The 576716-nt window shown below is 46.6% G+C and overlaps 1 protein-coding gene and 1 long non-coding RNA gene across 7 annotated transcripts; one reads left to right on the top strand and one right to left on the bottom strand.

Annotated features, from left to right (window-relative positions):
- Positions 1-103341: 103341 nt before the first annotated feature.
- On the top strand, positions 103342-510085 carry dph6 (diphthamine biosynthesis 6). Of its 6 annotated transcripts, none has more exons than XM_072484542.1 (15): positions 103342-103642; positions 105855-105949; positions 114518-114702; positions 203948-204021; positions 207821-207939; positions 251741-251802; positions 258038-258132; positions 262760-262853; positions 296490-296634; positions 302485-302607; positions 305905-306034; positions 325876-326050; positions 387874-388119; positions 450862-451249; positions 508603-510085. In XM_072484542.1, exons 1-15 carry the CDS (start codon positions 103620-103622, stop codon positions 508719-508721), a joined length of 2073 nt encoding a protein of 690 aa, XP_072340643.1. In that variant the 5' UTR covers positions 103342-103619; the 3' UTR covers positions 508722-510085. The 6 variants fall into 6 exon arrangements, 4 of the variants coding, with proteins under 4 accessions (XP_072340643.1, XP_072340635.1, XP_072340652.1 ...); XM_072484534.1 differs by having other exon boundaries at positions 296490-296637; XR_011936487.1 differs by lacking the exons at positions 450862-451249; positions 508603-510085 and adding an exon at positions 341285-341360 and having other exon boundaries at positions 296490-296637; positions 387874-388006.
- On the bottom strand, positions 505505-507084 carry LOC140396238 (uncharacterized). The gene is made up of 2 exons (XR_011936493.1): positions 507039-507084; positions 505505-506246 (listed from the first exon to the last, which is right to left on the bottom strand). It is a non-coding gene; the product is annotated as an uncharacterized lncRNA (long non-coding RNA).
- Positions 510086-576716: the final 66631 nt, after the last annotated feature.

Below are 576716 nucleotides of genomic sequence, written 5' to 3'. Positions count from 1 at the left end.
TGGAAGTAAAAAAGAATTGGGTACTCTAAATTTAAAAATAAATAATTACTGGTCTAGCCAATGCCACCCACATCCCATAAATGAATAAAGCAAAAAGAAAGGGAGGAGGAAGAAAATTAAATTATACCTTTCAGAGGGAAACTGGATATCTCCTTGAAAATTAGACATTTACCAGGCCTTGGAATAGTGAAGAGTTGTGGAACTAATTGCATAAATCTTTCAATGGACTGGCACCCAACACAATGGCCTGAATGGCCTCCTTCTGTCCTGTACTATTCCAGGTATGAAAAGGAACCAGTAACCTGACTAAACTGCTTCTTTTGATTGTACATTAGTTGAAACACACCTCATCCATCTGTACCAAATACAGAAAATATCAAAAATACAAAGTCGACCCATCAGCATCTGTGAAGGGACAAAACAGGATAACTAGAACATGGAGTGCTTTTTGACAATTTTCTTTTCTCCATACAATTGCTGAGTGACTTGCTTCCCAATTTTTGTGTTTTTATTTCAGATTTACAGTTTTTCTTTTTATTTGTATTGATCCAAGTGTTCCAGCTGAGATGGTGACCACAAGTTGAACATAATGTATAGCCTGGTGCACTGTCAGGATCACCGCTCTCACTCTTCCTGGAGAAGGTTGACTTCGATTGCAATGAATTTTGTCTAGTTCTTCATTCGAACCGAGTTGATGCGCAATCAATTACTCTCAAGACAAGGTGAGGCATAACTAATAGGCTTTAATCTGCTAGAACTCTTCCCCAGCAGCTTCGATACAGAAAGTGAAGGCTGCTGGGATGGCATCGGTTCTTATACTCCGCCTCTCAGGGCGGAACTATGTACATCAGCCAATGGTAGACTCCTGGGTCTAACCAATGGTCATCCACCTCTCAGCTACCGCAATACCTGGTATTACTACACGATTTTAAAAATGTTTTGGGGAATTCTGAATGAGAGAGGCTGCAAGTGGTGGAATATCCTTTTATTACAATGCTATGAACAGTTTATGATCAATTAGTAACTGAGTGAATCTTCTTGGCAATTTAAAAATAAGCCATAGTAAAATGGCAAAATTGTAAGATTAAAGAAGTGTTACTATTTTTTGGGAGATTGATCAAGTTGTTTCACTCGGTGTGTCTCTGTGATATCACCAGACTCACTAGATTGATTTCCTGATTGTTTACACCTAATCAACCCGTATAAAAAAGGGTTCTGCCCAACCTCCTCTGTCTCCCAGTCTGCTTTTTTGTCCCAGTATTAGAAACACTTATTTTGCATTTACATCATTTAACTGGAGCCCCATTGATGTCATGTAAATGCTTAATTTCATGAAGCTTGTGTTGGAACAGTAGTTATAAACGGTCTGTATAAAATGTGTGTAGAGTGTTGCCATGAGGTTGTGTTACATTGGGACAGAGGAGCGGGAGTAAGCCATTCAGCCCATCGAACATGCTCCGCCATGCAATACGATCATGGCTGATCGTCCACTTCAATGTCTTTTCCCCACACTATCCCATAAGCCTTTATGTTAATGGTATTTAGATATCTGTCAATCTATGCTTTAAACACACTCGGTGACTAAGCTCTCTGCGGTAAAGAATTCTAAATATGTCACCAAGAAACTGCTCAGACAGCAAGTTAATTAACCTTGGTCCTTGGAGACTTTCAGTGCAAGCTTCAGGGACAGGACAGACCTTTTTGCTAAACAATTCGTGGATGGGTGGTAAGGTGTGAATTTAATGTGTTGGATGCCCCACTCATCTTTAATCGTCCTCAAGCTGTGAATTGTGGACCGTTGTCACTCACAATTTGTTCTGGTTTTCCAAATCTGGCGAAAATTGCAACAAGCTTTTCAATGGTTTGTGCTGTGGTTATTGACTTCATCATGGCCATCTGAAACAACTTGGACTGCACGTCTACGATGACCATGAACATGTGCCCCTTGTATGGACCTGCAAAGTCAATGTGTAGATGTTGCCAAGGCATTTTAGGCCACTCCCATGAATGTAATGGTGCATTCCTTACCCGCGCACATGACTGGCACAGTCCTGCTTTTTCCTCTACCTGAGCACTAATTCCTGGCCATCAGAAGTATCTCCGTGTGAGTTCTTTCTTAAAGCTGTAGCTGAGTGTCCTTCATGTAATTGTTCCAAAACAATTTGTTGTAAGTTTGGAGGAATTATTACCCTCATTCTCCACAAAGGCATCCCCCCTGTACTGTCAACTCGGGTTTTCTGGAAACATAAGGATTTAATTCAGGATGCGTTCCCGCTGCTCCCTCTTTTAACACCATTTCAGGTATCTTCCCCATCACGTGATCATTCCTGGTCTGTCATTGGTCCTGAATGCAGTCACTGGAACATGTTACATCTGCGCACAAAAGACGATATTTTCACTACTGTGTGGTATCTGACTAGCGGTCAAAGGCAAACATGACAATGCATCATCACTAGCATAGTTCTCCGACTGATGGAATTTGATCTCTTAAGAATGTGCAGAGTTTAAAGGCTACCATTGGAGTCTGCTTGCTGCCAATGAAGGAATACCTTAATGGCTCAAAAATAGCTGTTAAGGGCCCGTGGACCATCAGCAATGTGAAGTCACAGAGGTATTGGTGAAACTTTCTCACACCAAAAATAAAACTCAGTGCCTCCTTCCCGAACTGAGCATAGTTTGACTCGCCACCTGTTAAGGTACGTGATGCAAACGCTATTGGTCTTTCTTCCCCTGAAGGTAAGTATGTGTGACACCACCACCCCCACTCCATACAGCGAGGCATCACAGGCAAGTTTTAATAGTATCTTCGGGTTGAAATGTACCCACACTCAGATTTCTTCAGTGCTCCTTTGATTGACATGCTTGTTTTTTGCACAACATAGTATGTAATGGTCTAAGTAGAGTTGTTAGATTGAGGCTGAATTTCCCATAGTGATTAAACAATCCTCAGTTTGATCTTAGCTGTGTTACATTCGTTGCTCATGGGACCTCTATAGCCTTCATCTTCTTAGGTGCCTTGTGTAAACGGTTGCTATCAATAACATCTCCGAAATATTGGACTGATGTTTAAAAGACGTCAGATTTACCTTTCCAGACACGAAGACCATGCATCTGAAGGCGCTTCAATGTGGCTTCTAAGTTAGTTAAATGTTCCTGTTCATATCAGAAATTAGTGTTGGGTGTTCTGATACACAAACGAACCAACACGGTTGTAGATGGTACAACTCTGTTTTATTATTCTGTACAATAATAACTATTAACTTCTGGCTGTGGTTCGTACTTCACCAGCTAACCTGTGGACCCAGCCCTAGCACTATCCTAGTGAGGCACTCAGCACATGGTGTATGTCTGAGTGGCACGCTGTGAGCTCTGTGCTCCGAGCTATCTCCTGGTAGACTGAGCGGGAACTGTGGTGTTTCCTGTTTTATAGTGCGTGTGCTCTCACTGGTGATTGGCTGCAATGTTGTGTGTGTGTTGGTTGGTCCAGCTACCTGTCCATCAATGTGTGTGTGTGATTGCACCATGATATGTTAATGTGGAATCATGACATCCCCCTTTTCACAAGAATGTGTGCCTACATGGTAATAAATATTGGTGTGTACTGAGTGCATCTGAGTATGTGTGTGCAATATTTACAACATGTACATGAAGCTAAACTATATATAGAGGAAAGTGTCAGGTGCAACAGAGCAACGAGGTTGTACCACGAACAAAAACAAGCGCAATCAGCAAACATCGAAAGAGAACTTCTGGAACGACAAGAAACACGTTAACAGTATTGCAAAACAATTCAGTGAGTCCAATGTGCAAACAAGCTCATAAGTCCAGTCTATTAGGTGAGCGACGAATTCGGGTTGACCGCCTCAAGGGTGGGTCAGGATCCACCGGCTGAGGAATGGGCCTGGCCACGGGCAAGATAGGGATAGGCAGAGTGGCAGGAAGCTCAACAAAGTCGACATCAGGGACAACAGGAGGGCGTGGCACCGGTGCATGATCACGTAGCGAGCGCGGAAGCAGCCGAAGGGCCCGCCGATTGCGCCGGCGAATGGAGCCATCAGGCAGGTGAACCAGGAACGAGCGGGGAGCCACGCGGCGGAGAACCTCGGCAGTTGCCGACCAGCCACCCTCCGGTAGGTGTATGCGGACGTTGTCTCCAGGCGCCAGGGCAGGAAGATCAGTTGCCCGAGCGTCATGTGCCACCTTCGGCTGAGCACGCTGCTGTCGCATCCTTTGCAGTACTGGAGCATGGTCGGGTTTAGGAACATGAATGGACGGCACAGTGGTCCTGAGGGTGCGACCCATCAACAGCTGGGCTGGCGAGAGGCCCGTGGGCAGTGGGGCCGAGCGATAGGCCAGCAGGGCTAAACAGAAGTCAGATCCGGCATCAGCAGCCTTGCAGGAGACGCTTCACGATATGGACAGCCTTTTCCGCCTTGCCTTTGGACTGGGGATGCAAAGGGCTGGACGTCACGTGTGTGAAGTCGTATGAAACGGCAAAAGAAGACCATTCTTGGCTCGCAAAACAGGGCCCGTTGTCAGACATGACGGTGAGTGGAATCCCATGGCGAGCGAAGGTTTCTTTGCATGCTCTGATGACAGCTGATGATGTCAAGTCGTGCAGGCGTATGACCTCCGGATAATTTGAAAAATAGTCAATTATTATGACGTAGTCCCTGCCGAGCGCATGAAAGAGGTCCACACCCACCTTTTCCCAGGGGGACGCGACCAACTCATGGGGCTGAAGTGTCTCAGGGGGTTGCGCTGGCTGAAATCTTTGGCAGGTGGGGCAGTTGAGCACCATGTTAGCGATGTCGTCGCTGATGCCCGGCGTGTACACAGCTTCTCGGGCCCTCCGCCTGCACTTTTCAACTCCGAGATGGCCTTCGTGCAGTCGTTCGAGGACAAGCCGGTGCATGCTGTGTGGGATCACAATCCGGTCCAACTTTAGGAGGACACCATCAATGACGGCCAAGTCGTCCCGGACATTGTAGAATTGTGGGCACAGCCCTTTGAGCCACCCTTCCGTCATGTGGCGCATCACACGTTGTAGAAGGGGGTCAGCTGCAGTCTCACGGTGAATGTGGGCCAGACGTGCATCAGTAGCCGGCAGATTGGCCGATGTGAAGGCTACTTGTGCGTCGACCTGACACACGAACCCCTCCGATTCGGGCGGTGTGTTCACTGCTCTGGACAGGGCATCTGCGATGATGAGGTCCTTTCCCGGGGTGTAGACAAGTTGGAAGTCGTACCTCCGGAGCTTGAGCAGAATGCGCTGGAGGCGAGGGGTCATATCGTTGAGGTCCTTCTGAATGATGCCGACCAGGGGGCGATGGTTGGTCTCCACAGTGAACTGCGGAAGACCATACACATAATCGTGGAATTTGTCGATGCCGGTCAACAAACCCAGGCACTCCTTTTCAATCTGCGCACAGCGCTGTTCTGTGGGGGTCATGACCCGTGAGGCATAGGCGACCTGGGCCCATGATGCAGTGTTGTCCCGTTGCAGGAGTACCGCCCCAATGCCGGACTGGCTGGCATCAGTCGAGATCTTTGTGTCCCGAGTAATGTCGAAGAACGCCAATACCGGGGCGGTGGTGAGCTTGATCCTGAGCTCCTCCCATTCCTTCTGGTGTGCGGGCAGCCACTGGAATTCCGTTGTCTTCTTGACCAGGTGGCGAAGAGCCGTTGTGTGCGAGGCAAGGTTGGGAATAAATTTCCCCAGGACGTTGACCATCCCAAGAAAGCGTAACACTGCCTTCTTGGCTGCTGGCTGCGGCATGGCTGCGATAGCTGCCACTTTGTCGGCATCCGGCCGCACCCCTGACCGGGAGATGTGGTCCCCCAGAAACTTTAGCTCAGTTTGGCCAAAAGAGCACTTGGCTCGGTTGAGGCGCAGTCCCTGATCTCGTATCCGTGCAAAGACACACTGGAGACGACTGATGTGCTCCTGTGGTGTGGCGGACCAGATGATAACGTCATCAACATAGACTCGTACCCCTTCGATGCCCTCCATCATCTGTTCCATGATGCGATGAAACACCTCGGATGCCGAGATGATGCCAAACGGCATCCTATTGTAGCAGTATCTGCCAAAGGGAGTGTTGAAAGTGCACAGCTTCCTGCTGGACTGATCCAGTTGAATCTGCCAAAAACCCTTTGAGGCATCAAGCTTGGTGAAAATTTTAGCCCGGGCCATTTCGCTCGTGATTTCCTCCCGTTTGGGTATGGGGTAGTGTTCCCTCATGATGTTGTTGTTCAGGTCTTTCGGGTCGACGCAGATCCGGAGCTCGCCGGAGGGCTTTTTACGCACACCATGGAGCTGTCCCATGGCGTGGGCTCCGTGACCCGGGAAAGCACTCCTTGGTCCTGCAGGTCCTGCAGCTACTGCTTGAGGCAGTCCTTGAGTGGTGCTGGGACTCTACAAGGTGTGTGAATGACCGGGGTTGCATCCGGTTTGAGCCGTTTTCTGTAAATGTAGGGCAGTGTGTACATGCCCTCGAAAACCTCCTGGTTGTGGACGAGGAGCGAGTGGAGCTGCGCCCTAAAGTCTGCATCTGGGAAATCGGACGTGCCTTCTGGAGACAAAGTGTGTACCCGCTGAATGAGGTGGAGGATCTTGCACGCCTGTGCGCCTAACAGAGAGTCCTTCGAGGATCCAACTATCTCAAAAGACAGTGTGGCTGTATGTGAATTGTGTGCAATCTCGAGCTGGCAGGACCCCATGGCCGGGATAATGTTTCCGTTATAATCAACCAGCTGACAGCGGGATGGCAGAATCGGTGGTTTAACCTTCAAGGTGTGGAAGGCGGACCATGCAATGAGATTGGCGGAGGCACCAGTGTCCAAGCAGAATGTGATTGGTGATCGGTTGACCGTTAGGGTGGCACACCACTCATCGCCCGGATTAATGCTGTGCACTAGCATCGGCTGGTGGGTCCGACTTGGGGACATCCGGTTCTTGTTTATTACCGCAACGCGGAAGGGTTGTCGGTATCACCGGTCAGCACGTCGCCAGGGTATGACTCGGTGTATGGGGGCTGAATGGCCCGCACGTCCCTGCGGGGCTGGCGGAATTGCAGAGAGTTGGCAGGTTGAGCTGCTCGACAGCAGGCAGCGTAGTGGCCCATCCTGCCACAGCGGAGGCATTGTCACGCTTTGGCCAGGCATTGCCGCTTTAAGTGTGCGGATCCACAGTTGCTGCACGTCGTGACATCATGGCGTTCATTGCGCCACTGCACATGCATGGTGCGGTCTTGCGTAGAGCGCGCCTGCGCATCCCATCCCTCTGCTTCGACGTCCCCTCTTTTGGCGCATACAAGCGCGGAAGGCCTCGGAAAGCGGGCAAAATGGCCGCCCTCGTCCGGGCCGTGGGCTGGTAGGAACTCGATTGACTGGACTCGCTCAGGCTCGTAGGACCCCTGCCGTACCGATTTGGCCGCCTGGAATTGGGAGTACTGGCTGGTCGTGTTTTCGTGGAGGACGCAGGTCTCAATGGCGGTGGCTAGGGTGAGGCGCTTTATTTTGAGGAGCTGCTGGCATAGGGTGTCCGAGGTGACCCCAAAAACTATCTGATCCCGAATCATGGAGTCGGAGGTGGCCTCATAGCTGCAGGACTTCACGAGGATACGGAGGTGTGTCAAATAAGATTGAAAAGGCTCATCCTTACCCTGCAGGCGCTGCTGGACAAGGTACCTCTCGAAGCTCTCATTAACATCCAAATTGAAGTGTTCCTCAAATTTTAGAAGGACCGTCTTGTACTCTGTCTTGTCCTCGCATTCCGTGAATGCCAGGGAGTTGTAGATGTGGATGGCGTGTTGCCCCGCCGTGGAGAGGAGGAGGGCGATCTTCCTGGTGTCCGATGCATTCTCCCTGTCTGTGGCTTCTCAGAAGAGCTGGAAGCCCTGTTTAAACAGCTTCCAGTTGACGCCAAGATTTCCAGTGATCCGGAGCAGCTGTGGCAGGCTGATGGTTTCCATGGCGCAGGATGGCGGGTTCCTGACGAGGTGCAGGTAGGTCTCACAGTCGCTGGCAAGTTTCCAGTCCTGGTATCATGTCGTGTTGGGTGTTCCGATACACAAACGAACCAACACGGTTGTAGATGGTACAACTCTGTTTTATTATTCTGTACAATAATAACTATTAACTTCTGGCTGTGGTTCGTACTTCACCAGCTAACCTGTGGACCCAGCCCTAGCACTATCTTAGTGAGGCACTCAGCACATGGTGTATGTCTGAGAGGCACGCTGTGAGCTCTGTGCTCTGAGCTATCTCCTGGTAGACTGAGTGGGAACTGTGGTGTTCCCTGTTTTATAGTGCGTATGCTCTCACTGGTGATTGGCTGCGATGTGTTTGTGTTGGTTGGTCCAGCTACCTGTCCATCAATGAGTGTGTCTGATTGCACCATGATATGTTAATGTGGATATCATGACATATCCCTTGCAACCCGCAAATAATTTGGTCCATGGATCATTGAAATAAAGTGGTTTCTGACCTTATTCCAAAAGGTTGCCCCTTATAGTGGAAAATACCGTTATGTGGTGTAATGATGAGCAGATGTTGAGATTCAACTTCAACATTGATTTGCAGGTGGGCCTGCGATAGGTCGACCTTGCTGAACTTCTGTCCTCCTGCTAGGTTGGTAAACAAACCCTCAATCAATGGTAGCGGGTATTGATCCACGCATAGAACCATATTGATGGGCATCTGGAGAGATACACGCCCTATTTCAGTCAGTGTCTGAGACTCTACAATTGATGGGAAAATTTGCCCACTGTTGCCTAGGTTTCAGAACCTGGATTGCCAAGGCTTGTTGCTTAGACGGAGTCCACAATCAACATTTCAAACATCCCTGTTAACAAAACAGCCAATACAAATAACCCTACTCTATCCTACAGGAGATTCTACAAATCTGACAGGGTTTGTGTATAATTATAGTAGTGATTAAGATCGCTCTCAATTTTCCAAACATGAAAAATATAAATAGAATGTTTATTTATAAGTAGCCAGAAAACCTGATGCCTTTTATCTCCGCCTTTGCATTCATGCATGCAGTAGCTGTTGAAATGTTAATACTTGTCATCTCTTCAAGAGCTCAAAGTTTTCTGTTTTTACACTGGAAAATTTGTTTACGCAACTGTGGAAATCAGCCATGATATTCTCAGGCTCTTTTCAGAGAGGCCAAGGCTACAACTAAGATATGTTCAGCTCTGGTTTCTCAATGTTTATGTCTCTCATTCCTAGTTCATTGCCCCAGCTGCGCTATCTATCAACACCTCCATTTTCACTGTTGTGTTGGAAGTAGAAAGCATTGAGTGAAATTTTGTAGGGCCCCATTTTTATTACGAATACAAACAAGCCAGACAAAGCTGCTAAAATCCACTACTTCATATCAATGTGCAGTGCAAACTAAACAAGAATCATCTTTACAATGCACAACAACAATGTGACTTAAAGGCACCAAAGATTTTCATTTCAATTATTTATCAGAATTTTCCAGGCATTTTTCTTCTCCCCCTTTTCTAATCTGAAATTGATGGTGCCTCAATATTGCTCTGCAATGTCTCACTAAGTATCTGTTTCTCATGAGTGAGTCTTGGTGGGAAGTATTGGTCAATATTTTTATTCAGCTATGTGTGGGAGTGCACAGAGATTCTATTCCTGTTCTCACTCACCAGCACAAGGAGAGGCATACAATTTGAACCAGTTCAGAGAAAGTTCACTGGTAGAGTTGCCAACTCTGGCTGGACATATTCCGGGAGTCCTTGGTGGAAGAGATGTCATGGAGAGCCAGCGGCATGGTGAAAGCAGGTCTGGGAATGCTTGAAAAAACCAACATGTCCCCTGAGGATCACCTCAGTCTGAAATTCTCCCTGCCAAACAAAATTAACACATGAAGTGCTCATTATTCTGATGATAAGCCCCCTTCCCTGGATTTGGCCTGTCCTGGGTTGAGGAGGATCCTACTGTGGTGATATGCATATGCATAGCAATGGATATAGTTGGATGTACGACTTCCGACCAGCAGGTGGGGGGCGGCGATCCACCATGTGACTCCACAGATTGGTAGTAAGTCGTACTAGAGGCCAGTCGCATTAGAAGTAGCTCGAGGAGAATTCATTTATTCATTACCATTTGTATTATAGTTCGTTAGTTATCTTTCCATGTATTCATATTGTTAATAAACTATCTTACCAGTCAAAGAACTAGATGTGCTGTGTGCACCTTTACCAAGGCCACAACACAGAACATAACACCTACCTTTAAACTCCCAGCTCCATTTCCCACTGGCCCTGGATCAGTTTGAACTCCTGTGCCGGAGAACTGTTGTAGCCAATCATAGCCACAGCGCTGCAGTGTTGCACTTTCCGCTTGGAAGCAGTCACTTCGAATCAGTTGCCAGGTGAAATGTCTGAATGTTCGGCAATCACTGAGGCTGTAGCCACAGACCCCACAAATGTGCACCTGTCAGCTACTTGCACTAAAGGTGATGCAGGCAAAACATACACAGATGAGATTTGAAAAATACCCTGCCTTGGCAAGTCCTGGTCTGACCACCTGCTCCCTTCCTCACTGATGTTGCGGCTTAAAATCTCCCAGATGGCCATCTTTGGCCACTAGTGAACTAATGCCGGGTTCAGGAGTCTCTGGGATGAGGGAAGCACGGTAGCACCACGATTAGCACAGTTGTTTCACAGCACCAGGGTCCCGGGTTCGATTCCCGGGTTGGGTCACTGTCTAGGCGGAGTCTGCACATTCTCCCCGTGTTTGCGTGGGTTTTGTCATGATATCCACATCAGCATATCATGGTGCAATCACACACACACTGATGGACCGGCAGTTGGACCAACCAGCACACACATAACATCGCAGCCAATCACCAGTGAGAGCACACGCACTATAAAACAGTGAACACCACAGTTCCCGCTGATTCTACCAGGAGATAGCTCAGAGCACAGAGCTCACAGCGTGCCACTCAGACATGGACCATGTGCTGAGTGCCTCACTAAGATAGTAATAGGGCTGGGTCCACAGGTTAGCTGGTGAAGCACGTACCCAAGCCAGTAGTTAGTTGTTACCGTTGATTAGACAATAAAACAGAGTTGTACCATCTACAGCCGTGTTGGATCATTTGTGCATCAGAACACCCAACACGACATGATACCAGTAGTGGACGCAAACCAACGACTGTGAGACCTACCTGCACCTTTTCAGAAATCCGCCACCCTGCTCCATGGAAAATATCAGCCCGCCGCAGCCGCTCCGAATCGCTGGCAATCTCAGTGTAAACTGGAAGCTGTTTTAATAGCGTTTCCAGCTCTTCCTCAAAGCCACAGACAGGGAGAATGCATCGGACACCAGGATGATTGCCCTCATCCTCTCCACGGCGGGGCAATAGGCCATCCACATCTATAACTCCCTGGCATTCGCGGAAGGCGAGGACAAAACAAAATATAAGACGGTGCTTCTGAAGTTCGATGAACACTTCAGCGTGGAAGTCAATGAGAGCTTCGAGAGGTAACTTTTCCAGCAGCGCCTGTAGAGTAAGGATGAGCCTTTCCAATCTTACTTAACACACCTCTGAATCCTCGCGCAGTCCTGCGGCTATGGGGCCACCTCCGACTCCATGATACGGGATCAGATAGCTTTTGGGGTCATCTCGGACACCCTACGCCAGCAGCTCCTTAAAATAAAGCGACTCACCCTCGCGACTGCCATCGAGACCTGTGTCCTCCATGAGAACACGACCAGCCAGTACTCCCAAATCCAGGCGGCCAAAACGGCACGGCACGGGCCCCATGAGGCGGAGCAGGTCCAGTCGATCGAGTACTTCCCGGCCTGCGGCCCGGACGAGGGCGGCCATTTCGCACGCTTTCTGAGGCCTCCCGCGCTTGTACGCGCCTAAAGAGGGGACGTTGATGCAGAGGAACGTGATGCGCAGGCGCGCTCTACGCAGGACCACATCACGCATGCTCGGTGGCGCAACAAATGCAACGAACGCCATGACGTCACGACGTGCGGCAACTGTGGCTCCGTCCACTTAAAGCAGCAATGTCTGGCCAAAGCGCGACAATGCCTACGATGTGGCAGGATGGGCCACTACGCTGCCTGCTGTCGAGCAGCTCAACCTGCCAACTCCCAACAATTCCGCCAGCCTCGCAGGGACGTGCGGGCGATTCAGCCCACCTTCACTGAGTCATATCCAGATAGTATGCAGACCAGCGATACCGAAGACAGGGAGCCCTTCCGCAAGAACCGGATGTCCCCAAGTCGGTACCACCAGCCGCTGCCAGTGCACAGCATTGATCCGGGAGATGAGTGGTGTGCCACCCTAATGGCCAACCCGAATTTGTCGCCCACCTGAGAGACTTGACTTACGAGCCTGGTAGCACATTGGACTCACTGAATTGTTTTACAGTACTGTTAACAAGTTTTTTTTCTTGTCATTCATTGTTCCAGAGTTTTCTCTCATCGTTTGTTGATTGCATTTGTTCTGTTATTGGTACAACGTCAATGTTCTGTTGCACCTGACACCTTCCTCTGTATATAGTTTAGCCTCATGTACATGTTGTAAATATTGCACACACATACTCAGATGCACTCAGTACACATTTCTATTTATTATCATATAGGCACATATCCTTTGTGAAAGGGGGGGATGTCATGATATCCAGATCAGCATATCATGGTGCAATCACACACACACTGATGGACAGGCAGTTGGACCAACCAGCACACACATAACATCGCAGTCAATCACCAGTGAGAGCACACGCACTATAAAACAGGGAACACCACAGTTCCTGCTGATTCTACCAGGAGATAGCTCAGAGCACAGAGCTCAGAGCGCGCCACTCAGACATAGACCATGTGCTGAGTGCCTCGCTAAGATAGTGATAGGGCTGGGTCCACAGGTTAGCTGGTGAAGCACGTACCCAAGCCAGTAGTTAGTTGTTAGCGTTGATTAGACAATAAAACAGAGTTGTACCATCTACAGCCGTGTTGGATCATTTGTGCATCAGGACACCCAACACGACAGGTTTCCCACGGGTGCTCCACTTTCCTCCCACAAGTCCCGAAAGACGTGCTGTTAGGTGAATTGGACATTCTGAATTCTCCCTCTATGTACCCGTATGGCGCCTAGGGCATTTTCACAGTAACTTCATTGCAGTGTTAATGTAAGCCTACTTGTAACACAAATAAAGATTATATATGTTATAGGTTGAGCAGGTTGGGTCTATACTTATTGGAATTTGGAAGAATGAGAGGTGATCCATATGCGGCCGGATTATCGGTTCTTGAGACTAATTGTTGACGCCAGGGCAGGATTCATGGAGTTCCTAGGAGGTAGATTTGCTAGTGCTACAAGGGAGGGTTTAAACTAGATTGGCAGGAGGCTGGGATCCTCAGCAGTAGGGAAGCAAATGAGAGGCTTAAAGGAGATGCAGTACTCAGCAACAGCAAGCTGAATAGAAATAATAGGCAGGAGCACGGCAGAGAGCAGGGAAAACTTGTTGGATTAAATTGGATCTATTTCAAGCAAGAGAGATGACAGGTAAGGCTGATGAACTCAGGGCATGGATAGGTATGTGGAACTGGGATAGTATAGCCAGAATTGAAACATGGCTAAGGGAGGGACATGACTGACAGCTTAATGTTCCAGGGTGCAGGTGCTTTAGGCGAGACAGAAGTAGAGGAAAGAGAGGAAGGGGAGTTGCATTTTTGAAGGGGATCATCACAGCAGTAGTCAGAGATGAAATGACCGAGGGATCATCCAGCAACGCTTTGTAGATGGAGCTAAGGAATAAGACGAGTATGGTGACCTTATTGGGGTTGTACTATTGGTCCCCAAATAGTCAATGGAAATTAGAAGAACAAGTATGCAGGGAGATTGGGGAGACTTGCAGGAGAAATAGTGTTATCACAGTCGGGGATTTTAATGTTCCTAGTATAGATAGGACTGCCATAGTGTTAAGGGCTTAGATGGGGTGGAATTTGTGAAATGTGTTCAGGAAAGTTTCCTCAGGCAGTATGTGGAGGGTCCTACTCAGGAAAGGGCAAAAACTTGACCCACTCTTGGGAAATAGGGCAAGGCAAGTGATTGAGGTTTCGGTGGGGGACCACTTTGGGACCAGTGACCATAGATCTATTAATTTTAAAATAGTTACGGAAAGGGACAAAACTGGTCCACAGATGCAAGTTCTAAATTGGGGCATGTTGAATTTTGATGGAATTAGACAGTAGCTTGCAAGGGTTGATTGGAATAACTTGTTTGAGGGCAAAGGGACCTCTGGCAAGTGGGAGGTGTTTAAAAGTGAAATAACTAGAGTTCAGGGTCTCTATGTTCCTGTTAGGGTGAAGGACAAGCTGGCAGGAGTAGGGAACCCTAGTTGACAAAACATATTGAGGTTAAGAAGGAGGCATGGCACATGTACAAACGGCTGGAATCAAGGGATTCCCTGGAGGTATACAGGGGAAACAGGAGTAAACTCAAGAAGGAAATTAGGAGGGCAAATAGGGGGCATGAGGTAGCTTTGGCTGAGAGGATTACGGTGAATCCAAAGGGATTCTTTAAGTATATTAAAGGAAAAAGAATAACTAGAGAGAGTATAGGACCCTTCAAGGACCAAAGTGAACAGATATGTGTGGAACCGCAGGAGATGGGCGAGGTTCTCAATGAATATTTCTCCTCTGTGTTTACCGTGGAGAAAGACATGAAGACTTTGGAACCTTGGAATGTTAGTGATGATCTTTTGGGGACAGTTTGCATTACAGTAGAGGAGGTGATGGATGTATTAAAAAGTATGAAGGAGGATAAACCTCCTGGCCCTGACCAGGTATATCCAAGAACACTGCGTGAGGCGAGAGAAGAAATTGCGGGAGTCTTAGCTGAGATATTAGCATCATCGTTAGCCACGTGTCAGGTACCAGAAGAGCGGAGGGCAGCAAATGTTGTGCCCTTATTTAAGACGAGCTGCAAAGAAAAACCTGGGAATTATTGACCGGGAAGCCTAACATCTGTGATGGGTAAGTTACGAGAGAGGATTCTGAGGGATAAGATATACATGCATTTGGAAAGACAGGGTTTGATTAGGAGTAGTCAGCACGGCTTTGTGCATGAGAGATCATACCTTACAAATTTGTTTGGGTTCTTTGATGAAGTGATCAGAAAGGTTGATGAGGGCAGGGTGGTAAATGTAGTTTATATGTACTTCAGTAAGGTCTTTGATAAAGTTTCACAAGAAGCATGGTCAGGGGTGGAGAAGGAGGCAAACTTGGAAGGGCGAAATTAAAGGGGACAGAGCCGGTAGAGGAGGATGGCAGACAGTAGAGGGGAATGGAGGCGCAAGTCTCTGCTAAGGCTTATAACATGGAACTTCCGGGGGCTCAATGCCTCTGAAGAGATCATGGGTCTTTGCACACCTAAAGAGTCTGAAGGAGGGGGTGGTCTTTCTGCAGATGATGCACCTCCGCGTGAGGGACCAGGTCAGGTTCAGAAAAGCATGGGTGGGCCAGATATTTCACTTGAGGTTTGACACAAAGTCGGGGGGGGGGGGGGGGTGACCATTCTGCTGAGTATTTGTGAGTGTGAAGGAAGTGAGGAACCCAGGTTGGGTATATGCGATGGTGAGTGGGGTTTTGGAGGGGACGCCGGTTGTGCTAGTGAATGTATATGCACTGAATTAGAATGATGTGGGGGGAGAGATTATCTCATTCAAGGCACATGAAGATAGGCAAAGGAGAGAAGAGTATGAACGATTATTGAGCGAGATAGTCGAGGTGGATAGGGAGTATTCGACGGCCCCCACTGCGGAGGGATTGGCGAAAAGGAAAAAGCTACAGTCACAGTTCGACAGGTTGATGGGGAGAAGGGCGGTTGGGCAGCTATGGAGGGCGACGGGGCTGCAGTATGAATTTGGAGAAAAGGCAAGTCGCATTTGGGTCATCAGCTACTGAAGCAGGCCATGTCCAGGGAAATCTCCAGGGTACGGACAGGGATGGTGGAGATGGTGTCAGAGCCAGGGAAGACAAACGTGGCATTCAGGGTATATTATGAGGAACTGTATAGGCAGACCCTGGGGAATAAAGAGGGGGATATGGGGCGGTTCTTAGACAGGCTGGAATTTCTACAGCTGGATGAGGAGGGGAGGGAGGCGCGAGAGGGAGGTAATGGATAGTATAAGAGGGTTGAAGTCGGGGAAAGCCCCAGGGGCCGGACGGGTTACCCATCGGAATTTTACACGGAATTTGCGGCAGAATTGGTACTACACCTGCTGAGGGCATTTAGCAAGGCACTGGAGAAGGGGGAGCTGTCTGACAATGACACAGGTGATGATTACGCTAATACCAAAGAAAGAGAATGACCCGTTAGGAGTGTGGGTCATACAGGTCCATATCACTGTTAAACACTGAAGTGAAAGTGCAGGCTAAGTTAGTGACGGGGAGGATGAAGGATGCGTCCCGGGGTGGTTGGAGAGGATCAAACGGGTTTCATGAAGGACAGGCAACTCTTAAGCAATATAATAATAATAATCGCTTATTGTCACAAATAGGCTTCAATGAAGTTACTGTGAAAAGCCCCTAGTCATCACATTCTGCCACCTGTTCGTGGTGATGTTAAGTACCCAATAATTGACACTGATATGTAAAGAGGTTGCAGGTGGCACTTGTTTGGTATGGTGTGGCGAAAGAGTTTTGTACAGAGTGTGTTCAAGGAAAATAAAGGTGTCTTGGGAAAGGAGCAGAACTCTTGACTCTTTACTGAACAGCAGCCAGAAGCTAACAATCATGACCCTGTCGAGAGGATGGGTACTGGAGGTGGTGGTGTCTATAGACGCGGAGAAGGCATTTGACCAGGTGGAGTGGCGGTACCTGTTCGAGATTCTGGGAAGGTTTGGGTTCGGGACAACGTTTGTGGCATGGGTGCGTCTGTTGTACGTGGCCCTGGTGGCGAGCGTACGGACCAATAAGATGAGCTCACCGAGTTTCGGATTGCACAGGGGAACGAGGTCCGCTGTCACCGATACTGTTTGCACGAGCAGTAGAGCCCTTGGCAATGTACTTCAGGGGGTCAGCAGATTGGCAGGGGATTAGGAGGGGGAGTAGGTAGCACCGGGTGTTGCTGTACACAGACGACCTGCTATTATATGTGTCAGATCCCCTGGAGAGTATGGGGGGATTATGAGCCTATTAGAGAGGTTTGGGACCTTCTCAGGTTATAAGCTGAACATGGGAAAAAGTGAGGTGCTCCCAGTAAACGAGTTGGGTCGGAGAGCCAGTTTAGGAGGCTAACGTTTAGGGTAGCCAGGGGTAGCTTTAGGTATTTGGGGATCCAGGTGTCGGGAGAGTGGGTGATGCTACATAAGTGGAACTTGATAAATTTGGTGGAGGAGGTGAAGGAGGAATTTAGGAGGTGGGATACACTGCATCTGACGCTGGCAGAGAGAGTTTAACTGGTGAAAATGAATGTCCTGCCAAGGTTCTTATTCATATTCCAGACACTTCCGATTTTTGTTCCAAAGGCCTTTTTCGGAAGTGGGATGCAGCCATTTTGGAGTTTGTATGAGCGGGGAAGATGCCCAGAGTGAAGAGGGCCCTGCTACAGAGGCAGAGACAGAAGGGTGTTTGGCGTTACCGAACCTGCTGCATTACTATTGGGCGCCGAATGTGGATAAGGTGAGGGGTGGTGGGAAGGAGAGGGGGTAGAATGGGTTAGGATGGAGGAAGAGTCCTGTAGGGGGTCCAGCCTGAAGGCCATGGTGACGGCAGCGCTACTGCTACTCCAAGTAGATATATGGAGAGCCCAGTTGCACAGTCCACGATTAGGGTGTGGAACCAGCTGAGGAGACATTTTAGGATAGAAGGGATGTCGGTGTTGACACCGTTATGTGAGAACCACGGGTTTAATCCAGGGAAGACGGATGGTATGTATAGAAAGTGGAGAAACGAGGGGCTGGTGAGGGTGAGGGATTTGTATCTGGAAGAGAGGCTCGTAAGCATAGAGGAGCTGAGGGGGAGGGTAGAGCTCCTAAAGGGAAGTGGATTTTGGTATTTACAAGTAAGGGACTTTGCACAGAAGGTGTGGAAAGGGTTTCCCAGGTTGCCGAAGTATGCCCTATTGGAGTGGTTATTGCTTCTGGATGTGGAAGGGGAGGGCAGAATTGGGGACAAATATGGGTGGCTGGGAGAGGAGGGAATACGCAGGCAGTGAGGATCAAGGAGAAATGGGAGGACTTCAGGTTGCGGCTATACTGAGCTAAGTTTCACTTTCGGCAGCTCCCACCAGAAACGGACTTTTGGGCTCTTTTTAGGGGCCCCAGCAGCATTTGTTCGATGGTTCCCAGTGTGGGAAGGTGACAGTATGATTTCCCCGGCACTGAATGGATTGGACCAGGAGTGAAGCGGTGAAAAAAGTAATTCTGGTGCAGCGGAAAGTGCGAGGGAGGAAACCAAGATGGCGGCAGGTGGAGACCAGGCAGCGTGGGCGCAGTGGTCGCAAGAGCAGCAGGAGTTTCTCAAGCGCTGCTTCACGGAATTGAAAGCAGAGCTGCTGGAACCAATGAAGGCTTCGATCGACAAGCTGGTCGAGACCCAGAAGGCCCAAGGGGCGGTGATCCGGGAGGTGCAGCAGAAGGCCTCGGAGAATGAGGACGAGATATTGGGCCTGGCGGTGAAGGTGGAGGCGCACGAGGCGCTGCATAAGAAATGGCAGGAGAAATTCGAGGACATGGAGAATCGGTCGAGGAGGAAGAAACTGCGGATTCTGGGTCTCCCAGAGGGAGTGGAGGGGTCGGATTTTGGAGCATATGTGGTTACAATGCTGAACACGTTGATGGGCACGGGTGCCTTCCCGAGGTCCCTGGAGCTGGATCGGGCCCACCGAGTCCTGGCGAGGAGGCCCAAGCCAACGAGCCGCTGCGGGCAGTGCTGGTGTGGTTCCACCGCTTCGTGGACAGGGAGTGTGTCCTGAGATGGGCAAAAAAGGAGTGGAGCAGCAGGTGGGAGAATGCAGAGGTCCGTATATACCAGGACTGGAGAGCGGAGGTGGTCAAGAGGAGGGCCGGGTACGATCGGGCTAAGGCTGTTCTGCATCGGAAGGGGGTGAAATTCGGGATGCTGCAGCCGGCGCAACTGTGGGTCACGTTTAAGGATCGGCACCATTACTTTGAGACGCCGGAGGCGGCGTGGACCTTTATTCAGGCCGTAAAGTTGGACACGGTCTGAGGGTCTGTTGTGAGGGGAGGTCGCGGGGGCTACTGTGGTTACTGTGCTTTGGGGGATGTTCTGTTCTGTTCAGTATTGTTTCCTTGGGTGCTGGGTGGGGTAGGGTGAAATGGTTCGAAGTGGGGGTTTTGTGAGAGTGTGGGCGTCGGAAGCCCCCTGATCCGGCTGATAACTTGCAATGTGAGAGGCCTGAACGGGCCGGTCAATAGGGCCCGTGTGTTCGCGCACCTGAAGGGACTGAAGGCAGATGTGGTTATGCTCCACGAGACGCATTTGAGGGTGGCAGATCAGGTTAGGCTGAGAAAGGGATGGGTAGGTGATGCACGATCAATTACTATTAAAACGAGGTAGTAACATAACTGAAGGCTTTAATAGACTAGAACTGTTCCCCAGCAGCTTCAATACAGAATGAGGGCTGCTGGGACGGCAACGGTTTTTATACCCCGCCTGTCAGGGCAGAGCGACAGACAAAACAGCCAATGGTAAACTCCTAGGTTAAACCAATGGTTTTCAGCCCCTCGGGTACTGCAATACCTGATAATACCACAGTAGGGCAGGTTTTCCACTCGGGGTTGGACGCAAAGAATCGAGAGGTGGCGATTTTGGTGGGGAAGCGGGTATCGTTTGAGGCGCTGAACATCGTGGCAGACAATGGAGGTAGTTATGTGATGGTGAGTGGTAAGCTGCAGGGGGTGCGGGTGGTATTAGTGAATGTATATGCCCCGAATTGGGACGATGCCGGATTTATGCGGCGCGTGTTGGGCCGGATTCCGGACCTGGAGGCAGGGAGCTTGATAATGGTGGGGGGGGGACTTTAACACGGTACTGGATCCAGCATTGGACCGCTCCAGGTCCAGGATGGGTAAGAGGCCGGTGGCGGCTAAGGTGCTGAGAGGGTTTATGGACCAGAGGGGAGGAGTGGACCCATGGAGGTTTGTCAGGCTGGGGTTCAGGGAATTTTCTTTTTTTCCCCACGTCCATAAAGCCGACTCCCGGATAGACTTCTTCGTTATGAGCAGGGCACTAATCCCGAGGGTGGAGGACACGGAGTATTTGGCCATAGCCATCTCAGACCATGCCCCGCATTGGGTGGAGCTGGAGCTAGGGGAGGAGAGGGACCAGCGCCCGCTGTGGTGCCTGGATGTGGGCTTGCTGGCGGATGAGGAGGTGAGCGGGCGGATCCAGAGGTGCATTGAAAGCTATCCAGAGGCTAACGATAATAGGGAGGTGCAGGTGGGGGTGGTCTGGGAGGCGTTGAAGGCGGTGATTAGGGGACAGCTAATCTCCACTAAGGCCCACAAGGAGAAGAAGGAGAGGAGAGAGAGATTGGTGGGGGAGATTTTAAGGGTGGATAGGAGGTATGCAGAGGTCCCCGAGGAGGGACTACTCAAGGAGCGACGGAGCCTCCAGGCCGAGTTCGACCTGTTGACCACCAAGAAGGCAGAGGTGCAGTGGAGGAAAGCGCAAGGGGCGGTGTATGAGTACGGGGAAAAGGCTAGACGGATGTTGGCACACCAGCTTCGGAAGCGGGAGGCAGCGAGGGAGATTGGGGGAGTTAAGGATAAAGGGGGGAACACGGTGTGGAGTGCAGTGGGAATAAATGGTGTTTTTAGAGACTTTTATGAGGGGGGATGCGTTGATTTTTGGATCGGCTGAGGTTCCCATGGGTGGAGGAGGAGCAGGTGGCTGGGCTTGGGGCACCGGTAGGGCTGGAGGAGCTGACTAAGGGGCTGGGGAGTATGCAGGCAGGGAAGGCACCAGGGCCAGATGGGTTCCCGGTGGAATTTTACCAGGAGTATATGGGCCTGCTGGGCCCTCTATTAGTGAGGACCTTCAATGAGGCGAGGGAGGGGCGGCCCTACCCCCGACGATGTCCAGAGCGCTGATCTCACTGATCTTGAAGCGGGACAAGGACCCATTACAGTGTGGGTCGTATAGGCCAATCTCTCTCCTCAACGTGGACGCGAAGCTGTTAGCGAAAGTGTTGGCTACCAGAATTGAGGACTGTGTCCCGGGGGTGATTCACGAGGACCAGACGGGTTTGTTAAGGGAAGGCAGCTGAATATCAATGTGCGGAGGCTCCTTAACGTAATCATGATGCCTGCAGTGGAGGGCGAAGCGGAGATAGTGGCGGCGATGGACGCGGAGAAGGCCTTCGATAGGGTGGAGTCGGGGTACCTCTGGGAAGTGTTGAGGAGGTTTGGGTTCGGGGAGGGGTTCATTAGTTGGGTTAGGCTACTTTACGAAGCCCCGGTGGCGAGTGTGGCCACAAATCAGAGGAGGTCGGAATACTTTCGGCTGTACCGGGGGACGAGGCAGGGGTGCCCCCTATCCCCCTTGCTATTTGCATTGGCAATTGAGCCTTTGGCTATGGCTCTAAGGGAGTCCAGGAACTGGAGGGGGCTGGTCCGGGGGGGTGGGGAATGACCTGTTTCTGTATGTGGCGGACCCAGTGGGGGGGATGCCGGAGGTGATGCGGATCCTCAGGGAGTTTGGGGACTTTTCCGGGTATAAGCTCAACATGGGGAAGAGTGAGATCTTCGTGGTACACCCAGGGGAAGGGGGATAGACGAGCTTCCACTGAAGAAGGCGGAAAGGAGTTTTCTGTACCTGGGGATCCAGGTGGCCAGGAGCTGGGGGGCCCTGCACAAGCTCAACTTGACGAGGCTGGTGGAGCAGATGGAGGAGGAGTGGGATATGCTGCCACTTTCCCTGGCGGGTAGGGTACGGTCGGTGAAGATGACGGTGGTCCCGAGGTTCCTTTTTATATTCCAGTGCCTCCCCATCCTGATCCCTAAGGCCTTTTTTAAGCGGGTCAGTAGGAGCATCATGGGATTTGTGTGGGCGAAAAAGACCCCGAGGGTGAGAAGGGTGTTTCTGGAGCTGAGTCGGGACAGAGGAGGGTTAGCGTTACTTAATCTGTGTGGATATTACTGGGCTGCCAATGTGGCGATGAAACGCAAGTGGGTAATGGAGGGGGAGGGGGCAGCGTGGAAGAGGCTGGAGATGGCGTCCTGTGTGGGCACGAGTCTGGGAGCGCTGGTGACAGCACCGCTGCCGCTCCCGCCGACTAGGTACACCACGGGTCCGGTGGTGGCGGCGACTTTGAAAATTTGGGGGCAGTGGAGACGCCGCAGGGGTGAGGTAGAGGCTTCGGTTTGGTCCCCGATCCAGGAGAACCATCGGTTCGTCCCAGGGAGAATGGATGGAGGGTTCCTGAGCTGGCACAGGGCAGGAATTAGAAGGATGGGGGACCTGTTTGTAGATGGGACGTTTGTGAGCCTTGGGGCGCTGGAGGAAAAATTAGGGCTTCCCCCCGGAAATGCTTTCAGGTCCATGCAGGTAAGGGCGTTTGTAAGATGGCAGGTGAGGGAGTTCCCGCTGCTTCCAGCACTCAGGATCCAGGATAGGGTGCTCTCAGGGGTGTGGGTTGGAGAGGGCAGGGTCTCGGCGATCTACCAGGAGATGCAGGAGGAGGAGCAGACCTCGGTGGAGGAGATAAAGGGTAAATGGGAGGAGGAGCTTGGGGAGGAGATATACGAGGGTGCATGGGCGGACGCCCTGGGTAGGGTTAATTCTTCCTCCTCTTGCGCCAAGCTTAGCCTGATACAATTTAAGGTCCTTCACAGAGCACATATGACAGGGGCGAGGCTGAGCAAGATCTTTGGGGTGGAAGACAGGTGTGGGAGGTGCTCGGGGAGCCCAGAAAATCACACCCACATGTTCTGGGCATGCCCGGCGCTGGATGGGTTCTGGAGGGGTATTGCGAGGACAATGTCTAAGGTGGTTAACACCCGGGTTAAGCTGAGCTGGGGGTCAGCACTATTTGGGGTATCGGACGAGCCGGGAGTGCAGGAGGCGAAAGAGGCCGGTATTCTGGCCTTTGCGTCCCTGGTCGCCCAACGGAGGATTCTGCTACAGTGGGAAGATGCGAGGCCCCCAAGCGTGGAAGCCTGGATCAGCAACATGGCAGGATTCATTAAATTGGAGAGAGTAAAATTTGCCTTGAGAGGGTCTGTGCAGGGGTTCTTCAGGCGGTGGCAACCGTTCCTAGACTTTCTAGCGGAGCGTTAGGAGGTGGTCAGCAGCAGCAGCAACCCGGGGGGGGGGGGGGGGGGGGGAACTTTGTGTTTTCTACTGTGTTTATTATTGCTTAATGGGGGGTTTGTATATTGGGGGAATTCGTGATGTAGGTGTAAGATGTTTATTTATGTGCTCTTTGTTTCTCTTTTTTCTGTAAGGGGGGTTTGTTGAAAATATATAAAAATTTGAATAAAAATATTTCTTAAACAAAAGGAGAAATGGGAGGAGGAGTTGGGGGGGAGATAGGATGGGGAGTGTGGAGTGAGGCACTGCGTAGGGTGAATTTGACCTCCTCATGTACGAGGATGAGCCTGATATGGTTCAAGGTGGTACAAGGTACATGTGACTCGGGTGAGGATGAGTGGTTTCTTCCAGGAAGTGGCAGATGAGTGTCAGAAGTGTGGGCGAGGACCAGCGAACCACACGCATATGATGTGGGGCTGTGAGAAGTTAGAGAGGTACTGGAGTGTTCGGGACACGAGCAAAGATTGTGGGGGTGGAGGTCAGGCCGGACCCAAAGGTGCCGATTTTCAGGATATCGGAGAAACCAGAGCTGATGGAACAGAGGAAGGCCAACATCGTGACCTTCGCCTCTCTGATTGCTCAGCGTAGAATTTTATTGGAATGGCGGTTGGCAGCACCGCCCGGGATGGCGGCCTGGTTAGGGGATCTATATGATTTCCTCTGGTTGCAAAAAATTAAATCTGACCTGACGGGTTCAGCGGAGGGCTTTAAGGCACGGTGGGGACTGTTCGTTGTGGGGTGCAGGGGGGGTGCAGGGTGAAAAAGGGTGTACAGAATGTAAAACTGTGAGTTGAGGAGTGTGTTCCCCGGATTCTTTATGTTTTGTAACTGTTTGAATAAGTTGGAACAAAATACATTTAAAAAAAAACCATGATCTTACTGATTGGCGGAGCAGTCTTGAGGGCAGAGGCGGAGTTACATTGAAACACACCATGCCTAGGCACAGGGACCCAGCCAATAGGAGGGCCCTGTGCTAGTGAGAGTCTGTGGACACCAATCAGAGCCTGAGAGCTCTGCATTTGATTGACCGAGATTTCTTAGAGTGGGGAAACACAGATGAACGTTGCGGTGACTAGGAGGGAGAGAGGCAGCAGTCAAGACGAAGATCTCCTGTGTTTACTTCATGAACTTTAGCGTGAAATGGCCACGAGGGAGGGAGCTAGTGAGCCAGCCAGCCGATTGGGACTCAGAAGCAAGCCGTGGTCGATAGGAGCAGGGGTGACTCTAGCCCCCAGGGCAAGCCTGAGGAACGCTGGACATGCCATAACCTGAGAGCCAAGCCAGCAGCGAGGCAAGGTCGTCGAGGTGAGGAACGAGGCGCCGCCGGAACCAGATAAATTGGCGAAAAAACCCCACAAGGGAGTGAGTGAGCCATTCGGTTACTCTGGACTCGGGGTAGCCATCATGGAGCACCGAGGGGAGCAGTGGCAGCTCATCCCCCAGGGCTGAGAAGGACAAAAATGCCTACTCTTTCAGAAAATTCACCTTCATCAAAGTCAAAAAAGATCAGCTAATATGAAGCGTTACTCTCAAACTGACAGTCAAAAATTCAGAAAATTGAAGGTGAGGCAAGAGGATGAGGCTAGGCAAAAAGACAGTTTGTCAATTTATTTCAAAAAGTTTGAAGTATTGAACAATACACAAACTGCACATTCATCCTCATTTCTCAAAAGTATGGATGGATTATCTGATGACTTAGACTTGCCGGTTTCCGGAGAAAACCCATAGTTTGAAAAGGTTGAACAAGAAGTGGAATCTGAAATGGCAATGGAACTACAATATATTTCTTCTGTTGAAGTGAGGGAAGAAACCTACCCTGAAGACATTGCCTTATGACCAAAATCGGTTCCACCGGGTAAGATAGAATATTTTGGGCTGAATAAACCAGAAAACATAGATAACATGGAAAATTTGAGAACAGGGTTTGAGGTTGGAGGCCGAATGCAGGTTAGAAATCTTCATAAGGCCCATTTTCTGAGGGTGAAGAGAAATGGGATGACGGAAATTTGAATTGGATGATTTTTTTCGGAAATCTCATAATGTTATGTTGCACCCTGGTAAAGAGAAACAAGCATTCAGCGATGGGAACTCTCACTGGAGGAATTTTGGAAGAGATATTGCTGATCAGAAACTTCCAAAACTCATATTAAAGCTATGTGTACGTTCATTCAAATATGTATATTATCTGAAAGAATTGATTCTGCGTTATTGGCTCAGTTTAAAAAGATGTGTCTTTACTGAGGAAAGTGCTGACTCATGTTGCCACAAACTGCTGTCTTCATTGGGACTATCGCTAAGAGGACCTGAGGAGTCATCAGTGCCAAATCGAAGAGGTAATCTTTTTAGCTTGCCTTGAACATCTCAGTAAATTTTATGGAGCTTCTCAAAGAGCATTTGAAAAGGTATCAATATTGTGGCTAAGGGAAGACCAGCTTTTAACACACTGAACCTATGATTACTTCATCACTATAATGACAGAGCGGCTCAGAAACCAATTCATTAATGAAGTAAAAGATGCCAAATACTATTCCATAATAGTTTATTCAACACCAGATGTGAGTCATGTGGATGAATGAACATTAATTTTAAAATATGTGATTAGTGATGGTGAAGTTGTCGAGCGATTTCTTTATTTTGTCCAGCTCCATTCCCACACATCTGAGTGTACGGAGACAACTGTTTTGGAACTAATTGTGAATTTAGATTTAGACATCAAAAATTGTGATGGGCAGGACTTCAATAATGCCGCAAATATGGCAGGTGAATATTTAAGTATACAAGCAAGACTGAACAATGCAAGCCCCTGTGTATTATTCGTCCCATGTTGCATCCCATGCTAAATCTTGTGAAACAATATTTTGATTTTGTTCAAAACGTTTATGCCTTTTTCCCGGTTTCCACACATTGGTGGAATATATTGCAACCACACTTGGAGCAAGCACATGGAAAACATTTGACTGTCAAAAACATTTGCGACACCAGGTGGTTCACTCATGTAGATGCTCATTATGTCAGTATTGAACTTTGCTGATATAAAGGAAACCTTATCAGACATTGCCGCATCAAATTCAGATTTGATTGTGCAAGTTGAAGCAAAATCCTTCGCAGAGAAGTTTGAAAAGTACAATATTGCCGTTCTACTGTTTTGTGGGTCCGTTTTACTTCAAAGAATGGATGCCTTCAGCAAATCATTGCAAAATGTTGATACAACTTCAATGAGTGTTGCACAATTGTTAGCCTCAGTTTAAAGTTGTGTTATGGAGGTTCAAAATGTCTATTGCTTGGTGGAAGCAGAGGCACTAACATTAGACTAAAATACTGGTCCTCTGATGACAGGAAGTGTACAAGAAGCAGGAAGTTATTTTTTAATGAAACTAGAGACAATGAAAGCATATTAGAAGGGAAAGAGAAGATCATTGTTGAGACTCAATGTTAATAGGGACACAATAGTGGTGTAATTGTAGAGTAGAAGCAAATCTCTGAAGAAAACTGCATGCTTTTCGACAGATATTTGGATGGAAATGCTAACAGCCACTGCAGTAAGAAATTAAGTGAATTCTACCGATTAGGTTGATTGGCCATGCTAAATTCCCTTGATTGCCCAGGGATGTGTAGGGTAGGTGGGGGCATGGGGTTAAAGGGATAGATAGGGTGGGGATTGGGCCTAGATAGTGTGCTCTTTCAGAGGGTCGGTGCAGACTCGATGTGCCGAATGGCCTCCTTCTGCACTGTAGGAATTCTATGATTCTATGGTTCTACACAGAGGACATAGACCTCACAAAGTGTTAGTCTGTCACTGCCTGAGGGCTGAATGGTCTACTCCTCCTATTTATTATTTACTTATTGAGATTCACTAGACGGTAATCAAAAGTGAGAACACTTTCTGATACCTCTTCCTTTGCATAAGATCCCTTTGCATAAGATCCCAAGAACAAATGCAGCACTCTCCCGTCTTATGAACTAGAATCACAAATCTCAGCATTGACCAGGACTGAAGCTGGGATCGATCTGGCTGTTTGGCTTAGCCTACCTTTTCCATTATTAGATCCTTCACCATTGTCAAAAACAAATCTCAGCATTATTTCTAAAAACAAAGCAATTCACTCTCTGTTATTTGGCTTTTAATTTCCACACATTCGAGTTCAAAAATACAAAACTGTCCGTGAGGAATTTTGAAGTTGTGCAATACATTATCTAAATGTAAGTTCTTTCCTTTCCCATAGACGCGTTGTGGGGAATGTAAAAGTTGGCTAACTCATTCTCCTTCAGTCACATCGCCATTACAAACAGACAAGTTATGATATCGCTTACTACACTGAGGGGCAAAGCAGGAAGTGATCAGAGCGCTCCCAATCCTGACAGTTTAAAATGCACCTAAATGACTTTCCAAAGCAAAGATAGAAAGATAGAGGCAAACCCAGTGTTACTGTCTGGTGAGGAGGAATCAAATATCCCCCCTCTTTTTCCACTCCTTGTTTGACTGTAGCAGGGTTTTTGTGAATACTTTTTGTGAATACTCAAGTGTCTGTTTAACATTTTATGCACTGTGATCATAAAGACCACGGACAGATTTCCTTGAGTCTTAACAAAGAAAGAGGTTAGCTTTATTATAATTAAACATGAATAGGATGGGAATAGAGGGATACGGACCCAGGAAGTGTAGAAGATTGTAGTTTAGTCGGGCAGCATGGTCGGCACGGGCTTGGAGGGCCGAAGGGCCTGTTCCTGTGCTGTACATGTCTTTGTTCTTTGTTGTTCTTGAGTATTAGTAAAATAATAAAATACGCTCTGACCTTTATGCACATGCAAGCACACATACACGCAAGCATACACATGGACGCATATGCACGCACATGCGCACACACACACATGCACATACACACATAGATTACAGAGTGGCGACCTCGGCTGACTTCAGGCTAAATTTGATATTCTTGCAATTTTCCTTCAGTGGTTCTGGCATTGGGGCATTTTAAAGATGCAGACAGCTGGTTTAGCTGTTCTGCTGGATATGGCAGTGCGGGGCTCATTTCCTTCGAGAAGACTCTGCCTGCTGCAGGGGCATCTCTGGCTGGGAATGGTCAGGAAACATGGTTTGAAAGCTTGTATGTTGGGTTCGAGAGAGATGGAGGAAGGGGGTGTTATATTACTCTTTGGTAATATATTGTTACTCTTTGCTTTATATTTCCAGAATGGTCTGATAGTGTGATTCTCAAGAAACCACCAATCTTCAACTTAAATTATAATTATAATAAAGCTAATTATAATAAAACTTTAGGGCAGCACAGTAGCACAAGTGGATAGCACTGTGGCTTCACAGCGCCAGGGTCCCAGGTTCGATTCCCCGCTGGGTCACTGTCTGTGAGGAGTCTGCACGTTCTCCCCGTGTCTGCGTGGGTTTCCTCCAGATACTCCAGTTTCCTCCCACAGTCCAAAGACGTGCAGGTTAGGTGGATTGGCCATGCTAAATTGCCCTTCGTGTCCAAAAAGGTTAGGAGGGGTTATTGGGTTATGGGAATAGGGTGGAAGTGAAGGCTAAAGTGGGTCAGTGCAGACTCGATGGGCCGAATGGCCTCCTTCTGCACTGTATGTTCTATGTTCTATTAAAGCAAAACAGATTTAATGAATAACGAATTGATTAATATTGAGTTTGCACACTCTAACAGAACTCTAACTAGTGATCAAGTAATTCAGAATAAAGTATTAACTATTTTAACTACACATGCGAACTATGCTATTATCTATCTCTCTAACACTCTGCTGTCTAGTCACTCCTAGTTCGAAGAGACTCAAGATCCTTTGAGTTCTCATATTTATACAGGAATCTAGTGCTGCCATCTAGTGGTTGTCTTACACTATGATATAGTCATTAACCCTTTATATGTCTCTATATATACATATCACTACAGGAGGGACCCCACTCGGGTCTTTTCTCATCCTCTTGCAGGAAAAACAGAAACTTAAACACACAAAGGGCGGGTCCATCACATGACAGCTACCCAATGATTCAAACATGGTCGTATTAGTGTAGTCCCACTTGTGACTTAATCAGTTAATGTATGGAAATCCAGTCTCTCGGCCAGGGTTCCATTTTTAAGTGATTTCTGTTTAAAGAGTATTTTCATTGGAGAGCTATGTGTTTATGTGTGGGAATCCCTTGTTGAATATCCCAGGTGATTGCCTTGATGCCTTCTTAATGGGGACAGGATATGTGGCTCACTCATATTCTAACATGGGGTCATTATCCTTGCAAGCCAACATTCTCCGACCGTTCCACCAGCAGTCAGAAAAGTCCAGGGCCTACCGAGAGCTTACCTTCAGCAGCACCACTGGAGAGGCCGTGGCTCCTGCCAGAAAGACAGGCACTAGAGTCCCAAGATCGCAGAGTGACGAAGGTCACAGCTGAACAATGCAAGGGGTGAGTGGGTGTCATAGGGGCAGGAGTGCAGAGGGGCTAACAGGAAGGGGTCGGGGTGGCTCGCAGCAGACGCCCCTTTCCTGCTGGATTGATCAGTCCTTCAAAAGGCACTGAGTGTCTTTGTGGTGATATTTTGGCAACAGGACCACTTGCCACTGGGTAAATACCAGCGGCGACAGGATGAGGGCCTTAAGTGGTCATTAACTAGCTGCTTAAGGGCCACAGTTGGAAGTGGAGCAGGAGTATCACCAGGGACCTTCCTACACAGAAATTAATTAGGACATTGACATGGCTCAGGTACACCAGCATCCTGCCTAAGTACACGCACTCCCCCTGCCTTCAAGCTCACCACCAGTGAGAGCAAAAGATTCCTCTTGGTTCTCTGGCTTTACATACCCATTTCAGTTGGTGTATACTATCATTATTCTCAGGGCAGCACGGTGGCACAGTGGTTAGCACTGCTGCCTCACAGCGTCATGTCCCGGGTTTGATCCCAGCCCTGTGTGGAGTTTGCACATTCTCCCCCTGTATGCATGGGTCTCAGCCCCTCAATCCAAAAGATGTGCAGGGTAGGTGGATTGTCCCATAAATTGTCCCATAATTGAAAAAAACAATAATTGGCTATTCTAAATTTTTTTTTTTTAAATACTCTCAACAAAACAATTCAAAAATCTCTTTTTGTGTCCCACTGGTAACAGAGAATTTATGGAAACATGGATTCCTAATTTTTTTCATCAAGGTCAAGGGTCAAATTTCGAAAAGCTGTTGGGATCTGACTATTTCAGGATGGTTAGCGTAGTGTTCACAAAGACCACAGAATAGCTTTTAACTTAAACAAAGCTATGATTTTATTTACATTAAAAAACTGGGATTCGACACTTAGTCCTTAAGAATGCACAACTGATCAATAACATCTAACTACACTCATCTATTGCTAATCTCACTACTAGTATAAACTATAATCTAACCTTACTCACACTATCTGCTCTTATGACCTTCACTAGCCATCTCCGGCATCCACTCCTCCCCTAAAGTCTAGCATCACTGCCTTATATAGTTGTATCTGCCGCTAGTAGCTATTCATGGTACTACATTAACCCTTGTAATGCTGATAGTTATGATAATACCAGAAGCTCCACCTTAAATAGGTAATGAAATGCTGGTTAATGTATTTAAGAGGTGGTCAGGATTGGGATTAAGGGTTACAAGAATAAATTCAAAAGGAAATAATCCTGTCAGATGCCTCAACTGTATTGCTCTTTTGGAATGTTAAATGCCCTAATTTGGTGGGAGCAAACTCAGCACCCGGTTAGTGGTATTGAGTGCCTCAGGAGGCAGGGGCTGCCTGCCTGGCACCAATGGCAGGCAGCAGCCAAGTTGGGGCCTGCCATTGCTTTGCTGATTGGAGCAGGCAGTTCACCAGAAGGTCATTGAGGATAAAGGATTGTTAAAGTGGCTGACTGGGCCAAATCAAGGTAATGTGTGTGTTCCATTGCATATTATCCAAAAGTCCAAAGACTTTCACCTGACACAATTAAACTTGTCTCTGGTCATGTGGCAAACCCAACATGCATGAGATGTTCAGGTTCACTGAAATAAACATTATTAATTCATTCCTGACTGCATAAACCTCTTAAGAACCCCCATCCGCCCCCACCCCTTTGAAAATTACAAACTGTCCCACAGGAATCAAGCTCGTGAGATAATCTCTGGGATGACAATTTTCAAATTGTGTCCACATTGGGTCTCTATCCTGCTGCCATTTAAAAAGCCAGCCCTGTAACTATTTTATTGTAACATTCTCCCTGATTTATGTTGTATGAAACTGTAGTTTGCGATAAAATCTGTGTGAAAGAAATAGGATCCATTATAAACTGAAATGTGTTATTGTAATAATCCACAGGAGGCAGGGGTACCGTCACTACACCAGTATTTATTTGCAATAACTATATCCAAGAGCAGCTCCAAACAGTGCTGCTGGCATTCCAGTCAACTTAAGACTGCCTTACAAAGCCTACACACGTGCTTATATGGGCCCCCTCAATGAGCTATCATTGAGGGAGCTCATACTCCAATTGGCCAACCAATAATGCCAATTGGAGGTCATTACACTCCCCCCCCCCCCCCCCCCAAGGTCCGAGGATATCTTTTCCGTCTGGGCTATCCCAGCTTGAGGCGGTCCTGCTTCGCCTGCCTCCAGGTGTGGCTCCGCTGCCCTTATTTGGTCTAGGTGTTTCTTCAGCACCTTACCTCCTATCGAAACTTCATAGGATATGGGCTCTGTTTGGGACTCTACCATGCCTTTGACCCACGTTGGTCCATTCCCATAATTCTTGACCCAAACCGGTGCCCCCACCTGGAAATGTCTGCTGCCGACTATTATCATGCCCCCTGCATTGGACCTCCTGTTGTTTCTCCACTTTCCCCGTTACATTTGAGAAAAGGAGACTCAGCCTCGTTCGCAGCCGCCTTCCCATTAAGAGTTCAGCTGGCGGTATGCCCGTTGTGGAATGCGGTGTGGTCCTGTAATCAAACAGCCAGCGGGAGAGCTTTGTGTCCATTGACGCTGCCGGCTGCTTCTTGAATCCCGCTTTTCGTGTCTGGACCGCTCTCTCTGCCAGGCCATTGGACGCTGGATGGTAAGGGGCCGTTTTGATGTGGCGGACTCCGTTTCCCTTTAGGAATTTTCCAAATTCCCCACTTGTGAATGCCGTTCCGGTGTCCGACAACAATACCTCCGGAAGTCCATGTGTTGCAAACGAGGCCCTGAGCTTTTCAATTGTCGATTCTGTGTTTGCCGCGTTTACCCGGTGGATGTCCAACCATTTGGAGTGGGCGTCCACTATCACCAAAAACAATGAACCCATGAAAGGGCCGGCGTGGTCAATATGCAGGCGGGTCCACGGTCTGCCTGGCCATTCCCACGGGTGCAATGGCGCAGCTGGTGGCACTCTTTGCCCCTGTTGGCACTCCTGGCACCGACATACCAAGGCTGCTATGTCTGTGTCCAATCCTGGCCACCAAACGTAGCTTCGACCTAACATCTTCATTTTAGACACCCCCGGGTGTCCGTGATGTGACTCGGTTAAGATTGCCCGACGGCCTTGAGCTGGGACTATTACCCGGGCACCCCATAATAGGATACCGTCTTCTACGGTTATTTGGTCCCTTCTGCTCCAGTATGGGTGCATCTGGGGTTCCACTGGTCTCTCCAGTTCCCCTGTTAGCAGTAAATGTTTCATCTTGGCTAAAACTGGGTATTTTTGCATCCACAATCGAATATGTTGTGCGTCCACTGGTAGGGTGTCCAAAAAATTTAGAGTCATTACTGTCTCCTCTACTTTCGGTATTAGAGGCGGGGTGTCTGGGAGGGGAAGTCTGCTCAAAGCATCTGAATTTGCTACTCGCGTTCCCGGTCTGTGCTCCAGAACGTATCTATACGCCGCCAGTAGCAACGCCCATTGTTGGAATCTAGCTGATGCAATCGGGGGTATTGACTTGTCTTCTTTTAATAACCCTAATAACGGCTTATGGTCCGTCACTATGGTGAACTTCCGCCCGTACAGATACTGGTGAAATTTATTTACTGTAAATATCACTGCCAGTCCTTCCTTCTCGATTTGGGCGTACTTTCTCTCAGCCATCGCCAAGGTCCTCGAAGCATAGGCTATTGGCCGTTCTTCCCCATTCCTTCCTCTATGGGCTAAGACGGCTCCTACCCCGTAAGGTGATGCGTCACACGTGACCATCAACTCCTTCCTTGGGTCATAATGCTCTTGGACATTTTCGGATGACAGCTGTTTCTTAATGTCCCTAAATGCTCGGTTTTGGCGGGTGGACCATTTCCATTCTGGCGGGCGGACCATTTCCATTCTTGTCCCTTTTTTCGTAGCTGGTGGAGGGGTTCTAGGATGGACGCCCTATTTTCAATAAATTTGCCATAATAGGTTACCAACCAACCCTAGAAATGATCGTAGCTCCTGGACCGTGGTGGGAGCTGGGGCTTCTTTTATTGCCCTTACTCTGTCTTCCAATGGGTGTAAGCCTGACTCGTCTACTTTATATCCCAGGTACGTCACTTGTGGGGCACTTTGGAAGACCGAGACCCCGTTGGTGATGCCGAAGGGAACCCTGAGGAAGTGATAGAGGCGGCCATCTGCCTCGAAGGTAGTGTATGGACGGTCCGATTTACGAATGGGATGCTGGTGGTAGGTGGATTTGAGGTCTACCGCTGAGAAGACCCGGTACTGTGCAATCTGATTGACTATATCAGATATGCGTGGGAGGGGGTACGCGTCGAGCTGCGTGTACCGATTGATGGTCTGGCTATAGTCCACGACCATTCTGTGTTTCTCCCCAGTTTTAACGACTACCACTTGTGCTCTCCAGGGGCTGTTGCTGGCCTCGATGATGCCTTCCCGAAGCAGCCGCTGGATCTCGGACCTGATGAAGGCCCTTTCCTGGGTGCTGTACCGTCTGCTCGCGGTGGTGACGGGCTTGCAAGCCGAGGTTAGATTTGCGAAGAGGGCAGGTTGATCGACCTGTAGGGTCACGAGGCCGCACACAGTGAGGGGTGGTAGGGGCCTGCCAAATTTCAGGGTTCGGCTCTGGAGGTTACACTGGAAGTCCAGGCCGAGTAGTAGGGCAGCACAGAGGTTAGGGAGGACGTAGAGGCGGAAGTTGCTGAATTCTACGCCCTGGACCGTGAGTGTGACCGTACAGTACCCCCGGATCACCACGGAATGGGATCCGGAGGCCAGGGAGATTCTTTGGTTGACGGGGTGCACCTCGAGGGAGCAGTGCCTTATCGTATCCGGGTGGATGAAGCTTTCGGTGCTCCCGGAGTCCAGCAGGCAAGAGGTCACGTGTCCGTCGATTTTAACGCTGGTCAATGCGGTGGCCTGGTTGTGCGGACGAGACTGGTCGATGGTCACTGAGGTGAGTCGTGATCGGTCGTCGCTGGTGTCGGATGATGGGGAGCCCGGGGGGCACAGGTCCTGGAACGCTGGCAGTGCCCATGTGCCGTGGGGGAGACAAGATGGCGGCGCCTGAAGATCTTGAGGAGGACAAAATGGCGGAACCCATGGGCCGCACGTGGTGGGGCTTGAACAAGATGGCAGCACCCATGGGCCGCACATGTTGCTCGGAGGGGAAGATGGCGGCGCCCACTGGCCACGCTTGGTCTGAGGGGGAGAAGATGGTGGCGCCCACTGGCCGCACGTGGTCTGAGGGGGAGACGGCCCGGGGAGGTGAAGATGGTGGTTCCCATTGTCCATAAATGAGGGGGGTGGGGGCGATAGCAGCGACTACACGGGCCTGGCACACCGCGGCGAAGTGCCCCTTCTTGCCGCAAGCCTAACAAAGGGCGGTGCGGGCCGGGCAGCGTTGGCGGGGGTGTTTCTGCTGGCCGCAAAAATATCATCGGGGAACCCCAGGATTCGCTGGCTGGTGCGTAACGCAGGCGTATTGGCTGGGTAAGGCCCCTGCTGGGGTGGTCGTCTGTGGGGTCCACGATGTGTAGGAGGGGTGGGTCGCGCGGCTGGGGATATAGGCCTGAACGTTGCGCGGGGCGACCGTAATAGAGAGCACTAGTTTCTTTGTCTCTGCTAGGTCGAGCGTGGCCCCTTCTAACAGTTGCTGGCATATAAGGTCCGACCCAATCCCCGTAACAAACACATCCCGCATAAGGAGGTTTGAATGTTCAGTGGCCGTAACGGCCTGACAGTCACAGTCCTGGATGAGTGGGATTTGGGCCCGCCAGAAATCTTCTATGGACTCACCAGAGAGTTGAGAGTGAGTTGCGAGTACGTGCCTGGCGAAGAGCGTGTTCGTCTTCTGAACGTAATTCTCTTTGAGAAGCATCATGGCTTTGGCTTAGTTTGGCGCATCCTGGATTACCGGAAAGACGCTAGAGCTCAACCTTGAGTACAGTATCTTCTGAGCCTCCGAGACAGGGCTGGGCGCCGAGTTGATGTACGCCTCGAAACAAGCTAGCCAGTGTTGAAAGTCCTTTTTGGCGTCGCTTGAATGCGGATCCAGCTGCAGGCAATCTGGTTTGATATGGAGGTCCATCTTTTGAAAATCTTAGAGCAATAAATTGATGCACGATCAATTGCACAAAGACTTGAGTTGTATACAACTGAGGCTTTATTGCTCTAAGATGTGTGGCCCCCCACAGCAGCTGGCGAAATGGCAGCAGCATGAAGGACACACATATTTATACTCCGCCTACTGGGCGGAGCCAGCAGGCAGGGACTACCAACGTACCTGTAGTACAGGTCCTACCATACATCACCTAATAGAGGTGCAACAGTGGTTTACCACAATGTTTGCTAGAACATTTTTAATGTTTTAAAATTTGTTAGAAGCATTGTCTCAGCTGCAAGCTATGCAAATAAGAAAATCATGAGTGAAGTTATATGATGCAGTGCACATACTCCAATGCAGTGTTCCAATTCTCCCCCCACACCTAGTGGTGCATCAAGACAAACCTTTGTCTGTTTCCATAGCTAGTTATTCCTGGAACAGGTCACTAGTCTGTTGCCAGAGGCTTATAGCTTGAGGGGCACAATTCCACATCAAGCATGGCTGAACAGGAGTCTCTCTCACTCTTACCACCAGCCATTGATGTGGTGGAAGGATTTACAGGTTGACACACTCCACCTGTTTGGCTGGGTTATGAATGCACCTTCCTTGGCCATCAAGTCCTGGGGTGGGACTTGAACCCGGAGCCGCTGGTTCAGAGGCAGGGACACTACCCACTGCGTCACAAGGCCTCCCCCAATACACTGTGGCAAGGACAAACTGGATGTTGGTTGATACCTGTGATGATCCACGTGACGAACCTTCAGAATTGTGTTAGTGTGGAACTTGAGAAGTGCATCATTCTAACTGGCACTAGGCTATTCTTCAACCTCCTTCTAATGGCAGCTGAAGAGCATCATCAGCTGTGTTAACCTCTCCCATACATGGAAAAGGACAGTACAAGAGGAATGTATCAAGATTTTAAAAAAGTGAATATATATTAAGGAAATTAATTAATTTGTGTCCATGTCGGGGTAAAAGTTGAAAGGCAGAAATGGCAGCTTCTTTTTATTGCTTAATTTATTTTTAAATAAATCTGTAAGATATTCAGTCTTTGCCTTTTTGCTCTGCGTCAGATCAGTGATTTTCTTCCAGTGCTGACTTCAAAGTGAACAGTGAAAGTTTTGCAATGATCTGCAGCCAAGAATAAAAATACTGCAGTTGAGGTAAGTACAATTTTTATTTAATAAAACAATTTACAGAGAATGATTTTTCTCGAAACGTTGGCTATATATGTTTTTATTCAACATCCTTAAGGATAATACCGAAAACAAGATGTGAACAAACCACATTTTTCCTTATTAGGCAGTTATCCTGCAAGATGTAAAACCTTGTGGGAGGCAATCTAAACCTTGTCAAGCAAGCACTCATGCCATACAGCTTGATCTAAGAATAATAGGCGGATTTTGAAACGAGTTGTGATTCCACAAAAGCATTTTCAACTTCTCCTGATTTGCAAGTCCTTTTGTGGAATTTGTGGTGAATGCAGCTATTTGAAAATACAGAAAGCATGAGGGGGTTTAAAAATGTTGGCATTCTGGGGATATTTATTAATTGGAACAAACATTACAGCTTTTCTTTTATTTGTACTGAAAATAATTTTCTGAAACATCCTTGGCTTTCAGCGAAATCATTTAAGAATGTTTACACTTCTTAAAAAACTATCAAAGAAGCTTTAAATTGAGAAAATTATATGAGTATTGATTAGGGGCTCATTCAATATCTACAGAAACATCCATCATAATAGAACAATTATATGTACCATACACTGAATAGAATTGTTCAATCAGTGAAGTAGTACACACAATATTTTGGAGGAATTGTGCAGAGATGTCATATCCTGTTAATGCATCCAATGACAGTATTAACTAAAGAATTAAATGATATCACAATGCCAGAAATTGTGAAATTTAAATTCCAGGTACAGCTGACAGGAAATCCCAGTTCTATATAGGGGACAGTCAATCTCAAGATGAAATCTTTACAGTCTGACAACCTACATCACTCTTGTTCTAAGCAGAAAATAATGCTTTCTCCAAATTGGGAGTGGCATTTCAAATCAAGACGCCAAAAAACAGCATCCATGTCAAAACTGCCAACTCAGTGACAATGAGCATCTTTTGTAGCTTTGTAATTTTGTTGTGCATGGGTTGGAGGTCCAATTCCCTGCAGAGGTATTACTTATTTTTTTGCAATCCTTTTATGAAGAAACTTTCCCTGATGGAAGACTTGAGTTCATAACCAAGGGATCCCTGTCCTTATAGAGTGTCTGTCTTCGTGGAGTATGGTGACCGTACCTTTGTGTATGGTGCACATTATTTTTCCTGACACATTTGCTAAAACACAAAAACACTCATGTGGAGGTGTCTGTGCTGATAGTTATCTTGTACACAAATCAGACAAACAGTATATTTCCCGAACAGTGACTACACCTGCCATTGGAGAGGGGACTATGGAACAAGTTGGAAGACCTTTTACTATATTGGTATTCACGTAATGCTTTGATTCTAGGATTTTAAAGTCAGAAAAGAGCAGAACATTCAAGCTCCCCAGCATCAGAATGAGGTGGGAGGGGGTAACCCGAAGATGCACTGGGGAATCCCTTTTGGAACTTCACAGGTAAGCATTGGCACTGAAATTGCCCAGAAGTACAAACTTCCCCTGCACTTATATAAAATATAATTTCAATCCCAAACTTCAGATGGTACTGCTAGGGTTACCCAATTGTTACTCTGAAAAAGTTGGAATAATTAAAATCTCATCTAACTTCTGGGTAACTACTATAAAGACCCAGACCGAAGCCCCAGAATCACCCCCTGACTAACCCCCCCCCCCCCCCCCCATGGTATTCCCCAAACCCCATCCTCCCACAGGATACCCCTCCACTCACGTGGGACTCAAGACCCATCGCTCCCCCCACCCCGAGACCGACTGTCACCCCTGAACTGACCTCCCCCCCTCCTCCTCCACCTTGCTAGCCAGTCATCCTACCTGATTTGTTATGTTGTAGGTGTAACATAAGCAGCTTCCTTGTGGTGCACTTGACAAAGGAAGGTTCAGACGTGGAGATAACTTCAACACGTTTATTAAACTATTTACTCTTCTATTACTCGGGTCCGACACTACTGCTAATCCTACTATAGCTACCCAGACTGACTAACCAGTTGCTGCAATCCACGTGGTGGGAGTGATATTGAATCAACCCTGTGTCTCTACTCACTGACTGTCTCCACTGGAAAGAGGCAGATCATGTGTGTGGTGTCCTTTATATATGGGTTGGTGTAATGCCCTCCTGTGGTGGTCTCACCTCTGTGTGTATCGTGAATGTCCATTGGTCATGTCCTATCTAACTAATCTATTGGTTGCATGTGTGTGTGTGTGATGTCACTGGTGCTCCCTCTAGTGTCTAGCTAGCCTACATGCATTCGCATTGATGCACATCACCACACTACCCAACCCAACTCATCTGGATCTCATTGCCAACCCCAATCTCCCACTCTCCAAGATCCAAACCCCCCTTGATGTATGACCCCTTCACCAGCCACAGACCCCTGATGTCCAACCATCACCCCCCCCCTCCCTCGCACAATCCTACCCACTCACCTTAGATACTTATCTCCCACTTGGCCTGTCAATTTCAATGAACATTTAAACTTACTTGGCTTACGGCAGCTAGTGCTGTAAAAGGAGGTGTGTCCTCCTTCAGTCCACCTCTCCTGCATTTCGATGTTGGTCTTCAGTGACAGCTGTGATGCCTGGATCTTGCATGGCCTGAATCGGAAGGTTTGGTAAGTCAGGCACAGAGAATTCGGTGTAGGTTAAGTGGGCACTGAGTGACAATCCAGCATTGATTGCCACTCTGGAGGAGTTATGACACCTTTCTACTTTTGAGTCACTCAATAATGCACCAAAGTTCTAAAAGCCCTGCAAGGAACCAAAAGTGTAAATTCCTTTAACCAACTTTTGACAACTTTCTCCAAGCAGAATTGAATCCTGGATGTTAATGCAGAGTTGAAAGCAGGTTTGATGGTTGTCACACTCATCTCCCTGGGAGATCTATAAACGTGTTGCAGATATCTAAGATGTCAAATGAAAGCCTTTTTAACAATATCTCCTGCGCCCAAATGACACTTCAGAAAAAAAAGGCTCAGGTTTGTAGGTAACTGCTGCCAATGTAAAAGGAAGGCTTGAAAAACAGTCTATTTCTCATGCAAAGTATGGAAGTGGAGACCTGATTACATTATACATGAAACAGCTCAAAGACACACTGGTCTTGGCTGTGAAGTAACATTATGAATGTAAGATCAAGTAGGTTGGTGTAATGTCATTTAATCTATGAGTGGGATTGTGTTATTGTTGTCGGCTGGCATAAATAATAATCTGGAGAAAAATAAATCCCATTAGTGAAACCGATTTGGAAACTGTGGAATGAATATGCAAACCTTTATTTACATAAACTTCCAACAAGCTTAAATATAACCGTTGCAATGTCAATTCTGAAAGTTCTAAAAGTGTAAAATCTGATAGGTAAAAGAGCCATTATCAAAATGTGCCCCCACACTGACATCTGAATACACACATTGCATAATTTAAACATCTGTTTCTGTACCATCTGGGACTTGAGTTGTTCTGCATTCATTTCTGCATCAAATTGATTGCCTTATACCACCATCAATGTAATCGTTATAATTATTTCACAGAATCTGCGTAGTGTGAGAGCCCTGGTGGATCAATTGGTAGATGTGCTACCTTCAGTGTACTGAACTAGACTGACTAGGAGGTTTCCAGATATAATTCTTGGTTTATCAGACAGTATCAACTAGGGAAGTAGTGCGAGTGCTTGTGTTGTCTTCTGCGCCGGTAGGATGAGATGGATAAAAGTTACCATGGTTTCCTGCTATTGCTCACCATCGTTTTGGCCTCACAAAACAGGACAAATCCAATCTGGCTCTTTGGCACCCCAGCAATCTACTTTTGATCATTAGTAAAGTTATGGTAGGTGTCGACAGTGTTAACAAGCAGCACTTCCTCACCAGTAACCGGTGCACCAATCCTCAGTTTGGGTCCTGACTCTACATTTGGCTTGAGATTACATTAAAACCTTGAACTAAACATGGACAAAAGTGCTGAGTTCCAGAGATGAGGTAGGGGTTGTGGTGTTGGGTTCTCTGGTGCACAGATGAGCCAACACAGTTGTATGTAGTACAACTCTATTTTATTTGAACTCTTATCTACAGTTCGTTCTGGATACTCTGCACGTGCTGTCTCCCTGAGTGTGTCGTGTAGCAGGTCTGTCCTGGTCCTCCTCTCCAGCTAATACTGACCACCAGGTGTCGTGTTTGTGCTTTTATATCTTTCTGTGATTGGTTGTGGTGTTGTGTGTTCTGATTTGTCTGTTGGTGTGTCTATCATGATGTGTGTGTTTGAATATCATGACATCCCCCCTTTTTACAAAGGTATGTGCCTACGTGGTTATAAATATAATCGTGTCGTGAGTGCATCTAAGAGTGTGTGTGTGTGTGTTGTGTACAGCGTGTGTATATGACGTAACTATGTACATGGGGCGATGTCAGGTGCGTCACACTAACAAGGTTGTACCATAACAAAACATGAACGCGAGAGAAAAAAAAAACTTGAACAGTGGTCCGGTCAGACGATATCTGGAACGATAAACAACAACAGTTTATAATACAGAAGTGTTTGACTTTTTGAACGTATGAACAGCGTTATAAGTCCAGTCTAATGGGTGACCGCCTCAAGAATAGGCTGGTCCTCAAGCCGGTTCAGCTGTGGAGATTTGGGTTCACACTGGTTCACCTTGGACTGTTGGAGGTGATGCTGCTGCCGAAGTCTCTACTTTTCCATTTGTTGTACTTCGTGCAGTGCTTGGTTTTTCATTCGTGCAAATATAACATTCAACATCTTTGTTAGTGTTGCCTTGGCTGTGGTTTGGCTCTGGTGGCGATGGAAGGGGCATGATCCGTGGCATCTCCACGAAGTCATCCTTGGGAACCAGTGGAGGATCCGGCGTGTGCGTACGGTTCAGTTGCGAGCGTGGAAGGCGGCGCAAAGCTCGCTGATTGCGCCTACGCACCAATCCATCCGCCCTGCATGCCAGGAACAAGGTGGAGTCTTTTTTCTTTTTATGTTTGTGGTGGACGGCATCTTGTAGCCGATGGATCGCTGCCATCGAAGAAGCACCATCACTAATATCATGCAAGGCGATGACTGTGCCAGATGTGGAAGTTGGCCGAGACCGTGCACGCTGGTTCCGGCCACCTGCTGTGCCGGAAGGGCGACTCCGCAGAGAAACGTCGAAGCATGTCGCCTTGGAGAGAGAATTGTTGCTCGCATCAACGTCTGGCGATGGCGCGAATTGGTGTGTCCGTCTTGGACCGCCGGTGCTGGTCGCCACTGCCGACCCAGTGGGACTGCCACGCGATCCATTCCCTGTCGCCGTGGCATCCGCCGTCACCCTGAGCGTGACATCACCGAGGCCGCGACACCGCCCGTCTGGAGCAAGGTCTGGCGTGCGCGAATCAGAGTCGGCGCTTGGCTGCTCCCCATCTGGAGTCCGGTCTGCCTTCCGTCGATGCTCCCCGTCCGGAGTCCCAACAGGTTCATTGGAGGCAGCCGAGCTTCCCTGAAGCTGCACTTCTGGAGTCGGAACATGCAGGAATGCACCGACAAGTGGAGAGGCTCGAGCCATCGAGGGTGGAAGCGGTGCGCCGCCACCGCAGTCGTCAGTGGTCCCACCGTGATCGTTGAGTGCCTCACCCACTAGGCGAGGTCTGTCACCTTGCACCTTTTGCATGGGAAGTGGGATGCTGTCGTCACTCGTCTCACATCCCGTGGATAGATCCTCATTAGCAGCTTGCTGTTCACTAGGGTTGGGTAAATTGTCAGAGTTTTCATCTGGTGGTGCACACCATGTCGGTGGACTGTCATTGTCTTGCCGTTGTCCTTCATTTGGGCTTTTCTTCTTTGGAATTTTAAATCTTCCCCCAGACATTGCAGAACCTTGTTTATTACCCCCAAATTCTCCCATATGTATGGTCTCGAATATAGGATCCAATGTTTCTATCGACATTGTACTATTTTCCAAAGAACATTCCGTTTCACTTTTCTTCTCAGGTACCTCATATGTATCTTTGTCTAATGTACATGCCCTCATGGTCTCTGGGTCTTATTTTGCTGGGACTGGCATGGTCACAGTCTCTCTTTTACTGTTCTCAATTGCCCACATTATACTCCCCATACATAACTGCTTAATCACTGGGGTTAGTGTGGTACAATGGATAATCGGGTCGACCTTATCTGCATCTTCACCACGAGTGGAAAGCACACTTGGTTCACTTGAAACTGCTGCGGGTTTTAAATTCGTTATCTGGCTACTCGATGTCGGTGTCCTCAGGATACTTGCTCCAATGTTCTGCTCATTTATCAGTGGAGTGTGTATAGGTTCAATGCAATTAATGTTCCCCTCAAGGTTTGAAGAGTCATTACTGACTAACTGCTGGTCTCCGAAGTTGGGACTTTGCGGCGTTGTGTTGAAGGGAGACATTTGTCCCTGCTGTAGATATGATTCAGGTTTAGTTATTTCCATTACCTGAGGATCAATGTCTTGTCCATTTTTTCGATCCGTACTAAAACACTGGCAATTCTCAGTCTGCTCCTTGCAAGTTAAACATTCAATTAATTTCTTTAGCAAATCCTCAGCATCCTTCTGTGACCGTGCAGCATTATTAACCTCTGTTCGGCTATAATGATCCTGAAGGTCAGCGCATAAACCTTTTTTCTTCGGGCTTGGAAGAGGCGATTCCTTTGGCTTGTCTTCAGTTGGGCTAGAACAGTCTTCAGCGCTGTGCCCTTCATTGTAGCATGAGAGACCGTCATGGTCATGCTGCTGTGTAGTGGAGAATGGTAGGCTGTTATAGCCTTCTTGCTGTTCACGTGAGCATGGCAGACTTGCATCGTCTGCCGCTGGTTGGTCAGGAGAGGTTGCAAGAACCTCATGGTCTTGTTCCTGCAAGGACCGCACATTGGAGTCTTGCGTTGCTTCTATCGTGGAGGCTGTCCACGAGCTCTCTGTGGTGGCTTGTGACACTGGAGTCACTTCTTGTTCGTGCAAGGACTGCGCTCTGGAGTCATGCGTTGCTTCTATCGTGGAGGCTGTCCACGAGCTCTGTGTGGAGGCTTGTGACTCTGGAGTCACTTCTTGTTCATGCAAGGACTGCGCTCTGGAGTCTTGCGTTTCTGCAATTGTGGAGTCTGTCCACGAGCTTGCTGTGGAGGCTTGTGACTCTGGAGTCACTTCTGGTTCATGCGAGGACTGTGATCTGGAGTCTTGCATGTCTTCTTTCATAGAGTCGCGAACGTTGAGCGGGACGTGGACCACGCTCTGTGTGGCAGCAGGGCGCTCTCCGTGTGCTTGCACCACTCCCTGTCTGTTAATGTCAGGCTGCAGCATCATCCGGTACTGATAAGTTGGGACGTCATATCTGCTGGGTTGAAGATCCTCAAATCCGAAAAATGAATCTGCATCTGCGTCGGATTCAATGTGGGGGCCGCCAATGTGCAACACGAAAAGTTCGTCCGAGTCATAGTCGTATAGGACCACGGAGCTATCATTGGGCTCGCGAGGTCCGGAAACACTGTAAAGATCATCATCGAAGTATTCGAGGTCGGAATCATCGGCTTGTGCGTAGGTAACTGCTTGTCGGAGGGTTCTTCGGAGGTCAAATTCATCTCCTGGGTCAATTTGCGGCAATGTGCTGTCATTCCAGGTGAGGGAAGGTTGTTTTACAGCTTTAACAGATTTTTGTTTTTTTGATTTAGGACGTTTCCCTTTTAAATTGGATTTGGGACGTTTCCCCTTTAAATTGGTGCAGTCTAATGCCTCTGACATCCTGACGCTCGGTATGTAGCACGTAGGAAGCGACTGCGCATGCTCAGATCGCTGTTCCTTTACCGATGGCCGTTTTCTTGACTGCGCATGCGCAGCATCTCGCGCATGCGCAAACGAAACTTCCGGTTCTGCGCACTGCTCGCGCAACTGTGCTAGCGTGATACCTTTAGCAAGATGGCCGCCGACCTCGACCCAGCCCTCTCTCAGGCCCGGGATTTCAGCCTCTGGGAATTCGGGCTCCGGGATCCCGGCCACGAGGTGAGTACTGCCGCTTTTCTTACCTTTACTTGCCGATTGGATTGCGTTTTCCTCACTGTACTTGGAGAATTTGTCCAGGACTGCCTGGTAATCGTACCTTTGCTGCCTCCTGAAGAACCTGAACCTTGTGAATATTTCTCTTGCCCTTGCACCGGCGATGGTGAGGAGAAATTCAATTTTTTCGCTATCATCCAGGTCTTGGAGTTCAGGAACAATTCGAACACTTGCCGGAATCGCCGCCAGTTTTCACGGAGATCGCCGTGGCACTGGAGCGGCTGCGGAACCGGGAGCTCTATCATTTTGCCTGGGCACTGCTGGTTGTCTGTGTACACTGAGGTATGCCGGCAGGTATCGATCCACTCCTGTACCATGTGGTGTTGGGTTCTCTGGTGCACAGATGAGCCAACACAGTTGTATGTAGTACAACTCTATTTTATTTGAACTCTTATCTACAGTTCGTTCTGGATACTCTGCACGTGCTGTCTCCCTGAGTGTGTCGTGTAGCAGGTCTGTCCTGGTCCTCCTCTCCAGCTAATACTGACCACCAGGTGTCGTGTTTGTGCTTTTATATCTTTCTGTGATTGGTTGTGGTGTTGTATGTTCTGATTTGTCTGTTGGTGTGTTGATCATGATGTGTGTGTTTGAATATCATGACAGGGGTGGCAACCCTTTACACAAAGGCAGCATTTAATGCAATGTGGCATTTTGGACCCTGAGTAAAATTAAAGTCAATGGGAATCAGGGAAAACTCTCCACTGGTTGGAGTCCTACTGAGCACAAATGAAGATGGTTGTGGTTGTTAGAGACTAATCATCTCTACCCCAGTACATTACTGCAGGGGTGTCCTTCAGCTGCTTTATCAATAAAATTCCATCCATCCCAATGTTCAGTACTATTCTCAACTCCTCAGACTGAAGCAGTCTGCCCCACATACACCACCATAAGTGACAGACAAAGACCATCTCCAACAAGAGACAGTTTAACCATCTCTCCTAAACATTTAACAGCACTACCATGGCTGACTCCCTCACCATCAGCAACCTAGTTGTAGTGACCTGCATATCCGTATGCACACAAAGGGTTAATGTAAATACACCACAACTAAGTAATCACTAGAGGGAGCATTAGAGATGTATAAATAGACAGACGAAAGCCAGGATCGTTCTCTTCACAGGAAAAGCAGCTAGTGACAAGATACAGCCAGACAGCTTAGCACAGGTGTACTTCTTAATCAATCATGTTCTTGTCTAGTTTAAGCTCTGGAGAGAGAACAAACTTACTCAATAAAGCATTTACTTCAACTAGAAGACTACTAGCATTATTCGGGCATAAGAAATAATATATGGTACCAGGACGGGATTTCAGGAAAGCTTACTAGACAGATTACAGAAAGAAAGATCAAAAAGAGAAGAAAACTCGTACCGGACATTCAACTTTGGAAGGCCTCGCAGCATATGGATCCTCGACAACTGACTGATTCGATGGAACATGTTCGACCTCCACGGCAGCTGAAAACAACCGGTAACTTACGTGATAACTGGATAATTTTTAAACAAATGTTCCAAATATATGTGGTAGCTAATGAAGAGTACAAACATAACATGGCATGACAACAGATCTCACAAATTCACAATTGCTCCACAGCAAACAAGCAAACCAGTTTTCAAGGCAGATGACATACAAATTCAATACCGCAAGCACAGGAAAAAGTCCAGGTCAGACAACAAAAGTGATTCGACCAATCGAACACCGCGTGATGACTTGTTGGTTACTTAAACACAAGAACACTGACAACGTTCACAAAGGCATTAAAATATCAACATCACCACTTCAACAACAGAAGAAGAAAGAACCTCAACCGACTAAATTTATAAAGTTTGTACTCATAAAATTTTTTTGATTGGACTCAGAAATAATAATTGGCTTTGTGTAAGTATCAACATCATCACAACTTGTACAGATATACATATCATCATTTATCTACCTGTTTTATACAATTTTCTTTAACACCGTACAGAAAATATGTAAAAAGAAAAAAGGGGGGGATGTAGTGATCTGCATATCCGTATGTACACAAAGGGTTAACGTAAATACACTACAATTAAGTAATCACTAGAGGGAGCACTAGAGACGTAGAAATAGACAGACGGAAGCCAGGATCGCTCTCTTTACAGGAACAGCAGCTAGTGACAAGACACAGACAGACAGCTCAGCACAGGTGTACTTCTTAATCAATCATGTTCATGTAACATCTAGTTTAAGCTCTGGAGAGAGAATGAACTTACTCAATAAAGCATTTACTTCAACTGGAAGACTACAAGCATTATTCGGGCATAAGAAATTACTAATTATTACCTTTGACGAGAAACTGAAATGGACCAACCATCTAAATACTGTGGCTACTAGAGCAGGTCAAATCTGAGTATTCTTCTGACAGTGGCTCACTTCCTGAATCCCAAACGTCTGTCTATTATTGCAAAAGCGCAGTCAGGGGTGTGATGGAATACTCTCCACTTGCCTGGAGAGCGCAGCTCCAATAACACTTGAAGCTCGATATCATCAACATCATCAATGATAAAGCAGCCAGCGATTGGCATCCGATCCATCACCTTAAACCTTCACTCCTTCAACCACTGTGCATGGTGGCAGTAGTGATTACCATGTACAAGATCCACAGGAGCAACTGCTAAGGATTCTACAACAGGACCTCCTCAATCTTATCCTCTACCATCTGGAAGGACAAGGGCAGCAGATACATGGGAACACCACTACCTACAAGTTCCCCTTCAAGCCACACGCTTTCCTGGCTTGGAACTATATCGCTGTTCCTTCACTGTTTCTGGGTCAAAGTCCTGGAACTCCCTTCTGAACAGCACTGTGTGTGTACTTACAACAGATGGACTGCAGAGGCTCAATACAACAGCTCATCATCACCTCCTCAAGGCAATTAGAAATGGACAATAAATGCTGGTCCAGCTAATGATGCCCATATCCCGTGAATGAATTAAAAAAATATATAGCATAGAACTTACAGTGCAGAAGGAGGCCATTCGGCCCATCGAGTCTGCATCGGCTCTTTGAAAGAGCACCTTTCCTAAGCCCACCCTATCCCTGTAACCCAGGAACCCCAACTAACCTTTTTGGACACTGAGGGCAATTTAGCTTGACCAATCCACTTAACCTGCATATCTTTGGACTGTGGGAGGAAACGGGAGCATCCGGAGGAAACCCACACAGACACCGGGAGAACATGCAGACTTCAGTCAGACAGTGAACCAAGCCTCCATTTATACAAAGGAAGAGGATGAACAGATAAACTCGAGAATGAGGGAGAAGAGGATAAAGCCATGAAAATATGGTAAAGCACGCACACATTCATGTGTAGCAATTGTTCACACAGCCAACGAGAGTATAGGTTAAGATTTTCATGCCAAGCTCGGGTGCGCACCAAAACATACCTCCACCAACTTCAAGTATACCAGAGGTACCAATGACACATTATAATGTCTTTTTCTCGGATAGGAGACCTGCCTATATCTTTGAACAGTAAGAAGTCTTACAACACCAGGTTAAAGTCCAACAGGTTTGTTTCGATGTCACTAGCTTTCGGAGCGCTGCTCCTTCCTCAGGTGAAGGAAGGAGGAAGGAGCCTGAGGAAGGAGCAGCGCTCCGAAAGCTAGTGACATCGAAACAAACCTGTTGGACTTTAACCTGGTGTTGTAAGACTTCTTACTGTGCTCACCCCAGTCCAACGCCGGCATCTCCACATCATATCTTTGAAGGAGCTGCTTAAGGATTCATTAACCTCAAAATAAAGAGAAAGAATTGCAGAAAACATTTGCAAAGATATTAGTTCCCAGGGGATTGTTATAACTTATATGTGAATCATGGGACCAGGCGATCAGATTCCCCGAGACCCATGACGAATATGACCTTCTCTGCAAAGAGGGCGGGGCTTCCTTCAAGAGCAGGATCAACCCGGATATAAAAACCCTAGGCTGGATATGGATCGGGGTCCATAAGAAAAGGCTACACATTCGAAACCTAATTCAGCCTCCTAAGGCCTCCAAGCAATGAAAGGATGCCCCAAGCGAAGGAGAACCACAGGATACCACTCTTAATACAAGACATGGCATGGCAGCGTACACTCTCGCATACAGGAGGCAGCAAACCAAGATTTTACACCATTCCAGGGCTTGCTACACACCAGAGCTCACTCCTCCCCTGCCAAATCAGAGGCAACGCTCAGGCCCCCCGGTCACTGGAAGACTTGAACCATCCTCCACCATAGAAACCCCACTGATAAGGAGAAGAAGAGTCGTCAAGATATAAATCAAAGGATGTCTCGGAAAGGAATATAGCTCCTCCCCACCTCCCACACCAGGACAAGATAAGGTAAACCCTCTAAAACTAAATGCAACAAATTGGAGCCTGTATCAGTGCCTCTCCTACCCAGATTAAGAAAGGAAACCCCAGAGATAGAGAAACACCAGGATTAGCCAGTAAACATTAAACAGGTCTAGCAACACACACCTTTGCGAAAAGGATACCAGGGTCACAGCTGCATATCCTTATAAGATATGGGACACTGCATCTCAGGAGAGCCAAGCCTTAAGAAGGAGGACAGTCTGGAGGTCCCTATATAGGACCACTTGGAGGAGGGCACCTACTCCTCCACTCAGCCTAACCTCCAACCAAAAAAAACTAGCAACACTGAACCACAACACGCAGACTCGCACTCAGGTCTTGCAGTCAACAGAATGCTACCTCCCCAGTGGAACCATATCTCGAGAAGTAAAGCAGACCAGGAGCCCCGAAAAGAGGACATCTCGAAGAAGGGTGACCTACTCCACCACCCAACATACCCTCCACTTGACCTGGGTGAACATAAACACTACTGCCCGAGCCTACTCAATCAACTGGCCACTGTCACTACCTGCGCAGTCAAGTAAATATAAAAGGTTAGATATCCGAGCATCAAGGCTAGATATCCGAGGATAAACCGCTCATGCCCGGGTGTACACCAATACATATTTCCCACTACTCCAACAATATCAGAGGTGGCAACCACATAAGAAACAAAATAACTCTGTCTTCTCTAGGATGTATGATCTGTCTGTACCTTCAAAGGAGACAAGCAAGGATCCCAAAATAACAAACGTACAAAAGAAAAACACAACACTGATAATTCTAACGGGGGGTTTTCCTCACCCACAATGAGGATTTATAAAGCCAACCCAACCACCTCAGCAGTGAAACCATCGCTGCGAACAGGACCCTACCCCAGCTGCCTCGGACCGATTCAATCAAACAAGGATATTCTTGACTTGACCGACTCCCCTTTGCCAAAGTCTAGCCAGGATCTTCCAGGGTCATAGCACAGGACATACACAACAGGATCAAATAAATATGGGTTGTGCATCAGGATGAAGAAAAGGATTAAAAGATGTGTAGCACTAGAGATTGCGAAAATGCAGCTGCTCCCACGCTGACATCACGTGACCCCCGTGAATGAATTTTATTTAAAAAGACTAAACGGTACAAGTGTGTGGTATTTGATGTCAGTAGTGTTTGGCTTGGTTTTGATGCTTGCACCAGTTTATTACGTTGTTCGACCATAGGCTGCTTTCTCCAAGAGGGGGAGAGCTGACTGGTGGTGGTTTAACCTGAGGGTCACCACATCTCAGGCGAGGGGCAAGGTTGAGAAGGCGGGGCTTTCATGAATAATCTCAGAGGTATGGGAATTGAACCTGTGCTGCTGGCCTCGCTCTGCCTGGGGGCTGGCTTAGCTCACTTGGCTAGACAGCTGGTTCGTGATGCAGGGCAAGGCCAGCAGTGTGGGTTCAATTCCTGTACCAGTTGAGGTTATTCATGAAGGCCATGTCTTCTCAACCTTGCCCCTTGCCTGAGGTGTGGTGATCCTCAGGTTAAATCACCACCAGTCAGCTTGCCCCCTCAAAGGGGAAAGCAGCCCAAGGGACTATGGCGACTTTACCTTTACCTGGTTTACACTCAGTGTCATGCCTCATACATTGGTGAGATATTTCAGGAACCTATCAAACTCTACCCCAGACTGAATCAACTTCCTCGGGTGAACAAAGGGGGGGGAATTAAAATGAGCATCAACCAGAAAAATATGGGGCGGGATTCTCCATCCCACCAGCCCCATTTTACTGTGCCGCCCACCCTTGCAGTCAGTGGGATTCTCCATTCCCTCAGTCGACCATTGGGGTTTCCCATTGTGGGCCACCTCACGCCATCGGGAAACCCGTGGGTGTGGGTGCACTGCCGGCGGGGCAGAGGATCCCACTGACAGAGAATCCCGCAGATGGCAAATGGAGTAGAAAATCCGACTTGTTATCCCAAAATGCCAATATGCTCATGATCAACAAGCAAGAGCGATTATAGGCTAGGCTGTGCTGTTGCTGTTGATGTTTCTCTGAGAATGGATACTTGTGTGTCTTTTTCATGATGCAGAGAATGCCAATGTTATAACATCTCACTGTTTGTGTCTGACAAAACTGAGGCCATTGAAGAAACGAAAGGCAGTGTTAAAAACCCCAAGAACAAGAACTAATACTTCATCAAATTTCAGGAGGTCTTGTGGTGCAGTGGGTAGCATCCCTGTCTCTGAGCCAGAAGCTCTGGGTTCAAATCTCACCCCCCAGGACTTGATGGCCAAGCAAAGTGCGTTCATAAACCGGCCAAACAGATTGAGTATCAACTTGTAAACACTTCTAACGTGTCAATGGCTGGCGGTAAGAGTGGGAGAAACTCCTGGTTAGCCATGTTTGGTGCGGAATTGGTACCCCTCAAACTAGAAGCCTCTGGTGACAGGGTTAGAGACCTGTTCCTGGAAAAACTAGCTGTGGGAACAGGTAAAAATCTGCTTTAGTGCACCCATAGGTGTGGTAAGAGAAATATCAATGATCAAATTTCATGGATATAGATATAGCCATGGATATAGACCTATTTTCAGTGCCAGTTACTCAACATATGCAACTTGTGGTTATAAACCATGAGAAAACTAAATTTAATGGCCAAGTATCAGGATGTCTTGAGGGGAACAGAAATGTTCCTTCACCCTCAAATTTATCCCTAGGTCTCACTGATAACAAATGTCAGCCAAGAAGCTACCTCTGATTGTAACACCAATTGCTAAGTAAGCCAGTAAGTGTGTTTGCTGATGCAAAAATCAATGTCCCAATCTTTTCATTGGTGAGGGCACTGGAAGAGGATAGAACATGTCTGTGCATTGACCAAAAGCATTTAAAAAAGCACCAAATGTATTTGTAATCCATCGCAAATGTATTCATTTTAAATTATAGGTGATTTTTTTACTTCCAATAGCGAAAAGGATACTATTCATTGCTGTTGCAGATGGTTTTTCAGAATCTCTGTCTATTTTTCTGGAAAATGTTATTTGGCAACTTGAAAATCAATAAAGGGCCACTGTTTGGGGGGCTGAGAGTGATGGGACAGAGAAGCAGACCGTAATTAGAAACAAGAAGCACTTTGAAAGTCAATCCATCAAAAGAAATGGTTGCAAAACGAGCAAGGTTAGAATGAAGGAAATTAGGAAGAAAACGTTATATTGCAAGGCGATCGATGAGGTAATGTTGAAACACAAAAGAGGTTTGTTGAACTTGGTGAAATATACACTGAACTAAGGTGAAATATACACTGGAGAGCACAACTAATACACAGGTCTTGTTCCCACCACCCCTGGGCCAACTCTGGCCAAGCCCCAACAGCCAGAACTGCACCTAAACTCCAGTCAGGTTTATGTTTGCGTGCTGTGTCCCCATAAGCCCTAAGCCCATCATGTCTGCAAAGTATTGCCTCTTAAAGTGGCCATGCTACCACATTCCTCCCTGCTTAAGCTGCCTTACAGAAACAGAAAAATTCTTATTTACAGTGATCCCACAGACCAACCAGTCATGCAGTGTGTCACTGGGAAAACTACCAAATTCACGATGCTCAGACATTTGTCGGTCTGGCTATGAAAGCAGATACTGTTTCATCCGGACCTCTGATGGTTGTCTGAAACTTGTGTCTCTGCATAATGAGGAAGAGTCGGGTGTTTTATGGTCCCTCACTAACTGCACCAATTTTTCAAAAAACCTGGAGTCCGTAGTCCCCGGGGGCGTTAAACTTTGCACAAGGTTTTATGTTTGTGGGCCGCAAACAGCAAGCAATATTGCTCTTTGTTTCTCCCCTGCTGTTATTTAATTGACAGCGAAAAAATATCGAAGCCTCTCAACATATTGGCCCAACCTTTGACCTCCGGATCAAACAGATCAGATTTTTCAAATAGTGGCATCGCTATTTGACTGCAGACCATCTTTTAGTATCCACCCCACCCCACCCCCGTCCCCATTTTCGACAATTTCCTTTAACTGCCTTGTTTTACTCTCGAGTTCAGTGTTATATTGTGAGGCAGTGTTGAAACACAGAAGAGGTTTACTGAAGTAAGGCGAACTATATGTGCTGGACAGCACAACTAGTATACAGGTCTTGATCTCATGACTCCTGGGCTAACTCTGACCAAGCCCCAATGGCCAGAGCCACGCCTAAACTCCTGATAGGCTTACATTCGCGCAATGTGTCCCCGTAGGCTCTAGGTCCGTCACATGGCCCGTGAAGTATCGCCCTTTAAAGGGACCAGGCTCCCACAGAAAACTTACATCTTCAGCAATACAAATTCTATTGTCCATGTTACTGAGGTAAGGTATTTTTGCTGACATATATAAAGGTTTTCTGCATCACATTACCAGAAAAGTTGACAACAAGGATGTCATGTCAGTTGAATTGCAATAGGAAGATGTTGGAGATCAAAATTATCAAGACAGAGTGTACCAACCTGAGGCTGGAATGACTACGGTTTAGCGAACTACTGGATAGATGAAGAGGTTAAATTGTTGAGAATGGCAATTAGCAAAAGAAGGCTTGACACACAAGTAACAGCTTGTGTTTCAAAATTAAAGTCAAACTGAGCAGACGGGTTTGACTAATAGTCAAGGTAGATTGAACAGTTACACAACTCCATATGACAGAAGAGATGAAGCATAGAGTTCATTCAAGCCACATTGGGATCCAAGATTGTCTTCAGAGAGCAGGAGAAGTGATTTACTAGCCTCTGATGAATAAAGACATACATATTTAGCTGTGATAAATGCAACCCGTTTCATGTCAAACTGCAAATGAAACCACTTATTAGGCACCAAATACCAGAAGTGCCTGGGAGAAAATAGGGTAAGATCCGTTTGAAGAAGATTGAAAAAGCTATCTGATATGTTCCAATTTTCTGATTTCTTTGATAAAATAAGCTACGGCTAAGATAAAAAAACATCTTGTGTGCTCTGATATTCCACTGAGAAAATGGATCATTATTGAACTCAGAGAGACTCCAGGATGGGTAATTTGCACATTCATTGATTGGGCCGTAAACTGGTGAGGTGGATCGCCCACCAATTGTGGAACCTGCCCAATTTACATTGTCATTGATTTCAAAATTACTCCCAGTGAACTGAGTCATGTTGTCAGCTCAGCAAGGTATCCACAGTCAAAGGGCAAGGCTGTTACAATTGCCAAAGCACTTTTGAAAAAGCACACAAGTCAGGCACAATTTTTCAACTAGTACAATATAGCACATGACATTGGTAAACTCAGTGGGTGAAAGTCTATTTAACAGATGAGCCAAGACACACTTCCCTAAAGCAAGCTGACATCTGAAACCTGCATTAGTAAATGCTGCAAAGGAGAAGCTATGATCCCGATTTTACCCTTCGTTGGGGTTAGCTCTAAAATGGTGCCAAGACTGCATTTTAGCTGGTCCAAGTGACCCTACTATGATGCCACCCAATTATCCTGGGTCCAACCCTTGTACAATTGGTGGTGAGTTCCCTGCATTATCTTCATTCTTTGTTCGTGGCAAACATGTGGGTGGGAGGGAAATCCAATGCAGATGCAACATTTAAGTAGCTATGTCAGCTGCCTTCAAAATGGAGAAGTCGATGAAGAAATGAGACAGGTGGTATCCCAGGGATAGAGACACCCATGTTCATGGAGTAATCCAGAAGTGGTACTGTCTAAAATAAAGGGAATGAGCAGAGTTCTGCTTTGCATGGAAGATAGGAAACCAACAAGATGTAATGCCTAGGCCTAAAAGGGCAATAGAGGAAGTAAATGCCAATAATCTCACCAGATCATAAAAGGCTGAATATTAATAACTTGGTGTTAGTACGGTGAATGCATTGGAACTGGTAGCATTAATCATTCTGCAGCAGCATTTATGACCATGTCTTCATTCTCTCAAATCTCCACAAGGAAGCAAATGATTCTTCAACAGCTACTTTCTCTCCTGAAAATATTCCTCAACTCATGCACTCCATGTGCACAGTAGTTCAGTGATTTAAATTCAATCACATATCTCTAATCAGTCACACTTAAGAATCTTCCCTGATTCCTGGGTTGGACTTATACTGAACGATGCAGGTAAGGCGCATTCATACATTGGAACATTCCCTTGAAGCAGCAGCATGCATACAATTAAAAAAACATGCAGGAAGTACATGAAGACTAACCGGCCTTTCGAGGGCCCTGCAACAACTGAACAGGTAAATTCATGAACCTTGACAAGATGGAGAGCAGATGAGGTATCTGAGCAAAGCTCTCCACTTGAAGTGGTGATGCAGTTGGTTGCATTCTTAACTTTTGGTTACAAGGTTTGGGGTTCAAGTCCTGCAACAAAGGCTCAAAACAAAGGTTGATCTTCTAGTGCAATACCAAGGGAGTGCTGCACTGCTGAAGGTGCTGTCTTTTGGATGAGGTGTTAAATTGTGTCTCCATCTACCTACTCAAATGGATGTAAAACAATTCATGGCACTACTTTGAAGAAGAGCAGGCAGGTTCTCATGGTGTCCTGGCTAAACGTTCATCCCTCAATCAACATCGCTGAAAAGCATTAAAAAAAAAATATATATGTTTATTCAAAGCTTTTGCAACAAAAATTTTCAACCAATTAAACCCCCGCCCGCCACCCGTAACAGAAAAGAAAAAGAGAAAAGAACAGAACAGAACATAAACATATCAATCAAACATAATACAGAACTTATACAACGGGTTTCTCCGGCACATATTAACCCTCCCATATGCTTTTTTATTTACAAGTACCCCTAGGAAAACCCCCTCTGCCGCCCGCCCAAATACCCCCCCCCCCCGGAAAGAGACGCCCCCCTCCCCTCCCCTCACACCCCTCCCTCCCTGGGTTGCTGCTGACCGACCTCATTCTAACGCTCCGCGAGATAGTCTAGGAACGGTTGCCACCACCTGAAGAACCCCTGCGCAGACCCTCTCAAGGCAAACTTTATCCTCTCCAGCTTAATGAACCCAGCCATATCATTTATCCAGGCTTCCACACTGGGGGGCTTCACGTCCTTCCACATGAGCAAGATCCTCCGCCGGGCTACCAGCGACGCAAAGGCCAGAATACCGGCCTCTTTCGCCTCCTGCACTCCCGGTTCGTCCGCCACCCCAAATAATGCCAGCCCCCAACTTGGCTTGACCTGGACTTTCACCACCTTGGACATGGTCTTCACGAAACCCCTCCAGAACCCATCCAGTGCCGGGCACGACCAGAACATGTGGCCGTGATTCGCCGGGCTTCCCGAGCACCTCCCGCATCTGTCCTCCATCCCAAAGAACCTACTCAGCCTCGCCCCTGTCATATGCGTTCTGTGAATAACCTTAAACTGTATCAGGCTGAGCCTGGCACATGAAGAAGAGGAATTAACCCTACTCAGGGCACCAGCCCACAGACTCTCTTCAATCTCCTCCCACAACTCCTCTTCCCACTTGCCCTTCAGCTCCTCTACCGAATCCTCCTCCTCTTCATTCATCTCCTGATATATCGCCAAAACCTTGCCTTCTCCGACCCATACACCCAAAATTGCCCTGTCCTGAATCCCCTGTGCCGGGAGCAGCGGGAATTCCCTCACCTGCCCCCTCACAAACGCCCTTACTGGCATAAAGCTGAACGCATTTCCTGGGGGTAACCCAAACTTCTCTTCCAGCGCCCCTAGGCTCGCAAACGTCCCGTCTATAAACAGGTCCCCCATCCTTCTGTTCCCTGCCCGATGCCAGCTCCGAAACCCCCCATCCATCCTTCCTGGAACGAACCGATGGTTCTCCCGGATCGGGGCCACACCGAGGCTCCCATCTCGCCCCTATGTCGTCTCCACTGCCCACAGATCTTTAGCGTTGCCGCCACCACCGGACTCGTGGTGTACCTTGTCGGCGAGAGCGGCAGCGGTGCCATCACCAGCGCCCTCAGGCTCGTTCCTTTGCAGGACGCCATCTCCAACCTCTTCCATGCCGCCCCCTCTCCCTCTATTGCCCACTTACGGATCATCGCCACGTTGGCTGCCCAATAATAACCACCCAGATTCGGTAACGCCAGCCCTCCTCTGTCCCTACTACGCTCCAGAAGCCCCCTCCTTACCCTCGGGGTCTTGTTTGCCCACACAAAACCCATGATGCTCCTACCTACCCACTTAAAAAAGGCCTTGGTAATCATAATAGGAAGGCACTGGAACACAAAATGAAACCTCGGGAGTACCATCATTTTAATCGACTGTACCCTGCCCGCTAGTGAGAATGGCAGCACATCCCATCTTTTGAGGTCCTCCTCCATCTGCTCCACCAGCCGCGTCAAATTAAATTTGTGCAGGGTCCCCCACCTCCTCAACAGTAGGTCGTCTATCCCTCTTCCCTGGTCCCCTGGATGGACCACAAAGAGCTCACTTTTCCCTACATTGAGCTTATAGCCCGAGAAGTCGCCAAACTACCTTAGGATCCGCATGACCTCCACCATCCCCTCCACTGGATCTGCCACGTACAGCAACAGGTCGTCCGCATACAGCGACACCCGATGCTCCTCTCCCCCTCAAACCACCCCCCTCCATTTCCTGGACTCCCTTAATGGCATGGGCAAAGGCTCAATTGCTAATGCAAACAACAGGGGGGACAGGGAGCACCCCTGCCTCGTCACTCGATACAGCCGAAAATACTCCGACCTCCGCCGATTCGTAGCCACACTCGCCACTGGGGCTCTATAAAGGAGCTTAACCCAACTGATAAACCCCTCCCCAAACCCAAACCTCCGCAACACTTCCCAGAGATACTCCCACTCCACCCAGTCAAAGGCCTTCTCCGCGTCCATAGCTGCCACTATCTCCGCCTCTCCCTCCACCGATGGCATCATAATCACATTTAGGAGCCTCCGCACATTGGTGTTTAGCTGCCTGCCCTTTACAAATCCCGTCTGGTCCTCATGAATCACCCCCGGGTCACAATCCTCAATTCTCGCAGCCAGCACTTTTGCCAGCAACTTAGCATCCACAATGAAGAGCGAAATCGGCCTGTACGTTCCACATTGCAGTGGGTCCTTGTCCCGCTTCAGGATCAGAGAAATCAGCGCCCCGGACATTGTCGGGGGCAGGGTCCCCCCTTCCTTGCCTCATTGAAAGTCCTCACTAGCAACTGGGCTAACAGGTCCGCATACTTCCTGTAAAACTCAACCGGGAACCCATCTGGCCCCGAGGCCTTCCCCGCCTGCATGCTCCCCAGTCCTTTAACCAGCTCCTCCAACCCAATTGGCGCCCCCAAACCAGCCACCTCCTGCTCCTCCACCCTCGGGAACCTCAGTTGATCTAGAAATCCTCGCATCCCCTCTCCCCCCGCTGGGGGCTGAGATCTGTACAGCTCCTCATAAAAGTCCTTAAATGCCTCATTTACTTTCACCGCACTCCGCACCGTAGTTCCCCTGCTATCCTTGACTCCACCTATCTCCCTCTCTGCCATCCTCGTACGGAGCTGATGTGCCAGCATCCGGCTCGCCTTCTCCCCATACTCGTACGTCGCCCCCTGTGCTTTCCTCCACTGTGCCTCTGCCTTCCCCGTGGTCAACAGGTCGAATTCCGTCTGGAGACTTCGCCGCTCCCTAAGTAGTCCCTCCTCGGGGGCCTCTGCATATCTCCTGTCCACCCTTAGGATCTCCCCCACTAACCTCTCCCTTTCCCTGCCCTCTCTCTTCTCCCTGTGAGCCCTGATCGAGATTAACTCTCCCCTGACCACCGCCTTCAGCGCCTCCCATTCTACCCCCACCTGCACCTCCCCATTGTCGTTGGCCTCCAAATACCTTTCAATGCACCCCCGCACCCTCCCGCACACCTCCTCATCCGCCAGTAATCCCACATCCAGACGCCACAGCGGGCGTTGGTCCCTCTCCTCTCCTAACTCTAGCTCCACCCAGTGCGGGGCGTGGTCTGAGATGGCTATGGCCGAGTACTCCGTTCCCTCCACTTTCGGGATCAGCGCCCTACTCAAAACAAAAAAATCTATCCGGGAGTAGGCTCTGTGTATGTGAGAAAAAATAGAAAATTCCCTGGCCAAGGGCCTAGCAAATCTCCACAGATCTACTCCCCCCGTCTGGTCCATGAACCTCCTAAGCACCTTGGTCGCAGCCGGCCTCTTCCCCATCTTGGGTCTGGTGCAATCTAATGCTGGGTCCAACACTGTGTTGAAATCCGCCCCCATTATCAAGCTTCCTGCCTCCAGATCCGGAATCCGCCCCAACATGCGCTTCATAAATACAGCATCATCCCAGTTCGGGACGCATACGTTTATCAATACCACCCCCGCCCCCTGCAACCTACCGTTCACCATCACGTATCGACCTCCGTTGTCCACTACAATCTTCTTGGCCTCAAACGACACCCGCTTCCCCACCAGTATTGCCACCCCTCTGTTCTTTGCATCCAGCCCCGAATGGAATACCTGTCCTACCCACCCCTTTCTTAACCTGACCTGGTCTGCCACCCGCAAATGTGTCTCCTGAAGCATGACCACGTCTGCGCGAACACTCGGGCCCTCTTAACCGGCCCATTCATGCCCCTCACATTCCAAGTTATCAGCCGGATTGGGGGGCTACCCAGCCCCCCCCCCCCCCTGCCGACTAGCCATCTCCTTTTCTAGGCCAGTCCCGTGCCCGCGCCTCCCGCACTCTCCAGACCCCCAGACGGGGGACCCCCGTCCCGACCACCTCTTCTGTTTCCAGTTCCCCATCGGCCAATGCAGCAGCAACCCTATTTTCCCCCCCTGCCCCTGCTCGATCCGTATCTAGCTCTTTTGCTCCCCCATAACACTCCCGTACGGCAGCTGACTCCTGCTGACACCGGCCTCCCCCGCCGTCCCATTGACCCCCCCATGTGTGGGAATCCCCCTTCCCCCTCCTCCCCAGCAATCAGTGTGCGCTCCTCCACCCCCCCCCCACCCCCGTCCTTCTCGAGCGCGGGAAAAAGCCTGCGCTTTCCTGAGCCGGCCCCACCCCCTCTGGCGCCGCTCGTTTTGTGGCCTTATCCCAATTCCCCCATCCCCGGGCCTCCCCTCCCTCCAGCGCCGGCACCCACACACTCTCAGAGTCTCCCCATCAGATCTCTTCCCCCATCCCCATCCATCACCCAACCCGTGGAACATTCCCTACGCATAGTTAAAACCCTGTGTACAACCGACATCCCCCCCACAACCACAAACCCTCAGTTTGAGTCCAACTTTTCAATTTGTATAAAGGTCCAAGCCTCCTCAGGCGTTTCGAAGTAGTGGTGTCGATACTTAAATGTGACTCACAATCGCGCTGGCTGCAGCATTCCGAACCTCACCCCCTTCCGATGGAGCACCGCCTTGGCCCGATTAAAACCAGCTCTCTTCTTTGCCACCTCTGCACTCCAGTCCTGGTAGATTCGGATCTCCGTATTCTCCCGCCTGCTGCTCCGCTCTTTCTTGGCCCACCTCAAGACACACTCTCTATCCACGAAACGGTGAAACCTCACCACTACCGCCCTTGGCGGCTCATTGGCCTTGGGTCTCCTCGCCAGGACCCGATGAGCCCCATCTAGCTCCAGGGGACTCGGAGAGGCCCCCACCCCCATCAGCGTGTTGAGCACCGTGCTCACATATGCCCCGGCATCGGCCCCCTCCACTCCTTCAGGGAGACGCAGAATCCGAAGATTCTTCCTCCTCGACCTGTTCTCCAGGTCCTCGAATCTTTCCACCCACCTCTTGTGCAGCGCCTCGTGTGCCTCCATCTTCACCGCCAAGCCCAAGATCTCATCCTCGTTCTCCGAGGCTTTTTCCCGCACCTCCTGGATCGCCGCCCCTTGGGCCTTCTGGGTCTCCACTAACCCCACGATCGCCGTCAGCATTGGCGCCAGCACCTCTTTCTTCAGCTCCTCAAAGCAGCGCCTGAGAAACTCCTGCTGCTCCTGCACCCATGCCGCTTGATCTCCACCCGCCGCCATCTTGTTTTTTCTCCCTCGCACTTTTCTCTGCTCCAAAACGCTTTTTTGACCGCTCCACTCCTGGTCCAATCCATATACTATGGAGGGGGGACCTTGCTCACCTTCCCACACTGGAAGTCATCGAAATAATTGCCGTTGGGGCTCCTCTGGAGAGCCCAAAAGTCCGTTTTAGCGGGAGCCGCCGAATGTGCGGCTTAGCTCCGCATAGCCGCAACCGGAAGTCCTGAAACGCATATTATCTAGTCATTATCACATTGCTGTTTGTTGGAGTTAGCTGGGAACATATTGGATGTTGCGTTTCCTGCATGACAGTAAGTTCTCTTTAAAACTACTTTGTTGCCTTTAAAAAGTATAGTATAAAGGTCTAATAGCTATTACGCTAATAGCTAATATACATCATCAATAATGTCAAATCATGCGTGACCAGGGCGCAGTGAGAGATGGTTCTGGAAGGAGCCGCATGCATATCTTTTTTTAAAAATAAATTTAGAGTACCCAATTCATTTTTTTTCCAATTAAGGGGCAATTTAGCGTGGCCAATCCACCTAGCCTGCACATCTTTGGGTTGTGGGAGCGAAACTCACGCAAACATGGGGAGAATGTGCAAATTCCACACGGACAGTGACCCAGAGCCGGGATCGAACCTGGGACCTCGGCGCCGTGAGGCAGCAGGGCTAATCCACTGCGCCACCATGCTGCCCGCCTCATGCATATCTATCCCTACACATAGTTGTACATAGTTAATAAATGTTTGAAAGGTCGTGGAGGCCCAGTTTCCAGCAGCCTATATTAAACATATCCTGGGACTGATTATGATGATACACCATGGTGGCAGTAATAAACCTAACAAATAGCATTGAGCCTCAACAAATCTGACAATAGTGAGAAGGTGATGCCATTGAATACATGGGGAGCCTGGGAATGACTATAGCTCAGAATCAAAGGGAAAAGCTTCAGTGGAGATGCAAGTTAGTCAACAAAAATAACAGACCATCCTACCAATAACAATCCTACTTCTACCCAAACCTTTGGTCACATAGAAGGGCCCAACCAAGCAGCAAACTAGGAAAATTGGCAAAGCAAGTTCAACCAGGAATGGACTACTTCAAGTTAGCTCAGTCAGAAGCCTGATGAAGCACTGTTAATAATCTTGCCGCAAATAGGCTTATATTGACACTGTAATGAAGTTACTGTGAAAATCCCCCAGTCGTCATACTCTGGCACCTGTTCGGGTACACAGAGAGAGAATTCAGAACGTCCAATTCACCTAATAAGCACATCTTTCGGGACTTGTGGGAGGAAACCGGAGCACCCAGAGGAAACCCACGCAGAAACGGGGAGAACGTGCACACTACACACAGACAGTGACCCAAGTCGGGAATCAAACCCGGGTCCCTGGCGCTGTGAAGCAACAGTCAGCGTCCCCCCGATCTGACTCCACCTTTTGAAGGTGGCGTGAACCTGTGGTTGTTGCAGATTGGGCCTTGTCGGACTTTTCGGTTAGCCCGAAGTGATGTCGCACGACTAGTGTTGCTATCACCAATGGGCTCGTTGAGTATTTATTCGGTGGGGATGGAAGTGCCGCCATGGATAAGACACGGAGGGAGGTCCCTCTGCAGAAGCCTACCTCCATAAGCACCCACTCAGCATGAGACTCTTTTATGCACCCCTTTACCCTCTCCGCGGTTGCCACCCAGTGATAATATTTCAGAGTGCAAGGCCCCCCATAGTTCTGGCTCTCTGCAGTACCCTTTTTGGAACCCTTGCATTCTCCACCCACACCTGCCCACACCCCCCCCCCCCCCCCCACACACACACACACACATAACATGATCAGTTTTATTAAGGCATTTATAATTTTATAATAATAACAGTAAACAGCACAAATACAAATATAGGGCAAAGGCCGCCTCCCTTGCTCACAAGTTCCACCTCCTCTAAACAATAATATAACCCCCCCCCACCTCAGCTGACAGTTCATTTTCTCCAAAGCAGTCGGCAAATGGCTGCCACCTCCGGACGAACCCTAGCGTTGACCCGCTTAGGGCGAACTTTATTTTCTCAAGTCTGAGAAACCAAGCCATGTCACTAAGACAGATCTCTGAATTTGGGGGCTTCGAGTCCCTCCACGCTAACAATATCCGTCTCCGGGCTACCAAGGAGGCAAAGGCCAAGACGTCAGCCTCTCGCCCCCTGGACTCCCGGATCTGACGATGCTCCAAAGATCACCACCTCTGGAGTCGGCACCACACTTATTTTTAACACTGATGCACTATCAATTACGACGAGACGAGAGTAGAGAGTAATCGAGGCTTTATTAAGCAGAGATGTGTGGCCTCCTACAGCTGCTGCCGAAATGGCTGCAGTTCGGAGAGCACACACATTTATACTCCGCCTATTGGGAGGAGCCTGCAGGCAGGGTTCTACCCCCGTACCTGTAGTACAGGGGCCTTACCATCATACCCTCGTATGCAGTGCAGTATATACAATATAATACAACAGTGGTGACTACCACATTCACCCCCTGTTAAAAATGAGTCCAGCGGGGGTGGTGGAAAACTATTTACATACAGGTTGTCATTAAAATTTCAGAGAAGGTTACAAATTTAGACGGTCGGGAGCCTTGATCCGTCGTTGAGAGCGCCGCAGTGCCGGTGGCGAGTCAGGCGTCAGCTCGGTCGTCGGTGACTCCGGGAGCGTGTCGACATCCTCTTTGTCCCCGGGTGGGACCAAGGGGAGGACAGATTGTCCTGGAGCGGGGGCTGTGGTGGGGTGCGCTGGGGGAAGGGAGGGTGGCGCCGGGGCAGACGGGAGGGGGGGGCGACCCAGCTGGTGCCAGGTCCCTGAGGGAGGCTGTGTCTTGGCGGCCGTCGGGGTACGCTACGTAGACGTACTGCGGGTTTGCGTGGAGTAGCTGTACCCTCTCAACCAACGGGTCCGCCTTGTGGAGCCGAACATGCTTGCGGAGGAGAACGGGTCCTGGAGCTGCCAGCCACGTTGGGAGTGAAACCCCGGAGGTGGACTTCCTGGGGAAGGCAAAGAGACGTTCATGAGGGGTTTTGTTAGTCGCTGTGCACAGGAGCGACCGAATGGAGTGAAGTGCATCGGGGAGGACCTCCTGCCAACTGGAGGCCTGGAGATTTCTGGACCGTAGGGCCAGCTGGACGGCCTTCCAGATCGTCCCATTCTCCCGCTCCACCTGCAAGTTTTCACGGGGGTTGTAGCTGGTCGTCCTGCTCGAGGCAATGCCCTTGCTGAGCAGGTAATGATGCAGCTCATCGTTCATAATTGAGGATCCCCAGTCGCTGTGGACGGAGGCGGGGAAACCGAACAGAGCGAAGATGGTGTTGAGGGCTTTGACGACAGTGGCAGACATCATATCGGGGCATGGGATGGCGAAGGGGAATCTGTAATATTCACCACATTGAGAAAATATGTGTTGCGGTCGGTGGAGGAGAGGGGCCCTTTGAAGTCCACGCTGAGGCGTTCAAAGGGGCGGGAGACCTTCACCAGGCGCGCACGGTCTGGCTGGTAGAAGTGCGATTCACACTCCGCGCAGACCTGGCAGTCTCTGGTGATAGCCCTGACTTCCTCGATGGAGTAGGGCAGTATGCGGGCCTTAATGAAGTGATAAAAGCGGGTGACCCCTGGGTGACAGAGATCGTCGTGCAGGGTCTGGAGTCGGTCCACTTGTGCGCTGGCACATGTGCCTCGGGACAGGGCATCGGGGGGTTCGTTGAGCTTACCGTGGCGATACAAAATCTCGTAATTGTAGGTGGAGAGCTCGATCCTACACCGCAAGATCTTATCATTTTTGATCATACCCCACTGTGTGTTGTTAAACATGAAGGCAAGCGACCGTTGGTCTGTGAGGAGAGTGAATCTCCTGACGGCCAGGTAATGCCTCTAGTGCCGCACAGCTTCAATGATAGCTTGGGCCTCTGTGGTAAACCACTGTTGCCCCTATATTAGGTGATGTACGGTAGGACCTGTACTACAGGTACGGTGGTAGTCCCTGCCTGCTGGCTCCACCCAGTAGGCGGAGTATAAGTATGTGTGTCCTCCGTGCATCAGCCATTTTGCCAGCTGCTGTGAGAGGCCACTCATCTTAGAGCAATAAAGCCTCAGTTATATTCAACTCTTGTCTTTGTCCAATTGATCGTGCATCAATTTATTGCTCTAAGATTTTCAGAAGATGGACCTCCGTATCAAGCCGGATCGCCTGCAGCTGGATCCGCAATCAAGCGACGCCAAAAAGGACTTTCAGCACTGGCTAGCTTGTTTTGAGGTGTACATCAGGTCTGTACCAGACCCTGTTCCGGAGACTCAGAAAATACAGATACTGTACTTGAGGTTGAGCTCCAACGTCTTTCCGCTGATCCAGGACGCGCCGAACTTCGACGAAGCCATGGCGCTACTGAAAGAAAATTACGCCCAGCGGACGAACACAATCTTCGCCAGACACCTACTCGCTCTCAGCTCCCTGGTGAGTCCATAGAAGACTTCTGGCGGGCCCTAATCCCACTAGTCCGGGACTGTGACTGTCATTCTAACCTGCTTATGCGGCACGCTTTTGTTACGGGGATTGGGTTGGACCTCATACGCCAGCAACATTTAGAAGGGTCCACGCTCGATCTCGCAGAGACAAAGAAGCTAGCACTCTCTATGACGGTCGCCTCGCACAATATTCAGGCCTACGCCCCCAGCCGCGCGGCCCACCCCTCCTACGCATCGTCGACCCCACAAACGGCCGCCCCAGCGGGGGCCTTACCCAGCCAATACCCCTGCGCCACGCGCCAGCCAGCTAACCCCGGGGGTCCCCGATGTTACTTTTGCAGCCAGCAAAAACACCCCCGCCAACACTGCCCAGCCTGCGTTGCCCTTTGTAAGTCTTGCGGTAAGAAGGGTCACTTCGCCACGGTGTGCCAGGCCTGCGTAGTCGCCGCTATCGCCCCCACCTCCTCGTTTACGCACAATGGGCGCTACCATCTTGACCCCCCGGACCATGTGCGGCCAGTGGGCACCGCCATCTTCTCCCTCTCAGACCACGCGCAGCCAATGGGCACCGCCATCTTCTTCCCCCCGGACCATGTGCGGCCAGTGGGCACCGCCATCTTCTCCCCCTCAGACCAAGCGCGGCCAGTGGGTGCCACCATCTTCCCCTCTGCGCAACACGGGCGGCCCATGGGGCCAAGATCTTCAGGCGCCGCCATCTTGTCTCCCCCACGGCACATGGGCACCACCAGCGTTCCAGGACCCGTGCCCTCCGGGCACCCCATCATCCAACACCAGCGACGACCAACCACGACTCGCCTCAGTGACCATCAACCAGTCTCATCCGCACAACCTGGCCACCACATCGACCAGCGTTAAAATCGACGGACACATAACCTCGTGCCTGCTGGACTCCGGGAGCACTGAAAGCTTTATCCACCTGGATACAGTAAGGCGTTGCTCCCTCACGGTACACCCCGCCAATCAAAGAATCTCCCTGGCCTCCAGATCTCATTCCGTGGCGATCCGGGGGTACTGTACGGTCACACTCACGGTCCAGGGCATAGAATTCAGCGGTTTCCGCCTCTACGTCCTCCCTAACCTCTGCGATGCCCTACTACTCAGCCTGGACTTCCAGTGTAACCTCCAGAGCCTAACTTGAAATTCGGCGGGCCCCTACCACCCCTCGCTGTGTGCGGCCTCGCGACCCTAAAGTTTGATCCATCTGCCCTCTTCGCAAATCTAACCCCGGATTGCAAACCCGTCGCCACCAGGAGCAGACGGTACAGCACCCAGGACAGGACCTTCATCAGGTCCGAGGTCCAGCGGCTGCTTCGGGAAGGCATCATCGAGGCCAGCAACAGCCCCTGGAGAGCCCAAGTGGTAGTAGTTAAAACTGGGGAGAAACACAGAATGGTCGTGGACTACAGCCAGACCATCAATTGGTACACGCAGCTCGACGCGTACCCCCTCCCACGCATATCTGATATGGTCAATCAGATTGCACAGTACCGGGTCTTCTCAACAGTAGACCTCACATCCACCTACCACCAGCTCCCCATCCATAAAGCGGACCGTCCCTACACTACCATTCGAGGCAGACGGTCGCCTCTATCACTTCCTCAGGGTTCCCTTCGGCGCCACCAACGGGTCTCGGTCTTCCAAAGGGAGATAGACCGAATGATTGACCGGTACGGTTTGCGGGCCATCTTCCCGTACCTAGACAACGTCACCACCTGCGGCCACGATCAGAAGGACCACGATGCCAACCTTGCCAAATTTCTCTACACCGCCACTCTCCTCAACCTCACCTATAACAAGGAGAAGTGTGTGTTCAGCATGAACCGCTTAGCCATCCTCGGCTATGTGGTCCAGAACGGAGTTCTGGGGCCCGATCCCGACCGCATGCGCCCCCTCATGGAGCTCCCCCACCCCCACTGCCACAGAGCCCTCAAACGCTGCCTGGGGTTCTTTTCATACTACACCCAGTGGGTCCCAAACTATGCGGACAAGGCCCGCCCACTCATACAGTCCACCCATTTTCCCCTGACGGCCGAGGCTCAACAGGCCTTCGCCTGTATCAGAGCCGATATCGCCAAGGCCGTGATGCACGTAATAGATGAGACGCTGCCCTTTCAAGTTGTGAGCGCGCATCAGATGTCGCCTTAGCCTCCACCCTCAATCAGGCAGGCAGGCCCGTGGCATTCTTTTCCCGCACCCTTCATGCCTCAGATATTCGGCACTCATCCGTCGAAAAAGAGGCCCAAGCTATCGTTGAAGCTGTGCGGCATTGGAGGCATTACCTGGCCGGCAGGAGATTCACTCTCCTCACTGACCAACGGTCGGTAGCCTTCATGTTCAATAACACACAGCGGGGCAAGATCAAGAATGATAAGACCTTGAGGTGGAGGATCGAGCTCTCCACCTACAATTACGAGATTTTGTATCGCACCGGCATGCTCAATGAGCCCCCAGATGCCCTATCCCGAGGTACATGTGCCAGCACACAAGTAGACCGACTCCGGGCCCTGCACGGCAGCCTTTGTCACCCGGGAGTCACACGGTTGTACCATTTCATAAAGGCCCGCAATCTGCCCTACTCCATCGAGGAAGTACGGACAATCACCAGGGACTGCCAGGTCTGTGTGGAGTACAAACCGCTCTTCTACCAGCAAGACCGTGCGCGCCTGGTGAAGGCCTCCCGCCCCTTTGAATGCCTCAGCGTGGATTTCAAAGGGCCCCTCCCCTCCACTGACCGTAACATGTATTTTCTCAGTGTGGTCGATGAGTACTCCCCTTCGCCATCCCATGCCCCGACATGACGTCTGCCACCGTCATCAAAGCCCTCAACACAATCTTCGCTCTGTTCGGTTTCCCCGCCTACATCCACAGTGACAGGTGATCCTCATTCATGAGTGATGAGCTGCATCAGTTCCTGCTCAGCAGGGGTATTGTCTCCAGCAGGACGACCAGCTATAACCCCCGGGGAAACGGACAGGTAGAGAGGGAGAACGAGACGGTCTGGAGGGCCGTCCAACTGGCCCTACGGTCCAGGAACCTCCCGGCCTCCCGCTGGCAGGAGGTCTTCCCTGATGCACTACACTCCATTCGGTCACTACTGTGCACCGTCACTAACAACACACCCCATGAGCGTCTCTTTGCCTTCCCCAGGAAGTCCACATCCGGGGTGTCGCTCCCGACTTGGCACGCAGCTCCAGGCCCCGTCCTTCTCTGTAGGCACGTCCGAATCCACAAGGCGGACCCGTTGGTGGAGAGGGTGCAGTTGCTCCATGCGAACCCCCAGTATGCCTGTGTGGGGTACCCCGATGGCTGCCAGGATACAGTATACCACAGGGACCTGGCACCAGCAGGTTCCACACACACACACCTCTGGCCAGGCTCCAACCCCCCTCCCCAGGCGCCCCAGCAGCAACCCCCCCAGGACCATCCATGCCCACGCCTGAGGATGAAGAGGATTTCGGCACGACCCCGGAGTCACCGAAGACCAGACCAGCATCGGCATCGCCGCCACCACTGCGTCGCTCCCAGCGGCACATCAAGGCCCCAGACCGGTTAAACCTCTAACTGGTTCACTGGACTTCAAAATAAACATTTTTTTCCCCTGCAAATATTGTATATGTAAATTCAATTGCTGTATATAGCTCTCCACCACCCCCGCCGGACTCAATTTTAACAGGGGGATGAATGTGGTAAACCACTGTTGCACCTATATTAGGTAATATATGGTAGGACCTGTACTGCAGGTACGGCGGTAGTCCCTGCCTGTTGGCTCCGCCCAGTAGGCGGAGTATAAATATGTGTTTCCTCCGTGCAGCATCCATTTCGCCAGCTGCTGGGGGAGGTCACACATCTTAGAGCAATAAAGCCTCAGTCGTATTCCACTCATGTCTTTGTCCAATTGATCGTGCATCAGCCTCCTTTTCGACAGAGGAGTGACGAATTTCGGCGGCATGGAGGGTGCGGGGAAAAAAAATGCCACGGGCCTGCCTGGTTGAGGGTGGCGGCCAGAGCGACGTCTGGTGCATTGCTCCCGACTTGGAAGGGGAGCGCCTCATCGACGGCGTGCATCGCGGCCTTGGCGATGTTGGCCTTGATACGGTTGAAGGCCTGGTGAGCCTCGGCCATCCGTGGGAAACCGGTGGAGTGAATGAGTGGGCGGGCCTTGTCCGCATAGTTAGGGACCCACTGGCCGTAGTACGAAGAGAACCCCAGGCATCATTTAAGGGCTTGGGCCAGTGGGGAAAGGGGAGATCCATGAGGGGGCGCATGCGATCGGGATCGGGCCCTAGAACTCCGTTCTGAACCACACAGCCGAGGATGGCTAATCGGTTTGTGCTGAACACACACTTCTCCTTGTTGTAGGTTAGGTTGAGGAGTTTGACGGTGTGGAGAAATTTGGCAAGGTTAGCGTCGTCATCCTGCTGGTCGTGGCCGCTGATGGTGACGTTATCCAGGTACGGGAAAGTGGCCCGCAGTCTGTACCGGTCAACCATTCAGTCCATCTCCCGTTGGAAGACCTAGACCCCGTTAGTGACGCCGAAAGAAACCCTAAGGAAGTGGTAAAGATGGCCGTCTGCTTCAAACGCGGTGTACGGGCGGTCCGCCTTGCGAACGGGTAGCTGGTGGTAGGCAGACTTCAGGTCCACTGTCAAGAAGACCCGGTACTGTGCAATCTGATTGACCATATCAGATATGCGTGGGAGGGGGGTAGGCGTCGAGCTGCATGTACCGATTGATGGTCTGGCTGTAGTCAATGGCCATCCTGTTTTTCTCCCCTGTTTTCACCACTACCACTTGGGCTCTTCAGGGGCTGTTGCTGGCCTCATTGATACCTTCTCGCAGCAGCCGCTAGACATCAGACCTGATGAAGGTCCTGTCCTGGGCACTGTACCGTCTGCTCCTGGTGGCGATGGGTTTGCAATCCGGGGTGCGGTTTGCAAACAGGGAAGGTGGGTCGACCTTAAGGGTCGTGAGGCCGCATACAGTGAGGGGTGGTAGGGGCCGGCCAAATTTCAGGGTTAGGCTCTGGAGGTTGCACTGGAAGTCCAGGCCGAGTGGCAAGGCGCACCTGATTAAGGCTTCCCGTCCCTTTGAACATCTCAGTATGGACTTCAAAGGGCCCCTCCCCTCCACCGACCACAACACATACTTCCTGAACGTGATTGACGAGTACTCCCGGTTCCCATTTGCCATCCCCTGCCCCGACATGACCGCAGCCACTGTCATAAAAGCCTTCCACAGTATCTTCACGTTGTTTGGTTTCCCCACCTACATACACAGCGATAGGGGGTACTCCTTCATGAGCGACGAAGTACGTCAATTCCTGCTCAGCAAGGGCATTGCCTTGAGCAGGTCGACCAGTTACAACCCCCGGGGAAAAGGGCAGGTGGAGAGGGAGAACGGAACGGTCTGGAAGACCGTCCTACTGGCCGTACGGTCCAGGAATCTCCCAGTCTCCCGCTGGCAGGAGGTCCTCCCGGATGCTCTCCACTCCATCCGATCACTACCGTGTACCACGACCAACCAAACCCCTCACGAACGTCTCCTTGTCTTCCCTCGGAAGTCCTCCTTCGGGACCTCGCTCCCTACCTGGCTGGCAGCTCCTGGAACCATCCTGCTCCGCAAACATGTGCAGGTGCACAAGTCGGACCGATTGGTCAAGAGGGTCCACCTCCTGCACGCTAATGCTCAATCCGCCTATGTGGCGTACCCCGACGGCCGACAGGATACGGTCTCTCTGTAATGAGGCAAAACACTGTGCGAATGTATACCGGGTACCACCATAACCTACACCTCTACCACTGTATAACGCAAGACCACCACCCCCGCCGGACTTTTTTTTTTAACAGAGGGTGAATGTGGTAGTCGGTATTAGGGGTATTACGGTACCCTGAATAATGCTGTAAGACCATTGGTGTGGGAGGTACCTGAGACTGCTATTCTCATTGGTGAAGCCTGCCTGCTGGTTCCGCCCAGTAAGGCGGAGTATAAGAGCCTGTGTCTCCCCAGCAGCTGCATTCTGTACCTGCGTTGCTGGGGGAAACATCTAGTGCACTAAAGCCTCAATTGTCTTCAATCTCGTCTCAGGAGTTATTGATCGAGCATCAGAGGGCTAACACACAACTGGACGAGACAAGAGAAAAGTGGGAGGAGGACTTGGGGTTTGAATTAGGGTGGGGACTGTGGAGCGAAGCACTGCATAGGGTCAACCCCCACTTCCACTTGCGCAAGGCTAAGCCTAATGCAGCTGAAAGTGGTAAACAGAGCCCACTTAACCAGAACCCGAATGAGCAGGTTCTTCTCCGGGGGTGGAGGACAAATGCAAACGGTGCCAAGGAGGCACGGCCAACCATGCCCACATGTTCTGGCCTTGCCCCAGACTTGTTGGGTTTTGAACAGTCTTCTTCGAGGCGATGTCCAAGGTGGTGGGGATGAGGGTGGAGCCTTGGCCATAAGTTGCAGTCTCCGGGAACAGCCAGATTACTTCATGGGGAGGAGGGCCGACGCCCTTGCCTTTCGCTCCCTAATGGTCCACCGGAGAATCCTACAGCAATCAGCAGCACCACCCAAAGCTACAGACTGGCTGTCCGACCTATCGGAAATTTCTTCAGACGGATAAAATTAAATTCGCCATCCGAGGGTCGGAAGAGGGCTTCCACAAAACATGGGAGCCATTCACCAAGTTGTTCCAAGAGCTGTTTTCAGTGAACAGCCAATAAGCCAAAGGAAGGGAGAGGGTAGCCACAGTATAACAATGAAAGGGAAGGAGAGGGGGGTAATAAAGAGGCATGGAGCCCAACCATGCCCAGCAAATAACAAAATACACGGCATCATGCCAACCCAACTGGAACAGGATATAAGAACTGACTAGGGAAGAAGGCACACCAGACGGCCAGAAGGGAAGGTGGGTCAGGAGGAAAGGGGGGAAAGGGGAGCAGGGGACCCAATTGGAACCAAACGCTTACCAGAAAATGAAAAACCAATTGTAAATAATGTAAATAATGAAAATAATAATTGTAAATAATGAAAGATAACCAATGTAAATAACAGAAGATGACCGATATATATATTTCCCTTTATTTTTCTTTTCTTTTCAATGTATGTCAACACTTACCTTTGCTCTGTATATTACAAAAAATCCTCCATAAAAACATTTTTAAAAATAAAAAGCACATCCAAATTGAAGAGGGGGCCGTCACCACCATCAAACCATAGAACCTTAGAAAAGATACAGCACAGAAGGGGGCCATTCAACACATCTTGTCCATGCCGACCTTATGAAGACTGCCCGTGTGTTAATGTACTCTATACACTTAACTGGGCTTATTTGCACTCGGATGCGAAATGAAATTTTATTGGTATCTATTGATTATAAAGAGAGAGTAATCTTCTTGTGGTTACAAAATCAAATGTTCTCAATACAGGCAGGCCCCTGCCAGCAGAAGGCTTTACTTGGGATGATTATACGCAGTAACTTACAGAACGACTTGAATTCAAAATACAATAACAGTAACAGTTTCTTCGCTCAAAGCAAACTGCTGCGCAGGTTAGAAGTGGAAATGGAAAATATGAAACAAAGATAGTAGATAGCCAGGTAAACAGTATAGGATGATTCTAGAATGGAAAATGATAGCCTAAAACTATTACCTTTAAGGAATTTGTTATCAGTCTAAGTCAATCTATTTCTACCCCTGTAACATGCTGATTGGTTTGGGTGAGTATTCAATACATTTGATTTGATGATTGGGTTGTCAGTTTTCGATATGCAACATTAACTTTGAGTTATCAGCCATGTTGCATCTTAGAATTCTTTAGTGTGTTAGAATGCCAGCTCTGTTCTTATCATTGGACTGGTATGTGCTGAATCCTACAATTCCTTCTTTCGAACAATGTAAAGCCTTTATGAACTATAATGTCAACTTGACCTTCAGTAGAAATGTTGCATTTGTTTTTAGCTCGTTTGCAAATTGTTTCAAATGCTGTGTCTTATTTCTGCAGGCTATGTGCTTTGCAAACTGATGTTAAATTTGTATAGCTTTGCAGTGTCATGATGGAATCCATTTAAAAAACTTTAAAACTGAACATTTTTAATCTATAATTTAAAGGCTAATTAATTAACCTTTTTACCTATCAGAAATAGTCAAGCCAACCCAACTGGAACAGGACGAGGGAAGGAGGCACGCCAGATGGCCAGAAGGGAAGGTGGGTCAGGAGGAAAGTGGGGAAAGGGGAGCAGGGGACCCAACTAGAACCAAACGCTTACCAGAAAATGAAAAACAAGAAGCTGTACCAATTGTAAATAATGAAAGATAACCAATGTAAATAACAGAAGACGACCGTTATAAATATTTCCCCTTATTTTTCTTTTCAATGTATGTCCACACTTACTTTTGCTCTGTATATTACAAAAAATCCCCCATAAAAATATTTTTAAAATAATAAGCACATCCAAACTAAAGAAGGGGCCGTCACCACCATCAAACCATAGAACCATAGAAAAGACACAGCACAGAAGGGGGCCATTCAACACATCTTGTCCATGCCGACTCAAAGACACCCAGGTGCCCTTCCTAATCCCATCTTCCTGCACATGGCCCATAGCCTTGCAACTTACAGCACTTAAGGTGTAAATTCAGGTACTTTTAAAAAGAGTTTAGGGGGTTAGATTCTCCGGTCCTCCAGCTGTTTCTCAGCAGTGCGCCATTCGCTGGCTGTGGGATTCTACCTTCCTGCCGATTGTCAATGGGATTTCCCATTGAAATCCACACATTGCCAGGAAAGCTGCTGGCAGGGCTGTGCTGCCGGCGGGAAAATTGAATCACAACGACTGGAGAATTCCGGCCAGGGTCTCTGCCTCCACCACCAATTCAGGCTGCGAATTCCGGACACCCACCGCTCTCTGCATAAAAACGTTTTTCCTCATGGCCCATGTAATCCTTCTGCCACTAACCCCGGTTTTTGAACTCTCTGTCAAGGGAAACAGATTCCTCCTGTCTACTTTCTCTCTACCCCTCACAAATTTGTATACCTCAATCATGTCACCCCTTCGTCTTCTGTGTTCCACGGAAAACAACCCCATTTACTCCAATCTTTCCTCATAGCTACAATTCTCCAGTCCTTGCAACATTCTGGTGAATGCTCTCTGCATTCTCTTCAGAGCAATTATGTCCTTCCTGTCATGTGGTGACCAGAACTGCGCACAGTTGTGACCTCACCAGTGTCTTATACAGTTCCATAATTATATCCTTGCATCTTAGGCTGATCCTTCGGGTCTCTTGCAGGGCAGTGACGTCAATGTTAAAGTGCCTGAGTTCATGCGTAACAAGAGCAGTTCTCTGTTCCAGTTGATTGTTCTGCTCATTATCCATGTGAGTTTGTACATTCCAGGTTCCGAGATTGAGTTTAACTTTGTTTTTCTGACTCCACGTTGGGGCTTAACAGGCTATTTTTAGGGCACCCTTTCTAGCCCGTTCCCCATGCGGGGTGCGCAGCGTGGACACTGAAGCGGGCTGCTCAGTCATGAAAAAAGTTGCCAAAACGCTCTCCTCTTCCTATTCCATGATGTAACGACTGAATCAAACTCCACCACCTACATGCCGGACCGAAGGTAGGGACCTCCAGATCACAGGGTCATAGAATCATCAGAGTCCCTGCAGTGCAGAAGGAGGTCATTTGGCCCATTGAGTCTGCTCCGTTCCTTTGAAAGGACATCCTACCCAGGCCTACCCCTCCGACCTATCCCCGTAACCTTTGGACGCTAAGGGAAATTTATTAGCATTGCCAATCCACCTAACCTGCACATCTTTGGACTGTGGGAGGAAACCGGAGCACCCGGAGGAAACCCACGCAGATACGCAGAGAACGTGTAAACTACTCACAGTCAGTCACCTCAGATCGGAATTGAGCCCAGGTCCCTGGCACTGTGAGGCAGCAGTTCTAACCACTGTACCACTGGCTCTGTCCCCATCATCTCTCGCCAATCACCACAGGGTTGTCAGTGTGTGTCTGTGTGTGTGTGTGGCGGGGGGGCGGGGGGGCGGGGGGGGAGGAAAGGGTGTGCTGGTTTCCCTCTAGGTAGATGTCTGGTGCAGGACATCTTTTAATGTGGCTATGCCGTTGCACATCAGCAGTTACAGGGTCCTTGATGGAGTTCCAGTGACAAGGGAACCTTGACGACTGGGGATCTCCCTACTGCAGAAGCCTTCATCCGTCATCACAGATGTTGATATCGCACAAGTATCTTCTGCCTGATCAGCCGTTGAGGACTTGTTTTGGATTGCGCTTTTTCTGCTTCCTCATCTCTGACCTTACCATTGTGGTTGACCTTGCCAGGAGTTAAAATCCTGATGGCATCGCTCACAAGATCAATGGAATGATCAAGCTTCTCCAACACAGCAAGACGACAATCCATAGAAAGGGCTGGAAGGAGTCATGTGTTATATGGATGATACTGTCAATCATGGATCCACCAGCATGGCACTTGGGTGGGAATAGTGTTATAATGTTTACAAACTACGGGCCTTCCACTCCATCATAAATGTGAGTTTTCTAAACTCACAATTAACTTCTTTTTAAAAGATTTTCGAATACCCAATTCACTTTTTCCAATTAAGGGGCAATTTAACATGGCCAATCCACCTAACCCTGCACATCTTTGGATTGTGGGGGCGAAACCCACACAAACATGGGGAGAATGTGCAAACTCCACATGGACAGTGACCCAGAGCCGGGATTGAACCTGGGACTTCGGCACCGTGAGGCAGCAATGCTAACCACTAGGCCACCGTACTGCCCACTATTAACTTCTTAAGCCATATCGTTCATACATCTGGTGTCAAGCTAGATCCTCAGAAAACTGCAACCATCAAGGACTTTCCACTGTCCCTTACAGTTACAGAGCTCCAACCTTTCAAGAACATGGTTAATCAATCGGATAAATTCCTGCCCAATCTTGCCGACGCCAAGAAACTGCTACGACAACTCCTGAAGCAGGGCCAGGCCTGGTATTGGGAGAAACACCACCAGAGACAATCAAAGACGTACTCAAATGACTCAGACCTACCCATCACAGTCGAAGCTGACGTATTTTCCGTTGGCCAAGCGGACGTGTTGTTCCAAATTCAGCATGATGGCTCTCGCAGACCAACATATTCTGACTCTAGTGAACTGACAGATACAGAGCTGCAGTATGCTGTAATTGAAAAAGAGGCCCTGGCAGTCACCTATGCTTTTTGGATTATGTCCCGGGGCTGAGTTTACTTTCCAACCAGACCAGCAGAAGCTATTAGCCACCCTGCTTAACATTAAAGAATTAGTGAAGATTCTACCCTGCTTTCAAAGGCTTTGAATGCAGTTCATGAGGTTGGATACCACTCCAGAATATGTCCAAGGTGAAGACCAAACCACAGCTGATGCTTTGTCCTACATCTCTGTGGGGCAGCGTGCATGAATGGTGTACACTTTGGTGTGTGAATGGGGCCCTATTTCTCCTTATCCATCAAATTGATGCTGGCAACCACCCAGAAGCTAAAAGAAATTTGAGCAGCCCAGAAAGCTGATGCTGAGTCTGCACAAATACAGGAGTTCTGTGTTACTGAATGGTCTGCGTACATTCCTAGCACATGTATTCTGAAGCAGCACTTTGAACAGCATGGAGTCACTATAGTGCAGAAGGAGGCCATTCGGTCCATCAAGGCTGCACCGACCCGCCGAAAGCGCACCCGACTTAGGCCCATGCCTCTACCCTATCCCTGTAACCCAGTAAACCCATCTTACCTTTTGGACACTGAGGGGCAATTTAGCATGGCCAATACCACATCCCTCCCCCTAAAGTGTATCAGTTGGACTCACTGCTGTTGAAATCGTTCTTTGCTGAACCACAAATCATCGGTTGCACAGGTTGCACAATCGACTGGAGGGAGGGCAAAAATGTAACAGTAAGAACAATTCAAACAAAACCAAAGTACAGGGGTCGGAACCCTCCAATGACAGTGACAAGAACCGTATCCAATGAATCGTTTGTCAACTTCTTCAGTCCTACTGAAGTTCCACAGGGTGTAATTTTAAGCCAAGCTCTGGCGGCCAAACAAAAGGCAGATTTTGAACTTGACGCTCTACTTTGAAAACAAATAATTCCGTATACAAAGTTATGTTTTTCAGGTGAAAAGACTGACTATGGTGCTGAATCCAAGGCCAATTACTATGAATATCTGCTTGCAGTTATCGACGATGATGCCTAAATCTTTGCAAACAACTCAACACACGACAGCCAGTGCCATGCCAGAGGCTGCTACAAAGAAAACAACCAAAACCAAGAGACACACCAAGATACATCACCGTGTCCAAGGAATTACAAGAGGAGAAGACTGGAAGAACTACGTCATCCCACCAGCCAACCAGCAATGAAAGCATTCGCACGTAGCAAGCAACAGCATGCAAGAAAATGAAGAGAAAGCGACTGGTAACACAAATATGGCAGTCTTGGACACAGGCCTTTCAAAGACACATGGGGAAGCATAAGAGAAGCAAGACGCCGGCAAGCGAACCAGACTCTGACATTGAAAACAGCGCGGGAGCTGAGTGAGCCGGGAAATTGAAAACAGCGCGGGAGCTGAGTGAGCCGGGAAATTGAAAACAACGCGGGAGCTGAGTGAGCCGGGACATTGAAAACAGCGCGAGAGGTGAGTGAGCCGGGACATTGAAAACAGCGCGAGAGGTGAGTGAGCCGGGACAGTGAAAACAGCGCGAGAGGTGAGTGAGCCGGGACAGTGAAAACAACGCGGGAGCTGAGTGAGCCGGGACAGTGAAAACAGCGCGAGAGGTGAGTGAGCCGGGACATTGAAAACAGCGCGAGAGGTGAGTGAGCCGGGACATTGAAAACAGCGCGAGAGGTGAGTGAGCCGGGACAGTGAAAACAGCGCGCGAGGTGAGTGAGCCGGGACAGTGAAAACAGCACGAGAGGTGAGTGAGCCGGGACATTGAAAACAGCGCGAGAGGTGAGTGAGCCGGGACATTGAAAACAGCGCGTGTGGTGAGTGAGCTGGGACAGTGAAAACAGCGCGAGTGGTGAGTGAGCCGGGACAGTGAAAACAGCGCGAGTGGTGAGTGAGCCGGGACATTGAAAACAGCGCGAGTGGTGAGTGAGCCGGGACATTGAAAACAGCGCGAGTGGTGAGTGAGCCGGGACAGTGAAAACAGCGCGGGAGCTGAGTGGGCCGGGACATTGAAAACAGCGCGGGAGGTGAGTGAGCCGGGACATTGAAAACAGCACGAGTGGTGAGTGAGCCGGGACATTGAAAACAGCGCGAGAGGAGAGTGAGCCGGGACAGTGAAAACAGCGCGAGTGGTGAGTGAGCCGGGACATTGAAAACAGCGCGAGAGGAGAGTGAGCCGGGACATTGAAAACAGCGCGGGAGGTGAGTGAGCCGGGACATTGAAAACAGCGCGAGAGGAGAGTGAGCCGGGACATTGAAAACAGCGCGGGAGGTGAGTGAGCCGGGACATTGAAAACAGCGCGAGAGGAGAGTGAGCCGGGACAGTGAAAACAGCGCGAGTGGTGAGTGAGCCGGGACAGTGAAAACAGCGCGAGAGGTGAGTGAGCCGGGACATTGAAAACAGCGCGAGTGGTGAGTGAGCCGGGACATTGAAAACAGCGCGAGAGGTGAGTGAGCCGGGACATTGAAAACAGCGCGATAGGTGAGTGAGCCGGGAAATTGAAAACAGCGCGGGAGGTGAGTGAGCCGGGACAGTGAAAACAGCGCGAGAGGTGAGTGAGCCGGGACATTGAAAACAGCGCGGGAGGTGAGTGATCCGGGACATTGAAAACAGCGCGAGTGGAGAGAGAGCCGGAACAGTGAAAACAGCGCGAGAGGTGAGTGAGCAGGGACATTGAAAACAGCGCGAGAGGTGAGTGAGCCGGGACATTGAAAACAGCGCGGGAGGAGAGTGAGCCGGGACATTGAAAACAGCGCGAGAGGAGAGTGAGCCGGGACAGTGAAAACAGCGCGGGAGCTGAGTGGGCCGGGACATTGAAAACAGCGCGAGAGGTGAGTGAGCCGGGACATTGAAAACAGCGCGAGTGGTGAGTGAGCCGGGACATTGAAAACAGCGCGAGTGGTGAGTGAGCGGGGAAATTGAAAACAGCGCGAGTGGAGAGAAAGCCGGGACACTGAAAACAGCGCGAGAGGTGAGTGAGCCGGGACATTGAAAACAGCGCGGGAGGTGAGTGAGCCGGGACATTGAAAACAGCGCGGGAGGTGAGTGATCCGGGACATTGAAAACAGCGCGAGAGGTGAGTGAGCCGGGACATTGAAAACAGCGCGAGAGGTGAGTGAGCCGGGACATTGAAAACAGCGCGGGATGTGAGTGAGCCGGGACATTGAAAACAGCGCGAGTGGTGAGTGAGCCGGGATATTGAAAACAGCGCGGGAGGTGAGTGAGCCGGGACAGTGAAAACAGCGCGAGTGGTGAGTGAGCCGGGACATTGAAAACAGCGCGAGAGGTGAGTGAGCCGGGACATTGAAAACAGCGCGAGAGGTGAGTGAGCCGGGAAATTGAAAACAGCGCGGGAGCTGAGTGAGCCGGGACATTGAAAACAGCGCGAGAGGTGAGTGAGCCGGGAAATTGAAAACAGCGCGGGAGGAGAGTGACCCGGGACATTGAAAACAGCGCGGGAGGTGAGTGAGCCGGGACATTGAAAACAGCGCGAGAGGTGAGTGAGCCGGGACATTGAAAACAGCGCGGGAGGTGAGTGAGCCGGGAAATTGAAAACAGCGCAGGAGGAGAGTGACCCGGGACATTGAAAACAGCGCGAGAGGAGAGTGAGCCGGGACAGTGAAAACAGCGCGAGTGGTGAGTGAGCCGGGGCATTGAAAACAGCGCGAGAGGTGAGTGAGCCAGGACAGTGAAAACAGCGCGAGAGGTGAGTGAGCCGGGACAGTGAAAACAGCGCGGGAGGTGAGTGAGCCGGGACATTGAAAACAGCGCGAGTGGTGAGTGAGCCGGGACATTGAAAACAGCGCGGGAGGTGAGTGAGCCGGGACATTGAAAACAGCGCGGGAGGTGAGTGAGCGGGGAAATTGAAAACAGCGCAGGAGCTGAGTGAGCCGGGACAGTGAAAACAGCGCGAGAGGTGAGTGAGCCGGGACATTGAAAACAGCGCGAGAGGAGAGTGAGCCGGGACAGTGAAAACAGCGCGGGAGGTGAGTGAGCCGTGACATTGAAAACAGCACGAGAGGTGAGTGAGCCGGGATATTGAAAACAGCGCGAGAGGTGAGTGAGCCGGGAAATTGAAAACAGCGCAGGAGCTGAGTGAGCCGGGACAGTGAAAACAGCGCGAGAGGTGAGTGAGCCGGGACATTGAAAACAGCGCGAGTGGAGAGAGAGCCGGAACAGTGAAAACAGCGCGAGAGGAGAGTGAGCCGGGACATTGAAAACAGCGCAAGAGGTGAGTGAGCCGGGACATTGAAAACAGCGCCAGAGGTGAGTGAGCCGGGACATTGAAAACAGCGCGGGAGGTGAGTGAGCCGGGACATTGAAAACAGCGCGAGAGGTGAGTGAGCCGGGACATTGAAAACAGCGCCAGAGGTGAGTGAGCCGGGACATTGAAAACAGCGTGAGAGGTTAGTGAGCCGGGACATTGAAAACAGCGCGAGTGGTGAGTGAGCCGGGACATTGAAAACAGCGCGAGTGGAGAGAGAGCCGGAACAGTGAAAACAGCGCGAGAGGTGAGTGAGCTGGGACATTGAAAACAGCGCGAGAGGTGAGTGAGCCGGGACATTGAAAACAGCGCGAGTGGAGAGAGAGCCGGAACAGTGAAAACAGCGCGAGAGGTGAGTGAGCCGGGACATAGAAAACAGCGCGGGAGCTGAGTGAGCCGGGACATTGAAAACAGCGCGGGAGGTGAGTGAGCCGGGACATTGAAAACAGCGCGAGAGGTGAGTGAGCCGGGACAGTGAAAACAGCGCGAGTGGTGAGTGAGCCGGGACAGTGAAAACAGCGCGGGAGCTGAGTGAGCCGGGACATTGAAAACAGCGCGAGAGGTGAGTGAGCCGGGCATTGAAAACAGCGCGAGAGGTGAGTGAGCCGGGACATTGAAAACAGCGCGAGAGGTGAGTGAGCCGGGATATTGAAAACAGCGCGAGAGGTGAGTGAGCCGGGACATTGAAAACAGCGCGGGAGGTGAGTGAGCCGGGAAATTGAAAACAGCGCGAGAGCTGAGTGAGCCGGGACAGTGAAAACAGCGCGAGAGGTGAGTGAGCCGGGACATTGAAAACAGCGCGAGAGGTGAGAGAGCCGGTTCATTGAAAACAGCGCGGGAGGAGAGTGAGCCGGGACATTTAAAACAACGTGGGAGGAGAGAAAGCCATGACATTGAAAACAGCGCGAGAGGAGAGTGAACCGGGACATTGAAAACAGCGTGAGTGGAGAGAAAGCCGGGACATTGAAAACAGAGCGGGAGGTGAGTGAGCCGGGACATTGAAGACAGCGCGAGTGGAGAGGGAGCCGGCACATTGAAAACAGCGCGAGTGGTGAGTGAGCCGGGACATTGAAAACAGCGCGAGTGGAGAGAGAGCCGGTTCATTGAAAACAGCGCGGGAGGAGAGTGAGCCGGGACATTGAAAACAGCGTGGGAGGAGAGAAAGCCATGACCTTGAAAACAGCGCGAGAGGAGAGTGAACCGGGACATTGAAAACAGCGCGTGAGGAGAGAGAGCGCGGGAGATTTAAAAAGCGCAGGAGCTGCGAGTCAGAGCGGAGATTTTAAAAGATCGCGGCTCTCTCTCCACTCGCGCTGTTTTCACTGTCCCGGCTCACTCACCTCTCGCGCTGTTTTCACTGTCCCGGCTCACTCAGCTCCTGCGCTGTTTTCAATTTCCCGGCTCACTCACCTCTCGCGCTGTTTTCAATATCCCGTTCGGAGGAGGAGGAGGAGCAGTCTCTGTCAGGGAGAGAACCTGAGAACATCTAAGACACCCAGAAGGTAAGAAGGTAAGTAAGTGATTTTTACTCATTTTTACTTTTATACCTTTTTCAAATTGTGTGTGTGTGGGGGGGAAACTGAAGTGACATCACAGAAAAGCTGTGACCTGAGTGGCTGGTTGGGAATCTACACTAAATTAAAAAAATTAAGCATTGGTAACTAATTAAATATAATTACTTAATTATAATTTAGAGGGGTATCTAAGCCAGAGATCGGAGAGTACTATATTTAGCTTTCGCATTTATATTAGAAATCTAGTGCAAGTAAACAGAGAGTTAACAGTAACTTTGAAATTTAAAAAAAAAATGTAAACATTTTTTAAAAAACTTTTAATTTTAATTAATTGACGCAATGTCAGTTAGAGGGGTGCAGTGCTCTGACTGTGAGATGTGGCAGGTCCGGGAGGCTTCCAGCGTCCCGGATGGCTTCATCTGCAGAAAGTGCACCCAACTGGAGCTCCTCACAGACCGCATGGTTCGGTTGGAGCAGCAATTCGATGCACTTAGGAGCATGCAGGTGGCGGAAAGCGTCATAGATCGCAGTTATATAAATGTGGTCACACCCAAGGTGCAGGCAGAGAAATGGGTGACCACCAGAAAGGGCAGGCAGTCAGTGCAGGAATCCCCTGTGGTTGTCCCCCTCTTGAACAGGTATACCCCTTTGGATACTGTCTGGGGGGGGATAGCCTATCAGGGGAAAACAGCAGCAGCCAGAGCAGTGGCACCACGGCTGGCTCTGATGTTCAGAAGGGAGGGTCAAAGCGCAGAAGAGCAATAGTAATAGGGGACTCTAGAGTCAGGGGCACATATAGGTGCTTCTGTGGACGTGAAAGAGACTCCAGGATGGTATGTTGCCTCCCTGGTGCCAGGGTCCAGGATGTCTCCGAACGGGTAGAGGGCATCCTGAAGGGGGAGGGAAAACAGGCAGAGGTCGTTGTACATATTGGTACTAACGACATAGGCAGGAAGGGGCATGAGGTCCTGCAGCAGGAGTTCAGGGAGCTAGGCAGAAAGTTAAAAGACAGGACCTCTAGGGTTGTAATCTCGGGATTACTCCCTGTGCCACGTGCCAGTGAGGCTAGAAATAGGAAGATAGAGCAGCTAAACACGTGGCTAAAGAGCTGGTGTAGGAGGGAGGGCTTCCGTTATCTGGACCACTGGGAGCTCTTCCGGGGCAGGTGTGACCTATATAAGAAGGATGGGTTGCACCTAAACCGGAGAGGCATAAATATCCTGGCCGCGAGGTTTGCTAGTGTCACACGGGAGGGTTTAAACTAGTATGGCAGGGGGGTGAGCACGGGAGCAATAGGTCAGAAGGTGAGAGCATTGAGGGAGAACTAGGGAATAGGGACAGTGGGGCTCTGAGGTAGAGCAGACAGGGAGAAGTTGCTGAACACAGCGGGTCTGGTGGCCTGAAGTGCATATGTTTTAATGCAAGAAGTATTACGGGTAAGGCAGATGAACTTAGAGCTTGGATTAGTACTTGGAACTATGATGTTGTTGTCATTACAGAGACCTGGTTGAGGGAAGGGCAGGATTGGCAGCTAAACGTTCCAGGATTTAGATGTTTCAGGCGGGATAGAGGGGGATGTAAAAGGGGAGGCGGAGTTGCGCTACTGGTTAGGGAGAATATCACAGCTGTACTGCGGGAGGACACCTCGGAGGGCAGTGAGGCTATATGGGTAGAGATCAGGAATAAGAAGGGTGCAGTCACAATGTTGGGGGTTTACTACAGGCCTCCCAACAGCCAGCGGGAGATAGAGGAGCAGATAGGTAGACAGATTTTGGAAAAGAGTAAAAACAACAGGGTTGTGGTGATGGGAGACTTCAACTTCCCCAATATTGACTGGGACTCACTTAGTGCCAGGGGCTTAGACGGGGCAGAGTTTGTAAGGAGCATCCAGGAGGGCTTCTTAAAACAATATGTAGACAGTCCAACTAGGGGAGGGGCGGTACTGGACCTGGTATTGGGGAATGAGCCCGGCCAGGTGGTAGATGTTTCAGTAGGGGAGCATTTCGGTAACAGTGACCACAATTCAGTAAGTTTTAAAGTACTGGTGGACAAGGATAAGAGTGGTCCTAGGATGAATGTGCTAAATTGGGGGAAGGCTAATTATAACAATATTAGGCGGGAACTGAAGAACATAGATTGGGGGCGGATGTTTGAGGGCAAATCAACATCTGACATGTGGGAGGCTTTCAAGTGTCAGTTGAAAGGAATTCAGGACCGGCATGTTCCTGTGAGGAAGAAGGATAAATATGGCAATTTTCGGGAACCTTGGATAACGAGAGATATTGTAGGCCTCGTCAAAAAGAAAAAGGAGGCATTTGTCAGGGCTAAAAGGCTGGGAACAGACGAAGCCTGCGTGGAATAAAAGGAATAAGAAGGGTGCAGTCACAATGTTGGGGGTTTACTACAGCACGGTAGCATTGTGGATAGCACAATTGCTTCACAGCTCCAGGGTCGCAGGTTCGATTCCGGCTTGAGTCACTGTCTGTGCGGAGTCTGCACGTCCTCCCCGTGTGTGCGTGGGTTTCCTCCGGGTGCTCCGGTTTCCTCCCACAGTCCAAAGATCTGCAGGTTAGGTGGATTGGCTGTGATAAATTGCCCTTAATGTCCAAAATTGCCCTTAGTGTTGGGTGGGGTTGCTGGGTTGTGGGGATAGGGTGGAGGTGTTGACCTTGGGTAGGGTGCTCCCTCCAGGAGCCGGTGCGGACTCGATGGGCCGAATGGCCTCCTTCTGCACTGTAAATTCTATGATAAATTCTATGATAATCTATGAAAGTAGGAAGGAACTTAAGCAAGGAGTCAGGAGGGCTAGAAGGGGTCACGAAAAGTCATTGGCAAATAGGGTTAAGGGAAATCCCAAGGCTTTTTACACGTACATAAAAAGCAAGAGGGTAGCCAGGGAAAGGGTTGGCCCACTGAAGGATAGGCAAGGGAATCTATGTGTAGAGCCAGAGGAAATGGGCGAGGTACTAAATGAATACTTTGCATCAGTATTCACCAAAGAGAAGAAATTGGTAGATGTTGAGTCTGAAGAAGGGTGTGTAGATAGCCTGGGTCACATTGAGATCCAAAAAGATGAGGTGTTGGGTGTCTTAAAAAATATTAAGGTAGATAAGTCCCCAGGGCCTGATGGGATCTACCCCAGAATACTGAAGGAGGCTGGAGAGGAAATTGCTGAGGCCTTGACAGAAATCTTTGGATCCTCGCTGTCTTCAGGGGATGTCCCGGAGGACTGGAGAATAGCCAATGTTGTTCCTCTGTTTAAGAAGGGTAGCAAGGATAATCCAGGGAACTACAGGCCGGTGAGCCTTACTTCAGTGGTAGGGAAATTACTGGAGAGAATTCTTCGAGCCAGGATCTACTCCCATTTGGAAGCAAATGGACGTATTAGTGAGAGGCAGCATGGTTTTGTGAAGGGGAGGTCGTGTCTCACTAACTTGATAGAGTTTTTCGAGGAGCTCACTAAGATGATTGATGCAGGTAGCGCAGTGGATGTTGTCTATATGGACTTCAGTAAGACCTTTGACAAGGTCCCTCATGGTAGACTAGTACAAAAGGTGAAGTCACACGGGATCAGGGGTGAGCTGGCAAGGTGGATACAGAACTGGCTAGGTCATAGAAGGCAGAGAGTAGCAATGGAAGGATGCTTTTCTAATTGGAGGGCTGTGACTAGTGGTGTTCCACAGGGATCAGTGCTAGGACCTTTGCTGTTTGTAGTATAAAAAATGATTTGGAGGAAAATGTAACTGGTCTGATTAGTAGGTTTGCAGATGGTTGGTGGAATTGCTGATAGTGATGAGGACTGTCAGAGGGTACAGCAGGATTTAGATTGTTTGGAGACTTGGGCGGCGAGATGGCAGATGGAGTTTAATCCAGACAAATGTGAGGTAATGCATTTTGGAAGGTCTAATGCAGATAGGGAATATACAGTGAATGGTAGAACCCTCAAGAGTATTGAAAGTCAAAGAGATCTAGGAGTACAGGTCCACAGGTCACTGAAAGGGGCAACACAGGTGGAGAAGGTAGTCAAGAAGGCATACGGCATGCTTGCCTTCATTGGCCAGGGCATTGAGTATATGAATTGGCAAGTCATGTTGCAGCTGTATAGAACCTTAGTTAGGCCACACTTGGAGTATAGTGTTCAATTCTGGTCGCCACACTACCAGAACGATGTGGAGGCTTTAGAGAGGGTGCAGAAGAAATTTACCAGAATGTTGCCTGGTATGGAGGGCATTAGCTTTGAGGAGCGGTTGAATAAACTCAGTTTGTTGTCACTGGAACGAAGGAGGATAAGGGGCGACCTGATAGAGGTCTACAAAATTATGAGAGGCATAGACAGAGTGGATAGTCAGAGGCTTTTCCCTGGGGTAGAGGGGTCAATTACTAGGGGGCATAGGTTTAAGATGAGAGGGGCAAGGTTTAGAGTAGATGTACGAGGCACGTTTTTTACACAGAGGGTAGTGGGTGCCTGGAACTCACTACCGGAGGAGGTGGTGGAAGCAGGGACTAAGTGACATTTAAGGGGCATCTTGACAAATACATGAATAGGATGAGAATAGAGGGATACGGACCCAGGAAGTATAGAAGATTGTCATTTAGTCGGGCAGCATGGTCGGCACGGGCTTGGAGAGCCGAAGGACCTGTTCCTGTGCTGTACATTTCTTTCTTTGTTTTGTTTGAGGTGGGCAACAACTCGAAAGAATGAGATCTGCAGAAAGGAAAAAGACACTTGTCCAGCATAGCATATAAATGGACACTTTAGTAAAACTTGCTCACTGGACCAGCTACATATAAATGAATGTATAAAGTGCAATGCTTAATATTACCTGTAAGAAAAAATTATCTGAATGTTTTGTGAGGAAGGGGGATGTGGTGATATGCCTATGGGCGACATCATAGTTGGATGGTGTGCGACCTACAACCAGCTGGTGGTGGTACAGACACACCATGCGGTCTCTAGACCAAGGTCATGTGACCCGGGTATAAAGGGAGACCAAACCGGCCATTTTCAGAAGAAGATTGAGAGGATAATAAGACGTACATGTGAATGGTCAGTGCTAGGCGCAAGTTCCAGAGGAGTAGTTAGCAGACTCCATGATAACGTGCTCTGTATCAGATTGCTATCTTACCATACAAGACTCAAAGATTCTGGTTTGGACAAGTTGAAGTGTTTGGTGAGTTCCTTCGTGAAGTACAAAGGACCAAACACAACAGATGGTTTTGGTACATACATGCTGCTGAGTTTCTGGGCTTTCTCCTGCTTGTCTTCAATAATCTTTATTAGTGTCACAAGTAGGCCTACATTAACACCGCAATGATGTTACTGTGAAAATCCCCTAGTCGCCACACTCTGGCGCCTGTTCGGGTACACTGTGGGAGAATTTGGAATATCCAATTCACCTTAAAAGCACGTCATTCGGGACTAGTGGGAGGAAACCGGAGCACCCGGAGGAAACCCATGCAGACACGGGGAGATTGTGTAGATCCACACAGACAGTGACCCAAGCCGAGAATTGAACCTGGGACCCTGACACTGTGAAGCAACTACGCTAACCACTGTGCTACCGTGCTGCCCATCCCTTCCTCCACCTCTTAAAGATGAAGACCGTTTCCAAGGTGAGACTTTAAAGGTCACAGCGAGCCCCAGTGAAATTATAGTGGATTGTGTTATGGGCCAGGGTTTAGAGAACCCCAAAGTGTATCATGGAGGTCACCTGACCCACAACTTTTAATAGATTGTGGAATGGGGAGCACTCGGCCCACTCTACAGGTGTGGTACAGCAGAAATGAAAAATATTTTTTAAAGCAAAACAATGTTTATTCTATGAACTCAAGTTAACCTTTTTGAAACATACAGTGAACATCTTAGCAACCATTAATTCAAATACAACCCCCAAAGAATACAACTCTACGTAATCCTTACTTTCCTTTTAACATCCATAAGACTTTTAAAAAAACTTTTAACAGAAGCACATTAGGTTTGAATTCACTACTGAGAACAGTTATAACTCTGAATTCACCAAATGATCAAGAGGTAGTCTTTACATGGCAGAGAGAACAACATTACACATTCTGTGGCTGACTGCAGCTCCAACACTGAACCGAAACCAAAAAAACACAGATTCAACCAAGCCTTTCTCAAAGTGAAACTAAAAGCTGACAGACAGCCCAGCTCCAACAACACTCGGACATCACTGCAGTAATAAACACCCATTTCTTAAAGGTACATCAACTACAGCTATTCTATAAAAAACACCCATTTCTTAAAGGTACTCTCACATGACACCCCCCCCCCCCCCCCAAGACAAAAAAATAAACCATCCTTCAAGATGCTTTCATTTTTCACATTTTCACTATCCTTTAAGAAAGCAGCACAGTAGCACAAGTGGATAGCACTGTGGCTTCACAGAGCCAGGGTCCCAGGTTCGATTCCACACTGGGTCACTGTGCGGAGTCTGCACATTCTCCCCGTGTCTGCGTGGGTTTTCTCCGGGTGCTCCGGTTTCCTCCCACAGTCCAAAGACGTGCAGGTTATGTGGATTGGCTATGATAAATTGCCCTTAGTGACCAAAGAAAAAAGGTTAGATGGGGTTATTCGGTTACGGGGATAGGGTGGAAGTGAGGGCTTAAGTGAGTCTCGATGGGGCTGTAATGTTCTATGTTCTATGTTCTATGTTCTGCACTGTATGTTCTCTGTTCTAAATCACACAGTAAATATACTTTTTTATTTCAAAAAACAACACACGCAAACAGGTATAATAATATAGTCCATTTCTTTTTGTTCTTCTTCCTCCAACTGGAATCCCTCTTGATTGACAGTCTCTTTGAACAAGAAGGTCTCTGCACGATCCATCTATTTCTCTACGCCTCAGCATGTCCCTTTAAAGTCAGATACTTTAGTTCAATCTGATCGCAAAGTCCCTTGTAATTCTCCAACACAGGAGCATTTTTCACGCAGTCAAATGCCTGTTGAAAGTCCGCTGTCCACTGAAATTTTCGATGTTTCTTCAGCAAGTCCGTCAGTGGAGCAACCAAGCTACAAAAATTTTGCACAAATGTTCAATCAAATCCACTCATGCCAAGAAATCGCATTACTTCCCAGGGTATTAGAAACTCCTCAATAACTTTTGTTTTCACATCCTATGTGACCATTCAACCCTGTCCGATTGTATGGCCAAAGAAAGTGACTTGGGCTTTTCCAAATTCACTTCTGGCTAGGTTTACCACCAAACCCGCCTCCTGAAGTCGATCGAATAACTCTATCAGATGTTTTAAATGTTCTTTCCTAGTCTGGCTGAAAATTACCAGATCGCCGATGTATACCGCACACAGTAAATATACTTTTCCATTTAAAAAAACAACACACGCAAACAAAACACGCATATATCGATGTAAAACGACTTTGTTAGTTGAAATGTGGCTGGGGCGGTTTTCATGCCAAATGGCATAACTTTGAATTGGTATATACCATCTGGAGTCACAAAAGCTGAAATCGCATTCGCCCTTTCGGATAAATGTACCTACCAGTAACCTTTAAGTAAATCCAATTTGGAAATAACAGCTGATTGTCCCACTTTGTCAATGCAATCCTCCAAACGTGGGATAGGATAAGAGCCCATTCTTGTAACTGCATTAATCTTTCTATAGTCCACACACAACTGTTGGGTACCGTCTGGTTTAGGTACCATCACTATGGGTGAGCTCCATTGGCTGCAATCCACTTCAATTATGCCATTTTTAAGCATACTCTCAATCTCTTTGTTAACCTGTGCCAATTCTAAAGGGTTAAGTTTATATGGATGTTGTTTGATTGGAACAGCATTTCCCACATCTACATCATGTATAGGCATTTTAGTACTTCCCAATTTATCTCTACAAGCTTGCCCACGTGATATCAATAACTCAACAATTTATCCCGATTTTTAAGAACATCCTCATTTTCCAATTTAATTTGAGGTATGTCAAATTCACAGTAATCTGGATTTGGTTCATCACTTTGAGTTAGACTCATTAAAACCTCGTTTTTCTCTCCTTCCCTTTCAAAGTACCTTTCAAGCATATTCACATGAAACGCTCGGTGAGTCTTCCTTCTATCTGGTGTTTTTACCACATAATTCACCTCACTTAATTTCCTTTCAATCTGATGAGGTCCACAAAACCTTGCTTGTAAAGGCTCACCTACCACTGGTAACAACACTAAATCGCTGTCTCCACTGGCAAAACTACGAACTTTGGATTTCTTTTCCGCTCCCCATTTCATCACATTTTGTGCAACTTTTAAATGTTGTCTAGCCAATTCACCTGTTCTATTTAATTGTTCCCTAACATTTGACACGAAATCCAATAATGTAATTTCCGATTTCTCGCTCATCAATTTTTCCTTAATCAATTTAAGTGGTCCCCTTACCTCATGACCAAAAATTAGTTCAAAAGGACTAAATTTGGTTGACTCATTAGGTGCATCCCAGTATGAATGGAAGCCCTCAACATTGTCTTTAATGTCTGATGCCAACTTTCTAACGCTCCCTACGATTCTGGATGGTACGCAGTTGATTTAAATTGTTTCATTCCTAAGCTATCCACTACTTCTTTGAATAACCTTGAGGTAAAATTTGATCCTTGATCCGATTGTATTTCTGTGGGTAATCCATATCTGGTAAAGAATTTAAATAACTTCCCCACAATCTTTTTAGCTGTAATATTACATACTGGAATGGAAACATAGTAGACACATCCATTATAGTCAAAAGATATTGATTCCCACTTTTCGTATTAGGAAGCAGTCAATTAGGACCCTTGTAAAAGGTTCCTCAAATGCTGGAATGGGTATTAAGGGCTCATTCATAATCATCTGCCATTTCTGCTGCTAACCTCACAGTTTTAACCCTCTGCTCCTCCAGATGCGTTCTTACTATATCAGGAATTGAATTTTTAAACTCCTCCAAAAGCATAATTTCTCTGAGAGCTTCATACGTTTGGTCTATTTTCAAAGCCCTTATCCACCTATCAAAATTACTCTGTTTGAGCCTTTCAAACTCCATGTATGTTTGACCAAATTCTTTCCTTAAATTTCTGAACCTTTGTCTGTAGGCTTCAGGCACTAGATCATATGCACCTAAGATGGATTTTTCACCTCCTCATACGTCCCAGATACCTCCTCCGGTAGTGATGCAAACACTTCACTAGCCCTACCGACCAGCTTTGTTTGAATCAATAATACCCACATGTCCTGTGGCCATTTCAATTATTTAGCTACCTTCTCAAATGAAATGAAAAAGGCTTCTACTTCCTTCTCATCAAACCTTGGTAATGCTTGGACATATTTAAATATATCCCCACTAAGCCTTTGACTATGATGCTCTTTCTCACTATCCTCATCACTATCATCCAACTGCGTGTTTCCCTTTACGTCTGCCAATTTTAACTGACTGTCATGTTTCATGGCCATTTTCTGAAGTTCAAACTCTCTCTCTTTATCTTTTTTCCTGATCTGTATCTCCCTTTCTCTTTCTTTTTGTTCTGCTAGGACTATTCTTTCTTTTCTCATTTCTTCTCTCTCCTTTTCTTTGTCCTCTCTATCTCTTTCTCTCTCTCTTTCTTTTTCCTCTCTCTCTCTGTCTTTTACCTCTCTATCTCTTTCATATTCCAGCTGCTTTAATTCTTTCTCATGTTCCATTTGTTTAATTTGTAACTGAGTTTTTGCCATTTCCAATGAGTCAAACTGTATCTCAGGCAACTTTAAATGCTTAGCCACCGCCATAATTACCTCATCTTTTCGCATTTTGTCAGGTAATGTTAACTGCAATGTTTTTGCCAAATCTAACAGTCTGCTTTTAATCTCTGTCCGTAAGGTACTGCGTGTGACCGTCTCCACCCCCAAAAACTTCAGAGCCTCTGAAAGAGCCATTGTCCACAACACACTCCCCACTTAAACTGGAATACCACACCTGAAAAGCAACCACAATATGCTCACCCCTCACTGTCTTTAAGTTCACTCAGCCAATCCAATCCCCCAATTTGTTATGGGCCACGGTTTAGAGAACCCCAAAGTATATTATGGAGTTCACCTGACTCACAGCATTTAGGGGCAGCACGGTAGCATTGTGGATAGCACAATTGCTTCACAGCTCCAGGGTCCCAGGTTCGATTCCGGCTTGGGCACTGTCTGTGCGGAGTTTGCACATCCTCCCCGTGTGTGCGTGGGTTTCCTCCGGATGCTCCGGTTTCCTCCCACAGTCCAAAAATGTGCAGGTTAGGTGGATTGGCCATGATAAATTGCCCTTAGTGTCCAAAATTGACCTTAGTATTGGGTGGGGTTACTGGGTTATGGGGATAGGGTGGAGGTGTTGACCTTGGGTAGGGTGCTCTTTCCAAGAGCCGGTGCAGACTTGATGGGCCGAATGGCCTACTTCTGCACTGTAAATTCTATGATAATCTATGAAACAGATTGTGGTATGGTGAGCACACGGCCCACTCTACAGGTATGGTGCAGCAGAAATCGAAAAGTATTTTTTAAAGCAAAACAATGTTGATTCTATAAATTCAAGTTAACCTTTTTAAAACATACAGTGAACATCTTAGCAACCATTAATTCAAATACAACCTCCAAAGAATACAACACTAAGTAATCCTTACTTTCCTTTTAACATCCATAACGACAAAAAAAACCTTTTAACAGAAGCACATCAGGTTTAAATTCACTACTGAGAACAGTTATAACTCTGAATTCACCAAATGATCAAGAGATAAACTTTACATGGCAGGGAGAACAACATTACACATTCTGTGGCGAACTGCAGCTCCAACACTGAAACGAAACCCCCAAAAAACAGACACACCAAGCTTTTCTCAAAGTGAAACTAAAAGCTGACAGACAGCCCAGCTCCAACCACACTCTGACATCACTGCAGTAATAAACACCCATTTCTTAAAGGTACACCCACTGCAGGTATTCTATAAAAAACACCAATTTCTTCAAAGTACTCTCACATGACAATTGCACCTCTCAACAATCCAATTAGTCCAAATATTTAAATTAAACCAACAGCCCTTTACTATCTTCACTGAGTGTAGTTGCCCAGATGTTCTGAAGTTTTGTCGTTGGGTCACGTGCCATTTCTGTAATGGGTAGCTACTGTTCCTGAATCTTAACCTGAATCCTGACCTCAGCCAGTGAATGGTTTGGGATACTTGACTATCTTAAAATGTAAACTCTGTGGCAGCTATTTAATTGTCAGGCATTTATATGCACAATGATGTGCTTAGAATCACATCAACTTGTAGAATCACGGTTTACTGGATTCTGCAAGAGAAAACAAAGGACGACTGGAGAACCATAATGGTTCCTTAGAAGGGGATCTTGCCAGTTTGTAAAATTGGATCATCCTTTTCTGCTTTGACATGACTTCAATAGAGAGAAAGGTGAACAGGGTACTACTACCAATATAACTTTTGTAACCAGTTCAATGCAGATTGATTTAAATATCATATCCCCTTGTGAACTCTGGAAAGATGTATGACAATGAAATTGCATGTTGTCGTTATTTTAACAACACCACTTAGTGCTTTGTCAGTATTGGATGGAGGCTCTAAACATCTGGTAATCTCCCTGGGAATGCACAGCAGTGTTGGCTTGACAATTTGGAATGCTTTGATCTGCAGATATGGCGTGGCAGATATCTGTAGATTTGTGCCAGCCTATGTGTAAGGTACTACTTTCCACATATTATTGTCATGATATTCAGATAAACATATCATGGTGCAAACACACATACACACTGATGGACAGATCAATGGACCAATCAACACACACGCAACATCGCAGCCAATCACCAGTGAGAGCACACGCACTATAAAACGGGGAACACCACAGGTCCCGCTCATTCCAGCAGGAGATAGCTCAGGGCACAGAGCTCACAGCGTGCCACTCAGACATACACCATGTGCTGAGTGCCTCTCTAAGATAGTGTTAGGGCTGGGTCCACAGGTTAACGGGTAAATTACAAACCACAGTCATAAGTTTACAGATGTTGTTATCAAGAGTAATAAAACAGAGTTGTACCATCTACAACCGTGTTGGTTCGTCTGTGTAGCAGAACACCCAACACGACATAGTACCAGGATTGGAACCCAGCAACTGTGAGACCTACCTGCACATCTTCAAGGATCCGCCATCCTGCGCCATGGACACCATCGGCCCGCCACAGCCGCTCCAAATCGCTGGAAACCTCGGCGGCAACTGGAAGCTGTTTAAACAGCTCTTCCAGATCTTCCTAGAAGCCACAGAAAGGGAGAATGCATCGGACACCAGGAAAATTGCCCTCCTCCTCTCCACGGCAGGGCAACACGCCATCCACATCTACAACACCTTCGTAGAAGGTGAGGACAAGACGAAGTACAAGACGGTCCTTCTAAAACTTGAGCAACACTTCAGCATCGAGGTGAACGAGAGCTTCGAGAGGTACCTCTTCCAGCAGCGCCTGGTAAGGATGAGCCTTTTCAATCTTTTTTGACACACCTCCGTATCCTCGCGCAGTCCTGCGGCTATGAGGCCACCTCCGATTCCATGATTCGGGACCAGATAGTTTTTGGGGTCACCTCGGGCACCCTATGCCAGCAGCTCCTCAAAATTAAGAGCCTCACCCTAGCCACCGCCATAGAAGCCTACGTCCTCCATGAAAACGCGATTAGCCGGTATTCCCAATTCCAGGCGGCCGAATCGGCACGGCAGGGGTCCTACGAGGCTGAGCGGGTCCAGTTGATCGAGTTCCTCCCGGCCCGCAGCCCGGACGAGGGCGGCCATTTTGCATGATTTCCGCGGCCTCCCGCGCTTGTATGCGCCAAAAGAGACGTTGACGCAGAGGGACGTGACGCGCAGGCGCGCTCTACGCAGGACCGAACTGGGCATGCGCGGTGGCGCAACAAACGCCATGATGTCACGATGTGCGACAACTGTGGATCCGCACATTTAAAGCAGCAATGTCCAGCAAAGAATCGGCAATGCCTCCGCTGTGGCAAGATGGGACTCTATGCTGCCTGCTGTCGAGCAGCTCAACCTGCCAACGCTCCCCAATTCCGCCAGCCTCGCAGGGACGTGCGGGCCATTCAGCCTCCATACACCGAGTCATACCCTGATGATGTACAGACCAATGATACCGACGACCGGGAAGCCTTCTGCATTGCGGTCATTGACAGGAATCGGATGTCCCCAAGTAGGACCCACCAGCCAATGCCAGTGAACAGCGTTAATCTGGGTGATGAATGGTGTGCCACCCTAACGGTCAACCGATCACCAATCACATTCCGTCTAGACACTGGTGCCTCTGCCAACCTTATTGCATGGTCAGCCTTCTACGCCTTGAAGGTCAAACCACCGATTCGGCCATCCTGCTGTCAGATGGTCGGTTACAATGTGAATGTTATCCCGGCCATGGGATCCTGCCAGCTCGAGGTTACACACAATGCATACACAGCCACACTGTCCTTTGAGATAGTTGGATCATCGAAGGACTCCCTGCTAGGCGCACAGGCGTGCAAGGCTCTCCACCTCGTTCAGCGAGTACACACTCTGTCTCCAGAAGGCACGTCCGACTTCTCGGATGCAAACTTTAGGGCACAGCTCCACTCGCTCCTCGCCCACAACCAGGAGGCTTTCGAGGGCATGGGCACACTGCCCTACATTAACAGAATACGGCTCAAACCGGATGCCACACAGGTCATTCACGCACCTCATAGAGTCCCAGCACCACTCAAAGACCGCCTCAAGCAGCAGCTGCACGATCTCCAGGACCAAGGAGTGCTTTCCCGGGTCACGGAGTCCACGCCATGGGTCAGCTCCATAATGTGCGTAAAAAAGCCCTCTGGCGAACTCCGGATCTGCATCGACCCGAAAGACCTGAACAACAACATCATGAGGGATCACTACTCCATACCCAAACGGGAAGAGATCACGAGCGAAATGGCCCGGGCTAAAATTTTTACAAAGCTTGATGCCTCAAAGGGTTTTTGGCAGATTCAACTGGATCAGTCCAGCAGGAAGCTGTGCACCTTCAACACTCCCTTTGGGAGGTTCTGCTATAATAGAATGCCGTTTGGCATCATCTCGGCATCTGAGGTGTTTCACAGAATCATGGAACAGATGATGGAGGGCATCGAAGGGGTGCGTGTCTATGTTGATGACGTCATCATCTGGTCCACCACACCCAGGAGCACATCAGTCGTCTCCAGCGCGTCTTTGCTCGGATTCGAGAGCACGGCCTGCGCCTCAACCGAGCCAAGTGTTCTTTTGGCCAAACAGAGCTAAAGTTTCTGGGGGACCACATATCCCGGTCAGGAGTGCGTCCGGTTGCAGACAAAGTGACAGCTCTTACAGCCATGCCGCAGCTGGCAGACAAGAAGGCAGTGCTACACTTTAGGTCAACTTCCTTGGGAAGTTCATTCCCAACCTTGCCTCCCACACAACGGCTCTTCGCCACCTAGTGAAGAAGACTACGGAGTTCCAGTGGCTGCCCGCACACCAGAAGGAATGAGAGGAGCTCAAGGTTAAGCTCACCACAGCCCCGGTCTTGGCGTTCTTCGACACTTCTCGAAATACGAAGATCTCGACTGATGCCAGCCAGTCCAGTATTGGGGCGGTACTCCTGCAACGTGACGACACTGCATCATGGGCCCCGGTCGCCTATGCCTCGCGGGCCATGACCGCTACAGAACAGCGCTATGCGCAGATTGAGAAGGAGTGGTTTGCACTGAGTGCTGAATTTGGTGCATTTGAGTGCTTTAGTGAGAGTTTGGTGACTGAGGGAGTATAAGGCTTCATTTTTATCTAAAGTCTAGTCTTTCTTTTATTTAGTTAATTAACTTAAAAGTTGCTGTTTGGTTTAGAAGAAGGTGAATTTTCAATCAGCTTTAAACAAAGCTTCTACTTGTAGGCACTTGCAGCTGGAGTTTGTTAATTAGCGAATTGGATTAGGCCAGTTTTCAGAGGCTAGAGTCACAGTATAAAAGTGATCCCCTACAGTGCAGACTTTGTTTGCACTGAGTGCTGAATTTGGTGCATTTGAGTGCTATAGTGAGAATTTGGTGATTGAGGGAGTGCTGAATTTGGTGCATTTGAGTGCTATAGTGAGAGTTTGGTGACTGAGGGAGTTAGGTGAGTTAGGTGAGGAGAGAGTAAGGTGCTCCTTTCATTTTGTTTCCTACATTTCCGCAAAGAGTGAGAAGAGAGCCAGGAGTTTACAGAGAGTGCAGCTGACTGGGAGCAGAGTCGGAGGGCGGAGATCCAGTTGGCCCACAGGGCAGCTATATTCTGTAAGGTAAGAGGGGATGTAGGCTAGGCCAGTTGCATGCTCCTCCTGTAGGATGTGGGTTGTGAGGGATACCACCGGTGGCCCCGCTGACTATACCTGCAGGAAGTGCACCCAATTCCAGCTCCTCAAAGACCGTGTTAGGGAACTGGAGCTGAAGCTGGATGAACTTCGGATCATCCGGGAGGCAGAGGAGGTGATAGAGAAGAGTTACAGGAAGGTAACCACACCCAAGGTACAGGACAAGAATAGCTGGGTTACAGTCAGGGGAAAAAAACAAACAGGCAGACAGTGCAGGGATCCCTCATGGCCGTTCCCCTTCAAAACAAGTATACCGTTTTGGATGCTGTTGGGGGGGGATGACCTACCGGGGGAAGGCCCTAGCGGCCAGGTCTCTGGCACTGAATCTGGCTCTGGGGCTCAGAAGGGAAGGGGGGAGAATAGAAAAGCAATAGCTGTAGGAGATTCATGGTTAGGGGAATAGATAGGAGATTCTGTGGGCGCGAGCGGGACTCCCGGAAGGTATGTTGCCTCCCGGGTGCCAGGGCCAGGGATGTCTCGGATCGTGTCTTCAGGATCCTTAAGGGGAAGGGGGAGCAGCCAGAAGTCGTGGTGCACATTGGTATCAACGACGTAGGTAGGAAAAGGGGCGTGGAGGTAATAAATGAGTTTCGGGAGTTAGGCTGGAAGTTAAAAGCCAGGACAGACAGAGTTGTCATCTCTGGTTTGTTGCCGGTGCCACGTGATAGCGAGGCTAGGAATAGGGAGAGAGTGCAGCTGAACACGTGGCTGCAGGAATGGTGTAGGAGGGAGGGCATCAGGTATTTGGATAATTGGAGTGCAATCTGGGGAAGGTGGGACCTGTACAAGCAGGACGGGTTGCATCTGTAGCAGAGGGGCACCAATATCCTGGGAGGGAGATTTTCTAGTACTCTTCGGGAGGGTTTAAACTCATTTGGCAGGGAATGGGAACCGGATTTGTAGTCCAGCAACTAAGGTAGCCGATATTCAGGACGCCAAAGCGTGTAATGAGGCAGTGGGTAAGGGAACACTGACAAAGGAGAATACTTGCAGGCACGGAGATGGGTTGAAGTGTGTATACTTCAACGCAAGAAGCATCAGGAATAAGGTGGGTGAACCTAAGGCATGGATCGGTACTTGGGACTACGATGTGGTGGCCATCACGGAAACTTGGATAGAAAAGGGGCAGAAATGGTTGTTGGAGGTCCCTGGTTATAGATGTTTCAATAAGATTAGGTTACTGTGAAAAGCCCCTAGTTGCCACATTCCGGCGCCTGTTCAGGTCACTGTCTGTGCGGAGTCTGCACATCCTCCCCGTGTCTGCGTGGGTTTCCTCTGGGTGCTCTAGTTTCCTCCCACAGTCCAAAGATGTGCAGGTTAGGTGGATTGGCCATGATAAATTGCCCTTCGTGTCCAAAATTGCCCTTAGTGTTGGGTGGAGGTGTTGACTTTGGGTAGGGTGCTCTTTCCAAGAGCCGGTGCAGACGCAATGGGCCGAATGGCCTCCTTCTGCACTGTAAATTCAATGATAATTTATGACTAATCTAGGACAAAGGTTCGGCACAACATCGTAGGCCGAAGGGCCTGTTCTGTGCTGTATTTTTCTATGTTCTATGAGTGCCTGGGTTTGTTAACCGGCATAGATAAGTTCCACGACTACGTGTATGGTCTCCCTCAGTTGACCATGGAAACCGACCATCGCCCCCTGGTCAGCATCATACACAAGGACCTGAATGAGATGACCCCTCGCATCCAGTGCATTCTACTCAAGCTCCGGAGGTACGACATCCAACTGGTCTACACCCCGGGAAAGGACCTCATCATCGCGGATGCCCTGTCCAGAGCAGTGAGCACACCGCCCGAATCGGGGGTGTTCGTATGTCAGGTCGAAGCGCATGTGGCCTTCTCATCGGCCAATCTGCTAGCTAATGATGCAAGTCTGCGCCGTATTCGCCGGGAGACTGCGGCTGACCCCCTTCTACAGCATGTGATGCGCCACATGACGGGAGGGTGGCTCAAAGGACAGTGCCCACAATACTACATTGTCCGTGACGACTTGGCCGTCATTGACGGTGTCCTCCTAAAGCTGGACCGGATTGTGATTCCACACAGCATGCACAGGTTGGTCCTCGCACAATTACACAAAGGCCATCTCGGGGTTGAGAAGTGCAGGCGGAGGGCTCGAGAAGCTGTATACTGGCAGGGCATCAGCGACGACATCGCCAACGTGGTGCTCAACTGCCCCACCTGCCAAAGGTTTCAGCCGGCGCAAGCCCCTGAGACGCTTCAGCCCCATGAGTTGGTAATGTCCCTCTGGGCGAAGGTGGGTGTGGACCTTTTTCATGCGCTCGGCAGGGACTACGTCATCATAATTGACTATTTTTCAAATTATCCACAGGTCGTCAGCTGTCATCAGGGCATGCAAGGAAACCTTCGCTCGCCATGGCATTCCGCTTATCGTCATGTCGGACGATGGGCGCTGTTTTTCAAGCCAAGAATGGTCTTCTTTTGCCGCTTCGTATGGCTTCACACACGTGACGTCCAGCCCTCTGCATCCCCAGCCAAATGGCAAGGCAGATAAGGGTGTCCATATCGTCAAGCGGCTCCTCTGCAAGGCTGCTGATGCCGGATCGGATTTCTGTTTAGCCCTGCTGGCCTATCGCTCGGCCCCACTGTCCACTGGCCTCTCACCAGCCCAGCTATTGATGGGTCGCGCCTTCAGGACCACTGTACCGTCCATTCATGTTCCTAAACCCGGCCATGCTCCAGTACTGCAGAGGATGCGACAGCAGCGTGCTCAGCAGAAGGTGGCACATGACACTCGGGCAACTGATCTTCCTGCCTTGGCGCCTGGAGACAACGTCTGCATCCACCTACCAGAGGGTGGCTGGTCGGCAACTGATGAAGTTCTCCGCCACGTGGCTCCCCGCTCGTTCCTGGTTCGTATGCCTGATGGCTCCATTCGCCCGTGTAATCGCCGGGCTCTTCGGCTGCTTCCGCGCTCGCTACGTGATCATGCACTGGTGTCACACCCTCCTGTTGTCCCTGATGTCGACTTCGTGGAGCTTCCTGCCACCATGCCTATTCCTCTTTTGCCTGTAGCCAGGCCCAATCCTCAGCCGGTGGATCCTAACCCACCCTTGAGGCGGTCAACCCAAATTTGTCGGCAACCTACTAGGCTGGACTTACGAGCCTGTTTGCACATTGGACTCACTAAAGTGGTATGCCGCAATGTTAATGTGTTTCGCTTTTTGTTGTTACAGGAGTTCGTTTTCGATGCTTGATGATTGCACTTGTTTTGTTTATGGTACAACCTTATTGCTATGTTGCACCTGACACCTTCCTATGAAGATAGTTTAGCCTCATGTACATGTTGTAGATATTGCACACACATATTCAGCTGCAATCAGTACACACCAATATTTATTACCACATAGGCACATATTCTTGTAAAAAGGGGGATGTCATGATATTCAGATAAACATATCATGGTGCAAACACACATACACACTGATGGACAGATCAACGGACCAATCAACACACACGCAACATCACAGCCAATCACCAGTGAGAGCACACGCACTATAAAATGGGGAACGCCACAGTTCCTGCTCATTCCAGCAGGAGACAGCACAGGGCACAGAGCTCACAGTGTGCCACTCAGACATGCACCATGTGCTGAGTGCCTCTCTAAGATAGTGTAAGGGCTAGGTCCACAGGTTAACGGGTAAATTGCGAACCACAGTCATAAGTTTACAGATGTTGTTGTCAAGAGTAATAAAACAGAGTTGTACCACCTACAACCGTGTTGGTTCGTCTGTATAGCTGAACACCCAACACGACAGATCTATTTGGAGATGGAGTAACCGACTGCCAGATATCAGAGATGACCATAGCGAAGATGGTGCCTGGAGCAGAAAAAATGTGTTACAAAAACAGAATATACTGGACAGTCTCAACAGGTCTGACAGAATCTGTGGAGAGAGAAGGGAGCTAACGTTTCAAATCTGGATGACCTTCTGTCAAAGGCCAGGGGCTGGATTCTCCGCTGGCGGGAAGCTCTGTTTTGCAGGCAGCCCTCGAGTTTCCCGATGGCATGGGGCTGCCCCACAATGGGAAACCCTATTGACCGGCCGGCGTAATGGAGCATCCCGCTGGTGGGGTGAAACGGAAATGTGGCGCGGCGGGGCAGAGAATCCAGCCCCAGTCTTAACTAATCCTCCTCCTTCAGTTACCATGCTCTAAGAGGGCAGTGGTGACAATGGACTTCCATTGGATTACTCCATTATTAAGCTTGGCAAAGTACTGCAGCGCTTTGCCATTGCCTTCTGAAGTATGGCTGACTTTGTAATTCTCCAACTCTTTGCCACCTATATTTACAGGCTGATAATTTACCTGCTTGGTCACAGTATGAACACACCTATGGACACCAAGCCCTGAAACTTGTCAACTTGAACCCAGAGTTTCTGGCCCAGATGTAGGAAGACGGCCTGCTGCCCACAAGATCTCACCATTAAGCCAATAGCACATCAAATTAATAAATTAAATGACAGCAGTCCAAAGTGACCACTAAATACTTTATGTTTTCTAGCATCTCTAATAAGCTGGAGTGTCGCTGGGACACTGGTGTTCAATTTTAGAATCAGTAACTGTCAGCACACATGGATTTTAACAACTGGGTTGGATTTGAAGGGTAATATCAGAATTAATTGTAATGTTAGAGACATAGAGCTTTCCAGCACTGAGAGAGATCATTCGGCCCATCCTGCCTGTGCCTGCCCTTATGTTATAATAAATATGTTATGATCAATACCAAAGTCAGCACTTATAGAGTTATATTACAGACACATTTCCTGAATGGGATGAAATGTAATGTTGACATTCTGGGGCTGCTTTGCTTTTTATTTGGCCAAACTGAAATTGATTTTAAACCTCTCCTTTAAATATGACAGGCGACCAGAGGCTTGCCCACACCGGCATTTCCTGCGCTTTCACCTGCTGTCGGGAGCCACTCGCCCAGCGGCGGCATTTTGTCCCCGATTCTCCCTCGGCGAATTGGCGACGGGTTTCCCGGAGCCGCCGCCAAAATCCCGGGAGTTTCCTCCGTTCTGGCGCCGCGAAGGCAGCAAAATCCCGGGGTCCTGGGAGCAAGGACCCAGATAGCGGGATAGAGAGAGAGAGATACAGACAGGAGATAGAGAGAAGGGGAGAGAGAAATGAGTGATAGTGAGTTATAGATAGAGGTATCAAGAGTGAAGGTAGGGAAAGCGAGAAAGAAGGACTGGGAGTAGAGAGCTGTGGGTGATGGACAGACTGGTCTAGAGCGAGGCACTGCGACAGCCAGGGCGCGAGTGAGAGATCACTGGACCAAGCAGTCCAGCTGTGCTTGAACCCCCTCAGTGGCTATAGCTCTGCATGATTCACTCTCTCTGCAGAAAATGAAAGTAGTTGCTTTAATCAGGTAATTAACAGCTCCACAACAGACATGGTTCTTTGTATCCCCGGCTGTTACCCCGTGTTTTTGCATTGCGTAATTAACTGTTCAATACGTCAGGAAACGTATGTTTTAACCATTCAAGATCTGGCTGGCTGAATTGCATCAAGCACTATAGATCTCCACTCTTCTCTGCCAAAGTCACTCATGACTCCCAAGATCATCCTGGAATGCAAAGATAACACTCCATAACTACCCATTACTGTTACCATGCCTCTCCACTGTCCCATCCACTCTTTCCAAATGTGAACAGGTCTTGACGTTTTTGTTAAAAAGGTTGAGAGCACCTGTTCTGCATTCCTGCTTCCCTACACCCCCCCCCCCCCCCCCCAGACCCAGTTGTTTTTCTAATTTCTCTCTCAGCTTCTTTCATGGCCTCTTGAAGCTCATCTTTTTCATGAGAGCTCTGTCTTGATCCTTTTAGCCCATTCCCATGGAACTGCTGCTCACTCAAACTTTCCTCATAGCCCTCATGTGAACTGATTATTGTAATCCATTTCATCGCCTCAGGCATTGTTTACCTCCCTTTCAGAAATGTTGCTGTCAATGAACCCACCCTCAGTCTTCGTATACTATTATTCCATTCCCAAGTTTCTCTCCCGGGTGTTATTTCCTCCCAGTCCCTATCCACCCCTAACCACAGCTCTAATTTGAATCTCTAATTTAGTTATCTCCCCCTGGCTCTATAACAAAATTGCCTTAAAGTTAAAAATGAAATTCTCTAGCGGATTATTTCTTCTCGATCTTAACCTATTGGTGGTTTTTGTATAATTGATCAAAACTTGATTGTTGGGAAGCATGTTTCCCGGGGTGTTGATTTGCTGTAATCTGTTTTGATACATCTTTGTAATAAAATACATTAAAAAAAAATGATCAAAACGTCCTCTTCCAGCTCCTTACTGTCCATCTCGGTGGGATTATCCTCTTTTGGTTTCACGTTTCCATATCCAACCACAAACTGAATATATCTTGTAATGGGTTCTGTTCCTGGGTCTGCAGCGCTACCTCCTCGAGTCCACCAAGAATATGTTCTTGTCCCACCCTCTTCCTCATTTACATGCTGGCCCTGGGCAACATCATTAGTGGGCACAAAGTTCCCAACTCTCTTCAACTCCCCACAGACTCCATTATCAGGCTGTGTACATCTAGATGTTAATAAATCTCACTTTGAGGGTGGCATGTGGTGCAGTGGTTAGCGCTGAGATTACGGCACTGAGGATCTGGATTCGAATCCCGGCCCTGGGTCACTGTCCATGTGGAGTTTGCACATTCTCCCCGTGTCTGTGTGGGTTTTACCCCTACAACCCAAAGAGGTGCAGGTTAGGTGGATTGGCCACGCTAAATTGCCCCTTAATTGGAAAAAAAATAACTCCGTATTCTAAATTAAAAAAAAAAAATCTCAGTTTGCTCTAGCTAAACATTATGAAGACCTTGCTCCATGCCACAAACTCCTTTTCCAGTAACAGTCTCAGATTGAACTAAATTGTTCGTAATCTTGGCATCGGCATTTACCCTGATACGAGCTTCCAACCTTGTATCCTCTGCCACAAAGACAGCTTTTGCCTCTGTAACATCATCACTGCCTATGCTTCAGCCCATTTTCTGATACATTCCTCAATCAATCTGTTCTGAAATTTTTGTTCCTGCCTTTAGAATATCTTGATGACAATTCCAATGCTCTTGTGCCTGACCTAAGCTCTGTCCTCCATAAGTTTACACTCATGTACAGCTGTGCCTGTGTTGTCCTATAACAAGTTCTACTCTGCCCTTTTATGCAAACCACACATTTCTTTGTTCCATTGGCCAATGATTTTGCTGTCTGGAGTCTGGATTCCCTTCCTGACTCCAGCTCCCTTTAATCTATTTAAAACCCATCGCATTTAGTTATCCCCTTCCAATGTCTGTTTTGCCTTGGTGTTGACTTTTCTCATGTTACACTTCTCTAAAGCGCCTTGAAACTTTTTTGACTTGGTTAAAGGTGCTGTGTAAATTCAAGTTGTTGATACTGACATTTTTGTCTATGTATCATCAAAGTTTACCGAGGAACTGAGCTGAAATCCTGAATGTTTCTGAAAATGTGCTGAAATACTTTAAATCTAAATGTGTAGCGATGATAGTAATAGAGTGGCTTCTGGGTTTTCCTTAATGCTGTGAAAATAAATTGATATTTTTTTTGCAGTGGTGGCAAGGACAGCTGCTACAATATGATGCAGTGTGTGGCAGCTGGCCATGAAGTGGTGGCATTAGCTAATTTAAGACCCACTAATCACAAAGGTAAGCCTGTTCCATCAATGTGGCAGATATTATCCTTTTTCAATACCACTGTCCTTTTGCAGCTTGCAAAAGGAGGTAGATATATACTACACAACTTCATTTGTGCTGTTCTCCAAGACAAGAGAAGCACTAATCCATTGTCAGGCCTGTTATAATTTATTTTATGGATGGAGCTTAAAAATGTTGACAGTGCAGCTGGTGTGCATTGCTCACAAGCACATTCACTGTACTTGAAGGGGAATTATAATGTAGTGGTCCAGCCAATATTTCAACACCGCCCCTCACTGCCACAACCTGAAACTCCCTTTCTGTCAAAGCCACATTCATCATGCTACACTCAGATTTTCCAATCCTTCCAGGCTACTCCCATACTTGACTATTGCCATCCCAAATTTGAATACCCATTTCCCATTATTCTGACTTAGTCCAAACAGTACAATTTACTCACGTGACAATAAGAGGCTAAATGAACTGGACACAGCAAAAGCAATTGGGCCCTGACAAAGTTTTACCTGACAACCGTGCAGAAAACCTCTTTTCTAGAACAAGCCTTTCGTTTAGCCAAACTATTCGAAAACAGCTATACTACTGGCAATATGTCATTCGCTGTAGAACATCGAGCTTCTGACCTGCTTTAGTAGACATTCCATTTATGTGGCTGATCTAGTTGAATTTTGTTCAATGGAGCCGCCCCTCCCCCAGGACTTTGATAGTGGGGGTTTTGGCAACAGTAATACTATTGAATATCAAAAGGATGCATTTTTAGTCACAAGCAAAGTGATAGGAGGAGTCAATCAATGTATCAAATTTCCCTTTCTTAACAATAACTTCCTTGATGCTTATTTTGGATTATGCCAGGACCATGCGCCCCAGGCTTCATCCCAGCCTTGGTCCAAACATGGATACAAGCTGAACTCCAGAGTTGAGGTGGAAATGAGCGCTCTTGACATCAAGTCAGAGAATGGCACTGAGGAGCCCTAGCAAAATTGAAGTCAGTGCGGATCAGGGGAGCATTCTTCGCAGGTTGGATTCATACTTGGCACCAAGCATGATTATTGTGGTTGTTGGAGATAAATCATCTTAGCACCAGGATATCTCTGCAGCTGTTTGCTTAGGACAGTATTGTAGACCTAGCTAGCTTCAGCTGCTTCATCACTGATCTTCTCTCCATCATAAGGTCATAAAGAATGAATTAATCCATGTTCACATGTGGCAAAACATGGACAACATCCAGGCTTGCACTGGCAAGTAACATTGGTACACACAGGTACTAGGCAATCTCTATGTCCAGTAAGACAGAGCCTAAACACATCCTTTTGACATTCAATAGTATTCCTGTTGACAAAACCCCCACAATCAAAGTCCTGGGGGAGTGAGGCGGGGGGCGGGGAGGCAGGGATGGTTCTCCATTGAGCAAAACCCAACTAGATCAGCCACATAAATGGCATGTTTACTAAAGCAGGTCAGAAGCTTCTCCACCACCTACAAGGCACAGTGGAGAATGTGATAGACACACGGTCCACTCGGCTGGCTGAGTGCAGTTGCAACAAACTGAGGATTTGTCACCACAAAACCACATCTACAACTTGCATGAGCTGAGGCAGGGTAGGAGTCACAGTATCACGTACTCCATTGAAGGAGATAGGCAATTCGGCCCATCAGGACAAGTATCAGCTCCCTGCGATCTGGTCAGTTCCACTCCTCTGCAATTTTATAGAGGTAGAAGGGAGGCTTTCTTGATGATGGAGCAAATTTGTTGTCCAAAGCATATCTTGGGATCAAACACATCAGTAATCATCATAGATTATCATAGAATTTACAGTGCAGAAGGAGGCCATTCGGCCCATCGAGTCTGCACCGGCTCTTGGAAAGAGCACCCTACCCAAGGTCAACACCTCCACCCTATCCCCATAACCCAGTAACCCCACCCAACACTAAGGGCAATTTTGGACACTAAGGGCAATTTATCATGGCCAATCCACCTAACCTGCACATCTTTGGACTGTGGGAGGAAACCGGAGCACATGGAGGAAACCCACGCGCACACGGGGAGGATGTACAGACACCATACAGACAATGACCCAAGCCGGAATCGAATGTTGCAAATGATCTGGCTCAGGTTCATCCAGCTGCTGAGGAGAGGAATGGGTTTGTGGCAGACACCAAAGACACTGGCTTCATTCTTCTTAATAATTAGTTTGAAGAAATTTCTATTAATTCGGTACTGGATGTTGGAATGCAGTGTGACAAATCAGAGACCATGGAGTGATCAACCGAGGTGGTGGTAAGATAAAGCTAATGCTGTCAGTGTAGATGTGGAAGCTTTTCACATAATAGGCAGGATTTTCCACCCCCTCCAAACACACAGGGAAGCACTCCAGTGGCCGACGGTGGGATCTTCTGGTCCCGCTGTTGTCAACAGGGTTTCACTTCTGAGAAACCCATGGGTGGGCTCTGTTGTCGGCGAGACTGTAAGATCCTGCCAGCTTGAACAGCCAGAAAATCCCACCCAGTATCTCTTGACGGCATGTAGATGAGAAATAGAAGGGAGCTGAGGTTCCTTGGAGGACACAAAGATGTTACAGTGTAGGAGTTGGAAGAAGAGTCATTTCAGGTGATTCTCTGGCTATGATTTTTAAAATTCATTCCAGGGAGGCCTCTTGAAAAGGCGGTGGTGCGCTGTCTTGTTGAACCAATGCAGTCCATGTGGTAGTTACATCCACTGTGCTGTTAGAGATGGAGTTCCAGGATTTTGACCCAACGACTGAAGGAACGGCAATGTATTTCCAAGTCCGAATGCTGAGTGGCTTAGAGGGGAACTTGCAGGTGGTGTTGTTCCCATGTATCTGCTGCCCTTGTCCTTCTAGGTGGTAGAGGTTGTGGGTTTGTAAGATTTGAAAGATAAGGATGGAACCACAGTTGTACCTAACTGGAAGGAGAGGAGAGGTGTTGGATAGGGAATGGTGTGGTCGATTGTGTTAAAGTCTGCAGATAGATCAAGAAAGATGAGGAGAGATAGTTCACCGTGGTCACATAGAATGTAATTTATGACTTTGAAGGCCATTTTATTAATTCCAAAGGACAAAGTAATTTGTTTGATCAACAGCCGTTCACCAACTTAAACATCCGGGGCGCAATCTACCAGCCGTGTTGCGCTCTCGCTCGAGCGCAGTGCGGCCGGTAGATGCCAGGAGAGGCCAACCCTGCGGGCTTCCCGGCAGCCTTTACACCTTGCAGGATATACCCAAGTCCCGTGAGGCGTCGGAATCAAAATGCTGTCCAAGGGGGGCGTGATCAAGTGGATCCTAAGTAGAGTTTAAACCTACATAGGCGAGCCAACCCATGAAAGGAGGGTGGAGGGGGTGTGGTTTGAAAGTTGGGGGGGTGCACTGCAGGTAGGTAGGGGCCTCTGGGAGGTTGGGTGTGTGACAAGGGAGGGTTCTGGAGTGGCGGGTCCTGTAAGGGGTGTGGGGTGGTCGAAAGAGGGGAAGGCCCCAGGGACCCCAAAGAGAGGTGTCATCACTAGGAGGGATGTGGGGTAGTGCCCATGTGTGTGTGGGGGTGGCATTGCCCATAGGTGGGGGACCCACAAGCTCACTTATGGCGGCCGATCTCTGAGTTCAGCTCCCCAATGAAAGAATTTCGAAGGGCGCGATCTAGGTGCCGCGTTGCGTTCTCATTCGTGCACAATGCATCCAATAGCTCCCGGGAAAGGCCTCCTGCGGGCTTCCCGGCAGCCTCCACGGGATATACCCACGATTTGGGACCTGCATAAGACAAATATTTTATTTACATCTTATTAAAGTGAATCCTGGTTAAGAATTCTTTTTCATTTCATGAAGTCATTGAGTGGAATGGAATCCAGCGTCACTAATACAATTGGGACAGTATTTACTCATTTTAGAGACAATGAGAACTGAGAAAATAAATACATCACAATTGGCAAAATGAAGCAGAAGAAAAATAAAATAAGAACATTTAAAACAAAGTAATTTAAAGAGAGAATTTGAACTTCAGTTTTATTTACAATTAGCTTTTTCATCCTTTCTGTTCATGCCTTCCATTTTGTTTATTTACATTTAAACAATGAGGTACAGAAACATCCTCACAGCTGGTTAACGTAAGTTACTGGTCTCGCGAGTGTTTTGAAGTGAAATGATTGTTGATAATTTCAAGAATTAATATGTGGTACTTAAGATATCCCTTCCTGTTAATTTATTTGCCTTAGTCAGGATCAGTAAATTTCAAAAGCGAGGTATTCCCGGTGAGTGAGCTGGGACAGCGGGCTAATTTAGGGGGGGATGCCATTTATGGTAGCGAGGGATAGGTTTAGGTATTTGGGGATTCGGGTAGCGAGGGAATGGACGGGGTTCCACAAGTGGAACTAATGAAGCTGGTGGAGGAGGCCAGGGAGGATCTTAAGAGGTGGGATACACTGCACTTAAAGCTGGCAGGGAGGGTCCAAGTGGTGAAAATGAATATTCTGCCAAGGTTCTTGTTTATCTTTCAGGCTCTCTTGATCTTTATACCGAAGGCCTTTTTCGGAAATTGGACACGATTGTTTTGGACTTTGTATGGGTGGGGAAGGTGCCGATGGCGGGGAGGACCCTGCTACAGAGGCAGAGGTAGCAGTGGGGGTTGGCGTTGACGAACTTGGATCATTATTATTGGGTGGCGAATGTGGACAAGGTGCGGCGGTGGTGGGCAGGAGAAGGGGTAGAGTGGGTTAGGATGGAGGAGGAATCTTGTAATCGGACTAGTTTGAGGGCTATGGTATGGCAGCAATGCCAATGGCTCCGAGTAGGTATTCAGGGAGCCCAGTGGTGCAGTCCATGGTGAAGATATGGAATCAGTTGAGGAGGCGTTTTAGGGTGGAAGGGATGTCGGTGCTAACGCCACTCTGCGAGAATCATGGGTTTGAGACGGGGGGATGGATAGTATACAGGAGGTGGAGGGAAGTGGGGCTGGTCAAGGTGAGGGATCTGTATTTGGAGGAAGGGTTCGCCAGTTTGGAGGAGCTAAGGGAAAGGGTATAGCTGCCGAGGAGGCGTCAATTCAAGTATCTGCAGGTCAGGGACTTTGCGTGAAAGGTCTGGAGGGTGTTCCCTAGTTTGTTGGGATACACCCTGCTGGAGCGACTGCTGCGGCCAGATGTGGAAGGGGAGGAAAGAATTGGGGATATACACAAGTTGCTGGAGGAGCAGGGAGGTGAGCGGGTGGTGAAGATCAAGGAGAAATTGGAAGTGAATTTGGGAGGGGAGATCAATTGGGGAGTATGGAGTGAGGCATTGTGTAGGATAAACGGGACCTCCTCTTGTGCAAGGATGAGCCTTCTACAGTTTAAGGTGATGCACAGGGTACATGTGACTCGGGCGAGAATGAGTGGGTTCTTTCAGGGGGTAGCAGATGAGTGTGAGAGGTGTGGGTGGATACAGCGAATCACACGCACACATTTTGAGGTTGCGAAAAATTGGGAAGATTCCAGGTGGGAGTATTTGCGGTCTTAACCAGGATAGCCATGATGTGGAAATGCCGGCGTTGGACTGGGGTTGAGCACAGTTAGAGGTCTTACAACACCAGGTTAAAGGCCAACAGGTTTGTTTCAAATCACTAGCTTTCGGAGCACTGCTCCTTGTTGTTAGCTACATCCTCCCAACTTGTGGTATCAATGTTGAAAGTGTTCATGTCTTTTTTTGCAAATGCCTTTGAATCCGAGCCTGCCCTTTTTAGCACCTGCAAATTCTCCCTTCAAGAGATCCATTGCAATTTGCCAGTCTTCTACCTCATGGAGACAATAAAGCCACTTGAGGGGTTCTCTGTTTAAGAAGTTATTAAACTTTGCTTCATCAAGTATTTTGGTAAATGAAGCTTTGCTTTCAAACTAGAATATGGCTGTGACTGAATGTGTGGAGGAGTTTAGCCTTTTCTCAAGCTGTCAGAGGTGATACAGGTTTCTTCTACCATAAAGCAGCATTCTTCATGCCCTGCATCTTGGACAGATGTGGGGCTGGATTCTCCGTTTCAGCAGGCATTTGACGATGCCAAAATCGGTGACGAACGCTCGCCGATTCCCGGACCGGTGATGGGCTAGCAGCCGCGCCGGGTGAAACTCCTGGCTCCCACGCCGCAAACGGCCGGAGAATGGCCGGGTTCCTGGCCGCGCAGGCGAACGGCAACGACGTGCAGCCGTCTCACCATACAATAGGTTGCCGGCCGTGTGTGGACCCGATCCGCCACATGAGACCCAACAGGCCACACCCCCCCCCAAACAGTTCCCCAGCCCTCGCGGAAGGCACCCGCCTGGCCAGCAGCATGGATCGTGGCCAAGTGTGGCGGTGCTGGACACAGTCCGCAGTCGCCACGCCGGGTTCCCGACCACTCAGACCACACGTTAACCACGCGACCATCATGGGCGGAGCATCGCGGGAAGGCCTGCCGATGACGCGACAACGCCGTTGCAACAGTGTTCGCCGTGTGACGAGATGGTGTCATTTTGGAGGGGGCGTAGATTCGAAATCAGGTGCCATCCCCGATTTGGGCGTCGGAAGGGATTCTCGTCCCCATCGCCGGTTGCGATATTGGCGTTGGGCAGCGGAGAATCCCGCCCATGTTCTTTGACTCTTTGCTGAAGTTGGGGCCTCTGCAAAAAACGTTTTAATATAAATTTTAATACTTATTCTGAATATTGCTTACTGGCATAATTTGGATAGCGTTCATAAATTCACAGTCAGCTCTTGGACGACTGATTTCTGCTTTGTAATTGGCTTCCAGGAAATGCCTGTAAAATGCCGGGAATTATTCACTGTAATTTGTTTGCACCCATTTCACCCTGTGGAAACTTGCATGCCCTCTGACAGGTTGATCCAGTGGCTCATCGTAAATTAAGAACTTGCAGTATAAATAATTATTCCATAAGTATGTGTTAAGTAAATTGAAGCATCTGAACCACTAAAACTGTGCCTTTTCTGAAGTTTGTAATGTTTTGAATTGCACTCCAGTGTAGTATTTATTGTTATAAACATCAGTCTGAATGAGTTATATGTATTTAAGGCAAAAGTGAAGAAATACTGAAAACATTTTTGATTAGAAAGTTTTTTCATAACATTCATGTTTAATTCCATGGACAGAACAAAAAATGGGAAAATAGTAGGCGGATTGTTGGCACAGTGGTTAGCTCCGCTGCCTCAGAGCACTAGGGTTCCGGGTTCGATTCTGACCTTGGGCGACTGACTGTATGGAATTTGCACATTATTCAGGTGTCTGCGTGGTTTTCCTTCGGGTGCTCCGGTTTCATCCCACAGTCTAAAGATATGCAGGTTAGGTGAATTGACCATGCTAAGTTGCCCCTTAGTGTCCAAAGGTTAGGTGGGGCTACGGGGATAGGATGCAGGATTGGGCCTAGGTAGGGCGCTCTTTCGGAGGATTCGTGCAGACTCGAAGGGCTTAACGGGCCTCTTTCTGCGCTATAGGGATTCTATTTCATCCTAACACTGTACACGTGACACATGGCCAGAATTTAGGTGAGAATGATGTCTAGAGAATTGAGAACACAGGATCCATGAGTTGAAATTCCACAGTGGCAAGTTCTCAAATTGTATATGAAGAATCACTTTTGGCCTGGCCTTAAAAGATTGCTGTGAACCCCAACTGGTCCCCTACGTCCCTGATCCGGCCTACAAATGAGTTTAATTCCACAATGCGTTGTTGACTTTTCAAGATTGTCAGAGCACTGAAGTATAGGCAGTAAATATCACACCTAAGAACAAATTAAAGAAAAAACATTAATTGAGCTTTTTTTTGATGGTGTATCTTAGAATCCCCTACAGTGCAGAAGGAGGCCATTTGGCCCATCGAGTCTGCACCGACCCTTTGAATGAGAACTCTACCCATGTCCAACCCCATGTCCACCCCGTCCTATCCACATAACCTGACTTGCACATTCCTGGACATTAAGAGACAATTTATCACGGCCGATCCACCTAACCTGCATTTCTTTCGACTGTGGGAGGAAACACACAAAGGAAACCCATGCAGACACCGAGAGAAAGTGCAAGCTTCATACAGACAGTGACCTGAGGCCAGAATTGAACCTGTGTCCCTAGCGCTGTGAGGCAGCCGTGCTAACCACTGTGCCACCCCTGTGCCACCGTGCCGTCTGGAAGACTGTAGAATAACAAACACTCTTTCAGCAAACTCTTAAAGACCTGACAAGGTAACGACTTAAGAAACCTGAACATAGTTTGAGTATTTGGCATAAGGTTAAATTAATTTAAAGGAACCGGTCAGTTCAGATCCTCAAAAGGATGGTGCAAGTCGCAGAGACCTGAGACAAGTGCTTTGCTTCCAAAACTGTGACTAGGTGAATCCCAAATATTGCATTTTATAAAATAGGTATTTTATTCTCTTTAAATATTCCTTCATTTGTAAATTTAAAGCCAAATATTTTGCTTTGACGTATCAAAATATCTGTTTTTAGTTTAGAAGTAAGGGAGTACAGATGTCAACAAGGTTCACTGCCTTGGTTCTCCTCAAGCCACTGTCTTATTGATTTACTGTTTATTCCGGCAGATGAGCTTGACAGTTACATGTATCAGACTGTGGGACACGAGGCTATAGATCTATATTCAGAAGCCATTGGCCTGCCACTGTACCGTCGCACTATCCAAGGTAGCAGTCTAGCAATTGGAAGAGACTATACCAAATGTGAAGGCGATGAAGTGGAAGACCTCTACTATCTTCTGAAGCTGATTAAGGTACTGATGAGAACATTTTGAACAGTCTTGATGATTTTGTTTTGTAAAATGAATGAACTTTAATAACTCTTTCACATAAAATATAAAAGTATTCTGAAAATATATATATATAGTACAACCTATGGTTTGGTCTTTGAATACATCAATCAGAGTGCACATATTGATGTTTGCTACTGAAGAACAATAAATGCTAGTTTGTTCTGTGTTGTATTTTATAGTACACTTGTATTTGTTCAACTGTGACTAATGTATAGCTTCCCAGTGTATCTTATCTTGAATCTGCATCTGTATGATTTGCAGATGTGTATTTGTATGATTTATATTTGCAATCTGCATTTGTATGATTTGTAGACAAAGTGTCAAAAAAAATTTATGCTGTACTTCATTTAATAATTTATTCAGAAATTCAGTGTAAACATAAAATAATTTCATATATTTTTCACAACACTTAAAATGTTTTAAAATGCAGCCTAGGTGCCTCGGTGACATTATCAATTAGTAATTATATCTAGGGTGTTGTTACAATCTGAGACCAGATTGTGCAGCCTACAGACCAAATGCCACACTACCAGCAGCCTCATTGTTCCCTCAACATGCGTCTGCAGAGTGTTGCTCGATAATCTAAATTTTAATGTTAGCAGAGAGACAACTAGACAGGTGATCTGTATTGCAAATGGGGCTTCAAAGATGTCATAGAAATCCCTGCAGTACAGAAGGGCGTAAATCAGCCCATCGAGTCTTCACCGACTCTCCGAAAGAGTGTCCTACTTGCCCCCCCCCCCCCCACCCTCTCTCTCCCAGCCGTACCCCTATAATCCTTTAATCCTACCTAATCTTTGAGCACTATGGGGCAATTTACCATAGCCAATCCACCTAACCTGCATATCTCTGGATTTGCAAGGTAATCAATACTTAAATTTGGCAGTGCAATGAACTTAAGTTCTAGTGGTATTGGATGTGAAGCCAAGATGGCATGATGTTACTTTCTAGAGTTGGTTTAATATCGCTCATAAAGAGCACTTCACACCCGACTTACTCATTACTTTAAAACCCAAATCATTTTATGTTCATCCAACAATATAGGATCAATGCCTTTTTTATAAAAACATTTTATTAAGGCATTTATAATGTTATAATAATAACAGTAAACAGTACAAATATAAACTTAATGGAAAGACCACCTCCCTCCCTCACAAGTTCCACCTCCTCTAAACAATAATCTAACCCACCCAGCCTCTGCTGACAGTTCGTTTTCTCCAAAGAAGTTGACAAACAGCTGCCACCTCCGGACGCACCCTAGCATTGACCCTCTTGGGGCAAACTTTATTTTCTCAAGTCTGAGAAACCAAGCCATGTCACTAAGCCAGATCTCTGAATTCGAGAGCTTCGAGTCCCTCCACTCTAACAATATCCGTCTCCGGGCTACCAAGGAGGCAAAGATCAAGACGTCAGCCTCTCTCATGTCCTGGACACCCGGATCTTCTGACACTCTGAAAATCGCCACCTCTGAACTCGGCGCCACCCTTGTTTTTAACACCGTGAACATCTGTAAAACCCTGCCAAAATCCCCGTACCTTCGGATATGCCCAAAACATATGGACATGGTTTGCTGGCCCTCCTGCACACCTCACACACTTGTCCTCTATCCCCAAAAACTTGCTCATCCGGGCCACCATCATGTGTGCCCGGTGAACGACCTTAAACTGAATCAGGCTGGGCCTGGCACATGATGTGGACGTTTTGACTCTGCTTAACGCATCCGCCCAAAGACCTGCCTCTATCTCCTTATCAATGGCTTCTTAACGGGGATAGAGCAGGGTAGTGGGCCTAGGTAGGTGCTCTTTCAGAGGGTTGGGCAGACCCAATGGGTCGAATGGCCTCCTGCATTGTAGTGATTCTTTGATTCAAAAAAATGAAAAGGAATTGATTTGTGAATGGGCATCCCATGATTAGATGTATACCTGAGGTTGACGTATCAGTTGATTCATAATACTGCATAATAATTGCTGCACTTTAAATAAAAATTATTCTACTTTGAGCATGAAAAATCACACAGTAGTGCTGTGCACCAAGTCTTCATAATTACTTTTTTCCCCTGTGAAGCACTTTATCTTCACTTGTACAGACTAACTTAATTGCTTTCAGGTCCACAACAAGTTGCATTGAAATTCAATGCGGACACTTCATTAGTTCAGTATCTTAATTGCCATTAACCATTTATTTCCTATTCCTAACGTCCGGGGCATTTATTGTATTTAATCAAATCAGCACCAAGTTTTACTCATTACTCAAAGCTAAAAGCTGCAAATATCCCCAATGACGTATTGCCAGTTAACAAAAGAAAGGGAGAATGTTAGTTTCCCTCTGGTTTACAGTTTGCAAATGAAATTCTATAAGTCCAAGCTGGATAGTTCTGTTAATGGATGTCTTTGTAGATCAGTGAGGAGGAAGCAGAGTTTTTAAAAAAATATATATTTTATTCAAGTTTTTTGGCCAAACATAACAATACGTAGTGTTTCTTTTACGCAACAATAAAGCAATATAAATAACCGTGGCCAGTTTTAAACAAATAAATAAGTAATATATAAACAAAAACAAAAAACAAAACTAAATGGCAACTGCCTTGTCCAAAATAAATACTCTCCAAAAATACAATCCAACAATCCAATATACAATTACATATACCAAATACCTATACATATACAATAACATCCCTGAGAGTCCGTCCGATTCCCTCACCTGTTGCCTCGCAAAAGCCCTCAATTGCATATACCGAAATGCATTCCCTTGGGGCAACCCATATTTCTCCGTCAGCGCTCCCAGACTCTCAAACGTCCCGTCTACAAATAGATCTCTTAATTGTACTACCCCAGCTCTTTGCCATGCTCCAAATCCCCCATCCATTCTCCCCGGAACAAACCTATGATTGTTTCTTATCGGGGACCGCACCGAAGCTCCCGTCCCTCCCCTATGCCGTCTCCACTGCCCCCAAATTTTCAATGTAGCCACCACCACCGGGCTTGTGGTGTATTTCTTTGGTGAGAACAGCAGCGGCGCCGTCACCATTGCTTGCAGGCTAGTCCCCCTGCAGGACGCCCTCTCCAATCTCTTCCACACCGCTCCCTCCCCTTCTCCCATCCACTTACACACCATTGAAACATTGGCGGCCCAGTAGTACTCACTTAGGCTCGGTAGTGCCAGCCCCCCCTGTCCCTACTACGCTGCAAGAATCCCCGCCTCACTCTCGGGGTCTTCCCAGCCCACACAAAACTCATAATGCTCTTCTGAATTCTTTTGAAAAAAGCCTTTGTGATCACCACCGGGAGGCACTGGAACACAAAAAGGAATCTCGGGAGGACCACCATTTTAACCGCCTGCACCCTACCTGCCAATGACAGGGACACCATGTCCCATCTCTTGAAATCCTCCTCCATCTGTTCCACCAACCGTGTTAAATTAAGCCTATGTAATGTACCCCAATTCTTGGCTATCTGGATCCCCAGGTACCGGAAGTCCCTTGTTACCTTCCTTAACGGTAAATCCTCCATCTCTCTGCTCTGTTCCCCCGGATGCACCACAAATAGCTCACTTTTCCCCATGTTCAGTTTATACCCTGAAAAATCCCCAAACTCCCCAAGTATCCGCATTATCTCTGGCAGCCCCTCCGCCGGGTCCGCCACATATAGCAACAAATCATCCGCATACAGAGATACCCGGTGTTCTTCTCCCCGCCCCCCCACCCCCCCCTCCCCCTAAGTACTCCCCTCCACTTCCTGGAACCCCTCAGTGCCATGGCCAGGGGTTCAAGCGCCAATGCAAACAATAACGGGGATAGAGGACATCCCTGCCTCGTCCCTCTATGGAGCCGAAAATAGTCAAACCCCCGTCCATTCGTGACCACGCTCGCCATCGGGGCCCTATACAGCAACTGTACCCACCTGATATACCCGTCCCCAAAGCCAAATCTCCTCAACACCTCCCATAAACCCAGTTTGGTCCTCATGGACCACCCTCGGGACACAATCCTCTATCCTCATTGCCATTACCTTGGCCAGAATCTTAGCATCCACATTCAGGAGGGAAATGGGCCTGTATGACCCGCAATGCAGCGGGTCTTTTTCCTTCTTTAGGAGGAGCGATATCGTTGCCTCTGACATAGTCGGGGGCAGCTGCCCCCTTTCCCTCGCCTCATTAAAGGTTCTTATCAGTAGCGGGGCCAGCAAGTCCAAATATTTCTTATAGAATTCAACTGGGAATCCGTCTGGTCCCGGGGCCTTCCCCGCCTGCATGCTTCCAATCCCTTTCACTACTTCCTCCGTCTCAATCTGTGCTCCCAGCCCCACTCTCTCCTGTTCCTCCACCTTTGGAAATTCCAGCTGATCCAGAAAGCACATCATTCTCTCCTTCCCGTCCGGGGGCTGCGCTTCATATAATCTTTCATAAAATGCCTTGAACACTCCATTCACTCTCTCCGCTCCCCGCTCCATCTCTCCCTCCTCATCTCTCACCCCCCCTATCTCCCTCGCTGCTCCCCTTTTCCTCAGTTGGTGGGCCAACAACCTACTCGCCTTCTCCCCATATTCGTGCTGTACACCCTGTGCCTTCCTCCATTGTGCCTCTGCCTTACCCGTAGTCAACAAGTCAAATTCTACATGTAGCCTTTGCCTTTCCCTGTATAGTCCCTCCTCCGGTGCCTCCGCGTATTGTCTGTCCACCCTCAGCAGTTCTTTCAGCAACCGCTCCCTTTCCCTACCCTCCTGCTTTCCTTTATGTGCCCTAATAGATATCAGCTCCCCTCTTAACCACTGCCTTCAGTGCCTCCCAGACCACTCCCACCTGTACCTCCCCATTATCATTAATTTCCAAGTACCTTTCAATACACCCCCTCACCCTTAAACACCCCCCCCTCATCTGCCAATAATCCCATGTCCATTCTCCAGGGTGGAAGCTGTTGTTTTTCTTCCCCTATCTCCAGGTCCACCCAGTGTGGAGCATGATCTGAGATGGCTATAGCCGTGTACTCCGTCCCCGTCACCTTTGGCATCAGTGCCCTTCCCAAAACAAAAAAATCTATTCGTGAAAATACTTTATGTACATAGGAGAAAAACGAAAACTCCTTACTCCTAGGTCGACTAAATCTCCAGGGATCCACTCCTCCCATCTGCACCATAAAATCCTTAAGCACCCTAGCTGCAGCTGGCCTCCTTCCGGTCCTGGACCTCGATCTGTCCAGTCCTGGGTCCAGCACCGTATTAAAGTCTCCACCCATTACCAACTTCCCCACTTCTAGGTCTGGGATTCGTCCTAACATACGCCTCATAAAATTGGCATCATCCCAGTTCGGGGCATACACGTTCACTAATACCACCGCCTGCCCTTGCAGTTTGCCACTCACCATCACGTATCTGCCCCCACTATCCGCCACTATAGTCTTTGCCTCAAACATTACCCGCTTCCCCACTAGTATGGCCACCCCCCTGTTTTTTGCATCTAGCAGGACACTGCCCCACCCATCCTTTGCGAAGTCCAACCTGGTCTGTCAGCTTCAGATGAGTCTCCTGAAGCATAACCACATCTGCCTTAAGTTTCTTTAGGTGTGCGAGTACCCGTGCCCTCTTAATCGGCCCGTTCAGCCCTCTCACATTCCACGTGATCAACCGGGTTAGGGGGCTCTTTACCCCCCCCCCCCCCCCCATGACGACTAGCCATTTCCTTTTTCAATCCAGCTCCTCACCCGGTTCCCACGTAGCTGTATCCCCCCCAGGCGGCGCCCCCCTCCCCCTTCTCCCCAACAGCAGCAACCCAGTTAACCCCCCCCCCCCCCCCCCCCCCCCCGCTAGATCCCAAGCTAGCGTAATTGCACTCCCCATGTTGCTCCCAGAAGTCAGCAAACTCTGGCCGACCTCGGCTTCCCCCCGTGACCTCGGCTCACACTGTGCGAGGCCCCCTCCTTCCTGCTTCCCTGTTCCCGCCATGATTACCATAGCGCGGGAACAAAGCCCGCGCTTCCCCTTTTGGCCCCGCCCCCAATGGCCGGCGCCCACAGCTCCTCATCCTCCCTCACCCCCTCCCCCATGACATGGGGAAGAGAGAGAACTTACAGGGTCGCAGGTTTAACAATCTGGGAAGTCCTCTCTTCCCCCTTTTTCCCCCCTTCATCCCACAAATTCACCCCCCCCACTTTTGTCCCAAACGTTCTTTTTCTGGCCCGCTCACTCCAGCTTCTCCTCGACAATAAATGTCCACGCCTCGTCTGCCATTTCGAAATAGTGGTGTTTCCCTAGATGTGTGACCCACAGTCTTGCCGGTTGCAACATTCCGAATTTGACCTTCCTTTTATGCAACACCGCCTTGGCCCGATTAAAGCTTGCCACCTCCGCACTCCAATCTTGATACACGCGGATCACCGCATTCTCCCACCTACTGTTCCGAGTTTTCTTGGCCCATCTGAGGACCATCTCTCTGTCCTTGTATCGGAGAAATCTCACAACTATTGCTCGAGGAATTTCTCCAGCCCTCGGTCTTCGCGCCATAACCCGATAGGCTCCCTCCACCTCCAGCGGACCCGTCGGGGCCTCCGATCCCATTAACAAATGCAGCATCGTGCTCACATATGCCCCGACGTCCACCCCTTCTGCACCTTCGGGAAGACCAAGAATCCTTAAGTTCTTCCTCCTCGCATTGTTCTCCAGCACCTCCAGCCTTTCCATGCATCTTTTGTGTTGTGCCTCGTGGATCTCCGTTTTCACCACCAGGCCCTGTATGTCGTCCTCATTCTCAGCAGCCTTTGCCTTCACGACCCAAAGCTCCTGTTCCTGGGTCTTTTGCTCCTCCTTTAGCCCCTCAATCGCTTGTAATATCGGGGCCAACAGCTCCTTCTTCATCTCCTTTTTGAGTTCATCTACGCAACGCCGCAGGAACTCTTGTTGGTCAGGACCCCATATTAAACTGCCTCCTTCCGACGCCATCTTGCTTTGTGCCTGCCTTCCTGGCCGCTGCTCTTGAGGATCCACCGCAATCCGGCTACTTTCCTCTCTTTCCTCATCCGTGTCCAGGGGGGATTCCCTTCTGGATTACCGCACAGTGTTATTTGCCGTTAAAATTGCCGATGGGGCTCCTATTAAGAGCCCAAAAGTCCGTTCCACCGGGAGCTGCCGAAACGTGCGACTTAGCTGGTCATCGCCGCACCCGGAAACCGGAAGCAGAGTTTATGATGGTGACAGAACTCTCACCAATATTTAATTGGAGGAAATTTTTCTGATCTAGTATTTAATGTGGGATAAGCAGTCTGCCAATTTGGAGACAGTGAAGGAGTTGAGAGAGATGGTGGTGAGATGGAACTGGATGGAACAAACGTTGTGTTTTCGAATGTTGTCATTGACAGGCAACTTGAGGGGGTCAAAGATTGATCCCGTAGCACAAAGCTATCTATAAGTTGCCAGAAAAGAAGGAACCTGCATTGATATAACACTTTCTGATCTGCTGTGTGCCCCAAAATATTTCAGTCAGTGAATTGCTTTTGAAGTGTCATCACCGTTATGATATAGGACAACATGAAAGCTAAGCTCCCACAGCCAGCAATGAGATACATAACAATATATTTAGCCTTTGCCAAGTTGAGTTGTTGCCATTAATGCCAAAGCTGACCAAGTGATATTGTGGAGTGAGTAGAGCAGCAATAAGGAAACTGCAACAATGCAAGTTTCATACAAACACACTTGGTCAGAAGTCGTGAATGGGACATGAAGCGACTCCCCGTGTGCGTATGTCGCGCATTTGCAAATAGTTATAAGTCGCATTGTGCCAGTTTGACCAAAACCTGCCCTTTGCTGGGGTAAAGTCTGCAGAGGCCAGTAATGGTGAAAACACATTGACAGCTTGAGCTGTCAGAAGGCCTGAGTTGTCAGCTGCTTGGGCCGAATGGTACAAGAAATAGAAAATTTACAGTGGCAGTGCGATTAGGGTAGGTTGCAGGATATTGTTAGGAAGAGTTTAAATGGTGTATATAACTTTTTTGTTTTGCATATATCCTGTGCTTGATGGCAGCACTAGGCACCCTAATGCAAAAGTGTTCATTTTCCACGATGAATATGTTGCTTTAATAAGCACAGTTTCACCATTTTTATGAAGTAGTGATATAGCTCACCATTCTATAAATGATTGCTTCTTGTATATTAGATGTGCATCTGGTGGGACTTCTGGTGGCGGCTATGAAGGAGTAAGTCGCACATTTGGTGGCTCCCACTCGGGTCGGACTTTTGGACCGTTTCCCCCGATTTCCTACCGGACTTGAATGGTAAAACTGATGACAAAGGCAATTGTGTACTGAATTCCCAGATCGGTGCATGAGAGAAGGACTAGAAGTGCTTGTAAAGGCAGAAACAGAAAGACAGAGAAGGCTTGGGCTGAAGCTGCAGCAGGAGACAACATGGCGGAGGACCGGACCTCTGGTTTGTCGATCCAGCGGTCAACGGAGCAGCTGATGCAAGTTATTCAAGAAGGTTTTGCTAAGCAGAAGCAGGACTGTTTGGACCCGATAAAAGAGTCAATTGAGCGGCTGGAGCTTAGATTGGACGCCCAAGATCGGGCTATCCAGAAAGTAGAAAAGGCGCTGGCTGAGGAGGAGGAACATCAAACTCCGGTGGAGTTGGAGGTGGGGATGCTGAGAGACCAGCAGAAGAAGCTCCTGGAGAAGCTGGAGGACCTAGAGAATAGGTCCCGCCAGCAGAACTTGAGAATCGTTGGGCTCCCGGAGGGGTCCGAAGGAGCGGACATTGGGGCATACATCGCAGACATGTTTGAGAAGCTGCTGCAAGATGGGGCATTCTCCCGGTCCTTGGAGGTGGACAGGACTCACGGAGCACTCGCGAGGAAGCCGCGAATTGGAGATCCCCAGAGGGCATTTGTTGTGATATTCCACAGATACTTGGATAAGGAGCGCATTCTACAGTGGGCCAAGCAGACACGGAGCTGTAAGTGGGACAACAGTATCCTGCAGGTTTACCAAGACCTGAGTGTGGAGGTGGCCAGGAGAAGAGCATTCTTCAACCAGATTATGTCGATCCTTTTTAAGAAAAAGGTGAAGTTCGGTCTGTTGTATCCAGCCTGTCTCTGGGTCACGCACGAGGAACAGCAATTTATTTTGCGTCGCCTGAGGACACGCTGGACTTCGCGAAAAGGAAAGGACTGGTGGTGGACTGAGAACTTTTGAACTTTGCTGCAATGTTCATGGTTTTTTTTTTCTGCTCTTTTTTTAAAAGAGTTTCTCGTTTTTAGTTTTGTGGAAGCTGTTTGTAATGCCTTTTGAATTGATTTGGGACCAGCGGCAGAGCTGAGTGAGTTAAGGTTTTCATTTGCATTGTTGGGGGATGGAGGTGTGCTTGTTTAGATCTTGGTGTTTTTCTGTTGGGCAATTGTGCCGGGATTGTTTGATGTTGGAGTATGTTTGTATGAGCGGGGGTGGAGAGGGAACAATAGGTGGGAGACTATCCGGCGCCAGGGATGGGGGCCACCAAGCTAGCTGGGCGGGCGAGCTCACGGAAGCGCAGTGGGGGGTGTGCATATGTTCGGTTTATTAAAGGGGTTGGGTGACAGAGTGTTGTTACTAGGGGGGGAGGGGGGTAAAATTTCTGCTGACGAGGGAGGGACTTGGGCTAAGGGACAGAGAGGAGGTTGGGGGCAGAGGCTGCCTGGGGGCGGGCCGGTGGAGGCACAGAGCATGGGCTGGAGGCGGGCCCAAAAAGGGGGATGGCTGATCGGCGAAGGGGGGGGTGCAATGAGCCCCCCAACTAGGCTGATCACCTGGAATGTTCGAGGGTTAAATGGGCCGGACAAGAGGGCACGTGTGTTCGCGCATATTAGGGGACTGAAGGCTGACGTAATGTAGCAGTAGACGCACCTTAGAGTAACTGACCAGATTAGATTGAGGAAAGGCTGGGTCAGTCCGGTCTTTCACTCGGGACTAAACTCAAAAGACTAGAGGGGTCGCGATCCTGATCAATAAGCGGGTGGTGTTTGAGGTGGGTAGAATAGTCTTGGATGTGGGAGGCAGGTCCATTATGGTCATTGGGAAACTGGAGGGGGTGCAGTTGGTATTAGTAAATGTGTATGCGGCAAATTGGGATGATGTGGAGTTTATATAGAGGATGCTGGTGAAGATACCGGACCTGGACCCACACAGGTTGGTCATGGGAGGGGTCTTCAAAACAGTTATTGACCCTGGCTTGGACCGATCAAGCTCGAAAACGGGCAGGGTGCCAGCAATAGCAAAGGAACTAAAAGCGTTCATGGAACAGATGGGGCGGGGTGGATCCATGGAGATTTGGGCAGCCGAGGGTGAAGGAGTTATCCTTCTACTCGCGTGCATAAAGTGTACTCCCGGATTGATTTCTTTATTTTGAGCAGGGCCTTGCTGGCAGGGGTACTCGGCAATCACAATCTCAGACCATGCTCCGCACTGGGTTGACCTGCAGGTTAGTAAAGACAGTAACCAGCGCTCGCACTGAAGGTTAGATGAGGGACTTTTGGCTGACAAAGGGGTGTGCGAGCGGCTGAGGAAATGTATTCAGAACTTTCTGCAGGTCGACACGGGGGAAATTTCAGCAGCGGTGGTCTGGGAAGCACTGAAGGCGGTGGTCAGAGGGGAGCTGATCTCGATACCGGCCCAGTGGGAGAAGGTGGACAGGGCAGAGACGGACCGACTGGTAAAGGAGATACTACAGGTCGATAGGAGGTATGCGGAGACCCCAGAGGCAGGGCTTTTAAGGGAACGGCGGAGGCTACAGGCGGAGTTAACCACAGGGAAGGCGGTAAGCAGCTGAGAAAGAAAGGGGGGCGATCTATTAGCATGGAGAGAAGGCCAGCAGAATGCTTGCACAGCAGCTTAGAAAGAGGGAGGCAGCCAGGGAGATCGGGAAAGTAAATGACGGAGATGGGCGATTCAGCAGGGGTGAATAAGGTGTTTAGGGATTTCTACAGTAGGCTGTATAGGTGTGAACCCCCTACGAGGCCGGAGGGGATGAGGCACTTCTTGGAGGGGCTGAATTTCCCAAAGGTGGACGGGGAGCTGGTAGAAGGGCTGGGGGCCACGATCGGGTTGGAAGAGATAGTGGAGGGTCTTAAGGTCATGAAGTCGGGTAAAGCCCCGGGGCCGTCAGGTACCAGCGGAGTTCTATAAAAAGTTCTCTTGGATATTGGGGCCGGTGTTGATGAGGATGTTCAATGAGGCAAGGGAAAGAGCGGTGCTGCCCCCGACGATGTCACAGGCCACAATTTCGCTGATTCTGAAGCGGGACAAGAACCCGGAGCTGTGTGGGTCCTACAGGCCGATATCTCTGTTGAATGTGGATGCCAAATTGCTGGCCAATATTTTGTCCTCCAGGATTGAGGATTGTGTTCTGGACTTTTTGGGGGAGGAAGTGTTCTGGACTTTTTAAGGGTCGGTAGTTGGTGGCCAATGTAAGAATTTTGTTAAATGTGATTATGTTGCCCCCAGAAGGTAGGGAGGTGGAGGTAGTGATCGCAATGGATGCAGAAAAGGCTTTTGATCGGGTAGAATGGGATTATCTGTGGGAGGTACTGGGACAGTTCGGATTTGGGCGGGGCTTTATTGACTGGGTCAGGTTACTGTATCAGGCTCCTGTGGCAAGCGTACGGACGAATAGGACAACATCAGACTATTTTAGACTGCACTGGTGGACGAGACAGGGATGCCCCCTCTCCCCACTGTTGTTCGCACTAGCTATAGAGCCGTTGGCAATTGCTCTGAGAGCCTCAAGGGGCTGGTCCGGGGGTGGAGCACAGGGTCTCGCTCTATGCAGATGACCTGGTCCTGTATGTATCGGACCCAATAGAGGGGATGGAATAAATCACAAGGATTCTAGGGGAATTTGACCGGTTTTCGGGGTATAAGCTAATTATAGGGAAACATGAGATGTTTGCGGACTAGGAGAGGGGACAGGAGAGGCGATTGGGGAGCTGCCGTTTAGGTTAGTAGGGGGAAGCTTTAGGTACCTAGGCATTCAAGTGGCGCGGGAATGGGACCGGCTGCATAAATTAAATCTGGCCCGACTAGTGGACCAAATGAAGGACGATTTTCGGAGGTGGGACGCTCTTCCGTTGTCACTGGCTGGGAGGGTGCAGACGGTGAAGATGACGGTCCTCCCGAGACTCCTGTTCGTGTTTCAATGTTCCCCCGTCTTTATTCCGCGGTCCTTTTTTAAACGGGTCAACAAAGTGATCACTGGCTTAGTTTGGGCGGGCAAGACCCCACGAGTAAGGAAGGTAATGCTTGAGCGGAGTTGGGGAGAAGGCGGGTTGGCACTGACAAATTTTAGTCACTATTACTGGGCAGCAAATATAGCCATGATCAGGAAGTGGGTAATGGGGGCGGGTTCGGCATGGGAGCGTATGGAGGCGGCTTCATGCAAGGGCACCAGTCTGGGGGCGTTGGTAATGGTGCCTCTGCCGTTCCCGCCGGCACGGGACTCCATCAGCCCCGTGGTGGTGGCAGCCCTGAGAGTCTGGGGGCAATGGAGGAGACATGAGGGAGCATCGGTCTGGTCCCCAATCTGTAATAATCACCGGTTTGCCCCGGGAAGTGTGGATGGGGGGTTCCGGATATGGCGGAGAGCAGGGATTGAGAGGATGGGGGATATGTTTATAGAGTGGAGCTTTCCGAGTCACGGCGCTGGAGGAGAGGTTTGGGGTGGCGAGGGGAAACAAATTCAGGTATCTGCAGGTGCAGGACTTCCCACGTAAACAGGTGTCAACCTTCCCGCTCCGACCGCTAAGGGGGATTCAGGAGAGGGTAGTTTCCAGTGGGTGGATAGGAGAAGGGAGCGTCTCTGACATTTGCAAGGAACTTATTGGGTCAGAGGAGACGCGGTCAAAGGAGACGCAGACCGAGGAGCTGAAGTGCAAGTGGGAGGAGGGGCTGGGAGGAGAGATAGAGGATGGTCTGTGGGCGGACGCGTTGAGTAGAGTCAACATGTCCACAACATGTGCCAAGCTCAGCCTGATACAATCCAAGGTCGTTCACCGGGCTCACATGACATTAGCCCGGATGAGCAGAGTATTTGGGGTAGAAGACAGGTGTGCAAAATGTGCATGAGGACCAGCGAACCATGTCCACATGTTCTGGACATGTCCGAAGCTTAGGGGATTTTGGAAGGGGTTTGCAGATGTCATGTCCACGGTGTTAAAAACAAGGATGGCACTAAGTCCAGAGGTGGCGATTTTCGGGGTGTCGGAAGACTCGGGAATTCAGACGGAGAAAGTGGCAGACGTTCTAGCCTTTGCTTCCCTGGTAGCCTGGAGACGAATACTATTAGCTTGGAGGGACTTAAAGCTCCCAAAGTCGGAGACCTGGCTATTGGACCTGGCTAGCTTTCTCTGTTTGGAGAAAATCAAGTTCGCCTTGAGAGGGTCACTGTTAGGGTTCCCCCGGAGGTAGCAACCGTTCGTCGTATTCTTGGTGGAAATTTAATCGTCAGCAGAAGAGGAGGGGGGGGGGTTTGTTTAGCTTAGAGTAGGTGTTTAATAAAGGTGGGACCTGTAAGGGAGGGAGACGGCTTTTGCACTATGTTTATAATTTCATGTACATTGTTTATTTTGTTGTTGTTATACCAAAGATACCTCAATAAAATGTTTATTCAAAAAAGATGTGCATCTGGCCTTGCTGCCTGTAGAAGCAATGAAAGCAATCATATCCAAAAAAAAATGTAATTAAAAGTAAAATTGTTTCGGAGAAATGAAAACATGAAAAATGCCGTAGAAATACAGACTGTTGTAATTGTTGCTTCTCCTTTCAGTTAAAAATATTCAGAACATTGAAAAGATGGGGAGCACGTTATTTTAAAATTAAGTTAATGAATTTTACCTGCCCCATTTTGATCAATAATTTTAGAGCACAGGAGATGATGTAATGCTCTAAAACTGTTTGCTTGGATTAAGCAAGCATTTGTCCTGGATTTATGTAATTGAAGAAGCTAAATTTACTCACCGTATTCAAAATATCTTAAACACTGCTTAAAAACAGTTCGGAGACATTGGGTAAAGTTGGGTATGTCTTTGAGACTATATGTGAATGATTCAGAAATCTGAAATAAAGGCATCGTTTGGATAAATACGTAACATGGCAGCAAATGTGTTGAGAATATTTACTAACTCCACAGTGCTTGCTTAATAGGGATGACTTCGTAATGGAATTGTCTCTCATTAACTGCTGTAAAAGTCTTTTTTTTAAATCATTTAAAATTCACTTGAATACTTGCCAGATTTGCATAAATTTGAATACACTTTTATTGTGGTCAAAGGCATCAGGTCATAGAATTGCATAGAATTTATAGTGCAGAAGGAGGCCATTCGGCCCATCGAGTCTGCACCGGCTCTTGGAAAGAGCACCCTACCCAAGGTCAACACCTCCACCCTATCCCAGTAACCCCACCCAATACTAAGGGCAATTTTGGACACTAAGGGCAATTTATCATGGCCAATCCCCCTAACCTACACATCTTTGGACTGTGGGAGGAAATCGGAGCACCCGGAGATAACCCACGCACACACTGGGAGGATGTGCAGACTCCGCACCGACAGTGACCCAAGCTGGAATCAAACCTGGGACCATGGAGCTGTGAAGCAATTGTGCTATCCACAATGCTGCCATGGTCATATAGACCATTGGGTCATAAAAAGCAGAGGGAAAACGGTGCATGTAACTATTTTGAAATCCAATGGAATTAATAGTCACTCTCTGCAAGGCTTTGTGTTATTCTTGCTTCTTATCTTTAACAAGCCAATATTGAGTACCTATATTTTGTAGCCCAAATGTAGAACGGTTTGTGCTCTCTTTCCCTTGTTCTTGGTTTAATCTGGTTTGTGAAAATAATTAAACATTTCACTCCAGGTACACTACAAATATATTAGTGAAAACTACAACACACTGTTCTGCTTCACTCATGGACTATTGCAATGGATATTCATGGGAGATTATTGTTCATGGATTCTTTGTGTAACTCAGCAACGACAGTCTGTTTCTTTTGAAACATGTTTTGTTTTTAAGCTTACTTGCTCTGTGTCTTAAAATTAGGCAAATAATTAATCATCAGAATATTTAAAATTCTTTTTTAAATTGCGACGACAGAAGAATTATTAATGCGTTCGGATTTTCCGTATAATTACAGCCAACTGGGGAAAGGTTAATTAGTGTTGTAAATTTGCAGCTATTCAGGCCAGGAAATAGCTTGAACCTTTAATTTTTTAATTAATCATTTATCAGACAGTTCTGTATCTAGTTAGCACCAGTTGCTTTCGAAGTTCTGCTGTGCAGCAGAAAAGTTATTGAAACTTCATTTATGCACATTTTAATTTTCTCTTCGAAATGGAGTCAAAAAAGTTTTTCTGCAATGACATTTTCCTATTTGGTTATGGTAGGTTTTGTTTTTTTATATACCCTCTTAAACTGGTAACTGACGACGATGTCTGATTCCGGTTTTACTAATGTTCTGCTTGCACCTTGTACAAATGCATATTATTACTTTATCTCAGTGGACTGGACAGCTGGTTTATGATGCAGAGCAAGGCAACAGTGCGGGTTCTATCCCAATACCGGCTGAGGTTATTCATGATGGCCCCACCTTCTCAACCTTGCCCCTTGCCTGAGGTGTGGTGATCCTCCGCTCTTCCCTTCAAATACCACCAGTCAGCCCCCCCCCCCCCCCCCTCCCCCACCCACCCTTGACGAAGGGGTGTGCGAGCCTGTTTCATCTGGGACTATGGCACTTTACTTTATTATTAGTATGTTGGTAATGAGTATGAACTTGCTATTCAACTACTAAGTATCAGCCTCTTCGCACCTGATGACAGCAAAGAGACACACATATTCTCTCACTTACACTTTGTGCCAGGGTTTCAGCTCGATAGTGATCAGATTCCAGCTGAAAATTGTTAATTTCTGTTGCCATCAGACACTGCTTGATGTTTTAAGCCTCCCGCAAAGTCCAGGATAAATAAGACTAATTGTAATTCCTGTGCAATCTGGGCTGAGGAAAAATGGCGGCCCGACCTCCTGACCCCTCCGACCTCCTGACCCCCGATGCGACCTCCAGACACCCCCCCCCCCCCCCCCCCCCCTCTCCCCCCAACGACTCAATTAACCTATAAGGCGGTTCTGGGGGAGGACCCTGCACCTCATCTCCCACGGGCAGAGCACCCCTGGGTCCGATCCCTGGCACAAACAAAATGCCAGCTTGGCACCTGGGTGGCACTGGTTAGATTTTGTGGGGCCTAACAACCGTCTGGGATCCCCGGAGAGGCCTCCTGGGATCTACCGGTCGCGTTCCGTTTTGATTCCGGCGGGTCGTGTCCGGGAAATTGTGCCCCATCACCTTGCAGCAGATAATGCTGGACTTCTCCCCCATCCAAATTTTCAAGGCCTTTCCCTAAACCTTTGCTGTTGGGGGAAGACTCAGAAAACATTATAATAGAAAAAAGTTGAAGCCTTTTTTTGTACCATAATTATACCATCGACTTTCAAAACAGAATTTCCACAAAACGTATTTCATGAGCATGTTACCTGCTTCTGGTATTTAGTTAGCTGCGCCCATGGTTGTAAATAGTTATCCAAGTGTTACAAAAGTCAATGAGGTATTGGAGTGAAGATTTCAGTAATGTTAATGATGAAAGTATAGAAACAGACATTGATACATAGCTCCTGCACAGAACCTAATAAGTCTTAACTTGCACTACACGTGATCCAAAGTTATGAATGCTGTACAGACCAAGCACAAATGCCCTTGAACTAGATTCGAGCGGGCAGACAGTATGGTCTAAGTGATGCAGGGCTTTGTTATGCCAATGTAATCTAATTCTTGTGTTAGAAGTGATCATATTATGCATAATTTGCATACACAATTAATTGTTTTGATCTATTCCCAACATCGCATGTGTTACTGTAATGTGGAAGTGGGAAGTATGTTTTATACTGAACTTAGTTTGATCTGTAGCCACGAACACAAGCTTGATACTGGCAGTGTCAATATTTAGCAGCTATAAATTGTGCCATAATTGTTAGAATATCATTGGTTCACTGCAACTGCAGGGATGCATTCTCTGCACATGTAGTTGCAATGCCTATGATGTCACTGCCAGTGACATTGCAGGTTGCTGTCTGTATTAAAAAGCAACATTTAGGATGCCTGCCAATCATTGCTTCACCCCCAAACCCTTGCACCCTCATTCACCACCATGCCCCTCGCTGCCCCACTCGCTTCCCCACTCACTGCTTCACTCACTGCCATTCCTCTTGCTGCTCTGGTCGCCACTGTCTGTTGCCCCATTCACCTCCCCTCACTGCATTTTGTCGGCCCTCTCGCTGCTCTACTCGCCAAACTGCCTTCACCCGTCGGGGCCTTTCCACTTCAGTCACTGTTTTGATCAGGTGTCAAGGCAATCAGTGCAACAGCGAGTGGGGAACCAAGGGCAGTGGCAAGCGAAGTGGCAACCGGGACGAGGTGGGTGACTAGTGAAGCAGTGAGGAAGGGCACAACATGGGCGGTGAACAGTGAGCAGGGCGAACAAATGGGTGGTTAACATTCAACGGACAACTGGCACATGATATTAGCGGCACCAAGCATGCACCTACAGATGGAGAGGGTATCAACTTACTGTTCCAGTGTGATGGCAGAGGTACAATTTATTGCTTTATAAAAATTCAATATCACTATATTTGTTTGTGTACACCTTTTAACTCATTGAAGTCAACAAGAGTGCTGCGCGGGGACAGGATTAAGATTGATACTCTCAAGAAACTCGATTATGAGTATTAAGCTGATTCAATATTGGACCCTTTCCTCCATGTCAACAGAGGAAACTAATTCTGACAGGTGAATATGAGGTTTAAGAAACCATAAAGCACTCTGCCATGATGATTGTATCCTGTTTTATGTACTATTTCCAAATGTGCACTTTTATATAATCAGGAAGAAAGAACACAATTTTACATAGCACTGTATCAGGCCCTTGAGAAAACCCAAAGTGTATTAAAAAAAAAAATCACTTTTGAAATATGACAGTCAATTTGAGCTTGGCACATCCGACAAGAAATGGAGATGTATCTGTATTTAATAGTCTTGATTGTTATGGGCCAGGGTTTAGAGAATCCCAAAGTGTATCATGGAGTTTACCTGACCCACAACTTTTAATAGATTGTGGTATGGGGTGCACACGGCTCACTCTACAGGTATGGTACAGCAGAAAATGGACCAGTGTTTTTTTAAAACAAAACATTTATTCTATGAACTCAAGTTAACCTTTTTAAAACAAACAGGGAATATCTCAGCAACCAGTAAATCAAATACACCGCCCAAAGAATACAACACTAAGTAATCTGTATGCTGTCCTTTTAACATCCAAAAGGCTCAACAAACCTTCAAACAGGAGCACATTAGGGTTTACATTCAAGACTGAAAACATTTTTAATTCTTCTGAATTCACCAAATGATCCATAGATAGTTTTTTGATGGCAGAGATCCCAGCAGTGCAGCTCACTTTTAACTTCAGATTCAGATCACTGAAAAACACAGACACACCCAAGCTCTTTCTCAAACTTAAACTAAAAAGCAGAAGTGGAGCTCAGCTCCACCCACACTCTGACATCACTCCAGTAACATGAGCAGCTCCATTTCTTAAAGGTACATTTCTTAAACACCCATTTCTTAAAGGGTGTTCTCACATGACACTTGGCTGAGAGAGCAGTGTTGGCCAGGACACTGGACACTCACTGCTCTTGTTGAAAAAGTGCAAAAGGATCTTTCTTGTCCAGTCAAATTGGCAGATGGGCCCTTCGTTTAAAATAACTTATCTGAAAGACTGCACCTCCGATAGTGTGGCATTCTCTCCATGCTGCACTATGGTCTCAGCCTAAATTTTGTGCTTAAATCCTAGTTGGGGCTTCTTTGGAAATGGGATCATTCACTCGTCTTTCCATTCCTGGTTGGGATTTGTCTCCAGATATTATTGCTTTGTTAAGCAGGTGACCGTCTGTTCCCAAGCCTGAGTCTGTATCATGTTTTGAGATGGGTGGTTGGAGGTGCTTGAGCGTAATACGTGTTGGCTTTCCAATTTAGCTTCCATTAAAACAGTCACGTACAAATCTTCCACAGGGAGCCACTCTGTAGCCTGACTGAATTCAACCATTAACAGCATGGAAAAAGTCTGAGCATTTATTTTCTATTCATTATGAACTACTGGTTAGGTGGAACAGTAGAATGTGTTGGGAGAGTTTAAAGAAAAAGAGGAGCGTTAAAAACAATGTCCATTAGAAACATATCTTTTGAACACCAGCTCACCCATGTTGGCTGTGGGGAAGATCCCAGGTGTGGATCCTGTCTTGCAGCTGAAAATAGTCTCACAAGAGGCTGCGAAATGACAAACATGAAATCGAAAATAAAAGTTTCAGGGCTTGCATGACAGAGTTAATGAGGATTATAGTTCGATGTACGAGAATACTTATTTAACATTGTTGTTTTCTAATGCACTCAATTTCCAGTGTATTCAATCTCCTATCAGACTGAAAACTGCATTTAATCCCCCATTTCTTTGTTCCCCCTTGCATGAGAATCATCCAATATTGTGTGTTCAAAATAGTTGATGTTTTTCCTTGCTAGGCTTTAGTGGTATTGATGTGAATAGTCAGACAGGGAGGCTGGCTGGTTATGGATGGTGTGAGAAAGCCTTGAGGCTGCGCTCATCAGTTTAAGCTTGCTGATTGCCAGCTTTTCCTAATTTTGCATTTCCAGGGCACTGCTGCCATGACCTTGTCTGAAATATACGAGGGTCTGGGTCTCAGCATCTCACGTGGTCATGGAATGGTTAGACGTACATTGTTTACCAGACTCGCCACTGAACTGTGCACTAGCAGCCAGTTTGATAAACACACATTTCCTGCCTTTATCAGGGAGATCACAGAATATGAAGTATGAGTTTCCAATTTTACTTATTCCCTTCAGCTCTTTTCCTGTTTAAAGAAACTTACTAATGGGGTGTTGAACGGTTCCCGTTTGGATTTTAGTTACTAGTTGTTAACTACTTGTTCTTCTAAATGTCTGGCAGATCTTCAGTGGGGGAGGGGGGAAAGAAAATTAAAACGATTTTACTTCTAGTCTTTCAGCACAAAATAAAATGTGAACCTTTCCTTTAGATTTATCTCCATAGCACAGATTGTACTGGTACTTGAATGTTGAAAACAGAGAAAGTAATGGAGAACGTTTTAGCAGATGCAAGCCTTTTGAGCGATCCTGTTAATATTGCATGTAAAAGATGATGTTACTTACAATACCAAGTGAGTAATCTGATTTAATTGTTTCATTCATATAATTGGAGCTATTGGATCCTTAATGTAAACACTGATTAAGTAATCATGGGCTGGATTCCCCATAGGATGCTAAGTCTGTTTGCTTTGTGCTTTACCTGGTGGTAATAATAGCCATCAGGTAAAAACAATTTACCTGGTGGCATCCCTCAGCTGCCAACAGTGAGTTTAATAGATAATCAAAGGTCCTTCAACAAATCAGGTGAACCGGAGGTTTTCGTCAATGCCATATGGCTAGATACTGTTTAAAATAAACCAGCTTCTCTCTAGCTGGACAAGGCTGGAGTCCTGTTTTCCAGCAAGCCAGATTTCCAGCTGTCTGCTTAAGCAGGACTGGAAGGGAGGGTGGAGTTGAAACAACACATTTTTAGTTTTTCCAGCTGGCCTGCAATTGGAGCTGTGATTTCTGCCCATGCCTGCAAGTATCAATTTTTTTTTTACTTAATGACTGCTGCCTGAGGAAATTCAAAATCTGTAATGCTGCCAGTGTTATATAGCTACTGGTAGGTGGAGTTTAAAAAAAAAAGGAATACTTTTGTTTGAATCTCCTTAGCCTTAACAATTGCAGGAAAGCAGAATGAAAGAAGTAACGGTATGCCCCTGTGCAAATCATTCGAGTGGGGACATGCTCATCTCCTCCAATTGATCTTTTAATGTGAAGTCATCTCTCATTAAAATCAATATCCAAGTAAAATGCTACCTACCATTATGATCACTTTGCGTTTGTGTTAATGGGTATAATTTTCAAGTGCCAGAAATTGCATTCAGACCACCCAGGTTTTAAGACCAATGTGTAGCCATTATTTGTTACTTCAGACATGCTTTAACCACCCATAAGCAAAAAATTCCTGTTAGTACATTCTGGTGGTGATCATCAACTGATGTGTGTTATAAAGCTCTTAACAGGAGTTTCTTAGTCGATGCTGTGTCTGTAAGACAATTTTGGAAGTAAAGTTTATGTGAAAGACACAAGAGCGTATTGGACTGTAGTTAAGGCAGAAAGCTTGTATAGAACTATATAGTGGAGGAGATGTTGAACTAAGCGGCATGGTGGCACAGTGATTAGCACTGCTGCTTCACAGCGCCAGGGACCCGGGTTCAATTCCGGCCTCGGGTGACTGTCTGTGTGGAGTTTGCACTTTATCCCTGTGTCTGCGTGGGATTCCTCCGGGTGCTCCAGTTTCCTCCCACAGTCGAAAGATGTGCAGGTTAGCTGGATTGGCCATTCTAAATTGCCCTTAGTGTCCAAAAAGATTAGCTGGTTTCTGGGTTACGGGGATAGGGTGGAGACATGGGCTTAAGTAGGGTGTTCTTTCCAAGGGCTGGTGCAGAGTCGATGGGCCGAATAGCCTCCTTCTGCACTGTAAATTCTATGAATTTATGAAGCTAATTGGAGAAAGACTTGAGAGGAGTAGGTCTGTGTGACACGACTTTATTACAGCTTTTTTGTTCATTCATTCTTGGATGTGTGTCGCTGGCTAGGCCAGCATTTATTGCCCCATCCCAAATTGCCCTTGAGAAGGTGGAGATAAACTGCCTTCCTGAACCGCTGCAGTCCATGTGTTGTAGATACACCCACGTTGCTGTTACGTAAGGAGTTCCAGGATTTTGACCCAGTGACAATGATGTCACGGTGATCTATTTCCAAGCCAGGATGGTGGGTGACTTAGAATCATAGAATCCCTACAATGCAAAAGGAGGCCACGCGGCCCATCAGGTCTGCACCAAATCTCTGAAAGAGCACATACCTAGGCCACTCCCCCGCCCTACCCCTGTAACCCCATCTAATCTTTGGACAAAGAGGCAATCTAGCATGGCCAATCCACCTAACCTGCACATCTTTTGACTGTGGGAATATACCGGAGCACCTCAACGAAACCCACGCAGACACGGGGAGAAAGTGCAAATACCACACACAGTCATCTAAGGCCGTAATTGAACTTGGGTCCCTGATGCTGTGAGGTAGCAGTGCTAAGCACTGTGCCATCGTGCTGCCCTCTTGGAGGTTAACTTGCAGCTGGTGGTATTCCCGTGTGTCGGCTGCCCTTCTCTTTCTCGAAGGCCATGGGTTTGGGAGGTTCTGTCTAAGGAACCTTGCTGAGTTCCTGTAATACATCTTGTAGTTGATACCCATTGCTGCTACTGTGCATTGGTGTGGAGGAATGAACGTTTGTGGATGGTGTGTCAATCAAGCAAGCTGCTTTGCCCTGGGTAGTCTCAAGCTTCTTGAGTGTTGTTGGTGCTGCACTCATCCAGGCAAGTGGAAAATATTCTATTGCAGTCCTGACTTTTTTTTTAATTCAAAATCTTTCAATAATTTTACAAACCCCTACAAAAAGAAAAACAACGAAAAGAAAACCTAGCAATAAAACAGAAAACAATGTAATCATTTAACAATTTAACAAAACAAGGTGGGGTATCTGCCCTTTACAAATGAAATCCATCCACCGCCCAACCCCCCCCCCCCCCCCACCCCCTCTGGTTTGCTGCTGCTGCTGGCCTCACGTTCCCCGAGAAAGTCAAGGAACGGTTGCCACCGTCCGGAGAACGCCTGCAAGGACCCTCTCAAGGCAAACCTTATCCTCTCCAACCTGAGAAATCCTGCCATGTTACTGACCCAAGCATCTACGCTTGGGGGCTTCGCGTCCCTCCACATTAACAAGAGCCTTCTCCGGGCTACCAAGGAGGCAAAGGCCAGAACTCCGGCCTCTTTCGACTCCTGCACTCCCGGATCGTCTGACACCCCAAATATCGCTATCCCCCAGCCCGGTTTTACCCGAGTATCCAAGACCTTGGACATAGCCTTAGCAAAGCCCTTCCAAAATCCTGTAAGTGCCGAGCATGCCCAGAACATATGGACATAATTTGCTGGGCTCCCTGAGCACCTCACACACCTGTCCTCCACCCCAAAGAACTTACTCATTCTCGCCACTGTCATATGCGCCCAGTGCACCACCTTAAACTGAATCAGGCTAAGCCTGGCGCAAGATGAGGAGGAATTGACCCTGCCCAGGGCGTCAGCCCACAGGCCCTCATCCAGCTCCTCACCCAGCTCCTCCTCCCACTTGCCCTTCAGCTCCTCCACCGAGGCCTCCTGCAGCTCCTGGTATATTTCTAATATCTTGCCATCCCTACCCACACGCCAGAGAACTCCCTGCAGGCAGCAGCGGGAATTCCCCACCTGCTTTTTCACGAACGCCCGAACCTGTATGTACCTAAAGGTATTCCCTGGGGGTAGCCCAAATTTCTCCTCCAGCGCCCTCAGACTAGCGAAAGTCCCATCAATGAACAAGTCCCCCATCCTTTTGATACCCGCCCTGTGCCAACTTAGGAACCCCCCCCCCGTCTATTCTACCCGGAATGAACCTGTGGTTGTTCCGTATCAGGGCCCAGACTGAAGCCTTTGCCTCCCCATTGTGCCGTCTCCACTGCCCCCAGATCCTCAATGTCGCCGCCACCACCAGGCTCGTGGTATACCGCGTTGGCGGAAGCAGCAACGGTGCCGTTATCAGTACCCTCAAGCTAGTATCGTTACAAGACGCCACTTCCAACCGTTTCCACGTTGCCGCTTCTCCCTCCATTATCCATTTCTGAATCATGGATATATTTGCTGCCCAGTAATAGCTGCAAAAGTTCGGCAGCGCCACCCGACTGCGCTCCAAGAACAGTCTCTTAACACGCGTGGTCCTGTTTGCCCACACAAATCCTGTAATAATCCTATTTACCCGCTTGAAAAAGGACTTGGGGATGAGAATGCGAAGGCACTGGAAGACGAACAAGATACCTGGGGAGGACCGTCATCTCTGCCCGCCAGGGAAAGCAGCAGCATGTCCCACCTCCTAAAGTCCTCCTCCATCTGATCCACCAGCCGCGCTAAATTGAGCTTGTGCAGGACACCCCAGCTCTTAGCCACCTGAATGCCCAAGTTGCTCCTCTCCATCTTCTTAAGCGGCAGCTCTCCCAGTCTCTTTTCCTGGCCCCTCGCATGTATCACAAAAAGCTCGCTTTTCCCAACATTCAGCTTATACCCCGAAAAGTCCCCGAAATCTCTAAGGATCTGCATGACCTCCCCCATCCCCTCCACCGGATCCGCAATGTACAGGAGCAGGTCATCCGCATACAGTGAAACACGATACTCCACCCCCCCCCCCCCCCCCCCCCCCCCAACCCCCAAACCAACCTCCTCCAGTTTCTGGACTCCCTCAACACCATGGCCAGCGGCTCGACCGCCAGGGCAAACAGCAGGGGAGACAGGGGGCACCCCTGCTTCGTCACTCGATGTAATCTAAAGTACCCCGACCGCAGCCGGTTCGTCAACACACTCGCTACCGGGGCTTGGTACAACACTTTGGCCCACCCTATAAATTCCTCTCCAAACCCAAATCTGTCTTAACACTTCCCACAGGTACTCTCACTCGACCCGATCGAAGGCTTTCTCCGCGTCCATTGCCGCTACCACGTCTGCAACCCCCCTTCCGAGGGCATCATGATCACATTCAGGAGCCTCCGCACATTTGTATTCAACTGCCTGCCCTTCACAAACCCCATCAGATCCTCATTGATCACTCCCGGGACACAGTCCTCAATCCTCAATCCAAGTGGCCAAAATCTTGGCCAGCAGCTTCGCAACCACATTAAGGAGCGAAATCGGCCTATAGGAGCCACATTGCAACGGGTCATTATCTTGTTTGAGGATAAGCGAGATCAGAGCCTGCGACATTGTTGGGGGGAAGGGTTCCCTTTTCCTTAGCCTCATTGAAAGTCCTCAACAACAGCTGACCCAGCAGCTCTGAGAATTTCCTATAAAACTCAACGGGATAACCATCCGATCCTGCCTGCATACCCCTTAACCAGTTCCTCCATCTCAATCGGGGCCCCCAATCCCTCTACTCGCCCCTCCTCCACCTGTGGAAACCTCAGTTGGTCCAGGAACTGCCCCCCCCTTCCCCCCCGGGGGTTCTGATTCGTCTTAAAAGTCCTTTTTAAAAACATATATATATTTTATTCGAGTTTATTGGCCGAACATAACAATACGTAGTGTTTCTTTTACACAACAATAAAGCAATATAAATAGCCGTGGCCAGTTTTAAACAAATAAATAAATAATATATATAAACAAAAACAAAAGAAAAACAAAACTAAATGGCAACTGCCTTGTCCAAAATAAATACTCTCCAAAATTACAGTCCAACAGTCCAATATACAATTACATATACCAAATACCTATACATGTACAATAACTTCCCTGAGAGTCCATCCGATTCCTCCCCCCCCCCCCCCCCCCCCCCCCCCTGGGTTGCTGCTGTTATCTACTTCTTTTCCATTCCCTCTATCTTTCTGTGAGGTAGTCGACGAACGGTTGCCACCGCCTGGTGAACCCCTGAGCCGAACCCCTTAACACAAACTTAATCCGTTCTAACTTTATGAACCCTGCCATATCGTTTATCCAGGTCTCCACCCCCGGGGGCTTAGCTTCCTTCCACATTAACAATATCCTGCGCCGGGCTACAAGGGACGCAAAGGCCAACACGTCAGCCTCTCTCGCCTCCTGCACTCCCGGCTCTTCTGCAACCCCAAATATAGCCAACCCCCAGTTTGGTTCGACCCGGACCCCCCACCACCTTCAAAAGCACCATTGCCACCCCCACCCAGAACCCCTGTAGTACCGGGCATGACCAGAACATGTGGGTGTGATTCGCTGGGCCTCTCGAGCATCTCGCATACCTATCCTCTACCCCCAAAAATTTACTAAGCCGTGCTCCAGTCATATGCGCCCTGTGTAGCACCTTAAATTGTATCAGGCTTAGCCTGGCACACGAGGAGCCATAAAAGTCCTTGAAGACCTCCTTAATCCTTGCCGAGCTCAGCACCATGTTACCCTCCTTATCTCTAATTCCCCCAATCTCCCTGGCCGCCTCTCTCTTCCGTAGCTGATGTGCCAGCATCCTACTTGCCTTCTCCCCATACTTGTACACCGCTCCCTGTACCTTCCTCAACCGAGCCTCAGCCTTCCCCGTGGTAAGCAAGTCAAACTCCGCCTGCAGGCTCCGGCGCTCCTTCAACAACCCCTCCTCGGGTGATTCTGCATACCTCCTGTCCACCGTAAGTATCTCCCCCACCAATCTCTCCTCTCCATCCTATCCCTCTTCTCTCTGTGGGCCCTGACTGAAATTAGCTCCCCTCTGATTACTGCCTTCAGCGCCTTCCAGACCACATTCACTGAAACCTCCCCATCATCATTGGTCGCCACATAGCTTTGGATACACCTCCGAACCCGCCCACAGACCTCCTCATCCGCCCGTAGTCCCACGTTCATTCTCCACAGAGGGCGTTGGCCTCTCTCCTCCCCCAGCCCCAACTCCACCCAGTGCGGGGCATGGTCCGAGATCGCAATGGCCGAATACTCCACCCCCTCCACTCTCAGGATTAGCTCCCTACTCACCACGAAAAAAATCAATCTGCGAGTACGCCTTGTGCACATGGGAGAAGGAGGAAAACTCCTTTGCCCTTGGCCTGGCAAATCTCCACGGATCCACTCTCCCCATCTAGTCCATGAACCCCCTCAGGACCTTGGCCGCTGCCGGCCTCTTACCCGATCTTGACCTAGACCGATCCAGTGCCGGGTCCAGGACCGTGTTAAAGTCCCCCCCCATTACCAAACTGCATGACTCCAGATCCGGAATCCTACTCAACATCCGCTTCATGAACCCTGCATCGTCCCAGTTCGGAGCATACACATTCACTAGCACCACCCGGGCCCCCTGCAACCTACCACTCACCATAACATATCGACCCCCTTTATCCGCCACAAAAACCGCTGCCACAAATGCCACCTGCTTGCTCACCAAAATTGCGACCCCCCTGTTCTTCGCATCCAGCCCTGAGTGGAAAACCTGCCCCACCCATCCTTTCCTCGGCCTGGTTTGATCCGCGATCTTCAGGTGCGTTTCTTGTAGCATGGCTACATCTGCCTTTACCCCCTTTAAGTGCGAAAACACACGGGCCCTCTTGACCGGCTCATTCAGGCCTCGCGTTCCACGTGACCAGCCTGCAATCCTGACTTGTGTAGATGGTGGACAAGCTTTGGGGAGTCAGGAGGTGAGTTACTCGCCTCAGGATTCCTATCTTCTACCCTGCTCTTGTGGCTCTGGTATTTATATGGCTAGTCCTGTTCAGTTTCTGGTCAACCCCCTGAATATTGATAGTGGTGCAATTTGTTTATGTTGAATAATGGAGAAATAGAATTAAATTTTAAATATATAATAAATAAAAACTTTAATCAGGTCGTTGGGTTCCTAATGTTCTTTGAATAATGAGAGATGTTCGTCCTCAAGGCATGCTAGTCTATATTTTAGAAACATAGGACTGAGGAGTAGGCCATTTGGACCTTAGAGCCTATCCAACATTTAATAAGATCATGACCGATCTGTTTATGGTCTAAATTCCACCTCCCTGTCTGCCCTTCATAACCTTTGACTCCCTTGTCAATCAAATAACCATCAAACTCAGCATTCGATAAATTGACAACACCTCCACTGATTCCTGGGAAGAGAATTCCACAGGTTATCAACCTTCGGAGTGAAAACATTTTTTTTCATCTCCATCTTAAAAGGAACTGTGTCTGCTAGTTTTAGTCTCCTGTTTTGTTATGCATGGCTGTCTTTTGTGATCAATGACGAAGTAATGCCACTTGTAGAAAGCTGCTCACAAAGGTCTAGCGATCTTTATGGCCTGGGCTTCCTCTTTCCTAAATCAGTTTGTTTCTGACACCAAGTCAAGGGGATCTCCAGGCATCCATCAACAGAGATGGTATCGAAAAGGGTAAAACAGTTGGAATATTCTTAGACCGAAAGCCCGGAAATAAAAATCACTTAATTGCTTTGCTTTTAATTAAACATTTTTGGAGATAATGAAATAAATAATTGGATCATACACATGGGATTAAGGTAAAAAATAAAATAAAATAAAATATCAAAGTACGATGAGGGTGGCACAGTGGTTAGCTCTGCTACCTCTCAGCGCCAGGAAGCTGGGTTAAATTCTGACAGATTGGGTGACTGTCTTTGTGGAGTTTATACGCTCTCCCTGTGTCTGCGTGCGTTTCCTCAGGGTGCTCCAGTTTCTTCCCACAGTCCAAAGATGTGCAGGTTAGGTGGATTGGCCATGATAAATTGCCCCTTAGTGTCCAGGAATGTGCAGGTTAGGTTGCAGGGTTACGGGTTTAGGGCGGAATGGATCAGTGCAGACTTGATGAGCTGAATGGCCTCCTTCTGCACTGGGGGGGATTCTATGATTCAATTAACTTTAAAACTATTTTTTATCATAATAGCGAATCTTGACATTCAGCAAATATAAGATTACTCATTCAGGGCTAGCGAGCCTGTTTAATAGTAGTAATGAGGTTATAGTGTTAAGAACCCAACTGTATTCAACAAAGTGCAACTTTTTCATTGGCTTTTACAGTGAGATGAAGTCCTGCCAGTTGCTAGATCTCCAATTTGTTGCAGTCCGCAGGGGAGGGGGTGGGACCTAAACAATGCACCCTATGGGAAAGCATTGAATCCCATACAGCAGACTCCAAAAGTTGCTGTCACTATTAAGCGTAATGACCGTTTGACTGACACTACTGCAAAATCTAGACCTAAATAGTTTCGACCAAGACTGATTGGATGAAATATTCCACTACCTACTGGCTGTAAGAAGCAAATGTTGTTAATGTCTAATTCAGAGTTTTACTCCAGGAAGACAAAGCCTACCTGACTTGGGACATAGGAAGTTGTCATACTGGTGTGGTAATGGGTACTTCCTAGCTAACTTGTAACTCTCGAGCACCCTAACTGAACCTTCATGTCTCATCTTTACATAAGCCGCCTCCTTCCTCTTGACAAGTGTTTTGACTGCTTTAGTAAACCACAGTTCCCTTGCTCGACCACTTCCTCCCTGCCTGACAGGTACATACTTATCAAGGACACGCAGTAGCTGTTCCTTGAACAAGCTCCACATTTCCATTGTGCCCATCCCCTGCAGTTTTCCTCTCCATCCGATGCATCCTAAGTCTTGCCTCATCGCATCATAATTGCCTTTCCCCCAGATATAACTCTTGCCCTGCGGTATATACCTATCCCTTTCCATCACTAAAGTAAACTTAATCGAATTGTGGTCACTATCACCAAAGTGCTCACCTACCTCCAAATCTAACACCTGTCCTGGTTCATTACCCAGTACCAAATCCAATATGGCCTCGCCTCTCGTTGGCCTATCTACATGTTGTGTCAGGAAACCCTCCTGCACACATTGGACAAAAACAGACCCATCTAAGGTACTCAAACTATAGCGTTTCCAGTCAATATTTGGAAAGTTAAAGTCCCCCATAACAACTACCCTGTTCTTTCGCTCCTATCCAGAATCATCTTTGCAATCCTTTCCTCTACATCTCTGGAACTTTTCGGAGGCCGATAGAAAGGGTGAAGCAAACACAATATAGGAAGATGGAAGTAAGAGAAAGAGCTTTTACAACCAATGTTATGAAGGGATATATTTGAAGCCAACAATGTAAATAAATTCAAGAGATATCTAGATACACTTCTCAAAATATAAGATTTTTGGGATATAGTGAGAATGTGAGTAGATCCAAGCCTGCAACCTCTACCACCAGAAGGACAAGGGCAAGAAGTGCATGGGAACATCACCACCTGCAAGTTCCTCTCCAAGCCACACACCATCCTGGCTTAGAACTGTATTGCTGCTCCTTCACTGTCACTGGGTCAGAATTTGAACGTGTTCCCTAACAGCACTTTGGGTGGACTGACACCACAAGGGCTGCAGCGGTTCAAGAAGGTAGCTCACCACATCCTCCTTGAGGGCAATTACAGATGGGTAATAAATGTTGGCCGAGCCAGCGACGCCAATGTTCCATGAAATTTTTTTTTAAAGGGGGTTTGCACATGAAAAAGTGTGATAGGCTTGTTGGGCTGAAACACCCTTTTCCTAAAAATCCTATTGTTATGAAGATGAAACCATAATTTGAATTGTAGGATTAATTTTACTGGATGCTACAAAGGAATAACATGCCTGGTAGCTAGTGCATATAAATTTGAAGCTTGGTCTTGATAAATGTCACCATAATCTGTATTTAGGCAGTGACATTTCGTGTAATTTATTTTTGCCTCCCTAGCCTGTTACATGATGATTTGATCCCATTGAAAATGAAATGAAAATCGCTTATTGTCACAAGTAGGCTTCAAATGAAGTTACTGTGAAAAGCCCCTAGTCGCCACATTCCGGCGCCTGTTTGGGGGGGCTGGTATGGGAATTGAACCGTGTTGCTGGCCTGCCTGGGTCTGCTTTAAAAGCCAGCTATTTAGCCCTGTGCTAAACCAGCCCCATTGTACATGTACTCAGTAAGATCTAACCAAAGCCATGACTACAGCACTATATTTAATTTCTAATTTTGAATTGTTGTTGCATATTTCTTTTACCGGCTGGGGACTGAGCACAGCAGCCTGAAGAGCATTGTTGTAAAAGGGTTACAGGATTGTGAGAACTGTACTATTATACAAATCAACCTTGTGTTGAATTCTCTGCAGATCTACATATTGCACCCCATGACTTAATTATGTGCATCTCAACTAATTAAACACACCAAATATTCAACACCGATGACAGGACGGTAGTTGGAAAACAATTTTATGCATACAATATTGGAACTTTGGATCCACTGCAGAATGACCGTAATATATTTAATATTTAGACTCAGTGTATGTTGGTGATAATTTTCTGGAGGCCTGCCTCCTTCATGCGAATCGTGCCCCTCAAGCTATATAACCACTTGTCTCTCCCTAACGGAGAGAGATACCTATGGTCTCTCACTGGTCTATAGCTCATTACCAGTTAGCATATGTGCTAATCACTTCTATTATTTCCTGTTTCGTATGTTTTAAGTTAATTTTTATGTGCACACTGAATATAAATGCACTGAATATACATGCCACGTCAACATCATAAACTCTAATATCCTCTGTGATTTGAAGGATTTTCTTTTGGGAAATTGAAAATATTTTTCCCACATATTTTAGTTCCAGAAAAGTATTTGGCAGACTGCATACTGCAGTCTACATCAGCACCTACAGAAAGCATTCTATCTACTGTGAATTCAGAATATGGAAACTATTAATAGATAACTTTTAGAGAGATAAATTAAACATTTATAATTAAGAAATTAGATTTTAGGGATGTTACAGTGTTGTTTATGTTAAAAAGAAAATTGAGAACAGATACCTCACAAAAATGGTCACAGTGAGAAATATTGTGGAATATTAATTGTAAAATGGCTAAATCTTAGATTGATATCACCAGCCACCTTTTACTAAGGTTTTTGAATGCTACTTGTCCATTTTATTTGCATGCAGGAATGTCTGTATTTGACTAGGCCAGTTTATTATGTACAGTGTATGTGGTTCGTTGATGTTACTCTAGTGCCCTCTATGGCTCATTCCTGAATAACTGCTATAATGTTGCGAGGGTTATCAGATGCTTTGGTAATCTTGCAGTCTGTGTAGTAAACAGAATTTTTCTCTGAACTCATTAACTATGAAGAGCCACTTTGGATTGAGAAGGAATGTCAGTTTCAGTGGGGCCTCTGAGCCACCAAAGGAAACAATGGTCCATTTTGGATCCTTACTTGTGTCAACAACTCATATTAGTCCTTGGTTGTAAATGTAAGATTTTTCTCTCCCTTTCATCGGGGTAGTGTGATAATGACAGAATCAAATTGTTCAGCTAATGGAGCTTCAGTTTGAAAGTGGCCATCGAAACATATTGATTTGGGGATGTGTAGGGATTTGAATAAGCGAAGGGCCTTTTACACGCTGGTATTCTTAAATGAAGCTTACTTTAGGAACTCTGGGCAAAGGAGTGCAGATTGTTGGTGTTAACAATGTTTCTTGGAGACAAACAAGAGGCATTGGCTGCTTTATAGCTGCATAAAACATAGAGCACTTTGTTAATTAATGCAGTCATGCTAATCCTGTGACATTTTCAATGCTAAAAGTTTTCCACATTAGGGTAGCCTTTCGAGGATCTGATTTCAGCATTACTGCATTCTGAGTTTAGTGCAGTTGCCAAAAGTTTAGAGCGTTCTGTGCCAGAAGTTACATTTGCCTCTAAAATTAACAGCCAGATTACACTGGGAAATGTGTGCTGTCACAGTTGCACAGCATGGTGACTACAGTCAAATTATGTCTGTATTTTTCTGCTTAGTATGCTCTGCTTAATCCTGTTTAATGATGATGAAAAAAGATAACATTATTGTGGTTTGCCAGGAGAAGACTCGCCATCGGCATTTATGTACAATGTAAGAGATTGCTTGGTGTTACTTTTCACTGTGTCCTGTGCTTTTTTTCACATATGAATATTTTAAATTGTATTACATGGAAAGGGTAACTTAATATTAAAGGAGAATCTACATTTTTATTGGGATTATTCCTGGAGTTCAGTTTCATAAATGCGCTGATTTAATTATGACCGTGAAAACGTCTAATTTGACAAATTCGAGTAGGGTTAAAGGTAGCCATCGTAAACCAGGGTTGTCATAACCATATTGAAACTTCAGAGGTGTAACAGAAATCCTGTTGGAACCAGTGGGAAGGAAATATTACTAAAATGAAAGTTTTTTGTGATGTACTTTGATCATAAATTGCAATCTGAACAAAATCAGCTGAACCAGTACAAAGATAGGGATAGGTGAACTATGTCCAAAACCACTGGCAGGCACGTTTTCCAAGGTCTTTTACACTGGTTAACGATTCTATTTGCCTGAATTAGTCTCTGCCCTCAAACGTGACCATGATTCCAGTTCAAGATTGGGAGATTCTGTCGATTGTACTCGTACAAGAAGGCTGTTCTAATGTGCTAATTTTCTTGTGCGTCCAGGCGCAAGCACTACTACAACAACACTGTATTGCCCCTGTAATGAAACTTCCAAGGCTCGTCACAGGAGCTTGGTAAGGAAAAGTATGAAGCTCAGATGACCAATAGCTTGGTCAAAGAGGTAGGTGCTAGTGTCTTGGAAGAAAAGTGAGATGGAGAGGTTTAGGAAGGAAAAACCAGACCTTGGGGCCAAGGCAACTGGGACAGAAAGCGTTTTCACATTAAAGCATGTTTAATTTACTCAGAAACTGACTAGTATACACCAGTTAAAGTATTAAATGTTCAGTCGAGATTTTTTTTAGAAGTAGTTTTCATTGATTTTAAATCCGTTTACTCAACATTAGATGACTGGAAACTCTCTTCTTTTCCCACCTGAAGCTGCAACCTTCTAAAATAAAAATGTCAGATTTAAACTGAAATAATTATTTTGGCTGTTTGACATTGAACATTAGCTTGGAATTCCCGCTATATTCTTATTTGAAAACGGGTCCATAAACGTCATATGGAGTGCAGTCATAATGCACTATACATGGAGTAGGAGGCCATGTGCATGACCTCCTGCATAGTGAATACATCTAATTGATGCACACTACTGCCCTATGTAGAACTGCAAAATCTGCAGGCATGTAGTCAGTAACATGCAATATAATTATTTTTTAATAAGTAATTCCCACTAAAGGCAAATAAAATGATCCCATATGACCTGAATCAAATTCCTTTGGCTAACAATGAAATTTAACAATTGGTGAGTTCTTTAGATTGAGGCACCTCAACATCATACACACATAAAAGCTGACTACTTGGCTCCTGTCCTTTAAGTCAGAAAGTCTTAGTCCGGAATTATCCAGTCCCGCCGTGACATGTTCCCCCTTGGCCGGTGCTGTGAGCCATTGAGACTCCCATCGACTTCGACGAGAATTCAGGCCTCAGCTTTAAATCCCATTGCAGAACTTGAACATGTAATGCAGGCTGTTACTTTGGTCCACAAGTCCCGGTGAGACTGCCAATTTTGGGGTAATATTTCAAACTGGAATCCCGATCTGCCTTTTTTTAATATCGTTTTCAATCATCTGCCACTATTAGAAGACAAGCAGGGGAGTTCTTCTGGTGTCCTACTCAAAATTCCCTCAGTCAAAAAGGACTAAATGGTCATTAATTTCATTGTTGTTTGTAGGACCTTGCTCTGAATAAATTGGCTAGTGCTTTATAACAGTAGCTACAAGGCAAAAATAATTCATTAGCTACAAAAACACTTTTTTCCCCGGAACCACTTTTACCATAGGGCCGCCCTTCGCGCCCCACGCCGGCCACCCTTTGCGGCCCACACCAGCGACCTTCAAGTCCCACACCGGCCAACCTTCCCGCCCCATCATTTTTGCTTACTTTTAATGTGACAGTTGAGCCTAGTCCTTAGTCCGTGACTTAGTCCTCACAATCTCACTTGCTTTGCTATTCACTGTTGCATTTCTTCTAAGGGCCTCAGCTGATGATTCAAGCTCTCGCTGCATCCTTGGAAAAAAATCAAGAGGGTTGTCCTCAAACTCGTCATGCTTAGTTTTCAAATGTCTTTCAATTTTTAAAGAGTTTAAACTCATTTGCCAGTACAAATAACACACATGAGCTTTGCATCTTGATTCGTGTTGGCACAATTAAAAAGTCAAACCCAAGAAATCATCTTATATTCTGCTTTGTTCCTGATTTCATTTTTTGCTTTGGTTTAAACTACCTAACTTCAGTTCTTCACAGCCCTGTTGCCTTGCTTGCTCGTAGCTAGGAAATGGAGGAATCTCTCCAATGTGATTTAGAGCCAATAACACGGACGTACAGGGCACGTGATATCAGTTTATTTGCCGGGCAGGTGACCTGCTTTCTGCCACTGCTTCTTGCTGGAAGACTGCATAGTTTCATTTAGAAGTCAGTCGCAACCAGCATTCTCAATTTAAAAGCTGGTCGCAGCCAGCATTCTCAATTTAAAAGCCGGTGGTAGCCGGCATCCTCAATTTAAAAGCCGATGGTAGCCTGCATTCTCAACTTCATAGCCAGTCGCGGCCTTTAGGTGCTTATCCCACAATCGGGAACGCACCAACCAATGGCTCCGTGACCCTCCCAACACTTGCTCGTGACCCAGCCACGGGTTGTGACCCAGAGTTTGAAAAACTCTGCTTTAGAATATCTTTGGGATGTGAAAGTGCAAGTTCTTTTCTTTCTTAATGAGCTCACTAACTTAAAATACTTTTTCACCAATCTTATTTTTCACCAATCTATATGGGTATACTTGTAGCCAAATTCATTTTTTCTGATGTATCCTCTCCTCAGCTGTTGTCTTTGTTTACTTTTCTCAGTTAGTTCTTGATACCTTAATTAACTCTTAATTAAAGTTAATTAAAGTTATCACATGTGCAGCAGCTGGAATATAAAGCAGAAGACTTTGTTATCTGTCATTAGGACTGGTATATTACCCTTTAGTTCACACTGTTAGTTCATTCGTGGAGCCTGAGTTTTGCCATCTAAACATTAGAAACTACACTACTTAAAAATCTAATTTGGTAAACAGTCCATAAAATTGGGTAGGTGTTTACAGCTAATGCACAACTTGTAAAGTTATGTTTTTGGCGATTTACAGATCACTGAATTTATTTTATGGTCATCAGACAATTCGACACATTGAAGCAGGAAAAGAAAGGTTTTATTTGTACACTTCGTGTAATTTGAAATATTCTCACAAATCCACCTGCAGGAATATTTGTTATCGTGGGGGTTGCGTAGTTAGTCACTGAAAGTGCATGCTTATAATGTAGAAACGTTTAAAGAACGACAATAGGGAATCTATTTTGAAGCAGTGGCTCTTCAGTTTGCTGCACATGTGCAATTTCCATCCTATTACATTTTATTTAACTGCTAATTAAGCCACTTCTAATCATCTTTTTGTTATGGGGTGGGGGTGGTAAGGAGGATTTCTACCAGAATTAATTTTCAAGTTTAGCCTTTTTTTTGATCAAGTATTTTTATATCAGTGGCATTTATGAATTATAAATTAAAAGCAGAAAAAAATCCTAATACCCTGTATTTTTTCATTCAGAAACATGACCCAAACAGTGGAAAAAAACATGATACTCTCACTGCATTTGAGTATAGTGTTCAGTGCATTACTAGTAAATGAATATCTGGTACATAAGTATAAGTTGTTGATACTGAACTATTTGTAAAGCGGCATGTATCTCACACGTTTGTCATTCATATCCTGACTCAGTAACTTTGAAGTGGATGAAACATGCTGTTTTTTTGAAAGCCAAATGTACCATTTGAGAAACAATGTCACATTTAAATCACTGTTTCTCTTTTATTTGGTTTGTTTATTTTTCATGTTTTCTTTATATAGCCATGTTGAGTACGTTCTGCCATTCACCACGGTTGACCACGAGAATTCAGTACCTGTTGGCGCAGTGCTTCTCGAACACACTGTACCACAGAAGTCTCTGTACCGTTGTCCTGGATTGAGATCCCACTCTTGGGTAGCCTTGCAAAATGAAATTAAAAAGTTAATGAATACATTTTTAAGAAAGTATTTGCAAATCTTTGATTGAAGATGTAACTAAGAATTAGAGACTGATGAGTGGAAGTTTGTAAGCGCACAGGCCGAACTTCATTTTCCGTGAACAGAAAGCATTATTAGGGTTGACATTGTAATACTGTGCTGCCAGTGTACTCTGATTTTAAACCAGGGAACAGTGGCAAACTAGTAGCTGCAGTAAAACAGGACCAGGGTGTATTGTTATATGGAATATTTGATCGTACATTCGAGTTTTTGGGAGGGACATGGGAATCATAACAATATTTGGTATTGCAAATTATTTTAAAGCCTATGTGGCAGAATTAGAGTTAGAATTTACAACACGAACAGGCCATCGATGGCCAAGCAGCTATTATTGATGTTAATTCTCCATGTTAGCAGTAGTTCCAATCTTATGTGTCTGTCATATTCGTCATATTCCCTACATCCTTTTATTCTCTCTCTTTCCCCCCCCCCCCCCCCCCCCACACACACACACACACACTGTACTTTGAGCATCCACCTAACCTATTTTTAAATATTGATATTGTCCCTGATTCATTCATTACTCATTGCATGGCCTTGCAACCCTCTGTTTAACAAGATTTTTACTGCTCTACATTTGAAATCTCTTACACTTAATGTTACATCTGTGCCCCTCATTTCAGACCCTCCATCAAGGGAAAGTTTGTTTTTATTTCCCGGTCCCATCCCTTCATGATTTTAACCACCTTAATCAAATCAGTTGATGATCTCTTTTGTTCTAATCAAACCTCTATTTTTCCAGCCTTAATTTGTATTTGTACTAGGCATTATTCTGATAAACCTGTTCTAGGCATTATTCTGGTGAATCTGTGTGTACTCTCCATTACCTCACCATCTTCTTCCAAGTGTGTTCCAACTGTGGTGTTAATACCGATTTGTGCAGATTCAGCATTATGTTTCAACTTTCATATTCTATACTTCTTGCCATAAAACCTACTTATTCCATTAAGCTTTTTTATGGCCTTAGCCATGTGAGATGCTGTGTACAATTCTCTGAATTCTTGCCTGAATACTTCTCTGAATTATAATTTGAAAGATATGCCTTGTGAACCTGAACCCCAAATCTCTCTGCCCTTCCACATCACTCAATCTTTTTTCATTCAAAGTGTAATTATTACATTTTTTTAAACCAAAAATGGACCAGCTCACACTTCGTGACACTGAACATATCATCTGCCCTTCTTCACAAATTCTACCATGTTCACTCACCTCTTGCAGCTTCATTTGGTCCTCAGAATTATTTATTATGTCTCATATTTTCGTATCATCTGCAAATTTGAAAAACACTTTCTAGTCCTATATCGCGATCATTGAACAAAAGCCTGTGGGACATTTCTGTAAAAGAACAAACATGTTCTAGTTTTAATTATGATTTCTATAGCGTCTCAATTTATGATGTGTTCTGCTATTCAGGAATTCAGAACAGCAGTTTTTGTGTGAGTATATGAAAGAGTGATATCCTCCTAAATTGCGGATAACCAGCACATTTGAAGAATGAGATCTGAAGGTCACATCTATCATTCTTTCAATCCTCTGAGCTACTGTCCTCTACAAATAGTTGGACACATTTTGCATAAGTACAGCAGCTGACTTAACCTCAGATTGAATTAGTTACATGTTCGAACTTCTCTTTGCGGTTTTCATTTTGATCTTTTGTGTCCTGTTTACTATTTATTGAGTCCTCAGTCTGGGAAAGTCTTTTTTTTTTCATTGCTAAAAGAAACTAACATTTCAAGTCTGAGTTTGTTAAAATTTCTAAATTGAGGTCCAGGTGATACAGGATATCTTGATCACATGATTTATGGAAAGCCTTGTCTATTCCCCAAACCAAATGTTTTGCAAACATGATCTGATGCAATTTGCCTGAATTGTGCACCTGAAAATTAACGGTTAATTTGCACTGCACACTAATTTTATTTTAATAAGTTGGTACATGTGAGACTACTTACTTCTCTGAATCGTAACTTGAAAGGTATTTCTTTTGTTCAAATCATTTGTACTTCAATATGTTGGCAAACCTGTTTAATGAGCTGATGTAGAACAGCAGCATTTTTGCACCAGAGTATGAAGTTGATTTTTTTACACTTAACAAATATGATAAATTAAATCATTTTTTGTACTTTCCATCAGTTTTGATTTCTTAATGGTATATTAAGTTTACAGAAAATATTCTTGCTTGGCAGTGGCTAAACCAAAAGAATTTGAGAAATATTTAAGCTTGAAATTCAGTGTTTTGGGTTTTTCTGAATAGCATTGTGATAGAGGATAGCTAAAGCTGACGGTCATATCTGTTTTTGGAGCATTGCATGCAAAAAACATTGAGTTCCGCTGTCCTATTCACACTGCTTTCAGGTAGGACAATTTTGAGCATTTTATTTCTGAGCATAACACCGATCTGAAAAGTAAATATTTCTGTTTGTTCCAGACATTTAGATGTATTACTCTTCATTAATAAATAAAGATATTCTGGTTGATATTTAGGCAGTTTTTCACATTTTCATCAAGCATGCCAGAATGAATGCCACTGGAATGCACTGTCCCATTGTACGTCATAATTTATGCTCGGGATATGTTAGATTTTATGCATAATGTATGCTGTTAACTTAGGAATTTGCTTAACTTGCTGGAGTGAAATAGTGTTGTCAAAGTCTTGAATTTAAATATTTTGCTTCAGCTCTGTCTTAAACAGTCATGTTATCCTAGCTGCATGTCAAAGGTGTTCAGCCTTTCTAGCAATGTACTTTGGACCTCAATGAATGTCCATTGAGTGTGCATGATCGAATTTAAAAATCACTTTATTTGAAGGCAGTCCACTATGGATTGCAGGATATTTTCTATTGGCCTGATGATGTAGGTTGTGACTTAGCTTCTAAACTGCAAAATATATTTTTAGCTCTGGAGTAGAAAATTTATCCTAAATGGTTCGAAACCAGTAAATTGTCATTTCTATAAGGTATGTCCACACCATCTACTCCAGTTAATTAAATGAATAGTTATGAAACACTTTTATTTAAAACTATTTAACTACAAATCATCATAAGGCATCATCTGTAAGAGGATGTAACTATGATGCACAATTGTACTCTGAAATTAGTTTTACTTGCCTATCTTTCATTGAATAATAATTGTGATGTGGAGAGACGTTTAAGAACAGGGTAGAATTTAACATGGTGTTCTGCCCAAGGCTAAACTAATTTAATTTCTTTGGATGTGCTTATTAGTTTTTATTTTAACTGTTGTATTCCTATGTTGGTTGTGGATAATGAAAGAGGTATTGACCAATTAAATATCTTTTTACTCTGTTCTGCTGTGCTTTGCACCAAAGAAAGCATTTATCTGAGATAGATCATGTGCTGGACGACACTGTCAGTTTACAGTGTCCTGCTCCAGGGCACACTGTCAGTCAACTAGAAGATTCATTAGTGGGAGTTAACAGCCATTCCACTCCATCATGCTCTTTGGGCAAGATAAACTCCAGAACATTTTTGCTTAACTTTTTGTAAATGTAAAGTTTTGTGTGCAGTCTGTGGAAGTGTGCAGTCTGTTGAACGATGTTTTTTTAAAAATTTAGAGTACCCAATGTTTTTTCCAATTAAGGGGCAATTTAGAATGGGCAATCTATCTACCCTGCATTGGGTTGTGGGGGTGAGATCCACGCAGACATGGGGAGAATGTGCAAACTCCACATGGACAGTGACCCAGGGTTGGGATCAAACCTGGGTCCTCTGTGTCGTGAGGCAGCAGTGTTAATCACTGCGCCCCTCTGTGGACAATGTTAACCCTTCTCAGAAGATATAATTTAAATGTCCAACCTTTTAAAAAGAGAACAGTGCCTCTTTATTGATATAACCTCTCTCGTACATTTTCCACTTTAATTTGATATACTGTTAATAACTCAATTGTTATGTGGTCCGATCACTTAATGCTCACTTATTTAGATATTATTTTGAGCATGAGCATTTTTAACAACCGCTGAGCATTTTTAACAACTAAAAATGTTTTTTGACTTATGGCATCATTCCAATTTAGTTAATGAAGTTGCTTCATGAGGGTGAATTTATACCTCAAACCAATGGCCAGGGTTATAGTATTTCTCAATGTTGTAAATACCACACCCTGTAGCACATTTAGCTGTTTGCACAGTGCGTGCACTACCAGTAGCTTTGCAGTTTTCATCCTCCACCAGTACTGACTGACCAGACTGAATCTTGGAAATCAAGTTTGGAGTTGCCTTGCTTTGGGAACTACCACCCCACCAAAGCCAGTATAAAGGGAGCTTAAAATGACAGTTGGTTAAGTTGCTAAAACTGTCTTGTCAATCCATGAGACTAAATTGTAGTTCTCCTCCAACCAGGTTTGATTCCCGCTTGGGTCACTGTCTGTGCGGACGGTCTGCACATTCTCCCCATGTCTGCGTGGGTTTCCTCCAGTTGCTCTGGCTTCCTCCCACAAGTCCCGAAAGACGTGCTTGTTAGGTGAATTCGACATTCTGAATTCTCCCTCTGTGTACACGAACAGGCGCCGGAATGTGATGACTCGGGGATTTTCATAGTAACTTCATTGCGGTGCTTATGTAAGTCTACTTGTGACACTAATAAAGATTATTATTATATGATGGAATGCATTGAAGTGTCGAGATAGAAGCTGTGTTTTTATTTTTAACTGATTCGAGTCAGTTCTTGCAGTTAATTATGGCATAGTTTTAAGTGACTATCTTCCTCCAGATATTTAACAGTGGTGTAACAGTGTTATCAAACCACAGACATCTGTGCCCTCAAATGTTCCTGAACCTAATTCTTTATGAAGAGTCAAATGATGCTGGAAAAATATAATGAAGATATTGGGCATGTTTCTGCGAAAACATGAATCATTTATAATATTGTGTAATTGTATTAAACATGTTTATATCACTGGTTAAAAGCCCAGTACTTTTCTCTAATCTGAGAGCAATCTCTGAAGTCCATCCTTTCTACTCCAGGTGGAACAAATGTTGCCCTCTGAACATTTGATATCTGTTTTCAGCAACAAAGGAAGGAGAATATAACAATGCTAAACGTTCAGGGCGCGATTCTCCGCTCCCGCGCCGGTTGGGAGAATCGCCTGGGTCGCCAAAATTTCCCGCGACGCCGGTCCGACGCCCTCCCGCGATTCTCCTAAGCGGCGGGAACGGCCCCGTCGAGTTCCGCAGGCCGGAGAATCGCCCGAGACACCCAAAATGGCGATTCTCCGGCACCCCTGCTATTCTCAGGCCCGGATGGGCCGAGCGGCCAGCCCAAAACGGCGGGTTGCCCCCGGCGCCGTCCACACCTGGTCGCTGCAGTCGGGAACAGCGCGGAAACGCTGGGGGGGGCGGCCTGCGGGGTGGAGGGGGGATCCTGCACCAGGGGGTACCTCAAATGTGGGGTAGACCGCGATCGGTGCCCACCGATCGTCGGGCCGTCCTCTCTGAAGGAGGACCTCCTTTCTTCCGCAGCCCCGCAAGATCCGCCTGCCATCTTCTTGCGGGGCGGACTTGGAGAGGACGGCAACCACGCATGCGCGGGTGACGCCAGTTATGCGGCGCCGGCCGCGTCATGTATGCGGCGCCGCCTTTACGTGGCGACAAGGCCTGGCGCATGTAAATGACGCGGCCCCGCTCCTAGCCCATTATCGGGCCCTGAATCGGTCGGGATAGGGGCCGTTTCGCGCCATCGTGAACCTCGACCGCGTTCACGGCGGCGTGGGCACTTCGGCGCGAGAGTGGAGAATCGCGTCCTCAGTCTTTCAGTTGCATCATTGGAACAAGAGTAATTTCGACCGCTTGAGTTTTGGAAATTTAATCTGTAGTTGGTATTTGATAATATCTGACATGGGTATATTTACTTTTTGTAGTTCCCAGACCACACCCTAAAAATAATTCATTGGTTGTGAAGCCCTTTCAAAAAACTGGAAGATGACTGGTGGAACTACTAAAAAATCGAATTGGTAAATGGGAAATTTATACAGAGCTTTGTTTAGACTAGGTTAGATATACTGGGTGCAATTATGGTATCTGTTCTCCAAAAAATAAATTGAAGCATTGGAATAAATGCGGAAGAGATATTACCAAAATTAAGAGTATGCAACTATCAGGAAATACTCGGCACGCTGGGGTTCTGTTCTCCGGAAACGAGAAGACTAAGGCAATCTGATGGAAAACAAATTGAAGCTGATATTTCCTGTGGGAAAATCAGGGGGCTAAATTCTTGCAGCAGTCATTGCTGCACCAGCTCAGGGATAGGACACTGTAGTTTTGCCTTGATGAGGTGGTGGGCAAGTTATTTGAGGCAATTACTGATTTAACCTCATGTGAAATTCAGAGTGACGCTTGGACCTTTTAAAGGAAATGTCAATTTTTATGCAGCTCATAAACTAAACTTGTCTGCGATTCAAATAAGAAAATAAATTGGCAGCTGTTACGACTAGTTACAATTAAATTACCTCTGTTGTTAAAACTTTTGTTTAAGAATTCTATGCCATTTTCCATGGGATTTTGATGTTTCTAGTAATGTTAAGCTTGGTTTTGTTCACAATAATCAGCAGGAAGTGCTGTTTCTAAGTGTACACTTTGCAAAAGAAATAACTGCAGTCAGGTTTTATTTTACCAGCAGAGGATTTAGACTCTGTGACTGAAGGGTAAGACAGGTCTTATTGTGAGTCTGTACCTACATTAAATGCATGTTTTTGTCCTGTGGTGATGTGCTGCATGATTACAACTCTGTTGTTACTTTTCTGCATGTTCAGCCTGCAGGTGCCCTCAAGCATGTGACTTAGAACTCTGAGGACTCTGTCCTCAGTAGCCTCCAGTAGCCATTGTTAAATTGAAGTACACCTTAGCTGAATATTGCAGTTTTTGCAAACTCAACCCCAATTAAAATAAAGTGTTAATATCTCATTGCTTTTCCCAAGCGCTGACTAACAACTGATGTTAACTTCAGCTGGCATGACTGAAAGCTTTAGTTGAAAGTAGCTTTATTCCCCAAGCAGAGCAAGCACCATAGTTAAATCACAAACATATTTGAATTGTCTTATGTACTGGAATTAGCAATATATAAAAAATTACTAGTTGAAGAGGGGACAGGTTTCATCTGAATAAAATAACATCAAACTTCAGCACAAGCTGCGGCAAGAAATTGCTAGAATCTTTTTAACAATTTTCCCCCATTAGCAGCATGTAAACTTTATGGACCGCATTGTGCAGAGATGTATGTGAGGGATATCTAGTTTTCTAAGTTAGGTTTTCTAATTTCCTTATAGCTGAACCCTCCCCATCAAAATTAAACCCCCAACACCCCAGTCACTTTAAAGCCTCATTTGATCCATTTGGCCCACCAAATTCACGAGAACGAGGCCCAGCAGTGCCTCCTCTCCCGTTGGAGAGGCGCTCTTTCCCAGGGTGGAGGGGTCAAGACACCAGGGGGCATAGGTTTAAGGTCTATGGGCCAAGGTTTAGAGGAGATGTGTGAGGCAGGCATTTTTCGCAGAGGGTGGTGAGTACCTGCAATGTGTTGCCAGGGAAGGCTGTGGAAGCAGATACATTAACGGCGTTCAAAAGGCATCTTGACAAGTACATGGATAGGATGGATATAGTGGGATATGGCACAAGGAAGTGCTCGGGGTTTGGCAAAGGTTGGTATCATGATCAGCGCAGGCTTGGAGGGCCGAAGTGCCTGTTCCTGTTTCTTTGTTCTTTGTTCACAATCTACAACCATTCAAGAAGCTGGCTCATCACCATCTTCTCAAGACAATTAGGGATGGGCAAAAATGCAGGCATTGAAAGTTTTGGCCATATCTGATGAATAAATAAATATAAGTATTCCCCTAGTTTCTGTTTCTCTCTTTCTAGGCTGGATCTACCAGACATGTTGCGCCTGAAAAGCAGGGCGGTGCAACGCGACTGTTAGATGCCGGGAGATCCCACTTCCGGGATCTACCCGGTTCGCCGAGCCTCACAACATTTGACGCGATCTCGCGTGACGTCGCAATGTGAACGCCGCCCATTGTGGGTGGGGTCATCTTCTGGCAAATCTGCATATTAGAGTGAGACAGCTAGTCTCACTTTAATATGCTTCCCCGAAATCTAACCAACATGTGGGATCTAACTCCCTTGTCTTGGAGACCTCCGACGAGCGCTGTTCAGTACTGGTCTCCACAAACAGGGAAGAGGTGAAACGGCACTCGTGGGGTCTCCCAGGGGATTGGAGTACCACAGGTACATGTCTTCTGGGCAGGTTGGCACCGTGGCACTGCTGGTGTCAGCCTGGCACACTGGCACTGCCAACTGGGTGCCATCCTGACACTGCCAAGGTGCTCAGGTGGCACTGCCAGCTGGTGGGACACTGGCAGGGTGTTAGCCTGGCACTACCAAGGTGCCTCGCTGATATTTATTGCACGGTGGTGATCGGGCCGGGCATGCCCTACGGGGGTGTGGGGATGTGACGGGGACCCATGGACATCCTTATAGTGAGTTGGGGCTTGGGGGGGTTCGGGGGCTGGAGCGATGTCTCTCGCTGGTCTGAGGGATTCTACGAACGGTGCTCCTCAGTACTGAAAACGGGGCTAAGTGTGCGGTATTCCCTGCTGAGGCCCCTGATCTACTCGGATGGGTGTTAGATAGAGATGTGTTTCCCAGTGCTCCAAACGTTGGGAAACACCCGGCTAATCGTGGACCCCATGGGACTCTGTCCCCATTCGCGTGTATCGTTCCTTCAGTCTCATTCGTGTACTTGATTTCTGGGGAGTTTTGAGGTAATTTTTGCTCCAAAAATCATCATCCTCACAACCGGCAATGAAGAGTTTTGACAATGGTGGGGAGAAATGGAGTTTGGGCGCACACCATAAAAGCCAGGTTACTGTGCATACAAACTCATTTCCCTCACATGACCAGCAGCAGCAGTGGGGGAGACTGGATGCCCATTCTGTAAGGGGGAGGGGTGAGAACTCTCATTGCAACAGGGTTAAGTGGTCAATGGTACAACTGTCAGCTAATATTCCAGAAACAGGTTATTCCCCACAGATTCTCCAAATATTGCCACCTCTGGACTCTGAGTCACCCTTCCTTCCAGGACCTCTGACATGACATCTGAGAATCCCTGCCAAAATCCCCTCCGCTTCGGACGAGCCCAAAATATATGTACACAATTCGCCGGACTTGCCCCGCACCGCCCACATCTGTCCTCCACCTCTTCAAAAAACCTACTCATATGAGCCCTGTGGACCACCTTGAACAGGATCAGGCTAAGCCTGGCAAACAACGAGGATGCATTGACTCTCCTCAGGGCCTTCTCCCATAGTCTGACTTCCAACTCCCCTCCCAACTTGTCCTCCCACTTCCTCGTCACCTCCCCGATTGGGACCCCTTCCCACTCCATCAGTTCATTATATATTTCCAAGACCCTCCCCTCCCCAACCCCTGTCTTTGACATCACCTTATCAATTTCGACCGTGGGTGATTATCTGTGTGGAGGTCCCCCCCCCCGCCGTGTCTGCGTTGGTTTCGTCCGGGTGCTCCGGCTTCGTCCCACAGTCCAAAGGTGTGCAGGTTAGGTGCATTCACCATGATAAGAGTGACCCGTAGTTTAGGTGGGGCTATGGGGATTGGTTGGGGGGGTGACGAGTGGGCCTATGTAGGGTGCTCTTTATGTTGATAGGCCTCTCTCTCTCTCTCTCTCCTTCCCTCCCTTTGTCTCTTTCTATCTCTCTCTCTTTCTCTTTTTTTCTCTGTCTGTTAAGTTTGCACCAATAGCAAAACTTGGATTTCTACTGGCCCCGTGTTGTGATTTGTAATTAAAAACAGGATCTCAACATTAATTTAGCTGGAGAGAATCATTGCCTTAACCATCTGTGCAGTGCAACTAAAAATCTCCCCTGTGCACAGAAACAATTGCACAGATTTCTGAGGTATGAAATATGACTGGAAACCCCAGCATTACTGTTCAGAACTCTGCTGAGCTTGCTCCTCCTGACTGTTTTTGATGCCTACTCAGCTGGGAAATGGTTCTCATGAATAGTCTTGCACAGTAGTAATCACCACGCACTGATGAAAAAAAACGTTTTTCTTCTATCACTCTAAAGTTGTCGCTGCACTTTTAACAGTGAACAGTTACTAGTCTTACAGCAAAATCTACTTAAAACAACAGCCTGAAAATTAGTGTGGGCAGTATTAACGAATGGGCATTTAATACGTTAGTATGACATTACTTGTGCGCTGTTTTACTAGATGAATGTTATATGAACAACAACTTGCATTTATATGGTATGGTAAACGTGGGGAAACATTTCCAAAGGCTTCAGAGGTATTTGGGTTTAGTTTATTGTCACGTATACCAAGGTACAGTGAAAAGTATTTTTCTGCGAGCAGCTCAACAGATCATTAAGTTCATAAAAAGAAAAGAAATACATAATAGGGCAACACAAGGTATACAATGTACTACATAAGCACCGGCATCGGCTGAAGCATACAGGGGTATAGTGTTAATGAGGTCAGTCCATAAGAGGGTCATTTAGGAATCCGGTAACAGCGGGGAAGAAGCTGTTTTTGAGTCTGTTTGTGCGTGTTCTCAGACTTCTGTATCTCCTGCCCAATGGAAGAAGTTGGAAGAGTGAGTAAGCCGGGTGATTATGCTGCCCCCTTTCCCCAGGCAGGGGGAGGTGTAGATGGAGTCAGTGGATGGGAGGCAGGTTCGTGTGATGGACTGGGCTGTGTTCATGACTCTCTGAAGTTTCTTACGGTCTTGGGCCGAGCAGTTGCCATACCAGGCTGTGATGCAGCCGGATAGGATGCTTTCTATGGTGCATCTGTAAAAGTTGGTAAGAGTTAATGTGGACATGCTGAATTTCCTTAGTTTCCTGAGGAAGTATAGGTGCTGTTGTGCTTTCTTGGTGATAGCGTCGACGTAGGTGGACCAGGACAGATTTTTAGGGATGTGTACCCGCAGGAATTTGAAGCTGCTAACCATCTCCACCTCGGCCCCGTTTATGCTGACAGGGGTGTGTACAGTACTTTGCTTCCTGAAGTCAATAACCAGCTCTTTAGTTTTGCTGGCATTGAGGGATAGATTGTTGTCGCTGCACCACTCCCCTGGGTTCTCTATCTACCTCCTGTGTTCTGGCTCGTTGTTTGAGATCCGGCCCACTATGGTCGTATCGTCAGCAAGCTTGTAGATGGAGTTGGAACCAGATTTTGCCACGCAGTCGTGTATGTACAGGCAGTATAGTAGGAGGCGAAGTACGCAGCCTTGCGGGCTATTTGGGGCCTATTTAGGGCTATTGTGGAGGAGGTGTTCTTGTTTATTCTTACTGATTGTGGTCTGTGGGTCAGAAAGTCGACAATCCAGTTGCAGAGTGAGGAGCCAAGTTCTAGGTTTTGGAGCTTTGATATGAGCTTGGCTGAGATTATGGTGTTGAAGGTGGAGCTGTGGTCAATAAATAGGAGTCTGATGTAGGAGTCCTTGTTGTCGAGATGCTCTAGGGATGAGTGTAGGGCCAGGGAGATGGCATCTGCTGTCGGCGGTATGCGACTTGCAGTGGATCAAGGCGTTCTGGGAGTATGGAGTTGATGCGCTTCATGACCAACCTCTCGAAGCACTTCACTGAAGTCAGGGCCACTGGACGGTAGTCATTGAGGCACGTTGCCTGGTTCTTCTTTGGCACCGGTATGATGGTGGTCTTCTTGAAGCAGGTGGGGACCTCGGAGTGGAGTAGGGACAGGTTAAAGATGCCCGCAAACACATCTGCCAGCTGGTCCGCGCAGGCTCTGAGCATGACTAGGGATCCTGTCCAGACCCGTGCCTTCCGAGGGTTCACTTTCAGGAAGGCCGATCTGACTTCGGAAGCTGTGATGGTCGGTATGGGTGTGTTATGGGCTGCTGGGGCACTCAACAGCGGAACGTTGGCTTCCTGCTCGAACCGAGCATATAATGCATTGAGCTCATCGGGGAGGGGTACACTGCTGCTGGAGATACTGCCCGGCTTCGCTTTGTAGCCTGTTATGTTGTTTAGGCCTTGCCACAACCGCCGAGAGTCTGTAATGCTAGTCTGTGAATCTAGCTTGGTCTGATATTCCCTCTTGACATCTCGGATGGCTTTGCGAAGGTCATACCTGGATTTCTTGTATAGGTCAGGGTAGCCTGACTCGATCGCCTTAGACCTGTTCTTCAGTAGGGAGTCAATCTCGCGATTCAGCCATGGTTTCCGGTTGGGGAACGTACGTACTGCTTTCTTTGGCACGCAGTCGTCCACACATTTGCTGATGAAGTCTGTGACAGTGGTGGCATACTCATTTAAGTTGGTCGCTGAGTTCTTAAATATGGACCAGTCCACTGTCTCTAAGCATTCATGTAGGAGCTATTCTGTTTCCTTGAACCAGTACTGCATGACCTTCTGAGCTGGATTCTCCCGCTTGAGTTTCTGCTTGTATGCCGGGAGAAGGAGCACCGTCTCATGGTCTGATTTTCCAAAATGCGGTCGGGGGATGGAATGTGAGGAACCCCTGATTTTTGAGTAGCAGTGGTCGAAAGTGTTGTCGCCCTAGATGGGACAGGAGATGTGCTGGTGAAATTTTGGCAGGACACTCTTGAGGTTGGCCTTGTTGAAGTCCCCGGCCACGATGAACAAGGCCTCTGGGTGTTCTGTTTCGTAGTTGTTTATAACTGTCTACAGTTCGTCCAGCGCAGCCTTCACTTCTGCCTGGGGTGGGATGTACACCGCTGTGATAATGGCTGAAGTGAACTCACGTCGAAGATAGTATGGGCGGCACTTCGCGGTCAGGTATTCCAGGTCCGGGGAGCAGTAGGTCGCCACATCCAACGACCAGAAGGAGTTGATGAGGGGGGCAAACCGCCACCCTTCACTTTGCCTGATGACGCGGTGCGGTCTGCCCGATGAATTGAGAAGCCTTCAGGTTGTATGGCACAGTCCGGTGAGGCAGAGGTGAGCCATGTCTCTGTGAAACAGAGCACACAGCAGCTTCTTTCTTCCCTCTGAGAGATAAGTCTAGCGTTAAATTCATCCAGCTTGTTTTCGATCGTTTGGACGTTTGCCAGGAGTATGCTAGGGAGAGGAGTCTTGAAACCTCGTTGCTTCAGTCTCACCTGAAGACCACCCCGTTTCCCTCGCTTCCTCGGTCAGCAGCTGCGGCTGAATGGTCCCGGGATCCGATGGGAGAAGTCTACCCTTGTGAAAGGTAGGTCGTTGCGTCTGGCGGGGACCCGAGCGCTGGATGAGGTAGTGAGGATGCTGGGGAGGCATGTTTGCGATCCGGTCAGGTACCGGCGTTCTGCGAGCACGGGAATACCTTGCAGCGTGTTCGGGTCCTCGTGCGGGGTCTCCGCCGTTTCGGGGGTCCTGGGTGGCGGGCAGGGGCTTCCTGAGGCAGGTTGGGCTGGATCCCGAGCTCTGTTCCCTCCTTGGGCGCTCCTGTGGTGGGTCTTGGAGTAAACCTGGTCGGGCCTCCATGTGGATTTATCTTTCCCCAATCTCCAGGTAGGTTGGATTGCTTGGCGGGGCTCTCCAGGTCGGGTCACTGGACGGGCCTCTCCGGATCGAGTTGTGGCGTGTCTCATGGTAGGGGGCCAGGTCGGGAGCTCCAGTGACTGGGCCAGGCGGTCCCGGGGCTGGCATCGGTTCTTAGGCCGGGTTGGGTGCTCCGAGGTCCGGGTCGGGTCCAAATCTAGGTTCTCGTCCGCTGTCGGGTCGGGTCATCTTGGGTGCAGCCAGGTCAGGTAGAGTCGGGGCAAAAGGTCTCCACGAGCCTCGGAGGATGTTCAAACCTGCAAGGTAAGATAAGAGAGAAAAGTTAGTAATAATGTTAGTCTTAAAATTAAATTTTTAAAGATTAGAATGAGTATAAGATAAGTGAAAAGGGTATCTGTTCGGGAAAGCTCTCCGAGAGTCGCCACGCTCCAGCGCCATCTTGCTGCACTGCAAGATAGTATGAGGGGGAAGAAAAGGATGCCAAACCAGGGCAGAAGATATTGGGAGATTGGTCAAAGAGGTGAGATAGAAGAAGAAAAGAGTAAGATGGAGGGACAGATAAAATAAAGCTCGGAATTTCAGTGTGCGGATTAGGCTCCTGAAAGCATAGCTGCCAATTGTGGGGTGAAGGGAAGTGTTTGCACAAGAGCCGGATTCAAAAGCATGTAGATTTTGGAGAAAAGGGTCTGTAAGGATTGAGGCAGGTTTAGAGATAGAGAGACAATGAATCAAGAGACTATGAGCAGAAACCAATGTAGCTCAACAAGGGCAAGGGTGATCAGTGAAAGGACATGAAATGGAATAGGAAACAGCCAGGAGAGTTTAGCATAAGCAGAAGAGTTTGTAGAGGGTGGAGGATTGGAGGCCAGCCACAAAAGCATTGGAATCATTGGGTGCGATTCAATGGAAAAAAGTCTATGTCAGGTTTTGGACATTTTAGTGGGATATTTCTTAGTGGCTATAGCACCGAGAGACACCCATGACATTCAATGGTACTTTGCCATTTTCTTGGCCTCATGGAGTTTCTCTCAGCCAAGCCCCCCCCCCCCCCCTTCGGAAGGTGCCATTATGACTGGTGCACATTTGTGGAAACCAGTATTAAATGTGCCCTGGTGAGGTCTCCCAGGCGTGGCCGTCAGCTCCCGGGCGCCGGGGGAATCCTGCGAACGCATATTTCAATAAGCCTAATTGATTTTGGCGTCGGGGATCGGGCCGGGGCATATTTTACATGGGTGTGGGGAGTCGTACAATCCGGCCCGTGGTTTCAACCTGAGTGATAAAATGCACACGCCCATCATACTTTCTGTCCAAGTTGGTAATGGAGGGGGCTGGGGAGAAGATTTAAAGAAATGGTTACTACAGTCGAAAAGAAGTTGAAATTTATCTTCATTCTCAAGGATGCTTCTGGGATAATGGCTAGTTTTGGCCCAGGGGGCAGCACGGTGGTGCAGTGTCTAGCACTGCTGCCTCACGGTGCTGAGGTCCCAGGTTCGATCCCGGCCCTGGGTCACTGTCCGTGTGGAGTTTGCACATTCTTCCTGCTTTTGCATGGGTTTCACCCCCATGACCCAAAGATGTGCAGAGTAGGTGAATTGGCCATGTTAAATTGCCCCTTAATTAGAAAAAATGAATTGGGTACACTAAATTTATATTGAAAAAAAGTTTTGGCCAAGGAGAATGGGGCCTAATAGTCCTTGAAGTAGTCCAGAATGATTTGACAGTATATGGTCAAACTGGTGTGCAGCAAATATACTCTGATCTATGACCCCTGAACTTGGAAGAAGAAAGGTGTGGTCGATATAGAAGGGGGCAATCTGGAAGTGAGAGAGTTAAAGATTTGGCAGGGGCAAGTGTATCAAAGAAGAGAGAGTGATTGAGCAGATCAACAGCAAAAAGAAAGTGCTTGCTGAATGGGAATCTAGGCTGGAGTTTGAAGGTGCTGTTTGAAGTCACTTTTGGGAGACTTTTCCTGAGGTGGATGGATGCAGAAAGGGTTTGAATTAGAATGGGGTGCTGTCTGTGATCTGCGATGGCCTTGTGTGATAAAAAAACTGGCAAAATCGAAGGAATGGATGTGAAAATAGGCATGAGAGTTAATATGCAAGCGGAAATTTGGAGAGGGCAGGAGGTTAAGGCAGCTGAGGTAGAGATTAAAATAATGTGAATGATGTGGATTCTGTGGCTGAGTGAGGAGGAAGGTAAGATATTAGGGAGAGAGCAATTAACAAAGATTTTGAAGAAGCAATGAGGGGATGGAGTCAGTCGAGATTCTCAAGGATTAGAAGAAATTATAATGGTCATATTGCGATCGGGGTGATACGAGGAGGGCAAATGGTGATAGGTATAGCTCACTTTCAGACTTTTGGGAAGAAGAAGGCCTTGTCGTCTGTGGATGACGTTATACCAAAGCTAATATGGCCGTGCTGCTATACAAACACGCTATGGTTATGGATGGTAAGGGCCTTGTTCACCAGTGTACAAATATAGGGATGGAGGCAGGCTATTCAGTCCCTTGAGCTTTCTCTATCAATAGGCCTCCAACTAGATACTTAATTGGAAAAAATTTATTTCTCTCTCCGCCCTGCTGCTAGACCTGCTGAGCATTTCCAGCAGATTCTGTTTCTATTTGATATATAATATTTATAACAATTGTCATGTGAGTGTCCCTTTAAGAAAGGTTTTTGTCTTATCACATGGCTTCAGTGATGTCATTTTGTGGGTGGAGCTGAGCTGTGGCTGTGAGGTTTGTTTTACTTTCGCTTTCATTTTGACTGCTGTGGACTACAGACAGAAAAAATAAGTGTTTTGGCCTGTCTCTCTATTTTCATTTTAGAGTTGCTCCAGAAAAAACCCCATTGATTATAGCTACCTGCTTTGGTAACTTAAAAGATATAGTTTGCTTTCCGGAAGGGTTTAAACCTGCTGGTGAGACGGGGTCAGAATCTCGGGAAAAGCCAGGCTTATTCAAGTGAGAATGCAGAGTGTAGGGCCACGCCCTTGAAAAGGGATTTTTGGTTTATGGAATTTTGTTTTTGATTTGGAACAGTTAAGGGGGAATTCATTAAGTGTTATACATAGATTACGGTAGTTGTGGGGTGTCTTTATGTTTGTAATTGATAAAAATTCTTGCTGTGTGTTTATATAAATGTTAACAAAGTTCTTAGAATAAAGCTTATTTTGATTAACGTGTACAGGAAGACTGTTGAATCACACCTGAAGCGAAAGCTCTTGTGCTCATCCTAGCCAAAATTCAACATAAAGGTTGAAGGTCAGGTAGACTTCATGACATACTTTGGAGTTTCTAAACCCTGGCCCCTAACAAAATTTTGATCTTATTTGCTGTTTGTGAGATCTTGCTATACAAATATTAGGTATTAGGTTTACCTACAAAACAGTACACTTCAGAAGTAATTAATTGGTTATGAAATACCTTGGAACATCTCAAGGATATGAAAGGAACTGTATAAATGTTTCCTTGGTAACCATATTCTACTTAACACTGGATATGCAGAACATCATGGGAGGAGGTACTAATACCACGGAAGAGATAAATTCCCCACATTTAAATTACTCCTTTTTTGTGTGTCCTGGTATGTAACTAAATATGTTGTCAGTTTAAAAGCAGAGTGACTGTTCTGATTTTCGAATGTTTTTGTCTCCAACCAAATAATATTTTATTCAGTCCTGGAATATTTTATTCTTTTGCGTTATGGTCATTGCAATAAAGCTACAGATGGCAACTGAAAATTCAAATGTTATATTGAAAGATAAACTAAAGTGCTTCTATATATCAGCTTCAATTAATTAAACGAATGCATTTAACTTGAGCTTCAGTACACCAGAGTTTGTTCAGCACTTGGCATTGGTTTGTGCCAAAACTGTCCCTGGTGTCTTAAAACCCACAATAAGCTCACACTTTCATGTTCATTATTGCCTTGTTAATCACGGATAATTGAAGTGCCTTAATCTGGAAACACTAGCATTTAGAATCCTGTGATAGTTTAATTATTGTACAAGGTGTGATAACCAGAATGTTTTGAATCAAATACATGCATTACAGATCTATTTCAGAAATAATTATTCATTAGCTGGAGAGTCCATTTATAATATATTTTAAAATGCTAAATACTGATTAATAAATGAATCCTTATCGCCCTTCCATTCTTTCCAAATATTGCTATTACCTATATATATCCAAAACCTCCAGCAAAATAATAAAACCCAAATCAGTCTGGCCATAAATAATAACTACTGTCTTGGAAACCCGAAATGAGCTCTTCAAACTAACACACAAACAAACTACAGAAACAGCAATCTGTTATTAGCAATATAACAAACTTTTTCAATATAAGTTTTCTAATTGATATGCAGTATACGCAAGACAATGAGGGTGTAATTGCAATGCAGTCAGGAGTGTGTCAGGTCCAGATGCCAGATTGATACTGCTAATTTAGAGTTTGGTGTGAAGCCTGAGTCAATGACACCTACGCCAGATTTGCAGCCTCCATGTATGTGTGTGTGTGTGTGAGATATATATATATATATATATATATATAATATATATATCTTCAAGTTGTTAACCAAAACAGTACAGTATTCGGTGCTGAAGCCCACCTACTTACTGCTGATGCTTTTGTATTGGCTCTCTAATATCTATCAAATATGCCCTGCAGTGGGTGGTTAATGGCACTATATACCTGCACTAAAAGCATCATTGCAGAACAGGTGCACAACATGCTTTGACTATCTCTGGTTTTAAGCAGTGGTTCAATCTTCAAGGCCCTACCGCTCTCTTAGAAGCAGAGCAGGGATCATCACATTTGAACCTATATTGTATTCATGTAACTACAGTAATATAAATCTGGAAAGATTGAAAACGGTGTCCCAGATGTAATCTGGTTTGAGGCCTATTTCCCCAACTAAATCAGGGAAAAATACTGCAACCTTTATATTGCAGTACAGCTGAGCCTCTGTGATAGTTAAATACATGACATCACCGTAACTGTAGTTTCTAGTTGTGCTTTGAGACCGACTATTTATTTTTAAAAAAAATAGACCTGAGTAATTGGACTTGATGCCAGTTCTTATGTCTGAAGGAAACTGAAAAAACGGGTTTTCACTTTTTTGGCTGTGTAACTCTGCTTTTTGTACAGTATGACCCTAGCAACCATTTAGTAATGAATAAACAAGCTTGGTAACTGAAACAGCTCAGTATTGTAGCTGTGAACCTCCTCTTTAAATATGTCTTTGATCTATATGGAATACATCAATCTTAAATGATGATCTCACTTTTTATACCATGGTTTTATGTTTTATTTTGGTGTTTGTGATGCAAAGCTGATGCTTGTCTCAAAATAAGTTTTTCTCTGATTTGCATTTTAAATCCCGCTGTGCTTCACAGCGCTGTTCTGTGATCAGAATTGGAATGATTCATGATTTTTTAAAAAAGGCACACTGTGGTAATTGAATTGAATTAATAATTTAAACATAATTTCTATACCTAAATTCAAGTCTTTTTTTAACAGGATGTAATTTGCACAAAACTGTTGAGGATGACTTACAAACTGAAACCGGTTTCTGAAATGGGCTTTAGGCTCTTGGAAATGTGGGCCGAGTGCTATGCCTGTCCGTCTTCTCATTTCTGAGTTTCTTCCATTAGTCGACCTGAAGGAGGGCTTCATATGCTACATCCCTGTTCAAAAAGCGGGGGAGGGTGTAAACCCCTATAAGGACAGACCAGTACACGTAATGACAGTGGGCTGGAAACTTCGAGAGCCTTTAATTTTGGGTAAAGTTAATTTTTACTTGGAAATCATGGGTTAATTACTGACATCCAAGTCCCAATCTGGTAGACATTTTTGTAAAATAAATTTAGCGTACCCAATTATTTTTTTTCCAATTAAGGGACAATTTTGTGCGGCCAATTCACCTAACCCGCACATCTTTGGATTCTGGAGGTGAATCCCATGCAGACACGGGAAGAATGTGCAAACTCCACATGGACAATGACCTGGAGCCGGGATCGAACCCGGATCCTCAGCACCGTAGGCAGCAATGCTAACCACTGTGCCACCGTGCCGCCCACCCAATCTGATAGACAAGATTGAGTCATTCAGTTAAGTATCAGAAGAGGTTGATGAATGAAGGTTAATGTTCTGCATATAGACTTTCAAAAGGCTAAGTGCCACAACAAATTTGTTAGAAAAAATGAAGCCCAGAATTAAGGGGAGGCACGGTGGCACAATAGTTAGCAATGCGCCAGAGATCCCGGTTTGATTCTGACCTTTGGTGACTGTGGATTCTCGCTGTATTTGCGTGGCCTTTCTCCCACAGCCCAAATATGTGCAAGTTAGGTGGATTGGCCATGTCAAATTGGCCCTTAGTATCCAAAGGTTAGGTGAATTATGGGAATGAGGCAGGTGGTGGTCCTGGGTAGGGTGCTCTTGCGGAGGGTCGATGCAAACTCAATGGGCCGAATGGCCTCCTTCTGCACTGTACTGATTCTATGGTTCTCTGAGCCAGTGCAGCATGGATAGAAAAAAGGGCAGCACAGTGGTTAGCACAGTTGCTTCACAGCTCCAGGATCCCAGGTTCGATTCCCGGCTTGGATCACTGTGTGGAGTCTGCACGTTCTCCCCTTGTCTGCGTGGGTTTCCTCCCACAGTACAAAGATGTGCACGTTAGGTGGATTGGCCATGATAAATTGTCCTCAGTGTCCAAAGAAAAGAAAAAAAGGTTAGGTGGTGTTACTGGGTAGCAGGGATAGGGTGGAAGCGTGGGCTTAAGTAGGGTGCTCTTTCCAAGGGCCAGTGCAGACTCGATGGGCTGAATGGCCTCCTTCTGCACTGTAAATTCTATGATTCTATGAAAACTGGATTGTGCATAAAAAGCAGATCGTAATAATGAATGTTGATATTAGTGCCATTGATATTTTTGTTGTCTATTAATGCTATAGACTTGGATATGTAAGACTCAGTTTGAAAGCTTGAGGTTGATACAAAACGTAGAAATGTAGTAAATGGTGAGGAGAATAATAGACTTCAGGAGGACATTGGTGAAATGGGCAGAGTACATAAATGAAACTTAATCCTGCAAGATGCAAGGTGATGCATTTTGGGAGGAAGATTGAGGAGAGAAAATATGAACTGAATAATAGTCCAATTTTAAAGTGGATGAACGAACAAAGACCAGAATGTTCACATACACAAATTTGAGATGGTAGCAAGACAAGTTTATACGGCTGCTTTATTTTACAAAAGTGCCTATGGGCTCCTTGGCTTTATAAAAAGAGACATGGGGCACGATTCAACTAATCTAAGTCCTATAGCGAGAACGTTTAACCATGTGTTTCCCGGCGCTAAGGTTGTATAAGGGGCCTCAGTGGGGAATGCGCGGCCGAGGCTGCACAGAGCCCTGTTTTGTATACTGGGTGCCCTGCTCGCCGGAACTCCCCAGTGTAGCGAGAGGTCGGGGCACCATTTTTTAGTAGCATCCCGATCTCCGAGGCCCCCCGAAGCAACCCAGGACACTGCCCCCACACAACACCCATGCAGGGCACCGCCAGCCTGATTGCACGTGCAAAAGATGCCAACTGACAGTGCCAGGCTGGCACCCAGGTGGCACAGCCAGGGTGCCAGGCTGGCATTGCTCGGGTGTCCAGGTGGCACCAGCAGTGCTAGGGGATCACCCTGCCCAAAGGGCATGTAACTGGAGGCCGCCGATCTCCTGGGAGACCTCCACAAGTGCCATTCTGTCTGGTCCTCTCTGGTGGAGACCAGTTACAAATGGCATTCGCCCGAGGTCTCCGAGGCGAAGGGAATAAAACCCAAAGCCTTAGGTACCTTGGGAATCTGCACATTAGAGTGGGAGTAGCTGTCTTGCTCTAATCTCCAGATTTGCCAAAAAGTGATTCCACCCACAATGGGTAGGATTTACATCGTAACGTCTCGCAAGAACGCGTTGAATCTCACGCATTGCGAGCCAGGCAGATCCCGGGAGCAGGGTCTTCCAGCTTCTATCGGGCACAGAGCGGCCATTGGACCGTGCCTATATAGTACAAAAACACAGAAGTTATGCAAGACCTTTACAGATATGGTTCAGGCCTCTAAGTATTGTCCATTTCTTAGCACCACATTTAACAGAAATGTCAAGACCTGCAAAAGCAAACTTACTGGAATTATACTAGGAATGAGAGGCTTCAATTGTATGGAAAGGCTAGAGAAGTTGGGATTGTTCTCCTTAGAGCAGAGAACGTTATGGGGGAGATTCAGTAGAGGCATTCAAAATGATGAGGGATTTTGCAACAGTTAATGGGACAAAATTGTTTCCACTAGGTCAGGAACCAAAGACACAGATTTAAGAATATTGGCAAAGGAACCAGAGAGTGAAGAGAATTTTTTTTAACATTGTGAGTTGTTGTGACCTGAAATGTACTGCATAAAACAGTGGTGGAAACAGATTCAGTAGTAATATTCAAAAGTAAATTGTGTGTAAATATTTGAAAAGGAAGGATTTGCAGGGCTGTGGGGAATGCGAGGATGTGAGCTTAATTGGACAGCTCTTCCAAAGAGGCGCAGCGGATCAACTGGCTGTTCTGTGAAAAATCTTATATAAAGTGTTTATTTAGTCTGTTCACTTTGTACAAACAAATGAGAATGGTGTTCATCCTCTAAAACCCATTTAATTTATGGAAAAGATTCCAAGATGACCAAATATCTATGGAATGAATACTCACCAATCGAAAATATTAGGGCCTGTAATTGCATTGGCTAATTACAATTAAATAAATGTTTAACCATTTTTATGTTTCGCATAAATATCAGTTGATTTAACACACGTTTTGGTCAGGATTATTTGCATTGTCTTTAGATTATCAAGACAAAGGAATATAGTGTTTCTTTTTCTGAGCTTTGTGGTATCTCTAATGACTGGCACGCCGTTTGGTAGCGGCATGGAGGCACCCAGTGGTTAGCACTACAGCCTCACAGCAGCAGGGGCCCGGATTTGTCCCGTCCTTGGGGACTGTGTGGTGTTTGCACGTTCGCCCGTGCCTGCAAACGTACTCCGTTTCCCCCACAGTCCAAAAATGTGCAGGTTAGGTGGATTAACCATGATCAATGTGCTGTGTTACAGGGATAGGTCAGGGGAGTGGCCTCGGTAGAGTGCTCTTTTGAGGGTACAGACTCGAAGGGCCGACTGGCCTCCTTCTGCACCGTAGGGATTCTATGCAATCAGACCGTTGGCTGTTATTTCAAGGGCTGTTTAAGATGTGGTTAATGATTAACTATTGAATTATAGCCTTTTCTTTTTTTTAATAAACATTTTATTGAGATATTTTTGGTATTGTAGCAACAACAAAATAAACAATGGACATGAAACTATAAACATAGTGCAAAAGCTGTCTCCCTCCATTACAGGTCCCACCTTTATTAACCCCCTACTCTAAGCTAAACTAACCTCCCCCCCTTCTGCTGACGATTAATTTTCCGCGAAGAAGTCGACGAATGGTTGCCACCTCCGGGTGAACACTAACAGTGACCCTCTCAAGGTGAACTTGATTTTCTCCAAACAGAGAAAGCCAGCCATGTCAGATAGTCAGGTCTCTGATTTCAGGGGTTTGAGTCCCTTCAAGCTAGTAGTATCCGTCTCCGGGCTACCAGGGAAGCAAAGGCTAGAACGTCTGCCTCTTTCTCCTCCTGGATTCCCGGGTCTTCCAACACCCCGGAAATCGCCACCTCTGGACTCAGCGCCACCCTTGTTTTTAACACCGTGGACATGACATCTGCAAACCCCTGCCAAAATCCCCTAAGCTTTGGACATGTGCAGAACATGTGGACATGGTTCGCTGGTCCTCCCGCACATTTTGCACACCTGTCTTACACCGCAAAGAATCTGCTCATCCTGGCCACTGTCATGTGAGCCGATGAACGACCTTGAATTGTATCAGGCTGAACCTGGCACATGTTGTGGACGCGTTGACTCTACTCAACGCGTCCACTCATAGACCATCCTCTATCTCTCCTCCCAGCTCTTCCTCCCACTTGCGCTTCAGCTCCTCGGTCTGCGACTCCTCTGACCCCATAAGTTCCTTGTAAATGTCTGAGACTCGCCCTTCTCCTACCCACCCTCTGGAAACTACCCTGTCCTGAATCCCCCTTAGCGGTAGGAGCAGGAAGGGTGACACCTGTTTACGGAGGAAGTCCCGCACCTGCAGATACCTGAATTTGTTTCCCCTCGCCAACCCAAACTTCTCCTCCAGCGCCCTCATACTCGGAAAGCTCCCCTCTGTAAACATATCCCTCATCCTCTCAATCCCTGCTCTCCACCATATCTGGAACTCCCCATTCATACTTCCCGGGGCAAACCGGTGATTATTACAGATTGGGGACCAGACCGATGCTCCCTCTGCTCCCACATATCTCCTCCATTGCCCCCAGACTCTCAGGGCCGCCACCACCACGGGGCTGGTGGAGTACCGTGCCGGTGGGAACGGCAGACGTGCAGTTACCAATGCCCCTAGCTTGGTGCCCTTGCATGAAGCCGCTTCCATACGCTCCCATGCCGACCCCTCTCCCACCACTCACTTCCTGATCATGGCTATATTCGCCGCCCAGTAATAGTTACTAAAATCTGGCAGCGCCAGCCCCCCTCTCCCCGACTCCGCTCAAGCATACCTTCCTTACTCGTGGGGTCCTGCCCGCCCAAACGTAGCCAGTGATCACTTTGTTGACCCGTTTAAAAAAGGACCGCGGAATAAAGATGGGGAGACACTGAAATACAAACAGGAATCTCGGGAGGACCGTCATCTTCACCGTCTGCACCTCCCAACCAGTGACAACGGAAGCGCGTCCCATCTCCGAAAATCGTCCTTCATTTGGTCCACTTGTCGGGCCAGATTTAATTTATGCAGCCGGTCCCATTCCTGAGCCACTTGAATGCCGAGGTACCTAAAGCTTCTCCCTCCTAATCTAAACGGCAGCTCCCCCAGTCGCCTCTCCTGTCCCCTCGCCTGGACCGCAAACATCTCACTTTTCCCCATATTTAGCTTATACCCCAAATTCCCCTAAGATCCTCATGATTTCTTCCATCCCCTCTATTGGGTCCGATACATGCAGAAGCAGGTCGTCCGCATAGAGTGAGGCTCTGTGCCCCCCCCCCCCCCCCCCCCCCCCCCCCCGACCAGCCCCTTGAGGCTCTCCGAGCAATTGCCAACGGCTCTATAGCTAGCGCGAACAGCAGTGGGGCGAGGGGGCATCCCTGTCTCGTCCCCCGTTGCAGTTTAAAGTAGCCCGATGTTGTCCTATTCGTCCGTACGCTTGCCACAGGAGTCTGATACAGCAACCTGATCCAGTCAATAAAGCCCCGCCCATATCCGAACCGTCCCAGTGCCTCCCACAGATAATCCCATTCTACCCGATCAAAAGCCTTTTCTGCATCCATTGCGATCACTACGTCCACCTCCCTACCTTCCGGGGGCATCATGATCACATTTAACAGCCTTCTTACATTGGCCACCAACTGCCTCCCTTTAACAAACCCCGTCTGGTGCTCCCCCAAAAAGTCCAGAACACAATCCTCAATCCTGGAGGACAAAACTTTGGCCAGCAATTTGGCATCCAAATTCAACAGGGATATCGGCCTGTAGGACCCACACAGCTCCGGGTTCCTGTCCCGCTTCAGAATCAGCGAAATTGTGGCCTGTGACATCGTCGGGGGCAGCACCGCTCTTTCCCTTGCCTCATTGAACATCCTCATCAACATCGGCCACAATATCCCAGAGAACGTTTTTATAAAACTCCACTGGGTACCCGTCCGGCCCCGGGGCTTTGCCCGACTGCATGGCCTTCAGACCCTCCACTATCTCTTCGAACCAGATCGGGGTCCCCAGCCCTTCTACCAGCTTCCCGTTCACCTTTGGGAAATTCAGCCCCTCCAAGAAGTGCCTCATCCCCTCCAGCCCCGTAGGGGGTTCCGACCTGTACAGCCTGCTGTAAAAATCCCTAAACGCCTTATTCACCCCTACCGAATCACCAACCAGGTTCCCATCTCCGTCATTTACTTTCCCTATCTCCGTGGCTGCCTCCCTCTTTCTAAGCTGCTGTGCAAGCATTCTGCTGGCCTTCTCTCCATGCTCATAGATCGCCACCCTCGCCTTTGTCAGCTACTCCACCTCCCTCCCTGTGGTTAACAAGCCAAACTCCGCTTGTAGCCTCCGCCGTTCCCTTAAAAGCCCTGCCTCTGGGGTCTCCGCATATCTCCTATCGATCTGTCGTATCTCCTTTACCAGTCAGTCCACTGGGCCCGTACTGAGATCAGCTCCTCTCTGACCACCACCTTCAGTGCTTCCCAGACCACCGCTGCTGAAATTTCCCCCGTGCCGTTTTTTAAAAAAAAAATGTTTATTAAGAAAGACATAAACATGGCAAATCAATATAATACAGAGCTTTGTACATTGGATTCCTCCCGTACATATCAACTTTCCGGATCATTTATGTATTTTCTTGCTCAAGTGCCCCCCAGACGTCCCATCGATGAACAGGTCCTCCATTCTTCTAATCCCTGCCCGATGCGAGCTCTGAAACCCCCCCGTCCATCTTCCTGGGACAAACCGATGGTTATCTCTGATCGGGGACCACACCGAGGCTCCCATCTCACCCTTGTGTCGTCTCCACTGCCCCCAGATCTTTAGCGTTGCCGCCACCACCGGACTCGTGGTATACCTTGTCGGCAAGAGCAGCAGCGGTGCCGTCACCAGCGCCCCCAGGCTCGTTCCTTTGCAGGACGCCATCTCCAACCTCTTCCATGCTGCCCCCTCTCATTCCATCACCCACTTACGGATCATCGCCACGTTGGCTGCCCAGTAGTAGCCACCCAGATTCGGCAGCGCCAGCCCTCCTCTATCTCTACTACGCTCCAGGAACCCCCTCCTTACCCTCGGGGTCTTGCTCGCCCACACAAAACCCATAATGCTCCTGCCTACCCTCTTAAAAACGGTCTTGGTGATCACAATTGGAAGGTACTGGAATACAAAAATAAACCTTGGGAGGACCACCATTTTAATCGACTGTACTCTGCCCGCTATCGAGAGTGGCAACATGTCCCATCGTTTGAAGTCCTCCTCCATCTGCTCCACCAGCCGCCTCAAATTAAGTTTGTGCAGGGCCCCCCAGCTCCTAGCTATCTGGATCCCCAAGTAGCGAAAGCTCCTTTCCGCCCTCCTCAACGGTAGGTCATCCATCCCTCTTCCCGGATTGGGGGGCTACCGACACCCACATTCCTCACAGTCTCCCCATCAAAACTCTTCCCCCATCCCCATCCATCGTCCCACCCGTGAACCATTCTTTACCCATATTTACAACCCTGTATACAGTCAACATCTCCCCCACAACCGCAGACCCTCAGTTCGAGTCCAATTTTTCTGTTTGGATAAAGGTCCAAGCCTCTTCTGGTGTTTCAAAATAGTGGTGTCGATCCTGATAAGTGACCCACAATCGCGCTGGCTGCAGCATTCCGAATCTCACCCTTTTTTAATGTAGCACCGCCTTGGCCCGGCTGAAGCCAGCTCTCCTCTTTGCCACCACCGCGCTCCAGTCCTGGTAGACTCGGATCGCCGCATTCTCCCATCTACTGCTCCGCTCCTTCTTGGCCCATCTCAGGACACTCTCTCTGTCCACGAAACGATGGAACCTCACCACTATCGCCCTTGGTGGCTCGCCAGCCTTGGGTCTCCTCGCCAGGATCCGGTGAGCCCTTTCTAGCTCCAGGGGGCTCGGAGAGGCCTCCGCACCCATCAGCGAATGGAGCATCGTGCTCACATACGCCCCGGCATCGACCCCCTCCACTCCTTCAGGGAGACCCAGAATCCGGAGATTCTTCCTCCTCGACCTGTTCTCAAGGACCTCGAATCTCTCGGCCCACCTCTTGTGCAGCGCCTCGTGCGCCTCCATCTTCACCGCCAGGCCCAAGATCTCCTCCTCGTTCTCGTTAGTTTTGTCCCTCACCTCTCGGAGCTCTACCTCCTGGGCCTTCTGGGTCTCCTTCAGCCCCTCGATCGCCATCAGCATTGGCGCCAGCACCTCCTTTTTAAGCTCCTCCACGCAGCGCCTGAGAAACTCCTGCTGGTCCAGCCCCCATGCTGCTCGATCTCCACCATCAGCCATCTTGTTTTTTCCCCCTCGTTTCTGCCGCTGCTCCAAAGCCTCTTTTTCCACCGCTCCACTTCTAGTCCCCTCCATACACGACGGAAGGGGGACCTTGCTCTCACCTTCCCACACGGGAATCGGTCAAAACATTTCCGTTGGGGCTCCTCCGGAGAGCCCAAAAGTCTGTTCTAGCGGGAGCTGCCGAAATGTGCGGCTTAGCTCCGCATTGCCGCAACCGGAAGTCTTCCCCCGTGTCGTTGACCTGCAGGCAGTTCTGAATACATTTCCTCAGCCGTTCGCACACACCTTCGTCAGCCAAAAGTCCCACATCTAACCTCCATTGCGGGCGCTGGTTACTGTCTTTATTAACCTGCAGGTCAACCCAGTGCGAAGCATGGTCTGAGATTGTGATCGCCGAATATCCCGTGTCCACTACCCCTGCCAGTAAGGCCCTGCTCAAAATACAGAAATCAATCCGGGAGTATACTTTATGCACGTGTGAGTAGACGGAGAACTCCTTCACTCTCGGCTGCCCAAATCTCCATGGATCCACGCCCTCCATCTGCTCCATGAACCCTTCTGGTTCCTTTGCCATTGCTGGCACCCTGCCCGTTTTCAAGCTTGACCGGTCCAAGCCAGGGTCAATAACTGTTGAAGTCCCCTCCCATGACCATCCTGTGCCAGTCCAGGTCCGGTATCTTCCCCAGCATCCTCTTTATAAACTCCACATCATCCCAATATGGCGCATACACATTTACTAATACCACCTGCACCCCATCCAGTTTCCCACTGACCATAATGTACCGACCTCCTACATCCAAGACTATTCACCTGCTTCAAACACCACCCGCTTATTGATCAGGATCGCAACCCCTCTAGTCTTTGACCCTAGTCCCAAGTGAAAGACCTGACTGACCCAGCCTTTCCTCAATTTAATCTGGTCAGTTACTCTCAGGTGCGTCTTCTGCAACATTATCACATCCGCCTTCAGTCCCCTAAGATGCGTGAACACACGTGCCCTCCTGACCGGCCCATTAAACCCTTGAACATTCCAGGTGATCAGCCTAGTTGGGGGGGCTCATTGCCCCCCCCCACCCTTCGCCGATCAGCCATCCCCTTTTTGGGGCCTGGTTCCAGCCCATGCTCCGCCCCTCCACCGGTCCGCCCCCAGGCAGCCTCCGCCCCCAACCTCCTCTCCCTTACCCCAAGCCCCTCCCTCGTCAGCAGAACATTTACCCCTCCCTCCACCCCTAGTAACAACACTCTGTAACCCTTTAATAAACCGAACATATGCACACCCCCCACTGCGCTTCCGTGAGCTAGCCCGCCCAGCTAGCTTGGTGGCCCCATCCCTGGCGCCGGATAGTCTCCCACATATTGTTCCCTCCCCACCCTCGCATACAAACATACTCCAACATCAAACAATCCCCACACAATTGCCCAACAGAAAAACACCAAGATCTAAACAAGCACACCTCCATCCCCCAACAGTGCAAATGAAAACCTTAACTCGCTTAGCTCTATGACTGGTCCCAAATCAATGCAAAAGGCATTACAAGCAGCTTCCACAAAACGAAAAACGAGAAACTTTTTTTTTAAAAAGAGAAAAACGAAAACAAGAACGTTGCAGCAAAGTTCAAAAGTTCTCAGTCCACCACCAATCCTTTCCTTTTCGTGAAGTCCAGCGCGTCCTCAGGCGACTCGAAATAAAAGTGCTGTTCCTCGTGCGTGACCCAGAGACGGGCCGGATTCAACAGTCCGAACTTCACCTTTTTCTTGTAAAGGATCGACCTAATCTGTTTGAAGCCTGCTCTTCTCCTGGCCACCTCCACACTCAGGTCTTGGTAAACCCGCAGGATACTGTTGTCCCACTTACAGCTCCGTGTCTGCTTGGCGCACTGTAGAATGCGCTCCTTATCCAAGTACCTGTGGAATCTCACCACCATTGCCCTTGGGGGGTCTCCCATTCGCGGCTTCTTCACGAGCACTCTGTGAGCTCTTTCCACCTCCAAGGGTCGGGAGAATGTCCCCTCCCCCAGCAGGTTGTGAAACGTACCCGCTATGTATGCCCCAGCGTCCGCTCCTTCGGACCTCTCTGGGAGCCCAACTATTCTCAAGTTCTGCCGGCGGGACCTATTCTCTAGGTCCTCCAGCTTCTACAGGAGCCTTTTCTGCTGGCCTGTCGACATCCCCACCTCCAACTCCACCGCAGTTTGATGTTCCTCCTGCTCAGCCAGCGCCTTCTCTACTTTCTGGATCGCCCGATCTTGGGCGCCCAATCTAAGTTCCAGCCGCTCAATTGACTCTTTTAACGGGTCCAAACAGTCCTGCTTCTGCTTAGCAAAACCTTCTTGAATAACTTGCATCAGCTGCTCCGTTGACCGCTGGGTCGACAAACCAGAGGTCCGGTCCTCCGCCGTGCTGTCTCCCGCTGAAGCTTCAGCCCAAGCCTTCTCTGTCTTTCTGTTTCTGCCTTTACAAGCACTTCTAGTCCTTCTCTCCATGCACCGATGTGGGAATTCAGTACACAATTGCCTCTGTCATCAATTTTACAATTCAGGTCCGGTAGAAAATCGGGGGAAACGGTCCAAAAGTCAGGCCAGAGCGGGAGCCACCAAATGTGCGACTTACTCCTTCATAGCCGCCACCGGAAGCCCTCATAGCCTTTTCTAACTGGAAAATTTAACATTGATGTACCGTTTAAACTGTTTTATAAAGGTCATTATTGTTTGAAATTCAAAACATCCATCTCCAGAAGAATATGTTCTCTTAAAATTTATAGCAAATCGCACATTAAAACATTTAATTTTAGTATTACAGATTTTATAACCTTGATTGTCATGACAAAATGTCACTGCCGGAAGTTTCACAATTCCAGAGGCAAGTTGAGTGACAGTTTGATGAAACCGAGAAAGTTAGAAATGCAAGACTAAATGAAGTACGGGTATTATAGGCAGTCACTAAATCCTATTTCCTGAACTGCCGATGATCTCTGATTGGGTATCTCAATGGAAGAGCCACAGTCTGCAATGCTGGTTATCAAGGTCTAAAACAGAGGGAGGATGAAATAAATCAATAAGTAGTGATTATATAACATGAAAATGAACTTTTAAACGCCTGCAGATTGTATAAGGGAGGGAAGATTGTTAGTACAGTATCTGCAGAGAGACAGGTAGTATTGAGGAAGCAAGGGGGCTGCAGAAGGATTTGGACAAGCTAGGAGAGTGGGCAATGAAGTGGCAAATGAAATACAATGTGGAAAAGTGTGAGGTTATGCACTTCGGAAGGAGGAATTTAGGCATAGACTATTTTCTAAATGGGGAAATACTTAGGAAATCAGAAGCACAAAGGGACTTGGGCGTCCTTGTTCATGATTCTCTTACGATTAATGTGCAGGTTCAGTCGGCAGTTAAGAAGGCAAATGTAATGTTAGCATTCATGTCAAGAGGGCTAGAATACAAGACCAGGGATGTACTTCTGAGGCTGTATAAGGCTCTGGTCAGACCCCATTTGGAGTATTGTAAGCAGTTTTTGGCACTGTACCTAAGGAAGGATGTGCTGGCCTTGGAAAGGGTCCAGAGGAGGTTCACAAGAATGATCCATAGAATGAAGAACTTGTCAACTGAGGAATGGTTGAGGACTCTGGGTCTGTACTCGTTGGAGTTTCGAAGGATGAGGGGAGATCTTATTGAAACTTTCAAGATACTGTGAGGCCTGTATAGAGTGGACGTGGAGAGGATGTTTCCACTTGTACGAGAAACTAGAACCAGAGGACACCATCTCAGACTAAAGGGCCGATCCTTTAAAACAGAGATGAGGAGGAAGTTCTTCAGCCAGAGGGTGGTGAATCTGTGGAACTCTTTACCTCAGAAGACTGTGGAGGCCAAATCACTGAGTGTGTCTTTAAGATAGAAATAGCTAGGTTCTTGATTAATAAGGGTATCAGGGGTAATGGGGCCAGGCAGGAGAATGGGGATGAGAATATATCAGCCATAATTGAATGGTGGAGCAGACTCGATGTGCCGAGTGGCCTAATTCTCCTCCTATGTCTTATAGTCTTAAGGTCTTACAGGAGACCATGTGAATCTTAATTTGGAATGAGGACCCAGAGTATTGGAAGGGTGAGTTTAATTTGAACTTGTTCTGTCCCCCAGAGTTGTCTTTCTCTTAGTGACATTGGGCCAGCCCAGCACAACCACCTATTATTTATTTTAAAATAGGCTACTTAGGCATTTTCTTCTCTGCGAATAAAATCATAAGGTTGCCAGTGCAACTGAATGCTTAATATTATTGTGGAAGCTTGCTGCCCTTGATTGAAAGCATAAGTTTGTTTGAGAGCTAAATGAGGCAAAGGGTGATATGAAATTGAGGACCAGGTCAGCTCTGAAATTAAGCAAGTTGGCTCTGCCAACAAGATCATTGAGGGTTTGGGTGTGATGTTTGAAGTGGTGGACTTCATAAAATGGTGTGAGCAGTGGTTCGAAGGAAGTTGACTAACAGAGATTTTGATGATTGGGGTTAGATCTGAAACCTGAAGTATACATTTGGGCCGGAATCCATGGGAAATGTGGCTGTGAGTCAGAGCAAAGAAGGAAACAGGACATCTGGGACCACCAGAGTGAACAGGACAACAAACTATGTATCTCCATAATCAATCAGATTAAAGAGCTTTTGAGATGGAAATGTAATTTAGAGTCAATGATTTCCAGGTCAGGCCTGGGACAGAAAGTGGAATAATTAAGGGGGGGGAAATTGGATTGAGGGAGCAAAGAAGCAAAGGAAAAGTAAATTAAAAAAAAATGTATTTTATATTATAATAATCTCCCAACAATTAAAACCTGAAGAAATAAGAATCCACACTTGTATTAATTAATCTTTAATCCCAGAAGCTAAATGGCAATAATGAACAAATCAGTGTTACTAGACTACGTAGACTGAAATGGACAAGCCTTAAATTACTGCAGCAAGTTATCATAGAATTATCATAGAAGTTACAGTGCAGAATTGTAATCTGCCCATATTTAACTGTGTATCTGCCCATATCTGATGATGTTGTGCAATTTGCATATAAATAACAGCAAGAACCATTAGCTTCACCATTATCTTTCTGACAAATCCTGGCCCAAAGACATCAAAAGTTCAACTAAACGGTATCATAGTGGTTAGCACTATGGCTTCACAGCGCCAGGGTCCCAGGTTCGATTCCTGCCTTGGGCCACTGTCTGTGCGGAGTCTGCACGTTCTCCTCGTGTCTGCGTGGGTTTCCTCCGGGTGCTCCGGCTTCCTCCCACAAGTCCCAAAAGACGTGCTATTAGGTCATTTGCACATTCTGAATTCTCCCTCTGTGTACCCGAAGAGGCGCTGGAATGTTGCGACTAGGGGCTTTTCACAGTAACTTCATTGCAGTGTTAATGTAAGCCTACTTGTGACAATAAAGATTATTATTATTGTAAAATATTCAACCAGCACAAGCAGAGATTCAATTGGAAGATTTGTGCAGATTTTGAAATAGCTCCTTTGTATCGTGGGTGGATTCAGGAATGTAAATGAAGTTCAAGTATGGCAAGGGCATTGTGGGTGAGCCAAGGGACATATATAAAGCACAGTCAAATCAATAGCATTTATTTGCAAAGCAGCCACAGGAAGGAAATGTGACAGTGATGTCACAAATGGCATGGAGGGTGCAACTTGAGGAATCACAGATAGAACGTAGAGCATACAGTGCAGAAGGAGTCCATTTGGCCCATTGAGGGTGCACCAACCCACTTAAGCCCTCACTTCCACCCTATTCTCCTAACCCAATAACCCCATCTAACCTTTTTGGACACTAAGGGTAATTTAGCATGGCCGATCCACCTAACCTGCACGTCTTTGGACATGGAAACTGGAGCACCTGGAGGAAACCCACGCAGACACAGGGAGAACATGCAGACTCTGCACAGACAGTGACCCAGCAGGGAATTGAACCTGGGATCCTGGCACTGTGAAGCCACGGTGCTAACCACTATGCTACCATGCTGCCCGGTACATAGGATAAATAGTTGGTGGCTAGTGTTGAGTTAGCTTAAGTTTTGATGTTTTTAATGGATTATGGGTTTGGAGGGCTAAAATCGATATCCCCAAAAGTGATTGCAGGAATTGTTATGTGTGCCTGTTGATTGCCTTGCAAGTAGCATTCCAGCTCCCATCTTATCTCGGTGATTTCAGCATCCAGTTTATGCAAAGCATGCTGTTTATTGCCTGGATATATCTGCCTGGGATCAATATCGTAAGTGGCTAGTGCACTTAAAGCCTCATATTTTTTACCTCATCCTCACCCATTTAGCACTGCTGAAAACCCCACACCCACTGGCACAAGTTACACAAGCTGCCAGCTATCCAACCATGAAGATATATAATTCAGATGAAATGATGTCGTCTGACATTGGGCTTTCTAAGCCCAGAGCTGCTGAAGTTCATCCTGCACAACAATCTGCAATCTCTTGTGTTTAGATAAGTTCTTCATGGACGGCCTGACCCGAGGGGCCTGTCTCCTTACTACATGAAGCTGGAAATCTGAAGTAAAACCAGGAAATGCTCAGCAGATCTGGCAGCATCTATCGAGAGAAAAACAGAGTTAACATTTTGGGTTCCGATGAAAGGTCGCAGATCTGAAATATTAACTCTGTTTTTTGCTCCTCAAATACTGCCTGACCTGCTGAGCATTTCTAACATTTTGTTTTTATTTTTGTCTGCTACCACTACTCTTTCACCACTTTATCCTCCCTCCACCACCCACTCCTCCTTTCACCATGCATTACAGAGCTTCTGCGGAGCAGACCAGGTAGAGAAGGGCTATTTCAGCATGTTAAATGGTCTGTTCTGTCATCCTTGCCATGCAGGCGGCAGAGCAGAATAAAGGCATCAAGACTTTGTCAGGATACCTAAACGCTGTGTGATCTTCAATGAACGTTCCACTTCGGGAAGGCCAGCAGCTGAAGATGGTTGGATCACAAGAACATGACGACACAACCTGAGGAACTCCTGCAGTGATGCCCTGGAGATTAGATGATTAGCCTCCAACTACCATCGTGTGTTAGCTAGAGAACTTTTCTCCGGATTCCCATTGACTTCAGTTTTACCAGGACTCCTTGATGCCGCACTAGGTCAAATGCTGCTTTGATGTCAAGAGCAATCACTTCATAGAACCATAGAATACCTAGAGTGCAGAAGGAGGCTATTCGCCCCATCAAATCTGCACCATCCCTCTGAAAGAGCACCCTACCTGGGCCCACTCCTCCACCCCATTCCTGTGACCCCATAACCCCACCTAAACTGCTCATCTTTGAACTGTGGGAGGGATCGGGAGCACCCGGAGGAATTCCATGCAACACGGGAGAAAGTGCAAACTCCACACAGACACAACATCCAAGGCCGAAATTGAACCTGGGTCCCTGGAACTGTGAGGCAGCAGTGCTAACCATTCTGTACCATGCTGTCCTCAGGAATCCAGCTCTTTTGTCCATGTTTGGACCAAGGCTGTAATGAGGTCCAGATACAAGTGGCCCCTGGTAGAACCCAAGCTGAGAGTCATTGAGCAGGTTATTGCTGAATAAGTGCCACTTGATAGCACTATCAATTATACCTTTGTCGCTTTGCTGATGATTGAGAGTAGACTGATGGGAGCATATTTAGCTGGGTTGGATTTGGCTTGCTATTTTTGGACAAGGCAGAACAGGACAATTTTCTATGTTGCCAGGTAGATGACAGGTTGTAACTATACAACATGTGCTGCTGGGGTCTGTGGGAGGAAGCGCAGATGGATCAGCCACTCAACATGAAACTGACAATGATTGCAAAAGCTTCATTCAACCTTGTCCTTTTCACTGATGCTGCGGAGCCTCTTCCTACTTTTAGTTATCTAACTGTTCACTGTGCGTCATGACTGGATATGAAATGAAATGAAATGAAAATCGCTTATTGTCACAAGTAGGCTTCAAATGAAGTTACTGTGAAAAGCCCCTAGTCGCCACATTCCGGCGCCTGTTCGGGGAGGCTGGTACGGGAATTGAACCGTACTGCTGGCCTGCCTTGGTCTGCTTTAAAAGCCAGCTCTTTAGCCTTGTGCTAAACCAGCCCTGGTGATATAACTGGAATGTGGAACTTGATCTGATCTGTTGGTTGTGGGCCTGCTTTGTTCTGTTGCATACGGTTTCCACTGTTTAGCCTGTTTAGAATCCTATGTTGTAGCTTCAGCAGGTTGTCTCCTCATTTCTAGGTATGCCTTGTGCTGCTTCTGTCATGCTCGCCTATTCTCTGCATTGAACCAGAGTTGGTCCCTTGGCTTAATGGAAATAGTAGACTGCAGGGCTGGTTTAGCTCAGTGGGCTAGACAGCTGGTTTGTGATGCAGAACAAGGCCAGCAGCGCGGGTTCAATTCCCATACCAGCTGAGAGTTCTGAATTCTCCGTCTGTGTAACCCGAACAGTTGCCAGAATGTGGCGACCAGGGGCTTTTCACAGTAACTTCATTGCAGTGTTAATGTAAGCCTATTTGTGACAATAACGGTTATTTACTTATTTATTTTGATGAGGAGAAATGTCTTCACCCAAAGAGGGGTGAGCCTGCGGAATTCACTACCACAGAGAGCAGTTGAGACCAAAACATTTTATGTTTTCAAGAAGGATTTAGATATCAGTCTTGGGGGACTTCCGATGGCGGCCATGGAGTGAGTGGTCGCACATTTGGTGGCTCCTGCTTGAGGTGGAATTCTTTCGTCCTTTTCCACCCAATTCAAGGGTGTTTGCTGGTGGACAATAGCTCTTAGGAATTGCAGTACTCTATCGGTGGGGCCGATTTATGGCTCACCAGTCGAGAAGTGTAACAAATAAGAGGCAGCAGCTTGAGCAAAAGTTTATTCGAGGTGCGACACAGGAAAAGATGGCTGAGGGTGCTGGGGTGTCGCCCACACAGCTGGTCTACTGAACAGCTTGTGGACGTTTTGAATGTGAAGTTCCAGCAGCAGAGGCAGGAGGCCTCAAGATAATAATGTTTATTAGTGTCACAAGTAGGCTTACATTAACACTGCAATGAAGTTACTGTGAAAATACCCTAGTCGCCACAATCCGCCACCTGTTCGGGTACACTGAGGGAGAATTCAGAATGTCCAATTCACCTAGCAAGCATGTCTTTCGGGACTTGTGGGAGGAAACCAGAACACCTGGAGAAAACCCACGCAGACGGGGAGAACGTGCAGACTCCGCACAGACAGTGACCCAAGCCAGGAATCAAATCCGGGTCCCTGGAGCTGTGAAGCAATAGTGCTAACTAATCACAATGCTGCCGTGCCAAGAGCTGGTGAAGGTGGTGGAGCCGCATAGGGCGGCTATTGAGAGAGTGGAGCAGAGGCTGGAGGTGTAGGGTCTTGCACTCCAGAAGGTGGAGTTGTCGGTGGGGAAGCTTGAGGACCGACTGGCCTCGCTGGAGGCAGAGATGGTGCTCATGACGGATAGCCGTAGAGGGAGAAGGTGGAGGTCCTCGAGAACCATTTCAGGAGGGAGAATCTCTGGATCGTGGGACTGCATGAAGGGATCGAGGGAACGCAGGCCGCAAAGTATGTGGTGAGTATGTTGGAGATGTTGGTGGGCGAGGGGGTCTTTGACCGTTAACCCCCCCCAGGTGGATCGGGTGCATAGGATGCTGAGGAGGAGGCCCAAGACGGGGTGCGCCGAGGGCGATGGTGGTGCAACTGCATTGTTTCCTCGATAAGGAGAAGATACTGACTGAGGTGGGTGAAGCAAATGAAAAAGAGCACCTGGGAAAGAAACGTGCTAAGGGTCTACCAGGACCTAGGTGCGGAATTGGTCAAGCGGCGGGTCGGTTATAGTCGGATCAAGGCTGCCCTCAGCAAGGAAGGGGTGAAGTTTGGGGTGTTGTGCCCTGCTCGTCTGGGGGTCGCAGACCAGAATTGGGAGTTTCATTTCAACACGTCGGAGGAGGAGAGTGAATTTTCGCGAGACCATGGAGTGAGAGGTGTGTGAGGACACTGAACTTTGGAGATGCTAAAGTGGGGAATGTGGGATTACATGACAGGCGGATGGTTGTATGTAATGTATGTGGGTGAGTGTATTTTCTTTCTTGGTTTTTACTGGCTTTGTGGATTTGCGGGGGAAGGACGGTTGTGAGGAAGGGGATAGACGGAGGCCACCCATGCTAGCTGGTTGGCTAGTTAACAGGAGTAAAGTAGGGGGGTCAACCTGTGGAGGGCGTGGGGAAGGGGTGGTTGGATTTTCTTTGTCTGTTTATCGGGGGGAGTGAGGGGGAGGTGGGGAGTGATGCTGACATGGGTGGTGTTGATGTAGCTCAATTGGTTAGGTGGAGACGGCGGAGGACATCTTGGGGTGGGCCTGAGGATGGGTGAGGCGTAGACCTGGGGGAGATGGCTAATGGAGGGGTTACGGCTGATCGGCGAGGTGGGGCCCGGAGGGAACCTCCCAACACGGTTGATTACGTGGAACGGTTTAAATGGCTCGGTCAAAAGGTTGCACGCTTTTGCACATTTAAGGAGTTTGAAGGCGGAGCTTGGGTTTCTTCAGGAGACCTGAAGCTGGGGGACCAGATGAGGATGAGGAACGACTGGGTGGAACAGGTGTTCCACTCGGGGCTTGATATGAAGACGAAGGGGGTGGCGGTGCTGGTCAACAAGAGGGTGGCCTATGAGGTCGGCAGTATTGTGACCGATCCTGGGGGTAGAGTCTTGATTGTTAGTACCACAGGCGTCCCGTCTAGCTTCCCGCTAGCCATCACGAGCCTACCCCCAGGATCGATTACGATACTGCTCCAAATTGGGATGGTGTGGATTTCCTGAGGCGGGTTCTAGGGAGAATTTTGGACCTGGACTCACATTGGCAGGTTATGGCGGGGGGGGGGGGGGGGGGGGGGGGGGGGGGGGGGGAGCTTAACACGGTTCTAGATTCTAGGTTGGACCAGTCGTGCCCTAGGTCCCTGAAGGTTTTAGCTACAGCAAGGGAGTTGATGAGGTTTATGGAGTGTATGAGGGTGGGTGGGGAAGAGAGAGAGAGGAGGCATACCCATGGTTGTTTGAAAGGCCGGGGGTGAAGGACTTTTCGTACTTCTCGCATGTGTAGCCCCAGATTGCTATCTTTATGTTAGGCAAGGCGTTGTTTGCGGGGCTGGTTGGATCAGAGTACGTGACGATTGTGGTTTCTGACCACGCGCCGCACGGTTGGATTTGCGGGTGGTGCAGGGGAGGCTCAGCGGCCGCAGTGAAGGTTGGATGTGGGATTACTGGCAGACAATGGCGTCTGTGAGAGGGTGAGGGTGGCCATCCAAAATTATGTGGAACTGATTAATACGAGGGCGGTTTCTGCTGCCACGTGTGGGAGGCACTGAAAGGCGGTGGAAAGGGGGGAATTTATATTGATTTGGGCGCACAGAGAGTGGAACGGGCTGAGAGGCTGAGGTTGGAGGAGGGCATTCTGAGGGTGGAAGAGATATTCGGTGGCGCCTGAGGAGGTGTTACTAAAGGAGAGGCAGAGGCTCCAGATGGAGTTTGGGATGGTGAACAATGGAAAGGCGGTGGGACAGTTGTCTAGAGCCAGAGGGGTGGTTTATGAGTATGGGGAGAAAGCGAGTAGGATGTTTGCGGATCAGTTGAGGAAGTCGGCGGTGGCGCGAGAGAGATTGGAAGGGTGAGGGATGAGAGGGTGTTGGAGCCGGAAGGGATGAAGGGGTTTTTTGAGGCCTTCTATTGAAGGTTGTATGACTTGGAGCCTCTGGTGGGGGATGAAGGGATGAGGCAGTTTTTGGACAGGTTGGAGTTCCCGAGGGTTGAGGAAGTGAAGGTGCAGGGATTGGGGCCCCGATTGGGCTGAGGGAGGTGATGGATTGCGTGGAGTCGATGCAGGCGGGGGAGACCCCAAGGCCAGATGGTTTCCTAGCCGAGTTTTATAGCTCGTTGGGATGTATTATAATGTTCTCTCTCTCTCTCTCTCTCTCTCTTCTCTCTCTCTCTCTCTCTCTCTCTCTCTCTCTCTCTCTCTCTCTCTCTCTCTCTCTCTCTCTCTTCCCCCCCCCCAAAAAAAAACACAGTCACAGGCCTCCAAATCACTCTTTTAAAGAAGGACAAAGACCCGAGCATTGTGGATCATGCTGCCCGATTTCGCTGTTGAATGTGAACGCAAAGTAGTTGGCGAAGGTGCTGGCGTAGCAGATTGAAGATTGTGTACTGGGGGTGATATGAGAGGACCAGACGGGGTTCATGACGGGACAGTAGCTGTCGGCAAATGTAAGGAGGCTGCATAATGTTGCTATGATGCCCTTGGAGGGCCAAGAAGGAGGTGGTGATGCCAATGTACATGGAGAAGGCGTTCGATCGGGCTGAATGGGCGTATCTGTTTGAGGTATTCGGTCGATCCGGTTTGGGAAGGGGCTTGTGGATTGGATTCAGCTGCTGTACAAGGCGCCTTAGGCTAGTGTTTGGGCAAACAAGCTTAGTTCCGATTACTTTGGGCTACACTGGGGGACGGGGCAGGGGTGCCGCTGCTCTTTGCCCTACTGAAAACCTTTTGCAGTGGCGCTGAGGGGGTGGCGGGGGATTGGGTGGGGGGGGGGGGGCGGGGGGGTTCAGGCACAGATTTTCTCTGTATGCAGATGGCCTCCTTTTTGTATATTTCAGACCTGGTTGGGGGCTTTGATAGGATCATGGGGATTCTGGGTGAGTTTGGCCGCTTTTTGGGGGATAAGCTGAATTTGGGAAAAAGAGAAGTTCACAATTAATGCACGGGACAGGAGAGGAGGCTGGGAGAATTGCCTTTTCAGGTGGTGGGGGAGAGCTTTTATTATCTTGGGATACAAGTGGCGCAGAGTTGGGCTCAGCTGCACAAGCTGAACTTGGTGTGGCTGGTAGAAGGGATGAAGGCGGATTTTAAGAGGTGGGATGTGTTGCCATTGTCTTTGGTGGGGTGTGTGCAGACGGTGAAGATGAACGGTGCTGCCGAAGGACATGTTTGTATTTCAGAATCTCCCAATTTTTGTTCCTAATTACTTTTTTAGAAAGGTGAATGGGTTGATTTTAAGGTTTGTGTGGGCGGGGAGGGCCTCCGTAGGAGGGGAGGGTGTTCTTGGAGAGGGATCAACGGGGAAGGGGGTGCTTTGTGGGTGTGGAGGAGAGGTCGGTTTGGGAGTGGTTGGTGGTGTCCTCGTGTAGGGGAACCAACTTAAGGGCACTGTTGCTGGCGCCCCTTCCGCTCTCACCGGTTCGCTCCTCCACGAGTCCTGTCGTGGTATGAGCACTGAGGGTTTGGAACCAATGTAGACAGCACCTTGGATTGGAAGACATGTCATTGTACGATTTGTGATAATCGTAGGTTTGCGCTGGGGGGGGGGGGGGGGGGGGTGGTTGAATGCCAGGTTCCGGGGCTGGCAGCAGGTGGGGATAGAGTACTTCAGGGGTTTGCCGTGGGAGAAAGGTTTGCAGACCTGGAAGAGCTCGAGGAGATGTACCAGTTACCAAAGGGAAATAGGTTCAGGTACCTGCAGGTTAGGGACTTTGTTAGGAAGGAGGTGCCGTCCTTTCCGGCACTGTCACACCCGGTGCTGCAGGGGAAGCTTTTGTCTCAGGATGAATTTGGGAGGGTGGCGGACATGTATTGGGAGCTGATAAAGAGGGAGTGTGCTCCCATGGAGGGGGTCAGGTGCAAGTGGGGGGTGGTGTTGGGGGCCGGAGTGTGGAAGGAAGCTCTGTGGAGGGTGAATGCATCCTCATCGTATAATAGATTGAAGGTGGTGCATAGAGCCCCACATGCCGTGTCCAGGATGAGTTTTTTTTGTGGGGGGTGTGGAGGTGTGGTGGGGACGAACAATGTGCCCATGTTATGGGCAGGTACGAGGTTGAGGGAGCTTTGGAAAGGATTTTTGAACATAATGTCAAAGATTTTGGAGTTAGAGATAGCTCCCAGTCCGGAGGTGGTGATATTTGGAGTGCCGGAGGATCTGGGAGTTCAGGTGGGGAGAGAGGCCGATGTCTTGGGCTTTGCCTCCTTTATAGCCAGGTGACAGATTTTGTTGTGTTGGTGGGACTTGGAGCTACCAAAGGCAGGGGTATAGGTGAGTTTGGCAGAATGTCTGCATTTGGAGCAAGTTAAGTCTGCTGTTCAAGGGGTGGAGGAGGGGCTCATCTTGAGGTGGAAGCTGTTTATCAACTTCTTTAAGGTGTATTGAGTTGTCAGAGGGGTGGGTGGGGTAGAAGTTTACTTTTTGTTTGGGTGGGAGGTGATAGGTTGGAAAAGGGAGGTGGGTACCAGGATGGCAGGGGGGGGTGAGTGGGGCCTGTGGTTGGAGGGGATGCAGGGAGGGAAGCTTTTTGTTACCTGTTGCCACGGTTGGCTTTTGTACTTTGGTGAATATGTATATATTAAAAATGCCTTCAATAAAATGTTTTTTAAAAAAAACTATATAGCGATTGGAGTAAAATGGGCTAAAGGGGAATGTGGGAACAGGTTACTGAATTGAATGATCAGTCATGATAATGAATCGCGAAGCAGACTTGGAGGGTCGAATGGCCTACTTTTCCTATTTTATGTTTCTATATTGTGTATATATAGTGTATAGTGACTAAATATTAGAACAAAACGGAAATAGATAAATGTAACTTTACCAAATGCTAAAATGAACAAGTATGATTGATAGTCTTATAATCTTTTTGTGTTTGTTTTTAAATAATTTCATTGCCTCCAAAACATCAGCAAAAATGGTTTAGAACAGAGTCGCAGCTGTTTATTTAGCCGGTGCTTCTTGCAATTCTTCTTGGGTTCATTAAACAATGTTCACTCAGTGAACAGCATTGTCATTTATAATAGTGCTTTTTGGCCAGCTACATGGTAAGTGACATTGTGATCTGATTTTACAACAGGTGGAGTTGCAATGTATGTATTTTAATTATGTAACGTGGAATATTGATGTACAGACCAAAACTGCTTTTTAAAATTGCAGGTGATGTTACTTTAAACATAACATTTATATTTTTTTAAAAACACCTAAATTCTACATTATTAATAGATACTGTTTGTTTAAAGCATGCTTTAGCTTCCAATGTAAACTTGCCTTATAAAATGAAACCTGGTTGCTCTCTTGGTCATTTTATTCATTGTAACAGAAATGACTGTGCACTCATTAAATAGTTACATTAAGTTCCTTTGATTTTAAATGAAGTGTTATTAGTGCCTCATTACAGTAGACGTGGTGTGCCTTGTCAGTTAATCAGCATGAGGAATACTGTCAAGACAAAAAAGTTTTATGTCTCAAAACTATTGCTTTCATTTGGTGCTGATTAGGTAGTAATTGAAATAATATTTCTGCCACTTTTAAGCCACTATTGAAATGATTAAGTGAAAAATACAGATGATATCGCAGAACAGAATTATGAGTTTTCATTTTGCTGCTTTTATTACTTGGAAAGCATTATAATGAGCGAAATGATTTTATTAAAGTAAAATTTAAAATACAACAGAATTTTTTTGCAAAGGCTTGTATTTCTGTTTGGATTTGAAACAACTGACTTAATTAAGAAGCTTATCCAAAAATTTAAAAAAGCATGAAGGAACGTGCATTCATATGTTGCTTTTCATACCCATTCTCTTCCTTGTTTTCAAATCCCTCCATGGCCTCACCCCTCCCTATCACTGTAATCTCCTCCAGCCATACAATCCTCCAAGATCTGTGCTCCTAATTAGGCCTCTTGAGCATTCCCAGTTATAATCACTCCATCATTGGCGGTTGTGCCTTCAGCTGCCTAGACCCTAAATTGTGGAATTCCTTCCCTAAATCTGTCCACCTCTCACCCCCTCTTTCCAACTGCAGGACAGTCCTTAAAACCTACCTCTTTGACCAAGCTGTTTGCCATTTTCCAATAGCTCCTATGTAAATTGGTGTTAATTTTTACTTTATATGCTGCAAATCACCTTGGGATGTTTTAGTGCATTAAAGTATTAAATGTAAATACAAGTTGTTATACAGATAAATACAGAGCCAGTTTGTCCACAATAAGGTGTCAAAAACAACAGCAAAATACAAGGCCAGTTGATCTATTTTGGGTATGCTAAAGGATTGATATTGGGATGGAGAGTGAGCGATCTTCTCAAGGGCAATTAGGGATGAGCAATAAATGCTGATTGAGCCAGCGACACCTGCATCCCATGAATTGATATTAAAAAACCTACCTTGTTCTTTGAATAGTGGCACGGGATTTCAAGTAAACAGAGTCTTAAGCTTTACTGTCTTGGAGTTGCATCATTGCAAAGAAACAGATCATTGGTTTGTGCTGGTGATGCTCCACACATCTTACTTCATCTCGCCTTATCAGCATATCCTTCTATTCCTTTCTTTCTTAAGTACTTATCTAGCTTTCCCTTAAAATGCTATCTATCCTATTCTGTATCTATACTATTCACTTCTCGAGGTAGCATCTTTCACCTTTTTGGATACATCCAAATTGTCAGTTGGATTTACGAATAACTGTTATATTTATGACTTCTAGTTTTTGATCACCTTTGAAGTGGAAATATTTTCTTCACCTTTTTCTAACCATGCCCTTTCATTATCTTAAAGACATCTATCATATCACGCCTACAGCCTTCTCTTTTCTACACAAAATATCCTCAGCGTGTTCAGGCTTTCTCGAGGAGCATATTACCTCACTTCTGGTTTAATCCTTGTGAGTCTTTGTGCACCTCCATATCTTCCAATTAAACCCAGTACTTTGTTTGCTTTTATTTATGGCCTTAATATCCTGCGTTATTGTCATTAGTGATCTATGCATCTGCACCCTTCGATCTCTTTGCTGCTGTTCTCCATTCAGGCTCTTGTTATCATGTAACCCCTTTGTTCAACCTGTTGAAATGCACCATCTTACACTTAACTATATTCAAATTGGTTTGCAAGTTAACACCCGTTTTGCAAGCCGACTAATGACTTCCTGCATTTTGTCACATTCTTCCTTATTATTAACGATCCTCAGATTTGGTGTCTTCCACAATTTTTGAAACTCTACTTTGGATTCCCAGGTCCAAATCATTAATGTAAATTGTGAACAGCAGCATTCCAGTACTGATCCCTGAAATATCACTTTCCACCTTTTGCCAATCTGAGTAGCTACCTTTAACCCCTATTGGATTTCTGTTTTATAATCAGTTTTCTGTTCATTCAGTTACCTATTCCTTGCCTTTATATACACTAGGCTGGATTCTCCGTTATTGGGACTATGTCCCCACCCTGGCGTCAGATCTAAAACAAAGAAACGTACAGCACAGGAAGAGGTCCTTCAGCCCTCCAAGCCTGCACCGACCATGCTGCCCGTCTAAACTAAAATCTTCTCCACTTCCGGGGTTCGTATCCCTCCATTCCCATCCTATTCATGTATTTGTCAAGATGCCCTTAAACGTCACTATCGTCCCTGCTTCCACCACCTCATCCAGCAGTGGGTTCCAGGCACGCACTTTCCTCTGTGTAAAAATAACTTGCCTCGTATATCTCCTCGAAACCTTGCCCCTCGCACCTTAAACCTATGCCCCCTAGTAATTGACCCCTCTACCCTGGGAAAAAGTCTCTGACTATCCACTCTATCTATGCCCCTCATAATTTTGTACACCTCTATCAGGCCCCCCCAACCTCCATCGTTCCAGTGAGAACAAACCAAGTTTATTCAACCTCTCATCATAGCTAATACCCTCCATACCAGGCAACATCTTGGTAAATCTCTTCTGCACCCTCTCTAAAGCCTCCACATCCTTCTGGTAGTGTGGCGACCAGAATTGAACACTATACTCCCAAGTGTGGCCTAACTAAGGTTCTATACAGCTGCAACATGACTTGCCAATTTTTATACTCAATGCCCCGGCCAATGAAGGCAAGCATGCCGTATGCCTTCTTGCTCACCTTCTTCACCTGTGTTGCCCCTTTCAGTGACCTGTGGACCTGTACACCCAGATCTCCCTGACTGCCAATACTCTTGAGGGTTCTATCATTCACTGTATATTCCCTACCTGTATTAGACCTTCCAAAATGCATTACCTCACATTTATCCGGATTAAACTCCATCTGCCATCTCTCCGCCCAAGTCTCCAAACGATCTAAATCCTGTTGTATCCTCTGACAGTCCTCATCGCTATCTGCAATTCCACCAACCTTTGTGTCATCCGCAAACTGACTAATCAGACCAGTTACATTTTCCTCCAAATCATTTATATATACTACGAACAGCAAAGGTCCCAGCACTGATCCCTGCGGAACACCACTAGTACAACCCTCCAATCAGAAAAGCACCCTTCCATTGCTACTCTCTGCCTTCTATGACCTAGCCAGTTCTGTATCCATCTTGCCAGCTCACCTCTGATCCCGTGTGACTTCACCTTTTGTAACAGTCTGCCATGAGGAACCTTGTCAAAGGCCTTACTGAAGCCCATATAGACAACATCCACTGCCCTACCTGCATCAATCATCTTTGTGACCTCCTCGAAAAACTCTTATCAAGTTAGTGAGGCACAAACTCCCCTTCACAAACCCGTGCTGCCTCTCGCTAATACATCCTCTTGCTTCCAAATGGGAGTAGATCCTGTCTCGAAGAATTCTCTCCAGTAATTTCCCTACCACTGACGTAAGGCTCACTGGCCTGTAGTTCCCTGGACTATCCTTGCTACCCTTCTTAAACAAAGGAACAACATCGGCTATTCTCCAGTCCTCCGGGGCATCACCGGAAGACAGTGAGGATCCAAATATTTCTCTCAAGGAAGGACTCAGCAATTTCCTGTCTTGCCTCCTTCAGTATTCTGGGGTAGATCCCATCAGGCCCTGGGGAGTTATCCACGTCAATGATTTTCAAGACGCCCAACACCTCGTCTTTTTGGATCTCAATGTGACCCAGGCTATCTACAAACCCTTCTCTAGACTCAATATCCACCAATTCTTTCTCTTTGAAAAACAGGCGTGAAAGGGCCACATATTCCTAGCCCTGTGGGGGGGCTAGCAGTGACCCAGCGTGAATCTAGCAGCTTTTGCTGCAGATACGGGCCCCTGCACTTCCGGGTCGGAGGCCGCGCATGTGCATGGTGGCGGCCTCCGGCGACCACGCTGTGCTCCATGGCGGAATCGGACGGCGGAGCTGCATCCTGAAAATAAACACCCCGATCGGCCACGAGCCCGACCCTGACAGCCCGCACAAACATTGCCTGGCGGCGTATTAGGCCCCCCCCCCCCCCCGACCAGGACGGCCGCGGACTGAGTCCGCAGCCACCACGCTAGTTTCCTGACCGGCTGGACCACATTAGGTCCACGCTGTCAGGACTTCAGCCGGTTGGGGGCGGAGAATGGTGGAGCAGCTCTCCAGCAAAGGTCCCAGGTAGGTGCTCGGCGGGGCGGCGCTTTTCGGGGCCCACAGAATCGGGCAACCGTCGCCGGTTCCGATTCCATATGGTGAAATGGATTCTTCGCCCCCACGCTGGCTGCGATTTCGGCATTGGGGTGCGGAGAATCCAGCCCACTGACTTATCCATAATAAAGCATCTCTAGCAATACAGTACTCCTTTAGTTGCTGTGAAGTTTTAGCCTCGATTATGTGAAGTCCTGAAGTGGGGTTTACAATTGCCACTTACGTAAGATTGGAATGGCCCTAACAAAAAGGTTCTGCAGCAAAGGAATTAATTTGTAGCTGTATTTAGATTGGGTTTATTGTGTTTTGAGAAAATTACCATATTCAGTGAGACACATTTACATCTAATTATCATCAATGACATAATCGTATTTTACAATATTCCACTGCTTAGCTGATGTTTGTGAACATTTAAGGAATTTGAAAGCAAGTTTCAACTTCAAAGTAAGTGTGGATTAAGGTCTAATTATACAAGAAAGTATTTATCAAAACCAGAAATAATTCTGTACCCTGTGCTCCTTGCTGAAGAATCTCTTTCATGTTGACCTTTTAATGCTGCAAGCATTGTAAATTATTGGAAATCAAATTCTGACAGTTAGCTTTGCCACATTTGCTTCAAAAATATGGAACGGTGGTCAATGAAATTAACAGTAGCACCTTCCCAGATTGCTGACTGTATTGGATGCCTTTATCAAACTCTTCTCTAAACCTGATTAAATTAATCATTGGCTTGTTTCAAAATGTACAAACTGGGATTTGTTTGATTATTATTGTATCTACTAACCTTATATAGAACTTCCTCATTTAAGACATACTATGATAAAGGACATTTTACAGGCAATTGTATCTGTCCAAAAACTTCACTAGTTGCTTCAAAGATGGAAGTTTACAGGTTCATCTCTGGATAAATAACCTAGTTTTATTGATCTCTTGTTTCCCTTGAAATAAACGACAAGCAAAGAAACAGGCACATTTTGTTCTGGGCTTTGGCTGTCTGAACCGGACAACTAAAATAACCTGCGCTCAGTTTTCAAGTTACAGGAAACACTAACGATAGTGGCTTACCTTTTGTTAAGTTGGGTTGAAGCTGGGACCAAAGTTGACATGTAAATTGTGACAAAGTACGGTTCAGATCTCAGATCGTGATGTTTTTGATTTTGGAGAAATCAAATGTCTCAGAACAGGCCTGTAGAATAATGATGCAGAATTTGGAAGAGGTGTTTGATGTCAAACTATTAGTACATCTGGAATGGACTGCAACTTCAGGATTTAGCACAACTGTAGATCAACAGGAGAATGCTGACGTTGCAGACTGTCATTCACTGAACTCAACAATTCTGCACGACAGACCCTTCCCAGAGCTAGAACTATTGAAATCAGTTGATGTAGTGAGAACGTTCCCTTCCCCTCTCGCTTTGCTGCTAGAAACTTCATAAAAAAGCCACACATTTATCAATTTGATGTAACTGCATTTATAACATCAATTGGAATATTAAGTACCGCTGAACAACTGATTTGGTCCTGAAAGAATAATTAAATATTTGTATTTGTCAACTGCTGGGAATTGTCCCTATTTAGATTACTTACTGAAAAAAGAGACATGCTATCAAAACTTTTTGTCTTGCGCTCATCACGACAGATTCCCAAAAATACCAAATCTGAAGGGAACAACAGTTTAGACTGCATGAGAAGAGGGTGCCCATTGATTGCCAAGAGGACTCTGATTGGTACAATCCTAGGGGCAGGGGTACCCCTAATGCGCACAGGGCACACCCATCCCACCAAAGGATGTAGCTCCTTCCCCTTCTCACCCTTTCACCAACTTTAGTAGAAAAATGGCCTCACTCTCGCCCACCTTCCACAGCTCAGTGTATTATGGCAGTGACGGCGGAGTGAGATCCTTAAGTAGACATTAACTTATGGGGGGCGGTGGGCGGGAAGGCCGTGGGCTACCATCTGTCTTATTTTATGTCTGGCAAGGGATGCTGTAAAATCGAGCCATATATAAAGCCTGTGATTTGACTAGTGCTTTTCATTTTCTACTTGACAGCCTGTGAAACTTCTTTAATTGGCCGCTTGGACAGTTTGATAATATAATTCCAGCTCCATGTTGGGAAAGACCATTGTTACAATCCTGGACCAGACCCCAACAGTGACCAGGATACTGGACAGAAACCCCAATATTTTACTTTAATTTTGTAAGACTGTAAGGAAAGGATGCCTCGCTCCAGGAGTGATTTCGCGAAGAAATAGCGATATGGTATATTAACACAAACTCAATTACGAACAGTATTAAAATATTTTTAACATCACATTGGACATACCATTGTCCCTTAAACAATACTGATCAATATAATGAATATAGTAAACCTTAACTGCTATCTTTATTCTCACTCAAACAACAACAAAAACAAATCTCAGCTCTCAATCCACTGTTAAATACATTTAGCACTCAGGATTAGCTGATTTACAGAGATGTTCTTTGAGAAAGAGAGATCTTTTGGCACTGCCTTTAGGAAAATACCTGAATCTTGCCAGAACCATGCAGAAACTCTGGTTGCGTTCCTTCAGAAGATGCTTCTCAGCTCACCGTCTAACTAGCCAATTCTGAACCTGTCTCCAGACATAACTTTAACTGAACTACAGTGAGAGCAAAATGCTTGACTTCTGCTCAAAACCCCATTTAAACCTCAACTGAACTGCTTTTATCCAAAATGCCTGATATCTTAGCTCCACCCAGTAACTAAGCCGAAATCTTACCAAGCCGAAATCCAAGTAACTCCAGAGGGAACCTCCCTTAATTCAAACCAAACTGTATAAGCCCAAACTTTTTAATGATGTCTTAATTGCACAGCTGGCTCTCAACCTTTCAAACCAGCATTTTTAAAAACATGACTGTAGCAGTCATACACACACTAACCCATAACCCTTACTGCACTAGATACTTAGAATACCATATTTGAAATTTCTACATTCATCGCACCATTGTTGAAATTCACAATCTGTTATAAATTAGAAACATGCTTAGAATAAACGTACATTTAGTAGTCTGCTTGAAGCAGGTGGGGAATTAAAGGCAAACAGCAAAGTGATTATTCTTGGGTAATGGATTTAGAAAGGGGCCTTGGTCAACTGAAGCCTCTGCAATAGTGGGAGAGTAACTGGACTGACACTTAAAACATCATACTGCTGTATTTGGATTTTTAGTTAATTTTGCCCAATTCAGATGCTTCGTGGAGGATTGGAAAACTGCCAATGTAACACCCTTATTCAAAAAGAGAGGGAGACATAAAACCAGTAACTATAGGCCAGTCAGCTAGGCATCAGCTGGGAAAATGCCTGCCCATTATAAAGGATGTAATAGCTGAGCATTTAAAAATACATAATATAAGCAAGCACAGTCAGCATGGCTTCATGAAGGGGAGATCATGCCTGACAAATTTATTAGAATTATTTGAGGTGGTAACAAGTAGGATGGATGAAGGGGAACCAATAGATGTAATTGACCTGGTGTTCCAAAAAATGTTTGATAAGGTACTGCACAAAAGGCTACTTAATAAGATAAGAGCCAATGATGTTGGGGGTGGTATATTAGCATGGATAGAGGATTGGCTAACTAATAGAAGACAAAGTTGGGATAAGAGGGGCATTTTCATGATGGCAAACTGTAACTCATGGAGTGCCACAGGGATCAGTGCTGAGGCCACAATCATTTACCATTCATATTAATGACCTGGATGGGGGAAGTGAATGTATTATTGCCAAGTTTGTAGATCTCACACAAATCGGTGGAAGGCAAGTGGGAAGGATGAGAGTCTACAGAGGGTTGTAGACAGGTTAAGTGAGTGAGCAAGAATTTGGCAGATGGAATATAATGTAGAAAAATGTGAATTTATGTACTTTGGTAGAAAGAATAAAGGAACTGAATATTATTTAAATGGAGAATGACTGTGAAAGCCACAGCACAGAGGGATTTGGAGGTCCTTGTGTATAAATCACAAAAAGAGTTTGCGTGCACGTTCAGCAAGTAATAGGGAAGGCAAAAGGAACATTGGCCTTTATTTCAAAGGGAGTGGGGTAGAAAAATCTTGTTAAAACCATACCACACCTGGAATACTGTGAACAGTTTTGGTCCCCTTATCTAAGGATACATATATACTGGCATTGGAGGCAGTCCAGAGAAGGTTCACTAGGTTGATCAGGAGTATGGAAGGATTTTCTTATGAAGAGAGGTTGAGTAGATTGGACCTGTACTCATTGGAGTTTAGAAGAATGAGGGGCAACGTTATTGAGGCACATAGGATTCTCAGGGGGCTTGACAGGGTAGATGCTTGTGGGAGAGTCAAGGACCAGAGTAAGGGGTTGCCAATTTAAGACAGAGAGGAGGAGGAATCTCTTCTCTCAGAGGGTAGTGAATCTGTGGAATTCTTTACAGCAGAGGGCTATAGCTGCTGGGTCATTAAGAATGTTCAAGGCTGAGATAGCCAGATTTTTAATTAATAAGGGAATACAAGATTATGGGGATAATGCAGGAAAGTGGCATTGAGGATTATTATAGCATCATAGAATTTACAGTGCAGAAGGAGGCCAATCGGCCCACTGAGCCTGCACCAGCCCTTGGAAAGAGCACCCTACTTAAGCCCACACCTCCACCCTATCCCTGTAACCCCATCTAACCTTTTTGGACAATTTAAAATGGCCAATCCACCTAACCTGCACATCTTTGGACTCGTATCAGATCAACCATGATCTAATAAATTGGCAGAGCAGACACAATGGGTCGAAAGATCTGCCCCAACGAATTATGGTCTTATGAGTAAAACCATTAATACAGTTGTTAATTTAAAAGCTGATTTTTTAATAGGATTTCATGAGGTGCATCAGAACCAGCAAACATTAGTTATCCTTTGGACAATTTTTTTTAAAAGTTAGAAACATAATTGAACTTATTTTACTGAACAATGCAGACGAGCAAGTAAGTGATTGTAAAATCCGTTGTCCTCAGGCAGCCGTGACTAAACAGCTTGTTGTCTGGACAACCGTTTAAGTTGTCTCAAAATTATTTGCAGAGGCTAAAAGATGGAAGCAATATGTTCTGAGAAGGAAAATTTTACATATTCACAGTGGTGTGGCCCTGGAGACATGGGCAAAACAGCATTAGATTTACTTGAAATTACTGGGCAGTTTTAAATTGCTGCTGAATTATCTCTAACACTTGTAGTCATTGCAGGCTGAATGACAGGAAGGTGTTTTACAATTAGATCTCATCATTGGTGATTTTCTTCTTTCTTATTGTTTTGCAGGAAAAGAGAGGAGTGGAGGGTGTGTCAGTCGGTGCCATTCTTTCTGATTACCAGCGGGTCAGAGTAGAAAATGTGTAAGTTCATTGTTAATTTGTTAACCCGTATTTAATTTACTAGGTAAATGGTTTGAATATATTCACTCCTAGCTTTACCAAAAAAAATCTGGTCCTCACATTCAGTCAAAGTTTTTCGCTAACTTTCGGGAATTATTTAACTATAGTTATGCAACAATCACTGGAACAAAAACTTATAATCAATTAGAAAAGTGTTCATTTTTATTGTTGCCTTTGTATATTTGATTCGCAACAATTCAAAACTATTTCACAGCTACAGACAAAAATGATGATAAAAATTGTATGAAAGTTGGATGGCATGGTGGCACAGTGGTTAGCACTGCTGCCTACGCCACTGAGGACGCGGGTTCGATCCCGGCCCCGGTTCACTTTGTGTGGAGTTTGCACATTTTCCCCGTGTGTGGGTGGGTTTCAACCCCACAACCCAAAAGATGTGCAGGTTAGGTGGATTGACCATGCCAAGTTACCCCTTAATTGAAAAAAAAGAGAATTGGGTACTCTAAATTTTTTTATTTTTTTTAAAGAAGTTGTATGAAAGCCAAATGCTACAGAAACTCAGAAATAAAAGAATACTTAGCAGGTCAGGCCACAGCTGTGGAGAGAGAAGCATGCATACTACCTTACTTACCTGTGACAGAAATTGTGTCAGAAACATGAATATAAATATGAATTTGCAAAGTGCAGATGGGGCCAACAGTTAAAACTAGGGACAAGTTCAGTTCTCTGCTCACTGATTTGTCTAAGCACAGCATAGGCAACTTTAAAGTCTTGGACATCCCTTCTTCATGTTTGTCTGTAAAGGGTCTCTAATCAAGATGAAGCTGGTCATCACCCCCACCCTGCGGTGGGAGAAATGTAGCAGCAATGGGAGAATTCATAAAGAATGGTCTGTATAATCGAGATTTCTTATGTCCAGCACATTCCCAGTCCTCCATGCTTATTGCGATGGGGCCTTGCCACATCTAATTTTACAAAGAGGCAAGCGACTCCTCTATCATCCTGTGGGCATGTTTGCTTCTGTTTTGAAGCACGCCGACTGTGATCTATATCCTGTACAATGTAGAAGCTGTACAACGTTCTGGAGCTGTTTTCATTAACCCATTATCAGTCACAACCACTGATGCCCTGCCCTATTGTTCATTCTGAACATCACTACCTTTCTTGAAATCTGTGATGATTCAGGTCTGATCGGTGTTCTGGTTCATGACACCCTATCGGTTTTGTCAAAGATCAATGTCTCCCTGTGCAGAGAGAGAATGCAGCACATTACATGGTAGATGAACAAATTTCTTCACATGCACGTTCCATTGTCAGTGCTTGTACCTGTTGCAAACTTGTGTGTGGAGGGATTCCTAGGACTTCAATTATTGAATATGTGGCGCATACCATGATTTCTTTGTTGTACTGTTGCCTTATGGACCCCTGTGTTTCCCCCCAAAATGCAGTAAGATATCACTCATATAGGACAGGGAGAGTCCAGCTACTGTTCAACTCTGTTGTATTCTGATTGTATTCCAGTGCGACATCGAAACATGAGAGCAGTGGAATTCAGACTTATGGGGCGGGATTCTCCGCCGGCAGGATGCTCCGTTTTGCTGGCGCCTGGGGGTTTCCCGACGGCGTGGGGCTGCCCCACAATGGGAAACCCCCATTGATCGGCCGGCATAACAGAGCATCCCGGCGGCGTGGTGAGGCAGAAATGTGGTGGGGCAGAAGATCCCACCCATTTTTTGGACCATGAGAATTACTTCTTGCATTATATTGTCTTCTTTTCATGGCATGTATGTTGTATCTTATATTTGCTATTTTAATCTCTTCTACCTTGCTGCATATGTATTAACATTCTTTTGTGTCAGGACATCTTTTTATGCACATGTATATTTGCAATTTAAGCTCTCCAAAATGTTCACCTCAGTCTGCTACTTGATGGTAATCATAGAATGGTTACAGCAGAGAATAAGGCCATTTGGCCCATTAAACCCATGTTGGCTCAATTCGCAAGAACTATTTAACTTGTCTTACTTCCTTGCCTTTAGTCATTTTCTTCCTGCCATAAAAATAATTCTGCCACACCCACACTGGGATCCCCTTTTCAAGAACCTCACCACCAAAAATGCCATTGTAATGATTCATTACTGAATGTATGAGATCTTCTAGCACCTGAATATCAAAATAAGATTGTCTCCATCGGTGATTGTTTTACCACTATTACATGCTTCACAATGTGACAAACTTCTCAACATTTATATCGTTTAAGTGACTTGTTAGTTGTATGAGAATTTTTAAAAATATATATTTAGAGTACCCAATTTTTTTTCCAATTAAGGGGCAAATTAGCGTGGCCAATCCAGCTTTTGGGTTGTGGGGGTGAAAACCACGCAAACACGGGGAGAATGTGCAAACTCCACAGGGGCAGTGACCCAGAGCTGGATCAAACATGGGACCTCAGCGCCGTGAGGCAGCAATGCTAACCACTGCGCCACCGTGCTGTCCGTATGAGAATTATTGATACATCTGCTATAGTGTTTTCCTAATTTATAGTGAATTAGGGAAATCTTGCTGCAACTGCTTTTGTAAGTTTGGTAATTTAGAAAAATTGGTGAGGGGAGAGTGGGAATCATAGAATTCTTGTCATCCATTTTAAATTACCAGTGCAACCCATCCGATGTTATATACCATTCCATGTTGTAAAACTTAAGTATTTTTCAATGATATCGGTTGGACATGTTGGGTGTGATCGGACAGCAGCACTGCGCCCGAAAAACAACACCACGGAGCAACGTGGTCAATAAAAGTCAGGCGACCCCGCTCCCGGGATCTACCCAGCTTGCAATGCCTCATGAGATCTAACGTGATCTCATGACCCATTGTAATGTGAATCCAGCCCATTGAGGGTGGGATCATTTTTTTGGCAAATCTACGTATTAGAGCGAGACAGCTAGTCTCACTTTAATGTGCAGTTTCCCGAGGCATTGGGATTTATCCCTTTCGCCTCGGAGACCTCGGGCGAACGCCGTTCAGTACTGGTCTCCACAAACGGGGACCAGACAGAACACCACTTGTGGGAGTCCCCCAGGTGCATGCCCTCTGGGCACAGTGGTACCCTGGCACTATTGGTGACACTCACCAGCCTGGCACCCTGGCACTGGCAGCTGGGTGCAAGCCTGGCACTGCTAAGGTCCCCAGGTGGCACTGCCAGGGTACCAGGTTGGCACTGCCAACGTGTATTTTCTGCGCAGCGGCGATCAGGCCGGGGGTGCCCTGTGCGTGTCTTGGGAGGGGGGGGGATGAGCCTGGGGTCCCTTCATATTGAGCTGGGGCTGGGAAGGGGTTGGTTGTCGCGTTGGGGGCTCCAGAGATTGGGACGCCATTTAAAAATGGTCAATGAACAGTGTACTAAACCACTATGCAACCTTGGTTAGACTGAACGTTGTACAATTCTGGTCACCATAATTATAAAAAGGACGTAGACACCTTGCGAGTACAAAAAAAGATTTGCAAAGATAATAGCATAACTGCAAATAATATCTGTTAGAAGGAAGAACAGCCTGTGTTTTTCTCCTGGATGGTTAATATTGAAATGACTATGACTGTCCCTGAGTTTTTCTTTGTTAACTCACTTATTAAAAATCATAAACTCATTTTTTAATGCCAATTTGGTGATTTTAGTTCTTGGATGCAGTGCACAACCTGATCTATTCCTGCATCGTGAAAGTAATCAGGGTTAAAAGATTTACCTGAAGTTGTATCAATACTTTTGAAATATATCCAATTTAAACACCTTTTCTTTCCTTCACAGGTGCAGGCGGCTTAATCTCCAGCCTTTGGCTTACCTCTGGCGTCGAAACCAGGAAGATCTGCTGAGAGAAATGATATTGTCTAATGTTCAAGCCATGATAATCAAAGTCGCAGCTTTTGGTAGGTATCCAGGCTGCATGGGAGCAGTCTATTAACACAACATAATCCCAGTTCTTTGTATAATCACAACCTGCAAATGAGCAGCTGTCAAATATCAGAGAAAAAGTTCAAATCATCAATCATTTTTTATAAAACTGTAAAGAGACCTGCCAGAGGCGAACAAATTTGAGCACAAAACAATTTGGAGAGATAAGGAAAAGGCAGGATGTTGGAAAATGACTGCCAGAGGTAGGTAATTACTTTTAAATGCCTTTAATCAAACCTGTCAATATCACATGTTATTAGACAGTTTAAGAAGCAGAAAGAGAAGAATTTTATTAGTCTGCATTCCTTTAAAAATAGTAAACAGAAAGTAGCTTGAAATCGATATGTCTGCTGCACAGATTAATGAGCCTTTAAAGAAAAATGTGATCATGTTGTATTTAATAAACCCACATTGCGTTTTTTTATGTTAGTCGTATTTATTGAGAAGACTGCCTTTTTTACACATTGAAGTGAATAGCTTGTAGGCTGTTTCATTTCGGAGTTTGCTGTCAGTATCTTTTACATTTGCTTCAGGATTAAGATTGATGCTGTTTAAAAGGCGTTTCTACAAAGCTCATTTTCTGATAAAAGGTCACAGTAGATTCCTGGTCTCTGAATTCTGTGCACTTCTTCCTTTTCCGAAAGTCTATCTTAAAATATTTTACCAAGCCATTGTCAGGGAAAATATATTACAAGCAATGTAGGAAATTGTATGGAGCCCATGCTTAGTTGAATTTATATTTGAGTAGTCGATTGTCTCACTGGAAAAAATTACCTGCGATACTCTTATATTTGCTTCTGTCACAATAGTCAGAATATTGTTTCACCTCCAAGTGATGACTATGTTGATTGAAGAAAGTGTTGCATTACTGTAGTTATCACTTGTTGATCTGTATCATATGATATAGTCTAGCTTTTGCATTTCAAGAGACATAATAAGACATTGTACCTCTGTAGCTGTTGATTCCTCGTTTGTGCCTGAGCTATCATAAGAACAGGAATAGGTTAATCAGCCCGAAAGCCACTTCCAGGCAAACGATCATGAAAAAGGTTCCTTCACATAATTCACTGTTTTATTTCTTAATTATCTTTCACATATATAAAAATAAAACATTATTACCCAGGAATCAGCTGTAACTTAGTTGTTTATGTGTCAATTGTTTTGAAGCAACCATCCCTTCTCTATCATATCCTTAAAAGACATTCCAGGCTAAAATTCTAACGTTTGCAGGAGGCCCAGGAATGTACAATCCAAGAGGTAGACTCATAACTTTTTAGTGTGAGAGCGAGAGAGATTGCATACATGGTTTCTGAATTAAACTACTACTTTCATGTTGATGCAGACCGGAAAGTACTTGTCAGCATAAAAGTGTAACAACAACCCTGATTTTCTTCCATTATACTGATCTTGCATTTGAAGTAAGCACTATTAGCTAATGAAGCACCATCCATTAGTTGATTTGCAAATCATTTCATACGATCAACTTCCTTGGTGATTTGCACTTAAATATCCTTTGTCTGATTTTCCTAATTTTGTCTTGGCACATTTGTATCACTTGTCCATTTGTGATGCAGAGAATTGGCAGTGATCTCCTCTCAGGTCTTGACTTTGTATCCATTGTCTCTGAATAATCACGTCAGTTAATGTTCCTTTCCCAGATCTACTTGGTGCCTCTTCAAAAAGTGGAAAGAGAGGTCTGGCCAATTTTGAGTCTGAATCCTACCCCTCGACGATACACCACTTCATCAGTCTAATCTGTTGTGCCACAAGTTCATCTATCTCCTGAAGATTACTTTGATAGTGCGCAGAGTTCCATTGTGAAACTAGTTGAGTTACTGCCCAATCTAAAGCAGAAGTTCTCAAGTTCAAATCACAAGGGACGCAAGATGAAATAAGAGGGTTACAAAGCTGAAGTCTTTATAGCCATAAATGAGTTTCAGACAGCAACAGAAATCTCTGATTGACTACACTAGTTGTGCATCAACTGCCCTTTATGTTATCTGGATACCCAAGTCATTTAACTGCTTTGTAATTCATTCACTTATTATGGGAGCTCAAATTATAGCTTGCACTGTAAGTGCTCTGAACATGACTATACTAACGCTGGAGCAGTTCGTTGCAATCTTCTTTATTTGTTTTGGTGCAAAGTTTAATTTTGAAGTAACAGTTCTCAAAGCAGAAATATAATCAATATAAAGAGAGCTGGCAGAAATGACATTGGTCGTGACCTGAATTATCCCTTTGGCTAGACAAACCTGTTGTATCTGACTAGCTCATATTGTGAAATACCAGACCAAGTTGGTCACAGACAAGGATTCCTTTGTTCAATAGCCACTTTGAGCCCAAATAGTTCTAGATAGTAATTAAATAGAAAATTGCTACTGGTTTTTGGCTTTAGGCAGAGTTAGATATTATCTGATTTAGTTTCTCACCTGTTTGGAGCTGCAGTGATTATGCAAAAGCTAACTTAGGCTCTTTGAGCTCTGCTGTAATTGCGTAATGACAGAATAATTAGATTTTCTTAAAGCAGATTTAGGAATTGAAGATTTTTGTTTAATGTATCAGATTGTGGAGGACTAGTAGAGAAAATTTGCTTACATTACAGCAGGATAATGTATACGCCAGTGCTAAGTTATTGTGAATATATTTCAGATTGTAGTAATGTTCTGCCTAAGGACCGATCCCATCTCATTTCTCCACACCTCGAGTCTTGTGTTTCCCTCTTCAGTTGCTCATAAGAGTCTCCCAATTTCAGTGAGCAATATGACTTGGGAAAAGAAAGCACGCGGGCGCTTCCCACTGCTTTGTTTATGTGTGCTTAAACACAGGTCCTCTGTCTGTAAGCAGCCATGGTCCCTCGAGGTACTAGCTGTTCAGCCATCACCGCTGAGAATTTGCTGGTCTCACCGCCATTGACCCCTGAGCATGGGACCTTTACCTGGGCCTGAGGCGACTCACTAAAGGGTTGGGACGACCGCTCCCCGAGGTCTCAAATGACCCTGCTACCCTAATATTTCAGATAAGTGATGAAAAGATTTGGGGGTCAACTTGTTGCCTATTTTTACTCGCTCACATGTTAAAAGGATGAATTCAGGGATGTAACTTGAGTTCGAAATTTTGACTGCTTATTTGAAATAACATTAGCAAACTACCAGCAAACAAGAGTTGTTTTTGTAACTGGTCTGTGCCCAGAACATTGGAATTAATTGAATACCCAGGTTTAAGGCCTACATTGGCACCTGGCATACTGTAACTAATTAAGAATTGAATTAAAAATCTTTAAACTGAAATCCACCGCATGATAACTGATATCTGAATCAATGCTGATATCTTTGTAGTGTTTCTAAGGCCAGATGCGAAAACACGATCATTGAACTTCAGCGCAAAGAAGAAATATTGATTTGTTATTACGTTGAGCTTCTTTCAGTTTAATTAGATCATGGGTGGGATTAATTTATTTGCAGTACCCTCTTCGAGGAGGTGCTTGTGGCACTGTCTGGTCCAATTAAATTGGGCCCGACACCTCTCGGTCATGAAGCTAAATGGTCATTTTCAGATAGATATTCAAATTTGATGCTGCGGGCCTTTCCATGGAATATATGCATATTTTAACAGTGCAAATAATTATTGATATTTGAAAGATAGCTTAGAACTATGGAATAACAATTAAGGCTTTTTTGTAGATTTTACATAGATTTTCAAAGCAATTTGCACAACAAAGCCTCGGTTAAGGTTAAATTTGGGAAAACTCATTGCCAAATATTGCAGTTAAATCCTGTTAAATAAAATTACTTTTCTTTGTGACATGAGCAAAAAAGAAACCAGCCTGTCCAATTGAAGATGAGGGGCACAACCGAACTAACTGGGTGAGATTAGAGCGCCGGGAACGACCCTGCTATCTAATGGCAGTCTCTTATTTTGTTCCCCACAGGAAACACCCCCTCCCCCGAGGTAGCATATAACATAATTTCCTGCATCGAGGAGCTCAGACGAGCAGATCTTCTCAGTGCAGGAAGAGATTGGGATGCCATTCCAATTCCGGAATTGGAGCGGGATGCAACTACGAAACATTGATTGGAAATGTGCAGTTTCTTCTCTTATTGATGACAAATTTGCTAACAAATTCCGTTTTCAAAAATCTATTGGAATTATCATTAATTTAACCATTGGCAGCGAATGTAATTCACTGATGAAACTGGAGATAATTGCTGCTGAAATGGATCCATTAATATTATGTAATTAGATGCCTCCTCTCTCTTTAAAGAGAGAGGAGACACTTAATGACATTTTTGTCTTGAGATCTCTTTCTTGTTTGTAATCTTCATTAAAACTAATACAATTTAACTGAAATCTAAATTGAATGCCTCATAAAGGAAAAGCAGAATATCTTTTCTGTCTTTGTGATGGATAGCTGAAGCTGAGATTTCTAAAAAATTAGTCAAATAAACAAGCTCATCTCTATTTTGTAATCTTTAAGGGGGCCAGTTTATCTCAGTGAACTGGTTTGTGATGCAGAACAAGGCCAGCAGCACGGGTTCAATTCCTGTACCGGCCGAGGTTATTCATGAAGGCCCCGCCTTTTCAAACTTGCCCCCTCCTGAGGTGTGATCCCCAGGTTAAATCGGCACCAATCAACTCTCCCCCTCAAAGGGGAAAGCAGCCTATACCGGAAGATGCTACTGTCGGCCAGTGGGGGTGGGGATTATTTTCCAACTGGTCCTGAAGCATACCTAGCATAGAGTTATGCGTTTTTCGATCTAAAAAAGAGAATAGTTTTAACCTTAAAATCATCTGCCCATATTGCAGGGCTAAAAGTGACTGGATTTTACACAATTTGAAACATTAACTTTGTAAATGACCATTTCATTCACTCCCAGTTGATTTCTTGTGATGATGCTCTTGATCCAATTTCTTTTCTCTCTGCTTGCCACAGGTCTGAATTTGATCAGCCCTTTGAGGTAGGGCTGCGGTCAGGAAGGCTGGCAAAATGGCGAAGGAAGCAGTGGGTAGCATGACTGTTGCTTTCCTGCTCCCATGCCACTTTGCCAGCAGCGGGAAAGGTGCCAAATGGCCTGTCCACCAGAGTCCAGTTGAGTTTCTTTACCAGCTGCTGGAGGACACTCAGCGTCAGCAGGAGATTATCCAATGAAGCTGGTGGTCCCCCAGTAGCAATGATCACCCACACGGCAACAGTGCCACCTGCCAGTAGCAACCCCCTTGTAGATCCCACTTGCATGACCGTGAGGACGAATGACCATCTATATATCGTTCTCCTCCTGCTGAAGCTCCAGCAATGGCCACTGCTCATGATGGTGTTACATGAGCCTGAATGCACTGAAATGTAAGAATGTTCGGCAGAGCAAAGGTTAACATGGCACTGGAGAATAGCACTACCTATGGTATGTTGTACAGAGTCACATGGTAATAAACACAGAGAACAATCTAGAGAGAATCTCTAAGTTTGCAGCCTTCATGCATGATTGTAACCAGGGTTCTGTGAATATTTAAAGATTAACAGTAAATGGTTCTTGTTTAAATAATAAATTTCAATCCCATATCATCGAGACATTGTCACAAAATATATTAGAACATGGTTGGCAGTGGTGGGAGCGAGAGAGAGTGCCATAATCAGACCTGGTGATTGTGGTGATATGAAATGTGGCAGTTAAATGCATGAACATAGAAGAGATTCGCAGGGTAGGAAAGTCTAAAAGAACATGAAGCCTCACTAGAGAGATGCGCAGATAAGAAGAAGAAGAAGAAGAAAATTAAAGACACAGTTGAAGCAGCTTCGCCACAGACTTTGACGTTGAGCAATCCACCAGACTCTTGAGTGAGTCCACACAATGGGTGAACAAAACTACAAAAAAGCTGTACTTACATTGTAGAACAGGTGATGGTTGCAAGAGGGCGACTGAAGGAGAGCTGCAAGTAAAAATAAAGATTCACTGAAAAAATTGCAGAAAAAAGGCTGGCAGTTGAATACAGAAACTTGTATTTTAAAAAGAGGGAAAAGTTTCTGCAGAGTTACAACATCTTGGAAATTCTGAAATCTTAATTTCTTTAATATGTATTTTTATTGAAGATCTTACATTTTAATAAATAAGGCAACAGGACCTCAGGATTAGTACAACATAGTCTAAATGTCTCAGCAATACATAAATACAGAAGTGGACAGAAGAATAACAATACAGTTGGTTCAGTGTAATCACCAAGCTTGGTATCCCCATATGCATCTGTGGATATATTAGAAAATGAGGGAGAGGAGGATAAGGCCAGGAAAACATGGCAAACTGGTACATGCCTTTCCATGTAGCGATTGCCAGCACAAACCATGAGAGTTCAGGATTAAGATCTTCATGCCATGTTCGGGTGGGCACCAGGACACATCTCAACCAGTTCCAGTCATACCAGAAGCATCGATAACCCATTATGACGTCCTTTTCTTGGATACTAGACCTGTCTGTACCTTTGCAGGAACCAGTCACCAATTCTGTAACCCCACAATAACAGAAATAAAATGTTGCAGAAAAAATTTGCAATCGTCACTAGTTCTATAAGGAAATTTTACACTCCACCACCAGATGCAATAAATTCCCACACTCTGGCACGGTGCAGAACAATTATCACTCCACGCATTTACACAGAGGAGACCAGCAAATATTCATACAGTTGATTCAGATTATAGTCAATGCGGTCAGCATCTCCCAACACACTAACTATGAAAATATTTTTTTTAAAAGATACTACCCGAGCAGAGGGTCTCAGGTTAATGGGGACCAGGAAACAGCCATGAGCACATGATCCCCTAGCGCACACTCCTCACCACAAGACAACATTTTTAAAAATCTGCTAATTTGGAACCTCACTTGGCCTCTCAGGACATCCCGGCCAAGAAGGAACATCCCAAGGAAGGCCGACGAGAGTACAAGACCTGGCTCAACTCCTGTACATTCTCGCACGCACGAGCCCGTAAACCAAGGATATTCACACCATGCCAAGACTCATTACACAACGAGCCTCACTCCGCTCTAATCACATCCAAGGCAGTGCACCAACCCCGTCAACACTAGAAGCTTCACACCGTCCTCCACCGAGGAAACCCCACACCGAGGAGAAGAAGAATCGTAAGGACACTCACCAACTGGGCATTTGGAGGGACACAATCTCCCCTGCCCCCCAGGCACCGTATACCAAATTGGGACCTGCATCAGCACGCTACCTACCCAAGTAAGGAAAAGAAACCCTTGTAAGAGAGAAACACCAGGATTAGCCAAAGAATGCTATACACGGACCAGCACCATGCGTCATTACAAAAAGTATACCGGGGCAGAGCATCGTAGCCTCATCAGATACCAAACACTGGTTCCCCAGGAGAGCCCCGCCTTTAAAAAGGAGGGCATTCAGGAAGTCACTATACAAGACCACGGATCTAGCCCATTCATCCTTTCCTCGAACCAAAGAAGCACTCCAACGTTGATCCACAGCACTCAGGCTCTCACTCCAACCCTGCCGGCCACAGCCTACTACCTCCCCAGTGGAATACTATCTTAAAAGGGTGACTGGCAGACCAGAAGCCCCCTCCAAAGGGGACAATTCAGGGGAGGGAAACTCACTCCACCACCTAACATACCCAATCAAGGGACACTGCCACTACCCACACAGCCAAGAGAATATTAATGAAGACAAGTCAAGCAAGGATCAACCAACCATACCTTCACACATTTTCCCCCTACTCTAACAACTCCAGAGATGCCAAACACAAAGAAGAAACACAAGGAACCTGGTCCCCTCTAGGATACATGATCTATCCAGACTTTGGTAGGACACAAGCACGGATTCCCTAACCTCAAGGTAACAAAGATACGGAAGAAAAACCCGATACAGATAGCCACAACTGGGGGCTTTCCTCAACCACAGCAAGGACCTACATATAGCCATCCAACCCACCAACATATAATCATCCACCCACCACCCTGCCGTGGCTCTACACATCTTCTCTATAAATAAGGTGATGGGTACCTAAAATGCAAATGCAAGGATTACAGCACTTTAAAAAAAAAACAAGACAATGCACAAATCGCATGTCACACTACTAACTCAGTCTGGTTTTTGCCATAACACGATAATAGGCAGCCTCCTTGCTCGCGTATCGTACACCCTTGTCAGGAAAAAAGACAATGAAATAAAATTAGCGGCATTGCCACAAGGGAATAAAGTTCCAGATTATTAATGAACTTCAGGATAATAACATCATCTATGGAGCTTGGAAAGGGATAAGAGGATCATCGAGTAAGATCCCTCCAGAATTGCCTTCATCCTGGCAATGCTGTCATCCCAAAGTCCGGGCAGCAATGCTTTGTGCGGCTAGTCATGAGACGGATCACTGCCAGCCTCCCAGATGGTCTCGATCCCCTGCAGTTTGTCTATCACCGCAACTGGTCCACAGCAGATGCTATCTCCCTGGCTCTACAATCAACATTTGAACACCTCGACAACAAGGACACCTATGTAAGACTGCTGTTCATAGACTACTGCTCCACCTTCAACACCATTATCCCAACAAGACTAATAACCAAACTCCGCAATCTTGGACTTGAACCCCTCCCTGTGCAGCTGGATCCTCAACTTCCTCACCAACAGACCGCAATCTGTCAGGATAGGCAACAGCACCTCCTTCACAATAGTCCTCAACACCGGAGCCCCGCAAGGATGTGTGCTCAGTGCTCTACTGTACTCCCTATACACACATGACTGTGTGGCAAGATTTAACTCCAACTCAATCTATAAGTCTGCGGGTGATACGACTGTGGTGGAAGACACCAGTGGGATGCCAGAGCTCCAGGAGAACCAGGGGGCAAAGGTGAGTGCAGTGACCATTACTGGAGAAGGTTCTGGGGAAACTGAAAGGTCTGAAGTTGGATAAGTCACCTGGACCGGATGGACTACACCCCATGGTCCTAAATGAGCTAGCTGAGGGCATTGTGGAGGCATTAGTGATGATATTTCAGGAATCACTGGAGGCAGGAAGGGTCCCAGAGGACTGGAAGGTGGCTAATGTAACACCACTGGTTAAGAAGGGAGGGAGGCAGAAGACGGGGAAATTATAGGCCGGTTAGCCTGACTTCTGTCATTGTTAAGATTTTAGAGTCTGTTATTAAAGATGAGATCGCGAAGCACTTGGAAGTGCATGGTAAAATAGGAATGAGTCAGCACGGCTTCATCAAAGGGAGGTCGTGTCTGACAAATCTGTTAGAGTTCTTTGAGGAGGTAACAAGCGAGTTGGACAAAGGAGAATCAGTGGACATGATTTATTTAGATTTCCAGAAGGCCTTTGACAAGGTGCCGCATAGGAGACTGTTAAATAAGTTAAAAGCCCATAGTGTTAAGGGTATGATCTTGGCATGGATAGAGGATTGGCTGACTGGCAGAAGGCAAAGAGTGGGGATAAAGGGGTCTTTTTCAGGATGGCAGCCGGTGACTAGTGGTGTGCCTCAGGGGTCTGTGCTGGGACCACAACTTTTTTACAATATACATTAATGATCTGGAAGAAGGTACTGAAGGCACTGTTGCAAAGTTTGCAGATGATACAAAGATCTGTAGAGGGACAGGTAGTATTGAGGATATGAGCAATGAAGTGGCAAATGAAATACAATGTTGAAAAGTGTGAGGTTATGCACTTTGGAAGGAGGAATTTAGGCACAGACTATTTTCTAAATGGGGAAATGCTTAGGAACTCAGAAGCACAAAGGGACCTGGGAGTCCCTGTTCATGATTCTCTTAAGGTTAACGTGCAGGTTCAGTCGGCAGTTAAGAAGGCAAATGCAATGTTAGCATTCATATCAAGAGGGCTAGAATACAAGACCAAGGATGTACTTCTGAGGCTGTATAAAGCTCTGGTCAGACCCCATTTGGAATATTGTGAGCAGTTTTGAGGCCCATATCTAAGGAAAGATTTGCTGGCCTTGGAAAGGGTCCAGAGGAGGTTCATAAGAATTATCCCTGGAATTATCTACTTGGCCTACTTGTCATATGAGGAACGTTTGAGGACTCTGGGTCTGTACTCGTTGGAGTATAGAAGGATGAGATGGGATCTTATTGAAACGTACAAGATACTGCGAGGCCTGGATAGAGTGGACGTGGAGAGGATGTTTCCACTTGTAGGAAAAACTAGAACCAGAGGACACCATCTCAGATTAAAGGCGATCCTTTAAAACATAGATGAGGAGGAATTCTTTCAGCCAGAGGGTGGTGAATCTGTGGAACTCTTTGCCGCAGAAGGCTGTGAAGGCCAATTCACTTACTGTCTTTAAGGCAGAGATAGATAGGTTATTGATTAATAAGGGGATTGGGGGTTATGGGGAGAAGACAGGAGAATGGAGATGAGAAAATATCAGCCATGATTGAATGGCGGAGCAGACTTGATGGGCCAAGTGGCCTAATTCTGCCCCTATGTCTTATGGTCTTATGGGCCGCATCTCAAACAACGACAAATCAGACTACAGAAGAGGAAATCACTTGGTTGCATGGTGTACCGAAAACACCCTCTCTCTCAATGTTGGATAGACCAAGGAACTGATCATTTGCTTCAGGAAGCGTAACGTGACACACACTCCCATCTACATCAATGGCTTCGAAGTGGAGATGGTCGATAGCTTTAAGTTCCTGAGGGTCACCATCACCAACAGTCTGTCCTGGTCCACTCACGTTGATGCAACAGTCAAGAAAGCCCAACAACATCTCTACTTCCTATGGAAGCTAAAGAAATTTGGCATGTCTGCATCGACTCTCTCAAGCCTCTACAGATGTGCGATAGAGAGCATCCTTTCCAACTGCATCACAGGGTGGTATGGCAACTGCTCGGTCCAAGATCGCAAGAAACTGCAGAATGTGGTGAACTCAGCCCAATGCATCACCACAAGCTTGCCACCCTCACATTGATTCTGTATACACCTCCCTCTGCCTCAGGAAGGCAGACAGCATTATCAGAGACCCCACCCACCCAGGCATTGCCTTCTTCCAGACCCTTCCATCAGGCAGAACGTACAGAAGTCTGAAGACTCGCACATCCAGACATAGGAACAGCTTCTTTCCCACAGCTACAAGACTCCTCAATGACTCCCCCTTGGACTGATCTGTTCCCTGTAAGAACACTATTCACGATGCCCTATGCTGCTTTTGCACATGTATTTGCTTTGTTTGGGCCCTTGTTCCGCACTGTAACTAATCACTGTTTGTCGATGTACCAATTTGTCAATGTTTGTCGATGTACCATTTGTCAATGTTCTCTGTTGATTATTCTTTTTGTCTGCTATGTACGTACTGTATACGTTCTCTCGGCCGCAGAAAAATACTTTTCACTGTACTACGGTACATGTGACAATAAATCAAATCAAAGAAATCTGGGTCCCACCAGGAGGCAACGACTCAACGTGTCCAGCCGCCTGCAACCCTCTCGACGAGTATAGAGGACAAGGTAGCGTTAGACCAGTGGTTGCGGTCTCTGACAGACCGCAGGCCTCGAAGACTGGATACAATGTGCTCTATCAAATTTGAAACACCCAGCCTTCAAATCGAGATTGCAAAAGCATCACAGCCAACTCTCAAATTCGGCCAGGAATTCGTCCCCCGCACCCCGCAAGAGTCCGGGCGCACAAACACTTCCTGTCTGGCCCCAACTCTCGAAGTGGGTCCGGATAAAAAACATACCATGCAGCAGGACTTTCAAGAACTGGAGGCGAGTCCCCACCAGGAAGATTGCTCTATCGAGTAACAGGATTCTCTTCTCTGCTTCCACTATTCTCTTAAGGATATTTCAACGTTCATCAAAGTGAACACCCTCAACCTGCACCGCAGAGCCAAGATCATCGTTCAGAACATGGTTTGCAATGGCAGCCATCTTGATGCCGACAGCACTGCCGAGACATGGACCCACTCACCAGCAAAACCGCCACTGCAAATGGGCTCCACCCCAACCGCCTCAATTAAACGAGGACTTTTTGAATTAACTCAGCTCCCTTTCGCCAAACTCTACCAGGATCTTCCAGGGACATAGTATAAGACATATACCCCAAAGGCATGCAATTATGGGATGTGCATCAGCATTAAAAAAGGATTACAAGATAAGTAGAGCCAGAACTCAGAAAACGCAGCCGCTCCCACGCTCCTCTCTCGTGACCCCCAAAATAGCATAGTGGTTAGCACTATGGCATCACGGCGTCAGAGTCCCAGGTTCGATTCCCACTTGGGTCACTGTCTGTGCGGAGTCTGCACATTCTCCCTGTGTCTACGTATGTTTCCTCCGGGTGCTCCGGTTTTCTCCCACATGTCCCAAAAGACACGCTGTTAGGTAATTTGGACATTCTGAATTCTCCCTCTGTGTAACCGAACAGGCGCCGGAATGTGGTGACCAGGGCTTTTCACAGTAACTTCATTGCAGTGTTAATGTAAGCCTTGGTGGAGTTGCCCTCTTGTGACAATAAAGATTATTTTTTTCAAAATTGAAAAGCACTCTAAACTGAAGGGAAATAGCTTCAAACACATTCATTTGAAAACTAGGCAAGCACGTTTTGTCCTAAACTAAAGCAGAGGCATAGCGAAGTTCCAATCCCAGTGCTGTAAGAAGAGCTGGAGTACCTTCATTGATATATTTGTACCAAATACAACTATTGCAAGGCTTTTTCAAAGATCTGCCCAGCAACAAGACCTCACTAAAAAAAGACAAGAGGGAGGCCAACTGTGTCCTAGTGTCTACACCCTTTGTGAAAATAATGAACACAGCCTGTGTGAAAGTCAACACTCAGCCTAAAAGAGGCAACAAAATTTATAGCGGCAGTTATGAGAAAAAAAATGATTATAGACAGAAAATTGCAGGAGACCTTGGAGAGAGGGCAACTCCACCAAGAGCAAGAAGTGACCCCTGAGAGAAGGAGCTTCACCGAGGACAACAAATGACCCCAGAGAGAGGGCAACTCAACTGAGATCAACAAGAGACCCCAGAGAGAGGGCAACTCCGCCAAGGGAAACATGATACCCCGGAGAGAGGGAACCAACGAGGGCAATAAGTGGTCCCAGAGAGAGGGAACCAACGAGGGCAATAAGTGGTCCCAGAGAGAGGGAACCAACGAGGGCAACAAGTGGTCCCAGAGAGAGGGAACTCCACCGAGGGCAATAAGTGGTCCCAGAGAGAGGGAACTCCACCGAGGGCAACAAGTGGTCTCAGAGAGAGGGAGACTCTGCCAGGGCAACACGAGACACCAGAGGGAGGGCAGCTTCACCGCGAGAAACACAAGACCCCAGAGAGAGGGCAATGCCAGCAAGAGCAGCACGAGACCCCAGAGAGAGGGCAACTATGCCAAGGGCACCAAGAGACCCAGAGAGAGAGAACTCCACCAAGGGAAACGAGACCCCAGAGAGAGTGTGATACGAGACCCCAGAGGGAGAGGAGCAAGCGAATAATCAGTTGAAAGAATAGTTGATTGTCCTTCAAGGTTGAATGCAAAAGGAAAACGTGACCATTCAGCCACATGGAGGAATGAAGACACTCTTAAACAACAGAATGGAAGCACAGCTGTAAGAAATCGACGGGTCTGTGCTGAATTACAGGAAAGCTCTAGGTGATGCAAGTGAGCTTTGCAAAGAAAAGGAAAACCTGTCGAAAGACCGTCACATGCTACAAAATTCCTTCATCAGGGATTATTCCTCTGGAAGATTAAGAAGAGAAGCAAAATGAGTTTCATGTCACTTAACAAACTGACGAACCAGCTTGCAGTGAAGACTCAACAATGTCCTTTTTTCCAGGTCTTGTACACCACAAAGGAGTCCACAATGAGTAGTTTAAATAAACAGAGTTTTATTACCATTAACTATTATTTACCATACATGATGAATTCCAGCCAGGTCTCTCCCGTCGGTACCAAAACTGGCCGACTTTATACAGAAGATAACTATACATGGTTTAGGGGGTTCCCCACCCCCTTAACGGGAGCTTGAATTTGGTGAGGTTTACGGGGTGTCTGATTGTCCCCACCCTATAAGTCTCATGTGGGCTATGACATAGGAGGAAGCCAAAAGCAACAAGAAACGAACTGAAGAGCCGATGAAGCAGTTGATTGACAAAGAGGAGGCACTGAAAAGAAAAGCTACAGAAGTTTCCAAGCTGTGAGCAGATAATGAAGCTATGAGTAACACAATTACCGAACTGAAACAAGTTAAGACCTTGCTGGAATCAGACCTGGTCAACAGTGAATCCAAAGCTTCCAGTGGCGGCCAAGAGCTGAGCGGACTCATGAAAGGTGGCTCTCTTCTAGAAATTTTTGTTTAGACTTTTTAACCCTGTCAAACAGACACCAGAAGTGCAAAAGGTTCCCCAGCTTATTCCCCATCTACTACTTACCGACCAGAATGCTGACGAGCCAGCAACCAGTCTGCAAAAACAGAAAAAGTAGAGAGCGGAAAACCTCAACCCCAGAACAGGAAGTCCCACGGAGCGACCCAGAACCAAGCATGGCGGACACAACGGGATCAGCAGCACTGGCCCAGCCGATGATGGAGAGGCTAATGGAGTTCAACAGAACTCCTGAAGCACAGCGGTGCAGTGAAAGAAGATCTTATGGTGGCAATAAGGTCAGCAGTAGTGGCCGCTTTGGCCTCCACAAAGGAGACAATGGACAGAGCGGAGGCATTTTTGTGGGACCTGGAAAAGGCAGCCACGGACCAGGGGAAGCAGATCACCTCGCTGTAAGCCGAGGTGGCAAGGTTGGTGATGACTCAGAAGGCACTGAAGAGGAAGGTAGATGACCAAGAAAACTGGTTCTGCCGGCATAGCTACGGATAGTCGGGCTGCAGGAGGGCACAGGGGAAGAACCCGACAGAATTTCTGGCATCAATGCACGGAAAGCTGATCAGGGATGACCGCTCCGCCAAGCCCCCAGAGTGGACCAGGCCCACAGGTCACTCGGACAATGACCCAAGTCAAGAGAACCACCACGGGCAATGATAGTAAGGCTCCACAAGTTTCAGGACAAAGAAAGGATTTTGAGTTGGACGAAGAGCACGCGGTCGTACAAGTGAGGGAAGGACACCATTCACTTGTACCCGGACATTGGAGCGAACATGGCCAAGTGCCGGGCAAAATTTAACAGGGCAGAAACCTCGCTATTTAAAAGCAAGGTGCAGTTCGGCATGCTTTACCTGACTAGACTATGGGTCACATAACGGAGCAAAGAACACTATTTTGACACGCTGGAGGAAGCACACGGGTTCGTCCATAAGAACGAGCTCAGGAATAAGCAGTGAGGGTCAATAACCTTAAATGTGGACCTTAACGACCGGGGGAGGGGGGAAGGGAAGATAACTGTACTTGGGGGCAGGGGGGCGGGCGGGGGTTGACTCTGATGTGATGGATACAAAAGATCCGTTTCCGGGGGGAGCCACTACACTAGCAAACAAGGAGTAAGGGGGGGGGGGGGAGAGAGGCTGTGACGCACGTCCCAGTGGTGGGTGAGGGGGGGGGGAGAGGGAAGGGAATCCAAGGCAGTGGGGGGGAGTAATGGGGGAGCGGAGAAAGGGAAGGAGGGACTGCATTGGCTGAAGAGCTCCGGGCGAGGAGGGACTGGTGGATGGGAGGGGAGGAAGGTAGAATGCTGGTTACAACAGGTCGCACATAGAGACGGCTGGAAAGAGGAGGAGGCGAGATCAACTGGCCTTCACAAATTTTTACCAGGGCTGTACACCTCTGAGACCCGGGAGGAGGACTCAAAGATGAAATTGTTCCTTCACGAGCTGGACATACCAGTCGGAGGGGAGAAAACCAGGCAAGGACTGGAAGCACCACTGGAACTGGAAGAAATCATGGAATGTAATAATTCCATGCAGTCAGGGAAAGCACTGGGACCGGATGGGTTCCCGCTGGACTTCTATGTGAAGTTCACAGCAGCACTGTCCACGCACCGAAGGGAGATGTTCAATGACTCACTGTAGAGGGGGGTGTCCTGCCGCCCACACTGCCACAGGCCTCGTCTCACTGATCCCCAAAAAAGGCAAAGAACTGATGGAATGCAGGTCATATGGACCCATTTCACTCCTGAACACTGATGCCAAAGCCCTGGCGAAAGCTCTGGCGAGGTACAAAGAACAAAGAAATGTACAGCACAGGAACAGGCCTTTCGGCCCTCCAAGCCTGTGCCGACCATGCTGCCCGACTAAAGTACAATCTTCTACACTTCCTGGGACCGTATCCCTCTATTCCCATCCTATTCATGTATTTGTCAAGATGCCCCTTAAATGTCACTATCGTCCCTGCTTCCACCACCTCCTCCGGTGGCGAGTTCCAGGCACCCACTACCCTCTGCGTAAAAAACTTGCCTCGTACATCTACTCTAAACCTTGCCCCTCTCACCTTAAACCTATGCCCCCTAGTAATTGACCCCTCTACCCTGGGAAAAGCCTCTGACTATCCACTCTGTCTATGCCCCTCTATCAGGTCTCCCCTCAACCTCCTTCGTTCCAGTGAGAACAAACCGAGTTTATTCAACCGCTACTCATAGCTAATGCCCTCCATACCAGGCAACATTCTGGTAAATCTCTTCTGCATCCTCTCTAAAGCCTCCACATCGTTCTGGTAGTGTGGCGACCAGAATTGAACACTATACTCCAAGTGTGGCCTAACTAAGGTTCTATACAGCTGCAACATGACTTGCCAATTCTTACTCCAAGTGTGGCCTAACTAAGGTTCTATACAGCTGCAACATGACTTGCCAATTCTTATACTCAATGCCCCGGCCAATGAAGGCAAGCATGCCGTATGCCTTCTTGACTACCTTCTCCACCTGTGTTGCCCCTTTCAATGACCTGTGGACCTGTACTCCTAGATCTCTTTGACTTCCAATACTCTTGAGGGTTCTACCATTCACTGTATATTCCCTACCTGCATTAGACCTTCCAAAATGCATTACCTCATATTTGTCCGGATTAAACTCCATCTGCCATCCCTCCGCCCAAGTCTCCAAACAATCTAAATCCTGCTGTATCCTCCGACAGTCCTCATCGCTATCCGCAATTCCACCAACCTTTGTGTCGTCTGCAACAGGAGAGCCCCTTGGCAGAATTGATCGCAGAAGATCAGGCCGGATTTGCCATGGGCAGTTGGTTAACGGCGAACATCAGACACCTGCTGAACGTGATTATTTAACCTCCTATTGTATCACTGGGCAACAAACACAGAGAGGGTGCGGGGGGTGGTTGAGAGAGCCGGAGACAGGATGGGTGCAGATGGAGGAAGCTTCCTTTACAGGGATGTCCATCCGGGCGCTGACCACCGCCTCATTCTTCTTCCTCCTAACCAAGCACTCGAGGAGCCCAGTGGTAGGAGCCACATTGCAGACCTGGAACCAGTTCAGACACCACTTCAAACTGGGTGACATGTCTGTTGCAGCCTCCATCTGCAGGAACCACAAATTCATCCTGGCGAAAATAAACGGCACCTTCAAAACGTGGAGATAGGACAGAGGGGTACTGACATTAAGGGTCATGTACGTGGACGGCAGAATAGTGACCCTGGGGAGCCAACACGGAAGCTCCAGCTTCCGAGAGAATACAAGCTCCGGTACCTGCAGGTATTGGACTTCCTCCACAAGGAGACCACAACGTCCCCCCAGATACCCAGACACATCCTACTGGACAGATTACTAGCACCGGACTTGCTAGGGGGCGGTAAATGTGGCGATATATATGAACGATTGTTGGAAGAGACTATCGGTGGGCATGCATAATCTGGGGATGGGGGGCGTGGCTTGCTGTGTGGACCCGCGGCCAGAAGTGCAGGGCCCTGTATCGGCAACCGTAGCTGCGTGGGGTACTCCGGGGCCCTGCAAGCCCCCTTCAAAACAGAGAATCCCTCTGGACTTTCTCAGTGAAAGTCTGGAGTGATTCGTATCTGTTTTCTCGCAGGCTTGTGGACATAGCCCCATTTTCAGAGAATTCCGCCCAGGGTATCACCCCTCGCAGGGCCTCGACGGAAATGGAAGATAAACCTACTACTATTTATTTCTCATGTTAGAATCTGATTACTCGTTAACCACCTCAATTTGAGATGAAAACGGCCTAATTTCTCAAGTATAACCTCAACCTTTCACCTCATGTAACATTAATCCATATTGTACACTGCCCATTGCTTTTGTTTCTTCACTGTAACATGCTATATTACCTATCATTTTATTTTACATTGAACTGCATCTACTGTCATTCCAGTCAACCTAACTATAGGTTAGGTTAAACAGATGTGAATAATTCTCATCATGATTTGCCATGACCCTCAATTTATGGTCATCAAATTTTGAATAATAATAATCCCTGGGCTCTTAAATCCAAATCATAGATGTTTACAGTAATTAGGTGCAATCCCATCACAGACCCCAATGGAACAACACTCATCACATTCTTTTAGTCTGAGAAACAGCCTTTATACTCTTGAGTATAAAGTGATATTCTCCACTTTATACCTGTTCCTACTTATTCAGAGAAGTTAGCAACCATCGGAAAGTATTCGCAGAGAAGTTAAACTGCAGCCAAAAGAAATTGAGGCATTCTGGCATTCTATGTCGGCTGAGATAGCCACATCCACGTATTTCATTCCTGGTAACACAAAGGATAAGCAAGGCCACAGTTCAAAGGAATTTGACTGTTCTTTTTCTATATAACTTTGGTAGGATATTTCACGGGAATAATTTTTTAAATTCCAGTTATCGTCCCGAAACAAATTTGAGAAATTCTCTCTTTTTTCTTTTAGTTTGTTTGGTGTGGCAGATTTGAGATGAAATGTCACAATCAACTTACAATACATTCATTGTTTTATTCATTAGAATTTTTAGTGTTATTGATTCTTGGGTCAAAAGTGCTGTTATTATTTAAGTTGCGTCATGGTGTACTTTGTTGTATTTGCAGTATTTGAGAGATCTTCTTCCCTGGTCTTTGAAGAGTGGTTACATATATCATGTTCCAACTTGCCTCTTGCAATTCAATTGTTCCCATGGTTATTGGGAAATACCAATAGGTTTGCTGACAACAGAATTAAATACAGAAACAGTTTTGATTGTTCTTGAGTGGTTGCAAAATACAATGGAGGGTGTAGTCCCAGAGGGGGGGGATAACTACCCCTCCTGCAAGTGGCAGGACGCTAATTGGATAATCTGACGGGTTAATTAAATCTACTCTAATTATGCCAATTGGAATTTTCCACTTGGGACATAAGCATTGTGCTGAGGCTGCAATCTAGCTGAAGGATGGAAGGGGGGGTGCTCTCCACTCCATTCTACAATTTAAGTCTTCCCCCCCAGCTCCCTGCTTTCACCCCACAGCCATGATCGACAGAGGGTCAGAACTGTAGCCTCTAATTTTTAAGTTTTAAAAAGTCGTCTAAGAGTGTACTTCCATATTGTGTCACCCTCTCTTCCATCTACCTGTATCAATAGCTTCCACCTCTTATAGTGGGGTGGCTGATCTGCGTGAGCCATTGGTCCATCAGATTCAGGAGTCTGCCCACATCTGTAATTGGACTGAACTCCTGGGCGAACACTAACTTGGCCAGCCCCACAAAAGTCTGGTTGAGGGTCCTACCACCAGCTTCCCGATTTGGGATTCAGCCCAGCGTTGAGATCAGGGGCTTAAATTGAAAATCCAGCCATTGGTCTTTAATTGCAGCTGCTGTTTGTGGGTTAAAAGATGTATGCTGTAGAGTAGAAATAAATGTTTAGAACCTATTGGATTGAGTGTGGTAATGTATCAGTAGAGAATGAAACTACGTTTGTGAGTCTTTTAAAATGTAATCGTGGAATAATAGAAGCGTAGAATTTACAGTGCAGAAGGAGGCCATACGGTCCATCGAGTCTGCACCGGCCCCTGGAAAGAGCACCCCACTTAAGCCCACACCTCCACCCCAATCCAGCAACCCCACCCAACCCTCTTGGACACTGTGGAGCAATTGATCATGGCCAATCCACCTAACCTGCACATCTTTAGACTGTGGGAGGAAACTGGAGCACCCAATGGAAACCTACGCTGACACGGAGAATGTGCAGGCTTCACACAGACAGTGGCCCAAGCGGGGAATTGAACCTGGGACCCTGGAGCTGTTAAGCGACGGTGCTAACTACTATGCTACCATGCCGCCCCAAAATGCCTAAAATCAAAAATGATTTGAACTGAAATGTTTGAAGTAAATCTTTTTATAGATGCATTTGTAAATTAATATGTGACATTTGTTAAATCATGATGTAATATTTTTTTCCCAGACACGTCTACGTGTATCTGAAAAGAGAAAGTGTGTGATGGTTTATTTGTATAGACCTGGAGAGTGAATAGATTTTAATAGAGCTTGCAGAGTAAAATATTGTACGTACTCTAGTAAAGGGTGACCACATGTTTAAATTGTCCCTGACTTTTAACCAATAACCCTAAACTCTTTGTACTCACTCGCTGCTGAAGTCAAACTTGTTCTGGTGCAAGCCTTTTCATTGATGGAATTATAGAGTAGCATGCCATTGAAAGTGGCTGTTTAGCTTGACGTGTCTGCACACGTCAACATGTAATGTGAAGGCTATTTTTAGGGGCAGGGTGGTGGGTGGGGACAGTCTCTGATCTGGAAACTCTGCAATAGCAAAATGATGGGAGAGGGTGGATTTAAACCCCTCAAACCTATTACCGATATGAAAGTCAAATTAGTACCTTTTGACTAAAAGATTTGTCTCAGAAACCTAATTTTTACACAAGTATATATGGTGAGAAGGAAAAACAGCAAAGAATTAAGTGAAGAAAGAGTAGTAAAGAAAATATGAAGTAATTGAAGGAATCAGATAACAGAGAGAGCTATGAACTTTATTGGATTCCCAGAATTGAATTAATATATTCCCAAAAAGCACTGTCCATTTCTCCAACTGAGATATGAAGGCAGTTGAAAAACATAAGATGGCTTCAATTTGTTTTCTTGAATATTTTTAAACAAGTTTCTTTTATAAGTAGATGTATCTAGTATTTTTTTAAATAAGTTTAGAGTACCCAATTCATTTTTTCCAATTAAGGGGCAATTTAGCGTGGCAAATCCACCTACCCTGCAGATCTTTGGGTTGTGGGGCGAAACCCACACAAACACGGGGAGAATGTGCAAACTCCACACGGACAGTGATCCAGAGTCGGGAACGAACCTGGGACCTCGGCGCCGTGAGGCAGCAGTGCTAACCACTCTGCCGCCATGCTGCCCTGATGTATCTAGTATAATGTGTCTCAAGTAGTTTAATTGACTGTTTCTCTTTCCTGCTATTTGTGTTTTCTCTCCTCTGTTAGTGGATCTCGTGATCACTTGCCGTTGACAAGCCACATTTAAGTCTACTAAAGAAAACTACTAAAGTACCTATGCAAAGTATATTTTGTGGCGGCACAGTGGTCAGCACAGTGCCAAAGGCCCGGGTTTGATTTCAGCCTTGAGTGACTGTGTGGAGTTTGCACGTTTTCCCCGTGTCTGCATAGATTTCCTCCAGGTGCTCCGGTTTCCTCCCACAATCCAAAGATGTGCAGGTTGGGTGGATTGGCCATGCTAAATGGCCATACCCCTTAGTGTCCATAGATGTGAAGGTTAGGTGGGATTACAGGGATGGGGTAGGAGAGTCGGCCAAGGTGGGTGCTCTTTCAGACGGTCGATGCCGACTCGATGGGCTGAATAGCCTCCTTCACTGAAGGGATTCTGAATATTGTAGCAACATTTCAAGCTAAATTCAGTGAAAGTGGCATCCTTTTTGATCTTTTTATTTCTAACATTAAGATCTAACTCTCATCATATTTAGTTACCCATTTTTAAATAAAAAGTATATTTATTAGAATATTACATTTTAGAAACAGACGCAGCAATGTTACAAAATAATACCATAAATACGGAGAATGGGAAATAATCATCTCAACAAACATGGGCATAAAATGGAATAGGAGAATGACATCACAACTGGCTTGGTGAAATCGTTGGACAATCAGGAATATTCTTGTGACCCCACCAAAACCAAAGGAAGAGCAGGATGAAGTCATAAAAACATGACAGGAGGGTGCACAACCCCCCAAGCCGCTTTACTCACAGCCAGATCAGGTGCACACCAACACACAAATCCCTTGGCTCCGGCAGCACCACAAGCACTAAATTCTACGATTCTATTATTCCATGATCACTTTTTTAAAGACTCACAAACGTAGTTTCATTCTCTACTGATACATTACCACACTCAATCCAATAGGTTCTAAACATTTATTTCTACTCTACAGCATACATCTTTTAACCCACAAACAGCAGCTGCAATTAAAGACCAATGGCTGGATTTTCAATTAAGCCCCTGATCTCAACGCTGGGCTGAATTCCAAATCGGGAAGCTGGATTTTTGTGGGGCTGGCCAAGTTAGTGTTCGCCCAGGAGTTCAGTCCAATTACAGATGTGGGAATCTGAAGGACCAATGGCTCACGCGGATCAGCCACCCCACTATAAGAGGTGGAAGCTATTGATACAGGTAGATGGAAGAGCGGGTGACACAATATGGAGGTGCACTCTTGATGACTTTTTAAAACTTAAAGATTATTATTATTATTCGGACAACACACTAATCAGCTTCAATAGTCCCGAAAAATAGATAGAGAACCATGTCAGGAGAAAAGATGAACTCAACCGAAGGAAGAGTCAGACAGAACCCTGTCCTCCCCAGGATAGATAAGTCTGCCCGGGGCCGATAAAAGCAAGGATTCTTAATTAAAACCAGAAATGAAAAAGAAAACCCAAAATAGATGATCTCTAACTGAGGTAAGCTATTCTCAGTTACAGTGAGAACGAACTACCCTTCCACCCCTCTCCCTGCTCAGGCTCCACTCGTCTTCCCATTAAATGAGACAGGGAGGATGATGACAAAGAACTCCTCCCTCCCTCAGCCACAAGGATTATAAGACACTATAAAGCATGATTACCTTTCGGATTAAAACTATGCACAAATCCTATTTTCCATATTCGACTTAACATGAATTTGCTAAATCAGGATTACCAACATTACAGGACATCGCAACCATAATACACACTCCCCTGTAGGAAAAAAGACAGCATCAAGCAAACAACAACAGGAACAACAGGGAGCAACGTCCATGATAATGACTGAATTGCAGGGCAGTCCACAGGATGCATAAAGCAGGCAGAAGCCAAGGATAAGCAGAATCAACAAACACATTTCAGGAACTTCAACAACTTCAAGGATCGATACACGAGACCCTTTTACTTCCACCAAGCCGTCTCACCAACACCCATGTGGTCTACAGCCTAGGCACCAGCCTGGGGGGAGATGACTCCATTGGTACTGTCACTTCCAACCCCTCGAGGCGATCATCAGGAACAGGACAATACAGGACTAGTGATTGGTAGGCCAAACCAACCCCTGGTCTTGAAGTTTGGATACGATGTGCTCCGTTAAATTTGAAACATTTAGCCTCCAAATTGAGATTACCAAAACATGCCAGCTAATTTTCGATCTCACTCGGGAACTCTTCTACCATCTCTCACCAGGGACCCGGCTCATGGTGTGCCCCTCTCAGCCCCCCTTTACCTCTCCGAAACTCGTCAGGATAGACGACAAGCTATGGAGACGGGCCGGCATCAGGAACAAGAACATCCTCATGTGCATCCCATGCTTCCAAAAAAGTACCCTGTAGTTCTTGGAAGTGAGCCTTGACGACCTGCACCTTAGAGTCAAGAATTTTAGCCAGGACAACATCTTTGTTGGCAGCCATCCTCCGGAATGCACGCAGCACCGCCAAGGCAGGTGCCTGCTCACTGGCGACTGCACCACTGAAAGCAGGGCCCCACCTCAGCCCACTCCAGCCGCCATGAACAAACAAGGATTTTGGCATTTTATCTCCGCTCTTTCTTGCAAGGACATCGACCAACCACTTCTCAGGACTTAGCACAATCCATGCATCTGAAGAAAAGACATACGAAATGTGCAACAGGATGAAAAGGCAGATTAAAAGATGAGCAGATCCAGAGCTCGCGAAAACGCAACCACTCCCGCACTGACATCACGTGACCCCCAGTTACTCGCTGTTTTAAAACTGCTACTTGTTCTTTGGCACCCAGAAATGTACAAGTTGACCAATTACTGTACAAGATTTCAACACCAGTATTGTATGCATTGGAAATATATTTTCCTTTATAAATTTATTTTGAGTTTCTGTAGATACTATGTAAAAGGTCATTGATAAAAATCTAGATATTACATAGATCCTCACATAAATGCTAAAGCCAAGGTTGGCCATTTAATGAATACATAAGAATTCTTTAATTAAATTTCAATTGCATAATTTTACCTAATTCAGTGACACTGACCAACTCCAAAACTCAGACAAACATTTCAAGATTATGGGCTGCTTATAGATTCTTTTGCTTGGAGGGAGTGTGGTTAAGGGGAGAACAGTCACTACATACTTGTGACAATAAAAGGTTATTATTAAAAGAAGCTCTAAAATAAGTGAATTTAACAGCACATCTTTCCCATAAAAGTTTCCAAACCTCACCGACTTGACGTTTAATCTTTAACTGGCTTTATTAATTGTGAAGGCAGGACACAGACGTATTTTGCAGTAAAATATAATTGAACCAAGAATTTCTGAGCCACTTTGACTCCTCTCCTTTATGGATGGCTTTTTATAATCAACTCCAAAATTAATTTCCTGAAATCATTTGGCACCAATTGCCAAAATTGCATGCTGAGTTGGTGCTGTCAGAAGTCTGTCTTGGATCAGGAGATGTTGTGGTGTCTTTGTTTGCCACATTTTCAACATGACTGGGGTGGGGAACCTGTGGTTGCATTCACAATGTAGATGGAAGTGTTGGAGGTGCTTTTGTTTTCAAATAAGATGATTTTCTGTTATCCTGAAGTGCATCTGTTATGAAACCCCTGTCCATAGTTTGTTACATCGAGACTTCACTAGTCCAATGCTTTCCTGGCCAACTTCCCATCTTCCATTAAACTTAAACTAATCTAAAAATGTGCGTGCCCCCATATCTTGAATCAAGTCCTGTTCATGCACTATCGCTGTGTTCATTGGCCTACATTGGCTCCCAGTCTGGCAATGCCTTAATTTTCAAATTGTCCTTAAGTTTTCATATCTCTTCATAGAATCACAGAATCCCTACAGTGCAGAAAGAGGCCATTTGGCCCATTGAGTCTGCAGCGACCCTTCGAAAGACTATTTTAGGCTAACCGTTCTATAGTTACCTGGTTTATTGCTTTTTCTTTTCTTTTTTGAACAGCAGAATTGCACAACAGCCCTCCTATCCTTGGGCACAACATGCAAATCATTTTTTAAAATTCAGAGTACCCAATTCATTTTTTCCAATTAAGGGGCAATTTCACGTGGCCAATCCACCTAGCCTGCACATCTTTGGGTTGTGAGGGCGAAACCCACGCAAACACGGGGAGAATGTGCAAAACAACTTGCAAGTCTTATGACAGAGCTATAGAGTGACATTTGAAAGATTGTGAGCCATAAGACCATAAGACATAGGAGCAGAATTAGGCCACTCAGCCCATCGAGTCTGCTCTGCCATTCAATCATGGCTGATATTTTATCATCCCCATTCTCCTGCCTTCTCCCCGTAACCCCTGATCCCCTTATTAAACAATAACCTATCTATCTCTGTCTTAAGATACTCAGTGATTTGGCCTCCATAGCCTTCCGCGGCAAAGTGTTCCGCAGATTCACCACCCTCTGGCTGAAGAAATTCCTCATCATCTCCATTTTCAAGGATCGTCCCTTTAGTCTGAGTTGGTGTCCTCTAGTTCTTTTCCTACAAGTGGAAACATCCTCTCCATGTCCATTTTATCCAGGTCTCGCGGTATCCTGTAAGTTTCAATAAGATCCTCCCTCATCCTTCTAAACTCCAACGAGTACAGACCCAGAGTCCTCAACCGTTCCTCATAAGACAAGCTGCTCATTCCAGTGATCATTCTTGTGAACCTCCTCTGCACCCTTTCCAAGGCCAGCACATCTTTCCTTAGATACGGGGCCCAAAACTGCTCACAATACTCCAAATGGGGTCTGACCAGAGCCTTATACAGCCTCAGAAGTACATCCCAGGTGTTGTATTCTAGCCCTCTTGACATGAATGCTAATATTGCATTTGCCTTCCTGACTGCCGACTGAACCTGCATGTTAACCTTAAGAGAATCATGAACAAGGACCCCCAAGTCCCTTTGTGCTTCTGATTTCCTAAACATTTCCCCATTTAGAAAATAGTCTGTGCCTAAATTCCTCCTTCCAAAGAGCATTACCTCACACTTTTCAACATTGTATTTCATTTGCCACTTCATTGCCCACTCTCCTAGCCTGTCCAAATCCTTCTGCAGTCCCCTTGCTTCCTCAATACTACCTGTCCCTCTACAGATCTTTGTATCACCTGCAAACTTAGCAACAGTGCCTTCAGTTCCTTCTTCCAGATCATTAATGTATATTGTGAAAAGTTGTGTCCCAGCACAGACCCCTGAGGCATGCCACTAGTCACCGACTGCCATCCTGAAAAATACCCCTTTATCCCCACTCTCTGCCTTCTGCCAGTCAGCCAATCCTCTATCCATGCCAGGATCTTACCCGTAACACCATGGTGTCTCAACTTATTCAACAATCTCCTATGCGGCACCTTGTCAAAGGCCTTCTGGAAATATAAATAAATCATGTCCACTGGTTCTCCTTTGTCTAACTTCCTTGTTACCTGCTCAAAGAACTCTAACAGATTTGTTAGACATGACCTCTTTTGACAAAGCCGTGCTGACTCAGTCCTATTTTACCATGCACTTCCACGATCTCATCTTTGATAATGGATTCTAAAATCTGACCATGACTGAAGTCAGGCTAACCGGCCTATAATTTCCCGCCTTCTGCCTCCCTCCCTTCTTAAACAGTGATGCTACATTAGCCACTTTCCAGTCCTCTCGGACCCTTCCTGCCTCCAGTGATTCCTGAAAGATCACCACCAATGCCTCCACAATCTCCTCAACTATCTCTTTTAGAACCCTGGGATGTAGTTCATCCGGTCCACGTGATGTATCCACCTTCAGACCTTTCAGTTTCCCCAGAATCTTCTCCTTATTGATGGCCACTGCACTCACCTCTACCCCTGGATTCTCCTGGAGCTCTGGAATCCCACTGGTGTCTTTCACCATGAAGACTGATGCAAAGTAACTATTCTGTTTGTCTGCCATTTCTTTGTTTCCTATTATTACTTCTCCAGCCACGTGTTCCAGTGGTCCAATGTCTATTTTTGCATCTCTGTTACCTTTTACATATTGAAAGAAACTCTTCCTGTCTTTTATATTACTAGATAGCTTGCATTCATATTTCTCTCCCCTTATTGCATTTTTAATTGTCCTCTGCTCATTTTTAAAGAATTCCCAATCCTCTGGCTTCCCACTAATCCTTTTTTTAAAAAAAATAATTTTTATTAAGGTTTTCATAAAATATCAATAACAAAATGAAAATGGAACCCAACAGGGTTAAGTTACAAAACACAGTCTAGAAAAGCAACCCTCCATATCCTCCTCCCCCTGTACATAAATAATAAATTAACATTAACACCCCGACTTAATACAACAGGTACATACAGCCCCTCAGACCCTCCAGTGTAAATAACAAAACCAAAAATAAAGTAAACCCCCCCCCCCCCGAGTTGCTGCTGCCATTGACCAATGTCTACCGTTCTGCCAGGAAGTCTAAGAACGGTTGCCACTGCCTAAAGAACCCTTGTACCGACCCTCTCGAGGCGAATTGCACCCTCTCCAACTTAATAAACCCTGCCATATCGTTGTTCCAGGATTCCACGCTTGGGGGCCTCGCATCCTTCCACTGAAGAAGAATCCTTCGCCGTGCTACCAGGTACGCAAAGGCCAGAATACCGGCCTCTTTCGCCTCCTGCACTCCCGGCTCCTCTGCCACCCCAAATATTGCGAACCCGCAGCCCGGTTTGACCCTGGATGCTACCATGCTCGGCACCGTCCTCGCTACGCCCTTCCAAAATTCCTCCAGCGCTGGGCGCGCCCAGAACATATGGGTGTGATTTGCTGGGCTCCCTGAGCACCTAACACACCTGTCCTCACCCCCAAAAAACCGGCTCATCCTTGTCCCGGTCATGTGTGCCCTGTGCAGCACCTTAAACTACGAGGCTGAGCCTCGCGCACAATGAGGAAGAGTTCACCATCCCTAGGGCATCTGCCCATGTCACTTCCTCAATCTCCTCTCCCAACTCCTCCTCCCACTTGCCCTTCACCTCCACCCCCGAGGCCTCCTCCTCCTCCTGCATCACCTGGTAAGTTTCCGAGATCTTCCCCACTCCCACCCACCCGCCCGAGAGGACCCTGTCCTGTACTGTGTGTGGCAGCAGCCGTGGGAATTCCACCACTTGCCACCTGGCAAATGTCCTTACTTGTAAATATCTAAAGGCGTTCCCCGGGGGGGGAGCTCATACTTCTCCTCCAGCTCACCCAGACTCGCGAACTTCCCGTCCACAAACTGGTCCCCCAACCTTCTTATCCCTGCCCTGTGCCACCCCGAAAACCCTCCATCTATTCTCCCTGGGACAAACCGGTGGTTCCCCCGTATTGGGGTCCACACCGAAGCCCCAACTTCCTCCCTGTGCTGCCTCCACTGCCCCCAGATTTTCAGGGTAGCCGCCACTACCGGGCTCGTGGTATACCTCATTGGAGGGAGCGGCAGCGGCGCCATTGCCACGCTTCCAGACTCGTATCCTCACAAGACACCGTCTGCAGCCTCTTCCATGCAGCCCCCTCCCCCTCCACTACCCACTTGCGCACCATCGTCGCATTGGCGGCCCAGTAGTACCCACAGAGGTTGGGCAGCACCAGCCACCCCCCCCCCCATATCTCTACTCCGCTCCAAGAACACCCTTCTCACCTTCGGAGTCCCTCGTGCCAACACAAACCCCATTATACTACTGTTGACCCGCCTAAAAAAGGCCTTCGCGATAAACACGTGGGAGCTCGCCAATCCCCCCTCTCCTGGTCCCCTGGGAGAACCACGAACAGCTCGCTCTTCCCCATGTTGAGCTTGTACCCCGAGAAATCCCCGAATTCCCTAAGGATCCTCATTACCTCCGGCATTCCCCCCACCGGGTCCGCCACATATAGCAGTAAGTCGTCCACATAGAGCGACACCCTATGCTCCCCATCCCGTACCAACCCCCTCCAGTTCCTCGACTCCCTCAGTGCCATAGCCAGGGGTTCAATCGCCAGTGCGAAGAGCAGGGGGGACAGGGGACACCCCTGCCTCGTCCCTCGGTGCAACCGAAGGTACTCGGACCTCCTCCTGTTTGTGGCCACACTTGCCATCGGGACCTCATACAACAGCCTAACCCACCTGACAAACCCCTCCCCAAACCCAAACCTCTTCAGCACCTCCTACAGGTACCCCCACTCTATCCTATCGAAGGCTTTCTCAGCGTCCATCGTCATCACTATCTCCGCCTCCCCGTCCCTCACCGGCATCATGATAACGTTCAAAAGCCTCTGCACATTCGCATTCAACTGCCTCCCCTTCACGAATCCCATCTGGTCTTCGTGGATGATCTGCGGCATACAACCCTCAATCCTCGTGGCTAAGACCTTCGCCAGCACCTTGGCATCTACGTTTAGCAACGAAATCGGCCTGTAAGACCCACATTCCTTGTTCCGCTTCACGATCAAGGAGATGAGTGCCCGGGACATCGTCGGGGGCAAAGCCCCCCCCTCCCTTGCCTCATTGAAGGTCCTACCTAGCAACGGGCCCAACAGGTCCATATATTTTTTATAGAATTCGACCGGGAAACCGTCCGGCCCCGGTGCCTTCTCCGCCTGCACGCTCCCTATCCCTTTGGTCAGCTCCTCCAGTCCGATCGAGGCCCCCAATCCTGCCACCAGTCCCTCCTCCACCTTCGGAAACCTCAATTGGTCCAGGAAGCGGCCCATCCCTCCCTTCCTCCAGTGGGGGCTCGGACCGGTACAATTCCTCATAAAAGTCCCTGAAGACCCCATTGATGCCAACCCCACTCCGCACCACACTCCCCTGTCCCTAATTCCCCCAATCTCCCTAGCTGCGTCCCGCTTCCAAAGCTGATGCACCAGCATCCGGCTTGTCTTTTCCCCATACTCGTAAATCGCCCCCTTGGCCTTCCTCCATTGTACCTCCGCCTTCCTGGTGGTTACCAGGTCGAATTCGACCTGGAGGCTGCGCCTCTTCCTCAACTATCCTTCCTCGGGCACCTCCGCATACCTCCTGTCTACCCTCACCAACTCCCCCACCAGCCTCTCCCTCTCCCCCTGCTCCCTCCTCTCCTTGTGGGCCCTAATGGAGATCAGCTCTCCCCTAACCACCGCCTTCAGCGCCTCCCATACCATCCCCACTCGGACCTCTCCGTTATCGTTGGCCTCCAGGTACCTTTCTATACTTCCTCGGACCCGCTCGCTCACCACCTCGTCCGCCAACAGCCCCACCTCCAAGCGCCACAACGGGCGCTGGTCCTTCTCTTCCCCCAGCTCTAAGTCCACCCAATGCGGGGCGTGGTCCGAAATGGCTATCGCCGAGTACTCAGTGTTCTCTACTCTTGCTATCAGCACCATGCTCAAAATAAAAAAGTTGATTCGGGATTAAGCCTTATGGACATGTGAGAAGAATGAAAGCCCCCGGCCTTGCAAATCTCCAAGGGTCCACCCCTCCCATCTGGTCCATAAACCTCCTCAGCACTCTAGCCGCCGCCGGCTCCCGACCCGTCCTAGACCTGGAGCGATCCAGTGCCGGATCCAGCACCGTGTTAAAGTCTCCCCCCATTATCAGGCCCCCCACTTCCAAGTCTGGGATCCGACCCAACATTTGCCGCATAAAACCCGCATTGTCCCAATTCGGGGCATACACATTGACCAGTACCACCCTCTCTCCCTGCAGCTTACCACTTACCATTATGTACCTACCGCCATTGTCTGCCACAATTCTCGACGCCTCGAATGACACCTTCTTTCCCACCAAGATCGCCACCCCTCAATTTTTGGCATCCAGCCCTGAATTAAACACCTGACCTACCCACCCTTTCCTCAATCTTACCTGGTCTGCCACCTTCAGATGTGTCTCTTGGAGCATAACCACATCTGCCTTCAGCCCTTTCAGGTGCGCGAACACATGGGCCCGCTTAACCGGCCCATTCAGTCCCCTTACATTCCAGGTTATCAGCCGGACCAGGGGGCTACCCGCCCCCCTCCCCCGCCGACTAGCCATAACCCCTACTCGGCCAGCCACGCGCCCGCATCCCACGCCCGGCCCGTTCCCCAAGGCAGCAGACCCCTGTCTCGACCCCCCCCACTCGCTCCAGCTCCCCCTTGACCATAGCAACAGCAACTCTATTCCCCCCCCACCCCCCGGCTAAGACCCATCCTAGCTGTTTTACTCCCCCAATGGACTTCCGAAAGTCTGCTGACCCCGGCCACTCCCGTCTCTCCTTCGACTCCTCTCATTGTGTGACACACCCTCCTCTTCCATTCCCCATCCGCAGGCTCTCCCCCTCCCCCTTCCATCCGAAGCGCGGGAAACAACCCTCGCTTCCCTGCCCGGCCCCGCTCCCTCCAGTCTTCAGCGCGGGAAAAAGCCCGCGCTTTCCACCTACCCGGCCCCGCCCCCTCTGGCGCAGCTCCTTTTACAGCCCAGTCCCCTCACCCCCGAACCCCCCCCCCCCCGCGGGGCCCCATCACACCGCCGGCCATCCACCCGTGTTCCATTTGCTTATCCCCCTCCAAGTGCCCCCTTGACCAACCCAACCAAAACAATGCCCAACCCGCCCTAACCACTCTCACCGACCAGAAAGAGAACAAAAAACACAAATAAAAATCAAGAACAAAGGACCCCCCTCAAAAAGTAACATATCAACCGCAATCCCCAAATGCCCATCCCAACCCTCAATCTGTGTCCAACTTCTCGGCCTGAACAAAGGCCCACGCCTCCTCCGGAGACTCAAAATAATGGTGCCGGTCCTTGTAGGTGACCCACAGTCACGCCGGCTGCAACATGCCAAACTTCACCCCCTTCCTGTGCAGCACCGCCTTCGCTCGATTGTACCCTGCCCTCCTCTTCGCCACCTCCGCACTCCAGTCCTGGTATATTCGAACCTCCGCGTTCTCCCACCTGCTGCTCCTCACCTTCTTGACCCACCTGAGCACACACTCCCGATCAGCGAACTGATGAAACCGCACCAGCACCGCCCACGGAGGCTCGTTAGCCTTGGGCCTCCTCCCCAGCACTCTATGGGCCCCTTCCAGCTCCAGGGGCCCCTGGAAGGACCCCGCTCCCATCAGCGAGTTCAACATGGTGACCACATAGGCCCCCACGTCCGACCCCTCCGGGAGGCCCAAAATCCGCAGATTCTTCCGCCTCGACTGGTTCCTGCCATTTCTTGTGGAGCACCTCGTGCGCCTCCACCTTTACAGCCAGGCCTAAGATCTCGTCCTCGTTGTCGGAGTTCTTTTGTCGCGCCTCGCGGATCGCCACCCCCTGGGCCGTCTGTGTCTCCAGCAGCTTATCAATAGAACCCTTCATCGGCTCAAGCAGGTCCGCTTTAATTTATCTGAAGCAGCGCTGGATACCCTCCTGTTGCTCCTGCGCCCACTGCATCCACGCTGCCTGGTCTCCACCCACCATCATTTTGTTCTTCTTCCCTCGCACCTTCTTCGGGTCCACCACCACCTTTTTAGTCCCCCCGCTCCTGGTAAAAGCCATATACTATCGGGGAATTGTTGTAATCTCCTTCCCACACCGGGAAACGTCAAAAAGTGCCTTTGGGGGCCCTGAAAAGAGCCCAAAAGTCCGTTTTTGCAGGAGCCGCCGAATGTGCGACTTAGCTCCGCATAGCCGCTAATCCTTTGTCTGCTTTTTCTTTTGCTCTTATGCTGTCCTTGGCTTTCCTCGTCAACCATGGATGCCTTGTCCTCCCCTTAGCATGTTTCCTCGTCCTTGGGATGAATTTCTGCTGTGCCTCCCAAATAACCTCCCAAAAACCCCTGCCATTGCTGTTCCACTGTCTTCCCTGCTAGGCTCCTTTTCCAATCAACTCTGGCCAGCTCCTCCCTCATGTCTTTGTAGTTACCCTTATTTAATTGTAATACCGTTACATCTGATTGCAGCTTCTTCCTCTCAAACTGCAGGGTAAATTCTATCATATTGTGGTCACTGCTCTGTAAGGGTTCCTTCACCTTAAGATCCCTAATCAAGTCTGTCTCATTACACATCACCAAATCCAGAATTGCCTGTTCCATAGTGGGCTCCGCTGCTCCAAAAATATATCTTTTACGCATTCCACAAATTCCTTTGCTTGGGATCCACTACCAACCTGATTTTCCCAGTCCATGTGCATATTGAAGTCCCCCATGATTATTGTGATATTGCCTTTTTTAAAGGCTTTCTCCATCTGCTGATTAATTTTGTGCCCCACATCCTGACTACTGCTAGGGGGCCTGTACATAACTCCCATCAGGGTCTTTTTACTTTTGCGATTCCTTAACTCTACCAACAGAGATTCTATGCCTTCTGATCCTATATATATCTGCTTGCTGTCGATTTAACTTCATTCTTTAGTAACAATGCAACCCCCCCGCTTTGCCCATCTGCCTGGCCTTTCCATAGGACACATATCCTTGTATATTTAGATCCCAGCCCTGATCCCCTTGCAGCAACGTCTCTATGATGCCCACAACATCGTACCGGCCAATTTCAATGTGCGCAACAAGCTCATTTACCTTGTTCTGTATACTGCGCGCATTAAGGTACAATACCCTCAGTCCTGCATTGACCACCTCCCTTCTCACACTTGTCATCTTATTTGTTCTGCCTGAGGGTGATGTTGTTCTCTTATTTTTGTTTTCTATTTCCCCTTCAGTTATGACACCTTCTAAGCTAACGCTCTGGTTCCCACCCCCCTGCCATACCAGTTTAAATCCTCCCGAGTGACACAAGCAAACCTCCCAGCCAGGATATTCCTGCCCCTCGAGTTTGGATGCAACCCGTCCTCCTTGTACAGATCCGAGCTGCTGTCATTTTCTCTGTCTTCCCTGAGCAGTCTAAGATGTTCTGTCATTGGGACCCATCGACAGCCATCAGTTTTTAGTATTAAGTCTTTATCTCCAATTATCTTTTGTGATTACTGTATCTCTTTCTCTTTCACGCTCATTCCTTATAGCAGAATCTTACAAAGAAATACATTGTTACAATGTTTTTGTTGGAAAATTTGTGTTTTCATTTTAAATTGGCCCAATCCTTTTTTTTTACCTATTATGTCTTTGTAAAATACTTCATTATTTCTCTGCAGGTCTTTGTTAATGCAGTAATAAAAATGGAAAATGCTGGAATATTCAGCAGCTATCGGGAGACGTTGATGTAATATTAATGTAATTGGACTAGTAATCCAGAGGCTCAGGCTAACTCTGGGATCATGAGTTCACTGCAGATGATGCAATGTAAACTCAATTATAAACTCTGGAATTATAAAGCTAGCCTCAGTAATGGTGAACATGAAACTATCACCGTTTGTTGTAAAAACCCATCTGGTTCATTAATTTCCCTTAGAGAAGAAAATCTGTCGGCCTTAGCTGGTCTGGCCTACATGTGACTCCAAAAGTTGTGATTGAGTCTTAAAAGCCCGAGCGAACCCCTCAGTTTAAGGGTAATTAGGATGGGCAACAAATAGTGGCCTTATCAACAATACCCACAGAATAAAGAATGAAGAAAAAAATATTCAGGCAGCGGCGAAAGGAAGAGTTTCTGGTCAATGACCTTCATTAGAGCTTCTTCAATAGGACTTTTGATGAAAAGTCATTGACTTGAAACATTAATTCTGTTTCTCTCTCCACAGATGCTGTCAGACCTGCTGAGTCTTTTCAACATATTCTGTTTTTGATTCAAATTTCCAACTTTGCTTTTGTTAATGCTGTGCCTCCTCTTAGTTCTCCCAGTCTCCCGTTTGATTCTCTTCTGTTTTATTAGCACTAAATTTGTCATATGCCTTACTTTAGTTTTAATTCCTCATTCAAGGAGATTCAGCTTTGCTGCACCACTAAAACTTGTGCAAAGATGCCCAGTTTGCTTCCTTGTAATTTCCCGATTGATGTTTCCACTCTTTTTGCGCCATCTTATTTGTCAGTTTTTATTTGCAGTTTAGCTATGATAAGTTCCTTTTGTCCCGTTGAAATTGGCCTTTTTATGGGGGTCAACTATTTTTAGCTATGACTGTCCCCTTTCCTTTTCAAGTTTAAATCAAACCTCATTAGATTATGGTCCCAGTTTTTAAGATGTTCCCCGACCCTAGTATAATGCACTAACCTACAGTACTTCATTTCCTAGAACTAAATTGAGCAGTCTTTTTCTTCTTTGGTTCATCTTTTTCCTTTACATTTATCTTTCCTAACCTGATTTTCGGTAATTAAAGTCATCCTTTATTTAATCACTATTGGTCCTGCATTTTTCTTTAATTTAGCTCCATATAAGCCTTTTCACAATATCTATGTTGCCCATATGTTATTATGCAGAAATGAAATCTTTGATCTGCTCCATTTTTTCTGCCTTATATTGCCTGCTCTAGCTTAAGCTATATCTCAGTTAATGTCATATATCATACTTTCTCTATAGCAATTTGTACTCCAGTGCACCAATTTTATTCACACTATTCTGTGTATATTAACATACATATAACTCCAGCCTTTGTCTGCTTTAAAATCTTACTCATTTTACACAGCTCTTCTGATTCCCTTCCCCCACTTTTTCTATCCTTCTGGGCCACTTCTCTGATTTCCTCATCGCATGTTTTCTTCCCTCTGCCATATTAATTTAAAGCCTCTTCCACAGCACCAGCTATTAGCAATGGCTTTGGGTGCAGTTCTGTTCAGGTGGAAATTGCCCATCGTATACAGATCATACCTTTCTTACAACTGGTCCAATTGTGTGTGAAGCAATTCTGAAACATTTCTGAGAGACATATTAAGAAGATGTATAAGTGCACGGCTTAATTTTAAGAATGCTTGTTTTGTTTTAGGGATTGTTAAAGTTCATGAGTGTATAGAGGATACTTTGGTCTGTTAATGACAATTTGCATCATGACTTTTTTTGGGGGGGGGATTGGCTAAGGGGCAGAGGACCAAATTTGAAAGCATGCAAAATTCCGAGATTTTCATGCCCTTCCATCAGTAGAAATCTGTCACACCAGGTAGCAAAAGGCTGCAGAGAGTCTTTGCAAAACAGATCGTGGCCGCTTGAAAGTAGTTTGACAAAATGTAGTCTGAAATTTGTTTCCGTGGCAGATGAAATAACAAAACTGAACTTGTGCTCAGAATTTTATGGTATAGGAGCATCTGTTAAATATGAACTACATTGGAGTTTCAAGATTATTTGGAATAAAATATTTACATTGGACCTTTACATAATCCTTTGAATCTCCTTTTGTTTCCCTTTCATAGTACATCTGTAAAGAACCCTTTTTGTAGCAGCTGGGCTCTTACACCCATTCTAGTTTGAGAGGTGCAAAAGGCTTTGGATCTGATCAAGGCACATTTGATGATGTGTATGCAGTTTTCTCCCAAAAGTAATGACTATAACGTCTGCTCTTTTAATTTCATTATCAGAAAACCTTTTCTAACATTTTTAAATTCCACATCCCACTGCCTTTGAAAACTTAAGTTTTGGTGACACTTCTGGGGCGAAATTCTCCTACCCACCCCGTCACATTTCTGCCCCGACCGGCCGATGGGAGTCTCCGTAACACCGGCCGGTCAATGGGGTTTCCCATTGTGGGGCAGCCCCACGCCGTCGGGAAACCCCCGGGCGCCGGCAAAACGGAGACTCCCGCCGGCGGAGAATTACGCCCCTGAAGTCCAATAGAACAAGTTTGTAATTGGATTGTTTTTCAAAATCACTAAAAAAAGAATTTTTAATCCATCAGTATTAATGAAAATGAGGCAGTAATGCTCTAAACCTACAGGTTTTTCATATGTCATATGTGGCATACATGCTTTGGGCTTATTCTCAGCCCATTCTTTCATTCCTTTGTTTTAAGATTTTTGTCTAAATAATGTTTTATCAATTTTAGTATTTTTACTATGCATTACTTTTTAAATTTAGAGTACCCAATTAATTTTTTGCACATTATGGGGCAATTTAGCGTGGCCAATCCACCTAGCCTGCACATCTTTGGGTTGTGGGCGCGAAACCCACACAAACATGGGGAAAATGTGCAAACTCCACACAGACAGTGACCCACAGACGGGATCGAACCTGGGACCTCGGCGCCAGGGGGCAGCGGGGCTAACCCACTGAGCCACTATGCATTACTTAGACATGAAAAAGTGACTGTAACAGCGTAAGAGAAGTTATTTTGCAGTTAAAATTCCTCTATTATACTACCATTTTGGCCAACAACTCTGAAGGATTCTGAATAATTCCAATGGGATTCAAATAAATACAATGGCTTAATTTATGTTGTATCTACTGGCAGCACGGTGGCGCAGTGGTTAGCACTGCTGCCTCACGGTGCCGAGGTCCCAGGTTCGATCCCAGCTCTGGGTCACTGTCCATGTGGAGTTTGCACATTCTCCCCGTGTTTGTGTGGGTTTTGCCCCCACAACCCAAAGATATGCAGGGTAGGTGGATTGGCCATGCTAAATTGTCCCTTAATTGGAACTAATGAATTGGGTACTCTAAATTTTTTTTTTTTAAATTATTTTGTATCTTGCACAAGGTAAATGTGAAAACTAATTTTCACAGAAACATAGAAACTAGGAGCAGGGTTTGGCAATTTGGCCTTTCCCTTCTCCACCATTCAATATGATCATGGCTGATACGTGATCTCAATGCCATATTCCCGCTTTCCCCCTGTACCCCTTGATGCCGTTAAAATCTAAAACATTATCTACCTCTCTTGAATACATATTCAGCGACTTGGCCACCACAGCCTTCTGTGGTAGAGAATGCCACAGGTTCATTAAGGTTTGAGTGAGACGTTTTTCTTCAGCTCAGTCCTATATGATCTACTTTCATCAATCTACACACATCATTCATTTACGTGCGCAGGCTGAAGGCCTGTTTGCTTATCATAGAATTTACAGTGCAGAAGGAGGCCATTCGGCCCATCGAGTCTGCACCGGCTCTTGGAAAGAGCACCCTACCCAAGGTCAACACCGCCACCCTATCCCCATAACCCAGTAACCCCACCCAACACTAAGGGCAATTTTGGACACTAAGGGCAATTTATCATGGCCAATTCACCTAACCCGCACATCTTTGGACTGTGGGAGGAAACCGGAGCACCCGGAGGAAACCCACGCACACACGGGGAGGATGTGCAGACTCCGCACAGACAGTGACCCAAGCCAGAATCGAACCTGGGACCCTGGAGCTGTGAAGCAATTGTGCTATCCACAAGGCAACCGTGCTGCCCCTCTAGAGAAAGTGGAATTCAACTTATGTTTCTTCCTGAGGCTTTTTCAATCAGATTTTGCAGTTGCCTTTCACTCTTGGTCAGAATGATGAGGCAGCTCCCAAGTCTACCTCAGAAGTGATTTCTGTTGGCAATATTCTGAACCATGTACTAGCTATTTAGCCAACTGAGCTAATGGGCTCTCTAGCCTGCATGCAACCTTGGTGAAATAAAGACGTCAACTACTTGTGCATTTCCCACAGACAGTGAGCAATGTCAGAAGATGTACATCTGTAAAAAGCTTGTTTAGACTTTCTGTACTCTGACCTACAAGAGGTATGGGGTTCCAATCTCAAGTAATGGATTTTGTGACACTTTTGACATTTTAAAATTTTGTATCCACTTGCTCTGGTGATTTCATGTATATTTTAGCTTCTGCCGTTTTCGCATTAGTTTCTCAGACAGAACAGTTAAACATACTCACCAGAGATCATTAAGATCAACTCCAGTTTTCCAGCTGTTTGACCTTCCTTAATTTTCCTGCTGTTTGACCTTTCACATCTTTTCTCCTCTCTGGGGACTGCCATTAGCATTCAGTTTCCCTTTGGTTTCTGTGGCCATTAGCACATGGTTTCCCTGGGTTTCTGTGGCTATGACTCATCTTTCATTCTCACTCCACAGTATAAATATTTCCCACTTTCTTTGTCTGTTAGCTTTGACAAAGAGTCATCGGACTCGAAACGTTAGCTCTTTTCTCTCCCTACAGATGCCAGACTTGCTGAGATTTTACAGCATTTTCTCTTGTTTCAGATTCCAGCATCCACGGTAATTTGCTTTTTACCAAGATCAACTCCAATTGTATTAAGGCCTTTGTAAGATTAACTTATGGAACTAAAATACTTTATGGGCATGAAATTCTAACATGAAATATCAATCCCATTAAAAATGAAATATTTGACTATAAAGTTGCTCCTTTTTAACTTTATATATTTCTAACTTTTTATTGCTGAATAAACAAATGAATCATACATACCCCTATACTGACCAGTTTTCTCAAGCATTCATTGTTAACAACTTATGTTTAGTAGTTATAAAATCAGAAACTACATCACAGCACAGATAAATTAGCCTTGTGTTAACTATTTTCCGACATCTAAAATGACCTATTTATCGAGATAGAATGAAGTGGCAGTTTTTTTGAGGGGGCATTCAGTTCAGTCTTTTTCTTTCTGTGTCTGGACTCAAAATGGAATGAAATCAGCTCTTCTCTGCTAATTATGAATGGCTTTAGTGGATTTTTCTCCACCAAGTTCCAAGTGGGCGTGGACGCACAGCATTCAATGGGCCATACTTGTTTCCAGCTGCAGTCATAAAATACATAAAATGGATATTTATGACCTGCAATCCTGACCTCAAACTGATGGAGGGCAATCTTTCTCATGAAGAAGAAATCTGACAAAAATGCACAGTGCAAAATTGAGATCAGCAGTGTCTCTTTTATCTACAGCAGTAAATGAAAAGGGAGGAAAGAGGTGATGGGAAATTTATAACTTTAAAGAGAATTAAGGCCATGCAGCAGTGTAGCGATTTGGATGATGAGCAGAATGTGATGGGAAGGGACAAAGAGTTTAACAGTAATAGTGCACGAATGAATAGGGTCAAATGAGGGAAAATGGTAAAAAGAAATAAAAATTAAAGTCACTTTATCTAAATGCACAAAACATTCTTAGCAAGTTGGTTGAATTATTGGCACAAATAGAGATAAATGGGTTTGATTTAAAGCCATTACACAGACATGGTTGCATGATGACCAAGATTGGGAACTAAATATTCCTGGATAATTGACGGTTTGTAAAGACAGGCAAAGTGTAAAAGGCAGGGCGGGTTGCCCATATAATGAAGAATGGCAGGACCACAGGAGTGAGGACAAGCAGGAAGTAAAATCAATACGGGTGGAGATGAGAAATAACAAGGAGCAGAAACACTGGTGGGAGTTGTTAACAGGCCCCTTAATAGTAGCTATACTTTGGACAGGCAATATAATAATACTATTGTATGACCAGATATTGGGCAGTAAAGGTAAATATCTGATCATAGGAAATACAGGATCTCCTTAAGGGAGCAGCTGGTGATCCTGCCCTACCTACCATCCAGCTATTCACACTTTACTGCTGAAGTCATTGGATAGTGATCAGGAATGAGAACCTGGCTGTATTTTTATTTTGGTAGCTTTTAGCCCAGAGTGCTGTGGCAGATTGCAGTGTTACACCCGTTAAAAGTTATGTAATGAAACATGGAGAGAAAATTGAACTAGTCTGCTGGTCCTAACTTAATCAGTCAGCGTTTGGTATTTTTTTACAGATGTGAGTGTCCAGGGAACTGTGTTTTTCTATGCATGGTTGGACTTTGTTCTTCTTCGTCATGCCTTCAGGATTGTTCAACAAGAACTTGCGATTTAAGTTTGAGTTTTGTTTTAAAATTGCTTTAGATGTATCTTTTGCGTGACAAGCCACCTGACAATCTGGGTCAGAACAGAAAAACTCATTCAGCTGAGGGAATCTGTGACACTGCCCAACAGTTTGAATTGCACAAATGCACTAATTTGAGGGGTTTCTTTAAAAATGAAATTACTTGCGTTTTTAGAGATGTCGAAATTTGACAAAGGCAGAATAACAGAAAACCCTCAAAAATAGAAAATATAATTCTTTAAAAAAAGTCAATTTTCTTGTAATATGTATTTGACTGTAGTTGTATTAACTGCCCAATAATATAAATTCTACTCATTAGGCTGCTGCAATAAGAAACAAATGTTATTGAGCAACAGATAAATCTCGATTCTTTGAGATTTCAGTGCATTATTAATATGAATGACGAATTGCATCACATCCTAATAACTGTAATTACCTACGGTATAACTTGTTTGTTGTTAATGAAAGTAAACTGGTATCTCTTTCCATGTCAAAATAAATCAGTTTATTTAGTGTCGTAATCCAGGAGACATGAAGAAGAAGGCTAAGCAGGTTTGTTTTAGCTCAAAAGGTAAAGCTGCTACTGCGGGGTACAACACTAATGTCCCAGTCCGAGACTATCAGAACTCCCGGTCCGGGTCTGTGAACAATATTTAAAGGGCTCATTAATGAGTCCCAGCTGGGCTGGCCTGCACCCACTACTATGGGAACCCTTACTCTACAAGCCGCATGGCGAGGTCGATTAGTGATCCCCTGTGGGCCTCGTGAGAGTTATCACATTTAGAAATACAGAAAAGTATAAAATTTACGAGATGAATAAACAAATCAAAAACTAGTTTGGTGGGTAAATATAAATACACAAAATACTGTTTTTTTTGTACTTTATTTCAGGGAGCCCCCTTAATGATGTCACATTCCTCAAGATCCACTGTAAATATTGCCACAATCTTGGGAATTGCAACATATATTGACACTCTCCAAGACTCCTTCTGTTATAATTTGTGAAAGACCCTGGCAAGTAGAAAAGCAGGGCCTTTGTTCTCATAAAACATTATTTAATGCAAACTATAGTCTGTCAGTAAATGCCACAAATGATAGAAATCTGAGGAATAAGCAGAATTGATGATCTTGGAGTCCCCTTGACATTCTCTCATGGAACTGCAAAGATCCAGTAACCTCAAACAATGGTATAAGATCCAGGAGGTTGAGTCCTCACAGTTTCTTGGCATCATGGCTCACCGAAGGTATATAATGTTCTGTCCCCGAGAACTTATAATAGAATAATGGAAAGTATATTACCATGCTTTGTACCCTTGAACTGTGCAAAAGCACCCACTGTTACTGTGAATGAAGTCATGAACAAAGATTGTAAGAAGACCAGCATATAGAACATATGAACACACTAATTAGAAGCAGGTGTAGGCCACTCAGCCCCTCAAGCCTGCTCCGCCGCCATTCAATAAGATCATGGCTGATCTGATTGTAACCTCAACCCCACATTCCCGTCTACCCCGATAACCTTTCACCCCCTTGCTTATCAAGGGGTGGCACGGTGGCACAATGCTTAGCACTGTTGCTTCACAGCTCCAGGGACCCAGGTTCAATTCCCGCCTCGACTGACTGTGGAGGTTTTGTTTTCTCCCCGGGTCTGCAAGGGTTTCCTCTGGATGCTCTGGTTTCCTCCCACAGTTCAAAGATGTGCAGGTTAGGTGGATTGGCTATGCTAAATTGTCCCTGACCGTCTAAAAGATTAGGTGGGGTTACTGGGTTACGGGGCTAGGGCCGAAGCGTGGGCTTCAGTGGGGTGCTCTTTCCAAGGGCCAGTTCAGGCTTGGATGGGCCGAATGGGCTCCTTCTGCACTGTAAATTCTAAGATTATCAAGAATCTTTTTACCTGTGCTTTAGAAATATTCTCTGCTTCCACCGCCTTTTAAGGAAAAGAGGTCTGAAGACTCACGACCCTCTGAGAGACAAAGATTCTCCTCATTAGAGGAGAAGATATATAGGCATAGGATTGGCGTTTATTTGTTTAAATGAAATGTTTTCCATGGCATACTAGTTGCAATATGCAACATTTATAGTGAACTAAGGTATTAAAAGTAAGACTAGCCATTCTTCTTTAATTGGTCCCCTTCCTTTAATTTGGTGTTGATGGGTTTTACCACTTGGGATTATTTCCAGACGTAATTTCTTTGCGCTATCAGATAATTATCCTTGCCTCACCGTTTTCTTTTAAAAATCTATTAACCTGTCACTTGTTTTAGCATTTCCATTTTATTACAGTTTATCTGGAATTATGTTGTGTACCTAACTGAGTGTGATTCAGACCGACGACAGTCATTGATGTGCAAAATGATAACCAGACCATCTTGTTTTACCATAGAATCTCTACAGTACAGAAGGAAACCATTCAGCCCATCAAGACTGCATCGACCCTTTGAAAAAGCACTCTACCATGTCCACTCCCTTGTCCACCCTGGCCTATCCCTGTAACCCCATAAACTAACCTGCACATTCTTGAACACTAAGGGGTAATTTATCATGGCCAATCCACCTAACCTGCACATCTTTGGACTGTGGGAGGAAACCGGCGCACCCGGAAGAAACCCACAGAGACACAGCAAGAACGTATAACTCCATACAGAGCTATCTAGCTCATGAATGATTATTGCCCTCCTTTGCACAGTATTTTTTTATTTGTAGAAATATTGTAAATTTATGGGGGGGGGGTTTATTTTCCGAACAAAATGTTTCCAAATACGTACATAAAATTGCCTTTTAAACATGTTTGATTAAGAAACTTGTTTTATTTGGCAGGTCTAGATCCAAAGAAACATCTTGGGAAAACATTGGATCAGGTAGAACCATATCTCAAACAGGTACATTTGCCTAATATTTGTAATTGCTTTAAATGAATTTCCTCTGCTGAATCTGTAACAGGATCCTGTGCAGTTAAGTCAACTTGCCATCAGAATGTTGGATGGGATTTTCAGTCCGCCCACCTCGAGACTAGAAATTCCCATCCGAGATAAATGGGCCTTTCAATGGTCCGTTAAATTGTCTGTCCTGCCCGCAATGATTACTGCGGCAGGCAGGACTGGAAAATCTACTGCGTTATGCGGGCTTGTGTTTCCAGAACATGCTGGTGGGCGGATGGGATCGTTGTTATTATGGGGATTGACATATCTTGTTGATTATTATTTATTGTTGATGGGTATAAATGTGGGAGAAAAGGTGAAAAAGGAGGAGAATAAAAAAAAAGTTTTTAATAAACCAATTAAAAACATACTAAGGGAATACGTGAAGTTTTCCATCTTGCTAGTCTCTTCCTAAAGGATGCTTGGATTTGTTGGTTAATGCTGTCAATAAGCCAAGAAAGTGATGCATCGATACCTGTGTATCTATGTAAAACAGGGACTTGATTCGAGGAAAAATGGTGAGATGTGAATTTGCCTATCAGTGGAAAACACCTATTTTACACATGTGACTAGAGAAAACAATAGGCTGTAGTGGTGGTATCTTCAAAGTGGAGAGTCGGGAAATTGACATGTACCTGCTCAAAACCTACTCCACAGGTGAATACCATCAAAGAGAAAGAAATAGTATAACTGTAGAACACTAACTAAGGAAACGGGAGAGAGACCGCTAATATCAGAACTGCAGCAATTACAGATATAGGACGCGATATAATGAAAATGTGGTGGTGGCGAGCGGGAACTGCCACGAACTTCCCGAAGCCTGCGAGGCTGTCACCATGATAAAACATTAATTGGTTCATTTAACAAGGCCCCACGGGCTTCTCGCCACAAATCATGGTCCCACTGGCTGATTCGCCAGAAGCACGCTCACCAGCCCCTCGCTAACGAGGGAGAGCAGCACTTATATCGCTCCTACACAGCCAACTCCACTCAGCTCGCAGCCATGCACTGAGACGACGAGCGTCACGATTTGGCGATGCTGGCCTGGATAGACTAACTTGAAGCGGTATGCCCTGTTCCCCCGAGGGTCTTGGACGGTCAGTCAAAGGGCAGCCAATGCCGCCTGGGAGGAAATTGCAGCAGCAGTCAGCTCGGGGAGCGTGAACAGGAGGACCGGTACCTAGTGCCGCAAGGAGGTCAACAACCTCTACCGGGCCGCTCAGGTAGTTTGCACCGGATATCCGACTTCACCAACCCCCCCCCCCCCGAGAATGCGCCTGGCACCACCCCCGCCTCGCACTGTTCCGTGTCCGGCCCACCCACGTCCAGCAGTGCCGCTCACGTCGCCCCATTTACAACTCCCCATCCCCACCCCAGCAATGAACCATGCAGCTAATGATGCCCCATCTGTGTCCCCGCAGGACAAGTGGGCCCACAACCAACTGGAGGGGGTCCAGTTGGGCAGCAGGGAGCCAGACATCAGAGTTCTCACTGCATATGAGGAACGGGCCCTGGAGATCGCATGGATGGCCGAGGACAGATCAGTGACCACCGTAGAGTTCGGCCTATGCCGCAGAGGTGAGGATCCACTAGCTCACCATCCAGGTGATCTGTCAAACGTGAGTTGTTAATGCTATACAGACTGACCCATCCCTCCACATTGACCACACGTTCATTCTCCCGTAGGACTTGCAGATGCCGACGCCAGCCCATCCAGGTGGCATTCACCTTGCAAGAGAACACCTCGGAGGAGAGTTCTGAGGATGCCACCATTATCATGGCACAGCTGTCATCCCCACCCCCCACCTGTGCAGAGACACGCATTTTGGTGTAGTGGTCAGGCTTCTGGGACACAATCTGGTGAGCACCACACAGTTACTGATGCACGTCAGATGGAGGCAGGAACACCCAGTCGAGACAGCAGTCAGGTCTGCTGGATCCCAGGTCCCAGCTGGGTCCTAGTCACATGCTCCACAGAGCAGGTTTACCTGGAGCTGATGCAAACGATAGGGTGCAGCCGTGAGATATATAGGTGAATGCCAGCAGCATTCCAGTAGGTTCATAGTCGATTGGAGGAGTCCCAAAGGCTACGGGTGCAGGAGATGGCGTCGGCAATGCGTGCCACTGAGGCCAACACTGCTAGGGTGGCGGCTGCGTTGGAGAGCCTGGTACACAACATTGGCAGCATGAGTGGAGGTGTCCAATGCATGGTTCAGTAGGTGCCTCGACAACATGTCCCCGTCGCTCGGGGACATCACCCACTACCAGGTGGACCTTGATGAGGCACTGCAGAGAATGTCCCAGTTCCAGGTGGGCACAGCCAAGGCTCTGTGGAGCATGTCCTGGTTGCTGGGGGACATGTCCCAGTCCCAGTGGGCATTGCCGGCATGCCCCAGAGCATGCCCCAGCCCTGAGGAGCATCGCCGAGGGCATCGACAGCATGCCGCAGACATTGGGGAGCCTCCAGGGATGGCAGAGCCAAATGAGATGGGCAGCAGGGGCTCGATCCAGCTGTCCCTCTAAACTCCAGGGCTCTATCGGCACCGACCTAGAGGGGGAGGGGCTGGGTGTCTACCCAGAGCCATCCTACGAAGTGGCGACAGCAGCCACCATCTCCCCCGCATTCCACACCCCTGACAATGGTGCATCTCGGAGTGAGCACCCGGTACAATGTAGCACGGAGGAGCATGTGCTGCCGGCAAGCGCGCTTGGGCCCTCTGGCCCCAGAGCCCCCCAGAGGATGTCCGCCAGAGGCATCAAAAGGCCATGGGATGCGGTATTCAGCAGGCTGCCTCCACCTCTGATGTGCATTCTGAGGATACATCTAGACACAGTGGTAGAGCACGGAAGGCTAAACATGTCGAGGATCACTGAGAGGACACAAGGGGTGGGGGGTGGTGGTGTTGGGATGGGGAGAGTGGGGCGCCACCATCAGGAGAGTGGTGCAGTTGGAGACACTTCTGTGAATGATTCAAATCTGTTGACCTCGACCAATATGAAATACTGTGGCACTTCCTTCCGCTATGTGCGCCGAGCACCAATCCCATGCTGCATCTCCCTGGACATGGAGGTCCTGGACTCCCCCCGCACTCCACATACAGGCGATGGGTGTGAGCGAGCACTCAGCCGACAGACAGGGGTCAGACTATGGCATTGAATGAGGAGCACCAGCGCTCAGCTCTCTGCAGGACATCATTACACCTCTACCGCCGACCGTGACCTGCTGACGGTGCCGACACAGTCCCATCATCCTGGAGTGATGATACGCAGACCCTGGAAGAGTGGAAAGTGGGAGAGGGTGTGGCAGGGGAGGATGCGGGAGGGGCAGAGGCTGTAGGCAGAGGGATGCGGGAAGGGTGGATGATTTTGAGGAGAGGGAGAATGACAGATGAGGCCACATCCTATGTGAAGTGGGTGAGGATGAGGGCTTCCCTGGTCCTCTGGGCTGGACTCTCGCCGCCCCCACCTGTACTCCATCCTCTGGTTGTTCCTGCGGGTCCTCTTCAGGCTTGCAATATCTGTAAGGAATTGGGAGAGGGTGTGAGACTGACAACCAGCGGTGTCTTTCTCCCAGCACTCTCCACCACCCCATCGCTCTTCCCCACCCTCACCCTACCCTGCACACTCAACCCACGAACCCCTGGCCGCAGAGAGGGCCCCAGCTCACCGGACCCCAGACCGGATACCCCACACAGGCCCACTGGACCGGGCGCTGGTCACCTCCCCGGTTCACTCATCCACCCTCTGCGGAAATGTCCCTGGTGCTGAGGCCCAGCCCCTGGGTGTTCGGGTGTTGGCCGCTGCGTCCTACGTGTTGCCTCCCGCGTCCTACGTGTTGCCTCCCGCAGTGTTCAGTCACAGTGTCCAGGCATCGCTGTCTGATTGAGATGCTAGGCTATAGCCCCAACATGCTCCATGACACATCTACGCATGGGGATCCACTTGGGATGTGTGACGATCTCACTTAACTACGATTGTCAATTCCCAATTAGTAATCGCCTTCAGCCGCACAGCGCGGGGGTTATGGGTGATCGGCCGGCAGGCAGGGGCTGACCCCCGAACGGCAGAACACGGTCCAGAGATTGGCATGTCGGAGCCATGGGCGCTCAGATACACATCCTCCCCCCACCTCAGCCCAGCCGAGGGCATGCCCCCCCACCCCCGCCAATGGCAGCCCACTCTGATCAAGGATGGCCTCCCCGGTGACCCGCCCACCTCCTTAGCGCATCAGGGCAGCAGCCACAGTGACACTGGGCTCTTTGCCTGTGTGCGAAGATAACTACCCACCTGCTCAGGTCCTTGTGGCAGCCCATTTGCCAACCACGTTTTTAAAAAGGAGTACTAATTGGAGTTCACATGAACACTTGCTGGGAAGGCCGTTAGATCACGGTTGGTCATTGGATAGGAGATCGCTCCGTTAATTATATCGAGATTGAGCTTAAATAGTGATTATTGGTTTCTTGCTCGCTACAGAGTGATCCTGATTTTGCCAATGGGAGCGGGTTGGTTAAACTGCAAACAGATCGGCGCAGCTCTCGATTTTGTCCTCTCGGTCCTCTCCCACGATTTAACAGCCTCGTCACGCTCTTGCTTAAGCGTAATGTGGCCATTAAATCGCGTCCCTTGTCTCTCGAAAGACGTAGTCATTTTTTGGGCAGCATGGTGGCGCAGTGGGTAGCACTACTGCCTCACGGCGCCGAGGTCCCAGGTTCGATCTCGGCTCTAGGTCACTGTCCATGTGCAGTTTGCATATTCTCCTCGTGTTTGCATGGGTTTCGCCCCACAACCCAAAGATGTGCAGGGTAGGTGGATTGGCCATGCTAAATTGCCCCTTAATTGGAAAAAAATTGGATACTCTAAATTTAGAAAAAAAAGTAGTCATTTTTTGCCTCTGCTGAACCTGAAGACTACTTCCCAGACGTGCTATCTTAATCTGTGTGTGGTAATTATTTACTGGATTTATCTCATATAGTTATTTAATATAGGATGTTGTTTGGGAAAAGGGGTGTCTTAGAGTTCAGGTAACCTAGGTGTTTGTGGACCAAGGGATACTTTCTTGTAAAATTGTGTATATAGTTAGTAGTATACTTCAGTGTCACAGTGTGTTGCAGTCTTATCATGTGCATTTTTGTTTTCAGTTAATAAATATTATTTATTAATTGCCTGCGCAACAACTGGACTGCTCCTCACTAGGTTGCACATCATTTCTCACATTCATCACTATGAATTTGTGTTCCAAGTTACCCTTCTGGATTTTGAAAAATTCTTGCAATTAACATTAGGATGGTTTGTAACAATTGATATAGCACCTGAAATATTGGGGTTGATTTGTCTGTTGCAGTACATGAAATAAAAGCCAAATACCATTAGTTTAATTGACTTTATAGGAATAGACATTGAAAGGCAGCTTCTTTCGAACTATACCTTCACCTACCGAATTACCATAGCCTTAATTACTATCCAGAGGAGGAGGTTTCATCTTTCCAAGATGGATAAAGGAAGCTGGCAACCAAACCTTTCAACGTCAGGTTGATAACTTACTGTTGAATCAGAAAGCCTGATATTTGCTGGAAGTCTCTTCAAAGATGCCTTCTATCTGGCCTGTTTATAACGGTAAATGGAAAGTATTTGTCCCTTGGTGGCAGGAGCATCAGAACAACCTCCTACTGTTTATGGTTTTCCTGTGATTCTCAACTACTTCAGTAGTCCGATTGATTTTGAGTTGAAACCCGACTCAGTTGGAGTACATGCCTCAGCCATCTCATCTTTTCATGCTTCTATTCAAGATAACCCAGTAGCTGTACATTCAATGCTGTCATGCCGTATGAGAGGATTAGACCAGATGATAGAGAATTTTGATAACAAAGAAATGTTTAATGTTGGAGTCGTATTCTTTAAAATATTCATAATTAGTAGTGTTTTGAAGACTGGATGCAGTGAAAAATGTATTGCTGTGCTGTGATGCCATTGATGTGTAGTGCTTCTTGTATTTTAAGAAAACTCTAGGCTGTATATAGAAAAATGAAAAATCATGCTGATCATCAAGATCAATGTTGTTTCACTTTTGAACAAGTATCAGTAAGGGCGACAGAAATAAAATGGTTTCATCAGGACACAGCATAATACTAGTGATATCACAGCATTGCTTCTGTTACGAGAATTTTTTATTCACAAATAGATGTTTTTGTTGATGCAGGTTTCTCAGAAGTATGGAGTACATGTGTGTGGAGAAGGTGGAGAGTATGAAACCTTTACACTGGATTGTCCATTATTCAGGAAGCGAATAGTTGTGTGAGTGTTGTTTCCTCAGTTGAATGGTCCATCTCGGTATATTTATGTAATTTTACACAGTCAAATTGTTGCGAGGAAGAGCCATGCTGGTTGGCTGATAATAAGGTTTATTTGCAACTGTTACTATAATATTCAGTTTTTGGATTGTTATGATTGTCAGTTTAAGGAATGGGAGACATCAACCATTATGCGGTCCTCTTAAAGTAAGTTTTCCAATCTTAAAATGAATGTTTGATAAATTCCTTTTTGTAAACTGCAAACTTGTAGAATGCAACCATTTGGTTCTATATTGAAATATTCATTTGGTTCTGGTTGAAGCATTATTTTGCTGTCACAATGTATAAATTTACTGACAACAAAAACATTTTGAGAACGTTGTTTGCTTGTAGTTGCAGAGACATGCATTAGCTTAGTTTTAACACTACCTAATGGTGGTCTTACGGAAAATTGTTTTGAGACGAAGATGAAGAATTTTTTTTAAACTTAATTTATGGGATGTGGGCATCGCTGGCTCTGTCAGCATTTATTGCCTCTCCCTAATTACCCTTGAGAAGGTGTTGGAACTGCTGCAGTCCCAATGGTGGAGGTACACCCACAAAAGCACATTCAATGGAAACTTCGTAACTGAAGCATTATTAATTGAATAAACGTAATATATGTGAAGTAGGATGGTTTTTGTTACAAGTGAAAGTCTTGTTGATTGATTTTTGTTTAAGGCCAGCTCACCTTCTGAACGGCCAGCATCTCTTGTGTATGGGGCTCAGGGTGGAATCTCATCCCTTAAAGGAGCAGATGCCCCACCCCTGCCAATTGCAGGTAGTAAATTACGATAAAACCTGGTCGGGACTCGGAGAAACAGCCAAGCTGAAGTTGCCTTCACTGCTCCCCATAAAATCCTGGCCCACATGTCACCTCTCTAGTAAAGGACACTGAAGAGGGTGCCAAATACTCTTCAATGGGAGGGTAGTCAGCCCAAAGCTGTGATACACGTCAGTATTGAGATCCAACATGTCAAACTTTTTCAGAAGTTAGGGAGGAAATTGAAAAGTAGGACCTTGAAGGTAGCAGTCTGAACTACTCCCAATGGCATGCACTGCGAGAGCAGAACTAGGAAGATGAGAAGGATCCATCAGTGTCTTGAAGCTTTGTGCAAGGAGGGCTTTGGATTCCTGGGACATTAGGGCCAGTTCTGGGGCATGAGGCATCTATTCAAATAGGACGAGTTGCAGATCAACAGGACTGGGGCCAGAGTCCTTGTGCAGAGGTTCACTAATGCAATTGGGAAGGGTTTATACTAAAATGGCATGGGATTGGGTACCAGCATATTGAAGGAGAAAAGAGGAATAAGGTGCAAAACGGGAGAGTGTTGGATGGTACGAGAAAAATAATTGTACCAGATTAGATAGGAGCAGACTAAGAAGAGCCAAGAGGAGTACAAAGGCAGGATAAGAATGCATGTATGTAAACACACTAAATGTGGTGGATACGTTTGTTGAGCTACAAATGCAAATAGCCATATGGCATTTAAATGGGATGTTGTGGATTTAAGGGAAAAATGCTAAAAAATGGTGAGGGCTGGGTGCTTACTATTCCAGGATAAAAAGTGTTCAGAAAAGATAGGGGAGGGAAACAGGGAGATGGGGTGGCAGAACTGATCAGTAATGACATTATCGAGTTGGAAAGAGATGTCCTTGAGAGGACAAGGACAAATCCATTTTGTTAGAATTGAGAAGCAGAAATGGTATGACCACACTACTGGGGGTACTGTATAGGCCTTCACATAGTGAAAGAGATGAGGAACAAATCTACAGGAAAATTAAAAAGATATGCAAGAGCTGTAGAGTGGATGGGGAGGAATTGCTGTCTGATCCTGTTAGAATTTTATCGGTTTCTATGAGATCCCCCCCTCATTCTTCTGAACTCCTGCAAATACAATCCTATGTGTATGAGTACACAATCTCCATATTGAAAGACTTTAGGCAGAACTACTTATTAAAAAAAAGAAACCAATAAGTTGATTGGTTAAGGTCAGAGGATGTGAGATTCTGACAAGCAGGATAACTTTCAAAAAATTGACAACAGTGAAGAAAGGAAAGCTATCTGCAGCAAAAAGAATGCGTAACAGAGAGAAAGCTGAAGACTGCGGGAAGAGCCAATTTAAAAGGAACCAAGTAGAAATTGAGCTTTTGTGACTGTTTGTAATGGAGCCAGAGTTCTGATGCACCTTCTTGTACCTATAATAAAAGTTAAATCATCAAAGGGGTAAAGAAAGTGGAATTTGGAATCAAATGGAAATCACAAGCAAAGTAAATAGGAATGCTATAGTTTTCCTAATATTCTTCCTCTTTAGCTTGATCCTCAACTTAAAACCAATACAAAAAATACCAAATTACACCTTTTCCCCATGATCTGTCATAATGGGTTTTGAATATTTTTTACTCAATGGAAAGTTCATTTTACTTAATGGAAAATATTGATGCAAACAGTGCTTCCTGCCTTTGGTAAGGCTGTGATGTTCCAGGATATTATGAACTTACATTCAATAATTTTGAATGGCCACCACAAATCATGTTCTTGCTCTGGAGGAAATGCTGCGAAGGTTTACCAGACTGATTCCTGGGATGGCAGGACTGACGTACGAGGAGAGAGTGAATCGGTTAGGATTGTATTTGCTGGAGTTCAGAAGAATGAGGGGGGGGGGATCTCATAGAAACCTATAAAATTCTAACAGGACTAGACAGGGTAGATGCAGGAAGGATGTTCCCGATGGTGGGTGTGTCCAAAACCAGGAGTCACAGTCTGAGAATACATGGTAGACCATTTAGGACAGAGATGAGGAGACATTTCTTCATCCAGAGAGTGGTTGGCCTGTGGAATTCATTACCACAGGAAGTAGTTGAGGCCAAAACAGTGTATGTTTCGAAGAAGCAGTTGGATATAGCACTTTGGGCGAAGGGGATCAAAGGATAAGGGGGAAAGCAGGATTAGGCTACTGAGTTGGATGATCAGCCATGATCATAATGAATGGCGGAGCAGGGTTGAAGGACAGAATGGCCTCCGCCTGCTCCTATTTTCTATGTTTCTACGTGACCTTTTGGCTTTTGAATCCAGATAGTCCTCAGTGTCAAGCAAATGCCTAATGAAATATGGACATTCACAACCAGTGGGAGAATTCACACATCCCTTTGTTTAAGGATGGATCATCAACAAACAAAAACTAGCATTCCAGCCAGCTCATCCTTCTGTTTCGTCATTGACAAAATAAATATTTAAACTCAATTTGTGTTGGACAAATGTGAATGGATTCCCAGTGACCTCCATTGTATTATTATGACCTCTCAATCAAACTAGACCGGATGAATTTCAGTGTCAACTGACAACACAGGGATATGTAATCCTTACACATCACCCCTTTTTGGAAATAGGTCTTTGAACTTGTACACGTCACATGGGGAAGAAGCCATTTTCTGGTCTACTTTAAAAATTCAGCAAGAAGTCCATCAGACAACCATCAAACCAGCTGCACGTCAGTTAGGCAGTCAGAATAATAAATCACCATCCTTGAAAGTAGGAGAAAGACTCTTCCCAATTTATTCCAAATTTACCTGCGGACTAACCTAGAAAGTCAACCACGAGGCTTTGCAGCTTATTGAAAATTATGTGCTGGGGTGGCATGTGGCGCAGTAGTTAGCACTGGGACTGTGGCCATGAGGGCCCGGGTTCGAATCCCGGCCCTGGGTCACTGTCTGTGTGGAGTTTGCACATTCTCCCCATGTCTGAGTCGGTTCCACCCCCACAACCCAAAGATGTGTAGGTTAGGTGGATTGGCCATGCTAAATTGCCCCGTAATTGGAAAAAAAAATAATTGGGTACTCTAAATTTATAATTAAAAAAAAGAAAATTATCTGCTGTACAAGGCCTTCACTTCAACTAAAACAATAACGCATCCGAAGAAACTCATGCATGCCATGAAAGAAAGAGAGGCGATCATATATTGTAATTGTATTGTTTTTCCTTCATTTGTATCTATCTTTGTGTGGGTGATATTATGGGTGAGTCGAGTGAGTGAGATTTCACATTTTAAAATTCCAGAGCAAGTATGTGATGAAAAAAACCTTCCTTTTTAAATTCACACGGGGAGAATGTGCAGACTCCACACAGACAGTGACCCAGGACCAGGAACGAACCCAGGTTCTGAGCGCCGTAGGCAACAGTGCTAACCACTGTGCCACCATGCAGCCCTTACAGGAATTATTTCAATTGGGACAATCACTCTTGAGGGTAAAATAATACATCTCTCATAACCCACTGATTCCATCCATGATTATGTGGAGACGCTTCCTGAGAAAAGAAAAAATTATTTTGCAATGAATGCAAACAAAACTGTTGTAAAATATGTAGGACTTAAGGTTAATACTGCCAGAATTATATTGTCTCTGAATTCAAAGTCAGAGCTTAGCGGATTGAGAATATCCTTAACATCTGGGCAAACAGTCGATTGAACGTCAAAGGAGCTCTTCAATATTTGCCAGAAATATTTCACGATGCACAGTTCGAGTTCACAGTACTTTTTGCTCTTGTGATTTTACTGGTACATTCTGAAATTATGCTCCATTTTGTTTTACAGAGACTCCTCAGAAGTGGTTATACATTCTGCTGATGCATTTGCACCTGTGGGCTACCTCAAATTATTGAATTTACATCTGGAAGATAAACCCAACGTGAGTTACTATTATGTTATTTTCACTGAGAGATGATGTATGTAGAAGAGTGTTTGATGTACTTTGAATAATTTTTTGGGATCAGTGTTGGGATCAATGAAGCTTACGTAATTTTGACTGAATGCATGAACTCTGCAGTAATGTTCATAAGTGACTATGATACAAGGACAAATATTTAATTCTTAATCGAATGAAAGAACTCTGTTTGCACAGAGTTGTAGTTATTAAATTGCCACGAATGTTGCTTATTTTTACTATGAATGAATAATTATTGTCATGAACCTCGAGACAGCTGTCGACAGTATGCAAAGAGACCTCAATTGGTATGTGTCTCCCAGTAATAAGTTTAGAACGGCAGTTTAGATAATAAAGTATGAATAGTGAATGGAGGAGAAACAGATTATAGATGATCGGGAAGGTCCCTGAGATATAAATATTAATGTATAGCCATGGAAGTTGAAAGGGGCAGACAGCCGAATGCACAGTCGGCATAATTAAAGAACAACAAAGGTATAATTGCCCAGACCCTGAAAAGTCAGGAGAGGCAGTTACCATCTAGCAGTCTGTTCAGGGCAGCACAGTAGCATTGTGGATAGCACAATTGCTTCACAGCTCCAGGGTCCCAGGTTCGATTCCCGGCTTGGTTCACTGTCTGTGCGGAATCCGCACATTCTCCCCATGTGTGTGTGGATTTCCTCCGGGTGCTCCGGTTTCCTCCCACAGTCCAAAGATGTGCGGGTTAGGTGAATTGGCCATGATAAATTGCCCTTAGTGTCCAAAATTGCCCTTAGTGTTGGGTGGGGTTACTGGGTTATGGGGATAGGGTGGAGGTGTTGACCTTGGGTAGGGTGCTCTTTCCAAGAGCCGGTGCAACTCGATGGGCCAAATGGCCTCCTTCTGCACTGTAAATTCTATGAAATCTACCATGCGGTTTAAATGTAGTCTCGTATACACTTTGAACTCAGTAGAAATTTAAGTTACACGTCTCGGGTGCGACATGAAATCTTTTATTGTGTCTATTGATTATAACTGAGAGTTTGAGATCTTCTTGTGGTTACAAATTAAATGTTCTCAATAAAGCCCTTGCCAGCAGAAGACTTTAAGAGATATAATCGACTTAGTAGTTTACAAACAGATTTAACTTTCAAAATACAGTAATGGTTTCTTGCTCAAAGCAAAAACAGCTTGCGCAGACTTTAAGAGTTAGAGTGGAAATATGGAGTACAAAATAAGGATAGGGAATAGTTAGAGTGATCCTGGATGGAAAATGGCTGCCGGACCTCTATGTTTAAGGAGAATGTTATCAGTCTGACTCCATCTGTAATGTGCTGATTGGCTTGGATGAGTCTCAAATGTATTTGGTTGGGTGGTCAGTTGTCAATCATCAATATGCAACATTGCTGTAGGTATGTTTCTTTCTAAATGCTTGTCGTGTGTTGGAATGTGATATATACTTTTAAGTGAGTATATACTTAAAAGTGAGTATAGCGGTCGGATTTGTTGTTACCGGAGGAGGAGAAGCTACGATTGATGTGCTATTTTTAGCAGTTGCTGTTTCGGACTGGAACTGAGGTCTGGGTAGGATCAAGTTTAAAGCTGTGGACAGTTCTGTTCTTAAACCAGTGACAAAATGGGTTTTAAATTATCCTAATGCACTCATTTCACAGTTTTCCTCTTTTGGCTGGAGTTCCATTCCAGAAAACTCCTTCAAAACTGTTTCAAACATTTCATCATAGTTTGTGAGATCTTTTAAATGTTTTTGAATCCAGGCTGTTGTCTTTATCCCTTCAACTCCAAGCTGTTTGGTGCTAAATGGGTTAAGTTGTATCACATTTTGTTTGCCACTAGGCTCGTTGTTCAACTGAACAGGCTTTTCTTGTTTAACAATCTCTGTTAAAGCTGCCATGCGAGGCTTTTGGATCGGGGCCAGCAACATTTCTTGGTCAGTCTCAGAGTGAGATAACAGGTTGTTCTGGGGAAAAAGGGTCCTTGAACCCGGAACGGACAGATAGTTTATTTGGCCAGACTCCCCTTGTGGAGTTCTTATCAGAGTATTCATAATTTTCATGTCAGTAGCAGCTTGCAATAATGCAGGATCTGATTTAAATACCTCTGGTGCAGCTCGGGCCTTAGTTAAAATAATTTCAACACTTGCCGTTGGTAGAGCTGTTTGCTTTGGAGAGTTGAGCTGAGGTTTTAAATACAGATTTGAGGGCTTCTGATCTGTTAATTTGTCTGTCAGTAATTTGTTATGGCATTTCATGGTGTCCATGTCACTTTCCAAAATATATTTTTCCTCAAGTAACTGGCAATTTTGACTTTTAATATCATAATTTTCTGATATTAACTTTTGAAGTTTGGATTCTGAGTGAGTATTTCTCTTTTGGAGTTCATCAATTTGTAATAGTAATAGCTGAGTTCTGCATTTTGAGTCTGCCAATAGTGTTTCAGTTTAATCAGATTTTTAGAGCTTAGGTTTTGCAGCTCGCAATTGGTCAATGACTGCCACTAGTTTTTCTTTGGCAGTTTTAAGTTCGCAATTGTGTTTTGTGATTGTGATTGTTTCTTGCTGCTTATGAAGCTGTGCCATTACTGCAAAAGACCATTTCATACGTTTCTTTTTGGTCAATCGTGTGTTTTTTTTCCCCAAACTTTTTTGATGTCATCAAGGGACCACTGTCCTTTAAGGATGTCATATTTTGATTCAGTTTTCGTAGCTACTTTAGACAATCCAAAATGTCTATAAATTGAAGATCTAAGCTCTTCCAATATATCGTCAACAGAGACATCTGGTTCAGCGCGACTTCCCCTTGAAGTTGTGGGAAGTTGTTCTCTACCTTTTGAAGGAACGAGGTCTATTTTAGGACTTTTGTCCGCCATAAATCCTGCCTAAAACCCAATTTTTTGGTCGCAAACAAGTTTGTTTAATTTGAAGATTACACGACCACAACTATTCAGTCGTGTTTTATTTAGTTGTACGGCCTGCACCCGATTGAATAGCTCTTTCTTAAAAGGTCCTTTCTAAAGGGGTCTAAGCACAAGCCGTTGCGGCTTTAAGACTTTTAATGGGTGAAAAAACGATTTTCTTATCCCAGTCTAACCATTTTTCGGATGGATGTCTTTGGGTCTTCCGTCCTTCTCGTCTTACTTCGGTCTTCCGATTTCCTCCGACTCAGCGCTCCTCCCTTTTTGCCGACTACGCCAATTGTTGAAATCTACCATGCGGTTTAAGTGTAGCCTCATATACACTTTGATCTCAGTAGAAATTTAAGTTACAGGTCTCGGGTGCAAACTGAAATTTTTTTTTGTGTCTATTGATTATAATTGAGAGTTTGAGATCTTCTTGTGGTTACAAATCAAATGTTCTCAATAAAGCCCTTGCCAGCAGAAGACTTTAAGAGATATAATCGACTCAGTAGTTTACAAACTTATTTAACTTTCAAAATACAGTAATGGTTTCTTGCTCAAAGCAAAAACAGCTTGTGCAGACTTTAAGAGTTAGAGTGGAAATATGAAATAAGGATAGTGAATAGTTAGGTAAAAGGTATAGAGTGATCCTCGATGGAAAATGGCTGCCCGGACCTCTGACTCCATCTGTCCCTACCCCTGTAATGTGCTGATTGGTTTGGATGAGTCTCAAATGCATTTGGTTGGATGGTCAGTTGTCAATCATCAATATGCAACATTGCTGTAGATATGTTTCTTTCTAAATGCTTGCCTTGTGTTGGAATGTGAAATATACTTTTAATCAATTCTGGTTTCTACTGGTTTTTCTGCTGACTGCTATGTTATCTAAATTCTGAACAATGGTGGATTCATGTTTTCATGGTGCTTATTTTGATCTTGATGAGATTGTGGTATAGTTGAATAACTTCTGCAATTCTGTTCATTAGAACAATGGATAGTTCATAATGTCAATTTAACCTTTCAGTAAAAATGTTGCAGTTGCTTCTATCTAGCCTATAGATGTTTCAAATTGTGTGCTCTTGTTACTGCAAGCTGTGTGTTTTTGTAATCTAAAGTTATGCTTGAAGTCTTATGATGAAATCCATTTTGAAATGGATTTCAAACTGGGCTTAGTATTTACATTAAAATGGCTAAATCAATGACCCTTGTACCTATCAGAAATAGCTGTTCCCTTCACAGTCTTAGAAAGTGGACAGGCCAGTTTCCAGCCACCAAGCCTGAAGACTAGTTTATAGCAAACAAGCTTCTATATTAGAGCCAAGGCAGTGCAGTTTTATATCTTCGTTGGACTAGGAAAAAGACAGTTCCCAGATTTGAGTATCATCCCTATATTGTCTGGTAACTATAGCTGGTTATTCAATTTGGATGTTATTTGGGGAACATAATGTTCAAGCAAAGAGTTCAGGTATCATAGATATATTGTATAACAAGGTGTATGTTCTATATAAACTGTGTGTTTAATAATTTACACATCTACCATTGCTTGAGAGTAGAATAGTCTGCTGTGTGTGTATTTGTCTTTCCTTTACTTCGAGTCTTTAATAATTGTTACCCAACAACTGGTTATTTATTCTCACTGGGGATTGTCTCCTCACTCACACAAAAACAAATCTGTATACCCTCACAAACCGGTGTTCCAAGTTTGGAATCCCTTGCAGGTAACATCAGCATATTTCATGACATTATTTAACACCACACTATAAAATATAGGTTTTCAGTTGTCCACAGCAAGCTGAGCTCAACTTGCTAATTGTTCTCCTCCTGAGAGTCAGAGAAATCAGCTCTTAGCCAATTTGATCATTCAATTTGATATTATGAAATGGCTGAGTGTACAGACACCGTAACGCTGTAGGTCCTGTCAAAATCTCAGCTCTAGATCTGAAGACTTTGCTTCAGAACGAGCTGCACCTCCAACCAAATTTTTCTAGTACAGAGACAATGCTGGCATTTACCAAACAAAGTTGTCGATAGTGTGGAAGGAAGTAGCAGGTTACAGAGGGATATAGATAAGCTGCAGTGCTGGGCTGAGAGGTGGCAAATGGAGTTTAATGTAGAGAAGTGTGAGGTGATTCACTTTGGAAGGAAAAACAGGAATGTGGAATATTTGGCTAATGGAAAAGTTCTTGAAAGTGTGGATGAGCAGAGGGATCTAGGTGTCCATGTACATAGATCCCTGAAAGTTGCCACCCAGGTTGATAGGGTGGTGAAGAAGGCCTATGGAGTGTTGGCCTTTATTGGTAGAGGGATTGAGTTCCGGAGTCAGGAGGTCATGTTGCAGCTGTACAGAACTCTGGTACGGCCGCATTTGGAGTATTGCGTACAGTTCTGGTCACCGCATTATAGGAAGGACGTGGAGGCTTTGGAACGGGTGCAGAGGAGATTTACCAGGATGTTGCCTGGTATGGAGGGAAAATCTTATGAGGAAAGGCTGATGGACTTGAGGTTGTTTTCGTTAGAGAGAAGAAGGTTAAGAGGAGACTTAATAGAGGCATACAAAATGATCAGAGGGATAGATAGGGTGGACAGTGAGAGCCTTCTCCCGCGGATGGAAATGGCTAGCACGAGGGGACATAGCCTTAAACTGAGGGGTAATAGATATAGGACAGAGGTCAGGGGTAGGTTCTTTACGCAAAGAGTAGTGAGGCCGTGGAATGCCCTACCTGCTACAGTAGTGAACTCGCCAACATTGAGGGCATTTAAAAGTTTATTGGATAAACATATGGATGATAATGGTATAGTGTAGGTTAGATGGCTTTTGTTTCGGTGCAACATCGTGGGCCGAAGGGCCTGTACTGCGCTGTATTGTTCTATGTTCTATGTTCTAAAGTGGAACATTGCCCATGTGTGTCCTGTCTACAAAAAAACAGGAAAAAGCCATTCCAGCCAATTACCACCCCGTTAGTCATCATCAAAATTATGGAAGTTGTCATCATTAGTGCTATCAAGGGGCACTTGCTCAGCAATAACCTGATCACCAATGCTCAGTATAAGTTCTCCCAGGACCACTCAGCCCAAGATCTTCATACAAACATGAACAAAAGAGCTGAATTCCAGAGTTGACATGAAAATGACTATTCTTGAAATCAGGACTACATTTGACCATGTGTGGCACCAGCGAGACCTAGTAAAATTGAATTCAACGGGAATCAGCGCAAAAACGTACACAGAAAGGAGCTGTACTGAGTACAAAGGAAGATGGTTGGAGGCAAGTGACCTCAGGCCCGGGATCTTTCGATAGGTGTTCCTCAGTGTAGTGTCCTAGACCCAATCATCTTTGGTTGCTTCATCAATAACCCTCACTTCATCATGAGTGAGAAGGTTCGTTGATGATTGCAGAATGCTCAATTCCATTCACAGCTGCTCAGATTGTTTTTTCTTTATTCGTTCTTGGGCATCACTGGCAAGCTCAGCATTTGTTTCCATCCCTAATTGCCCTTGAACTGATGGCTTGCCAGACCATTTCAGTGGATACTTGAGAGTCAACTACACTGCTGTGGATCTGGAGTCACATGTAGGTCAGTCAAGGTAAGGATGGCAGATTTCCTTCCCGAAAGGACATTAGTAAACCAAATGGGTTTTTACAACAATCAGTGATAGTTTCATGGTCTGAGATTAGCTTTACATTCCAGATTTATTAATTGAATTCAGGTGCCGCCAGCTGCCATCATGGCATTTGAACCCATGTACCCAGAGGATATCCTGGGCCTCTGGTTTGCTCATCCAGTGACATTACTATTAAACCACCATCTCTCCTATCTAACCTTTTGTTCTCCAATGAAAGAAGTGACCCTGAATTATCACTACAATTTACTGCACAGGTATATGCCAGTTGATGCAGCTGGAACCAATGGCAATGTTTATGCTCTGTGTTAGGGAAACAAACAGTTGTAATGGATTTATATTTATATTGGTAAACATTAGAAATATTGTTTTAAATGGGTTTAGTTTAATGTGTCTGTGCCTGGAAGGGTAAAATCTATAGTTAGATTCATACTGGACAAAACTGTTTGTAGGTGTGGAGGTTGAATAAGTTCAAACTGTGTTTCCAGTGTGCTTAGAGAGGGCTACGGTGTGAAGAATAAATAAAAGGTATACACATGTGAGTGTTGCTTACCAACTGGGGCTTTGTAAGGTAGAGGAGCTTTTAAGTTTCAATTAAACTTATTTGTGGGCAGTTGGAGATAGGTAGTGAGAGAGAAGGCAGCTCTGCTAGTAGTAGTTGGTTTTAGAAGGCGACAGAGGGAACATCACTCTTGGTCATGCTAGAAGGCATACCATGAAGTAATGGCTAAGAAAACAAGTGCAGAGATCTGAAAAGCAGCTAGCTGAGGAAATTAGAGAAATTAACAGGAGTTTCCAAGAAGTCTGAGGTTAATGGTACTAGAATGGTGAACTGTTTAGTAAAGACAAACAGAACGTAGAAGAAGGCTGAGACTCCAGAAAGATATCTAAAGTGATTCAGGTTTGTGAGATTATACGTCAGCCTGTGGAACGTGAAATAACTTCTCGGAGTTTGTGTAAAAGCAGTTAAGACAAAGGAAACCTAAAAGGGGATGGTGTAAAATCGTGGACTGGATTTGCTGTTAAAAGTGGAGTGTAAGCTTTGTTTCTAAGTGTGATTTGGAAAACTTGGCCTGGATTTCAGAATGCAACCTACTAAGGGAAACCATTATTATCAGAGAAGATTTTGAAGCATGTTTTTGGGTGCTTTGAGTTTGGAAAGATTCATGTGACCATCATCTGGGGGGTTTCTAAGGAAAACTCCATGGATACTAACTTGGGTTCAGAACGGAGTGCATGAACGGGATTCTCTGTGTGTGGGAGGAGTGTGTGGGGGTGTGGTTTCCAACCTGCACCCAGGCATGGTGGAGGGTGGCAGCCTCCTTCCCAGATCTGAGTACAGGGTCATTCGCCTCCTCCACCACGTCGAAGAGGGTCTCTAGCTCTGCACCGGTAAACCGCGGGGCTGCTCTCCTCACTGCCATCTTGTTGGCTGGGATGGTGTGTGTGGGGAGTGCAGTGTGTATATGCAGCTGCGGCTTCTCAGCCTCCTGAGTGTCAATTGAGGAACCGGCAAATCCGGCACCATTTCGCATTGGAATTGATTGTGTTCCATGTAGCGTCGGTGCTAGCCCCTTAACAGTAGCAGAATCGGTCCAGATAGCACCAGGTTTTCTGTCGTGGAAGTCCACGAATTCTGCGTTGGCGTCAACACTTAGTCTCAGAAATAGAGAATCCCCCCCCCCCATGTCTTTGACGACAGTCATCTTGTGTGCTTAAAAGAGACTTCTTGTGTTAATGAGACCATTGTAGATCAAGATGTACTTTGTAATCCATGTTAATCTTTAAATCTATGTGTAATTGTTAAGCTAGAGAGGGAGTAAAGGAATATTTTATTAGGATCCAATTTTTCCACGTTTAATAATTTTTTTTCCTGTTGAAACTCATTAATCATGCTGTGACTCTGTTCGCCCAAATTTTTTATAAAAGTTATGCTCTTTTAAGCCAGGGTTCCATTCTGGGATGTTCCTGTCCAGTTATAACATCAACTGAGATCATAATACCTGTACCATCCTCTCTACTTCATCTAACCGTATCACCGTAACCATTTACTCCTTTCTGCCTAATGTCCCTATCTAACTTTGCATCCTGTGTCATAAATTTCGATGGTTCGAAATTGCATCCAATGCAAAAAGAGTTTTTACAATCTGTCGTGCTTATTAGTAAAAGCGTTGCTCTGAAATTGCCCACCCTTCGAAGCTGGTCACAGTTCCAGATCAAATTAATCACCATGGTGCATTTTTGCTAATTGTACCATTTTCAGACCTTCAATGAGGCTCTTAAAATTAAGCTTTTTTTTAGATGCAAGAGACGAATAGGCACATTTTAAAAGCTTTCATTTTAATTTACTAAGGAACTGAGGAGTGCATACTAATGAAATTAGCAAATGGTTCTTTGAGTAGTGTTTCAGTCATTTTCAGCAATTTAAAATTGGGTTACTCACATGTGATGGACCAGATACTCTGATCGTATAAATAATTCAATGTATGTGATTCAACAATTGAAAAAATGATTTTGCAATGTAAGCAACATATATATTCCTGTTGTAAATAATTCCAACCCTGGGCGATACAAGATTGAAACTGAAATTCCATATTACAAAAAGTCATCTGAATTGCAAATCTTACATAAGTATATTAGTTGATTTTTGTTGTTGCAGTTTGCATTTCCTTTTCTGTCTTGAACTTTTTTGTGTATTGTAAGATATCTACTGTTGGACCATTTCTTATATTACATTGTTTGCCAGACTGCAAGAATCCATACAGTTCACTGCAATTTTCATCCTTTCCTCCTCACCTAAAATCCATCTAATTCAGATTTCTATTGAACCTTTGAGTAACATCCAGTTCAAGGTTAAGAAGTCCATAGAAATTTGTTTCAGATTGTTTTGACCTTTCATGGAAGATGTCGCTCCTTTGGGAAAATAATTTCTTACTTTCTCTAATGCAAAATTACAGCAATTTTTTTAAAGAGTATTTTTTCACAGCATATTAATAGGTTTCTCTTAGCAGTTGTAATGATGCCACAGGTCAACATTAGTTCACAAAGTGAAATTGATTGTTCCATTGTTGCAGATATTGGCCGAGGCCATGTAGTTGTCCTGTTGTAATAACTCCATATAAAGTTCAGAACACTCAAAAGGTTTCTTATGAAACATATTATGTTGTGCTCCAGTAAATATTTCACACGGGAAAGCTGGGTCACGTACACCATATTTGAACTGCACTTTTCTAAATTAATGTGTTGCCGCATTTCTTCAGCGCAAAGATGTATAAAAACTAAGAGTGAGGTGCAGATACTTATAAAGAATGGGGGAAAATATTTTTTGTTTAAGTTGCAAGGTAAGTCATCACATTTTCTGTTCAATTATGTTAGATTTTTTTTGTGGAACATTCCTAGGAGGGTTTAATGGAATTGAAGTACAACTTATTAACAGCTGGCATGAGGATGTTAGCTATAATACTGAAGATAATGGGTGTGTAGCATTTCTACAGCAGTTATAATCTTGTTTCTTCAGTATTAACTTTTTATTGAATGAAATGACATTTCCACCTCCTTGCCATCAGTCCACACTGCGTCTGATTCCTTGTCATTGTAACAATTCAATGTTCCATTAAAAATAACCTATCAAAGTTAAGCATGAAGACTGACAAGAGTGCAGGTTAGAGTACATACCAGTTGATCACAGGCACTGGTTCTGGTCCCCATTGCTTTCACAGATTACAATGCAAAAATGTTACATGTACCATGTTCTTGGAGATCATTCCACATTAACACTAAGTTCTCTTAAGTGATACTTTTTTTAATAATAATTCATATTGTAGCCTTTCATCAGACAAGTTCATAGATCGGATTCCCCATTTTCTTTACCAAAATGTAAAGATGAGAATTAAAAAAAAACACTTTGAACTTTATAGCAGGAAGAAGGAAAAAGTAAGAGCTTTTATATAGTATCTTTCATGTTTTCACAAAGTGCTTCATTGTGAATGACTTACCCTTATCATTATGTAGGCAAATTTTGCGGCCAGTTTATGCACAGCAAAGTTTCACAAATAAGATGCAATGCGATAAATTATGGGTCGGTCTGTTTTTTATTAAGTTCATTGACGATAAATTTGGCAATTCATCGGGGATAAATTTGACCATGATATCAAGAGAACTCTTGTTCTTGACACAATCCTTTAGGATTTTTATGTCCACCTGAGAGGGCAAACGGGTCTCGATTTAAAATCTCATACTAAGGTGACACTTCCAATTGTGCAGCACTCTGTCAGTACTAATTTGCAATAATTCACAGCCTCGATTCTTCATCTCGAGTCTTTTTCATTGCCCCACAAACACTTTAAGAGGTAATTCACCACACATGAAACTCCTTGAAAACTAAGCCTCGTCCCAGTTGCAACTGTTGTACACAACCTGACTTAACTAGTGTCTATAACAATACAGGCAATCATATGGCATTCCACTTATCTGTTTCTCTTTTACTTATTTTGCAGCTGAACAAATTATCTGCTGGAAATTAAGTAATCAGATGTAATTTAAAGTGGACAACATCCTGCTGTTAATCCAAAAAGACCCAATTTCATTTGCAAGTTTGGATTGATGATCATTTCTACATAAACATTGTTGTAATGTGTTTGGCTACCGCAACAGCAAATTACTTTTCAATGTATGAGACATTGTCAGTAGATTCTTCAACTATATATCAATTGAATATTGAAACATTGGATTACCAGCAAGAATTTTGGTTTGGGAGCAGTAGCATCTTAAGAACATTCTGGAAAATACATTAAATGTAATGACCACGCTGTAGCAGTAGAGCAGTAGATCTGCTGCAGTGTACTTCTAAAGCCATGCATTAACCTACTATTCCTACTTCTTTTAAAAAATATAAATATGAGCAGGGATTTATTAGATGATGTCTTCACCATTAAATTTGTCAAAAAATTTGTACACCTACTAAATTTAATTTTTAATATTGACTTAGAGTGAAGACTCCTGAGCTCATACCCCAACCAATATGACCCAAATGTCAAACTTGTTGGAAAGATGCAAATACCTGCTCAAGTTCGGTAGATAATAAATATTGAATGTAAACTTAAAAAATAAGACAGTGGCTGCAATATCGGAGAGAGATCACTCTCAATTGACTTGTCAGGAGCTGGTTGGCTTTATTTAAGTTTGTCTGTTCTTAGATAATACCAATAATTTATTTCAGCTAATTTTCAGGACCTGCTTAGCAAAGGGGCTGCCACTGCCTGTTTCCTTGAATGTAAATAGGATGAATGATGGCAAAGAATGAAGACATGTACAATTTGCATTAGAAAAATGGAACATTGGACCAGAGTTTTGCAGATAATTTAGTTGACTATCACATCTTCTTGCACCAGATGCCACCTTTTTTCTCTTTAACTGTAGCAAGTGTGAGACAGGGTTGTCATTTGCCATCTCTATTGATTGTCCCAGTTCTTGAGCCTTTAATAATAGCTACATCATGAACAAGGCTACTATGGGAAATGGGTTCATAAACTTATTGTGTAACTATTGTCATCATATTTAGGGCAGGGAAAAATATTTGTCCATCTAGCTTACGTTACCAAACCTCTGCAAGTGTATCCCCTGATTCTAGAACCAATGCCCCAGTGGATGATCTTTTCGCTATGTTTTAGAACCTGCGTTTTTGTTTCTGCATTGAACAGAATTGAATATTTCCTGTTGTTAGGGATTCTCCATTTAGATGGCTAGCTAGTGAGGTGCCACACGGTTTGGTTCTCGGGTCTCGGGTTTACAATCTATATTTTTTTAATGTTTTAATTGGATTTTCACATTTTGTATTTCACAACTCATACATTATAGGTTACACTTTACACAACAGCGCCGACCAGAGAAAAGACACCGAGCAACATAACAAAAAATGAGCTAGAAATAAAAGGAGGTAAAAAGACAGGCAGAAGTCAGAACAGATATTTACATACAATTGCTTTCCGCCCTGCTGTGGCCATCTCCCTTCTTTGAACGGTGTATCTTTGTTGCCGTTTTCAGTTTTGGCCTGGGCACGTATTTACAGATATCTACCTATAGTTTTAGTCCCTTGTCCCTCTCGATTTTCTTGTATGTCCTTTCCCACACCACTTTTCTTTTTTATCTCTACCCCGTGACTCTCTTGTGTGTCTCACCCCCCCCCCCCCCCCCCCCCCCCCACTGGCTGCTGGTTATGAACAGATCCTGGAACAAGTTGGTGAATGGCTTCCGTGTCCTGTGGAAGCCCTCTGCCGACCTATGGAGGGCAAATTTTATTTTCCACCAGGCGTTCATTATTGCGGGAGTAAATTTGTGGTTGTTGCAGATGGGGGCCATGGTGGAGATTTTGGTTAGGCCGAAGTGTTGCCTCATCTGGTACCACATCTGGAGCGTGGCTACCACTACTGGGCGTACGGTTGTGATTATGACTCAGAGGAACGTCCCTTTGCAGGAACTTTCCTCCATCTTCACTCATTCTGCTCCTGGTTCCTTCACCCATCCCCTCACTCTTCTGTGGCTGCCCAGTAGTACAACTGTAGGATTGGGAGGGTCGGGCCTCCCATGTTTGTTTTCCTTTGTCGGACCTTATTTTGGATCCTTGGGTTCTGTCTTGGGCTTGTTTGAATGCCTGTCCCTCCAGCTCTGTCCCTCCCCCTGTGGGTTCACAGGGAAGAACTCACTTTTGCTCAGGTTAAGTTTGTAAACCAAGAAGGCGCCAAACTCCTTTAGGAGTTTCATTATCCTTTCCATGCTGGCCCTCTACACATCTCTTCTACTTCTCCTGTGCCCCAGTGCATACCCTAGACTGGGGTTTGAGATGTAGAGGAGCAGATCATCCACGTGGAGTGAAACTCTATGCTCTCTGTCCTCCCTTTGGATACCTCTCCACCCCTTCGCCATTCTGAGGGCGACTGCCAGTGGCTCGATTGACAGAGCAAACATCTGCGGGGATAGCGGGCATCCCTGCCTCGTGCCTCTGTGTAGTGTCAGGTGGATGTACCGTTAAGAAATGGGTGTTTATCAAATAGCTGCAGTGATGTCAGTATGTGGGTGGAGCTGGCTGTCTTTCTGTCTTTCTCTTTCATTTTGAACTGTAAAGCTGCTTTGTGGCCCTGTTTTTGGTTTTGTTTTCAGTTGGAGAGCTGCATTCAAACAAGAAACTTTATATCTCTCTCTAAAGAATGTTTCCAGGTCACTTGATGATTTCAAAGTAATACCTGTTTCTGTAGAGAATTTAAACCTGCTGTCTTTGTAAAAAGGGTTTAATTTATGGATATTGCTAGGAAAGGTATTAAGGGTTACCTACAAAGTATTGTATCTGTGGGATTACGCGTGTTGGTAGTTGATGAGATGTTTACTGTGTGTTTATAAAATGATAACTGGGTTCATAGAATAAACATTGTTTTGTTTTAAAAATACTTAAGGTCTCTTGCACAACACCTGTAAAGTGGACCCTTGTGCTCCCCATAACCAAAATCTATTAAAAGTCGTGGGTCAGATGAACTCCATGATATACTTTGTTGTTCTCTAAACCCTGGCCCTTAATAGTAACTGGAAGTATTCAGAACTGGTGGTGTTTGTCCACATGCTTGCCATGGGAGCACTACTCAGGTGGTGAAACCTGGCCCAAACACAAACCGTTCAGTACCTCACTCGAGTTTGTCGAAGGCTTTTTCTGCATCCAGGGAGATAATCACTTCTGGTGTTCGCTCTCCGGATGGGGTCATTATCAGGTTCAGCAGGAGCCTGACGTTCAATGTTAGCTGCCTACCCTTGAAAAAGCCGGTCTGGTCCTCCACGACTACCTCTGGCACGCAGCCCTACAGTCACTTTACCATGGATCTTTGCCAGTATCTTTGTGTCTGCGTTGAGTGGTGAGATGGGCCGGTAGGACCCTGAATATGTTGGATCTTTGTCCTTTTTGGGTATCAGCGATATTGGCGGCACGGTAACACAGTGGTTAGGACTGTTGCTTCACAGCGCTAGGGTCCCTGGTTCAATTCCCGGCTTGGGTCACTGTGTGTGTAGAGTCTGCACATTCTCCCCGTGTCTGCGTGGGTTTCCTGCGGGTGCTCCGGTTTCCTCCAACAAGTCCACAAGACATGCTTGTTAGGCGAATTGGACATTCTGAATTCTCCTTTAGTGTACCCAACCAGGCGCCGAAGTGTGGCAACTAGGGGATTTTCAGAGTAACTTCATTGCAGTGTTTTTTTAAGTCACCTCTTTTTTTTTTTTATAAATATTTTATTGAAAATTTTTGGTCAACCAACACAGTACATTGTGCGTCCTTTACACAATATTATAACAACACAAATAACAATGACCTATTTTATAAACAAAAATGAATAAATAATAAATAACAAAAATGAAAACTAACCCTAATTGGCAACTGCCTTATCACAAGTAACACTCTCCAAAAATATAATTTAACAGTCCAATATATAATTATCTGTCGCAACGACCTATACATATTATACAGTATATATTAACAACCCTGAGAGTCCTTCTGGTTCCTCCCCCCCCCCCCCCCCCCCCCGATCCTGGGCTGCTGCTGCTGCCTTCTTTTTTCCATTCCATCTACCTTTCTGCGAGGTATTCGACGAACGGTTGCCACCGCCTGGTGAACCCTTGAGCCGACCCCCTTAGTACGAACTTAATCCGCTCTAGCTTTATAAACCCTGCCATGTCATTTATCCAGGTCTCCACCCCCGGGGGCTTGGCTTCTTTCCACATTAACAATATCCTGCGCCGGGCTACTAGGGACGCAAAGGTCAAAACATCGGCCTCTCTCGCCTCCTGCACTCCCGGCTCTTGTGCAAACCCAAATATAGCCAACCCCCAGCTTGGTTCGACCCGGACCCCCACTACTTTTGAAAGCACCTTTGTCACCCCCATCCAAAACCCCTGTAGTGCCGGGCATGACCAAAACATATGGGTATGATTCGCTGGGCTTCTCGAGCACCTCGCACACTTATCCTCCACCCCAAAAAATTTACTGAGCCGTGCTCCAGTCATATGCGCCCTGTGTAATACCTTAAACTGAATCAGGCTTAGCCTGGCACACGAGGACGACGGGTTTACCCTGCTTAGGGCATCTGCCCACAGCCCCTCCTCGATCTCCTCCCCCAGCTCTTCTTCCCATTTCCCTTTTAGTTCATCTACCATAGTCTCCCCTTCGTCCCTCATTTCCCTATATATATCTGACACCTTACCATCCCCCACCCATGTCTTTGAGATCACTCTGTCCTGCACCTCTTGTGTCGGGAGCTGCGGGAATTCCCTCACCTGTTGCCTCGCAAAAGCCCTCAATTGCATATACCTGAATGCATTCCCTTGGGGCAACCCATATTTCTCGGTCAGCGCTCCCAGACTCGCGAACTTCCCATCCTCAAACAGATCTTTCAGTTGCGTTATTCCTGCTCTTTGCCACATTCCATATCCCCCATCCATTCCCCCCGGGGCAAACCTATGGTTGTTTTTTATCGGGGACCCCCCCCAAGGCTCCAGTCTTTCCCCTATGCCGTCTCCACTGTCCCCAAATCTTCAGTGTAGCCACCACCACCGGGCTTGTGGTGCAGTTCCTCGGTGAGAACGGCAATGGGGCTGTCACCATAGCCTGTAGGCTAGTCCCCCTACAGGACGCCCTCTCTAATCTCTTCCACGCCGCTCCCTCCTCCTCTCCCATCCACTTACTCACCATTGAAATATTAGCGGCCCAATAATACTCACTTAGGCTCGGTAGTGCCAGCCCCCCCCATCCCTGCTACGCTGTAAGAATCCCTTCCTCACTCTCAGGGTCTTCCCGGCCCATACAAAACCCATGATGCTCTTTTCAATCCTTTTAATAAAAGCCTTTGTGATCACCACCGGGAGGCACTGAAATACAAAGAGGAATCTCGGGAGGACCACCATCTTAACCGCCTGCACCCTCCCTGCCAGTGACAGGGATACCATATCCCATCTCTTGAAATCCTCCTCCATTTGTTCCACCAACCGCGTTAAATTTAACCTATGCAATGTGCCCCAATTCTTGGCTATCTGGATCCCCAGGTAACGAAAGTCCCTTGTTACCTTCCTCAACGGTAGGTCCTCTATTTCTCTACTCTGCTCCCCTGGATGCACCACAAACAACTCACTTTTCCCCATGTTCAATTTATACCCTGAAAAATCCCCAAGTATCCGCATTATTTCTGGCATCCCCTCCGCCGGGTCTGCCACGTATAGTAGCAAATCGTCCGCATACAAAGATACCCGGTGTTCTTCTCCTCCTCTAAGTACTCCCCTCCACTTCTTGGAACCCCTCAACGCTATCGCCAGGGGCTCAATCGCCAGTGCAAACAATAATGGGGACAGAGGGCATCCCTGCCTTGTCCCTCTATGGAGCCGAAAATATGCAGATCCCCGTCCATTCGTGACCACGCTCGCCATCGGGGCCCTATACAACAGCTGCACCCATCTAACATACCCCTCTCCAAAACCAAATCTCCTCAACACCTCCCACAAATAATCCCACTCCACTCTATCAAATGCTTTCTCGGCATCCATCGCCACTACTACCTCCGTTTCCCCCTCTGGTGGGGCCATCATCATTACCCCTAACAGCCTCCGTATATTCGTGTTCAGCTGTCTCCCCTTCACAAACCCAGTTTGGTCCTCGTGGACCACCCCCGGGACACATTCCTCTAATCTCATTGCCATTACCTTGGCCAGGATCTTGGCATCTACATTTAGGAGGGAAATAGGTCTATAGGACCCGCATTGTAGCGGGTCCTTTTCCTTCTTTAAGAGAAGCGATATCGTTGCTTCAGACATAGTCGGGGGCAGTTGTCCCCTTTCCTTTGCCTCATTAAAGGTCGTCGTCAATACCGGGGCGAGCAAGTCCACATATTTTCTATAGAATTCGACTGGGAATCCATCCGGTCCCGGGGCCTTTCCCGCCTGCATGCTCCTAATTCCTTTCACCACTTCTTCTACCTCGATCTGTGCTCCCAGTCCCACCCTTTCCTGCTCTTCCACCTTGGGAAATTCCAGCCGAGCCAAGAAGCGCATCATTCTCTCCCTCCCATCCGGGGGTTGAGCTTCATATAATTTTTTATAAAATGTCTTGAACACTCCATTCACTCTGTCCGCTCCCCGCTCCATCTCTCCTTCCTCATCCCTCACTCCCCCTATTTCCCTCGCTGCTCCCCTTTTCCTCAATTGGTGGGCCAGCAACCTGCTCGCCTTCTCCCCATATTCGTACTGTACACCCTGTGCCTTCCTCCATTGTGCCTCTGCAGTGCCCGTAGTCAGCAAGTCAAATTCTACATGTAGCCTTTGCCTTTCCCTGTACAGTCCCTCCTCCGGTGCTTCCGCATATTGTCTGTCCACCCTCAAAAGTTCTTGCAGCAACCGCTCCCGTTCCTTACTCTCCTGCTTCCCTTTATGTGCCCTTATTGATATCAGCTCCCCTCTAACCACCGCCTTCAGCGCCTCCCAGACCACTCCCACCTGGACCTCCCCATTATCATTGAGTTCCAAGTACTTTTCGATACACCCCCTCACCCTTAGTCACACCCCCTCATCTGCCATTAGTCCCATGTCCATTCTCCAGGGTGGGCGCCCTCCTGTTTCCTCCCCTATCTCCAAGTCTACCCAATGTGGAGCGTGATCCGAAATGGCTATAGCCGTATACTCCGTTCCCCTCACCTTCGGGATCAACGCCCTTCCCAGCACAAAAAAGTCTATTCGCGAGTAGACTTTATGGACATAGGAGAAAAACGAGAACTCCTTACTCCTAGGTCTGCTAAATCTCCACGGGTCTACACCTCCCATCTGCTCCATAAAATCTTTAAGTACCTTGGCTGCTGCCGGCCTCCTTCCAGTCCTGGACTTCGACCTATCCAGCCCTGGTTCCAACACCGTATTAAAATCTCCCCCCATTATCAGCTTTCCCATCTCTAGGTCCGGAATGCGTCCTAGCATCCGCCTCATAAAATTGGCATCATCCCAGTTCGGGGCATATACGTTTACCAAAACCACCGTCTCCCCCTGTAGTTTGCCACTCACCATCACGTATCTGCCCCCGTTATCCGCCACTATAGTCTTTGCCTCGAACATTACCCGCTTCCCCACTAATATAGCCACCCCCCTGTTTTTCGCATCTAGCCCCGAATGGAACACCTGCCCCACCCATCCTTTACGTAGCCTAACCTGGTCTATCAGTTTCAGGTGCGTTTCCTGTAACATAACCACATCTGCCTTAAGTTTCTTAAGGTGTGCGAGTACCCGTGCCCTCTTTATCGGCCCGTTCAGCCCTCTCACGTTCCACGTGATCAGCCGGGTTGGGGGGCTTCCTACTACCACCCCCCCCCCCCTTGTCGATTAGCCATCCCCCTTTTTCCAGCTCCTCACCCGGTTCCCACGCAGCTGTATCTCCCCCAGGCGGTGCCCCCCCCGCCCATCCCCTCCCATACCAGCTCCCCCCTCTCCCCAGCAGCAGCAACCCAGTAATTCCCCCCTCCCACCCCCCCCGCTAGATCCCCCGCTAGCGTAATTACTCCCCCCATGTTGCTCCCAGAAGTCAGCAAACTCTGGCCAACCTCGGCTTCCCCCCGTGACCTCGGCTCGCACCGTGCGACGCCCCCTCCTTCCTGCTTCTCTATTCCCGCCATGATTATCATAGCGCGGGAACCAAGCCCGCACTTCTCCCTTGGCCCCGCCCCCAATGGCCAACGCCCCATCTCCTCCACCTCCCCTCCTCCCCCCATCACCACCTGTGGAAGAGAGAAAAGTTACCACCTCGCAGGATTAGTACATAAAACTCCTCTTTCCCCCCTTTTTAACCCCCCTCTTCGCCCCCCACATTCGCCCCACCACTTTGTTCGAACGATCTTTTTAATAACCCGCTCATTCCAGTTTTTCTTCCACAATAAAAGTCCACGCTTCATCCGCCGTCTCAAAGTAGTGGTGCCTCCCTCGATATGTGACCCACAGTCTTGCCGGTTGCAGCATTCCAAATTTTATCATCTTTTTATGAAGCACCGCCTTGGCCCGATTAAAGCTCGCCCTCCTTCTCGCCACCTCCGCACTCCAGTCTTGATAAACGCAGATCACCGCGTTCTCCCATTTACTGCTCCGAGTTTTCTTTGCCCATCTAAGGACCATTTCTCTATCCTTAAAACGGAGGAATCTCACCACTATGGCTCTGGGAATTTCTCCTGCTCTCGGTCCTCGCGCCATCACTCGGTATGCTCCCTCCACCTCCAACAGACCCACCGGGGCCTCCGCTCCCATTAACGAGTGCAGCATCGTGCTCACATATGCCCCGACGTCCGCTCCCTCCGCACCTTCAGGAAGACCGAGAATCCTCAGGTTGTTCCTCCTTGTGTTGTTCTCCAGTGCCTCCAACCTTTCCACACATCGTTTCTGATGTGCCTCATGCATCTCCGTCTTCACCACCAGGCCCTGTATGTCGTCCTCATTCTCGGCTGCCTTTGCCTTCACGACCCGAAGCTCCCGCTCCTGGGTCTTTTGTTCCTCCTTTAGCCCTTCGATCGCCTGTAGTATCGGGGCCAACAGCTCTTTCTTCATTTCCTTTTTGAGCTCTTCCACACAGCATTTCAAGAACTCTTGTTGTTCAGGGCCCCATGTTAAACGGCCACCTTCCGACGCCATCTTGGTTTTTGCTTGCCTTCCTTGCCGCTGTTCTAAAGGATCCACTGCAATCCGGCCACTTTCTCCTCCTTTTTTCATCCGTATCCAGGGGGGATTCCCTTCTGGTTTACCGCACAGTGTTTTTAGCCGTCAAAATTGCCGTTGGGGCTCCTATCAAGAGCCCAAAAGTCCGTTTCACCGGGAGCTGCCGAAACGTGCGACTCAGCTGGTCATCGCCGCACCCGGAAGTCAATCCAATTAAGTCACCTCTTAACCTTCTTCTCTCTAACGAAAACCGCCTCAAGTCCCTCAGCCTTTCCTCATAAGATCTTCCCTCCATACCAGGCAACATTCTGGTAAATCTCCTCCTACCCTTTCCAATGCTTCCACATTCTTCCTATAATGTGGCGACCAGAATTGCACGCAATACTCCAAATGCGGCCGCACCAGAGTTTTGTACAGCTGCAACATGACCTCATGGCTCCGAAACTGAATCCCTCTATCAATAAAAACTAACACACCGTACGCCTTCTTAACAACCCTCTCAACCTGGGTGGCAACTTTCAGGGGTCTATGTGCATGGACAACGAGATCTCTCTGCTCATCCACACTGCCAAGAATCTTACCATTAGCCCAGTACTCTGTCTTCCTGTTATTCCTTCCAGAATGAATCACCTCACACTTTTCTGCAATAAACTCCATTTGCCACCTCTCAGCCCAGCGCTGCAGCTTATCTATGTCCATCTGTAACTTGTAACATCCTTCTGCACTGTCCACAACTCCACTGACTTTAGTGTCATCTGCAAATTTACTCACCCATCCATCTACGCCCTCCTCCAGGTCATTTATAAAAATGACAAACAGCAGTGGCCCCAAAACAGATCCTTGTGGTACACCACTAGTAACTGGACTCCAGTCTGAACATTTCCCATCAACCACCACCCTTTGTCTTCTTCCAGCTAGCCAATTTCTGATCCAAACTGCTAAATCACCCTGAATCCCATGCCTCCGTATTTTCTGCAGTAGCCTACCGTGGGGAACCTTATCAAACGCTTTACTGAAATCCATGTACACCACATCAACTGCTTTACCCTCATCCACCTGTTTGGTCACCTTCTCAAAGAACTCAAAAAGGTTTGTGAGGCACGACCTACCCTTCACAAAACCGTGTTGACTATCTCTAATCAAATTATTCCTTTCCAGATGATTATACATCCTATCTCTTATAAACCTTTCCAAGATTTTGCCCACAACAGAAGTAAGGCTCATTGGTCTATAGTTACCGGGGTTGTCTCTACTCCCCTTCTTGAACAAAGGGACAACATTTGCTATCGTCCAGTCTTCTGGCACTATTCCTGTAGATAAAGATGACTTAAAGATCAAAGCCAAAGGCTCAGCAATCTCCTCCCTAGCTTCCCAGAGAATCCTCGGATAAATCCCATCCGGCCCAGGGGACTTATCTATTTTCACACTTTCCAGAATTGCTAACACCTCCTCCTTATGAACCTCAAGCCCTTCTAGTCTAGTAGCCTGAATCTCAGTATTCTCCTCGACAACATTGTCTTTTTCCTGTGTGAATACTGACAAAAAATATTCATTTAGCACCTCTCCTATCTCCTTGGACTCCACGCACAACTTCCCACTCTTGTCCTTGACTGGCCCTACTCTTACCCTAGTCATTCTTTTATTCCTGACATATCTATAGAAAGCTTTAGTGTTATCCTTGATCCTACCTGCCAAAGACTTCTCATGTCCCCTCCTGGCTTTTCTTAGCTCTCTCTTTAGGTCCTTCCTAGCTAACTTGTAACTCTCGAGCGCCCTAACTGAACCTTCATGTCTCATTTTTACGTTAGCCTCCTTCTTCCTCTTGACAAGTGTTTCGACTGCTTTAGTAAACCACGGTTCCCTTGCTCAACCACTTCCTCCCTGCCTGACAGGTACATACTTATCAAGGACACGCAGTAGCTGTTCCTTGAACAAGCTCCACATTTCCATTGTGCCCATCTCCTGCAGTTTTCCTCTTCACCCGATACGTCCCAAGTCTTGCCTCATCGCATCATAATTGCCTTTCCCCCAGATATAACTCTTGCCCTGCGGAATATACCTATCCCTTTCCATCACTAAAGTAAACGTAATCGAATTGTGGTCACTATCACCAAAGTGCTCACCTACCTTCAAATCTTAACACCTGTCCTGGTTCATTACCCAGTACCAAATCCAATATGGCCTCTCCTCTCGTTGGCCTATCTGCATACTGTGTCAGGAAACCCTCCTGCACACATTGGACAAAAATGGACCCATCTAAAGTACTCAATAGCGTTTCCAGTCAATATTTGGAAAGTTAAAGTCCCCCATAACAACTACCCTGTTGCTTTTGCTCCTATCCAGAATCATCTTTGCAATCCTTTCCTCTACGTCTCTGGAACTTTTCGGAGGCCTATAGAAAACCCCTAACAGGGTAACCTCTCCTTTCCTGTTTCTAACCTCAGCCCATACTACCTCAGTGGACGAGTCCTCATCAAACGCCCTTTCTGCCACCGTAATACTGTCCTTGACTAACAATGCCACCCCTCCCCCTCTTTTACCACCTTCCCTGAGCTTACTGAAATATCTAAACCCCGGCACCTGCAACAACCATTCCTGTCCCTGCTCTATCCATGTCTCCGAAATGGCCACAACATCGAAGCCCCAGGCACCAACCCATGCCGCATGTTCACCCACCCTATTCCGGATGCTCCTGGCATTGAAGAAGATCCACTTTAAACCACCTTCCTGCCTGCCGGTGCACTCCTGCAACTTTGAAACCTTACTCATAACCTCACTACTCTCAACCTCCTGTATACTGGAGTTACAATTCAGGTTCCCAAGCCCCTGCTGAACTAGTTTAAACTCTCCCGAAGAGCATTAGCAAATTTCCCCCCCAGGATATTGGTACCCCTCTGGCCCAAGTGTAGACCATCCCGTTTGTAGAGGTCCCACCGAGCCCAGAATTAGCCCCAATTATCCAGAAACCTGAAACCCTCTGTCCTGCACCATCCCTGTAGCCACGTGTTTAACTCCTCTCTCTCCCTATTCCTCGTCTTGCTAGCATGTGACACGGGTAACAACCCAGAGATAATAACTCTATTTGTTCTAGATCTAAGTTTCCACCCTAGCTCCCTGAATTCCTGCCTTACATCCCTATCCCTTTTCCTACCTATGTCGTCGGTACCTATGTGGACCACGACTTGCGGCTGCTCCCCCTCCCCCTTAAGGATCCCGAAAACACGATCCGATACATCACGCACCCTGGCACCTGGGAGGCAACACACCAACCGCGAGTCTCTCTCGTTCCCACAGAATCTCCTATCTATCCCCCTAACTATGGCGTCTCCAATGACTAATGCTCTACTCCTCTCCCCCCTTCTGAGCAACAGGGACAGACTCTGTGCCAGAGACCTGTACCCCATGGCTTACCTCTGGTAAGTCTTCCCCCTCCCACCCCAACAGTATCCAAAGCAGTATACTTGTTACTAAGGGGAACGACCACAGGGGATCCCTGTACTGACTGCTTCCTCCCAGCCCCTCTCACCGTCACCCATCTATCTTTATTCTTCGGAGTAACTACATCCCTGAAGCTTCTATCTATGACCACCTCTGCCTCCCGAATGATTCGAAGTTCATCCAGCTCCAGCTCCAGTTCCCTAACGTGGATTCTGAGGAGCTGGAGATGGGTGCACTTCCCACAGATGAAATCAGCAGGGACACTGACGGCATCCCTCACCTCAAACATTCTGCAGGAGGAACATTGCACTACCTTCTCTGCCATCCCCTCTAGATAAAAAAAGAAAAAGAAAGAAAGAGCTTACCTATTATTTATTCCCCTTCTCAGCAAGCACTCACTCAGCAACCTCTGCACCCCGATTATTATTATTGTGCCAGTGTTGGTGGCAGGGTGCCCCTAACCAGCGATTCTACGGACGTCTCCCGCAGGTGTGAGGCCAGTGCTTCTTTTGGAGAAGTCCACCAGGAATCCATCGATCTCCCAGGTCTCATGGTGCTTCCATGCCTGGTCTCTTCTTTTCCCACAACCAGCATGTCCAATCCGTCGAGGAACTGCTTCGTCCCCGAATCCCCCTCGGGGGCCCAGAGGTGTACGGCCCCTGGTAGAAGTCCGCGAAGGCCTCGTTGACCCTTTCCGGCGTGGTGTCTAGCCTGCTGCTGCTGTCCCTAACCTAAGCTATCTCCCTCGTGGTTGCCTGCTTTCTCAGCTGGTGCGGCAGCAGGCAGCTGGCTTTGTCTCCTTGTTCGTAGAAGGTTCCCCGTATCTGCCCTGCTTTCCCTGTGGAGAGAGGTCAAAGTCCATTTATATCTACTTCTTGTCCACTCCACGGTTGGGGCCGAGGAGTACGGCCAATCCATCTTCAGTATGGAGTTGACCAGCTCTTGCTGTAGCCATCTGTGATAGCCACTTCCAGAATACAAAATGGACGCTCACAAAGAATGTAGGGAAATGTGGACAATGCTAGACAACAAGCAGGCACCGTCCCGGAATGTATATTTGGGAAGCAGTTACCAGACGGAATCGAAACTCTGGGTCGATTAGCATATTGATGGCCCATCTCCGAGGAACAAAGGACTAACACTCAGGTAGTTGATACTGTTACAGACATCCCGGCGCCAGAAAGGCACAAACAAACAAAGAACAAAGAAATGTACAGCACAGGAACAGGCCCTTCGGCCCTCCAAGCCCGTGCCGACCATACTGCCCGACTAAACTACAATCTTCTACACTTCCTGGGTCCGTATCCTTCTATTCCCATCCTATTCATATATTTGTCAAGATGCCCCTTAAATGTCCCTATCGTCCCTGCTTCCACTACCACCTCCGGTAGTGAGTTCCAGGCACCCACTACCCTCTGCGTAAAAAACTTGCCTCGTACATCTACTCTAAACCTTGCCCCTCTCACCTTAAACCTATGCCCCCTAGTAATTGACCCCTCTACCCTGGGGAAAAGCCTCTGACTATCCACTCTGTCTATGCCCCTCATAATTTTGTATACCTCTATCAGGTCGCCCCTCAACCTCCTTCGTTCCAGTGAGAACAAACCGAGTTTATTCAATCGCTCCTCATAGCTTATGCCCTCCATACCAGGCAACATTCTGGTAAATCTCTTCTGCACACTCTCTAAAGCCTCCACATCCTTCTGGTAGTGTGGCGACCAGAATTGAACACTATACTCCAAGTGTGGCCTAACTAAGGTTCTATACAGCTGCAACATGACTTGCCAATTCTTATACTCAATGCCCCGGCCAATGAAGGCAAGCATGCCGTATGCCTTCTTGACTACCTTCTCCACCTGTGTTGCCCCTTTCAATGACCTGTGGACCTGTACTCCTAGATCTCTTTGACTTTCAATACTCTTGAGGGTTCTACCATTCACTGTATATTCCCTACCTGCATTAGCCCTTCCAAAATGCATTACCTCACATTTGTCCGGATTAAACTCCATCTGCCATCTCTCCGCCCAAGTCTCCAGACAATCTAAATCCTGCTGTATCCTCTGACAGTCCTCATCGCTATCCGCAATTCCACCAACCTTTGTGTCGTCTGCAAACTTACTAATCAGACCAGTTACATTTTCCTCCAAATCATTTATATATACTACAAACAGCAAAGGTCCCAACACTGATCCCTGTAGAACACCACTGGTCACAGCCCTCCAATTAGAAAAGCATCCCTCCATTGCTACCCTCTGCCTTCTATGGCCTAGCCAGTTCTGTATCCACCTTGCCAGTTCACCCCTGATCCCGTGTGACTTCACCTTTGTACTAGTCTACCATGGGGGACCTTGTCAAAGGCCTTACTGAAGTCCATATAGACAACATCTACTGCCCTACCTGCATCAATCATCTTAGTGACCTCCTCGAAAAACTCTATCAAGTTAGTGAGACACGACCTCCCCTTCACAAAACCGTGCTGCCTCTCACTAATACGTCCATTTGCTTCCAAATGGGAGTAGATCCTGTCTCGAAGAATTCTCTCCAGTAATTTCCCTACCACTGAAGTAAGGCTCACCGGCCTGTAGTTCCCGGGATTATCCTTGCTACCCTTCTTAAACAGAGGAACAACATTGGCTATTCTCCAGTCCTCCGGGACATCCCCTGAAGACAGCGAGGATCCAAAGATTTCTGTCAAGGCCTCAGCAATTTCCTCTCCAGCCTCCTTCAGTATTCTGGGGTAGATCCCATCAGGCCCTGGGGACTTATCTACCTTAATATTTTTTAAGACACCCAACACCTCGTCTTTTTGGATCACAATGTGACCCAGGCTATCTACACCCCCTTCTCCAGACTCAACATCTACCAATTCCTTCTCTTTGGTGAATACTGATGCAAAGTATTCATTTAGTACCTCGCCCATTTCCTCTGGCTCCACACATAGATTCCCTTGCCTATCTTCAGTGGGCCAACCCTTTCCCTGGCTACCCTCTTGCTTTTTATGTACGTGTAAAAAGCCTTGGGATTTTCCTTAACCCTATTTGCCAATGACTTTTCATGACCCCTTCTAGCCCTCCTGACTCCTTGCTTAAGTTCCTTCCTACTTTCCTTTTCTGCCACACAGGCTTCGTCTGTTCCTAGCCTTTTAGCCCTGACAAATGCCTCCTTTTTCTTTTTTACGAGGCCTGCAATATCACTCGTCATCCAAGGTTCCCGAAAATTGCCGTATTTATCTTTCTTCCTCACAGGAACATGCCTGTCCTGTATTCCTTTCAACTGACACTTGAAAGCCTCCCACATGTCAGATGTTGATTTGCCCTCAAACATCCGCCCCCAATCTATGTTCTTCAGTTCCCGCCTAATATTGTTATAATTAGCCTTCCCCCAATTTAGCACATTCATCCTCGGACCACTCTTATCCTTGTCCACCAGTACTTTAAAACTTACTGAATTGTGGTCACTGTTACCGAAATGCTCCCCTACTGAAACATCTACCACCTGGCCGGGCTCATTCCCCAATACCAGGTCCAGTACCGCCCCTCCCCTAGTTGGACTGTTTACATATTGTTTTAAGAAGCCCTCCTGGATGCTCCTTACAAACTCCGCCCCGTCTAAGCCCCTGGCACTAAGTGAGTCCCAGTCAATATTGGGGAAGTTGAAGTCTCCCATCACCACAACCCTGTTGTTTTTACTCTTTTCCAAAATCTGTCTACCTATCTGCTCCTCTATCTCCCGCTGGCTGTTGGGAGGCCTGTAGTATACCCCCAACATTGTGACTGCACCCTTCTTATTCCTGATCTCTACCCATATAGCCTCAATGCCCTCTGAGGTGTCCTCTCGCAGTATAGCTGTGATATTCTCCCGAACAAGTAGCGCAACTCCGCCTCCCCTTTTACATCCCCCTCTATCCCGCCTGAAACATCTAAATCCTGGAACGTTTAGCTGCCAATCCTGCCCTTCCCTCAACCAGGTCTCTGTAATGGCAACAACATCATAGTTCCAAGTAGTAATCCAAGCTCTAAGTTCATCTGCCTTACCCGTAATGCTCCTTGCATTAAAACATATGCACTTCAGGCCACCAGACCCGCTGTGTTCAGCAACTTCTCCCCGTCTGCTCTGCCTCAGAGCCACACTGTCCCTATTCCCTAGTTCTCCCTCAATGCTCTCACCTTCTGACCTATTGCTCCCGCGCCCACCCCCCTGCCATACTAGTTTAAACCCTCCCGTGTGACACTAGCAAACCTCGCGGCCAGGATATTTATGCCTCTCCGGTTTAGATGCAACCCGTCCATCTTATACAGGTCACACCTGCCCCGGAAGAGCTCCCAGTGGTCCAGATAACGGAAACCCTCCCTCCTACACCAGCTGTTTAGCCACGTGTTTGTCTGCTCTATCTTCCTATTTCTAGCCTCACTGGCACGTGGCACAGGGAGTAATCCCGAGATCACAACCCTCGAGGTCCAATGGCCACCTAAGACACGCCCAGCCATCAGGGCACCCACCCCTTTATTGGACAAGATAGGTAACAATGATCGAGAAGCAGCCCAATTAATTGGGACCAAGTTTAAGGCCCGCCTAAAAGCGCACAAAGCCCCTCCAAGTGTAAGAAGGAACCCCCCACGAGAGATTCGCTCTCCTGGATTTGGCTCTCAAAGTGGAGAGACCCATCTACCAGCATCACCAGAAGCAAGTAAGTTCAAGATCAACGCGCGCTACCAGACGGACGACCTTAGCTGTTCTCCTGTATCTCTTCGAACCCAACAGCCTCAGGTCCGAACAACGGGCATTGTTCCTCTGACTAAGTGGGCACCCGAAGTTAAATATAGGCGTTAGCGCTAGAGATAGTTTAGTTTGTATACTGTTGTGCATGAGTAGATCTTACTCTGTGTGTAAATAAATAGTATTGACTTTGAATTGACTAACTGGTGTATTGGCTCTTTGATCGGTATTCGGGTTGAACCTTGTGGCGGTATCGAGAGATACCCGGCGACTCTGAAAGTAGAAACATAATTAGGATTAAGAAAGGCGACCATATTGACCGCCATATTTATAACCAGATAAATAGAGCAACATTGCCTAGTCGCCCTCTCCTTCCTATCTTTGCATGCCTTGTACGCAATCATTTCCCCCATATCACTGCCTTCAGTGCCTCCCAGAACGTGGAGGCTGAGACCTCCCCATTCAGGTTGTTGGTAATGTATCCATCTATGGCCTCTGATATCCGTTCGCAGAATGCCTTATCGGCCAAGCGGGCCGTGTCCAGCCTCCATGGGGGGCCTTGTGCCTGGCCCGTCTCCAACCCCATGTCCACGTAATGTGGAGCATGGTCGGAGATTACTATTGCGGATTACTCTGCTCCTACCACCCCTGGAAGCACCGTTTTCCCAACTACAAAGAAACCATTGATGAGCCCGTGTGTGTATATTTCCGCAATAGTTTTATTCATGAATTCCACACTTCCCCAGTTGGGAGCGTACAAGTTTACAAGGACCACTGGTGCCCCTTCCAGTTCACCACTAAACATGATGTACAGTCTCCCATGGTCTATAACCATTCTCGTGGCTGTAAATGCTGTCCTCTTATTGAGCAGTATGGCCACCTCCCCCAGCCCTCATCCATTCATAGCACGAATGGTAAGTCTGTCGCACGCAGCTCTTTCTTACCGCAGTTGGCCTTTCTCCCTCAGGTGGGTTTCCTGGATGAAGACTATGTTGCCTTTCATACTTTTCAGATAGTTGAAGACTCTGGATTTTTCACTGGGCCATTAAGTCCACTGAAGTTCTGACGGGGGGTTTAGTTGGTGCTCCCCCCCCCCTGTGGGATCAACCGTACTTACCTTGTGGATGCGCCCCATCATTCCGGGATTCAGTTTGTTAGGGGGCATCTAACATGGCCGTGCTCACCGTCCTCACCATGAGCCTGTGCCCCTGCGCTCCGGGGTTTCCCTCTGTCCAGGGTCCACCAAAGCTGGCCGTATGCCATGTGGATGTTCCCGTGCGCCTCGGGGTTTCCCTTTGTTTGAGGGCCCTCCAAAGGGGCTGTATGTGGAGCCTTTGTTCTCTTTGCCGCAGTGAGCGCTCTGCTGTAGTCAACTTTGTGCTCCCCCAACCGTTGGCTTTCCCCCTGGGTTCGATCTATACCTCCTCCTGACCGCTGAGTGTCTCTTCTTCCCCCCTCACCCTTTCCTCCTCCTCACCCCCTACTTCGTCTTACTGCTCTCACCCCCTCCTTTCTGGGACTCAACGTCAGATTTAAAGGTAAGGTGGTTCAGTCCCTTGCAAATAGTCTCTATATTGTTTGATGACCGATACGATTAAGTGTGTGGCTCACTGCTGTTTTCATGCCTTCCCAGTGCATGAATTCACCTGCTTCCGTCAGCGCAGTGACATAGTACTCCGTGCCCTGAAAGTCACCCAGATCTTTGGGGGGGGTACAGCATTCCAAACCGCGCATTGTTCTTATAAAGAGCTGCTTTTTCTTTGTTAAATTGCGCCTGGCGCTTGACCACATCTGCCCCAATGTCCTGGTACACCAGGATTGAGTGTCGCTGTCATTTAAAAGACCTTATATGTTCTGCGCTGTTCAGGATCTTTTCCCAGTCTTGGTACCTGTGCAGTTTCACAATGATGGCCCGCGCCTGCACCCCCAGCCTTGGGCTTTGGTCGGAGTGACCTGTGGGCTCTGTCCACTTCTGGGGGTTTGCGGAAGCTTTCCCCTCCAACTAGTTTTCCCAGAATGTGGGCCACGTGCTCCATAGGGTTCCTGTCCTTGGCACCCTCCAGAAGGCCCACAATGGTTTTGGTGGCGCGATCATTTTTAAAAAATCCTCGACCTTCTCCCGCCGTGTCCCTTGTGTCACCACCAACCTTGCCATCTCCGTCTCCAGTGGGGCGATGCAATCGCTCTGGTCCATCGTGGCCTTCTCCAGCTCTCTGATCGTTGCCTCCTGCGTCTCTAGCCGCTGTTCCGTCTTTTGCAGCGCCACTTGCAGGGCCATTGTCTCAGTCTTACTCTCCCGGCTTTTGCTGCTTCTGCCGCCACTTTGGTTTCTCAGGTTGTTGTTACTTGGCATGTTTCTTTCATAGTGGTAATGTTGGAGGACGGTGGGAGGTTTTTTTCAAGAGTTTTGTGACCTATTTTGGTTAAAAGTATCTAATTTAGAGTTTCCAGGAGGAGAGTCTCCTTTTGTGCCTCCGCACTGCATATATCTGTCACCGGATGTGTCTACACTCTGACAATTACTGACTTGGATGCAGGGGTAGAAGGTACTATTGCCAAATTTGCAGATGACACTCAAATAGGTGAGAAAGTAAGTTGCAATGAGGAAAAGAAATGGATATAGAAAGGTTAGGTGATTGGGCAAAGATTTTACAGATGGAGTTTAATGTGAGTAAGTATGAGGTTATCGATTTTGGTCAGAAAAAGAGAATGGCAACATTATCTAAATGGAGAGATACTTCAATGGAGAGGGTTCTGGGTGTCCTCGGGCATGAATTGCAGAAATTTAGTATGCAGGTACAGCAGGTAATAAGGAGGGCAAATGGAATTTTGGCCTTTATGGCTAAAGTTATAGAGTATAAAAGTAGGAAAGTACTGCTGCAACTGTACAAGGCATTGGTGAGACAGCACCCGGAGTACTGTGTGCACTTTCGGTCCCCTTACTTGAGGAGGGATGCAGTTCCTAGATTGATTCCAGAGATGTCTTTTGAAGAGAGATTGAGCAGTTTAGGTCTGTACTCTCTCGAGTTGAGAAGAATGGGAAGAGATCTAATTGAGTGATATAAGATGATAAAAGATATTGACAAAGCAGATGTGGAGTGGATGTTTCCTCTTGTGGGGCAATCTAGAACGAGAGTTTTAGGATAAAGAGTAGCATAATTTAAAACAGATGAGGAGAAATTACTTTTGAATCTGGAATTTACTATTCCAGAGTGTGGCGGATGCCAGGAAATTAAGTAAATTTAAGGAGGAGATGGGCAGATTTTAAATTAGTTATGGGGTGAAGGGTTATGGAGGACAGGCAGGAAATTGGAGTTGAGGCCAAGATGAGATTAGCTATGATCGTATTGAATGACGGAGCAGGCTCGAGGGGCTAAATTTGACTAATCCTGCTCCTAGATCGTATGTACTTAATTTACTGAGGTTCTCAAATTAGCAAAATCCTTTTCCAGTTGAATCTTCAATGGTCTTTCTGTCAGGCCAGTATAATGTTGGGACACCCAAAACTGAGTTCAGAGGGGCTCCACCACTGCTCTTTATATCTACAATAGTACTGAAAGTCATGTTTCTCCCACAGCAAAGCTTGTAAAATTGGTTCACTAAACTTTCAGAAAACTTTCTCAGGAAACTAAGGAAATTCACCATAGCCACAATAACTCTTAGCAATTTTTACAGATACATCACAGTAAGTCCTATCTGGCCGCTTCACAGCCTGGTATGGCAACTGCTCGGCCCAAGACCGTAAGAAACTACAGAGTCGTGAACACAGCCCAGTCCATCACACAAACCCGCCTCCCATCCATTGATTCTGTCTACACCTCCAGCTGCCTAATCAAAGACCCCTCTCACCCGGCTTATTCTCTCTTCCAACTCCTTCCATCGGGCAAGAGATACAAAAGTCCAAGAACACGCACTAACAAGTTCAAAAACAGCTTCTTCCCCACTGTTACCAGGCTCCTGAATAACCCTCTTATGGACTGAACTGATCTCTTCATGTATCTTCTCTACTGAGTAGTACTACACTCTGTATGCTCACCCTGTGCCTGTGTATTTACATTGTGTATTTATGAATGTCCTATAGTTTTCATGCATGGAACGATCTGTCTGGACTGTACACAGAACAATACTTTTCACTGTATCTCGATACGGTGACAAATCAAATCCAAATCCAAACTTTCACAAAATAATTTTTTTTGTACTTGGTATATGACTTTTCATGATTAATGTGCTCAAGCTTTTTATTTGTTTGATGTACTATTGCTCCCCCGTTTACGCACTTTTTCCATCTTCGATCCAAAGCATACAACCGCACATTTCGCTATTCAAACTGCATTTGCTGCTATTCTGTCATCTCATTTAACCCATGTTGCAGATGTCCAAACTCTGGTCCATGGGTTGTGATAATTTAGCTTCTCTTATTTGTTGGTTGGCCTTGTTTGAAATTTGTGGATTTGAAGGTGTGGAATTGTACTGTTGCCCCCTTAGAACAGCAGTGCGATTAGCATCTGTGACTTGACACACATGCAGGTCAATCGAAACATGAATTTAAACTTTAAATGTGTCGATTACAGATTTGTCTTGTTTTATGTCAAGAGACATTGGGCGCGATTTACCGGTCCCCATTCGGGCAAAATAGTATGCCATGATATGCATGTAACCTCAAAATACTATAAGTGACTTTTTGATACATTTCAGGTATTTCTTATAATGCACAAAATCAAAATAGATTTAGAAAGAAACATGGTATTGCAATCTTTGCAAAAGTTTGTAATTAGGGCTATGCAACATAATTGTTTTAAATAATTTGGAAATGTGGAGGGTGCAATGCATGGGGTCAAAATTGCTGCAAATTCCAGAACTGGAAGAAATGCTTCTTGCTTATAACATGCTTTCAGACTTTTAAGTCATGGGGTTAATTTTTCCTATGCTTCCCAGACAGAAACAAGGCACAAGGGCACTCTTTTTATAGTTTCCTGTGAAACAGGAGGAGAAGCACTGACCATCCAGCCCCTCACTTGAACACTTCTTCGATCCTGGGCTCGATCACTCATTGCAGCCTGCTGCTGCTAGATTCAAACAACTCCTCAGCCACTTCCCAAAGACCCTTGGTATCTAATGTTTAGGAATATGATGTGCCGTATGTCAATGATGTTTCACTGTTAAAATTAGCTTTGCTAAAATCAAACCCTTTTGTCGTTGTGTGCACTTCGTGAAGAGGAAATTAATTTTTTATTGCAATTCTTTTTTCTATAGCCTTTATCTTCCAGTATGGCGCTTACTGAAATGAAGCCCTGTTTGGCTTGCTGTAATCAGGAGATCAGTGCGGAAAGTGAGGATTGTAGAGAGATATCTAAGCCACAGATCACTTGGAATCTCACCTCAAGTAGTTCCTCTGAAGGTGGTGAGTTTATGACCAAAACGTGATGGTATAATGTAATTAATAATCAGTGAGAAAGTACTTAATTGAAAAGTTATTGCATTCAATTGTATGGCTTCACATAGAATCATTGAATCATCACAGTGCCAAAATGAACATTTGGCCCATCATGCATATCCTGGCTCCTTGAATGAGCTGTCCAATTTAGCCCATGCTCCAACATTCTTCCAACAGTCCTGCAAATGAATCCACTTCAAGTATATGTCCAATTACTTTTTGAAAATTCCTATGGAATTTGATAGTCCCGTTCTTTAAGGCAGTGTATTCCAGACCATAGCCCCACATTTCCCCCCTGGTTCTGACAATGATTTTAAATCTGTGACCTCTGGTTACCGTTGCTTCTACCACCAGAAATAGTTTATCCTTATTTACACGGCCAATAGGGTTCATGATTTTAAACAGTGTTTTAAAGAGGTTTAGCCTAAGTGCCTCTATTAGTCAAGTCAAGGATTTGAAATGCCTTTCGAACAACCTTCTCAACTTGTTCAGCCATTTTCAAGTTCTTGCGTACCAGGTCTCTCTGATCCTGTACCCTCCTCAAGGTTTTACCGTTCTATTTATATTGCCTATCCTCATTCATCTTACCAATGTGCAACCCTGGTATCTATGGTCCATAACAAAATTGGAACATGAGAAATAAGAAGGCATCAGTCATCTGGCTTGCTCTGCCATTTATTCCGATCATGGCTGCCTCAACTCCACTTTCCTCCTCACTCCCCATATCCCTTTATTCTCTCCGGGATCAAAAAAGTGTTTATCCAGTCTTGAAGGTGGATCATTCACAACCCCCCCCGGCGTAGAGAATTCCGATGGTTCACAACTCTCCTGAGTGAAATAATTTCCCCTTATTCTGAAGCTGTGACACCATATTCTAGATTCCCCAGTTGGGGGAAACAAGCTCTCAGTGTCTGCTCTGTTAAGCCTCTCAGAATCTTGTATGTTTCAATATGAACACTTCTCATTCTTTTAAACTAAAGAGTGTAAACCACATTTATTCAGCCTCTCATCATAGGACCGCCCTCTCATCTCAGGAACCAATCTAGTGAACCTTCTCTGCATCTCCTCATATGCAAGAATATCTTCCCTAAATATGGAGGCCAAATTGCGCATAGCATTCCAGGTGTAGCCTCAACAAAGCCCAGTAGAATTGCAGCAGGACTTCCTTGTTCTTGCACTCAGGTCCTCTTAGAATAGAGACCAACATGACATTTGCTTTCCAAATTGCTTATTGTATCTGTATTTGTTCCTTGTCGAGTAAATCCAAGTCTCTGATTATCAACATTTAAAAGTTTCACGCCATTCAAGGAAATTCTGCTTTTTCACTCTTGCGGCCAATAGGAATAATTTCTCGCTTCCCCACATGACACTTCAGCTGCTACCTTGTTGTCCATTCACTTAACCTGTCTAAATCTTTTTGACTCTTTATGTCCTCCTCATGGATTACATTCCCACCTAAACTTTCATCGTCGACAAACCCAGATACAAAATTCTGGGTCTCTTCATCAAAGTGATTCATATAAATTGTAAATAGTTGAGACCCCAGCATTGATTCTTGAGGCACTCCACTAGTTAGAACCTATCAATTTGGAAATGCCTCATTTTTCTCCACCCTTGCTTTTTGTCTGCTAACCAGTCCTCTATTCATGCTGATTCATGCAACTCCATAAGCCCTTATCTTGCATATTGATTCTGTGTGACGTTTTATTGAATGCTTTATCAAGGCCTCAACATCTTTGTTGAAGTGTGGTGTCAATAATTGTACAATAACGCCAACTGATGCCCAACCAGTGATTTATAAGGTAAAAGCAAATTACTGCAGATGATAGAATCTGAAACAAAAACAGAAAATGCTGGATAATCTCAGCAAGTCTGACAGCATCTGTGGAGAGAGAACAGGGCTAACGTTTCGAGTCTGGATGACTCTTTGTCAAAGCTGATTTATAACATTTTTCTATGACAGTCTTGCTTTTATATTCAGTGCTATTTACAATTATTTTTTTTAACAAACAATTTTATTGAGGTATTTTTTGGCGTTGTAAACATTTACAGATTACAGAAATATGCAAACATCAACAGAAAACCAACATTTCAACCAAACCATAATGCACATACCTGCTCCTCTCCCACCTACACTCCCCGCCTGTTTATCCCTCCTACTCTACCCTAATCCCTCCCCCCCTCTGCTGACGCTCACTCTCCGCGAAGAAGTCATGAATGGTTGCCACCTTCGGGCGAACCCCAATACAGATCCCCTCAAGGCGAACTTGATTTTTTTCCATACCCAGAAAACTTGACATGTCCGAAAGCCATAGTTCGGTCTTTGGGGGTTTTGAGTCCCGCCATGCCAGCAGTATTCGCCGCCGGGCTATCAGGGAAGCAAAGGCCAGAACATCGGCCACTTTCTCCCCCTGGACTCCCGGGTCCTCCGAAACCCTGAAAATTGCCACCTCTGGACTCATCACCACCCTTTTTTCTCAGCACCCAGGACATGACATCCGCAAATCTCTCCCAGTACCCCCTAAGCTTAGGGCATGCCCAAAACATGTGGACGTGGTTCGCTAGTCCTCCCGCGCATCTAGCGCACTTGTCCTCGACCCCAAAGATTTTGCTCATCCGAGCCACTGTCATGTGGGCCCGGTGAACGACCTTAAACTGAATCAGGCCGAACCTGGCACTCGTTGCGGTTGAGTTTACCCTACTCAGGGCTTCCGCCCATACTCCATCCTCCATCTCCCTGCCGAGTTCCTCCTCCCATTTGAGTTTCAGCTCCTCCGTCTGGGACTCTTCCCCCTTCATGAGCACCTTGTAAATATCCGAGACACTACCCTCTCCTCCTTTTCCTCCAGAGGCTATTCTGTCCTGAATCCCTATTGGCGGGAGGCGTGGGAAGGATGGGACCTGTCTGCGTACAAAGTCCCGCACCTGTAAGTACCTAAAGTCATTTCCTCTTTCCAGCCCCGCTTTCTCCTCCAAATCCCTCAAACTTGCAAAGTTCCCCTCCAGGAACACATCGCCCACCCTCCTCACCCCCGCCCGCCGCCATGCTCAAAACCCTCCATCCATGTTCCCGGGGGTGAATCGATGGTTATCACAAATTGGAGCCCAGACCGATGCCCCCATGCTTTCTCCACTGGCCCCAAATCCACAGGGCTGCCCCCACTACCGGGCTGGTGGAGGCTATTTACAATTCTAAGTATCCCAGATACTTTCTTATCCACTCTCAGCTTGTCCTGTCACCTTTAAAGATTTGTGAATATGCACCCCCCAGCACTTTTACTCTTGCAGCTACCTCAGAATAGTGCCATTTTGATGCCTCCCCATGTTCTTCCTCCCAATCCTAACCATCTGCCACGTGTTTGCTCATTTCACCAGTCTGACTGTCTGTCCTCTTGGAGAAATTGAAGAAATAAATTTGAGAAAGTATTTCACAATTGCCATTGTTAAAGTGGCAGTAGGGTTTGTTTGAGTTGGGGTGGAAAATATGGTTCACTGCATACCTGCAGAATAACAACAGAGATTGTCAGAATAAATGCAGAGATCGGCAGCTGACTCTGCCTCAGTGAGCGTTCACATTCAGACTTCAGATTTTTAAGTATTATCACAATGAAGGGGAATGTTTAATTGCCAAATTTATTTTATACATTAAAATTATGAATGGGTCTCATTAACAAAGGTGTGTGTCATAATGCTTAAATATGTACAGATCTCCAACTGCTAATGAACGAATATCTTTGCAATTAGAGATATGAAGCTGTCTTTGTATTGTAGATTTTACCTGCAGAAAGAGTGCTGTGGGTGGCATTGTATGATGTGGTGCTGTGTTAGATCTGTAAAGTCTGCATTTATTCCCTGATAGGTATCAATTCAGCTGACCTCAGAGTGATAGCAATGGCTGTATTAGCTCAGGGTGCAAATGAGGGGAAGTATCAGCAAGAATGTCTGCAAGCAGTCTTTGCTGCAAAGTGAGCATGTTGTGGGCATTCGGTGAGGGCAGCAGGAAGCTCAGCTGTGATAGATCCCCCAAGCTCAAAACGCCTGCTAGCAGTCATTGTCGAGCTCATACTTGATGCACAACCACTTGGACAACATACTGGAGGGTTTCTGGCACCCGTGGTTGGATACTGTTTAAATCTTCCACTTGGGGGTCTGTAAAGCAACTTATATAAAAAATGATGCAGAAAGCACAAACTTGTACTTTTCATAAAGAGTTCATGAATTCTCCATTTTCAAAATTGTGATTGTTAGAAGTGTTCATTTTAAAAAATGTATGATTTGAATAACTTTTTATTGGTTTTGCCAGTTTAAGATTGCATGTTAACGTTTCTTTCAAATGTTCCGGTGAGCCATAGATTGCACATTGTATACGGTTAGATTAGAAAAAAAAATTATTTTAAAAAATCAATCACAGGGTGTGTACCAGCATTTGCTCCCCATTTCTAATTGCCTTGAGAAGGTGGTGAAGAGCTACCTACTTGAACCGCTGCAGTCCCTGAGGTGTAGGTACACCCACAGTGCTTTTAGGGAGAGAAGTCTAGGGTTTTTACCCATCGGCAGTGAAAGAACAGCAATATATTCAGTCAGGATGGTGAGTGGCTTGGAGCAGAACTTGCAGGTGCTGATGTTCCCAGCCATCTAGGTAGTAGAGTTTGCAGGTTTAGGAGATTCTGTCAAAAGAATCTTGATAAGTTGCTGCAGTGCATGTTGTATATTGTTAACAGCGCTGCCACTGTGCATCGTTAGTGGAGGGAGTGAATGTTTAAGGTGATGGATCAGGTAATAATCAAGTGGGCTGCTTTGTCTGGATTGTGTTGAGCTTCTTGTGTGTTGTTGGAGCCAGGCAAGGATAGAGTTTCCATCCCACTGCTGACTTATGCCTTGTCGATAGTGAACAGGCTTTGGGAAGGCAGATGTTGGGTTACGTGCAACAGAATTTCCAGCCTTCTGGACCTGTTCTTGTTGCCACAGTATTTATATGGTTGGCCCCGTTCAGTTTCTGGTCAGTAGTAGCCAGGATATAGATATAGATTCTCTCTTGCTTGAAATGATCATTGACTAGCACTTTTGTGGAGCAAATGTACTTGCCAAACTGTACAACCTGAAATGTAACAGTTGAGGGAACATTTTCTATAGGCACTGGCAACAAATATTGCTTGATATGCTTTCACCATATTCTTGCCTGTTATTTTTATGGCATATTAAACTGTTTTACATAAGTAAAAAGGTAAAGGTAAAGTCACATTCGCCCCAGATGACCATAGGTTCAAAAGGGAAAGCTGACCGGTGATGATTTTAACCTAAGGATCACCACACCTCAAGCAAGGGGCAAGATTGAGAAGGCGGGCCTTCATGAATAGCCTCAACTGGTACAGGAATTGAACCCGTGCTGTTGGCCATGCGCTGCATCACAAACCAGCTGTCCAGCCAAGTAAACTAAACCAGCTCACTTTACATAAGTAGGTTAACACAAAACCTCAAGTTCAAATGTCCAATTAGAATACATATTATATATTTTGTCACAACAAAAACATATCACACCACAGTAATTTCTTGTTGCAATAAATTAATAACACCGCTCCAATAACCAGCTTTGTAGAACAGTCATAATTTGTTTTATATCAGTGTATGTTGTCAGGTTGTGTGTGTATATGGGTGTACATAAGTATAATGCTGGCGTTATAAATAGACTTTGATCGAGATGCTTCAGGCTGTTCCATTCTGAGATGAAGTCTTCCAGAGTTCTAAATGATTTTAGACGCTGAATGACAGAATAATATATTTACTCTTATGAATTTGTGATTTATATTCTTTCAGAGAAGTTAAATTATTGGTCTGCGAAAACAAAGAAAGGATACCAGTGGATTAGTGGAACGTGTTTTCCCATGGAAGGGAAAAGCATTAAGGATGCAACCAAGCAGATATTTTCCTTGTTACAAGGTAGTCCTTAATCCTTTTTGATTTCAATGTGTACTTCTAGTTGGTTTCAGAAGCTAGAATAGTTTGTTATTTCAGCAAAAAAAAAAAACTTGGAGAACGTTTCCACTCAAAACGTTTCAGAGTAATGCATTCAACATGGTTATGGGCATAAATTTGGAAAATGCCACTGTCCTCAGCTGTTGGACTAGGAGAAGAAATTGACCCCTTACTTGCAGAAAATGGTGCATTTGCCCTTTTTTATCTGAATGTAATGGCGTACGCGAGAGAGATAGGTATATTGGAAAAACTTCAACCACGGCATAATACATCTGATGGAGCACATCCCTCTTACGTTGTGCATTGTAGAATAAAGGGTATTTTCATCGCATTCTGGAATTTAGGGTGAAAATACCAATAACTCATAGAATCGTAACAACACGGAAGGCCATTTGACTCATCAAGTCTATGGTAGCTCTCTGATGAGCAATCCAGTCAGTCCCATTAATGTATTCTATCCAGTAACCCTCTTAATTTTGTTCCCTCAAGTGCCGATCCATTTTCCTTTTGAAATCATTGATTATATCTGCTTCCATCACCCCCCTCGGCAGTGAGTTCCAGGTCATTCCCAACCACTGTGTAAAAAAGAAAAAAAAAAGTTCTTCCTCACCTCCCACTTGCTTACATCAATGGTGGGTGGGGTTTTGCAAACAATACCCAGGGAAAGAATCAACAGGCATTTGGAGAGGTTTGAGTTAATTACAGAGTCAGCATGGATTTGTAAAAGGCAGATTGTCTTTGACTAATCCAACTGAGGTTTCTGATGAAGGATGATGAAGGGAATGCTATGGATGTTGATGATATGGATTTTAAGAAAGCATTTGCCAAAGGACCAGATAAGAGGCTGGTAGCAAAATGGTGGCTCATGGACTAGGAAGGTCATTGGCAGCTTGGATGAACAAATGATTTGGGACAGAAAACAGTGAGTTGTGAGAAATCATTATTTTTCAAAGTGTAAATATCTTTTATAAATAACTTGGGCATTGGAATACAGAGGAAATTTTTGAAATTTGCAATGATATTGCACTTAGAAGAGTGTCAAACATTGAAAATTATACAAATTGTCTGCAACAGGATGTAGTTAGGCTAGGAGAATGGGGAGGCATGTGGCACATAGAAATTAACACAGAGAAGTGTGAGTTGCTGCATTTTGGCAGGCGAGATAATATAGACTCAATGGCACAGTTTTAAAGCATGTGCAGGAAGAGAAGGACCTGGACTGGATGTGCATCAATCTTTTAAAGGGCCTGTTGAAAGAGTGGCAAACTGAGCATGTGAGATTTTAGGCTTCTTGAATAATGTTATTGAGTACAAAAGCAGGGAAGTTACGCTGAGCTTTCAAAAAAACCCTGTTTAGGCCAGAACCAGAGTATTGCATCCAGTTTTGGTCACCACACTCTAGGAAGGATGTGAAGGTCCTTGAGAGGGTCCAGAGAAGATTTAGCAGAATAGTTCCAGGGATGGGCGATCTTAGTTACAAGTTTGGGGTTGGAGAAACTGGGGTTGTTCTCCTTGGAGCAAAAGAGGTTATGGGGAGATTTGATGGATGTGTACAAGATTATGACAGGTTTAGATAAGACAGACAAAGAAAATGTACTCCCATTATCTGACGGTGCAAACTAGTGGACACAGATTTAAAAATTTGGGCAAGAGATGCAGGGGGTATACAAGGAAGAGCGTTTTTAACACGGCAATTGGTAATGACCTGGAATGTTTTATCCTATGATAATCACTCTTACCAAAGTGTTCTCACACAAACACTTGGCCCACCTCATTCCCCAGCACCAGATTCGGCAATACCTCCTTCCTAGTTGGACTGAGAACATTCTGGTCAAGCAAGTTTTCCTGGGCATATTTCAGAAATTACTGCCCCTCCTTATCCTTTACTGTAATAAATTGGCAAGTCATGTTGCAGCTGTATAGAACCTTAGTTAGGCCACACTTGGAGTATAGTGTTCAATTCTGGTCGCCACACTACCAGAAGGATGTGGAGGCTTTAGAGAGGGTGCAGAAGAGATTTACCAGAATGTTGCCTGGTATGGAGGGCATAAGCTATGAGGAGCGATTGAATAAACTCGGTTTGTTCTCACTGGAACGAAGGAGGTTGAGGGGCGACCTGATAGAGGTATACAAAATTATGAGGGGCATAGACAGAGTGGATAGTCAGAGGCTTTTCCCCAGGGTAGAGGGGTCAATTACTAGGGGGCATAGGTTTAAGGTGAGAGGGGCAAAGTTTAGAGTAGATGTACGAGGCAAGTTTTTTACGCAGAGGGTAGTGGGTGCCTGGAACTCACTACCGGAGGAGGTAGTGGAAGCAGGGACGATAGGGACATTTAAGGGGCACCTTGACAAATATATGAATAGGATGGGAATAGAAGGATACGGACCCAGGAAGTGTAGAAGATTGTAGTTTAGTCGGGCAGTATGGTCGGCACGGGCTTGGAGGGCCGAAGGACCTGTTCCTGTGCTGTACATTTCTTTGTTCTTTGTTCTTTGTAATGTTGTCCCAAGCAATATTTGGGTTACTAAAATTACCCCAATGGCACCAATCTGTAGTTCTGACTTCTACAGATTTGTTTTCCTCGCTCCTACACACTCAGTCGCTATTTGGAGCTCTGTGGAATAGCCACAGTAGCGTGGTTGTATCCTCTTTGCTTCTAACCAAATGGATTCCGCCCTTGCCTACTCGAGGACATCTCTTTCCAAAGCTACAATGTCTTTGATAATCTGTACTGTCACCCACCTCCCGGTTTTCCTTCCCTATCTTTTCTGAACACTTTGTGTCCGTGAATATTAAGCACCCACTTTTAAACCACCTTTCTGTTATTACCATTATCATATTTCCACATGGATATTTGAGCTGCAGCTCACCAAGTTATTCATCAACACTTTGTGGGTTTATGTGCACGCATTCTAAATCAGTCTTTGTTTTCTTAGTCTGAAGAAAAAAAAAACATCATGTTGTGATGGCAGGGAATCCTCTTCAAGAATTACCAAATTGACTTTTACAATGCAATGATTTATGTGAAATACAGATGCACGTCCCCATAAATACATTCTACATTTTCAGCGGTTTCCTCCAATAGCAGTGCTCACTTTCTGACATAAATGTTTCACATTACTGTACAATTGAGTAGAACTCTGTCTAAATCAGAGCAGAAAGAGAAAATAAATGTAATGGGTGAGAGTTCCTTCAGAATATATTACTGTAAAACTTTTACACGTTTAGTTGACAGATGATTACTTTTCGTTTTGTTGTAGCGGAGTTGGCAGTGAAAGAATACAAGTTATCAGATGTCATCCTGCTTTACCTGTATCTGAAGGACATGAGTGATTTTGGCATCATAAATTCAATCTATGAGTCCTACTTCAATCTCAGCCCACCTGCAAGGTAATATATCAGGTACATTGTAAAAGTCTATTTTAAATCTTTATCGTACAGTTTCACATCTTGAATATTCTTAGATTGCAAAATACTTGGCAAGGTTGAGAGATCAAGAAAAACAACTGTAATTTTCCAAAGTAAAACTCACACACATTCATATGTCCTGATTTCTGGGCTAACCCCTAAAATATAGGCAATAAGATATTATACTCTGGCTTGTGATGGTACATAATAGTTTTTCAAGGTATCAAAAAAAAAAATCAAGGTTAATATAACCTCTTGTGTCAGAAGAGAAGAACGAGGATGATCAAAATGCAGGTTGTAATTCTTGATCCTGGCCTACAGAAAGAATACAATATTCCCATTAATGATAATTATCGGACAATTTGTACTATATTCTATCCTTATTGAATCCGTGGCACGAGCAGGAGAAATTTGACTTTAATTCCATTTGTTTTTCATAGTTTATAAGAAACCCAGTAATGCCTACCAAATAATTTTATTTTCTTAGTCATCCTTCAAGGTGAAGATGACCATGTTCATTATCTGTGGGATCTGGTAGGGTTCTGTAGGTGGATGCTAAGACTAAGATCTTTTAGCAACACCCATCTGAACCCTACATTGTCACTTCAGACTTTGTGAATTTATACAGGCCTACATACGCCTAACTGACCATTTTACAGAGATTCTCTTCTGGAAGAAGGCATTATTTCTTCAGGAAATTGAGTTTTCCCCCCAACTTTGAATTATGGGCTTTGATAGTAATGTCGGAGCTGTGCACTGGATTTTAATGCAAAACTGACTTGTCAGTGTATCACTTCTTGAACTAAAGGCAATGTTACCTCTTACGAACAGGAAAGGAAGGTATTGATCAATTGGGAGACATTTGTGTTCTCTTTCAGCTCAAGTATTTTTGACACTTTCTAGTTAATACAGGATGCTGTCAGCTTGAACACTTCAAGCTTTCATTACCTATGAATCAGTACAATAAAAAGAAAAGTTAGATACACACCTGACATTCTTGTAAACTTGTACTGCTATAATTCAAACAGATCAAAAAATACCATTCTGTTCAGTGAAATGTTAAATAGAATCTGCATGTCTTATATTAATTTAGCCCACTCCTGATTAAGTTACCTGTGTTTAAATTACTTTTCTTGGTGACATCACCTGTATTAGCCAGATTGATAAGCTGGGTAGAGGAGGCTTCAGCATTTTCAAAAACAACGCAGTGTTTGATAGTACATTTGATCTCACTTTTGTCCTCATGCCATAAATTCTAGCTAAACTGTGTGATTCTTTTTTTCGGATTATCCTATGAGCCAAACCCTAACCCAGGTCTAGAATAGTAACTCCCTTCAGTTATTATTTGTTATGTGAATCTTGCATAAGCTGTTTTGTGAATATGGGCTCCAATTTATGATTGTAATATGGACAACATTTCATGTGGCAATTTGTGGCAATCAGCTCTCATCTTTTTCAGAAAGTGAACTGTGATGAGAAACTTAAATGTGATTCACGATGTGATAACGTGGACTCTTGATTTTTTAAAATCAGAATGTATGATCTATTCACTTACGAGAAGGTGTTGAGATTTGTAAACAGAATACAGTCCTTAATTGGTGATCACAATTTGGACTATGAATTCAGAACAGAGTGCAGCTCATTTATGAGCAGGATGCAAGACTGAGGCTTGGGATGGGAATGCGGGCCTGGGTATGGGATGGGGATGCGGGGCTGGGATTTGGGATGAAGTTGCAGGGCTGGGGCTTGGGTTTGGGATGTGGATCTGGAGTTTGGGGTGTGGGTGCAGGGCTTGGGTTTGGGTTTGGGATGTAGGTGCGGGGCTCGGGTTTGGGTTTGGGATGTAGGTGCGTGGCTGGGGTTTGGGATGAGGGGCCGGATTTTTGGATGGGGGTGCGGAGGCTGGGGTTTGGGATGGGGGTGTAGGTCCGGGGTTTGGGATAGGGTTGCAGGGCAGGTGTTTAGGATGGGGGTGCAGGGCTGGGTTTGGGACGAGGTGCGGGGTTGGGGGTTAAGTTACGGATCTTGGGTTTGGGATGGGGTTGTGGGGCTGGGAGTGCGGGACTGGGGTTCGGCATTGGGGTGCAAGGCTGGGGTTTGGGATGTGGGTGCGAGGCTGGAGTTTGGGATGCGGTTGTGGATATGGGGCTTCTGATTGGAGAGTGAACTTTGGTCCCTGATCAGAATGCCTGGTTAATTGATTTTGCTCAAAGAACAAAAGAACAAAGAAAAGTACAGCACAGGAACAGGCCCTTCGGCTCTCCAAGCCTGCACCAACCATGCTGCCCGTCGAAACTAAAATCTTCTACACTTCCTGGGTCCGTATACCTCTATTCCCATCCTATTCATGTATTTGTCAAGATGCCCCTTAAACGTCACTATCGTCCCTGCTTCCACTACCTCCTCCGGCAGCGAGTTCCAGGCACCCACTACCCTCTGTGTAAAAAAACTTACCTCGTACATCTCCTCTAAACCTTGCCCCTTGCACCTTAAACCTATGCCCCCTAGTAATTGACCCTTCTACCCTGGGAAAAAGCCTCTGACTATCCACTCTGTCTTTGCCTCTCATAATTTTGTAGACCTCTAACAGGTCGCCCCTCAACCTCCGTCGTTCCAGTGAGAACAAACCGAGTTTATTCAACCACTCCTCATAGCTAATGCCCTCCATACCAAGCAACATCCTGGTAAATCTCTTCTGCACCCTCTCTGAAGCCTCCACATCCTCCTGGTAGTGTGGCGACCAGAATTGAACACTACACTCCAAGCTAACTAAGGTTCTATAGAGCTGCAACATGACTTGCCAATTTTTATATTCAATGCCCCGGCCAATGAAGGCAAGCATGCCGTCTGCCTTCTTGACTACCTTCTCCACCTGTGTTGCCCCTTTCAGTGACCTGTGGACCTGTACTCCTAGATCTCTCTGACTGTCAATACTCTTGAGGGTTCTACCATTCACTGTATATTCCCTACCTGCATTAGACCTTCCAAAATGCATTACCTCACATTTGTCCGGATTAAACTCCATCTGCCATCTCGCCGCCCAAGTCTCCAAATGATCTAAATCCGGCTGTATCCTCTGACAGTCCTCATCGCTATCCGCAATTCCAACAACCTTTGTGTCGTCCGCAAACTTACTAATCAGACCAGTTACATTTTCCTCCAAATCATTTATATATACTACGAACAGTAAAGGTCCCAGCACTGATCCCTGCGGAACACCACTAGTCACAGCCCGCCAATCAGAAAAGCACCCTTCCATTGCTACTCTCTGCCTTCAATGACCTAGCCAGTTCTGTATCCATCTTGCCAGCCCACCTCTGATACCGTGTGACTTCACCTTTTGTACCAGATTGCCATGAGGGACCTTGTCAAAGGCCTTACTGAAGTCCATATAGACAACATCCACTGCCCTGCATCAATCATCTTTGTGACCTCCTCGAAAAACTCTTATCAAGTTAGTGAGACACAACCTCTCCTTCACAAAACCGTGCTGCCTCTCGCTAATACGACTACTTGCTTCCAAATGGGAGTAGATCCTGTCTCGAAGAATTCCCTCCAGTAATTTCCCTACCACTGACGTAAGGCTCACTGGCCTGTACAAAGAACAAAGAAATGTACGGCACAGGAACAGGCCCTTCGGCCCACCAAGCCCGTGCCGACCATGCTGCCCGACTAAACTACAATCTTCTACACTTCCTGGGTCCGTATCCCTCTATTTCCATACTATTCATGTATTTGTCAAGATGCCCCTTAAATGTCACTATCGTCCCTGCTTCCACCATCTCCTCCGGTAGCGAGTTCCAGGCACCCACTACCCTCTGCGTAAAAAACTTGCCTCGTACATCTACTCTAAACCTTGCCCCTCTCACCTTAAACCTATGCCCTCTAGTAATTGACCCCTCTACCCTGGGGAAAAGCCTCTGACTATCCACTCTGTCTATGCCCCTCATAATTTTGTAGACCTCTATCCGGTCTCCCCTCAACCTCCTTCGTTCCCTGGATTATCCTTGCTACCCTTCTTAAACAAAGGAACAACTTTGGCTATTCTCCAGTTCTCTGGGACATCACCTGAAGACAGTGAGGATCCAAAGATTTCTGTCAAGGCCTCAGCAATTTCCTGTCTTGCCTCCTTCAGTATTCTGGGGTAGATCTCATCAGGCCCTGGGGACTTATCCACCTTAATATTTTTCAAGGTGCCTAACACCTTGTCTTTTTGGATCTCAATGTGACCCAGGCTTGCTACACACTCTTCTCCAGTCCCAACATCCACCAATTCCTTCTCTTTGGTGAGTACTGATGCAAAGTATTCATTTAGTACCGTGCCCATTTCCTCTGGCTCCATACATAGATTCCCTCCCCTGTCCTTCAGTGGGCCAACCCTTTCCCTGGCTACCCTCTTGCTTTTTATGTACTAAAAACTTTTTATGAGTAAAAAGCCTTGGGATTTTCCTTAACCTTATTTGCCAATGACGTTTCGTGACCTCTTTTGTTGTGTTATGTAGTTTGGAATAACACAAGCTGCCACTTGATGCAGTTTTGAGTAAAAGAAGTTCCAGACTTTGAAGTGAGTTCAATGTGTTTTATTGAACTATGAGCACAGTTCTCGATGAGTTCGATTCTCTGCTAATTTAAATGTAGTAACTCAGTCTAACTGAACCAGCCTTGCTCTAAGCCACGTGCTGGGGTTTGATGCTGAGGATACACCCTGTCTCACTCTGTAGATGTTGGTCTGTGGAAAGCGGCGGGGTGTGAGTGCCTCATCCTTTTTATAGTGCGATACCACCCCTGAGTGTCCTGACTGCTCATTGGTCGTGTCCTATTCTATGTGTTCATTAGCTGCATGTTTGCATATCATGACATCTCCCGTATTTTTAAATGTTTTGTTGACGTATGTGAATGTATTTACATGTGAATAAGTCTGTCTAACGTGACTGATGGAGGACAACAGAACAGAGCAAACAAAACAAATGTTCACAAGTCCAGTCTCTGAGGCTTGTGTCTGACCCTGGCCGACCGCCGGAGAGGTGGCGGAGGGGACGACGGCGCCTTGACAGGCGAGATGGAAGCCTGTCTGGTGGCCTCGTGGTGCAAGGTATTGGGAGGTGGCAATTCAACATATGGAATTGGAGGAGAAAGTGGTTGCGGGCAGGCAACTTTGCGCAGTGCCCGTCGATTCCTTCGCACGATGGAGCTATCAGCCATACTTACAACATAAGAGCGGAGCACGGCCTGTTGAACAACGGCAGCCGGGGCAGACCACCCACCATCTGGTATCTTGATCCTGACAGTGTCTGCCGGGCATAGCACGGCCAGATCGATGGCATGGGCATCATAGCCCTGCTTTTGATGGTCCTGAGCTGCTGCATCTTCTGCAGCACCAGGAGGTGATCCAGGTTGGGCAGGTGTATGGCTGGAAGCATTGTCCGCAGGTCCCTCTTCATCAGGGGTTGAGCCGGCGACATGCCAGTGGACAATGGAGTTGCCCTGTACGTGAGCAGTGCAAGGTGTATGTCGGAAGCAGAGTCCGCGGCCTTGCAGATGAGTTGTTTCACAATGTGCACCCCTTTCTCGACTTTTCCATTGGACTGCGGATAGTGCGGACTGGAGGTGACATGCTGGAAATTGGATGACCTGGCAAACGTGGACCATTCTCGACTGTTAAAGCACGGGCCATTGTCGCTCATGATGGTGATTGGGATGCCATGCCTTGAGAGCGTCTCCTTGCAGGCTTTGGTGACGGTCTGATCGGTGAGGTCCGGGATTACCTCAGGGTAATTCGAGAAATAGCCGATGATCAATACGTAGTCGCGACCATTCGCATGAAAGAGGTCGATACCAACCTTGGACCACGGAGAGGTCACTATGTCATGCTGTTGGAGCGTCTCCTTGCTCTGCGCTGGCGAACCGCTGACAGGTTGCACAGTTCAGGACCATGTTCGTGATGTCCTGGCTGATGCCAGGCCAGTAGACAGCTTGCCGGGCCCTGCGTCTGCACTTCTCGGTGTCCCTCATGAATCTGGCGCAGCACCAAGCTCTAGAGACTGCACGGAATGACAATCCTGTCCAGCTTGAGGAGGATACCATCAATCACCGTCAGGTCATCCTTCACTTTGTAAAATTGTGGGCACGGCCCTTTCTGCCAGTCATTGGTGAGGTTGTGGATGACGCGCTGCAAGAGGGGGTCTTTGGCTAACTCATCACGGATGAGAACTACCTTCTCATCTGTCGCCGGGAGAGTGCTAGCACACAGCTGCACCTGCGATTCGATGTGCTGGATGATCTCCAGCGGCTCACTGGGCGAGGTGACGGAGTGGGACAATGTATCAACGATGACGAGCTCCTTGCCAGGTGTGTACACCAAGTTGAAGTCATACCTCCTAGGTTTAAGCAGGATTCTCTGCAACCGAGGCATCATGTCGTTCAGGTCCTTGTGGATGATGTGGACCAGAGGCCGATGATCCGTCTCGACAGTGAATGTCGGCAGGCCGTAGACATAATCATGAAATTTGAGGATGCCAGTGAGAAAACCCAAGCACTCTTTCTCAATCTGTGCATATCTGGTTTCAGTGGGCATCCTTGCCCTTGATGCCTAGGCTACTGTTGCCCAGGATGATGTGTCATCCCGTTGAAGCAACACCTCACCAATGCCATCCTGACTCTCATCCGTGGATATCTTTGTCTCCAGTCCGGGTCGAAGAATGCCAGGACTGGTGCAGTGGTGAGCTTGGCTTTCAGCTCCAGCCACTCTGTCTGGTGTGCCGCCTTCCACTCAAAAGGCAGTTGACTTTTTCACTAGGTTGCGTAGTGCCGTGGTGTGTGTGGCCATGTTTGGAATGAACTTGCCCAGAAAATTGACCATACCCAAGAAGCGCAGCGCCGCCTTTTTGTCCTCGGGGACCTTCATCGCCTCGATGGCCTTAATTTTGTCTGTGCCCGGGTGCACACCATGCTGTGAGATCTGGTCGCCTAGGAACTTGAGCATCGATGTGCGAAAACAATATTTGGACCTGTTTAACTTTAGGCCGTTGGCATGTACACGCAGGAATACCTTCTGGAGACGGGACACATGTTCTTCAGGGGTCGTGGACCATATGGTGATGTCGTCCACATACACCCTTCAGTACCTTCCATTATCAGCTCCATGATGCGATGGAATATCTCCGATGCCGAGATGATGCCAAATGGCATGCGATTGTAGCAGTATCTGCCAAAAGGCGTGTTGAAGGTGCAGAGCCTTCTGCTGGACTCTTCCAGCTGGATTTGCCAAAATCCCTGTGATGCATCCAATTTGGTGAAGAAGCGCACGCTTCGGGATGGGGTAGTATTCCCTCATGATATTCTTATTGAGATCCTTGGGATCAATGCAGATGCGCAGGTCCCCCGAAGGCTTCTTTATGCACACCATCGAGCTGACCCAGTCAGTCAGTTCGGTGACCTTTGACATGATGCCTTTTTGCTGAAGATCCTTGAGCTGTGCCTTCAGGCGCTCTCTCAGTGGGGCAGGGACTCGTCGTGGTGCGTGGACGATGCCGTGGCAGCGTGCCCATCCCGTTGAACACATCTGGATACTGGACGAGGATGTCGTCGATGCCGGCCTGAAGATCCACATGGGAGGATGTCATGGTGTAAACCCTTTGAATGAGGCACCTAGTCGGGATGCCCTGTCCGGCTTAACAATTTCAAAGCGTAACCGTGCTTGTGTGTGTCGGTTGGATACGTACAGATGGCAGGAACCTAGTGCCGTGATGGCATTCCCGTTGTAATCCAGGAGCTTGCAGGCAGCTGGAAGGACCGTGGGGGCTTCTTAATGCGTCTGAAGTCTGTCTGTGAGAGGAGGTTGGCAGAGGCACCTGTGTCCAGCTTGAACTCGATGGGGCAGTGGTTGACCTTCATCACTGCTCGCCATTCGTCCTCGGAATCCACAGCTAGGATTGATTGAACTTGCGATGTGTCTGTTGTGGCATATTCACACGTTGTAATAATGCCCACACAGTCGGTGTTGTCCAGGCATTCATCATCTGGATCCGTTGCACTGCCGGGATCAGAATCCTGTAGGCGTTGTTGCACACTCCGGATGTGCCGTCATCGGAATTGGGAGCGCTGGCCCCTGACTGGTGGTGCAGATCTGCACAGGGCTGCACAGTGGCCTGGCTTCCCGCAGTTTAAACAGCGTCTGCCTCTTGCAGGGCAGTGTTTCTTTAAATGGGCGGTGCCACAGTTCGAACACGTCATGACGTCCGCGTCCTGACGCTCCGTGCGTCGTTGCACAATCGCAGTGCGGTTCTCAGACATCTGCACCTGTGCAGTGCGGGTTTTGGCCGCTTCGTTATCCCATTCGCATCGCGCATGCGTCGGGCCCTGGGAAGAGTGCGTGAAATGGCCGCTTTTGTCAATGTTGAGGCGCTGCATCCGGGAGATGGCCTGCACACTCTCCGCCTCGTGGGAGACTAATTTATCATTTTCTGCCATTTTGTACTGGGAATAGCGATTTTTAGTGTGCTCATGCACTGTGCATGTTTCAATCGTGACTGGCAGGGTCATATACTTGATCTTCAGTAACTGCTCTCTCAGAGGATCAGAGTGAACTCCAAAAACGATTTGGTCTCTGATCATGGAGTCAGTGATTGCACCGAAGTTTCAGGATTGCGCTCGCAGTCTAAGGTTAGTTAAATATGAGTTGAAGGATTCGTCTTCACCGTGCAATCGCTGCTTGAATATGTAGCGCTCGAAGATTTTTTGGGTGTCCACCTCACAGTGACTGTCAAACTTGTCCAGGATGGTCTGAAACTTTGTCTTGTCCTGGTCTTCGGCGAAGTGAAAGGAGTTGAATATTTCCAAGGCGTGATCACCCGCTGTGGTGAGGAAAAGAGCTATCTTCCGTGCATCAGACACACCATTGAGGTCTGATGCTTCGACGTAAAGCTGAAATTTCTGCTTGAATGTCCGTCAGTTGGCACTGAGATTGCCGGAGGTCCTGAGCTGGTGAGGAGACTGAATCTTTTCCATTGTGCCGGTATACATTCGCTGGTCGTCACGGATCTTGCTGAGTTGAACTAACTAGATTGAGCAGACACCTGGTATCATGTTGTGTTATGTAATTTGGAATAACACAAGCTGCCACTTGATGCAGTTTTGAGTAACAGATGCTCCAGACTTTGAAGTGAGTTCAATATGTTTTATTGAACTATGAGCACAGTTCTCGATGGGTTCGACTCTCTGCTAATCTAAATGTAGTAACTCAGTCTAACTGAACCAGCCTTGCTCTAAGCCACGTGCCGGGGTGTGATGCTGAGGATACACCCTGTCTCACTCTGTAGATGTTAGTCTGTGGAAAGAAGCTTCATCCCTTTCATAGTGAGATACCACCCCTGAGTGTCCTGACTACTCATTGGTCATGTCCTATTCTATGTGTTCATTAGCTGCATGTTTGCATGTCATGGCACCTTTTAGCCCTCCTGACTTCTTGCTTAAGTTCCTTCCTACTTTCCTTATATTCCACACAGGCTTTGTCTGTTCCCAGCCTTCTAGCCCTGACAAATGCCTCCTTTTTCTTTTTGACGAGGCGTACAATATCTCTCGTTATCCAAGGATTCCGAAATTTGCCATATTTATCCTTCTTCCTCACAGGAACATGCCGGTTCTGAATTCCTTTCAACTGACATTTGAAAGCCTCCCACATGTCAGATGTTGATTTACCCTCAAACACCTGCCCCCAGTCTTTGTTCTTCAGTTCCCGCCTAATATTGTTATAATTAGCCTTCCCCAAATTTAGCACATTCACCCTAGGACCACTCTTATCCTTGTCCACCAGCACTTTAAAACTTACTGAATTGTGGTCACTGTTGCCGAAATGCTCCCCTACTGAAACTTCTACCACCTGGCCGGGCTCATTCCCCAATACCAGGTCCAGGACAGCCCCTTCCCTCGTTGGACTATGCATATTGTTTTAAGCAACCTTCCTGGATGCTCCTTACAAAATCTGCCCCGTCCAAGCCCCTGGAACTAAGTGAGTCCCAGTCAATATTGGGGAAGTTAAAGTCTCCCATCACAACAACCCTGTTGCTTTTACTCCTTTCCAAAATCTGTCTACCTATCTGCTCCTCTATCTCCCGCTGGCTGTTGGGAGGCCTGTAGTAAACCCCCAACATTGTGACTGCACCCTTATTCCTCCTGCCCGCTGAGGTGTCCTCCGCAGTACAGCTGTGATATTCTCCCTAACCAGTAGCGCAACTCCTCCACCCCTTTTACATCCCCCTCTATCCCGCCGGAAACATCTAAATCCTGGAATGTTTAGCTGCCAATCCTGTCCTTCCCTCAGCCAGGCCTCTTTAATGGCAACAACATCATAGTTCCAAGTACTAATCCAAGCTCTATGTTCATCTGCTTTACCTGTTATACTTCTTGCATTAAAACATATGCACTTCAGGCCACCAGTCCCGCTGTTTCTGCAACATCTCCCTGTCTGCTCTTCCTCAGAGCCATAGTGGCCCTATTTCCTAGTTCTCCCTCAATTTTTCCACCTTCTGACCTATTGCTCCAGTACCCACCCCCCAGCCATACTAGTTTATACCCTCCCGTGTGACACTCGCAAATCTCTGGGCCAAGATATTTATGCCTCTCCAGTTTAGATGCAACCCGTCCTTATACAGGTCACACCTGCCCCGGAAGAGCTCCCAGTGGTCCAGATAACTGAAACCCTCCCTCCTGCACCAACTGTTTAACCATGTGTTTAGCTGCTCTATCTTCCTATTTCTAGTCTCACTGGCACGTGGCACAGGGAGTAATCCCAAGATTACAACCCTTGAGGTCCTGTCTTTTATCTTTCTGCCTAGCTCCCTGAACACCTGCTGCAGGACCTCATCCCCCTTCCTATGTTATCTCCGATTTGTGGTCAGAAACTGGAATGTGACATGTAATGTGAAGTTGGTCTCCGATTTGTGACCTGAATATTGATGTGATTTGTGATGAGACTTTGCTTCCAATTTGTGATCGAAACTTGCAAGATTTTAAGGGGAACTGATGGCGTAGATTTGTACAAACCATTTCCATTAGTTACACAACCTTGTCTGCGGGGGCATAGTCCAAACATTAGAGCCGACTTTTCAGGAGTGAAATTAGAAATTACTTCTTGATACAAAGGTTGCTTGAAGTTTGAACTCTCTTCCACAAGACAATTGAAGCTAGATCAATTGTTAATTTTAAGACTAAGATTGATATGTCTCTGTTAGCCAAAGCAATTGGGTGCTGTGCAGCAAAGGAGTTAGGTCACAGATCAGCAACAATCTCAGTGAATGACAAAGCAGGTTTGAGGAGCTAATTGTCTCCTGTTCAATATTCCTAAGACCAATTAGTAATGATGAAAACTCACCATATAATATTACAATAGCAAACTACCACGGATGCTGGAAATCTGAAATAAAAACAGGAAATGGGAATATCATCAACCTGAAACATTGCTCTCTCCATAGTTGCAATCTGATGTGTTTGAGTATTACCAGCATTTTTGTTTCATACTCGTATGTAAGCCTACTTGTGACACTAATAACGATTATTATTATGTTGCTTTTGTTGACTGCAGATGTTCAGCTGATTAAACCATGTATATGATTGGGCCAATAAAGGTAGCATTTTGCAGAAAGAATGGGGATTTCTGTTTGACCTATGCCAGTGGGGCAACTTGATCTGAGTTTATATTTTAACTAACAGTTAACTATCTCAGCAATGACTATTGGGGGGGGGGGGGTTCAGCCTTTCTCGCCAGTAGGAGTTTTCGGTCCCGCTGCCAAATCCCCCACGTCGGGAGTGGATTCAATGCAAAAACGCATTCTCCGCTGGCCAACAGCTGGTCACCTCCCACCGCCATGAAACCTGCTGCAGAGGTGCAGAAAATCCCCCCAAAAAACAGGTTCAATTCATCGTTCTGCAGGGTACAGTAGTAGATAGGCAATGCTTGTTTTTCAGCTGAATTTCCCTTTCTTACTTTATGATCAAGAATCTAGGTTAAGGTAGAACAGGAATTTTTGACGAGATTTTTTTTGAATTCTACCATAAATTTATCTATTTTCATTTCAATTCATGAGAGAACTGCCTCCTTTGAGCTGCTTTACTGCACTTGAATTCATGCCATTGTACATAAACTGTTATGCAAATTGAGATGAATGTGTCTTTCTTTCACATTTTGCAACCTGTAATCCCAAACTGCAACCACCCTTGGTCTCATCATCTATTTGTTTTTAATTGTACAGCTATCGATAATTTAGTTGGTGATGAGTTTTGTGCTCTAAGTGGTGAAATTTGATGTAGTCTAGTGCTGCTTGGTTTTATATTGGTGGCGAGGTGATCAAATTTTGATTTAGTCAACATTGATTTTCTTTATTCAGCTTTTCTAGCACTTATTTCTGTAGTTTTGGACCAATATAAACTTTCTGTAACTACAGTATAGCACTGTTTTGCTGACGCTAGCTGACACTGCCTTTCAGCAATTAAGTTACTCTCTACATAGAAATGTTTGAAAACCTCTGTTCTAAATAAAAATGAATAACTTGGTTGCAATTATTTATTTATTCAAACATCAACTGAAGTTGCATAGCACATTTAGCAGACACCCCAAAATACTTGACAGGTGTAATGAGAGATGTGCAATACAGTAAAGTTGGAAAAAAGGTATATTTTCATTCTAAATGTAAAGAGAAATAACAATTGTAGGTGATTCATAAACGGTGTACATTTTGAAGTAACGATTAGTTCACAAACTTTTGGTTGAATAATCGCGGGTTCAAAATAAATAAGCACGCAACAAGGGGGAAGGAAAATAAGCGCTTATTTTCTCCAAAAAAAGACTGTGAGCACAGCTGCGGATTTACTGTGGACATGGACCCCAAACGACAGGGGTCTATGCAGGAGATGTGGATAGGTGGGAGGAGGGTGAGAAATTAGTGGGAAGCCTTGGGTTGGCCCCACGATACATTCTTGGCTTCCAGGGAACTTTTCCCATGGAGCAGTCTGGAAATCGGATAGGCTGCCTGCTTCACAGTGGAGGGGGTTTCCACCGGGTGCTCCAGTTTCCTCCTGCAGTCCAAAGATGTGAATTGGCCATGCTAAATTGCCCTTTAGGGTCCAAAGATGTGCAAGGTAGGTGGGGTTACAGGGATAGGGCAGTGGAGTGGGCCTAGGTCAGATGCTCTTCCAGATGGTCAGCACAGACTCAATGGGCTGAATGGCCTCCTCCTGCACTGTAGGAATTCTATGGTTCTATGACAGCCAATTATGCTGATGAAGGCCTTAAGCAGGCATAGATTAGCAGCCTTACGGACCTTTAAAAACTCCAGCAAAGTGTTTGCTACGAGGTCCCAATACACCTTGAAAGCTAAGGGCTCAATTTACTCGCTGAAGGTGAAGTTCGGTTGCCAGGACTGAAAATTGGAGCCGACCCAGTTTGACCACAGGCAGAGTATTTCATGGTTGTGGCTGTTGGAGGCTTGGCAGAACTAATCTGAGCATCAGTTAGGAGGTTATTGCCGCTTGACATTAAGTGTTGCTTGATAACACTGTCAACAACACCTTTCATTAATTTGCTGATGATTGTGAAGAATTGATTCATGCGCCATATAAAAACTATATTCTTTATTTTTCCTGAGCCTATGGACACACTTGAACCGTACAAAACCTACTCAGTCATCTGCATTTCCATAATTCCTTCACTATCTTATTTTAATTATTTAGTACAACTTGTGATTGAATATCAAATATTTCAGCAAATTATAAATTATGCCACTCCCAACAGAATTCTTCACAGGGCAATCAGAGAGGCGAAGGCTACCATGTTGGCCTTCCTCCCCTCCATCAGCTCCGGCTTCTCCAATATCCCGAATATCGCCACCAATGGGTCCGGCTCAACCTCCTCGCCTGCTATCCTTGTTAGCGCTGCGAACACTCCCGCACAGAAACTCCACAATGTTTCGCAGCCCCAGAACTTAGGGGCATGATTCGCTGGTCCCCACCCACATTTCTCACACTCGTCTGCCACTCCCTTGAAGAACCCACTCATTCTTGCCCGAGTCATATGTGCCCTATGTACGACCCCTGTGTACTACCTTGAACTGTATCAGGCTCATCCTTGTGCACAAAGAGGTCACATTTACCCTTCGTAGCGCCTCACTCCATACTCCCCAGTTTATCTCCCCTCCCAGCTCCCCCTCCCACTTCTCCTTAATCTTCACCACCTGCTCACCTCCTTGCTCTCCCAGCCACCCATATATGTCTCCGATCCCGCTCTCCGCTTCCACATCCAGAAGCAGCAGTCGCTCCAACAGGGTATACCTCGGCAACCTGGGGAACTCTTTCCAAACCTTCTGCGTGAAGTCTCTTACCTGCAGGTGCCTAAACTCACTTCCTCTCGGGAGCTCTACCCTCTCTTTCAGTTCCTCTATACTGGCAAACCCCTCTTTCAGGTACAGACTCCACCTTAACCAGCCCCACTTCTCTCCACTTCCTATACGTGCCATCTATTTCCCCCCGGCTCAAAACCATGGTTTTTGCACAGCGGCCTCAACACTAACATCCCCTCTATCCTAAAGTGCCTCCTCAGCTGGTTTCAGACCTTTACTGTGGAATGCACCACCTGGCTCTCCGCGTATTTCCTTGGCGCCATTGGCAATGCCGCCGTCACCATCGCCCTCAAGCTGGACCCCCTACAGAATTCTTCCTGCATCCGAACCCATTTTGCCCTCCTCACCTTCCCTGCCCATACAAAGTCTAAGATCATATCCAGTTTTCGAAAGAAGGCCTTCGGTACAAAGATCGGAAGTGTCTGGAATATGAACAGGAACCTCGGCGGCATGTTCATCTTCACCACTTCGTCGTCTGCATATAGCGGCACCCGGTGCTCCCTTCGTCCCCTCGTAATCCCTTGCCACTCTGTCGACCCCCTAAGAGCCGATGCCAAAGGCTCTATCGCTAGCGCAAACAACAGCGGCGTCAGCGGGCACCCCTGCCTTGTTCCCCTGTGCAACTCAAAGTTTCGTGAGCCCAGGTCATTGGTCTGCACACTTACCTACGGTGCCATGTATAACTCGCTCCCCCATGCCACAAACTTGGCCCAAACCCGAACCTTTCCAGGACCTCAAAACAGGCACTGCCACTCCATCTGGTCAAATGCCTTCTCCGCGTCCATGGACACCACTACCTCTGGTACCTGAGCTCTCGACGTGGTCATGAGCACATTTAACAGCCTCCTTATGTTACAGGAAAGCGACCTGTCCTTTACAAAATCTATCTGGTCCTCCGTAACTACCCCCGGGACACAACCTAACATTCTTTGCGCCACCAACTTAGCCAGCACTTTCACGTCTGTATTTAACAGTGATATGGGCCTATAGGACCCACTTTCCAACAGGCCTTTCCCCTTCTTTGGTATTAATGTGATCGTTGCCTGCGTCATTGTCTCCAGCAGCTCCAACGCCTCATTAAATGCCCCCAAGTTATGTGGCGCCTGGTCTATCGCGAACTCCTCATAAAATTGCGCCGGGTAACCATCGGGCCCCGTGGCCTTCCCCGACTTCATACCCCTTATACTGTCCAATACCTTCCTCAGCCCCAAGGGCTCCTCTAGCGCCTGCCTCTTCTCTTCCTCCAACTGTGACAACTCCAGTTTGTCTAAAAACCGTCCCATGTCCCCCTCTTCACCAATCCCTCACTGGTGGGCACCCTCACTCCCTATCTACTTCAACTATCTCATTCATTAGCCGTTCATATTCCTCTCTCCTTTCCCTATCCACGTATGCCTTGAACAAGATAATCTCCCCTCGGACTACTGCTTTTCGTGCTTCCCAAAATGTGGCCGCCGACACCTCCCCGATTTGGTTCAATTCTACATAATATTTAATCACAGCCCGCACTTTGTCACAAAACCCTCTATCTGCCAACAACCCCGAATCGATCCTCCACCCCGGCCTCTGCTCCCTCCCAATCAAAGCCGAATATCCAGCCAGTGGAGCGCATGATCCGAGATTACTATCCCCGCCTACTCTGCCCCCTCCACCCTGACCAAAATCTCCCCGCTCACCATGAAAAGTCAATTCTGGAATATACCCTGTACACATGTGAAAAGAAGCAGTACTCCCCCCTGGGTTCTTGAAGGCGCCACAAGTCCACCATACCCATCTTTTCCATAAACCCACCCAGCTCCCTTGCCATTCGTATCCTATCCATTGACCTGGGGTTCAATCTATCTACCTTCAGCTCCAGGACACAAATGAAATCTCCTCCCATAATCAACTGGTGCATGGCCAAGTCCGGGATTGCTGCCAGCAACCCCCTCATAAAACCTACATCACCCCAATTTGGTGCATACACATTCACCAACACCACTGGCGTCCCTTCTAATACTCCACTCACAATCGCATATCTCCCACCCGAGTCCCTCACTTCCTTCGCGCTCACAAACCCCATTTTCTTGCTCATCAAAATGCCCACTCCACACAAGTTTGAATCAAACCCCAAATGGAAAACCTGTTCCACCCAGCTCTTTATTAGCCTAACCTGGTCCTTCATGCAGACCTGCATAAAACCACTTCAGTTTTTAAACTCTTAAGGTGCGCAAAGACCCGGGATCTTTTCGCCGGTCCATTGAATCCTTGCACATTCCATGTTATCAGCTGTACCGGGGGCTTACACCTCCATTCCCCTCTACCATCCTCCCCTTTTGGCTCTACCCCTGTTAATTTCACCTTGTACCTGGCCCATCCAAGATGGCCCCTTTCTCCACCCCTAACCATGTTTCTTCTTCAACCTCGCCATGTCGCATCTCCCTCCCTTCACCCCCTCCCCAACCCCCCTACGTCCACCTCTCTCAGCCTTCTACCCCACCTCACTTCCGTTCACCAGCATTACCAGCATGGCAACTCCTATCCAAAGCCTGCTCCTACTGACTCCCCCAACCTCATCTTTTTTGTTCAGCTCCCCGCTGATCTCACCCTCCTCCACCCAAACAAAGACTCATCTCGAACCACAGGTCACCTTCCCCAAAAACAAACGAAAAGAAAAAACAGAGCCAAAGGCAGCAGGGTGGGGGGAAAGAGAGGAGGGGAGGAGGGAACACCCATCCCATTACAAACTTTTCACCCCTGCTACCCTTTGTCAACCCAACAGAAAAAACCCCTCCACATCAGAGGAAAAGAAAAGAAAACTCCCTCCAAACCTTACTCTACCCCTATTCGCCATTATTCCAGAGTGCCAGCAAATTGATTTGTTCTCCCCCAGTTTATGCTCCTCGATAAAGTTATTGGCTGCTTCTGGGGTCTCAAAATAAATACCCAGCCTTCATAAGTCATCCATAGTTTCGCCTGGTAGAGCACCCCAAACTGATCTGCCATCGATACAGCACCGCCTTGGCCCTGTTGAATCCCACATGCCGTTTTGCCAGTTCAGCTCCAATGTCCTGGTATATTCGGACCTTGTTCCCTTCCATTCGCAGTTCCGCTTCTCCCTGGCCCACCGCAAGATCTTCTCTTTCTCTATAAACTTGTGGAGTCTCACGATCACCACCCACGGAGGCTCCCCAGCTCTTGGCTTCGGCCTCAGAGACCTGTGCACTCTGTCCACCTCCGAGGCCTTGTCCAGCAGCCCCTCTGCCACCAGCCCCGCCAGCATCCTCGAAACGTACCTTGTGGCACTCGCACCTTCAGACCAACTATTCGCAGATTCTGCCTCCTCGACCTGTTTTCCTGCTCATCCACCTTTGCTCGCAACGCTTACAAAAGTCTCCTAAGAGCCCCAACTCCGCCTCCATGCCACCCCTCTATTGCTGTATTCAGAGAGCACCCTCTCGATCTCTCGGATCTGCGACCCTTGAGCCTCCAGACATTTTTCCACCCTCTCCATTGAGCCCTTCAGGGGTGCCACAGTCCCTTCGATGGCTTTTGATCGATCCTCCTGCATCTCCTTCCTCTGCTGAAATGAAATAATCTTTATTGGCACAAGTAAGCTTACATTAACACTGCAATGAAGTTACTGTGAAAAGCCCCTAGTCTCCAGATTTTGGTGAGGCCACAGCTGGAGTACTGTGTGTAGTTCTGGTCACCACATTATAGGAAGAATGTGATTGCACTGGAAGGAGTGCAGAGGCGATTCACCAGGATGTTGCCTGGGATGGAACATTTAAGCTATGAAGAGAGGTTGGAGCAGAAAAAACTGAGAAGCAACCTGATCGAGGTGTACAAGAGTATGAGGGGCGTGGACAGGGAGCAGCTATTCCCCTTAGTTAATGGGTCAGTCATGAGGAGACACAAGTTCAAGGCGAGTGGCAGGAGGTTTAGGAGATATGTGAGGAAAACCTTTGTACCCAGAGGGTAGTGACGGTCTGGAATGCACTGCCTGAGAGTGTGATAGAGGTGGGTTGCCTCACTTCCCTTCAAAAGTACCTGGATGAGCACTTGGCATGTCATAACATTCAAGGCTATGGGCCAAGTGCTGGCAAATGGGATAAGGTAGGTAGGTATGGTGTTTTTCACATGTCAGTGCAGACTCAATGGGCCAAAGAGCCTCTTCGGCACTGTGTATTTCTGCTATTCAGTGAACAAATATTATCCTGAACTGAGACCTATAGGTAGATACCATTGACCAAAGTTCAAGTTAGGAAACCCCAGATAATTATCTGCTTTCAATAGATGCAAATGTTGACATATATCATAGTATCATGTGGCTGAAGCATTAGAAATGAATAGGGTTTGCAAAATATGGTGAAGCAATGAGACATTCAATCTTTTGAACCTGTGGCAGCTTTTCCTGAGCTTGTGGATGAATGCTGTCTAAATGTGTGGGTTAGCCCACGACTCGCCTTTGAAGCAACGTTACAGTCATACAGCAGGACATTCAAGGCAGGAATGCTCTAAAATGCTACTTCGGCCTCTGGAAGACATCTGAATTGCTTTCAGTGCCCAAAGCAAGCAGCATAAATCTAAACCTATCATCCTGAAGATTTACATTATGCATAACAAAATGATTGATTTGGTGCAATGATCTTTGTGGCCAATCACCAGACTGGCGTGGGCAAGCCTTTTAAATGCTCTTACAGGGTTTCAAATTGGAATTCCGAATGTCATAGGAAGATCAGCATACGAGGCTGGGCAGGAAATATTGTTGGTGTAGGGCTGTGTCTAATTGAAACCATACTGCCAATCTCAAGAAAAAGGATATTGCGATTTTAAAAATGGAACGGCAAAAGGTGGGAGTTTAGTTTTGGGATACCCTTGACCCAGGGAAATGATTGAAGTTTGAGAGATTTGATAGCAAAAGTTTTATCAGTGATCAATATGAGCGGCCTAATTTTCTTTATGCTGCTCTCATATCTAGGACTGCAGTATCAGCAATTTAGCGTATTCCAGAATATTAGGTGGGAGAAGGAATTATTACTCTTTCGCCTTGTAACTCTTAAGAATCTCAGGGTCTAAATCCAAGGATACTGCTTGAAAATGGAGTCTGGTAATGCATCCACTTCTCCACTTCTCTCCTCGGACCACATGGTCGGTCAAGGTCTTGCATCAAAAAGAACCTGGAAGTTAGGTTGGATGCATATTCCAAGGTATGAAACCATTCTTCACAATCTGGCAGACTGATGGCTACATTCTCAGAGCCCTATGTCCTTTTGAGGGAGCTACATGTCTTTTGACTATGTTGGGTCCCGGGGTGGGGGTTTAAAACGAAGCTGCGCGGAGGGCCCCCCAAACTCTAAATCCGCCACAGTCTGACCAAGTGGACCAGTGAAAGTGCTAAAGTTGAAACGATGCATGAAGTTATTCTAAATTATTCTCCTTGTATTTTTTTAGGGTTTGTGTGGAAGCCCCACTGCCTGATGGAGTGCCACTCCAAATTGATTGCCTCGTGCACAAAAATGAGTTAACTTTGCCAGATACAATCAAACAGCAAAAGGAGGTCATGCATGTTCAGAGTATTTCACATTGGGCTCCTGCTAACATAGGACCTTACAGTCAGTCAGTCAAGGTAAGCAGTGGTGGTGGTTAAGAACTGATGCAAGGATTATCCTTCCTGTACTAAATTACACTCGTTAAGACCTGCATAACCTTTGATGTTAATAAGTATCTTTTCTCTAGAATGTATCTTATGTTGTGATAGCAAACTAAGTGCATAAGGAAGCAAGATGTTTTACCAATAGAACTTCTCAACTCCGGCAGCTAATTACCATAGTAGCCTGCAGCTAATGATGTTCCTGTAGGGAGGTGAAAGCTACTGCTGGCTATGTTCGAAACCGCAAGAGAAAATCATATTTTGTTGTAGTTGTGTATATTGTGTGAAGAACAAGACTGATGCATTGATGCAAAATAACCATTTTAATCACAGCATGTTAATAACGTTTAAGTGATTTGCATCATTAAAATGGATCCAAAACATCATATCTTTAATATGCAAAATTAAATACTACGACAGCAATGGAGGTATTTATTGACAGAGCTAACAACTGTCACCTCTGTTTGGTACTGTAATCTGCTGCAGGCAGCTGTAGGTACCTGGAGGCAGGAGTCTTTTAGTTCTGTTAATAAAGCCCATCCAGGTGCCAGAATCACCAGTGGGTTGATTTTCAGCTTTAAAGAATGCTGCCTCCTTTGCTTGTCCTCCCATGCTGTTGTGTCTCGAGTCATCTCACATGAAAAGGTTTATTTTTAAAAAACAAAGTGAAAAGTGTGCTGGATTTTTACTTAAGAATTGATTGTTGCTAAATGTGGAAACACTTTTGCAATATGGAGTAATTGCCTTCATAAACTGGAATGAGAACTGCGAAAATCCCAATTAGGACTCTGAAAATGCATCTGGGAGACACTTAAATCCAAGCCACTCGGAGGTTTCAGACCCAGAATCTGAAGGTGTAAGAATTTATATTATGCATCATCCAGTACTTGAGAAGTGAAGATAGTCACGGTGTTTTACAGTGACAATGATAGAATAATGATTTTCATATTTTAATAATCTCTGGGGAACATTTTGCCTAAAGCCTTGGTCATAATTATTGTAGGGGATTATAATTTATAGCTCATTAACCTTTGCTGTTGAGTATTTTAGCCAAATTTTGTTTTTAAATATTTGTTCCCCTTTAGTAGTCAGTAAAATTGATGGGATAAATTACAGACTCTTATTGACACCAAAGTTGATGATGGGCAAGAATCATTCTAGGCAGAATAAAATCCAGGCTAAGTCAGGAGAACGATCAGTTTAATTTCCCAGCAGAAATGTCTTTCTCAGTTATCAGTAGAAGATAATTAACCAAGGATCAGCATAACAGAGTATAAGGAAGGTTATAAGGTTTTGTTCTGAAATACTGTACTGTGTGTACAGATCAATTAGGATGCTTAACTTCATTTATAGTACGGAAAAATTAATCCCATAAAAATGAGCGATCTCCGAGGAGTCAGTTGTCAGCTTCTGGCAGGATCACTTTGCCATAATCTATTAAAAAGCAGCTTTTATCAAGGCTTTCCCTTTGTCATATTTTATGGATTTTTTTTCATAAACACTGCCTATACTTCATAAATGTCTCAATTTTCTAGTCTATTAACATTACTTCAAAAGTAATTGATAAAAAGACAGAGCATGCATGAAATAATACACCAATAATTTGAGGTGCTAGAGGCAGTAGCAGTGGTTAACATCTTTACATGGCTTGTGAAGTAAAGCAGGACAGGAAAAAAATTAATCAAATTAATAGGAAATTGTAAAGATATCTGTCCCAGTGAATTATAAAATATGTTGTTATTGTTACTGAAATATATTCAGAAGAATAGTTTTTAAAAACTGATTGTCATAGTACAAATCTAATTACATCCCTTGAATTGTCTGCAAACAGAAAATTATTCTTGAAGTGAACATTTTACTCTTACCTTGGCCTTTGCATAATGAGCTTACATTGCAATGGTTCTTCAGAAGTGAACACAAAAACTTTCTCTTTATTTTGAACCTGTTGTGTTGTTCCATTCAAAAAATTACATTGCCCAGTTCAATGCTGCAATTCAAACCAAAAGTAAAAAACACAATGTTTTTATGAAGTGGCTGTATGTTTACAGATCTTATCAACAGTAAGTGGTGCCAAGGCCATCTAAATTTTCTGCTCTGCTTACCGGATGGTGCAGGGTAGTCTTGCAACATATGTCAAATCAGTGCCTAACCAATGTAGAACTGATGTGATTGTTCATTTACCAAACAATTTTACTTTGTGTCATGTGCATCAAGTGATATAGATGTGTGACAGATGGATACTGCATAACAAAACTGCACATGCTGTGGCTGATACTGATTTGAATTGGGTGTTAATCACGACCGACCTAAAGTGTAACAGATAGGTGTTGTGCCAGTGTTGTAATTGTTTTTAAGAAAGCTGAAATATATAGTTGGAGGTATTTGAAGAGAATGAAGTGAATATCAGGTCTAAGAAGAAGGATTGGTGAACAATAAGACATTAGAAGCCATGCCTTTATTTAGTGTTGACAATGTGCATGCTCAGTAACCACAAAGACATCACAACACAAGATGGGCCATTTGTCTGTGTTAGTGTTCACATGGTATGCAAGCAAATAATCATGTTTACCTGTTCTGTAACAATCCCTTCATCCACTTTTTCTTAGTCCCCCACATGTCTGTGTGAAGACCTTTCTCCTCTTCCTTTGCATTTAATTTTATATCTATTGTCCCTCATTGAATGCCATCCAAATACTTGAATCTGTTCTATTTACCCTGCCGCATTCTTTCATAATTAGAGACACATCAGTCATAATCCAATTTGTTACACTGAAAAAAAACATACACCAAAATCTTTATTGTGTCATGAGATTACTAAAACGTGTAGATAAATACTGATTCATTTATGCAGATAAGAAACCATAATAGACTGTTCACTTTCTTGCAGCTCACCCACTTATTATTTTCTCTCATTTCATTCAGTTTTCTTACTGGGACTAGTTTAACACAACTGGGGCTGGTTTAGCACAGGACTAAAGAGCTGGCTTTTAAAGCAGACCAAGGCAGGCCAGCAGCACGGTTCAATTCCCGTACCAGCCTCCCCGAACAGGCGCCGGAATGTGGCAACTAGGGGCTTTTCACAGTAACTTCATTTGAAGCCTACTTGTGACAATTTTCATTTCATTCATTTCATTTCATTTCATGTCATTATGTAGCTCACTATTACATTTTTAAAAATTAATTTACGGGATGTGCACATCGCTGGTTAGGCCAGCATTTGTTGCCCATCCCTAGTTGCCCTTCAGAAGGTGGTTATAAGCTGCCTTACTGAACCGCTGCAGTCCCTGAGGTGTAGGTGCACCCACAGTGCTGTTAGGGAGGGAGTTCCAGGTTTTTTTCCCCAGCAACTGTGAAGAAAGGTGATATATTACCAAGTCAGGACAGTGAGCGATTTATGTAAAAATTGTTCTCTGAGTTTAGGTAAGACCAGCAAGATCACGTTTATTGATCAAGTTGTTACAATCCCAGTTGATGTTATAACTAGATGGGAAGATCCCAGAATGGAATCCTGGCTCAAAAAAATATTACTTTTTACTTTTTTTTAATTAAACGTGTAGGAACAGAGTAAACATGGAGGAACATAATCAGAGGTCCGCTGAGTAGTTTCAACAACAAGAAAAACATTTATTAAACATGCAAAAATTGGATTATAATACAATACTCCTTTACTTTCCCCTCACACCCCCTTAACAATTGCACACAGGTTTTAAGATTTAACACAGATGGCAAAGTACATTTAAAGCTACAATGGTCTAATTGACACACATAGTCCCTTTTAAACACACAAAATGCCTGTGGTCAAATACACACTCCACTCTGAAACCCCAAATGAATGCCTTTGGATGTCTCCTCAGAATCCCCCCCCAGATGATAGTCACGTAAGAGTTTTGAAACTCTACTTCCCAAAACACGCATTAAAATCTTCTCTCATAATCATGTTTTTTATTAGCAGTTGGCATTCGAAAAGTCAATTCATATTTTTCATAGGACTCGAACTTCCACTCCAGGATTTTACATGAACACTTCAGTATTCCTTATCTCAACTGACTTCCGCTGTTAGACAAACTCTGATAGCCAGCCAATATTGTCTTCCCAATTATTTTAAAATTTGTTTTGCAGACAGTAGTAAGGCATTCCAAACTTCAGCATTACTTTGGAAACCTTTAGGCTTACTTTAGACACCTTTAGAAACCTCTTTCCTCACCAGCCAATTCCTTCTAAGCTTTGTCTGGGTTGCCCATGAACAGTATCCTGTTCTATTTCCAGGTTTCTAGAACCAACCGCCCTTTAGTCAGTCTGGAGCTTGATTTTCTGCAAACTTTCCTGCTTCAAACAGAGCGATGAGAGATATCTTCCCGCTCTTTCCCTGTCTCCAACTGCTGTGGATTTCAGTTAAAACTAAGAACAAAGGAAAGCTTTCTGTCTCTGGGAATTGGCCTCCTTTTGCTGAACAACGCTTGTTGGTTTATGTATTTTTCACACCTTAGCCCTCTCTAAACTCAATAGAATACCAGTTGGAATTGAAACCAACCCCTACACATACAAACATCTTTGTTCAGCATGAATGTACCTATCGGTCCCTTCCAGGCAGAGAAACATTAAATAAACCCATCAAAAACTATACCTTATTTCTAAAGTTTACCAATTCAGATATAAATCCCTTAAAACTTCCTTTATGTACCGAACAGTTCCTAGTTGTGAAGAAATGTTGGCAGCTGCCTTCTTGTATCACTGCCACCATTGTGGTGTTGATGCTTTGCAGAATTGCTCTTACAATCGAGTGGCTTTGCTTAGGCCACTCCAGATGACATCATTCATCAATTGCAGAGTATATTACTCGAAATACAGGTGCAGCAATCCTGTAGTCAGATTGCCACAGGTTAAGGTTTGTAGTCACTAGGTTATGAATCAAAGGGAAACCTATATTTTCAAGTGGTCACCTGCTGCTGACTTCCTCTTGTGTGCTCAGAATCTCTCATTTTAAACGGATGTTTCGATTGGAACTGTTTGAACAATCTGGATCAGGAAAGCTGTGATTCCCAGTTGGTGTTCCTCCATCTACCTGTTGATAGAAACAGTGTTTCATCCAGGCTGAATCCAAGCAGATCATCTTTAATGCTGGAGAACACTGAATTCTATTCAAATTGCTAAATATTGACTTTGGGCTACAGTTTGGATTTATTAAAAATGATGTTGCGCTATTAGCTTTGAAGCAGTGAATTGAAAAGACCAAACAACTAATAGGACAAGGTAGCCTTACTCTGTACTGAACGACACACTATGAATCGACTCTATCATCTGATTGCCAGAGGACTGGGATCAACAGCATGTTGCACAATTCTCAGATATCTAGTTCCACCCACTATCCCCGTTCTTTAAATGAATGATGCCACATGATAGCCACCTGCAGAATGCTTGAGCTAAAAATTCAATAAAAACAACAAGATCACAATACAATTTCCATCTAAGAGTTAAAAAGTGAAATGACTTTGATTTTAACTCCCCCGATGACAGACATTAGGTTTTGGAATGGGGGGCGGTGGGAGCCTAGCTAAGGTGGCGATAAAGCTGGGGACTTGCGTACTCCTTTCCTGCCTGATCTGCTTGACTGCATCCTTAAGTGTAGGTGGTGATGAATTGGTCGCAAGCTGAGGGCGGGAGGTTTGGGGATGGGGAAGCATTATTAAGTTTGTAGAATGTGTTCGATATCACCAGGGCCCAATAGGTTCTTTTAAACTGAGGCATGAGCAAGGGAGCAATAGTGATTTTCCCACCAAGCCTAACCTATCGGCGATAGGAGCCAGGGGAAGAAGAGGTGAGTTTTACATTTCATGTTAAGTTTTAAGGGCCAGGAGGAGCAGCATTCTTCTTCAAGCACTACTGAAAAACATTGGACCTCCCCTGCCTTATCTGAACTAATTACTTTGTGCCAAGGACCTCTTTTGTGGGTCCTCACGGTGGTCTCCTGCCACCCCATTTTAATGATGAGGCGGTTTTGTCAGGGGATTGACAAGTGACACATTATTGAGGCCCGGGCAATTAAAAATCGTCTGAAATTCTCTGCTAGAGCTCACAATCCAGCTGCTTTGCCATGTTCCTGCCCAGGAATTCAAATCAAACCCAACGAGTCAAATCAAGATCAGAGACCAAAGGAAATGAAGATTCTCTTTAAAAACATGGTCCTGAAGAACCAGTAATCCTAATAGCATAGCTGCTGAAGTTGTTAAAGTGCTAACCAAGAATCTAGCTGCCCCTGTGGCTTACCTATTTCAGTTGTTTTAGTTACATCTAACGTTCTGCCATCCACAAAATGTTGGACCCTAATAATTACAAACCATTATCCCTGCTGCCAACTTCATTAAACCAATGTGATTGAAAAGCTCATAACATTACAAACCTGCTGTTTTGCCACTAATTTGGTTTCGGAGTGAAATTATTTTTTATTCCTCAATCTAATGGTGCAGAAATCAAAGAACTTTATTGTCCAACTCAATCAGAATACCTCTCAACATTTCAAAAGAATATCCCCACTTCATTCAGATGCTAGTCTCGTCACTTATCTCGTGACTTATTGATCTGCATATGTGACTTCCTAGGAGAACACAGACACTGCACCATCTTAAAGAGATGAATGCTACACAGTCACAAGACTTTTACAAGGCCTCCTCCGGGAACCATACGTAGCCCCACTCTGTTATATGTTTTGTTAGTAAGCTGTTGGATGAAATGAAAATTTGTCTATTCTGGTGCTGAGACCACTGTCGAAAGAATGATTAACTCCCTGTCGGAAAGACAAGCATAAATGGTGTCAGTACAAACCATTGTTGGTTACTGGATGGATAAAAGATGCATTGTCTTTATTGCTGAACTGGCAAGACCATGTATCTCTTTAGAAAAGATTTATCCTATTCCGCTTACACAGGTTGAAAATTGGTCAGTTACAAATATTCAGCATCTTGGCTTAGTAATAAAATGAAATCTGTAGAGGTAAAACTACTGGCAAAGAGATCTGGAAAAGAATAATGTGAATCCTCTGAAAGCTCAACTGTAATACTAGCTTCAGTGTCTGTGCGATGACGTATGTCCAGAGATGGAATAATGTACACCTGTTTAACCGATAACAAAGAGATTTCATCTGTTGTTCCTGGACTCGGTCCAGTCCAAAGCCATGGACTCGCCTGGAGGAAAATAGTCCACAGAGAACGAAATAGAGTTAATATTTCTGATCAATCACCTTTCACCAGAACGGGCCTCTACCTGAAACTTTAACTCTGTTTCTTTCTCTGCAATTGCTGCCTGAATTACTGAATGTTTCCAGCATTTTATTATTTTATTTTAAATTTTCAGCAGTGGCAGTATTTGCCTTTTGTTCTGAGCTGTATAACAGATGAGTTAACAACATAAGAATTACAAGCACTTAAGAAAGGGTTGCATGTTCATGTCAGCAACATAAAAGTTACAACATGTTCACCTCTTAATTGGAAGTCTGCACATAGTTCAAGCGCCATCGTATCCCACACAAGGGGCGGAATTCAGTGAGGCCGTTAAAAGTGGGTTGTGAGATGGAAGGGACAGGCAGGGGTGGGAAGGCATTGGATGGAGTGCCCATCGTTTTCCCAATTCTCTTAGCGGTGGGTATGATGGGGGGTGGCATTCTTGTCCAATTAGGCATCAGTTCAGGCTCTGCTGGGTTTCTATCAGTAAAATCTGGGGGCTTCATTGTAGACTGGGACTGCCCGCCAAATCGGGAACCCTGTGGTCCATGGAGACGTCACCCCCATCCCCTACTCCCACCCCGGCAGGCAGTGCTGCCCCCGTGGAAATAAACCTCCACCCCCACCAACCAACACCAACCTCCGTCCCCACCACCCCACCTGCTACAGGGTCTGCCTGACCCAGGTGATCCCGCACCCATTTAGCTTGGCTTTAGAGTGGCGTCCATGATGTTGGTTTCAGCTGGGTGCAGGCCCAGCAATGGCCACTGATCTTCTTGACACTACTGGGACTGAAGAGCTGGGGCCAGAATACCGCCCCTTAAAGAGACAGGAGCACAACACCAGATAGTTAATTGCCCGATTGGTACAGTACCAAGTTGGGGTTTCTGGAAATGGCTGAGGCACTGTTGTCCCCCAGCTTCCGCTGAGCTGATAAAAGTCAGCCCAATGTCTCTTGTTTATAGCACTCTGACCCACTGACCGTGTCTGAAGTTTTGTCTTTGCTTAAACTGAAAGTTGACTTTCATTTACTGAACTGAGTTTCTGGAGAATGCATTGGACTGTAGGAAATGAGTGATCTAGCTGAATTGCACCAAGTCTTTTTGTGCTCCCAATGACCACTATTAATCTCAGGAGATAACTGTGCAAGGACAGTTATCTCAAGCTCCACTGGTATGTCACTTAAATTATAAAATAAAAAATTCAGACCCATGCTGACTGTGTCGGTAAAGGAGCTCAGCATGGAGTTGGATCCATTAGACAGTCCTGAATTTTATCAAATAACAACAGGCATCTTTCCATTTTAATTTTGAATCTTTTCTTGCCTGGTTTTATTTTGAAGTTTATCCTTACCTTGAGGTTCGCTTAAACTGTCATTAAATATCAATAGAATATCCGGTAAAAATGTAAGTGTTTCGCCATTTTATTTTGCTATCATGAGGCAATTACTTCAGATAGTATCCTCATGAGGCATTCACAATACTAAATGTGTGATGCATTATGTGACTGAATTAGTTTCTTTCAGTTCTTTTTCCGTTTCTCTATTATCCTGGTGCTTAATTAATATGTGTCCTTGTACATACATGCCAACATGTTTCACTGATGAGAGTGATATAAATTAGTTAAATAGGAAGCAGGTCCCACTTATAAAAAATGCTTTTTCTATGTATCAAGATGCAGGTAACAGAATATTATTGAAGACAATGTTTGATTCTTTATAATATTCTGATTTGCTGATCAGCATGATATAAACAATGTTCCTTGAATGTATATTATAGCCACAAAATACTCATTGATCCTTAAAAGTAAATACTCCTTTGTGTGAGAGAATTCTACAGTATGAACACAAGTTAAGGTACATGTAATGAGACCAAATGAAAATGGTGCTGTACGAGCACTGCATTGACAAACCGGTTCAGGACACATTTATTATGCAACAGATTCTTGTTAATGTTATTAATTTGTTTATGGTCTTTTTTTCATAAATGACTAAGTATGTTTTTTTTAAAAACACAGCAATATGTTAGCCAGGTATGGTCACCCACATTCTTTAAACTTTTCAGAGCAAGTGTTTCAATTTACAGTTATTAAGAATTTTACATGATATTCAAAATCAACCAGAAACATAGATTGTTGATTTTGCAGGGAATACAATATTGTTGAGCTTATCTTTGTGTTTTCTTGTGAGCCTCATCTGTAAGAAAGATAGATGAACTGGGGGTGTTACACAGTTGGTTGGAGAAGGAAGAGTATGGCAAACTGGTAATTATTAGCTGGGTAACCTTATCTGCAGTTGAAGTGAGATGGACTAGCAGTGGCAGCAGTCATTTTGCTGAATCAAAGTCCATGTTAGTTGCATTATACACTGCCACACTGTGTTGTTAAGACTGGTATTAGCATGTACTGCTGAGGACATTGGAAGGACTCGATCTGTCACACTAAATCGCCTTCTCGCCCTCAAATGCTGAGGTCTGTGGCTCTGCTGACATGTTCCTTCATTAATGGTCCAGCCTTGACAACTGATCCTAATTGCCTCTGAACAGCACTTCATGTATTATTGGTTTCTGCCTGCCCTGGTTCATGTCAACAAGCCACAGCAAGTGTAGGGTGTGCCTAGTGCCTTTTTCTGCAATGATACTAAAATAGTCACTTACTTCTTAAGGTGCTGAACTTGCTGGAAGCAAAGTGAGAAACCCAAGATCCCTTCATCCCACAGCAATAAATATTGAATGTGCATCTGTATAATGTTGTAAAAGTGGGCCTGCATAAAGGCTATAAAACACGAATAGAGGGAACATTATGAATAGTGTTTTAAAGTGCATAGTTATGAATATCTTTCATGTGCTTTATTCCTTTGAGGACAGTGTTTTTTATTTTTGGAGAAATATATTTTTCATCTGTGGTGTTCTTTTTTAAAATTGTATTCTGAAGAAACCTAATAACTAATATTAATTTTTTGCCAAAATATAGCAAACAACAGTAGCCTGGATTTTCCACTGGGCATTAGTGGCACTGACCAATTTTAAGATGGCCATTCTTAACCTCCACCGGGTGAAAGGTTTTCCACTGTGTACCAAAATTCATAATACGTTAATGTGCACAAAATATGATCATCCGGAATGGATGGGGAGAAATTTCTGGCTACTCAAAATGTTGTCTGTTATAATCATTTACTGTGATCATGAAAGAAAACATCTACAGCATTGCTCAACTTATGCTTTTTTTTAAAGAATAATTAGAGTGAGGGTCGTGCTGGACTAGGTATTCAAAATGGGACATGACTTCAGCCATGTATTTTCAAAGCATTCAGTGTGATTCTAAAGAGCCACCTGATACTGATCACTGTTTTTGTGGTAAATTCCTTCTGTTTTTTGAAGTGTCAAAATGGGGGAACAGCAAGTACATTTTGATAGATATGTATCTGCATAATAATGTATATCTTCTCACTTGATCTAAAGAACAGTTCAATCAAGGCCAGAACTTTTACTGTTGTGAGTTTTGATAGACAAGGGAGTCAAGGGTAGTGGGGGGGGGGGAGAGCAAACAGGAAAGTAGAATTGAGACCACAATTAGATCAGCCATGGTCTTTTTACAACCTGGTGTTGTAAGACTTCGTACTATGGTCTTTTTGAATAGTGGAACAGGCTCGAAGGGCTGAACAGCCTACTGCTGCTTTAGGTGCGATGCTTAAAAATGCTTCTCCTGCCATGAAAAATTACTTGTAAGAACGCTGACCAATCTGGTAGCACTCAACCTGTCAAGATTGTTCCTTATTAGACTCAGTAACACTATTTATTTGTATTTCCTTCTGTACTTTTTGGTGAGATGTTTTACCCTTTTAATAAACTTAATGCTCAAAAGGCTTATGGTAAAATTAAATGTATATCTTCAATAATCACTGTATTCTCAGACTGGCGTTTTCTAGAAGTTATGGAATAAGAATCGGGTTTAAATATTTTCAGTTCTGTATATGGATTTACACAGCTAGGGACCATGATGTGAACTAAGATATCATTTATTCAAATAGGTAAAATCATTTCCAAACAATTGGCTCAGTTGCTAACCTTTTGTTTTTACAATTGATCATGTGCCTTTACTAAGCCAGATTTATCATGGACTGATCTTAAGTTTAAGACATGTACCATATTAAAGCTGCCCCACAGCCTTGCTCTGAGGTAAGCCTTGTCTATGAAACTGTAGCATCGTTATATCTTTCATTGCGAAAATAAGAATAAATTGAAGTTGATTTTTGAAAGTGTACTATCATGTGGTGGGCCATCTGATTGGAGCTGCCATTTTGCACCGTTACAGCGTTCTAGGCAGGCTGGGAGCCCCGAGGCGTGAAAAAACATGACAGCATGTAAGTTAAGATTCCCTGCATCCTCTGCAGTTCAATATACTATTCAGTGGAGCATCTCTCAGACAAAGACAGAAGCTCAGGCGCTGACCTTAATCAGTTTTTTATATTTAAAATGTGGCTCACCATGTAACTTTCATGAAATTGCAAAGAAAGGAATTCCATTGGTAATACTTAAATATATAGCTTCAGCATTCTGGTCACTGAAAATATTAAGGCGTAGCTGAAAGTATTCCTATCAACTATAGTGATGCAGAGAATCAGTGTAAGCCAATGTTAGTTTTTAAGAGATTATAAAGCAAGTTTAGATAGACTGAATATTGCTTTTGTTGCTGCTCAAATGACAATGGAATTAAGTGTATGCTGTCACATCTGTAACTGTTTTCGGTATGCAAAGATGAACTTATAGTAGTTTGGAGGGGCCATTTCATTGGGAGAGGGCTTAAACCATGACTTTTTAACCAGTTCTGTAAGTTGAAGACACCTGTATTTAATTAAAATTGTTCCAGCCTATGTATGTAAATGTGCTATCACAATTTTATGAAACTTGTTAATGTTTTTGTTTGCATTAATCTTTTGCCAATTTAATTCATATAGGCAAGATGCTATGGCTCTGATCAGTCTCCGACACGGTCACACACTTACATAGATAGATTTAGGGCATTGTAGTAGAGTCTGTTCAGGCCTAACTAAAAATACCTTCTGTCCAAACAAGTTAATGTCCAGATATCTTTTCTGTCCATGATTCAAGATAAAATCAGAAATGTTGCATTAATTAAAACAGTAAAACACACATTCCATTCATCATGTTTCTGAGGAAAGATTCTCACTCTGTCTAAAATCACATTAGAAGATTTTAAATTAAATTTTCTCCAAACTGTAACTGAGCGTATTTAAAATTTTGGAATTGAGTAGAAATGTCAGTGTTCCAAAGAACCCCTTTTGGACCTTGCAGTTAGGTTTTACTGCACTATAATTTAGAATTATTTTGATTCTTTAATGGAGAAGAAAATTGACATCCTTTTCTTCTGTTTTGTATCTATATCTAATATTTCTGCCAATAGTATAAATATGAAGATTCACTGACTGTGCATACACTTCATGTGCAGAATTGTTACATCTTCAGAAGGAATTATGTTTGTGTTCAGAACTAAAATGTTCTGATGATGCTGTAGCTTTAAATCCCGCAGTTTAATAACTTGGAATCCTAATTGAGTACAAATTTGCATATATATTGGAGAATATTGAATTTGTTTGCCACGTTGTGTTGGCTGATGTTCTTGTCCGTGCAGTAATGCTGCCACCTTCTGAAACAGAGAAGTATTATCGCCTGAAATAAGGTTGTGAGCTGGCGACTTTTTAATGTCTTCTGCAGGTTGTCCAGTTGCTAAAAGCAAGCAGCATAACCTCACAAAGTCAACTTGCTAAGATCGAGAATTGCCTGAATCCCATCTTCTAAATGATTGGTTCAGAAGTCAGTGTGGGAGAAGTCCTAGCTCCTCAGTGTGGCTGCATTCCCAATGTGACAGTCTGACAGGCCTGGGAAGTCAGCAGGAAGTGGTAGAACTCAATTCTTTCATATTTTTCACCCAAAATATACACTCACGCTAGCTTGGAATTAAAACACTATTAATTTCTAGTATATGTGAGGCGAAGTAGATGATAACTTAATTTTGTGCAGAAGTTAAAGGAATGAGATGAGTGGTGCTTTGAGGGCAGAGGTGGGCACAGCTGGGATTAAGAGGCAAAAGAAATTGTGGATGTTTTTTCACCATCATTCAATCAGACAACATGCCCTTCAGCAGAACAGCGAGCCTCCTGATTCTCTCGAATTAGGGAGATTAGCATGAAGCGCATAATGCGGGATGATGGAATTTGTCATAATTTGCATTGTTCTGGAAAGATGCGGTTTGATAGAGCGATGCATCTTGGAGCATGTCATGTCCCACGGGCAGGTCACGAAGGAAACTTGGCAGAAATGATTTTCCGATATGTGCATCAGTCGTAAATGCCTCACAACCAATTTGTCAAAAGCTGAGGTCCAGGCAGTTGAAAACAGTGGGCATTTGCCCTAATACAAGGAGAAATGAAGTCAGCATATATCGCCAAATAGCATATTCATTGCAAAGTATTCTTGCAATGTCTAAAATATATAGCCTGTCAGTCATGATCTTTGTCTGCTAAATTTAGTGAATATTTTTATTACATATTTTTCATTCTTAGTTATTTAAGCGTTTTTAAGTAAACAATTAAAAAGAATGAAGTCCCTTAATTTCCGCTTACCATTATTGTAATAACAGATTGCCTTTGCTGAAAGGAGTCCTCTCACTGAAATCATCATTAACTATAACAGCATCAGGAGGTGTCTTCTGAGTGATTGCTTCTGACCTTGATAATGTTCACAAACTGCCAATAGAAAGGATAATCAGCATGTAGTTGACAAAACGGACATGACAGTGTTACTTATCTGCTGCGGCATTTCTGGAAATGGGCATGAGGAAAGCAGACAGGCAAGGGAACACGCTTATTTACAGTAGCGTAGCAAGAAGAAAAGGTCCCAATGTCATGAAATGACCACAATCTATTTATGGACGAACTGACTATGATGCCATTCTTTTGGCATTTAATATTTTTCCCTCCACTAAACCTATGCACGCATGGGTTATGCAATTTACCATGTAAATATTGAGCAAGATTTGGTGATATTTTACAAGACATTCAGCGATGTCTGCCGTTTCGCTTACTACATATATTGAAATAACAAGGTTTATAAGGCCAGTTAAGTAACACTGATCATATGTGACAGTTGAGCATTCGCGGGTTGGGGATTTCAGAAGTGCTAAAAAATATAAGAAATAGCGTATACGTACATAGTAAGACTACATCAATGCTACACCGCTATTCAAGAGAGAAAGTGTACAATTTTTAATTATTTCAGAAATAATTTTAATGTTTTTGATTTGTAAGATGGCTTTATCTTCCACAAGCCACTGTACAGTAAAAATACCTCAATAGGATCATATAATTGCCTAAATCAAATGGAACTCTCCCAGTCCTCCATTTTATACCAAAAAAGTGAAACAGAAATAGCAACATGGTCAGTTAGTTTATTTATCTGATTCATATTACAGGTAACTTAACACATTAGAAATAATTAACACCTCCATATCTTTATCAGTGTATTATGAGCTCATTATTGAATCACATCTATAATTACAGATAGACCAAAAGCAGTGGTTATGGAAATAGATGGCAGACCATATTCTGATTGTACATAAACTAGAAAACATCCTTTGAAGACTATCTGCACTGTTCAAGCTATGCATTGTGCCATATTCTTGCCCCTTGGTCAAGTTCTAACTGGAAGTGTACAAAGTATTTCTAAAGTATTCAATGAATAATCAGCTCAATTGAATAAACAAACCAAAAGACTCGGGATAAACCTGCAATAAATGTTGGCCTTCCCAGGAATACCCACATCCTATGAAAGAATAAACCTAAATATACCAGCATTGAACTACTGTATTTCCAAAAAGATAATTGTTGATAATTTGCTGTCTAGGCAATTGGATCGATAGTCATTAAACTGAACATAAGGAGTAAATAAATATTTATATGGATGAATCTCCCATTATACAGATAAGAAGGATGGATATTTGAAAGAAAAATGGCTGCCGACTGTCAAAAAACCAGCAAATACTGGAAACACTAGCAGGTCAGTTAACACCTCTGGAGAAAAGAGATAAGTTAATGTTTTGCGTATTAAAACCTATTATCAGAAATGGAAGAAATTACAGAACTGCATTTAAAAAGGAGCAGAACAATGGAGGAGATAAAAAATAAATACACACCATCACACCAGCAATGTCATCTCTAGGAAATATTGCTTTTCTTTTTGCAGCCACAGATTCACTTAGTTCAAAGCTATGAAATGGTATTCACACCATTGGTTATTTCTTGGTGAATTTGTCTGCAAGTTTTTTGATTTTTAGTTATTTTAAAGACAGTCATGAGCGAATCCTGCACCGAACGTACAGTACACCGAGATCCTCATTATACCTTTGTGTATTTCCACCAAACCAAGACATGGTTTATCAGAAGTAAGTAATAGGAAAAACAGTGAGATTGGTTGAGCTCCTGAAGCGCAATGCAGGCCAGTGAGGGACAACATTTTATTTCATTCCCGCATGTAACTAAATGTGAAATTATCTGTATGGGTTATCCTGCTCCCCCAGGCACCTTGTCTTAAGAAGGTGTTGGTGACCCTGGACTACCATTTGCTTGGTCCATGATTGGGCGATACAGTGGGCAGCACTGCCGCCTCACAGCATCAATGACCCGGGTTCAATTCCAGCCTTGGGTGACTGTGCGGAGTTTGCTTGTTCTCCCCGTGTCTTGATTGGGTTTCCCCCGGGTGCTCCGCTTTCCTCCCACAGTCCAAAGATGTGCAGGTTAGGGGGTTTGGCCATGCTACATTGCTCCTTAGTGTCTAAAAGGTTAGGTGGGGCTATTGGGTTACGGGAATAGGGTGGGGCCGTGGGCCTAGGTAGGGTGCTCTTTCAGAGCGTCGATTCAGAATTGATGGGCCAAATGGCCTCACTCTGCACTGCAGGGAGTCTATGATTCTATAATTATGTTTGGCGAAGTACAGCAGTAGTTTACTGTTGCCATTTGCAGCATGGCTAACCAAGGGACTCTCCCACTCTTTATCACCTGCCATCAGATGTATTGGAAGGATTTACAGGTTTATAATCAAACTCTTTGACCACGTTATGAACCTTCCATGGCCATCAAGTCCTCAAATAGGACTTGGACCTGATGAAACAAAACCAAGATAGTTTAGATCATAGTCCAAGTGTACCTTGAGTTGGAATGACATAATGATAGTCCTTTGAAGATATGCTAATTATATGGTTAGCTGAGGAGAACTTTGCCAGTTGACGAATATTTTTGAAATTCAAATGGAAATAGCACACAACATTTCCGTCAGTGCCGAACAGTAAAAGAGGTGGAACAAGTCAATTATATATTTTGTGTGAGTGGGGGTGGGGGGGAGAGAGGGAAAGAGCAGTAACATTTGCTGAAGAATGTGACTGTAAACAAAATAAATATAATCAGGTCCAAGATGTGGGATTTGTAGTGCAATTGAAGTTATTCAGTTAGCAGGAAAAAGATCCTCTTTCATTCATATGGGGTCTTGATTTTCATTAATCTTCAATTTTATTGGATTTTACATATCAATACAAACAAACTGTTGTAATGTGGCACATCAAACATATACATTGAATTTAACTTCAAAAGACCTCAATTAATACTGCAGCAAAACCTGAATAAAGTGCAGGAAAGGGAATAGAGTCCCAAAAGACAATTTTAACAAACTCAGGGTTTCATTTGGGTAATTGCTCCAATGTAAAAGAATAGCAAATTGGAATAAAATATTGTATAATGTCTAATTTGTTTTTTTTAATTTAATCGTATCTTTAAGTGTTTACTATCTTACATCTGGAAATTCATGGATATTTATGAATGATAAAACTCTCAAAATTAAGGAAGAAGCGTTCTCTTTTTGAATAGGACTCTTGGGAATTGGATACAAACATGAAAAGGCAAAATTTGCAGTGCTCTCAGGAGACAGCTGGGAATGGGACTAATTAGATAACTTTTTCAAAGAATCAGCATAGGTACAGTGGGCTAAAAACCCATCTTCTGTTCCGTGTGATCCTGAAGCTGATAACAGTTTATCTGGTTACAGCTATCCCATAACGTTTTACTGCAATTAGTCAGCATATTCCATTGTTAAACTTTGCGTGAGATATTTGGGAAGAGTAGCGATTCTAATACAATGTTTAGTTTTGAATGTATTTATCGAATTATCCAATTGTGAATTGGTGAGATGGACAGAGGAGCGAAGGTCCAATCTTAAATATTATTTGTTGGTTATCTGGCAGTAAGGGTAAGAGCTTACAAACATAAGAATTCATCAACAAATACGTCAAAGTAGGGAAAATGGTAAAAATACAAATTGAAAGACTCTCTTTATTTGAACGTAAACAGCATTCTTAACAAGTGATGTAAATTGATGGTAGAAATAAATAAAAAGATATCTTGAATCCATTACAGAGAAGTAGTTACAAGATAACCATGTTTGGGAAATTAATATTCAGGGGTACTTGACATTTGGAAGGATAAGCAGAAAAGAAAAGGAAGTGGGCTAGCTCTGTTAATAAAGATGATATCACGCGGTAGTGAGAAATAATCTTGACTCAAAAGATCAAGATGTAGGGGACAAGTCTCCGCTGTCCCGATCAGGCAGAGAAGACTCCTGCATTGGCCCAAAAACAGGATTGGCACCAGATAGCAGACCCAATGTGGACGAGAAGCCTATAGTTATGTAAATCTTCTTACAGTTGGAAAAGAGGAGCTGAAAGCACTTAGCATTTTATTATTTTATATTATTATTATTTTTGAAGTTGCCAGCATCTGTCAATCAGAACAAGAATGTTTCCAAACATTGATGTTGGGATCAATGGGGGAGAGGGGGGTACTTCAGATGCATTCAAGTGTGAAGGGAAAGATACATAAACAAACCTGCTTGCCCTGTATGAGCCATTTAACTGCCAGCCAAAGGTACTGCACTGTGAAACTGATTGAATACAAAGAATTTCAAATGATCTCAGCGGATCCCAAACCTTTTCAAGCATTGTGAACTTTCTAGGATTGCTCAGACTTCAAATAGCTGCAGTGTTAAGAGGACAGGGCTGAATGAGCAGATGTGAGGAAAGGGAAAGTACTTGAGGCTTCCTGGCTTGCACTTTCAATGAACTGTCTGAACCGTTCATCAGTTGTCAGGCAGAGCAATTCAAAGTGAGAAGGCCACTTCAAAGACAAGGATGATAATTTTGAACAGAGAGCTGTCTGAAATCACAATGCCAAAAGTGATCTTCAGGTTTCCCAGGGCTAGAAAGAACCATCCAGGCACGGGACCCCATCCTGGATGACGAACATCTCGGATTCAGATGAGGAGAAATTTCTTCACTCAAAAGTTTTTAAAATTCTTTCAGGGGATGTGGGTGTCGCTGGCTAGGCAACATGTATTGCCCCTCCCTAATTGCCCTTGAGAAGGTGGTAGTGAGCCACCTTCTTGATCACAGCAGTCCTGGCGGTGTAGGTTTATGAACAGTGCTGTTGGGAAGAGAGTTTCAGGCTATTGTCCCAGTGACGGAGAAAGTGTTATGAATCTTTGGAATTCACTCCCCCAGAGGGTTGTGGATGCTCATTGTTGAATCTATTTAAGGCTGAGGTGGACAAAATTTTTAAATCTCAGGGAATTGAGCTATATGAGGAGGGAACAGGAAAGTGGAGTTGAAACTGAAGGCTAGCCATGATCTTATTAAATGGCAGCAGGCTCGACAGGGCATCTGGTCTACTCCTTCTATCTTCATGTTATAGCTGCTGGTAGCAGCTCTACCTAGTTCAAGGGCCTTCTTTGCCCCAAGGCTTTGAGAGCCTGCCTGCTGCTGTTGGGTAGTGAGCATGCCCTGTGGACACTAATTTGCCAATCCATGCAAAATCCATGCTCAGGGCCTGCTTTGAGCCCAACATCAGAGTTCTGACCCAAAATGGAAGCTCTTGCTCCAGGTTATACAAATGAAACTGCCAGGTTTTTTGTGCAGAGGGAGAGATGAGGCTATCGTACTATGCGAAGGCTGAACCATTGCAGTGGCATAAAATCCCATCTTTGGGCAGGCTAGCACCTTGGAGAAGGGATCTTGCTGAGACATACAGCAAAAGGAATTCTCTGGTATATTTTTGTATGAGGCATAAAAAGTAGTGATTGAGGCATAAAAAGTAGTGATTGAGTGACATAACACTTATGAGGTGACTGGACATTTAACGGATATTATAGTAACAGAGAATATCACCATCGTGTCGTAGGACTGTTGGATACTGAATTAACGGGGATGAATTACCTACTTGCTGTAAAGTATTAATTTTTCTTTTCCTTTAGTAGTGGCAGCCTTGTTAATTACATGTTATGTACCAACTGGCCAAATGTGAACAGAACAAAGCCACCAGAATTTCAGAAAAAAGTGAAAATTGACCCTGATTAAGAAATTTGTGATGCAGAATTCAAAAATGTATCATTTTATTATTGCAAAGAAACTCCTTTTATCTTATTCACCTTTTAAGTCTTTTCTAATATAATTTCCCTTCTAGTTGCTATCTTTCTCTTCTCTCCATTGTCCTGAACATAGCAGTACCTCACCCTGATTCGACATTTGTAGCATATGAATCTGGAAATGGACGTTGACAAATTCGTATCCATCATTGGTGGGAAACATCGTAGCTGAGATTGATCCAGTTTTAACCCCAACACTTCAAATATGCTTTTTCCAGTAGATATTTGAGTGGTTAGGAGTAGGAACCCTGCCTGATTTTTCTTCTCCCTCCCCTTTCCCCAACTCAATTATAGCACCATGTTATCCCAGAAAAATAATTAAATTCAGCACAGATTCTGAGAATCAAGCCTTCTTCATCCCTTAGACCAGCAACATCTGTGGAAGCATTGGGGATTCCATATTAATGGCATTTTAGCAGTCATTTTCAGCAAGATATACAGGTTTTATGTTTAATGATGTTGCTTCTCTTTCACTTGTCCCATGTCTATGAACGTAAACCTTTGATGCTGAATGTTGATACAGGACATTTTTGTATTACGGTGATTCAGTAATAAGGAGCTTCAAATGGAACACTTTGTGGACTTATAACTGAAGTGTTCCTTCATTAATCTCCTGTTAGATATGTCCAGACCAAAGCTGTTTCATAAAATACTCCTGAGTACTGGTTAATGTAGGCCTCAGGTATCTATAATCACATCCTTAGAATTACAAATTGCACCATTTTAAAAATGAACTGATACAAAATTACCACCCAGTCGGTTAAATTACAGAAAAAAAATACATTGAATGGTCCTTAGATAAACTATATTGGAATAATCTTGTTTTGTGGTATTAGAATGCAGATATGATAAATGATTTTAAGTCCTTATCCTTATCTGGAATAAATTGTATCATTGATACATGTGCAGTCAGTACAGTCGTACAGAAACATTTCAGCTTATTCAACAACATACCTGAGTTGGGACAAAAAGTATCCTTAAAATGACTTAACTAACATTTTCAGAAAAATCAGCAGCAAGGTCATTGCAATGTTTTTCAATAAATCTCCCGTGTTTGTTTTTCTTTTCAATCCGATGCAATTGTGTTAAATACATATGGTCGCTTCCTGTGCTGTCCTACTTGATAACAGGGATGGATGCGTGGTGTGGCAAGAGAAACAAATACAGTTTAAAAACAGAAAATGCTGGACATACTCAGCATTTCAAGCAGCAACTATGGAGAGTAAAACAGAGTAAATTGCCTTGATATTTACTGGGGAAAGTTTTGTGGACATGGCTGGTGGTCAATGTAGTTTTGGTCTGGAAATTCAAAAGTCTGGCTTTCACCACAAATTGCAGTTTTCATGTCAGAGCATGCATCTTTCATCATAAGCAGGTTTTCTGCCAGGAACCCAGCCTGATTGACAGGTCCTTAGATAAACTACTGAATGGTGAGAACAAATAAGAGAATGTGAGAATTTGGGTTTGGTCATTGATCGGGAGGAAGAGGAGTTTGATGATCCCAGTGGACTTTGGTTGCCAGTCAGGGAAGTGTGAGAAAGTGATTCTCTGACCAGACTATGGTAGTGGAGGGTGAGTTCCAATCACTTCTCCTGAGCCAGGCGGGTTGGTGGGGGAGTTTGATTGTGGGCATTTAAACTTGGTGGGCTGCAGGGAACATTCCTCCTTTTGACTCTCAAGCAGCGGATCTTTTTCACTCAGCCTTTGCCTCCCTTTAGCTGTTGGATTAAACCTGGGAGATAGGTTAAATCCGAGGAACAGAGCCTCAATATATTCAAATGGCCAGTTGCCCCCATCCCACCTTGTCCCCTTGCCCTGTTTCCATTAAGACTCCTGACCCAAATCTACGTTTTGTTAAAGTAGCCCCTGTAGTTTCAAATCGATGACCTGTAGACCGAACTGGAAGTGACAGATGTTACACCGTTTAGAACATAGAACATAGAAAAATACAGCACAGAACAGGCCCTTCGGCCCACGATGTTGTGCCGAACCTTTGTCCTAGATTAAGAACAAATTAATCTACACCCCATCATTCTACCGTAATCTACGTACCTATCTAATAGCCGCTTGAAGGTCCCTAATGTTTCCGACTCAACTACTTCCACAGACAGTGCATTCCATGCCCCCACTACTCTCTGGGTAAAGAACCTACCTCTGACATCCCCCCTGTATCTTCCACCATTCACCTTAAATTTATGTCCCCTTGTAATGGTTTGTTCCACCCGGAGAAAAAGTCTCTGACTGTCTACTCTATCTATTCCCCTGATCATCTTATAAACCTCTATCAAGTCGCCCCTCATCCTTCTCCGTTCTAATGAGAAAAGGCCTAGCACCCTCAACCTTTCCTCGTAAGACCTACTCTCCATTTCAGGCAACATCCTGGTAAATCTCCTTTGCACCTTTTCCAAAGATTCCACATCCTTCCTAAAACAAGGCGACCAGAAATGCTCACAGTATTCCAAATGTGGCCTTACCAAGGTTTTGTACAGCTGCACCATTTAGAGAGGGTGCAGAAGCGATTTACCAGAATGTTGCCTGGTATGGAGGGCATTAGCTATGAGGAGCGGTTGAATAAACTCGGTTTGTTCTCACTGGAACGAAGGAGGTTGAGGGGCGACCTGATAGAGGTCTACAAAATTATGAGGGGCATAGACAGAGTGGATAGTCAGAGGCTTTTCCCTGGGGTAGAGGGGTCAATTACTAGGGGGCATAGGTTTAAGGTGAGAGGGGCAAGGTTTAGAGTAGATGTACGAGGCAAATTTTTTACGCAGAGGGTAGGGGGTGCCTGGAACTCGCTACCGGAGGAGGTGGTGGAAGCAGGGACGATAGTGACATTTAAGGGGCATCTTGACAAATACATAAATAGGATGGGAATAGAGGGATACGGACCCAGGAAGTGTAGAAGATTGTAGTTTAGTCGGGCAGCATGGTCGGCACGGGCTTGGAGGGTCGAAGGGCCTGTTCCTGTGCTGTACATTTCTTTGTTCTATCATCACCTCACCGCTCTTAAATTCAATCCCTCTGCTAATGAATGCTAGCACACCATAGGCCTTCTTCACAGCTCTATCCAACTTTCAAAGATCTATGAACATAGACCCAAGATCTCTCTGCTCCTCCACATTGCCAAGAACCCTACCGTTAATCGTGTATTCCGCATTCATATTTGTCCTTCCAAAATGGACAACCTCACACTTTTCAGGGTTAAACTCCATCTGCCACTTCTCAGCCCAGCTCTGCATCCTATCTATGTCTCTTTGCAGCCGACAACACCACCAATCTTCGTATCGTCTGCAAATTTACTGACCCACCCTTCAACTCCCTCATCCAAGTCGTTAATGAAAATCACAAACAGCAGAGGACCCAGAACTGATCCCTGCAGTACGCCACTTGTAACTGGGCTCCAGCCTGAATATTTGCCATCCACCACCACTCTCTGACTTCCATCGGTTAGCCAGTTCGTTATCCAACTGGCCAAATTTCCCACTATCCCATGCCTCCTTACTTTCTGCATAGGCCTACCATGGGGAACCTTATCAAATGCCTTACTAAAACACATGTACACTACATCCACTGCTTTACCTTCATCCATGTGCTTGGTCACCTCCTCAAAGAATTCAATAAGACTTGTGAGGCAAGACCTACCCCTCACAAATCTGTGCTGACTATCCCTAATCAAGCAGTGTCTTTCCAGATGCTGAGAAATCCTATCTCTCAGCACCCTTTCCATTACCTTGCCGACCACCAAAGTAAGACTAACTGGCCTGTAATTCCCAGGGTTATCCCTATTCCCTTTTTTGAACAGGGGCACGGCATTCGCCACTCTCCAAAATCCTGGTACCACCCCTGTTGACAGTGAGGACGAAAAGATCATTGCCAACGGCTCTGCAATTTCATCTCTTGCTTCCCATAGAATCCTTGGATATATCCCGTCAGGCCTGGGGGACTTGTCTATCCTCGTGTTTTTCAAAATGCCCAACACATCTTCCTTCCTAACATGTATCTAAGTATCTCCTCGAGCTTACCAGTCTGTTTCACACTGTCCTCTCCAACAATATGGCCCCTCTCATTCGTATATACTGAAGAAACGTACTTGTTCAAGACCTCTCCCATCTCTTCAGACTCAATACCCAATCTCCCGCTACTGTTCTTGATCGGACCTACCCTCGCTCTAGTCATTCTCATATTTCTCACGTGTGTAAAAGGCCTTGGTGTTTTCCTTGATCCTACCCACCAAAGATTTTTCATGCCCTCTCTTAGCTCTCCTAATCCCTTTCTTCAGTTCCATCGTGGCTATCTTGTATCCCTCCAGCGCCCTGTCTGAACCTTGTTTCCTCAGCCTTACATAAGTATCCTTCTTCCTCTTAACAAGACATTCAACCTCTCTTGTCAACCATGGTTCCCTCACTCGACCATCTCTTCCCTGCCTGACAGGGACATACATATCAAGGACACGTAGTATCTGTTCCCTGAACAAGTTCCACATTTCAATTGTGTCCTTCCCTGACAGCCTATGTTCCCAACCTATGCACTTCAGTTCTTGTCTGACAGCATCATATTTACCCTTCCCCCAATTGTAAACCTTGTCCTGTTGCACGCACCTATCCCTCTCCATTACTAAAGTGAAAGTCATGGAATTGTGGTCACTATCTCCACTTGCCCTGGTTCATTGCCAAGTACCAAATCCAATATGGCCTCCCCTCTGGTCGGACAATCTACACACTATGTTAGAAAAGCTTCCTGGACACCCTGCACAAACACCACCCTATCCAAACTATTTGATCTAAAGGGTTTCCACTCAATATTTGTGAAGTTGAAGTCACCCATGACTACTACCCAGTGACTTATGCATTTTTCCAAAATCTGTTTCCCAATCTGTTCTTCCACATCTCTGCTGCTATTGGGGGGCCTATAGAAAATTCCCAACAAGGTGACTGCTCCTTTCCTATTTCTGACTTCAACCCATACTACCTCAGTAGGCAGATCCTCCTCGAACTGCCTTTCTGCAGCTGTTATACTATCTCTAATTAACACCCCCCACCTCTTTTACCACCCTCCCTAATCTTATTGAAACATCTATAACCAGGAACCTCCAACAACCATTTCTGTCCCTCTTCTATCCAAGTTTCCGTGATGGCCACCACATCGTAGTCCCAAGTACCGATCCATGCCTTAAGTTCACCCACCTTATTCCTGATGCTTCTTGCGTTGAAGTATACAAACTTGAACCCATCTCCGTGCCTGCAAGTACTCTCCTTTGTCAGTGTTCCCTTCCCCACTGCCTCACTACACGCTTTGGTGTCCGGAATATCGGCTACCTTAGTTGCTGGACTACAAATCCGGTTCCCATTCCAATGCCAAATTAGTTTAAACCCTCCCGAAGAGTACTAGAAAACCTCCCTCCCAGGATATTGGTGCCCCTCTGGTTCAGATGCAACCCGTCTTGGTTGTACAGGTCCCACCTTCCCCAGAATTATCCAAATACCTGAATCCCTCCCTCCTACATCATTCCTGCAGCCACGTGTTCAACTGCACTCTCTCCCTATTCCTAGCCTCGCTATCACGTGGCACCGGCAACAAACCAGAGATGACAACTCTGTCTGTCCTGGCTTTTAACTTCCAGCCTAACTCCCTAAACTTGTTTATTACATCCACACCCCTTTTCCTACCTACATCGTTGGTATCAATGTACACCACAACTTCTGGCTGCTCACACTTCCCCTGAAGGATCCTGAAGACACGATCCGAGACATCCCTGGCCCTGGCACCCGGGAGGCAACATACCTTCCGGGCCGAGTCTCGCTCGCGACCACAGAATCTCCTATCTATTCCCCTAACCATTGAGTCTCCTATCACTATTGCCTTTCTATTCTCCCCCCTTCCCTTCTGAGCCCCAGAGCCAGACTCAGTGCCAGAGACCTGGCCGCTAGTGCCTTCCCCGGTAGGTCATCCCCCCCCAACAGCATCCAAAACGGTATACTTGTTTTGAAGGGGAACGGCCACGAGGGATCCCTGCACTGTCTGCCCATTCGTTTTCTTTGTAAGTAAGTATATATCCTGTGTTGTATCAGGTAAGCGAAAGTGATTAGGTTGCCCTGTACGAAGTAAGTTTATTCTAGATGGTACAATATTTTAAGTGGACGACTGCCATTTACTTATTGCAACAATTGATCCGTTTGTATGTTGAACCAGTCCTTGTTGGATTTCTTATTCCACCAGAGGAAGTTTTCTTTGACTATTCTGGGCACATGCATTAAAATTTCAGACAGAATGACCACAAACTATGTCAATAATTGACATTTGTCATATTTTTTATACATAAAATAATATCTCTCAAACTATGGTGGCACAGTGGTTAGCACTGCTGCCTCACAGCTCCTGGGTTCCAGGTTCAATTCCAGCCTCGGGTCACTGTCTGTGTGGAGTCTGCACGTTCTCCCCGTGTCTGCGTGGGTTTCTTCCAGGTGCTCCGGTTTCCTCCCACAGTCCAAAGATATGCAAGTTAGGTGGCCATGCTAAATTGCCCTTTAGTGTCCAAAAGATTAGGTGGGATTACTGGGTTACGGGAATAGGATGGAGGCGTGGACTTGGGTAGGGTGCTCTTTACAAAGGCCGGTGCAGACTCAATGGGCCGAATGGCCTCCATTTGCACCGTAAATTCTACAAATATTCTATGAATACATGAGTGAAGGAGATGGATTTTTAAGATGATCAGTTAGTTTTGTGGTCACCATTACTGATACTAGCTTTTACTCTACTCCTTTACTATACTCTAGTGCAGTGTTTTACAAACATTTTTGCTCAGGACCCATTTTTACCAACCGGCCATCCTTCGAGGCCCAAACTGGCCGACCATCGTGGCCCAAGCCGGCCGACCTTTGCCGCACATGCCAGCCGACCTTTGCCGCCCATGCCGGCTGACCTTCGCACCCCATGCCGGCCGACCTTAGTGCCCCATGCCGGCCAGCCTTGTCGCCCCACCATTTTCACTTGCCTTTAATGTGACAGATGAGCCTGCTTGCTTCTCACAATCTCACTTGCTTTGTTATTCCATGTTACATTTCTGATAATGACTTCAGCTGATGATTTAAGATCTCACTGCAGCTGTTGAAAAAAATAAAGGTTTGTCCTCGAACTCACCATGCTTCATCTTCAAATGTCTTTGAAGTTTGAGCGTTTTAAACTTCCATTTGCCAGTGCTTCACTGCATATAACATACAGGAACTTTGAATTCTGATTTGCAGTCGCACAATTAATTACCTCAAGTAACCATCTTTATGCTGCTTTGTTCCTGTTTTCAGCTTCTTCATGGGTTGTTCACCAGAGGCCCCGGAGTTCACACCAGCACTGCTGGCAGCTGCAAGATGGAGGAATCTCTCTTAGTTCCGGAGCATGTGACATCAGAGTATGGGATGCGTGACCTGCTCTCTGCCATCGCTTTAAGCAGGAAGACTGCATCAATTTTTAAAATTTTGAACTTCTCCTGCGTCAGCGCGCTGACATCAGGAGGAGGCAGTCTTTCTCACTGGGCTCCGGGGTTGCGCACTGATGAAAGCTAGCTGCTGCGGCCATTGGGCACTACTTCCTGTGATCGGGAATGCTGCGATGCATGGCTCCATGATCCGCCCGCGACCCACCGCGGGTCGTGACCCCGACTTTGAAAATAACTGCTCTACTATACTCCCAGACACACATGACTGTGTGGCAAAATACGGCTCCAACTTTGCTGATGACACGACCATAGTGAGTTGGATCTCAAACAACGAGGAGTCAGAGTACAGGAGGGAGATAGAGAACGTAGCGGCATGATGCAATGATAAGAATCTATTCCTCAATGTCAACAAAACAAAGGAGCTGGTCATCGACTTCAGGAAGCGAAGTGTCGTCCATGCCCCTGTCTATCAGTGATGCCAAGGTGGAGATGGTTGACAGCTTTAAATTCCTAGGTAAAAACATCACAAACAATCTGTCCTGGCCCACCCAGATCAACACCAAGCCCAAGAAAGCACAACAGCACCTATAAGTCCTCAGGAAATTAAGGAAATTTGGCATGTCCACAACAACTCCTACCAATTTCAATAGATGTACTATAGATAGTACCCTATCTGACTGCATGACAACTTGGTATGGCAACTGCTCGGCCCAAGACCGAAAGAAACTACAGAGAACCGTGAACACAGCCCAGTCCATCACACAAACCCGCCTCCCCCCAACGACTGTCTACACCTCGGCAGCACGGTAGCATTGTGGATAGCACAATTGCTTCACAGCTCCAGGATCCCAGGTTCGATTCCGGCTTGGATCACTGTCTGTGCGGAGTCTGCACATCCTCCCCGTGTGTGGGTGGGTTTCCTCCGGGTGCTCTGGTTTCCTCCCACAGTCTAAAGATGTGCAGGTTAGGTGGATTGGCCATGATAAATTGCCCTTCGTGTCCAAAATTGCCCTTAGTGTTGGGTGGGGTTACTGGGTTATGGGGATAGGGTGGAGGTGTTGACCTTAGGTAGGGTGCTCTTTCCAAGAGCCGGTGCAGACTCGATGGGCCGAATGGCTCCTTCTGCACTGTAAATTCTATGATAACCTCCCGCTGCCTTGGGAAAGCGGACAGCATAATCAAAGACCACTTCCACCCGGGCTATTCTCTCTTCCAATCTCTTCCATTGGGCAGAAGATGCAAAGGTTTGAGAGCATGCACCAATAGATTCAAAAACAGCTTCATCCCCGCTGTTACCAGACTGTTGAATGACCCTCTTAGGGTCTGAACTGATCTTATGGACTGAACTGATCTTCCTATGCATCTTCTCTACAGTTGTAGTACTATATACCATATACTTCACCCGCTGTCTATTTTTGTGTATTTTCATTATGTATCCTCATGTATTTATTGTATGTTCTATGGTAAATGCATGGAGCGATCTGCCTAGACTATACGCAGAACAATACTTTTCACTGTACCTCGGGTCATCAGTTTTATTGAATTAAATATAAATACCCTACTGTATTGTGGGACTTGAACTCATACTCCGCTCATTACTCCAATAACATAACCACAATTCTGTCATACCCATATATGTTTAGCATGTTTTTGGATCTTTTATGTGAAGATTTCTGTATGTGAAGTTGTGTTATTCTTACCTGAATTCTTGTGTAATATTTTTCATTTTGGAAAAAAAAATATTTCTTCCTTTTCATTGGAGCTACACACCTTCTGGGGCCAGATTTTCACTACCGAGGTGGGCAACTTGAGTGTAGAAATTTCAAGTTTGGACAATCTTCAGACTGTTTCTGTCATGTTTAAAGAGCTGAGTATTTAAAAAACCTCAGATCATGGCATTTAAACAGATCTTATCTGCCCTTCCAAGAGTTTGCATCGACTCCATCGATTAGTGATTCCCACTGTGCAGGTTAAGGCATTGAACCCGCCAAAATAGGATATTTTTCACTTCAGCAGGGTCATTTCACCTTCGTGCTGAGTCACATCCCTTCCCTTCTCCCGCCAGCAAAAACATGAACCGTCGAAAATTAAGGTTCGATTTCTACTGTCGTATCTCTTAAAGTAAGAAAATAAGCAGGCTTGCTGTAAATGTATCTTTTTACCCTGCTCAAAACAGATGCTGGAAGATAAGGATTGCAGCATAGACTAACTTACTATCTAATTGAAAAATTAATCAGGCCTGCTATTCTACGAAGTGGCGAGAGCCTCTGGCTTCCCCGTGGTGTGATTCTCGGTGGTGGGAGCCAGCGGCAGCATCTTCTGGTCCCGCCACTGTCAATGGGATTTCCAATTTAATTCACCCATGTCGCCGGGGGGGTGCCCTCGGCGGGACTGGAAAGTCCTGCTGGTGTGAGCAGCCAGAAGATCTCGTCCAAGATCTTTGATCCTATAATGCACTTTTTCGCCTTCAAACAAGGTTTACAAGTAAAACCTAGAGTAAGTTAAAATAGGGAGAGGATCTTTGTGTCCATTCCATATAGTTAACTTTAAGCAGAGACTGAATGGAGAAGACCACAATTTGGCTGCAGCTGAAGAATCCAGCCCTCCTAGGGTTAAATTTGTTTCAGTCAATTCACAGATGTAGTTTCAAAGTAGATGAAAATCTCTGGAGGTAACTCTGTCTTCCCTCCCCCAATCCCCACGGCAATTTTAATATTTGTAAGTTATTATCCCGCTGAGTTTCTTTTTTAAGGAGTTTCCATAACATTTCCTATAAATTTGTATGCAGGCTGTGTTTTAGTGTGCATGTGTTTGAGGTGGAGGTAATAAGCAGATTAGCATTTTTACAACTTTCTGTTTTTTTATAAAAGCAGAAACATAGAAATGCTTATTTTAAAGCAATCCGTGTGCTTGAATAAATTAATTAAATGTAGTACTTTTAGCGGCGACAACCCTAATATCAATAATAGTTTTGGAGAATTCTGCATTTACTTTTATTGCCCAGCGGAAAAACAGTGCATTTTTAAACAAATACTTAACACATTAAAAATGTACATTATATTCTGATTGTTTATTAGTTTATGAGACTAATGCAAATGCAACTTTCTTCCTGTCAGATTTAAAACTGCATTATGCAGTCATGTTGTATTTTTAAGGACAGATCATTGACAGTCAATTAACAAGTTTGATTGGTGTGTCATATCATTCTTTTGAACTGTTAATAGTATGTTAATAACATTCTTTCCTTTGTGCTATCCCATTTGTGGTTTCTCAGTAGCACAGCTATTTTTTTATTCCAACCAACCTAAAATAAATCCTAAATAATAGATTATTAAGCACCTGTCTGATGCAGCTTGGGGAGATTTTTTCTGCACTGGGAGTTCACAGTGAATCCCTTTGATATTGAAATTAAGGAGTGATAGCCTTTTTATTCAAATCATAACTTCTTTTGATGGTAGCTTGTTAAGAAATATTCAGTGAAAGTCTGACCTTATCTGGTTTCCTGTGGAACAGAACTCTGATGCTGTCTGAAGGTTCATAAATGGAATGCCAATGACAATTTGTTGTTGTCGTTTTGCTGCCTCAGCCCTCAGTTGCGGGTAGTTGATGTACAGCTCTCACTTTACCAAATAACCCTTCCAAGTAAATGATCTTCTGATTGATCTGATGGTTTCAAAGCACTAGGTTCTCATTTATGGTTTGCAGTCATAGTAATTTAAGCTTGTACTGTTGCTCTGAAAAATGCATCAAAGTTGACAGCCAAACTTGACAGACAGGCACAGTATCATGGGAAACGTGATATGGGAAGCAGGCTTCTTCTACACCCATTTTTAAATATCGTACGTACACTCTACCACTGGAATTGCAAGGAAGTGCTGAATAGTTGCACATAATAATAAATTTGAACACGTTGCAGGTTTGATAAAACATGTCTTCTTTAATTTTTGTGTGAAAAGGCTTGAAAGTGCTTTAGTCTGTAATGGTTTTGTGATATAATGTTGTGGCACAGTTTCCTTCAGACTGAAAGTGGTGTAAACTGCAGTAAATTGATGACGACTTACCCTTTATTCAAAGATGAATTCAGTCCCTGGCATTTCTTCTTCAGTTTAGATTTTGATCTATTTTTTGGAAATAAATTAAATCTTGCTCCATTACCCTGAAATTGGTATTTTTTGTAGAGAATGGGCAATCTTTAATTTGTTAAACTCAGCTTGGTGCTTTCAAATTTTATTTTTTTAAGCATTTCAGACTCAATTATTGTTTGGTACATTGTTTTCATCCAAGGCATTAACATATTAACCTAAGCTGCTGCTTTTGTTTTGCAAGTTGATTTAATGTACCAAAAAGCATCATGAAATAAAGTTTTCAGAGATCCTGTTTTTCCACAAATAACTGACCATTTATAGTCACATTTGACATCCTTGAGCATTCTGAAACCTGATTAATACAAATTTTACTTGAAAGGGAGGATTTCAGCTTTGTACATTTCATTTGCCACTTAAGTCCTCTTTGCACTTGTTTGCGGGAGGGAAAACACTTGAATTTGTCACTCTACTTTTCATATTCCCTACATGCGGTTGCGGCAGCACACTTCATGCCAACAAATTCAGTGATGCAGGTTACTATATGGATGTGGTAGTATGTATTAGGGGTCATGTGGGACTGGAAGCCCTAATGTCATTGGCTGACAGATCCCAGGTCCTGGTTGGCCGTTGACCTCTAGCTCCGCCCTGAAGGCGGGGTATAAGAAGCCGGAGTCCTCCCCCGCAGGCCAGTCTACTATCGAGCTGCGGGGGAACAGACACGCTTAATAAAGCCTCATCGGCTTCACTCTATTCGTCTCTCGGAGTCTTTGTGCGCTACAATTTATTAAGCGTGTCTGTTCCCCCGCAGCTCGATAGTGTAACCATCTGCGGCCACGACCAGCAGGACCACGACGCCAACCTCCAAAAATTCCTCCAGACCGCCAAAGCCTTGTACCTCACGTACAACGAGGACAAGTGCGTTTTTAGCACCAACCGGCTAGCCATCCTGGGCTACGTAGTGCGCAATGGGATAATAGGCCCCGACCCCGAACGTATGCGAACGCATGGAATTTCCCCTCCCGCACTGCTCAAAAGCCCTGAAACGCTGCCTGGGGTTTTTTTCCTACTACGCCCAGTGGGTCCCCCAGTACGCAGACAAGGCCCGCCCCCTAATACAGACCACGACCTTCCCTCTGTCGACAGAGGCTTGCCAGGCCTTCAGCCGCATCAAAGCGGATATCGCAAAGGCCACGATGCGCGCCATCGACGAGTCCTTCCCCTTCCAGGTCGAGAGCGACGCCTCCAACGTAGCTCTAGCGGCCACCCTTAACCAAGCGGGCAGACCCGTGGCCTTTTTCTCCCGAACCCTCCACGCTTCAGAAATCCGCCACTCCTCAGTGGAAAAGGAAGCCCAAGCCATAGTGGAAGCTGTGCGACATTGGAGGCATTACCTGGCCGGCAGGAGATTCACTCTCCTCACCGACCAACGGTCGGTAGCCTTCATGTTCGATAATGCACTGCGGGGCAAAATCAAAAACGACAAGATCTTAAGGTGGAGGATCGAGCTCTCCACCTTCAACTACGAGATCTTGTATCGTCCCGGAAAGCTGAACGAGCCGTCCGATGCCCTATCCAGCGGCACATGTGCCAACGCACAAATTAACCGCCTCCAAACCCTCCACGAGGACCTCTGCCACCCGGGGGTCACTCGGTTTTTCCACTTTATCAAGTCCCGCAACCTCCCATACTCTTTAGAGGAGGTCCGTACAGTCACAAGGAACTGCCACATCTGCGCAGAATGCAAACCGCATTTTTTCAGGCCGGATGGTGCGCACCTGATTAAGGCTTCCTGCCCCTTTGAACGCCTTAGTCTGGATTTCAAAGGGCCTCTCCCCTCCACCGACCGCAACACATACTTCCTTAATGTGGTGGACGAGTACTCTCGCTTCCCATTCGCCATCCCCTGCTCTGACATGACCGCGGCCATAGTCATTAAAGCCCTGAACACCATATTCACACTGTTCGGTTGCCCCGCATACGTCCACAGCGACAGGGGGTCCTCTTTCATGAGTGACGAGCTGCGCCAGTTCCTGCTCAGCAAGGGCATAGCCTCAAGCAGGACGACCAGCTACAACCCCCGGGGGAACGGGCAAGTAGAGAGGGAGAACGGCACGGTCTGGAAGACCGTCCTACTGGCCCTACGGTCCAGGGACCTCCCAGTTTCACGGTGGCAGGAGGTCCTCCCGGACGCTCTCCACTCCATCCGGTCGCTATTGTGTACGAGCACTAATCAAACGCCTCATGAGCGTCTCCTTGTCTTCCCTAGGAAGTCCTCCTGTGGAACGTCGCTGCCGACCTGGCTGGCGGCCCCAGGACCCATCTTGCTCCGAAAGCATGTGCGGGCACACAAGGCGGACCCGTTGGTCGAAAGGGTTCACCTCCTCCACGCGAACCCGCAGTACGCTTACGTGGAGTACCCCGACGGCCGACAGGACACGGTCTCCCTGCGAGATCTGGCACCCGCCGGCAACACACACCCCCCCCCGACACCATTCACCCAACCCCCCCCCCCTTCCTGCCACCGCCGCACCCTGCGACCGCCCCCTTCCCAGGAGGATCAGTCCTCCTCCCAGGCCCGACCAGGAATAAAGCCCAAGCTGAAATCGTAAGGCTCCCGGAGACGACAACACCGGAACAAGCACCACCACCGGGGCCGAGGCGATCGACACGGACGACCAGACCGCCTGACCGACTCGTGGCGTCGATCTAAATCAATATATGGACTTTTCACAAGAACATTTTGCTTTTTCTCCCGATACCTTCTGTAAATAGTTGAAACAGGACAAAATTGTACATACTGTATTGCCAGATGAATGTTTTCCTCCCAGGACCAGCCCTGTAAACCCTTACCACCATGCGAAGCATCACCCTGCCGGGTTCATTTTTGACAAGGGGTGAATGTGGTAGTATGTATTAGGGGTCATGTGGGACTGGAAGCCCTAATGTCATTGGCTGACAGATCCCGGGTCCTGGTTGGCCGTTGACCTCTAGCTCCGCCCTGAAGGCGGAGTATAAGAAGCCGGAGTCCTCCCCCGCAGGCCAGTCTACTATCGAGCTGCGGGGGAACAGACACGCTTAATAAAGCCTCATCGACTTCACTCTATTCGTCTTTTGGAGTCTTTGTGCGCTACAATGGACTTCAGAGGTTCAAGAAGATGCCTCACCACCACCTTCTCAAGGGCAATTGGGAATGGGCAACAAATGCTGGCCTTGCCAGTGCCACCTGCCACCCACGTCTCATGGACTGGTTTAGCACAGTGGGCAAAACAGCTGGCTTGTAATGCAGAACAATGCCAGCAGCGCAGGTTCAATTCCCGTACCAGCCTCCCCGAACAGGCGCCGGAATGTGGCAACTAGAGGCTTTTCACACTAACTTCATTAAAGCCTATTTGTGACAATAAACAATTATTATTATTATTATTATGGAAGAATAAAAGATGGTTGATAGCTGTATACTGCTGGATTGGTGATTCAGTGTAGCTTTTTCCCTGTTTGAATAGGCTGAATGCAAATTACTTTGATCATGCTGCATATCAGATGTTGGAACTCCAGGTATCAACCCGTGTGCCTTTTGGTATGCAGTATAATCTTTGCGAACCTTGGCAATTAATGAACCCCAGATTGGGTCGATCTTTACTTCTGGCTTGCCTGGAAACTTCCACCTCAATATAAATAACAGTCTTGAATTTTCCTAATTCAATTTTTCTGCAGTTGGAATTGGAAAACGGACAATTCAGATTCCAGAATGGTCCCAACATTATTTATAACTGCAACCATCTATTTTTTAAAATGTCTTTAGACCTGATGGTCTCTATTCCAATCAATTGGCATCTGTGATGAACGGTGATTTTTCCAAAGAATCCGTACTTTTAAAATGCATTTATTTTTGTTCTAATCATTTTTCTCTTGGCAAAATCCACCCCCCACCCCCCCAAATCAAAGTCAGTGATTTTGCGCTGTTTTCTGTGCCAGTTGCACGGGAGCCATTCCTCCTGAGATCCCTTGCACAAATGGTCATTCTTAAAGCCTTGGAAATCAGCCTCCGAATACTGCTGCACTGTGGGAGAACATTACATCCAAGTCCCACTCTGATCAAGTGCTGTTGAGTCTGATTGTAGTACCCTCTGCCTCTGACTGATACCAGCCAACTCAGCACAGACTCGGGGATCAAACTTGGAAGCATCTTGTTGCTTTCGATCTGTGATCCATACAAATGATTTTTCCCAACCCAAATCATTAATGCCCCTCTGTGAATGACTATATATATATATAAATATATAAAAAATACATTTTCCTAAAACATGTACATGCAACACTTGAATGGTTTCAAGGTATTTCTGCACCTTTTTAATTTTATTTTCTGCACATTTTTTATTTACTGTGTCATGGCTAATGATAGGTCTGAAAGATATAGCAAAGCTGTATGTGCCTAATATGCCATAGTGTACTTAACATGAATGATGTACTCCTCAGTTCATATATACGTGACACTTGGGACTAACTATTTAGATGAATTGGAAAGCCTACAATAAACTACTTGATGGTTAAGATCAATGAATGCATTAACAAAGGTTTACCATCTAACTTTAGTGACCATTATTTCAGACTATATGAGACATAAATTTTAAATTGATTAAAACAGTTAATCTTAGAAATGAATTTAGCATTTGAGAGTTCTTTCTTTTCTGATTGATGCGTATTATCAGTCAATTCGTTAACAGCAGTGAATCAATTTGGAAACACCAAAACAGGGAACAGCCATGATAGTTCTAAAGCAGCCATGATAGTTCTAAGTCAACTTCATCTGTGGACAGTAACCAGCCTGTTAAACATGAAAAAAATGATTCATGCTAAAATAAGTCACCTGCAAACTCTTGTGCATCGCTCATAACTCTATCCACTCTTCATCTCTCTTACCTCAAAATCTCTCCCTCAGGCAAAGTCCTGTTCTTTTCCTGCCCAGAATCATACCTGTTCTTCCATCTACCCTCAGACCTTCTCCAGCCCAAGCTGCTCCTATTGCCCAACCACCTTCTTTCTTAGGGCCGTGGGATGATTGGTGGCCAAATGGAGGCTTGCGAAATCCCATAACACCGAGCCCAGCACTTGCCCACTGCCTGCAAGCAATATTGTAAGATAACCACAGAAGACTAAAACCAACATCAAAAAAAAATTTCTATTGAACATCGGGACAGTAACAGATTATTCTAAGAACTAATAAAATTAATAAAACTTAGCTATCAGTGATGTAATTAAAACCTGATCCTACTTGAAACTTACTGAAACAACTTTTAATTGTTGATAAGTTCTAATGCTGTAGGCTAGCCTCTAAAATAAAAAATCCTTTATCTCTGCACCAAAGTTGATACGGATCTAAGCCATTCTTTTTGTGACTTCAGGGAAAAATGTATCTTTATACTTCGCAATTAACTCCTTTCACATGATTTCCACTGCACTCTAAACAACGTGCATTGAGGTCATGTGAGTATTGCTACCTCATTTTTGTCAAATCTTGTTTCCCTTATTTTGTATCACTTGCCTCTAAATCCAGCTATCGAATCCTGCATCCATTTGTTTCCAGTGCTATAATTTTAAATTAGTTATAAATGAGAAGTCTTGCTTTCTTGACTTTGGGTAGCTGACACTTAACACAGGTAGTGCATCACATCTCCAGTGCTATTATCAGCATATCATGGGCTGGTGTCAGCAGCCAACTGATGCAAGACGTAACTGTACAGTTGACCCATTTTAATTGCTTTTCTCTCAAAGTATTAACACTTTAAGATTGCAGTAAATTGTTGAGAGTACCAACTGGCTCACTTGTCGTGGCTGAAACTGGCTCTTAGAGCTTACCACCAAAGTAAAGAACTCAGTTCAGCAGTGTAAATGCTGGGAGCCCAGCTGATGCTTTCAACCTAAGCAAGCACCAATGTAAAAAAAGCAACATCACCACTGAAGAATGGCAAATTAGGTGAAATACTGAAGGGTACTTGTGGAGTACTTGTGGAACTGTACTCAAACTAGTAGGCAACATCTTAGGCAAAGGGGAGGGATAATTGTAGAAACATTGTTGAGGGAAAACAAAATCCAAATTAATTTTAACGTTATTTTTAAATTTGATAATTATTAAAGGACTATTAGCTTGCACGTGGGGTGCTTTTAATAAAACAAAATAGCAAACCTCCTTCACATTTGTTGGGGGCTGCAGAAGTGGACAGGAATTTAGACACCGTGTTAGAATGGAGAGGCAGTTGAACTCAGGTCACCAAAAGTGGAGTTGAGATTGAAGTTTGTGGGAGGCTTATATAAACTGGAAAAACAAAATGTAACAAGGCAGAAAGGTTTTGGAGAGAATCCCAGAGGGCTAAGACATGATAGTTGAAGATAGTGGAGCGAACAAAATAGAAATCACCCAGAACCAGGACAGTAGAAGCCATGTGGTGTAGGTAGTGTTGGAGGTTGATTTCAGAGATAGGGTGCAAGAGGGTGGAGCTTGTAAAGAGCTGTAAATGTTGAATCCAATACAATGAGGACATGAAGCAAGGCAGAGATGATTGGCATGAAAGTCCAAGGTAGGACATGATAAGTGTTCTGGATGCATTTGCGTTTGTGCAGAGGGGAGCTTGGGTATGTGATGATGAAAGTGTTGGAAAAGGTCAAACCTTTGGGTATGTGATGATGAAAGTGTTCGAAAAGGTCAAACCTGAAGGTAGCGAAAGGATGAGGGTTTCAGTTCGAGTGCTGGTCAGGACAACAGAAATGGGTGAAAGGGAATATCTTTTTCTCAGGTATTGACCTTTGTGCTGTTTGGCACTCTTAATGTGATAAAGTATGGAACCCTGAGGGAGGGGGAAGAATTGCTTTTGTTTGGATTAACAGGAATGAATATATTATTATTGAGGGGGAAATAATATTTTGAGGGCAGTGACATTTGATTTGGAGATTCTCGTTAATATTGGCTTGTGCAGTCAGGATCTGCTTTTTTCCTGTTCAAACATTTCTTTGCTGTTCAGAATTATTACTTGCACTTCAACAGAAAGATGCTGCATAATGCATTCCTAAACAACTTTTCGATGACAAAAATATGAACTTTCAAATTAAATTGAAGATGTTCTTTGACTGTAAACCTCTGTTTGTAAAAACCTATTGCCCAAATGAAACGTTTTATGGTGCTTTCAATGCACACATAGAACATTACAGCGCAGTACAGGCCCTTCGGCCCTTGATGTTGCACCAACCTGTGAAACCACTCTAAAGCCCATCTACACTATTCCCTTATCGTCCATATGTCTACATATGTCTATCCAATGACCATTTGAATGCCCTTAGTGTTGGCGAGTCCACTACTGTTGCAGGCAGGGCATTCCACTCCCTTACTACTCTCTGAGTAAAGAACCTACCTCTGACATCTGTCTTATATCTATCTCCCCTCAATTTAAAGCTATGTCCCCTCGTGCTAGTCATCACCATCCGAGGAAAAAGGCTCTCACTGTCCACCCTATCCAATCCTCTGATCATCTTGTATGCCTCAATTAAGTCCCTCTTAACCTCTTTAACGAAAATAGCCTCAAGTCCCTCAGCCTTTCCTCATAAGATCTTCCCTCCATACCAGGCAACATTCTGGTAAATCTCCTCTGCACCCTTTCCAATGCTTCCACATCCTTCCTATAATGCAGCGACCAGAATTGCACGCAATACTCCAAATGCAGCCGCACCAGAGTTTTGTACACAGCAAGTAGACACTTGTGTTTAATGTTCTCTATCTTCCACTTGCCAGGAGTTTTATGGCAGAAAATTCTCATATTTCACTAGCAATTTGTGGCAAATTAATAAAAGTGTTGAATACACAGAAAGACAAAACAATATCTGGTAATTTCATAAATATCTTGAAAAAAGAACAATAAATTTTAATTTGAGGGCCATCATGGTTAAAACTAATTTGTGGAGATTTTTGTATACCTGTAAAATTGATTGACATTAAATTGTAGTAATTTAAAATAAATACATTTGGACATGATCAATAACTGAAAAAACATACTTTTATTGTATCTAACACTGCTTTTCTCCTCTTCAGTTCTATTTAATTATTTTTCGTCTGTGCCTCAACTTTCTTTCGTCCACATATTTTTCTGTCTCTCATTTCAGCTGTTATTCAGCCAGTCACTGGATACAGTACAGTCTTTTGTGTCTGCACTTCCTTTATTGCTGCTTGAATGTAACAGTCTGCACCAAGTACGAATTCTAAAGTCAGACAGTTGGGAGGTAGTAGAATTGTCTGTTTTCAGATGGACAATGTTTAGTGCAGCATGTTCACACCATTGCTGTCATTTCAATGCCAAATCTATCAGTAAGGACTGGTATATGGCGCAGTGGTTAGCATGGCTGCCTCATGGCGGCGAGCACCTGGGTTCGATCCCAGCCCCGGGTCACTGTCCGTGTGGAGTTTGCACATTCTCCCCGTCTCACCCCCACAACCCAAAAAGATGTGCAGGGTAGGTGCATTGGCTACGCTAAATTACCCCTAAAATTGGAAAAAGGAAGAATCGGGTACTCTTTTTTTTTTAAAAATGTTTTTATTTAAGTTAGGACTGGTACAGCATGGCCTGTGAAGCAGGACAGTATCTGACAGCAAGATCTGAATTTCCATGTTTAACAGCACGTGTGTGCACTTTGCTGCCAGATTTTCTTCACTGCTACTGAGGAATGTTAAATAACCTCACGGATATCCTTATCACATAGGCTATAGCTATTCATTAATTTATTAATAGGTGTTGGAGATCTGTATATAAAAAAGATCCCCATCCCATGTGCTTGTAGTTTTTGCTTTCTTACTCAAATCACTTACTGGATACATGAAGATTCATTCCTGAAGGTAGTAAATTGTTCTTAGAGAGTTTTATAATGTACATTTTTAAAATTTATTTTTGTTTCTGTCCCTTTTCTCTCTCTTGATCCAATCTTATCCTCTCTTTATTTCTTTCTCTGTACCTAATTTGACTCTAATTCACCCTATTTCCATCTCCATTGCTTTTCTCTATCCTTAACTCTCATTGATTAAGGAGATAGACTGTTGGTCCTGTCATTCATCAAGGTCCCAGATGGCCCGTCGACCTTGCCATGCTGTTATCAGCTCGCACTTCCAGCAATAAGAATCCCTATTGTCAGTAAAGACCAGGATTTGAATTCAGTTTTTCAGTTTTATGATCCAATGTCTCTACAGTTATAGCTACTCAGCTATACTCGATTGCCCTAAAATAAATTATTTAGGGCAATAGGCCCACAAAACAAAATGGAAAATAACAAGTATGAATCCCTGATTATTCATTTTACTATAATTGGTAAAAATAGATAAAAGTGCACCTTCATTGACTCGCAAACATTTATTTTGACACTGAAGGTAAAATACTTGGTTTAGTAAAACAATTCTCTGAAAGCTGAGTGGATGAAGGCTTTTGTAAATTGAGGCTTTTTAATGAAAAACATGATTTGATTTTCACAAGCTTCAACTATGACAGCCTAATTAAAATCATATTACCCCAGAGCTGCGGAAACTAGTTGTTTGATTATACTAATTATTAATATCTGAATTTGAAGCTATTGAATGAAGGTAATTATAGTTTGTTTTTCATTTACTAAATTTAGCCGTTTGATTGGAGCGCAGACATTCAAGAAGTATTCAATTTATAGTTCTACGGCTTTATGTGGGATACACCATGTTCTCCCATTCACATCTTGTGAATTGTAATTTTGATCACTGTTTATTCTGTTTCTGATTGCGGTAGTAGAATAGGAAAATTTTTAATAAATGGTCGTATTTGCAACAATTAAGACACTAATTGAACCTGAAGAGATGGGATTATTTACCAGTGAGGCTACAAATTTAACATCCCTAATCTTGTTATGAAAAGATTTTCTATCCGCATATATCAGTATGGGTTCGTAGCCTGAGGTTCTGATTGATCCAGCCATTGAGGTCTACTCTAAGGTCATAAGGTCACATGGCTTTGCAAAAGCCAGCAATTAGCACATTGTCACTTGTGATTATTTACATTGGCAGCATCTTGTAAGCAAGTATTTGACTGACAGGTCAGCAGGTCAATGGGTCTTATCTGAACCTGTGACCTATTGGGATAGCAGGGATCACCCAAACAGCTTGCAGCATTAATAAGACAAGTTTTAATACATTACAAATTCAACCATACCCTTCAAAAACATGTGTTAGAAGCATGTCATCGTGGAAGAGATCACTTTTATTTTAAATCAGCGGACAAAGCTTTGCTGCTAATATCTGGAATGGTCAGTGATCACCAGCTTATAGAAGATCCCTGGGGTGTGATTTGTATCATTATGTTTTTCCTGTATAAAGTTCTCTTTCGAAACAACATCAAGTTTCAGAGCTGCAGGCATCCATAGGAGTTTTATTTCTATGCTTGGACCAAATTACTGAAATCCGGGCTTCATTTTAAATTTTATCACAGAACATTGTTTACAGTATGAATGTTGATGGAGGGTCCCAGGTTCGATCCCCGGCTTGAGTCACTGTGCGGAGTCTGCAAGTTCTCCCTGTGTCTGCATGGGTTTCCTCCAGGTGCTCCGGTTTCCTTCCACAAGTCCCGAAAGACGTGCTGTTAGGTGAATCCGGCATTCTGAATTCTCCCTCTGTGTACCTGAACAGGAGCCTTGGTGTGGCGACTAGGGGCTTTTCACAGTACTTTCAATGCAGTGTTAATGTAAGCCTACTTGTGGCAATAAAGATTATTATTTAAAGTATCAGAAGTAGAAAATGCGTTCTGCTTGTTAGACATTTGTTTACAGTAGATAATAAGTTGGATGTTTACTTATTTTTATTTCATGGGATATGAGCATCACTGGCAAGGCCAGCATTTGTTGTCCATCCTTAATTGCCCTTGAACTGAGTGGCTTGGGATACCAATCTGGAGTCACATCTAGGCCAGACCAGGGATGGCTGACAGATTACCTTTCTAAAAGGGCATTTGTGAACCAGATGGGTTTTTATGACATTCGATGATAATTGTCATGGTCAGTCTTAACTGAAACCAACATTCAGTTCCAGATTTATTAATTGAATTTAAGTTCTACCAGCTGCCATGATGAGCATTAGCCTGGACCTCTGGACTACTAGTCTTGTGACATTACCACGACAACAAGCAAAACCTACTTTCATGTTCTACATCATTTATTTCATACTCAAAGCTTCTGTCAGCAGCCTGGACTCCTGTATTTAACAAAAGTAAGGCCCAGTAGTCTCTACTCCACCCCAATAATGTTGTTAAATAATAATCTAAGGAAAGCACCACCTGCTGTATGGGTAATATTTCTAATTTGCTGCAGCAATTTTCCAGTGGTTTCTCTGGAGTGACATTGCCAGTTTTATATTGTGAAGCCAAGCTCATTTAGGATTATGTTGAAAGTACCCAAAATATCAGACAGGGAATTTTTAAAAAATATATATTTTATTGAAGTTTTTCAAACAAAAATTTTCCGTTTTTACAACTTAATAAAGGAATATACATTAAACGTTATTTAAATAATATATTAAACTAACAACAGATGGAAAAAGAAATAAACAAAAAGCAAATATCAGCAACTAACTAAGAAAAAACAAGAGCACGAAATAATCCCCCCTCCCCCCTGGGTTGCTGCTGCTGTCTTTTCTGTTTTTCCATTATCGTTCCGCGAGATAGTCAAGGAACGGTTGCCACCGCCTGGTGAACCCTTGATCCGATCCTTTTAACGCATATTTTATTCGTTCCAGTCTTATGAACCCTGCCATATTGTTTATCCAGGCCTCCACGCCCGGGGGCTTCGCTTCTTTCCACATAAGTAGAATCCTTCGCCGGGCTACTAGGGATGCAAAGGCCAAAACGTCGGCCTCTTTCGTCTCCTGCACTCCCAGCTCTTCTGCAACCCCAAATATAGCCAACCCCCAGCTTGGTTTGACCCGGACCCCCACCACCTTTGAGATCACTCTTGCCCCACCCTCCCAGAACTCATGCAGTGCCGGACACGACCAGAACATGTGAGTGTGGTTCGCCGAGCTTCCCGAGCACCTCCCACACCTGTCCTCCACCCCAAAAAACCTGCTCAGTCTTGCTCCCGTCATATGCGCTCTGTGTAGAACCTTAAATTGAATCAGGCTAAGCCTGGCACATGAGGATGAGGAATTTACCCGACTTAGGGCATCTGCCCACAGACCCTCCTCAATCTCTTCACCCAACTCCTCTTCCCATTTTCCCTTCAGCTCCTCTACCATCGCCTCCCCCTCGTCTCTCATCTCCCTGTATATTTCGGACACTTTACCTTCTCCAACCCATGCCCCAAGAATCACTCTATCCTGGACCCCTTGCGTCGGGAGCCGCGGAAATTCCCTCACCTGTTGCCTCGTAAATGCCCTCACATGCATGTATCGGAAAGCATTCCTTGGTGGCAATTTATATTTTTCTTCCAATGCTCCCAAACTCGCAAACGTCCCGTCCACAAACAGGTCCTTCAGCTTCCTAATTCCTGCTCGCTGCCAACATTGAAATCCCCCATCTATCCTCCCCGGGACGAACCTGTGGTTATTCCTTATCGGGGACCACACCGAGGCACTTGTCACTCCCCTATGTCGTCTCCACTGCCCCCAGATCTTCAAGGTCGCCACCACCACTGGGTTTGTGGTGTACCTTTTCGAGGGAGAACGGTAGTGGCGCCATCGCCAGCGCTTTTAGGCTTGTTCCCTTACAGGACGCCGTCTCCAACCTTTTCCACGCCGCACCTTCTTCTTCCCTCATCCACTTACAGACCATCGACACATTGGCGGCCCAATAGTAGTCACTCAGACTCGGCAGTGTCAATCCCCCTCTGTCCCACCATTTTGACCGCCTGTACTCTGCCCGCCAATGACAGGGCACCATATCCCACCTCTTAAAGTCCTCCTCCGTCTGCTCGACCAATCGCGTCAGGTTAAGTTTATGTAGGGTTCCCCAGTTCCTGGCCACCTGAATCCCCAGGTATCGAAAATTCCTTGCTACTCTCCTCAGCGGCAGAGCATCTATCCCCCTGCCCTGTTCCCCGGGGTGCATCACAAAAGGTTCGCTCTTTCCCATATTTAATTTGTATCCTGAGAACTCTCCAAACTCCCTGAGTATCTGCATTACCTCTGGCATACCCTCTACCGGGTCCGCCACATATAGCAGCAAATCGTCTGCATATAGTGACACTCGATGTTCCTCTCCTCCTCTAAGCACCCCCCTCCACTTCTTAGAGTCCCTCAGCGCCATGGCCAATGGTTCAGTTGCCAACGCGAACAGTAACGGGGACAGGGGGCACCCTTGTCTTGTACCCCTATGTAATCGAAAGTATCCCGATCTTTGCCTGTTTGTAACGACGCTTGCCACAGGGGCCGCGTACAAGAGTCTAACCCATCTCATGAACCCCTCCCCGAACCCAAATCTCTTCAGCACCTCCCACAAATAGTCCCACTCCACCCTATCGAATGCCTTCTCTGCATCCATCGCCACCACTATCTCTGCCTCCCCCTCCGGTGGGGGCATCATCAAAACCCCCAGCAACCTTCGTACATTGGCATTCAATTGTCTCCCCTTAACAAACCATGTCTGGTCGTCATGTACCACCCCTGGGACACAATCCTCTATCCTTGTCGCCATCACTTTGGCCAGCAGCTTGGCATCTACGTTTAGGAGGGAGATGGGCCTGTATGACCCGCGCTGCAGCGGGTCTTTGTCTCGTTTCAGGATTAGCGATATCGTCGCCTCCGACATTGTCGGGGGTAATGTCCCCCTTTCCTTAGCCTCATTAAAGGTTCTCGCCAAAAGCGGGGCCAACAGGTCCATATACTTCCTATAAAATTCAACCGGTAACCCATCTGGTCCCGGGGCCTTCCCTGCTTGCATGTTCCCAATTCCTTTGATCACCTCATCCACCTCAATCTGCGCCCCCAGACCTGCCACCACGGGAACTCTAGCTGGTCCAAAAAGTGTATCATTCCCTCTTTCCCCTCCGGGGGAAAGCCTCTCATAGAATGTCTTGAACACCTCGTTCACTTTCCCTGCTCTCTGCTCCATCTTTCCCGTTTCGTCCCTAACTCCACCAATCTCTCTCGCCGCCCCCCTCTTCCGAAGTTGTTGGGCCAGCAGCCGGCTTGCCTTTTCCCCATACTCATATTGTATCGCCTGTGCCTTCCTCCACTGTGTCTCTGCCTTTCCCGTGGTCAGCAGGTCAAACTCTGTCTGTAATCTTCGTCTTTCCCTGTATAGCCCTTTGTCTGGGGCCTCCGCATACTTCCTATCCACCCTCAAAATTTCCCCTACTAATCTCTCTCTTTCTTTACCCTCTTGTTTCCCCTTGTGGGCTCTGATGGAAATCAGCTCTCCTCTAACCACCGCCTTCAGCGCTTCCCATACTACCCCCACCTGGACCTCCCCATCGTCATTGACCTCCAGGTATCTTTCGATACATCCCCTCACCCTTCCGCATATCCCCTCGTCCGCCAGTAGTCCCATGTCTAATCGCCAGAGTGGGCGCTGGTCCCTTTCCTCTCCTAGTTCCAGCTCCACCCAATGCGGGGCGTGATCTGAAACGGCTATGGCCGAGTACTCCGTTCCTACCACTTTCGGGATCAGTGCCCTTCCCAAAACAAAAAAGCCTATCCGGGAATATACCTTGTGGACGTGGGAGAAAAAGGAAAACTCTTTACCCATCGGCCTGGCGAATCTCCACGGATCTACTCCCCCCATTTGCTCCATGAACCCCTTAAGCACCTTGGCCGCTGCCGGCTTTCTCCCGGTCCTGGATCTGGACCGGTCCAGCCCTGGGTCAAGCACTGTGTTAAAGTCTCCCCCCATTAACAGGTTTCCCACCTCCAGGTCCGGGATACGTCCCAGCATTCGCTTCATGAATCCCGCGTCATCCCAGTTCGGGGCATACACGTTCACCAGCACAACCGCCTCACCCTGCAATCTGCCACTCACCATCACATACCTGCCCCCACTACCCACCACTATGGTCTTAGCTTCGAACGATACACGTTTCCCCACCAGTATTGCCACCCCTCTGTTTTTCGCGTCCAACCCTGAGTGGAATACCTGCCCCACCCATCCTTTCCTTAGTCTAACCTGATCCGCCAACTTCAGGTGTGTCTCCTGGAGCATAACTACGACCGCCTTCAGTCTCTTTAAGTGCGCAAACACCCTTGCCCTCTTAATCGGCCCATTTAAACCTCTCACATTCCACGTGATCAGCTGGGTTGGGGGCCATTTACACCCCCCCCCCCCCCACCCCCACACGTCGACTAGCCATCCCCTTTTTTAAACCATCTCCTCACCCAGGTCTCACACACCAGTCTGCTCCCTAGACGGCGCCCTCCCGTCCCGACCACCTCGTCTCGTATCAGCTCCCCCTTACTCTCAGCAGCAGCAACCCAGTTAATTCCCCCCCCCCCCCTAGATCCCCCTCTAGCTTGATTGCTCCCCCCATATTGCTTCCGGAAGTCAGCTAACTCTGGCTGACCTCGGCTTCCCCCGTTCATCCTTTGACCTCCCTGTGTGTGAGGCTCCCTTCCTTTCTGCGCCCTTTTTCCCGCCATAGTTTCCATAGCGCGGGAAAATACCCGCGCCTTCCTCTCGGCCCCGCCCCTAATGGCACAGTGCCCTCATTCCCCTTCCCTGTCCCCTTTTCCACCGGCGCCCACATTTCTTCATGTCCCCCACATCGGGGGAAGAAAAATTCCCCGTCCAACATTACTATACATTAGCCCTCCCCTCTCCCCACTTTACATTTCTGTGCCACCACCTCGCTACCCCTCTCCAGGCATCAGTTTCTCAAGTCTAGTCCAATTTCGCTTCCTGAATAAATGTCCATGCCTCCTCCGCCGTCTCAAAGTAGTGGTGTTTGCCCTGATGTGTGACCCACAATCTCGCCGGCTGCAGCATCCCAAATTTGTCTTTCTTCCTATGGAGCACCGCCTTGGCCCGGTTGAAACTCGCCCTCCTTCTCGCCACCTCCGCACTCCAGTATTGATACACGCGTATCACCGCGTTCTCCCACTTGCTACTCCGTGTCTTCTTAGCCCAGCTCAGGACCATCTCCCTGTCCCTGTAGCGATGGAACTTCACCACTATTGCTCTTGGTGTTTCCCCTGCCTTTGGTCTTCTCACGAGGACCCGGTATGCTCCCTCCACTTCCAGGGGGCCCGTTGGGGCCTCAGCTCCCATTAGTGTATGGAGCATCGTACTCACATACGCCCCAGCATCAGCTCCCTCTTCCTTCGGGGAGACCTAAAATCCGTAGGTTCTTCCTCCTCGAGCTGTTCTCCAGGGCTTCCAGCCTTTCTATGCACCTCTTGTGTAGTGCCTCGTGCGTCTCCGTTTTTACCACCAGGCCCTGTATCTCGTCTTCATTCTCGGCTGCCTTTGCCTTCACTCCACAGAGCTCCATCGCCTGGACCTTTTGTGTTTCCTTTAGTCCCTCGATTGCCAGTAACATCGGCGCCAGCACCTCTTTCTTGAGCTCCTCCACACATCGTCGGAGGAACTCCTGCTGTTCCGGGCCCCATACCATCTGGGCTTCCTCGGCCGCCATCTTGCTTCTCCCTTCTCTTCTCTGCCGCTGCTCCAAAGGATCCTCCACAATCTGGCCACTACTGTCGCTCCTTTCCATCCACACCCGGGGGGACTCCTTCCTTTGTCGCCTCACACTGGGTTTGGCCGCAAAAAATTTCCGTTGGGGCTCCTGATAAGAGCCCAAAAGTCCGTTGAAACGGGAGGTGCCGAAACGTGCGGCTTAGCTGGTCATCGCCGCAACCGGAAGTCCAGACAGGGAATTTGTTCATCTCGCCAGTTTGCGCTGGATTTGAACCTAAGGCCCATCGTGAAAAGTGTGTATCTACTATAAAGTACTGTCAGCGCAGACAAAGGCCATTCGGACTAAAGAGTCCATGACACTGTTGATGCTTCCCTTGAATCTCCTTCCACTCTACTTCATCTCATCCTATCAACATATCTTTCTGTTCCTTTCTTCTTCACGTGCTCATTAGCTTCTCTTTGAATGCATCCATACTTTGTCTTCGCTGCTAACGAGTTCCACATTTTAACCCATGCTGTTTTCTCCTGACTTCCCTCTTGGATTTATTAGTGACAGTCTTATATATATGGCCGATTGATCTATCTATCCTATCCGCCAAACCTTTTCATAATCTTGAAGATATTTATTTGGTTACCCTTCAGTCTTCTCTTTTCTAGAGAAAAGACCCCTGGCCTGTTCCATCTCTTGCGATAGGTGTAACCTCTCAGTTCTCATATCATCAGGGTGAATGTTTGTGCATGTTCCAGTGTCTCTCTAAAATGGAGACCAGAACTGTACACTCCAATTACTCCAATTCTGGTCTAATTATGGTTCTGTACAAGCTCAATGCGGCTTCTCCACTATTAATTCTATCCCTTTAAAATAACCCTGGCATTCTTTACACTGAGCCACCAACTCTGCAGCTATTATAACTTCAAGCCCCATTCTATGTAATCTGTGTGGTCAAGTTCACTCTTGCCAAAATTTGCACAACTCATCTCAGTTTAATCAACAGAGTGCAGGGATATGAAATCACTGCAAATGGAGAGGATGAAAACCATTATTTCTTACTTTCTAAAGCTCATTGTTTTAAGATTTTTTTTTCTCTCTCTTTTATAAGAGGGGAACCGAGAAATGTGGTGTACATGGATTTCCAAAAGGCATGAGAGAGTTGGCTACCAAAGAATGGGAAGTGGGCAACATATGCCAGAGTCTCTCCTTCAACATATATGGAAGGTAAAATATTTGGTTGATTAGCCAAATATATAGATGTGAATTTTGGTTTGGCAACATTTGAGGACCGGATCAGCAAAACAGGAGAGCACGAAAGAATTTCCACCAGCTGTGCCTCTGCTGCATCCTCCAGAATCAATGGGAAACTGTTGACAAACACTAGTGTCTTCGTAGAATCACAGAAACGTTACAGCACAGAAGGAGGCCATTCAGCCCATCTTGTCTAAACCAGCCTGAGGACACCCAGGTGCCCGTTCTAATCCCACCTTCATGCTCCCAGTCCATAGCCCTGTAGCTTGAGCATTTAAGGTGCAGATCCATGTACTTTTTAAGAGTTTAGGGTCTCTGCCTCCACCACCAACTCGGATAGCAAATTCCAGACTTCCACTACCCTCTGCATAAAAAGGTTCTTCCTCATGTCTCTTCGACACCTTCTGCCTCTTATCTTGAATATCAAGGGAAACAATTTTATCTTGTCTATTCTATCTCTTCCCCTCTTCCTTGAAGCCAGGATCTCAAGATTCAGGCAAAACTCCAGCAAAATCAACTTCGATGGACTGGCCACTGTGTGCTGATGGTGGAAACCCGGTTCTGGTGTTGAAGAAAAGGGAGAGTCTGAAGAGTTCAGAAGAAAGATGTTCACTTGGCGTTACAGCAGTATTTACACAGGACCCAGTTACACATCTCTGGGTCCTCACTCCTTTCTGTCAGCTGCTACAGCACTGTTATGCTAGTGCTGGTTAACTCACATCCTAATCAGGATTCGGGAGCAATCATCCCCAGCTGGATGAGTCCCATGCAAGGTTACAACATCCCTCCCCCGCCCCCTCCCCCCAAAGTCCGAAAACTCACGCAGAAACGGCCATGGAGGACAGGACAAAGAAAAATTGAGGAGGACACACAACCGGTACAACGAAACCGCAATGGCCAGGCAACAACACAAAAATTTAAAGTGTTTCGGGCCCAACAAGACACCAGAAGAACAACAACAGGATGGACTGGCGTACATCCTGCTGAACATTATGTCTGGCTAACCACACAAAAGGTGAAGCCTGGGGACGGTGAGCAGCATGGCATCTGACCTATCAACCCAAGGCCTTACTGGCACGGTGTACCTTTCAGCCACAAGGGGACAGGGTGGGGGGGGGAGGCAGTGAAGAATCATCAGACAACGGCCAACACTACACCCATATACCCCAAAAAGCTCACCACAGCATCCGTGTACAACAAAGGGGAATTTACCATGCCCACCGAAGCTAAGGGAGCTTTCACCCCAGAATTTACACAGTACCGGTTCAATCAGGCATATCGCCCAAGCAAAAACACAGGGTTCACACAACCCTGTGTCTGTGGGCACAAAACTTGCAGCCATGTAAAATACCACTCATAGTCCCAGTCATCAACAGCCTTTCAAAATCAACACCGCACTCACAAACCCTAACGACTGTCCAAAAGGGCGGCGGCCAACTCCAATAAAGATTCCCCAGTAAACTGTTCTGCCACAGCAAGCCGGCATTGCGAAAGGACCGGCAATGGAAAACGGATGAAAACTTTGCACTTCCATCTCCAGAGGTCGCTCTGATGACGCCGTCTTGGGTACTGATGGATACATGGAACTCTTCCAGCACACTCGCTGCACAAGCTGGCATCCATCCTCAGCCCGGCGCTCACCAGCTGTTTCAATAAGGTTCCAAAAAGGGGCCTCACAGCAACAAAAAGCCCGTACCTCAGTCCACACTTCATTCAAAAACAAAAAAAAAATTATTTCAGGGAAGACGGCCGACAGCTCTATTTCATCCTCGTCGCCAATGAAGTAAACGGCAACGGGGAAGTCCAAAGATTTCATAAGAGAGGTTTATTCAGCCTAACAGCAATATTTACACAGGACCCAGTTACACATCTCAGGGGCCTCACTGCTTTCTGACCTGTTATACGAGTGCCAGTTAACTCATAGCCCAATCAGCACTAGGGAACAATCATTCCCAGCAGGGTGAGTCGCATGCAGGGTTATAATAGATGTTCTCAACTCTCAAATGGCGAACATTGCAGGGAAGGACAAAGAAAATGCTTCAAAGACACTCTGAAGTCCTCATTGCTTGAAGCTCAGCAGTATTGGCATTGATGACTGGGTGGAGCTTGTTGTCAATCCTTCAGATTGGTAACAACTTGTCCATCAGGCTGCATCACTCTTTCGGTCTAAATGTCATAATAATGGGGTGGCGCAGTGGCTAGCACTGCTGTCTCACGGCTCCGAGGACCAAGGTTCGATCCCGGCCCCAGATCACTGTCCGTGTGGAGTTTGCACATTCTTCCCGTGTCTGCATGGGTCTCATTCCCACAACCCAAAGATGTGCAGGGTAGGTGGATTGGCCAAGCTAAATGAAATGAAAATGAATGAAAATCGCTTATTGTCACAAGTAGGCTTCAAATTAAGTTACTGTGAAAAGCCCCTCGTCGCCACATTCTGGCGTCTGCTCGGGGAGGCTGGTACGGGAATTGAACCGTGCTGCTGACCTGCCTTGGTCTGCTTTCAAAGCCAGCGATTTATCCCTGTGCTAAACCACCCCCTGGTTGCAGCTCAATTGGAAACAAATAGAATTGGGTACTCTAAATGTGTTTATTTTTTAAATGTTGTAATGATGAGGCAAAGCAGTGGCAGAGAAAGAAAGAAAAGGAAGCAAACCCTCCACCTCGTATCCCACTACCTCCTGGGACATCCTGCCACACATGTCCAAAGTTCAGTGGGTTGAGAATTGGCCTGTTCAGTTTCATCACGGCACATGGCAGAAAATTGCAGCGTGTGCAAACATTATAATCTTTATTGTCACCAGTAGGCTTACATTAACACTGCAAAGAAGTTACTGTGAAAAGCCCCTAGTCACCACATTCCGGCTCCTGTTCGGGTACACGGAGGGAGAATTCAGAATTTCCAAATGACCTAACAGCACGTCTTTTGGGACTTATGGGAGGAAACCGGAGCACCCGGAGGAAACACACGCAGACACGGGGAGAACGTGCAGACTCCCCACAGACAGTGACCCAAGCCAGGAATCGAACCTGGGACCCTGGAGCTGTGAAGCAACAGTGCTACCCACTGTGCTACCATGCTGCCCAAACATTGTCCTGGTATTGAGGGACAGCAGGAAACAATGAGCCCTGAAGCTGTGCAATTCTTCCTGAAGCCTCTACCTTTTTATCTCTCCTCTTTTACGATTTTCCATAAACCTTAATGAATTGGCCAGGCTGTTGGTCAACTGTTCTATGATCCTCTTTATTACAATCCCAGACCAGACCCCAACTAGGATATGGGACAGAATCCCCGATATTTTATTATAATTTTGTAAGACTGAGGAAAGGATATTTCGTCCAAGAGTGATTTCTTGCAGAAATAGGGATATGATATATTAAAGCAAACTTTATTAATAACACAGTATTAAAGTATCTTAAACATCACACAAGAACATAGCTTACAATTACCCCTGAAAGAATGCTAATCAATACACTGTAATCCTTAACTGCCAACTTTATTTCCACTCAAACAGCAAAACCATCTCGGGTCCCAATCCACTTTTAATTAGAGTTAACATACTCAGGAATGTTTGCTGTATAGAGGTGTCTTGGATATTCCACTTTGAGAAAGAGAGATCTTTTGAGTCTGATTGAAAGAAAGAGACCTGAAACCTTGTCAGAATAATGCAGAATCTCTGGCTGTATTTCTTCAAAAACCTTCACAGCTCTCCTTCCAGGCCAAAAAAACCCCACCTGACTGCATCAACCCCTGGCTCATTTCATTAACTACATCACTTTGCTAAGCTGAACACAATGTTTCCAATTAACTAGTCCCCAGAGAACCCATATAAATAAACTTCCATTAGCCCAAACTTTTACGATGCCTTAATTTCACCTGTCTTCAAAACGCATAGAACATAGAACGATACAGCGCAGTACAGGCCCTTCGGCCCACGATGTTGCACCGACATGTGAAGTCAAAAAACAAAAGCCATCTAACCTACACTTTGCCATTATCATCCATATGCTTATCCAATAAACTTTTAAATGCCCTCAATGTTGGCGAGTTCACTACTGTTGCAGGTAGGGCATTCCACGGCCTCACCACTCTTTGCATAAAGAACCTACCTCTGACCTCTGTCCTATATCTATTACCCCTCAGTTTAAGGCTATGTCCCCTCGTGCTAGCCATTTCCATCCGCGGTAGAAGGCTCTCACTGTTCACCCTATCTAACCCCCTGATCATTTTGTATGCCTCTATTAAGTCTCCTCTTAACCTTCTCGCTAACGAAAACAACCTCAAGTCCATCAGCCTTTCCTCATAAGATTTTCCCTCCATACCAGGCAACCTCCTGGTAAATCTCCTCTGCACCCGCTCCAAAGCTTCCACGTCCTTCCTATAATGCGGTGACCAGAACTGTACGCAATACTCCAAATGCGGCCGTACCAGAGTTTTGTACATCTGCAACATGACCTCATGACTCCGGAACTCAATCCCTCTACCAATAAAGGCCAACACTCCATAGGCCTTCTTCACAACCCTATCACCTGGGTGGCAACTTTCAGGGATCTATGTACATGGACACCTAGATCCCTCTGCTCATCCACACGTCCAAGAACTTTACCATTAGCCAAATATTCCGCATTCCTGTTATTCCTCCAAAGTGAATCACCTCACACTTCTCTACATTAAACTCCATTTGCCACCTCTCAGCCCAGCTCTGCAGCTTATCTATGTCCGTCTGTAACCTGCTACATCCTTCCGCACTGTCGACAACACCACCGACTTTAGTGTCGTCTGCAAATTGACTCTCCCACCCTTCTGCGCCCTCCTCTAGGTCATTGATAAAAATGACAAACAGCAACGGCCCCAGAACAGATCCTTGTGGTACGCCACTTGTAACTGAACTCCATTCTGAACATTTCCCATCAACCACCACCCTCTGTCTTCTTTCAGCTAGCCAATTTCTGATCCACATCTCTAAATCACCCTTAATCCCCAGCCTCCGTATTTTCTGCAATAGCCTACCGTGGGGAACCTTATCAAACGCTTTACTGAAATCCATATACACCACATCAACAGCTCTACCCTCGTCTACCTGTTCAGTCACCTTCTCAACTCGATAAGGTTTGTGAGGCATGACCTACCCTTCACAAAGCCATGCTGACTATCCCTAATCATATTATTCCTATCTAAATGATTATAAATCTTGTCTCTTATAATCCCCTCCAAGACTTTACCCACAACAGACGTGAGGCTCACCGGTCTATAGTTGCCGGGGTTGTCTCTACCCCCCTTCTTGAACAAAGGGACCACATTTGCTATCCTCCAGTCCTCTGGCACTATTCCTGTAGCCAATGATGACATAAAAATCAAAGCCAAAGGCCCAGCAATCTCTTCCCTGGCTTCCCAGAGAATCCTAGGATAAATCCCATCAGGCCCCGGGGACTTATCTATTTTCAACCTGTCCAGAATTGCCAACACCTCTTCTCTACGTACCTCAATGCCATCTATTCTAATAGCCTGGGTCTCAGCATTCTCCTCCACAACATTCTCTTTTTCCTGAGTGAATACTGACGAAAAATATTCATTTAATATCTCGCCTATCTCTTCAGACTCCACACACAACTTCCCATCCCTGTCCTTGACTGGCCCTACTCTTACCCTAGTCATTCTTTTATTCCTGACATACCTATAGAAAGCTTTTGGGTTTTCCTTGATCCTACCTGCCAAATACTTCTCATGTCCCCTCCTTGCTCGTCTTAGCTCTCTCTTTAGATCCTTCCTCGCTACCTTGTAACTATCAATCGCCCCAACTGAAACTTCACACTTCATCTTCACATAGGCCTCCTTCTTCCTCTTAACAAGAGATTCCACTTCTTTGGTAAACCACGGTTCCCTCGCTCGACGCCTTCCTCCCTGCCTGACCGGTACGTACTTATCAAGAACACGCAGTAGCTGTTCCTTGAACAAGCTCCACATATCCAGTGTGCCCAACACTTGCAGCCTACTTCTCCAACCTATTCCCCCCCAAGTCATGTCTAATGGCATCATAATTGCCCTTCCCCCAGCTATAACTCTTGCCCTGCGGGGTATACTTATCCCTTTCCATCATTAACGTAAACGTCATTGTGTAGAAGATTGTAGTTTAGTCGGGCAGTATGGTCGGCACGGGCTTGGAGGGCCGAAGGGCCTGTTCCTGTGCTGTACATTTCTTTGTTCTTTGTTCTTTGTTTGTCACCAAATTGTGGTCACTGTCCCCAAAGTGCTCACCTACCTCCAAATCTAACACCTGGCCTAGTTCATTACCCAAAACCAAATCCAATGTGGCCTCTCGTCTTGTTGGCCCGTCAACATATTGTGTCAGGAAACCCTCCTGCACAAATTGTACAAAAAACGACCCATCTAATGTACTCGAACTATATCAGTAACTATTTGGAAAGTTAAAGTCTCCCATAATAACTACCCTGTTACTTTCGCTCTTATCCAGAATCATCTTCGCCAGGAATTGAACCTGGATCTCCAGCACTGGGCAGCAGTACTAGCCACTGTGCCACTATGTCCACAGATTGGAAGGTAGCAACTAGTCAAGAAAAGGAGAGAGAAATCAGGGAACTATAGACCAGTTGACATCAATAATAGAGAAATTATTAGAAAGTACTTGGTAACAAGCACTTTGAAAATCATATCATGATAATGTAGAGCCAACACAGATTTATGAAAGGAAAGTCATGCTTGATAAATCTGTTACTTGAGGTTGAAACTAGTGGGTTAGATAAGTGGGAACCAGCAGATGTAGTGTATTTGGATTTTCAAAAACAAATTTGATAAGATACACTGGGATGAGAGGGCTGTCCTATGAGGGGAAATAAATTCTATGATAATCTGATTAATCTAGGACAAAGGTTTGGCACAACATCGTGGGCCAAAGAGCCTGTTCTGTGCTGTATTTTTCTATGTTCTATGAGTATCCCTGCAGTTTAGAAGAATTAAAGGCAGTTTCACTGAAATGTGTGACATTCGTAAAGGACTTGAAAAGGGAGATGCTGAGAGCTGTTTCCCCTGGCCAGGGAGTCCAGAACTAGAGATCGCAGTCTCAAAATAAGGAATCTGCCATTAGGGTCCGCGATGAGGAGACATTTATTCATTCAGAGTTACATATCCTTCGAATTCTCCAGCCCAGAGAGCTGAAGAAATTCAGTCAATGTGTATATGCAAGACTGAGATGGAAGAAGATTTTGGATATTTACCGATCTGAGGATAGTGCAGGAAGCTGGTATTCACAGTACAGCATCAACAATAACATTGAATAGCAGGACAGGCTCTTGCCCCTGTTTTCGGGATCTCACACAGCATCCTTGAGCAGATTTGTGCAATGTGATAATGGACAAGATTGGTCCATGCCTAAACTTAACAAAATAATCTCACCAAAATAGTTATTTCTTGTTAAGAACTTCATGGATATAGCACTATGAGAATGAGTGACTGATCTTTCAGAATTTGATTGTCCTATTAAAAAATCAGTCCGAAAAGGGGAATAAATAAATGATGCTTGGAAACCAAATGTACATGTAAATGTACAAATCACATTCATATTATTTGGCTTCCAGCTCCTTCACCTTTCATCACAATTCGTTTAAATAAATGGTACTATTTTTTTTGTAAAATATTTTTATTCTCCTTTTTCACATATTCTTCAAAATTTACACCCCACCAACAAGTAGTAAATGGTAACAAATACAAAGTCAATTCCCTTATCAACAACAACGATCCCATCCTCCCACCACCCCAAACGACGACCCACCTGACAATATAAGCATCGAATAAGTCAAACCCTCCCACGGTGGGACAAACAAAGGAGAAAGAAAAAGGAATCAGGAATCGCCTATGGTCACCGTTGACCTATAGAGTCCCCCCCCCCCCCCCCCAAACATTCAATGCCATCCAATCCCTGAAAGAGTACCGTAACTGACACCCATGCATTGCAAGCCCACCCCCCCCCCCCCTTCCCGACTCCTCCCCTCCACTTCCTCTTACAAAACTCCTCTCCCCAACCTCTGTTCCTTCCCCCAACTTTCCACCCCGACTAGACTCATCGGAACCTGTTCTGCCTTAAACCGGCCAGCGTGGAGGCCCCCGCCCGGGTCTCTCTCCCCCTTGCCCGGTCCCAGGAAAACCAAGAAATCCCCTTTAGCACACAAACCCCGCATGCACACCCAAGCCCCAAAGAACCATCATTGCAAGCGAAAGTCCCATCTCTTCCCTTGTCCGAGTATATACAACGTTAGCTCATTTAGCACATACTCCAGCTGCAGTGAAAAAATACAGTTACATGAGGCTACATCGGTACATGACCACTTTCACTTCAGCTACAGTCCTTCTGCCTTTGCAAACTCCTCCGCTGCTTCCTCCATCCCAAAATAAAAGTCCTTGGATTTGTAGGTCACCCTCAACTTAGCTGGGTATACTATGCCACACTGCACCTTACTGATGTACAGTGCCTTCTTCACCTGGCTGAAGGCAGCCCGCCTCCTCGCCAGCTCCACCATATAGTCCTGATATATGCATATACTAGCTCCAGCCCCCTACACCACCCGCTTCTGCTTTGCCCAGCACAGGACCTTCTCCTTCACACTGTACCTACGAAAACACAAAGTTACTACTCTTGGCGGCTCACTCTCCTTTGGTACAGGCCTCCACGACCGATGAGCCCGATCCAGCTCATATCGGGAGGAATCATCCCCCTCCCCCAATAGCTTCGCCAACTTCGTGGCAAAGTACTCAGTCGGCCTCGGGCCTGCCACTCCTTCGGGAAGACCCACAATCCTCAGATTCTGTCGCCTGGATCTGTTTTCCAAGTCGTCCATTTTGGCTCGCAGATCCTTGTTGACCTCTATCACCTTCCGCATCTCCTTCCCCATCGAGGTAATTTGATCACTGTGCTGCAATAATGTCTCTTCCACTTCCCTCAGTGCCTCGCCTTGCTCCCGCACCTCTGCCACTGCGCTCAAAACCGCCGCTCTCACCGGGCCAAACGCACCCTCCACCAGCACTGTCAGTACCGCCCCCATCTCCTTCTTCATCACCTCCATGTACTTTGTGAACTACCTTTCGAGTTCAGCCGTGGGCAATGCGGCCTCCCCTGGTGCCCCAGCCTCCACTTTTCTTGCCATCCCCGTGGTGATCTTTCCACTCCCCGACGGACTTTCAGCTGCTTTTTCCACGGCCGTTTTTTTACTTGTTTTTGACATTTCCCTTCACTGTGCCTTCTCCCTGCTTTTGCCGCCTCTGTTGCCCCTGGGACCGGGCGTTAAACCCCGAAAATGCCGTTCCCAAACCCCGAAAATGCCGTTCCCGAACCCCTGCCAGCCCCACGGAGGCCCCAGAATGGGGTCTGGGAACGGGCGCCGCGTCGGAGTAAAACACTCCGGTTTTTACTTCGGCGTCAGCACTTAGACTCCCGTTGGGAGAATCCCGCCCCCTATTACTGCTGAACAACTTCTCTGACCCTGAAAAAGATGATTTTCTTAAATGATGAATGTCAAATTTCTTTGTTCGATGATAAAAAGAAAATTCTATAGCTTTTAAAGTAAAAAGATTTTCATCTCAAGACTTGTTTGGTATTTATATCTTCTCAAGGCCTGTTTGGTATTATCCCATAATCAATCATATATGTCCCAATTTTCTATTTCAGTTTCTGTAAAATTATTACTTGCGAATGTTTGTCACTTTCTGCTTTGCAGCTTGTGATAATTCTTCAGTGTGATTGGCTGTTTAACATGCTTGATGGCATCACTGTTTCTTGAAGCTGGAGATCTCATAAAGCTGACAATAGTATGAAATTAATTTCAGGAAAGGTGAAATCCATGCCACGGAGCATACTAGATCTTTGTGGGCAGCTTTGTTCAAAGTCAATGGCAAGTTTCATCGCCTTGTCACGAACCACAAAATCTGGGCCAACATGATATTGTCCTCAGTTTTGCACACTTACTCAAAGCCCAGATGCTGGTGTATGCCCTGTGCTTTAGGTTCTTTCATGGTGGTGGTGGTGGGGAGGCGGGGGGAGAGAGAGAGAAGGGTATTAGCCAGTCATGCGATCTCAGACCGCATCCTTGATGCTGATTACCACGGTAATATCAATTCCTTGCCTCAACACTATTCATCCCTTGCCTTCGTAAACAAAGTTTGCCAGCTATGTTTTTTAAATAAAAGCACAAGGAACTTTGCACAAACTAGTTGATGTTGTTAAGCCAAGCTGTCGAAGACAACTGGTAATCTTTAAAGATAAGGTGTATATCTCAATTAATTTGGTTCATATTTTATGCAAATGAAAAAAGCATTTACAGCCCAAGGTATTTAGAAAATGTTTTCCTAGATTCTTTGGGATTTTGGAGACTTTTCGGGGTATAAACTGAATGTTGGGAAAAGCGAGCTTTTTGTGATACATGCGAGGGGCCAGGAAAAGAGACTGGGAGAGCTACCGCTTAAGGTGGTGGAGAGGAGCTTTCACTACTTGGGCATTCAGGTGGCTAAGAGTTGGGGTGCCCTGCACAAGCTCAATTTATCGTGGTTGATGGATCAGATGGAGGAGGACTTTAAGAGGTGGGACATGCTGCCGCTTTCCCTGGCGGGCAGGGTGCAGTCCGTAAAGATGACGGTCCTCCCAGGTTCTTGTTCGTCTTCCAGTGCCTTCCCATTCTCATCCCCAAGTCCTTTTTCAAGCGGGTAAATAGGATTTTTTTTTAAAAATAATTTTTATTCAAAGTTTTTCATAGATTATCACAACAGAAAAATAGAACCCTTTTGCACAAATAATAAAACACCAAGAACAAAAATTCATAAATAAACATAAATAGGATTATTACAGGATTTGTGTGGGCAAACAGGACCCCGCGTGTTAAGAGACTGTTCTTGGAGCACAGTCCGGGGGGGGGGGGTTGGCGCTGCCAAACTTTTGCAGCTATTATTGGGCAGCGAATATATCCATGATTCGGAAATGGGTAATGGAGGGAGAGGGGGCAGCGTGGAAACGGTTGGAAGCGGCGTCTTGTAACGATACTAGCTTGGGGGCATTGATAACGGCACTGTTGCTGCTTCCGCCGACGCGGTATACCACGAGCCCGGTGGTGGCAGCAACATTGAGGATCTGAGGGCAGTGGAGATGGCACGGGGGGAGGCAACGGCTTCAGTCTTGGTCCCGATACAGAACAATCACAGGTTCGTTCCGGGAAGAATAGACGGGGGGTTCCTAAGTTGGCACAGGGCGGATATCAAAAGGATGGGGGACTTGTTCATTGATGGGACTTTTGCTAGTCTGAGGGCGCTGGGGGAGAAATTTGGGCTACCCCCGGGGAATACCTTTAGGTACATGCAGGTTCGGGCGTTCGTGAAAAAGCAGGTGGGGAATTCCCGCTGCTGCCTGCCCGGAGGATACAGGACAGGGTGGTCTCGGGCATGTGGGCAGGGGAGGGCAAGATATCGGAAATATATCAGGAGCTGCAGGAGGCGGAGGAGGCCTCGGTGGAAGAGCTGAAGGACAAGTGGGAGGAGGAGCTGGGTGAGGGCCTGTGGGCTGACGCCCTGGGCAGGGTCAATTCCTCCTCATCTTGCGCCAGGCTTAGCTTGATTCAGTTTAAGGTGTGCACCGAGCGCATATGAAAGTGACGAGAATGAGTAAGTTCTTTGGGGTGGAGGACAGGTGTGTGAGATGCTCAGGGAGCCCAGCAAATCATGTCCATATGTTCTGGGCATGCCCAGCACTTACAGGATTTTGGAAAGGCTTCGCAAAGGCGATACTCGGGTAAAACCGAGCTAGGGGACAGCGATATTTGGGGTATCAGACGATCCGGGAGTGCAGCAGTCGAAAGAGGCCGGAGTTCTGGCCTTTGCCTCCTTGGTAGCTCGGAGAAGGCTCTTGTTAATGTGGAGGGACGCGAAACCCCCAAGGGTAGAGGCTTGGGTCAGTGACATGGCGGGATTTCTCAGGTTGGAGAGGATTAAGTTTGCCTTGCGAGGGTCCTTGCAGGGGTTCTCCAGGCAGTGGCAACCGTTCCTTGACTTTCTCACGGAACGTGAGGTGGACGTCAGCAGCAGCAGCAAACCGGTGGGGGGGTGGTTTGGGGGCGGTGGATGGATTTTGTTTGTAAAGGGCTTATACCCCACCTTGTTTTGTTAAATTGTTAAGTTGTTTTCTGTTTTATTGCTATGCTTTTTTTCGTTGTTTTTCTTTTTGTAGGGGTTTGTAAAAATTATTGAAAAATTTTGAATACAAACAACTAAAAAAAAAGAAAATGTTTTCCTTGTTTATTTTCCTTGCTTATTTTGAACTTATTTCTCGCTCTGTATATTTTTGAATAGTAAACTTGTTGAAGTTAAATTAATGAAGTTAGGAATAAATGATGCTTCATGCTTATTAACACACAGTTGTCATTGCTGAAGTGGTTGGGTTGGGCTCATTTTTTTGTTGCAATCTTCATCTCGACTGTTGGAATAGATTCCTGAACAGCATAAGTTATCTATCCGTCTCTGATCTGCACTATAGTTCAATGTTTATTTGTTGTGTATGTATATATATATATATAATATAATGTGTGTAGCAATGCACCAAATTTTTATGTAAATGTGTTTGATCTATTTTCTATTTTGAAAAATCTCATTCCTTTTAGTAGAGATCAGCACATTGTTAATGACTTTTATTTATCCTCTTAGGTTGGAGATGAAATATTTTGTGCTGGTCAGATTGGATTGATCCCATGCACCATGCAACTTAGCATAGGAGGTGTCAAATCTGAAGCTGCTCTCTCTTTGAGCCATGTCCAGAAAATTCTTGAGGCTGTGAAAAGTGAAACAAATCTAAGCAATATCTTGCTGGCAAACTGTTATGTCACTGACAAGAAATATATCTCCGTTGTTCAAAATCTCTGGCAAAAGAGCCTAAGGGAACACTCAAAAGAGGTAAGCAATAGTGTCTTGTGATACATACACTTGTTCAGTGAAAGTGTTGAAAATACTATAGATTATTTGCTTTGCAGATTAACTTCAGTAAAAATTGCATTTACTTAACTACTTTTTTACACCTAACAGCAATAGATCCCCAAGTTTATATACCCTCAACTTTTTTTTTCAGTATCAAACCAAACTTTACCCTGTCTGTCAAAATGTACCCAAATGAACTTCTGACTCATTTCACAATGTAAACTTCTGTAGTTCACAAATGCAAAAACTACTTTGAAGTTCTTGGCAGCAAATGTTCAAATGTAACACACATTTGCATGTAACGCACAATACTTTCCTTCAGGAGAAAGTACATCAGAGAGACAGGCAGGAGTCCCGTTACATTGTTAAAACGTCCTGCACAATGAAATGTTATTTTATGTCCTAGAAAGGTACTTTTTGTTGCAACTTGAGAACTGCAGTGCAAGAGAAAAGGATCTGGCTTCACTCAATCGCCTGACTCCAAAAGGGGTGCATGTTAAAGAGTGTGTTCATACCTTTCATTATTGGTAAAAATATTTTGTGCTTTTTCTGTATAGTTGTGTTGGAAATGTGTTAGTCAGGTAGATGTTGCGATTCTGTACTTGTGTCACTGCTAAAATTTAGGTTCTTAATGTGAAAATCAGTTTTCAAGATTGCTTTGATCTTCTGTCATGTTTTTTTTGTGCTCCTGTATCCTCTTTCAATCAAAAGTATTTAATGGTCAGTGCCAAAATCTTCCATAAATGCCAGTTCACATTGACTGGTCTAACTTCTTCCTCTTCCCAAATATAATGCCCGGTGCTTCCACAGAATATTGTCATGAAACCTGAAAAAGGTCAATGAATTTACATCAGACTCTGATGCTGACTGGGCAGTGGCAGACTTTATGGGGCCCCGCACTCATCTTCATTTCTGCCCCCATCCCCCCCTGCAATGATGCCACGCCCCTTCCCCCAATTATATCATGTACACCCTGCCCCCCCCACCCTAACCCCACAACACAAAAGTGCAAATTAAGCCTGCTGCTTTAGTATTTTTCAACTTGTAAATAATATGAATAATCGCGAAATTAAAATCCAAGCTTACCTCTCGTCAGAATGGCAGTAAAGATGTTCAATATTGCAAAGTGTGTATTCAGGAAGCAAACGTGTGCTGATGAGCAACAAGATGGAAAAATCAGCCAATGACATCACTGCAGCACAGGCCAGTGCAGGACAGATTGAGCCGGCCCTGTGCAGGAGCAAATACTCCAATCAACAAGATGCATATGCTGCTGTTCAGTATATTTCAGAGTCTCATTCAGTTTCAAAAGTTAACTTCCTGTCACAAAATGAAATACGTTATTGCTGTAAATTCCCATGAGTGGAATGGTCAGTGAATCCTAATCCAATCCACCTGCCTGTGCCAGTGTGGGCAGCAGGGTACCTCTCAACAGCAAGTCATTGAACATCTCCCGTAGGTGCAGGGCTAGTGCTCCGCAAATGTTTTATAGAAGTCCACCAGGAATCCGTCCGGACCTGGTGCCTTCCTCGATTGCATGGATTGGATGCTCTCCATGACTTCCTCCAGTTCTAGTGGTGGTTCCAACCACTGCCTCATTTTTATCCCCCACCACTGGTCGAGGAACCTCATCATCTTCAAGACCCCTCCAGGCGCTCAGAGGTGTACAGCTCTCGGTAGAAAGTCGCAAAGGCCTCATTGACCTTGACTGGTGCCGTGACTAGTTTGCCGTTCCTGTCCTTTGTAGCAGATGGCCACCTGCAAAGGACCACCCCCGCTCGTTTGCATTTCAATGGCCCATTTTCCCAGGACAATAGTACTCCAGTCAAGAAACCGGAACAGCCACAGAGTGATCGTCGCCACTCCCTTTACTCAGAAAGCCCAACTGCCAAGGTCAATGACCGCTAAGGACCCGTCCAGCCACCAAGGCACCCTCCCCTTTATTGGCCGACATCGAAGACAGTGATCAGAGCCCTGTCGAATTATTGGGTCCAAGGTTAAGGACCGCTCCAAAGAGCGCGAAATCCCAGAGGGATAAAAGAGAGTGCAGCCTTGTGTTCTGTCTCTTTTGGATCCGGCCTGTGCCAGCCCAACTATAGCAGGAACAGCAGCCAAGTTCAAGACCAACGATCGCTACCTGACGGATGAGCCCAGCAGAGACAGAGCCACTTTCTTCGAACCGGCCAAGTGAAATCCAGATAAAGGCCTTATCCATTTGCACAGTGCCGGTCGCCCTGAAGTTAAGTGTAGACTATTGTAGCTGATAGGTGTAGTTTAACTCGTAGTAGATATTGTGTTTGCATGTCGAGGTAACTCTTGTATATGTAAATAAACCATCTTTTGAACTAACTAACTGGTTGTGTGGGCATTTGATCGATATAAGGGAAGGCCTGTGGTTCACCAACATTATCATTAATATTAGCAACAGTATTGGCGACGCTGTTGGGATCGAAAACAGGCAACATTATTGGCGGACTCTGACGGGACTCGATTAAAAGTGACTTTGTCACTCCGAGAGAACCCACAAACTTTGAATCCAATTGCAAGAAAGAGAAAGAACTACAAGTGCAAGTCCCATATCGACCAAATAACCAAATTTCGGAAGTGTATACTAACCCGCATGGATACCTAACAGGGAAGAGTAAGGTAAGCTCATTAGAATTGTGTACAACTATCGAGAGATTGTGAGCCGGAAAATAGCTTAGGCCATACCCTCTGTTCAAATTGCCGCTTATTCCCCTGTCCCAAATTAAAAGTAGAGAAAGAGATAAGAGGAGTAATGGCCACTAAAGCAATGGAACGATTGATGAATCCACAAGAACCCGAGGTTGCAGCGACTAACAGAGCAGAGCAATGCCCCATATGGAAGTGAGAGTTAAGGAAATACTTAAAGGGGAAAGAATGGCCTCTTTGGTCGAATCTTTGCACTAATGATGAGTCAGGTCCAGGAAAGATAGGACAAACTTGGTGGGAGAACCTAAGCAAGGTCTACAAGAAAAATGTAGGGAAAGTCAGAAAGCCGATGGCAATAGTGTCCTGTTTGGCACAGTTGCAAGGCACAGAGGAGGTCGTGAAGACGCTCCGTAGGCAGTTAACTGAGAAGGAAGAAAAGAAAGAGGGAAACAGTAACAAAAGCGAGAAGATAATTAAGCAACTCCGGGAACAGTTAGCAGCTAAGGTAAGGAAATGGTCGATGTAAAACGTGCACATCAATCTTGTTTAGTTTGCCTTAGAAGCTTCCAGACCCAGTACGATAAAGCCTACCAAGATACACAGGGCGCAGTCCTGGTAAGGGAGTAAACAGAACAACAGGTCGCCCAGCTAACTAGCAAATGCGCAGATTTAAAAGCAGCTTTGAGAGCGCTCCACAGCTCCACTAAGGAACAGAGGCAGAGATCCTCTGTTGACCATGCTCAATGCCGACAGAAGATAGAAAAGTTACAGATGCTACTCTCAGTACAGAATGGCTTCAGGTACACTTTCGGGCAGGATTTAGATGAGGAAGATGCTCCCGATTGGCAAGAGTTAAACAAAAGCGCCCAAAGAAACGTAGAGGACACGGGAAATCAAAATCGAACCCCCCACGCCCAAAAGGAAAAGCACAGGCAGCACACCCCCCCACTCCATTCGACCCCCATGAATCCGGTTACCACACAACGCAAGTCATCGGATCAGGATGAGCCTGATATCATTTACACCACCCCACTATCCAAAACCCAATTAAGAGAAACTTGCACGAAAATTAGTCCATTGGAGCCCACCGCAGACCTGCACAGCTTCTTTTGAGGAGGTGCGCCAACAAAATGTTATGTACGGCCTAGATAAGAGAGAAGAAGTAAAGCTAATAGTTATGAGCCTTAGCCAATCCGTAAGATCAGCTTTGCCCGAACCCCAAAATGTAGCAGGAGGAACCCTACAGGAAATGAAAACAGCCATATTAGATGCCATCGGGTATCTCACAGGAGATCCAGTTGAGGGTTTAAATCACTGCAGGCAAAAGAAGGGAGAGCAGCTGGACGCATTTGCTGGTCGCCTATGGATTCATTTCACGGCAGTCTATGGACAATTGAACCACGCACACCTAAATGAGGAGGACACCACTAAATGGTCCCGCACCTAGTCTCGCATGCCACAGACGTAGGTCAAAAGGCTTGTGTAAACTACAACCCCGCAGATCACACACACAATAAAGTTTGGGTATTGAAACAACTTTCTAGAGCATGGGAACAAACCCTTCATCGACAGACAGATCAGGATGAGATAGAAGCAAACATGCGCACCCACTTGGGACTAGCCAGGACCCAGCATATGGATAAACAAGGATCGACACAAGGAACAGCACCCCAGAGCACAGGCACCACGAGGTTGTTACAATTGTGGCCACATGGGACATTATGCCCGCGATTGCCGACAAAACCCCCCGAACCAGCACCGATACCAACAACCGAACCCCCTATCTAGGAACAATGTTAGGCCTATGCATAATGTTAGTGCCCGTTCAGACGATTTAGCGTTTAATCCCACAGATTGACGGTGTTCGGACTCCCCAACTTGGGTCCGTGACACACGCTGGGACAAATCAGGCAGACCAGTAGTTACAGGCACAGTCCGGGGACATACAGTCGATTTCCTTTGGGACACAGGAGGATCTCGCACCACTTTGAACTCCTCCACCATGTTTCAACTGACAAATGGCCCACCACAGACACCATCACCCTGAGTGGATTCACCGGCCACATACAGCAAGGATATATCACAGCTCCCGTACCCATTCAGATAGGGACCATTAGCACCAGACACCCCGTTGTTTTAGTTGACCTACCCCAAACAGGAGAGCATATTTTAGGCATTGGTTTTATGAGCTCCCATAACCTTTTGTTTGACCCAGTAAACAAATGTGTATGGCGAATGGCCAAAACAGCTAGGGCTCCCGCTACGCTCACAGTAGGGGATTATGAAAACAGGATTTGCTCAGTAGGGGACTATTGGTTTAATCCGCAAACAATTAGTGCAGACCAGATGATCAGAGAGGTCCTCATAAAACACAAACTTGGTTCGCACAACACAAACACGATTATGGGAAGATCCCAGGTACAGTAAAGGTTTAAGGCCCCGATCCAAAGCCGCAAAAGCAATACGGTTTCTCACATCAAGCCGAGGGTGAGATTTTGAAGGTTATTAATAGTTTGTTAGACCAAGGAGTTATTCGACCCATAGCGTCCACAAATAATGCCCCAATTTGGCCCGTAAAAAAGCCCGATGGTTCGTGGCGACTCATGATCGACTGCCGAGAGAACTTAACAAGGTAACCCCTTTAGCAGCCCCCACTGTTGCCACAAGTCCCAAGGCTACACTCAAACAGGGAATACAGGCAAAGTACTTCATAGTGCTGGACATCAGCAATGGCTTTTGGTCCATCCCATTAGACAAGGCCTGCCAGTATAAGTTCGAGTTTACGTTTCAAGGGCAGCAGTACACGTGGACATGCCTCCCACAAGGATTCCATAACTCCCCCTCCATTTTCCACCGACAATTGGCCAACGGACTTTCTGAACTTTCCCGACCCGAATGCCTCATTCAATATGTAGGTGATCTGCTCTTGCAAACGGACACAAAAGAGGAACTCGTAGAGCTCTTATCGGAATTACTAGGCCTACTGCAATCCATCGGACGCAAGGTCAACCCAAAAAATCCAGATTTTAAAGGAAAAGGTTCTTTATTTAGGCACCGTCATCACCCATGGGAAGAGAGAAATTGAGCAAAATCGGATCTAGTCCATCGTTAAATTGCCCCTGCCCCAAAATGTCACTGCACTCCGGTCATTCCTAGGTTTGGTAGGATATTGCAGAAATCATATAAATAGTTTTGCCACTAAAGCAGCCCCACTCTCAGAGCTCCTTAAAAAGTACACTCCATGGGAATGGCTTCCGCAGCACACAGGTGCCATTGATGATTTAAAACGCACCCTAGGCACAGCCCCCACTATACAAGTTCCAGACCCAGACTTGCCCTATGCCATAGAAGTAGCAACCACCGACCGAACCCTATCAGCAGTACTCCTGCAAGAACGACACGATCACTTAGGACCCGTAGCCTATACCTCAAGAGTATTAGACCCCGTAGAGCAAGGATTCTCAGCCTGCGAACGGCACTTGCTTGTAGTCTTTTGGGCAGTACAGTACTTTGCGTACATCACAGGCCTCAACCCAGTCACGATCTTGACCGAGCACACCCCCACGCAACTATTACTAGACTGTAGATTAAAGGACGGTTCAGTCAGTCAAATCAGAGCAGCTCGCTGGACACTACTGTTACAAGGCAGGGACATTACGGTTAAACGCACCGAGACCCACATAAGTCTGGCCGATAATCTCCAATATGCAGGGACCCCACATGAGTGCCAGATCATAGCAGCCCAACACCACACAGGACCATTTATCCCAAAGTCACTACACCCACCAGCAGGCAGTAAGACACAGAATTCACAGAAATTTATATGGACGGTTCCTCCACAATCGAAAATGGCGTTAGGATTAATGGTTGTGGAATTTACGTAGAAGTCGCGCAGGGATGCTCACTAGAAGAGATCGCTTTAAAATTGCCCGGCCACCTAGGTTCACAAGCAGCAGAACCCGCAGCCATAGCCTATGTAATTCAGCACCCCGACTCTTTTCCAACCCCCGCAGACATACACTCAGACAGCCTGTATGTGTGCAACAGCTTAACAGAATTCCTGCCCCTGTGGGAATTTCGAGGTTTTGTTTCAGCCGATGGAAAGCCCCTACCCTCTGCCCCGTTGTTAAAGCACATTCTCAAGACAGCCTCAGATCTCACATTATTATTATTAAAGTAAGAAGCCATCATCGCTCCTCCCCACCCGGTAATGTAAAGGCAGACGCCTTAGCCAAAGCAGGATCACCCCATGGCCACTTCTGGCAGCCACCCGAAAGCGAACCGATACACTCAGTCCAGGTTTCCCAGCCCAATGTTGAGAATCTATCCCAAGCCCAAAAAGAAGACGACACCCTCAAACAGGTTTTAAACGGCAACTTCCCGGCCTCCTATGATAAATGGAAGGACGCACTGACTGTACAGGATGGCATAGTTTTTAAAAATGGAATTTATGTGGTCCCCACCCAGGACAGAAACCAGCTCATTTACCAATTTCATGACAGACACGGACATCAGGGGATATGCAATACCGTTGCCCATTTAAGACCTTTGTGTTGGTGGCCCGATTTAAAAAGCGATGAAACCCATTAGGTCGAGAATTGCCTTATCTGTGCTCAGAACAATCTTGAATATTATTCGAAGAAAGGACAATTACGTCACACCCGACCTGTGAATGGCCCTTGGACAAATTTGCAAATCGACTACATTGGCCCCCTTCCCCCTTGCAGAAGAAATGGTTTCAAGTACGTGCTGGTTGTAATCGACACCTTTACTAAATGGGTAGAAGCATTTCCCTCACGGAGAAACACAGCAAAGGCCACCGCTAAGATTTTGACCCAACAGATATTCACACGCTGGGGTTTCCCCCGCAGCATTGAGTCAGACTAAGGTTCCCACTTCACCGGCAGAGTCATGCAAAATGTTTTAACAATTTTTGGGATCAGGCAGAAATTCCATATAACGTATCACCCCCAATCCAGTGGCATTGTCGAGAGAATGAATCAAACTTTAAAAGCGACCATTAGGAAGATGGTGCAACAGGACAATACCACGTGGGACACGGTCCTCCCATTTATTCTCATGTTTATTCGGAACACCCTTTCCAGTTCAACAGGTTTCACCCCCCACACTCGCATGACCGGATGGCCCATGAAGGGTATTAAATATTTATTAGGCCTCGATTTGGCAAGCCCCACGGTAACCGCTCTCACCTACGAAAAAGCAGTCCAACAGTTACAGATAACATTGAAGCGGCACAACTCACTGCAGCTGTCCGATTAGGCGCTAGAAGGAAGCAGAGTAAAGCCTGCTTTGACAAAACCGTCCACCCCGTAGAGTACACAGTTGGTCAGCAAGTAATGGTTTCACTTTACAACCCCAGTTCTTTCCTCTCCCCCTAATTTACAGGACCCTACTCCATTTCCAACAAAGTGAGCCCCTCCGTGGACAAGATAACGTACCCCAACAGTAAAGCTGGTTGGTTCCACATCAACCAACTCAAAGTCTACAGATCCCAATGTAGCCACTCCCACCACATCTCTCTGGCAATAGGAGACGATTATGCCCCGCCCATCGACAAGTTAGTCCAACCCCTCCACCAACCCTCACCCAGCCATGCCAGCATTTATCCCTTGTCCACACCCACAGACCCAAACTTGTCTCTGCCCACAGGTACAGACTTTCACTTTGAACTTGACTCCGACGACAGCGAGAGCCTCCCAGATTTGATTACTATCCCTGAGCACTGGCGCGATCTCTCTGCCCCTAGTCACCCAGCCCCCGACTTATACATCTTTGACCCCCTTTATGCCCTCCTCCAGCTACCGCCACAGCCACTGCCCGACCACAGTAACTTGCCCTCCACTCTCACCGCCCCTACGCCTCACGACAAACAAGCCCTCTTTGGCACCGCGACAACTCTTGCAGACTAGTAAGGCAAGACGATTTGGATTATCCGACGGCCCACGCGGCCAAGGCACAGAAACGGCAGACACGAGTCTGGCAACCGGGAGATGGTGATGATTCGGATACTGACTCACGTTTCGGTAATGCTTTTACAACACTATTTGGTACATAACCCTGAGGTGTCCAGATGATGAGTAAGTGACACCGCCTAAGTATTAAGGTGTCCAAGCTCTGATGGAGCCTGCCCGCCTTTTTCCTTCTTTTTTCGACTACATGTTTTAATTCATGTCGCCCGACACAAAATTACTCTTCTAATTCGAGGGTACGATACGCAATGTCAGTTAAAGGCACAAGTTTGTCGAGAAACAGATCACTGTTCTCCCAGTCTTTATGACACGTTTCCACACGACTACAAACTCTTACCGTCCACTCAGGTCACCCAGGTAGGGAGTAACGGCACTGGTACCCGCCCTACCTGAGGACCCCAAATATATCCGGTCAGTTAAGCTCACATAGTGGAGAAACGGCACTAACCCTACCTGGGGATTCCACCCATTCTTATCCTGCAGCGGCCCACATGCACCTCATGTTCCCATCACTTTATACCTCTGGAATGGTTCTCTACACTCTGCACTGTCTTTGGCAGGCTTTAGTTTCACCTTCTCTGCTTTCCCTTTGGTTGTGGTTTAAAGAATGCATTTTGCCACGTTCTGTGCACTCACCTCTTTCCTTTATTTTCCGTGAACCCCTGGTCGTTCCCCACCTGCTATTTGCACATATGACACAATATGGTTGCTATACATGCTGCTACACGCGAACTACCTCTGAACCCTTGGAAGAAACTCTATAAAACTGGCCGCCCTGAAATTCGGCTGGTTAAGATAAGTCTCAACCACCATTGGTTGCAAGTAAAGAAAAGGCTGGTTGAATAAATTGTCATACCACTCCTCGCATCGGCCACAAGCTGCGAGAGTCTGTACTTCAAAAATTTTCATTTCTTGTCTCTCCAAAATGGTATTTAAAAAAAAAAAAATGAGGGAGTCACTATGGTGACAATCATAACGGGTAATTGGAGTAAGGAGAGAAAGACTAATAAAGCGAGATATTAACCAAAGATAACAGATACTATGCTTGCACCCCCAGGATTACCCGGAAAACTGAAAACACAGGATGAAGCAAGGACTGCTGACATGCGTTTGGATCATCGCTGGACTTCTGCAACTGCGCGTGCAACAGACAGTTGTTACAAACCATACACCAGCCCCGAACACTACCACACAACAGGCCACCACCAGCCCGGACACTATACTACACATAAAGACAGACATCGAAACCCCCACTTGGTGCGAAAATATTGCCAAATGAAACCCCCTTTCATACATAGTAGAAGCCCTTCTAGTAATTGCAATAATCTGCAGTGTCATTCAGACACTTCGACTCCGTAAATGGTGAGCAAAAGCCTCCCGTTCCCCAATATATACAGTACGAGCCCCCTTTGGAATTCAACGCAACTAAATTCATGTACCAATCGCTGCTAAGGGTAAACCATGTACCTCTTTAACTTTATTAGGATTAAGTAGAAATGTGATGCTGCTGTTTTAAATTTTGTACTGTATATAAGTTCTTTGAAATTCACCAGCAGCATGAGAATAGCTTAGATAGTGTCAGCTAGAGATCAACTGTGCGGATAAATTAAATGTTTTATAGTGACCGTTAGAGATGAATTAATTTATGAATGTGTTAATGAAAAATTATATAAATGTCCCAAACCATAAGATAGAGTAGAATAGAACCTTTTCTTGACCAAGGGTGACCGGTCCGCCAAGGATGAACAAGGATCAATAGTGTGATCCACCACGCTTCGCGTTCAGGATCAAGAGGACGGGATGTAGCCATCTAAGATGGCCATCTGCAAAGGACCATGGAAATTATGGCCAACCTCGGAACTCAGACAGATACAAAACCTATGTGTATTTGAAACACAGGTAACCAGACCTGATCGAAAAACCCCCGCTCGTTTGCATTTCAATGGCCCATTTTCCCAGGACAATAGAACTCCAATCAAGAAACCGGTACAGCCACAGATTGATCAGCGCCACTCCCCTTGCTCAGAAAGCCCAACTGCCAAGGTCAATGACCGCTAAGGACCCGCCCAACCACCAAGACACCCGCCCCTTTATTGGCCGACACCGAAGACAGTGTTCAGAGCCCTGTCGAACTATTGGGTCCAAGGATAAGGACCGCTCCAAAGAGCGCAAAATCCCAGAGGGCTAAATTGAGAGCACAGCCATGTGTTCTGTCTCTTTCGGATCCGGCCTGTGCCAGCCCAACTGTAGCAGGAACAGCCAGCCAAGTTCAAGACCAACAATCGCTACCTGACGGATGAGCCCAGCAGAGACAGAGCCACTTTCTTCGAACAAGCCAAGTGAAATCCAGATAAAGGCCTTCTCCATTTGCACAGTGACGGTCACCCTGAAGTTAAGTGTAGGCTATTGTAACTGATAGGTGTAGTTTAACTCGTAGTAGATATTGTGTTTGCATGTAGAGGTAACTATTGTATATGCAAATAAACCAACTTTTGAACTAACTAACTAACTGGTTGTGTGGTCATTTGATCGCTATAAGGGAAGGCCTGTGGTTCACCAACATTATCATTAATATTAGCAACAGTATTGGCAACGCTGTGGGATCGAAAACAGGCAACACCTTCACCTGCGTTACCTCCTTCATGGCTGCCTGCTTTCGCAGAATGCCTTGTAAGTGAGGAGGGCTGTGTCCAGCCTCCATAGGGGGAACTGGGCCGGCCTGTCTCCAACCTCACATCCACATAGTGTGGTGCATAGTCCGAGATTACTATTGCGGAGTACCCCGCCCCAGCTGCGCTGGAAGCACCGATATAACAACTACAACAAAGTTGTTGCAGGAATATACTTTGTGGACTTGTAAGGGGAAGGAGAATTTCTTCTCCCTCGGATGGTTGAACCTCACCATCTGTTGCATAAAAGTGTTCAGTTACTTAGCCATTGCTGATTGTTTCCCTGATTTGGGGCTAGATTTGTCCATCCTTGAGTCCTGTACGCAGTTGAAATCTCACCCCATGATGAGTCGGTGGGTGTCTGGGTCCAGGATCTCCACCATGGTATTTTTATCGAGTCGGTGTCATCCCAGTTATGGGCATACATGTTTACAAGAACCACAAGTGCCCCTTCCAGCACATACCGTCCCCCAGGTCCATTACAGTGTTTGTTGCTGTAAAGGTTATTCTTTTGCTAAACAGTATGGCCACCCCCCACCCCCCCCCCCCTTGCCTTTGTACCGTAGCACACTTGGTATGTTTCACCTCTCCAGCTCTGCCTTATCCTCAATCGGTCCTTCTCCTCAGTTACGTCTGTTGGAGGAAGACCCTCAGGCCTTTTAGGTGTGCAAGGACTCTACATATTCTCACCGGGTCGTTGAGTCCCCTGACAATCCAGGTGACTCTTCTGAAGGGGGTTTTGTGTCTCCCCCCAACCCGCGTCTGCAGGATCAGCCATACTTACCACATGGACATACACCTGCATGCCGGGTTTTCCCCTAGCCACCGATTTTTTCTTTGACCCAGCCATCACCATGTGTGACCTGTTGTAACCAGCGTTCTATCCTTCACCACCGCCCCCCGAACCTGTCTACCCTTGCCACCCGTTCCACCAGTTCATTGTTTTGTCTTCTGCCAGGCACTCCTTTCCAGCGGGACCTGTTCTCCTGATCTTCGACCTTCTCCTTCGCGCTCTCTGGGTTGTCACCAATGTTGTCACCTCGGCCTCGAGTGAGGTGATCTGATCATTCTGGTTTGCTGCTTTCTACTGGTCCCTCACCGTTGCTTCCTAGATCTCCAGTCTTCACTCCGTTCTTTCCAACACCTTTTGATGGGGCCAGAGCGGTACCTCTGGCCGACCTCCTGTCCGACATGAGGTCCCTCTTGATTGACTATCTGCATTTTTGGAGCTCTATCGAAAGAACCTCCATCCACTGTCCATTGTTGGGTTGGCCGGCGTTTGAGTTTGCGATCCTGCTCAGACAGCTATGCTACGCTTCGCTCCACGTGTCTCCGCACTCTGGATCTTTCTCTCCCAGCTTTTACTTTTACTATTTTTCCAGCTCCATGGCTGGTTCGAAGTCATTTCCTTGGATGGTCGTTAGTATGAGGTGTGGGTTCGGGTTTTTTTTTGTTACTTTGGTATCCAATTTCTAAGTTAAAAGGGCCTAACCTGAAGTTCTCAGGGGAGAACCACCTTTAGTATGACCACTCAGCCACCACCGGGAGTCCTTGTATAATAAAATCTAATGTTCTAACGAATGTGATGCCTCAGGGTAATTTTAAAAGCATTCTACATTTAAGCTACAAATCCAAATTACTTCTTATCTGCTAAAAATGGATGCCAAATTCCAATATTAATTTACACGAGCAGATCATTGAAAATGACCAACATTTGCTTACATTTCTGTGTGAAACAGGTTGCTCAGGGTATGAAATTTTGTCCTGGTAGGGTTTATAAGAGTCCATAAATGTTTAAATAAGTAATCTGATTTTTTTTACTCTATTTAACCACAAGTATTTTTCTTGTTTTTAAAAGACTTCTCTGGTGGATAGCAATGCATAATTTGAAAAGCCATTCCTCATTTTGATCAAGTTTCATTTTGTCCAAGGGATATGAGTTGCTGATTGCTGCTGTGTGAGTCCCTTTGTGTGTTTCTGACATCTGCAGTTATGACGTTTTGCTTTTTCTTATTTAGAACTCTTGCCCAAGTAATTAATTTACATCAACCACCATTACTACATGAGAAACATTCAAGATTTTATGCATCTAAAGATTACATTTCACAGTTTAGGGTTTCTTATTCCCCAAAGTAGATGCAATGCCAAACTAGAATGAGCAAAGCTTTTTAAAATGTCGCTTTGCTTCAGCCCCTGCAAACCCAGGGGAGCTAAATTTAACTCTTTGTTTGGTAACGAGGATTAATATTGGGTAAATGATGCAGCTAAAAAAATCAGAGATATGTGCAACACGGTGGAACAGTTGTTAGCACTGCTGCCCCCATCGCCAGAGACCTGGGTTCAATTCCGGCCTTGGGTGACTGTGTGGAGTTTGCACGTTCTTCCCAAGTCTGTGTGGGTTTCCTCCTGGTGCTCCAGTTTCTCCCCACAGTCCAAGGAATGGCAGGTTAGGTGGATTGGCCATGCTAAATGGTCCATTAGTGTCCAAAGATGTGTCGGTTAGGTTATGGGGATAGGGCTGGGGAGTTGGCCAAGGTAGGATGCTCTTTCGGAGAGAGTCGGTGCAGGCTCGATGGGCCAAATGGCTCCTTCACTGTTCATTCGGAATTACTGTGATTTCGATAATACATGGCAGACAATGGCACCCTCGAATGACTCTTCAGTTTTTCATTCCTTCGCTTGAGCGAAAATTAAATTTGGATTTTCTCAGCAGCGAGACAATATTATTGCAATTATTTCCATGTCTGCTTTAGCTGCAGATTTCATGTTTAACCGTCATTTTTCTTGCTGTATTACATATTTGAACATTATTGAGTCCATCTCCTAACTTCTGCATGCCTGTTCACATGGAAGGGCAAATGAAATGTTTTCTGTTGCACCCCACCGCCATGTTCATTTTAAATGTTGTTAGCAGTTGAGCAAAACTCTCGGTGTGCACTTACGCCCAACAGAGCCAGCTGAGAGTAAATTTAACCCAAGTTTGCTGCAGGTTTGGAAAGTCAATTTACATTGCCCGTTCTCTTCTTTCTTTGGAGATATCTTATTTCTGATGTTGAATTTAGTTTATACTCGTTCCATGTCCTATCATCATGATGTTTCTTTTGCCTGACTGCCGAAGTGCACATAAATACAAGCAAGACTGTTAATTTGCCATTATTCTAAATTGGTTCGATGCCGGATCAGTGAAACTTGGGCCACAAGTGCAATGAGAAATTATAAACCCACCTACAGCACTCCACCTCTGACCCAGACTGCAGAAATCTCATCTGATAAAATAAGTTTGAGTGTGAAGTCCTCAGCTGCTGGGGTTTCCAGTTCCACTGTTGCAGTACAATCCACCGAAGACTGTTCGGACAGCTCTCTCATTACACACCAACTTTAGCAAAGGTGCAGACTAAATTCTGCTTCACCGTGATGCTAGAGTTGTCGTATATTCACCTCATGGAAATGCAGGCGCAACAACATTACGTAATTATGAAAAATATTTGTGAATTAGACACGCTCCAAGACCAGGCACTTTTCTCAGTAGCACCAAACCGTAAAGTCACTTGAGTGATAATTGACCTTACAACTAATTAGGGTGGACTTGCACTTTAAAGACTCAATCATTATTTACCAATTAACAATACGTTTCAAAATCAATGAATCTCAAACAAATGTAATCAATTCTAATCCTTGTGCAACACACAGCTCAGTGACTAATACTACTGTCATCACTCCCAAAAGCTTGCCTGGAAACTGAAGTGCAACAATTTGGGGGCCCAAACACATTTACAAAGTACCAAACATGCAGTGCAATCTCTTCACAGGCACACCAACGATGAGAAAACAAAAATGTGTTTCATTTTAGAATCATGAAAATAACCTGAGTTTAATCCACCTCACACCATTTTAAATGAAATATTTTATTCTCATTACAGTGTAAAACATACAGATTTAAGCACATTTGCAGTCTTACCGTTTAATATTTTTTGAGTTACCACAGACAGATTAGTTCTTCTGGAAATCTAAAGATGCCATGGACCAGATGAAAAAATCAATTGTGCCTGTTTCAGCCTTTATGTTGTGTATCCCTCTTGTATTGCCTAAATAACATCCATATAATTTTGTCATTTAGCTTGTTAGCTTTTGATAATTTGGTTAAACAAAACAGAAAATCTCCGATAGAAATGGTGAGCGCCTTATGTGTATTTATGCAAACCTTCATTCACCTCCGAGGGTGATTGAAGCTGCAAAAATGTTTAAATTATTTGATAACGATTCACTTTTAAGAGGTTATTGATCATGACTGCATTTCAGAGCTAAAGATAGGTCTCTTTTCTAAAGGTCCCAATACTACGCCCAGGCAATGATATCCCTATAATATTATGTTAGCACATGTGATGAAATGTACACACGAGACTGCAGCCAGTATTATACCATGATTGAGCTTTTTCAGGAGAAATTTCATTCCAAAACATCATACAAGCCAAACAGCTGAAGTGAAAGCAATTTCTGTTCACAAAATGTACCACTTACATGATTTACCCTCGCCTGTTGCTTCCAATACAGGCGGCACAAGTTTTGTGCTAGTTGTTCATTTATGCGATTTCAGCATGCAGCCAGTGTTAACTGTGCTGTTGAGTGGCTGCATGCCTGAACAGGGAACTCCAGAGAGGTTAGCATGTCCTGAAATTAGCCTGTGCTATTTGAAACGAGCCTGCACCTCTTCAAGGGAATGTACATTTTGGCTGGGGAGGCTGTCCTGGCAAAAGGATGATTATAGGAGGGAGCATGGGTTACAAGGTTCCCCCACGCGACAGCAGTTGGACAGGCAGAAAATGACAGGTTACCTACAGGGAGCCATGTGGCCCTCCAGACAGACACTGCAGTTGCGGGAAGAAAGCTATCGCGGTCAATGGCAACAGTGTAGCCCCAAGGACCTGGATGCAGTGTCACAAGAAAGCAATATGAGCATTTGATTTGTATGAGTACTCAAACATTTCTACCTACTTGTATGATAGTGTACCAAGGATGTTGTAGGAACATCTGGTCAGTTAGTTTCGTTGGTTAGATAGCTAGAGTATGATGCAGATTATGTCAATCCCCATTCCAACTGTGGTAGTTCATGGAGGCCTGTCCCCTTGCCTTGCTCCATGTTGATGTGGGGTGTTGTCCCTAAGCTATATATCCAATTGTCTGCCTCTCAAATGGTCGGAGATGCCTGTGACCATTTGTGGACCATTCGCCTCACCGGACTGTGCAATACAACCTGAAGGCTTCTCAATTCACCGGGCGGACCGCACCGCGTCATCAGGCAAAGCGAAGGGTGGCGGGGTTTGCCTCCTCATCAACTCCTTCTGGTGCTTGGATGTGGCGGCCCTGGCGACCTACTGCTCCCCGGACCTGGAGTACCTGACTGTGAAGTGCCGCCCATACTATCTTCCACGTGAGTTCAGTTCAGCTATTATCACAGCGGTCTACATCCCACCCCAGGCAGAAGTGAGGAAGGCGCTGGACGAACTGTACACAGTTATAAACAACTGCGAAACAGAACACCCGGAGGCTTTGTTCATCGTGGCCAGGGAGTTCAACAAGGCCAACCTCAATAGTGTACTGCCAAAATTCCACCAGCCCATTTCCTGTCCCACCAGGGGTGACCACTGCTACTCAAAAATCAAGGGCGCCTACCATTCCACCCCCCAACCACATTTTGGGAAATCAGACCATAAGACCTTCTCCGGCAGACAAGCAGATACTCAAGTGGAAGAATCCCGCTAAGAAGGTCGTGCAGTGCTGGTCTGAGGAAACAGAAGAGCTCTTACGTGACTGCTTAGAGACAGTGGACTGATCCATATTTAAGAACTCAGCGACCAACTTAAATGAGTATGCCACCACCGTCACAGACGTCATCAGTAAATGTGTGGACAACTGCGTGCCAAAGAAAGCGGTGCGTACGTTCCCCAACCGGAAACCATGGCTCAATCGCGAGATTGACTCCCTACTGAAGGGCAGACCTGAGGCGTTCAAGTCAGACAACCCTGACCTATACAAGAAATCCAGGTACGACCTCTGCAAAGCCATCCGAATGCCAAGAGAGAATATCAAATCAAGCTAGAGTCACAGACAGACTCTCGGCGGTTGTGGCAAGGACTAAACAACATTATGGGCTACAAAGCGAAGCCGAGCAGTATCTCCGGCAGCAGCGCACCCCTCCCCGATGAACTCAATGCATTCTATGCTCGGTTCGAGCAGGTAACCAACAATCCACTGTCGAGTGCCCCAGCAGCCCATAGCTCACCCATACCCACCATCACAGCTTCCAAAGTCAGATCGGCCTTCCTGAAAGTGAACCCTCGGAAGGCGACTGGCCCGGACGGGATCCCTGGTCGTGCACTCACAGCCTGCGCGGACCATCTGGCAGAGGTGTTCACGGACATCTTTAACATGTCCCTACTCCTCTCCGAGGTCCCCACCTGCTTCAAGAAGACCACCATCATACCGGTGCCAAAGAAGAACCAGGCAATGTGCCTCAAGGACTACCGTCCGATGGCCCTGACTTCAGTCATAATGAAGTGCTTCGAGAGGTTGATCATGAAGCGCATCACCTCCATTTTCCCAGAACGCCTTGATCCACTGCAATTCGCATACCGTTGCAACTGGTCCACAGCAGATGCCATTTCCCTGGCCCTACACTCATCCCTAGAGCATCTCGACAACAAGGACTCCTACATCAGACTCCTATTTATTGACTACAGCTCCGCTTTCAACACCAGAATCCCAGCCAAGCTCATATCAAAGCTCCAAAACCTAGGACTTGGCTCCCCACTCTGCAACTGGATCCTCGATTTTCTGACAAACAGACCACATCAGTAAGAATGAACAACAACACCTCCTCCACAATAGTCCTCAATACCAGGGCCCCCCAATGCTGCGTACTTAGTCCCCTATTCTACTCCCTGTACACACATGACTGCGTGGCAAAATTTGGTTCCAACTCCATCTACAGGTTTGCTGATGATACGACCATAGTGGGCCGGATCTCGAATAACGGCGAGTCAGAATACACGAGGGAGATAGAGACCGAGTGGAGTGGTGCAGCGACAACAATCTCTCCCTGAATGCCAGCAAAACTAAAGAGCTGGTCATTGACTTCAGGAAGCAAAGTATTGTACACTACCCCTGTCAGCATCAATGGTGCGGAGGTGGAGATGGTTAGCAGTTTCAAATTCCTAGGGATGCATATCTCCAAAAATCTGTCCTGGTCCACCCACGTCGACGCTACCACCAAGAAAGCACACCAGCGCCTATACTTCCTCAGGAAACTAAGGAAATTCGGCATGTCCACATTAACTCTTACCAACTTTTACAGATGAACCATAGAAAGCATCCTATCTGGCTGCATCACAGCCTGGTATGGCAACTGCTCGGCCCAGGACCGCAAGAAACTTCAGAGAGTCGTGAACACCGCCCAGTCCCTCACACGAACCTGCCTCCCATCCATTGACTCCATCTACACCTCCCGCTGTCTGGGGAAAGCGGGCAGCATAATCAAAGGCCCCTCCCACCCGGCTTACTCACTCTTCCAACTTCTTTCATTGGGCAGGAGATCCAGGAATCTGAGAACACGCACGAACAGACTTCAAAACAACTTCTTCCCCGCTGTTACCAGACTCCTAAATGACCCTCTTATGGACTGACCTCATTAACACTACACCCTGTATGCTTCATCCGATGCCAGTGCTTATGTAGTCACAAAGGCAAAAAAAACATAATGGGAGTTATGTACAGGCCTCCTAACAGTGGTCAGGACCAGGGGCACAAAATGCACCACAAAATAGAAAGGGCATGTCAGAAAGGCACGGTCACAGTGATCATGTGGGACTTTAATATGCAGGTGGACTGGGTAAATAATGTTGCCAGTGGACCCAAAGAAAGGGAATTCATTGAATGTTTGCAGGAGGGATTTTTGGAACAGCTTGTGATGGAGCCCACGAGGGAACAGGCCATTCTGGACTTAGTGTTATGTAATGAGCTAGACTTGATAAAAGATCTTAAAGTAAGGGAACACTTAGGAGGCAGTGATCATAATATGGTAGTATTCAGTCTGCAATTTGAAAGAAAGAAGGTAGAATCAGATGTAAAGGTGTTACAGTTAAATAAAGGTAACTACAGGGGCATGAGGGAGGAACTGACGAAAATTGACTGGGAGCAGAGCCTAGTGGGAAAGACAGTAGAACAGCAATGGCAGGGGTTTCTGGGAGTAATTGAGGACACAGTACAGAGGTTCATCCCAAAGAAAAGAAAGGTTATCAGAGGGGTGATTAGGCAGCCATGGCTGACAAAGGAAGTCAGGGAATGCATCAAAGCAAAAGAGAAAGCCTATAATGTGGCCAAAGAGTAGTGGGAAGTCAGAAGATTGGGAAGGCTACAAAAATAAACAGAGGATAACAAAGAGAGAAATAAGGAAGGAGAAGATCAAATATGAAAGTAGGCTAGCCAGTAACATTAGGAATGATAGTAAAAGTTTCTTTAAATACATTAAAAACAAACAGGAGGCAAAAGTGTACATTGGGCCGCTCCAAAATGAAGCTGGTAATCTAGTGATGGGAGACAAGGAAATAGCTGAGGAACTAAATAAGTACTTTGCGTCAGTCTTCACAGTAGAAGACATGAGTAATATCCCAACAATTCAGGAGAGTCGGGGCAGAGTTGAATATGGTAGCCATCACAAAGGAGAAAGTGCTAGAGAAACTAAGAGGTCTAAAAATTGATAAATCTCCTGGCCCAGATGGGCTACATCCTAGAGTTCTAAAGGAGATAGCTGAAGAAATAGTGGAGGCGTTAGTTATGATCAGGGAAAGTCCCAGAGGATTGGAAAATCACTGTTGTAACCCCCCTGTTCAAGAAGGGAACAAGAAAAAAGATGGAAAATTATAGGCCAATTAGCCTAACCTCAGTTGTTGGCAAGATTCTAGAATCCATCGTTAAGGATGAGATTTCTAAATTCTTGAAAGTGCAGGGTCGGATTAGGACAAGTCAGATTTAATTTAGTACGGAGAGGTCGTGCCTGACAAACCTGTTGAGTTCTTTGAAGAGATAACAAATAGGTTAGACCAAGGAGAGCCAATGGATGTTATCTATCTTGACTTCCAAAAGGCCTTTGATAAGGTGCCTCACGGGAGACTACTGAGTAAAATAAGGGCCCGTGGTATTCGAGGCAAGGTACTAACATGGATGCCGATTGGCTGTCAGGCAGAAGGCAGCGAGTTGGGATAAAAGGTTATTTTTCGGAATGGCAACCGGTGACGAGTGGTGTTCTTCAGGGTTCAGTGTTGGTGCCACAGCTGTTCTCTTTATATATTAACGATCTAGATGACGGGACTGGGGGCATTCTGGATAAGTTTGCCGATGATACAAAGATAGGTGGAGGGGCAGGTAGTATTGAGGAGAGGAGGAGGCTGCAGTAAGATTTAGACAGTTTAGGAGAGTGGTCCAAGAAATGGCTGATGAAATTCAACGTGGGCAAGTGCAAGGTCTTGCACTTTGGAAAAAAGAATAGAGGCATGGACTATTTTCTAAACGGTGACAAAATACATAATGCTGAAGTGCAAAGGGACTTGGGAGTCCTAGTCCAGGATTCTCTAAAGGTAAACTTGCAGGTTGAGTCCGTAATGAAGAAAGCAAATGCAATGTTGTCATTTATCTCAAGAGGCTTGGAATATAAAAGCAGGGATGTACTTCTGAAGCTTTATAAAGCACTAGTTCGGCCCCATTTAGAATACTGTGAGCAATTTTGGGCCCCACACCTCAGGAAGGACATACTGGCACTGGAGCGGGTCCAACGGAGATTCACACGGATGATCCCAGGAGTGGTAGGCCTAACATACGATGAACGTCTGAGGATCCTGGGATTATATTCATTGGAGTTTAGGAGGTTGAGGGGAGATCTAATAGAAGCTTTCAAGATAATGAATGGCTTAGATAGGGTGGACGTAGGGAAGTTGTTTCCATTAGCAGGGGAGACTAGGACCCGGGGGCACAACCTTAGAATAAAAGGGAGTCACTTTAGAACAGAGATGAGGAGAAATTTCTTCAGCCAGAGAGTGGTGGGTCTGTGGAATTTGTTGCCACAGAGGGCGGTGGAGGCCGGGACGTTGAGTGTCTTTAAGACAGAAGTTGATAAATTCTTGATTTCTCGAGGAATTAAGGGCTATGGAGAGAGAGCGGGTAAATGGAGTTGAAATCAGCCATGATTGAATGGTGGAGTGGACTCGATCGGCCGAATGGCCTTACTTCCGCTCCTATGTCTTATGGTCTTATTGTATACCTTGTGTTGCCCTATTATGTATTTTCTTTTATTCCCTTTGTCCCATGTACTTAATGATCTGTTGAGCTGCTCGCAGAAAAATACTTTTCACTGTACCTCGGTACACGTGACAATAAACAAATCCAATCCAATCAATCCAGTATGGCAAATTTACTGAATGATGGCATTTGCACACATACGTTTTGATCTCTATTGGCAGTCAGAACAGGTCGCTGGTGAGACAAAAACTGGTATTATTTGATAAGCTCTCTTATTTCACGTCATTGATGAGCATCCAGAATAATAGTTGTGACCAGGCTGGTTGGATGCTATAGAGTATGATGCAGAATTACGCCAGCTGCGTGGGTTCAAGTGCAATTTAACACTGCATATTTCCACGCATTTGTTGACCATCTCAATTGGCTGAAAAAAGATTGCTCCTCATCTGTTCTTGTTGTATTTTAATCTCCAAAGTGCCAGCCACTGTCTGGACTTGATTACGTTGAAAACCTGACCAACTGCTTGTGTCTCTGCCTCTTTGTTTTATCTCTTTTTCACAGTCAGGAATTAAAAAGTTTCCAATCCAATGCTTTTGAGTCTTTTTTCGTGACAACGAACAAAGAAAAGTACAGCACAGGAACAGGCCCTTCGGCCATCCAAGCCTGTGCCGACCATGCTGCCCATCTAAACAAAAAAACTTCTACACTTCCTGGGTCCATATCCCTCTATTCCCATCCTATTCATGTATTTGTCAAGATGCCCCTCTGATGGGCCAGACAGGTTAACAAGCTGCTTATTGCTTACGGTCTACAGGGAAAGCAACCTGGAAGCTGGCCTATCAGCACCTTGACTGTAGACCATTTCTGAGCTATTTTTAAAATCCTGTGTCAAGAAGCTGGAATCCCCATTTTAAGTTCCACCACTTTAAGTCGTTTTGTTTAAATTAGCGGTTTTTAGGGCTGAAATTCCCAATTTCCGTTCTCCATTACTATTTTGCGTTGCTTTGCATCATTGTCACGCATCATTGCTCTGCTGTTTTACGTCGTATTGCATTTCTGTTTTGCACCATCACCTTTGTGATGTCCATTCACCTGAGGAAGAGCAGTGCTCCGAAAGCTAGTGATTCAAAACAAACCTGTTGGACTTTCACCTGGTGTTGTAAGACTTCTTACTGTCCATTTATGATGTTTCATATTGCCATTTCATGTTGGGTTTGACATTGCATCCCGTGATCTGATCACAACAATTCTGAATGGAACCCAAGGAGAGGTGTTCAGTTGCACTCAAAGGATTTGCGATTTTTTTTTTTTTTTTTTTTTTGTCCTAAAATTATGAAGCAAATTTTTCCACGGGGAATATCCAAATTAACAGGATTTGTTTACAAGGAAGAAGTTGAAGCCTGAGCTGCTCATTTTTGTGAAGAAAAGACCCATTTCCTTATTCAGCAAGATGGTTTGAATTGTGGAGCTTTGCATTGGGTGAGGCAGAGAGGCAATTTTAAAGGCAGTGAAGAGTGGGGTGCAGCATTTGTTACTGCAGAATATATGGGTAAATTGCTTTCCTTGTCGCGAGGCTTGTTTGGGTAAAAAATACAGAGTGCAGTACCTACCATGCAGGAGGCGGGCTCTGCAACTTTCTGATTAATATTGGGGCCCATAAGTCTGGCTATTGTTCAGTTCTGCAGCAGGTGAGGCAGAGGGACCATTTTCAAGCCAGTGAGAGAGCCCAGCATTAAGGCACTAATCACAGAAAGCCACTTCCACTGACACACTTTACAGGTGTCCCCAGAGCTTCCCTGCAGAGGTGAAACATCTACAGTGACTCACGATGACTGACCAAAATGGGAAGGCATTGAACACAGAGACTTTGTGAGGAATGTAGAGGCTAAGTCAAGGTGGCGGAGAGAGCGCAAAATCCTCCAAGCAGCTTATCTGACCCTCCCAAGCACCACTTGCCCTACATGTCACAGAGTCTAGAGATCTTGTATTGGATTTCTCAGCCATCTCAGAACCCATCGAACCAGAGTGGAAGCAAGTCATCCTCAATCTGAGCGACTGCCTAAAAATAAAGCAGGATTGGTGAATGTTATCTAATTTGAAAGTAGAGAGTATTTATTTTAGATTTCATGACGTATTTTGTTTTGTAGGTTATTTCAGTTAGGAATGCATAGCATTTGTTATGGGCCAGGGTTTAGAGACCCCCAAAGTGTATCATGGAGTTCACCTGACCCACAACTTTTAATAGATTGTGGTATGGGGAGCACACAGCCCATTCTACAGGTGTGGTACAGCAGAAATGGAGAAGGATTTTTTAAAGCAAAACAATGTTTATTCTATGAACTCAAGTTAACCTTTTTAAAACATACAGTGAACATCTTTGCAACCATTAATTCAAATACAACCTCCAAAGAATCCAACACTACGTAATTCTTAAGCTGTCCTTTTAACATCCAGAAGACAAAAGAAACACCTTTTTACAGAAGCACATCAGGTTTACATTCACTACTGAGAACATTTATAATTCTGAATTCACCAAATGATCAAGAGATAGTCTTTTCATGGCAGAGAGAACAACAATACACCTGCTTTGTCTGGCTTCAGCTCCAACACTGAAAAACGAAACCAAAAAAACACAGACGCACCCAAGCTTTCCTCAAAGTGAAACTAAAAAGCAGAGCCAGAGCTCAGCTCTACCCACACTCTGACATCACTGCAGTAACATGAGCAGCCAAACACTTATTAAAGTGACATTCTCATGACACATTGAACATGCACAGTTCGATATTTCAACTTGTACATTGGGTTTTCCAGGCAAGAAATGTCCAAAGGAACATAACTCTGATTTTAACATTGATTCCGATGGGAACCTATGATTCCTTTAAAGCTGCTCATTTAAAGAGAAACATTTCCTTCCAACTGGACTCTACCCCGCTCACCAGAGCATTCAGTGTGGAGGCAACCCAATAGGGAGCCCTCCACCTTGTCTGTTGTAAGAATCCTTCCATCCTTCCTGTTTATTTCCTCTGTTCCCATTTTTAAAATTTTATTATTTTTGGTCCTTGATCCATAATCAAATGTGACTCCCTCTCTCTCTTGTTGTGAACCTGAAATCATGCTGAGTTTGCAGAAAAGTAGACAACCTTGCCAAGAAAATCACCTCACACCCAGAAGGAAGAAGTAGAAAAACGAAAGCCTGACCTTCGGAAAGACATTGACTGGAAGTCATCCCATTACATCAAAGATCTTTATCCTTTCATTTTTATTAATATTTTATTTCCCTTTCCACCACCCTTTCTCTGTTGTGTTGTTTGTCTGTGTTTGTGTAGAGAGAGTGGGCCGAGTTAGGACGGGGAATTGGGAAAGGGATAGTAGATAGTAACATTTTCTGTCCGTTTAATTATTATACTGCACATAATAAAAGGCTACAAACCTAAATGGGGAAATGCTTCGGAAAGCAGAAGCACAAAGGGACTTGGGAGTCCTTGTTCACGATTCTCTTAAGGTTAACGTGCAGGTTCAGTCGGCAGTTAAGAAGGCAAATGCAATGTTAGCATTCATGTCAAGTGGGCTAGAATACAAGACCAGGGATGTACTTCTGAGGCTGTATAAGGCTCTGGTCAGACCCCATTTGGAGTATTGTGAGCAGTTTTGGGCCCCGTATCTAAGGAAGGATGTGCTGGCCTTGGAAAGGGTCCAGAGGAGGTTCACAAGAATGATCCCTGGAATGAAGAACTTATCGTATGAAGAACATTTGAGGACTCTGGGTCGGTACTTAAGGGCCCCACGGTAGCATTGTGGATAGCACAATTGCTTCACAGCTCCAGGGTCCCAGGGTTGATTCCCCACTGGGTCCCTGTCTGTGTGGAGTCTGCACGTCCTCCCCGTGTCTGTGTGGGTTTCCTCCGGGTGCTCCGGTTTCCTCCCACAGTCCAAAGATGTGCAGGGTAGGTGGATTGGCCATGATAAATTGCCCTTAGTGTCCAAAATTGCCCTTGGTGTTGGGTGGAGGTGTTGAGTTTGGGTAGGGTGCTCTTTCCAAGCGCCGGTGCAGACTCGGGGCCGAATGGCCTCCTTCTGCCCTGTAAATTCAATGATAATCTATGGTTAATCTAGGACAAAGGTTCGGCACAACATCGTGGGCCGGAAGGGCCTGTTCTGTGCTGTATTTTCTATGTTCTATGTACTCGTTGGAGTTCAGAAGGATGAGAGGGGATCTTATTGAAACTTACAAGATACTGCGAGGCCTGGATAGAGTGGACGTGGAGAGGATGTTTCCACTTGTAGGAAAAACTAGAACCAGATGATACCATCTCAGACGAAAGGGACGATCCTTTAAAACAGCAATGAGGAGGAATCTCTTCAGCCAGAGGGTGGTGTATCTGTGGAACTCTTTGCCGCAGAAGGCTGTGGAGGCCAATTCACTGAGTGTCTTTAAGACAGAGATAGATAGGTTCTTGATTAATAAGGGGTTATGGGGAGAAGGCAGGAAAATGGGGATGAGAAAATATCAGCCATGATTGACTGGCGGAGCAGACCCGATGAGCCGAGTGGCCTCATTCTGCTCCTATGTCTTGTGGTCTGTGATCTTATTGTGACTGTATTTTACTGAGCTCAACCAGGGACCCCCCCCAACAATTTAGAGGTTAGAGAAGCAGTATGGAGCCACTCAGGACAACGCAGAAATTATGCAGATAAGGCAGGTGGATGAAAATTGTGTGGCTGGGGACCAACTTGGAGGGTGCAGGCAGATCGCAAATTATGGCACCCGCTCCCAAAAATTGACTAAAGCATTTTCTAACTCTGGATTTTGAAAAGGGTATTTGTTTGCCAAACTCGTTCTGTGGGGAAAATGTCATAACACTCTGAAATGTGACAGTAAGTGAAAGGAATGTACTTGAGAATAAGCTTATGCTGTGGTGTTACTTTCAAGTACAATCGAAGAAACAACCCCACGTTATATTTTAACAACTAATTACAGTGTAGCCACTCTCGAGAGTGAGAGGTGGGAGCACGAGAGAGAGGTGGGAATGTAAGAGAGGTGGGTGTGTGAGAGGTGGGAGCATGGGTGTCTGGAAGTGAGAGGTGGGAGCGTGTGAGAGGTGAAAGCTTGAGTGAGACGGGAAGCATGGGTGTGAGAGACAGGGAGCGTGGGTGTGAATGAGAGAGAGAGGCTCCGTGGGCGTGAGTGAAAGGTGAGAGCATGAGGGAGCGTGAGTATCTGAGAGAGATGGGAGAGGGAGTTGGCGTGGAGTTAGGGGATTTGGAGGTGTTTGGATGGATGCACTCAAGTGTCACTCCACGGGACAAGGTGGGCTGTCAGTGGGGTGTGCAGCAAGGTGGCTGTCCTGCAGGCCGCGGCAATGGCTGTCCGTGTCTGGACATTCCGGTCCTGGGGGTTACCCCGATGCCACGGTCCATCCCCTGGTCACCCTCCGCTACGTCCACCCAGCCTTGGCAGCAGCAGGACCAGCAGCCCACAGTCACAACTTTGGGAACATATCCTATCTCCGCTCTCTCCCTCAGCAGCCACTACGCCTGTTTCCCAATTTTTAAAACCACAAGTTAACCTCGTCGTCAGTAATTCCTCCTGGCAGAGCATCGCAGGAGCCCTGGAGAATACTGGGATGGGCCCGTTAATGATATGTCAATGGCGTTTACTGAACATGCGGAGTAGAATGCATTCACACCGCTTTGGACGCACAGGAGCATGACATTCCATCGGCCGCCAACCTCCACATTTAGTTGACGCCGAATTCTCCGCCCAATCGTGTTTCCCGATTCTGGTATCGTTCAACGGGAAACCCCGCCCTAACTGTCTTGTCTCTCCACAGATGCTGCCTGGCCTGCTGAGTATTTCTAGCATTTTCTGAATTTGTTACCTGTAGTTTCCTTTGTAACTCTGCCACATGTAGCAGACTTATTCAGGAATTTTATTTATTTTTTTGTTCCTTTTTGGTACATTATGAAACACTCAATGCCAAATTACCCTGTGGGTGTTTTTCGATCTGGAATTTTCTAATGTTTTATGTCCTGACCTGCATGCCTGTTCTCATTAAATAAGATACTATTTTATAGATAAACATGAATATGTACTGTTTCACTAATTAGGTAGAATGGAGGCATATGTCAAAGAACAATTATTAGCTATTTTTTGAATTTAGAGTAATTAAAGAGGGTTTTGTTTTGCTGAGCTGCAGAAATAATAACACAGCCAATTGAGGTGCAAATCTACAAACAGGCTGACAGGAAAGTGATCTGACTGCAGAGTGACAGTGGAACCTTAGACGTGACAATGCACTTTGCCATTATATGGTTAAACATACAGACAATCATATTTCACTTCATAATACTTCTTTATTTATGAAAATATGTTGATGTCTCCGGAGCACCCGGAGGAAACCCTTGCAGACACGTGCAAACTCCACACAGTCAGTCACCTGAGATCAGATTTGAACCCAGGTTCCTGGCGCTGTGAGGAAGAAGTGCTAACTGTTGTATTATGTAATTTAGAATAACACAAGCTGCCACTTGATGCAGTTTTGAGTAAAAGATGCTCCAGACTTTGAAGTGAGTTCAATGTGTTTTATTGAACTATTAGCACGGTTCTCAATGAGTTTGACTCTGCTAATCTAAATGTAGTAACTCAGTCTAACTGAACCAGCCTGCTCTAAACCACGTGCTGGGGTGTGATGCTGAGGATATACCCTGTCTCACTCTGTAGATGTTGGTCTGTGGAAAGACACGGGGTGTGAGTGCCTCATCCCTTTTATAGTGAGATACCACCCCTGAGTGTCCTGACTGCTCATTGGTCGTGTCCTATTCTATGTGTTTATTAGCTGCATGTTTGCATATCATGACACTAACCACTGTCGCCCCATTGTTAGTTACCATACATTTCAGTAAAGTACCAGAGATACAAAGAGAAAAGCAGTAAGCCTTTGTGCATTATTACAGTGCTACCTTTGATATTGCAATGTTTTTAACCTCTGGATGCTCTCGCAGCTTTTGCATGGGGCATCCGATCTATTATTTTTGGCCTTGTGTAAATTGTCTCTCGAGCTTCCAATATGTTAATCCTTCCTCCAGTTGCAACCAGTCACAAGATTCCAATGAAATCTCACTGAAGAAAGGTGGCAGCAAACGAAAAGCACCCAGGAGCGAAATGTACCTTAGGCATAAACCTAATGAGCATGAAATCAGGCCTTAGTCCTTAGTGCATATATAGAGAAGTGCTTAACAAATGTTAATAACCCTGGCTTGAGATGCAGCTTTTTGAGAAATTGTTAGTTTGCTTTTTTTTTAAAAGCTGCCAATTAGACACTGCTGTGCTGTGTCTAGCAGAAAAAAATCGCTACATGTAATTTATGTCTTTTTTTTTCACTCTCGTACCCTTACTGATGTAGCTGCTCTGGTCATTGTCATTTCTAAAGGTCTTTTTATAATCCATGTGAAGTATGAACAATGAATTCAAAAGGCATAAGAGTTCTTGGCTTTTATCTGTTGTGCAGTATATTTGATTTCCCTGGAGTCCAGATTAAACCAAAGTTTTGTATTCTTTTGAAGCAATTGTAATGAAGATATTTAGTAGAGGTCAAATACAGAACTCTCACATCTCATATTTTTCCTTGACTTTCTTGCATAAGTCATGAGCGGTAATTTTTTTTTAAAAACAAGGACTAATAAGAGAAATGGTGTTTGAACGTGCCATGCGCTATCATTTCTAACTGGTTACAAGCAATATTATTAATAATGTCGAGCTCTTATTTTTGTTTCAAGAAAATATATTACCACAATATGTTTCTCATTCAGCTGGATGGCACTTTTTGTTTAGGATTTGGAAAAAATATGCCTTTTTTTGTGCTGCCCTACATTTTATCACATCAACTATCCCGATATTTGCATGGATAGGATTGTTGGGGCCGGGGGTGTATTCAGCAGTGAGCAGACAACTCGCAGGTCCTGCTGTATTTCACAGCACTAACCTCAGCCTGGAAACAACGAGAAGGGGCTGGAGTGATGGCAAAGGCCTTGGGGAGACAGAGGTCAGGGTAGGGGGAGATCGGAGGCCATAGGGCAGTCAGGGTGGAGGCTATCAAGGGATTGTGGAGAATTTAGCAGGGCAGATTGGAGGGATAATGGTTCTGGGTGGAGGGGAGATCAAATCGTGTGGGGATTGGCCAAAATGGGGAAGGAAGCAGGTAAACATTGCCGTCCAGGGGAAACACTGCAGCTTGTTCTGACCCACAAGCAGCGCAGGACAGCTGTAAAATATTTAACTTACCAACCCACCTCCAGAAATCTCAGGTTAGTCAGCTGCATCCACAACCCCATCTCACTTCTCCCTCATATGCTGAGGTAACTTCCTGTTAAATGTATCTGTACTATTTGATACAACCACTCTCTGATAGCGAGTTTCTCAGTAATCACTGGAAAAAGACACTTCTTCTGAATTCCTTTTGGATTCCTGGGTGACTATCTTCTATTAATGGCCTATCATTCTCTCTCTCTCACTTTCTGTCTAGACTATTCAATCAAAACCTTTCATAAATCTAAAGATGTCTATCAGGTCATCCTTCAGCCTTCTCTTTTCAAGAGAAATGAAACACAACTTGATCATCCTTTATAGTTATAACCTTGCAATTCTAGTATGATCCGTGCAAATCTTCATTGCAATCTGCAGTATCTTTGTATTTTTTATAACGTGGAAACCAGAACTATACATTGTCCTCCAAGTGTGGTCAAACCAAGGCTCAATTCAAGTTTAGTATAATTTCTCCACTTTTAAATTCTTTCCCTCTAGAAATAAACCTTAGTTCTTAGTTTTTTTTTGATGACTGTATTGACCTGCATTAAAACTGGTTTTCATAGAATCATAGAAGTTTACAGCATGGAAACAGGCCCTTCGGCCCAACCAGTCCATGCCGCCCAGTTTTTACCATTAAGCTAGTCCCAGTTGCCCGCACTTGGCCCATAACCCTCTATACCCATCTTACCCATGTAACTATCTAAATGCTTTTTAAAAGACACAATTGTACCCGCCTCTACTACTACCTCTGGCAGCACATTCCAGACACTCACTACCCTCTGAGTGAAGAAATTGCCCCTCTGGGCCCTTCTGAATCTCTCCCCTCTCACCTTAAACCTATGCCCTCTAGTTTTAGACTCCCCTACCTTTGGGAAAATATGTTGACTATCTACCTCATCTATGCCCCTCATTATTTTATAGACCTCTAAAGATCACCCCTAAGCCTCCTACGCTCCAGGGAAAAAAGTCCCAGTCTATCCAGCCTCTCCTTATAACTCGAACCATCAAGTCCCGGTAACATCCTAGTAAATCTTTTCTGCACTCTTTCTAGTTTAATAATATCCTTTCTATAATAGGGTGACCAGAACTGCACACAGTATTCCAAGTGTGGCCGTACCAATGTCTTGTACAACTTCAACAAGACGTCCCAACTCCTGTATTCAATGTTCTGACCAATGAAACCAAGCATGCCGAATGCCTTCTTCACCACCCTGTCCACCTGCGACTCCACCTTCAAGGAGCTATGAACCTGTACTCCTAGATCTCTTTGTTCTATAACTCTCCCCAACGCCATACCATTAACTGAGTAGGTCCTGGCCTGATTCGATCTGCCAAAATGCATCACCTCACATTTATCTAAATTAAACTCCATCTGCCATTCGTCGGCCCACTGGCCTAATTGATCAAGATCCAGTTGCAATCCTAGATAACCTTCTTCACTATCCACTGTGCCACCAATCTTGGTGTCATCTGCAAACTTACTAACCATGCCTCCTAAATTCTCATCCAAATCATTAATATAAATCACAAATAACAGTGGACCCAGCACCGATCCCTGAGGCACACCACTGATCACAGGCCTCCAGTTTGAAAAACAATCCTCTACAACCACCCTTCTGTCGTCCAGCCAATTTTGAATCTAATTGGCAACCTCACCCTGGATCCTGTGAGCTTTAACCTTCTGCAACAACCTACCATGCGGTACCTTGTCAAAGGCTTTGCTAAAGTCCATGTAGACAACGTCTACTGCACTGCCCTCATCTACCTTCTTGGTCACCCCCTCAAAAAACTCAATCAAATTTGTGAGACATGATTTTCCACGCACAAAGCCATGCTGACTGCCCTGAATCAGTCCTTGCCTCTCTAAATGCTTGTAGATCCTGTCTCTCAGAATACCTTCTAGCAACTTACCTACTACAGACGTTAGGCTCACCGGTCTGTAGTTCCCAGGCTTTTCCCTGCTGCCCTTCTTAAACAAGGGCACAACATTCGCCACTCTCCAATCTTCAGGCACCTCACCTGTGGCTGCTGATGATTCAAATATCTCTGTTAGGGGACCCGCAATTTCCTCCCTAGCCTCCCTCAACATCTGGGATACATTTCATCAGGTCCCGGGGATTTATCTACCTTGATGCGCTTTAAGACTTCCAGCACCTCCTCCTCTGTAATATGCACACTTCTCAAGACATCACTATTTATTTCACTTAGTTTCCTTACATCCATGCCTTTCTCCGCCGTGAATACCGATGAGAAATATTCATTCAGGATCTCACCCAACTCTTGTGGCTCTGCACATAGATGTCCTTGTTGATCCTTAAGAGGCCCTACTCTGTCCCTAGTTACTCTTTTTCCCTTTATGTATCTGTAGAAGGTCTTTGGATTCTCCTTTGCATTATTTGCCAAAGCAATTTCATGTCCCCTTTTTGCCCTCCTGATTTCCCTCTTAACTCTATTTCGACAATCTCTATACTCTTCAAGGGATCCACTTGATCCCAGTTGTTTATGTACGTCATATGCCTCCTTCTCCTTTTTGACCAGAGTGTCAATATCTCGAGTCATCCAGGGTTCCCTACTTCTACCAGCCTTGCCCTTCACTCTAAAGGGAATGCGCTTACCCTGAGCCCTGGTTAACACATTTTTAAAAGCCTCCCATTTACCAGCCGTCCCTTTGCCTGCCAACAGTCTCCCCCAATCTACCTCTGAAAGTTCCTGATGATACCATCAAAATTGGCCTTGCCCCAATTAAGAATTTTAACTCTTGGGCCAGACCTATCATTCTCCATAGCTATCTTAAAACTAATGGAGTTATGGTCACTTGTCCCAAAGTGATCCCTCACTAACACTTCTGTCACTTGCCCTTCCTTATTTCCCAAGACGAGGACAAGTTTTGCCCCCTCTCTAGTCGGTCCATCCACATACTGAATGAGAAATTCCTCCTGAATACACTCAACAAATTTCCCTCCATCCAAGCCCCTAATGCTATGGCTGTCCCAGTCAATGTTGGGAAAGTTAAAGTCCCCTACTATTACCACCCTATTGTTCTTGCAGCTATCTGTAATCTCCTTACATATTTGCTCCTCAATTTCCCGCTGACTATTTGGGGGCCTGTAGTACAGTCCTATCAAGGTGATCTCTCCCTTCTTATTTTTCAGTTCCACCCATATAGACTCAGTGGGCGAACCCTCGGATATATCCCCTCTAAGTACTGCCGTGATGTTCTCCCTAATCAAAAACGCCACTCCCCCTCCTCTCTTACCTCCTGTTCTATCCTTTCTATAGCATCTGTACCCCGGAACATTGAGCTGCCAGTCCTGCCCCTCCCTTAGCCATGTTTCAGTCATAGCTATAATATCCCAGTCCCATGTGCCCGTCCATGCCCTGAGTTCATCTGCTTTGCCCGTCGGGCCCCTTGCATTGAAATAAATGCAGTTTAATGTAGACTTTCCTTGCTCTCTGCCCTGCTTTCTCTGGTCATGCTTTACACACTCTCCCTTCCTGCCTTTTGATTTGTGTGTTTGCACTTTGAGATCATTTTGCTCCACTGCCACATATGGATTCTAATTTTGCAAGCAGCATGTAACCTTCTTATTTCTCTAACCAAAATGTAATACTTGGCAATCAGCTTTGTTAAAAGTAATTTTGTTTATTTATTTGGCAAGATCAGCATTTATTCTCTTTGCAAATTATCTCTTAGAAAGATTGCGGTAAGCCACCTTCTGAAATATATGAGTGGCTTGCTAGGCCATTTCCGAGGGCAGTTAAGAGTCAACCACATTGGTCTGGATCGAGAATCATATATAGATGTGAAACGTAATCAATGGTATGAAACAGAAGGCTGTCATTTAGATCCTCCAGGACCAGGTAATGGCAACGATAATTAATTAGTTTCATAGTCACCATTATAGACGTTGGCCTTTTTATTCAAGTCTTTTTAAAATTTAATTAATTGAATTTAAATTCCCCAGCTTAAGCTTTAATTTATATCTACAGAACATTAGTCCAAGCCTCTGAATTGCTAATCCAGAGTCTGATCTCTGCCTAATCTGACCTCTTGTCTACCCAAGGTCCTTTCTATCTCTCCATTCCGGTGTTATTTTAATTTACTAATTACGTACCCATTCTGCAATAATTATCAGCTCAATCTTGTGCCGGTGTTTTGTTACCTTGATTACTGCTTTTTAATTTCACCAGTGGAACTGTATATTTTTTTTTAGCTCAATGAGCATGTTGGCTGGCACAGACCATAGGCGTAATCTAGCAGCCCCGTTTTCTGTGAGCACAAATCACAATATGGCTGCTAATTTTCGCTGGAAAGCCAAAACAGGATTTGTGCCTCCGAGATCTCGGTTTGAGATCATCCCCGCCCCCGCCTTTTGGCCGTGAACCTAATTTGAATGCACTTGCATTGATTTTAATATCAATAAACGGCTTTACACCATAGTGTTTGCCCACAACGTAACGTTCCCCTCCACAACATACCGTCACCGTCCACAACATAATGTCCACACCCCAGCAGCATGATGCCATGTGCCGGCGTTAATCACTGCTGGTTTTCAGAAACAAAAACCAGTCGTGATGACCAGGCTTGGGGAACGGAGATGCCTGGAAGCCCTGGGGTTGAATGCCAAGGCTGGGCATTGCCCTGTGGCACTCTGTGGTGCACATGAAGGGGGCAATGCCAAAGGGGATCTGGCAGGGGGGTAACTCTTCTCCAATGGAGGAGGTCTCCCCTTACGTGTGGTGGGGAAGAGGAGAGGTGGGGGGGAGTGAACCCCCAGATACATCCGTGGTGAGGGGGGAGGGGCTGCCCTGAGGATGGTTTGCCGGTTCCTTGGGCGGGTTTGGGCAACTATTTAAAGATAGCGCCCCGATCTCTATGGAGGTGGCCTTGCTAGCACAATCAGGCCTCGCCCTGCCTGAGTGACGCTGTTAACTGCAACCCCAGATTTTCTGTGTTCTAAGTGACAGAAAATCTGGTCTGAAATCACGGCTATGTTTCTAGAGAGAAACACACTGGTTTTCAGTCAGAAGCTGACACTTCCCCATTTTGGGGGAAAATTCCACCCCCTGAATCTACTTGTAGCATGTCCGATTCGCACTACTGAGAGTCCAGAAATAAAAGCGGACAAAGGTGCAAAACACTCAGCAGGTCAAGCTGTACCTATGAAGATAGAAGCAGAGTTAATATTTCAGATCAATGAGCTTTCAGTGGAAGGTGTTATAGATTTAAAGTTTCTAAGCAAGTACCTGTTGGGAAAAGTGGGGAAGGGAAAGGAGAAATGCCTGACAAAATGGATTAAATGAAAAAAGGGATGTTGGTGCAAGTGAGAATGCAGAACCAGTGTTTCATGACAGTAATGTTTTGTGGATGATTTAATGCTAATTTTATTATTTCTGATAAATATTTGCGCATTTTAAGGTGTATTTTATTCATTCTTATTTGAAGCAGCTGTTCTCAATCTCTACCGAAAACAGTCTGTGCAATGTAGAATATGTACTTACTCACTGCATTTCTTTTGTAATATTCCAGACAATAACCAGACAAAGAAAGTCAGTAATCCAATTTAATGACTCCTTTTCTCTTAATGAGAATATTCATCAATGGAATATTCTCATTAGGAACAACATACACCTGGTTGCTAATATAGGTGGGTCAATGAGTTTCTCACTTCAACACCAGAGTTGATCTTGTTAATTTGCCATTCCAAATGCCAGGAATGTTATTTATCATGGAATCATGCTGTACAGGAGATAGCCATTCAGCCATTTGTACATATTCTTCCAAAACGCAACAATTAGTTTCTTATCTTTTAACTGTGGGATATCCGCAGAAACCACTTTCCATGCATTTCTAATGAGCACTATCCAACCAAATTGATCGTCTCTGCAAAACCATAAATGTGTTTTTTTTTCTACATTCTCAGGGTGAAGCTGTGTCTCGATGTCATGTTTTTGATCTTGGGTGCAGTTCTCAGAGGGCTAAACGGACAATAAGATTAGCAGAGTTCAACAAAAAATCTGTATTAAGAAGTTGGAACATTATTTTTGTTCAGCTAGGCAGTCAAAACAGGTAAAGCTAAATTAATATTCAGCAAATTGGAAGTATACCTGACAGAAAGGTTGTTATCAGGTGATGGATTAATGTTAATTTGTTCATCAATATTTATTATACTAATGAGTCCTATTTATAGTCTTAAGTACTATAATTAAAAGCTATTAAACACTCTTTATATGGTAATGTATCAAATGCTCTTTATTTATGTTGTGAGTAATAAATATCAAGGTGTGAAAATATTAGAATATATTCCCTGCTGAATGCAGATAATCTATTTTGGGGGCGGTTATAGATTAAAATAATAACAGTATTAATTAATGACCTAGATCATGGTAACAAATTGTTCAAATTATATTCATATCAAAAATTGGTGTTTTGAGTGTCATCACAAACACATTGATACTCAGTGGCAGAGTAATGTGAAATAAAATTTCTCCCAATTTTCTTCTATAAGATCAGTAGTTCTAGAAAGCGAATAAAGTTCAAACAAAAAGGACTGCAGAATGATGTCAGAGTCACTACATTTGTCAGATTTATGTATAAAAATCGCAAAATATTTTTTTACATAAAACGCTGAATTATTTTTTCTGCATTTTTTAAAGATATTGAAACATTGTGGGTGTGTTCCTTTACATGTTGCATTCATATATTCTTGGAACACATGTAGAGCAATCTAAAGTTTATAAACGTAAGCGGTTTATATCGTTGTGTAGTGAAGCATCAAAGTGAAGGAAATGGGCTTGCCGTTGCTAAAACAAGAGCCTTGCACTGTGCTGAGGAACTATTTCACGATGTGATTAAAAGCCCCTGCTGCGTAGGGAACGTGGGGGGATCGCACATACTTTGTCGACATATGCTCCCTGCTGCTAATAGGCTTTAACCTGTTTCCTGATTATTACATTTACCATGCAAATATTACCGTTCTGAGACTAGGTCGCTATCCGTGAGAGAACATGAAAGAAAGAGTTTGGTGTATCATGATTTTAAAATTAAAAACTATCGCCCAGGGAGATTAAAAAAGATAATGAGCAAGGATTCTGCTTTACAATATGGTGGCAGGGGCTCTAGGGGATTAAAGTCCAGATGCTTGGTTGAAAAATGTTTTGGCAGAATAAAAATAATAAGAGCTGGATAGAACAAATCCAAATGTTAAGTTTTTCACCTATGTTTATAGAGCCAAACATATTTGGTCTCCTTGATCATTCAAATGCCACTTTTTACACAGAGGAAGCTCTTGCGTTGTTACGAATAGTCTCTGGACTGGCACATGAATGACTGGTGAATTGTTCAAGAGTGCTTTTCTTTTTTTACGGATTTTATTGTGTTCTTTATGGGCTGACCCATTCAGAAGTGGATACGATGACAATTGGAATTCCACAAGTCGGTAAGATTTTTAAAAAACAATTCCCTTTTCACCACGTAGAAAAGAAGAGCAACTGGAATGCTAAGTCTTCTGTGGGCGAATTTGTTGGTTGTGCTCAGCTGGTTTGCTTTTACAGATTTGTTTTAGATCTGGTTATTTTTTGTTGTGGTTTGCTGGTCCTTTTTTCATATTATTTAGCTCTTTGCATCTTAAGCAAAGGCCTATACTGTATGCTGGTGCTACCAGTGTAAGGCTGGTAGCTACATCAGCATAGCCAATTCACAGCTGGCACAAGCTAATTCGTATCATAGATTAAACTCTTGGGAGGGAGAAACGTGCGCGCTGACAGGCATGGGTGGAATTTTGCTCCTAATCTGTACATTTTAAATGTTTCGAGAGAATGTGAGCTCGAGCTCGCGTCTACTGAAGCCATTTTTTTTGAAACTCACAAAGTGTCCTGCTCGAATCGGACCCAGCCCACCCTGACATTCCAGTGGAAGTACATTCCTTGCGCTCCAGAGGTATTCATCTTCCTGCCCTCCGTACTCAATTAACGACCTCCTTCAAAGTTGTTCTGTCACTTTTGAATCACTGTGAAAGTGCAAACTGCCTTCTCGCCTGGAATACAAATTGTCCACTTACTCTCGGATCCTGCAAAAGTAGATGTTCTTTATGTACTTTTCAATTATTATTTCTGAGCCTTTGACCACAATCTGTCACAGTAGAAGGTTGTTTAACCTGAGTTGAGTATCTTCGGTGGAAGACACACATTCATCTCCACTTTGATAACCCCCTTGGGGGCCAAGGACTGTTCTCCATTAGTTTCCCCCCTTACACAGCTGAGTTGGAACTCCCGTGGTAATTTGGGGGTGGGGGGAGGTTTCCATTAACAAGGGAAATCCACATAGTATAAAAACCCTGACCGGTCCAGGTCAGGGTAAGGAGTTATAGTCTTTTGTAGTTTTGTGTACACCTGTAATAAACCTGTCAATTCCTACCCTACCGTGTGCTCTTGTCTCTGCACTGCAAATTATGCACAGTAAATTCTATCAGACTATGTCTCCTTTTTGAGTTCTACACTGACAAAGAGACTGCAGCAGCCGCCGTGCGTTCTACAGCCGACTCACTTTGTTCAGGCCTATGGTGGGCCTCCACTCCGAATGAGGAGATGCCCCACATCGGGAAACTCAACCAGTTTGATGCACCTACCGATGACTGGATCCAACACATAGAACGGGTGCAATATTTCTTTTGGTCGAACAGATCATTGGGGATGAAGGGCAGATCGTTACCCTACTGGAGGCAGATCGGGACCCACCTACGCGCTCATCAAGAGCCTCATGCACCCGGACAAACGGGACTCCAAGCTTTTCGCCACTTGGGTGGCCCTGGTTGAAGTGCACATTAACCCACAGCCCCCGATAATGGTCCACTGATTCTGATACCGCACAGCCTCGCAGGCCCATGGAGAATCGAATGGCGACTTTTAGGCCGCCTTGAGGACGCTTGCCGCCGCATGTGAGTTCTGGGCTGCACTTACGGGATCAGTTCGTCTGTGGGCTCCAAGACGGCGATATCCAAAGACGACTCCTTATGGAGGCCGACGTAACCCTCCAGAGGGCACTGGACAGCACCATGTCCTGAGAGAGCACGGAACATGGGTGTCTAAGAATTGCAGGGCCTGGCAGTCCTGACCCTCAGCCGCCGGAACGGCCACCGACTGACTGCTACCGGACCCGGATGGCGTGAGCTGCCGCGAAGCGAGACGACCGCAGACCCAAGGCCGTCACTGGTGCATTGAGGCACGACCTGGAGGATTCTCCTGAGACAGAGTGCCACAGTGACGGCCGTGGGCTGGGCACCGCGAACAGGGCTGGGATGCCAGACAAGTTCAGGAGGGCCCCATTCCCCGCCGGAACTCCGGGAGTTACAGCCCCCCGAGAGGCTGGGCATTCTATGTGGACGAACAGGAGGAAAAGTAAAAGCAGCTACACTGTGTTACTGCCCCCAGGGTCACACCTATCCGAATTGTGTTAAAAGTGAACAGACACCCCATTGACATCGAACTTGATACTGGTCTCAGTGATCAGCCACCGTACATTCAATATTTTCAATGTCGATCTCCAGTCCTTGGAACTTCGGGACACATATGCTCGATTGACAACGTACATTGGAGAGTCGTTGGCCATTGAGGGAACCACCCATGTGAACGTGGCATATGGGGACCAGTCGGAATGTTTGCCCTTGATGGTAGTTTGCGGAGGAGGACCTATCACACTGGGCCGTGATTTGCTACGCCTCTTAAAATTGGATTGGCAACGCGTCTGTTGCACGTACCCCCATTGCCTGGAAGGAGTGTTGGCAAAATTTCCAGGCGTTTTCGCAGAAGGCCCGGGACAATAAAGGGTGCGACGGCGAGGATCAGTGTGGGCGAGGATGCGCAGTCCCATTATTTCTGAGCCCGCCCGGTGCCGCACCAAATGTCAACACTGAGCTGGATCGCCTGGAACACTTGCACATTCTCAGCCCCGTCCATTTCGCTGATTGGGTTGCGCCAGTGGTCCCGTGCTAAAACACGACAGATCCATCCGTCTGTGCGGAAACTACAAGGTGACGGTGTACCAGGTCTCTCGCCTGGATCGTACCCAGTCCCGCGCATTGAAGACCTGTACGCAAAACTCAGCGGTGGTACCACTTTCACGAAGCTCGACCTGAGCCACGCTTATCTGCAGTTGATCTTGGACCCGGACTCTTGGAAGTAAGTGACAGTAAACACCCACAGAGGGTTGTACGAATATACTCGACTGCCTTTCGGGGTTTCATTGGCCTGTGCGATTTTCCAACGGGTGATGGAAAACATCCTGCGGGGCCTACTCAGGATGGCCATATACCTGGACGGCATACTCATCACTGGGGCCTCGGAAAAGAAACACTTGGAGAACCTCCAGCGTTTTGAACAGACCAGCGTCCGCAGGGGGATATGCGTTTTTAACGCCACCTATCTGGGACACCAGGTCGACAGAAAGGGGCTTCACCTGGTGAAAGACAAGATGTGGGCCATCCGGCAGGCTCCAATTTCTAAAGACCCAAACAAACTACATTCCTCCATTCCTCTTTGGGACTCCTAAACTACTATTGAAAATTCATCCCCAACTTGGCCAAAATCTATTTTAAAAAGGGCACCAGTGGGAATGGAATCCCCCCCCACCCACCCACTCCCACCCCCGCACCAGAGGGAATTCCAAGAGGTAAAGAGGCAATTGTCCTCCGAGAAGCTATTGACGCACTTTGACCCGGCAAAGGCGCTCTTTCTGACGTGCGACGATTCCCCTATGGTGCACCGGGTGGTTCAGAGCGACCGATAGCACGTCCCTTGAGAGAGGAATTATAGCCTTTCGTAGTTCTGTATACACCATACTAAACCTGTTGATAATTGCTACCTTACCGTGTGTTCCTGCCGTCTCTCCAGTTCGGGTCATACAGAATGAATTTCCGAGATCCACAGGTATTGAAGTCCTACTTTTTTATTTTGTTCTCACAAATAGTAGATTGAAAGGTGATCTGATCAAAGTGTTTAAAATGTTAAAAAATTCAGTCAGGTAGATAAGAGAAGCTATTTCCTCTGATGGGGGTATCAAGAATGAGAAGACCTGGGGCAGCACGGTAGCACAGTGGTTAGCACTTCTGCCTCACAAGGCCAGAGACCCAGGTTCAATGCCGGCCTTGAGTGACTGTCTGAGTTGTTTGCACATTCTCCCCGTGCCTGTGTTGGTTTCCTCTGGGTGCTCCAGTTTCCTCCCAAAGTCTAAAGATGTGCAGGTGGATTGGCCATGCCAAATTCCTCCTTAAAATTTGGAATAGGTCAGTAAGAAGAGAAATCAGGAATTCTTTCCACACAAAGAGGGGTAACGGTAGCACAGTGGTTAGCACAGTTGCTTCACAGCTCCAGGGTCCCAGGTTCGATTCGCGGCTTGGGTCACTGTCTGTGCGGAGTCTGCAAATTCTCCCCGTGTGTGCGTGGGTTTCCTCTGGGTGCTCCGATTTTCTGCCACAGTCCAAAAATATGCAGGTTGGGTGGATTGGCCATGCTAAATTCCCCTCGTGTCCAAAAAAAGGTTGGGTTGGGTGGAGTTACTGGGTTACAGGGATAGGGTGGAGGCGTGAGCTTAAGTAGAGTGCTCCTTCAGTGGGTTGCTGCAGACTCGATGGGCCGAATGGCCTCCTGCACTGTAAATTCTATGAAAAGATATTAGAAATCTATTTATCCCATGCCTGAAAGACTGTAGAAGCCGGGACAGTTGGAAAATTGAAGTTTGCGATCCACATATTTTTTGTTGGCTAAGGACGGGGACTAAGGTGGTAGATAGAATGGCCAATATCCATTAAATAGACTGGCGTGTATACTGTTACGATCCCCTGGGCTAGTGCACGGTCAATTCCAGCCCCACTTCACCTGGAGTTGCAACACAATTGAAATTAATAAATCATTCTTTGAAAAACACCCAAAGTCTTTGGCCTATGGCTGCCCAATAACTACAATCACCAGTTTTGTAAAGCTAAACATTCATTTTATTAATAACAATAACTATAATGAAATATGCAGCAAATACAACAGGTTAACTATTATCTAATTCCTCACCCTATTCACTTTAACTCACCTCACCCTATACACCCACAAGACAGGCAAACAGAGGGGAAAAGAGGAGAATGAAATAATGATAAATGTGAAAAGGTCTTTGTTTCAGGTGGTTGTCTTTTAACACACCTTCCTTCAATTTAGGCTTTCAGTTTCTGCTTTTAATGGGCAATGATTTTCACTGGATTTATTTAGGTCTCTCTGCAGTAATGCAGCTCTTATGGAGAATGAGAGAGAGAGCTGATCCTTTCCTCTGAGAATCCAGGAAGCAACTGTGCTTTACTTAGTTCTTGAATGAACGCATTTTCCTCTGGCAAATGTGTCCTCATTTTGGAATGGAGCGAAATTAACTGCAGCCAATGTAAGACTGGATCAAAGTGTTTTTTCTGCAGCCAACATTTCTGTTCTGCTATGGAGACAGATGAATATTTCATGAACGTGGTTTCTGCCTTTCCTTATTTTCTAATAGCTCTTTTATATTATGCAGATTGGGAATTAAAGATTTACCCTGGTTCCCATATTGCAACAATCTTGGATGATGTAACCATTGGCCAGGAACTTTTATGAACTATTGCCAACTGCTGGAACTGAGATGAGTGTGCCACTAAAATAACAACTGTTTTTATTTATACAACCTTCCATTTGAAAGAAATGTTTCACATCCCATAATAAGGTGAAAAGCTTTATGTGCAGAAATAATTAAATGGGGAATAATGGGTGTGGTGTTGGGTGCTCTAAGGTACAGACAAACCAACACGGTTGCGATTGGTACAACGCAGTTTTATTCCAACTAGTTATTTACACATCTGACTTGGTACTCAGCACGTGGTGACTGTGTGAGTGTCTTGTTAATGAGGTCCTGGCCTTGTCCTGTCTCCAGATGGACTGACCAGGAGGTGTTGTGTTTCTTGTCTTATACTGTGTCTGCTCTTGTTTGTGATTGGCTGTCGTGTTATGTGTGCTAATTGGTCTGGTGGTCTGTCTATCATGATGTGTGTGTTGTGATGTGTGTTTGAATATCATGACAGTGCGGAGAGGTGGTCCAAGAGAAAGGAGACTATTGAAGGTAGATACAGGGGTAATAGGACAAAATGACTTTGAGACAATTGCGTTGGACAGGGTATAACAAGTGAAAGATTGGTCTCCTCTTAGACTGTCCCTCCGAGTCAGTTTCACTTGCTTCCACTCCAGTTCGTTGGGTTCTGAGATGGCTGATAACTCCAATGCACAGTCTGCCACAGGCATGGCAGCTGTGTTTGAAGAGTTGGGTAGGGAGGTTGGTGCACTCCCTCCGACACCTCAACTTTACCTCTGCACTCTCCCAACAAAGCTTCTCAATGTGTTCAGAGTCTTCTCAAATTAACCTTCTTTGTTTTGGTCAGTTACCAGCCCAATGTCTCCCATGAGTTGACGGCTAAGGTTAACCTCTTCAGGAATGCTCTGAGCTTATTCCTAAAGTGTTTCTGCTGTCTGCTGCTGCAACAGAGTTATAAATAGAGCAGTTGCTCCAGGAGTCTGGTGTCAGGCATACAAACTGAATGTCCTGCTCAGCAGTGCTGACTTTGAGTGATTAGCACCTCGATGCTGGACATGTTGGCTTGGGAGAGGACCCTGCCATTGGACCATCTTTCTTGCCACCAGATCTGGAGGATCTTGCGATGACACTGCAAGTGGTACTTCTCCAATGCTTTGAGGTGCCTGGTGTAGGTTGTCCCAAGTTTCAAAAACAGATGGGAACATATCGATTGGCCTAACCAAAGCGTGTTCCGGCTATCTCTCCTTATGCCACCCAACATGATGTGCTTTCTCAAGTAGGTTAGCTTCTTCACAAAATAAATTTATTGAACACAGCTGCATTGGGTAACCTGGGGCAAATAACAATCTGAGACAGTGTCAATCTCTTGCTCCCACAATTTCACAGACTTTACACTGCAGAGGGAGGCTTTTCGGCCCATCAAGTCTGCACCAACCCACTGGAAGAGTACCCTACTTAAGCCCACACCTCCACCATGCCCCCGTAATTCAGTAACCCCACCTAACCTTTTGGACACTAAGGGGCAATTTAGCAAGGCCAATCCACCTAACCTGCACATCTTTGGACTGTGGGAGGAAAGCAGAGCACCCGGAGGAAACCCATGCAGACACTGGGAGGAAGGCCAGAATTGAACCCGTGTCCTGGGCGCCGTGAGGCAGCACTGTTAATTTCAGGTGAACACTGTGCAAGGTTCTGTGCGAGAGGAGCTTCGGGCTGTCATCTTCAAAACAAAGCTAAGACAACACTGCAGAAGAGAAGAAGCATGGGTGGCCTGGCCCTGCTGAACTTGAAATACTAGCACTGAACAGCCACAGCCGCAGTCGAGAGGATGAGGGGAAGGGAACCGAGCACGGAATGGGTGAGGTTGGAGGAATCCTCCTGCACGGGAATACCCCTCTGGACCCTCGCCACGGCAGCACTCCCATCCTCGCCCGCAAAACACACCTCCAACCCAGTGGTGGTAGCAACTATAGTCCACCATAGCCCCCATATGCAGCAACAACCGGTTCCCACCAGCTATGGAGACGCCACCTTTAAGAGGTGGAGACAGGAAGGGATGTCCTAACGATTAGGGCCTTGTATAATAATAATAATCTTTATTGTCGCAAGTAGGCTTACATTAACACTGCAATGTAGTTACTGTGAAAAGCCCCAAGTCGACACATTCCAGTGCCAGTTCGGGTACGCAGAGGAAGAATTCAGAATGTCCAATTCACCTAACAGCATGTCTTTCGGGACTTGTGGGAGGAAACCGGAGCACCCGGAGGAATCCCACGCAGACACTGGCAGAACGTACAAACTCCACACAGACAGTGACCCAAGCTGGGAATCAAACCTGGAACCCTGAAAAGCGGCACCAATCACTCTGGCGTCACCAGTCCCCGATAATGAGGAATGCTCCCCTTCCTAGGGGGCTAGGTTGGCGCCGGAGTGGTCCCCGCAGCTCCAGCCGGCGCGGAACGGCCTGCGCAAGTTCGGCGGCATGATTCTGCGCATGCGCGGGGGTTCCCTTCTCCGCGCCGGCCCCTGGGCAATATAGCGGAGCCCTACAGGGGCCCGGCGCGGAGGAACATAGCCCGCCCGCCGATCGATAGGCCCCGATCGCGGGCTAGGCCACCGTGGCCCCCCCCTGCGCCCCTTCAGGACGGCCCCCGCAGACTCACCTTCCAGGTTCCATCGTGTGGGACCTGAGTAACCCACGCCGGCGGGACTCGGCCGAACTCGGCGGCCACTCGGCCCATCGGGGCCCGGAGAATCGCCGGGGGTGTATGCGCTCAACGGCCATGATGGACGTGGCGGGAATCCCACGTGCACCCGAGAATCAGCGGGGAAAAATCGGGAAGTCGGCGACAGGGCGTGATTCTCGCGTCCCCCCGGGATTCTCCAACCCGCCGCGGGGTCGGAGTTTCCCGGCCATAATGTTGGAGGAGTTGCTGGACGTGGACAATATGGAAAAAAGAAACTGCGGGGACATATACGGACGACTTTTAGAAAGGGTGAGAGCACCACTGGACATAGCAAGGCAGAAGTGGGAGTATGAACTAGGGACGGAAGTAGGGTGGGGACTCTGGCGCAAAGCACCAAATGGGGCCAACTCCACCTCCTGCGCAAGGCTTACGCAGTTCAAAGTGGTGCACAGAGCGTGCCTAACCAAAACAAGAATGAGCAAGTTCTTTCCAGTGGTGGAGGACATGTGTGAACAGTGCCAGGGAGGCCCGCCGACCACGCCCACATGCTCAGAGCATGCCCCAGGCTTGTCAGGCTTTGGACAGCCTTCTTTGAGGCTCTAGGCGCAAACTGTCGGATCGGCCGATGTCGAGAATGGCCATGCCCCTGCCGTTCCAGAGTTCGGCCTACTTTGCGCCAATATCTGGGAACGTCTGCACTGTGCGCTCCACCAACCTATTGGAAGGCGAGTGGTATGGAGTGGTGCGGTATGTCGTATGTCGTTCATCTTCATGAACCCCGCAAACTCCTTACTTGTGAAAGGAGTGCCATTGTCCATTACGAGCACCTCGGGGAGGCCATGCGTGCTAGAAGAAAAACACAACTTCTCGATGGTTTCGCGGGATGTTGCTCCCGCCATCCTATGCACCTCGAGCCACTTTGATTGGGCATCAGTAGAACATGGATCCTTGAAAAGGACTGGCGAAATCTCTATGCAAGTGCGCACAATGCCGTCTCTAGCCATTCCCAGTGATGCAGGGGCACAGCCAGTGGAAGCTGCTGATGCTCTTGGCAAACGGAGCAGTGTTGGGCCATCTTCTCAATGTCGCCGTCGAGGCCTGGCCACCAGACATAACTCAATGCCAACATTTTAATTTTGGTCATGCAAGGCTGACTATTGTGGAGGTCCTTTAATATCAGTTCCTGCCCTTTATCCGTGATGACCACACGCGTCGCCCACATGATACCATCTTCTATGCTGAATTCTGACAGCTTGGTGGAAAATGCCCACAACAGGCCTGGAAACTATCTATGCTGCCCACCGTCGAGGACTATGTGCCGTGCCTTGGCTAGGACTGGATCTGTCTGGGTCCACTCACGGATCTGCGATGCCATGATGGGCAACGAGTCCATAAAATTCAGATTTGTGACCACCTCACCTGTCGTGGGGGTCGTCAAGAGGTCGATTGACAAAGGCAGTCGGCTCAGTGCATCAACATTCACTATCTGGGTCCCTGGTTTATGTTCCAAAGAATACCTGTAGGCAACAAGCAGCAAAGCCCAGCGCTGGATCAGTGTGGAAGCAATGATCAGAATCGGATTATCCTCTCTGAAAAGTCCCAGCAGAGGCTTATGATTGGTAACGATGGTGAAGTGGCGGCCATAAACATATTGGTGGAAGCGTTTCACCGCAAAGACCACAGCCAGGCCCTCCTTTTCAATCCGTGCATATTTCTTTTCGCTGCAGTCAATGTGCGGAAGGCGAAACCTATTGGCCACTCAGCTCCATTCTCCATCTTGTGAGACAGGATGACCCCAATATCATATGGGGATGCATGAATCGTGATGAGCAAAGGCTTTACAGGATAATTGTGGGTCAGTAACCTGGATGACAATTGTTGCTTCACCCAATTTCTTGCGGCTGACCCCGAACTCAGGTGTGATTCTTCTTCAACAAAAGGTGCAAGAGGGCCACCGTAGTTGCCAGATTGGGGAGAAACTTCCCATAGTAATTTACAAGGTCGCGAACAGAATGAAGACCTGAAGCATCTGTCGGGGCTGGGGCCTGTTGGATTGCATGCACCAACTCTGGGACAGGGTGCAAACCTTAGCGGTTCACCAGATAACCAAGGTAGATTACTTACTTCGCCTGAAAGACACACTTTGCATGACACGTACCAGCTTCCCGTACCAGCCTCCCTGAACAGGCGCCGGAATGTGGCGACTAGGGGCTTTTCACAGTAACTTAATTGAAGCCTACTCGTGACAATAAGCAACTTTTCATTTTTCATTTCACATAAACGGACTCCAGCCTCTGAGAAACATTTAAGCACAGCCTCCAAATTATCCAAATGTCCTTGCTCCGAACCTCCCTTATACAATATGTTGCCGAAGTAAACAGCGACATGTGGCAATCCTCGCAAGATGCTCTCAATGATGTGCTGGAAAAATAGCACAGGCAGAGGACACTCCAAAGGGCAACCATATATACTTATACAGGACACTGTGTATATTGATAGTAACAGATGGCCAGGAAGCAGGGTCCAACTCCCAACTGCAGGTAGGCGTGACTCGTATCTAATTTCGTCAACGTGAGTCCGCCTGTAAGCTTTGCGTAGAGATCTTGTATGCGGGGCATGGGATGTCGGGTTGAGACGGGAAGCCGTGTTGATTGTAATATTATAGTCGTCGCACAAGCAAACCGTATTATCTGGCTTCATTACCGGTACGACTGGCGCTGCCCGGTCAACGAAACTCCAAACGAGTGAGCTCTGCTTCTTCTTTCTCGAACAAGGCATAAGGCACCAGGGCCCAGAAATACCACGGTGTGTCTTCTGGGTCAACTTGAATATGGCCTAATGCCCCTTTTATCTTTCCCAAACTGGCCTGGAAAACGTCTGGGTATCATCCTAGTACCTCCGTCAAACCTACAGAACATGTTTGAAGAATGTGCTGCCACTATAGCCACAAATGCCGCAACCAATCCCGATCCAACACACTGGGCCCATGGCCGCGCATCACGATGAGCGGGAAACGCCCCTCCTGGCGTCCGTAAGCAACAGAGGTCATCGTAACCCTAGCAATGGCCAATGGCTACCCTGCATAGGTGGCCAACCTGGCCTGTGTATTGGTCAATGTAAATGTCTGTATACCCTGCTTGTTACGGTAAAGTGTCTTCTGGCCAATCACGGAGACCACTGTATCGGTGTGCAACTCCATCTCAAGTGGGTGACCATTGACCCATACCATCAACTCAATGGAGGCCACTCGGGGAGCTGCAACACAATGCAGCTGCAGGCAGTCGTCCTCCATCTCCATATCCTCGGGAGCGGTATCATCAGGTTCATCCAGATGGAAAGTACACCCCCTGGGTTAGCCCCAGCTCTTGCCGGAACGACGGCTTCTCTGACGACCCCAGGAACGGCGTCCACGTCGGGGCCGGCGCCCACAAGTCCTACACTGGCACAGTTCCTCGCCCATTGGTTCTGGGGAAGGTGCCCTTTGGGGAGGAACGTCCGATGGCCACTGCCATCGGTCCTTACGGCATCGCACCCAAGGTACAGCAGGGGTGTGTGGGGACGCTTTTGAAGGAAGGGGATGTGCCCCAGGCGTGCACCTCCATTCCAGGTAGCTGCTGCACTCCCAGTTCTGTGCTCTCTCGACACAACGCATTCTGGATGGTCTGGTGAAAAGTCAATGTTGATTGATGCCGCAAAACAAATGGTCTCGTAACATCTCTGACAAAGTGTCACCATAGTCACAGTACTCCACAATCCTGCGTCGCTTGGATAAGAACTCAGTACGGGATTCTCCAGGGGTCCTCTGTGGTGTTAAACCGGTAATGCTGGATTATCGTGGACTGGGTTAGGTTAAAATGTTGTCCCACCAAAGTCACAAGTTGATCAAATGTTTTGCTGTCAGGTGCAGCTGGGTACGTAAGGATTCTTATCACCCGAAACACATGTGCTCCACACTTAGCAAAGTGACCACCCGGCGTTCATTTTTGGTGATGTTATTTGCCCGGGGGGCAGCATAGTGGCACAGTGGTTAGCAGTGCTGCCTCACAGTGCCGGGGTGCCATGTTCGATAACGGCTCTGGGTCACTGTCCGTGTGGAGTTTGCACATTCTCTCCGTGTTTGAGTGGGTTTCGCCCCACAACCCAAAGATGTGCAAGCTAGGTGGATTGGTCACGCTAAGTTGTCCCTTAATTGGAAAAATGAATTGGGCACTCTAAATTTTTTTTTTTTTAATGTTATTCACCCGGAAGTAGTAACACGTACTGGTTCCAACTCTCCAGCACAACATCAAAGGCATCCAGACATCCGTAAAGAGGCATGGTGTAACAGAAAAAAAAACTTCCAACCTGTACCCAACAATAGTCCGAGAAAGTGGCTTCAGCAGCGTAGACAGCTTTCCAATTTTAACCCTCATCGCCAGTTTTGTGAGGGCCATGAATAATCCAGCATGTGTTTGTAGAGTCAAAGAAAAAGTAACTTTATTTACAATAATATATACACAGCAGCAGTAGTCCATCACTGCTTCATTCACTAGCTGGTACCACACTGGCCAGCTCTATTTATATAGGTGTAACTCTACCTGAATAGCTCACACTCTGAGGTGTTGGAGGGGAATCTGTCTCTGAGCCCCAGCTGCCTCTAGCTGTAACCTTGCTCCCTGACCTGGTGTGTTATTCTGTATGCTGCTGCCTTTTCTGGACTTTGAAGCCTGGCCTATGGCAAGGGGGTACAGTGCTACAACCAGTTGGATGGAGGAGAGGTTGCTTGCAGGGGATCGAGAGGATGGAGTTGCCTGCCTGCAGTTGCCATGCCTGGGACTCGGACTTGTTACTGGCTGCCTTTCTACTTGCTGACAGGAAGTGGAGCATCGGGTGGATTTTGGCTGGCCTGCTGCCAGGTTCAAAGTGGAGAACGGACTTAATTTTGCAGTTTTGGACTGGATGGTGTCTGGAGACTGGATGCCAGAACTTGAGAGCAGCAAGGTGGTGGCCCAATTTGCTCTATTATTTGTACTGATGTTGGTTTTGTTTTATTGTTGGGGGATTGTATGGTTATTGTATTTCTGTTGTGTATTGTTATTTTGAACCTAGCCGCTGGGTGCTCGCCAGTTGCGGCCCTCCTGCTTCTGTGCAATGGGGTTGAGGGCTCTGTGTGGAGTTTGCACTTTCTCCCTGTGTCTGCATGGGTTTCCTCCGGGTGCCGGATCCGGTTTCCTCCTACAGTCCAAAAGATGTGCAGGTTAGGTGGATTAGCCATGCTAAATTGTCCCTTCATGTCCAAAAGTTCAATGAGGTTAGGTGGATGGGGTGGGGGAGGTAGGATGCTCTTTCAGAGCGTCGGTGCACGCAATAGGCCAAATGTGGTCTCCTGCGCTGTAGGGATTCTATGATATTATCATTTCCCGTTCTCTCAACATTTAAGAAATACTCTGCCTTTCTGTCTATTTTTATCGAAGTGGATAACTTCATATTTATTCACATTATAATCCTTCTCCCATGTTCTTGCCCATTCACTTAGCCTGACCAAGGTGCCTTGAAGCCTCCCCGCATCCTCCTCACAACTTTACATTCCCATGGGCAGAAAAAATAAAACCCTCAAATTAAATAGTAATGAGGTTTTTCTCCAAACTGCATGTTCCACCCTGGTCTTGTTTCAAAGTTGATGTTGGGGAATGCTAACCACTGTGCCCCCCTGTTGCAGGGGAACTTGCAGCTGGTGGTGTTCCCATGTGTCGGCTGCCCTTGTCCTTCTCGAAGGTCGTGGGTTTGGGAGGTTCTGTCTAAGGAACCTTGCTGAGTTCCTGCAGTACATCTTGTAGCTGATACCACATTGCTGCTACTGTGCGTTGGTGGTGAAGGGAATTAATGTTTGTGGATGGGGTGTCAATCAAGTCAGCTGCTTTGACATGGGTAGTGTCAAGCTTCTTGAGTGTTGTTGGTGCTGCACTCATCCAGACAAGTGGAAAATATTCCAGGGCATTCTTGACTTGTGTAGATGGTGGACAAGCTTTGGGGAGACAGGAGGTGAGTTACTCGCCTCAGGATTCCTACCTTCTAACCTGCTCTTGTGGCCCTGGTATTTATATGGCTAGTCCTGTTCAGATTCTGGTCAACCCCCTGAATATTGATAGTGGTGCTATATATTTATGTTGAATAATGGAGAAGCAGAATCAAATTTTAAATATATAATAAGTAAAAACTTTAATCAGGTAGTTTATTTCCTAATGTTCTTTGAATAATGAGAGATGTTTCTCCTCAATGCATGCTTGTCTATATTTTAGAAACATAGGACTGAGGAGTAGGCCATTTGGACCTTAGAGTCTATCCAACATTTGATAAGATCATGACCGATCTGTTTATGGTCTAAATTCCACCTCCCTGTCTGCCCTTCATAACCTTTGACTCCCTTGTCAATCAAATAACCATCAAACTCAGCATTTAATAAATTGACAACACCTCCACTGATTCCTGGGAAGAGAATTCCACAGGTTACCAACCTTCAGAGTGAAAACATTTTCCTCATCTCCATCTTAATAGGGGGACCCTTTATCCTTTAACTGTGTCTGCTAGTTTTAGTCTCCTGTTTTGTTATATATGGCTGTCTTTTGTGATCAATGAAGTAATGCGGCTTGTAGAAAGCTGCTCACAAAGGTCTAGCGATCTTTATGAGATGGAACTCGCTACCGGAGGAGGTGGTGGAAGCAGGGACGATAGTGACATTTAAGGGGCATCTTGACAAATACATGAATAGGATGGGAATAGAGGGATACGGACCCAGGAAGTGTAGAAGATTGTAGTTTAGTCGGGCAGCATGGTCGGCATGGGCTTGGAGGGCCGAAGGGCCTGTTCCTGTGCTGTACATTTCTTTGTTCTTTGTTATGGCCTGGGCTTCCTCTTTCCTAAATCAGTTTGTTTCTGACACCAAGTCAAGGGGATCTCCAGGCATCCATCAACAGAGATGGTATCGAAAAGGGTAAAACGTTTGGAATATTCTTAGACAGAAAGCCAGTAAGTAAAAATAACTGAAGTGCTTTGATTTTAATTAAACATTTTTGGAGATGGTGAAATAAATAATTGGATAATGCACATGGGAGTAAGGTAGAAAATACAATATAATATGATCAAATATCAAACTACGATAGGGACAGCATGATAGCATAGTGGTTAGCGCTGCTGCCTCTCAGCGCCAGGGACCCGGGTTCAATTCCAGCCTTGGGTGACTGTCTGTGGAGTTTGTATGTTCTTCCTCCGGGTGCTCCGGTTTCCTCCCACAGTCCAAAGATGTGCAGGTTAGGTGGATTGGCCTTGCTAAATTGCCCCTTCGTGTCCAGGGATGTGCAGGTTAGGTTGCAGGGTTGCATGGAGCAGAGTGGATCGGTGCAGACTCAATGGGCTGAATGGCCTCCTTCACTGTCAGGATTCTATGAAAAATTAATCAAAAATGGACTTGGCCAGGCCCGTAATTGGGCATGTTAGGAATTCCTGAGCATATATTAAACTGCATAGTTTTCCAGGGTAGGACACTAAGCTATTGACTTGTGCCGTAGTCCCTAAACTAACTACAAATTGAATATTGCCTAATTTCACCATGCAAGCTTTGGATAAAATGCAATAGTTCCACCCACAGGAAAAGCTTGGAAAATTCTTCGCCTCAACATTTCAAACGCATATGTGGTTGACTCTGAACTGCCCCTTCATGGGCAATTAGGGATGGGCAATAAATGCTGGCACAGCTGGGCCGCCCACATCCCATGAAAGAATTTTGCAAAATAATAGGGGCTGGATTATCCCAAAATGGGACTATGTCCCCACGCCGGCGTAAAAACGCTGGAGTTTTACTCTGGAGATTCCTGCAAAATATATCAGCTAATTCAATACCCAGCAGGGGCTAGCAGTGACCCAGAATAATTCACGCAGCTTTAGCTACGGATACGGGTCCTCGCACTTCCAGTTTTGAGTCCGCGCACGGCGGCGGCCTCCAGCGGCCGCCCCGAGCAACATGGCGGACTCAGACTGCGGAGGCAGACTGAAAACCTAGACTCCCCGATCCCCGAGGATACTAACCCCGGCCGCCTGGGAGGCCCCCCTCCTCCCTGTGTCCGATCCTCCCCCCCCCCCCCCCCCCCCCCCCCCCCCCCCCCCCCCCCCGGTGTCCGATCCACCCGCCCCCCCACCAGGGCGGCCACGGACTGAGTCCGCAGCAGCCACGCGAGCATTCCGACCGCCAATAGGTGGTTAGTTCCAAGTCGTCAGGAACTGGGCCACCAATCGGGAGCTGAGGATCGCTGGGCTCTCCTCTGTCAATGGGACCCCAGCTGCACGGCATACTCCGGGAGCGCGGGGATGGAGAATCCAGCCCAACAAATTTCAACAGCTTGATTAAAGGACCTTATTAATTTTGACGCCCGGCCTTTAATGTCAGAAAACAGAATTGTTAGATTTCTGTTCCATTTATAGCAGCTGCCGACAGCATCATATGGTTTCCTCAGACAAACTTCAACATCCACACAACTTTTATTTATTTTACTTTCTTGGGAAACAACCCAGCGAGTATGTCTTGTAAAGAATGGTTTTCTTACTGTTTATTGAAATGAGGCATCTGGGAAGTTTTTATCTGCTTCATATTCGCAGTGATGTAGGGCTGCATTCATGGACCATGTTGTGAAGTAGCAAACGCTTAATCCGAGAGTCTCCCACTGGTAAACTTTAAGGAAGATAGATAGATCAATCATTTAAACCTTTCATGAAGGTTTGACAGTGCATCAGCTCATCAGGCCAGGCCAAATAGACCATCAATGTTGAAGCCTTTAGGGTAATGTCTTCTCATGGAAACATTCACACTTATTGGTCAAAAATAAATCTACCTTAGTATCTTCGTAGAGAATGATATTTGTCCAATACTGGGGGCCATTTTCGGCTTCACCACATGTCTGGGTGATCTTGCCAAAGGGATTGGGCAGATTTGCAACAAGTAGGTGATCCAAGTTTATTGCCCAGATCACAGTATCAAAACTGATCCCCCTTATCTTAAAATGATGCATATACTTTAAGTTGTGAGATAATGGGCGGGATTCTCTCAGCCCACGCCGGTTCGGAGAATCGCCGGGCGCAAATTGCGCGACGCTGCTCCAACGATTCTCCGGTGACCGGAGAATTGGAGCCGGTCGGGGGTCACTCTACGCGGCCACCCCGGCGATTCTCTGCCCGGGATGGGCCGAGTGGCGCCCATAAAAGCCCGAGTCCCGCCGGCGCCTTTCACATCTGGTCTTACCTGGTGGGACCTCGGCGTCCATCCTGTCGGGAGCGGCCTGGTGCGGGGGGGGGGGGGGGGTTCCGAACCCCTTGGGGGGGGGGGGGCCTGCACCTGTGTCTGGCCCGCAATCGGGGCCTACCGATCGGCGGGTCGGCCTCTGCTGATGGGGTCCTCTTTTGTTCCTCGCCGGCCCCTGCAGCCCTACGCCATGTTGCGTCGGGGCCGGCGCGGGAAAGGAAGCTTCCGCGCATTCGCGCAGGTCGCATTGAGCATGCACGCATTTGCGCCGGTTGCAGCGCCCATGCGCAGACACGCGACACCCATTTGACACCAGTATCAGCAGCTGGAGCCGCATGGGTCGCTCCAGTGCCATGCTGGCCTCCTGTAGAGCAGAGGATCGCTACACTTAGCGGTCCAATGACACTGTCGTTAAAATCTCCAGTTTTTACAACGGCGTCAGCACTCTGCATCAGATGGGAGAATCCCGCTCAATATCTTTGATTGTTGTAATTTACAATATAGAAGGAGCCCATTCGGCTCAGCAAGTCTTTCCGTGGAGCAATCCAGTCAGTCCCATTCCCCCATATTTCCTTGAGCCCTGCAGGAATACGTCCTTTACGTGCGCATCCAATCTTCTTTTGAAATCATTAATTGTCTACACTTCCAACGCCCTTGTGAGCGGTGAGCTGCAGACCATTACCACTTCCTGCATAAAAAAAGTTATTCCTTATCTGTTGTAAAAAGCTAATTAAATGTGTGCCTGACTTTGCATCACATTCTAATAAAGTTCTGCCTCACTTTGTATTGTATTGGTATAAGAACATATAGATTAGGAGTAGAAACAGGCCATTCAACCCCTCAAGCCTGCTCTATCATACAATATAATCATTGCTGATCTTGTATTTCAGCTGCACCTCCCCATGATATCCCTGTGACCCTTGATTCCCTTAAACAGCTTGACGTGGGTCACGTTGCACATATATGCAACCTTGACCAATGTAGGCGACACCAGGAAAATTTGATTAGCTGACAAGCCGAGATTGAAAAATTGTATGCATTTGGACCTTGAAAAAAGTTGGATGCAAGGTTGTGTTTTATTGGCAGCCACCGTTGTCAAGTTTGCGTCTGCAGGCTACCTGTCACTGTGATTGGTTTGCTGCATTTTCATCGATTCTCAAGTCAGACCACAATATCATAACCTGGGAAAGCAGACATTTTCAGCTTAAATCCTGCCTCCTGCTGGTCAATGATTGAACAGCATGAGTGGAGGTCGCTCTGACTCTGTCTGCCTTGCACCTTTAGCTAGAGGACAATTGTGCTGTAGTTTGACTTGCCCAGGGGAGAAACAATTGCTGAATTGCAAACGGTTAAAATTGATGGAAACCATCATAAGCCATTTCTGACTTTTCACACAGAAAAAGACATTTTGATGAATTTCTTTATTTTAGAAAAACTGCATTGTTTACTTTCTTGTTAACGTTCTTTCTCACAGGCATCCACTTAAAAAAACAGCTTCAAAAAATTCACTTGGTTGCTGAGCAATACTTTAAAATATTTTCTCCAATATATAGGATACTGATCATGCTGTTTAGAGGATCAGTCTGTTTAAGTGGAAGGGTATTGACATTAAAACCTGTGACAGGTTGAAAGAAAAAAAATCGAAAAGTTTACAGTAGATGAATGGGTTGACCTGGACGTTGTGGAAATGTTTTCAAGCTGCACCTCAGCACCTTGGGCCAACAGAGTGGCCTTTAAGCTTGATCGAGCTTGGCTCTTTCCAGCACAAAGCTCTAATTTTCATCTTTTCAAACTGTTTTCTACCACTCGGAGTAAAATTAGTATTGACAAGGATAGAATTTGTCTCCTGAAGGAGAAGATTCTGCCCATGTAAGTGCTAATGCAATATTTGTCTGTCGGTCACTTTACACTCCTTCCCTGCCATACCTAATACACCAAAAGCAAACTGCGCTCTGTGAAATGTCATTGTGTCTGAAGTGCTAGCAATTTGAGGTAAAATGATTTCTATTTTTTGCCATCCCTCACACAAGGATATTTGTGTGATTGTTTGCTGTTGATATACAATTAGTCTCTCCTAACGTTTAATCCACAAGTGATGGTGATTTTCATTTAAACAGTACACTACAATCAAGCAGCAATGTATTTCACTGTGGAAAAATGCTGTGGGTATTCTTTACAGTAATTTAGTAGCCGAGTTGCAAAATTGAGTATGTGTAACCTATTATTATGCACCACTCACAAAGTGCAAGTGGATGAAAATTGATCCTGTAAGTTGAAAGAGGGATAAGTGTTGTGCCCTTACTGATGGCTGTACATTTTTTTTTCTTTGCTCAGTAATTTGTTGATTTCATTCCTGCCCCACTTTAAGACAGCAAGTGGGAAAACGATTTTCAAAGGCTGGTCCAATTTTTGTTGAGGGTCACACTTAGGTCCCTTGCTGTGATTCACTGTAGTTAATACTTGTTTTAAAATGCTCAACTATTAGATTAAAGCTTTTGAGAGGAAAGATTGCATGTGAAGTGGTTTGAGATTAAAAATTTCATGAAATTTACTGTGGTGAGACGCAAAGTCCTTTTCTAGGATTTGAGCGATCCGAACATGAACGTTCTTCATAGCTGCTACAGTATTGATTCTACAATATGGGTGCTACAGTATGGGTGCTGCAGTATCGATGCTACCGTATTGATTCTACAATATGGGTGCTGCAGTATGGGTGCTGCAGTATCGATGCTACCGTATTGATTCTACAATATGGGTGCTACAGTATGGGTGCTGCAGTATTGATGCTACAGCATTGATTCTACAATATGGGTGCTACAGTATGGGTGCGGCAGTATTGATGCTACAGTATTGATTCTACAATATGGGTGCTACAGTATCGATGCTACAGTATTGATGCTACAGCATTGATTCTACAATATGGGTGCTACAGTATGGGTGCTGCAGTATTGATGCTACAGTATTGATTCTACAATATGGGTGCTACAGTATGGGTGCTGCAGTATCGTGCTACCGTATTGATTCTACAATATGGGTGCTGCAGTATCGATGCTACAGCATTGATTCTACAATATGGGTGCTACAGTATGGGTGCTGCAGTATTGATGCTACAGCATTGATTCTACAATATGGGTGCGGTAGTATTGATGCTACAGTATTGATTCTACAATATGGGTGCTGCAGTATCGATGCTACAGTATTGATGCTACAGCATTGATTCTACAATATGGGTGCTGCAGTTCGGGTGCTGCAGTATCGATGCTACATCATTGATTCTGCAATAAGGGTGCTACAGTATGGGTGCTGCAGTATCGATGCTACATATCGATTCTACAATATGGGTGTTGCACTATCGATGATACAGTATCGATTCTACAATATGGGTGCTACAGTATCGATTCTACAGTACCAATTCTACAATATGGTGCTACAGTATAGGTACAGTATCGATGCTATAATATGGGTGCTACAGTATAAATGCTGCTGTATGGATGCTACGGTATTGTTTCTACAGTATAGGTGCTACAGTATGGGTGCCACATTATCGATTCGATAGCATGGTTGCTATATAATGTACAATTCAGGTTACCTCTATTTTGCTGAAACTAATTCAAAGAGTATTAGATTTCTGTGACGGAGTTTTCCAGATTCGAAAAGTTAGCTGCTTTCTCCAAAGATGGTGTTAGATCTGCTGAGATTGTCCAGTGTTTTCTGTTTTTGTTTCAGATTCCAACATCCACAGTAATTTGCTTTTATCTTCGATTTCTGTGTTTGTCTATCAGTTTAATAAGGTATCTATATAAAATTCCATTCCCCTACATGTAAAGAAAATAGTAATAAGTGACCTTTTACCACATCATGATACTGTTTTTCATCTAAAGAGAAAGGAAATTAACAAACAACGATAGTTAGCTTTGAAGACAGGGGGCTGGATTCTCCGATTTTGAGACCATGTCCCCATGCCGAGGTGGGAACGTTGGTGTTTTATGACAACAAATGGCATAAGACGGCCAACGAACCTCCATTTGGCTGGGGGCTTGCATCAAGGCAGCGTGGAGCACCCGGCTCTAGCTGCCGATACGGCCCGGAGAATTGCTAGGTCCCTGGCATCGCATGCGCACGGCAGCGGCCTGCAGTGGCCGCGCCGTGCAACATGCTGCCATCTGCTTGGGGACCCAGCCTACAAAAGAGTGCGAATACTGCCCCCCCCCCCCTTTGGCCAGCCCGCACATCCCGGACCACCCCTCCACAGTGCCCCCAACACCTGGCAAAGTTCCCCCCTGCCCGTGGATTCCCCCTCCCCCCCCGGACTGTGGCGGCGCTGGACTGAGTCCGCAACCGCTGCGCCGAGTTCCCAATGGATGGGATAATGAGAGACCCATGCCGTTGGGAACTCGGTTGGTCGGGGGCAGAGCATCGGTGGGGGGGGTGGGCCTCAGACAACGTCCTGAGGCCGTTGATGCGGCGCGCTTTGGAGGAGTAGAGCATCGCGAAAGCGGCACCGCTCCCTGATTTGGTCACAAACTTTGATTCTCCGGCCGATTGGTGCATATCAAATCTCACCGTTATTTCAGATTGGTTGAAATGTTGTAGAATCAAAAAATACATTCAATGAAGTATGAGCAAACCACAAAATAAAGCAGGAAGAAATACACAAATGAACATGCCGAAGGTGAGATTAAAAACTTAACGGGCAGCAATTTCAGAGTTATTCCAATCGAACATAAAAAGCTTGGAGCTTGTACAGCTTTTTCAGTTCCTTTTCTATTCCTCTTTCCTAACGAGGCCAGCATTTATTACCCTTGAAAAGGTGGTGATGAGCCTTCTTTCTGAACCGTGTAGCTTGTTTCGGTGAGGGGAGGTAATTACAGATTTTGACTCAGCAATGATGAAGTGGCGAGGGGTGAGATGCCCAATCGCTGACCCTTAAAAAGACCACTGGAGGTCTCTCCAAAAAGGTTAATTTTGTAGTGTTCTTTTTCCACTTTCTATGGGGCCAGGAGGAATAGACCGGGTCCTCTGGACCCCACCAAACCATATTCACTGCTGCCCTTGTCTGGCATCTCGGCACTCCCACCCTCCCTTTATGTAAAAGGGAGTTTTGCCAGATGTTATTGTTACTGTCTTGTCTAATTGTCCTTCATAAGCAATAAGAGCAGGATTAGTTCATTCAGCCCATCGAGCCAGCTCCACCATTCAGCAAGATCATGGCGGATCTGATTGGCACTTTAGTGCCACTTTTCTGCCTCTCCCCAATAACCCTTGACAATCTTTTCAATCAAAAATCTGTCTAACTCAGCCTTGAATATATTCAGTGATCCAGCCTCCACTGCTTGCTGGGAAATGCCTCCTCATCTACATCGTAAATGGGAGGTCCTTTATTTGAAACTGTGTCCCCTAGTTCTAGATTCCCCTTTGAGGGGAAACATCCTCTCAACATCCACCCTGTCAATTCCCTGCAGATTCTTATACACTTCAGTAAGATCATCTCTCATTCTTCTGAAGTCTGATGAGTACAGCCCAACTTGCTCAACCTTTCAGCTGAGTAAACTTTCGCTGAACTGCTTCCAATTCAAGTATATCCCTCCTTGAGTAAGGAGACCGGAACTGACCTTGGAAGTTAGGGGAATTTCCCACTTTTTATTTTCCTAAATTGGTTAAAGTTAATTTTCTACTGCCTCATTCAGGAGATTGTGTGCCTCATGGCGAGGCAGGTGGGGGTCAATTATAAACTCCACTGTTTTACTCAAAAGTGATGAGAAATAGCTCATTGTAGTTGGAAGAACAGAGGCAGTATCAGCAGTGGAGGGTATGTTTGGTACTGCTAATCTAGATTGTATGCTTTGAAAAATGCAGAAATGTCTTCAGTTTGCTGTCATTAATTGAAAACTACATCATAGGTATGGCAGTGCATCAATCAGTACATTTATTGTGTCACCCTCCTGTTAACAAACCCAGGACTAACATCCATAAATTCAACTTCCAAAGCGATTCTACTGGTAAATTAACTTTGACTCAGTCCTTGTACTTATCAGTAGACCCGATGATTGATACAAGATTAAGCATATTGCACAAAGAAGCTCTTGTATTCAAAGGGATCATAACGTTTCATGTTTGATCCCTGCTCAAGCTGAGGTAGGGAAACTCAGCCAGGGCAGCAGTAGAGGGTTAGAATTGCCGATACTTTCTTGAGTTAGGAAGGTTAAAGCTTGCCGGTGTTCCTGCGCCTCAGTCGCTCTCATCAATTGCTGTAGTTCTGGAAGTGTGATAACCAAATGAGGGACAAGATTATCGGGCTCAGTTTCAGTACCTTCCACAGTTGAATAACATGCAGACACACTCTCAATAATGGCAAGTGGATAATAATCACTTGGATGAAGTATAAAATACACTTGTTACTGACAGAACCATGCTCAATGTGATTTTTTTTGTTTAATCCCCAAAAATTAGATTCCAAATTTAGCACTGGGACCTGCTCTGGATTCTCAATGTAGGCAATTCAGTGTGTAACATGCACAATTGAAGCTGTTACAGAGGGAAGAAACATCAGTCAACATTGGATTTAATCAGATTGTGATGGGAACTCCACATTTGGTCTGGTCATAGCTGTGTCTGATCCAGGAATGTCTGCCACAGTCAAAATGTGAGATATTTCTGTCTCCATTTCTGCTGCTGCACCAGTTTGCCTGAATATCAACCAATTGCAGAAAGCATTGAGGTAAATGGGTCAAAAACAACAACAGGAAGTTGGAAAAACTTCCATATTGGCAGCTATTTATTTCTCCTACTACAATTCTGGAATTCCATGTTTGGATTATAAACCCAGAGAATAAAATTAAAATATAGCAACCCCCACGTTTGTTTCTCATGGAAAGAGAGGTGTTTCAAATAAATTTTATTTTTACATTTAAACGTGATGATTGCACTGATACATTTGTTTGCATTTTAATGATGGTTGGGAGGAGTGCAAATAGTATTTCACAAATGAACTTCCAGCTATCTTCGGAGGTGAACCCGGTCCCATCTTTATACCCCTGATGGATCCCTGTGTCTATTTGGAACCCTGGATATCTATTATCCCTTCTTAGTTCCTAAATAACAGAGGTCAAGTCTGTGCTTTTTGGCAAAGTTCAGTTGAACTTTATTTGTCAGCTTGTGCCACTGGTAAACTTTATTTGTCAATACAAGATTAGGTCAGATTGATTGTCTTTGGCGAATACAGTAGTTAAGTTTGCATTCAATTACAAATCGTGGTAATTCTTCAAATCATAATACACAGTATAAAATGACTGAGTGATTTAAACAAAAGAAAGATGGCGATTTAGCAAAGCAAGCACAGAAAATAGGTTTCAGAAAGAGATAGATTGATTCCGGAATGGATTTTTCCATCCCGACAAGTGATTCTTGAGATTATTATCTTACGTTATTGTCTTCTTTACAGCTGTGATTGGCTTTAACTAATTTATAATTCACTCAATTCGGCCAAACTGTCTGTCCGTCAATTTAAGAGAGATATGTATTTAAATACATTGGTACAAATTTTCCCATACCATCGCCTGCCAATTTTCCAACTTATCCACAAATGCATCAAGACATTATTGGAGAAACACAGTTTTTGCTAAGAAAGTATCTCTCTAGACTGGCTGTTTCCATAGAAATGGAACTGTCCATTCTTTCACACAATGGGGCCTTTCAGCCAGCTGATGTCACTGTTCCTTCAGTCTCTAGCAAGTCTCAAGCAATTTGCAAAATGTTCCCAGCTATTCGGCTTTCCTCACTCTCATGGATAATATGATTTAGTTAATTACTCTTAATGAGTTCTCAATTAAACCTTTTACCTATATCATCTAACTAGAAAGTCAATTTCTCTCAACCTCCCTAAATTAGAATTGAGGTATGAAGTTCGGTCGCTTTACTTGCGACAGATAGCTGCTACTTCTGCCATGAGTCTTGTTGCATTTTTAAATTTTGAATTCTGCAAGAAAGAAATATGTTTTACAATTTGCTATATGAAAATGATGAGGATAAGCATGGTACTGCTGACAAGATTATAAATCACATGTTATGCATTGCTCAGGTACTTGTCCTCAGTTTACTCATGTACAGATTGAGAAGTAAACAATCTTGGAAGCAGTTTTGATTTCTAGTTTGCAGATTTCAAGTGTCTCATAAAAATTCACACTGATGCTCCAAACCTGTGAATTTAAGTGGCTTGCAATCATTTTTCTAATATATTTTCATTATGAATCACAGAATGAAGAGGCGGAGGCTGTTTCTGGCCTACTGGTAATAGTGGTTTTCCCTCATCTGCCGAAAGACGCTGCAGTGGAATGGCATGTCATTGCCCTAACTGATGATCCCTGTGAGAGGAAATCCTTCATCATAAATAAGAAGTCTCAATGTTATGTTATTGACTGTGAAGTGGTTGTGTCAAGTTCGCTGTCAAGTGCTGCTATCTCATTGGCTGTAAGTCTTCTATCACCATCAGCGAACTCTTTAGATCTAAAGGCTATACTGGAAGAATTAGCCGTTGTATTCCAGCAGGCAATGGATAGACTCCCTCAAGATGTAAACAAGCTTCCTTTGTGCTTCAAAGCCTTCTTTTGTGAAAACATCGTAGATCCCAGCTTTGTGCGAAGAGGTAAGACTGTCTCATTGATAGAAGTTATAGTTTAGTTGGAAATATATAACTATAATGTGATAATGTTAAACCATTGACTTTGAGACAAGAGCTCGAATCCTACGGTTGACGGTCATTTTTGGATGGATATTCCCAAAAGGTAAATGCCATAACCTATGGGCAAATCATCATCATGCTCACTCCATCCCTCTCAAACTATCCTTTTATTTGACTCTGGATCCTTGTGTATCCTTCCTTTCCCACCAGTATTGGGAGCTGTACCTTCAGCTGCCTACATCCCAAACTATGGAGTGCCTTTCCTAAACTTCTCTACTTCCCCAAATCCTTCTCATTCTTTAAGAGTTGGCTTAAAACCCACCTCTCTGATGAAGCATTAAGTCACAGCTTATTGTGGTGATATACATCACTGTAAGTACACAAAGGGTTAATGTACATACACTACACCTAGCTAGACACTAGAGGGAACACCAGAGACATGACACACAGGCAGTCAACCAATAGGTCAGTAAGATAGGACACGACCAATGGGCAGTCGCGATACACACAGAGGTGACACTACCACAGGAGGGCATTACACCAACCCATATAAAAGGACACATCACACATGCTCAGTCTCTTTCCAGTGGAGACACTCAGTGAGTGCAGACACAGGGTTGATTGAACATCACACCCACCATGTGGATTGTAGCAGACTGGTTAGTCAGTCTGAGTAACTATAACAGGATTAACAGTAGAGTTGAATTCAAGTAGGAGAATTGTGAATAGTTTAATAAACATGTTCAAGCTATCTCCAAGTCTGAACCTTCCTTTGTCAGAGTGCACATCAAGGAAGCAGCTTATGCTACGTCAAGAGCATAACAAAACACTTATAACATCCCCTCCCTTTCATTGACGTCATGTCCATTTATTTTACTTTTATTTATTTGCATCTACGAGGTGTCTCAGGATGTTTTTCTGTGTTAAGAGTTCATACAAGAGCAAACTGTTCAAGTGACATTGATCAATCAAGATACTTTTATTGTCCTGACAGAAATAAAAAAGAGAAAAGTATATCAGCAAAACCACAACCCATGCAGATCCTACATCACAATCGAGAAATAGAATAAAGAGATGGAAAAATAGAGGCTTAGGTCGTCCTCTTCCTTACCTGGCATAGATACAACCAATTAATACGAATGTGACAATGTCCTCAAATGTGTCCTATAACAGGCATTGGTGGATGTACTGGGAATGGAGCTGAGGCAAAATGTGAGATTTGGGATGCTCTCTGGGTAGACAAAGTCTATCAGCAGACACTGAGCCGACATTGAAATCCTGCTGTTCACCTGCACTAGAAAAATCCAGGCCAAGGAGAGTTCTATGATCTTTGAATCTGTGTGATTAGTATATTAACCTAAGTAAATTTACTATACTGTAGATAGAAAACTCAACTGTGAGCATTAAATAAGTGTTTTCACAATAATATGGATAGAAATTCCATTGACAAAGTTCACTTGGCATGTTCATAATCTGAAATTTGATAATTCCTCAGAGCAAATGTAGTCTCATGACGAGATTTGTTGCCTTATTTTGTGGGATGATAACAAGTAGCACTGCATCAAGAGGTTGCATCGATGGTGGAGCTTGGCTTGGTCTGTACAGGCTGGGGGAGGGGTGGTGTCATAATCAAGATTTGGCAAACATGACAATGAGGGGACCATGGTGAGAGTTGGGTAATGCCAACTTACCGTGTTGGAATGAAGAGCAGGGAACTGCATAGGTTTGATGGCTAAACCTGGAGGAGAAGATGGGTGACAGAGGAAGCCAGGAACAAAATGGAGGTGGTTCACCAAAGCTGCGTTGGTTGACCTCAAGATGATTGGTGAATGGATCATGATCCCCAACCTCTTTAACTGCTCAGTTACTCAGAAAACAGCCTTGAGATTTCCCATCCACCAATTTCTGACCAACGAGCCATTGTAATTTGGAAAGTATATTGGATGTCATGTTGAGAATGGAGGTTTACCAAATGCCTCAATTCGTTTTCAGGAAGCACCTTTTACAACCTCCCGGTGTCCCAAATTTGAAATGCAACTGAGCAACAAGCTTCAGTTGAACTGGCATGGAAGTCGTAAAATCAGTCAAGATGTACTTTGGGACTTCTGCTTTCATCCTTCTGGAATACCAACCCTGCCATCTTCTCATTACAACATCTAGCTGTTTCTTAAATAAATTTCGGAATGCTGTCCTTGGCCATACTTACTGGCAACTAATTCCACCTGTTATTCATTCCACATGTTGACAAGAGGAACGGGTAATTTAGAAAATAGTATGGCGCCATACAATTAGTACCATTGTGACTGGAGTAAAAAGACTAATTCTTCTAACCTGTCCCATAAAGATATGCGTCACTCGTCTTGGTTTGAGGTAAATGGTGCCCCTTAATCAAGTCTGCGCTTATTAGTACCAATCTAGTGATCCTCCTCTGAACTCTTTACAAGTTTTCAATATTTCCCATCATGTGAGGAGACCAAAAGCAGAACATAAATTGTTGCAAGAGCTGGCCATTTGGCCCTTCAAAGCTTCTCTCCCATTCAATCGGATAGCTCAGGAGGGATTCTCCGCCCTGTCACACCAGTTTTCTGGTGCGACGTGCCCCTTCCATCAGCGGGATTCTCCGTACCACCAGCCGGCCAATAGGGTTTCCCATTGTGGGCAGCCCTACACCGTTGGAAAATCCCCGAGCGTGGATGCCCTGCCGGCGCAACAGAGAATCCCGCCAGTAGAGAATCCAGCCCCCTGATCTTCACCCTTAACTTCATCTTCCTGCACCATCCCCGTATTCTTAATTTTCTACTCAGTTCAAGGACAATTAGGGATGGACAACAAATGCTGACTTTGCCTGGGACACCCACATCCCATGAAAGAATAAATATTTTAAAATCCCAGCACCCCAAAAATGAATCTAGTGAACATTTGTTGAGACTCCCTTGAGGGGCAAATGTAACCCTTCTTTTTTTAAATTGTTTTCATTCCAAACATGTGTAAAAAACAGTAACATATACAATAACACACTCCACAACCTCAGTCCACAGTTTGTACAATTTATCCATTTTTACACCCCCTCACCCCATGACAAACAAGCATTGTTCCTCAAACATTGTCATGAACAACCCCCATCTCGAAACCCTCCGCTGACCCCCTCAACTCAAATTTAATCTTTTCCAACCAGAGAAAGTCACACAAGCCCCCTTGCCAGGCCGGCACCCCAATCCATATCCGACATCCAATTTAGCAAGGTCCTTTGCCAGGCTGTTAGAGAGGTGAAGGCCACAATATCAGCCCCCTTCCCCTCCAGCAGCTTCGGAATTTCTGATACCCTGAAGATCGGGTCCGGTCTGACCTCCGCTCCACAATTTTAGATAAAGTCCCAAGCTCTGCTTCCCAGTTACTCGCCAGCACAGAACATGTGCGCATGATTTGCTGGCCCCCGCCCACATTTCTCCCAATCATCCTCGCCCAGGTCATATGTACCCTGTGCACCATAGTGAACTGAATCAAGCTCATTCTCGCACAGGATGAGGTTGAATTCACCTATGCATTGCCTCACACCATAGTCCCCAGCCTATTTCACCCCTCCCCCAACTCCTCCCATTTGTTCTTGATCATCACCACTTGCGCCCCTTCCTGCTCCCCTAACCACCCATATATGTCCCTAATCCTACCCTCTCCCAACCCATCCGGGAGCAGCAGTTGCTCCAATAAAGTGTACTCCGGCAACCTGGAACATGCACTCCACTCCTTTTGCACAAAGTCCCTCACCTACAGATATCTAAATTCACTCCCCCTCGGCAACTCAAACCTCTCCCACAACTCATCCAAACCTGCAAACTTCCCTTCCAAGTACAAGTCCCTGACCCTCACCAGCCCCGCCTCCCTCCACTTCTCACACATCCCATCTGTCTCCTCTTGTTTAAACTTATGGTTCCCGCACAGTAGTGTCAACACCGACAACCCCTCCAACTTATAGTGTCTCCGGAGCTGATTGCACACCCAGACCGTCAACTGTACCACCGGGCTCCCCGTATACTTCTCGGAGCTAGTGTCAGTGGAGCTGTCACCAGAGCCCTCAGGCTGGATTCCCTACCGAACACCTACTCATCCTGGCCCACCCACCTCCCTCCCCCCACCATCACCTCACCTTCTCCACATTCGCTGCCCAATAGTAGTGCAGTAGGCTTGGAAGTGCCAACCCCCACTCTCTGCCTCTTTACCCTCGGCACCTTCCCAGCCCATATAAACTCTGAAATCACTATCTCCAATTTCTGGAAGAAGGCCTTAGGGATAAAGATTGGGAGGGTCTGGAAAACAAAAAGGAACCTTGACAGCACTTTCATTTTTACCGCCTGCATCCTCCCTGCCTCTGCCGGGTGTAATGTATCCCAACTCTTCAAATCCCCCATAATCTCCTCCACCAACATTGTAAAATTCCACCTGTGCATTGTGGTCCATTCCCTTGTCACCTGAATCTCCAAATACCTGAACCTTTCCCGAGCTACCTTAAATAGCAATATCCCTAAGTTGGCTCCCCCACCCCACCACATACACCAGAAACACCTCACTCTTCACGACATTTAACTTACACCCAGAGAAGGCCCCGCACCTCTCCAATATTCCCATGATCCTACCCATACTCTCCAATGGGTTGGACACGAGCAACAACAGGTCGGACATGAGCAATGGCACCCAGTGCACCCTGCTCCCCGTCACAATCCCCTGCCACTCCACAGACCCCTAAGGGCCATCACAAAGGGCTCAATCACCAGCGCGAACAACAACGATGACAGTGGACACCCCTGTCCAGTTCCTCTATGCAGCCAAAACCCTGTGAACTCATCCAATTTGTATGTACACTTGCCACCGGGGCTACATATAAACAGTTGCACCTACGCCACAAACTTGGGCCAAACTCAAACATACCCAAGATCTCAAATAGATATGATGTGGGAGATGCTGGCGTTGGACTGGGGTGAGCACAGTAAGAAGTCTTACAACACCAGGTTAAAGTCCAACAGGTTTGTTTCAAACACTAGCTTTCGGAGCACTGCCTGAGTTGTAAGACTTCTTACTGTGCTCAAATAAATACCTCCACCCCACCCGATCAAACGCCTTCTCTGCATCCATAGAAACAAATACCTCCGGCACCCGCCCCACTGACAAAGTCATAACCACATTCAACAGCCTCTTGATGTTACTGGAGAGCTGCCTACCTTTTACGAACCCAATTTGATGCTCAGTGACCACCCCTGGCACGCATCCCTCCATTCCTCCACCACCAACTTAGCCAGCACTTTCATGTCTGTATTTAACAACAAAATGGGCATATACGACCACACTCCAACAGACCCTTCCCCTTTTTATGGATTAGCGTGATTGGCGCCCATGTCAGTGTCTCTGGCAGTGTCCTCTTCTCCAATGCCTCGCTGAACATCCTCAACAAATGCAATGCCAACTCTGCCGCAAACGCCTTGTGAACTCCGCTGGAAAGCTGTCCGGCCCTGGAGCCTTCCCCGACCGACTTCATCCGCCTAATCACCTCCCTCAGCCCCAGCAGCTCCTCCAATGCCTGACTTCTCTCCTCTTCCAACCTTGGAAACTCCAACCCATCCAGTAACCGTTCCGTATCCCCTTCCTCGCCACCCGGCTCCGCCCTGTACAGCTTCTCATAGTACCCCCTGAACACCTCATTTATCCTCCCGAGCTCTGGCACTATCTCCCCCTTCTCTGTTTGCACCCTTGGAATTTCCCTGGACGCAGCTTGCCTCCTCAGCTGGTAGGCCAGCGTGCGACTCACCGCCTCTCCATATTCATATTGCACCCCCCTGGCCGTAGCTGCCTCACTGCGCTTCCTGTCGTCAACCTATCGAACTGCCCCTGCAATCGCTTCCTTCTCGCCAACAACTCTTTAGTGGGGTCCCCTGCGTATTTCCTGTCCACCTCTACTATCTCATCCAATAACCGTCAATGGTTCTCCTCCTTTCCATGTGCACCATGAACGAGATAATCTCTCCTTGGGCCACCGCCTTCAACACCTCCCAGAACGTGGCCGCCGACACTTCTCCGTTCTGGTCAATCTTCACATAATTCCCAACCTCACCTTTTCACAAAACCCCTTATCTGCCAACAAACCTGAATCCAGCCTTCATCCCGGCCTCTGCACCTGCTCTGTTCTGTACCTCACCTCCAACCAATGAGGCGCATAGATGTGACATTTCCCGCATACTCCGCTCCCACCACCCCCAATAACACCGCTTGGCTCACCACAACGAAATTAATTCTCAAGTGCACCTTATACATGTGTGAGGAGAAGGAGTACTCCCTCCCCCGCTCCCCCTTCGGGTTCTTAAACCTCCATAGATCAATCATTCCCATACGCTCCATAAACCTCCCAACTCCTTCGCCATCCTCACCTTTCCATTGACTTGGGGCTCGACCTGTCCACCCTCGGTTCCATCGTGCAGTTAAAACTCCACTCATAATCAACTGGTGCCTGTCTAGGTCCGGAATCGCTCCCAATAAACCCCTCACAAACCCCACACCATCCCAATTTGGCACATATACATTAACTAGCACCACCAGCATTCCTTCCAGCACCCCACTCACTATCACATACCTTCCCCCCGGGTCCCCTACCTCCTTGGGCCGGGTCCCCTACCTCTTGGACCAGGTCACCCACCTCCTTGGGCCGGGTCCCCTACTTCCTTGGACCGGGTCCCCTACATCCTTGGACCGGGTCCCCTACTTCCTTGGGCCCCACAAACCCCGTTCTTTCGTTCAATAAAATGGCTACCCCCGCGACTTTGAGACAAACCCCCGAGTGAAATACTTCTCCCACCCATCCCTTCCTCAACTTAACCTGGCCCTTCATCTGGAGGTACGTCTCCTGTAAAAAGATCACCTCCGCCTTCAATCTCCTCAGGTACGCAAATACCCTAGACCTCTTAATCGGCTTGTTTAATCCGCAGACGTTCCATGTTACAATTCTTACCGAAGGTTTGCACCTTCAGTCCCCCCTACCGTCCGCCATCCTCCCCCCTCTGGCCCTGCCACTCTAAATCAGACCTACCAAGATGGCCCTCCCCTCAGCCCATGAGCAAGCACAGCCACCAACTCTGCCATGTCACAATCCTCCCCCACCCCTCCCTCACTTCCATCTCCCCCTCTGCCTTTTACGGCCTCCTCCCCACCTCACCTCCGTTCACCAGTATTACCTGCCAGCGTGGCAGCTACCGCCAGAAGGCCCCCCTCCTACACTCCTTCCCCACCCCACCAGTTCCTTCTTCACCTGTGCAAACGGCTCCCTACCCACCTGAATAGTCCACAACCGGCAACCTCACCCAGCGGACCCCACTTTACACACCTCTTACCAGTAAAGAAAAAAACACCCAAAACCGCAAATTGTCCCCTCCAAAAAGAAAAACACCACAGACAGCAGGAGCGGGGTGTGGGGGTGTGGTTACCCCCTTACAAACTTATAACTCCCCAAAGAAAACTCCCACCCCCCCCCCTGCCGCCACCCCTCCAGCAACATACATTAGCCATAACCTCTAACCGTTGCAGATACAGCTCCTCCATCTCGCACCAGCTCTCAGTTCTCTCCCAGCTTATTGTCACTTGTAAAACCATTGGCCTCTTCTGGCGTACAGCATCCCGAACCGAGTCTTCCTTCGATACAGCACCGCCTTGGCCCTGTTGAATCCTGCACGCCTCTTCACCAGCTCCGCACCAATATCTTGTTATATTAGGACACGGTTTCCCTCCCATTCACAGTCTCACTTCTCCCTCTCCCATCGTAGAATCTTCTCCTTCTCCCATCGTAGAATCTTCTCCTCCTCAACAAATTTTGCAACTGTAAAATCGCCGCCTGCAGCGGCTCCCCCACTGTCGGCCTCTGCCTTAAAGACCTGTGGGCCCTGTCCACCTCTGGGGTCTTATCCAGCACCCCCTCATCCACCAACCTGGCCAGCATCCTTGACACATATTTTGTGGCGCTCGTTCCTTCCACACCTGGCAGCCCCACAACCTGCAGTTTCTGCCGCCTGGACCTGTTTTCCTGCTCCTCCACCTTCACCCTCAATGACTTGCATAGGTCCCCCACGACCTCCGCCTCCAAAGACATGATCCAATCACTCTGGTCGGACACCTTCTCCACCTCTTATATCGTCGCCCCTTGCGCCTCAAGGCACTTCTCTACACGGTCCATCGATCCTCACAAGAGGTGCTACTGCTCCTTCAATGGCTGGCCAGTCACCAGGCATCTCCTTCCTTTGCTGGCAAAATTTGTCTTTGATGGAGGCTATCAACTGTTCCATCTGGGCCTTTCCCACTGGTGACAACCCTTTCCCCTCTGCCATTTTTGCAATTGTTGCTGCTTCACAGGTCCCTTCCAACTCCTTAGCCAGGCTTTTAACTGTTTTTTGCCGGGTCTGGTAACCAATAGACATGCCAATTTTGGGGAGAACCTCTCCCTCAACACCTTCTGCACCACCTAGCTACCCCGCTAACAAGTATAAAATGCCCAAACCGACGCCTTCGAGCCGGTGCTCCATGGCCGCCATCGGAAGTAATCAGTGTATCCCTTCTTAGGTAAAAAGGCCCAAACTGCACACACTATTCGGGTGTTGCCTCTTCAATGGCCTGTATAATTATAATAAAGATTCTTTACTTTTGTACTCCAACCCCTTTGCGACAAAAGCTAATATACCATTTTCCTTCCTTATTACTTGCTGTCCCTTCATATTAATTTTCTGCAATTCATGTACAAGGACACTTTCCTCTGAATGCAAACATTTTCCAAACTCTCACCACTGAAAAAAACATTTATTTTTGTTTTTCCTACCGGTGGATAGCTTCACACATTTCCACATTGTATTCTACCTGCCAAGTTCTTCATTCACCCAACCTGTCTGCATCTCTGCAGCCTCTTTATGTCCTCTTTACCACTTACTTTTCCACCAAACTTTGCATCATCAGCAGACTTCACTCAGTCAATTCTATTCTAAGTCCCTATTACAGATTGGAAGTAGCTGAGGCTCAAGTACTGATCCTTGTGATACCCTGCTAGTTACAGCCTGCCAACCTGCTCATTCGTATGTTAACCTGGACAAGTTCATGGTTTTTCTCCACTAACAAATTCTCAATCCATTCCAATAAATTATCTCCAACCCCATGACAATAAGGTGACAATTTGATATGGTGTGGCACCTTATCAAATGCAGTTTGAATATCCAAAACCATTGCGTACACTGGTTCCCTCTTATCCATCTTACTAGTTAATCCTCAAAAATCTAACAAAAATATTACCCAATTTTCCTTTCTCGTACCAGCCTCCCCGAACAGGCGCTCCCGGAATGTGGCGATTAGGGGCTTTTCACAGTAACTTCATTTGAAGCCTACTTGTGACAATAAGCGATTTTCATTTCATTTCATTTCATAAATCCATGTTGACTGTTGGCTTTGCTGACTTTGTTGACTTTTGCCTTACTACTCACCCCTAATCATACATTGTTGCATTTTGCCTTCTACTGATGTTGGGCTAACTGGCCTATAGTTCCTCATTTTCTCTCTTTTTCTTTTATTAAATAGCGGGGTTATGTTTACTACCTTCCAATGCTTGGGAACCGTTGCAGAATCTAAAGAATTCCGGAAGAACAAAACCAGTACACCATTTCTGCAGCTACAATCTGGTAAAACCCCAAGATGCAGGTCACTAGATCCAGAAGATTTCTCACCACTTAGTCCCATTAATTTCTCCAGTGCTATTTCTTTATTTGAGTTCCTTGTTCTCGCTAGACACTTGATTCCACATTATACAAAAATGCTTTTTGTGTCTTTTACCGATGTCCCCTGTCCACAGTGCTCTCAATCATACTTAATACACAGCTGCATTATAATTCAGTGAGTTAACTTAAGGGTTAAGTCATGGCAGAAGATCCCAGACCCGTGTCATGTTCCTCTTGTGAAGTTGTGAAGAAACTGGACACATTGGGCGGAATTCTCTGATCCAGTGGCTAAGTGTTGACGCCGTCGTAAATGTCGTCACGTTTCATGACGGCGTCAACATACCCTAAGGAGCAGCGATTCTGACCCCTACAGGGGGCCAGCACGGCACTGGAGCAACCCACGCCGCTCCAGCTGCCGATGCCGGCATCAAATGGACGCCGCGGGTTTACGCATGCGCGCTGCAACCGGCGCCAATGCGCGCATGCGCAGTGGCTCCCTTCTCCGCACCGGCCCCGACGCAATATGGCATAGGGCTACAGGAGCTGGTGCGGAACAAAAGAGGCCCCCAGCCCAGTGGCCGGCCCGCCGATCGGTAGACCCCGATCGCAGGCCAGGCCACAGCGGAGGCCCGCCCCCGGGGTCGGACCCCCCACCAGGCCGCCCCCAGATGCATGCACGCCGAGGTCCCGCCGGGTAAGACCACGTGGACAGCGCCGGTGGGACTTGGATTTTCTTTGCGACTGCTCGGCCCATCCTCGGCGGAGAATCGCCGGGGGTGGGGGGCCGCTGACCTGTGCCGCCATCGCCAATGGCGCCGATTCTCTGCTCTTCGGAGAATCGGCGGACCGGTGTCGGGTCGGGGTCATGCGCTTCGCACCCGGCCCGGCGATTCTCCAGCCCAGCTTGGGCTGACAGAATCCCGCCCATTATTTCAGCAGTGGCCTACCCAGATTCTTGAACAAAATTGCATTTTTTGTTTCGTAATCCCTGTGACTGCACTCTAGAACCCTGTTTGCTTTGGATGTGCCTGCCTGATAACACCCAGATCTCTTTATTTTACCACTGACTTCAATTCGATTTTCCCTGTCCACAGTGCTCTCAATCATACTTAATACACAGCTGCATCGTAATTCAGTGAGTTGAGTTAACTTGAGGGTTAAGTCATGGCAGGAGATCCCAGACCCGTGTCATGTTCCTCTTGTGCGATGTGGGAATTGAGGGACCCTTTCAGTGTCCCTGTCTCCTTCACGTGCAAGAAGTGTGTCCAACTGCAGCTCCTGTTAAACTGCTTGACGGCTCTGGAGCTGCCGATGGATTCACTTTGGAGCATCCATGATGCTAAGGAAGTCGTGGATAGATAGTACGTTCAGTGTGTTGGTCACTCCGTAGTTATAAATTACTGAGGGAGATAGGAAATAGGTGACCACCAGACAGGAAGAATAGAAAGGCAGTGCAGGGGTCCCCTGCGGTCATCTCCTTCCAAAACAGATATACCGTTTTGGATACTGTTGGGGGAGATGGCTCACCAGGGGAAGGCGGCAGCAGCCAGGTTTGTGGCATCGTGGCTGGCTCTGCTGCGCAGGAGAGCAGGAAAATTAGTGGCAGAGTTATGGTGGGCACAGTAAGAAGTCTACAACACCAGGTTAAAGTCCAACAGGTTTGTTTGGAATCACTAGCTTTCGGAGCGCAGCTCCTTCATTAGGTGAGTGAAGGAGCTGCGCTCCGAAAGCTAGTGATTCGAAACAAACCTGTTGGACTTTAACCTGATCTTGTAAGACTTCTCACTGTACCCACCCCAGTCCAGTGCCTGCATTTCCACATCAGAGTTATAGTGATAGGGGACTCTATCTAGCCCCCTGCTGGTAGGTGACTAGCTCTTAATTTTTTTAAGGAAAGTCTGGCATGATACGCCAGCGTTTTTACGCCGGCGTGGGGACATAACCCCATTTTTGGAGAATCCAGCCCATGGAAGGGCAGGTGACAGAAGTGTTAGTGAGGGATCACTTTGGGACCAGTGACCATAATTCCATTAGTTTCAAGATAGCTATGGAGAATGATAGGTCTGGCCCAAAAGTTAACATTTTAAACTGGGGCAAGAAAAATTTTGATGGTATTAGACAGGAACTTTCAAAAGTTGATTTTGGAAGTCTGTTGGCAGGCAAAGGAACGGCTGGGAAGTGGAAGACTTTCAAAAGTGTGTTAACCAGGGTTCAGGGTAAGCACATTCCTTTTATAGTGAAGGGTAAGGCTGGTAGAAGTAGGGAACCCTGGATGACTCGGGATATTGAGGCCCTGGTCAAAAAGAAGAAGAAAGCATATGGCATGCATAGGCAGCGAAGAGTATACAGGTTCTTGGAGTCGAGTTAAGAGAGAAATCAGGAGGGCAAAAAGGGGACATAAGATTGCTTTGACAGATAAGGCAAAGGAGAATCCAAAAAGCTTCTACAAATACATAAAGGACAAAAGAGTAACGAGGGAGAGAGTAAGGCCTCTGCGGGGTCTACAAGGTCTTCTATTTGTGGATCCACAAAAGATGGGTGAGATCCTAAATGAATATTTCTCATCGGTTTACTGTTGAGAAAGGCATGGATGTTGGGGAACTTGGGAAAATAAATAGTGATGTCTTGAGGAGTGTACATATTACAGAGAAGGAGGTGCTGGAGGTATTAAAGCGCATCAAGGTAGACAAATCCCTGGGACCTGATGAAATGTATCCCAGGCCGTTGTGGGAGGCTAGGGAGGAAATTGTGTATCCCCTAGCAAGAGATACTTGAATCGTCAACAGCCACAGGTGAGGTGCCTGAAGGATGGAGGTAGCGAATGTTGTGTCTTTGTTTAAGAAGAGCCGCAGGGGAAAGCCTGTGAACTACAGACCAGTGAGCTTTACATCTGTGGTGGCTAAGTTGTATTCTAAGGTATTCTGAGAGACAGGATCTACAGGCATTTAGAGAAGCAAGGACTGATTGGGGACAGTCAGCATGGCTTTGTGAGTGGAAAATCATGGGCTGGATTCTCCGATTTGGAGACTATGGGCGAAATTCTCCCGAAACGGCGCGATGTCCGCCGACTGGCGCCCAAAATGGCGCCAATCAGACGGGCATCGCGCCACCCCAAAGGTGCGGAATGCTCCGCATCTTTGGGGGCCGAGCCCCAACATGAGGGGCTAGGCCGACGCCGGAGGAATTTCCGCCCCGCCAGCTGGCAGAAACGGCCTTTGTTGCCCCGCCAGCTGGCGCGGAAATGACATCCCCAGGCGGCGCATGCGCGGGAGCGTCACCGGCCGCTGACAGTTTCCCACGCATGCGCAGTGGAGGGAGTCTCATCCACCTCCGCCATGGTGGAGACTGTGGCAGAGGCGGAAGGGAAAGAGTGCCCCCACGGCACAGGACCGCCCGCGGATCGGTGGGCCCCGATCGCGGGCCAGGCCACCGTGGGGGCACCCCCCGGGGCCAGATCGCCCCCCCCCCCCCCCCCCCAGGACCCCGGAGCCCGCCCACGACGCCTTGTCCCGCCGCTCAAAAGGTGGTTTAATCCACGCTGGCGGGACAGGCAATTTATCGGCGGGACTTCGGCCCATCCGGGCCGGAGAATCCAGCGGGGGGGCCCGCCAACCGGCGCGGCCCGATTCCCGCCCCCGCCGAATGTCCGGTACCGGAGACTTCGGCAACCGGCGGGGGCGGGATTCACGGCAGCCCCCGGCGATTCTCCAACCCGGCGGGGGGTCGGAGAATGACGCCCTATGTTCCCACACCGGCGTGGGAACGGTGGGAAACTGGTGCAAAACGGCTACCGATTCCCTGCTCCGTGGGGGAGGCTAGTAAAGCTCCCAGCTCTAGCTGCCAATATGCCCCAGAGAATTGCCGTGTGCGTTGTCGCGCATGCACACGGCGGCGGCCTGCAGTAGGCGTGCCGTGCTTCATGACGGACACAGCCCGCGAAATAGTCCCCCCCCCTTTTCGGCCGGCCCGCGCGCCGCGGACAGCCCCACCACAGTACCCCAGCCCCAAATAATGTCCCTCTACCTGCAGATCGCCCTCCCCCAACTGTGGTGGCACTGGACTGAGTCCATAGCTGCCACGCTGAGTTCCCGATGGGTGAGACAACACGCGACCCAAGCCGTCGGGAACTCGGCCGATCAGGGACGGAGCATCACGGGGTGTGTCTCAGCCAATGTAGGGAGGACATGGTTACGGCGTGCAGTGTATTCCCAGCGGGCGGAGCATCCCGAAAGCAGCGCCGCCCCCGATTTCGGTGTCATTGGGGATTCTCCGCCCCGTCGCCGAACGCAATTTCGGCACCGGGGATCGGAGAAGCCAGTCCCAGGTCTCACGAATTTGATTGAGGTTTTTGAATGGGTAACCAAGAAGGTAGATGAGGTAAGTGCAGTCGAGGTTGTGTACATGGACTTCAGCAAGGCCTTTGACATGGTACCACATGGTAGGTTGTTGCATAATGTTAAATCTCATGGGATCCAGGGTGAGGTAGCCAATTGGGTAAAAATTGACTTGACGACAGAAGACAAAGGGTGGTTTTTGATGATTGTTTTTCAAATTGGAGGCCTGTGACCAGCAGTGTGCCTCAAGGATCACTGTTATTTGTTATTTATATTAATGATTTGGATGAGAATTTAGGAGGCATGGTTAGTATGTTTGCAGATGACATCAAGATTGGTGGCATGGTGGACAGTGAAGGAGGTTATCTAGGATTGCAATGGGATCTTGATCAGTTGGGCGAGTGGGCCGATGAATGGCAGATGGAGTTTAATTTAGATAAATGTGAGGTGGTGCGTTTTGTTCGATCGAATCGTTGCAAGATCTACTCAGTTAATGGTAATGTGTTGGGGAGAATTATAGAACAAAGAGGTCTAGGAGTACAGATTCATAGCTCCTTGAAAGTGGAGTCACAGGTGGACAGGGTGGTGAAGAAGGCATTTAACATGCTTGGTTTCATTGTCAGAATATTGAAAATGGGAGTTGGGGCGTCTTGCTGAAGTTGTACAAGACATTAGTAAGGTCATACTTGGAATACTGTGTACAGTTCTGGTCAGCCTATTATAGAAAGGATATTATTAAACTAGAAAGAGTGCAGAAAAGATTTACCAGGATGCTCCCGGGACTTGATGGTTTGAGTTATAAGGAGAGGCTGGATAGACTGGGACTTTTTTCCCTGGAGTGTAGGGGGCTTAGGGGTGGTCTTATAGAAGTCTGTAAAATAATGAGGGCCATAGATAAGGGGTGGGATTCTCCAATAATGGGGCTATGTCTCCACGGGCGCGAAAGAACGGGGACCAGAGAATCACGGGAGTGCCATCGGATCCGATCTTGGATTTGAGGCCCATTCTCCGCACCCGCGCCGATCGTGATTTTGCCACGAGAATCCGGCCCAAGGTAGATAGTCAACATTGTTTCCAAAAGTAGGGGAATCTAAAACGAGAGGACATAGGTTTGTTTACGGTGAGAGGGCAGAGATACAAAAGGGTCCAGAGGGGCAGTTTTTTCACACACAGGATGGTGAGTGTCTGGAATGAGCTGCCAGAAGCAGTAGTAGAGGCGGGTACAATTTTGTCTTTTGAAAAGCATTTAGACAGTTATATGGGAAAGATGGGTACAGAGGCATATGGGCAAAATGCAGGCTATTGGGACGAGCTTAGTGCTAAAAACTGGACAGCATGGTCAGGTTGGGCCTAAGGGCCTGTTTTCATGCTGTAAATATCTACGACTGTGACTCTGGTATCAACCTATTCAATTAATCCACTTACCATTTAACTTTAGCTGCCTTGAGATGTTTTACTACATTAAAGGCTCTATATGAATGCAAATTGTTGTGATTTATATAATCACTTCTAATTTTTGTAGGCTGTGTGATATGGACAGATGGAAGGAGGATTAGAGTTTGAGGTAGCATGTGTGGAATTATGAACCCCAGCATAGAGAAATTGGGGCAATGAGCCAGTTTCTGTGCAGCAGATTGGATATAACTCGACGTGTGCTCATGGGCAGAAGTCACATAAAAGAATAAAACAATAATGCAGAAATGTAGTGAATTTCTGTTATTATTGTTCTTAGTTTGTCAGCCAGCAAGATAACTGACAGAACTTGAACACTGCATATTCTTCCTTGCGCAATCACTTTAGGTTTATTGGCAATAAAATCACTCAAAAATATTGGCCCACTCTTGTAGTGAATATAGTTGCAACTTTGTTTAAATTCTGATTAAAACAGTTACCATTGCCAAACCTTGCCATCTGACAAGTATAAAATTCTGTTAAAATGTTCATATATACAATGTTGTACAAAATGCGACAGAACTATGGGTTATGACAGTTTGGTTTAAAAATCAAATGTAAAATTTATTCACGGGGTCTAAACTTCAGTGTGAAGGGATTTGGTATATGAGTGGCGGGATACACCATATTGTCTGAAGTATTTTAGAAAATCATTGGTACAATGCCATTTGTTTTTCAAAAGAATCTGCTTTGTCATTCTGCAATGATAATCTGTGGGCAAGGGGAGCAATCAATTCGATAATGATATTCAAACGCACCTGTTAAAAAAAACTCCCAAGGAAGCTGCATTCAGACTCAGTCGATATTAGGACTTAGTAGCTGAGCTGCTTCATTTATTTAACTTTTGCGAAAATGAATCTCATGGGTTTTCCCAAAGTTTGAAAAACGAACCGACAATGCTCAAAATATACAACAGCACTATTAGCAGTTTTTAAAAAACAGTTTCACTTCGTAAATGCTAACAGCATTGTGTGTATCCAGCATTTTTATTTCCAGTTTTCATTTGATTTTTTTAATAGTTTGTTGAAGCAAGCTCCATCAGCCATTCTCCCTAAATTCACACTATGATTTTTCTATTGAACTGACCTTGGGTCACTGTCTGTGTGGAATCTGCACGTTCTCCCCGTGTGTGCGTGGGTTTCCTCCAGGATCCCTGGTTTCCTCCCACAGTCCAAAGATGTGCAGGTTAGGTGAATTGGCCATGCTAAATTGCCCCTTAGTGACCAAAGGTTAAGTGAGGCTACAGGGATGGAGCGGGGAAGTGGGCATGGGTATAGTGCTCTTTCAGAGGGCCAGTGCAGACCCGATGGGCTGAATAGCCTCCTTCTGCACTGTAGTTATTCTATGATATCTGCTGCCTCCACTAAAGGAAAGTAGTTTACAGATGTTCCTTCAGTGTTTTTTATGACTTTACCATAGTGCGGTATGATGCGTTATATAATTCATCTACCTGAGGTATTGCCTATCACTGTCAAATGTCCACTTAATAATATGGTGCAACTCATTTAGGATTATTGATGGATCAGGCTAATTAGTCTGTCGCCTTCAAAACTAATTCCATACCCTAGGCTGAAGCAAACTAGTTTCAAGTTCTACGTAGTCAAATTTCAGTTAAGGTTGCAACTCTGATTTTAACCCATTGTCACTTATATCAAATGCCCAGACATCTTTGTTTTTTTTAAAAATATATTTATTAAAGTTTTTTAACACCCAGACATCTTTGTTAATGTATTGTTGCAAGACCTTGTTCATTTGATCATTGTGTGATGTTATAGGCCAGGGTTTAGAGAACACCAAAGTACATCATGGAGTTCACCTGACCAACAACTATTTATAGATTTTGGTTATGAGGAGCATAAGGGCCGACCTTTCAGGTGTTATTCAACAAGGCCTTAAGCACCTTTAATCAAAAACAAAGTTTATTCTACAAAGTCAGTTAACATTTTATAAACACACACATTCAGCATTTTATCAACTACAAACATAAATTCCCCACACAGCTACAGTACTCTATAATTAACCCTTAATAACTTCCCTTTACTCAAGTAACAACATCCATAAATCAGACAATCCCTTTTACCACAAAACAGTAGGTTAGAATTCCTTCCAGAACCGTTATTATTTTGAAGTTATCAAGTGATCTGGAGACTCCTTTTTAACATGCAGAGCGAGAGACTCCAAGATCCTTGTAGTCTGAATACAGCTTCCAACTCTCTAAACCAAAAGTAAAACTCAGAGCAACAAACAGCTTCCAGCTCAAAACAAAAGTGAAAACCAGAGCCACCGCCCACACAATGACATCACTGCAGCCATTTGAGAAGACAAACAGTTCTTAAAGGGACATTCCCATGACACCTCCCCCCAAGAAAAGAAAATAAACCATCAACTTGAACATGGTTTAATTTTTCACCTTTTCACCTTCCTTTAAGAAAAATTGACAAATATACTCTTTTTAAACAAAAACAAAACAGACAATCATTAATAATAATACAGCCCATTTTATTTCTTCTTCTTCCACCATCGCACCTGCTTATCTTCATCACATTTGTGACAAAGCATCAGCTATCATGTTTTCTCATCCTGTCACATGTATAATTTGTAAATAAAATGGCTGTAACAATAAACTCCATTGAAACAGTCTGGCATTGTTATTCCGGAATCGCTCCAAAAACGACAATGGATTATGATAAGTATATATAATTGTTTCAGACAAATTGCTGGTCACATAAATGTGAAAATGTTGCAAAGCCAGCACCAACATCAATTTCTCCTTCTCAATCGTTGAAAACTTCCTCCATGATTATTCAGTTTCTTTGAAAAATAACCAATAGGCCACTCTATTCCTTCGTCGTCTTCTTGTAAGAGCACGCACCTACCTTACATCACTCGCATCGACAGCCACTTTGAATGGTTTTGTGTAATTTGGGGTGGCCAACACAGGAGCAGTGGTTAACACAGCATTCAGGCCATCAAATACCTGTTGACACTCTGTCGTCCACTGAAATTTGCTACGTCAGTGGAGCAACCACACTGCTAAAATACGGCACAAATTTTCAGTAAAATCCACTCATGCCAAGAGATCGTATTATTTCCCTTTGTGTCGAGGGTATTGGAAACTCCCCAATAACTTTTGTTTTCACATCCCCTGGGACCATACGACCCTGTCCAATTGTATGGCCAAGGAAAGTGACTTGGGCTTTTCCAAATTCACTTTGGGCTAGGTTTACCACCAAACCCGCCTCCTGAAGTCAATCGAATAACTCCAACATGCTTCAAATGTTCTTTCCATGTCTGACTAAAAATCACCAAATCGCCTATGTATACCGCACAATTGGGGAATCCTAAACGACTTTGTTAGTTAACTGTTGCAATGTGGCTGGGGCGTTTTTAATGCCAAATGGCATAACTTTGAATTGGTATATACCATCTGGAGCCACAAAAGCTGAAATCTCCTTCACCCTTTCAGATAAAGGTACCTGCCTGTAATCTTCAAGTAAATCCAGTTTGAAAATAAAAGCTGATTGTCCCACCTTCTCAATGCAGTCCTCCAAGTGTGGGATAGGATTAGAGTCTGTCCTTGTGACTGCATTAATCTTTCTATAGTCCACACACAATAGTTGGGTACCGTCTGGCTTCGGTACCATCACTATGGGTGAGCTCCATTGGCTGCAACCCACATCAATTATGCCATTTTTAAGCATGCTTTCAATTTCTTTGTTAACCTGTGCCAATTTTAAAGGGTTAAGTCTATATGGATGTTGTTTAATTGGAACAGCATTTCCCACATCTACATCATGTACAGCCATTTAGTACTTCCCAACTTATCTCCACAAATTTGCTCATGTGATATTAACTCTTTCAGGTCAGTTCATTTTTCCTCTGGCAGGTAACTCAACAATGTATCCCAATTTTTAAGAACATCCACGTTATCCAATTTAATTTGACGAATGTCAATTTCAAAATCTTCTGGATTTGGTTCTTCACTTTTGAGTTAGTATCACTATAACCTCCTCCTTTTGCTCTCCTTCCCTTTCAAAGTACCTTTTCAGCATATTCATGTGACACACTCGGTGAGTTTTCCTTCTATCTGGCATTCTTACCACATAATTTACGTCACTTAATTTCCTTTCAATCTGTTAAGGTCCACAAAACCTTGCTTTTAAAGGTTCACCAAAACTGGTAACAATACCAAAACTTTATCTCCACTTGCAAAACTACGAACTTTTGCTTTCTTGTCCGCTACCCAGTTCATCACATGTGCAACTTTTAAATGTTGTCTTGCCAATTCACCTGCTCTTTAATCATTTAATCGTTCCCTAAAATTTGACACGTAATCCAATAATGTAATTTCAGACTGCTCACTCACCAATTTCTCCTTAATCAATTTAAGTGGCCCTCTTATTTCATGGTCAAAAATTAGTTAAAAAGGACTGAATTTAGTTGACTCATTAAGTGCATCCCTAATTGCAAACAGTACAAAATGAAATTCCTTTATCCCAATCCTCTGGATAATCTTGACAATAAGCCCTCAACATTGCCTTTAACGTCTGATGCCACCTTTCTAACGCTCCCTGCGATCCTGGATGGTATGCAGTTGATTTAAATTGTTTAATTCCTATGCTATCCATAACTTCTTTGAATAACCTTGAGGTAAAATTTGATCCTTGACCCAATCGTATTTCTGTGGGTAGTCCATATCTCGTACAGAATTTAAGTAACTCCTCCACAATCTTTTTAGCTGTAATATGGGTACTGGAATGGCCTCTGGAAACCTAGTAGACACACATCCATTCTAGTAAAAAGATATTGATTCCCACTTTTTGTTTTAGGAAGCGGTCCTACGCAATCAATTAAGACCCTTGTAAAAGGTTCTTCAAATGCTGGAATGGGTATTAAGGACACTGGTTTTATCACCGCTTGAGGTTTCCCTATCACTTGACATGTGTGACATGATCAACAAAATTTAACTACATCTTTATGTAGTCCAGGCCAATAAAAATGTTTTTGTATTTTAGCTTGAGTTTTCCTTACTCCCAAATAACCTCCTACTGGTACCTCATGTGCAACTCGCAACACCTCCTTTCTATATCCTACCGGCAAAACCACATGATGAACTTCTGCCCTCTTTTCATCCGCCCGAATATATAAAGGTCTCCATTTTCTCATTAAGACATCATTTTTAAGGTAATGACATTCTGGTATACACTCAGATTCCTCTTCCGTGTATGCTTTCTGATACATCCATTTTATTTCTATATCTTTCTGTTGTAACTCCGTCAATTTCCCTGAACTAAAAATATCCACCTCATCTTCCACCTGTTCTTGTACTTTTCCAACCATCTGATCAAAAATCATTTCTGATAATTGATCATCAACTTTATCTTCACTCTTTGAGTTCTCCTCTTGTCTTAACCTGTAACTTTACGACCTTGTTACTACACAATCTGGAAAAATCCCAGGATATTCGTCCTTCAACACTTCAGTTGTCTGATTTTCCACTGGCTTATCAACTACGGTAGGCATCACTCCCACCTGCGATCCAGCCATATCATTACCCAAGATAAACTGTATTCCTGGACAAGATAGTTTCTCTATTACTCCTACTACCACTTCACCACTCTTCACTGGACTTTCCAACCTTATCTTATATAATGGAACACAACTCTTCTCACCCTGAATTCCACATATTACCAACTTTTCTGCCAATATTCCTTCCAAACTACATAACTCCTCATCTCTTACCATCAAAGATTGACTAGCTCCCGTATCTCTTAAAATTGTGACTTCTTTACCTATTACTCCTGGTACACATGAGTAAACTTTACCCATGCAAGTAAATTCTTAAGAGATCTGGCACCTTCTTATCAATCACCGCTTGATCAAGCTGTACAATATTTTGCACCTCCCTCACTTTGCTTGGGTTTTCCTTTACCACTTTAACAAACCCCACTGTCTTATTTTGTTTTACCACATCAGCCTTCCCAGTGTTTTTCTTCAACCACCAACACTATGACTTTACATGGCCTAGTTTATTACAGTGAAAACATCTGAAACTTTTCATTTCTCATCCACCGTCCTGGATCTCTTTTTTAATCTGAGGTACACTCTCCTTATTATCTCCCATCAGATCCCCTTTACCGTTTTTACCACTTGAGTATTTCTCTTTTCCCCAGTTTCTATCCTTCACCGGCTGAAACTGATGTCGGAAAGCAAACTTTGACTTATGAACTAATTCATAATCATCTGCCATTTCTGCTGCTAATCTCGCAATTTTAACCCTCTGCTCTGCCACATGAGTTCTCACTACATCAGGAATTGAATTTTTAAACTCCTCCAAAAGTATAATTTCTCTTAGAGCTTCATACGTTTTGTTTATTTTCAAAGCTCTTAGCCACCTATCAAAATTACTCTGTTTGATTCTTTCAAACTCCATGTACGTTTGACCAAGTTCTTTCCTTAAATTTCTAAACCTTTGTCTGTAGGCTTCAGGCACTAGTTCATATGCACCTGAGATAGATTTTTTTCACCTTCTCATACGTCCCAGATACCTCCTCTGATAGTGATGCAAACACTTCACTGGCTCTACATACCAACTTTGCTTGAATCAGAAATACCCACATGTCCTGTGGCTATTTCATTTGTTTAGCTACCTTCTCATCATCAAACCTTGGCAATGCTTGGATATATTTAAATAGATCCCCACCAAGCCTCCGACTGTGCCGCTTTTTCTCACTATCCTCATCACTATTTTCAAACTGTAAGTTTCTCTTCACATCCGCCAATTTTAACTGACTGTCATGGAAGTTCAAAATCTTTCTCTTTCTCCCTTTCTTCTATCTCCTTTTCTTGTTCCTCTCTATCTCTTTCTCTCTCTTTTTCTTTTTCCTCTCTATCTTTTTCTCTCTCTTTTTGTTCTGCTCGGGCTATTCTTTCTTTTTCCCTCATTTCGTAATCAAGCTGCTTTCATTCTTTTTCATGTTCAAGTTGCTTGATCTGTAACTAAATGTTTGCCATTTCCAATGAGTCTGACTGTGTCTCAAGCAATTTTAAATGCTCAGCTACCGCCGCAATTACCTCTTCTTTTCATATGCTGTCAGGTAATGTTAACTGCAATATTTTTGCCAAATCTAAAAACCTTTTTCTTTAGTCTCTGTTTGCAAGGTACTGCATGTGACCTTCTCCACCCCCAAAAACTTCTGAGCCTCTGAAAGAGCCATTGTCCACAACACACGCCTACTTAAACTGGAATACCACACTTGAAAAGCAAACACAAATATGCTCATCCCTCACTGTCTTTAAGTTCACTAAGCCAACCCAATCACGAAAGATAGACTTTTACCCCGGGCAAGCCCCCAAGCTGTTATGGGCCAAGGTTTAGAGAGCACCAAAGTACATCATGGAGTTCACCTGACCTACAACTGTTAGGGGCATAAGGGCCTACCTTTCAGGTGTTATTTAACAAGGCCTTAAGGACTTTAAATCAAAAACAAAGTTTATTCTATGACTATTTTAACATTTTATAAACACACACACAAAACATTTTATCAACCACAAACATAAACACCCCAAACAGCTACAGCTCTATATTTAATAACTTCCCGTTACTGTTTTGCTCAAGTAACAACATCCATAAATCAGACAATCCCTTTTACCACAAAACAGTAAGTTTGAATTCCTTCCAGTATAGATCCCCACCAAGCCTTCGACTGTGGCGCTTTTTCTCACTATCCTCATCACTATCCTCAAACTGTACGTTTCTCTTTACATCATTTGCAAACTGTACGGTTACATCACAAAAATTGCACTTTGCATTTTTTTCTTGGAAAAGCAGGAGCTGGAGACCAAGGTCACCGCTCGCCTGGGACGCTGGACAGGACTGCTCCGAGTGCTGTCCTACAGGGGTTGAGTTCTCGTCATAAACCAGCTGATAGCCTCCATGTTCTGGTATCGGCTGGTCACTTTGACCTCTCCCCCTGACTTTGTCACACGCATTATTATTTAATTGAAGTTATCAAGTGATCTGGAGGCACCTTTTTAACATGCAGAGAGAGAGACTCCAAGATCCTTGTAGTCTGAATACAGCTTCCAACTGTAAACCAAAAGTAAAACTCAGAGCCACAAACACCTTCCAGCTCAAAATGAAAGTAAAAACCAGAGCTACCGCCCAGCTCCACCCACACAATGACATCACTGCGGCCATTTGAGAAGACAAACAGTTCTTAAAGGGACATTCCCATGACAGTGATGAACAACATCCTACTTAGTTAGAATTCTCCTCTTCAACCCCTTTCTAAGAAAAAAAATGCTAAGTGCAATTTTTGTGATGTAACCGTACAGTTTGCAACAGGGTTCTTACAGAAAGGTATAATAGGTTATTAAATACAGTGTATACATTTAAGAACAACATGTTTTTTGGGGAAGGACCACAATATTCTACCAAGGTTCCTTTGGTTTTGCTTTGTCCGTGAAGGTATAAAGGATCTTGCAAATTTAGTGATGGACTTCACAAGGTTATAGAATTGCTCTTTGAGAAACACTAATGGTTTATGCTCCATTCTGATTTTCATGGGAGTGTATATACATGTGAAAAGCAACTAGTTTTGTGGGCTGCTTGGAATGGATTCCAGACTCCATTTGCTGAGTTCTCGGCAGAGTATTTACATCACCTTTTCTACCTGATCCACAGGCGTCCTCCCACATTTCAGTTGTCGGGAGGGTTGCACTTCGCCACGGTGGAGAGTGGTCTCTTGCAGATGGGGAAAGCGTGGTATTGAGTTGCATACTGCAGTAAAGACGTGGATAGGCTGAACCAATTCAAATCTTCAGGCATTGTGAGGCCAGTTGATCCTTTGACCTCTTATACGCCGAGACCTGTGGAATGAGGGAGGAAGACTGGAATGTATGCAGCAGTGTGCCTCTCTGACTTTCTCAGACAGTTCTTTCAGCCTCTCCCACGAACATATGAAATCTGGAGATCAATTGTGGAATACTGTGTGTTCAGTGCATTCTGTCCTCTCGCATTCTGTTGCCGATAATGGCTGTTATGGTCTCCTTCTATCCTTTCCCTCATTCCCTGGCCTCTTTAAAGGTATCAGTGCTGCTTTTAGATTTGGAAGAAAATATGGACAGAAGATGGGAGATCCATTGCATCAATACAAGAATCAGAAAGCCCAAATATGGATCCATGGCACATTGGTTCATTTTTAAGTTTCCTGAGTACGGCTGGGTCCTAAAGTTGTTTAATTTGATAACTTGATGAGATCAGTTATTGCAGCAGCATAATCTGATTTTTCCTCTATGGTTCTAGTCTCGTGGTGCTTTTATCATACAAAGCTCAGAATTTACCCTCAAGAAATATCTCTGACAGTTCTTCTGTAAGCCAGATTAGAAAGAAGAGCCAGTAAAGCCGAAGGGATTTTCATTGTGATCTGGTTCTTGTTCCACAAAGGTAGTTATTGTTGGATGTTTCTGGGTCCTTGGCAGATTTTCTTGTGGTTGTGAAGGGCAGACGATGCACGTAGTTGCTAAGAGGGTTCAGCACTCTGTGGTCAGCTGGGCATTGTCAAGGGGCAGCCTATCATTCCTGATAATTGTGTCACCCAAGAGTAGTGCCTGAAGTTGGCACGGTTGTACATGTCGTTAATGTCATCATTCTACTGGGGCACGCAAGCCAGCACTTAACGGTATTGACAATTTGTAACAAATTTCATTGGCAGACTTGTGCTAATGCAATGCAGTTCTGATTATTGATTAACACAATGGATAAAGTTTAAATTAGGAGGCAATGTGCCCATCTCATCTACTGCATTCGTCAGATAAAACTCTAGTGTTCCATAGAGATATTTTTCAGTGTGGGGTCTCTTTGGCGTCTGTGTAAGTGCAGTATTGTTCGAACTTACTGTCATTGAGTTGTGTATGTGACATTTCCTTTAGAAGTGTGAAGAACCTATTTTTCAAAGTGTTTTATTGTCAACTTTGTTTCGGTCATTCTGGCACTCCGATCTCAACCGCCCACAGCAGCAAGCCTCGATGTTGATGGCTATTTGTTTCTTTTCCCCCTCCACATTTCTGTGGGAGGAAACGGAAGCTCCTCCGAGTAGTAGAGCACAGGTTGGAGGCCACTGCTCACTCAGCCACTGCACCATCCCCTACAGTTATTTTCTTTCTTAGGATTCACAGGCTAGAGAATCTGTGCAAACCTTTTAAAATAAGATTTGATAAAAGATCAATATTTTCTCTAACGCTCTTTGTTTCAATGTACCGTTGCCCTGGCTCTGCATTGAATACCAATTTCACAGCCTAAGGCAAAATAGTATTAAGTGAGTAATGCATGTATAAAAACAAACATGTTCAGCAGTATCTCATTACTGTAATTTCTCTGTATTAGGAGTGCACTGATATGTGCCATAAATTAATATGTTTTATATTGCAAAGATTTACATTGCCTGCTGTGGATTAGTCACACATTATGCTACATTCTTTAGCCTAGGGAATTGTCCCAAACTATAGTAAAAACAAGCCAGTTGTACACTAAGTGTTATGGATAAATGGAAAGCAGCTGTCAAAAATACAACATCAAAAACAAATCAAACCTTTGGGTGGCCCTGTTGGTGCATTGATACTCTGAGTGGTAAGAGAAACATTCTTGCACCTTCCGCAGGTTAGTTTTTGATCACAGTTGGGCATTTCTGTGGTACATGCCAAGCAGTGCTTCCTCCAAGGAAGTGAAGCACATCAAGAAATAGATCCGCATACTTGTCACTCTTCTGTACCTCTTTGGAGCCATTACACAGCGACAATGGCCAAGGAGTGGATCAACTCCCCTCGATCGCAATGGGTCTAATCCTCCCCTCGATCACAGTGGGTCTAATTCTCCCCTCGATCGTAGTGGGTCTAATTCTCCCCTTGATCACAGTGGGTCTAATTCTTCCCTCGATCACAGTAGGTTTAATTCTCCCCTCCATCACGGTGAGCCTAATTCTCCCCTCGATCGCAGTGGGTCTAATTCTCCCCTTGATCACAGTGGGCGTCATTCTCCGACCTCCCGCCGGGTTGGAGAATTGCCGGGGGCTGCCGTGAATCCCGCCCCCGCCGGTTGCCGAAGTCTCCGGCACCGGAGATTCGGCGGGGGCGGGAATCGCGCCGCGCCGATTGGCGCCCCCCCCCCCCCCCGCTCGATTCTCCGGCCCGGACCGCCGATAAATTGCCTGTCCCACAGGAGTAAATTAAAGTACCTTTTTACCGGCGGGACAAGGTGGCGTGGGCGGGCTCCGGGGTCCTGGGGGGGGCGCGGGGCGATCTGACCCCGGGGGGTGCCCCCACGGTGGCCTGGCCCGCGATCGGGGGGGCATTCTTTCCCTTCCGCCTCCGCAACGGTCTCCACCATGGCGGAGGCGGAAGAGACTCTCTCCATTGCGCATGCACGGGAAACTGTCAGCGGCCGCTGACGCTCCCGCGCATGCGCCGCCCCGACATGTCATTTCCACCTCAGCTGGCGGGGCAACAAAGGCCGTTTCCACCAGCTGGCGGGGCGGAAATCCCTCCGGCGCCGGCCTAGCCCCTCAATGTTGGGGCCTGGTCCCCAAAGATGCGGAGCATTCCGCACCTTTGGGGCGGCGCGATGCCCGTCTGATTGGCGCCGTTTTGGGCGCCAGTCGGCGGACATCGCGCCGTTTGGGGAGAATTTCGCCCAGTGGGTCTAATTCTCCCCTCAATCGCAGTGGGTCTAATTCTCCCCTCAATCGCAGTGGGTCTAATTCTCCCCTCGATCTCAGTGGGTCTAATTCTCCCCTCGATCTCAGTGGGTCTAATTCTCCCCTCGATCTCAGTGGGTCTAATTCTCCACTCGATCACAGTGGGTCTAATTCTCCACTCGATCACAGTGGGTCTAATTCTCCCCTCGATCACAGTGGGTCTAATTCTCCACTCGATCACAGTGGGTCTAATTCTCCCCTCGATCGCAGTAGGTCTAATTCTCCCCTCGATCACAGTGGGTGTGGATAAGTTAAAAAACAGGAGAAATTGAACGTTGAGAAAAGAAATTAAAAACAAAGGGTGAAATTCTCCGGAAACGGCGCGATGTCCGCCGACTGGTGCCCAAAACGGCGCAAATCAGATGGGCATCGCGCCGCCCCAAAGGTGCGGAATGCTCCGCATCTTTGGGGGCTGAGCCCAACCTTAAGGGGCTAGGCCGGCGCCGGACGAATTTCCACCCCGCCAGCTGGCGGAAAAGGCCTTTGGTGCCCCGCCAGCTGGCGCGGAAATTACATCTCCGGGTGGCGCATGCGCGGGAGCGTTAGCGGCCGCTGACAGCTTCCCACGCATGCGCAGTGGAGGGAGTCTCTTCTGCCTCCGCCATGGTGGAGACCATGCCTGGCCCGCACAGGCCCACCCAGGCACAGGCCCGCCCGCGGATCGGTGGGACCCAATCGCGGGCCAGGCACCCCCCGGGGCCAGATCGCCCCACGCCCCCCCCAGGACCCCGGAGCCCGCCCGCACCGCCTTGTCCCGCCGGTAAGGTAGGTGGTTTAATTGTCGCCGGCGGGACTGGCATTTTAGCGGCGGAACTTCGGCCCATCCGGGCAGGAGAATCGCGCGGGGGCGGCCCGCCAACCAGCGCGGCGTGATTCCCGCCCCCACCAAATCTCCGGTGCCGGAGACTTCGGCAACCGGCGGGGGCGGGATTCACGCCAGCCCCCGGCGATTCTCCAAACCGGCGGGGTATCGGAGCATCTCGCCCAAAGGGTTTGCTTTTTATTTTAGGGCCGTGATTCTCCCTTCTGGGGACTAAAGGAAAACCGGCACCAACCACTCCGGCATCAACAGCCCCCAAAAGTGATAAATTCTCCAGCCGGCTTGCGAGCTCGCGCATGAGCCAAAGGGCCGGCGTGATCTTGTGTATGCACGGAACCGCCGCCGTGATTCCGCGCATGCGCAGACCGGCCTGCGCAGACCAGTGGGCCCCGATCGCGGGCCAGGGCACTGTGGCGGCCCCCCAGGGTCGGATCCCCTCGTGATCCCCCCCCCCCCCGCCCCCGCCGACTTACCTGCCAGGTCCCGCCTTGTGGGACCATGCGTAAACCACGCCGGCGGGACTAGCCAAAAACAGATGGCCGCTCGGCCCATCGGGGCCCGGAGAATCGGCGGAGAGGCCGCTGCCAACGGCCCCCGATCGGCGTGGCACGAATCCCACCCCCGCTCGAAAAACGGCGCCGGAGAATACGGCAGCTGGCATCGGGGCGGCAGGGCGGGATACGCGCCGCCCCCGGGGATTCTCCGACCCGGAGGTACAATACAAATTTTAACACAATATTCAACTGCTAAAAATTCTCATGATATAAACGGCCGCAAATGTATTAATTTTAAAGAGCATGGGCTGGATTCTCCGTCCAGCGACACTGGAATCAGGAGACACGATTGGGCGGTGAATCATGCGTGAAGCAAAAATTGTGGCCGGCGCCAAGCGCCGTTCACCGTACCATGCTCAGGTGCCTCTTCAGTGGCAACAATGCATTCTACTCCGCACATACAGTAAACACCGTTGGCCTGACCCGGTATTCTCTGGGCTTCTGCGATGCTTCGTTTCCACCAGGAGGAATTACTGATGCCGAGTTTCATTTGTGGTTTTAGAAATTGGGAAACAGACGCCATGGCTGCTGAGGGAGAGAGGAGGTGGGACATATTCCCAAAGGCGCTACTGTGGGCTGCCAGCCCTGCGGCTGGCTTGCAGGGAGGGGGGGGCGCCTGCCAGGCCTGAGGGGGCAGGCCGGAGAATGGGCCGTGGGTTCGGGGTGACCTACCGGGACTGGGGTGTCCAGGTAGGGACCGCTATTGCCGCTGCCTGTGAGGTAGCCATCTTGCTGCGCATCCCACTTACCGCACACTGTAGCCAGTGGTTGCGTAGAGTGACACCGGCTGTATGGGCGCCCCCATCCCACCCCCAACCCTTCTCTTCAGCCCACCAAACTATTCCCACAACCGGACTCCACCCGCCGGTGGGGCATTACGCGGCCCACAAAAGGGTAATGTCCATGGTAAACTCTACAAGAGGGCATAGGACGGGGGCTGCAGAGCATATCGCAGGCATGGGTAGTGCCCGCCACTGGAACCACTGCCGACCGATGGGTGCCAGGGCTAGGGGTGCAGTGCAGAGGGCAGAGTGCCGGGGGGAATGGCCTGGTGTTGGGGGGGGGGGGGGAGAGACCTGTGGGGATAGGGGCTGTAGTGCAGGTGGGGCCACCGTGTAACCAGTTGTCCCTGGTTGGGCACGGGTATACGCACCATGCTAGCATTTCTGCCTTTCACCCCCTGCAGCCAATGGACTTCGGAATCCAACCAGGAATGATGGCCTTCATCCTTGCCACCACAGCCCTGGGGGAATGCACCAAATCTGTTCTAGCTGCTCCAGGAGTGTCCTGCAGCAGCGGAGCTTGGCCAAGAAGAACAGGAGCCAGCCAGTGAGGATGGAGAGCCCAACAGCCCAAGGGGGAGGTTGGAAGGAGGCGCTGCATCTGTGTAAATTGGAACGTTGGAATTCGGAGCAGAAGTAGACAATTTAGCCCTTCGAGCCTGCTCCATCATTCAATCAGATCATGGCTGATCTCTTTCTGGTCTCAAATCCACCTCCCTACCTGTTCCCCATACACCTTTAACCAGTTTTCCATCAGAAATATATATATTTCCATCTTGAAAACATTTAATGGCTCAGAGACCACCACACTATGGGGCAAAAGTTCCACAAATTCACCACCCTCTGCGAGAAATAGTTCCTCCTTATCTCAGTTTTAAATCTACCAACTCTCGACGTATAGTGACCTCTTGTTCCAGATTGCCCCACAAGGAGGAATATTTGGTTTACATTTACTTTATCAATCCCTTTTAGTATTTTATACACCTCGATCTGATCCCCTCTCAACCTTCTAAACTCCAGTAAGTATAAACCTAAACTGTTTAATCTCTCCTCATACATCAACCCCTTCAACCCCGGAATCAATCTGGTGAACCTCCTCTGAACTACTTCCAATGCCACTACGTCCTTCCTCAAAAAGGGAGACCAAAAATGGACAAAATACTCCAGATGTGGTCTCACCAACACCCCGGACAATTGCAACAATACTTCTTTACTTTTTGCAGTAATTGCTAACATTCCATTTACCTTTCTTATTACATTCTGTATCTGCATACCAACTTTCTGCAATTCATGAACAAAGACATCCAGACGCATTTTAAATCTGCTTTCTATTTAGATAATATGCCTGACTATTTTTTTCAGCCAAAATGGATAACCTCACACTTATCCACATTTAACTCCATCTGCCAAATTTTGGCCCAATCTCCTAGTCTATCTATATCCATCTGTAAAATCGGTATCTCTTCTTCACTGCCTGTTTTTCCACCTATTTTAGTATCATCCGCAAATTTTTCTATGTTACACTCTGCCCCTGCTTGCAGACCATTTATATAGATTGTAAACAGTTGAGGTCCGAGTACTGAACCCTGCGACGCTCCACTAGTTACTGTTCACCAGTCAGAGAAGGACCTATTTAACTCGATCCTCTACTTTCTGTCAGTCAGTCAATCCTCAATCGAATCTATTACTCTACCCCCCAACTTCCTACGATCTCACCTTCTGGATCAATCTTTTATGCGGCACCTTGTCAAAACGCCTTCTGGAAGTCGAGAAAGACCACGTCCACAGGTTACCCATTATCCAGCTTGTTGGTTACGTTCTATGAGAATTCAAACAAGTTTGTCAAGCATGACTTGCCCTTCATAAAACTATGCTGACAATGGTGGATTGAGCTTTGTCTTTCCAAATGTTCAGTCATCTACTCCTTAATGATTGATTCCAGCAACTTCCCCACCACAGAGCTCAAACTAACCGGTCTACAGTTTCTTACTTTTTGCCTCTCTCCCTTTTTGAATAGGGGAGTTACATTAGTGTGTTTCCAATCCACTAGGATCTTTCCAGAATCCAGGAAATTTTGAAATATCATCACCAATGTATCCACTATCTCTGCTGTCACCTCCTTTAATACCCTAGAGTGCAGGCAATCAGGTGCCGAAGACTTTAGTTCCATTAGTTTATGCAATTTCTTCACCCTGGTGATGGTTACGATGTCCAAGCTGCGACTAGGGGAGTGATGGAGCGGTGCTTCGGCATCCTGTAGATGTGGTTCTGGACCTCTCCAGTATAGTGCTCGGAAAGTCTCCCACATCGTAGTGGCCTTCTGTGTCCTCCATAACATCGCACTTGAATGTCCAAAGGTACTCAGTATTCCGAAAGGATAGACAGGATGGAGCAGCAGGTGGAGTTGCTTTATTGGTTAAAGATGACATCAAGGCTGTATTAAGAAATTGTATTGGCACTAAGGGCCAAGATATTGAATCGATATGGATATAAAAAACGGGAAAAGAACTCTTTGGAAGAAGTAGTTTACAGGCCCCCGAGCAATACTTCCAAAGTGGGGCACAGTACAAACCAAAAAATAATGAGGGCTTGTGAGAAAGGCACAATGGTAATCATGAGTGATTTTAACATGCATATCGACTGGATTAATCAAATTGGCAAGGGTGGCCTTGAGGGAGATTTAATAGAGTGCATGAGGGATTGTTTCTTAGAGCAATATTTTATAGAGCCAACCAGGGTTCTAAGTTCCTCTACATTAACTGCAGTTCTTCGAAAACTTTTTTTATCCGTCCGTGAAGATAGAGGCAAAATATTGGTTCCGTGCCTCCGCCATCTCTTTGTTCCCCATTATTACCTCAAAAGCATTGTCCACTAAAGAGCCAACATTTACTTTAGCTATTCTCTTCCTCTATATAGAAGCTCTTGATATCAGTGTTATGTTTTCTGCTAGTTTCCTTTTGTAGTTCATCTTAGCCTTTTGATTCTCTTGTTAGTAGCTTTTTGTTGACCCCTAAAGTTGACCCAATCCTCCAGTTTACCATTTGTTTTTGCAGTATAGCATGCCCCAGTTTTTGCCTTTATATCCTCCTTGACTTCCTTGTTCAGCCATGGAATGCTTTTCTCCCTTGTACAATTCCTCTTCCTCTCAGGAATATACTTGAATTGAGAGGTATTTAATATCTCCCTGAACATCCACCATTGTTCCTCAACTGTCCTATCCTCAAATACTTGGGCCCAGTCTACTTGGGCCAACTCTTTCTTCAGGCCTATATAATTACCTCTGCCCAAAGCTAAAACTCTCGTATGGCACTATGTCCTCTCTCACTCAACCTGAATTTGAAATTCTAGTATGCTGTGATCACTCTTTCCATGAGGATCCTTAACGACAAGACTATTTATCAACCCTTCTTCGTTACATAATACTAAATCTCAAATAGCCTGCTCCCTGGTTGGCTCTATAAAATATTGCTCTAAGAAACAATCCCTCATGCACTCTATTAAATCTCCCTCAAGGCCACCCTTGCCAATTTGATTAATCTAGTCGATATGCATGTTAAAATCACTCATGATTACCATTGTGCCTTTCTCACAAGCCCTCATTATTTTTTGGTTTGTACTGTGCCCCACTTTGGAAGTATTGCTCGGGGGCCTGTAAACTACTCCTTCCAAAGAGTTCTTTTCCCGTTTTTTATATCCATATCGATTCAATATCTTGGCCCTTAGTGCCAATACAATTTCTTAATGTCATGTAGCCTTGATGTCATCTTTAACCAATAAAGCAACTCCACCTGCTGCTCCATCCTGTCTATCCTTTCGGAATACTGAGTACCTTTGGACATTCAACTCCCAGTCCTGGTCCCCCTGCAACCATGTTTCAGTAATCCCCACCAAATCAAACCCATTTGTCTCTATTTGTGCTTTCAGCTCATTGACCTTATTCCAAATACTACATGCATTTAGGTACAAGGTTTTTAAATATGTCCTACTGATTTGTCTTTCCCTTGCAGGATTTTCTTGTGTACTACACTTTTCACATATTCTGACCTCCTTAATTAATCTCTGATAACACTGAGCCTCATCCCCAACGTTCACTCCCCCAGTCACCTTATATTTTGATTTTTTTTACGTTTTCTTACTTCTGGACAACTGGAGTTATCCACTGCGGTCGTGGCTGATGATGCCTGTCTGGAGGCCACAGATCGACGTGGAGACCCACTACACGATGTCCAAGCTGCGACTAGGGGAGTGATGGAGCGGTGCTTCGGCATCCTGAAGATGTGGTTCTGGACCTCTCCAGTATAGTGCTCGGAAAGTCTCCCACATCGTAGTGGCCTTCTGTGTCCTCCATAACATCGCACTGCAGAGGGACGACATGCTGGAGGAGGGGATGAACACCAAGCCTCATCCGATGTAGAGGATCAGAAAGAGGGCCAGGCTGGGGAGGGCATGAGACCCAGGCCGGCACAGGAGGCCGCACAACATGTGTGCCAGTGCCGGTCTCTAATTGCCTTCAGGTTCACCTGTAAAGAGCCCGACTGATGGCACGGACATCCCATCCATCCCCCCCACCCCCCAGCTGACCACCCCTTCCAATGACCACCCGGCCTGTACCACCCCCCCCCCCCCCCCCCCCCACTCCTCCCGAGCGATAGCTCGTTACAGCATCCACCTGGGTGATCTCAGTATGTGAGCTGGCCATTCCATCACACGGTCCCTCTGAACCCTTGGGGTGGCGGAGGTGGGTGCGATGGGGGCGGGTCTGGGTTGAGCGAGAGGAAGGGGGAAGGGCAGGGCACTGGGGGACGATGTTTGGGGTCCAACCTGGCGACCCTGGCCCTGACCACCTCCACCGTCTGCCTCATTGGGGGTTCCTACCTCCACCTGATGTACCGCAGCCCGTGTGTGGTATGCTTGAGATAGTGCCCCAAGAGCCTCTTCACTGACATGCCCAACCGAGTTGAGTGTTTCTGGGATGGTGCATGGTGTTGGAGACAGTTGTGAAGTGAATTCAGTGTCGGCTCCCGGACTGGTGCTCAGGGGTGTCTCGGGCTTGCGTTTGGTGGCTCTCTTCGCGATCCGTCACCTCCTCATCACTGGAATCTGCTTGGGGTTGAGGTCAGGGGTGGGGCCCAGCTTGCCACCAAGTGATCCTGCAAGACTCAAGATATGACGCATGATTGGATCGTAGTTTGGGGGGGTGGTGAGGGGATGGTGTGTGGGGGGGTTGGGGAAAAGGCATGCCACACATGCCATGGGAAACCGCAACGCAGTTGGGTCTCACTTAGTCGCCCTATGTCGACCTTGGCCTCGGCGACTGCCCTCTCTCCAAGCCTATGTGAATCACAAAGATCTCCAACTTGATCCTAGTTGATGCTTAGTATGGGTGATGGGAAGCTGGAATTATGTTCAAATGTGATGGTCTTTACAGTCAAACAGCTTGCCAGCAGCTATTACTGAGCCTCACTTGTGCAGAGTAGCGATCTGAGCACATGTATTGAAGACAGATGTGTGGCATGGATATGATAAAATTCAAATTTGACATTAACCACTTTTGCTATATTTAATGAAAATGATCCTGTGTCTTTGCGTGTTTGATTTTTTTTGGATGCAGCTGACTTTAATTCTATGAGTTGCGACCATCAATGTGAAAATTGTGGTGATCTCCAATCAGGCAGCAGAGGAGCTACATTTAAGATGACACACCGAACACCTTTTCAGCAGCAAATGATTAAGTGTATGTCAGCTGTCAGGAAACATAGAACATTACAGAGCAGTACAGGCCCTTCGGCCCTCGGTGTTGCGCCGACCTGTGAAACCACACTAAAGCCAATCTACACTATTCCCTTATCGTCCATATGTCTATCCAATGACCATTTGAATGCCCTTAGTGTTGGCGAGTCCACTACTGTTGCAGGCAGGGCATTCCACGCCCTTACTACTCTCTGAGTAAAGAACCTACCTCTGACATCTGTCCTATATCTATCTCCCCTCAATTTAAAGCTATGTCCCCTCGTGCTAGACGTCACCATCCGAGGAAAAAGGCTCTCACTGTCCACCCTATCCAATCCTCTGATCATCTTGTATGCCTCAATTAAGTCACTTCTTAACCTTTTCTTTAACGAAAACAGCTTCAAGTTCCTCAGCCTTTCCTCATAAGATCTTCCCTATATACTAGGCAACATTCTGGTAAATCTCCTCTGCACCCTTTCCAATGCTTCCACATCCTTCCTATAATGCGGCGACCAGAATTGCACGCAATACTCCAAATACGGCCGCACCAGAGTTTTGTACAGCTGCAACATGACCTCATGGCTCCGAAACTCAATCCCTCTACCAATAAAAGCTAACACACCGTACGCCTTCTTAACAACCCTCTCAACCTGGGTGGCAACTTTCAGGGATCTATGTACATGGACACCGAGATCTCTCTGCTCATCCACACTGCCAAGAATCTTACCATTAGCCCAGCATATCTATGTCCCTCTGTAACATCCTTCCGCACTGTCCACAACTCCACGGACTTTAGTGTCATCTTCAAATTTACTCACCCATCCTTCTACGCCCTCCTCCAGGTCATTTATAAAAATGACAAACAGCAGTGGCCCCAAAACAGATCCTTGTGGTACACCACTAGTAACTGGACTCCAATCTGAACATTTCCCATCAACCTTTGTCTTCTTCCAGCTAGCCAATTTCTGATCCAAACTGCTAAATCACCCTGAATCCCATGCCTCTGTATTTTCTGCAGTAGCCTACCGTGGGGAACCTTATCAAACGCTTTACTGAAATCCATATACACCACATCAACTGCCCTCATCCACCTGTTTGGTCAGCCCAATAAGGTTTGTGAGGCACGACCTACCCTTCAGAAAACCGTGTTGACTATCTCTAATCAAATTATTCCTTTCCAGATGATTATACATCCTATCTCTTATGAACCTTTCCAAGATTTTGCCCACAACAGAAGTAAGGCTCACTGGTCTATAGTTACTTGGGTTGTCTCTGCTCCCCTTCTTGAACAAGGGGACAACATTTGCTATCCTCCAGTCTTCTGGCACTATTCCCTGTAGACAAAGATGACTTAAAGATCAAAGCCAAAGGCTCAGCAATCTCCTCCCTAGCTTCCCAGAGAATCCTAGGATAAATCCCATCCGGCCCAGGGGACTTATCTATTTTCACACTTTCCCGAATTGCTAACACCTCCTCCTTATGAACCTCAAGCCCTTCTAGTCTAGTAGCCTGAATCTCAGTATTCTCCTCGACAACATTGTCTTTTTCCTGTGTGAATACTGACAAAAAATATTCATTTAGCACCTCTCCTATCTCCTCGGACTCCAAGCACAACTTCCCACTACTGTCCTTGACTGGCCCTACTCTTACCCTAGTCATTTGTTTATTCCTGACATATCTATGGAAAGGGGATTGAGGTCTATTAAGATGTTGGATCAGAATTTACTGAAAAAAATAATAACATTTGAATGACACACGCCATTATTAATGTACAAATTGCCCAGAAGCCAATGACAATGAAGAGGTGCCCCATGAATTGCAAATCATCGCTAGTTATGGGCCAACTTGCGTTGCTCCACCGTTATCTTTGTGATAACATCACCTCATGCTTAACCGTCCCATGAATTCCAAGAACATTGCAGATTGCAGATTACATATTGGTTAAACTCATCACAGAGAGTTATATTTAATTAATTGCCTAAGTGCCCTTATTGGGATATAATATATGTTAATGGCTGCCAATCAACCCCTCTGGCCATGAAAGTGAACAATTATTTTTTTTCTTCCAATTAAGGGGCAATTTGGTACCCTTCTGTTGGTACAGAGGCGAGGGTATCTAGTGTGTGTACCGTTTGTTTTTAGTGTAACTGTGTTGTGAACTGTTTTAATAATCAGAGTATCCTATTCTCACTCCCCGTACCTTGGTACTGAGGGGAGGGTACCCTGTTTCTCCAACACAAAATTAGTGTTTGTACCGTTTGCCCTTGTATATATTTTTTATTGTTTCAATAATAAGATATGGCCAATCCACATACTCTGAACATCTTTGGGTTGTGGGGTGGACCCACGGGGACAATGTGGTGAACAATTAAAATAATGGCTTCTGATTCCTTTCATTCGTGAATTGTTTTTGGAGATTTTAAAAATATCAATTCTTTTTCAATTATTTTTTCGTTTGTCTCCTTTTCCACAAATAATTTTTATTAGGGTTTTCATAAAATATCAATAACAAAATGAAAAAGGAACAAATACTTTTGTATTTAAGTACAAAATACAGTCTAGAAAAGCAACCCTCCATACCCCCCCCCCCCCCCCCCCCCCGTACATAAATAATAAATTAACACTGACACCCCGACTTAACAGGTCCCCCTCAGACCCTCCAGGGTAAATAACGAAAATAAAAATAAAGTAAAGCAAACCCCCCACCCCTTCCCCCCCGAGTTGCTGCTGCCATTGACCAATGTCTACCGTTCTGCCAGGAAGTCTAAGAACGGTTGCCACCGCCTAAAGAGCCCATGTACCGACCCTTTCGCCTCCTGCACTCCCGGCTCCTCGGCGACCCCAAATATTGCGAGCCCCCAGTCCGGTTTGACCCTGGATCCTACCACCCTCGACACTGTCCTCACTACTCCCTTCCAAAATTCCTCCAGCGCTGGGCATGCCCAGAACATGTGGGTGTGATTTGCTGGGCTCCCTGAGCACCTAACACACCTGTCCTCACCCCCAAAAAACGGCTCATCCTTGTCCCGGTCATGTGTGCCCTGTGCAGCACTTTAAATTGTATGAGGCTGAGCCTCGCGCACGATGAGGAAGAGTTCACCTTCCCTAGGGCATCTACCCACGTCCCTTCCTCAATCTCCTCTCCCAACTCCTCCTCCCACTTACCTTTCACCTCCACCACCGAGGCCTCCTCCTCCTCCTGCATCACCTGGTAGTTTCCGAGATCTTCCCCACTCCCACCCACCCCCCCGAGAGCACCCTGTCCTGTACTGTGTGTGGCAGCAGCCGCGGGAATTCCACCACCTGCCGCCTGGCAAACGCCCTTACCTGTAAGTACCTGAAGGTGTTCCCCGAGGGGAGCCCGTACTTCTCCTCCGGTTCACCCAGGCTCGCGAACTTCCCGTCCACAAACAGGTCCCCAACCTTCGTATCCCTGCCCTGTGCCACCCCGAAAACCCTCCATCTGTTCTCCCTGAGACAAACCGGTGGTTCCCCCGTATTGGGGGAACACACCGAGGCCCCAGCTTCCCCCCTGTGCCGACTCCACTGCCCCCAGATTTCGAGGGCAGCCGCCACCACCGGGCTCGTGGTATACCTCCTTGGAGGGAACAGCAGCGGCGCCGTTGCCAGCGCCCCCAAATTCGTACCCACACAAGACGCCGCCTCCAACCTCTTCCATTCAGCGCCCTCCCCCCCATCACCCACTTGCACACCATCGTCACATTGGCGGCCCAGTAGTACCCACAGAGGTTGGGCAGCGCCAGCCGCCCCCTATCTCTACTCCGCTCCAGGAACATCCTTCTCACCCTCGGAGTCCCTGGCGCCCACACAAACCCCATTATACTCCTGTTTTCCGCCTAAAAAAGGCCTTCGGGATAAACACGGGGAGGCACTGGAACAGTAACAAAAACCTTGGGAGCACCGTCATTTTGACTGACTGCACCCTACCCGCCAAGGACAGCGGCAACGCGTCCCACCTCTTGAACTCCTCCTCCATTTGCTCCACCAGCCTTGTGAAATTAAGCCTATGCAGGGCCCCCCAGCTCCTGGCCACCTGGACCCCCAAATACCTGAAGCTCCTCTCCGCCCTTTTTAGTGGGAGCTCGCCAATCCCCCTCTCCTGGTCCCCTGGGTGAACCACAAACAGCGCGCTCTTCCCCATGTTGAGCTTGTACCCCGAGAAATCCCCAAATTCCCTAAGGATCCTCATTACCTCCGGCATTCCCCCCACTGGGTCAGCCACATATAGCAGCAAGTCGTCCGCATAGAGTGACACCCTATGCTCCTCACCACCCCGCACCAACCCCCTCCAGTTCCTCGACTCCCTCAGTGCCATAGCCAGGGGTTCAATCGCCAGTGCGAAGAGCAGGGGGGACAGGGGACACCCCTGCCTCGTCCCTCGGTGCAACCAAAAGTTCTCGGACCTCCTCTTGTTTGTGGCCACACTTGCCAACGGGACCTCATACAACAGCCTAACCCACCTGACAAACCCCTCCCCAAACCCAAACCTCTTCAGCACCTCCCACAGGTATCCCCACTCTACCCTATCGAAGGCTTTCTCAGCGTCCATCGTCATCACTATCTCCGCCTCCCCCTCCCTCGCCGGCATCATGATAACGTTTAAAAGCCTCCGCACATTCGCGACCAACTGCCTCCCCTTCACGAACCCTGTCTGGTCTTCGTGGATGATCTGCGGCACACAATCCTCAATCCTCGTGGCTAAGACCTTCGCCAGCACCTTGGCATCTACGTTTAGCAACAAAATCGGCCTGTAAGACCCACACTGCAGGGGATCCGTGTCCCGCTTCAGGATCAAGGAGATCAGTGCCCGGGACATCATCGGGGGCAAAGCCCCCCTCTCCCTTGCCTCATTGAAGGTCCTAACAAGCAACGGGCGCAACAGGTCCATATAATTTTTATAGAATTCGACCGGGAAACCGTCCGGCCCCGGTGTCTTCCCCGCCTGCATGCTTCCTATCCCTTTGGTCAGCTCCCCCAGCCCAATCGGGGCCCCTAGTTCCACCACCAGCCCCTCCTCCACCTTCGGAAACCTCAATTGGTCCAGGAAGTGGCCCATCCCTCCCTCCTCCAGTGGGGGCTCGGACTGGTACAATTCCTCATAGAAGTCCCTGAACACCCCATTGATGCAAACCCCACTCCGCACCACACTCCCTCCCCTGTCCTTAACTCCTCCGATCTCCCTAGCTGCGTCTCGCTTCCGAAGTTAATGCGCCAGCATCCGGCTTGCCTTTTCCCCATACTCGTAAATCGCCCACTGGGCCGTCCTCCACTGCACCTCCGCCTTTCTGGTGGTCACCAGGTTGAATTTGGCCTGGAGGCTGCGCCTCTTCCTCAACAATCCTTCCTCGGGCACCTCCGCATACCTCCTGTCTACCCTCACCATCTCCCCCACCAGCCTCTCCCTCTCCCCCCGCTCCCTCCTCTCCTTGTGGGCCCTAATGGAGATCAGCTCTCCCCTAACCACTGCCTTCAGCGCCTCCCATACCATCCCCACTCGGACCTCCCCGTTATCGTTGGCCTCCAGGTACCTCTCTATACTTCCTCGGACCCACTCGCTCACCTCCTCGTCCGCCAACAGCCCCACCTCCAAGCGCCACAACGGGTGCTGGTCCCTCTCCTCCACCCAATGCGGGGCGTGGTCCGAAATGGCTATCGCCGAGTACTCTGTGTCCTCTACTCTCGCTATCAGCGCCCTGCTCAAAATAAAAAAGTCGATTCGGGAATAAGCATTATGGACATGTGAGAAGAATGAAAATTCCCTAGCCCCCGGCCTTGCAAATCTCCAAAGGTCCACCCCTCCCATCTGGTCCATAAACCCCCTCAGCACTCTAGCCGCCGCCGGCTTCCTACCCGTCCTAGACCTGGAGCGCTCCAGTGCCGGATCCAGCACCGTGTTAAAGTCTCCCCCCATTATCAGACCCCCACTTCCAAGTCTGGGATCCGACCCAACATTTGCCGCATAAAACCCGCATCGTCCCAGTTCGGGGCATACACATTGACCAGTACCACCCTCTCTCCCTGCAGCTTACCACTTACCATTACGTACCTACCGCCATTGTCTGCCACAATGCTCGACGCCTCGAATGACACCTTCTTTCCCACCAAGATCGCCACCCCTCGATTTTTGGCATCCAGCCCCGAATGAAACACCTGACCTACCCACCCTTTCCTCAATCTTACCTGGTCTGCCACCTTCAGGTATGTCTCCTGGAGCATAACCACATCCGCCTTGAGCCCTTTCAGGTGCGCGAACACGCGGGCCCGCTTTACCGACCCATTCGGTCCCCTTACATTCCAGGTTATCAGCCGGATCGGGGGCTACCCGCCCCCCCTCCTCCGCCGACTATCCATAACCCCTCCTCGGCCAGCCACGCGCCCGCATCCCACGCCCGGCCCTTTCCCCACGGCAGCAGACCCCCGTCTCGACCCCCCCCCCCCCCCCCCCCACTCGCTCCAGCTCCTCCTTGACCGTATGACCATAGCAGTAGCAACTCGATCCCCCCCCCGGGCTAGGACCCATCCTAGCTGTTTTACTCCACCCATTGCACTTCCGCAAGTTAGCTGACTCCTGCTGACCCCGGCCTCTCCCGCCTCTCCTTCGACCCCTCCCATTGTGTGACACACCCCATCCACAGGCTCTCCCCCTCCCCCTTCCATCCTAAGCACGGGAAATAACCCTTGCGTCCCCACCCCGGCCCCGGCCCCTCCAGTCTTCAGGGCAGGAAAAAGCCCGCGCTTTCCACCTACCTGGCCCCACCACCTCTGCCGCAGCTCCTTTTACAGGCCCAGTCCCCTAACCCTCGACTCGGGCCTCCCCCTCCCCCGCGGGGCCCCATCTAACTGCTGGCTATCCACCCCTGTTCCCTTTGCTTACCTACCTCCAAGAGCCCCCCCGACCAACCCAACCAAAACAGTGCCCAACCCGCCCTAACCACCCTCACCGACCAGAAAGAGAAAAACACAAGAAAAAAAAAGAAACCAAGAGCAAAGGAACCCCCCCTCCAAAAGTAACATATCAACCGCAATGCCCATCTCGACCCTCAATCTGTGTCCAACTTCTCGGCCTGAACAAAGGCCCACGCCTCCTCCGGGACTCAAAATAATGGTGTCGGTCCTTGTAGGTGACCCACAGTCGCGCCGGCTGCAACTTGCCTGACTTCACCCCCTTCCTGTGCAGCTCCGCCCTCCTCTTCGCCACCTCCGCACTCCAGTCCTGGTATATTCGAACCTCCGCGTTCTCCCACCTGCCGCACCTCTCCTTCTTGGCCCACCTGACCACACACTCCCGACCAGCGAACCGATGAAACCGCACCAGCTCCACCCGCGGAGGCTCGTTAGCCTTGGGCCTCCTCGCCAGCACTCTATGGGCCCCTTCCAGCTCCAGGGGCCCCTGGAAGGACCCCGCTCCCATCAGTGAGTTCAACATGGAGACCACATAGGCCCCCACGTCCGGCCACTCCAACCCCTCCGGGAGGCCCAGAATCCGCAGATTCTTCCGCCTCGACTGATTCTCCATCTCCTCGAACCGCTCCTGCCATTTCTTGTGGAGTGCCTCGTGCTTTACTGCCAGGCCGAAGATCCCGTCCTCGTTGTCGGAGATCGTTTGTCGGGCCTTGCGGATCGCCACCCCCTGGGCCGTCTGTGTTTCCAGCAGCTTATAAATAGAAGCCTTCATTGGCTCAAGCAGGTCCGCTTTAATCTCTCTCAAGCAGCGCTGGATACCCTCCTGTTGCTCCTGCGCCCACTGCATCCACGCTGCCTGGTCTCCGCCCGCCGCCATTTTGTTCTTCTTCCCTCGCACCTTCTTCGGGACCACCACCACCTTTTTAGTCACCCCGCTCCTGGTAAAAGCCATATACTATCAGGGAATTGTTGAAATCTCCTTCCCACACCGGGAAACGTCTAAAAAGTGCCGTTGGGGGCCCTGAAAAGAGCGCAAATGTCCGTTTTTGCGGTAGCCGCCAAATGTGCGGCTTAGCTCCGCATAGCCGCAACCGGAAGTATTTCCCCCTCTCTCTTAATCAACCTCTATTTCCCTAACTTTATTTCTTTCTATAATTTATTTGACATTTTGTTGATCCACTCTAATTCACCGTCCTTCTCAGTCCTTCCCCTGTTTATTTCTCAATCTCTAAACCTTGATGGTTAAAGAACCACCCATAGTGGTTCCCAGAATTCGTCAAAGTCCCAGGTGTTCCATGGAACTTGCTGTGCTTTCATGTTTGGAGTTTTTGTTTACCTTTGATGTGCTAAATCAGGCATTCTGACCAAAATTTTCTATTTGGGGCAGCTTGGTAGCATAGTGGTTTGCACAGTTGCTTCACAGCGCCAGGGTCCCAGGTTCGATTCCTGGCTTGGATCACTGTCTGTGCGGAGTCTGCACGTTCTCCCCGGTGTCTGCGTGGGTTTCCTCCGGGTGCTCCGGTTTCCTCCCACAGTCCAATGATGTGCAGCTAAGGTGGATTGGCCATGCTAAATTGCCCTTAGTTTCCAAAAAGATTGGGTGGGGTTACGGGGATAGGGTGAAGGTGTGGACTTGGGTGGGGTGGTCTTTCCAGGGACCAGTGCTGACTCGATAGACTGAATGGCCTCCTGCACTTTAAATCCTATGATTCTATGATTTTCTGGAAAAGTTTTAATCTCTTTCAACTTGTTATTTGCTTTTCTCCAAGGCCTGTCTTTTCCTCTTAATTAAACAGTCCTGCTGATATATTGGACGAGATTTTTCATTGCCCGCCGCCAAAATCGTGTTCGGCGATCAGGCGGAGAATGGGCTCCGCCGCCAAAATCGTGTTCGGCGATCAGGCGGAGAATGGGCTCCGCCGCCAAAATCGGGGCCGACGTGAGTTTGACGTCAGCCAGACATGCTCCGCACCCTCTGAAATGGCGTCATCGCGCCGCACGTCGTTGCAACGGCGTTGGCGCGTCATCGGCCAGCCCTCCCGTGGATGCTCCACCCCCGATGGGCCGAGTTCCCGACGGCGTGGGCCACGTGTGGTCCCAGCGGTCGGGAGCTCGTCATGCCGGTTGAGGACTGTGTACAGCGCCACCACACTCGGCCCGGATCCGTGCCACTGGCCGGGTTTGGGGGGGGGGGGGGGAGGGGGGGCTTCCGCTTGGGCTGGGGCGACTGGTGGGGGTGGACTTTGTGGTCGCGGATTGCGGGTCGGGTCCACACATAGCTGGTGCCGTGTTGTACGGCACGACCGCTGCAGGTCGTCAGCCGGGACCCGGTGCGGCCCAGGACCCGGCCATTCTCTGGCCGTTTTCGGTGCGGGAGGCGCGAGTTTCACCCGCGGCCGGTGCTAGCCCCTCACCGATCCTGGAATCGGTGAGGGTTTCATGCTGATTTTTTGGGTCGCAAAAGACCACAAGTGCTCTGCTGCCGCCGGCGCTTAGCCACTGAAACGGAGAATCCAACCCATTATATTTGATGAGTACTTCAAGTCATTCATCATAAAATGTTAAGTATACTTGTTTATATAATATTAGCTGCTATGTTGCACAACGTGATCCAAAGGCTTTATAAGAACTATGGCATTATGCCAATTCGTATTACATGGCACTTTCAGCTTGAAAGGTGGAACTGAAATTTAGGAGCATTGAAAAGGGTGCCGTGAAAACTCAGTCGTGATTTCTCCAATGGGAAAGGCCTTGGATAGGATCATGAGAGCTGAGATAACTTGAAGTCATATAGTGAGGCTGATAACTAGCAATACTGGGGCATGAAATAACTCTTCCTCACATCCCCCGCCCCCCCCCCCCCCCCCCCCCCCCGCATCTCTTGTCCAAAACCTTTGTGTCCCGACCTCTTGTAACCGCAGCTTCTCGAACCTAACCTTGTGGCTAAAATCCCTCATCTCTAGAACCATCCCAGTAAATCTCCTCCGCACCCTTTCAAGGACCCTCAACATCCTTCCTAAAGTGTGGAGACCAGGGGCGTCATTCTCCGACCCCCCAGAGGGTCGGAGAATGGCCGTTGGCCGCCGTGAATCCCGCCCCCGCCGAAGTCTCCGAAGGGAGAAAAGTCGGCGGGGCGTTAATGGCGCCGCTGCCGTGGAGAATGTCACGGGTCTGCGCAAGGCAGCCGATTTTCGGCCTGCCGATATTCTCCCTTCCGGATGGGCCGAAGTCCCGTCGACGTGATGACCATTCACGTCGACGTGAATCAAACCTCCTTTTCATCGGCGTGACCCAGTGCTCCAGGCTCACGCCGACCAGCGTGGAGGTGAGTGACGGCCTGGGGGGTTGGCTCTGGGCAGGCAATGGCGTGGCCGCAGTCTGAATGCGTGAGGAGAGGTGTGTCTCGGCTTGTGTGTGTGTGTGCGGCGGGGGGGGGGGGGGGGGGGGGGGGGTTGGTTAGAGTAGGCTGGGCTCCGGGGGAGTGCTGGGAGGGGGTCTATGCCGGGGAGGTGGATGGGGGGTCCGTGCCGGGGTGGAGGTTGGGTGGAGGTTGGGGGGGGGTCGGTGCCGGGGTGGAGGGTGGGGGGGGGTCCGTGCCGTGCCGGGGTGGAGGTTGGGGGGGGGTCCGTGCTGGGGTGGAGGTTGGGGGGGGGTCCGTGCCGGGGTGGAGGTTGGGGGGGGGGTCCGTGCCGGGTTGGGGGGGGGGTCCGTGCCGGGGTGGAGATTGGGGGGGGGTCCGTGCTGGGGTGGAGGTTGCGGGGGGGGTCCGTGCCGGGTTGGGGGGGGGTCCGTGCCGTGCCGGGGTGGAGGTTGGGGGGGGGTCCGTGCTGGGGTGGAGGTTGGGGGGGGTCCGTGCCGTGCCGGGGTGGAGGTTGGGGGGGTTCCGTGCTGGGGTGGAGGTTGGGGGGGGTCCGTGCCGGGGTGGAGGTTGGGGGGGGGTCCGTGCTGGGGTGGAGGTTGGGGGGGGGTCCGTGCCGTGCCGGGGTGGAGGTTGGGGGGCGGGTCCGTGCTGGGGTGGAGGTGGGGGGGGGGTCCGTGCCGGGGTGGAGGTTGGGGGGGGGGGTCCGTGCCGGGGTGGAGGTTGGGGGGGGGGGGTCCGTGCCGGGGTGGAGGTTGGGGGGGGGGTCCGTGCCGGGGTGGAGGTTGCGGGGGGGGTCCGTGCCGGGTTGGGGGGGGGTCCGTGCCGTGCCGGGGTGGAGGTTGGGGGGGGGTCCGTGCTGGGGTGGAGGTTGGGGGGGGGTCCGTGCCGTGCCGGGGTGGAGGTTGGGGGGCGGGTCCGTGCTGGGGTGGAGGTGGGGGGGGGGGTCCGTGCCGGGGTGGAGGTTGGGGGGGGGGGGTCCGTGCCGGGGTGGAGGTTGGGGGGGGGGGTCCGTGCCGGGGTGGAGGTTGGGGGGGGGGTCCGTGCCGGGGTGGAGGTTGTGGGGGGGGGTCCGTGCTGGGGTGGAGGTTGGTGGGGGGTCCGTGCGGGGTGGAGGTTGGGGGTTAGGGGGGGGGTCTGTGCCGAGGAGGGGGATGGGAGGGCAAGTGAGTTGGTCCACCTGGCCAGGTGCCAGCGTCCAACAGTTGGACCCATGCGGTCCATGCCACCTGGCTGGGGGGAGGAGGGGATATGGGCAATGATGACGTCGTCGTTCCCCTCCCCTCCCCCCACCAGGCCATCATGTTTTCAGATCATCCAGCGATGTTGGCCGCCGTGGTGGCAGCCGCTCATGTCTATGTTGCCCTGGATGAGGAGGAGGAGGAGCGTGCCAGAGAGGCGGCGCAGGCTGCCGCAGAGGGGCAGGCGGCAGCCGCCCAGGCTGGAGGGACACCTGACCGACAGGACGAGGAGGGGGGAGGAGGACGTCGCGGCCCCACGGCAACGGAGGCACCCGAGGGCGCCCCGTGTGTACCGGCCCCGGCAGTCATACCAGGACCTCATGGACCGGGAATGCAGGAGGAGACTCCGGATGAGCCGGGAAACCGTGGCACACATCTGCCACCTGCTGGCACACCTGTCACCGCATGGCACTGGCGGGGGACACCCTCTCCCCGTGTCCGTCAAGGTTACGGTGGCCCTGAACTTTTATGCAACGGGGTCATTCCAGGCACCGAGTGGGGACCTGTCCGGCATATCGCAGACATCGGTGCATCCGGGCAATGACGGATGCCCTATATGCCATGGCGCACCGCTACATCTGCTTCCCCGTGGACCGGGCCAGCCAAGATGCCCGGGCTTCTCTGCCGTGGCCGGGTTCCCCATGGTCCAGGGCGCGATCGATGGGATGCACGTCGCCGTGCGGCCACCTGCAGATAACAGGGCCGTGTTCACTAATAGGAAGGGGACCTATTCGATGAACGTACAGGTGGTCTGCGACCACCGCATGATGATCCTGCACGTCTGCGCCCGTCACCCAGGCAGTGTACACGACTCATTCGTGTTGTCGCGGTCATCCATCCCCGGCATGTACGAGGGACGCCATCCCCGGCTGAGGGGCTGGTTGCTGGGCGACAGGGGCTACCCATTGCGATCGTGGCTGATGACGCCTATACGGAGGCCACGCAATGAGGCGGAGAACCGCTACAATGATGCCCATGTAGCGACAAGGGGAGTGATCGAGAGGTGCTTTGGCGTGCTGAAGATGCGTTTCAGGTGCCTGGACCTCTCTGGGGGCGCCCTCCAGTATCGGTCAGATAGGGTCGGCCGCATCGTAGTGGTGTGCTGCGTCCTGCACAACATAGCCCAGCAGAGGGGCGATGTGCCGCAGGCAGAGGAGGGCGGAGTGGAGGAGCAGCAGGAAGAGGCGCAGTCCTCCCCAGATGAGGGGGATGGGGGCAATGGTCAGGGCAGTCGGGGTAGACACAGGCGGGTGGCTGTCCACCGTTACCGGCTGGCCCAGCGGGCACGGGACAGACTGATAGACGCCCGCTTCACTGACTAGATGGGCGTGGGAATCGGGTAGTATGGCCACAGACCGCACACCATGGCAACAGCCGACCACCCACACCCCCCACCCATCCACCCACCCAGCACCCTCACCCCCCTCCCCAACCCCACCCACCCCACCCGCATGCACAACACCCCCCCCCCCCCCCATTGCCGATCCACCTGCGGCACAACGGGCCGGGCTCACACAGTTGCGGGTGGACGCGTGTCTATCGCAGGCCATGGAGGATGATGACAACCCGCCCTGCGATGAGCTCCTGGCTCTACATCGTTGGACTATGTCTGACCCATGGCCACAGTACCACCATCCACCCGGACCATCCCTGCATGCGGCTGTGACACTGCAGCGCACGGTCCCGTCCTCTGCCCGGGGGATGTTGATGGCGGCCCAGGGGGAAGGGGGCAGACTCACCTGGGGCTGAGGTAAGACCACCCCTCACACACACACTTGCGCTCAACGTACATGACACCCCCGCACACTTTGGACAGAGCACAAAGGCAGCTTCGGTAGGTGTAACATTGACTTTAATAACCAAAGGAGTTCATGCACGTGCCCTAGCCCCTAAAACTCATCTGTGCCCTGCACCCGTGCCAACTTACTCAGTGTCTAATTGTTTGGCCTTACGGGCCCTTTGACTACGTCTACGTGGTTCCCCCAGACGGTACAGCAGAACTGGAGGTGGACTCCTGTGATTCCTGCCCTCTGACACTGGATCCCTTTGGCGGCCGTTTCCTGGGGCGTCCTGGCCTAGATGGGCCAGGCTGCGGCCCGGGCGACTGGGATGGCGAGCTGCCAGCCTGTCCTGCCCGTTGCCCACCCGATGCACCTGGGACGGAAGTGGGGGAGTCGGAGGTGTCGCGGTGTACCGGGACCTCCCCTACAGAGGGAGCCGGGACGGACCACACCACCTCCTCCTCCCTCGGGGTGCCCGATGGCCCCCAGGCCTCTACATGGGTGGGGGATGCGAACGGACTGGCCATCCGACACCCCCCCGATATCTGGCGCTGCCAGTCCTGGAGGCCCGTGCTGGTATCGACAGGGGTCTGCAGGTTTGCAGCCATGGAGCCCAGGGGGTTGGCAAACCCTGTCTGTGACAGTGCGACGCCGGCTCGCACATGGCCACTGGCGCCGATGCCCTCAGCGATGGCCTGCAGAGACTGGGCCATGGCCTGCTGAGACTGGGCCATGGCCTGCTGAGACTGGGCCATGGCCTGCTGAGACTGGGCCATGGCCTGCAGAGACTGGGCCATGGCCTGCTGAGACTGGGCTATGGCGTTGAGCGCCTCTGCCATCTGGCGCTGGCACTGGCTCATGGCCTCCTGTGAGAGGGCAGCCATTTCCTGGGCCACAGACGCCGCCTGCACGGAAGGCCCCAGGCCTCGCAAACCGTTCCCCATGTCTGACACCGTCGCACCCATTGCCTCCACCGCGGACGCCACCCGTGCGGTGTCAGCCTGGGTGGCACGCATGATCGGCACCACTCCCAGCTCCTGGACGCGGGTGGACTCGTCCACCTGCGACCGCCGCAAGCCGCCCGTCACCCTCTTCGCTCGTCTCCGGGTCGGTGGTTGCATCGGATCTATGTGTGGGTGTGGTAACTGCAGGAACCCGGGATCCATCTGGGCGGCAGATGTTCGCTTGGGCTGGGCTGCCCTCCGACCGCCCGGTCCCTCTGCTGCTCCTACCTCCACCTGCTGTACCGGGACGGCTGTGTTGTGCGCACCAGTGAGTGTACCAGACGCCTCATCACTAAAGTGCCCAACCGTGGTGAGTGTTTCTGCGATGGTGGAGGGTGTTGGTGACAGCAGTGGCGTTGTGTCGTGCTCTTCGTCCCACTCTGAGTCCATGGCACTTTGGGGTGGGGGTTCGTCTCCACCCATCCACTCTGAGTCACTGTCCGGTATTTCGTCTTCCTGGGTAGTGATGTCCCGGGTAGGGGTGTCCTGGGTAGTGCTGTCCCGGGTAGGGGTGTCCCGGGTAGTGGTGTCCTGGGTAGTGGTGTCCTGGGTAGGGGTGTCCCGGGTAGTGGTGTCCTGGCTCGGATGTGACGGGGGCCTGTGGCTGCCCCCCTCGTCGCTGGGTGGTCGCTCTCGCACGTGACGGGGGTGTCGTCTCCCTGTTGCTCCAGGTCTCCCGTGGTCTCCGAGGGGCATCCTGCGGGCGTCGCATGCAGGAGGGTGCGGATCTCTCCGTCTCCCGTGGTGTGCGAGGGGCATCCTGCGGGCATCGCATGCTGGAGGGTCCGGGTCTCTCCGTCTCCCGTGGTCTCCGAGGGGCATCCTGCGGGCGTCGCATGCTGGAGGGTGCGGGTCTCTCCGTCTCCCGTGGTGTGCGAGGGGCATCCTGCGGGCGTCGCATGCTGGAGGGTCCGGGTCTCTCCGTCTCCCGTGGTGTGCGAGGGGCATCCTGCGGGCGTCGCATGCTGGAGGGTGCGGGTCTCTCCGTCTCCCGTGGTCTCCGAGGGGCATCCTGCGGGCGTCGCATGCTGGAGGGTCCGGGTCTCTCCGTCTCCCGTGGTCTCCGAGGGGCATCCTGCGGGCGGTCTGCATCTGCGGGGATGGGTGCCTGGACGTTTGGTCCTGCGATGCACAATGAAGCATGCATGGTTAGACATCAGGCAGTGATCAGGTGATACGGGGGAGGGGGATATAGGGGAGGGGGGATATGGGGACGGGCTGTCGGTGGCTCACTCGCTAGTACGCCCCCGACCTCTGCATCAGCAACCTCCCGGTCCTCAGGTCCGCCAGCCAGTTCCAGGGCCCTTTCCTCGTGTACGGTCAGTGGCCTCTCATCAGCGGGCCCTCCTCCAGTCCTCACATGCTCCCTATTGTTGTGTGCGCGCTTCTCCTGTGGGTGGGGGGGCAGGGGTAAAAGGCAACAGTGTTAGGCAGGTATATGAATGCACGCCATCGGTTGCGCGTGCATTGCAGAGGTTAAGGTTAGGTCTGGATTCACTTGGGGATATGGGGGAGGGGGGATATGGGGGAGGGGGGAGAGGGGGGATATGGGGAGGGGGGATATGGGGGAGGGGGGATATGGGGGAGGGGGGATATGGGGGAGGGGGGGATATGGGGGAGGGGGGGATATGGGGAGGGGGGGGATATGGGGGAGGCTCACCCTGCCTGCTCTGACGAGGTCGTTCACCTTCTTGTGGCACTGGGTGCCTGTCCGTGGTGTCAGGGCCACAGCGGTGACGGCCTCTGCCACTTCCCTCCACAGACGCCGGCTGTGGCGTGGGGCAACTCTGCGGCCGTGCCCGGGATACAGGGCGTCCCTCCTCTGCTCCACCGCGTCCAGGAGCGCCTCCACATCGCGTGACTCGAACCTCGGGGCTGAGCGACGGCCAGCCATCCAGTCGGGTGTTGCGGTCGGGTGTTCCGGTCGGGTGGCGGGGAGCAGCGCGGCCTTATGAGCCGTCACGCCGTGCAGCGCGTATGACGCTGCACGGCGTGAACCACTGCGCAAGCGCGAATCCCGTTACGTCGCTGCTAGCCCATTTCGGGCCGGAGACTATCGACCCATTTTTCCGACGTGACGCAAGTCGGATTTGCGCCGTTTTTTGCGCCGATCGGCCGACTTTCCGCCGATAACGGAGAATTTCGCCCCAGAACTGTATACAATACTCGAGATGTGGCCTAGTCAAATATTCAACAGAACTTCCCAGCTTTTGTACTCACCACCTCCGTGTGGCTATGTCGATCACACTTTGGTGTTGCTTCAATCTATTCTCAAATTTTTGCCTTGCATCTGCACCTGATTAGCTTACAATTCATATTCATAAGTTTGTAGCAATCCTCCAGACAGGTGGGGATGAGTAAACAAAACTGGAACAAACGCGACCCCAGAAACGTAGCCAGCGCCCCAGCCCCCGCCAGATACAACCACCTATCTTCCACAAGGTCAAACTCCTTCCTCCAGCATACTCCTGGCAAACGTCCAAGCAATCAAACACAAGCTGGATGATCTTAACACTAGACTTATCTCTCAGAGGGAAGTAAGAGACTGCTGTGTGCTCTGTTTCACAGAGACATGGCTCACCCCTCCTCACCGGACTGTGCCATACAACCTGAAGGCCTCTCAGTTCATCGGACGGACCGCACCTTGTCATCAGGCAAAGCGAAGGGTGGAGGGGTTTGCCTCCTCGTCAACTCCTCCTGGTGCTTGGATGTGGCGGCCCTGGCAACCTACTGCTCCCCGGACCTGGAATACCTGACAGTGAAGTGCCGCCCATACTATCTTCCAAGGGAGTTCACTTCAGCCATTATCACAACGGTCTACATCCCACCCCAGACAGAAATGAAGAAGGCGCTGGACGAACTGTACACTGTTATAAACAACAATGAAACAGAACACCCGGAGGCCTTGTTCATCGTGGCCGGGGACCTCAACAAGGCCAACCTCAAGAGTGTACTGCCAAAATTCCACCAACACATTTCCTGTCCCACCAGGGGTGACAACGCTCTCGACCACTGCTACACAAAAATCGAGGGTACCTACTGTTCCATTCCCCGACCGCACTTTGGAAAATCAGACCATAAGACGGTGCACCTTCTCCCGGCATACAAGCAGAAACTTAATTGGGAGAATCCGGTTAAGAAGGTCGTGCAGTGCTGGTCTGAGGCAACGGAAGAGCTCCTACGTGACTGCTTGGAGTCAGTGGACTGGTCCATATTTAAGAACTTGGCGACCAACCTAAACGAGTATGCCACCACCGTCACAGACTTTATCAACAAATGTGTAGACCACTGCGTGCCAAAGAAAGTAGTATGTACGTTCAGAGGGAAAGGGTGCAGAGGAGATTTACCAGGATGCTGCCTGGACTGGAGGGCATGTCTTATGAAGAAAGGTTGAGGGAGCTAGGGCTTTTCTCACTGGAGCCAAGAAGGAAGAGAGGTGACTTGATAGAGGTGTACAAGGTGATGAGAGGCATGGATAGAGTGGATAGCCAGAAACATTTCCCCAGGGCAGTAATGGCTGTCATGAGGGGACATAAGTTTAAGGTGATTGGAAGGAGGTATAGGGGAGATATCAGAGGTAGGTTCTTTACACAGAGAGTGGTGGGTGTGTGGAATACACTGCCAGTGGAGGTGGTGGAGTCAGAGTCATTGGGGACATGTAAGCGACTCTTGGACAGGCACACGGGCAGCAGTAAATTGAAGGTGTGTAGGCTAGGTTGATCTTAGATTAGGAAAATGGTCAGCGCAACATTGTGGGCCGAAGGGCCTGTACTGTGCTGTACTGTTCTATTATCCCCAACCGGAAAGTAGCAAGTAGTTAGATCAAAGTATAGAGTGATCCTGGGTAGAAAATGGCTGTGCGGACCCTCATGTTTAAGGAGAATGTTATCAGTCTGAAGCCATCTGTCTATACCTCTATGCCGTCCTAATTGGTTTGGGTGAGTTTCAAATACATTTGATTCGATGGCTAATTGTCAATCCTCAATGTATAACATAAGTTTTAAATGTTTCATGTTTGAATATTTGTGTATGCTATGGAATGTGATTTTGTGCTGTAATTAAGACTGATTTTTACTGGTTTTCTGCTGACTTTACTTTATCCATATTCTGAACAATGGTGTCTTCATATTGCTATGGTGCTTATTTTGACCTTGATCTTGATTACTGGTACAGCTCATTTCTTAATATGAAACTAACTTTGAAATCTGTTCATTAGAACAATAGTCCATTCATATTGTCTGCATCAGGCTTTGAATGCAGGCGTTCATATTGTCTGCATGAAAGCTTTGACAAAGGGCCATCTGGACTCTCAATGTTAGCTCATTTCTCTCACTACAGATGCTACCAGACCTGCTGAGATTTTCCAACATTTTCTCTTTGGTTTCGTAAACGACCCTCTTCTGGACTGATCTGATCTCTTCACACACCTTCTCTACTGAGTAGTACTACACTCATGCATGCTTCACCCGATGCCTGTGTCTATGTATTTACACTGTGTATTTTATGTTTGCTCCATGTATTTTCTTTTCATGTACGGAATGGTCTGTCTGAGCTGTACGCAGAACAATACTTTTCACTGTACCTCGGTACATGTGACAATAAACAAATCCAAATCCATCCAAGTAAAATTCCCAATATTTTAAAAAGAAAATTGAACTTTGTCTCCAGCTGAACAGAACAGTTTCCTAGGCCAGGTGTTAAATACGAGAAATTTTATTAGGGATTCCAGAGTCCAGAATAAATGAAGTCCTGTGCGATCTGTCAAATTTAATATTTAATGGGTCTGGGAGAAATTAATTGATATCAGAAGTTTATAGACAGTGCATCTCTTTTCAATTACAGGATCAAACCATATGTTCTGTGATGTGCAGTTTCGTTGTTGCTGTTTCAAGCTTCTAAACATGTGTAAGCTGTGTCTGTTTTCATTTGCCCATCCCCGAGCTGCCAGAAATCAGTTATTCAGTGCTGAAATTCAGTCAAATCAGATTAAAATTCATGCTGCCTGCCACAGCACAAAGTTCAGACATATGCTGGTTATTTGTCCCTTGGCACCATGAGCAATGAAGTCATTTGTGGCCTTTCATCATCTGAGTTTGCCTCACTGGGAGTTTCAAAAGTAAACTTTTGGCAGAGAGTAATTAAAGTTGATTCAGGGGCTCAGCAGTAATGCTGCATGCCTACTGCTGTTGCCCTGTGACTCCATCCACAATGAGGGAATGATGCAAATTGTGATTCCTCACCTCACGCATCGGTTGGCTGAATATGTCGACTGGTTAAAAGTAATTAATAGCTTCCATGCGGAGAAGATCCTACATTCCCTTCATGGTCTGTGTATGATGGTGACGAACCCAAACAAACCACTGGAACTTCTTCAGTCTCAGTAAAGACAGCATCGGTGCATTTTCCACTTCTTTGTGAGGGCTGTGTATAGCATTGTGAGCTGCTGTATTGCTCCTATCTCTGCTTGGCCTGTGTCACTTTTATTTCCATTTTCTGATCCAGTCTAACCAAAAGAAAGAACAATTGTTTTTATCAGTTTATAGCCCCGGTGCCATCATGTATCCATTTCTTAAATGCCTGGGCACATCATTATAACGTGAACACTGGCATAAGTAATAATATATTAAAAGCCATTATGGAATAAAAACAAAAAAAAATGACCTTTTAGAATAACCTGCATAAATCATTGCTGCCAAGAAGGAAAACTTAATTACATTTATAATATATTTTTTAAATATCCCATGGAGACAAGTGCATAATTAAAAGTTTAATAATTTAAGCATTCAGCCCCCAAAAGATTTGTATTATTCTGCTAGTTTTAGTTAATTAATTAGCCACAAATCCACAGTCGAAGGCAAAATTCCAAATGTGCCCTCTGGCCAGTAGTAGAATGAACAACAAAATGAATGCTTCCATGCTGTATCTTCTTACCTCATACACATTAATACCAGCTGTGCCACAACAAATAAGAGAAGAATAAGTTACCTAATACTTTTTTTAAGAGTATAACACACTGATTTAATCCAATTACTTTGAATATCACCAGCCTGAGGTTATTATTCAGTTGAGGTTTTTGTTCTATATTTGATCGTTAGGGTTGCCAGTGCTAACAGACCAAACTTGTCTCACTGAAATGCATATTGACAAGGTACATTACAGTAAGTTGTGCATCCCCACCGTTAAGTTGATGAAACTTCACTTTGTGCCCGTGAAAGTCTCCACATATTTAGATCTGAGCTTCAGTTTGATGTTACTAGATAATTCCAGCTAGCATTTCCAGGATTTGGGATCTAACCTGAATCATGTTGATGCTCCGAACTCGACATTTTTCACCTCGGACCGCCTTATTGACATTGATCACCATGCTCGCTGCAGTCGACAGTTATTTTTAGGCAGAAGGACAGTGCTCCTGATCTAAAGATCATCCCCAAATTGTTGGCAGGAGCCCTTTTTTTTTCAGAACTGGGTTCCTTCTGCCAAACTCGGTATGAAACCAGCTTGCACTTGAACCAAACACAAATATTGCACTATTTGCTGCAAGCAACACATTTGCGGCAAACGATGGGCACAAAAATTCAAAACATTAAAGCCCTAGTCAGAAGTCAGTTCATTTTTTGGTTGTGAACAATTGTAGCAGAAAAATGATATTTGACATTGGTAGCATGCATTACACTGTTTAATAATCGCCATGCTTCAGTACTTTCTAACGGCAGTAATTACTTTTCACTATTATAGCAAACCTAGAGTTTTCTCAGATCAACTTTTCTTATATCAAATAAAAATTAAGGAGTTGCAGGGTAGTATATAAGCATTCCTTGTAACCATCCGTATTGAACCGTTTATACCTTGATTTAATAACAATGGGTCCCTATGATTCATACATTATAAAAGATCAGATAGTCCCCAGAGTGCAGAAGAATTAATATTAAAACCATGTTCTCTTAGCTCTGTTTACAGGACAGTTTTTGCATTGCAAATGGAGCAACCTCAACCATTTCTCTGCATTTAAATCTCACTGTTCAAAGAATTGTGCATTGTATATGTAATCCTATTGCGTTATGGTCAGTGTTTATTGTTTCAGTGCTCAGAAACAAATTACCTCAAAAAGAGTTGGTTGTAGATTCTTTTGATCAAACTTTACAGAAAAAGGAGGAACTAATTAATGATCACTCAGCAGAAAGCACATCATGCATTAAAAACAATCAGTCTTGGGTCATTCGCTGTAGGTCTTTAGCTGGCATCAATGAAGCCAAAACTACTGTCTTTCTAATGCATCCAATTAGTGGCCATATGCTTGACAGTGAGGAGATGTGAATATTCCACAATCTGTTAGGGACCAAGAGACATCAATAACTTCTGAATAATTATATAGGGCCTGGTCAATGGGTTAAGTGCTCCACTGACCATAGGGCACATCTTTAGGGACAACATGTCTTTCCCTAGTACCAGGAATCCAATCCCCAGTGGGACCCCTCTTCACAGCACAAGCCATGTATGGAATTTATACTCCGAGGGGTAGTCCTTGGGTAGTTTCAGATGTTTGAAGTGAGGTTTGTGAAATCCAGCTTGCCATATGCTGCAAACAAAGTGCAGCACAGCTTTCCACCCAATATAGATTTTTTTTGTAAAAGCAGCTGAGACAAAGAGCTTTCATGTTCTATTAAGTTCGTTCTCATCCTGCATAAACATAACTTTCAGAAATAGTGCTTGAACAAGATGTGATTTCTTTTTTTGAGCGTGTGCATCCTTTTGCATTATACATTTTTAGAATGGTACCCATTATTTAAGTAATGAATCATGAACATATATGTGATTAAATTATGAAAAAGTATATTTTTAACGTTCTTTGTTATTTTTAGATTTGGAGAGATCCCTAGACAATTTACTGGGTTTGAATGTTCCACTGCTGATTTTGGTGCCTGCAGCAGATTTGCCTGGCCTAGAAATTCTGCACGTTGCTTGTTGGCTGAGCAGTTAAGGATTAAAGACAGGATGGAGAACGATGATTTACCCGCTACTGTAAATCCATTTCCTCCCTTTTTATTTGGAAGAAGGAAAACAAAAGCAGAACTCCACCTGTGTTTATAGTAGCAGACCCAACAGTACTCAAAAGAAAGAACTTCAAACAACATTTCAGTCAACACTCTGTCTAGATAGTAACAAAGGACTTCTTGTTCGTGGCCAAGTTTACTATTACATTTATTGGCGACTGATAAAAGTGAGGGGGGAGAAAGGTGTTACATGTTATTAGATTTACTGTTAACTTTGGTCTATAAAATCAGCCAACATTCACCGACGTTCCTCTTCTGAAGGATTTTACATCTTGTAGGAGTGTCTCTCCCTGACATTATACACGGTGTCCCATGGTAATAATAATAATAATCACATATTGTCACAAGCAGGCTTCAATGAAGTTACTGTGAAAAGCCCCTAGTCGCCACATTCCGGCGCCTATTCGGGGAGGCCGGTACAGGAATTGAACCCACGCTGCTGCCTTGTTCTGCTTTACAAGCCAGCTATTTACCCACTGTGCTAAACCAGCCCCTCCTTCAATCGTGTGTCTTGACTGTGCGTGTGGGTGTCATAACCAAGCCTGACCCCACCCTCACCAATGTCAGGTATGTGTGCACACTCTCTCAGGTGGTCCTGAGGGATGGAAACCCTGGCTGACTTTCCTCTCCTTTACCCTGAAGCCATTGCAGCACAAATGGCACCTTCCAGCTAAAGTCAGCTGACTCCACTCAGTTGAGAGATAAAACATGGGAGGAACATTCCTGGTTTTTGGATCAAATCTACTCACTGGGTGAATTCATTGAGCCATCAGAGAGCCAATTCTGAGATTAATACATAAAAGCTGTAGCTCAGCAGCAGACAATCAGAAAAATGTTGTGAACAACCTTCGCTTTTGACTTAATTCAGCATTTGTACAAAAATAGAAAAGCACTTGACTATTAAAGCTCAATCTCCCTGGTGAGTCATTTTGATCTAGGACTTGAAAGTGTTATGAAGCAATGCTTTAGAAGCTGTTAGAAAAGAGATTCATTTTCACTGACTTTATATATTGTACAATAAATCCACACAAGTTACTGCACGGGTTGGGCAACTTGAGATTTCCGAGGTAACTGAAGCTATCTTGCTGATGAAGATGAATTATAGATGTTCTGTTTTTGTGTGTAAAATGCCCATATGACGGTTCTTTGAAACAATATGAGAATGGATAATGTTCACTGTCATCGTTAGCAAAGGTAAAATGTTGTAGAGGTTGTGATACCAAACTAGCAACTCCGAGGTATGTCAAATTGAACTCAATAAACTTGGCCAATTGTGAACAGGAATCAGAAACTGTGACCGTGAAAGTTGCCATTTTGACATCAAATAGTTTGTGTATTTTGGAGAAGGGAGTTTTTCCCTCCTACCCACTCTGATCTATAACATACTTTGATTGACTCTAAATATCATCTAATGTGATTCAACATGCCAACAATTGACAAATGCACTTTTAACAAGTGATGCCAACATCCTGAGAACAGGTTTCTAATGTTGCTTGTTTTGTGGATGTGCATTCATTCCAGACTCTGCTCCATACATGTACTTTTTTAGTTTCAGTTTTCTTAGGCACAAAAATTACTAGTTCTCCTGTGGAACTGTTAACTGACGGGTGAAGGTCGGCAAGACTGTAAACCTTTCGACCACGTTGCCCCATTTCATACTTACATTAGTGTTTTCACAATTACAAAAATACCTGTTCTCATTAGCTGTTTATATTGCATCTTGGGGATAAATCTACTTGCCCATAATTGAAGTCTGCATCTCGTGATATCATCCATTAATAGTTAATAGTTGCATGTTGTCATAAAACCAGAATAATTATTGACAATACATTTACAAGATTATTAGAACATTACAGCGCAGTACAGGCCCTTCGGCCCTCGATGTTGCGCCGACCTGTGAAACCACTCTAAAGCCCATCTTTCCCTTATCGTCCATATGTCTATCCAATGACCATTTGAATGCCCTTAGTGTTGGCGAGTCCACTACTGTTGCAGGCAGGGCATTCCACGCCCTTACTACTCTGAGTAAAGAACCTACCTCTGACATCTGTCATACCTATCTCCCCTCAATTTAAAGCTATGTCCCCTCGTGCTAGACATCATCATCTGAGGAAAAAGGCTCTCACTGTCCACCCTATCCAATCCTCTGATCATCTTGTATGCCTCAATTAAGTCACCTCTTAACCTTCTTCTCTCTAACGAAAACAGCCTCAAGTCCCTCAGCCTTTCCTCATAAGATCTTCCCTCCATACCAGGCAACATTCTGGTAAATCTCCTCTGCACCCTTTCCAATGCTTCCACATCCTTCCTACAATGCGGCGACCAGAATTGCACGCAATACTCCAAATGCAGCCGTACCAGAGTTTTGTACAGCTGCAACATGACCTCATGGCTCCGAAACTCAATCCCTCTACCAATAAAAGCTAACACACCGTACGCCTTCTTAACAACCCTCTCAACCTGAGTGGCAACTTTCAGGGATCTATGTACATGGACATCGAGATCTCTCTGCTCATCCACACTGCCAAGAATCTTACCATTAGCCCAGTACTCTGTCTTCCTGTTATTCCTTCCAAAATGAATCACCTCACACTTTTCTGCATTAAACTCCATTTGCCACCTCTCAGGCCAGCGCTGCAGCTTATCTATGTCCATCTGTAACTTGTAACATCCTTCCGCACTGTCCACAACTCCACCGACTTTAGTGTCATCTGCAAATTTACTCACTCATCCTTCTACGCCCTCCTCCAGGTCATTTACAAAAATGACAAACAGCAGTGGCCCCAAAACAGATCCTTGTGGTACACCACTAGTAACTGGACTCCAGTCTGAACACTTCCCATCAACCACCACCCTTTGTCTTCTTCCAGCTAGCCAATTTCTGATCCAAACTGCTAAATCTCCCTGAATTCCATGCTTCCGTATTTTCGACCTGGATATGAGACTAAGTACATTAATAATAACTAATGTGACTGAATTTTATTATGTGGTCTTAGATAATTTAGTTATACTAGATTTAACAATGTAGAGTTTCTATATAGCAAGTTAATCCAAGCTATTTGCTTGTTCTGTAGTAAAAGTTAATGCAGAATATATAGAAATGCACCTGAAAACAGCATCAACAATCCATGCTTTAAACCTACCACTCCTACTTTGAGAAGAAAATGCAGGTTGATTAGATTATAAATTACCCCACCCGAGTATTAGCTGGACAATTAAATTAAAATACCAAAAGACATTAATATACAAATAGGTATACAATGGAGATGACTTCACATAATAACCAAAGCAAAATACTGCAGATGCTGGAAATCTGAAATAAGAACAAAATGCTGGAAATACTCAGCAGGTCTGGCAGCATCTGTAGAGAGGGAAACTGAGTCAACTGAAGGACGGTAGAAATGTGATGGTTTTTGTGCCCTTGAAGGAGCATAAGGTCAGGTCTGGGAGAGGGCGACGAAGATTAAATGACAAAGATGTCATGGAACGAAAGGCAAAGCCTGCAGTAATGGTTGTAGTTTTAAAGAAAAGGTACCAAACAGATGATTTCATAACTTGGTCATAATGAAATAAATTGCTTAATCTGCTATGTATACATAAGAACATAAGAACTAGGAGCAGGAGTAGGCCATCTGGCCCCTCGAGCCTGCTCCGCCATTCAATGAGATCATGGCTGATCTTTTGTGGACTCAGCTCCACTTTCCAGCCCGAACACCATAACCCTTAATCCCTTTATTCTTCAAGTGCCTTCTTAAAAAATAAGTCCGCAAACAGTCGCAGAAGCAGAACACTATAAGAAAACACAGACAGAAAAGATATTTCTTCCACCCCAGTAGGGACCATTGTTATTCTTATCATCAAACTGACCCAAAATGTAAGGCATAGCATTGTCCTGTCTGTGACTGAGGGGATATGAATGAGGCCACATTCAAGAACCGATCTTGCGCCAATTTCTCTTTTTACCAGCTGCAGTAATAACTACAGCCGGTAAAAAGTACATTTAATTCATATCTTTTTTTTTTGAATGTGCGCCACTTCCTGCAAGGATTTCCAATCATAAGAAACAAAAAGGTAATTAAGAGGTAGCATAAATCACAGTTGCTATGTGCACTAGTGTACATTTGATCTGAGTTGGAAGTGAGGCTAGTTCACTGCTCAATATCCTTGCAAATGTCTAGTATATTGTGTCAATTATGACTTAGACCTCGTACAAGATAATTTGAGTATTAAGTAATACAATACAATGATTTTATTTTCAATAAACATTTTATTGAGGTATTTTTTGGTTTTACAACAACGACAAAATAAACAATATACATAAGTTGATAAACATAGTGCAAAAAAAGTCTGCTACCTCCCTTGCAGGTCCCACCTTTATTAACTCTCTACTCTAATCTAAACTAACCCCCCCCCCCACTTCTGCTGACGATTAATTTTCTGCAAAGAAGTCGACGAACGGTTGCCACCTCTGGAAAAACCCTAACAGTGACCCTCTCAAGGCGAACTTGATTTTCTCCACACACAGAAAGCTAGCCATGTCAGTAAGCCAGGTCTCCGACTTCGGGGCTTTGAGTCCCTCCAAGCTAATAGTATCCATCTCCGGGCTACCAGGGAAGCAAAGGCCAGAACATCTGCCTCTTTCTCCTCCTGGATTTCCGGATCTTCCGACATCCCAAAAATCGCCACCTCTGGACTCGGTGCCACCCTTGTTTTTAACACCGTGGATATGACGTCTGCAAACCCCTGCCAGAATCCCCTGAGCTTTGGGCATGTCCAGAACATATGGTCATGGTTCGCTGGCCCCCTTGCACACCTGTCTTCCACCCCAAAGAACCTGCTCATCCGGGCCACTGTCATGTGAGCCCGGTGAACGACCTTGAACAGTATCAGGCTGAGCCTGGCACATGTGGACGCGTTGATTCTACTCAACGCATCCGCCCAGAGACCATCCTCTATCTCTCCTCCTATCTCCTCCTCCCATTTGCGCTTCAGCTCCTCAGTCTGTGTGCCTCTGACCCCATGTGCTCCTTATAGATGTCGGAGACCTTCCATTCTCCCACCCCAGCTCTGGAAACTACCCTGTCCTGAATCCCCTTTGGTGCGGGAAGGTTGAGACCTGTCTACGTAGGAAGTCCCGCACCTGCAGGTATCTAAATTAGTTTCCCCTTGCCAATCCAAATTTCTCCTCCAGCTGCCTCAAGCTAGGAAAACTCCCCTCTATAAACATATCCCCCTTCCTCTCAATTCCTGCCCTCTGCCATCTCCGAAATACCCCATCCATCTTTCCTGAGGCAAACCGGTGGTTGTTACAGATTGGGGACCAGACCTCTGCTCCCTCCGCTCCCACATGCTTCCTCCATTGCCCCCAGACTCTCAGGGCCGCCACCACCACGGGGCTCGTGGAGTACCGTGCCGGTGGGAATGGCAGAGGCTGCGTTATCAGCGCTCCCAAACTGGTGCCCTTATATGAAGCCGCCTCCATACGCTCCCAGGCCGACCCTCCCCCCACCGCCCACTTCCTGATCATGGCTATATTTGCTGCCTAATAGTAGTTACTGAAGTTTGGCAGTGCCAGCCCGCCCTCTCCCCGGCTCCGCTCAATCATCCCCTTTTTTACTCGCGGGGTCTTGCCTGCCCATACAAAGCCCGTGATAACTTTGTTAACCCGTTTAAAGAAGGAGCGCGGAATAAAGATGGGGAGACACTGGAACACAAACAGGAATCTCGGAAGGACCGTCATCTTCACCATCTGGACCCTCCCAGCTAGTGACAGCGGGAGCGCATCCCACCTCTGAAAATTGTCTTTTATTTGGCCCACCAGACAGGCCAGATTAAGTTTGTGTAACCGTTCCCATTCCCGCGCCACTTGGATGCCTAGATACCTAAAACTTCCCCCTACCACTCTAAACGGCAGTTCCCCCAATCGCCTCTCCTGTCCCCTTGCCTGGATCACAAACATCTCGCTTTTCTCCATATTCAGTTTGTACCCCGAGAACCGGCCACATTACCCCAGAATCCTCATGATTTCTTCCATCCCCCCCACTGGGTCCGACACATACAGGAGCAGGCCGTCTGTGTAAAGTGAGACTCTGTGTTCCACTCTCTCTCTCTCCCCCCCGCCGGACCAACCCCTTCCAGCCCCTAGAGGCTCTCAGCGTAATTGCCAGCGGCTCGCCACAGGAGCCTGAGACAGTAACCTGACCCAGCCAATAAAGCCCCGTCCAAATCTGAACCATCCCAGCACCTCCCACAAATATTCCCATTCTACTCGATCAAAAGCCTTCGCTGCGTCCATTGCGACCACTACTTCCACCTCCCTACCTTCTGGGGGCATCATGATCGCATTGAGCAACCTTCTTACATTGGATACCAACTTCCTTCCCTTAACGAACCCCGTCTGATCCTCCTCAATCACGTCTGGAACACAATCTTCAATCCTAGAGGACAACCTTTTGGCCAGCAGTTTGGCGTCCACATTCAATAGGGATATCGGCCTGTAGGACCCACACAGCTCCGGATCCTTATCCCGCTTCAGAATCAGCGAGATCGTGGCCTGTGACATCATCGGGGGAAGCACCCCTCTCTCCCTTGAATGTCCTCATCAACAGCGGCCCCAATATAGCAGAGAACATTTTGTAGAACTCTGCTGGGTACCCGTCCGGCCCCGGTGCTTTACCCGACTGCATGGCCTTCAGACCCTCCACTATCTCTTCGATCCCGATCGGGGCCCCCAGCCCTTCAACCAGCTCCCCGTCCACCTTCGGGAAATTCAGCCCCCCTAGGAAGTGTCTCATCCCCTCTGGCCTCGGTGAGGGTTCCGACCCATACAGCCTACTATAAAAATCCTTAAACACCTAATTCACCCCTGCTGAGTCTCCCACCAGGTTCCCGTCTCCATCCTTTACTTTCCCTAGCTCCCTGGCTGCCTCCCTCTTTCTAAGCTGCTGTGCAAGCATTCTGCTGGCATTCTCTCCATGCTCATAGATCGCCCCCCCCCCCCCTTGCCTTTCTCAGCTGCTCCACCGCCTTCCCTGCGGTTAACAAGCCAAACTCCACCTGTAGCCTCCGCCGTTCCCTTAGAAGCCCTTCCTCTGGGATCTCCGCATACCTCCTGTCGACCTGTAGTATCTCCTTTACCAGTCGGTCCGTCTCTGTCCTATCTACCTTCTCCCTGCGGGCCCGTATTGAGATCAGCTCTCCTCTAACCACCGCCTTCAGTGCCTCCCAGACCACTGCTGCTGAAATTTCTCCCGTGTCATTGACCTCCAGGTAATTCTGAATACATTTCCTCAGCCGCCCGCCCACCTCCTCATCCGTTAAGAGCCCCACATCTAACCTCCAGTGTGGGCGCTGATTACTGTCTTTACTAACCTGTAGCTCAACCCAATGCGGGGCATGGTCTGAGATTGTGATCGCCGAGGACCCCGTGTCCACCACCCCTGTCAGTAAAGCCCTGCTCAGAATGAAGAAATCGATCCGGGAGTACACTTATATGCACGTGTGAGTAGAAGGAGAACTCCTTCACTCTTGGCTGCCCAATTCTCCATGGGTCCGCCCCCCCCCCCCCCCCCCCCCCATCTGCTCCATGAACCCTTTTAGCTCCTTAGCCATTGCTGGCACCCTGCTCGTTTTTGAGCTTGGCCAGTCTAAACCAGAGTCAATAACTGTATTGAAGACCCCTCCCATGACCAGCTTATGCAAATCCAGATCCGGTATCTTCCCCGGCATCCTCTTTATAAACCCCACATCATCCCAGTTTGGCGCGTATGCATTTACTAATACCACCTGCATCCCCTCCAATTTCCCACTGACCATAATGTACCGGCCTCCCCCATCTGAAACTATTCTACCCGCCTCAAACACCATTCGCTTGTTGATCAGGATCGCGTCCCCTGTGGTCTTTGAGTCCAGTCCTGAATGGAAAACCTGTCCGACCCAACCTTTCCTTAACCTAATCTGATCATCTACTCTAAGGTGCATCTCCTGTAGCATTACCACTTCCGCCTTCAGTCCCCTCAGATGCGCGAACACGCGTTCCCTCTTGACCGGCCCATTGAGCCTCTTACATTCCAGGTGACAGTCTAGTTATCAAAGAATTTACAGTGCAGGAGGCCATTCGGCCCATCAAGTCTGCACCAGCTCTTGGAAAGAGCACCCTACCCAAGGTCAGCACCTCCACCCTAGCCCCATAACCCAGTAACCCCACCCAACACTAAGGGCAATTTTGGACACTAAGGGCAATTTATCACGGCCAATCCACCTAGCCTGCACATCTTTGGACTGTGGGAGGAAACCGGAGCACCTGGAGGAAACCCACGCACACACGGGGAGGATGTGCAGACTCTGCACAGACAGTGACCCAAGCCGGAATCGAACCTGGGACCCTGGAGCTGTGAAGCAATTGTGCTATCCACAATGCTACCGTGCTGCCCCGTGGAGTGGGGGGGGGGGAGCTCATCGCCCGCCTTCGCCGATCAGCCATCCCCTCTCTTGGGGCCAGTCACCAGCCCGGGCCTCCACCGACCTGCCCCCAGGCAGCCTCCGCCCCCGATCTCTCTGTAGCTCAGCAACAGCCCCTCCCTCGTCAGCAAGACATTTCCCCCCCCTCCCCACCCTAGTAACAGCACTAAATAAATCAACCCCTTTGATAAGCCTAACATCTGCTCACCCCCCACTACGCTTCCGTAAGCGAGCCCGCCCAGCTAGCTTGGTGGCCCTCGACCCTGGCGCCAGACAATCTCCGACCTATTGTCCCTCCCCCCCCCCCCTTACAATAATGACTTTAATAACACATTGGCAGTTAATTTCCCTTCATTCTTACAGCTCCCTTTAGTCTTTTGTTTTCCCAGTTCATAGTCGTGGAACAGACCTGAGGCTTTAATGTAAGAATATCATTTATTGCACAGAATTTTGTAAACATTGGGAAAGTAACTGAATTGTAGTCTTTATATTAGGGTTCAGTATTTTAACAGGTTTGGGTTCTACCTGGGGCGGGATTCTCCAAGCCTCTGCGTCAAAATCGCGCTCGGAGCGGGGGCGGAGAATGGCCGTCAGACACGACATCGTGTCCGACGCCATTCCCACGATTCTCCGGTCCCTCAAGGTTCCACCCGACGGGCACTCGGCATGGCGGCTGCGGACTCAGTCCATGGCCACCCTGGTGAGGGGGGGCGGGGTGATCACCCGGGTGGGGGGGGGGCCTCCAGGATGGCCAGGCTATCGATCGGGGCCGCCGATCCGCGGGCGGGCGCAATCTGGGGGGGGGGGGGGGGCTATCTTCTTGGTGCGGATCCGCGGTGTGGGTCAGCCACGTTGCGCGGGGCGGCAGACAAGCCGCCGTCGTGCGCATGCGCGGACCCGCGACCGGAAGTGCAGGCCCCCGTATCGGCAGCCGGAGCTACGAGGAGTACTCAGGTGGGAGAATCACTCTGGACTTACTCCAGGTAAGTTCAGAGTGATTCGCGGGTGTGGGAACATAGCCCCGTTATTGCAGAATCATCCGGTGAGAACCCTGGCATCACAAAGTCATTATAAATGGGCTATATAAGAATAATCAGGTCACTTTAAGTAGCTATTATCTTAATAATTCTATACATTTTGCGGGAATATGGATTAAATCTGACACAGCACAGAGAAAGTGTGTTTTATCCTGTGCTGTGAAATATAGAGGACAACAGCAGCAGACTGTCTCCTGGGTAAGGGAGCAGTGAACTGAAGCCACCATTCAAGGACATGCCGTAATTTTTCCTTAAAATTAGCCTTTGCAGTGACACTGCTGAAAATGTTCTGCATTTTATTCCAGGTAAAAGTCTTCTTGTATGGAAACGTATTGAAGTACCTTTGGTGAAATCGAGTACATGTTCAGTGTGGACAAACAAGCTCCAATGTTGTCATTTAATTTGATGTGGCTATAATGGTCATTGAGTCAAAGAGTCAAGAGCATTGAGTCAAAACGGCATAATGTGCTTTGAAATTCCTCAGTAGTCTGTAAGATAATTGATCATAGATCAAATAATTATGTTTAATTCGAAAATAGTAACTTAAGAAGAATGATTACTGTTTTCAGCAACAACATTGTTGTTTTTGTGCAAATATATACATGCAGTGATTCGGACATTTTTGCCACTTTTAATTGAACTTTTAGCGATCATATTTTGGCAAATTAACTTTGTGTGTTTTGTATGATCTTGTTTGAGATAAACTCCTGAGATAGAGAAAGTGAAATATTTGCAGACCGGGGTTGGCTCCCCTCTCCTTTCTCTGCCACCGCCTTTCTATTCAATGTCAAGTCGCTGAGCCTCAAAGCGGCTTGCGGCTGAATGGACCCAACGGAGAGCTGGGAGAAGAGAACCTGCCAAGGGAGGCGGTTTCTGGGCATCCGGACGCAGTGGCCCATCCGTCGGAGTTGGTTCCGCAGGAGCTGGACTTTGAAGCTGGTAGACCCTAGAATTGGTGCGGTGTCATCCCATTTGGTCCTCAAGGTTTGGCGCAAGCACCACTGATGGAAGCTCTCAAGGATCTTAACATGGTGTTGATACACAGACAAACATACAAACTTCTATGATATGGAAAATATATGAATGTATGATAAGCTAAAGCAGAATAAATCCTTTTCAGTGACTGAAATGGTTTGACTGTATTCATGTGTTTTAAGTCGATAAGCAGCAAATTTGTCAAAACATTTATGTCTTCCACTAGATTATTGTGCATATTTATTTCTATGGTAAAATAAATAAAAATGTGGGCCAAGACAGCCTCATGGCTTTCCTTTAATTTCAATTTGAAGATTTTTAAAATCGCTGTCAATATGTCTGGCGAGAGTTGAGAGACAATTCATGTGATGTACTGGGAGCACTAATGTGCTCATAAAAATCTTGAGCAATGAGATGATAAAACTTCAACTATGTTTTGAAAAGAAACTTATGAATCCCACATGTATTGTATGAATAAAATGGAAAATGTTTAGTCCTAGTTTATTCCATTGGTAAGAAAGATTTTGATTGTGGAGTTGTGCAGTGCCTGCTTTAAGTACCTGACTCGATTCAGGCTGCAGTTACAATGCCATAACTTACTCAAAGTAACATTTAGCGGCAGATTGGCACTCCGTACTGACTTGCTGTGCTTAAATTCTAAAGCATCTGTCTCGCCCGACCTGCCTGACGCAAACAGGGTGAGACTAAAGAAGCACAGAGCGTCCCCGGCTCCAGCTGCAAGGAGTAAAAAGCGGAGGAAAGGAAGACACACTCCCTTTTTCCAAAACTAGCTGCCATAAAGCAGGTGAGTTTAAAAGTCCCATTGAAAGGGAGATGGTAAGTTTCTAAGTTAAGTGAATGGGATGTGGGGATGAAGGTTTGGACATCGGTTGTGGGGGGGGGGGGTAGAGTTCCGGACATGGGGGAGTGGAGGTGGAGGGGATCGGATATCGGGGTGCTGGCGGTGGATGTTTCACATCGGTGGGGGCGGGGAGGTGGAAGCTTCAGACATTGGGGGTGTCAAACATGGGGGGTTTGGGGGTCAGTCCGGTGGAGGGGGGAGGGCGGTTGTTCAGATCGGGGGAGTGGTCAGACCAGTATGAGGACCAGCCCAGTCGGTATGGGGGCCCATGTCGGTTGCGGGGGTGTGGTGGGGATGCGCTGGGGAATCTTGTGCTGGTGGGGGTGGCTTGGGGGTTCTGTGGGGGCCCCATGCAGGGTTCGGACTGGGTGTTTTAGAAAATGGGGGCGATTCTCCGAGCCCCGCGCCGGGCCGGAGAATCGCCGCAACCTCGCCACAACGCCCCAACGCCGGCCCGCGAGTCTCCGAGGTGCGGGGAATCGGAATCATTTGCGCCGCTGGAATCGGCGGGGCCGCCGATTCTCCGGCCCAGATGGGCCGAGCGGCCGCTCCGACACGGCAGAGTTCCGCCAGCGGCATTCACCCCTGGTCGCTGCCGGCGGGAACACTCGGGGGGGGGGGGGGGCTGTGGGGGAGGGAGGGGTCTCCTTCACCGGGGGGGGGGGGGCTTCCGATGGGGTCAGGCCCGCGATCGGGGCCCACCGATCGGCGGGCCATCCTCTCCCTCCCCCCGGGCCTACTTCCTGGCGCTGCCAGCCCCTGAACACCGACCCCATTTTGGGTCGGGGCCGGCGCGCATATGAAGTTCCCCACGCATGCGCAGGATAGCGCGGCCCAACTGCGCATGCGCAGGATTGAGCTGCCCCAACTGCGCATGCGTGGTTTGGCGCGGCGCCCATTTGGCGCCGCATATGGAGGCTGGAGCGGCACCAAACGCAACGGCGTTCATGACGGCGCGAACATTTGGCCTCAATATCGGAGAATCGCCCCCTATTACTCTGAAGTTAGAAGTGCATTTATTCCTTATAATTTCAGAGTAACTACCAAGGTAAAACTGGCAGAACCGTCTGAAGTTAGCGATTTAAATCACTGTTGAATGGTTCCCAGTGCATTTGTCCAGGGTAAGTTAGCCCTTCCGGACAATTGCTGAGTAACCCCTAACCTGGGAACTTCTGAGAGGGATTCCCCAGCGCATCCCTCAAATCCGACACTTTCAAAATGTCAGGTGATCCCAAAGCACTTTACAGCAAATTGACTACTCCTGAAATAGTCACTGTTGTAACGTAGGAAAATTGGCAACCAATCTCCTCACAGTAAAGTCTCACAAACAGTAATGAAATAAATGACCAAATGATCTGTTTTAGGTGTTGGCTGAGGGGTAAATGCCCAGCCAGGAAAATCTCATTGTTTGAATTGTACCATGGGATGTTTAATGTGCACCTAAGAGTCTAAATTAACATTTCACCTGAAAGACAGCACTTCCAACATTGCGGATCTCCCTCAGTACTGCTCTGTAACTTACAATGGTTATGTGTCCAAGTTTCAAGTGGAATTTGAACCAACACCTGACTGTGAAGCGAGAGAGAGCTGCAGCTGCCATGAATTGAACTGATTCCAATGTAACAAACTCAACTCCGAAATAGAACAAAACATGCGGGGAACCAGTGGTATTGTTGCTGGACTAGTAATCAAGAAACCTGGAGTCCTTCTCTGCGGATCCAGGTTCGAATCCTGCCATGGCAGATGGTGAAAATTAAATTCAATAAACAAAAACTGAAAGTAAAAGTCGAAAGAGGACCATGAAAAAAAAACAATCTGGTTCACTAATGTCCTTTAGGGAAGGAAATCTGTTGTCCTTACCTGGTCTGGCCTACATGTGACTCCAGACCCACAGGAATGTGGTTGACTTAAATGCCCTCAGTGATGGGCAATAAATGCTGGCCCAGCCAGCGAAGCCCACATCCCGTGAGCAAATATTTAAAAATGGAGCTCGAGTAAGCTTATTCTTCAAGTGTTAATATTCAAAGTATTAAGACAAAGTTTGAGTTTTAGGATGGCTTCAATATTGACTATTGCTGGAGAGGACTAACCCCAAAGCATGAATTTTCATTCAATTTTGGAAAATCTTTTTTTTTTAAATAAATTTAGATTACCCAATTATTTTTTCCAATTAAGGAACAATTTAGTGTGGCCAATCCACCTACCCTGCACATTTTTGGGTTGTGGGAGCGAAACCCACGCAGACACGGGGAGAATGTGCAAACTCCATACGGACAGTGGCCCAGAGCCGGGATCAAACCTGGGACTTCAGCGCCGTGAGGCAGCAGTGCTGACCACTAGGCCACCGTGCTGCCCTTATTTTGGAAAATCTTGCTGTTATTAATAGTTTAACAATATCAATCCATATGTATATTCTAGTACAAGGTCTTAATAGCTTTCAGCTCTACTTTTTCATTCAAAATTGTGTACCATTCAGTCATTCGATGCCTGTTCTGAATTTTTGAAAACCTTTGAAGGCTGCATATAAAACTATTTGCCAATTAAGGTTGAATGAAGCCCAAGATATGGAGCCTTGCAACGAGACTGAATTTACAATGCAGCATATATTTTACAATGTTTGAGCGGATTTTCTTACCTTTGAATTCAAAAGATGTCTTCCAAGTTGTGTGTTCTTTAAATCGAGAGTTGAGCTTCAGCTTCATTCTGGAACTAAGCCGGATGAGTTTTTATTTTCTTCCTCTGGTGTTAAAACATCACAAGCAGGGAACCCCCCACGTGCAGAGTGCAAAGACCAAACTGTAAATAGTAAGTTTAAATAAAGTAGCGTTGTACCATATGCAACCGTGTTGGCTCATCTGTGTGTCAGAACACCCAACACCACATGGTACAGGAGTGGATCGATACCTGCCTACCAACCTGCCATTCTGGACATGGACCACACCGGCAAACCGCAGCCGATGCAAGTCGCGGGGAACCTAGGTACCAACTGGAAGCTCTACAGGCAGCGATTTGACCTGTACATCCGTGCCACCGAAAAACAGAATGTCTCGGATGACACGAAGATTGCAATGCTCCTCTTCTACGCAGGTCCGCACGCCACCGACGTCTTCAACTCACTGGTGTTCGAGAAGGCGAAAACCAAGCCAAATATGACACGGTCATCCTCAAACTGGACCAGCACTTTCAAGTTGAAATAAATGAAAGTTTTGAAAGATACCTCTTTCAGCAACGCCTGCAAGGTAAGGAGGAGCTTTTTCAACCCTTTTTGACGCACCTCCGGATTCTAGCGCAGTCCTGCGGTTACGGCACCACCACAGAGTCCATGATCAGGGACCAGATTGTTTTTGGCGTTGCCTCTAGTGGCCTACGCCAGCAGCTTCTTAAAATGAAAAGCCTCACCTTAGCGTCTGCTGTGGAAGCCTGTGTCCTCCACGAAAATGCTACCTGCCGTTTTGCCCGATTTCAGGCGTCCGAGTTGGCACGGAGGGGGTCCCCAGCCGTCGAATCGGCAAGCCAGGCCGCCCACGACGTCGAACGCATCCAGGCCGTCGATTACTTCCCGACCCACGGCCCGGACGACAGCGGCCGCTTCCCGCGCTTTTCGCGGTCTCCCGCGCAGGTGCGCGCCAAAAATAACGGCCACAACGAGGGACGCACTGCGCAGGCGCGCCCACCGCAAGATCGCACTGCGCATGCGCAGTGGCGCAACGAACGCCGTGACGTCATGACGTGCGGCAATTGTGGAGCTCTACATTTAAAAGGGCAATGTCCTGCAAAAAACCGACAGTGCCACAGATGTGGCACGATGGGCCACTACGCAGCCCACTGTCGTTCGGCTCAACCCATGGATCCGGCGCATCCTCGACAACCTCGCAGACGAGTCAGGACCGTCCAGCCCACGCATCAAGACTTCCAGTTAAGTGATGCAGATGACCAGGATGCCTTCCGAGTTTCCGTCATTGATGTCAACAAGGTCAATGCCATCAATCCAGCCGATGAGTGGTGTGCCACCCTGACGGTCAACCGATCGCGCGTCGCCTTCCGTCTGGACACCGGCGCATCCGCCAACCTGATTGCTTACTCTGCAGTCCAGGCCATGAAGGTCAAACCACCCATCACGCCATCCCGGCTCAAGATGGTTGACTATAACGGGAACGTCATCCCGTCCATAGGATCTTGCCAGCTACAGGTGACTCACAAGAGGTACACGGCCACACTCCCCTTCGAAGTTGTCGGCTCATCAAAGGACTCGTTACTGGGCGCACAGGCGTGTAAGGTCCTTCACCTGGTACAGCGCATTATGTCTCTCTCTCCAGATGAGATATCCGACTTCCCGGATGCTGAGTTCCACGCAAGTCTCCATTCCCTCCTTGCTCACAACCAGGAGGTTTTTGAAGGCATGGGGACATTGCCATACACGTACAAGATTCGACTCAGACCGGACGCCATCCCTGTCGTTCACGCACCTCGCAGGGTTCCTGCGCCACTCAAAGACCGCCTCAAGGCACAACTGCAGATTCTTCAGGACCAAGGGGTCCTATCCAGGGTCACGGAGCCCACGCCATGGGTCAGCTCCATGGTCTGTGTAAAGAAGCCCTCTGGCGAGCTCCGTATATGTATAGATCCAAAAGATCTGAATAACAACATCATGCGGGAACACTATCCCATCCCGAAACGAGAAGACCTCACCAGCGAGATGGCGCGAGCCAAAATATTCACTAAATTGGATGCGTCCAAAGGATTCTGGCAGATCCAACTGGACCCGGCCAGCCGAAGACTATGCACATTCAACACCCCTTTTGGCAGATTCTGCTACAACCGGATGCCATTCGGCATCATTTCGGCATCTGAAGTTTTCCACCGCATTATGAAGCAGATGATGGAAGGCATCGAAGGGGTACGTGTATATGTGGACGATATCATCATTTGGTCCACCACTCCGCAGGAACACATGCATCGTCTACGACGTGTCTTTACCCGCATACGACAAAATGGCCTGCGTCTCAACCGTGCAAAGTGTGCCTTCGGCCAGACGGAGCTGAAATTCCTCGGGGACCACATCTCAAGGTCAGGGGTCCGTCCCGATGCAGACAAGGTTAGCGCCATCACAGCCATGCCACGACCGGCTGACAAGAAGGCTGTCTTAAGATTCCTGGGCATGGTCAACTTCCTTGGGAAGTTCATTCCCAACCTGGCTTCTCATACAACAAATATGCGCCATCTCGTAAAAAAATCGACAGAATTCAACTGGCACCAATCGCATCAGCGGGAATGGGAGGAGCTCAAGCACAAACTAGTCACGGCACCAGTGCTGGCCTTCTTTGACACGACTCGCCCTACAAAGATCTCAACAGACGCCAGCCAATCTGGTATTGGAGCGGTACTCCTGCAAAAAGACAGCACGTCGTCATGGGCCCCGGTTGCATATGCCTCACGAGCCATGACCCCTACCGAACAGCGCTACGCGCAAATCGAAAAAGAATGCCTGGGCTTGTTAACTGGACTGGACAAGTTCCATGACTATGTGTATGGCCTGCCACGATTTACGGTCGAAACTGACCACCGCCCCCTGGTCAACATCATTAACAAAGACCTGAACGACATGACTCCTCGCCTCCAGCGCATCTTACTCAAACTCAGGAGGTACGATTTTGAACTGATCTACACTCCGGGGAAGGAACTCATCGTGGCGGACACTCTTTCCCGAGCAGTGAGCACACCACCAGATGCGGAGGGGTTCGGGCGTCAAATTGAGGCACACGTAACTCTGACAGCAGCAAATCTGCCAGCTGATGATCCTAGTCTGGCCCACATACGCGCAGAGACGGCGACTGACCCCCTTCTGCAGCGAGTGATGCGCCACATGACGGAAGGGTGGCTAAAAGGGCAGTGCCCCCAGTTTTATAATGTGCGAGATGATCTCACCAACATAGACGGGGTCCTTATGAAATCACACAGGATCGTTATTCCGCACAGCGTGCGCCAGATGATTCTTCATCAACTACACGAAGGCCACTTGGGCGTCGAAAAATGCAGACGAAGGGCCCGGGAGGCGGTATATTGGCCGGGTATTAATGAAGACATAGCCAACATGGTGCTCAACTGCACAACCTGTCAGAGGTTTCAGCCGGCGCAACCTCCGGAAACACTTCTACCACACGAGATGGTGACGTCCCCCTGGGCGAAGGTGGGTGTTGACCTATTTCACGCGCTCGGCAGAGATTACATTGTTATTATAGACTACTTCTCAAACTACCCGGAAGTCATGCCTCTCCATGATCTGACGTCGTCCGCAGTCATTGGGGCCTGCAAGGAAACATTTGCTCGCTATGGCATTCCAAGGACTGTCATGTCAGACAATGGACCTTGTTTTGCCAGCCGTGAATGGTCGTCCTTTGCCGCAGCATATGGTTTCACTCATGTGACATCCAGCCCTCTGCATCCACAATCGAACGGGAAGGCTGAAAAGGGTGTCCACATCGCCAAGCGGCTCCTGTGCAAGGCGGCTGCTGCCGGATCGGACTTTAACCTTGCCTTGCTGGCCTATCGATCGGCCCCGCTATCCACGGGTCTCTCGCCAGCGCAGCTACTAATGGGTCGCTCCCTCAGGACGACGGTACCTTCCATCCTGGCACCAACAACAGACCATGAGGCGGTTCTTCGGAACATGCAACTGCAGCGTGATCGCCAGAAAAGTCGGTACGACACACGAGCGACGGACCTGCCCCCCCTGTCCTCCGGAGACAAAGTACGCGTCCATCAACCGTATGGTGGCTGGTCAGCACCGGCCGAAGTCCTCCGACAAGTGGCTCCCCGCTCGTTCCTGGTTCGCATGCCGGATGGTTCCGTGCGTCGCCGCAATCGGCGCGCCCTTCGCCGACTTCCACGCTCACAGCCACACAGCACGCACACGCCAGATCCTCAACAGGCTTCCGAGGATGACTTTGTGGAGCTGCCGCACATCACGCCCTTTCCATCGCCACCCATGGCCATGCCTGCACAGCAGCCGGTGGTTCTTGATCCACCCTTGAGGCGGTCAACCCGAACTCGTCGCAAGCCCATTAGACTGGACTTATAATACCGTTCATATGTTTAACAAGTTGCACAATTTTACATGATAACCTGTTGTTGTTTATCGTTCCAGATGTCGTCTGACTGGACAACTGTTCAAGTTTTTTGTTTTCTTCTTCTCTCGTTCGCATTTATGTTATGTTATGGTACAACTTGGTTCATGTGACGCACCCGACATCGCCCCATGTACATAGTTCCGTCATATGCACATGCTGCACACGACACACACACACTCTTAGATGCACTCACGACACGATCATATTTATTACCACGTAGGCACATATCTTTGTAAAAAGGGGGGATGTCATGATATTCAAACACACACATCATGATGGACACACTAACAGGCAAATCAGAGTACACAACACCACAACCAATCACAGACAAGAACACCAACCACATAAAAAGCACGAGCACGACACCTGGTGGTCAGTAGGTCTGGGGAGAAGGGAACAAGAAAGAGCTGTTAAAACATCACAAGCAGGGAACCCCCCACGTGCAGAGTGCAAAGACCAAACTGTAAATAGTAAGTTTAAATAAAGTAGCGTTGTACCATATGCAACCGTGTTGGCTCATCTGTGTGTCAGAACACCCAACACCACATCTGGGAGTGACACTTTGCTTCACTTCTGTGTCAGTGGAGGATCTGACTCTGGATTCAGGTTGCAGTTATAAGTAAGGTCAAGGGAACCCATCATGCATCAACACAGTTTGCAGAGTAAATGCACCCCGAGTGAGATTAATGGTACAATGTGCATCTGCATGTTCTAGATCAGGACATCTGACATAGGTTTGGCGATGCAGTCAACTCTTCTTTACTCAAAAATCGCTAAATGCATTTTTCAGGCTGTTTGCATTTTCAATACTAAGTTTCCAACTGCATTTCTGAATCGGGCTAATTTGATAATTCAATGTTTTAGCGCAAGGGAAAACTTAGCAAGTAATCTATTACAAGGAACCGTAATTATCAAAGCAACAACTGATGTGGTTAGTTAAATAATTAGCGAGTTATTTGATAAATGAGGTAAAGTATGAGATTAAAGAGAAAATGCTGGAAAATCTCAGCAGGTCTGGCAGCATCTGCAGGGAGAGAAAAGAGCTAACGTTTCGAGTCCGATGACTCTTTGTCAAAGCTCAAGCTCAAAGAGTCAGCGGACTCGAAATGTTAGCTCTTTTCTCTCCCTACAGATGCTGCCAGACCTGCTGAGATTTTCCAGCATTTTCTCTTTCGCTTCAGATTTCAGCATCCGCAGTAATTTGCTTTTATAAAGTATGAGATTTATGTGCATACAATTCAATGCAACAATTAGGATGATTACGTTTTAAAACAACCAGCTTGGCATTGCATCAAATTTCTGTGAGTCTCAACTGCGTGAGGAGAGATGAGACGCTTCCCTCACGGAGCCTAGAACAAATCATACTTCGTCTTAAAACATTCCTCTATTTAGTCAACACAATTTTAGATTGATAAATCCTCAGCACTCAACTCGAGATGCAATTCTTTCAATGCTCCCTTTTAGTTGTTTATGTGATTTTGTTTGTTTCATTTTCAATGAGATTTTGATGTGAAATAAACAACCTGCAGCATCTGCATCAATATTTAAAAAGCAAATGTACCATTTTAGTTTGCAAGTCACTAAAATCGAGGCAGGTTTATTATAATCACAGGACTTGGGGAGTGTTCACTCCATTCAGTGGATGTTGCTGCCACCTTGTGCTGGAGACCAAGAATAACACCTTGGGCAATTCACAGCAAGCTTCTAATTGGAAAAGAAAACTCTTCCTCGCGTGAATTTAAACAGCATTGAAAAGTTGAACGCAGAGTTGAAAATTTATTTTAAGTAGGGCACAAAAGAAGAAGGACAAAGTAACAGTGACAGCCAATAAGATTTAAATTTTATTATAAATGCTTTGAAGACATTGATAGCAAATAATATAAAAACTGTAATTCCATAAATGTACCAGTTGTACAAATTATGTAACTCTTTTCATTGTTAACTGCAGCCTGGGTGCATTAACTACAGTTTTAAAAATGTACTGTCTGCAGTACCAATTGTTGCACACAACTGTCGGGTGGTTGAGCTTGAGACAAGTATATTGTTAGTATAAATGTAAAAAGAATATATATCACAGAATATGTCAGCATTCATCATTGTTTATGGTTTATTTTCAAGACATACAATTCATAATGATCTCTCTGCCTTTGTTTGCATTGTAATCATAGTAATTTTGTATCTGTAAATATGCTTGAACATAAACTAAAGTTCACAGCTCGGGGCTACAGATAGATTTGCAGACTAACAGCGCACTTGAGAATGGTGTATGTATTTAATTCAACTAATTTGAGGATTCCCAGAAGGTTAATCTCAATTCAAAGGAAATCTAATTGCAGCTTTTCGGTTGCTAATTCATTTGATCTTTGAGCCCACAATGTGCAATAACTGACAGCTTTATATTTGCTGAAAGATCATCTGTCACCTAATGCATTCCTGTAACTACCATCAGCCCAAGAATAGCATGTGACCTCTGAACTTTGGCTGGTCGCTATTGCCATTTCTCTACAGGCCTTAGTGGGACATCTGGGACCTGAAATTGCCATCACAGCACTTTAACAGATTCTAAGATATTGCTGCCTTATAACTTTCTGTCTCATTCCTTTCCCTCAACCGCGTGGTAGTTCTGATATATCTATAGGTGTAGTGGCACAAGACAATACTATGGAGACTTCCAGTAACAACAAAGGGGATTTATTAACCATTGGCAAAGGCAACTATATAGAAGCACAATTGTTTGGTCTTGACTCTCCAGTTCTGGGGGCCACTCTGCCCAGGCCCCTGCTCCCAGGACTCCACACTTTCTATTGGTCGAGGTTCGCATGCACTCACGCGATTGGTCCCAAGCTGATCATATGGACCGCAAAGCCCACCCCCTTCAAAGGGCCACACTACCACAATAGGCAACCTCACTAAAAAGCCCTTTCCAAAACTACTGGGCAACAAAGTTTCAACCGACCACATAAGAAATAGAAGCGCAAATAAACCCTGCGGAGTGTGGCATGTGGCTAGCTGGCCAACTTTCCATAGCTAGTGTTGAGAGTTTTAATAATAATAATCAGAATCTTTATTATTGTTACAAGTAGGCTTACATTAACTCTGCAATGAAGTTACTGTGAAAAGCTCCGAGTCACCACACTCCGGCGCCTTTTCGGGTACACTGAGGGTGGATTCAGAATATTCAATTCATCTAACAAGCACGTCTTTTGGGACTTGTGGGAGGAAACCGGACGGAGCACCCGGAGGAAACCCACGCAGCCACGGGGAGAACGTGCAGACTCCTGACAGACAGTGACCCAAGCCGGGAATCGAATCTGGGACCCCAATGGGTTTGTGGTTGTCCTGTGGAAAAAGTGTTTAAACTCTCAAAGCATATAATTTCTTTACAAATCTCGGAATGACTGATCAGTGAACGACGCAGAAAAATAGTCACAAACAACAGGAACCCCTTTCACCTTGCTGCACATCCCCATAACTGACAAGACAGTAAGACATTTTCATTTTTGTCTGATCCCAAATTAATAACTGGTCCACATCACTTTTCCTCACCAAACCTTATCAACTGCTCACCTCCCAACTCATAGAAACAGGAGGCCATTGTCTCGCCCTTCAATTTGATCACAGACGATGAGTTCTCAACTTCATTTACCTACTTTGGTTCCAGTTGGTTTAATATCCTCGCCTAACGAAAACCTCAACAGTCTCGGGGTTGAAATTATCAATTGGCTCCCAACTTCAACAGCTTTTTAGGAGTGTTCATTTGGGGAGCCAATGCAGACATGCTGGGCCAAATGGCCTCCCCTGCGCCGTAACAATTCTATGATTTTCACTCCTCTTTGTGTCAACAAGTGCTTCCTGACATCACCCCTGAATAGTCAAGTTCAGTATAGCTCCTTTGTTTGAATTCTCCGTGAACAGGGAATAGTTTCTCTCTGTACCCTATCAAATTCTTTAGCAATCTAAAACACCTCAATTTTAATCTTTATTGACGGGAATGCAAGCCTAGTCTCTGACACCTGTCTTCATAATTCAACCCGCTCAGCCTCAATATAATTCTGAGCTGCACCCTCTCCAACATATTAACTTCAAAATCCTTGCCTTGTCCCACCTACATCTCCAACCTGATCCAGCCATGAAGTGCCGCCAGGCAATCATTACATTTGAGGCACTAATTAATGCAAGATGCTGGGACTTGTCCCTGTTTAAAAGTTTAAAAAATGATCATTTAAAATTTAATTTTATACAATGGCAGAATCTTTAGACCAGGGCTAAAGTGGTCTCTGTGATGTTAAACCAACAAGTAACTGTTTCTACAGGGACCTTATGCAGTAACTTTAATTTAGTCTAAAATAAATATCTGCCTAGGTGAATTCACTTTTTAGAACTAAATCTAATACATTGTTTGGTATTGTCCTGAGGAACAGCTACATTATGAGAGATGCGCTGTATATCAAACACAATAACATAAAAGTTGTAACATTCAAGCTGGTAGCCTCCATAATAACTACCCTTCTGCATTAAAGTTTAGATGAGTAATGTCTAGATGATTTTGCATATTAAGACCGTAAGACATAGGAGCGGAAGTAAGGCCATTCGGCCCATCGAGCCCACTCCACCATTCAATCATGGCTGATTTCAACTCCATTTACCCGCTCTCTCTCCATAGCCCTTAATTCCTCGAGAAATCAAGAATTTATCAACTTCTGTCTTAAAGACACTCAACGTCCCGGCCTCCACTGCCCTCTGTGGCAATGAATTCCACAGACCCACCACTCTCTGGCTGAAGAAATTTCTCCTCATCTCTGTTCTAAAGTGACTCCCTTTTATTCTAAGGCTGTGCCCCCGGGTCCTAGTCTCCCCTGCTAATGGAAACAACTTCCCTACATCCACCCTATCTAAGCCATTCATTATCTTGTAAGTTTCTATTAGATCTCCCCTCAACCTCCTAAACTCCAATGAATATAATCCCAGAATCCTCAGACGTTCATCGTATGTTAGGCCTACCATTCCTGGGATCATCCGTGTGAATCTCCGCTGGACCCGCTCCAGTGCCAGTATGTCCTTCCTGAGGTGTGGGGCCCAAAATTGGTCACAGTATTCTAAATGGGGCCTAACTAATGCTTTATAAAGCTTCAGAAGTACATCCCTGCTTTTATATTCCAAGCCTCTTGAGATGAATGACAACATTGCATTTGCTTTCTTAATTACGGACTCAACCTGCAAGTTTACCTTTAGAGAATCCTGGACTAGGACTCCCAAGTCCCTTTGCACTTCAGCATTATGAATTTTGTCACTGTTTAGAAAATAGTCCATGCCTCTATTCTTTTATCCAAAGTGCAAGATAACGCACTTGCCCATGTTGAATTTCATCAGCCATTTCTTAGACCACTCTCCTAAACTGTCTAAATCTTTCTGCAGCCTCCCCACCTCCTCCATACTACCTGTCCCTCCATCTATCTTTGTATCATCGGCAAACTTAGCCAGAATGCCCCCAATCCCGTCATCTAGATCGTTAATATATAAAGAGAACAGCTGTGGCCCCAACACTGAACCCTGCGGGACACCACTCGTCACCGGTTACCATTCCGAAAAAGAACCTTTTATCCCAACTCTCTGCCTTCTGCCCGACAGCCAATCGTCAATCCATGTTAGTACCTTGCCTCGAATACCATGGGCCCTTATTTTACTCAGTAGTCTCCCGTGAGGCACCTTATCAAAGGCCTTTTGGAAGTCAAGATAGATAACATCCATTAGCTCTCCTTGGTCTAATTTATTTGTTATCTCTTCAAAGAACTCTTAACAGGTTTGTCAGGCACGACCACCCCTTACTAAATCCATGCTGACTTGTCCTAATCCGACCCTGCACTTCCAAGAATTTAGAAATCTCATCCTTAACAATGGATTCTAGAATCTTGCCAACAACCGAGGTTAGGCTAATTGGCCTATAATTTTCCATCTTTTTCCTTGTTCCCTTCTTGAACAGGGAGGTTACATCAGCGATTTTCCAATCCTCTGGGACTTTCCCTGACTCCAGTGACTTTTGAAAGATCATAACTAACGCCTCCATTATTTCTTCAGCTATCTCCTTTCGAACTCTAGGATGTAGCCCATCTGGGCCCGGAGATTTATCAATTTTTATACCTCTTAGTTTCTCTAGCACTTTCTCCTTTGTGACGGCTACCATATTCAACTCTGCCCCTTGACTCTCCTGAATTGTTGGGATATTACTCATGTCTTCTACTGTGAAGACTGACGCAAAGTACTTATTTAGTTCCTCAGCTATTTCCTTGTCTCCCATCACTAGATTACCAGCATCATTTTGGAGCGGCCCAATGTCTACTTTTGCCTCCCATTTGTTTTTAATGTATTTAAAGAAACTTTTACTATCATTCCTAATGTTACTGGCTAGCCTACCTTCATAATTGATCCTCTCTTTCCTTATTTCTCTCTTTGTTATCCTCTGTTTGTTTTTGTAGTCTTCCCAATCTTCTGACTTCCCACTGCTCTTTGCCACATTATAGGCTTTCTCTTTTGCTTTGATGCATTCCCTGACTTCCTTTGTCAGCCATGGCTGCCTAATCCCCCCTCAGATAACCTTTCTTTTCTTTGGGATGAACCTCTGTACTGTGTCCTTAATTACTCCCAGAAACTCCTGCCACTGCTTTATATATTAACGATGAAGAAAGGAGAATTTGGATAACTTTGGGGTGGAGCAAATTATTCTGCTTTATTATTCTGTTCTGATGAAAGTTCACCAACCTGAAATGTTGGGCACAATTCTCTGTTCCCCCAGCTGAGTGTTTCTTGGCGGTGTGCCGTTTGCTAGTGGCGACATTCTCTACTCCTGCCGCTTGTCAATGGGATTTCCCAATGAAGCCACCCCTCGCCACCAAAAAAGCTGCAGGCGGGGATGCACTGCCGGCGGGAACAGAGAATTCTGTTTCTCTCTCCATCAGTGCTGTCTGACCTGCTGTGTATTTCCAGCATTTTTTGTTTTTATTCTAAATTATTCACTTACATTGTCAGTCCCAGTTTGAGCAAAAACGCCATGTTGAGCAGCACTAAAGAAGTGACCAAAATGCCATCCTTCAGCATGTTCTGGTGATTCAAAAGAATACTGAATATCCCATTATACTATTCAAGAAGAGCAAGGGTTCCCAGTGTCTGCTAATGTGTGTCCCTCATTCAAAACAGGTTAACTTGGGCTGGATTCTCCGTTACTGGGACTATGTCCCCACGCCGTCATGAAAACTGTGGACTTTCATGCCAGGAAAACTAGCGTGGAAGGGCCACATATTCCTGGCCCTGCAGGGGGCTACCAGGGACCCGGCGTAAAACCAGCAGCTTTCGCTGGAGATATGGGCCCCCGCACTTCCAGGTCGGAGGCCGCTCATGCGCATGGCGGCGGCGTCCAGCAGCCGCACCGTGCTCCATGGCGGACTCAGACCGCGGAGCTGGACACTAAAAATAGACCCCCCCCCCCATCACCGATCGGCCTTGCCCCCGATCCTGACCGTCTGCACAAATATTGCCTGGCCGGGTATAAGGGCCCCCCCTGCCCTTCGATCGGCCCGTCCCGACCAGGGCGACTGAGTCCGCACTAGTTTCCCAACCAGCAGGGCCACATTAGATCCACGCCGTCGGGACTTCGGCCGGTCGGGGGCGGAGAATGACAGAGCGGGCCTCCAGCAATGGCCCCAGGTAGGTGCAATGCGGCGCAGCGTACTCTCAGAATACGCCGCTTCTCAGGGCCCGGAGAATCGGGGAACCACCGCCAGTCCCGATTCTGTGCGGGCAAAATGGATTCTGCTCCCCGGCACCGGCCGCGATTTCGACGTCGGGGTGCGGAGAATCTAGCCCACTTGTCTTTTAGCTCATTGCATTTGTAGGATGTTGCTCTGTGCAAAGTAGCTACTATATTTGTTTTCATTTTTTTTGTAAATTTAGAGTGCCCAATTCATTTTGTCCAATTAAGGGGCAAAAAACCTACCCTGCACATCTTTGGGTTGTGGGGGCGAAACACACGCAAACACGGGGAGAGTGTGCAAACTCCACACGGACAGTGACCCAGAGCCAGGATCGAACCTGGGACCTCGGCGGTGTGAGGCAACAGGGCTAACCCACTGCACCACCGTGCTGCCCTCTATATTTGATTTCATGACAACATTCAACATATGAAGTATGTACATTTCAACATGATGTGTGCTATGCAAGTGTAGATATTGCCTATTTATTGTAAGTAGAAATAGCAATTTAATCCTATAGATTACTCAGTGACTAATATTCTATTGTTCTTCCTGCATCGCAAATAAATAGGAAACATGCGTCAGATAAATATTGACACCTACCTTATCTGAGCCTTCGCCTAAAGGTAACGCTTACACTAAATGGTCATGTAGCAGATCTCATGCCCTCCTTTAAACTATGAAAAGCAAAAAGGGACAATCCAACACAAGAGCTGTTAATTAAACTACAGCTGCGCAACAGAAGACATTAAGGAAAATTATTACGCACAGTGGTTAGCACTGCACCCTCAAGCTCCAGGGTTCAATTCCAGCCTCAGGTGACTGTCTGTGTGGAGTTTGCACTTTCTACCCGTGTCTGTGTGGATTTCCTCCGGGTGCTCCGGTTTCCTCCCAAAGTCCAAAGATGTGCAAGTTAGGTGGATTGGTCAGGCTAAATTGCCCCTTAGTGTCCATAAAGGTTAGGTGGAGTTATGGGGATAGGGTGGAGGCATGGGCTTAAGTAGGGTGCTCTTTCCAAGGGCCGGTGCAGACTCGATGGGCCGAATGGTCTCCTTCTGCACTGTAGGGATTCTATGATGAGGTAGCAACTGAGAAACTTGGGGCCAAGGCTATATGATAGTATGGCTGCATCATCAAAGTCTTTGTGAGAAAGGACAAGTCTTTAACCCCAGAGCTAGCAGACCAGATAATTAATGATCCTTTCAGGAAACTCAAGGGGAACTCACGTCATGACCATCTCTTTTTCTTCGTTTATATCTTTTCCTGTGTCCACAAGTTACAATACACCAGGAAAATGTGCAGAAGCAATGAAACCTTTAAGATATTTTCACTGGTCCTTCAAACAGTTATACATTTTCTGTGATTTTTAGACCCCCCAATTCTGCTTCTGATTATGGCACAGACCTCACAGTGATCACTTTCATTTCTTCCTATCCTCCTCTTTAATCCACTCTTTCTCTTGAGCTCACCCGATCCTTTTTCAGGTTCAGCTCCGTCTCTTCACATGCTCCATCTGTTATTTGCCATTTTGATGTCATTATTGGTGCCAACATAACTGATAATTCAGCTAATTTCTGCATTATCATTTTGGGCTTTTCAGATGCCAATTGCTAAGTATTTACAGCATGGAAACAGACCATTTGGCCCTTGATGGTACTCTTGTTAATAATCTGTGGAGTGTGTTTCTGTAGATTTGATGAGTTTTCTGTGTTTTAAAAAGTATATATGTCACAACTCTCAAAAATGGACTCACGGTGAAGAAACATTGAGGTTGTCTCTGTGACCCTGCCTCACACTATGGAACAATTCTATTACCTATACCAGCTGGAGTTGGACATTGAGCTTTATGGAACCTGAATATGATGAAAATTCAATAAAGTGTTTATAGTTGCTCATCAATCACTTTTTCCTGTTGTTCTATCTAATAGACTTCTCCCAATGAAGTCCATGTTACCTGAGGTATTTTTTGCCGTTCCATTTTGTCTACATACATTGTGACACCTTTCCCATTAAAACATTTTTTTTAACCTTTGTATCTCTTTTTTAAATTTTCCCAGTTTTTTTACTCGCTCCTTTCGAGCAGCACATTTTGGTTCTCGTAAAGTAGTGCATTTATACTGCGTCTGATCAGGCAGAGCATAGTTTCAAAGCAGAGATCTGTACACCTGCAATTGTCAATCATTAAACTTAGAAAAGAAGTGACTATTTTATCATCTTTCTTTATCTTCGTAATACTCATTGTCTTCATGAACAACGCAGTCTTTGAAATGTGAATTAGCTACAGATCTGCAAATGCTTAGGCCGCTTAGCTAAAACAGGTCTCTTCTATTTTAACAAAGCTATCAATTCATTTATTTTTAATTAACACCTGCACTCAAATAACGTGTAATTTTAGATCATAAGACTTCGGAGCAGAGGTCGGCCATTCGTTTCTGTTCTGCCATTCAATCAGATTATGACTGATCTGATAATCGTTAACTCCACTTTCTCACTGTTACAACCCCCACAGAGGTCATGGGGTGTGTACCATTCATTTCCCTGTGACCTCCAACGAATATGAACTTACCCGGTAACGTGCGGGGCTTCCCCTTTAACAAGGGAAGCCCTAACAGTATAAAAACCCTGACCTGGGACTTCCGGTTGCGGCGATGCGGAGCTAAGCCGCACGAGACGGCAGCTCCCGCTATTACGGACTTTCGGGCTCTCTAGAGGAGCCCCAACGGGATTTTTTTGAAGACGCTCCATGTGGGAAGGGAAGAGGGAGGTCCCCCTTCATCGTTTATGGACCGGACCAGAAGCGAAACGGCCAAAAAAACGGCATTGGAGCAGCGGGAGAAGCGAGGGAAGAAAGACAAAATGGCGGCGGCCGGGGATAAAGTGGAATGCGGGCCGGAGCTGCAAGAGTTCCTCAAGCGCTGCTTCGAGGAGCTGCGGAAGGAGATGCTGGCGCCTATGCTGTCGGCGATTGAAGGACTAGGGATGACCCAGAAGGCCCACGAGGTAAAGATCCAGGAGGTGCAGAAAAAAGTCAATGAGAATGAGGATGAGATCTTGGGCCTGGCGGTGAGAGTGGAGGAGCACGAGGCGCTGCACAAAAGGTGGGCGGGAAGATTCGAAGACCTGGAGAACAGGTCGAGGAGAAAGAATCTTCGGATCCTGGGTCTCCCTGAAGGAGTGGAGGGGGCCGATGCCGGGGCATATGCGAGCACGATGCTCGAGTCGATGATGGGCGCAGAGGCCCCTTCGAGACCTTTGGAGCTGGATGGGGCACACCGGGTGCTGGCAAGGAGGCCCAAGGTTAACGAGCCACCAAGGGCGATTGTGGTGAGGTTTCACCGTTTCACGGACAGAGAGAGGGCCTTGAAATGGGCCAAGAAAGAGCGGAGCAGCAGGTGGGACAATGCGGAGATCCGAATATCCCCGGACTGGAGCACGGATGTTGCAAAGAGGAGAGCAGGTTTCTACCGGGCCAAAGCGGCGCTGCACCGGAAAGGAGTGAGATTCGGAATGCTGCAGCCAGCGCGATTGTGGGTCACATACAAGGATCAGCACCATTATTTTGAAACGCCTGAAGAGGCGTGGATCTTTATTCAAACCGAAAAGTTGGACTCAAACTGAGGGTTTGTGAGGGTGGGGGGGATGTTTGATGGTTGATGGTTGTTGTATATAGGGTGTTAATCACGCGCAGGGAATGTTACATGGGCTGGGGGAGAGAGACAAGGCCGCGACAGGAGCTGCGCCAGAGGGGGCGGGGTAGGCTTAGGAAAGCGCCGTTTTTTTTCCCGCGCCAGGGAAGAAAGGCGGGAGGGGGAATGGAGGAACGCACACTGATTGGGAGATTCACACGGGGGGGTCAATGGGACGGCGGGGGATGCCGGGGTCAGCAGGTGTCAGCTGACTTACGGGGGTGTTATGGGGGAAGTAAAAAAGCTAGAAACGGGTCTAGTGGGGGGGAGGGGGGAAGGGGGGAAAAAGGGTTGCTGCTGCACTGGCCGAAGGGGAATGGGACACAGAAGAGGTGGTCGGGATGGGGGTCCCCCCTCTGGGGGACTGGAGGGTGAGGGCGGCGCGGGCACGGGACTGGCCTAGAAAAGGAGATGGCTAGTCGGCGGGGGTGGGGGAGCCCCCCCAATCCGGCTGATAACGTGGAATGTGAGGGGCCTGAATGGGCCGGTAAAGAGGGCCCGAGTGTTCGCGCACTTAAAGGGACTGAAGGCAGACGTGGTCATGCTCCAGGAGTCACACTCAGGTGAGGGAATTCCCGTTGCTCCCGGCACAGAAAATTCAAGACAGGGTGATCTTGGGCGTATGGGTGGGAGAGGGCAAGGTGTCGGCAATGTACCAGGAGATGAAAGAAGAGGGGGAGGCGTTGGTAGAGGAGCTGAAGGGTAAATGGGAGGAGGAGCTGGGGGAGGAGATTGAGGAGGGGCTATGGGCTGATGCCCTAAGTAGGGTTAATTCCTCTTCCTCGTGTGGCAGGCTTAGCCTGATACAATTTAAGGTGGTTCATAGAGCGCATATGACGGGGGCGAGGCTGAGTAGCTTCTTTGGGGTGGAGGACAGATGTGGGAGGTGCTCAGGAAGTCTATACCCTCCTACCCTCGGCTGGCATCCTTAATCTTCTCCTGGTGGAGAAATTTCAAAAGGTCAGCGAGCCAGTCTGCAGCTGTGGGCAGTGCTGCCGATCGCCAGCCGAGCAGGATTCTCCAGCGTGCGATTAGGGAAGCGAAAGCAAGGGCGTTAGACCCCTTCCCAATGTGTAGTTTTGGCTGCTCCGATAGCCTTGCGAAATCTAACGTGATCTCCCAAGGTGTTACGCCGTGAATCCTGCCCATTGTGGGTGGGATCACTTTTTGGAAAATCTACATATTATAGCAAGATAGCTAGTTGCACTCCAATATGCAGTTTCCTGAGGCATCCGAAGTATTGGGATCTATCCCCTTCGTCTCGGAGACCTTGGGTGAGTGCTGTTCGGCACTGGTCTCCACAAACAGGGGTCCTGATGGAACGGGACCCCTGGGGGGTCTCCCAGGGGATCGGAGGCCCTGGGTCCATGCCTTTGGGCAGGGTGGTACCCTGGTACTGCAGGTGCCACCTAGGCACCCTGGTCCAGCCTGGTAGTGCCACCTAGGTGCCAGGTTGGCACTGCCATGGTGCCAAACTGGCATTTTCTACATGGTAGTGATTGGGCCGGGGTGCCCTGCACGGGTGTTGTGGGGGAGCAGGGACCCCCCTCATAGTAAGGTGGGGTTTGGGGGGGTGTCGTGGGTCACGTCAGGTGCTCGAGTGATTGGGACGCCATTTTAAAAATAGTGTCCCGATGCCTCGCTACACTGAGGAATTCCATGCAGAAAATGGGGCTATGTGATCCTCGACCGCTCGTTCCCCACAGACGCCCCGTATGTAACCCAAGTGGTGTTGATAGGGTTGTGTTTTTCGGTGCTGCAGGTGCGGGGAAATATGCGGCCAAACGTGCTCACTATGGGACTTTGTTCCAATTTAGTTAAATTGTGCCCATTGACTCAGTTTCTCTCTCCTCAGATGCTGCTAGACTTGCTGAGTATTTTCGGTTTTTATTATTGGCAGGAGGAACATGTGTTGGATTACGTGAGCTCTGCAATGGCACGACCAAAGATTCCCAGCGATGCTTTTCATGGAAATTTGAAAAGGCAAGGGATAGTGATACCCCTGCTAAAGCAACTCTAACCTGTGCTGCCATCGACTATCCCTGGGTAATGATGTAAATGATGTTCTCCATTAATGTTGGGAAGGAATGATTAGATCCTGCAGATTGGGCACAAACAGCAATCTGTTTACAGGAGGTTGTCTTTCCTGCTACTTAATTAAAACCCCCTCTTGCTCAGGATTGTAACCCTCTCCTGCTCTGGAGTTATTCCATATTATGCAGTTATTGTGCAGTTATTCCATATTATAGGAAGAAAGAAAGATTTGCATTTACACAGCAATTTTCATGACCACCAGATATCTCAAAGTGCTTGATAGCCAACATAATATTTTTAAAGTATCGTCACTGTTGTAATGTCAGAAACGCAGCAACCAATTTGCACACAGCAAGATCCCACACACAATGTGATCATGACAAAATAAGCTGTTTATGTTTGTGATGTCAATTGAAGGATAACTAGAACAGCAGAGATAACACCCCTGCCCTGCCTCAAAATAATGCAGACAGCACCACGGTTTAATGTGACTACAGAAAGTAGCACCTCTGACAATGCAGCCCTCTCTCAGTTACTGCATGAAGGTAGCAGCCTTGATTTTCGGGTTCTAGAGTGGAACTGGAAACCAGAACTTTGTGATTCAAAGGTGAAGGTCCTACCAATTGAACCACAACTGATTTCCCAACGAATGGAGGTGGCAACAATGGGAAATCCCAATTGGCCGGCTGCCGGGACGGAGAATCCCGCCCTCTACTGTCATAATATACACCAGTATATCATGGTGCAGACACACACACTGATGGACACACAGCAAGACCAATCAACACACACAACACCGCAGCCAATCACCAGTTAGAGCACACTCACTATAAAGACAGAGGGCATCAGTTTTCCCGCTCATTCGGGATGCAGCCTCTCAGAAGGACAGAGCTTACAGCTTACAGCACAGATCTTCACCATGTGCTGAGTGCATAGACTGGTTAGGACAGGCATAGGTTTTTAGTTTAATCTAACATCATGTTAACCGACAGTGAAAGTACGTTCCACAGTTTCTAGCTTAATAAAATAGTGTTGCACTATTTTAAGTGTTGGTGGCCTGTATGTGTTCCACAGATCCAGAGCACCCAACACATCATGGTACCAGTAGTTGAGGGATGTTAGAACTTCTTAGACCTACCTGCAAGTGATCTGCCTTCCACCAGCATACAGCCATCCTGCAAAATGGACAGCGTCTGCCCACTGCCACTGCTCCGCATCACCGGTAACCTCGGGGCCAACTGGAAGATATTCAAACAACGCTTCCAGCTCTACCTTGAAGCGACAGACCGGGAAGCTGCCTCAGACACCAGGAAGATCGCTCTCTTCCTATCCACGGCCGGGGAACATGCCATCCACATTTTCAATTCTCTCACCTTTGCTGATGGTGAAGATAAATCAAAATTCAAGACGGTCCTCCTTAAGTTCGACAATCACTGCGACATCGAGGTGAATGAAAGCTTCGAGCGCTATGTATTCCAACAGCGTTTGCAGGGTAAGGATGAACCTTTCCAGTCCTTTCTCACCCACCTCCGCATCCTTGCGCAGTCCTGTAGCTACGGGCCCACCTCCGACTCCATGATACGCGACCAGATAATTTTTGGTGTTCTGTCGGACCTCCTACGCCAGCAGCTCCTCAAGGTAAAGCAGCTCACCCTAGCGACCGCCATCGAGACCTGCGTGCTACATGAACACGCCACTAGTCGGTATTCCCACATCCAAGCGGCTGAAACGGCATGGCAAGGTCCCCACGAGGCAGAACGGGTCCAAGCAATCGAGCAACTCCAGGGCCTCAGCCTGGAAGAGGGCGGCCATTTCACCCGCTTTTCGCAGACTCCCGCGTTTGTGCGCACTGAACGAGGGGATGGCGACGTCAACGAACATACTGCACAGGCGCGCATCACGTACGACCGCACCGCGCATGCGGGTGGCGCAACGAACGTACTGACGCTACAACATGCGGCAACTGTGGCTCCGCCCACTTAAAGCGGCAATGTCCTGCCAAATCCCGACAATGCCTGCGATGTGGCAAACTTGGCCACAATGCTGCTTTATGCAGATCAGCTCAGCCTGCCAACTCTCGTCGCTCCAGCCAGCCCCGCAGGAATGGCCAGGCCATTCAACCCATGATCACCAAACCCGAATTGGACCTGCTACCCGATATTGACGCCGAGGACCCAAAGGCACCTTTTCGAATCGGTATCATTACAAAAAACAGGGTGTCCTCGAAGCAAAGAATCCAGCCTCTATCGGTTTACAGCATCGATCCGGACGATGAGTGGTGTGCCACCCTTACGGTCAACCGGTCCCAAATACGATTCCGCCTGACACTGGTATCTCCGCCAATCTCATTGCGCGTTCTGACCTCCAAAGCCTTTGTGTCAAACCAGCCATCCTGCCATCAGCCTGCCAGCTATTAGATTATAATGGCAATGCCATTGCTCCCAACGGCTCATGCCAACTTGACGTGCCGCACAGGTCACGCAAAGCCATCCTTCCCTTTGAAATTGTGGGCTCCTCGAAATCCTCCCTGCTTGGCGCGCAGGCATGCAAGCTGTGGAACCTAGTCCAGAGAGTTCACTCTCTCTCTCCTGCTGACGCGTCTGCCTTTCAGGACACTGACTTAAGGGCACAGCTCGACGCCATTATCAACCAGTACCATGACGTCTTCGAGGGCATGGGCACGCTCCCGTACACCTACAAGATTTTATTAAAACCGAATGCCACGCCTGTGGTGCACGCACCTCGCAGGGTCCCAGCACCCCTTAAGGACCGCCTCAAGCAGCAGCTGCAGGACCTCCAGAACCAAGGAGTGATTTCCAAAGTCACGGAACCGACCGACTGGGTCAGTTCCATGGTATGTGTAAAAAAGCCTTCCGGCGAATTGAGAATTTGCATTGATCCCAGGGGTCTAAATCGCAAAATTATGAGAGAGCACTATCCAATTCCCAAGCGTGAAGAGCTCACATGTGAGATGGCGCGCGACAAGCTCTTTACCAAACTCGACGCCTCAAAAGGATTCTGGCAAATCCAGCTCGATAAATCCAGCAGGAAACTCTGCACATTTAACACCCTCTTTGGAAGATATTGTTACAACAGGATGCCGTTTGGGATCATCTCTGCATCAGAAGTGTTCCATAGATGGAAGGTATTGAAGGTGTTCGCGTCTATGTCGATGACATAATCATTTGGTCCACCACCCCGCAGGAGCATGTTAGTCGCCTCCAGCGCATATTCAGATGTATACATGAGCATGGCCTCCGCCTCAACAGGGGCAAATGCTCTTTTGGTCAGACAGAACTTAAATTCCTCGGGGACCACATCTGCCAATTGGGTGTGCAACTGGATGCGGACAAGGTAGCTGCCATCACAGCTATGAAAACACCAGAGGACAAGAAGGCGGTCCTCCGATTTCTGGGCATGGTCAATCTTTTAGGGAAATTCATCCCTAACCTCGCCTCTCATACCATGGCTCTCAGGAACCTGGTCAGGAAGACAACAGACTTCCAATGGCTCCCTGCCCACGAGCGCGAATGGAGGGAACTCAAAGCAAAACTGACCACTGCCCCGGTCTTAGCTTTCTTTAATCCAGCAAAGGAGACCAAAATTTCGACCGATGCCAGTCAATCCGGCATTGGGGCAGTGCTCCTTCAACGTGATGAGGCCTCATCATGGGCCCCTGTTGCATATGCGTCACATGCGATGACCCCCACGGAGCAGCACTACGCGCAGATAGAAAAGGAGTGCCTGGGCCTTCTGACCGGTGTTGTTAAGTTTCACGATTATGTCTACGGACTTCCCCAATTCACCGTCGAGACCGACCATCGCCCACTGGTCAATATAATACAGAAAGACTTGAACGATATGACGCCTCGCCTCCAGCGTATTCTTCTCAAGCTCCGGCGATACGACTTCCAGCTGGTACACACCCCAGGCAAGGACCTCATCATTGCTGATGCTCTCTCCAGGGCAGTCAACACTCCATGGGACCCAGCGGGATTTGTCTGCCAGGTTGACGCCCATGTGGCATTCGCGGCCTCCAATCTACCTGCCTCGGATGAACGTCTCATCCAAATTTGCCGCGAGACAGCAGCTGACCCCTTGCTACAGCGTGTCATGCGCCACCTAATGGACGGGTGGCTCAAGGGCCAATGCCCTCAGTTCTATAATGTCAGAGATGATCTGGCGGTAGTAGACGGGGTTTTTCTAAAACTGGACCGCATTGTCATCCCGCATAGCATGCGCCAGCTTGTCCTGGAACAACTACACGAGGGCCACCTTGGCGTGGAAAAGTGCCACCGACGGGCCCGAGAGGCAGTGTACTGGCCAGGCATTAATGAGGACATAGCCAACACAGTGCTCAACTGCCCCACTTGTCAGCGCTTCCAGCCGGCCCAACCACGTGAGACCCTGCAGCCCCATGAGTTGGTCACGTCACCATGGACCAAGGTGGGCATCGACCTGTTCCACGCGCTGGGTAGAGAATATGTCCTGATCATGGACTACTTTTCAAATTACCCGGAGGTGATACGGTTGCACGACGTCACCTCGTCTGCAGTCATTCGTGCCTGTAAAGAAACCTTTGCTCGACACGGCATCCCGCTCACAGTTATGTCGGACAATGGCCACTGCTTCGCCAGCCAAGAATGGTCCAACTTTGCCAGGCGGTACAATTTTGCCCATGTGACGTCCAGTCCCCTGTACCCCCAATCCAACGGCAAAGCAGAGAAAGGAGTACATAGCGTCAAACGGCTCCTATGCAAGGCTGCCGATGCTGGGTCCGATTTCTACCTTGCCTTGCTGGCCTATCGCTCCGCCCCATTGTCCACTGGCCTGTTGCCAGCCCAATTACTCATGAGTCGCACCCTGAGGACGACGGTGCCGTCCATCCATGTCCCAGACCTCGACCACGTTCCGAACCTTCGCCGGATGCAGCTGTCCCGTGCACAGCACAAGGCGGCTCATGACTCCCGTGCAGTTGATCTCCCTGCTCTGGCTCCAGATGACAACTGCTGCGTCCATCTTCCGGATGGTGGCTGGTCTGCAACCGCTGTTGTCCTTCGGCAGGTGGCCCTCCGCTCGTTCCTGGTTCGTCGACCGTATGGCTCTATTCTGCGTCGCAATCGATGCGTCCTTCGTCTCGTTCCACGCTCGCCACGTGATCTTCCAGTGTCGCCTCGCCCTCCTGCTGACCCTGCCATGGACTATGCAGAGCTCCCTGTCACTCTGCTTCCCCCTGACTTTGAAGCAGTCCAGCCCGCTCCTGAACCGGCAGCTCTCGACCCACCCTTGAGGCGGTCAACCAGAACTCATCGCCCACCTCAGAGACTACATTTATGAACTTTTCGAATTTATGGACTCTCTGAATTGTTTTGTTGCTTTGTTTTATCGTTTCCCTGGTTTGTATATAGTGTTGATCTCGTTACTCTTGTTGCATACTGCTTCTCTGCACCAGGCACCTTCCCAGGTAAATAGCTTAGTTCTCATGTACGTAGTCCTGTAAATATGTCTTCGCACTCCACACGTAGTTAGGGACATTCTCACCACACATTATTTATTGCCACACACATACATTTTCTTATAAAAGGGGGGATGTCATAATATACACCAGTATATCATGGTGCACACACACACTGATGGACACACAGCAAGACCAATCAACACACACAACACCGCAGCCAATCACCAGTTAGAGCACACTCACTATAAAGACAGAGGGCATCAGAGTCCCCGTTCATTCGGGATGCAGCCTCTCAGAATCACAGAGCTTGCAGCTTACAGCACAGATCTTCACCATGTGCTGAGTGCATTGACTGGTTCGTACAGGTATACGTCTTTAGTTTAATCTAACATCGTGTTAACCGACAGTGAAAGTATGTTCAACAGTTTCTAGCTTAATAAAATAGTGTTGTACTATTTTAAGTGTTGGTGGCCTGTATGTGTTCCACGGATCCAGAGCACCCAACACATCATCTACCTTTTAAAATGGACACTAACCAGATGCCTACAGGTGGCTGTCAAGAGTAAGGTGATTTAGCAGATTCAATATAGAACATAGAACATTACAGCGCAGTACAGGCCCTTCGGCCCTCGATGTTGCGCCGACCTGTGAAACCACTCTAAAGCCCATCTACACTATTCCCTTATCGTCCATATGTCTATCCAATGACCATTTGAATGCCCTTAGTGTTGGCGAGTCCACTACTGTTGCAGGCAGGGCATTCCACACCCTTATTACTCTCTGAGTAAAGAACCTACCTCTGACATCTGTCTTATATCTATCTCCCCTCAATTTAAAGCTATGTCCCCTCGTGCTAGACATCACCATCCGAGGAAAAAGGCTCTCACTGTCCACCCTATCCAATCCTCTGATCATCTTGTATGCCTCAATTAAGTCACCTCTTAACCTTCTTCTCTCTAATGAAAACAGCCTCAAGTCCCTCAGCCTTTCCTCATAAGATCTTCCCTCCATACCAGGCAACATTCTGGTAAATCTCCTCTGCACCCTTTCCAATGCTTCCACATCCTTCCTATAATGCGGCGACCAGAAATGCACGCAATACTCCAAATAGCATCAAGCTTCCAGAAAGTTCCTAATTGAATCTCCCTGGGTGTGGGACTCTCCCTAGTATGGGCATGCCCAGACAGCACCGTCCTCTGTGGAATTCACACCTGTCATGGCTTGTAGGTTATTCCAAACTCCAAATCAATGAATTTCCGGACTCCACAACTTTGTGGGTCCATTAGCTGTGGGTGCTTGGCTCTGATGTCTTGCCCAGGCTTTCCACTGCAGGCATCACCCTTGCAGCATAGGCCTGGGTATCACGCATGTCCGGCAGCATCTCCTGTGACTGAAGGATTTGGGACTGCTCCATTCAGCCTTGCATATAATGTTCTTGTCGGATGTGGTGATTTATATGACAAGAACACTTGTAGCGAAAGCTATAAACGATTTATTAACATTAACTATGGGTCAATGATATACAAAATAACAGATGAATTACAGTATTAACATGCAAAAGCAACCTCTCCCTTCCCTGCACTCCAGTCAGTCTGAGGTCACCTGACTCCAACATTCACTTATATACTAGTGAGACTCCTAGTGGTCAGTCGGTGAATTACAACACAACCATGACATCACTATATCCCCTTTCCTTTGAAGGAATAAATTAATACATTATCATCAATATATTTACATGTGATATCATTAGCCTGTGAGTCTAACCGTATTTTGTTTTAATTTTTAAAACTAGTTAACCAACTATATAGTGTATATAATACAAGAACAGCAAGCATAGTATGTACAAATAGTCCAAATCCACAAATCGAGTCAATCAGGTTTTCTTCTGGCTCTGGTTGATCTTCACAAACTTTGACCTTGCTGCTCAGAACTTGTAGATTCAATGTTCTCCAAAGCATTCTCATGTTCAGGAACTGCTGAACTATCTGACACTGCAGTTAACGTTGATTCTGACGTAGATTTGTCATCCATCACGTTGTTGTGAAAGTCTTCTCTGCGCGATGATTTCTTCTTAAAACCAACCCGTCCTCTGTCTGTACATTGTAGGAATGAGGTGTTACTTGACCAATTGCCTGAATCTTCTACTCTCACAATGTCATCACTACTCAGCGGTGGTAAAGTTCTAGACACTCAACCTTAGAACAGCTTTTGTTTTGCTTTAATGTTTTGCATTTCCTGCTGTGCCACTGCTTTCTCCTTCTTCCCCAAGTATGGAAGTGCGGTACGCAACCTTCAATTCATGAGTAATTCTGCTGGCAATCTACCATGTGACAATGGTGCCGCTCTGTAACTCAATAGTGTGAGATATGGATCAGATTGGCTGTCCATTGCCGCCTTCAACAATTGCTTAACAATATATACACCTTTTTCGGCTTTCCCATTGGCTTATGGGTACAACGGATTCAACGTGATTGAAATCATACGTGACTGCGAAGTGTTGCCTAGCAAAAATTGACTTGGTATGCAGTATTACACTGCTTGCCGTTACGCTTGACAGTAGAACCATTTCGGGATAGTTTGAAAAATAGTCTGTGATCATTAAATAATCTTTCCCTCATAGGTGAAAGAGATCATTCACTACTTTCCACCATTGTGCCGTGGGTAAATCAGATATTTGCGTAGGTTCTTTTGTTTGCATGCAATGATGTGTCTGGCATGTGTCACAACAACTGACCATCCTGCCAATATCCTGGTTTATACCTGGCCAGTAAACAGAGTCAGGAGCTCTCCGTTTACACTGCTCAATCCTGAGATTTCCTTCATGTATCCTCTTTAGTACATCCTTGCGAAGAGATTGAGGTAGAAATGTAGCGCAGGATTCTCCAGAAATGGTTCTATGTCCCCACGCCAGCGTCAAAATGCAGGCTTTTCACTCTGGACTTTCCAATCTGCTGGGGGCTAGCAGAGCCCCGGAGTGCTCCTCGCATCTGGCGGCGGATACGGGGCCTGCACTTCTGGTCGGGAGTCCGCGCATGCGCACGGCAGCGGCCATCCCGTGCGACATGGCGGACTCACACCGCGGACCGTGATGAACGAAGTAGATGCCCCCGAGAACGCATGCGCCCACGGATCGGTGCCGCCTGATCGCTTGTCTGGCCGCCTGTGAGGCCCCCCCCTTGTGAAGGATCCCCCCACCCCCAACCAAGGCGGCTTCGGCCCAGGCCAATGCTGTCAGGAACTCGGCCAGTTTTCCACGGACAATCATGAGGGGTGCCTCAACGGCCGTGCGCGTGATTTGCGGCGATTCTCCAGGGACCGGAGAATTGCGGGAGCGGCGCCTGACCGGATTTCGGCATAAATACCCATTCTCCGCCCCTGCGCTGATCGCGATTTTGGCGCGGAGGCTCAAAGAATCCAGCCCCTAGTGTTCAAACAAAGTATCACTCCATTAATGATACACAGGACATGGACCTCTGGGCAAATGTGAGTTGATGTTCCTCATCACCTCTTGAAGAATTTGATCTTTCTTGGTCTTTTCTTGGATCTCACGTCATTTTGTCCCTGATTCTGGTAGTAGTGTGGAAATAAGATTGAGATGCAGGTCTACATCTGCTGCAATTTCACTACAAATATTTTGTATGAGCGGTCTCAATAATGCATCTGCTAAGAACAAATATTTGAATGGCATGTAGACCAGATTGTTGTAACTTCATCATCAGCCTCTGAATGCAGGGAGAAATCTGGTTGAGATTCTTCTTGATAATGTTAACCAACAGACCTAGGCATTCTTTTTCAATTTGAATGTACCTCTGCTCTGTTGTTGTCAGGGATCATGATGCGTATGCAACTGGTTTCCAATTGTCATGCTTGGGTTGTAGATGAACTGCATCTGTTGACACTTTAATCTGCTTAGATGGGTCAGAAAATGTGAGAACTGGCGTGGTGGTTAGTGAAGTCTTGAGCTTCTTCCACTCTTGCTCATGTTGCTCAGTCCAGGTGAAATCCATTGTCTCGTGCGGGAGATCACGTAGATGTGTTGTTCTTGCTGACAGGTTTGGATTGAATTTCCCTATAAAATTGATCATACCCATCACCCTTAAGTCTTGTTGTGTGGTTTTGGCATGTTGAGAATTGCCTGGATTTTGTCCTTGTCAGGTTCAATGCCATGCAATGAGAGCTTGTCACCGAGAAATGTGACCTCAGTTACTCCAGATTGGCACTTCTGCTTGTTGAGCTTCAACCCAATTCTCCTGATGCTCATTAGAACTTGAAGCAACCTCGTATTGTGCTCTTCTAACGATGATATCATCCACGTACACACGTACACCTTCAATGCCTTTAATTATGTGCTCCATGGCGCGGTGAAATATTTCTGATGCCGAAATGATGCCAAACGGCATTCTCAGAAAGCAATACTGTCTAAATGGCGTATTAAAAGTGCAGTACTTTGTACTTTGTTCCTCTAGCTTTAGCTGCCAGAAACCTTGAGATGCATCAACTTTCGTAAAGAATTGTGCACCAACCATCTCAGTTATAATTAACTCACACTTTGCTACTTGGTAATGTTTTCTTCTGATATTCTTTTTAACATCTTTAGGATCCATGCATATGTGAAAATCACCATTCTTTTTCTTTACACAAATCATGGAGTTTATCCAGTCGGGAGGTTCTTCTATTTTTCTGATTACTTTTAATTTTGTCATTCTGTCTAACTCCTTTTCGAGGCAATCCCGAAGAGGTGCAGGTACTCTCTTGGTGCCTGTATCACAGGTTTTGCATCCTCTTTGAGTTGTATCTTGTAGGTGAATGGTAGTGCACCAAAACCTGTGAACACATCGCTGAATTTGCTGATAATGTTTTCAGAATCGTTGGAGTGTTGATCCAATCCTTTGTGAATGCTATAGGCCAACTGCATTAGATCTAATTCTTCACAGGACTGATCACCTAATAATGAATCCAAGCCCTCGGATACAATACAAAACGGGATGGAATAAACTTTCTTCACCATCACACTCAGGTCACAAGCACCATAACATTTAATGTTTGAACCATTATAATCTCTCAGAGATATTTTGTGATTTCTTCTAATCAGCTCAATTTTTTGATTTTTTAAATCAGGCATGCTGATTAAATTGGCTTTGGTGCACGTGTCTAACTTCAATTGGACCATTGTATAGTTCACCTCAAGCGGTGGCAGCCATTTGTCCTCATCAACCTCATTTATTTTAAATGGAGCATCGGTTTGCATTTTTTTAAGTGTTGGAGAATTTTTTGATGTCTCCAAAAAATTCTTCTTCTCTGTTATTACTCCAACAAACAATGATGTTTCATATTTGGATACTGTATCTTCCACTGTGCTGACTGATCTGGAGTTGAGCTTAGAGTAACAATTCTGAGCAAAATGATTTTTTTCCTTTGCATCTGGAACCAAACTTGCCAAACGATGGACACGGCCTTAATTTGTGCCTTTGACCACATCTTTTACACAGAAATACCTTGTCCTGATTTTTAACCTGTTTGTTGGTGTGCAAGGAGCTGCAGGTACTTTGCTGCCTTTTTTTTGAAGTTTCCCACCTTTTTGGAAAAAGGGAGGCAACCGGTGTGCTTTCCTCCAAGAAGACACCGCCATTACTGAGAAACATTTTAGAATGCTGTGCTGCTAGCTCGTGAGCCTGACAATTCTTAACTGTTTGTTCCAAAGACAGGTCCGATTCCCTCAGCAACCATTCCCTCAGCTTATTTTCATTCACACCAAACACCATTTGGTCCCGAATCATGGACGATTCCACCACAGAAAAATTACAGGTTTTAGCTTTTAACTTTAAATCATTGATGAAATGGTCCATGGACTCTTCTGTCTTCTGTAAACGTGATCTGAACACATAGCGTTCATAAATTTCTTTCTTTTTGGGGGTGAAATGTCCATCAAATCTTCAAATTACTTTGTTAAAATTTTTACTATCTTCATCGTTTGCAAATTTAAACATATTAAATAACAATTGCTTTGGGCCCTGCTGCTGTTAGGAGCATTGCTACTTTACGTAACTCTGATTGATCTCCTAAATTTACTGCAGTAAGAAACAGATTAATTTGTTGTTTAAACACACACCAGTTGCTGTCCACAATACCATGAAACCTGAGACTCATTCGCGGCTTCAAAGGTGGAGTGCGACGGGCAGACAGGGGAATTTACCCTTGCGGATCATAGTAGGTCATTAATTTATTTGCTACACTGAACCCCCATCCTCTTGGTCAGGCTGCTAGCACTCACCAGTGCTGCCACCATCTCCCAGGTGGGATTGGTGTCCTTGCTGGAGGATCTCCTGCCAACATGTGGGCAAATTGGGGCCCGCTTCTCCACCACAGCATCCAGCAATCGAGTGAGGGCCCTCTCCGAAAATCTGGGAGCTGGTCTTCTCTCTGTCAACCTCCTGGCTTGAATGAGATCAAGTGCTGTGAAGCCATTTAAATGTAGCGCACCCTTATTGAAGTGCTCAGATGAATCCTGGGGTGGGTAAATCAGGTATGGGAATTTTCTTTTTCAAATTGCCTGAAGATTGCGATCCAGATTGTGTCACTGGGGCTGGCGGGATTCACACTGACTTTCTTGCCTGAAATGAAATTTTATCATTTTGGGGGGAAATTCCACCCCGTGTCTCTGAATTTGCAATTCCATGGAAGAGGAACTGCATAAAACCTATTATCTACAATTGGACATGAAGAGCCATCATCTATCTCCATTGTATAGCATTGGCTTTCAGATTTAAGCTTTTCTGGATAATAGCAGTTCATCACGTGACTGAAACTGGCTTATGACACCACTATTATATTATCTGAAGATCCAGCAAAAATATGGGCAGTCTGCAGAGAACATTGCAAGTCACAACAGCTGCAGAAAAGGCAGTGTCACATTTGCTTTTCACAGTAGGTGGGCTGTAAAAATAAACTAAAAGCCTCCCAGCTTGATTCTTAAATTGAAGTTGGCTTGTAAAGAGGCCTTCTGACATAAAAGGCTTTTTGACCTGCTGAACATTTTGAGGGAATCCTATGATAACTCTGATATCCAACGACAGATAGCTGAATTACAATTCAGGAGTGGACAATAATCCTTTCTTTACTGAGCTAGCAATGACTGTTCTCATCAAACGAGGCAGACACGTGAAAAATAAACTTTTCTTTTGTTTGCAACTTGTGAAAGTACACTATTCTCTCGAACTATTTTTCTCGAGTGTGTGTGTGTGAGTGCTGAATGATTGGTATAGTGTTTAGACTTTTGAGCTGAATTGTGTGAATAACCTGCTGATGTTATTTAATTGACCGCACATACTCCGGGGCTAGAGCATACACATCTTCCTCTTCCAAAACCATACTGATTACGGACAGTAAGTGAAGGAGTGCAAGGATTTCTGTTCACTTCTGACGCTGTCTGTAACACTATTCCTCACCAAGGAATATTTCTGCAGCTCTCTGTCTAAGCCCATGCCCTTCAAAACTCCACCTTTGATTTCACCCTGCCCCTGTTGTAGTGATCTCTGTATGTGCATGTACATAAGGGGTTAATGTGTAATCAGTAGCACCACATGATCACTAGAGGGCCGGACCAACAGGGGTATAAAGGCAACCACATTGGGTCCCTCTCCCTCTCTTGTGGATGGACTGTGACATGGGCAGGAGTATCAGATTAGCTCAGATGATTAGTGTAGTTACTGAAGTTAGATCTTGTCAACCTTAGCACTTGTATCAAAGTTAAAGTAAAGAACTCATGCAATTATTGTTATAGTTACTCAATAAACCTTTAGTTACCACTGGACGAGTTTGAGTCTTCTTCATCGAAATTCAGAAGACCTCATCTGTAACCAAGGTTTGACTAACACATATTACACTCCGTAGTATATTAAGATCATACAGGAGTGTAATAAAAGATGGTATCAGGGGTGTTGGCTTTAAAAGAACTAGTTAGATTAGGTTAGACAAAAAGAGAAGAAAATTCAAACCGGACATTCAACTGTGGAAGACTTCGCAGCAAATGGATACTCGACGACTAACTGATTCGATGGAACTCATTGGAGCTCCATGGCAGCTGGAAACAACCGGTAATTTAAGCTATAACTGGAAAATGTTTGAACAGATGTTCCACATATGTATCGCAGCTAATGATTTGAGCACGGCCTCTGATGCAACAAAAATAGCACTACTATTCTCAACAGGAGGGCATGAAGCTAGAGAAATCTATAATTGCTTTAATTACTTAGAAGGTGAAGACAACACCAAATTAGAAGTAATACTCAAAAAATTTGATGAACACTGTAAAAGTCAGTCTGGTGAGATGCTGGAAAGATATAACTCTTGTCATAGATGCCAGAGAAATGGAAAAGCCATCACTGATTTTATCACAGATCTCAAGTTAATAGCACAAGGCTGTAATTATGCTGATTTCAGAGACAGTATGATAATAGATCAATTAATTTCTGGACTATCTGATAATTCGATGGGCCGAGTGGCCTAATTCTGCTCCTATGTCTTCTAGGCGTATTAGGCCTATATTTTTAAACTGTGGTAACACTGCAGGCCCTTTGAGATTGGTATTTGTCAGTGTGATATGGTGATGGCAGTTCTAAGTCATACTGTTTGTTCCACTTTACCCTCTGGTGAAACAAGAGTTGTGTGCACCTGATAACATTTTAATGTTACCAAAAAGGCAATGCTCCTGTCCATTTCTCCTAGTGTTAAAAGTTTGAAAATTAAGTTTCAAAAGGCCTTGGGAATTCCAATTAATTATCTGAGAATTGTTTTAAATTTCCTTTGCCACAAGTTTACCAATGTAAAGTTTTGATAATGTCTCCTTGAGTTGTCCTCACACCACTTGCTAATGTTTGAAACACTGTCATTTCAGCAATTCTGTAGGTCTAACACAGTTATGTGATGCAAAAGCTGCAATATAACTGGGTCACTGGATTCCTTTGGGAGGTTTAGTTTATGCTTCTTACACACTCCTCGGAACATTTTAAATCTCCTCTCCTGTAAGGATAGTTAGTTGTCACAGATTATTTTGTCCTATCTAAGCTTAATCCATCACTCTTTTGAATGTTTTCCCTGTCTGCCAAAGTGGAACTGACAGTGTCCCAATTGTGTCATTAATGTCTAAGTATTATTAGAAGTCCTTAAATATCTTTTTCCCCAATGATGGACCATAAGAAGCAACTCATTAAGCTTCCACTTTTGTGACCAGATAACCTCTGGGTGAAGTCCATGGGAGCTCCGTAAACCATGATCAGAGATGGAAGTAAAATAAATACCCACGTTTACAGGCTAGAGACCATTGTCGAATTACGGTGAAAGTAAATTAGCTAGAGAAATAAATAGAGAAAAAAACAAGATTCCCAAATCCTCATCCGCAAAATTAAGAAACCAGAAAGGAACAGAATGGAGGGCTGGACTATGTTTTCTGGTGTGATCAACATAAACAACTCTCCCTGTTGGAAATGCACTGGGATGGTCTGCAAAAGCGAAGGGGCCAACAGACAGCTTCATTTTCCCCAACCCCCAGGTACCTAGCTCTTGTCTACCTTGAACTCAAATAACCCATGGACAGGATTCTCCGTTGGCCGCGCCGGAATTGGGAAAGGCGATTGGATTGGATTTGTTTATTGTCACGTGTATTGAGGTACAGTGAAAAATACTTTTCTGCATGCAGCTCAAACAGATCATTTAGTACATGAAAAGAAAAGAAAATACATAATAGGGCAACACAAGGTACACAATGTAAATACCTAGACACTGGCATCGGGTGAAGCATAGCATACAGGAGTGTAGTATTAATCAGGTCAGTCCATAAGAGGGTCGTTTAGGAGTCTGGTAACAGCGGGGAAGAAGCTGTTTTTGAATCTGTTCGTGCATGTTCTCAGACTTTTGTATCTCCTGCCCGATGGAAGAAGTTGGAAGAGTGAGTAAGCTGGGTGGGAGGGATCTTTGATTACGCTGCCCGCTTTCCCCAGGCAGCGGGAGGTGTAGATGGAGTCAATAGATGGGAGCCGGATTTGTGTGATAGACTGGGCTGTGTTCACAACTCTCTGAAGTTTCTTGCGGTCTTGGGCCGAGCAGTTGCCATACCAGGCTGTGATGCAGCCAGATAGGATGCTTTCTATGGTGCATCTGTAAAAGTTGGTAAGTGTCAGTGTGGGCATGCTGAATTTCTTTAGCTTCCTGAGGAAGTTGAGGTGCTGTTGTGCTTCCTTGGTGGTAGTGTCGACGTGGGTGGATCAGGACAGATTTTTGGAGATGTGCACCCCTAGGAATTTGAAGCTGTCAACCATCTCCACCTCGGCCCCGTTGATGCTGACAGGTGTGTGTACAGTACTTTGCTTCCTGAAGTCAATGACCAGCTCTTTAGTTTTGCTGGCATTGAGGGAAAGATTGTTGTTGTTGCACCACTCCACTAGGTTCTCTATCTCCCTCAATATTCTATCTCGTCATTGTTCAAGATCCGACTCATTATGGACGTGTTGTCAGCAAACATGTAGATGGAGTTGGAACCAAAGTTTGCCACACAGTCGTGTGTGTACAGGGAGTATAGTAGGGGGCTAAGTACGCAGACTTACGGGGAACCGGTATTGAGGACTATCGTGGAGGAGGTGTTGTTGTTTATTCTTACTGATTGTGATCTATGTGTCAGAAAGTCGAGGATCCAGTTGCAAAGTGAGGAACCAAGTCCTAGGTTTTGGAGCTTTGATATGAGCTTGGTTGGGATTGGGCAGAGAATCGGTTTTGACGTCAAAATCATGGCAGACACCGGGATCAAGCCTAATCACAATTCCCCAGTGCCTCGACAGTGGTGTCAATGTGTACTACTCCGCACATACAGTAAACACCGTTTGCAAATCATTAGCGGGCCTCATCTGGAATTCTCCAGGGCCTCCGCGATTCTCCGCCTCCACTGAGGGGAATTCCCGACGTCGAGGTTCACTTGTGTTTTTAAAATTGAGAAACAGACGCCATGTTTGATGAGGGAGAGAGAGGTGGTAGGACACGGAGAGGTGCGACCGGGGGCTGCCGGTCCTGACACTGGCCGGGCGGGCTGGCTGGGGTGGGGTGTGGCCCTACCAAGGCCTGGGGCTGGAGGGAACATGGGGATGGGTGTAGAGCCGGAGTGACCCCCACAGGATCAGGGCGGTGTCCATGCACGGACCGCCACTGCCACGGCCTGCAAGGCAGCCATCTTGCTGCACACCCCACTGACCACCCATCTTGGTCCCTGAGTGTCACTGGCCATATAGGTGCCTCCACCCCACCAGCCCAGAACCCACCCTCTGCCATACACCCCCCCCCAAACCAGCTGCCATCCGCCAGCGAGGCATCACAAGACCTACCTAAGGGCAACGTCTGCAGTAGCCCCCGCAAGGGTGGGGGGTGGATAGGGGGCTGCAGAGCGTACCACTGGCACGGGCAGCACCAGGCGATAGTATCCCTGGACAGCGGGGATGGGCGCCAGGGCCAGAGGACCCCACAGTGATCCCTGCATGCGAACTGGCCACTCCATCACACGGTCCCGTCGGATCCCGAGGATGCAGGTGTGGATGGGACATCAGAGGGGTGAATGCTGGCTGAACTGCGCCCCCTGAGCCAACCCCACCCCCAATGTTGTAACGTTGTATACAAGTGTTTAATGTGAAAACATATATATAGATTTGTGCCCTAGCCCCTATCGCTAAACTGCGCACTACACCCGTGCCAACTTTACTGGTGCCTATCGTTCAGGTGTTACTAGCCCTAACGCTATGCCTAGGTGGGTCCCCAGATGGTATATCAGAAGTGGTGGCGGCCTGCTGTGATTCCCACACTGTGACCTCGGTCCCCTTTTGCGGCCATCTTCTGGAGTGGCCAGGCCTGGGTGGGCCCGGCTGCTGCTCAGGTGTCTCAGGGGGTGTGGTGCTGCCCTGTTCTGCCTGCTGCCCATGTGATGCACCAGGGACAGGAGTGGGAGGGGGTGGGTAGTCCGAAGTGCTGCAGTGTTCCATCACCTCCCTGGCGTGAAGTTACCGGCACGGTGCCTCACGGCCCTGGACTACTCCATGAGATGGGGTGCAAGTGAAGCTAACCTCTTGAGGCTCCCCCACCACCTGGCGCTGCCAGTCCTGGAGGCCCGCTGCCGTCTCGGCCAGTGTCTGCATGCCCGAGGCCATGGAGAACAGGGAGTGGACCACCTCCATCTGGGACTGCATCACATCATACTGTGACTGCGCCACCACCTTCTGGGACTGGGCCACCTCCCTCTGTGTCTGTGCAATGTCAACTAATGCCTGGGCAATTCCGCTGACTATCTCAGTCACGGCCTGCTGTGACTGGGCCATGCTGAGGAGTTCCGCTGCAATGTCCAACTGGCTCTGACTCTGATAGGGCAGCCCTATCTTGGACCTCGGCCACCGCCTGCACAGATTTACCCAAGCCTTGGACATCTTGACCCATGGCCGAGACCTTCACCTCCAAGGCCTCCACCATGGATGCCACTCGTGCGTTAGTGGCCTGGGTGGCACACATGGTACCACCTCCTGCTCCTACACATGGTTGGACTCCACCAACTCCCCTGCAGGTGCTGGATGTTCATCAACAATCCCTCATGTAGTCCCTGACTCTGCGACTGCATCCCCACAATCGATGGGACTGTCCTTTCCCAAAGCCCCAAACCCATCTGGATGGCAGCTAGTCTCTCAGGTCGGCCCGCCCTCTGACCGCCTGCCCCCTCGGGAGTTCCTACCTCCACCAGCTGTACCACAGCACGTGTGTGGTACGCACCAGATTGTGTCCCAGGAGCCTCTTCACTAATGTGCCCAACCGAGGTGAGTGTCCCTGGGATGGTGGAGGATGTTGGTGACAGCTGAGACGGGAAATCCGTTCCGTCCTCCGACGCAATCTCCGGGGTGTCCTGGGGTGTTCGTGTTGGTGTCGTCCTCGTCGCTGGTCGGCACCTAGGGTTCTGGCTGTGACTGTGGCTGGGGTCGTCGGCGGGGAGACACCAGAAGGACCTACCCCAGCACCAGCAGCTCCTGCAAGACACAAGACAAGGCACATGATTAGACCATGGGGTGGGAGGGGAGTGAGGGTGGTGGGGGGGTGTTGGGGAGGGGAGAAGGGGTTGGCGGTGGAGTGGGTTGTGGGGGTGGTGTGGGGCTGCGGGTGAGTGTGAGGGTGTTGTGGGTGTGAGGGTTGTGTGCAGGTGGTAGTCAGTATGAGAGTCGTGTGGGGGTGGTGTGGGGGTGGTGTTGGGGTGAGGGTTGTGTGCAGGTGGTGGTCAGTGTGAGAGTGGTGTGGGGGTGGTGTGGGTGTGAGGGTAGTGTGCAGGTGGTGGTCAGTGTGAGAGTGGTGTGGGGGTGGTGTGGGTGTGAGGGTAGTGTGCAGGTGGTGGTCAGTGTGAGAGTGGTGTGGGGGTGGTGTGGGTGTGAGGGTTGTGTGCAGGAGGTGGTCAGTGTGAGAGTGGTGTGGGGGTGGTGTGGGGGTGGTGTGGGGGTGAGGGTTGTGTGCAGGTGGTGGTCAGTGTGAGAGTGGTGTGGGGGTAGTGTGGGGGTGAGGGTTGTGTGCAGGTGGTGGTCAGTGTGAGAGTGGTGGGGGGTGGTGTGGGGGTGAGGGTTGTGTGCAGGTGGTGGTCAGTGTGAGAGTGGTGTGGGGGTGAGGGTTGTGTGCAGGTGGTGGTCAGTGTGAGAGTGGTGTGGGGGTGGTGTGGGGGTGAGGGTTGTGTGCAGGTGGTGGTCAGTGTGAGAGTGGTGTGGGGGTGGTGTGGGGGTGGTGTGGGGGTGAGGGTTGTGTGCAGGTGGTGGTCAGTGTGAGAGTGGTGTGGGAGTGGTGTGGGTGTGGTGTGGGGGTGAGGGTTGTGTGCAGGTGGTGGTCAGTGTGAGAGTGGTGTGGGGGTGGTGTGGAGGTGGTGTGGGGGTGAGGGTTGTGTGCAGGTGGTGGTCAGTGTGAGAGTGGTGTGGGGGTGGTGTGGGTGTGAGGGTTGTGTGCAGGTGGTGGTCAGTGTGAGAGTGGTGTGGGGGTGGTGTGGGGGTGAGGGTAGTGTGCAGGTGGTGGTCAGTATGAGAGTGGTGTGGGCGTGGTGTGGGGGTGGTGTGGGTGTGAGGGTTGTGTGCAGGTGGTGGTCAGTGTGAGGGTGGTGTGGGGGTGGTGTGGGTGTGAGGGTTGTGTGCAGGTGGTGGTCAGTGTGAGAGTGGAGTGGGGGTGGTGTGGGGGTGGTGTGGGGGTGAGGGTTGTGTGCAGGTGGTGGTCAGTGTGAGAGTGGTGTGGGGGGTGGTGTGGGGGTGGTGTGGGGGTGAGGGTTGTGTGCAGGTGGTGGTCAGTGTGAGAGTGCTGTGGGGGTGGTGTGGGGGTGGTGTGGGGGTGAGGGTTGTGTGCAGGTGGTGGTCAGTGTGAGAGTGGTGGGGGGTGGTGTGGGGGTGAGGGTTGTGTGCAGGTGGTGGTCAGTGTGAGAGTGCTGTGGGGGTGGTGTGGGGGTGGTGTGGGGGTGAGGGTTGTGTGCAGGTGGTGGTCAGTGTGAGAGTGGTGGGGGGTGGTGTGGGGGTGAGGGTTGTGTGCAGGTGGTGGTCAGTGTGAGAGTGGTGTGGGGGTGAGGGTTGTGTGCAGGTGGTGGTCAGTGTGAGAGTGGTGTGGGGGTGGTGTGGGGGTGAGGGTTGTGTGCAGGTGGTGGTCAGTGTGAGAGTGGTGTGGGGGTGGTGTGGGGGTGGTGTGGGGGTGAGGGTTGTGTGCAGGTGGTGGTCAGTGTGAGAGTGGTGTGGGGGTGAGGGTTGTGTGCAGGTGGTGGTCAGTGTGAGAGTGGTGTGGGGGTGGTGTGGGGGTGAGGGTTGTGTGCAGGTGGTGGTCAGTGTGAGAGTGGTGTGGGGGTGGTGTGGGGGTGGTGTGGGGGTGAGGGTTGTGTGCAGGTGGTGGTCAGTGTGAGAGTGGTGTGGGAGTGGTGTGGGTGTGGTGTGGGGGTGAGGGTTGTGTGCAGGTGGTGGTCAGTGTGAGAGTGGTGTGGGGGTGGTGTGGGGGTGGTGTGGGGGTGAGGGTTGTGTGCAGGTGGTGGTCAGTGTGGGAGTGGTGTGGGGGTGGTGTGGAGGTGGTGTGGGGGTGAGGGTTGTGTGCAGGTGGTGGTCAGTGTGAGAGTGGTGTGGGGGTGGTGTGGGTGTGAGGGTTGTGTGCAGGTGGTGGTCAGTGTGAGAGTGGTGTGGGGGTGGTGTGGGGGTGAGGGTAGTGTGCAGGTGGTGGTCAGTGTGAGAGTGGTGTGGGGGTGGTGTGGGTGTGAGGGTTGTGTGCAGGTGGTGGTCAGTATGAGAGTGGTGTGGGCGTGGTGTGGGGGTGGTGTGGGTGTGAGGGTTGTGTGCAGGTGGTGGTCAGTGTGAGAGTGGTGTGGGGGTGGTGTGGGTGTGAGGGTTGTGTGCAGGTGGTGGTCAGTGTGAGAGTGGTGTGGGGGTGGTGTGGGGGTGGTGTGGGTGTGAGGGTTGTGTGCAGGTGGTGGTCAGTGTGAGAGTGGTGTGGGGGGTGGTGTGGGGGTGGTGTGCGTGTGAGGGTTGTGTGCAGGTGGTGGTCAGTGTGAGAGTGGTGTGGGGGTGGTGTGGGGGTGGTGTGGGGGTGAGGGTTGTGTGCAGGTGGTGGTCAGTGTGAGAGTGGTGTGGGGGTGGTAAGGGGGTGGTGTGGGGGTGAGGGTTGTGTGCAGGTGGTGGTCAGTGTGAGAGTGGTGTGGGGGTGGTGTGGGTGTGAGGGTTGTGTGCAGGTGGTGGTCAGTATGAGAGTGGTGTGGGGGTGGTGTGGGGGTGAGGGTTGTGTGCAGGTGGTGGTCAGTGTGAGAGTGGTGTGGGGGTGGTGTGGGTGTGAGGGTTGTGTGCAGGTGGTGGTCAGTATGAGAGTGGTGTGGGGGTGGTGTGGGGATGGTGTGGGTGTGAGGGTTGTGTGCAGGTGGTGGTCAGTGTGAGAGTGGTGTGGAGGTGGTGTGGGGGTGGTGTGGGTGTGAGGGTTGTGTGCAGGTGGTGGTCAGTGTGAGAGTGGTGTGGGGGTGGTGTGGGGGTGAGGGTTGTGTGCAGGTGGTGGTCAGTGTGAGAGTGGTGTGGGGGTGGTGTGGGTGTGAGGGTTGTGTGCAGGTGGTGGTCAGTGTGGGGGTGGTGTGGGAGTGGTGTGGGGGTGAGGGTTGTGTGCAGGTGGTGGTCACTGTGGGGGTGGTGTGGGGGTGGTGTGGGGGTGGTGTGGGTGTGAGGGTTGTGTGCAGGTGGTGGTCAGTGTGAGAGTGGTGCGGGGGTGATGTGGGTGTGAGGGTTGTGTGCAGGTGGTGGTCAGTGTGAGAGTGGTGTGGGGGTGGTGTGGGGGTGGTGTGGGGGTGAGGGTTGTGTGCAGGTGGTGGTCAGTGTGAGAGTGGTGTGGGGGTGGTGTGGGTGTGAGGGTTGTGTGCAGGTGGTGGTCAGTGTGAGAGTGGTGGGGGGTGGTGTGGGGGTGAGGGTTGTGTGCAGGTGGTGGTCAGTGTGAGAGTGGTGTGGGGGTGGTGTGGGGGTGAGGGTTCTGTGCAGGTGGTGGTCAGTGTGAGAGTGGTGTGGGGGTGGTGTGGGGGTGAGGGTTGTGTGCAGGTGGTGGTCAGTGTGAGAGTGGTGTGGGGGTGGTGTGGGGGTGGTGTGGGGGTGAGGGTTGTGTGCAGGTGGTGGTCAGTGTGAGAGTGGTGTGGGGGTGGTGTGGGTGTGGTGTGGGGGTGAGGGTTGTGTGCAGGTGGTGGTCAGTGTGAGAGTGGTGTTGGGGTGGTGTGGGGGTGGTGTGGGGGTGAGGGTAGTGTGCAGGTGGTGGTCAGTGTGAGAGTGGTGTGGGGGTGGTGTGGGTGTGAGGGTTGTGTGCAGGTGGTGGTCAGTGCGAGAGTGGTGTTGGGGTGGTGTGGGGGTGGTGTGGGGGTGAGGGTAGTGTGCAGGTGGTGGTCAGTGTGAGAGTGGTGTGGGGGTGGTGTGGGTGTGAGGGTTGTGTGCAGATGGTGGTCAGTGTGAGAGTGGTGTTGGGGTGGTGTGGGGGTGGTGTGGGGGTGAGGGTTGTGTGCAGGTGGTGGTCAGTGTGAGAGTGGTGTGGGGGTGGTGTGGGGGTGGTGTGGGGGTGAGGGTTGTGTGCAGGTGGTGGTCAGTGTGAGAGTGGTGTGGGGGTGGTGTGGGTGTGGTGTGGGGGTGAGGGTTGTGTGCAGGTGGTGGTCAGTGTGAGAGTGGTGTGGGGGTGGTGTGAGGGTGAGGGTTGTGTGCAGGTGGTGGTCAGTGTGAGAGTGGTGTTGGGGTGGTGTGGGGGTGGTGTGGGGGTGAGGGTAGTGTGCAGGTGGTGGTCAGTGTGAGAGTGGTGTGGGGGTGGTGTGGGGGTGAGGGTTGTGTGCAGGTGGTGGTCAGTGTGAGAGTGGTGTTGGGGTGGTTTGGGGGTGGTGTGGGGGTGAGGGTAGTGTGCAGGTGGTGGTCAGTGTGAGAGTGGTGTGGGGGTGAGGGTTGTGCGCAGGTGGTGGTCAGTGTGAGAGTGGTGTGGGGGTGGTGTGGGGGTGAGGGTTGTGTGCAGGTGGTGGTCAGTGTGAGAGTGGTGTGGGGGTGGTGTTTGGAGGGGGTGCCACATTGATCACAGAGAACCGCAACTCAGTGAGGTCTCACTTCCTCGCCGATGCCAAACTCCACCCAGGCAACTGCCTTTTCTTTGAGCCCGCTCTGCTGCAGTGAGAGGTCGCAGTTCCGGTGGTCCGCCTCCAGTCTTCTCCCGCCCCCTGCAGTAAAGGGCAGCCTTCTCCTGTATGGAGGGGAGCGGAATGCGCACAGTGTTAGCCCATTCGACGCATGCATCCCAGGTGTGGGTGGCTGGTGGGTTCAGTGGCCAGGGCACTCGGCCATGGTGGCCGGAATGGGTGCCGACATGTGGTGCAGGGTGGGGGTTCGGCCGCCTTCCGGGTTTGGTGGGATGGGGTTACGGGTATGTGGGACGGGGTTTGGTGATAGGAGTAGCCTACTCATCCTGGCCGCCCTGAGGAGGTCATGCAGTTTCTTGCTGCAATGCTAGATGGTCCAGATGGTGTTACCCACGGTGCTGACCACCTCTGCCTCCTGCACCCAGGCCCGGCTGGGGTACAGGGTCACCCACCTCTCCTCCATGGCGTCCAGCAGGGTCTCGAGCTTGGCTCCGTGAAATGGGGTGCCACTCTTCTCGCTGCCATCTTGTTTGCTGGGATGGTGAGTGTGGGGAGTGAAGTGTGTATATGCGGCTGCAGCTTGTCAGCCTCCTGAGTGTCAAACCCGAATCTGGCGAATCCCACACCATTTCCCATTGGAATCGATTGTGGTCCATATGGCGTCAGTGCGAGCCCCTCAATGGTCGTTGAATCGGTCCAGGTGCGACACCAATTTTGCTGTCGTTGAACTCCATGAATCCTGCCCCGGCATCAACGCTTAGTCTCAGGAACAGAGAATGCAGCCACATATGTATTTTCCTATGGAGAGCATCCACTTGTAAAATCTATTCCCTGTTAATCTAAAATCAAACCAAATAATTGAGTAACTGCTTCATTTTATTACTGGTATTCGTGACAGGTCTCAGCCTCCGGCTCAGTGGGAGCCCTCTCACCTCAGAGTCAGAAGGTTATAAAAATCTCCAAGGTTAGAGCTTATGTTCCAGGCAAACTCTTCATTGAAGGAGAGCTACATTATCAGAATTGTCACTTTTCAGAGTGGTGCTAAACCAAGGTGAATTTAAAAGGTCCCACATGGTGTTATTTCAAAGAAGAGGAGAAGAATTATCCTCAATGTCCTGGTCAATATTTCTCCCTGAAGCAGGTCACTAAAAAGGGAGATAATCTTCGTCAGTAACACATTGTTGTTTGTGGGAATGCAAATTGGCCACCATGTTTTCAACATTATACTTCAAAAATATTTACTTGCTTGAAAAGTGCTTTGGAACATCCAGTGGTTATGAAAGACAATGTATAAATGCGAGTTCTTTTTTTTATTCTTTCTGTCTTTTACTCCCCTTCCTCCCATTCTGGAAATCTCAAAACATAGAATTTACAGTGCAGAAGGAGGCCTTTGGGCATATCGGGTCTGCACCAACCCTAGGAAAGAGTACCCTACCTAGGCCCACACCTATCTCCGTAACCCAGTAACCCCACCTAACCTTTTTGGACAGAAAGGGGCAATTTAGCATGGCCAATCCACCTAACCTGCACATCTTTCGACTGTGGAAGGAAACCGGTGCACCCGGCGGAAACCCACACAGACACAGGAAGAAAGTGCAAACGCCACACAGTCACCTGGAACTGAACCCGTGTCCCTGGCACTGTGAGGCAGCAGTGCTGACCACTGTGTCACCCTTTGATTATTTGTGTACATGTAGTTATTTAGTATTCCTGACCCAATGACTAATGACTATGCCATATCATAAAACTCCCCAGAATTTAGCAAAACTTGCCATCAGGTTTGAAGATTGTCCATGTGGCAGCTCGAGACACTGGAGGCTTCAAGTAGTCAACAAAGAGGTTTATTGATGAAAGAAAAGGGGCAGTTAAGTAACAGGCACAGAACGCCATACAACAGATCTTAACACTTCGGCTCCAGAGTTCACATTGCCCAGGGTCCTGCTCCCAGGTTCTTGCGCAAACTCCCTATTGGCCGAGGTTTGTGTGCTTGGCTCTGCGCGATTGGCTCTGAGCCAGTCATGTGGGCCATCAAGCCCACCCTCTTAAAGGGACCAGCTACCACAGTACACATGAACCTCAATAAATTATTCACCGTGATTGATCTGTCAGTCTGGGACACATTAACCCGTAAACAGTGCTGATTAAAAGGACAGATAAAAACATGGTGGATGGGACTCTCCCTCCCACTGCACCTGTTTTCTGGTATGGCACCCCCCCCGCTGGCAGCGGGATCCTCCACCCTGGCAGCCGGCCAATGGTGTTTCCCATTGTGGGAACCCCCACGCCGTTGGGAAATCCGAGGGCGTGAGGGTGCTGCCGGTGAAGCGGAGGACCTGTCGATGGAGAATCTAGCTCGGTGTGTTTCCACAAATTGACATCCAGGTAAGATTTTGTTAAAAAGGCCAAATTTGCAACATTGATGATATCCAAATCAACTAAGGGTTGTATTCATTCCCAATCAATACCATACCAATTTCACAAAATGTTGGACACAAGACAAATGACAAAACCCTTTGACTTTTGAAAACACTTTTAAAGTTTTAACAATGCAGTTACTTTCAAAAAGTTTTCATTGTGTTGAAAACTTAATTTATGGGGATTTTGTGTTTGAATGTGGCTGCAATTGTAGGAAATGTTAAAATATATCACATTCTCTCCACGGGAAAGGGTTAGAAAATTAGTTGAGATAAAATAGAGTTTCAGATTCAGGCAATAAAGATAACAGTGTAAATTCCATATTGAAATGAAAGTCTCCATTGTCCCCGAGGACCATAGGCTGCTCTCCCCTTTTGAGAGAAAGCTGACTGGTTGTGATTTAATCTGAGGGTCATCACACTTCAGGCGAGGGTCAAGATTGAGAAAGGGGGGGCCTTAAATTTCATAATCCTGCACTTCCACTCAAGATTGGGCTGCAATACCATAGCGCTGATTCTCTGGCCCAGACCCCTGTGAAACAGGAAGATTTTCCTCAGAATGCAGGGTCACTGATCTGACTCTAAGGAGTGATCATTGGAATGAATTCTGCCACTATTTCTCATTGTCAACATTTTGTTCCTAGTTGTATCTTCAATCAAGGCCATATGACCCAACCCTTCTGTAACAGCCTCCTAGGAACCACAATCATTAATTTTCTGGGTCCTAATAACGTAGCCGGGCTGGTTTAGCTCACTGGGCTAAATAGCTGGCTTTTAAAGCAGACCAAAGCAGGCCAGCAGCACGGTTCAATTCCCGTACCAGCCTCCCCGAACGGGTGCCGGAATGTGGCGACTAGGGGCTTTTCACAATAACTTCATTGAAGCCTACTCGTGACAATAAGTGATTTTCATTTCATTTCACATGTAGATGAGACAACCTTCCCATATGACATTGATAATAGTATCACGAATGTCAACATTTTATGTCCCTAAAAATCTGAACTGGTCCAAAATGGGCAGGATTGAAATTTTCAAACCATTTCAGATTTATACTTTGGGTTTGATGTGCTCATATTTCCAATATTTACAGCTAGGGCTTCAAATTTAAAATTCAAAAATAAATCATCCTTCTAACACAATGAACTTATATTTTGAAAGCGGTCATGTTGTGAAAACTTCAAAGTCTATTCAGTATTCAAAGGCCTTAGTCATTTGTGCACTGTTCAGGGTCTAGTAAAAAAATCACGTTTTCTTTGTTCTTTGTCAACCTGAGCCAAGAATGGCCCTTATCCTCAGATTTCTCACGGTTTGAAGTTGCTATGAGATTTGATGGGATGGATCAACTCAGATTAAATTAAACTGAATGTTTGATCTTAATAACCACAGAAGGCAACATTATGATAAAGTCTGGAAAAGTAAATCTTGGAAACAAAGCAGTTTCTGGTTTTGAATGCTACCTTTTCATTATTCATCTTAAAACATAATCACACAAATAATGAAGTTCATGTAAACATACTTACCCTTAGATGCAACCTGTTGCAATGTAAAATATGGATTATTGAATCCCAGGCACAGAAGAACTACTTAAAGAATCATTCTTCCACAATGTATTTTCCAAATTTTATTTTTATTTAATTTCTGGATGCACTTTTGTTCAAAGCATACAAAATTCAAAGATCATTGCCAAATTAGCTTATTTATGCCATAACTATATTGTGTAAAATTTTCTGAAAAATGACTGCCACTATTAAGCTCATCATGAGGAAGGGCATAAGTTGTTAATGTTAACTCCACTGTCTATTTTCCCCGATTCCCAATGCTCAACTGGTCACCAACTGCACAACAAAGATCAACGATGTGCGTGAACCTTCATCTGTGAGACAGAACAATGTGTATACGTTTTAAAAATTAATACGCTGCACCTTTAGACCAACATGTAAAAAAATGTTTTTAATGCTCTTATGATTCTTTCCATTGATTTATAAGCAGCAGAACTGCCCCATCCAATCTTTTATTTTATTAATTTGTTGGCAGGTCCAGCATTTGTTGCCCTTGAGAAACCTTGTTGAACTGTTTCGTCCTCTAGGATGTCCGACTGTGCTGTTAGATAAAAAGTGCCAAGGTTTTGACCTAGTGACGAAGGAAAAGTGAGATGTCTCTGAGTCAAGATGGTGTGTGACTTGGAGAGCGAATTGGTGGTGGTGCCTGTTTTCTTTGTGCTTCTAGCTGGTAGAGATTGTGTGCATGGCTTAACTTTCCCTAGACACTTGACCCCAGCAAAAGGATATTCTGGTACAAACAAGATCATTATTTTATAAAATCGCATGCCTTTGCATACTGTTAACTACCAATCTAAATGGAATTTTAACTCATTCCTATGTACTACATTCATTTGCATTCTATTATTCTTTAGCTTTAACAATTTTCCAACTTTGTCTAAACACACCTTGGAGTAAGATGTGAGCGGCGCGGATAACAATGGTCACATGTAGAAATTTCCAGGGGCCTGATCTTCCCTATTGCCATGATTTTCTTGTGAGAAACAGTCGCTACAGTCGCTGGCACTGGGTTTCATTTCCGTAAAGAGTCGCACAATCCCAGGAAAGTCCCATGCGTTCCTAATGTCTGTGGCTTTTTTCCTGTTTCATACAAACAACAAAGGCATTTTACTTCTCAAAGCACACCAGTAACGAGTAAAACTGTTACTGATTCAAAACATTTTCCCACATTGGAGACCTTTGGTCATAAATTATATACTTATGTAAGTTGGGGGCTCTGTACAGTTCACTGATATTACATTGAACTGCTATAAAACTTACTTATCTTCCTGGCCTGACATTCTTGTCGGACATTTGATGTATTAATGAGGAATAGCATTTTACTTTCTGCAACATCAGCAAATGAAGGTTAACGATTTATTATAATTCAGGTAGTTTTAACGATTATGATCAAATTCTCACATTGTTTCAGATAAAAAGCAAGTTGCTGAAAATCTGAAGCAAAAATAAATATTGTTAGAAATACAGAGCACGTCAAACTGTGGAGGGTACGTACTCATCAGAATTGCAAAGAGAGACAATGTAATAATGCTAGTAAAGAGTGAAAAACAAACAGGGAAAAGAAGTGCCAGTGAAATGAAATGTAACAACTCAGTCAAAGTAGTGGGCAAAGTATTTAAGATATTAAGAAGTTCAAGTAAAAAGTGATGTGTGAATAGTTGACGCACGAGACGGTTGAAGAATAATTTGAGAAGCTGAAAGATAGATATCCCAAGATCATATTTAAAATGTAAACACTTAGAACAGGGTTCACTGCCTGGGTGAAACTCTTGTACAACGCTCCCACGGCGAGCGTACAGACAAATACCACCAGCTCTAAGTACTTCCAGCTGCACAAAGTAGGGATGCCCGTTATCCTACTGCTGTTCGCCCTGGCGACCGAACAACTAGTGATCGCGTTTAGGGCGGCAAAGAACTGATTTGATTTGATTTGATTTATTATTGTCACATGTATTAGTATACAGTGAAAAGTATTGTTTCTTGCATGCTGTACAAACAATGCATACCGTACATAGGGAAGGAAGGAGAGACTGCAGAATATAATAGAACATAGAACATAGAACGATACAGCGCAGTACAGGCCCTTCGGCCCACGATGTTGCACCGAAACAAAAGCCATCTAACCTACACTATGCCATTATCATCCATATGTTTATCCAATAAACTTTTAAATGCCCTCAATGTTGGCGAGTTCACTACTGTAGCAGGTAGGGCATTCCACGGCCTCGCTACTCTTTGCGTAAAGAACCTACCTCTGACCTCTGTCCTATATCTATTACCCTTCAGTTTAAAGCTATGTCCCCTCGTGCCAGCCATTTCCATCCGCGGGAGAAGGCTCTCACTGTCCACCCTATCCAACCCCCTGATCATTTTGTATGCCTCTATTAAGTCTCCTCTTAACCTTTGTCTCTCCAACGAAAACAACCTCAAGTCCATCAGCCTTTCCTCATAAGATTTTCCCTCCATACCAGGCAACATCCTGGTAAATCTCCTCTGCACCCGCTCCAAAGCCTCCACGTCCTTCCTATAATACGGTGACCAGAACTGTACGCAATACTCCAAATGCGGCCGTACCAGAGTTCTGTACAGCTGCAACATGACCTCCTGACTCCGGAACTCAATCCCTCTACCAATAAAGGCCAACACTCCATAGGCCTTCTTCACAACCCTATCAACCTGGGTGGCAACTTTCAGGGATCTATGTACATGGACACCTAGATCCCTCTGCTCATCCACACTTCCAAGAACTTTACCATTAGTCAAATATTCCGCATTCCTGTTATTCCTTCCAAAGTGAATCACCTCACACTTCTCTACATTAAACATCATTTGCCACCTCTCAGCCCAGCTCTGCAGCTTATCTATATCCCTCTGTAACCTGCTACATCCTTCCACACTATCGACAACACCACCGACTTTAGTATCATCTGCAAATTTACTCACCCACCCTTCTGCGCTTTCCTCTAGGTCATTGATAAAAATGACAAACAGCAACAGCCCCAGAACAGATCCTTGTGGTACTCCACTTGTAACTGAACTCCATTCTGAACATTTCCCATCAACCACCACCCTCTGTCTTCTTTCAGCTAGCCAATTTCTGATCCACATCTCTAAATCACCCTCAATCCCCAGCCTCCGTATTTTCTGCAATAGCCTACCATGGGTAACCTTATCAAACGCTTTGCTGAAATCCATATACACCACATCAACTGCTCTAGCCTCGTCTACCTGTTCAGTCACCTTCTCAAAGAACTCGATAAGGTTTGTGAGGCATGACCTACCCTTCACAAAGCCATTCTGACTATCCCTGATCATATTATTCCTATCTAGATGATTATAAATCTTGTCTCTTATAATCCCCTCCAAGACTTTACCCACTACAGACGTAAGGCTCACCGGTCTATAGTTGCCGGGGTTGTCTCTGCTCCCCTTTTTGAACAAAGGGACCACATTTGCTATCCTCCAGTCCTCTGGCACTATTCCTGTAGCCAATGATGACATAAAAATCAAAGCCAAAGGTCCAGCAATCTCTTCCCTGGCCTCCCAGAGAATCCTAGGATAAATCCCATCAGGACCCGGGGACTTATCTATTTTCAGCCTGTCCAGAATTGCCAACACCTCTTCCCTACGTACCTCAATGCCATCTATTCCATTAGCCTGGGTCTCAGCATTCTCCTCCACAACATTATCTTTTTCCTGAGTGAATACTGACGAAAAATATTCATTTAGTATCTCGCCTATCTCTTCAGACTCCACACACAACTTCCCATCCCTGTCCTTGACTGGTCCTACTCTTTCCCTAGTCATTCGCTTATTCCTGACATACCTATAGAAAGCTTTTGGGTTTTCCTTGATCCTACCTGCCAAATACTTCTCATGTCCCCTTCTTGCTCGTCTTAGCTCTCTCTTTAAATCCTTCCTCGCTACCTTGTAACTATCCATCGCCCCAACTGAAACTTCACACCTCATCTTCACATAGGCCTCCTTCTTCCTCTTAACAAGAGATTCCACTTCTTTGGTAAACCACGGTTCCCTCGCTCGACGCCTTCCTCCCTGCCTGACCGGTACATACTTATCAAGAACACGCAGTAGCTGATCCTTGAACAAGCTCCACTTATCTAGTGTGCCCAACACTTGCAGCCTACTTCTCCACCTTATCCCCCCCAAGTCACGTCTAATGGCATCATAATTGCCCTTCCCCCAGCTATAACTCTTGCCCTGCGGTGTATACTTATCCCTTTCCATCATTAACGTAAACAGTAATGTTACAGTTATAGCAAGGTGTAGAGAAAAGATCAACTTAATACGAGGTAGGTCCATTCAAAAGTCTGATGGCAGCAGGGAAGAAGCTGTTCTTGAGTCAGTCGGTACGTGACCTCAAACTTTTGTACCTTTTTTCTGAAGGAAGAAGGTGGAAGAGAGTATGTCCGGGGTGCGTGGGGTCCTTAATTATGCTGGCTGCCTTTCTGAGACAGTGGGAATTATAGATAGAGTCAATGGATGGGAGGCTGGTTTGCGTGATGGACTGGGCTACATTCACAACCTTTTGTAGTTTCTTTGAGCAGAGCAGGCTCCATACCAAGCTGTGATACAACCAGAAAGAATGCCTTCTATGGTGCATCTGTAGAAGTTGGTGAGGGCCGTAGCTGACATGTCAAATTTCCTTAGTCTTCTGAGAAAGTAGAGTCGTTGGTGGGCTTTCTTAACTACAGTGTAGGCATGGGGAGACCAGGACAGGCTGTTGGTGATCTGTACACCTAAAAACTTGAAGCTCTCGACCCTTTCTACTTCATTCCCATTGATGTAGACAGGGGCATGTTCTCCACTACGCTTCCTGAAGTCGATGACAATCTCCTTTGTTTTGTTGACATTGAGGGAGAGATTATTGTCGTTGCACCAGTTCACCAGATTCTCTATCTCATTCCTGTACTCTGTCTCGCCATTGTTTGAAATCCGACCCACTACGGTGGTGTCATCAGCAAATTTGAAAATCGAGTTGGAGGGGAATTTAGTCATAGGTGTATAAGGAGTATAGTAGGGAGCTGAGGACACAGCATTGTGGGGCACCGGTGTTGAGAATGATCGTGAAGGAGGAGTTGTTGCCTATCCTTACTGATTGTGGCCTCTGGGTTAGGAAGTTCAGGATCCAGTCACAGAGGGAGGAGCCGAGGCCAAGGCCGCGGAGTTTGGAGATGAGTTTCGTAAGAATGATGGTGTTTAAGGCTGAGCTGTAGTCGATAACTGGAAAGGGACCCAGAGAGGAGACAGCGAGCACTGAGTCTCGCTCTGTGCGGATGACCTGCTCCTCTACATCTCGGACCCACAAAGCAGCACGGAAGGAATCAAGGCGCTCTTGAAAGAGTTTGAAACCTTCTCGGGTTACAAACTTAGCCTGAGCAAAAGCGAGATCATCCCGGTGAACCCGCAAAGTGGGGTGGGGCGGGGGGGGGGGGGTGCAGAGCTGGAGGGGTTGCCTTTTAAACAGGCCTGACACAAATTCCGCTACCTGTGGGTCCAAATTGCTCATGACTGGACAGGGATCCACAAGTGGAACCTGACCAGCCTGATGGAGAAGAAAAAAAGGACCTGCAGAGATGGAACACACTCCCACTCTCCCTGGCGGGTAGGGTGCAGACGATCAAAGTGAACGTACTGCCCAGGCTCCTCTTCTGTTTGGATCCATCCCAATCTACATCCCCAAGGCCTTTTGCAACTCACTAGACAAACTGATTATGGTATTTGTGTGGGGCAGGAAGAAGGCAAGGATCCCAAAGAGAGTACTGCAGAGCAGCCCAAACCTGCAATATTATCACTGGGCGGCAACCGCAGAGAGGGTAAAGGGGTGGATAAAGGAGCCAGAAGCTGAGTGAGTGCTCATGGAGGAGAGCTCCTGCAGAAGGACCTCCCTCCAAACCCTTGCCATGGCGGCATTCCCATCCCCACCTAATAAATATTCGATGAGCCAAGTGGTGGTAGCAACACGCCGGTCGTGGAACCAACTGTGATAGCATTTCGGGTTAACCAAAATGTCCGACAAAGTCCCCACCTGCAATAACCACAGGTTCACGCCAGTGACTATAGACACCACCTTCAAAAGTTGGAGACAGGATGGAGGGATGCTTTTACATCAACAATAGGATAACAACGCTCGAAGAACGGAGAAAGATTCTAGCTGACATGGGGAAGTGAACATAGGTACCCACAACTCAAAAACTTCCTACGAAAGGAAACAAGGACGTACCCACGACCACCACAAAAATCAGTGCTGGAGGACCTGCTGGACGCAGACATCCTAGGGAAAGGGATCTGTAGCGACATGTATGGTCGACTACTAAGGGGGGCCAACATACAACTGGACGAGTCGAGGGAGAAGTGGGAGGAAGACCTAGGGTTTGAAATGGGTTGGGACTCAGGAGGGAAGGACTGCTCAGGGTCAACTCCACCTCCACATCCTCAAGCTAAGCCTAATGCAGGTAAAAATGGTACACAGAGCCCACTTAACCAGAAACCAAAGGACCAGGTTCTTCCTGGAGATGGAGGACAAATGCAAACGGTGCCAAGGTTTTCCGGCCAACCACACCCACATGTCCTGGTCTTGCCGTAGAGTTACTGGTTTTTGGATAGCCTTCTTCGAGGCAATGTCCAAAGTGGTGGGATGAGGGTGTAGCCATGCCCGAGAGTGGCAGTCTTCGGGATATCAGAACAGCCAGAACTCTTCATGGGGAGAAGTCTCTCATCTTTGCCTCCCTAACCCCCTGCCGGGGAATCCTGCAGCACCACCTAAAGCAGCAGATTGGTTGTCCGACCTATCGAAATTTCTCCAAATGGAGAAAATTAAATTTGCCATCCAAGGGTCGGAGGAGCCAATGTGGGAGCCATTCACCCAGTGTTCCAAGACCTGTTTGTAGCCAACAACTAGGAGCCAACAACTAGGGGCAGCACGGTAGCATTGTGGATAGCACAATTGCTTCACAGCTGCAGGGTCCCAGGTTCGATTCTGGCTTGGGTCACTGTCTGTGCGGAGTCTGCACATCCTCCCCGTGTGTGCGTGGGTTTCCTCCAGGTGCTCCGGTTTCCTCCCACAGTCCAAAGATGTGCAGGTTAGGTGGATTGGCCATGATAAATTGCCCTTAGTGTCCAAAATTGCCCTTAGTGTTGGGTGGGGTTACTGGGTGATGGGGATAGGGTGGAGGTGTTGACCTTGGGTCGGGTGCTCTTTCCAAGAGCCGGTGCAGACTCGATGGGCCGTATGGCCTCCTTCTGCACTGTAAATTCTATGATAACTCTATGAAACCAAAAAACAGAAGTGGGTAGCCACATCTCAGCAAGGAAGGGCGAGGGGGGAAAGGGGAGTGGGAGGCAGGGGCAAGGAAACATGAACCCAGCAATGCCCAACAAAAGAAGCATGAGAAGCAAAGTTAGGGTGGAAAATAGAAGAAGCGGAGGGGCAGGGGCAACAACCACAACCAAAAAACCAGTGGCGAACAAAAAACAGGAAACCACCACTGTAAATAATGCAAGAGAAAGAACAACGATGTATGTATGGAAATAGTTGAAACAGACTGATGTGCATATATTTTTCTTTTTCCTCTGTCTCCTACTGTTTGTCCATACTTATCCTTGTTTTGTATGCCACAAAAAACTAAATAAAAACATTTTTTAAAAAATGTAAACAAGAAAATTCTAGCAAAGTACACTGGGTCCAGCGGCTTGAAAAAGGGTTTTCAAGGACCACCAGTCCTCCCCTGCCACCAGCCCCACTACTCTAACTGCAGTGTGTTCTGTCAAAGGATGCCTAACATTGAGAAATCACGCCATAGCCCATCCCTATAGTTGGTGACAGGCTCACTTCTATCACCAGCAATGCATACTCTAAAGAAAATGAAGCATGTGACCAAAGTCTGAACTCACTGAATCTAATATTCATGCCTTTGACATATAAACCTGAGAGAAAATGTAATGTTTACACTGAGCTTCACCAGAGATCTGCAAAAGAAGCAAAGGACAAAAAGGCCAGAGTGCAGGTTGAAGAGGAAGTTAACATGGTGAGCTTAGGATCACGATCATGGACAGAATGGAGAAATTGTGGTTGTCTAATGTATGTTTAATTTTCCCAAAGTGAAGACTGTATTGTGAGCAGCCAGTATAGGGCACTAGATTAAAGGAAGGAAACATCAATCAGAGCCTCACACAGAAGGGCTCTGGGCAACAGTCAAGGAAGAGGCGGCATGGTGGCACAGTGGTTAGCACTGCTGCCTCACCGGGTCAGGGACACAGGTTCGATTCCAGCCTTGGGTGACTGTCTATGTGGAGTTTGCATGTTTTACCCGTGTCTGTGTGGGTTTCCTCCGGCTGCTCCGGTTTCCTCCCACAGTCCAAAGATGTGCAGCTCAGGTGGATTGGCCATGATCAAAGCACTGGGTTACGGGGATAGGGCGGGGGAGTGGGCTTAGGTAGAATGCTCATTCGGAGGGTTGGTGCAGACTCGATGGGCCGAATGGTCTCCTTCTGCACTGTAGGGATTCTATGGATTCAAAGAGATGAATGGACATGAGACTGCAGTGAATGTGGTTGCACAGGAAGGTACTGGGGAGAGGGTTGAAATTTGGGGTGGCAGAAGAATTAATCCAGGTGTCATAGAAGCTGAAGAGCTGAGGGGACAAGATGCATTTAGCTGTGGGATCGTATTGTAGGTGGTAGACATGGAGGGGGACAATTCAGAAATCTTTGGGGTGGAAGATGAGAAATAGGAACTCTTATGATTGGGAAAGGAAGAACATAGGCATGGAAATTGGGGTGTATCCATTCTGAGACTCTGTTGAAAAGGAACATTCTCAATCTTGGTCCAGAAGATGCTCTGGGCTGGAATTTCACAGAACCTTCAGGAACCCAATGTACCAAGCGTGTGTTTAAGGCAGAAAGACCAGCTCAGC

The sequence above is a fragment of the Scyliorhinus torazame genome, chromosome 2, assembly GCF_047496885.1.
Source record: "Scyliorhinus torazame isolate Kashiwa2021f chromosome 2, sScyTor2.1, whole genome shotgun sequence".
NCBI classification, from domain to species: domain Eukaryota; kingdom Metazoa; phylum Chordata; class Chondrichthyes; order Carcharhiniformes; family Scyliorhinidae; genus Scyliorhinus; species Scyliorhinus torazame.
This window is presented reverse-complemented; position numbering and strand designations above follow the sequence as displayed.

Bases quoted from the DNA above. Each gene is read 5' to 3' on its own strand.
- dph6 (XM_072484534.1), top strand. From the start codon at position 103,620: ATGAAAGTAGTTGCTTTAATCAG. The intron at 204,022-207,820 runs GTAAGTTCATTG...TTTCCTTCACAG, and splicing joins CGGGTCAGAGTAGAAAATGT to GTGCAGGCGGCTTAATCTCC. The intron at 326,051-387,873 runs GTAAGCAGTGGT...TTATCCTCTTAG, and splicing joins CTTACAGTCAGTCAGTCAAG to GTTGGAGATGAAATATTTTG.